Here is a 456,699-nt window from a genome sequence, read left to right as displayed (position 1 = left end):
TGGCACCTGGTAATTGCTAACAAATATGAGGGATTATTGGAGTCATAAAAAATAAAACAGCATATTCCCGTGTGTTACCCAAATAGCACTGCCAAGCAATATAATAGTAGCTAAAAAGTATTTAAATCTTACTGTGTTCCACTGTACTCAGCCTTTTTTGTCATTATTTAATCCAATATGAAATCTTCTGAGACAGGTGGTATTATTATTCCCATTGTATAGATAAGGAAACAGAGGTTTAAAACAGTAAATAACTTTCCAAAGAATTTTGAAATGCCAGAACATTAGAACTCAGGCCTATTTGACTCTAAATATGTTTAGAATTGGGCCAAACAATTTTCCCTCCCCCCTCCATATTTGCAAGAATTTAAAATGTAATGTTTAAATGTTTTAGATAATATTTGGGGTGATCTCCTTCTTGGTCCCTGTGTTTCTCCTTTGTTCAATTTTAAACAACAGTCGAGGTTCCATTCTGATGACATGGAAAGCATTATCATAAGACATTTTTTTGTTGTTGTTCCAGATGCTTTCCTTTACTACATGACCAGTTCCATAACATTCCAGGGAGTCAGTAGTGTTCTACGTCTACTTTGTATTAACCTAGCCTAGTAATGGTTTGTTAACCTTAAAGTAACTTCATCTGGGAGAAATAGGCAACAGGTAAGAACATAAAACATACAAGTTTGGAATGGCAAATCCTAGCAAAAAATGGGGCCCTTGCTCCTATCTTCCATCCCTTCACCATGGCAGGCATTGCTTATAGATCATGGCACAATTTCCTGTTGATCCTGAATAGAACCTCAAGTCCTCATACACTGCTCCAGGCAATTACCACTAATCTATCAGAATTGACACTCATGCTGAAATCTATTTGTCATCCCTGATAGACTTACATGGTTTTTCTCTGTGGCCTAAGGGAATCAGAGAACCAGCTCAAGCGTTTGTACATCTCTTTGACTTTGCCACTTAAGAGGACAGAAGGAGCATAATCTATAATGCTGTTTTGGGGGACCATCCTGATTTGGTTTAAACTTCATTGAGGAACTGCTGGGCTTGGATTATAGAATCTCTGAATGGGTTACTACGTGAGGCTATAAAATCTTTTTGCTACCTTTGTAAATAAGCTAGATCCCTATTGGTCCAGAATAATTGGGCACTACCCTGCCTATGAAAAAGACTAAAAGAAAATAACCTCTGGAGAGCATCTTTGGTCTTATTATTGAATTTTCTCCTCAGCCAGAGTTAATGACAGTATCTCTGAAACAAATGTATCTGTGTTCAAAGATTCAAAGAAACCTCTAGCTCAAAAATGTTGTGACAGAAATTGGAAAAATTCTTTCATCTACAATTAAGGAATATCATATGTACATTTAAAAATATTTTTAAATATATGTTTGTAGCATATTAGAAATTTTAAAACAAAGCTACTTAGTAAATATAAACTGTATAACCTTTGATACATTCCCATGTGTTAAGGAAAATACCATCATACAATTTACCTCTAGAGCTAATCAGCTGACTAAAATTAAATCAAAATCTTATCTTTTAATTAATGACCACTCTAAAGAAAGACAGTTAAAAGGAAGGACAGCAAAGTCATATGATGTTTAAACCATGTCTTGGTTTAAACTGCTGTCTCAGTTTTAAATACAATCATTCATGATTCTGAAATTCATCAAAATTTCCTGAGCAGGTGTATACCTAGAAAAAGATGTTTTAATTAAAACTATTAGCCAGTATAAGCAGAGCTCTCCACTAAAAGCTTGGCTTGGAATGGCAGCAAATTAACATAAAATGCCAATCTAATAAGAGGAAAAGCATCCTAGAGGTTGTTGTCCAAAAATGGGGCCTGAAGAATTTAACTGATCCATATCAATTAGCACAGGATGTCACTGTTATTCCATTCATGGTGACTGCCACCTTATGCAGCTCTAGTATTGAAACCAAATGAGAAAGATTTCCTCCTGTGGTAGGACCTAATCCTATGGCAGAAAACTTTCATCAAGGAAAAAAGAAAAAAGGGGAACAATGAGCTATTTTGTTTTCTAAACACCAAAGACACATATCTATTAAACTCCTTAGAATGTTAATAATCTCTGTGAAGGGGTGCCTGGGTGGTTCAGTGAGTTAAGCCTCTGCCTTTGGCTCAGGTCATGATCTCAGGGTCCTGGGATCAAGCCCCACATTGGGCTTTCTGCTCAGCGAGGAGCCTGCTCCCCGCTTTCTCTCTGCCTGCCTCTGTGCCTACTTGTGATCTCTCTCTCTCTCTCTGTTCAATAAATAAATAAAATCTTTTTTAAAAAAAATAATCTCTGTGAATCCCAAGCTTATACTTAGCTATAAATTGTAGGAGGCATAAATCAAAAGTTTATGAGGCCAAATATGTGTCAGTAGTATGTTCCATTTTTGAATGCTCACTTGGTGCCAGGCACTTATCTGAGCATTTCTTACATAATTATCACCATTACAACCTTGCGAGGTCAAATGCCCCTTTATACTGAGAAGAAACTGAGTCCCAGAGAGGTTGCCTAACTTGCTCAAAGTCAGTAAGTAGCAGAGTAGGGATTGGAACTCATAGTCTATAATCTTTATCATCATGCTCTACTTCTCCTAGTATGTTTACAGATTTCTTTTTTGTTCTCTTTGGAAAAGGAAAAGGAAGGGAACCTTCCTCTGCCTTTAAGTTGGGATGGAAGGAAATTTTCCATAATAGTCTTCTAAAATCAGACTAAACAATTTGATAATACTGGTTTTCACAGATTTAAATCACAGATGAAACTAAGCCATCCAAAATTCATTTTGGAGACCATATATATAGAACCTAGTTTTTAAAGAAATCGATTACATTTTCTAATGTCTGAAGTGAGGCATGCTAGCACCTTTCTAATGTAAGGTGATGAGGAGCCTTACATAATTATTTTGAAGTTGGCTCAAAAAATGTACAGTCCTATTATAGGAAGAGACACATAAAAAACAAATGATGTTGAAAGCCTCGAAGGTCAAGTATAAGGATCTGATTGTCCTTCCTTCTTATATCATTGCAGATTCATTCTCCCTAAATATCTTTACATTGCAATGTTGCTCTCTTATCTAACTTGTACTTCCTGGAAGTTTTTCTTTTGCCAAAAATCAGGGCATTAACATTTGATTAAATATGGCATTGTGAAGTTTTCCTGATGAAAATTCACACACACACACATAGACACACACGCACCCCAGACAGGTATGGACCTCTACCATGAGAATTACCTGTTTATGTGGTTGGTTTACATATTATTAAACCACCCATCTGATCTCTAATGGCAGCCCTACTGACACTGTCTGACCCAGTTTGACAATCTGGATAGAAATTGTAGGGTTGGCTGTTCAATGGCTGTGACTTTTAACAGCACTGCTTTTGGGCCTCAAATCAATTCTCTCTGTTTACAGACCATTTCACAGCCCTTTACCTGCAACATCACTTGTGTCAGTCCCATAAATACTTTGGTGTATATAATGCTTGAATTAGCATAATGGTTTAGGCTCTAAGCTCTTAGCCCAAAGAAGGACACGTCAACATGTTCTCTTCACTTAAGCAATTAAGAGCCATTATGCTGCTTCAGTGGAAATATCATCAAGGTTAAAGACAATCCCAAACAGCCCTCTCACCTTTTTATTCTAAGTCTAATAAATGAGGCATAGAAATTGAAATGTTAGTAAACAGTCCTACTTGCAAGCTCTTTTTGGATCATGCTTAATCAGACCCCCATTCACCAAACATTTGCAAGGGATTCAGAAATGTGTATATTGAATTTTTCATTTAGTGCAAGAAAATAAAGCTTGCTGATTTGATTTCAGTATCATACAAACATGAATTTAATTTTGCCAAGTTTAAAAATTTTTATCAAGTTACATAAAAAGATATCTCTATACTTTTATTATTCAGTATGACAAAGGTTACATTTTTAAAGGTAATGCGGTTGCTGTGACTTAAACAAAGGGATAGTTCCAAAGTCTTTCTATATTTTTTCTTTTTGCATTTTTAAAAATTTGCTTTATTGAGGTTTAATTTGCATATAATAAAATTCAATTCTAAGTATACATTTTGATGAGTTTTGGCAAATGTATATAGTTGTGTAATTGCCATTATAATCAAGATATAGAATATTTCTGTAACCTGAAAAAATTCTCTTGTCCACCTCTACAGTTAATCCTCTTCCCCAGCCCTGGAAACCAGTGACCTGCTTTTGATCACTAGTTTTGCTTTTTCTAGAATTTCATATAAATAGAATTAGATAGTATCTTCTGTGTTTGGCTTCCCATATTTCTCTGTATCTTTTCCTCTATGTATTAGCGGTGAGAAGGTATTCTGAGAACCATAATTTGGGTGGAATCCTGGCTTCACCTCTTCTGCCTCAATGACCTTAAGCAAGTTATTTAAATTCTCTGGGCCCTAGTTTCCTCTTCTACAAGAATGGGGAAAATATCTCCACAGTATGGGTTATAAATAAATCTATGCATATACTTGTGTAAGGTATCTAGAAAGTGCTCAATAATTCTGGGTTTCTTAGATTGGTGCTGCTCTCTCCAGTGTTCAACATCTTTAATAGCTGCTCACTACAGGCCTCACTATGACTGAATCCAGTGACTGCAACAAGGCACAAAGGAATTTTTCAGGTTTGGGAAATACCTGTATCTTGACTCTAATGGTAATTACACAATTATATACATTTGTCAAAATTCATTAAACTATACACTTGAATTTTATTATACGTAAATTACATGGCAATAAAGACGATTTTTTAAAATCTAAAAATAAAGTGTACAGAAAGAACTTGGAAATATCTCTTGGTTTAAAATCACATGTGATGAGAGATACCCTTGACTCATGCTTCATCAGCTGGGCTTGCTGCTTTGGCCAAATAAGGGAAGCATTCAAAGCCTTTCCTAAGAGCATCACATTTGATATCATCAACAAAAGCCCTGCAAGCAGCAAATGTTGTTTTCACAAACCACTGTCCTTGTGTTGACTTTTTAAGTTAAAGAAATCAGTTGTGCAATGAAAGAATAAAAGTAATGTGAGGGAGAGACTGTATGTGTGTGTGTGTTTGTAAGAAAATGCAGTTAAGTGACTTTGTATTGACGGTCTTGAACAGCTTCAAAATGTCATCAAATGTGCAAGAAAATTAAGCTTAAAAACAGTTAATTGAAGTATCACTTTCTTTGGGGCATCTTCCCCAACTCCCACCAATGCCCTCACTCCATACTGAGTTAAGCACCCCACTCTCTATTCTGATTTTACTCTGTCCTTACCTCTATCACATCAGTTATCACACTGCATTTTATTTATTGGCTTATTTGTCTATTCCTCTTCATAATACTACGCAATCCTTGAAGGTAGGTAATTTGGTTTTGGTATCTTTATATTTCCAGCATCCTGAACAATTCTTAGTAGGGGCTCAATAAATGTTTGATGAGTAAATGAGGTCTTAATCACAATACTTCCATTTACAATATTACAACCAACATTTACCCCAGGCTTGCTTTTAAGTGATTTGGGTCCAGTGTATACAAGGCTCTGAAGGAATAGAAGACCCACGAAAAGACATGAAAATCAAGGAGATGATAAGAAATTTAGTGTGAGGAGAGGAAATAGTAAAGAAGTGTCCTTTAGTCCTTTGCTTCCAGAATCCCTGCTTTGGGCAAACAGTTCTGAGTTAGATTGCAGCCCTCCCAAACTGTGTGACATTAGACTAATTACTAAACCTTCCTGGGCTTCAGTTCACCTGTGACTTTTCATCTATAAAATAGAGGAAATAGTAATGATATCTCCTTCATAGGGTTTCTGTGGGATTGAATGATATAATGCATATAGAGCACTCAGCACAGTGCCTGGTGCACTGTGAATACTCACAAAATGTTAATTCTCTAGCATGTTTCAAGATTACAGACTCTAGAGTCCAACAGATTAGGTCTGAATTTCAACTCATTCTAATTCAGCAATCCCTGGTCTGTGTGAACCAAGACAGATTACTTATAACCTCAGATTCACTAAGTGCAAAATGAGGATAATAACAGTATCCCCTCATAGGGTTATTCTGAGAATTAAATGAGATAAAAGAACTTAGCGTCATGACTGGCACAAAATAAATGCTTAATAAAGGTTAATTATTATCCTAGCCTGATAGGATCTAGCTCTACTGTTACCATATAAGCCCTGTTTCTCAGCAGGAATCCTTTATTTCAATCAGGAATATTCCCTCTTTCATTTGTATTTGCCATGCTCATTTATTTTTCTTTTCTTTTTTCATGCTACAGCTATCATAGGTCAGTGTGGGAAAAGGAACAAAGGTTTTGAGGTCAAATGACCTGGATTCTAAATCTGGCTTTGCTAATATTCTATTTGTGCACAAGTCACCCTGCTTCCCTGAATCTGTTTTCACCTGTAACATGGAGACAATAATCTTCATTTCGTTGGCTTTTTGTAAAGATTAAATGAGATCATATGTAATAAGGTACCCAATGTATAGTAGGGGTTCTATTGAATACATTTTAGTTTCCAATCCACTGCATTCCCCCAGTCAAGCACACTTACTCTCCTTTATACCTATCTAAATTTCCAGCTTTCGGGGCATATAAAAATCTCACCTCATTCTGGAAGCTGTCTTATACTAACCCACCTTGATCCCACAAATGTATTATATACTCTTCTTGTTATGCTGATTCTGTAAATTAGTCTTGTCTCTTAAACTAGACCAATTAATCTTAATCTCTTCTGAGTCATGGACCCCTTGATAACCAGATATTTCTTTAATTCTTCTCTAAGATTTTCCCACAGGGTCTCCTGGTTGGCTCAGTCTGTTGAGCATTGACTTTTGATTTTGGCTCAGGTCATGATCTCAGGGTCCTGGATCAAGCCCCACATCATGCTTCATGTTCAGTGGGGGGATCTGCTTGAGGATTCTCTCTCCCTCTCCTTCTGTCCCTCCCCCCATTCCCACTATAAATAAATAGATATATAGATAAATCTTCTTTTAAAAAGAGATATTTCCACATATGTGAAATCTTGCAAATAATTTCAAGATGCTAATATCCCCTAAAACCTCTGAACTTTTGTCATCCCCCTTAGGGAAGTGACTGTGTGATACTCTGTGTGTGTTCTGGGGCGGATGCAGAGTGTGTTAAGACCAAGTGATGGACTAATTAATCTTCTGCCTCAGAAGACAGGTGGTGGTAGCATCTCCACAGAAAGGGCAGGATGTTGGATAGGGCAAAAGGTGAGGAACCAGGTCAACATCTCAGTCTTTTAATTTTTCCAGAGCAAAACAACTTGAATCTTCATTTTGATACCGAAGGAAGGGATACAGATATTGGAGTAATACAGAGAAGTATGGAAAGATAATCTGAAAATATTCCATTCCTGAATCATAGATATGTCCAGTCCACAGAAGCTAAAAGAGTACTTCTCTCTTTCTACTTTCAGCCTCAGATCATAACTTTTCCTGGGTTTTGCAGCCTCTCATTCCACCCATAAGGACTAGTTGCCTGCTTTGGCTGCTTTTATTGTTGCTGTTTCACTTAATGGCTTTGAGTTTTTGATAAAACAGTTCACATTTGTCTTATGCAAAATGCTTTGATTTTGAATTTTGGTCTGTCACCCAGATCTAACAAGAGAAGTGCCTCATATGGAATGTAAGCAAAAAGAAGACCAACCTCAATTCTAGTCATGGCCCTGGGGAACTGGCTGTGTGACATTGGGCAAATCACCTCTCTTCGTGGTCTTAGTTTCCTTTTTCATACAACTTGACAATCTCTCCTAGTCCTGACCCTCCATGATTCTGTGATGTTGCAGTGATTCGTGATTGGAACTAGAAGATTATCTAAAAAGCTTCAGTGTATACACAGGAAATGTATGGCAAATGGCTAAGAAGAACAGGTTTCAACTGTTCAATTACTACCTTAAATGAAAGTTAGCATATTTACCATATGAAATTTTGGAAACCATCCTACAACACATACTCAACACTGGGTGACAATAAATAAAAGTTTTGTTTCTTTGATGATTTAGAAGCCTTATGGATCTCATATCCACTGTTCAAAGCTACAAAAGAAAAAAATGTAATTTTTCATACTTTCAGGTTGTGGTGATTTGAAAAAGTGGGAATAGTAGGTCTAACCAAAGTGAAATGTATATCTTTAGATCATCTGTTGTGTCTCTTCCCTATAGCACCTTTGTAAAATCCCTAATAAAGAAAGTAAATGGCATTGGGATGCCTGGGTGGCTTAAGTCAGTTAAGTGTCTGACTCTTGATTTTGGCTCAGGTCATAATCTCAGTGTTGTGAGATCAAACCCCACATTGGGCTCCATGATGGTTATGGAGTCTGCTTAAGATTCTCTCTCCCTGGGGCATCTGGGTGTCTCAGTAGGTTAAAGCCTCTGCCTTCTGCTCAGGTCATGATCCCAGGATCCTAGGATCAAGCCCCGCATCGGGCTCTCTACTCAGCAGGAAGCCTGCTTCCTCCTCTCTCTCTGCCTGCCTCTCTGCCTACTTGTGATCTCTGTCTGTCAAATAAATAAATAAATAATCTTAAAAAAAAAAAAAAAAAAAGATTCTCTCTCCCTCTCCTTCTGCTCCTCCTCACTCCCTCTCTAAAAAAAGAGAGAGAGAAAGAAAGAAGAGAAATGATATAATAAAGAATTTTCTTTGGGCAGAAAATTACCACCAAAACATCTTAACATTCTGATATTCTAGTAATGATATCAGCTTACAACAAAAACTGGAAGCATGTGAATAGTCAGTTTCTAATTTTATTCTGCCTTTTCAGACTATGCAAGAGGAAAAAAGATGATAAATAGCCAAAGAGATTTTCTTGACATCATGCTTAACTGAAATTTCAAAATAAATCAGTTGGGCCCGTTTTTAAAGACCTACAACTAAATTATCATTGGATCGTTTTGTTCTGCTCCCAACTGGGTTTCCGAGGGACTTGTGGTGAGATACAACAAGATCTGAAAATGGGCCACAGTGCGAAAACATTGCAGTTTGGTTTGATTTAGTCTAACTCTTGTGTAATAACTTTCTTTGAAGTGTGGGTTGAGGAGCAGGTTACAAGCCCGAGGCCACAAGCTCATCTTGTTCTTGTTACAACTCAGATGCCCTGCAGTCCCCGCACTATATATCAGAGACTTGGCACCAGAGTCCCTGGCTGATCAAGAGTGGAGCCTTCATTCCCAGCACAGCGAGCGACTGAGCAACAAACAACAACATGGTTCTGTTTGCTTGGGAAACCCATTTGACAAAAGGACACAGGTGAGTCTTCAAGGAGCCTGTGAGCCTGAGGAAGCCTGAGGAAGCCTGACTTTGCTCTCAAAGGTAAGGAAAAAGTTAAAAAGTCATCTACCTGATAAAAAGGTCCCTGTCCTAGGGAGAGACAAAACACATTTTCAGATTGCTGGCCAGTTTCTCGTGTTCTTTAGCTTTGGGATTGCTACTTCTCTGCAGATCGTCTGACCCAAGCAAATCTCAAGGCAAGTCTCCGACTCCTCTCTAGTCTGATTTTTCATCAGCAAAATGGGGGGGTTGGACCAAACGATCTCTTAGGCCTCGTCCTACTCTAAAATTTGGTGATTCTGACCCTGTGACAATCTTGTAGCCCCCAAGGGATTAACTTGATTCCTTCCTTTGGTCACAGATTTTCCAACAACCTGATTTAGACTCTTGGAGCTGAATTGGACTATGGATGATTCTAGTAAATCATACTTGCATAGTTTGTTAGAACCTGTGAAATGATTTTATATACAGTATTTCATTGGATCCTTAAAAAAACTAAGGAAGGAAAATGTATTCTCCTCACTTTATAGAGGCGAAAAGCTATGCTAGGAGAGGTTAAGTCATAACTGCTAGAGTGACTAGGGCCAGATCTGAAAAGAAGAAACTTCAAGTATGAGTTTCTTAGGCTGGATGATGCACATACATTCAGTAAAGAGATGTGTCAAGTATCACAGATGGGAACATTGGCATTCTGGGAACCTGCCTCAGAATTCAGATGTATTACTGTCACCTATATACACTCTGTTTGAGTGAAGAGGCAGACACTCCAAAAAGAGAGACTGAGCTAGAAGTGATTTTCACTTCCAAGACAAAGACTCTTAGCCAAGGGTAGGGGCCAAGGGATGTTCTTCAGCTCCTCATGCAGTGCTCTAAAAGGATAGAATGGGAGATGGGTAGAACTCACCTCGGGTAGCTAGTGAAAGCTCACAAGTTTAAGCGAGGGACACTGGTAGAAGTCTGGTGGGAAGTGAAGGTTTGGGGTGTTATAGTCTTGGCACTGAGTACTGACTATACACCAAGCCCTTGATAGAGCTTACGAGCATTGCTTACAATGTATATTTTATTTTGTCCCAGCCTTTAAGGAATCCTGTGGAGAGTTAGGAAGCCTGTAAAACCCTAAAGATAGGGTGAGAGAAATAGGGTTTGCAACACAAGGGGATATATTCTTACACACACACACACACACACACACACACACACACACACACACACAGGTAAGCCTTCCTCTGTGGTGTATAATTAAAGAACTGCAATGCCTAGGGGCAGAGGGCTTCCCCAGTTGTGTACAGGGCCTGCTGGAGCACAGGAAGTACAGGATGACTAGAAGGAAAATGAATGAGAACAACATTAGCAACAGTGTGGGGGTGAGCAGTGGGCAGAGGACGGGCAAACCCCAAAGATATCTGAGTCAGCGCCTGTCACCAGGGGTGACAACAGGGCCATGGCAGCAACAGCAGAGGCTAAGGGACAGTGGAGTGTGGGGCCACAAAGGCTGATGAAGCAGAACAAAGTTCCTAAGCTCCTCTAGGATTAGGAAAAGATAAAACAAGAAAGATCAAACAGGTAACGATGAAGAGGAGATGCAATTAGAGGTAAACCTCAAGGAAATCAAATTTGCAGGTAACACAAAACTAAAAGCATGGTTAATATCATTTTGAGTCCTGTATCAGTTAACTTTCATCACAGACCAACTCCGGGACTACAAACCCAAGAAGGTGATAAGAATGTATATAATGTCCTGCACATAGATTCTCAAAATCAACTGAAATGAAGGGGCCACTTGGTGGCTCAGTCAGTTAAGCATGTGCCTTCAGTTCAAGTCATGAACTGAACATGATCTGAACCCATGATCTGGGTTCCTGGGATTGAGCCCTGTGTCAGATTCCCTGCTCAGTGCAAAGCCTGCTTCTCTCTCTCCCCCCGCTCTTCCTCCTGCTTGTATACTCTCTCTCAAATAAATAAATAAAATATTTTTTTAAAAAATTAACTGAGGTAGATAGGACTGACAGAGTAAGATGTGACAATATAAGAAAGATTTAGTGTGGGGGGTTTTGATGACCAGAAATTCAGCAGATGCCTTTGATTTGGCTGCTACAAAAACTAAGAACCTCAGGTTACAGTGATGAAAACACATGTCCAGGGCTCCTGGGTGGCTCAGTGGGTTAAGCCACTGCCTTCGGCTCAGGTCATGATCTCAGGGTCCTGGGATTGAGTCCCGCATCGGGCTTTCTGCTCAGCGGGGAGCCTGCTTCCCTCTCTCTCTCTGCCTGCCTCTCTGTCTACTGTGATCTCTGTCTGTCAAATAAACAAATAAAATCTTAAAAAAACAAAAAAAGAAAACACATGTCCAGACCATTGGGCATTTGTGGCTAAGCCAAATGCACAGTATTATGTTTGGTTGTTGGTGTTGCCTCCTAAGAGGAGCATTGATATTTTCATGCTTGTCCACAGGAGCATGACTGAGATGATAAGGGGTGCAGATACCAAGTCCCACAAGGGGCAGCTGGAACTGAGGAAACTTGGGGGGATCTAGAAAGTCATCTTTAATTCCTGAGGAAGACTTCTTGAAAAAGTGTCGCACTTACATGGCCCTTACAGGATATCACCAGAACCAAAGAATAGAAGGCCGATTTTGGTTCAGTGAAGAGTAAAGCTTTCTAATAGAACTGTTCAGAGGTAGAAGGAGCTAGTTTCAGGAGTGCTAAAATCCCCAGATGGGAAGTGGATTTCAGGCCAAGCCTGGATGATCTTGTGGCTGGGAACTTCCATATAGAAATGGTTTCTGCTCTTTAAAAAAAAAAAGAATATTATAAAAAAAGAAATGGTTTCTGCATTAGGTAGAAGCTTGGACTAAACGACCTCTGAGACTTCCTCTAGCTCTTAGAGGCCAGATTGAAGATTTTTGCCTTAGAAACCAACCATTCAGTTCTGGAGGTAAAACTCCAAAGGAAACCTACTCTACCATGGGCCTATGGGGTATAGAGTCCTGCCATAGCCGTTGCTCTCAGAATGCCTTCTCAGCAAATGATGAGGCTCCAACTCATTTAGAATCTGGGAACGGGAAATGTACTTTTAAGAAGCAAATAGATATTTGCTGACCTGGTGCACCCTAAATTCAATCCATCAAATTAGTTTTGTCTGAGTCTTAAGAATATCTCAAAGTCCCTCTCTTCTTCCATATCTATAGGAACCCTGCCTTGGTTCATGCCATCATCACCTTATCCCCAGACTTTCTCAACAAACTCCCAAGTAATGCTTTACCTCCACTCTTGTCTTCTTCAGTATACCCTCTGTAGAGTAGGCAGAGTAGTTTTCTGTTTTGAATGGCTCCCCACTGACCATGTGGGATAGTACCAGCTCTTAATGTTGGATGGAAAGCCATGCAGACTCATGTTCTGTGACTTTCCATACATACCACCATATCCTACACACACACGCACACACACTCACTTTCTCTCTCTCTCTCTTTGTGCTTCAATAATGTTACACTATTTGTAATTTTCTTCATACACTATACTGTTAAACATCTCTCTGCCTTTGCTTATGCTGCTCCCTCCATCTGAAATGCCTCACTTTTTCTAGCCCCCATCTTACTTACCAGAATAACGCCTGCTTATTCTTTTTCATACATGAAAGCTTTGGTGCATAACTTTTTATGAAGCCTTCCTTTAACCATGCATCTTACTCAACATTTACTGGGGGGTGTACAAAGCATGGTGCTGGAGTGCCTGGTTGACTCAGTTGGTTAAGCATCTGTCTTCATCTCAGGTTATGATCCTAAGATCTTGGGATTGAGCCTTGAGTCAGGCTTCCTGCTCAATGGAGAGCTTGCTTCTCCCTCTCCCTTTGCCCCTGCATCTTTATGCTCTCTCTTGCTCACTCACTCTCTCAGATTAAAAAAATCTTAAAAAAAAAAAAAAAAAAAAGCATGGTGCTAAGTACTGCAGTAATCCAAAAGGGAAATTTTGAAGCTAAAGTGAAATAATAGAAGAGCTTTTACTTTATGGAGTTACTAAAATGTATTTTTAATATGCATTAGGGAACTCTGCATAGGCTTATCCTATATGCACTATGACAACTTTATAATTGGGATCAAATAATAGTTTATATTTATTGAGTTCTCATTACATGCTAAGGGCTACTCCAAGCACTTCATTAACTCATTTATTAAATATTTATTGAATGAAATATTTATTGATGTCTAATATATATGATCAGCACCATTCTAGTTTCTAGGAATCCAACAGGAAACAAAATACAAAACCCCTGCTCTTTAGAAGTTTACATTCTGTATGGGAAGCTACAACCAACAAACAAAACATACAGAACAATAGATGGTGATTAAGTGCTATGTGGAAATGTAAAACAAAGAGTAGAAAGAGGAAGAGTTAGATACTAGGGGTTTGGGGGGTAGTGTGGCAGTTTTCAGTGAGGTTATCAGAGAAGACATAAGTAAGGAGGTGATATGTAAGCATACCTGAAGGGGCTAGGAAACAAACCATAAGAGTATCTTGAGGAATAAAATTCCAGACAGGGGGCACAGTAGGTGCCAAGGCAGGAGGCTGTCTGGCATATTTGTGGAACAAGAGGCCACATTACTGAGGAAGAGTGAGCAGTGCACACAGGAGGAGATGAGGTCAGTGGAGTAACCATGGGCCTGGTGAACTATTATGAAGACTTCGGTTTCTATGCTGTGACACCATTTGAGGGTTGTGACAGATTATTAACAGATCACTCCATTTGGTATGTTGAGAGTAGACTGTAGGAGAGTAGACTGTAGACTGAAGTACAGAGCTGTTCCAATAATCCAGGTGGGAAATGATAGGCTTGGAACAGGATGGTAGCAGCAGGGTATTGAGAGACTGATTTCAATATGTGTATTTAAGTAGAGATGGCAGGATTTGCTAATGAAATTGATACAAAGCGAGAGAAAGAGAGAGAGAGAGGAGTCAGGGATGACTTCAGGGTTTTTGGCCTGAGCAACTCAATGGATAGAATTGCCATTTATTGAGATAGAAAATTGTGGAAGAGGCAGCTTTGTGGGGTGGGTATAGGGAGGAGAGATCGGGGTCGAACTTTGTGTTCAATTTGAGACACCTAGTGGATTACCAACTAGAGATATACAAGTTAGTTGTGGGCAGGGAAAGGGATGAGGGTGACATTCAAACTGGAGTTGCAAATTGAGGAGCAGCCACCATATAGATATTTATGAAGTCATGAACCTAGAGGGAATCATAAAGGAGTCTAAACACTGAAGAGAAGAGAAAAAGACTAAGGACTAAGCTCGAGGGCATTCCAGCATTTCTGGATTAGAGAGATGAGGAGAACTTTGGGAGGAGCAGTGAAAGAGGAGAAAAGTCAGGACAGCAAAGAATCTGGCAAGCCAAGAGAAGAATGTTTCAGGAAGAGAAGGTGATAAACTGTGCTAAATTGTGCTAATCAAATGAGAAGGAAACTAAGAATTGATCATTGCATTTGACATCATGGACACAAGAGAAGTAGGTAGACACTAATACTATTGATTCATTTAAGATTCACAAGTCTCAATGATAGGGATTATTCCCCTAAAGAAGGAAACTAAAGCATAGGAACATTTAGTAATTTGCACAAGGTCACACAGCAAGAGAATGACAGAGTTGGCATTTGAACCTAGGCTGTGTAGTTCTGGAGCACTCCCTGCCTGGAAAAATAGGAAAAACAGAAGAGAGACATTTTGTGGGAAATTTGACTACATGGCAAAGAAAAGAAAACCGTAGAATGTTCCTTCTAACCTGTTCTGCTGTAGCTCTATTTCTGATCCTACTCCTTGACTTAATCTGCTATAGAATTTTTTTGTTCCATGTCAGGAAAAAGGCATTGAATGACTTTAAAAGCCCATCTGTATAGAGAATTTACAGTGCTTAATTAATAACCAAGACTAGCCTACCTAGCTCAATTAGTTAGATCACAGTGATTGACACCAGGGGTGCAAATGCATTTTTTGACTTGAACCAGTCAGTTTTACCAGAACAACTTTGTTTCAGGGACATGGGCTAAATTTTTTGCTCTGGACAAATACCTTGTATACGGGTTCAGTGTGGTAGTTAATCTCCTGAAAAAATAATTACAGTATGTGTTCTATTGCCAATATATTAGTAGAACCTCTTCCTGTTTAGAAGACATGTTATTTTCTTTTTCAGTGCTGAGGATTGTTTACTGTGTCCACATCTTCACATGATAGCATCCTCAACAGCTCAGATTTGTAAACTAATGTCTCTATTTTGGAGAGTAAGTAGTTGCTCTTTATATAAATGGGATAGACTGTATTCTGGAACCAGTCAGATGGAGACCAAACCTGAATAAAGCATTAGCAAGAAACAGAGCCCAGTATTCAGGGATATCTTTGAATAAATCTGGAGAAGAGAAATTTTGACTGAGTGTTTAATATAATTTTAAAAATCAGCTCTACCTTTTGAGGGAGCATTACCTAATGAGTAATCTACAAGGCTTTGGGCAGCAGATACCGGTTGATAAAAATCTCTGTGTGTCAATTGTGATTTAAACTTCCAAGACCTCACCCAGTAAATTTATTCCTTAGGTAATCATGTCCCGGCGTCCATCTGACTTTTATTTAGATCTAATGGCCAAACTCGGTTCTGCCCACATTGATTTACTCTATCTACATTTTTGGAGGTAATGAGAAATTTATAATAAACTTTATTAAAAGTGGTCACTTTAAAAAAATAAAAGTGGTCACTTTTAACTTGCATTCTACATGTTGACCCACTAACTTGGGGTTTTGACCACTTGGCAGTCTTTATCAAGCTTGGTTACATCTGAGAGTATTGCTGATCAGTACTCTGAAATCCTCATGCAAATATATAATTTAAAAGTATCTTTAGCTCTCTTTTTTCATCTCCCTTAAATTCCAAATTTCCCCACAATTCCTACAGTGAAAATAACTGTTTTGTTGTAATCAGAGTACAAGACTTCTTCCCATTCATAGACCACACCATTGTGGTACTATTCAGTGCTCCCTTCATTCCAGGTCATATCCAAGGCTTGCCTCAGTGTTGTCACCTACGATAAATGGTAACCAGCAACAGATAAAAATGTGAATTCAGGCATTAGAGATGCTATGTAGACACAGAAAAAAGAAGCTGTAATGAAAGATTCTTTCAAGATCTGGCTATCAACCCATAGCCAAACCAGGTTCAGTCAAGGTCACATCCACATTCTCCTCTAGCTCTACATAGATGCATGCACCATGGTGCCATTTTGCCCTGCCAAAATAGCTCTTGCTGGGTAATTCTCCTAACTGTCTCACGAGGCCAAGCATCTGATTGTCAAGGGGGGTAGGGAACAAAAACAAACTAGCAAAAACCATCACTGCAAAATTTATGTATATTCAGTTTTTCTTTATTTCTTTTTAACCAGCATGAGTGATGATAGAAGGAACAAAAAGCAAGAAACACAGCCCTGATGACATAGCAACAGCTTAGTTTTTTCAGATGGATCCATGGCTGCTTCGTATAAGTTGAAAAGAACATTTGACCAACAAAATCTTCTAATCAGAAGATTTAAACAGGAAACTAAGTTTCCCAGTCACTGGGTCTTTTTTTAGGTAGAAAGGCTTAAAATAGCTTATGGAACACTTCAAAATGATGTCATATAAGCATTCTGCCCCTTTTAAAATCACACGTAACCCTTTAATGTAACAGGCTAGGTGGTTTTAAGTCTGGCCATAATTGGCAGGAAATATGATGCATTTAACTGTGTCTACCACCACAGAGGCTGGTTTCCCCACAAACCTCCTAGTAGCAGTACATGGTTGGAAATGCGGATTTTTTTTTTTTTTTTTTTTGCAGAGAAGCTTATACATAATCCTATTACTATCCTAGGCACCTATTAAATATGATTGAAACAACGCCCATTGGAAGTCTTAAAACCTTAACCACCAGTTTTACTTCTAAAATAAAGTAAACTGCCAAAAGTTCTGATAAAAGTGACAATTTATATTTTTAAGTAGTACAACTGGAATTTTCCTATAGCTGTAGACAAAGGAATTCTTACTCGGATAAGTAGAAGAGCACCAATAAATTTAAGGTAGCTTATGCAAGTTAGGCACTAATGAATGTCATCTTCTGTTTTGTCATGAAAAAAGATCTTTCTGCTGCTAAAGGAGACTGATTTAGATTATGAATAGCTGTAGTGATTTGCAAAAATGGCTCCAGAGAGATAGAATGAGACTCCATATACTCATGGCACTTGAGGTTTCTGCCCTTTTTGTTGAAAATTAATTTGTCCTGTGGGTTATTGGATTCTAGCTCAGCCAATGTATATTGCTCAGTCATCACAAATTTACTTAAAATTTAGTGTAGCTGAAGTTCATTCAACAAGACAAAAGTCTACAGTTGAAAGCTTCTAAAAATCTTTTTAAAAAACTGGCTAACAGTGTAATTGAAAGTGCTGGCGTCTAAGTAGATTCACATAATGTTTTGCAGGTATCAATATATACTATATTACTATGTTAGAAATAGATTTTTCACTTGTTTCCCACAAAAAAGCAGATAGGGGGGATTTATCATCCTTTGGTAAGAGGACATTTTGGTTGAAGCTTCCATATTCTGAAAAAATATAAATCCCTAACTTCAGATTAGATAATACCACATATTATGGTAGTAATACCATGTTTCATTCATTGATGTATTTTACATTATTTCAAAACAAATAATTTTAAAAACAAACAGATTATGCTCCTAATGCTTCCAAATCCAAAATCTATTACATTAGAAAAAAATTTTTTTTTTTTTTTTTTTTTTTTTTAATTTTTTATTTTTTATAAACATATATTTTTTATATACATATATTTTTATCCCCAGGTCTGTGAATCACCAGGTTTACACACTTCACAGCACTCACCAAATCACATACCCTCCCCAATGTCCATAATCCCACCCCCTTCTCCCCAACCCCCTCCCCCCGGCAACCCTCAGTTTGTTTTGTGAGATTAAGAGTCACTTATGGTTTGTCTCCCTCCCAATCCCATCTTGTTTCATTTATTCTTCTACCCACTTAAGCCTCCATGTTGCATCACCACTTCCTCATATCAGGGAGATCATATGATAGTTGTCTTTCTCTGCTTGACTTATTTCGCTAAGCATGATACGCTCTAGTTCCATCCATGTTGTTGCAAATGGCAAGATTTCATTTCTTTTGATGGCTGCATAGTATTCCATTGTGTATATATACCACATCTTCTTGATCCATTCATCTGTTGATGGACATCTAGGTTCTTTCCATAGTTTGGCTATTGTGGACATTGCTGCTATAAACATTCGGGTGCATGTGTCCCTTTGGATCACTACATTTGTATCTTTAGGGTAAATACCCAATAGTGCAATTGCTGGGTCATAGGGCAGTTCTATTTTCAACATTTTGAGGAACCTCCATGCTGTTTTCCAGAGTGGCTGCACCAGCTTGCATTCCCACCAACAGTGTAGGAGGGTTCCCCTTTCTCCGCATCCTCGCCAGCATCTGTCATTTCCTGACTTGTTGATTTTAGCCATTCTGACTGGTGTGAGGTGATATCTCATTGTGGTTTTGATTTGTATTTCCCTGATGCCAAGTGATATGGAGCACTTTTTCATGTGTCTGTTGGCCATCTGGATGTCTTCTTTGCAGAAATGTCTGTTCATGTCTTCTGCCCATTTCTTGATTGGATTATTTGTTCTTTGGGTGTTGAGTTTGCTAAGTTCTTTATAGATTCTGGACACTAGTCCTTTATCTGATATGTCGTTTGCAAATATCTTCTCCCATTCTGTCAGTTGTCTTTTGATTTTGTTAACTGTTTCCTTTGCTGTGCAAAAGCTTTTGATCTTGATGAAATCCCAGTAGTTCATTTTTTCCCTTGCTTCCCTTGCCTTTTGCGTTGTTCCTAGGAAGATGTTGCTGCGGCAGAGGTCGAAGAGGTTGCTGCCCGTGTTCTCCTCAAGGATTTTGATGGATTCCTTTCGTACATTGAGGTCCTTCATCCATTTTGAGTCTATTTTTGTGTGTGGTGTAAGGAAATGGTCCAATTTCATTTTTCTGCATGTGGCTGTCCAATTTTCCCAGCACCATTTATTGAAAAGGCTGTCTTTTTTCCATTGGACATTCTTTCCTGCTTTGTCGAAGATTAGTTGACCATAGAGTTGAGGGTCTATTTCTGGGCTCTCTATTCTGTTCCATTGATCTATGTGTCTGTTTTTGTGCCAGTACCATGCTGTCTTGATGATGACAGCTTTGTAATAGAGCTTGAAGTCCGGAATTGTGATGCCACCAACGTTGGCTTTCTTTTTCAATATCCCTTTGGCTATTCGAGGTCTTTTCTGGTTCCATATAAATTTTAGAATTATTTGTTCCATTTCTTTGAAAAAGATGGATGGTACTTTGATAGGAATTGCATTAAATGTGTAGATTGCTTTAGGTAGCATAGACATTTTCACAATATTTATTCTTCCAATCCAGGAGCATGGAACATTTTTCCATTTCTTTGTGTCTTCCTCAATTTCTTTCATGAGTACTTTATAGTTTTCTGAGTATAGATTCTGTGTCTCTTTGGTTAGGTTTATTCCTAGGTATCTTATGGTTTTGGATGCAATTGTAAATGGGATTGACTCCTTAATATCTCTTTCTTCTGTCTTGCTGTTGGTGTAGAGAAATGCAACTGATTTCTGTGCATTGATTTTATATCCTGACACTTTACTGAATTCCTGTATAAGTTCTAGCAGTTTTGGAGTGGAGTCTTTTGGGTTTTCCACATATAGTATCATATCATCTGCGAAGAGTGATAATTTGACTTCTTCTTTGCCGATTTGGATGCCTTTAATTTCCTTTTGTTGTCTGATTGCTGAGGCTAGGACCTCTAGTACGATGTTGAATAGCAGTGGTGATAATGGACATCCCTGCCGTGTTCCTGACCTTAGCGGAAAAGCTTTCAGTTTTTCTCCATTGAGAATGATATTTGCGGTGGGTTTTTCATAGATGGCTTTGATGATATTGAGGTATGTGCCCTCTATCCCTACACTTTGAAGAGTTTTGATCAGGAAGGGATGTTGTACTTTGTCAAATGCTTTTTCAGCATCTATTGAGAGTATCATATGGTTCTTGTTCTTACTTTTATTGATGTGTTGTATCACATTGACTGATTTGCGGATGTTGAACCAACCTTGCAGCCCTGGAATAAATCCCACTTGGTCGTGGTGAATAATCTTTTTAATGTACTGTTGAATCCGATTGGCTAGTATTTTGTTGAGTATTTTCGCATCTGTGTTCATCAAGGATATCGGTCTATAGCTCTCTTTTTTGGTGGGATCCTTGTCTGGTTTTGGGATCAAGGTGATGCTGGCCTCATAAAATGAGTTTGGAAGTTTTCCTTCCATTTCTATTTTTTGGAACAGTTTCAGGAGAATAGGAATTAGTTCTTCTTTAAATGTTTGGTAGAATTCCCCCGGGAAGCCGTCTGGCCCTGGGCTTTTGTTTGTTTGGAGATTTTTAATGACTGTTTCAATCTCCTTACTGGTTATGGGTCTGTTCAGGCTTTCTATTTCTTCATGGTTCAGTTGTGGTAGTTTATATGTTTCTAGGAATGCATCCATTTCTTCCAGATTGTCAAATTTATTGCCGTAGAGTTGCTCATAGTATGTTCTTATAATAGTTTGTATTTCCTTGGTGTTAGTTGTGATCTCTCCTCTTTCATTCATTATTTTATTTATTTGGGTCCTTTCTCTTTTCTTTTTGATAAGTCGGGCCAGGGGTTTATCAATTTTATTAATTCTTTCAAAGAACCAGCTCCTAGTTTCGTTGATTTGTTCTATTGTTTTTTTGGTTTCTATTTCATTGATTTCTGCTCTGATCTTTATGATTTCTCTTCTCCTGCTGGGCTTAGGGTTTCTTTCTTGTTCCTTCTCCAGCTCCTTTAGGTGTAGGGTTAGGTTGTGTACCTGAGACCTTTCTTGTTTCTTGAGAAAGGCTTGTACCGCTATATATTTTCCTCTCAGGACTGCCTTTGTTGTGTCCCACAGATTTTGAACCGTTGTATTTTCATTATCATTTGTTTCCATGATTTTTTTCAATTCTTCTTTAATTTCCCGGTTGACCCATTCATTCTTTAGAAGGATACTGTTTAGTCTCCATGTATTTGGGTTCTTTCCAAACTTCCTTTTGTGGTTGAGTTCTAGCTTTAGAGCATTGTGGTCTGAAAATATGCAGGGAATGATCCCAATCTTTTGATACCGGTTGAGTCCTGATTTAGGACCGAGGATGTGATCTATTCTGGAGAATGTACCATGTGCACTAGAGAAGAATGTGTATTCTGTTGCTTTGGGATGAAATATTCTGAATATATCTGTGATGTCCATCTGGTCCAGTGTGTCATTTAAGGCCTTTATTTCCTTGCTGATCTTTTGCTTGGATGACCTGTCCATTTCAGTGAGGGGAATATTAAAGTCCCCTACTATTATTGTATTGTTGTTTATGTGTTTCTTTGATTTTGTTATTAATTGGTTTATATAGTTGGCTGCTCCCACGTTGGGGGCATAGATATTTAAAATTGTTAAATCTTCTTGTTGGACAGACCCTTTGAGTATGATATAGTGTCCTTCCTCATCTCTTATTACAGTCTTTGGCTTAAAATCTAATTGATCTGAAATAAGGATTGCCACTCCTGCTTTCTTCTGATGTCCATTAGCATGGTAAATTCTTTTCCACCCCCTCACTTTAAATCTGGAGGTGCCTTCGGGCTTAAAATGTGTTTCTTGGAGGCAACATATAGATGGGTTTTGTTTTTTTATCCATTCTGATACCCTGTGTCTTTTGACAGGGGCATTTAGCCCATTCACATTCAGGGTAACTATTGAGAGATATGAATTTAGTGCCATTGTATTGCCTGTAAGGTGACTGTTACTGTATATGGTCTCTGTTCCTTTCTGATCTACCACTTGTAGGCTCTCTCTTTGCTTAGAGGACCCCTTTCAATATTTCCTGTAGAGCTGGTTTGGTATTTGCAAATTCTTTCAGTTGTTGTTTGTCCTGGAAGCTTTTAATCTCTCCTTCTATTTTCAATGATAGCCTAGCTGGATATAGTATTCTTGGCTGCATGTTTTTCTCGTTTAGTGCTCTGAAAATATCATGCCAGCTCTTTCTGGCCTGCCAGGTCTCTGTGGATAAGTCAGCTGCCAATCTAATATTTTTACCATTGTATGTTACAGACTTCTTTTCCCGGGCTGCTTTCAGGATTTTCTCTTTGTCATTGAGACTTGTAAATTTTACTATTATGTGACGGGGTGTGGGTCTATTCTTATTTATTTTGAGGGGCATTCTCTGAACCTCCTGAATTTTGATGCTTGTTCCCTTTGCCATATTGGGGAAATTCTCCCCAATAATTCTCTCCAGTATACCTTCTGCTCCCCTCTCACTTTCTTCTTCTTCTGGAATCCCAATTATTCTAATGTTGTTTCGTCTTATGGTGTCACTTATTTCTCGAATTCTCCCCTCGTGGTCCAGTAGCTGTTTGTCCCTCTTTTGATCAGCTTCTTTATTCTCTGTCATTTGGTCTTCTATATCACTAATTCTTTCTTCTGCCTCATTTATCCTAGCAGTGAGAGCCTCCATTTTTGATTGCACCTCATTAATAGCTTTTTTGATTTCAACTTGGTTAGATTTTAGTTCTTTTATTTCTCCAGAAAGGGCTTTTATATCTCTCGAGAGGGTTTCTCTAATATCTTCCATGCCTTTTTCGAGCCCGGCTAGAACCTTGAGAATTGTCATTCTGAACTCTAGATCTGACATATTACCGATGTCTGTATTGATTAGGTCCCTAGCCTTCGGTACTGCCTCTTGTTCTTTTTTTTGTGGTGAATTTTTACGTCTTGTCATTTTGTCCAGATAAGAGTAAATGAAGGGGCAAGTAAAATACTAAAAGGGTGGCAACAACCCCAGGAAAATATGCTTTAGCCAAATTAGAAGAGATCCAAAATCGTGAGTGGGGAGAAAGGGGATAAAAAGAGGTTCAAAAAGGAAGAAAGAAAAAAGAAAAAAAAAAAAAAAAAAAAAAAAAAAGAAAAGAATTTTTTTTTAAAAAAGAAAACACCTAAGAAAAATGTAAAAAAATATATATATATATTAGATAAACTAGTAAAAAATCGTTAAAAAAGAAAAAGGTAACAGTTAAAAAAAAAAAAAATTTTACCCGAAGGCGAGAAAAAAAAAAAAAAATGAAAAAGAAAAAATTAAATTAACTGCAAGACTAAAAAAAATCACAGGAAAAAAGCCATGAGTTCCGTGCTTGGCTTTCTCCTCCTCTGGAATTCTGCTGCTCTCCTTGGTATTGAAACCGCACTCCTTGGTAGGTGAGCTTGGTCTCGGCTGGATTTCTTGTTGATCTTCTGGGGGAGGGGCCTGTTGTAGTGATTTTCAAGTGTCTTTGCCCCAGGCGGAATTACACCGCCCTTACCCGGGGCCGGGGTGAGTAATCCGCTCGGGTTTGCTTTCAGGAGCTTTTGTTCCCTGAGCGCTTTCCGTAGAGTTCCAGAGGACGGGAATACAAATGGCGGCCTCCTGGTCTCCGGCCCGGAGGAGCCGAGAGCCCAGGGCCCCACTCCTCAGTGCGCCCTCAGAGAACAGCGCCCAGTTACTCCCGTCTGCCTGACCTCCGGCCGCGCTCCGAGCTCACCGAGCCTGCGACCGGTTCAAGGTAACACGGAGCTGCGAGCTTACTGTCGGCTCTGTCTCTGTAGCCGGCTTTCCCGTTCCAATACCCGCAAGCTCTGCGACACTCAGACACCCCCGATCCTTCTGTGACCCTGCGGGACCTGAGGCCACGCTGACCCCGCGTGGGCTTCGCTCCGGTTTAGCCTCTGGAGCGATGTCCCTCCGCGGAACAGACTTTTAAAAGTCCTGATTTTGTGCGCGGTTGCTCCGCCGCTTGCCGGGAGCCGGCCCCTCCCCCCGGGGTCTATCTTCCCGTCGCTTTGGATTCATTTCTCCGCCGGTCCTACCTTTCAGAAAGTGGTTGTTTTTCTGTTTCCAGAATTGCTGTTCTTCTTCTCTTCGATCTGCCGATGGATTTTCAGGTGTTTGCAATCTTTAGATAAGCTATCTAGCTGATCTCCGGCTAGCTGAAGCAGTCTCAGCTTGCTACTTCTCCGCCATCTTGACTCCTCCCCTACATTAGAAAAAAATTAAAAGTACACCAGGTCTGTTGCCCTGTTTCAGCAGCTACTCACTTCCTACTTAGGACGCTACACCATGGAGGCTTATGGACAGGGAGGGTCAGAGTAGAGAGAGTCATACTTCAGACAGAGCATCAGGATACAAATCACTTGCTTCTGACAAAAGGAACACTAGTTTAATGGCCATGCTCCTTTACCCAACAATAATGAGAGGAAAAGAAAAGAGAGTGTTCTTTAAAAGGGGCTATTGTGAGAAATACAAAGGAGACATTAAAAAAAAAAGAAAAAAAAGAACAGCTAATTGTGGGAAACAGAGCGGTTTTTAATTCATCCTTCCCTTAATGTGTTTTCCTTAGTATAATCCCTATTTTTCATTTTTATACATTTAAATATGAATATTTACTACATTAAACACATTCACATGTGTATGTTTTATTTCCCTTTGAAAGTCTTAGATGAATTTCAGTACTTATTTAATAACTAAAATCACACTAGAGAACCTCAACTGTGATTAGGGCCATTGGGGTAGCTCCTCACTAAACTGATACACAGGAGGCAACAAACATTATTTGTTCATTTCATTTATAGGTGAAAGTTTACTACATAGTAAGACTATTAAAATGTTATATTTCAAAATATCAAGAGCTAAACCTACATGGTGAAAACATTCAGATGTGTCATTTTGTTAAGACAAGAAAGCAAATCCATTTGGGGTGACCTACACACCATAGTTTTGGACTTTAAAAAATTTTTTTGATAATGGATTTCATTTTATTCCTTACACTTAGATCACAACTGAATTACACAACTGATAAAGCTCCAACTCTGAAGCATCAGCTCTTTGCTTGAGGTACAATTGCACAAAATGAGATACAGAGTGCTAACCAAATCATGACACAGTGGACTGGAAATTTTAGATTAATAAACCTCTTCCAGTGGAGAACTAAATAACTTTTACAGTTTTATCTATGGTTATTTGTTTCTCTGAAGATTTATGGTCCTCGCAACAGATATGCATCTTATCTCTCACTTTCCAGATTAAAGAGAGATGATTTTAAACAGGCTTCTGACTGGCATAATCTGGAATTGCAGATGATCTCAATTTTTTAAAAAATGCTAAAAGTGAACTTGCAAGTCAATGAAAATGACTTTGCGCATGTCAGGTGCACAGGGGAAGAAATCTGCATATAGCTAAACAAGGCTGATCTTCTATTAGCAATACTGATTTCCTTGCCCTGCCCTGAATCAGCCAGGTGCAATCTGTACATGCTTAACCAGGAATTAAAACTCTTCATGCTGCTGCTGCTTTAATTGATTGATGCTAAAAGTTTAGAAAATAAAACCTAACCAGCTATTACAAAGCGCCTTTAACCAAGCCTTCTCCTTTGAAAGCAGGATCCTCAATTGAAACTGGCAGACCACATTTTTAGGTTTCAAGCAGCTCTGTCATTCTACAAGGAATGTGTCTGCCACTTCACACGATAGCTTGAGCTGAAAGACATGTACTTTGAATCAGAGAATCAATAGAACACTTAATGGACAATTAGGAGAACAGCTGTAGGACTGTCAGAGACCCATCTGTACACAGCTCAAACAGCAAGCCTGGACAGGGCCCGGAAAACAAAGTACACTGCTCCAGGGCACTGGCCCCAGTACAAAACCTCCCTTTCATTTCTCATTTAATGTTAATATAGTGTTCTTTTTCATTACAAATTTTAACACGTGTAGAAAATTATGGAAATTGCTTAAGCCATTTGTCAACTTATATCATGTGAATTGATCAATAAATTTCACTACTTTGTTGTTAATGTAGATAAATTTTGGCATTTAATTAAGCTCCAGTGAAAATGTGGCCACTTTTAATTTCAGCAGATGCTGTCGTTTCATTTGTAATACATAACTACAGGGGTAAATACAACCCAATCATGAATTATCACTAAATATTTATAGACAACATAGCAATTCAGAAAATAGACACAAAAGATTTTTACAATGAAACAATTACTGTGTGCAAAATCTGAAATAGGTAGTGATGAACTCTAATAGGAGCCGTGAACAGAATCTTAATATTGTAGTTCCATAAAAAAATTACATATGTATATTTTTCTCTGATGATCCTGTTTCCATCCATTATGTCTCTTATTAGGCAGAAATAATTTCAAATTCTTTTCATAGAATTGTTCCGAATGTTAAAGGATAGTTCTCTAAGTTTGTGGAAGTATATGAAAATTTATAAATTAAAATAAAAATCCATTCCTTTTTTTTCCCCCCCTAAATTTGTGTGGATACAATTGGAAAACTCCTCTAAATCGACAAGAGGAAAAAAATCTTATGATGCTTATTTTGTACACATGATTGGAATTTAAGTTGGTCAAGAGGACACTAGTATGGAGAATGGAGACAAGATGCTGGACAATGGAAAAAGCAGAATGAACTTTTTAGGCTTCCTCCATATGGCCTGAGGGGCCCCAAGATGAAATCCTGCTCCTGACAGCCAGGAGCCCTATAGCCTTAACCCTCTGTGGCGTAGTCTGACATGATAAACTGCTGTATCTCATTTGAGGGGGAATAGGCTGCCTCTTGGTGATTCTGCTGGTGCCTTCAGGGAAAAGGGGATTCGAAATCACATTGCTGTCTTTACAGTGTAATCCACTCCATAACGCCCATTCCCACCATTGTCTAAATGCTTTAGCAGGAGGGCCCTGCTGGCTGTGCAGTCACTGCATTTTCAGCAGAAAAGCAGACCTGAGTGCCTGTGGAGAGGGCCTTTGTCAGTATTTAAAAAATAAAGTTTAGGGAAATCAGAGCTGATCCCTCATTCCTATTTTTACAGTGTCTCCATGTCAAATTGGCCATCACTGCTGAGGCAGTTTGGCACTTTCTGTTGTTCTGGCAGAGGAGTACCTGGTCAGAGAAGATGATTCTCTAAATTCAGACTCTATTAGAGAAATTAGAATTAAGCAGCCAAAGGGAAAATGGATTGGGTCTTCTTGCTGAACCAAATTACACATCTAACTGTCCAGCCAAAATTCTCTCTCTGGCTCACTCTCACATATTCATATTTCTTTTTATTCCAAAATATGAATTTCCTAGGACTTGAAGCTTTGTTTTTATACCACTGAAAAGTAAGAGGGGCTGGAAAATCTACCTCAGCTCTAATGTGGATAATTAGGAATCTTTTTGTAACCTCTGAAATCCAGGAGTTCACAAAGTCATAGTCCTAGTATTCTCTTGAGTCATGCAGCTCTGTGAATTGCTCTGTCTTGTGGGAAGCTGAGGAAAGATATAGGTTATTGCACAGGCTCAGGAAATACTGGCATTTGTTGACTATTTGATGTAGACATTAAAGTGGTAAGAAAGTTAATTAAGAAGTAAGATTGGGTGAGAAACAAAAATCAAGATTCTAAAAGATTGAGAGTATAATGAATTAAAGATGGATACAAAATTCTTTGCCATTTCTCATGTCTGTATGTGGAGTCTGTTTCCTTGACACATGAACCTAGGCTGGCCTTATGAGTAGTTTTACTCAATAGAATTTAGCAGAAGTGATGCCATGCAAGATCCTAGGCCAAGCCCTTGAGAAGGTCTGGAAGCTATTGCTTTAGTACTCTCTTAGGAATCAGCTGCCATGCTGTAAAAAAAAAATTAGGTTAGACTACCAAATGTTGAGTGGTTGGTTAACTTAGAGAGTCATCATGGGAAACAAGAGACCACCCTGGGTGCACCAGGACTAGGCAAACAAACTCCCAGCTGATAGCAGCTGCCCCAGTGACTGCAGCTTTACCATGTGGAGCAGAAGAACCTCAGAGCTGAGCTTGGTCAACCCACAGAATCATGAGAAATAACAAATCCTTATTAGGTTTAGCCATGAAGTTTTCAGGCAATATGTCACATGGCAATAGAGAACCAAAACAGAGATTTTATAATAAAAATCTGTTCTTTTTCTTTTCCTGTCCTACTCTCCTTTTGAAGTTATACTAACTAGCAGTCAACACCTATTTTCTTATGCCTCTTGCAGAAGTGACCCAGTAACAATAAAATAAAAAGCCAAAATATTAATGGGGCAGGGGTAGAATTCTTTTTAAAAAGGAGGTCAGACTGATTCCCTCTGCTCTTAGTTTTCTGTTTTCTCTCTTTATAACTTCGATCAATATCCAAAGTCTATTACTGCTCAAATTGGACACCAAAGGAAAGACAATTTTTGTAACAAGAACTCCAACCCTTTTCAGGATTCTGGTCTTGAAAGTCAGTGCAATGACCCAATTTACTTAAATAGAGTAGACTTTTTAAAAGACATCAGAAGAGACACATGGATGGCTCAGTCAGTTAAGCTGCTGCCTTTGACTCAGGTCATGATCTCAGGGTCCTGGGGTCCAGTCCCACATCAGGCTCCTTGCTCAGCAGGGAGCCTGCTTATCTCTCTGCCTCTGCCTGCCACTCTGCCTGCTTGTGCTCTCTCTCTCTCTCTGACAAATAAATAAATAAACGTTTAAAAAAATAAAAATAAAAAATAAAAGACATCAGGAAATGTTCTGCAATTTATATTAAAGTCACCAAACATTAGCTCTTTAAAATAAATTTTCTCTCAGCTAAAAGAACAAACTAGATTGCAGTCATAGCTCTGTCATATATCAGTGTGTAACTTGGGCAACTAATTTTATCTTTCTCAGCCTCAGTTTCCTCATCTATAAAAAGAAGATAATGGATCAGATACCCTTCAAGGTCCCTTAAATTTTGCCAGTTTTCAAAGATATATGTCATTTTTCAGGTAGTGCCAGCTCACTTTGAATACCTTATTGTGATCACATTAGTGTCAACTAAAAAGCCTTCCTCTAGTGCCCAAGGCAGGAATGAATATATCCTTAATCTAATATTCTACCCCTGAATAATTGAGGTGATTGTATAATTAACTTTCTTTCAGAAAGCATAATCCTAATTTTTTTTACTCCATCATTCTATAAGAACAAAGAAGTATGACAATTTGTCTTTACCATGCTGGTATCTAAATGGATGCCCATTCTTCATAAAGTTCATAAAGAGTTAGTACATGTTTTGCTTGTGGGAAAGATCTGATAGGTACTGAAAGAGGGTAATAGCTATATCATGGAACAAAATACCTTCAAAACTTACTGGCTCTTACTTCAGACACTGAAAATGCTGAGACTGAAAATTTTTTGTATTACAAAGGGTCTTCATGAAAACTTGCTAACTTCTGGGTTTAGTCACAAACAGAATTTGAGTATAATTCTAGTGAAAAAACAAGCAAGCAAAAATAAAAGTTAGGGTGCTTTACCTTGTTGCATTATTATAGTAAAATATGGTAAATATTTGGTACAGTAAAGTTAGTTTTCATTATAATATCTAGGGAAGGAACAGTATGGTTCATTAATTCCACAGACAATTCCAAAATTTAGTGGTTTCAGCCATATATGGAATCAAATAGATCTGGGATGGAATCTTGAATGAATCATTTACCAGCTGGATAGCCTTAGGCGATTTGATTAATCTCTGAATCTCAAGTTTCTTCCCTACAAAGCACAGATTTCTGTTTATGGCATAAAAATGAGATAATGCATATAAAGTGCCTAGAATAGTAAGGACCCAGTAAATATAAGTTACAATTAAATGTGAGCTCCGTGAGATTTTGCAGAAACCTTGCTTGTTTTGCTCACCTTTCTATCTCGAGTGCTCAGAAAAGTTGCATTAAAAGATGACTACTCTGGCCAACAGCTCCAACTTCTTTCGGTGGTCTTGCTACACTGTTTATCATGTAGAAATCACATGGTTTGAATTTCATGACCTTTAATTTGAGCCATCGAAAAGAGAAAAGTCAGAGGGAGAAACCCTGCATAGATCGCTGATCCTTAGTAAATTAAAAGTTATGAGCATGAACTAAAGACAACCATGACTCACACAGAATAGGAGAATCCCTCATCACAAAATAGGTACCTTTGGAAGTTGTCCTAACTACCTTTACAAAAGGCCACTGTTCTTGGTAAACTTCTGCTTTGGTGAAAGTTTTCAAACAGACAAACAAGTAAATTGGGTTTTAGGGATCCCTGTGGAATAGTTGTAATTCAGTCTGATAGAGGAATAAAACAGAAAGAGGTTCTGGACAATTTGTTCCAGGTCAGTCATTGATCAGATTGAAATTAGAACTCACATTGCTTAATTTCCTAATTATTATTCAATTATTGATCATACTTATTTGCCTCCTGTTTTGAGAGAGAATTTGATTAGTGGTATGAAGCAGCATTAGAAAACAAGGTATGTAGAAGTGCCTGGGTGGCTCAGCGGGTTAAAGCCTCTGCCTTCGGGCCCGGGTCATGATCCCAGGGTCCTGGGATCAAGCCCTGCATCGGGCTCTCTGCTCCGCAGTGAGTCTCCTTCCTCCTCTCTCTCTCTGCCTGCCTCTCTGCCTGCTTGTGATCTCTGGCTGTCAAATAAATAAATAAAATCTTAAAAAAAAAAAGAAAGAAAGAAAACAAGGTATGTAATGGGTCAACAAGGTCCTGCCACCTTAGATGGAGAATCAGTTCTGGTTCACGTTCATATGAGCATATTTTTAGTGTGGCAAACGTTGGTAGAGGATGAGATTGTCCCATCCCCAAACTGCCTAATCAACCATCCCCTGTGAATTGAGACAGATTATTGGGTCTCTACAGATGGCAAACACAAAACCATACAAAAAGATTTACATTCCAAGATAAAACTACTACACTCTGATATTCCTATAATTACAGAAGTTAATATGGCTATTCATAAAGTTAAAGCCAATGAATATACAAGACTTAAAAGCAGAAGAGAGAGCTAAGAGAATTTGACAGAGAGGAGGCCAAACTATAAATATGGAACCTGGCATTAAATGTTCTAGGTACCTGATGATAGATAGTTTATGACATGAACTCATATCAAAACCACAATGACTACTTTCATATTTCTCCACTCGCATTCCTGTGAGAAGAAAGATAGCAAGCAATAGGAAATGAGAAGAGATAGTTTAGAAGAAACATACCACAGACAGAACTCTGGCTGAAAACTTGGGTGTCTTGTTCTTTGTACCCAAAGTTAGATATTCCAAGTTACGTAAGAGCTTTCAGTTGATTCTAAATCTTCACCTTCCTATCAGCTTGTTTGTAGCTTTTGATGGGATTTAAGATTCTAAGAGCTAATCTATCTAAATGTAAACAATTGTTTTGGTGTCTTTTCTTCACATACTAATATTAAGAAAGTACCCTTTTTCTATGTTATGGAAGTCAGGTAAACAGCAGTCAAGGTCTGTCTGTGGCTTGAAGAGAAGCTGACTTGAAGCAGAGTTGTGGGTTTGGTTCAGTTTCCAGAGCATACCAAATAACTTGAATGGAAATCACAGACAGCCTAATGCTAGTTCTTCTTGAGAGGCTGATGTGTACCTGTGCATAAAATGTATATTATAAGTATATTAATACAATTCTATCTCAACAGATTTAATTCTTAAATGCTACATATACTTGTTTAATCTCCCATTTTAAGAGTAGAAAAGGTTAGATTATAACATCAGGTTAGCTCTCTTTGAAGCAGGTAATAATTAAGTTGATTCACTGTTGCAATTACTGTCAAATCCCCCTTAATTACCAGAGATTTTATAGCAGCTTCATTATACGTCTGCTGTAATGCATTGTGGCCCTAAGGAGAAGTGTTGCAGGAAATTCTGCATAGCATGGATAATTCTAACCTGCAGTTACAGCTTCCAGCAAAAGCTCATGCACTAAATTTATCTTTTTCTGACATTTCTCCCTGTTACTCAAGCAGTTAAATGAGGTAACATTACTAAAATACCTACCTAACTTTGGAAGTTAGAATTGATTTCTCCACAGATATTAAAACACACACACACACACACAAAGAAAGAGAAAGGATAGATTAGCCTTCAGTAATTCCTAAGAAAGCATTAAATTATGTTTAATAATGAATTTAGTTTATAGCATTCAAGTAGATAGGAGATCTATATCTAAATCACAAATCTCATATATCTACTTCTTATGGATGTTTCTTATATGATAAACAAGACAAAAATTATTTCTGAACTGCTAACATCATCTTGAAGTGGATAATCAACTGCTTTTTATTTACCAATGATTTTACAACTAATTTCTGGGAAAAGCAATCACTTAAAAAAGGCCATTTTTAAGTTTCCATATCACTGCTTATTTTCATTGGAAAAATCTTTACAAATCAGAGCCTGCAAATTAAGTAAAGTTCAAAAAAGATAACTGAATAGTATCTCTCACAGATCCCTTTTTGACCAAGGAATTTACTCCACAGAACATATTAGATTCAAAAGGGGTTGCAGTGTCAATGACACTATTGGCAGCTGTGTTAACAGTTAAGGGCCTGGCTTTGTACAGCAACACAGTTATTAAATTTCTCCAGAGACCATGACTCATTAATCAAATATTCATACATCTCTGTAAATACACACTGAACAGAGAATACCCTCAGAGCTGAGCATCCCAGTACAAGTGCTCTTTCATGTAACACTGACAAAATCCTGAGAACATGCGGTCATGTTTTGCATTTCTAATGCACTATGTCCTCTTTAATACTCCATTTCCTAAAAACAGAACACAAATGATCTTACTGATCGCAAGTGTTAGAGGGTTACAATTAAAATTATTCCACTATTGCTTCATACCATCTTTTTTTAAAATGAGGACAGTGAATCAATTCTTCTGTTCTTTGTTTACCATCAAACGAGTAATTTTTTCCCAGGCGGATGAAGAAACCCAGGCCATGCTCCTATTAATACAAGAATTTGTATTAGCATGAAAACAACAAATCACTACTTAAACTAGGGAGGCCAAATAACTTAACATATTAGCAGACATGAACTTGCTATATTTTGCAAAGTCCTCAGTCTGCTTAATACCACTGGGAGTTTTCCTTCTATTGTACAGTAACAAAAGGTTCTTTCTCAATTGCAATCTCTGGAAAATTGGGGTCTGAAAGCCAGGGAAAGAAGAGAAGCTCAAAATGTTGCCTCATAAAGCTACTGGGATCAGACTCTTCACCTCAGGGTGGGCAGGATGTACCAGGCAAAGGGAAGAGAGAAAGGGAGCAGCTTACATAAACTTCCCATCTATCTTGAAGTTTCTGAAACAACAGGAACCCAATTCTCAGTGCCAGTAAAATATAAGCAAATCTGTCAACTGCTGTCTCCTCTCTTCAGCCTGTCCAGTCTACCAACCACACTGCCTATGTCTTTAATCCCAGTCCTCCAAAATTCTGGCCACGTTAGGTCAAAGACTTCCCTCCCACAGCCTCCCTGCTTTCATTCCCATGCAGTTCCTCCTCCACTCTATGCTATTTTTGCTTGCGCCTTCTCCTCCGTCCTTTGGAACCTCTCTGTGATGCATTTAAAATTAGAACAGGCTTTGGAGTCCGCAGAGGTTTAAATCCCAGTTCTGCAAATTACCTATTGCATTAACTTGGCAAGTTATATTACCATATCTGACCCTCAGTTACTTCATCTCTAAAATGGAAACAGTAAAAAGAACTAATTTCCCAGGATTTTTGTGAAGATTAAACTAAATATACTATTTTATACGATTATAAAATACTTAACAAGTGCCAAAAAAAAAAAAAAAAAAAAGGCCATTGTTGCCATTAGTATCATTACTGCAGTCATCAGTCCTCTGTCTCTTCACATCAGCTCAAACTTTTATTTTTCCTGACAGTACTAAGGGATTCCTAAACTCACCAGCAGAGACTCTTCCTTCCATTTAAACCTCTCTGATGCGGAGGGGTAGCTTTACATTCCCACTGTCAGGTGCTGGCTCTGTCAACATTCACACCTTCCCCTAATGCTCCCACCATCTATTTCAGACACTCAAAATGCTCCAACTCCAGACTGCAGCCTGAACTGTCTTGACTAACATTCTTTTGACCTATCATCCCATGTCCCCGACTTTGTCACTCCAAATCCTCTAATAATCTTGTAAAGTCAATGGACCCATTCTCAAAATATTTTTAAATATAAATGAAATACATATGGCTACAAAGGGAATGGTTAAAATATTTTTAAACTTGTGACATACATATAGACTTCTTTATCAACATACTAATAAGTCCTAGCAACAAGTCCTACCATATTTTAAAGCAGTGTAAATATTTCAAAATAATTGCATTAATTATGATTTGAAAGTACTTACGATTTCTGTTAGTGATAGTCCTAGGTACTGCTGATACAACTGGACTTTGTTGCCGACATTCTTGGTGGAAGAGAAATACTAAGTTTCAGTTAGATGTTAGCAAAAAATAAAGTTGTAATTTTTTTTGCATCCAAGTTCATAGACTCTTGAATTCTTTTTCTGGGTTCAAATTAAGAACCTGTACATTAAATGACCTACTGTTCTTCAGCCCCATCGAAATACACTGACTTCATCCATAGACTCTATAGAATTTTATCTAGGTAAAACAGACTCTCGGGGTAGGGCTTTAGAAATCATCTTCCAACTTTAAATCTTCACATTTTAAAGTGTTAGAACTAAATCCCAGTTCTTTTTTTCTTCCTTCCTTTGTTGTCTTTTCTCCTGTGTTTCTCTCCCAACCATCTACCTACATAAGTATAAATTTCAGTCTGATACTCAAGTCCCTCAAGGCCTTCAATAAACATTTTCATTCTTATCACTCACTTCTCTGTCCCTATCCGTCATCACAGGATGTTTATCATCATCTCCTTACTAAATACCAGCTCCTTAGGCAGACACATGTGTTTCAAATGCACCCTAGGGGGATGGCCCTCCACCTTGACCCCACTTTCATTTAGAAAACATGTCTATGGATCCTCTCTCTGGGCCCTTGTGCTATTTCCTTATTAGCCCAAATACTTACCTCATCCCTGCCTTTATGTAAATCATACCAGACTTTTAGTATTCACCTCAAATGCCGCTGCCTCCATGAAGACTTTCTTAACCCCCATAACCAGATGTAAGCTCTCTTGAAACCAAATATTATTTTATTTTGTAGAACTTCTGAGTCTTCTTTCCCCTACCAAGTTTGAGTTTTTTGTGTATTTTCCCAACCTTTAAGTAAATTTCGAAGTTCCCTGACAGAAGTGTCACTTTACCTCAATAAATTCTATAGACCCTACAGACATTCAATATTGGAACAGAATTAAAAGGTTTTAGGGGATTTGGGTTTTCTCTTTTTTTTTTTCTAAGTCTTGTTCTCCAGTGCCACTTGACACACAAAAAATACTCTTAAAGCCTTTTCAGATCTTAAGGCGACGTGAATGAAATCTTGACAACAGTTTTAAAGGCTAATACTTACTGAGTATTCACTATGGGCCAGGGATTTTTTTTTAAGTGTTTTTGCATGTTTCCTCACTTAATCCTCTCAATAGCCCAATGTAATAGTTACCATTATCCATATTTCATAGATGAGATTAAGTAGCATGCTCAAGGCCATGTAGCTAGTAAGTGTTAAAGTCACAATTTGAGCAGAGCCAATCTGACTCTACAGTTTAACCAGTTTATTAATGCCATCTCCACTGTATAACACTGAAGCTTGACAGGGAAATTAAGTATCTAAAGACAAGGATTCATAATTTTTTCCAAACTAGTAGTTTTAAGTGAATATGAGTAGTCTTACTTTTGAAGCACTTGTTGTGACCACTGCTTGGCTATAACGTAATCTGTAATTTTACATATGCCCATAATTATAAGACCTATGTTTTACATGTTTTTTTAAAATTTATTTTTACTTTCTTTTAAGATTTTATTGCTTTATTTGTGAGAGAGAGAGAGAGAGAGAGAGAGAGTGAGAGCAAACGCAGGGAGAGTGTCAGGCAGGCTCACTGCTCAGTAGGTGCCTGATTCCGGACACAATTCCAGGATCCTGGGATCATGACCTCAGCCAAAGGCAAACACTTAATCAAGTGATCCACCCAAATGACCCTACACTTTTTTTTTTTAAGATTTTATTTATTTGAAAGAGACAGAGCACAATTGGAGGGAGGGGCATAGGGAGAGAGAAAGAGACAAGCAGACCCCCTGCTGATCAAGGAGCCCAATACAGGGCTCAATCCTAGGACCTAAGGCAAACACTTAACCAACTGAGCCACCCAGGTGCCCCACATGTGTTTTCATGGTATATTCCTTTCCAAACATGTATCTTTGCTGTTTCGGGCCAATTTTATACTGTGGAAAAATTCAGTAACACTTTATTGTTGTAAAAACAGAAACTGAAAAGAAAATGAACAAAAATTTTGTAGAAATTAACAAGCTGATCCTAAAATTCATATGAATATACAAGGAATTCAGAATTTCCAAGATCATCTTGAAAATAAGAAAGTTGGACAACGAGCACTTCCGAATTTCAAATTTTACTACAAAACTATAGTAATTAAGATAGTGTGGTACTGGCATAAAGATAGACATATACATAAATGGAATAGAACTGGGAATCCAGAAATAAACCTTATATTTATGGTCAGTTGATTTTCAGTAAGAATGCCAAGACCGTTCAATGGGAAAGGAATAGACTTTGCAACAGATAGTGCTGGAACAACTGGATATCCACATGCAAAAAAAGGAGTATGGACATTTTTACCTCACATCTTATACAAAAATCAACTCAAAATGAGTAAAAACAAAAAAACCAAATGTAAAAGCTAAAATTATAAAACTCTTAGAAGTATAAGTATAAATATTTGTAGCCTTGGATTAAACAATGGTTTCTTAAATATGACACAAGCAACCAAAGAAATTAGAAAATAGATAAACTGGACTCTATCAAAATTAAAAACATTTGTGTTTCAAATAATACCGTCAAGAAAGTGAACAGAATGGGAGGATATGTTGTAGGTTTTATATCTGATAAAGGACTTAAATCTAGAATATGCAAAGAACTGTTAAAACTCAATAACATAAGGACAAGTAGCCCAATTTAAAATAAGCAAAAAGGGGTGCCTGGGTGGCTCAGTGGGTTAAGCCTCTGCCTTCAGCTCAGGTCATGATTTCAGGGTCCTGGGATCGAGCCCTGCATAGGGCTCTCTGTTTGGTGGGGATCCTGCTTGCTCCTCTCTCTCTGCTTACTGCTCTGCCTACTTGTGATCTCTCTCTCTGTCAAATAAATAAATCAAATCTTAAAATAAGTGAAGAATTTGAATATACACTTCTCCAAAGAAAATATACAAATATCCAACAAGCACATGAAAAGATGCTCAGCATCATTACTCACTAGGAAAATACAAATCAAAACCACAGTAAGGTGCTAAAAGTCATGATAAGAAACATATGTCTTGCTGCTTACTATGATGTAATTAACACAAAGATAGAAATAATTATTAGCCTGAGGGCACCTGGGTGGCTCAGTTAGGTGGCCAACTCTGGATTTCAGCTTAGGTGGTGTTGTCAGGGTCTTGGGCTCCAGCCCCATGTTGGGCTCAGCACTCTGAGAGGAGTCCACTTGAGGATTATCTCTCACCCTCTTCCACTGCCCTTTCCTCTGCTTGCACACACTCTTTCTAAATAAATAAATGTATTTTTAAAAGAATGATTAGCCTCAATGAAACGCTCCCTTTATCAGTGAACTATATGTTTGACTATAAAAGAATAAAAATAAAGAACATCTATGAAATGTTATAACTGTATCATCCAAGATCATGTCGAACTTTTATGATTAAAAATCATTTTACAATGTTTTTAATATTTTTATATTTTATACTCTCTTGGAACCTTCCTTAAAACATTGTTTGGAAACATCTATGTTTCAGTTCCTTGAGATTCAACTATTTTTAAGTACTTATAGGATCAAATATACAAAAATAAGACTCTCTCTAAGTACAGGCATGAAACTGGCCCAAGCACAGTGTGTCAGTTTTAGGAACCAGTCACAAGACACACACAAAAAAGACTACCATGCAAATCAGAGCCTTCAGACAATGTCAGTATACAAACCAAAATATAAGTATTTTGAGTAAGTGGTGGCTTTCTCCATTAAACACAATTAAACTTTTTAAAAGATTTATTTACTTATTTTGAGAGGAAAGCACACATGGCAGGGAGAGGCAAGGGAAAGAGGAGAGTCTTAAGCAGACTCCATGCACAGCACAGAGTGCAGTGCAGGACTCAATCTCACAACCCTGAGATCATGACCTGAGCCAAAACCAAGAGTTAGACGCTTAACTAACTGTTCCATCCAGATGCCCCAAAACACAATTAAATTTAAAAAATAAGAATCAAAATTCAACCTATTAAACATGCTTAATGTAAACATGAACATGAAATAGAAGGGAATGTAGACCATTGAAAGTAATATATGTATTTTTTAAGATTTTATTTTTAAGTAATCTCTATACCCAGTGTGGGGTTCGAACCCACAAACTCAAGATCAAGAGTCACATGCTCCACTGACTAAGCCAGACAGGCACCCAAAAGTATGTTAATGGAACAGAAGTGTGAGGTAGATATTTTTTCCCTGTGATATCTATTTAAGGTATTTTGGAAATAATTTAAATATATATGTGGATCTCTCCCATTAAAGCCCCCTTATTATTAACTAGACTCCTGACCATAAAATCTCTTGACCTCCCCCTCCATTATGTGATCATCCATCCAAGGACTCTTATTAATTGTTGCCTTAATCCCAGATCTAATTCCCCATCTTTGATTCATTAACTATAATTTAATACAAGTAAATTGACCACAATTATGCTGAGTAAATAGCAAGTAGTATATAAATATTAGTTACAGGGATACCACATTGTGTAACTCCAGGTAGTGTCATTCACATAACATAAACAAAAGATAGTGTCCCTTGGAGTTGTGCAGCATTGCAGCCCATATCCAATTCCTGGTATTGGTCAGTATTTACTTTCTTTCAAAGCCTACATCAAATTTTAAATCACCCCAGCCTACGGATCTTTTTAATTCACTTTTTTAATTCATATTTTTTTAACCTGTGTCTATTTACTATACTGTATTTACTATACTGTATTTGCCTATGAGAGTTCTAATTTTGTTTACCTTTTCTGCTTATAACTTCTTTTTAAACCCATGAATTCTCAATTCTTAACTTATATTACACAAAATCATTTATAACAATGTAATTTCCATTTAAATCATTTAAATGGAAGAGAATCTCCATGGAATTTTATGTTTTACTCTTGAATGACAGTCAGTATCTGGATTGTTGACTTAAAATAAAGGGAAGAGCCAATAGGAAGAATAACTTAAGATGGTGGAAAAGGAGAATTCTGAGCTAACTTCCTCCCACAGACATACCACAGACATGCTGCACATACATATAAAGGAACTTTCTCTGAGAATGGCCTGAGACCTGGAAGAACAGCTTTTCCACAGCTAAAGATATAAATAAAAAAAGACTACATCAAGAAGGGAAGTAGGAGGGGACACCTGGGTGGCTCAGTCATTAAGCGTCTAACTTTGGCTCAGGTCATGATCCCAGGTCCTGGGATCGAGTCCCACATCTAGTTTCTTGCTAAGCAGGGAGCCTGCTTCTCCTTCTTCCTCTGCCTGCTGCTCCCCCTGTTTGTGCTCTCTCTCTGTGTCAAATAAACAAAATCTTTAAAAAAAAAAAAAAAAAAAAAAGGATAGTAGGAGCAGAGATGCCATCTGGTCAGGACCTACAACCCCAGTAAGGCAACCCACAAGTAGAAGGATATCACAGGTGCAGAGGTCCTCCCTGAGGAGTGAGAGGTTCAAGCCCCACATTAGGCACCACCCACCCTGAGGACCTGCACCAGACAGACAAGCCTCCATAATATCTGGCTGTGAAAATTAGCAGGGAGTAACTCCAGGAACTTTGAAAATTAGTGGGGCTTAACTCCATTACAGCCAGAAAGCTATAGGAAATCAAGACTCTGCTCTTAAACAGCCCATGCACAAACTAACTCCCAAGACCCAGCACAGAGGCAGCAGTTTGGAAAGTGCCTGGGCTATACATGAAGATTTTTTGACTAATTTTAGGGCAGGTGCTAGAGGGGCAAAGATCTGTAGGAACTTTCTCTGGTAACAGAAGCGCTTGTGGGTGCCACTTTTCTTGCCCTCCTGTTTAGGCCAACATTGGTGGGTACCAATGCTGACATTCTCCATCTATCTTGCTAGCACCACTCACCCTGCCCTGGTATTCCCCTCCAGACCCATCCCGCCCAACCTGCCTTCCCTGGCTGGCACTCCTCCAAAGCTTCTCCTGTCCCATAGAATGGAGATAGCCCTGCCCACCAGCAGGCCCACAAGAGTAGAGGCAGGGTCTTGCAGGAAGCCACATTAGGTCTAGCCCTGCTCACAAGTGCACCCATGGCAGTCTCAGCCAGCCACAAGAGAGCACATATAGTCTACATCTCAGGGTGCCTGGTTCTGATGACCAAGAGGGATTGTACTTCCAGGCCCCATAGAACACCTTCTATATAAGGCCACTCCCTCAACACCAGGAAATGTTGCTGATCTATCTAATACATAGAAAGTCAAGATAAATGAAGAGACAGAGGAATATGTTCCAAATGAAAGAAAAGACAGAACCTTAGAAAAAGAACTAAGTCGAGATAAGCAAACTACCTGATAAAAGAGTTCAAAGTAATGGTCCTAAAGATGCTCACCAAATTTGGCAAAAGAATGGATGAACACAGTGAGAATTTCAACAGAGAAGAAGATACATTTTTAAAAAAATCAGAGCTGAAGAGTACAATAACTGAAAAGAAACATACACTAAAGGGAATCAATAGCAGATCGGAAGATCCATTAAGAATCAGTGATCTGGAAGACAAGGTAGTGGAAATCATCTAAGCTCAAGAGCAAAAAGAATTTAAAAAAATAAGGATAGTTGAAGGGACCTCTAGAACAACACCAGCCATACTAACATTCATGATACAGGGGTCCCAGAAGGAGAACAGAGAGTGAAGGGGGGCAGAAAACTTAAAGAATCAGTAGCTAAAAATTTCCCTAACCTGGGAAAAGAAACAGACATCCAAGTCCAAGAAGTACAGAGAGTTCCAAACAAATGAACCAGAGAGGTCCACACCAAGATATTTAATAATTAAAATGTCAAAAATTAAAGAATCTTGGGACTTCTGAGTGTCTCAGTTAAGAGTTTGCCTTCAGCTCAGGTCATGATCCCAGGGTCAAGTCCTGGGATTAAGTCCTACATTGGGCTTGCTGCTCGGTGGGGAGCCTGCTTCTCCTTCTTCCTGCTGCTCCCTCTGCTTGCTCTCTCTGAAAAATAAACAAATAAAATCTTTTTTTTTTTTTTTTTAATTAAAGATCTTAAAAGCAGCAAGAGAAAATCAACTGGTTATGCAAGGGAATACCCATAAGACTGTTCGCTGATTTTTCTTGGCTACTTTTTCAGCAGAAAATTTGCAGGCCAGAAAAAAGTGGCATGATATATTCAAAGTATTGAAAAAAAAAAACTTACAACCAAGAATATTCTACCTGGCATGATTATCATTTAGAATTGAAGGAGAGGTAAAGAGTTTCCCAGGCAAACAAAAATTAAAGGAGTTTATCGCTCTAAACCAAATTTATAACAAATGTGGAAAAGGCCATAACTAGAAGTAAGAAAATTATGAAAGAAGAAAATCTCACTGGTGAAAGCAAACATTTAGTAAATGCAGTGTATCAACCACTTATAAAGTTAATATGAAGATTGGGAAACAAGAGTAGCACCTATCTACTTGTTAGATGGGATGCTGCCCAATTCATGATCATCAAATAAAGCCAATTAGATCTTCAAAAACAAAACAAAAAAAAAAAGACAAAAGTAGTCAAGTCAATTTTATTTTCAATAACTAGTTAAGAGATACAATAAAAAGATATAAAATACGACATACAGAAAACATAGAAGGAGGAGTGAAAATGTAGTCCTTTTACAATGTGTTTGACAGTATGGAGGCTCCACAAATAGTTACAAATAGAACTACCTTATGACCCAGCAATTGCACTACTAGGTATTTGCTCAAAGGATAGAAAAATATCCATTCTGGCCCTCCCCCAACTCATGCATGCATTCTTGCTCTCTGTCTCTCTAAAATAAATAAATCATTTTTTTAAAAAGATGTCATTAAAAAATATTAAAAGGGATACATGCACCCTGATGTTTATAGCAGCAATATCCACAATAGCCAAACTATGGAAAGCAGCAATGTCCACAACAGCCAAACTATGGAAAGAGGCCAGATGTCCATTGACAGATGATGGATAAAGAAGATGTGAAATATATATATATAATATTATATATATATAAATATATATATTTTATATATTTTATATAATTATAAATTATATATAATTATATATATAAATAAATTATATATATAATTTATATATATAAATTATAAAAAAATTATATATATAAATTTATATATATATAATTATATATATAATTTATATATAAATTATATATATTTATATATATATAAATTATATATATTTATAATATATTATAAATTATATATAATTTATATAATTATATTTATATAATATATATTATATATATATAATATATATATATTTCACATCTTCTTTATATATATATATAGTGGAATATTACTCAGCCATAAAAAAGAATGGAATCTTATATCTGTAATGATGTGGATGGAGCAAAAGTGTATTATGCTAAGAGAAATAAGTCAGTCAGAGAAAGACAAATACAATATAATGCACTTATATATAGAATTTGAGAAACAAAACATGAACATGGTGGGGGGAGAGGCATAAAACAAACTCTTAACTATAGAGAACAAACTGAGGCTTGCTGGAAGGGATATGGGCTGGGGGATGGGTTACATGGGTGATGGGTATTAAGGCAGGCACTTGTGATGAGCACGTGGTGTTGTATGTAAGTGATGAACCACTAAATTCTACACCTGAAACTAGTATTATACTGTATGTTAAGTAACGGGGATTTAAATAAAAACTTGGGTGAAAAAAGAAAAAAAAACACCTTGTATTTTATATGTTTACTCTATAATTTTTGAATTCAATAATTATTCAATATACATTAAAAACTGTTGAGGTTTTTATATTAAAAAATAGAATGTGGGGGCACATGAGTGGCTCAGTCGGTTAAGCTACTGCCTCTGGTTCAGGTCATGATCTCAGGGTCCTGGGATTAAGCCCTGCATCAGGCTCCCTGCACAACAGAGAGCCTACTTCTCCCTCTCCCTCTGCCTGCTGCTCTGCCTACTCGCACTCTCTCTCTCTCTCTCTCTGTCAAATAAATAAAAATCTTTAAAAAATAAAAAATAGAATGAGTTTGAACTTATATGATCTTCAACTTAAAATAGACTGCTGTATACAGTGGATATTATATATGAATCTTATGGTAACCACAAACCAAAAATAAGAGAAAGGAATCCAAGTATAACATTAAAGAAAGTCATCAAATTATATGGGACAAGATCAAGAGAGAAGGAACAGAGAAGAACTACAAAAACAGAAGACAGAATAAAATAAATAATAAAATTTTCTAACTAGAAAACAATGTATAAAAGAGCAATAAGTACATACCTATCAGTAATTACTTTAAATGTAAATGAACAAAATGCTCCACTGAAAAGACATAGGGTGACTAAATGGGTAAAAAAATCAAAACCTATTATATGCTACCTACAAGAGAGTCTCTTTAGACCTAAAGACACATACAGACTTAAAGTAAAAAGATGGCAAAAGGTAGTCTATGCAAATGCAAATGAATATACTTAAAAAGCTGGAGTAGCACTATTACTTTCAGACAAAACAGACCTTAAAGACTCTAACAGGAGATATTACATAATGATAAGGGGATCAGTCCAACAAGAGGATATAACAATTGTAAATACCTATGCATCCAACTTAGGAGCACATAAATATATAAAGCAAATATTAATAGGCAAAAAAGGAGAAACTGAGAGTAATACAATAATAGATGACTTTAAGACCCCACTGGCATCACTGATACTGACAGAAAATCCATAAGTAAACAGTTACTCTGACACATTAGACAAGATGGACTTCCCAGAACATTCCCTCCAAAAAGAATACACATTCTTTTCAAATGACTGTGAAACATGCTCCAGAATAGATCATGTTGGGCCACAAAACAAGTCTCAATAAATTTAAGACTGAAATTATATCAAACATCTTTTCCAAACAAAATGCTATTAAACTAGATATCAATTACAAGAAAAAAGAACTGGAAAAACTATAAACATGGAGACTAAATAACATGCTATGAAATGAACAGTAAATCAGCAAAGAAAGCTAAGAGGAAATCAAAAATATCTGGAGAAAAATGAACGTGAAAACACAATGTTCTGAAAACTATGGGTCACAGGAAAAGCAGTTCTAAAAAGAAGTGTGTAGTGATACAGACCTACCTCGAGAAACAAGAAAAATCTGAAATAAACGATCTAACTGTACAACTAAAGGAACAAGAAAAGAAGAAAAAATGAAGCCCAAAGTTAGCAGAGGGAAGGAAATAATAAAGATTAGAGTGGAAACAAAAAGAGATGGAAGAAGGAAGGAAAGAGGGTTAAAAGGGAAGGAGAGAAGGAAAAGAAAATCAACTAAACTAAAAACTAGTTTTGAAAGATAAAATTGATAAACCTTAGTAAGATTCATCAAGAGAAAAAACGGGAGAGGACTTAAAATTAGAAATGAAAGAGAAGTTACAAATGACACCACAGAAATATAAAGGATTATAAGGAACTATTACAAACAACTATATGGCAACAAATTGGACAACCTACAAAAAATGGATAAGTCTCTAGAAATATATAACCTTCCAACATTAAATTAGGAAGAAATAGAAAATCTGAACAGACCAATTACTAGTAAAGAAATTGAATTAGTAATCAGAAAACTCCCAGCAAACTAAAGTCCAGGACCAGATGGCCTCATAAGTGAATTCTTCCAAACATTTTTTTGAAGTATGTATGTATGTATGTATGTATTTTAGAGAGAGAAAGTGGGGGAGGAGGGGCAGAGGGAAAAGGAGAGAATCTCATGCATACTCCACACTGAGTGTGGAGCCCAACACAGGGCTGATCCCACGACCCCAAGATCAAGACCTGAGCTGAAATCAAGCCAGATGCTTAACCAACTGAGCGACCCAGGCGCCCCTCTACCAAACACTTAAAGAAGAGTTAATACCTATCCTTCTCAAACTATTTAAAAAAAAACTGAAGAACAAGGAACACTTCCAAAATCATTCCACAAGACCCTGATACTAAAGCCAAAGACACACACACATACACACATACTACAGGCCAACATCCCTCATGAATACAGAAGCAAAAATCCTCAACAAAATATTAGCAAACCCAATTCGACAATACTTTATTTTTTTTAAAGATTTTTATTTATTGGGGCGCCTGGGTGGCTCAGTGGGTTAAGCCTCTGCCTTCAGCTCAGGTCATGATCTCAGGGTTCTGGGATCGAGCCCCGCATCAGGCTCTCTGCTCAGCAGGGAGCCTGCTTCCTCCTCTCTCCCTCTTTGCCTGCCTCTCTGCCTATTTGTGATCTATCTCTCTCTGTCAAATAAATAAATAAAATCTTTTTTAAAAATTTTAAAAATATATTAAAAATTTTTTTAAAATTAAAAAAAAAAAGATTTTTATTTATTTTTCAGAGAGAGAAAAATAGAGGGAGAGAGAAAGAGCACACAAGCAGGAGGAGAGGCAGGCATAGGGAGAAGCAGGCTCCTAAGCAAGGAGCCCAATGTGGGACTTGATCCCAGGACCCTGGGATCATGACCTGAGCTGAAGACAGACACTTAACTGAATGAGCCACCCAGGAGTCCCTCAACAATACTTTAAAAGGATCATACACCATGATTAATGAGATTATTCCAGGAATGCAGGGATGGTTTAGTATCTGCAAATCAATGTGATGCACCACACATTAACAAAATGAAGGATAAAAATCATATGATCTTCTCAATAGATGCAGGAAAAGCATTTGACAAAATCCAACATTCTTTTGTGATAGAAACTCTCAACAAAGTGGGTATAGAGGGAACATACCTCAACATAACACCTAATGGTGAAATATTAGCAAACCCAATTCGACAATACTTTTTTTTTTTCTAAGATTTATGATGTTAATACCTAACATCATACCTAATTGTGAAAAGCTGAAAGCTTTTCCTCTGAGATCAGGAACTAGACAAGAGACAAGACTGCCCACTCTTGCCACTTTCATTCAACATAGTACTGGGAGTCTCAGACACAGCAGACAGACAGGAAAAATAAAAGGAAAAATAAAGTGGTAAGGAAAAAGAAAAACTGTCACTATTTGCAGATGACATGATGCTGCATATAGAAAACCCTGAAGACTTCACCATAAAAACTACTGAAACTAATAAATGAATTCAACAAAGTTGCAGGATACAAAACTAATATGCAGAAAATTGTGTTTCTATATGCTAACAACAAACTATCATAAAGAAAAATTCTATTTACAATTGCATCAAAAAGAATAAAATACCTAGAAATAAATCTAACCATGGGGGTGAAATACCTGCACTCTGCAAACTATTAAGACATTGATGAAAGAAACAGAAGATCACACAAATAAATGGAAGTATATACCATACTCATGGACTGGGAGAATAACATTGTCCATACTACTCACAATCTACAGAATCAATGCAATCCTTATCAGTAGTATTTTCCACAGAACTAGAAAAAAAAATCCTAAAATCTGTATGGAACCACAGAATACCTCCATACATACCCCCAAGTAGCCAAAGCAATTGAGAAAAAACAAAGCAGGAAGTATCACATTCTCAGATTTCAAACTATACTACAAAGCTATAGTAATCAAAACTGTATGGTACTGGAACAAAACCAGACATGTAGAATAATGGAACAGTATAGAGAGCCAGAAATAAATCCACACTTATGTGACCTATTAATCTGTGATAAAGAGACAAGTATATACAATGGGGGAAAGATGGTCTTGTCAACAAATGGTGCTGGGAAAACCAAACAGCTACATGCAGAAGAGTAGAAGTGGACCAGTTTCTTATAACGTGCAAAAACAAAGTGGATTAAAGACCTAAATGTAAGAGCTGAAGTCATAGGCAGTAAACTCTGAACATTGGCCCTAGAAATACTTATTTTGGCTTTGTCACCTCAGTCAATGAGAACAAATGTAAAAATAAATAATTGGGACTACATCAAATTAAAAAGCTTTTGCACAGTGAAGGAAACTATTAACAAAATAAATAGAGAACCTATTGAATAGAAGAAAATATTCGCAAATAATATATCTGATTAACAGGTTAATATCTAAAATATATACAGAATTCATACAACTCAACACCAAAACTAACAATCCAATTAAAAAATGGGCAAAGGACCTAAATAGACATTTTTCCAAGACATACAGGTGGCCAACAGGCATATGAAAATGTGCCCAACATCACTAATCATGAGGGCATGCCAAAAAAAGATACAAAGAGACTACCTCACAACTGCCAGAATGGCTAGTATCAAAAAGATAAGAAATACCAAGTGTGGGAGGAAAACATGGAGAAAAGGGAACCCTCCTACACTGTAAACTGGTGCAGCCAGTATGAAAATTCTTCAAAAAATTAAAAATAGAAATACCATAACACTTAGCAATTCCATTTCTTGGTATTTATCCAGAGAAAAGAAAAGCACTAATCCAAAAAAATATGCACCTCTAAATTCATTACAACATAGAATATAGAAGTGTCCATCAACAGATAAATGGATAAAGATATGATACACATATATGTGTGTATATATATTAAAGAAACACAGATAACATGATTTCACTTATATGTGGAATCTAAAAACCAAAATAAATAAATAAATGTATTCATAAACACAGAGAACAAACAGGTAGTTGCTGGAGCAACAGGGGGACAGGGCAAATGGCAAAATAGGTGAAGAGCATTAAGAGGTACAAACTTCCAGTTATAAAACAAGGAATGGAAATGTAAAGTACAACATAGGGCATATAGTCAACAATATTGTAATAATTTTGTATGATGACAGATGGTAACTACACTTTTATCATGGTGATCATTTCAAAATGTATATAAATTTTGAATCACTGTATTTTACACTTGAAACTAATATAATATTGTACGCCAACTGTGCTTCAATATATAAATAAATAAAGGAAGGTTGAATTTCTAAATTTCTGGAGGAACTGGTTACAGAGTAGCACAGTACTTTTCTTACCTAATAACATACATGTAGTCTTCACTTTTAATATATTTTTCTTATTGTGAGAGAATAAGTGAAATTTTATAACTGTAGTTGTGAATGTTTTGGGCCATTGCTTGCCACCAATAATGTTGAGGAGGACTATAAAAAAGAAAGAGAAGAAAATGCTAATTCAAAAATGTGTCTGCAATACTGACTCTAAATATAATATTTTTCAAAGTTTATAGGTAAGGAGAAGGTCTTTATATAACCATGAAAACCACACAGAAATGCTTAAGATTTCTAAACTGAGTTAAGATTCAAACTATAAAATGATATAAAATTTATATTTTGGAATAGGATGAGATGTTTCCAATTTTTTCTGGTGGGATGTTTCACCTTTTCAATTCAGTTATCTCAAAATATTCAGGCTAAATCCTCAACTGAATATAGTACTACTAAATTGTGGTGATTTGCAGTATTGAGGCTATACTAAATAATACAAAATATTTAGTTTAAAATTTTTTGAAAGAAATTTACTCTTCTTTTTATAAAAAACAGTAATCCCTTAATCCTTTCCAAGAAATTGCCTCTATCAATATGTTCTGGATATCTTGCTTCAATTTCACTAAAAATTCTAGTTTCCTCCTTATCTTGTCTATTTCAATGGAAATTCATATACTTATTTAATATTTTCAAAGTGTTTTTCATTATCTGTTCTTCATTTCCTGCTTCTGGAAAATTCTTAGACTGTGCTTTTTGTTTTGTTTTGGGGTTGTATATAAATATATAGTCAAAAAGACTTAGATGTACAATGCAAGCTATTGAAGGTGATTGTGGTAAAGCATGAAAATACAACTTTCCTAGTTCCAAAATAATTAGCAGAGAAAACGGAGGAGAGGGACTAGATTAGTATGATTTGACCAGAAATACAGTGCTTTCCAGCATGCAAAGATAGAAAGTAACTAGAGATCTCTAAAAAATTAAGATTTCTGACCTAGCACTGGATATATTATATAGATAAGTCATTTTTGCTGTTCTATTTCTTTAATTCTTCTAAAAATAAGACAGAATTAACATACATATTTTTAGATATGCTTGCCCTTGGACAATGCTAAGGTTAACAGAACACAAAAGTGACCTAAATTTTTAATATTATTGTCTTCTCAATAATACAGACTTAATGGGGCTAGTTTAATATAAAAACAGAAAAATGGATACCTTGGGAAATCCTTTTGGATATACTTGTACTGTAAAGGATCTTTTCATTCACTCATACAGCAAATGACTCTCAACATTGCCTGCTGGTGGTTAATACATTGACAAAAGGGGATTCAAAGTGTCAAATCTTATCAGGAAGAGAGAAAGAAACCTTTGCCATCAAAAAGTCACATTAAGAATTTTAAAAATTCATTTCTGAAATGTTAATGGTAAAACTAGTATCTTAATATTGATGTCTAAATGCAGGATCCTCCTTTAATAATTTTAACAGAACACCCATCTTAGTATCTTGTCTTTTTTTTTTTTTTTACTTTCCTTTATTCCAGTCTGAAAGAGATCATCCATAAGCTTTATTGACCGAGTTTACTGGCTGTCAGAACTTGAAATCTGTGTTCAAATAAATAAATTTAATTAATAAAAAAAAAATGTGAGAACTGAAAAAAAAAAAAAAAAGTCTGAAACCAGAATATACAGTACCTCTATTCTAAATCTAATGATGTAGTTTTGTTGCTGCCTTTCCAATAAAAGATTAGCACAACTTTTGGCTGGTCCTCAGCTGAAGTTGAATTAACAGGGGAGATAAATCAATCAGCCTATCTGATTTTCATGAATGTATGCATTCATTCATATACATTATTGAATGAATACTTTTGAATACATATTGAATACTTTTTAATGTGCATATTATGCTGATCATTTCCAATTCGACACATTTATTCTCAGTCATTGGGATGACTGCATTACAAGATTGGTTTGTTTTTTCTGTACAGTACTCTGAGTATTTTCAATATAATTCAATGTAAAGGGAGTTTCTGCCTCCTCTCACCTCAACTTTGGCCAGGTCTAATTTTAACCAACTTAAAATGATCCCCAAAGATGGGGACGCCTGGGTGGCTCAGTGGGTTAAGCCTCTGCCTTCGGCCCAGGTCATGATATCAGGGTCCTGGGATTGAGTCCCGCATTGGGCTCTCTGCTGGACGGGGAGTCTGCTTCCTCCTCTCTCTCTGCTTGCCTCTCTGCCTACTTGTGATCTCTCTCTGTCAAATTAAAAAAAAAAAAAATCTTTAAAAAAGAAAGAAAGAAAGAAAGAAAGAAAGAAAATGGTCCCCAAAGATGGTGAGAAAATAGTAGAATGCAAGAATATAAGTCTAAACTTTTATATAGCTCTTGTAAGAGAATACTTACAATCAGTTCTGATTCATTGGAAGGTATGAGTACTCTCATTTGATGTGTTTGTTGTAAAATCCTGTGAATACTGCAGGTACATATAAAGAATAAACTGCAATAGTTTAGACAATACAACTACAGTGCATAAAATCGGGCATAATACTGGCTTCGTATTCTTGTAATGCTTTGACATTCTAGGAAAATTAGTACTGGACTTAATTTGTCCAGATTTTATCTGGAATAAAGGAAAATTTTAGATTTTAGGCCATTTTTATCATTGTAGTAAATTGTTCTCACAGGGAAATGCCAAATCTGATTTCTCTCATCAGGCATATTAAAGCAATTGCCCCCTCTGTTTCTGTTTTGTATGCAACTCTAAACCTAACAAATAGGCTTTCTGATGGAAGAGATCAATGACTTTAAAAGATACACAGTTTTATGTCTTTATAAGTCACCTTTCTGCACTGAAACATGAAAGCTCCATAAAGTAAGTTAATATTTTGCTTTCAGAGAAACAATATTACTTGCCTTCATTATAAATAAGAATAGACTTCATATGAGACAATGATTTTTTCAAATTAAAGAACTAAAATAATCCTATTAAAACCAAACAAATATACTTTATGTTCTCACATCTTTATTAAAGTACATAATCCTGGCTGAATAATAACTCTTATATTTTTATATCACATATTTGCCTTTCAGTAACACATAACACACTTAAGGCAGAATTACCTTATAGATAGCCTCAACTTCTAAATACCACTACAGTGATTCATACAAATAGCAAAAATCACATTGAGGAGCATTTACTGATATCTTTCTTAGTCCTTATATTTAGATTTAAAAACTCCATAGTAAGCAGAATTCCATAAAATTCCATTTTTGAGACAGGAAACAAACAGTACTACTGCCTTAAAATTGCCTTTATCTGATTTGATTAGATGAAGTTATTAATAACATAACCTTTAAATTTCTGGGGAACACCAATACTTTATATTCACTCCTCAGAGAAGACTTGATAGCAAGCAAAATGAGGAGCCATTATAAAATCATACTGCTAAGTATTACATTAACTTACAATTCTACTTATATAATTGTATGCATATCACAGCTAACAACTGCTGTTTAATATATCCAGATACATCCATAAGTATCCTTTGGTTGCATTAATATGAGGAGGCTATGCAGAAGGTTCATTCTCTGGTCTTCTGGTTGTTAGTGTCTAAGTGGAAGCTTTCAAACTTATTTGGTGATTCTGATTTGGGGACCTATATCACAAACCCTTCAGGAGACTAGTGGCCTCAGGTGGAAGAATCTGAAGACTGGAAGGCTTACAATTAAGTTAGAGTTAACGTTAGCAGATCTTAGGGAAATAGGAATGCAGCCAGAATCACTTGATATTTATTAGAAATAAAGATTCATTAAATCATTTCTCTTTCAGAAAAATATCTCTAAAACTTGTATATTTCCAAATGTTCTTTTTTTAAAAGAACATATAAAATTAAGATATTTGTGAAAATAAGCCAGTTTCGAGTAAACTTGTTTCTCTTCATTTTTCCCCCTGCAGAGGAGTTCTTCTCAACAAGCACAAAAACACTAATCTTTAGAGCAAGACAAATTCTTCTGTGCTAAATCTTTTTAATCTTTTCTTTTCATCCTCTGAGAAAAGGTCTTCTTCATTGGTTGTAGTAGATGTAAAATCATAGTCTCTGGAATGACCATTTACAAAAGTAAATAAGGGATATTTCTCCTTAGAAGAAATTTTCAGCATCTGTAACAGAAAGTACAGAAAAATCACTTATGCAAAAGTGTACACTAGGACCAAACAACGAAATCTAATGTTTTAGCCCTGAATCTCTCTTGTTAGTTTCTCTCATTTACATTTATCCAGTACCACTGTTTCACTGTTCTCACAAAAGACAAAAAGTTAATTAGCATTGCAGAGTTTACTTATAGCTAAATACCTGCTTCTCCATTTAAGAGTAGATCATCAAAATTAAGTACATTATCATTCACTTCCTACCCCCACCCCTAACCAAAGTCAGTCTTCTAATCACCTTCTGTGATTTAAAGGTTTACTAAAGAATCAAGATTTCTCTTCTTTTGGTAGTAACAGACAATAAAACAAAATGGTATTACTGACTATGGTAAAATACTATGAAAGACTGTTACCATTAAACTGAGTCAAAAGGCCCATTCTAAACTCAGTTCTACAACTCACCTTGATGAGACCTTGGACAAAATCACTCTACCTGACTATCGTCTATAAAATGCAGCAAAAGATAGCCAATCTTCTTACCTCAGAGAAATGTTAAATTGGCCAAAAGCAGTAATAAAAAGCTATTTTTAAAAATTTAGTCTTTTCATAGTCACATATTTAAAAAAATATTTTTTCAATAATTTGGTAAACATGAAAAATAGTGTTGTTATAGATAGTAATAATCCATACCTTACATATTACCTTCTTAAAGCTACATAATTCAAAAGTGAAAAAAGCAGTACCTGGAATTTTGTGGCAAGACCCAACAACCTTATAACCTTTGTCAATTTGGGATACGGTAACAATCCAACAACCCATTCTAAACCACTTTAAAACTTTCTTTTAAATAAATTCTATTAAAAAATTAAAACATTAAGAGTGAATAAAATTTTTGAATGACATTGTGGTAGAAACAAACTTTTCTATGGATAACCAGGACCTGTAAGGATTCTGAGAAATTTATGTGAATTACAGAGAATGCTGAAAAAATACCAACAGTATTTACACATCATTAATCATGATCAATTAATTATAATTTGTTTCTAAAGGATAATTTCAGGGGTAAAAACTAAATTCTCCCAAATGTCAATATTCAACTGAAGGATCATCAAATTCTTATATATTGCATTTATAGATTCTCTTGAAATGTGGCTTAAATAAATATAAAGCTCTAGCATACAGATACAATGTTAAACTTAAAATGTTTCAATGAGACAGTTACTATGAAATACATTTTTAAAACTGAATGGGAATGAACCATTTAGAAATAATTAAGTACTTAGAAAAAATTGGATGTAATGAAAATCATAACCTATTATTCAAATTGCTCTCCTAAAGTACACATTGCTCGTTTATTTACATTCTATAAAAAAAGGGAAGAAAGAAGGAAAAGTGCAGAAGATAAAAATAATGTGATCAAGCCTCTTTCACCTCCAGCTAATGGCTGGAATACAGCTGAAAATTGTCATTTTATATTCATTTAATGTTACTTATAAAAGTTAATATCTAATGGGCATTGTATCATTTTCAAATCAGCACAACAAAGCTAATATTATCATCTCTTCATCCTTTCTTTCAAGATCAATAAAGAAGTCATTTAGGTTTATTAGCAGCTCATCAACTAAGATTCAAATCTGTGACCCAGGGCAAAATGTCAGAAAGGGGATCTTTGTCCTTTAATTACAAAATATATTTACTTTTTGCAAACTCACTTGTAGTGTAAGGCCCCCTTATATGTATTTATTGATTTAGGCTTTAAGAACTATAGTTTTTCTAACTTTTTTTTTTTTGAGGGGGGAAAATTTCTTTCTTTCTAAAATTGACCAATGTGACATTTGTTTTCTTTTTGAATTTGGTTACTCGACACCATATTTTCTTTTTTTTAATTAATTATTTTTATTAACATATAATGTATTATTTGCCCCAGGCGTACAGGTCTGTGAATCATCAGGCTTACACACTTCCCAGCACTCACCATAGCACATACCCTCCCCAATGTCCATAACCCAAGTACCCTCTCCATAGCCACCACCCCCTTTCCCCCAGCAGCCCTCAGTTTGTTTTGTGAGATTAAGAGTCTCTTATGGTTTGTCTCCTTCCTGATCCCATCTTGTTTCAAGTTTTTCTAACTTTTCTTGAAACTATAATGTCTCTAAAAAATAAAGCCTATTTTAAATATACATATTAAAGGACAAGTGAGTTGGGCAGTAAGGTAAGTGATAACCTATCAGTACATAAATATGATATGATAGGGAAGAAATAATTTTAGAACATAAATATGGCATGCCAAAGGAAACATTAGAAATTATTGAGCTTACTCTCATTTTATAAATGGGAAAACTGAGCTCCCAAGGATTTAAATTACTTTCCCAAGATGACTTAACAACAGCAGCAGCAACAATAAAAAGAGATCAACTAATAAGGAATTATTGGGAATATTAGGCCTCAACCACTTATCAATATGCCTTTTTAAACATTTTTCCCAGCTCCTAAGCACCCTATCAAGAATGTTTTTTCAGACTTGTTAAAAAAAAAAAAACCACTGATTTGAAAATTTGATTCTAAAAACTTTTATCAAAAGTGAAAACTTTAGTCTTCTTTTCTTGTATTACAAGTTAAAACTAAGCTTAAAGTCGCTCTATGATGGATTACATAAAAGCTACATGAAAAAAAAATCTAAACTAGATTATGTATGATACAGGGTATTATCAATTGAGATATACAAAATAAAAGATAACAAAAACTTGGGAAATTATGTAATGTTAAAAGAAAAAATAGGATATAAAGTTATATATAAAATATAATCTCAGTCATATTAAAATCATTTTAAATATGTATTTTCAAAAGGCTAGTAGGAGATACAACAAAATATAAAGTTTTCTATGAACAAAAGACTTAGTGGTGATTTTTTTGTTAGACTTCTAATTTCCAAACTTTCTAACATGTATATCTTAGATAGTTAGGAGAAAACCATTTTTTAAAAAATTTAAGATAACTGAGTTTACTATCTCACGGTTGCTTTTCAAAAGGTGATTCAATGGTTTGCTCAACAATAATTTTAGAATAGGCAAGCCTTCTTCTGTTGTATTTTAATAACATAATCAAAGATACACTAAAGCAGCTTTATTATCTAAAAGGCAAAATCAGGGACGCCTGGGTGGCTCAGTTGGTTAAGCGGCTGCCTTCGGCTCAGGTCATGATCCCAGCGTCCTGGAATCAAGTCCCACATCGGGCTCCTTGCTTGGCGGGGAGCCTGTTTCTCCCTCTCCCTCTGCCTCTGCTGCCACTCTGCCTGCCTGTGCTCGTGCGCTCTCTCTCTCTGGCAAATAAATAAATAAAATCTCTAAAAAATAATAATAATTAAAAAATAAAAGGCAAAATCATTTTTCAGGAGTTCAAATAATTTATCACATTTTTCCCATGTGCTAAGTTGACAGGTTTCAAAATCTAGAAAGGAAAAAGCTGGAGGACATAAGTTAAGCAATTTCTTCCTCCATAATGCTCATAGGTGTGAGGAAGAACAGAAATAGAACGAGGAGATGACCTCTTCTTCCCCAGGGTAAAAAAACCTTTAGCTCTAGCTTCTGCCACCACACATGTAAAATTATAACCAGTACAGAGCAATCGAGACCTATGTGGTCTATATTCAAAACTATATTCACAGTGGAGCTACATTTTATGTAGTGGTTAGGTTCTAAAGTCAGCCCACTATGTGAAAATCAAACAGTCAAAATCAATATAATTAAAATTATCTTCAAAAGGCCTTTAAATTGTTTAAAGGGTGTTATGCATAGTCTTGTGTGTACAAACCTATTCTATAACATGGAATAGTTGTACATGTAGTACAATTGTACATGTAGTACAATACACTACAGTCTATATTAATTTAGAGTATGTAATAAAGAGTACACATGGAAAAACATGTTCCTGTTTTATTGCAAGAGTTCACGTAGTTAACTGAAGTAAATTAAATGAGCATGTGATACTCACTCCTCTCTGTTTTCTCTCTGCTCAATCTTAAATTACTGTAACCCAACTTTTACCCCTTGCCATACTGAACATACTCTCTTCTGGTTCTCAAATTAAAAAAGCTTTTATTAGTTCCTATTCTCTTGATAGTTTTTTAGTAATCGACACTGCTAAGCATTACTTTCTTAAAATACTCACTCCCTTTGATTTCTGCAATATTTTGCTTTCCTGTTTCTCCTATTCTCTAAACCATTTCTTCTCTCTCCTTCATTGACTCTATTTATTCCTACATCCCAAAATGCAGATATTAATCAGCTATTGATCCTTTATCTTCTTTATATAGTTCATGTTCTCAAAAATATTATCTATTCTTAGTTTCAGCCATTTCTCTGTTAGGCTTTGTTATTATCCATAATTTACAGTTGAGGGAACTGAAAAATATTGAGGGGTTAGGTGACTTGTGCAAGTTCACATAGCCAGTAACTTGCAGAGCCAGCATTTAAACTTAAGCAGGCTGGTACTGTTATAACCACTATACTATACCGCCTCCTACAGTAAGTAGAGGCATGCTGCAATATCAACTCAAACTGATGATCATTTCTGCCTCCCCAAATTAGCTCCCTTCCAAACTTCTCCAAGTTTCTATCATTGACAACATCATCTTTATTAGTTAGGAATGGTTTTTGTGCCAAGTGACAAAAAGATAAAATACAGCAATGGTTTTAGGTACCAGGAATATAACAAAAGAGTCTGACAATGCTACCTTTGGTTAATTGATGTCAGACAGTTCCTACAATTCTCTTGGCCTTTCCCTCATGGTCACAAAGAACTACAGAAACCCCAGGTGTTGCGTTCACATTCAAGGCAGGGGCAGGTAGATATAAAGGGAGTGACAGAAACACATCTAAATCTACCATTTTATCAGAAGAGCAAATTTTTCCCCAGATATTTCCAACACACATCCCCTTGTATTTCACTGGCCAAACTGTGCTTAAATACAAGGGAGACCAAGAAAAATGAATATTTGGGCACACTGTTCCCCCAAATTACAGGATTCTCTCAGCCAAACAATAAAAAAGAGAGGTGGATATTGAACAGGTAACTAATGGTGCTTGCACACTATTCGGAGAGGAGAACTATGATAAAAATAAAACAGGGTTGGGTGCCTGGGTGGCTCAGTGGGTTAAGCCACTGCCTTCGGCTCAGGTCATGATCTCAGGGTCCTGGGATCGAGTCCCGCATCAGGCTCTCTGCTCGGCAGGAAGCCTGCTTCCCTCTCTCTCTCTCTGCCTGCCTCTCCGTCTACTTGTGATTTCTCTCTGTCAAATAAATAAATAAAATCTTAAAAAAACAAAACAAAACAAAAAAAAAAAACAGGGTAATGTGGTAAGGAAGGCAGGAAGGCTCCTGTAGGTTCTCTGGTCAGAAAAAGCCAAGCTGAGACCCAAATAATAATAATACGCAATCACACATTAGAGTTCTAGGAGAAAAACACTCCAGGTAGGAAAATCAGCTAGTACAAAGGCCTAGGATGCCAATACACTTAGCATGTTCAAAGAACAGAAAGAGGGCCCGTGTGGCTCAAGGATAGAGGAAAAAAAGGAAGAATGGTTGGTACATAAAAGCCAGATCATCCAGGCCCTTGTTAGCCACATTAAACATTCTACCTCCTAACATTCAACCATAAACATTCAGTAACACTCTACTGTAATGTTTCTGCTCATGATATCCTGTCATCTAGCTGCCCTTCCTACATCCTTTCTGATCATACAAACTCAGTCCTCAAAGTTCCAGCCCAAAATCTACTGTCAAGTACCTCATTCTGAAGTGCTTATGACTTTTCCCAAAGTTCTACAGATTTGTGTAGCACAAGGATTACAAACAGGGACTATGGAACTTAGTCTCTGCTAAAACCTGGCTAATACCTACAAACTGTATGACCCTGGGCAAGTTACTTAACAAGACTGTCTCGTTTTCTTTAGGCTGTAAAATGTCAGTATTGATAGCATCTTTGCCACAAAGTTGTTGTGAGGAAAGCACTCAGATTACCGGGCCTCTAATATGTTGGCTATTATTACTGTCATTATTATCACAATGTTAGCATTTACTAAATATATTTTTACAGTAATTTTTTTTAAAGATTTTATTTATTTATTCGACAGAGAGAGATCACAGGTAGATAGAGAGGCAGGCAGAGAGAGAGAGGGAAGCAGGCTCCCTGCTGAGCAGAGAGCCCGATGCGGGACTCGATCCCAGGACCCTGAGATCATGACCTGAGCCGAAGGCAGCGGCTTAACCCACTGAGCCACCCAGGCACCCCTACAGTCATTTATTTTTAATATCCACTTAATGTCTTCCCAATAAACAGTAAGTCCCTGAAGATTTTAAAAGAAATCAGAGTTCTTATCATTAAAACCCAGAAAAAGACCTATGAAAGAAAAATATCCCTCAAATTTCACTTGGAAAGTATAGGACTAGGAGGGGAAATATAATCATGAACATAAACCTGACACACTAAGGTATTTACAAAAATACATTTACCAAATAGCAATGGGTATGAGAAACTGCATACCCCTGGAGAAAAGGGAATGTTTGTTCTAGAAGAGGAAGCAAACTTATTCTCTTGCTTTGTGAGATGGAGTAAAAGTTATGTAGAGAATGATTCCAGCTCAATATAGGAAATGCTTTTTTAACAATAAGGATCTGTCCAAAAATTGAAAAGACTTCCAGGAAAATACTTAGCTCACCATTACCTGAAATGAAGATTAGATAGTCAACTGTCCAGACCATGTGGATTGATGGATAAAGAGGAGACTATAGAGAATAGTGTTTATGAGCGCATATTCTCAAAGTCAAAGTGTCTGAGGTTTAAATCTCAGCACTATCATTTATTAGTTGTGACCTTTTTATGAAGGTTACTGAACCTCTGTAAGGACAAGATTCGTCATGGAAGGCAGCTATACCACCAAAGTAAGATTCCTCATATGTACAAGGGGATAACAGTATCTACCTCAGAAGGTTTGTGTAGATTAAATGAGATAATATATATCAGGTGTGTAGCACAATATCAAACATATGGTAAGGACTCCACAGACGTTAGCTCTGGATTGAATAACCCCTAAGATCTCCAAGATATCCAGGATTCAATGGCTATAATATACGTTTGTTCTATAGCTAGAGGACAGCTGGATACTTGTAAATATTTTTATTATAATTTATAAATTAAAAATTTACAATTTTTATTATTTTATTAAAAATAACCCCTAAGATCTCTTAGATATCCGGGATCCAATGGCTGTAAATCATGTTTGTTCTGTAGCTGGAGGACAGCTGGATACTTATAAATATTTTTTCCTGTGTGGACATTCATTCCATAATCAAACAATTTCCTAATACTCACATTTTTATTTGAGATTTTCTGCTCAAACATCAGTACTATTAGGTAGTTAAGTTTTATCATTAAAAAATAGTATTTTATTTTACAATTATCTTTAGGCTGAGAACAAGTAAAAAAAAGGAAGAACAGGGGATGTGAGATAAGATAAAAATAATCTACATCAGGCCTTTTTATAAGAAAGCAGAGCAGTGGAGACATAATCTAAGTCAGGGATTGGCAAAGAGATGTGTTGGCAGGATACTTATGAAAAGTGAGCAAGTTCACCCTGCAGAACGTGGAGAGTCAATTCAATAGGAAGACCTAACAATACTGAATTTGTATGTAATCAAAATATACAAAACAAAAGGCAAGAGAACTTGCAGGAGAAATGAACAAACCCACAATTACAAGTGGAAACTTTTATCACATATCTTACATACTATGCAGGAACAAAAAGGACATGAAAAAATTTAACAACACAGTTAACTACTGAGAGACGAGAAAGGGAGGGAAGGAGAAGATTGTTAATAGAAAGATCAAAGACAGGATTAAACAGAACTGTTCCATAGAGGTCCTAAAATCTAAAGAAGTGGAAGATGGAAGAGGTATTGTTTTAGATGCATACCAGTAAACCTGACTTCATCATATTCACCTGACTTCCAAATTTTCCACCTCTCTCAATTCTCCCAGATCATTTGCTTCCCTATCCAGAGAGATTCCATGATTGACCATTTCAATGACATAAAAGATACTCCTAACTCTACCAGAAATTCTGCTATCTCTAACACACCAGACTCTATTGCTCATCTTATCTGCTCCCAAATCAAGGTTTCAAATTCTTAAAAGCAAGTCATGAAGATGTATCAGTTAGGTTCATTGTAATTAGGAGGACCCTCACTATTCTCTTACAGATTTTTACCAGTTTTAATGTGGTAGGTTTAAATAGGGCAGATACTGTGGACCATGTAAGACTTTTATCTGGACATTAAGGAAAATGAAATGGATATACTTTATAAAATTTGTACTCCTCAAATTAAATTATATGTTTCCTATTTTTCTTGTCCATAACACTATATTTTTATGGAATTTTACATTTTTGTTATCCACTTATTTGTTGATTTAATGTTCATCTTGTCCACTTAGACTGTATGTTCATGAAGTTAGAAGTCATAACTTTCTTGTTCACAAGTGCATACCCAGCACCAAACAGTCATTCAATATAGTGAGTACTTACTATGGGCCAGGCAGTGTTGTAGAAGCTTTGGGATACATCAGTGACCTAAACAGGCAAAACATTCCTGCCCTTGTGAAGTTTATATTCTACTGGGGAAGACAGGTAATAATAAATATAATAATAATATATATATAATATAATAAATGTAACAGTAATATAAGTAAATTTTATAGTGTATTAGAAAGTTGTAACTGCTAAGAAAAAAATAAAATAACTAAGGTAAGAAGGAATGGTGGAGGACACGGCACCTTTAAATAAGGTGATCAAATTAGGCCTCACTGAAGCGCCTTAAAGGAAGCAAGGATTATCAGTCCTACGGATAATCTGAGGAAAAAAGCATTCCAGTCCTTCGCAACTAGGGTAGATATCTGCAAGGAGGCCAACATGACTAACGCAGAGTGAAAGAGGGTAGAGTAAGGGATAAGGGGTTGAGGTAAGGGAATGGGGCATGGAAACATACATCACCTGGGGTCGTAGAGGATATGATAAGAACTTTTTATTTATAAGTGAACTGAAAAGTCAATGCAGGTTTCTGAGGAAAAGAGTGGTGTGCTTTGACTTTGGTTTTTAAAAAATCAGGCTGCTAAATCAAGAACAGGTTTGTGGGGCTCTCTGCTAGGCAGGGAGCCTGCTTCGTCCTCTCTCTGCCTGCCTCTCTCCCTACTTGTGATCTCTGTCAAATAAATAAATAAATCTTAAAAAAAAAAAAAAAAAAAAAAAAGAAAGAAAGAATAGGTTTGGGGGAGGAGGTTTAGAAACAAATTAGGCCATTGCAGACCACAGTACTATCAGCAGAGATATGAAAAGTGGTCTGATTCTAGATATATATTGAACATCTAACTGATTATAGGATATGAGAGAGAGTAAGAAGGTAAGGATAACCCCAAGCTTTTGGCCTTAGCAGATAAATTTGCCCTTAAATGAGAAGAGGAAAATTATGAGCAGAAAGAGGCTTGAAAAGGAAGATCAGAATCTGATTTTGGAAATGTATATCAGACATACATAGGATGCTGAATGCATTTGGACATATGTAATCTTTAACTGGAAAGAGAGGTTTGAGTTGAAGACATGATCTTGGTTTTAGCTGACTTATATTTGATATTTAAAGCTATAGGGCTAGAAGAGATCACCAAGATAAAAAAGACATTAAAACTGAAGACTAAGCCAGGGGGTGTTCCAACATTAAGAGACTGGGGAGAAGAGCAGACAAAGGAGAAATGAGAGGGAAAAACTAGTGAAGAATGAGAAAAATCAAGAGAGTGATTATAGAAGCCAAATGAAGAAGATGTATGAAGGTATAGTGAGTGTTCAGCTATGGCAAATATTAATGTCAGGATACGTGGGATGAAGACAAAGATATGACTAATGGACTTGGCCATGTGGAGTTTTGGCAGAATGGTAGGGGTGAGAGCACTCAAATCTTGTTGATTACCTGAACTGCCATATTAATGAACTAATAATTGTTTTCTTCTAGACACTCAGATGTAAAGCAGACTTGTTTAGGGTCTCCGCCTTTCACTTGCCCTCAAAACTGCTTGATCTTACAGACTCTACATTCACAAACTCCGAATAATTCCTTCCTCTCCCATCCCACAGCACTGTCCTCATCCAAGTCTTTGAAAAAAGCATTACAAATCAATGAAGAAAGGTTAGCTTTTTAATAAATAATGCTAGAACAACCAGTTATCCATTTTTTTCCCAAAGAAGATGCAGATCTTAAGACATATACAAGTTTTAAATGTGAAACATAAAACTTCTGGAAGAAATGTAGGAGAATTTAGGAATTCTATTTATGACTTTGGTTATTACATATTTCTTTGATTAAAAATTCAAAACCTATAAAGAAAAAGATTTACTAATTTGACAAAAATTAAAGACACCCTTAACAAGTGAAAATAGTAGCCTGGGAGAATATATTTACAACACATAGAGCCAACAAGTGGTAGGATCCAAAATTATGAATTTGATTTGATTTCCTTCAACTCAAATAACCGTACAGAGAATTAGAGAAAGGGAATAAATAAGAAATTCACAAAAGGGGAACCAAAGGACCAATAAACTTTGGTAAGATGCTCAATTCCACTATTAATCAGGGAAATACAAATTAAAACTACAAAGAAATACTTTGTAGCTATATTTATATTTATATCCATGAGATTGGATAAAAGTATAGAAGTCTTACAATATCGAGTTTTTTTTTTTTTTTTTTTTTTTTAAAGATTTTTTTATTTATTTGACAGAGAGAGATCACAAGTAGGCAGAGAGGCAGGCAGAGAGAGAGGGGGGAGGAAGCAGGCTCCCTGCTGAGCAGAGAGCCCGATGCGGGACTCGATCCCAGGACCCTGGGATCATGACCTGAGCCGAAGGCAGAGGCTTTAACCCACTGAGCCACCCAGGCGCCCCATAATATCGAGTTTTAATAAGGATGTGAATCATTGGAAATTTTCATAGACTCCTTGGTATGATTACTTTGGAGAGCATTTGACAATATCTAGCAAATCTAAAAATATGCACACCCTGAGACCCAGCAGTTCTACTCTGCTGTGTCTAGGGTATCTACTGTAATAATCCCAGTTAACATAGTACATGTAAATGAAGAGATAAGAACAAGGATATTCTTAAAAACATTATTTGTAATTGGAAAATGAAACAAGCTAGATGACCATTAACAAAAGACAGTTTAAATAAAAAGTAGTAGATTGTAAAATGTACTACTATTCAGCAGTTATGAATAAGCTAGACCAATCCATATAGATCTAATTTCTAAGTCACTATTAAATGAAAAAGCAAATGACAGGATATAAACATTTTCATATCAACATATCATTTGTGATAAATTTACTAACACGCAAAGTAGTATATATTGTTTATGTATATATATAAAGAATGAATATTATATACTAACATCGGATAATAGTTACCACTGGGAAGAAAGGAAGAGAATAAGGTTGAGGAAGGTTAAAATGCTTCAGTTATATATGTATTTTTTTTCCTTATGCTCAATGGTAGCACATGGGTATTTATTATGTTATTCTCTATATTTCTGTATGCTTGAAATTAAAAAACTAATTTAATAAAATCAACATATTGCTAAATTACAAGACTCTTCACAATAGTATCCAACTTCCTCTTCTAGCCTCATCCTTTGCTGTTTCCTACAGCAGTGTTTTCCAAGCCTTGGACACACATATACCCTCTTCATTATTTTTTTATGTACACCATCTCTGTTACGATTAAGGATTCTTTTTTTTCCATAGTTTTTAACTTAAATAGCCTTGGACAAATCATTAATTAACAGGAAATCACATGTTTAATATGCCAGTTATATTTTTCTAATATGAATATAAATAAATACATATGGATTAAAATATGTATCCTGGTGCTACCTAAAAACATCAAGTGTCACACTTTGGTTTGCAGTCTTACACCAATGGTTCTCAAATTTGGAATACAAGACTACTTGGGAGGCTTGTTAGAACTGGAGACTCTCGGGCCATCAAGGATCCTAATTTAGGGAGTCAGAAGACAGAAATCCTACTCTACATGTACCCTTGGCACTAACAAATTGGACTATTTGCCATTCTCTAGTCAAGCTCTACATTTTCCTTTTCCAATACGTTTCCTCTTGTTATTTCCTCTGCTTGAAGTAACCTTTCTTTTCCTTACAGCAGTAAAAATTAAGCCTACACTTTAAGGGCCAAATTAAATATCACCATCACAATAAAGAACTTTGACTTGGATGTGACATTGCTCTCATTTCAACATCCTTCCTTCTGCTGTCAATTTGTTTCTGTTTCTGTACTAGTGCTTATCATATTCAATGTAATGTATGTGTACTTGTCTTATTCCCTCTCCTGGCCTACAAATGCTACTTGAGGGCAGAAACCTTATAACTGTTCAATAGTAGTATTATGGCTTGGTCATTTTATGCTCTCAACATGGTAGTTATTCAGATACTTGCTGGGCTGAGCTGTGCTAAACACTGAATTAATTTCACAATTTTTATTAACATTTTAAAAATCATGTAATATATGGCATTAGAATACTCATCCACACATAATAAATTAAACATGAGAATCTAGGCTACCTAGCTTTATTTTCAAAATGAGACAACTGAAATTATATCCTGCATTGAAACAAATAATATAAAATGTATTAATTTTTAAAAAGAAAAAAATAAGTTTAACATAAAAATGCCAAGTTCAGTTTTTAAGATGAAAAGGAAAACTATTTCACTTACAATTTTCCAAGCAAAAGTAAATGATCAAGTTATTAATCAACAAAGAGAGTTTTTGATACTGCTATGAAAAGCTATTAATTTAAGAACAAAACTATTATTTAAAGAAGTTAACTGACTCTGGAAAAATTCTCAGTACTTCAAAATGACATTTCAATATGGTTTTCCTTTATTTTAATATTGCATATTACTCTGATGCATCATGAGCAATAATTTCTAGGTATTTTTCCCATGTAAAAACAATATAAATATACAGGCAATATATATTATGTATGTGTGTATATATATATAATATATAAAACCGACAAAAACTGTTTTAATCAGAAAATATCAATATGCAACTCATTTGTTCATCTTGTTTTTTTTAATTTGGTAATGATAATTTGATTTGTTTCTATTCCAGGAATAGACCACTATTTTAAACACACTTATTTTCACCTAGACAGAAAATAAACTGGTAGAAACAGAAACGGCTTTAAAAGGGAAATGTTCATCAACATAAATCTATATTACAATATCATCTGGACTGTATATTTTAGCACATATTTTACATGATATTTTATAAAGACAGAATTGCCAAAGAAAAATTAAACAAATGTATATACTAACTTCAAACAAGAAAAGGGGGGAAATAGAGAAGACACATTTTGTTACATTCACTTGGCCCTCTGGGTTAAAAAGGAGAATGAAAAGACGACAACTATGAGAAATGAAGAATAAGGAAAGGTTCTCACATATCTCATTTTCTCCTCTCATTCATTTTTCTGTCATTTTCCTGTTAAATTTCCTCTTTTACATGGCAGGTCAAGTAAACTAAACTTAGCTTATATGAAACTTTTTATTCTATTTTTACATTGTAAAAATCAAATTTCAACCCACTGGGTCCATTTTCCAGAAGGAAACTAACTGGAAATTAAAGCAGTAATGAATACTATTATACCTGAACTCAAGTTGAAAATTCCAAAAAATGAATTTAGTATTGGTTTTACTTACCTTAAAATGATAGCCTATTATTACTGATACTAATAAAGACAGCCATCCATTTATGCTTACTTCCTAAATAATCTTTTTTATTTTCTAAAGTACTAAATATAGACAGATCTTAAGGTTCTATAAATGTTTTAACAGTACTCAAAGATCAAAAAAATGCAGAAGTTTAAAGCTTATGAGAGGGAGTTAAATAAACCTATTTCAAAGATCCTGTAAGTAGAATAGATCAGATTAGACAAGCTTATTGGAAGGTAACAACACAGCTCATTTTATAAAGCAGTTCTGAGAAATCCAAAAATACCATTTCTCTTTAAAAAAAAATCAAAGAAGCACTTGGACTAACAAGAAATAATGCTCGATTTGGCTTGATCAAATACTTCATTAATTTTTTTCTACCCCCTAAGGTATTGCCCTTTTAAAATCCTCTTCAAATAAAATATAACCCTAATTGCTTGCACATGGCTAGTTTGCAAAGGGATTTTTATTTCAACAGTGCCACCTAGTGGAGCAATTGATACTTTCAACTGGTCACTAGTTGGTAATGTTCATTAATCTCAAAGACTAGGAGTCCCCAAATAGTCTAATTTTCTGGCTCACAATAGTCCTAATAATATTAACAATCAAGAGGAAATTTTACCAAAGAATTATTTACAGAGTTTTGTCCTCTTATAGGTTATGTCTAATAAAAATTAGGTTATTTACAAATATTGTAATATTTTAAATAAAAGTACCTTAGTGATTTCTTCAGAAGCTCGTTTGAAGTCCTGAACGTTTCGACAGTAAAATCCTATCGTACAGCTAGGGTCCATTTTTCGAAATGACATCTTTTTGGGAGATGGGCAGTGGAATGTCTGCAATTTTAAAAGTTCTTTAGGATTAATTTAGTTTTATTTGATGGACTTGAATATATACAAGATATTACTTAATTTAAAATTTGCCCTCTAGTTTTTCTCATAAATATGCTTTCATATTTCAAACAGCGTTTTAGACTATCCTCTGCAAATGGTCCTTTCCACTCTCCAAAGCTGTAAAACATGACAGCCACCATTATTTACATTCAAGTCAAATCTCCACCTTATGTGGCATTAGTGTCATTCTGTAAAAGAAAACAAGTGTGTCAAAGTGATATGCATTTCTAATACTTGCAGAAGGGAGGAAAAATGTGCCACTGGAAAAGACATACATAAGCTAGTACAAGGTTTAGAATCAAGTTAGTTGTTTCTATGATAGTTCAATTAAAGCTGGGTTGGTTTGGTTGCTTTTTTTAAGATTTTATTTATTTATTTTGAGAAAGAGAGAAGGAGCGGGGTGGGGGTGGGGCAGAGGGAGAAGCAGACTTGCTGCTGAGCAGGGAGCCCCATGCAGGGCTCAATCCCAAGACCCTGAGATCATTAGACCTGACCTGAAGGCAGACGCTTAACCAACTAAGCCATCCAGGCATCCTGAATGCTCAGATAGCTTGTCCTTAAAAATCACTGAGGCTATTAATAAAATAAAAAAATAAAAAAAAAAATCACTGAGGCTACCAAAGTCTGTTTTTCTGTGTATAAAAAAATGCTTATATGTAAAAAAAGGAGGGCCTTAGAAATATATATATTCAAATTTGTTTATGTTTGTATAAGTGAACTTTAAGGATATACCAAAATTTTTTTTTTTTAGATTATTTATTTATTTATTTATTTGACAGAGAGAAATTACAAGTAGACGGAGAGGCAGGCAGAGAGAGAGAGAGGAAAGCAGGCTCCCTGCTGAGCAGAGAGCCGAATGCAGGACTCGATCCCAGGACCCTGAGATCGTGACCTGAGCCGAAGGAAGCAGCTTAACCCACTGAGCCACCCAGGCGCCCAAGGATATACCAAAATTAACAAGTTTAGGGGAGAGAGAGAAAACTGGGTAAATGGTAGACAGGTATGAGAAATTCTTTATTGTATATTCTATTTTTTTAATTGAAGAATAAGCTCAATTAAGACATGATCTTGGGGGGCACCTGGGTGACAGTTAAGTGACTGACTCTTGATTTCCACTCAGGTCATGATCCAGGGTTGTGAGATGGAGCCCCCATCTGACTCCACGCTGGGGATAGAGCCTGCTTAAGATTCTCCCTCCCTCTACCCCTCCCCCACTCGCCTGTGCACACATGTTCTTTCTCTCAAAATGATCCAGGCCGAATTTGAACTCATAAACTTAAATTTTCCCTACATTTAATATCTAAAACTAAGGGATTTTAACCTGAAACTATCAAAATACAGAAAAACATAGGCTTTCATATTTATGTTCATGGTAAATCAGTCAAAATAATTCTTTTCCCTCTCCCTATATCCATCCCAGTGATCCAATTAGTGTCCCATGTTATCACTAGAGACTATGCAAGCTCCTTTTCAAGCTCCTATTCAAGCTCCTTTTTTCCCTTATAGATAGTTCAATCATATATTAGATTCAAATTCTCTATCACTGCAGTAAATACAGGCCAAACAAATATGTTTTCAAAACTATAACTTCTAAGGCACCTGGGTGGCTCAGTGGTTTAAGCCTCTGCCTTCGGCTCGGGTCATGGTCTCGGGGTCCCGGGAGTCTGCTTCCCCCTCTCTCTGCCTGCCTCTCTGCCTACTTGTGATCTCTGTCAAATAAATAAAATCTTTAAAAAAAAAACCTATAACTTCTATAAAATGCTTAACTAGTACTTTATATAGTGAGATCCAACCTAACTAAACTGGAGTCTCCAAAGTACAAGTCAACACAAGTATTGCCTTAGTTGGTCTTTTTTCAACACTGTGTCACCTGCCTTTTTTTATCTGTTTTACTGAAAACAGATCTGAAAAGGCACAGAATAACTACATAGACTTGTTAACAATATACAGGAATAGATTAGTGTACACGGCACAGACAGCTCTAGGTCATATTTACAAAAAGTTATTCTAGGAGTGCATGCATGCCTCAGTCGGTTAAGCCTCTTCCTTTGGCTCAGGGCAGGATCCCAGGACCTGGAATGGAATGCTGCATCTGGCTCAGCAGGGGGTCTGCTTCTCCCTCTCCCTCTACCCCTCTTCCCCACTTACATTCTCTCTCCCTCTCTCTCAAATAAGTAAATAAAAAATAAATCTTTAAAAAAAGAAGTTATTCTACATACATATAAGCTATCTAAAAACAGTCCAACTCCTTCCAAAGCCAATAATAAGGAATGTTTATTTAGTTTTTACTACTTAGGGATAAGAAAGGACCAAACGTTTCTACAAGGTCCAACAAAATATTTTTTAAATTCATCTACGAGGATGTCCTATGTTTTTTTTTTTAATTATTGTTTTCATGTAAGAACCAACAAGACTAAACCAAATCGTTTTAGTGTTGTTTCACTGTATTATCTCAATGATCATAGTAATGACAAATACTACATTGTTGTTCATAGTGTTTTGATATATACCAAGAACTTTTTATATTATTCGCAAAAACACAGATATAAATCTCCGATGACTGAAAACTAAAACTGCTATTGGGTGTTACTATATGAGTACTAGGATTCATATTACAAAGAGGCATTTTATAACATTAAAATTTAAAACTATATTCTTTCGTTCACCCAAGAAGATTCTGAAGTCAAGCCAACATTAATTTATAATTCAGAATCATGTCTATTTATTGCAGAACAAGTTAGACTAAAATATTTTCTAAGGGGTGTTACACAGCTATATTTACTTTGTGATAATTCTTTGAGCTATGTACTTATGATTTTTTTTTTAATCTTTACAATTCTGACGATTGGTAAGAGTAGCACCCTCTACTTTACAAACACATTTTAGGGAGTATTTCTGTGACAATGAAATATGTTTCTGAAAAAAATATATGACTAAAAAAAGAGTCAATTCCCATTTATTTCATTTTTCAATATATTATTTATTCACTGCCTCAACAAATAGTTATTAGGTACATACTAAATGCCAGGTACTACTCTAGGCTTATTTTCTGGAATAGTTGATCCTATTACCTAAACATACAAATAATACTGAAACAAATACTTTAAGGTGGAGCCTCCTAAGATAATTAGAGAATACCCTTACTACAAAACAAATCCTACTAACTGCAGTCCACATGTGTAATTCATAATGGGTACATGTTTCACTGATGAATTCACTCATCCATCTCTCTAATCAGTCACATCATTCTTAAATCTTTAATGCCACTATTCTCTGATTTTACTAGGGTAGATTAAAATAATCACTGCATAGACATTCTAAAACTTGAAACTGGGGGCCTAGGAATCACAACAGACTAACATGTCTATTAATAAGGCTTTTCCTGCCTTACTAGTGGAATATTAGTATTTAGAAAATCAAATATTGCCTTAATAATAGAATAGAATTTGTTATATAAGAGTTAGAATCTGTAATTCTGAAAGTATATCATAAATAACATGAAACAATAGTCTCTGGTTTGAGAAATCTTATTAAACATACACACACACACACACAAATATGTATTTACACTGAAGATACATTATCTTCTAGTCCTCTCATCCCAGCAATTGATACTCTGCCTGAACCACTGATAGTTGGAACCCACAGTTCAACATACCCTCACTGCTAGAAGCCACTTGTGTTCTTCTCATTCCCTTTTAATTTCAAGCTGTTTTCCACAACTTTTTTCCTTAAGGTGCTCATGTTATTCCTTCATACCCTATTCTCTATATGAAAATTAGAGACATATATGCATTCATGACTACTTACGTTCACTTCACAGTGTTAAAAACTCTGTGTAGATAGAGATGAAGGAAATTCTCTTCTACAAAGTTAACATAAAAATTCAACAGTATAAACTAATATATTTTATAAGAACGTATCCCACAAGAATGGAAAATTAGTACAAATATATAATGATACGGAACTATAGGGAAGAAAACAATTCAACAAACAACTAACTAATGTGCTTAGGAGAGTGCCTTGCATATGGAAAGAGTTCAATAAATGGCAGTTTAAAAAAGAATACTTGGGGGGTACCTGGGTGGCTCAGTCAGTTAAGTATTTTACTTTGGCTCAGGTCATGCATGATCTCAGAGTCCTGGGATTGGGCCCCATGTTGGGCTCCCTGCTCAGTAGGGAGTCTGTTTCTCCCTTGTCCTCTGCCCCTCCCCACCCCCCAATAAATAATAAAATCTTTTTTAAAAATAAAAAAGAGGGGTGCCTGGGTGGCTCAGTCAGTTAAGCATCTGCCTTCGGCTTGGGTTGTGATCCCCGGCTCCTGGGATCAAGTTCCACACGGGCTCCCTGCTCATTGAGGAGTCCGCTTCTCCTTCCCCCAGCCTTGTGTTCTCTCTCTCTCTCTTTCTCTCTTTCACTCTAGCTCAAATAAATAAAATTTAAAAATTTAAATAAAAATAAAATAGAATACTTGGTCTGATTTGGTTTCAGTATTTTAAAAGCTCAACTCTAAATATGTAGGAATTCAATACTGTAAGAAAAACAAAAGATGTAATCTGCTAAATTTCCTCTTCAATCTCAAATATTCAGATATCATACTACTTTCTTAAATATTCATAATCCTATTGGATTCAAGGCATTCACTCAAAGTATCAGGACTACTAGTGATTGAATACATGGAATTGAATAAAAGAGCTAAGATTTTAATTTCTCCATCTATTGACCAAAAACAAGTATTGATCAAAAAAAGTTTCTTTCCAAAAATAATTTTGGATGCCTAGGTGGTTCAGCTGGTTAAGCATCCGACTCTTGATTTCGGCTCAGGTCATGATCTCAGGGTTGTGAAAGTGAGCCCCATGTCAGGCGCCCTGCTTAGTATGGAGTCTGCTTGGATGCTTTCTCTCTCCTCTGCCCCTCTCCCTCAAATAATAAATGGAATCTTTAAAAAAATAATTTTGATCATTGAGGTATAAGCATGGTTTTAGAATGCTCGTATCATTATGTCAATCAACTGCAAAATTTCAGTAGCATAAATACACACAACCTACATAAGAAGTCAAGGATGTCAATTATATAGGGCAGTTAAAATACATTCTCCTGGAGCATTTTAAGCTTAAAATATGTTAAAAAGCAAAAAGTGAAATTTCATTTTTGTACAAAAGCAATTTGTTATAGTTTTTATGTTATACTCTCATAGAAAAATAAATGATACTATTCACTAAATAGCCTAAGATACATCCCTAAGCTGAGATAAATGAAAAACTATCCAGAGGAATTACCCAGACAGGTGGAGATACTCTACCAGCATCTCAAAAATATAAATCTAAACCCAATTTCTCAGTGTCCTACTGAGATAACCTATCATTTAAATACCACTAGATATTAATATTAGCTAGGATGCTATTACTAAAACAAGTATTAAACGATATTTCCGATTTGTCAAGCCTTTGAGAAATAGTGATCCATGCCCCTCAATTGATTACAATTATATTAAAAGTCTGTAAAAGGGGCATCTGCTCATCAGGGAGTCTGCTTCCTCCTCTCTCTCTGCCTGTCTCTCTGCCTATTTGTGATCTCTGTCAAATAAATAAATAAAATATTTTTTAAAAAAAAGTCTGTAAAAGCAACAACTGAGAAAACAAGAACCAAAACCATATAATAATTACATACCTCACTTATGCACTCTCAAAATTTTCTGAAAGAAAATACTGAGTCACATGGTGCCTGGCTGGCTCAGTTAGTAGAGCATGCAACTCTTGATCTCAGGCTTGTGATTTCGAACCCCACAGTAGGCAAAGAGATTGCTAAGTATTTTTTAAATAATAATAAAACCTGGGGCGCATGGGTGGCTCAGTGGTTTAAAGCCTCTGCCATCGGCTGGGCTCATGGTCCCAGGGTCCTGGGATCGAGACTCTCATAAGGCTCTCTGCTCAGCAGGGAGCCTGCTTCCTCCTCTCTCTCTGCCTGCCTCTCTGCCTGCCTCTCTGCCTGCTTGTGATCTCTGTCTGTCAAATAAATAAATAAAATCTTTTTTAAAAATAAGTAAAATAAATTAAAAAATTTTAAAAATTAATAATAATAATAAAACTTAAAAATAAAATAAAATACTGGTTCACAAAAGACCCAACATAAAGGAAAAGAATATGTTAAGAAATCAGACCTAAAACAGGGGCACCTGGGTGGCCTAAAGGTCTGCCTTCCGCTTGGTCAAGTCCCAATTCCAACTCCCTTCCCAGCAGGGAGTCTGATTCTCCCTTGCCCTCTACCCCCCAACTGATGCTCTTCTTCTCTCAAATAAATAAATAAAATCTTTAAAAAAAATCAGAGCTAAAACAAATATTAGAAACACAACTTAGCGGGACGCCTGGGTGGCTCAGTTGGCTAAGCAGCTGCCTTCGGCTCAGGTCATGATCCCAGCGTCCTGGGATCGAGTCCCACATCGGGCTCCTTGCTCAGCAGGGAGCCTGCTTCTCCCTCTGCCTCTGCCTGCCATTCTGTCTGCCTGTGCTTGCTCTCTCCCCCTCTCTCTCTCTGATAAATAAATAAAATTTAAAAAAAAAAAAAAAAAAAAAAAAAAGAAACACAACTTAGCTCTTGAAAAACTTAGCTAGGGCCTAAGCCTCAACCACTATACTTAAAATAATTCAGCAGAGAGTCTCAAAACACTTTGTCATTCTAACCCATCTCCATCATCTTTTTCTTCCCCCTTTTTCTTTTTATTAAACATACCTAATATTTTAAATTTTTCAGTAATATTCAGCTATTTATCTACAAAATAACTTAGAGGCTTGATCATTTATTTTGGTAGGGCTGGGATATCTAACAAGTTAGAGACAAAGATAAATGAAGAAGAAAGTGTGTCATAAATTAAAATTCAGCAACAAATTATTTAACCTTTGACTACTGTGTGGAGTGTGGTTTTATAAATCAGTAAAATATTATTAACTTGTAATACCATAAAAGCATAGCTGTCTAGCACATCTCTACATACTTAAGAGTTTCCTTCATATTGTAAGAAAACAGTAGCAGCTCTTTATCCATAGTACCTCAAGAGGGAAATCCTTTATGCTGACATCTACAAAAGATTGGCAGTAATGAGGATCCATGTAAATCAAACTGTCATCTACAAGGACAAAACAGAAGACAAGTAATTCAAAAAACACCTTATTATTACACGGCTTACAATCCAATTTCTATGTAGAATAGCTGAAAAAAACCTGGGAATAACAGCTTGCCAGACTGATATTCATTGACTGAAACATAGGTTTGCACAGGACAGATTAACTTTTGCATAATCAAATATGCTTGTATAAGCAGAATTTTTATAAAGTGATGAGACTGTCATTTAATTTTTGGTCATAAAATTACTTTCACAAACACACAATTATATTCTACAGTTTGCATATGAAAAATGTATTGCACTACTTTTTCCTGACAGGAAGAACATATTGCTTGTCATTTTATCATCAACTAGCACCACTAAAACTGGTAAAAAGTAAATATGTAAATAGTAACTGCCAGAATGTGGCAGCAATGTCTTCTGAAGTTTAGTGAAACCAATAAATTATGCCTGTTTATGCAATAACAGAAATTAAACATACATTTTACAGAATCCAATTATGTTGTGGACCAAATGACAAATGAGTGGCTATGGTAGGACTGATGAATTTATAAGGTACTCATTTTGCTCTGTTAATCATTCTGTTTCCAAATGGTCCCAAATTAACTTTCCGACTTTTAAAAGAAAAAATAAAGAAATATGTTTTATTAAATCACTGACCTTGAAATCCAGCAAAGTAGTATGACTGTTTAGGTTTGCCACCAATAATACCCACACAATATTCAAGGCTTAAAATACCCTGCCAAAAAAAATTAATTCAGATTTAGAGTCAAGAGGAAAATGGTAATTATTCAAAACAACCAAACTTATATTAGTAGTATTAATATGTATAGCAGTTTCCAAATTTCACTACCAGTTTTATGGTTAGTACATATGCTCCATATTTTAAAATCCTTTTATCTACCATACTATTTTCTATTTTCTTTAAATCACTCAACATTAACATGACTAAATCAACTGTTCTGATCAACATGTCATTCAACAACATTAACAACTACTGTCTGCCAGATACAGAAATAAATAAGGTCAGCATTTAAAGGCAATAAAACTCCTGCCAGAGCCCAAGCACTTGGCCTTTCGGTTAGCTGATGCAGCCTTATCATGATCAACTCAGTATTTTCATCACATTTTTTGAAATACTAGAAACAGTCCTTAGACCTTATTACTGTTTTCACTGAACATCGAGTCTTAGAATATAAATAATTTTCTAATCAACATTCACAACATGACACTTTTTTTTATGTTATGTTAGTCACCATACAGTACATCATTATCACTTAACACATTTTTATGCTATTTCATAAATTTATTGGAATAAACAAAGATGAAAATAATTTAATCCAAGGCAAATAATAATTGTTACTGTTTTTAATGTCAATTTACTCATAAAATAACAAGGATACTTCAATAAATTATTTAGTGCATCCCTCAGCATCCACTTCTAAGTAGAATTCTATTTAAGTGGGTCAAATAATTCTAAATCTTTTTTTAAAGATTATTTTTGTGTTTTATTATTTATTTATTTGGGGGGAAAGGAGGGGACTGAGAGGGAGAGAGAGAATCTGGAACATACTCCAAGCTGCACACAAAGCCAGATATAGGGTGTGATCTCACAACCCTGAGATCATGACCTGGGCTGAAACCCAGAGCCCTACACTCAACTAACTGAGCCACCCTGAGCCACCCCAATGATTCTTAACCTTTTAAAACACATGTCCAGTGGAATCATGTAAAGTCTTGAAATGTTTAGCTTATATTATGCATATAAATATATATATAAATATATATATAAATATATATATTTATATATATATAAATATATCATATAAAGCTAGAAACACTAATAATGATAAAATGCACATTATAAAACCACGAAGTATTAAATAATAAACTTTCTTTCTCTTAAACGACAGGATGTTTTGAAATCTAGAAGACATAAAAATAACAAGTACATGGGGCACCTGGGTGGCTCAGTCGTTTAAGCATCCAACTCTTGGTTTCGGCTCTTGTCATGATCTAAGGGTTGTGAGATGGAGTCCAGCACTGGGGTCCACACTCAGCAGTGAGCCTCCTCCAGATTCTCTCTTTCCCTCTCCCTCTACCCCTCCCATGGATTTCTCTCTCTCTCTCAAAATAAATAAATCTTTAAAATTAATTAATTAATTAATAAAAATACAAAGTATATGAACTAATGTTTTTTTTCCCTTTAACAAGTAATCAAACCATAGAGTATTTTTTAAATTATTTTCTTAAAAATAATATGTGGTTGGATGCAGTCAGTTGAATGCCTGACTCTTGGTTTCCACTCAGGTTGTGATCTCAGTGTTGTGAAATGGAGCCCCACATTGAGCTTCATGCTCAACACAGAGTCTGCTTGAGATTCTCTCTCTCTCTCCCTCTGCCGCTCCCCACACATGCACTCTCTAAAATAAATAAATAAAATAAATATTTAAAAAATAATAATATGTGGTTGTTATTTTTAAAACATAGATGTATTTTAAAAAGTAAAAATTGGGAGGGACTGGATGGTTCAGTGGGTTAAGCATCCAACTCTTGATTTCAGCTCAGGTTTTGATCGCAGGATCCTGAGTTCAAGCTCCACTTTGGGCTTCACACTCGGCATGGAGCCTACTTTAAAAAGAAGTAAAAGTTTCCTGGGTGCCTGGGTGGCTCAGTCTGAAGAGCATGTGACTCTTGTTCTCAGGGTCATGAATTCAAGTCCCATATTGGGTGCTGAGATTACTTAAATAAACTAGCTTTTTTAAAAAAGAAAACTAACAATTTCCCAAAACCCCAACACTAAGAGCTCATCATTATTAATATTTGGGAAACACCATCTTGAACTTGATGTATTTTACATACATTCACATAAAGATTTATTTATTTTTTTTTTTTTTTAAAGATTTCATTTATTTATTTGACAGAGAGAAATTACAAGTACACTGAGAGGCAGGCAGAGAGAGAGAGAAGGAAGCAGGCTCCCTGCTGAGCAGAGAGCCCGATGCGGGACTCGATCCCAGGACCCTGAGATCATGACCTGAGCCGAAGGCAGCGGCTTAACCCACTGAGCCACCCAGGCGCCCCACATAAAGATTTATTGAATACAGTCCTATGTATGTGGGATCACACTACATATGTTGTTTTAACTTTAGTCGCTCATTATATTATATACATCTTTTTCTACCAATAAATACAGATCACTAGTATAATTTCTAATGGCTGTAAAATACTCAATTTTATGAAAATAGCACAACATGCTTTAAAATCTCCATTATGAATATTTGTTTCCAGGTCCTCACTGTTATAAATAAACCTTTAGAGAAAACAACAACTTTGTACATTTTCAGTCATGTGAAAATATAGAGGTTTTTCTGGAAAGGAGAACTGCAACTAAAAAAGTTAAATATAATAAAGAACACGTATGATAGGTTAAAATTTTAGAGCTAACAAATTAAGATGAAATTATACAGAAAATGAACAATATAATATTATTATTCTATTTTTATTATTCCATTAATAGTCTATTATTCTGTTCCTTTCCCCTAAAATAAAAATCCTTAATTAGAGAGTGCCTTACTTCAAGTTGAAGCAGTCTGATCAGCTGACACACAATGTTTCTGACAAAGAGAGCCACCAGGAAGTGAAAGTTCTAAGTCCCTCATAGCCAAGAAAAGAAAAAAATATATAGCAGGAATCATCAGTGGCTCTCCTCAGCAAAAAAAGAATGACTCCAAGTAATGGAATAAAGACTTTGGTTCCTGACATCTATATTTCCTTTATAACAGACTAGAGCACATTTAGCAATAAACAGAAGCAGATTAGGAACTAGAATTCCATTACATATAAAAGACTGCACCTTTGGAAACCCGAAACACTTTTCAGCTCCTAAAAAAGCTTCTTCATGGTTATCTAGTGGTGAGAATTTATTGAGCTGTACTCATGAAGCAATAAATAAGACTGAAGTAATCAGTCAAAAAGAAAAGTCCTAATTTGTCTTGCTGGAGAAGAACATATTAGATTTTCCCCATCCCAGGTCCTTTAAAATATAAATAAATAAATAAACAAACAAACTTCCTGAGCTAAGAGCTGATAAAGCACCACACCAAACTTCTTTCTATTCAGAGAATGTAGCAGGGGATGGTACCATCTCTGAAAGATTGGAATTACCTTGATTAATAAATTTGAAAAATAGAACTGAGTGGTGAATTGTATTGAGTACAATGCACAATGGTTTGGCAGGAAAAAAGACAACTGCTGACAAAGGAGGAGGAGGAGGAAGTGGAAGGAGAGAGGGAGATGGAGTAGGAAGCATGGAATGCTGGTGGAGGAGGAGGTGAAGAAAGAGAAAGGGGAGCAGAGGAAGAAGAAGAAATGGAAGAGGAAGATCATTCTTTTTTCAGGACTATCACTCTATTTTTTCACTTCCAAGTGAATGCCTCTTTACAAGTTATCATTTTGACTTTTGACCCAACCAAACCCAAGCAAACATAACACAAAGCATATAACCTACTCTATTTAGCTATTTCAGCCATTTTCTGCTGATAACTGAAAAGTTAAAATGTATAAAATGTAAAAATTAAACAAAACTTACATTTTTAGAAGTCCATATTTTAGGAGCACCTGAATGGCTCAGTTGCTTGAGCACCTGACTCTTGGTTTTAGCTTAGGTTGTGATCTCAGGGTCGTGAGCCCACATTGGGTTCTGCACTTAGTAGGGAGTCTACTTGAGATTCTCTCTCTCCCTCTGCCCCTACTCCCATTCATGCTAAATAAATAAAATACTTTTTTAAAGTCCATATTTTAGGGGAAAATATGAAAATAATAAAAATTGTGGTCATTACCAGTTTGTTATCTGAACTTAAACTTATGACTTGACATCTCTCTTTTCTGTTTTATGAAGGTAAGATAGTTCCCAGCTGTTGCGAAGGCAAAATGAGATATATCTGTATTAAAAGTATTATACAAACATGAGAGGTAACAAGTATTTGTTGAGCAACTCCTATATGCTAGGTACCGAGGATCACTCTTAACAGCTAACCATGGTTTGTTTCACTACACTTCAGGCTCCAGTGAATCATTCAAGAGCATGAGACAATCCTGCCATCTGATAAGAAATATTAATACCACCAAGGAGCAAAGCCCTCAGCTATATGAAACATGCCTTGAAGCCATCTGCAGCCCATTCTACCAGAAATTGGGGTTTGGCTAAAGGAGTCAATTTCAAGATTGTCTCAGTTCCTAATCTTTTCATGGTTAAAGAAAAGACCTAGAGAATCCAGTTCAAACGTGATTACAACCTATTGAGACATGGCAACATGCCAAAAGTCCCAAAACCTTCAATGGATTCGCTAGATGAAATGGCTCATAACTTCTCACATTCTACCATTAACTTTACTAAAGAGCCCACATGTTAGAAAGCAAACCCCACTTCTACCTAGGGAATTCATATGTTATCAATATAGTACAGTATTGGTATTATTAGTAACAGGTATGCCTACAGAATTTTAGTAACTATTATGAAAAGCCAATATACCAGCTAGAAAACTTCTATATCCATGTATTGAAAACAACTGCTCTAGATTTTTAGAAACAGCACAATCTACAGTGAGGATATATGTTTCACTCATATACACATGGACCACGATGCTTCATGTGGGGAACAAACTGTTACTGAAACACAAGAGACAAATTTCAAGATTACTATATGCCATAACACTCCATTCAAAGAGGAATTCCATCTCTGGCCTTGAAAAGATGAGAACTTTATTAAAACTATGAAAATAATATAAATACTATAATCTTAACCAAAATGAAGTATTTCAAAAGTTAAAGTTTTGTGCAAAAAGCAGAATCAGACCTATAAACAGAAGGGACGTGGGAGAGATGGGCAAAATGAGTAAGAAGAATGGGAGATACAGGCTTCCAGTTTTGGAACGAGTAAGTCACAGTCATAACAATAGACACAGCACAGGGCACCTGGGTAGCTCCGTTGGTTAAGCAACTGCCTTCAGCTCAGGTCATGATCTCAGGGTCCTGGGATCAAGCCCCGCATCAGGCTCCCTGCTCAGTGGGGAGCCTGCAGCAAGGAACCTGCTTCTCCCTCACCCTCTGCCCTCCTCCCTGCTTGTGCTCTCTCTCTCTGTCTTAAATGAATAAATAAAATCTTAATAAAAGAAAAAACTAAAAGAAAAAAAAAAAAGACACAGCATAGGGAATATAGTCAATGATACGGTAAAAGCGTTAGCATTGTATGATGACAATTGGTAGCTACCGGTGTGGTGAGTACAAGCATAACACAGAGAAGCTGAGTCACTATGTTGTGCATCTGAAACTAATGTAACATTGTGTGTCAACTATACTCAAATTAAAAAAAAATTTCTTTTAAGTTGAAGTTTTGTGACAAGTGAATGTCTTGTTGCCCAAAACAAGATAACATAATTAAACAGGTTCATCTGGAAAAAAGAATTATGTGTTCTCAAATAGAACAGATTTTTTACTGGCTAATATTAAAAAAACCAAGGTGGAACCTTCCCCCATACTATCTTCATCATTTCTGTCTATATAAAACAGTCATTCTACTTATTAACCTTTGGTGGCACAGGAAACAAGTTAAGAGACAATACAGCAATAATAGAAAACTCAGTTTATTTTAATCATTATCTCAAAATAGTTTAATGTGGGTTTTATAAATAAAGGTACATACTTTTAAACAATCACAAATAGGGATAATGGGAACTGTAGACATATTACATATTATGACTGTTCTGGCATCTATGTCTCTTTGATTAGCTACAAAAAGATTAAAAGGCTACTTGGTCATAGAACACCATACCCTTTAAATTATATTTGATCTTACAGTACTGAAATTTAAAATCCAAGCTTTACATGACTATCCATTTCATAGAAAAAAGACTGCAAATCTTCTGTATTTTTCATATTAGCTAGCATTATGTTAAAAAAATTAGTTATTTCATACCTTTACAAAATCTAAGTAGTCGGTGTTGGTCCTTTCCCCACCAAGTCTAACGGGGATTAGAATAAGAACGGCTTTGTCATCTGTATTATCAAAGGCCATGGAAGTGCACTGTTTATCAATTACATCAGAACTGTAAACTGAGAAAAATATAATAAATATGTATTAAATTTTATAAAAATGATTTTCAGAAACATTTTTACTCTCATCCCTCCTCCCCATTGGCCAGTCATCTGATCTCTGATATCACTATCAAGGTCTCAATGAGTCAAAAAATGTCTACCTCACTTATACATTCTTCAGATACTTTTTTTTTTTTTTAATTTTATTTATTTATTTATTTATTTGACAGAGAGAAATCACAAGTAGATGGAGAGGCAGGCAGAGAGAGAGAGGGAAGCAGGCTCCCTGCTGAGCAGAGAGCCCGATGCGGGACTCGATCCCAGCACCCTGAGATCATGACCTGAGCCGAAGGCAGCGGCTTAACCCACTGAGCCACCCAGGCGCCCCATTCTTCAGATACTTAATTGAGTAGCTACTATATGGTACCAAGGACTTCACCAGTGAGCAATATAGAGGAAAAACCCTGTCTGCATAGATCATATACTCTAATATAAGGAAATAGATAGTAAATTAGTAAAATGTAAGGTATGTCAGATGGTTTGGGGCCCCTGGGTGGCTCAGCTGGCTAAGCGTCTGCCTTCAGCTCAGGTCATGATCCCATCAGGCCCCATCAGGCTCCCTGCTCACTGGGCAGTCTGCTTCTCCCTCTCCCTCTGCAACCCCCTCCCACTTATGCACACTCTCTCTATCTCAAATAAATAAACACAATCTTTAAAAAAAAAAAAAAGATACGTCAGATGGTAATGAGTGCTTTGAAGAAAAACACAGGGAGAAAGATGGATAGGAAATGCAGGTGTGGGGGGTGGGAGTTAAAATAAGGTGGGGAGGAGGGCCTTATGAGAAACCTAACAGTTAAATCAAGACAAAGTAAGAAATCAAGAATGCCAGAACTTGGGGGAAGAGCATTCCAGGTATAAAGATCAATCAATGCAAATGCCTGAAGGCAGAAGCATAACCACCACATTCCAGGTACAAGAGGCCTGTGTCTCTGGAGGGAAGTTAGCAAGGGGTAAAATAACAGGAAATAAGGTTAGGAGATAAAGTAAAACACTGGGGGGGGGGGGATGAAGACAGATTGTGTGAACTCATTTTCTTTTCTTTTTTTTTTAAAGATTTTATTTATTTATTTGACAGAGGGCAGAGCAAGAGCGAGAGAGCACGAGTGAGGGTGAGTGGCAGAGGGAGAGAGGCAAGCAGATTTACCACTGAGCTGGGAGCCCAATGTGAGGCTCAGTCCCAGGACTCTGGGATCATGACCTGAGCCAAAGGTAGACATTTAACCGACTGAGCCCCCATGTGTCCCAAAATGGGTGAACTCTTTCCAATTTTAGTGTATGTGCTGCCAAAGCAAGCAAGAGACTGGGTGAGCTCTTAAAGGCCATTGTAAAGACTGCAGTTTCTACTTTGAGTGACATAGCATGCCACTGAAGAGTTTAGAAAAGGAATGTCCTAATATGACTTACACTTTACTTGTGTTTCCTGTGTTGATAATAGACTGTAGGGACAAGGGCTGAAGCATATAGAACAGCTAGAAAATAGGGTGCCTGGGTGGCTCAGTAAGTTAAGCATCCAACTCTTGATTTTAGCTCAGGTCATGCTCTCAGGGTCCTGAGATCAGGCCCTGTGTCAAGTTCCACAGACAGTGGGAAGTCTGCTTGAGATTCTCTCTCTGCCTTTCCCTCTGTCCCTCCCCCGTCATGCTCACATGCTCTCTCTCAAATAAATGAATCTAGAAAGCAAGGAAGGAAAGAGAAGGGAAGGGGAAAGGAAGGGAGGGAGGGATGAAGGGAGGGAGGCAGGGAGGAAAAGAAAAGGAAGAAGGAGGGAGGAAGAGAAAGGAAGAAAGAACAAAAAAAAAGAGATGGAGGAAGGGAGGGAGGGAGAGAGAAAGGAAGGAAGGAATTGCAGTAGTCTATCATGAGATGATAGTGGCTCAAACAAGGGCAGTAATTGTGAAGGTAGGGAACAGTCATGGGCTGGTCATTTGGAGCTGGTTAAAAGTGATCAGTAAATTAAAGAACTCCTTAATATGTGAAAGGCAAGATGGGAGAAGGAAAAAAAGGGAGTCAGAGATGATTTGAATGGTTTTGGTACAAGTAAACAGAGTAAGAGACATACCATTTACAAAAGCATACTATAGACAACCATAGGAGGGGCACAAAGAGGAGAATCAGGAATTCAGTTTTAGACATGCTAAGTCTCAAATATCTATTAAACATGCAAGCAGAGAGGATGAGTAGGCAGTGATGGATATAAAAGCCTGGATTTGGTGAAAGGTCCTATAAATGTGGGAGTTGACCGCACACAGATGGTTCTGCAAAGCCATGAGACCAGGTGAATTCAAATCTGTGTACAGGAGAAAAGGTCTAAAGGCCGAGTGCAATTTTAGAGATCACCAAGATAAGGAAAACCAGCAAAGAAGACTGGGAAGGAGTAGACAAGATAGAAGGAAAACCTGAAAAGCAGCATTCTAAAAACCAAGTAAACAAAACATTACAAGGAGGAAAAAGTGGTCGACTGTGTCAAAGGCTGCTGGTAAATTATGTAATGTGAGGACTGAGAAGTGACCCCTGGATTTTTAGCAAGATTAAATTATTGTAAGAGCAGTCTGGGTAGAGTGATGGGTGTTGACAGCCTAAGTAGAATACTTCAAGAGAAAATGGGGGGATTTTGTAGAACCATATACAGACAAAACTTTATTTTGTTTTGTTTAACAACTACAAAACAGCTTTCTTCAAACTCCCTGTTTGAAGAAAACCAAACTCTTCTGCTCTTGAAGTTAGCTGATTAACAAATTCTGCTACTTGTGCCCGACTTCTTCCCTTTAAATTTCAAATTTAGGTTAAGAGCTACCAAACTCTTCTGTTCAGCAGTTTCCCTATCTCCCATAGTCAATCTAAACCAAAGGTACAAAAATGCAACAAGAGTTTTTTTCATGTCTCAATTCTATCATCTTACTTTTTCCAAACTACTCAGTAATGACTTCTAATTATAAACCTTTAAGTTCTCTCATTTTTCTGAGGCAGCACACACATGACCATCCCTATCTCTGACTCTTCTGAACTAATATATATACTTTAATCAAATGAGCTTCACCTGCAGAGGACAGACTGCTGGTTTCCAGAGGCAGCGGGTGGGGAAGAAGGTGAAGCGGGTAAAGGGAGTCAAAAGGTACAAACTTCCAGCTACAAAATAAATAAGTCAGGAGAATGTAATGTAGAGCATGGGGACTACAGTTCATAATACCTTGTTATATTTGGAAGTTGCTAAGAGGGGCACATGGGTGGCTTAGTTGGTTGGGCATCTGCCTTCGGCTCAGGTCTCAGGTGGTGATCCTGGGGTCCTGGGATCAAGCCCTATATCCAGCTCCCTGCTCAGTATGGAGTCTGCTTGTCCTTGTCCCATGCCTTTTCTCACTGCCTTCCCTCCGTTTGTGTGCTCCCTCTCTCTCTCTCAAATAAATAAAATATATTTTTTTAAGTTGCTAAGAGAGTAGATCTTAAAAGTCTGTATCACAAGAAAAAGATTTTTGTGACTACATATGGTGACAGATGTTAATCAGACTTACTGTGTGATCATTTTACAATATATACAAATAATGAGTCATTATATTATAGAGCTGAAACTATTATGTTATATGTCAATTATATCTAAATTAAAAAGTATAACCAAATAATAGATAATAAACATTAGAATTATATATATTCCTCACCTGTACAGTCTTGTGCAACATAAATAGTTATTCCTTGTAAATCAGGGTGTCTTGCTTCTTCAACTGCTTTTCTAAAAAACAACACATATCATCCTTTAAAAGCCTAACATTTTCAGTTAATAGTTAAAGGTTTAATTTAAGGGGAAAGAGCCATCATCTTTTTTTTTTTTAACTTTCTTATTTAACCTATAGTGTCTGCTCTCAAAACTATTATCTGAATGACATCTAAATCAAGTCAATCCTTACACTAAGTTACTCAAAGAACATTAAAATATAAGTTACAGGGACACCTCAGTTAAGACTTGGACTCAGTTTCAACTCAGGTCATGATCTTAGGGTCATGAGATCAAGCCCCAAATACACTCATGCTCAGTGGGGAGTCTGCTGGAGATTCTTTTTCTCTCTCTCTCTCAAATAAATACATAAATCTTTTAAAATAAATAGATAAATCGGGGCGCCTGGGTGGCTCAGTGGGTTAAGCTGCTGCCTTCGGCTCAGGTCATGATCTCAGGGTCCTGGGATCGAGTTCCGTATCGGGCTCTCTGCTCACCAGGGAGCCTGCTTCCTCCTCTCTCTCTCTGCCTGCCTCTCTGCCTACTTGTGATCTCTCTCTGTCAAATAAATAAATAAAATCTTTTAAAAAAAATTAAAAAAACAAATAAAATAAAATAAATAGATAAATAAATGCAAGCATGACTATTTTTCCCTTCACTCAAAAACCTAAGTAACCTGAACAAATGAATTTCCTGATTTTGAGTCTTAGAATTCTATAAGTAAAATTGCAAGCTGAAAAATATTTGAGTGAGTATTATGTTCTCAATGGCACACATGATTTGAAAAAAGCCACAATAATATCTGTAAAAGGAAATTAGACAAATTGGAAAAAATATAAATATTTTTATTTAACTGTATCTTTATAATTCTTTAATTTCACATGACTGATTATTTATGTTTGCATGTGTTAATTTAGAAGAGGGACTGGCAAACTATGGGCCATAGGCCAAATACAACCTGTGGCCTGCTTTTGTACAACCTGTAAGCTAAGAATGGTTTTTACAGTTTTGAAGGGTTATAAAACAAAAAAAGAAAAGAAAAGTAGGCAACAGAGCCCTTTATAGCCTACAAAGCCTAAAATATTTACCATGAGGCCTTTTACAGAAAAAGTGTTCTGATCCCTGGTGTCAGAACATAGTATCTTGGAGAATAGAAACTAGGCTTTTATAATTACATCTTTATAAATATCATACCAAGCAGGACTTGATATTATTATTAACAATCCATTTAATAACATTAGGCAAATACATTTCCATTTGTAAGCATCTGGCCTATAAAATATAAAAGCCTGTTAATATGCAAAAAAATGTAATAATTTCTAATTTATATATGATTTTAGATGGAGTAAACTTACTATAACATACTATATCTGGATGATATATTAATGATTCCATTTACAACAATGGAACACACAACAAATAAGACAATTTTTTTTTAAATCAAGCAATATCCAAACAAATGGCACATAAAAGGCTGAGGAACAGTGAAATTTGACTTTTGACTTTTTTCTAACTACTCTGAATGTCACACACCCTTTACTTTTACTATGATATAATTATAATATTAATAGTCCCATACATTTACAATTCACAAGAATTTGATGTGTGCAAAGAAATGCTGAAAACATCATTTTAGCTCTTGACATTTCATTACACTATCAGTACATTACAGCCCCCAGGTTACACTATTAAAAAAAAAAAAAAACTATAATGTTATGTATGTTCCAAGGTTGAAAGAGTTGTTAGTTTTTAGAACATTCCAATAAGGTGGTCTCATGAAAAGCTGGTTAGACACAAACCCTGGATATCTATACCAATGAACAAAAGAAAAATTTGTCATAGATAAATTAAATGCAACTAGAGTTGCAAGGTCTTGTTTTTTCCTTATTAGCAAATGAAAGCTTCCTTGTGAATATTCTCAAGCAGTAAGACTTTAGAACTGCCAATTTTATATATGCACTGCAAAAATCAGTATCTCTAAGCCTAAGGACCTCTGTCGTAAGATGAAAGATTTCAATACAATTTTACCTTAAAATATGAGCAACCACAGCTGGTCCATACCAATCTCCGGCTTTTTTCCCAGACTTCTTTCCATATTCTATTAGTTGATGTAAACCAAAGAGAGCCAAAGGGGAATCACCAAACCAAGAGATGATTTTCCTGTGATAAATTTCATTTCGCATTTCATGATCATCAGAATATCTTCTGATTGCTTCCTTCTGAGAAACTGTTGGGGTTTTGAGTTCTCCTTCCCCTGAAAGTGATGCTTCAAATGATGCAGTAAATTTTTTTACAGTGTTGGAAGTCCATGATTCAGAGTCTGAATTTTCAATGTTCAAAGCATCAGGCCACGTCCAAGCTATAGTAGTTCCAAAGCAAGGTGTTCAGATCTTTTAAATAGATTTTAACAATTCTACTAAAGTAAGTAGATAGCATTTAAAGTGATACAGGTTACTAAACTAAAATAGTAAACTCAGAAGTAGGCAAATTTATAGAGAAAGAAAGTAGATTGTTTGCATATGGCAAGCAGGGTATTGGGAGTGACTGTCATAGGATAGGAGGTTTCTTTTGGGGATGCTGAAAATGTCCTAAAATTCGGTAATGGTGATGGTTGCAGAACCCTGGAAGCATACCAAAAACCACTGAATTGTTCACTTTAACTGAGTGACTTTGTGTTATATAAATTATATCTCAATAAAGCTTTGTGATATGTTAAACAAAAGTATTGAGATTAATTTTTTAAAAAATAGTAAACTCAGGTACAAATAAACAACTCCAGAAAATGCTTTTCTTTTTCTTTTCTTTTCTTTTCTTTTCTTTGACAGTGCTGAAATGGAATGAGGACATCTGTACTCCCTTACCAGTATTGTTTATCAGATATCCAGTCTTGACTACCCAAAGGCACAATAAACATAATCACTAACATGAATGAGAGAATAACTTCAGAAAGAGGATTTTGATTATATGTTAAAATATAAGTCTAACCATAGAAGTTTTAAATTTCTTTTCTTTTTTTCTCAGACAATCCTTTCAAAATAATCATTGTTTAGAGAGTAATATCAATTTTCTAGTAAATGAGAAGTTGATAAACAGAAGTCATTAAAGATCAAAGATCCCCCCCAAACCAACTATATTCACTACTTCACAGTTTTTATGATAAGACAGTTTCAAGCACACATGTAACTTTAGGTTAAAAAAATGAGTCACAGACTCAGAGAACTAATTAGGACTGTGAAAAATATCCCAATTCTTGCCAATGACTGCACAAGACTACAAATAAATCCTCTCAGAGAAAGTTTAAAAGTTCTTTTTCTTTGTATTATCCATACCACTCTTTAATAAACATTCTCTTTAAATAATCTCATCAATAATCCCTACAGAAAGGTTACCAAATATTTGCCATGCAATGCAGGGAAATTATTTAACACTTTAAAAATATGATAATACTTAGTAATAACCATATATGATAGGCTAAAATACCAAACCAAAATCTTCCTACAAATGTACAAATTATAAAAAAATGGACTAACAGAAATGGTAAGAAAGGTTTTTGTTTTTTTTTTTAAATAGATATATGTAAGAAGTATCAATGATATTTTTGAGAGTCTAAAAGATGAAACATGATAATCTTAAGATGAAGCATGATAACCTTATTAAGAATATGCATAATCAAGTTAACTGATTATAATCATATTTGTAAAGATAAAAACATTTTAAAGCATTATTGATATATAGAGAGAAAATAAAGAAATGGCTTAAATTTCTTAAGATTTAAATAATATACAAATATCAACTACCTGCTCAAAGTCACTGCTATTGACCTGCTCAAGATTTACTGAACTGGAGATAATCCAGATAATTCAATCAAAAAAAACTAAATAACAACAAAAAAAAACCAAAGGCTACTAAAAACTCATACATGTAAGTAATACACACCCTAGTTCAATAAAGATAGAATATGCTAGATTAGTTACAACCTTTAGAAGACATAAGGAAGTCAAGAAATTAACTATACAAAATTTTACACAGTTTATAAGCTGGACTTCAAATTTAAAAAAACAAACAGGTGAGCCTGGGTGGCTCAGTCGGTTAAGCCTCTGACTCTTGATTTTGGCTCAGGTCATGATCTCAGGGTTCTGAGACTGAGCCCCACGTCAGGCTTTGTGTTGGGCATGGAACCTGCATAAGATTCTCTCTCTCCTTCTTCCTCTGTCCCTGGCTCTCCAAAACAAAAATTCCGTACAAAAACAGAGATTTTATTTACCTCTACCAAGAAAGTGTAGTATGAGTCCTTGAGCCAATAGCATCTGGCCAGTTCTTAATGTACAGCCCCAACCACAGTCTGTTGTCAAAGCCGAGCCTTCTATTTGAGGAAATTCTTCCCTATAGGTCAACCATATTCTTGAAATGAAATCTTTACGAAATTCTTCTACATTTCCCGCAATTACATGATCTTCTATTGTACATCCTGATCTTGCAGGTAACAGTTTATTCTCATCTACAAAATAAAAATATAAATTATAATCTAAATATATGCAAAGAAATGTCAATAATGGTATTATGTCCCCATTACTGCCCATTAGATATGGACTATATTATAGTTTTTCTAATAGTTTTTTTTTTCAATTTAAATGAAGATAAATGTTATTCTGCCTAATCAGGCTATTATGAAAATCAAATGCGAATGGATGCTGAAATGTTTTGTACACTCTTGAACTAGCTAATAAAAGGTATCATCAGTAACACTGTTAATAATAATATCCTATATTCCAAATATAATCAACTCTTTTATGAGGGGATAATATAAAAATACCTTTTCTTTTTGCCTCATTTGGCTGAGGATATACATATTAGTGCTCTCTAAAATGAGATTTGCAAATAAAATATCATGATTTGTCAATATGTAAGACTGAATGTGATCACATAAACTTGTTCTTAAAATCAAATAAAAGGTGCACATTGTATTTATTGTCATGAATATTTATACTCAAATTATATAATCAAAACTAAGAAGCTGAAGAGTAAGAATATGAAATTCCTAACTATATAGTTATCCTTTCATGTTGAAATATAGTTTTTTAAAAACTGCTCTGACCCACATATATCATTTTAAAAAGCTTTTTCAAATTGATTACCTATAATACAATTTCTGTGTGAAAACTGTGGTCACTGTTTGCCCAATAATTTACAAAATACTGAGGCTCAAATGAACTAACATTCCTTGATTACTCTCTCAAAACGAAAAAGAGAGAATATCTTAGTCACCTTTACAACCTCAGCATGCAGCACAGTGTCTTAAACAAGTAGATCCTAATAAATGTTGCTTGGTTTAGGTGGGTGGACAGGTGGATAGATAAATCTGCCTACAACTCTCAATTCCAAGGAGTTCAATTTCCAATGCCCTTCTGCAGGATGTTAAAACAGTTTTATCATGCTTTTATTCTTTATTCTTGCTGCACCTATCCTCCTTCAAGTTCATTCTGAAAAAAAATCAGTCACCTGAACTTCATAATATTCAGCTTAATGAAGGTAACTTGTGGCATACAGATTCAATGACAATAAAAAGAATGACTACCAAACCCCCATGATCAATGAATTTCTCTCACTATTTGAAGTTAATTACAAATAGAAATGCCTAGAAATTTAACAAGGCCCTACAAATATGTCAAATATTTCTACTTTAGAGACATTTAAATTTGTTTGAAATCTGATACAACAGTACATAACTCTCACACCCTTATCCTGTGGCTTGCCTAATCTCCTACCTTGATGAAGTGATTAATTCTTTATCCTTTTAAGATCTAGTCTTTAGGGCACCTGGGTAGCTCAGTCAGTTAAGTGGCTGCCTTCGGCTTAGGTCATGATCCCAGGGTCCTGGATCAAGTCCCATATTGGGCTCCCTATTCAGCGGGGAGTATGCTCCTCCCTCTGCCTTTGCTGCTCCTCCCGCTTGTACTCTCTCTCTCTCTTTCTGTGTCAAATAAACAAATAAAATCTTTAAAAAAAAAAAAAAAAAAGATCTAGTCTCTAAATTTACTCTAAACATTTACTCTAAATTTAAAATTTACAGGGCGCCCAGGTGGCTCAGTCAGTTAAGCCTTTGACTCTTGATTTTGGCTTATGTAATGTTCTTAGGGTCAGAAGAGGAACCTTAATAGGGCTCCATGCTGGGCGTGGAACCTGCTTAGGATTCTCCCTCTCTCTGCCCCTACCCCTCTCTGCCCCCGAAAAAAATTTACTCTAAATATTATTGGAAAATTGCCAATACTAAATGAACTTCATTGTCCTGTTGACTTTCCACTATAGTAATACTGCCCCTACTATTCCATTCTTTTACTGGCTTTTCTTTTCACAATCTTAATTAATCTATAATATTTATCTACATTTGCCTCCTTTCCAAATTTCAAGTACACTAGAGGAGAAGGAATGCTTTCTTCTGCACCCCTAAAGCTCCAGGACTTTGCAGAGAGTTCATTCAGTTCATAATGGATGCAATAAACATTTGTCAGGTGAACGTAAGATAAGTGGAACCAAAGGAAGAGGGGTTTTTAAACTTTAGTTTTGCTTTTGTTTTTTATGATGGGAGAGATGTGAGAGCTGAGCTCTACAAAGCATGGGAAGTCTCAAAGAACCACAACAAAGAATGAAATGAAAGCTGATAAAGGAAACAGAAGAGAACTGCTATTATCATTGAGGGTTCAATCAAGGCTGACTATCACAATTAAACAAGTTAATATGAGAAATAATTATAAGTAAGCAAATTGTAAAATGAACTCTCAAAGACTACAGCTCTTGTAATTATCAAAGTATAGGATAAAATAAGTATGCATATGTTTAAAAAATAGAAGAGTATTGAAAAACAAATAACTAAAACCAGACTATTAAAACTGATCAGGCACATAGGAAAGAAAATCAAATGGAACTGCTAGAAATGAAAAATATAATAACTAAAAATAGAAATTTGGTGTAAGATTAAACAGAAAATTACATACCACTCAGGAGATAATTAAGAAACCAGAATTAAGAGCTAAAAAATTGCTCAGAATACAGCACAGAGAGACAAAGTAATAGAATATGTAAAAAAATAAAATAAAATAAAACAAAGAATTTCAGAGACACGAAAAAATCTAACAAAGATTTATCAGAGATGCTGGAGAGAATAGGAAGAATGGGGAATAGCTATAAATTAAAAGTGCTGAAAATATCTCAGATTTTAAGAAAGACATGAATTCTAAGTAGAGTAAAAGAAAGTTCAAATGAAAGACAAAAAAAAAAAAAAAATTATCTTGAAAACAACCAGAGAGAGGGTGCCTGGGTGGCTCAGTAGGTTAAAGCCTCTGCCTTCGGCTCAGGTCATGATTTCAGGGTCCTGGGATCAAGTCCCGCATTGGGCTCTCTGCTCGGCAGGGAGCCTGCTTCCTCCTCTCTCTCTGCCTGCCTCTCTGCCTACTTGTGATCTCTGTCTGTCAAATAAATAAATAAAATCTTTAAAACAACAACAACAACAACCAGAGAGAACAAAGAAATGACAGCTTCAAAATACTGGAAAGAACATGTTCTTGTCCTGAGGTAACCAAGAATTTATTAAACAGAACACAATAGCAATAACTATGTAAGGAGGTAAAATAGTTAACCAGACTGTATTAAAATTAAGAGCTACTGTTCTTTGAAAGATAACATTAAGTGAGTGAAAAAGTAACCAATAGATTAAAAGAAGACATTTCCTACAAATATTTTCAAAAAAGTATTCACATCTAGAATACATAAAGAAAACTTAGGAATGAATCAATAAGTAAAAGAGAATCTAATAGAAGACATATCCAAACGGAAAAATGTTTATGAAAATATGCTCATTCCATTAGTTATCAGAGAAATGAAAATTAAAATCAAAATGTAGCTCTAATTAAAAAGGAAAATATCAAGTAATGGTGACAAAGAGAAAGTAGAATTCTTACAATATAATTAACATACAGTATTATGTCATATCAAATTAAAGCTAAATAAAGTAATATTGTGTTTTTTGTGTTGAGTTCAGTTTTGTTATACTCCTTAAAAGTATATACACAAGGTTTTTATCTTCTCTATGTATGAATAATTCATAATTCAAAATTCTAAAGATTTAATATAAAGTTATTAAAATAATAACTCGATATTTGTAATAAAGAAATAATACGAAGAAAAAGTCTTTCTTCCACTGGATTCTGTCGTTTTGGTTATATATCCTAGCTTGGTGCTGAAACAGACACTTGATACTTTAAGGAGTGGTAGGTGAAGATAAGGCCACCATGCCGAGATTGGCAGAGTAGGAAGATAAACAGAATATGAGTCCTTGATGTCACAGAGGCCCTGAATTAACCAACCTAAAGCCATCCCTACATGGGACTTCTGCTTGTGTATGTTAATACATCCCCTTATTTTTTAAACTATTTTGAAATACATCCATTAGCAACTTTTCTAATTTGGTCTCCTCCTGTAGTTTTATAGCAGCCTGTACTTCTGCTTCATCACAAATATAATGGTATTGATGACTTTTTTTACTTATTTGTTTAATGTCTTATCTGCTGGAACAATAAGTTCCTTGACAGTAAGGACTGTGCCTATCATACTTTCAACATCAACTCCTCACCTGGCACATTATAAGACTCTCAATAAATATTTGTGGAATAAATAAATAACCTTATTAATCAAACCTCCTACTACTGAATACTTAAGTTGTTTCCAACTTTTTATTTCAATAAAGCTACAATAAACATCCTTGTACGTGTGTTCTCCACACATATGGGGAACTTCACTACGGTAAATACTTAAAGGTCAAATTTCTGGGTTCTAAGTTGTATATATTTTCAATTTTTCTAAGCACTCTCAAATTTCTCATGAAGAGGTTGTACCAATTTATGCTCTGATCACCCGTGCTTGCATTTCTATTTCTTCATATCCTTGTTAACATTTGATATCATGAAACCTTTCAATTTTTGCAAATCCGATGACTAAGAAATAGTCATCTCATTTTAATTTGCACTCCCTTTATTATTGGCATAGCACTTTTCCATATTTGGCCGTTCAGATTTCTACTTAAAAAGCACCTGGCCTGTTGATTTTCTTGGCTCACTTTTTTCTTGGATTGTTTATATGTTTTATATTAAATTTGTAGTTCATTATTATTTTGGAAACTAACCTTTTGTTTAAGATGTAGATGGAGAGAGAGAAAGATCATCATGTAATACACATAGAGATAAGACACCTACACACATGAAAAGAGAATGAAAGAGTATGTGTAAATATCTTCTCTATCTTGCTTGCTATGAAATTTTGTTTATGGTGTCTTCTGTCATATAGATATTTTAAATTTGTATTTGGTCAAATTGATCAATATTTTCTTGTATAGGCGATAATGTTATTTTTTTTTAAAGATTTTATTTATTTATTTGACAGAGATCACAAGTAGGCAGAGAGGCAGGCAGAGAGAGAGAGAGAGAGGAGGAAGCAGGCTCCCTGCAGAGCAGAGAGCCCAATGGGGGCTCAATCCCAGGACCCTGGGATCATGACCTGAGCCGAAGGCAGAGGCTTTTTTTTTTTTTTTTTTTTTTTTTTTTATTTGACAGCAGGAGGGATTACAATTAGGAAGAGAGGCAGACAGAGAGAGGGGGAAAGCAGGCTCCCCACTGGGCAGGGAGCCCGATATGGGCCTCGATCCCAGGACCCTGAGATCATGACCTGAGCTGAAGGCAGAGGCTTAACCCACTGAGCCATCCAGGTGCCCCGAAGGCAGAGGCTTTAACCCACTGAGCCACCCAGGCGCCCCTATAATGTTATGTTTTATATAAGAAGTTCTTCGCTGAAGCGCCTGGGTGGCTCAGTCAGTTATGCATCTGACCTTGGCTCAGGTCATAATCTCAGGGTCGTGGGATGGAGCCTGGTGTCAGGCTCCCCACTCAGGGAATATGCAGGTCTCTCTCACTATGCCCCACCCCTGCTCATGATCCCTCGGTCTCTCTCTTTCTCTCAAATAAATGAATAAAATCTTTTAAAAAAAAATTCTTCTCTCCCAAATATCATACCTATGCTGAGTAAATGCAGGCTAGCTGCTGTTACTTTTCTATCTTTACCACTCCAGTGAAACTGCTCTCTCAAAAGTCATCAGCAATTAAATACAACTTAAAAATTATTAAGAAGGTACATTTTATGTGTATTTTGCTACAATAAAAAAAGTATAAGTAAGCAAAAAGAAATATGCCAAAAGTAGATTAATCTGGAAATAAAACAATGAAAACAGTTACACAATGAATTTCTAGAAAGATTTTTAAATGGATTACAAATTTAGCACTTACCTTCATATTTAAAATGGTAACATTTTCCAAGCAATAATACAGGGGAATTTCTACTAAAATATGTTTTTGTTTTCAACACCCAACCTAAACAAGAAAAGAGAAAAGTTGTTTTGCAATTAAAGGATTTCAGACTAAGAGTCTAGCAGCATTTCCTTTTTCTTAATTTGAAATTGTTAATTTTCAACTATGGACACACATTTTTTTGCATGAATAGCAAAATATATGGACAATGAACTGAAAATACAGGCCACTTATGTGACATTCAAATACAGTCAAGTATTTTAAACATATTCTATCCACAAAAAGGACATAGAAAAAAAAGAATTTAATTTTAATTTCTTTTCAAACAGGTCACAGTGTTACCACACAATGGTATAAAACTTAAAATTACAAATTCTACTCCAGTTTCTCTGACATCAATCTCTTTTCCCAAATGCAACAAATATTACCAATTTCTTATATTTCCTTCCATCTTAGATAATTAAAATATTTAAAGAAATTGAGTATTCCAATGGAGTGATTTAAGGACAAGGTAACAAAATACAAAATACACTAGTGCTTTTGATAAATGTGTATTGAAGTTTCCTGGAAAAATGTTTTAACCCCATCATGTCAGCCACCTGAGGATCTCTGAAATACTGAATAAAGCTTTCAGATATCATTCCAATTTTCTTCCTACTAAACTGTATGTGTCTAAAAGGTAGTATCCTCTTGGGTTGTTTTTTTTCCCATGACCCTGAAAGCATGACCTGAGCTGAAACCAAGAGTCTGTTGCTCAACCAACTGAGCCATCCAGGTGCCCCTCTTGGTTTTTTTGTGGTACCATTAGTAGTTCTCGATTTCCTGAAAAAAAGCCTGTCCATTACATTCCTAAATATTCCCAAGTATATGAAATTCCTGACTGCTAATGGTAGCCTTAAGAGCCGCTTCTGAAATGCAAGAGCATATAAACAGAAAGAATCTGAAATTGGGAGTCAACAGACTTAGGTCTGCTTTTTTTTTTCTTTCTTTCTTTTTTTGGCCAGCAAAGCAAAGTTTATTGAGCGATAGTAAAAATTTACTGAATAGAAAAGGCTCCTGACGGGTGCCTGGGAGGTTCAGTGGGTTAAGCCTCTACCTTTGGCTCAGGTCATGATCTCAGGGTCCTGGATCAAGTCCCACATCAGGCCCTCTGCTCAGCAGGGAGCCTGCTTCCTCCTCTCTCTCTCTGCCTCCCTCTCTGTCTACTTGTGATCTCTCTGTCAAATAAAAAATCTTAAAAAAAAAAAAAAAAAAAAAGCTCCTGAAGAGGGAGGAGACCCAAGAGGGTTGCCCGACAGGTCTACTCTTAGGTAGACTATCTGCCATTTATATTGAAGAACTGATAGAAAATTTAAAATCAGTAAGTCTCATGAAAGTACTCCCCAAAGTGCTGTAAAACAAATAAATACAAAAAACAAATAAAAATATGTATTCACAATAAAGATGATGCAAGTATTTTCATTTGCTGGAGAAAAGAATGGAAAATCAAACCCAGGAATCGGGTTTTCCTGCAGCCTGGATTACTGCAGTACTCTCCAGAATGATTTCTGTGCCATCAGTCTTTCTTCACTCTAGCATATGTCACACGTCACTGCCGTATTAATCTCCCTGTGGCTCAGTTTTGATTAGGTAACTCTTCAGCCCAAAAACCATCCTCAGTGACTCATTACTTAACAGATTTATTATGAACTTCTTCTCAGTAATACTAAAGAGTTTCCAAAATATGCTACAAATTACCTTTACAGCCATCTTTACCACTACTTTCACTTATACTCAAAGTGGGGCTTGCTATGTGGGTCATACTACCATGACAAAAACGTCCTCCTCAATATCAGCCTATCTAAATCCTACTTCTTCTGGCTCATGGATGCACTTGTAAGCCAATTTTTCCTTTTCACACTTGGCTTTGATGTTCTTCTCTGAACTCTAATGGGAAATTAGTATTCACTGGCCACTTACTGTATACCAGGAACTAGACCAGGTACTTTACAAACATTATGTCTTTGAAATATTATTAGTACTGTACTGAAATAATTCTAATCCCCAAAATACTAATAACTCCCTGCCCTCCAACAGCATTTCTAAGGAAAATTTGAAGAACTTCACAAAAACCTCAAATAAAAGGAAATAATCTTTAAGGAGGAACTTCTATGCTTTAACCTCTGCCTACCCCTCTTGAAAGTTACCAGTCCTTCCTCAAGAAAACAGAAGTTGCGAATCTAGTTTCAGGCACTGCAAGGATCCACATTTTACATGAGCACAGATTTACAGTGCTTTAAAGCTCAACCATCATTCATATGGTACATACTCTTGCTTTTGTATTTCCTATGCAAATCCTGGCAGGACCTAATCCTCATAATAGACTGACTTCCTTTAATACTCCATGATGCTAGGTACATAAAGATGACTCAGGACTTCTGATAAGGCCCAGCCATTTTCCTCTGTTTTTCCACAAGCATGTCAGAGCTGAATTAAACCAATATGCCAAGTAACTGGTTTAAGTTCTTCTTTTTTTTTGATTATTTAGTTTTAGCTGACCAATTTTCATTTCCTCTTTTTAAAAGCATTGTAAGCAATGTAACACAATCTCTAACCTAGCTTGTTGATGTTGAACCAGGACTCTCTGGCACACAGAGATGGAAAATGAAAGATGTAAAATTCATAGAAGAACAGGATAACAGAGCCCAGAGCATAGGAAAGAGCCATGAGTAAGAAGTATGATTATGAATAAGTTCTTACACATACTGAAAAATATATATTCATCAGAATTCTCCATACTCGAGTATATATTTTTATTTTATTCTTCAATTTCCCCTACTTTTTACTTCTAAATCTCAATTTATAGCAGCAGAGAGGTGGGACAGAGACATCCTAAATGTCATTATGATTTCTAAATAAAAACTAATTAAATAAAACTAAATAAATTAAGAAAGTAAGTGAATTTGGCCAAAAAGCCATTAAACAAGTTGACACAAGGTGGTTACTGTCTATGAGGGGTGAGCATTGACCAGTAGGAAGTATGAAGAAATTTTCTGGGGTGAAGGAAATTTATATATATTGATTAAATTGTTAGTTTCATAGATATAAACATGTATCATACTCTGCAAATTGTATACTTATGATATGTTCATCTCACTTTGTTACTTTTCTCTTAATTACAAAAAGAAATCAAGAGATAAACTAGAACAGTGTTTCAGTTATTTGTTCCTATTTAACAAACCACTCCAAACTTAATAATTTGAAACAACTTTTTTTCTTATATCACATAGTTCTGAGGGTTGATTTGGGCTCAATCGAGCAGTTCTCCCACTGGTCATGCTTGGAGTCTCTAATGTCATAAAAATCAGATGGAGAGGCTCAACTGAGACATTGCATTGGCTAATGCTTTCTCTCTAATACAGTCTCAGGGCCTTTCTTCTTCGTGTGGCCTTTCCATGCTATTTCTCCAGCTGAATATCTAGGCTGGTTACATAACAATTCAGAGCTCCAAAACACAGCAAGCAGAAGTTGCCTCTTAATGACCAGCCCTAGAATTGACAGAGCCTCACTTCTGTCTCATTCTATTGGTTAATATAAAGCATAGGCCAGCCCAGACTCAACAAAAAAAGAAACAACACAAATGTGATTAAAGATCCTTACTAAGGACCATCTTTGGAGCCTAGCTACCATAAACAGAATATTACAAAAAATCCTATAGTCCATTGAGTCAGCAACTTGAAAATCACGAGGCTTTAAAAGATGCAAATAAGCCAAAGAACATAGAAATAACAGATGACAATGATTTTCTGGAGGATCAGAAACGCACAGAAGGATGGTTTACTTATTACTATTATTTTTTAAACTTTTTTTCAATTTCTTTTTTTTTTTTAAGATTTTATTTACTTATTTGACAGTCAGAGATCACAAGTAGGCAGAGAGGGAAGCAGAGAAAAAGGGGGAGAAGCAGGGTCCCCACTGAGCAGAGAGCCTGATACAGAGCTCCATCCCAGGACCCTAAGATCAAGACCTGAGCTGAAAGCAGAGGCTTAAACCCACTGAGCCATCCAGATGCCCCTACTTATTACTATTTTAAAAAGGAAGTCAAGTTTACATACCTCATAATGTCATGTAAATAAAAGGGGGGAGGGAGGAAAAAAGCAAAAAATGAGTTTTACAAAAAAGTAAGGTCCAGTCTTTTTTTTTCTTTTAAAGATTTTATTTATTTGTCAGAGAGAGAGAGCACACAAGCAGGCAGAGGCAGAAAGAGAAGCAGGCTCCCTGCAGAGCAAGGAGCCTGATGTGGGACTCGATCCCAGGACCCTGGGATCATGACCTGAGCTGAAGGCAGCAGCTTAACTGACTGAGCCACCCAGGTGTCCCAAAGTCCTCAGTCTTTTAAGCCTTGAGTGCTATGCCATTTCTAGTTCTTTCTTCATCACTTCATAACACTGACATTGATAAATAATCCTAATTATGTTTACTGTATTCAGAAAACAGCAAGACTGGGGAGCAAGAGAGGCTGGGTTTGAGTATCAGTTTCAAGACTTATAACTTTGATATATGACCATGAATATGTCCCTTAATCTCAGTTTTTTAGTGAAAAAAAATCCCAGAAAGATATCAGTTTTTTAAGAGTTTATTTATTTATTTATTTGACAAAGAGAGAGATCACAAGTAGGCAGAGAGGCAGGCAGAGGGAGAGGGGGAAGAAGGTTCCCCACCAAGCAATTAGCCCGATGTAGGGCTCCATCCCAGGACCCTGAGATCATGACCTGGGCCGAAGTCAGAGGCTTAACCCACTGAGCCACCAGGTGCCCCACCAGAAAGATATCTATCACAGAAATAAATGAGATTTACATAAGAAGGTACATAAATTATCTACAAAATGCTAATATGTTGGGACCCCTGGGTGGCTCAGTTGGTTGGACGACTGCCTTCAGCTCAGGTCATGATCCCGGAGTCCCGGGATCAAGTCCCGCATCGGGCTCTCAGCTCCATGGGGAGTCTGCTTCTCCCTCTGACTTTCTCCTTGCTCATGCTCTCTCTCACTGTCTCTCTCTCAAATAAATAAATAAAATCTTTAAAAAAACAAACAAACAAACAAAAAAAACCCAAAATGCTAATATGCTAATGGGTATTTAATCAATGTTAGTTCTTCCTACACCACCCATAATACACAAACTCTAAGCAAGGAAAATACATAAAACATTTTAGAATGATTTTCACCAATAAAATCAAATAAAGAATACTACTTCATAACTTGAAGCTATCTAGAACACTTAGTTACCTGAACTACTACCAAGTAGCTATATGACAATTTTCAACTTACAAATGAAATCTTCATCACACAACCTGTTCACCAGATTAAATGGCTTAAAAAAGAGCATAAACCTCTATTTGCAGAGGAACATGATCCTACATTCAGAAAATGCTAAGGAATACACAAAAAACTGTTGGAGGTAATGAAGTAGAACACCAAGCTTACAAGAAACAGGATCAGATTATAAAAAAACAACTATATTTCTATATACCAGCAATAAACATACTAAAATAAAATTAAGAAAACAATTCATTTTAAAATAGCATCAAAAAGAATAAAATACTTAGGAATAACTTTAACCAAAAAGTGCAAAAGTTATATGTAGAAAACCACAAAATGTCACTGAAAAAAATATAAGCCTAAATATAAGCAAAGATATCCCATATCCATGGATTGGAAGACTTAATATGGCAATACTCTTTTAAGATGACAATACTCTGAAGTGGATCTACAGATTCCATATAAAATCTATATCAAAATCCCAGATGGATTTCTTATAGAAATTGATAAGATGATCAAGAAATTCATATAGAAATGCAAGGGATCTAAGAATAGCCAAAACAACCTTGGAAAAGAAGAACAAAGTTAGAGGAATCACACTTCCCAGTTTTAAATTTTACAAAAAGCTAAGGTAATCAAGAAGTGTAGTACTGGCACATGGACAGATGTGTAGATAAACAGAACTGAATTGCAAGTCCAGAAATAAATCTCTACATCTATGGTCAACTGATTTCAGAAAAGGGTATCAAGATCATTCAAAGGAGAAAGAACAGTCTTTTCAAAAAATGGGGCTGGGAAAACTCAATAGCCACATACAAAAATGAATTCGACTTACAACTCATATCACAAGCAAAAATTAACTCAAAATGGAACACAGACCTAAATGTAAGAGCTAAAATAATAAAAAATCTTTTTTTTTTTTAGATTTTATTTATTTATTTGATAGAGATCACAAGTAGGCAGAGAGGCAGGCAGAGAGAGGGAGAAGCAGGCTTCCCGCTGAGCAGAGCACCCAATGCAGGGCTTGATCCCAGGATCATGACCTGAGCCAAAGGCAGAGTCTTTAACCCACTGAGCCACCCAGGTTCCCCTAAAATAATAAAATTCTTAAAAAAAAAAACATAGGTACAAATCTTCATGAGCCTGATTTAAGCAAAAGTTTCTTAAATATGATACCAAAAGCACAAACAACCAAAGGAAAAAAATATATAAATTGATTTCATCAAAATTTGAAAGTTTTGTGCTTCAGTGAACACTATCAAATAAGTGAAAAGATAACCCCAAAATGTGAAGAAATATTTACAAACCATACATTTATTTGCTAAGGGATTTGTATCTAAAATATACAAAGAACACTTAAAACTCAACAATAAAAAGACATAACCCAATTAAAAAAGCACAAAGGATTTAAATAAACATTTTCCAAAGAATTATTAAAATAGCCAATAAGAATATGGAAAGATGCTTAATGTCATTATTCGTCAAGGAAATACAAATCAAACTCCGTAGACACTTCACACCCACTGGAATGACTTTAATAAGAAAGATGAACAGGGAGCCTAGGTGTCTCAGTCAGTTGAGCATCCTATTCTTGGTTTTGCTTGGGGACACAATCTCGGGGTTGTGAAATCAAGCCCTGTGTGCAGGCTCTGTGCTCAGCACAGAGTCTGCTGGAGATTCTCTCTCCCTCGCCCTTGCCCCTACCACTCATGCTCTCTCTAAAATAAATCTTTAAAAAATTTTTTTAAAAACGTGGACAATATGGGGCAGCTGGCGGGCTCAGTCAACTCCTGATCTCCAGTTTGTGAGTTTGAGCCTCACTCTGGATTTAGAGATTACTTAAATAAATAAAAGACGTAATTTAAAAAAGGATGGACAATAGAAAGTGTTGGTTGGGATGCAGAGAAATTCAGAACTTCGAACACTGCTGATGGGAATATAAAATGGTGCAGCCACTTTGAGAAACAGCTTGGTAGTTCCTCAGTTACACTTAGAGTTAACATATGATCTAGCCATTCTACTCCTAACTATATACCCAAGAGAACTGAAATGATATATTCACACAAAAATTCATATACCATGTTCATAGCAGCACTATTCATATTAGCCAAGAAGTCAAAACAACCAAAATGTCCATCAACTAGTAAGTGATTAAGAAAATGTGGTATGGCCATACAATGAAATATTATTCAGTCACAAGGAATGAAGTAGTGATACATACATGCTACAATATGGATGGATTTCAAAAACACTATGCTAAATGAAAGGAGCCAGACACAAAAGGCCAAAAGTTGTATGATTCCATTTATATGAAATGTCCACATTGGAACACCTGGGTGGCTCAGTGGGTTAAGCCCCTGCCTTCGGCTCAGGTCATGATCCCAGGGTCCTGGGATCGAGTTCCGCATCGGGCTCCTTGCTCAGCGGGGAGCCTGCCTCTCTCTCCGCCTCTGCCTGCCTCTCTGCCTGCTTGTGTGCTTTCTCTCTCTCTCTTTCTGACAAATAAATAAATAAATAAAATCTTAAAAAAAAATGTCCACAATACCCAAACCCATAGAGACAAAAAGTAGACTGGTGGTTCCCAGGGCCTGGAGAGAAGTAGGGAGCTGCTAATGGGTTCAGGATTGCTTTTGGGGGTGAAAAAATGTTCTGGAATTAGATAGTGATGATGGTTGCACAATCTTAAAATATATTAAAAACCGCTGAATCATAAAAGGGTAAATGTTTTAGTATGTAAATTGTATCTCAATTTTTAAAAAATCAGTGTCCATAGTTTTCCAAATTCAATGTTTATATTCATTCAAGAGAAACTTAAGCAATTGTGAGTGACTTAATAAGGCAAACGATACACGTCCTCAAATATTTCTTTAGATTTATACAATTTTCGAATGATACTTACTATATTTCATGTTGTTCCAAGCAGATATAAATTTAGTTTTTAGCTTGTCAACTTCATCTGTTCCTGTGGCCTCCATATTCAAATTCTAAAGAAAAAGCCATCACTTGATTGCATTCTTCTGTAAAGTTATCTTTAGTGCTAAAAGAAAAAAATTAAAGAAAAATAAGTCATGAGTATATATTATATGGTATATTACTGCTTAAGTTTTATATATGATTAATACAATTTGAATACAATTTGAACTGCAAATGAGCAAACCAATTTCTTATTTTACATAACAGGATATAATATATTCTATAAACAGGGGCGCCTGGGTGGCTCAGTGGGTTAAAGCCTCTGCCTTCAGCTCCGGTCGTGATCTCAGGGTCCTGGGATGGAGCCCAGCATCAGGCTCTCTGCTCAGTGGGGAGCCTGCTTCCTCCCTCTCTCTCTGCCTGCCTCTCTGCCTACTTGTGATCTCTGTCTGTCAAATAAATAAATAAAATCTTTAAAAAAATATATATATATATATAATATTCTATAAGCACTTTAATTACAAAAAACATCAAATACCAAATACACAATAAAAATTACCATACAAAACCAAACAATAACCTCTTCCAAGTACTCACAATTAAGAACAATATGTTAGTTTAGTGAAATAACTCTGCTTTGGTGCTTGTGAGACTATTCAAGATTTGTTTTATTTGTAATGACGGAAGTTGGTTTTAAGTCTCTCAAGAAATAACAACTGTCAGGCACCTGGGTGGCTCAGTTGGTTGAGCATCTGCCTTCCGCCCAGGTTGTAGTTCTACAGTCCTGGGATCAAATTCTATATGGGGCCCCTGCCCAGAGGAGAGTAAGCTTCTCCCTCTCCCTCTGCCACTCCCCCTACTTGTGCTCTTTCTTTTTCTTTCTCATAAAAATAAATAATTGTTTAAAAAAATAAATGACAACTATCTTCAGAAAGGAGGACTCCACTTAAAACTGATTGTCACTACTTTCATATAAAACCTAAAGTTTTGTTTTTTAAGGCATTTCCTCCCTAAATGCAGTCAATACTGCATTTTTTAAAAAATTCATTTGACAGAGATCACAAGTAGGCAGAGAGGGAGGCAGAGAGAGGAGGAAGCAGGCTCCCCGCTGAGCAGAGAGCCCGATGTGGGGCTCGATCCCAGGACCCCGAGTTCACGACCTGAGCCAAAGGCAGAGGCTTTAACCCACTGAGCCACCTAGGAGCCCCAATACTGCAGCATCTTTTAAACGCTACTAAAAACAGAATGGCTTAAGGGCACATGGGTAGCGCAGTAAGTTAGGCATGGGGCTTTTTTTAAATTATTTTTATTAACATATAATTTATTATTAGCCCCAGGGGTACAGGTCTGTGAATCGCCAGGTTTACACACTTCACAAAATTCACCATACCACACACCCTCCCTAATGTCCATAACTCAACCACCCTATCCCTAGTTCCCCCACCCCCCAGCAACCCTCAGTTTGTTTTGTGAGATTAAGTGTCTCTTATGGTTTGTCTCCCTCCCAATCCCATCTTGTTTCATTTATTCCTTTCCTACCCCCCCAATCCCCACCATGCCTCTCAAATTCCTCTAATCAGATCAAATGTCTTTCTCTGATTGACTTATTTCGCTCAGCATAATACCCTCTAGTTCCATCCACGCTGTTGCAAATGGCGAGATTTCATTTCTTTTGATGGCTGCATATATACAAAATGTGTATATACCACATTTTCTTTATCCATTCATGTGTTGATGGACATCTTGGTTTTTTCACAGTTTGGCTATAGTGGACATCGCTGCTATAAACATTCGCATGCACATGCCCCTTCGGATCACTACATTTGTATCTTTAGGGTAAATACCCAGTAGTGCGATTGCTGGGTCATAGGGTAGCTCTATTTTCAACTTTTTGAGGAACCTCCATGTTGTTTTCCAGAGTGGCTGCACCGGCTTACATTCCCACCAACAGTGTAGGAGGGTTCCCCTTTCTCCACATCCTCTCCATAGGCATGGGACTCTTGATTTCAGCTGAGGCCATGATCTCCAGATCCTGAAATCAAGCCCCACATGGGGCTTTGAGCTTAGCAGAGTCTGCTGAAAGATGATCTCTTTCCCTCTCCTTCTGTCCCTCCTTTCCTTCCCCCCAACCCAGCTCACACACCCCATCTCTCTCATAAACAAATAAATCTTTTTTTTTAAAAAGATTTTATTTATTTATCAGAGATAAAGCACAGGCAGACAAAAATAGAATGGTTTAAATCTACAACAGAAGATTTTTTTTACTTTAAAATAAGAATAAATGTAGCTCACGGATATTTGTTTTATAACTGACTTGTGGGAAAGTTGAGATGTGCGATATAATCTGAAAGAGGAACAAATTATACCTTAAAATGCTTGTGCTTATTTGCAATAATTCAGATAGTTTACTTTTCAAGAAAAGAATGCTGCACAGAAAAAAAAAAAAGAATGCTGCATAGAACATTGCCCTTTTAGGGTTATAAATATCTACTGAAAAGTATAGATACATTTAATTCTCTAACAATAGACATTCCATTTTATAGTATGTACTAAAAGCTACTAATTATACAGAAGAGTTGAGGCAGGAGAAAGCATGGTCTGTTGGAAAAATTTTAAAGTCAATAAATTTTAGAGCACAATAAATCCAAAAAGGGGGCTTGAGTTGTGACACGGGCCAAAGCACACATATTCTTGTACACAATGCTAAGAATTTTTTTTATCCTAGGAACAATTGGTTTCAAACAGGAATATTAGTATCTGATTCAGTGGGTTTGGCTCCCAGAGTAGCACAAAGAATAGATTGAAAAGGACAAAAGTACATTAGAGCTTACTAGTACTGTACAGGACTAGAAGAGAGATGATAATAGCTTCAAAGGGAGCAACAGAGAGGGAGAGAATTAGACATATAAGGAAATGTGTCAAAAATTCAATGTCCTGGTGATTAAATGAATATGGAAGGCAAGAAAGGCAGTTTTGCCAGAGATACACCCATATTCCTGGCTTATGAAACTAAATAAAAGGTGCCAACCATTGAAATAGGAAGCGTCAGAAGAGGGTCAGGTTAGAGGCAGAAGATCATGAATTTAATTTATATGTAGTTTGAGATATATCTGAGAGATATATTATAGAATATTCAAGAAATTATTGCCAGGCACTCTTCAAGGCAATGCAGATAGAGCTTAGGACAAAAGCAGTGGAATACTTACTCTCATGGAGCTTACCTTCTTGATATATTCTAGAGAGACCAACGAGGCAGTTGAATTTATAGATCTGGAGCTTAAAGATGAGGTCTGAGTGAAAACTATTAATTTGAGAAATTCTGATGTATAAATGAGAATCAGAGCTACAAACATGTTCCTCAATGACTTTGCCTTATGTTTACACCTCAGCCTTGAGAATATCCAAGGCCCTTTAAGAAATTACATCTGCCCTTTTATGTAGCTTCCACTCTTGCCACTCCCTCATATGTACCATTCACTGAAGCCATTTTTTTTTAATTTGAAGCAAATTTAATCACAAAATGGTATTACACTTGGTAATTAAAAGAAGTGTACATAAACCTGACTTATTAATTTTTTCCACAGAACTAAGGTTTTCATTACAAACAAAGTTCACTTCCAGGGAAAAATTATATAATACTAGGCTACTGAATCCATTTTTAATATGAATATTAAAGCTTCCTAAACTGGAAATGCTTCCATGTCTTTGCATGTGCTATTCCCTCCACCTAAAAGCCCTCCCTGCTCACCCTCAATTTTGACTACCTTATAATCATGAGTCCCTAAGACCCAGCTTAAGTTTCACCTCCTCTGGTCAGACTTAAAAGATTTCTAGCCACCTCCATACCTCAAATTAAAACAGATGTCCTGCTATTAGCTCCCATAGGATTCTATGTCCTCCTCTATCATGGCATTCATCATACTGTATTATCATTACTTCTTACCTCTTACACACTAAGTGGTCAACTTTTTGCATGTTCTTTAGTTCTGCCTGGCATGGATTAGTTCTTAAAATATGTTTATTAAATGAATCAGTGAATAGATAAATTAATAAGGTAGATCACTAGTAGTGCTCTAACAAGGTGTAAAAGTCTATCAATCGGAAATTTTTTCACTGACACCTAGAAAAGGAAAGAAAATTTCTTCCAGGGGTGCCTGAGTGGCTCAGTCAATTAAGCGTCTGCCTTCAGCTCTCTCCACTTGTGCTCTCCCATTCTCTCTCTGGCAAATAAATAAATTAAACATTTTTTTAAAAAAAGAAAAAGAAAAATCTTCCTTCAGAAAATTGCATAATTTAACAAAATTTGGAAAAGTAAGGAGAAAGGTTTATAAAATGTGCGTCCACACGACTGATTACATATCCATTAAAAATGTCTCCAGAGGGTGTCTGGGTGGCTCAGTTGGTTAAGTGTCTGACTCTTGATTTCAGCTCAGGTCTTGATCTTGGAATCATTAGATCGAGCCCTGCATTGGGCTCCATGGTCAGCAGAGAGTCTGCTTGAGATTCTCTCTCTCCCCTCCTCACTCTGCTTCTTCTCCTGCTGTGTGCTCTCACTCCCTCTTGCTCTAATAAATAAATGGGTTATTTTAAAGATTTAATTATCAGAGAGAGAAAGCACAAGTTGGGGGAGTGATGGGCAGAGGGAGAACAGGCTCCCTGCTGAGTGAGGAGCCCAATGTGGGACTGAGCCACCCAGATGGCCCAATAAATAAATGTTTTTTTAAAAAATGTCACCAGAGCACCTGGGTGGCTCAGTCAGTTAAGCATCTCCCTTTGGCTCAGGTCATGATCTCTGAGTCCCTGGATCGAGCCCTGCATCAAGCTCCCTGCTCAAAGGGGAGTCTGCTTCCTTCTCTCCCTCTTGCTTCTCTCCCTTCCTCTTGCTTGCACTTGCTCTTTCTCTCTCTCAAATTAATAAAATCTTTTTAAAAAATAATTCATCAAAAATAAATAAGTAAATAAATAAATAAAGTCTCCAAAAGTTTGTGATAATGGGGAAACACTAGAGAATCTAAAACATTATGCATCATAATTCTAGCTGTAGAAGTAGCAGGGAAAGAGTTAGAAAGAAATAAAAAAAATGACAAGTTTCTCTGGATGTAAAATTGTGTGAGGTTATTTTTACACCACTATTGCCCACCTTTTCCAAATCTTATACAAAGAACAGATGTAATTTTTAGAATTTAAAATTTTTTTAAAGATTTTATTTATTTATTTGATAGAGATTACAAATAGTCAGAGAGGCAGACAGAAAGAGAGGAGGAAGCAGGCTCCCCGCTGAGCAGAGAGCCCGAAGCAGGGCTCAATCCCAGAACCTGAGACCATGATCTGAGCAGAAGGCAGAGGCTTTAACCCACTGAGCCACCCAGGTACCCCTAGAATTTAAAATTTTTATTGTTAAAAAGCCACCAACCAGGGCACTAGGGTGGCTCAATTGGTTGAGCATCTGACTCTCGGTTTCAGCTCAGGTCATAATCTCAAGGTCATAGGATTGAGTCCCACATGGGGCTCTGCGCTCAGAGGAGAGTCTGCTTGACATTCTCTTTCTCTCACTCCCTTTCCCTCTCTCTCCCCTTGCTTGCTCTCTCTCTCTCAAATAAATAAATACATCTTCTTGGGGGGGGGGGGCCACCAACCACAAGTCTTCTAAATTCAAAATATTTAAAATAAGAGAATATACACACATGTATTTTCTTTCTAAGTCAGAAAGAAAGTAGGTCATGGGGAAGACTTTGGTTCAAAAAGCTTGCAGCACTGGTTACCAGGAATACCCTGGACAGTCCTTAAAAAGAATGTAAAAATGATCTGTTAAAGTGGGTGGGAGGAACATAAAGACAAAGATATTTTGTATGGGAAAAGTTTGTACCTTAGACAATGGCTCCTAAACAAATAATAAATAGCTAGCCAAGGTAAGATGCTGTGACAGATTCTGAAATTAGAAAATTTTTCAAACCTCAAGGAACTTGGAGTAGAATAAATTGTTAGGTTATACCTTTATTATTTTTCCTGAAAATTCCTGCTTTATTGACTATTTACTCCAAATAACGATACCCCCAAACATGAAACATTAAAAATGTTTTGTAACATATCATTGACTATGCTATAATACTTTATTGCCATTGTACATAGGGTAGGTGAGAATAATAAAATTATTATCATAATGTCAAACTAGTTAAGCTGTTGCTAGTTTAATAATTTATACACAGTTGACCCTTGAATAATACACATGCAGGGTTTAGGATGCTGACCCCCTGTTTAGTGAAAATCCATGTGTAACTTTTGACTCCCCCAAAACTGAATTGAAAGTCTCTAATATATGAAGAGCTCCTATAAATCAATTAGGGAAAAAACAACCAAATAGAAAAAAAAAAAATCTGGGCACTCTAAAAGAAAAAGACAAATAAAAATGGGAAAATATTTTCAAACTTACTAAATCTAAATAATGCACATTAAAGGAATTTCATATTTTTTCATCATCGTAAGAGATGAAATTGGTGAGCCTGAAGAAACAAGTATTTTACATAATAATTTCTCAAATAATAAAGTCCATGAGTACAGAGAATATGTCTTGTTTACTACTGTATCCTTACACCTAGCACACGGGTGTGCTAATAGACACAAGTATCTGCTGATGACAAAACTATGGTATGCACATATTATGACATAGATCTATATTTATTACCATAAAAAGATACCTGGGGAGCATCAACATACTTGCTAAAACTATGAGAAGAAATAGATAATTCCTCTATTAAGGTTGGAGACTTTAATACCCCTCTAACAGAAAGAAATACAGGGCCAGCATGCAGAAAATCAGTAAAGACAGTGTTGAATTGAATAGCACCATCAATTAACTAGACACAACTGACAAACTACTTCACTCAACAGAAACAGATTACACATTATTCTCAAGTTCACATGGAATATTCACCAAGATGGACAAGATTCTGGGCCATAAAACACCTCTTGACAAAATTTTTTTAATTTGTCATTTATGTTATGAATAGAAATCATATAATATTATTCCCACTGAAATGGAATTAAACAAGAAATCAGTAACAGAAAGTTAGCTGGAAATTTTCCAAATACTTGGAAATTAAATAAAATACTTCAAATAACACAGGGCCAAATAAGAAATCTCAAGAGAAATTCAGAAAAGTTTTTAACTGAATGAAAATGAAAATGAATATAATTTAAAATTTGTGAGATGCAGAAAATTCTCTTAAAATTTACAGGGAAATTAATAGCATTGAATACATATATTCGAAAAGTAGAAAGATCTAAAATCGATAATTTAAGCTTTCACCTTAGGGAACATGAAAAAGAACAAATTAAATATAAAGTAAGCCAGAAAAAAAGGGAGGGGGGGAAGTAACAAAAATTAAGGCAGGAAGAAAGAAATCAGTAGAGAAAATCAACAAAACCAAAGCTGGTTCTTTGAAAAGATCAATGAAATCTATAAGTCTCTAGCCAGGCAAAGAAAAAGAGAATGTACAAATGACTAACATCAGAAATAAAACAGGAGCCATCACCACAGATCCCATGGACATTAAAAGGACAATATGGGAGTATTATGAATAATTCTATGTGAGCAAATTTGGCAATTTAGATGAAAGGAAGCAATTCCTCTAAAGACCGTTTGCCAAAAACTCACATAAGAAATAGACAATTTAAATAGACCTATATCTATTAAAGAAATCAAATCAATAATTAATAAACTTCCAAAAAGAAAGCATTGGGTTCAGATGGTTTCACTGCTTAATTCTACGAAACATTTAAGGAAGAAATTATACCAATTCTCTACAATGTCTCCCAAAAGATAAAAGCAGAGAAAATACTTCCTAACTCATTCCATGAGGTCAGCATTACCCTAATACCAAAATCAGACAAAGACATTATTGATACTGGCAAAAGAGCAGACAAAGAGATTGACAGAACAGAATAGAGAGGCCAGTAATAGATACACATAAATAGAGTCAACTGGTCTTTGACAAAGGAACAAAGGCAATACAACAGAGCAAAGACAGCCTGTTCAATAAATGGAACAACTGGATATACACATAAAGAAAAAGGAGATAGAATAGATCGTACACCCTTCACAGAAATTAACTCAAAATCATAGAACTAAATGTAGAACACAAAACTATAAAAGTCCTAGAAGATAACATTGAAGAAAACCTAAATGACCTGTAGCATGGCAGTAACTTTTTAGATATAGCACCAAAAGCACAATTCCTGAAAGAAACAACTGGTAAACTGGACTTCATTAAAATTAAAAACTTCTCTGTAAGAGACAATGTCAAGAAAATGGAAGGACAAGCCACAGACTTGTCCTTGTCTATTTGCAAAAGACATATCTGCCAAAGGACTGCTATTCAAAATACACAAAGAACATTTAAAACTCAACAATAAGAAAATGAACCACCTAATTTTAAAACGGACCAAAGACCTTAACAGATTCCGCTCACCAAAAAAGATATAAAGATGGGCAAATAAGCATATGAAAATATGTTCCACATATGCTATCAAGGAAATCAAATTAAAACAATGAGATAGCACTACATACCTATTAAAATGGGCAAAATCGAGAACACTGATAATACCAAATGCCAGCAAAGATGTCAAGCAATAAGTACTCTCATTCATTGCTGATAGGAATGCAAGATGTTACAGCTACTTTGGAAGACAGTACAGCAGCTTCTCACAAAACTAAACATACTCTTAAGCATATGATTCAGCAATTGTGGTCCTTGGTATTTACGCAAATGAAATAAAAACAATCCACACAAAAACCTGCACACAGATGTTTATAGCAGTTTTATTCATAATTACCAAAACTTTGGAAGCAACTAAGATGTCCTTCAGTAGGTGAATGAATAAATAAACTATAATATATCCAGACAACAGACGAACTCAAGCACTTACAGGAAGGGAGCTATCAAGCCATAAAAAGGTATTAAGGAAAACTAAGTGTGTATTACAAAGTGAAAGAAGCCAATCTTAATCAAACTGTATGATTCCAACAGAATGATATTGTGGTAAAGGCAAAACTATGGAAATAGCAAAAAGATCAGTGTTTTTGAGGGATGGGGCAGTAGGGGCAAAGAATGAGCAGGAAGAACACAGAGGATTTTTAGGCAATAAAACTATACTCTGTAGTACTACAGTTGTAGATACATGTCATCATACATTAATTTACACCAAAAGTCAACCCTAATATAAACCACAGACCTGGAGTGATAATGATGTGTCAATGTAGGTTCAGTGGTTACCACTCTGGTACAGGATGCTGATAGTGGGCAAAGTTCTCCATTTTGTGGGACAGGAGGGATATAGGAACTCTGTCTGCTCCATCTTGCTATGTATCCAAAACTGCTCTAAAAAAGTAATGTTTAGGGGCACCTGGGTGGCTCAGATGGTTAAGCATCTGCCTTTGGCTCAGGTCATGATCTCTGGGTCCTGGGCCCAAAGGGGAGTCAGCTTCTCCCTCTCTCCCTGCCTCTCCCCCTGCTCATGCTCTCTCTAACTTGCTGTCTCAAATGAATAAATAAAATATTTTTATAAAGAAGTTAATTAAATAATAAAAAATAAAAGTTTACTAACTTTATAGAAGGTGAGGAAAAGGAAGAGAGAATAGCATGAATACAATTTACATATCTACATGTGTATATACTATATATGTATAGAGAACTGCACGCACACACACACACACACACACAAATATGCAAAAACAATGTCTTGAAGTCCATGTTAAAAGTGGAACTAAGAGATGAAATGTCATCTTTTATTTATTTTTGTACTTCTATTTATTTAAATTGTTTACATTTAATGTTTAAATTAAAATAATATTCAAAAATAAATTGCTCAGATTAAAAATAATACAGGAAATTACAAATGTGCCGAAAACTGCTTGACTAAGAAACCTACAGAGAACACATTCTATTACAAAATCCTAAGCAGCTTCTAAGAAAAATAAAATGCTGAGCCAGTGCTTTTTCCTTTTTAAGATAAACAATTTTATTCTTCCGGTTCTTAACGACATCAGATTCAGCTCTTTAGTCATATAGAAAACGTAACTTCCTCAATGCAATTCCCTAGGGTAGCTCTGGCTGAATAAAATGACTGGGAGGATATCCCTAGTTAATTCTTTTTTTTTTTTTCCTCCTTGAAATAGTAGTAAGACTTGGAAAGAGGAAAAGGAATAAATTAATAATTGAGTCCATTCAGTCTATTAAAATATTTTTTATACTTGTGTGAAATAGGCCAAGGAAAGGCAAGACAAACAGTACTTTTAGTTTAACTACAAATTAGCAAAAAACACAAACAAAACCACAATGCACTTTAATAGTAATACCATTAAAAAGTCTAAACCACCCTCACCCAGAAATTCCCTTTCCAAAAGCTTTCTTGATTTTTAAAAAATTAAAAATGAATTAAAATTCATTCTATCAGGTATAAAATGAAGTGATGATTTACCCATTACTTAGTATATTTATCTCTTTTGTTACCTGAAATACCTGGTTTCACTGCTCCAGTGATCAAACTGATATGCCAGAATTCTTGTTTAGTTTATGTAATGTCAGAACCTTAAGCTAGAAAACCATCAAAATAACATTCTTCACAACTTCCAAACAGTTTTTTAAGAGTGTATTTATTCATTTGACAGAGAGAGAGAGGCAGGCAGAGGGAGAAGCAGACTCCCTACTGAGCAGGGAATCCGATGCTGGACTCTAACTCAGGACCCCAGGATCATGACCTGAGCTGAAGGCAAATGCTTAACTCACTGAGCCACCCAGGTGCCCCTCCAAACACTTTTAAGAAGGGATTTATGGTTAAAGGGGGGGGGGGGTATGGTTTTTTCTTTTTCTTTTTTTAAAGAAGGGATTTATGGTTATTTCCTAAACCTTAGAGAAATTAGTAACTTTTTCAAGTAGATTTTCTTTGTTAATGATACTACAATAAATCTTAACCATCCACCATTCCCATATTTCTGTTCACTGCTTGCCTTCTGACAAATCCATTTTAATTAAAAAATAGCAATAAAGAGGAGAAATCTCTATTGTATTTTATCATAGTAAACATAAAGCTACCAGATGAGGTTTATTCCTAAATTTTACTATTTTAATGATGTGAAAAGCAGAGTGAACATTGAGCAGAGTTCTTTTGGAAAGCAGAGCTACATTTGATATGAAAATCACTGATTGAGACCCAGATGTCATTTTTAGAGAGTCACTTTTCTAACCATAACCATGCATTAAGACAGTCAATAAATTATAAACTGATAAATGTTAAGGGTACTCAAATCAATGTCCTTGAAGGGCAGATGAAGGTAATCAGCCTCTCCCTTATGGCAATAGGTAAAAGAATATTTTAACCACTGAGAATTTAAAGCCAAGAAAAAGCTCCTAACAGAACTTTAGGGACTGACTCTACAGAATATATCTCAGTCACATAGTACAACCGACAAAAACACTGCAGACTTTACAGGATTTGCGTATGCTTGGGCATCTTCCCCAAATGGTATTCTGCAGCAAGATGAAATATAGGTATTGATTTAAAAATTTTTATGTGCTTTTAGCTATACCATCAAATAAAATGAAGTGTGAGGTCCATTCTAAGTTTTCATCTACTGTAACCTTTTCTACCTGCTTGCATTTTTAGTAACAAATATTAATCCCTTGTCTGACCTTGAATGTCTCTCAATATGTTGGTCGGTCATCTCTGCTCTCTTATTTCTCTCCATCTCAGTTCTTTGTCTGCAGAAACATCAATTACTGTATCCATTTCTTTTTTCCTCTTTTCCTACATTTGCCAGTCTTCCATCTTCATACACTGAACGTGCTGTCTAAAAATGTTGTTTGTAAACCCAGCATGTTTATCTCTTTTAAAAAGTCACAAATATAAAGAAAGGGAGAATGCTGGTAATATTTATTTGAATTGTCCTCTTTCAGAGCTATGGGTTAGGCAAAGTACATGGCAGTAAGAGTTAAAAAGTTGAGCAAAGGAACAGCAACATAATAAGGGCAGGGCTCGCATATTCAGAAACTGACTTTTAAAAGAGGGATAAAAGAGCTTATAGCAAAAAGATTAATAAGGGACTAATGAGATAGTTTTGCCTCAAGAATACAGCTTCTAAACATTCTTAAAACTCCTCAGGAATATACCCTCCAGTTAAAAACACTAAATCAATACAGAGCTTCTTTACAATGATAACTCAATATGTACTACTTGTGCTTTATTCTCTTAAATAAAAAAAGAAACTAAATACTGAGCATTCATTTACCTTCACATGTGACTTGTATCAAGGTCCTACAATCAAAACCTCCATTAGAGGGGTGCTTGGGTGGGTCAGTCAGTTAAGCACCTGCCTTCAGCTCAGGTCATGATACCAGAGTCTGGGATCGAGCCCCTCATGGAGTTCCCTGCTCAGCGGGGAGCCTGCTTCTCCCTCTCCCACCCCTCCTGCTTGTGCTCCCTCTATGTCAAGAGAAATAAAATCTTAAAAACAAACAAACAAAAAACCTCCATTTGTGCCGCATGGAGTACTACACATTCACAGATTATAAAGTTGTCATCATAACCATCTATATGGGATATAAATAAGTGACTTCAATCACTTACTTAAAATTATAGTGAGAGGTATTAATGATATCTGGGTTGTTTTAAGCATTCCTTGATTTCCCTGATCTTATCTCTAAGAAGCATATAATATTTACTCTAGCTTGAGAAATAAATTTTAATTATGTCAGATAACCTCTGACTGGTCCAACATAACTATGAATGTTTGGAGCTTCCAAAGCAACTTTGCAAGTGGTGAAACATGCAGTCTGCATAAGAAGAAACATACAGGGTCAAATTATTTAATCATTAACAAAATTAACCTAACCTCTACAAGAACTGAAGGATGTCAGAATCTCAGGATTGAAAGGGAATTTACAAAGTATCTAGTTAGTCAGTAAGTAGTAGTATTAATAACAGGTTTTAACCATTTTCCCATATAATACACTCCAATCTATCCCTAAATTCTCCTATGAACAGTGAAAGAAAGCAGTGAAAGAAAATGTGTAAATTTAAAAGATTAAAAAATATATCACTCCCATCCCCAGGAATCTAGTCTGCTATCTGGTTCAAATTCACTCACTAATTATTAATTGGGTTCAACTACCCGTATAAGAGCAAGATCTCCTTTCCAATGTCCTAGCCAAGTGCACTGACCAAGCCTCTGAGTGAATGCCTCCAAAACAGAAAGTTCAGTACTTAATGAGCTCTGTACTGAGCTAAAAATACAGCTGTGTAAGTTTAAAAGCCTGATACAATTTTAAACTATTTTTCTTCACTAACATCACTGTTCTAGAGTATCCACATCACTACATTATTCCACCTAATTTTAAACAACTTCAGTTGCTTAAAAGACATGGAACCAAAAATCTGTGTCCTTAAAATGTCCACCAACTGTTCCTGGTGGGGCCTTCTGAAACTAATCTGCCTTGCATTCGATAACCCATCAGGTATTTAAAGACCTCCAGGGGCGCCTGAGTGGCTCAGTTGGTTAAGCATCTACCTTCGGCTGGGGTCATGATCCCAGGGTCCTGAGACTGACTCCTGCATTGGTCTCCCTGCTCAGTAGGGCGTGTCTGCTTCTCCCTCTCCCTCTGCCCCTTCCCTCCCACTTGTGCTCTCTCTCTCGAGCGCGCTCTCTCTCTCAAATGAATTAATGAAATCTTTAAAAAAAGGAAGAAAAAGTAAAAAAATAAAGACCTTCCAATATCTTCCCCACTCCCGCTGCACCATCTCTTCTCCACATTAAATATTCTCAATTCCTTCAATTAGTCAGAAGACTGCCAAATGAGTGGAAATGAGGCCTCAATCAGGGTACTGATAAAGGGATAAGAAATGATATATAAAAAATGAGATATAAACAGCAAGCTCAGATGATAGAACTAGCAACATCAATTCAGTATGACATAGTGATTTTGAGGTTTGTTTAACAAGTAAATATGGACAGGATCTTTTTCAAGTCCCATTCCATTAGTTACTTCTGCTACAAAAAGGTGCATCCATATTATTGAGACTAGTAATTATACTTCATTTAAACACAAAATATCACATTTATTCATTCATCAAGTACTTGAGTGGCTACTTTCGTAAGGCTCTATGGGAGATAAAATGAGCCATGAGATCCAGTTCCTGTCCCCATTAAATTTACATCCTAAAATGCAAGATGTTTATAATTAACCAGAACTTCAGTTGTAATATGGTTATGTCCCACAGTAGAAACATAAAAATGTTAACATTACTGGGAAATATTTTTCCCCTTTCCAATGAGAATATTCCTACAAGAAAAATATCACACACAGTCACAACTAGGATTCTTCAAATACAAAGACCAAGGACACACAAACAATATAAATCTTACATTCTGGGTGTAAATAAGGCTAACACTAGGCATATTTCTTAGGAAGGAGTTAAAGTACCCTCAACAATTATGTCTATTGTTAAAGATTAATGCTTGAATTGTATCATCGGTCAAAAGAGCATTGTTTAAAATGTTCACAAACACAACTGTTTTGGCTTACAAATGGAATTGTTTGATGTCATTTCTAATTTTAAACAATAGTATATCAATTTGAAAATAAAGCTAAGGGTTTAAAGCTTTACAAATATTTTAAAAATGCGTATTTTCTACCTGATATAACTGTTATAGAGTTCCCTATAGCAATATACATATTACTATGATAAAGGTTTAAATTACTATGGGTACTTTAGTCATTTTACCAGATAACTTATTTTACAGAGTCTATTAAAATGTAGTTTAGTAGGAACTTTATATTTTAAGCTATAACTAAATCACACAGAAAGTATAATATAAATAACTTTGAACACATAATTTGACTCTAGGTCTTTAGTGGGATATAGTCTAAAGACATAAAATGGCAAAGAAATCTTTAATTGGTAAATCTGTTGTTGGAGAGAGTACCAGTATAGTAATACCAAAACTGAGTGTTTTATAGGAGAGATTAGATGAGTAAATATACTGATATGGTTTTGAATCAGAATTCCCTGTAGGAAAAGGGAGATAAAATATGAACTGCCAGAAGGTGAAGATGAATTCTGTGGTTCTGAGTATGAATTAAGGTATCTTATAAGTATGTGTGTGTGTGCATGTGTGTATCCTAAAAGCAATGTACTCCAGTAGCAATGAGTACATTCAATGCCCAAATCTTGTTTCGGAGTAGCATTTCCCACTAAACTGAACAAGGACTCCATGATAAAATGACTAATCCAGGTCTCAAGCAGGGAATTTACAAGGTGAGCCTGGAACTTCTTATTGTACAAAAAAATAAGAATGTGCCCAGATACCAATGTGAATGCCAGTTCCTTTGGCAAAGGCCAAAGAAACTGGCTTGAACCTGACTAATCAAATTTAAGATAATTTAATCATCAAAAGAATAATGGTGGGGCGCCTGGGTGGCTCAGTGTGTTAAAGCATCTACCTTCGGCTCGGGTCATGATCTCAGGGTCCTGGGATCGAGCCCCACATGAGGCTCTCTGCTCAGCCGGTAGCCTGCTTCCCTTCCTTTCTCTGCCTGCCTCTCTGCCTACTTGTGATCTCTGTCTGTCAAATAAATAAATAAATCTTTAAAAAAAAAAAAAAAAAAGAAAGAAAGAATAATCGTGGGGCACCTGGCTGGCTCAGTCAATGGAGCATGAAACTCTTGATCTCAGGATCATGAGTTCAAGTCCTATACAGGGTGTGGAGCCTAATTCAAAAAAAAAAAAGAAAAGAAGAAGAAGAAGGAGCACCTGTGTGGCTCAGTTGGTTAAGCATCAGCCTTCAGCTCAGGTCATGATCCCAGGGGGATTGAGCCCTGCATTGGGTTCCTTGCTCCATAGGGAGCCTGCTTCTTCCTCTCCCTCTGCCTGCCACTCCCTCTACTTGTGCTTTCTCTCTGTGATAAATAAGTAAATAAATAAATCTTTTTTAAAAAGAAGAATGGCAATAGATTTACAGCCGGTAATTTTTTTTTTTTTAAAGAATCCTTGGGTACATAGTGACACTAAAATAAAAGAAAAGAGGAGGAATAGCTCTTCTTCGGAGAAGATAGCCAGCAAACATGCAGGATTGAGAGAACTGGAAAATCACTATCTGGCAACCACCAACACAATGACTGATTGAGGTAAGGATGATCCATGGCTACTAAAAACCAAGGATAGGGGAAAAAAAAAACTGTTGAAAGTATTACCCCCACAGATTAACTATTAATTTCAAAAGGGAAAAGATAACATTAGGATGTAGAAATCTGGCTAACCTAAGTGGCTGATCTTAACATTACCAATAATGGGACAAACTGCCATTATATTCTTCCCGAAGTGGTGACATGGAAAGTTTACAATATCTCCTACTTAATAGTCATGAAAAAAAAAAAATTTAACCTGAAATTGTGGAGAAACAATCAGACAAATTCATTTTGTGAGGCATTATACAAAACAAAATGGCGTGGACTCTTCAAAATTGTCAGTCTTGAAAGACAAAAAAAAACAAAAAAGGAAGGAGGAAAAAGTAAAGATGAGAATTGCTCTAGATAAATGAAAATAGACACAACTAAGAAAATTCATAATCTCTGATTGGAAGTATTTTTTTAAAAGATTTATTTGAGAGAGAGTGCAAGAAGGGAATAGCGGGGAGCAGAAGGAGAGGGACAAGCAAGCAGACCCTACACTGAACACAGAGCCCAATGTGGGGCTCAATCCCAGGACCCTGAGATCATGACCTGAACAGAAATCAAGAGTCAGATGCTTAACTGACTGAGACACCCAGGAGCCCAAATTGTAAGTATTTTTAAAGTGCTTTTTAAGCTATAAGGGACATTACTGATAAACATCTGAGCAAATTCATATTTTTTAATATGGCCTATACATCAGATAGTATAGTCAATCACTGTTAAATTACTTGGGTGTGCACATAGCATTATAGCCAAGTAGGTGAATGTCCTGGTTCATAAGCGATATATAAGGAAGAATTTAGGAGTTAAGTGTTAGGATGACTCCACCTTAGTTCCCAGTGGTTCAGCAAGAAAAAGAAAGCATGCCATGTGTGTGTATTTAGAGAGCAAAAGCAAGTGAGATATAATGTTAACAACTACTGAATCTAAGTTAAAGATATACAGGTATTTGTTATACTATTCTTTCAGTTTTTTAATAGGCTTGAAACTTTGTTTAAGATTTTTTTTTTTTTAAAGAATGATGTCCTAATAAGAGGAGGGAAGTTTGGACATAGACACAGAAGAAAGAGAGAGATCACAAGTGGGCAGAGGGGCAGGCAGAGAGAGAGAGGGGAGGAAGCAGGCTCCCTGCTGAGCAGAGAGCCCGATGCGGGACTCGATCCCAGAACCCTGAGATCATGACCTGAGCCGAAGGCAGCGGCTTAACCCACTGAGCCACCCAGGCGCCCCAAGATTTTTTTTTTTTTGAGAGAAAGAGAATGTGCACACAAGTTGAGGGGGAGGGACAGAAGGAGACGCAGGCTCCCCACAGAGCAGGGAGCTCAGGGCAGGACTCAATCGCAGGATACTGGGTTCATGACCTAAACATTTAGACGTTTCACTGACTGAGCCACCGAGGGGCCCTAGGTTTGAAACTTTCAAAAGAAAAAACTAGTGTGGAAATTAAATTGACTTTCAAGCTGCTGATCAGATTTTATTGTCTAACTACTTTTTTATCCTATCCATAAGCACTAAAAGCAAGTGTGAAGTTCAGAAAAGGTTGGCTAAAAATAAAAGTAGTAATACTAACAAATAATACGTAATTATAAACCAACCCACCACCAGTTTCCTATTACAGCTGTAGACTAAACACAATCTCTGATGAAAATGCTTAAAAGAGGACATGTATTAACTCATGACAATTATGAATCAGCAAAGCTATCTTACATAATATTTACTCTAAATTCAAATATGACTAACCAAGCAAATTTTTTCTCCAATTGAGATCTTTTAGTTAAGGATTTCTATAATTAAAACGTCATCACAGACATACAATTTCAGGCCACATATCTATAACAATAATAAACACAAACTCTGTACCAGGAATTTTGTTAACCTATGCACATGTATCATCTCATTTAATCCTTACAGCAACTCTATAATGTATATACTATTATCATCTTCATTTTATAGATTAAGGGCAAAAAAGGCTTGGAAAGACTAAATAACTTCTACAAGGTCATACTTCTAATAAATAGCAAAACACACCTTGAATCTAGGCAGTCTGACTCCAGAGGCCATGCTCTCTGCTCTACACATTCTTCTGCTTACTATGAAACATATAATTTAAAAAATAAACTGAGTGCATTAATTCAATATCTATCAAAATTTACACAAAGGAGACATTTCAAGGAAAAACCAAGAGTACTTCTTTCAACCTAGATGTCCATCAACAGATGAATGGATCAAGAAGATGTGGTATATATACACAATAGAATACTATGCAGCCATCAAAAGAAACGAAATCTTGCCATTTGCGACAACGTGGATGGAACTAGAGCATATCATGCTTAGTGAAATAAGTCAAGCGGAGAAAGACAACTATCATATGATCTCCCTGATATGAGGAAATGGTGATTGAACATGGGAGTTTAAGGGGGTAGGAGAAGAATAAATGAAACAAGATGGGATTGGGAGGGAGACAAACCATAAGTGACTCTTAATCACAAAACAAACTGAGGGTTGCTGGGGGGAGGGCGGTTGGGAGAAGGGGGTGGGATTATGGACATTGGGGAGGGTATGTGCTTTGGTGAGTGCTGTGAAGTGTGTAAACCGGGCGATTCACAGACCTGTACCCCTGGGGATAAAAATATATTATATGTTGGGGCGCCTGGGTGGCTCAGTGGGTTAAAGCCTCTGCCTTCAGCTCAGGTCATGATCTCAGGGTCCTGAGATTGAGCCCCGCATCGGGCTCTCTGCTCAGCAGGGAGCCTGCCTCCCCCTCTCTCTCTGCCTGCCTCTCTGCCTACTTGTGATTTCTGTCTGTCAAATAAATAAATTTTTAAAAAACCCTTTAAAAATATATATATATATATTATATGTTTATAAGAAATAAAAAATTTAAAAAATTTTTTAAAAAGTACTTCTTTCTTCCCTAATACACATTTAAATTTACAAAAACACTAACTGAATGAAGTTAGAATTTAACCAGATGCCCAATTTATTGCCCATAATCCCATGTGAAAATAAAGATCATATACTTATTCATATGTATGACTGAATATGTTACATATAAATTCAAAACAAATACCAACATATTTCCAAATTCTTTCATCTAGAACGTTATCCCTGCTCACTCAAGGGAAAAAAAGGCAGGGGAGGGACCCTGGGTGGTTCATATGGTTAAGTGTTTGCCTTTGGCTCAGGTCATGATCTCTAGATCCTATAATGGAGCCCCTGTCAGGCTCCCAGCTCAGCAGGGAGTCTGCTTCTTCCTCTCCCTCTTCCTCTCTGTGCTCTCTCTCACTCTCTCTCTCTCAAATGAAAATAAATAAAATCTTTAAAAAAAAAAAAAACCTGAAAAAAATGTATTTCAGGTACAACATTCCTCAAGTATGCTTAATTCAAACAATGACATAAAAGGAAAAAAAAAAAAAAAAAACAAGAAATCAGCCTTAAAAATTGATGCCACCATAAAAAAAAATTAACAAACAAACCATCTCCCCCAAACCTGGTCATCTTACAGTGTTCTCTCAGTGCACTATACTACTATCCATCCAGTTACATAAGCCAAAAAGCTAGCAGTGGCACCACCTTCCTCTCCCTCATTCCTCACATCCAGTCTATCACCCACTTCCACCTCCTAAATATCTCTAATCCACCCACTTTATTTTCATCACCATCTTGCCCAAGATACCATCTTTCATCTGGCCTCTCCCTATCCACACTGCTATCCCTCTTATAAATAGTTTTTCCTCTGTAGAACATCAAGTTCTTTCTTATAGCACTTAAAATAACCAGAACTTTAAATTTCTTTGAACATTTGATTTATGTCTGCCTCTCCAATTATATAATATGTTCTATGAGGGTAGAAACTGTATTTACCCACCATTTCATCATTGTGACCTAGGAGAGTGCCCAGTTAATAAGTAAATGCTAAATGACTGAATTCATGTCAAAGACTGCAAGTTTATTTATAAACAGAAAAAAAAATTGGTTATCAGTTCCACCAACCATAAGGAGTACTTTATTTCATCATTTCTAGATCATACATTTACATTTTAACTCTGAAATAAATACATCTTATAGTTGATGATCTTTGTTAAATTGGCAATATTTTTTTCTTTCATAGTGGTTCACAAAACAAAGATGCATCTTGGAATTTTTTTTTAAATCTCATTATTTGATGAAATAAGAAATCAGCCTTGAAAATTGATGCCACCATTAAAAAAAAAATTAACAAACCAACCATGTCCCCCAAACCTGGTCATCTTACAGTGTTCTCTCAGTGCACTGTACTACTATACATCCAGTTACATAAGCCAAAAAGCTAGCAGTGGCACCACCTTCCTCTCCCTCATTCCTCACATCCGGTCTATCACTCAGTTCAAACCTGGTAATCTAGCCTCCCTTTCTCCTTTGGCCACCGTTTACTCCCAACATTCAATAATTAACAGAACCTAGTAGTTCTTTCACCAAGAGCTATCAAATCCATTCCTTTCTCCCAGTCCCACTATAATACTAGATCTATCTAATTCCTCATTGCTTCATATCTGAACTCTTGTCATAGCTTCATTCATTTAAATATTTGTTTCAAATTCAACCAACACTGAGCACTTGTGTGTACAAGGAACTGATGATACAAGCAGTCCAGTTACCTGTCCCTCCCTTTCTTTTCTTGTCCCCAAAATTCATAATTTTCTTCTTTTTATGCCTCAAACTAGAATCACTTTCCTCCCAGTTTCCACCTACCAAACCTAGTCACTACTTTAGTTCTAGATTTAATCTCATCTTCTTCATTAAATCTTTCCTAGTTAATTTCTCTTTTCAACTTTAACATTCCAAAACACATAAAAAATAATACAGCATATTGGTTGTACTTGCTGCTTCTTGAAGGTAAGGTTTACATCCCATACATTCTGCTATACTGTAAGCTTCCCAAGAGCAGAGACTTTTGTCTCTTTTTTTTACTGTTATATCTCCAGCAAGGAATAACATTTATCATGTACCAAATAACAGCTACTTCAAAAAATACTTATTGAATTAATGTTCCCTATAGATTCCAGGGTAAAGAACACATCTTTGCAGCTGTGGTATAGTGGGAAGAGTCAAAATGAACTGGATGACTTAAACTGTTTGAGCTTCAGTTTCTTGATCTGCTAAATGTAAATAATGCTCACCATCTCACTGAGTTGTTATAATGATTAAACGCAATAAGGCTTTCACAGCATCTAGTACAAAGCTGAGGACAAGAGGATGCTCTCAATAAATATTCTGATGATTTTTCTTACAATAGTTAAGTAGCAAGACATATTCAATAATTGCTTACAAAATGAATAAAGTCTCGGGAAAAATATAATAAGTTTGTGTAATATCTAGCCTATCATTTATCCTGTCAAGAATTCTATGAGTGAATTAAATCTGAATTATATATTTAGCTCCAAATCATAAGCATGACTGAAACCATTTCTGACTAATTAGGAATAAGTCCAATTTGACAGGATACAGGTATTAATATTTATATTTTACTGGGGCACCTGGGTGGCTCAGTGGGTTAACCCCCTGCCTTCAACCAGGTCATGGTCTCAGGGTCCTGGGATTGAGTCCCGCATCAGGCGCCCTGCTCGGTGGAAATCCTGCTTCCCCCTCTCTCTCTGCCTGCCTCTCTGCCTACTTGTGATCTCTCTCTCTGTCAAAAAATGAATAAAATATTTTTAAAAAATTATATTTTATTGACATGTATAGATTATATTTGATGCTTACGGAAGAATGAAGTTTTACTATTAGGATTTCCATAGAGCAATAATCAGAATAAAAGAGAAACTGCAAACTTATTTGAGTCACACAGTCCCCATAAAGCCAGGAAGTAAAAAAATTTCTGTCTACAAAATATTAGTGAATAGTAAACAATGTAGTTTACCAGATTTATCAAAATATATAACAATACACCATAGGGGCGCCTGGGTGGCTCAGTCAGTTAAGTGTCTCCCTTCGGCCCAGGTCGTGACCCAGTGGGTCCTGGGATTGATCACAATGCCTGCTTTTCCCTTCTCCTCTCTGCTTGTGCTCTCTCTCTTGCTATCTCTCTCTTTCTCTCGCTCTCAAATAAATAAAATCTTTTTAAAAAATACACAATTACAACAAATAAAATTTTCAACATATTTGCATTCCATTTTACAGAAAAAGAGCATTAGTTAAACGGTTTTCAAACTTTTTTATACTACATTATATAATTCCTTATATTTGCTACTTTTTAACTTTAAATCGTCCCCAAAATTTTACAGAGAATGAACTGATAAGTCAATATAGCATGAGATTATTGTACCAATTAGAAACTCTTCCTTGTTCAGGAAAGAAGCTTTATTAATTTGTAAATTGGAACATACATAGACTTTCCTTTCAAAGCTTTTCCAATCCCTCTGGGTACTCTCAATGACTCATAATCTAATTACAAATCACAAGCAAGCAATAAGGAAAGAGAATTCCCTTGAGTCTATCTGCTCTTGACTGACACAAAATCATTGCAAATTCCACAGGGGACACGTGATCCGACTACGAACAGAGTGGGGAATATCCCACCTAAGTAACTCAGATACAAAGAACTGTAGGACAAGGTATTCTCCTCTAACTATAAGCTAGCAGCCAATCCCTTGTGGGAAAATAATCAACACAAAACAAAAATGCAAGCCAAAGAAATCTTAAGAAATATAAACTCTCTAAGCAGAAGCATGCCGAGTTGACCATTGACGTCTCTCAGATTCACCAGTCATCCTAAGAATGTATTCGAACTTCAACCTATAACGCCCTTAGATGTGGATGGAGGTGGAAGCGTTGAGGATGAGTGAGAACCCAGTAAAGTGAGTGAACGTTAGTGTCTGGACGGAAAGACATTAAGACACTCAGGCGACTGTGTTAAGGTCCGCAGCAGTAACAAAGGCCAAAAAGGAGGAAAGGTTTTAGGAATGAGAAGATTGACATCTTGAGAATCTAGTTCTTTTGTTTTGATTTTCTTTTTTTTTTCTTTTTTTTTTTTTCCTTTTAAACGGGAAAAAGTTAAACGGCTGCGAAAGCTTAGGGGACAAGAGGTCGTATCTCGAACACCAAGAAAAGCCACAAGGAGAGGGGAACAGCTGCCCACAGGAAGGCTTACGGTTTGTTAGCCTTTGGAGCCTAGGAAGAACGTAGGGTCAGAAGACAAATTACCCTAGAAGGTAGATGAGGGAGGTGCCAAAATTCTCAAGAGAGAGCCGAAACGGTTGGCAACAGGATCTTCAGAGAGGGCAGGGTCCCCCCAAAATCCGGTCATTTGGGGACCAGAAACACTAAGTCCCAACCTTCTCCTGACTCCGCCAGGCTCAAAGCGCCCCTCACCGAAACAGAACTGGAAAAGTGTAAAAAATGTGCAGGAGCCACCAACCCGGGAAGTGTTCCAGCTCTAGCAGAAGCCGCCCCCAAAGCAGCCAGTACACACGCAAACGCTCCGACCTCAGCGCCGCTGCCACAGGGACCCGAGCTCCCCGGCCACCGTAGTAAGAGGAAAGGCCTCCCCTTCGAACCGAGTAGGTCAGCCACTTCCGGGGCACGAAAGCCTTCTGATTTGTTGTAGCAATATCTGCAGCCAACAGACCCATGCTCCACCTCATTCTTTTTCCCCACTCTTCGCCACGCCAGCCCTTCGGCCACCAATATGGCAAGCGCAGAGCCAAGAGAAAGCATCAACCTGTAACTGGTGACTCTGACGGACAATTCACAGTATGCCTTCTTTGAGCTCCCACTGGACAAGTGGACTTCAACTCCCAGAGTGCTACGCAACACCATGCCCCCCCCTCCTTTGCGCAGGAACTACAAGACCCAGTATGCACTGCGCCCCCTTCTCGCTCCTCTCGATCCCTACAGAGCCGAGGGGTGCTTTCAGAGGAGTCACTAAATTCCTTGGACTAATGTCGACCCACTTTGATAAAAATGCCGCTATTCCTTATTGTCTTGTTGTGAAGGTTCCCTAAGCCGAGCTGTAGTTGAGACTGTAGGTAAATACTTACAAAATATTAAGGAACGTGTGCACTTTTTATATTCCCGTTATTTTCAAGGATTGAAAACCAGGACAGTATAAAGGCTTTTTATGAAATGGAAGTTTTTATCCACATTCATAAGGGGTATAATAATAAATTATTGCAAAGTGTAATCCTAGATCGTTTTGCAGTACTGAAAGATTGTGTTGGAGCAAGGACTACCAGACATGATCCTGAACTGCATAAGAAATTAAAGTAAGAGCTGGAAGTGAAAAATTAATCTGTACTGTCGGACTGTGCACCCACATGGCAAAGAAAATCGTTCAGAATGCCGAGTTGAAAGTTCAATGTTAAGCTTTAAAATGTTTTCCACTTCTTTAACGTGCTAATAGTTTGGATTATTTTCATTATTCTTACAAAAACAGGTAATTGGAACTATTTATTTTCTATTATGTGGTAAGGCAACCAATAACCAATCACACAAAGAATATAGCAAGATCATAAATGTAACATTTATTAGAGTGAACAAAACAAAATAATTTTTCTTGCCTCATTAAATAGCCTGTGATTCCATATTTTAAAATACAGAACTTTGTTTTGATTTCTTAGGACAGATACCATGAATCAAACAAGCTGTCTGGGTTCCTTTTTGTTAGTTTCATTAAGATTTACACTAGCAGGACGCCTGGGTGGCTCAGTCGTTAAGCATCTGCCTTCTGCTCAGGTCTTGATTCCAGGGTCCTGGAATGGAGCCCCACAGTGGGCTCCCTGCTCGGTTGGAAACCTGTGTCTCCCTCACCCCTGGCTGTGTTCCCTCTGTAGCTATTTCTCTCTGTCAAATAAATAAATAAGATCTTTAATAAAAAATATTTACATTACCAAGAATTAATATATTTTATTTTTGATATTGTGCACTAGTAGCCCATGGAAAACAATGCTTGAATTCTTAAATTATATAGTAATTCCACAAAATAAAATTGAAATATATCATAAACATTGGTTTTCTATGGATTTACAGCTAAACAGATTTTAATTGGTTAGAAAAACGAAGTAGAATACTTTCCATTTTTACAACCTCACATAGAAGTCACAGAGGGGGGACGCCTGGGTGGCTCAGTTGGTTAAGCAGCTGCCTTCGGCTCAGGTCATGATCCCAGCATCCTGGGATCGAGTCCCGCATCGGGCTCCTTGCTCTGCAGAGAGCCTGCTTCTCCCTCTCCCTCTGACTCTGCCTTCCACTCTGTCTGCCTGTGCTTGCTCTCGCTCTCTCTCTGACAAATAAATAAATAAAATCTTAAAAAAAAAAAAAAAAAAAAAAAAAGAAGTCACAGAGGGAAACTGTATTCTGTAACACTGACAAAGCATGCACTACCATACAAACTGCTTTCCAACTACAGTGTGCTAAATTATGCAGCACTAGCGAGTAAATATTTAAAATCTATGATCACAGAAAACAAGCTGCTGCTTTCCATACTCATGCAGCAACAATATGAATACAGTGAGAGAAACCTTTCCATTGGAATGGTTAGAGGTAATGATAAACTATAATTAGATTATCTGTTATTCATAAGTGTTTGCAGTAAATAAATACATAATTGCATCCACTTATTAAAGATGTTATTAAGGAAGCTTTTAAAATATGCTAAATAATTGATATACATATTCTAAAGTAGTTTCAATGATCAATTGTGTAAATGAAAGTGGAAGAGAGTTAAAAGAGTACATAATTTATGTAACAGACTTTTTAGGTTTTGAAAGGAGATTCTTGGCAGCTGCAATACTCCGCAATATTCTCTCCTCATTTTTAAGTGTGTCTTTGACTTTCCAATTCAGCCAACTGCCAAGCACAAGAGAGTTAAAACTGGACAAGATACTCATTTTAGTTCAACACATACACAATTAGTGCTTCTAGGGACAAAGCACTTTGCTTAGGCACTACCATCTATTTCTGAAGCACAGATAGCTTTGATAGTTGGGAAAGATTTAAAAGGATGATGGAAAGAAGATAAGAGAGCTTTATTAGAATGGAAAACAGAAAGTAAAATATGTGTAACACCGCCTACTAACAATCATTTATGCATTTGGTTAATTGGATTTGGTTAATTGGAACCCTATACTAGCTAATATAACTTCTAAGAGGAGAGAACCACATCTTAAATATGTGTGTCCCTCTCAGCTCTCACACAGCACTTTGCTCAGAGTAACTCCCTCTCCATAAGTGTTTGTGGGAGTTCAGAGTGATGTCTGAGGCCCTGAAACTCCCTTCTTATTCATACTATGTAGTTTTAACATAAGCTATTATATGTGTTTATATATTTGACAGAGAGAGAGAGCACAAGCAGGGGAAGCAGCAGGCAGAGAGAGAGGGAAAAGCAGGCTCCCTGTTGAGCAAAAAGCTGGATGTGGGACTCAATCCCAGGACCCTGGAATCACGACCTGAGCCAAAAGCAGAATCTTAAGGACTGAGCCACTCAGATGCCCCTATTTTAAGGAAATCTTAAAACCTTTCCTCCCTTCCACGTGACCTTATTTCTATCACCTCTCCTGCATATTCTATCTCTTTCTATTTCTCCACTGCCCTCTGTATCTCAACCTAGCTAGCTACAGAATCCTCATAATTTTGAAAGCGAGTTCAGTGGATTCAGCTTCTCTCCTAAATGCAATATTATTCCCTCCTCCTTTTCATTACATAGCCACATTCAGCAAGTGCAGCAAGGTAAACCTTAGTCTTGAAATGCCGCACATGATCTAGTTACAACCTATGTCTACCAAATACCCAGCACTGTGCTAAATCCTGGAAATATGAAGAGACTTCAGATAAGAAAATTATGGTCCCACAATACAATGTAATAAACATTATGATAGAGGTATGGACAAGGTATTAAGAGAATAAGGCATGTCACTTATTCTCAAATTGAGAGACCTTGGAGTAGAAAGTCCTGAGATAACTTAAATGACAAAAATAATTAATCATCTACAGAAGAGGGCAGCTGAACCAATGGAGAATAACTCATAAATTCATTACAGTTGGAACATGAGAGTGAAAGAGTGGTACAAGGGGCGCCTGGGTGGCTCAGTGTGTTAAGCCGCTGTCTTCGGCTCAGGTCATGATCTCAGGGTCCTGGGATCAAGTCCCGCATCGGGCTCTCTGCTCAGCAGGGAGCCAGCTTCCCTTCCTCTCTCTCTGCCTGCCTCTCTGCCTACTTGTGATCTCTCTCTGTCAAATAAATAAATAAAATCTTTAAAAAAAAAAAAAAAAAAGAAAGAAAGAGTGGTACGATACAAGGCAGGAAAGACAGACTGGGGCTATTTCCTGAAGGGGTCTTGTGTACTATGTTAAGAATATTGGACTTGAACCTGGTTATATAGGGAACCATTTAGGGAATGGTATAATTTGATTGCATTTTAGCCTGCAGTGGTATGGAGAATGTCTTGGGCTGAAAAGAACAGTTAAGATACTCTTTTCAGGGGTTCCTGGGTGGCTCAGTGGGTTGAGCGGCTGCTTTCGGCTCAGGTATTGATCCCAGCGTCCTGGGATTGAGTCCCACATCGGGCTCCTTGCTTGGCAGGGAGAGCCTGCTTCTCCCTCTGCCTCTGCCTACCACTCTGTCTGCTTGTGCTTGCTCTTGTTCTCGCTCCTCTCTCTCTCTCTGACAAATAAATAAAGAAAATCTTAAAACAAAAACAAAAAAAGAACAGGAGGTGAGGGGAGCGGCTCAGTTGAGTAAGCATCTGCCTTAGACTGATCCCAGGTTCCTGGGATAGAGCCCCAGTTGCCACAGACTCCCTGCTCAGCTGCTCAGCAAGGAGTCTTCTCCCTCTCCCTCTGCTCCTCCCTTATCCCCTCCCTCCACGGCCCCCCCCCCGCCCTCCATCCCTGCTCCTCCTGCTCTCTTTCTCGAAAATAAATAAATAAAATCTTAAAAAAAAAAAAAACAGGAAGTGAATTCTGTGAGGAGAATCATGCTGTAGCTAATTAGAGCATGAGAGAAGAAATGGAAAGACTTCTAAGGGAGAAAAGTAGTAAGAGGATTGGGTCAGGGGAAAGCGAAGCACAGGTGAGAACAGAAAAAGAAAGATGATGACCAAGGATGAGAGGAATATGAGGTATATTCACCAGGCTCGAGGTTTCAAAGCAGAAATTCGACATAAATCTGAGGTTGACCCTAATAGTGTGTAGCTTTCAGGACTCTTGGCCACAGAAAGTGCAACTGACTGGCTTCCACTCACATCCTTGTTTTATGATGGAATCCACATCCTCCTTACAGCCCAGAGCTTCTGGGCAGGGATATTCCTCCCCCAAACCCTACAAGGCATAAAGTATGATTTTCCTAAAGTTTAGACTCTAATCAAACATTTATTTGGGTTTAGGCATGAACATGTGGCACAATTCCAGACAATGAGATGTGAGGGAAAACTTGCCAGGGAGCTTCTGGAAAAGGTTTTTGCTAACAAAAAGCAGTTCATGCTCGGCACCCTAGTCATCGCAGCATTATTCACAGTAGCTAAAGCTGGAAGCAGCCCAAGTGTTCATCAACAGGTGAATGAATAAGCAAAATGTATATAGACGCACAATGTAATCTTATTCAGCCCTTTAAAAAGTAAGAAATTGTGATATATGAGACAACATGAATGAACCCTGAGGACTGAAATAATCCAGTCACAAAAAGACACACACTGTGTGGTTTCACTTATGTGAGCTACCCAGAGTAGTCATATTCAGAGACAGAAGTAGAATGGTGGTTGTCAGGGGCTGGGGGAGTGGGGAATGAAGAGTTATTATTTAATGGTTATAGAGTTTCAGGTTTGTAAGATGAAATGAGTTCTAAAGACAGATGGTAGTGATGGCTGCACCACAGTGTGAATGTACTTAATACTACTGAACTGTGTACTTAAAATGGTTAAAATAGTAAATTTTATGTTATGTATATTTTACTACAATAAAAAAAAAATGGAGGGGAAAAAAAGCATTGCATGCCAAGATTATTTAATGGCAAAAGAATAGTCTCTTCAACAAATAGTGGTGGGACAACTGGATTTCCACATGCAAAAGAATAAATCTGAATCCCTAATCATATGATATATCCATACCATATTTAAAAATAAACTCAAAATAGGCCAAAGATCTAAATAGAAAAGTTAAAATAATAAAACATACAGTAAAAAACATACAGGTTTATTTTCATAACCCGGATTCAGCCATAGCTTCTTAAATGTGACACCAAAGCACAAAGAAGAAAAGAAATAGATAAGTTGGACTTCATCAAACTTCACAAACTTTTATGCATCAGAGGACACCATGAAAATGGTGAAAAGACAATCCACAGGATAGAAAAAATATTTGCAAATCATATATCTAACAAAGGTTTAGTATCCAGAATATACAAAGAACTAACAGATCAGAAACAGATAAAAACCCAATTAAAAGATGAGCAAAGGGAGTGCCTGGGAGGTTCAGTCGTTAAGCGTCTGCCTTCAGTTCAGGTCATGATCCCAGAGTCCTGGGATCCAGCCCTGCATTGAGCCCTACAGTCCTGCTCAGCAGGAAGCCTGCTTCTCCCTCTCCCACTCCCCCTGTTTGTGTTCCCTCTCTCACTGTGTCTCTCTCTGTCAAATAAATAAATAAAATCTTTAAAAAAACACAAACAAACAAGCACTTATACTCTTCCTTCCACCAAACACTGCTCTCCAGGGAAGAATAGCAATTTAATACTGTTCATAAACATTACTTGTGTTAGTCTAAGTCTTAGTCTGACTCAATTTCAGGTTCTTCTGAATCTAAATATAGTTTCTCTCTCTCTCTCTCTCTCTCTCACTCTCTTGCTGTTGATAGAAAATTATTAACTATTTTGGGTTTTAGGAGACAGGAGAAAGGAGAAAGAGTCTGATACTGGCAACTTGTCACTTGAACCAAAAGCCAGATCTCAAACTTTGAATTGGGCTAAGATTCAAATGTTTATCAACAGTTCATAACATGGAAATGTGTTTTATGTTTTAATGACAAGTGAAAAAAGCTGAATAAAAAATTATGTGTGTAAAATAATCACAACTCTTTTAAACAAATGAAAAACTACACTTAGAAGAAAAGATATCAAGATATACAGATTAAAATATCAATAGCAGTTGCATTTAGATGATGAAATTTTGAATAATTTTTTTCTTACAGCTTTCTACACTTCACAAATGATTTACAACCTGTATTTTTTTTAAAAGGTTTATTTATTTATTTGACAGAGGTATAGCACAATTAAGCAGAGTGGCAGGCAGAGGGAGAGAGAGAAGCAGGCTCTCCGCTGAGCAGGGAGCCCAATGCGGGACTCCATCCCAGGACCCCAGAATCATGACCCAAGCCGAAAGCAACAGCCTAACAAACTGAGCCACCCAGGTGCCCTACAACCTGTATTTTATTTTATAAATATAAAGGTGTTACTCATTTAAGAATAATAATAAATTTGTATTAATATTAAACCTTGATATCACAAAAGCTGTAGTTTTTGAACTTATAAAAACCTTAGATTGATGTATCTTAAAGTAAAAAGCAGCCAGAAGAGAACTCCTTTTGATATTTATTCTTTTTTACTTCTCCACAGAAACACAAAAGCTGGAAAGGATCGTGTTTATTAAGTCCCAGTACTTAGTTTTGTTTATTAAGTTTGCAAATTTGTACCACTAAATGACAAATGCCATTTTCAAAATAAATTTACTCGAGTTTTGAAAATGTTTGGTCTTTGAGGCAAGGCTAAAAACTCAGTTGGCCAGGTGCCTATGTGAGCATGACATTGTCTTGCCCTAGAAAAGCTTGAAATCTTTTGAGGGAGACAAGAATATATACAATAAATTATAAAGCAAGGCCGAATGTGAATAGGACTTAATAAAGACAAAGTCTTATTGGGGCATAGAATAAGAATAAATCCTCAAAATAAATTCCATATCAGGGTAGAAGATAATTTGCGCTGGGCTAAACATAGATATGCATGTGTGAATATACATATACATGCACTTTTGTATCTATGTGTATACATGCATGTACATGTTTATGTAAATATATATTCCTTTTAAAAAATATTTTATTTATTTCTTTGACAAAGAGGGAGAGAGAGCACAAGCAGGAGGAAATGCAGAGCGAAAGAGAGAAGCAGACTCCCCACTGAGCAAAGAGCCAGATATGGGGCTCAAGTCCAGGACCCTGGGATCATGATCTGAGCCAAAAGCAGACGTTTAATCAACTGAGCCACACAGGCACCCCTCTACATATATATTCTGATTTATAAAATAACCTAGATCTTTGAAGAGCCTATATGGCCCGGTCAGTTAATCATCTGACTCTTGGTTTGGGCTCAGGTCATGATCATGAGGTCATGATATTGAGGCCCTCATCGAGCTCTACACTCAGCATGGAGTCTGCTTGAGATTCTTTGCCTCTCCCTCTCCCTCTGCTTGTGTGCATAGATGTGTACTCTCTCTCTCTAAAATAGATAAATGAAATCTCAAATAAAATAATCTAAGTCTTTGATTAAAAAAATTCAAAGGGTACCTGGGTGGCTCAGTGGGTTAAAGCCCCTGCTTTCGGCTCAGGTCATGATCTCAGGGTCCTGGGATCGAGCCCCGCATCAGGCTGTCTGCTCGGCAGGGAGCCTGCTTCCTCCCCTCTCTCTGCCTGCCTCTGCCTACTTGTGATCTCTGTCTGTCAAATAAATAGATAAAATCTTAAAAAAAAAAATCAAATACTAAGGAAACATACTACAATGAAGATAGTGACCTCTAGGAATTTGATGTATAATCTTAGCTTTTTATGACTATATTAACATAAAATATTATTACAAACATTTGGTAATATACTGAATAAGTATAGATTGCCTACATTGTGTTAGGCACTATTTTAGGGGCTTGGGTTATATCAGTGAACAAACACAATGGTTCTTCTTCTCAAGGAGCTTACATTTTAGTTGGTTAAGACAGAACAAACAAAAAATAAAATAGGGACACCTGACTGGCTCAGTCAGAAGAACATGTGATTCTTGATCTCAAGGTTATGAGTTTCAGCCCCACATTGTAGAGTGTAGAGATTACTAACAAAAATAAATAAACTTTCAAAAATGAAAAAATAAGTAAATTATGTAGAATGTTAGATGGTGGTGAGTTTTTGGAGATGAAGAGAGGAAGAAAAACAGAGGATAGGAGAAAAGTTCAAGAGTCCTCAGGGATGGATTATCATTTTAAATATGGCACTGGAGGTAGTCCTTGTTTAGAAGGTGACATGTGAATGAAAATTTAAGGAAGTAAGAGAGGAAGGCAAGCAGATAGGAGGGAAGAGTATTTAAATGGAGGGAACAGGCAGTACAAAAGCCCTAAGGTGGAAATATGCCTTTACCTGTGCCCTTCTCTAGTCAGAAATATCTTTAAGTATTTAGAAGCTGACAAGCTCACTGTGGCAGATACTTCTCCCACATTCTAATTTTCACTTAAAATCTCAAATTTTACTGTCAGCAGAAAATATTGTGTAGTTTTTATTGAAGTAACATAGTCTCATTCTGTCAAATGCCAAAGTCTGAATAAACATATTTTGCCAGTTACTTTTTCATGTTAAAATGGTTTTTCAAGAAAAAACTATCCAGTTTAGCTGGCAACTCAAACAATCACAGACTTCTGCCTCCAGAAGTGTGAGACAAGAGATTTTTGTTATTTAAACTGCTAAATTGTGGTGCTTTATTATGGCAGTCCTAGCAAGCTAATACAGCATACAATAATTTATAAGTTATGTATATTTTTTATTACTAAATCAAATATTCTCAACTCATCAACAGGATGCACAAACATGTCCAAGGATAGTAATTAAATTCAATCATCTTTGATATTTGGATGATATTCAGTTATATAAAACCATAAATTTAAACAAAATTTTCAGTTTATTATTATAAAAGTATTTTTTGGCAAGGTAGGAAGATAGAACATTACGGTTTTAGCTTGTACATTTAGGGTTTTTTTGTTTTTGTTTGTTTGTCTTACATTTAGAACTTCAATCCATTTGAGTTCCTTTTGGTATATAATAGGAGGTAAAGCTTCATTCTTTTGCTTGTGGATTTCCAGTTGTCCTAGTGCCATTTGTTGAAAAGACTATTCCTACACTTGAAATTAATAATACAGACTATGTTAACTAAATTGAATTTAAATAAAGAATTTTTTAAAGAAGGAAAGAAAAGACTATTCCTTCACCACTAAATTGTGTTGGCATTCCTGTTGAGAATCCATTGGCCCATAAATATGTTAAGTGTATTTCTGGACTCATAATTCTATTCCTTTTTTAAAACTTTTTTAAAAAGATTTAATTTATTTATTTGTCAGAGAGCGAGAGAGAGCACACGCCTATGAATGAGACAATCAGAAAGGGCTATAGGCAGAGGGAGAAGCAGGCTCCCCGAGGAGCAGGGAGCCCGATGCCGATGCCATCTGGCTGCCAGGCTCCACCCCAGGATCCTGGGATTGTGACCTGAGTCAAAGGCAGATGGTTAATGACAGAGTCACCCAGGAGCCCCTGAAGACCTCACTTTTGAGTAATCTCTGCACCCAGCGTGGGGCTCAACCCTACATGCTCCACTGGCTGAGCCAGCCAGGCACCGCTATATTCTTTTGAAATATATGTCTATCCTTACGCTGGTACCATATTTTCTTTCATTACTGTAACATTGTGGTAAGTTTCAAAATTGGGAAATGTGAGTCTTCCAATTTTATTCTTTTTCAAAATTGTTTTTGCTATTGCCAGTTGCTTACAAAATTTCTTTAAGAATTTTAGGATCGTCTTGTCAATTTCTGCAAAAAGTCAGCTAAATTTTTTTTTAAAGACTGTATTTATTTATTTATTTGTCAGAGAGAGAGAGAAGGCACAAGCACGCAGAGTGGCAGGGGGAGGCAGAGAGAAAAGCAGTCTCCCCGCCAAACAAGGAGCCTGGTGTGGGACTCAATCCCAGGATTCTGGGATCATGACTTGAGCTGAAGACAGCAGCTTAACTGACTGAGCCACCCAGGCATTCCTCAGCTAAAAATTTTATAGAATTGTGTCTGTAGCACAATTTCAGGAGTCTCTCTATAAGCATAAGAATGCTGATTACATAATATGAACTCAATATTTTTTTGTATCTGGTAACAGTTAAGAGTATGGACTGAGCAGCCAAATTACTTGAGTTCTATTCCAAGTGCTGACGCTTATTGGCTGTTTGACTTATGGGCCAGATATCCACCCATCTTCTTTGTACTCAGTCTTCTCATCTACAAAATGAGGATAATAATAACACCTACTTTATAAGATTGTTGCGAAGATTATAAAAATTAATATAAGGGAAGTCCATGGACCAGTGCTAGCCATTATTGTCTGTTCTTATTATACTCACTATACTAAACATCATCTACCTTGTCATCATCATTCTTCATTTAATAGCCAAGTTGGCTAAATTTCAAAGAATAACTTCTAAGCATGGGTATCTGTATTTCAGGTTATAACTATTATGTTACAGATATCCTCCTTCATACAAAATACAGCATGAAAGTTGGTCAGATTAAATTTATCCAAGAAAGTGTATCATACATAAACTTAGAAGTATCTTCGGCCTAAAAACCTAATGAATTAAACACTTTTCAATGAGCTGCCAGTAGATGGCTCTCTTAATTTGCTGTTTTATTTTCACTTCAGCTTTGTGCTTTTTCCCAGTCAAGTTACAACCATCAAAAAATCCCAGTAACGGGGTAGAAATGGTTCCCCAGAAATTATCTAATTCATTTGTCTATTTTCTAGAAGGACTTAAAATACACAGCTGTAGTCATCTGCAGAAGTACCTCTTTAGAGGACAGTTGTTGGGGGTTGTTGTTGGTGGTTTTATTTTTTTTTTTAATATTTATTTTTATTTATTTGAGAAAGAGGGGGTGTGCAGAAAGAAGAACGTCTCAGGCAGACTCCATGCTAAACTCAAAGAGCATCACAGGGCTCAGTCTCACAACCCTGAGATCAGGACCTGAGCTTAAACCAAGAGTCTGATGTCCAACAAACTGCATCACCCAGGTGCCTCTGTTGTTGTTTAATGAATAAAACCTCAAGGAACACTTTGGGTAATGTTTTAATCAGAGACAAGAATTTTGGTTATTTTTACATGTCATGATACATGGATGAACCTAATTTGTTTTTTAAATTTTTCTTGGAAAATGAGCTTCTAATTTTTCTTTTTATCTCATTTTTAAAAAATAACAGTCAAGTAATGACTTATAAAAATCCATCTTTTTTAGGGATACCTGGGTGTCTCAGCCTCTTAAGTATCTGCCTTTGGCTCAGGTCATGATCCCAGGGTCCTGGGATCAAGTCCTGCATTGGGCTACTTGTTCAGTGGGACACTTGCTTCTCCCTCTGCCTGCCACTCCCCCTGCTTGTGTGCTGTCATGCTTTCTCTCTCTGACAAATAAATAAATAAAATATTTTTTAAAAGCCAACTTTTCTATAATATATTGTTGTTTAAGATCTTTCCATCGCTATGACATTTTACCTTTCTTTTATTATACTGTGATTTATTAGAATTTATTTTGTTATTAGTTCCTTGAGTGTTTGGGAAATAAAGCTATATTTTATTCTATAAGGTATCTGTATATATGACAGATATAAACAGATACTCACCAGTTAGACCTTATAACATATAGTGTTTATAGCTCTACTCACTGTCTCTGCAAAGTTTTAGAACTTATTTCTTCAGATGATGTCTCTAAACTCCTAAATATACCTGTGCTCTACAGTTCTGTCGCATCCTGGGCAAGTCCAGGGGGAAGCCCGGTCTCTTCATTACTTTCACAAAGACCCACTTACACAGAAGCACTTATTGAAGAGCTGTAGAATCTCAAGGAAAAGTCACAGGGCAAGGCTCTTGGTCTTTAATTAGAACAGTCTTGATTTTACTTCATATTTCCTCCTCTTTACTTCTCTCCATTTCTTCCTCTATAACCAGAATTTAAAAATAAATTCAACCCTGTTATTCATAGAATAGATCGGCCAAGTGTCAGACCTTCTCAAGTTCCTCAGACTCTTCGACTGACTCCATGGGTAGCTCTAAAGCTGAGATGGCCCTTCAGAAATGTCTTGAATCAAGGCAAGAGGCCAGGATTTGGAACCCTTCATTGATCAGTCTGGACATAAGTTGCTCCCAGAGAGGAAGCATAAAGAGATGGAATGAGGTGCTCCCTTTGTGTAAGAGCAATTCCCAGAGAGAGAGACTCAGCTTTGAGCCATCAGCAGCCAACACTGCCAAAGCCAGGGGAAAATCAGTGCTTCCATCTTAAAGGTGGCATCTGGACAGTGCACCACAGCGATCTATCTCAGAGTCCATCTTCAGAAAAAGAAAATGAAGCTTAAACAGCAGGACATAAAACCAGAAAGAAATAGAGAAGTCCAACAATATTATTTGAGTAGCTCAGCTTAGCTCTCTCTCTGGAATTCCTAATTACAAAAGTCAATATATTCCATTTTCTGCTTAGGCCATCTGATATTGGGGTTCTGTCATTTGCAACTGAAAGACCCTGACTAATAATACCATATGTTTAAAGAAAGCAATAATCATTAATTTCTTCTTCCAGCACTTTCCACAATGTTATAATTTATTTATTTACACATCTATCTTTCTAATTAGACTGTAAATTCCTTATAGGATCACATTTTATTCATTCATCTCTAGCATCTATAGCAGTGCATACATAAAGGAGATAGTGAATAAATATTTATTGAATTAATGAGTAACAAAACACCAAAATGATAGACAATGCACAAGCATAGACATGGATGAGTTCACAGAGCTCATTAAGAAAAGTGTAGTCAATGTTTATTTGAGGGGCATTTTGCTGGCTCAGAAGAATGTGCAAGTCCTGGGGTGCCTGGGTGGCTCCATCATTAAGTGTCTGCCTGCGGCTCAGGTCATGGTCCTGGGGACCTGGGATCAGGCCTCACATCGGACTCCCTGCTCAGTGCAAAGCCTGCTTCTCCCTCTATCACTCCCCCTGCTATTTTCTCTCTGTGTGTCAAATAAATAAAATCTTTTTTAAAAAGAAGAAGAAGAACGTGCAACTCTTGATCTCAGGGTTGTGAGTTCAAGCCCCTTGCTGGGTGTAGAGATTACTGAGAAAAAGAAATAAGCTTGGTTTGACACCTGGGTGGCTCAACCAATTGAGTGTCTGACTCTTGATCTCAGCTAAGTGCTTGACCTCACAGTTGTGAGTTTAAGCCCCACATTGGACTCTGCACTGGGTGTGGAGCCTACTCATAAATAAATAAACAAACAAACAAGAAAATTTTTAAAAAGTTTACTGGAAAGGCACAATATTTGGCCTCTCTGATTTCACATTTCTTCTCTCAACTCAGTCTAAATTGGAATTTAGCCCTAAATACTCAGATTCTTTAATATCAGGTAGCTTTAGGTTGATGTTTAAATTAGGTTTGGTCAAATACTCATTTCTTCTTAAAATACACTTTCTTGCCTTCTCTCTGCTCCACATTCATTCTCGGTCTATGGATTTGTTCACCATGTATTTGGTCCCAGGCCCTGCACTAGACTCTGGGAATATACCAATGATAGAATGATAGTATGATAGAAAACCCTCCATCTAGGAAGTGTATATTCTTTAAAAGGAAGGCAAAAAATTTTTTTTAAAGATTTTATTTATTTATTTGACAGAAAGAAATCACAAGTAGATGGAGAGGCAGGCAGAGAGAGAGAAAGAGAGGGAAGCAGGCTCCCTGCCGAGCAGAGAGCCCGACGCGGGACTCGATCCCAGGACCCTGAGATCATGACCTGAGCCGAAAGCAGTGGCTTAACCCACTGAGCCACCCAGGCGCCCCAAGGAAGGCAAATTTTAAACAATTACAAATGTATTTGTATTACATAAGGTAGTAACAGGAGTGTTTAACAGGGGAGGATAACCAAAATTGTGAAATTAGGGAAAGTGTCTCTAAGAAAATGACATTCTTTTTTTTTTTTTTTAATGACTTTTCTACAGAGATTCAAAGGAAAAATGTGTTAGCTCCCAGAGGCCCCAACAAATATTTCACTGAGTCTCATTGGCCTAAGGTAATCAGTATGATCAGAGGAAATAGATGAATTCACTAATTCAGTAAGTGAATCAATAATTTTATTAATTCAATAGAAATTCACTAAATAGTTAAGCTCACAAGAATCCACTTCTGGAACTGAAGGTGAAATTAATCTCTCCAAAATTATATGGTTCAGAGCAAGAGAGAAGAATTTTTCCCAAAAGGAGATTTTTGGGTGTAGCTGCAGAGAAGTGGAAATGGCTGCTGGGCAGTAAGCACAAGCATCCCATCATAGGCAGCAAGACATGATTCAGAAAGCCCGCTAGAAGACCTTTGCAGTAATCCAAGCGATAGATGACTTAAATAAGAAGAGGCCAAAGAGGGTTGAGAGAATGAATAGGACTTGATAATTAATTGGCTGAGAGAATAATAAGCTGAGAGACTATTCAAAGATGACTCCAAGTTTTTTCTTGCCCAACTTTGACACAGTTAGCCTAGAAGTCTTAAGAATTTCCTGGGTGGGTACATGAATGAGGAAAGATTTCCCTACCTTGTCATAAAGTTCTTTTTGGATGTTTTATAAACTACTCTTTAAAAAAAAAAAAAGATTTTTATTTATTTTTTTATTTGACAGAGAGAGAGAGACAGTGAGAAAGGGAACAGAAGCCGGGGGAGTGGGAAAGGGAGAAGCAGGCTTTCCCCCAAACAAGGGGCCCGATGCGGGGCTCAATGCGGACTCAATCCCAGGTCCATGGGATCATGACCTGAGCCGAAGCCAGACAATTTAATGACCGAGCCACCCAGGTGTCCCTCTAACTACCTTTGTAAATGTTTCCCTTTAGAAACCCTTTAGAGTTCTCTGTTGTTCTTCTGGACCCTCATATGCTTTTCTGTAGTGTATTGCTTTTCTGAACCATATTCACTAATCAAATGTTAAGTGTCCTACTAACTTAGATTCTCTATGCACTATACTAGACAAGCATCTGACTCTTTAATGCTACCCATTGGCAAATGTGTTGAAGTTGGACTTTTTTTTTAAGACTTTATTTATTTATTTGTCTGAGAGAGAGAGAGAGAGAGAGCACAAACAGGGGGAACGTCAGGCAGAGGGAGAAGCAGGCTCCCTACTGAACAAGGAGCCTGATGCAGGACTCAATCTCAGGACCCTGGGATCATGACCTGAGCCAAAGAGAGATGCTTAACTGACTGAGACACATTGGCATCCCAGATATTATTTTAAAGTAGTTTTTTGTAAATATCAAAAAATAGTATACCCACTGGGGCACCTGGGTGATTCAGTCAGTTAAGTGTCTGACTCTTGATTTTTGGCACAGATCATGATCTCAATCAGAGTTGTGGGATCAAACCCTGTGTCTGACTCATTGTTCAGCACAGAGTCGGCTTGAGATTCTCTCTCTTTCTCTCTCCTTCTTCCCCTCTCCCTACTCACACTCTCTATCTCTCTCTAAAACAAAACAAAACAAAAAATAATATACCCAGGATTGTAGACACAAATTGTGATGGCTGTTCACCTGCTCATTCCCCTGTGACTCTGTTTTGTAAGAGATTCCAGATCCCTGGTCACCAATGTAAGGCACATGCTCTAGACTGGGTCAGTTTAAGTTCCTTACTTCCCTAGCCAGAGTGATTTATCCAAGGGATGGGTTTATTATTCCTTCCTAGAGAGTTTTCATAATGAAGCTGAGAAAAAGAGGTTTACCTTTTTCTAAAACAACTAAGCTTGAAAGAATACAATTTCAAGTCTCTTTGCCTGTTAATCTTCATGAATTAGACATCTAAAGGAAAAATTAACACCAATGTGCAAAAAGAGACATAAAGATAAGGAAAGAGAGAAAGAAATAGAGATGGAGAGACAGAGATCTTAAAATCAGAGAGAATTTATATCCCTGGGCACTGCTCTCCATGGAGGCAGCTCAAATTCTGACCTTTCTGTAGCTTTGTCATGTGTTCTACTAGGGATCCCAAGTGCTGGCACATGACAGGAGCTCTAAAAATGTTGAGATAGAGACTTTCCTTTGGACAAATATGAAGTGACCCGGACCACATTCACACTTCCTTACAAAACAATTTTTTTAAAAAGACAAAATATAAGAAAAAGATGGTTTTTAGACACTGGACATCAGGCAATAAAAGACGGTATGATTTCAGGGCAGCTGGCTGGCTCAGTTGGTAGAGCACACAACTCTTGATCTTGGGTTATGAGTTCAAGCCCCATGTTGGGGGTAGAGATTGCTCTAAAAAAAGGGGGGGGGGATGCCTGGATTGCTCATTCAGTTGGGCATCCGACTTTTGATTTCCATTCAGGTCGTGGTCTCAGAGTTGTAAGATTGAGCCATGTCAGGCTCCATGCTCAACGAGGAGTCTGCTTCTCCCTCTACTCTCTCCCTCTTCTTTATCTCTCTCCAGAATAAATAAATAAATCTTAAAAAAAAAAAAAACCAGTATGATTTCTAAAGGGAGGAAATAAACAAAGTGAGCCTTATGAACATCTCTACTTATTGTCTGGAGAGAGTTCCATACTGCACTGCGAAGAGGGGGAAGCCAGGTGGAGCCTCATGGTCTCTCTGAGTTGAGAAGATAGAGTTGGGGCCATGAGAGGACAAGGCGGCTAGAGTTTTCAGGGCAGCATACCAAAGAAGAGATCATTGCACAGAGAGTGTACTCTGAAGATCTAGAGAGGTCTACCTCTATTGCTTAGCTGAGTATTGATCAGAGTATGGATATAAGGAACTAAGGTGGAAATAAACAAAAATCTTTATCGTTTTCTTTAAGCCTATGTGTTCCAACTTGGGAAATAGATGATAAATATATCCTTATAGTTTCCAATGAACAAAACTTCTAAAGGTTTTTAAACAATTATTGGATGAATGTGAATCAATCAGTTCTTCCCTGTTCCTTAAGCTAGTTGTGGCCAGATTTCTGTTGCTTACAACCAAAGAATATTAACCAGTATACCTTATAATTTTACTTCCCAGAGTTTATCTTTAAGAACTAACAAAGGAATCCGAAGATTTTGGTTATAAGAATGACGTTCAGGGGCGCCTGGGTGGCTCAGTGGGTTAAGCCACTGCCTTCGGCTCAGGTCATGGTCCCGGGGTCCTGGGATCAAGTCCCGCATGGGGCTCTCTGCTCAGCGGGGGGCCTGCTTCCCTTCATCTCTCTCTGCCTGCCTCTCTGCCTGCTTGTGATCTCTCTCTGTCAAATAATTAAATAAAATCTTTAAAAAAAAAAAAGAATGACTTTCATTAAAAAAAAAAGAAAGAAAATGTCTATCATTTTAATGTCTATAAATTATAGAAATGAGGAGTGCCTGGGTGAGTCAGTCGGTTAAGCAGCCAACTCTTGATATTGGTCATGATCTTAGGGCTATGAGATCAAGCCCCATGTTGGTGGGGGTCTTCACTCAGCAGGGACTTTGCTCAAGATTCTCTTTCCTCTCTCTCCCCCTTTGCTCCTACCCTTGCTCACTCTTTCTCTTAAATAAACAAATAAAATATTTTTAAAATATAAATAAATAAATTTCAAAAATGAGTATCAAGACAAAGATTGTGCAAATTTTGGTAAAATAGTCTAATGAAATACTACATAGTAACTAACGTGACATTTTAGTTTCTTGTCTGACATAGAAATATGCTTATGATATTGATGAATCTTAAAAGGTAAGTTATAAACCAGTATGTATAGCTTTTTATTGTACATATGTATATATACACATATAAAGTGTGGAAAGATTCATCTTAAAATGTTAGTAATTCTTATCTCTGGTGGTAGAGTTCAGGTAGTTTTTATTCTCTTTCTTTTTTTTAAAGTAGCTTTGCGCAGTGGCAGTATCGTAGCCAATGAGGTTTATCCGAGGCGCGATTATTGTTAATTGAAAACTTTTTTTTAAAGTATATGTACAGGGGCGCCAGGGTAGCTCAGTGTCCAACTCCTGATTTCGGCTCAGGTCATGATCTAAAGGTCATGGGATTGAACCCATTGGGCTCCATGCTCAGTGCAGAGTCTGCTTGAGGTTCTCTTTCTCCCTACTCCTTTCCCCTCCCCTGGCTCACACTCTCTAAAATAAAATCAATATATCTTTTTTTAAAAGTCCCTGTATATTCTGATTATTCTACAACAAATTTGTTTCAACTATTTGTTTTTAATGCCTTAAATGTCTCCTTAATTGACTCCAGAGTTTCTGGGTTTTATTTAAAGTTTACCTCTGGGTTCCAGTTTATTTGCAAAGCAGAGGAGATTGACACACTTTTAACCAGTTAAATAATTAAGTCCTATCCTGCTCAGATTACAAATTCCTCCTCTTTCTCCAACTCCCTTTCCAGAGCTCTAATAATTGCATTTGTGCAATGTAACAGCTATACAAATGTACATATACTGCAGGCACAATAAAAGTTGTTAAGTAGATGGTTATTCTCTCAGTAATAACCTAGGAGAGAGATGTTGTATAGCCAAAGGTATATGTTTAATAAAATGGGGCCAGAGAGATTTTAAACTTCTACCAAAACACATTGAAAGAGCTCAGTTATTAAAGCTTACAAATGTTTCCCAGTGCCTGGCTGATCTAATGCTTTGGCAAATATTGAAAGTGACCTATGTCCCCAGGGAGAAATATTTTATGCCTAATAATTTGATGTCCCAGATTTTCCAGAAAAGACCTGATTTTTTCCTTTCTTTTGTTTTCCACAACAAAGGTCATTCCTTTATTGGATTTTAAATTTTATGTCTCTGCAAGATTTTTCCTATAAGTGAATTCATGCACTTAAATTAAAAAAATATTTTGCTAGTTTACAAATCCCAATTATTAATTTTTTAAAAATTACCAAAGCATCAGAGTTTGAACAATTGAATCGAACAATTACCTCTGGCAGGGTAATGTGGTATTGATGACCCCAGCAGGATTGAGGAGAGATATGAATATTGTGGATATTAAAAATCTAATTTGAGGGGCACCTGGGTGGCTCAGTTTGTTGTGTGACTATCTTGGGCTCAGGTCATGATCCAAGACTGCCAGGATCGAGTCCGGCATCAGGCTCCCAGCTCCTTTGGGAGTCTGCTTCTCCCTCTGACATTCTCCTCTCTCATATTCTCTCTCCCTCATTCTCTCTCAAATAAATAAATAAAATCTTTTTTTTTTTTTTAATCTAATTTGGTGTTCATATGTTGGCAACCACAAGAAACTACCACCTGAATTCCCAGGCAACCTGCACCATAACTATTTCTGCCCTGAATTCTAATGCCAGATGTAAAACTAACTAGCTGTATAAAAGAGGTTCAATCAGTATTTTGTTGCTTGCATATCCTTATCTCTCAAGTAGGATTTAAAAAAATGAACTATCAGCCCTGTTGGGTTGTTTTGAGGATTAAATTAAATACTCAAAGCAAATATTGATCTGAAAAACATTGTTTTTACGAAGGAGTCCTTTGTTAAAATCTTACTATGGAAGTTAAGAAATAAAACACAGAGAAGTCAAATTGCCCTGGTTGAAGATGATATGAAGGGCAGAAGCCCATCATACAAATTTAAAATGTTACTGTTGCTCTTTCTCATGTTTATTAGGGAAATAAATACAAGAACAAGTTTAAAAAAAAAGAATAAGAATCACTAACAATTCCACTGCATAGAGAATTATGGGTAGACTATATTTTTCCAAACCCTAAAGATTATCTTCAAACAAACTTGAGCAAGTGACTGGTTGAAGAGAGTGAAGTCTTTCCCATGGTTCCATGGGGCTGGCCTCAGTGAGATTCTAGGCCAAGGAATCTCTCAGTGAGATTCCTTCTAAGGAAGGCAGATTTCATCAAGTCCAGGAGGCAATGAAACACATGGCCAGAAAGAGGAGACAAAGGCCAGAAGCTGCTAGAGAAGGAATCTGAATAAAGAGCCAGACTGAAGGAAACCTAGAGAGCCCGGATAATAGTTACAAACACGACTAGAGTTCTTTTAACGTGTTTTTCATTGGCTAGCAGCTATAACTTCTTAGTTCAGTCAGACTAGTGTGCAGAGTCAGTGGTACCAATGGAATTAAACTTAAGAATGTGGCCATTTGTTAAACTTACAAAACTGTCACTGAATTTTTAGTTAAAAAGATTGCTATAGGGGCACCTGGGTAGCTCAGTCTGTTGAGCATGGAACTCTTGTTTTCTGCTCAGGTCATGATCTCAGGGTCATGAGATTGAGCACCAGGTTGGGCTCTGTGCTGAGCCTGGAGCCTGCTTAAGATTCTCTCTCTTCCTCTCTCCCTTTCTTCTCCCCCAAAATGTTCATGTGCACTCTCTCTATATATTAAAAAAAGAAAAGAAAAGAAACCCACCATGTTAATTTGAATGTACTTTGAATTATAAGGGCAAAAGAAAGATAATTTTTGTACATTTTATTTATTTATTTGACAGAGAGAGACACAGCAAGAGACGAACACAAGCAGAGGGAATGAGAGAGGGAGAAGCAGGCTTCCTGCTGAGTAGGGAGCTGAGGTTACTCGGGGCTCCATCCTAGGACCCTGGGGTCATGACCTGAGCCGAAGACAGACACCTAATGACTGAGCCACCCAGGTGCCTCTGTACATTTTTTTTTCCCATGTAATTGGGATAGTTTTCAAAATTCTGCAAATAAATGGTAATTGTAAATTAAGGCATTAAGAATTTATTGGAAAAAAAAAGAAAAAGGAATTTATTGATAAATAATGTATATATCCCCATTCCAAGAAATACAACAAGTGAATAAGGTTAAAATAAATTCTTTAAAGTTAAAAAAAAAAAAAGAATATGATTAGGGTGAAAATTTCCAAATACCCCTACATTCTCCTACTTTCTTATGACTCCAGGGCAGGAGAAGGAATATAACTTGAAAGAAAGAAATATGGTAATGCTCAAATAAATTAAGGTTTTCCCATACTAGTTAGTTATAAACATTACTATTATTTGATCTTGTTTCCCTTTTTTACCAACTCTATAAAGAGATATTCAAATATTAAAGCTATATATGATTCTGATTATCAGGTTAAAACATTTGTCTAGAAACTTTCAACTTATGCATGTAAAGGTTCAAAACCTTTCAGAAATATTTGATGATTATTCCACATCTTTCATTACCCTCCTGCACATCTTTAACCATTCTTTCCTACAGAAGTCCCTGATATATGCAGATTGGGCTAAATGTTCAATCTGTGCTCCAAGCCCCTCTATGTATACTTCCATCATTTCTACTTACCACCTGTGTTGAAATTATCTATTTATAATCTGTCTCTTTGGCTGAACTGTAAGCTTGTATGGAAATCCTCCATAAGCCCCAGAGGGCATTGAGTACCCTTATTATAAGGGTCCACAATTCCCCCTTGTTTTTCTTCTTTTTTTTAAAGAAATACTAGTACCTCATAAATGTTTCATAATTTTTTAAGATTTATTTTAAAGTGGAGCGGGGCAGAGGAAGAAGGAAAGTCTTTATTTATTTTTAAGATTTTATGTATTTATCTGTCAGAGGGAGAGAGAAAGAAAATGACAGACAGAGGGAGAAGCAGGCCCTCTACTAAGGAAGGAGCCTGATTTGTGACTTGATCCCAGGACTCTGAGATCAGGACCTGACCTAAAGGGTATAAGGCAGATACCCTGCCACCCAGGAACCATATGGTTGAGAGAGTCTTTTTTTTTTTTTAATATTTATTTATTTGACAGAGAGAGGGATCACAAGTAGGCAGAGAGGCAGGCAGAGAGAGGGGGTAAAGCAGGCTCTCCACCGAGCGGGGAGCCCGATATGGGGCCCAATCCCAGGACCCTGAAATCATGACCTGAGCCGAAGGCAGAGGCTTAACCCACCACCTGGTTGAGAGAGCCTTTTTTTTTTTTTTAAGATTTATTTATTTATTTGACAGACAGAGATCATAAGTAGGCAGAGAGGCAGGCAGAGAGAGAAGAGGAAGCAGGCTTCCTGCTGAGCAGAGAGCCCGATGTGGGGCTCAATCCCAGGACCCTGGGATCATGACCTGAGCTGAAAGCAGAGGCTTTAACCCACTGAGCCACCCAGGCGCCCCTGGTTGAGAGAGTCTTAAGCCAACTTCATGCTGAGTGCAGAGCCCAATGCGGGGATTGATCTCATGACCCTAAGATCACAACCTGAGCCAAAACCAAGAGTCAGCCACTTAACCGACTGCACCACCCAGGCAACCCCCTCTGGGTTTTCTTTGTAACACTGAAGGGTGTGATTATTTTTGTAACGGTGGTGGTAATTATCACTCTCCAGTACACTATACCATTATGGTTGAAGCTTTCCCTCACACACCACTATCACTTTCCTCACTGCATTCTCTCTATTTTCAAAATAGAATTCTATTTTCAAGCTTTGTGCAGTGGCAGTATCATAGCCAATGAGGTTTATCTGAGGCGCGATTATTGCTAATTGAAAAAGATTATTTGAAAAAAACAAAAAGAAGACAATTAGGTGCCTCTTACTTCTTTATTTACAACAATAATTTATCAGGGCACCTAGATGGCTCAGTCAGTTAAGCTTCCGTCTGCCTTTGGCTCACTCAAGTCATGATCCCAGGGTCCTGGGGTGGAGCCTGGCAACAGGCTCCCTGCTCAGCAGGGAGTCTGCTTCTCCTTCTGCTCCTCCCCCTATTTATGCTCTCTTTCTCTCTCAAATAAATAAATAAAAAATAAAATAAAAACTAAAACAATAGCTTATTTTTGTACAGAGCTTTAAAAATCAAATACTATTATAATACAATGAAGTAAAGCACTACATTGTTTCTCCTCCACTACTCTCAATTCCCACTTTTAAAACATTTTTTCCATTATGTTAGCTGAATATTTTTCTGGTACTTGTTTTCATCTTCTTAAATAACATCCATGATTGTATTTCCTTTCTTCTACAATTTTTTCTTTTGGAATTAATAATTATCTTTACTGTTTGCTCAGTTTTCTATGTTCCTATAACTAACTCATCCTCAAAAATTCCTCCAGAATTATAAATTTCCTCTCATAATTTTCAAATACATCAGGTTTTTTTTTTTTTTTTTTTTATTTATCTCGTGGCAACATCCCTTGTGAAGCCTTCTGCTCTCCAGTCCCAACAGGAATAGATTTTTCCCTACCAGTATTCAAATATGGCTCTGAGATCTCCAGCCCTGTGCTGAGGATTCTTTCTCCTTCCTATGTTGGATCTCCTATTTTCTAGGTGTCATATCTTTCTTCCTTATTTTGCTCTCTTGTTTTGTGGAACACATTCTGCAGTATACATGTTAGATACAATCTTTAAAAACGTGGACATCTACAAATGTCTTTATTCTATCCTCACTCTTGAATGAAAGTTTGGTTGAGTATAGAATGGTAGGTTGAAACTATTTTCCTTGGAATTCTGAAGACATTGATTAGTTGTCTTCTGTTTGCTGGAAAGAGACAATTCCTTTCTAATTCTAGCTCTGTTTGTGGCCTCCCTTTTCGCTCTTTGAAAATGGTTAGGAACTTTTTTTTGTCTCTTGTAAATAAAAATTCATATGAGATGCCTTGGTGTGGGTCTTTCTAAATCTATTGTGCTTAGCATTTAATGAGTGCTCCTACTCTGGAAACTCATGTCTTTCAATTGTGGGAATTGCTCTTAATTACTACTTTGATCATCTCCCCTCTGTTTTCTCTATCCTTCCTTTCTGAAACTTTTATTATTTAGATGTTGAATTGTCTTTAATTTTCTTCTCTTTTCTATTTCCCATTCTTTTTTATTTTTTGATTCTACTTTCTCAGAGATTTCCTTCAATTTTATCTTCAAATTCTCGAGCCTTTGGGATTCCACAGCCATGAATCAGTTTGTTGTTATTAACTTTACCTCTGCAAGTTCAGATTTTAACTTTCTTTAGATTGGAATATTCATTCTCACTTGTTCATCTACTTGTTCATCACTTGTTCATCTACTTCCATGCTTCAAATTTTGTTATATTTTCTCCTTTCCCACTCTCTTAACTCTTCTTGTTTATGTCTTCATAAGGATTTCAAGAGAAACCTGTGGTGAACACATGTGTTCATTCTATCATGAATAATAAGGACCTTTTTTCTTGTTCACTAAAATAGCCATGCTTCTTCTTAAGGCAACAGTTCTGAGTTACAAGGAAAAGATCAAGTACAAGAAAGTATAGAAAAGAAAAAAACCCCACAGATACGAATATTTCAAGATATTACCTTATAACATTTCCAAGAGTGCTGGAGCTAGCTTATACTAGCTCAAAAGAATAATGGTTTTATTTTTTAAAATGCTGTGAGCCAGTTGTTAAATACCATTTTTAAAAAAAAGATTTTATTTATTTATTTGAGAGAGAGAGAGTGAGAAAACATGAAAGGGGAGGAAGGTCAGAGCAGGGAGCCTGAGTGAGACGTGATCCTTCGGACTCCAGAATCATGACCCAAGCCAAAGGCAATAGCTTAACCACTGAACCACCCAGGTACCCCTTAAATACCATTATTAAAAATTAAATTAAAGGAGTGTCTGTGAGGCTCAATGGGTAAAACGTCTGCTTTTGGCTTGGGTCATGACCTCAGGGTTCTGGGATCAAGCCCCATGTTGGATTCCCTGCTCAGTGGTGAGTCTCCTTCTCCCTCTTCCTCCTCCTGTTTGTGCTCTCTCTCTCTCAAATAAACAAATAAAGTCCTTTTTAAAATTTTTAAAAAATAAAAATAAATAAATTTATAATTCTTATTGTATCTTATAACTTACAATGAAATGAATTATATCAAAAATAGATCATAAATTAACTTATTTTAGTGAATTTTACTATTATTTATGTTTTTGAAGTTATTTACATCTATCTTTTTTATATGGTGGAAATAATATATAATCTCTTTCCAACCGCATATTTAGGAAAATCATATTAAAAGCGAAAGTGGCAATACTGGCAGTATTTTTATCACAGAAATAAGAAAATGCTACAATAAGGGTTAATACTGTGCTTTTCCTTCTCTCTAGGCTTAAGAAAGTGATAAAGAGGGGTGCCAGGGTGGCTTAGTTGGTTAACTGTCCAAATCTTGGTTTAAACTCAGGTCATGGTCTCAAGGTTGTAAGATTGAGATCAGCATTAGGCTCTGCACTGGGCATGGAGCCTGCTTAGGATTCTCTCTCTCTCTCTCTCCCTCTCATGCTCTCTCTTTCTAATATATATATATATGAAGAAAATGATAAAGAAGTATATTAATAGTATAAACAAATTAAAATGGGGCACCTGGGTGGCTCAGTTGGTTAAGTGTGTGCCTTTGGTCCTGGAATTGAACCCCAAGTCGGGCTCTCTGCTCACTGGGGAGTCTACTCTTCTCTCTTCCTCTGCACCTTCCCAGGCTTTGTGCTCTGCTCACTCTCGCTCACTCTTTCTCTCAAATAAATAAATAAATAAAATCTTTTTTAAAAATAAAAATTAAAATTAAAAGTGTGTTTTGTCTGTAGGAGTTAGGTTGTCAATAGCACAAAAAAATGAGTATATATTCTTTCAGTATTTGAAAACGATTATCTCATTCAAAAAGAAATCACTCAGTCATTGACAAACAAGTGACATTCTTCTCCTTTGTTCCACTTCACCTTAATCTTTAACTTAAAATATTGACCAATATTCAGGAGTAACCACACTCATTTGTCAATTACAGCCATAGGTCTGCCATGGATTCAAAAGTTCTGCAAAAATCAACAAAATCATTTAGTGAGAACTGACTGGCTGTAATGACTTCACAATAAAGTGTATATTATTATCTATAAATCCTGGCTACACATTCTTTATCTTAATAAAATTTAATACATGCACACTTTTAAAATTTATTTTGTAGTGAGCTAGTTCTTTTTTTTTTTTTTTTTAAGATTTTATTTATTTATTTGACAGGCAGAGATCACAAGTAGGCAGAGAGGCAGGCAGAGAGAGAGGAAGAAGCAGGCTCCCTGCTGAGCAGAGAGCCCAATGTGGGGCTCAATCCCAGGACCCTGGGATCATGACCTGAGCCAAAGGCAGCGGCTTTAACCCCCTGAGCCACCTAGGCGCCCCAGTAGTGAGCTAGTTCTTAAACATGTATTAATACATCACTGTCTATAACTTTCTCTATATTATAAATTCCTTCAATGCAGTAACTCTTTTTGTTTGATTCCTCAGGCCTTACAAGGTTTCTATTATGTATTAGGTACTCCATAAACATTTATTGAATGAGTGGAGAAAAGCTCAAGATTCTTGCCTTATTCGTTTTTATATCCAAGAACTAGCACAGTGCCTGACACAGCTCAAGTCCTGAAAAAAAAAAAAAAAAGTTGTTGACCTGAACTGAACTTGAGCCATACTCCCCTAATTCTGAAAACAATCCCATGGCAATCAAACATACCAAGAAAAGAGTGAGATGGTTTATTTTTTCAGGCACAAGGCTTGTTTTCATAGTTGCTTTGTAAGTTAAGTCACTAGCTGCAGTAAGTCCAGGATGAAAGCCAGATATCCTGATTCCTGAAACAGTGCCCTATTCATTAGTTCCCCTGTTTCTCAGGGGCACCAGTATTTTCTGACACTAATGTTGGGCAGGAGAGCTGGTTACTGGCTTTGTGGCTACAAGATTTTTACTTAAGATAAGTGACAATAAACAGAGTCACAAGGAATCAGATAAAGATGTCTACCATTTAATAGAGTACACACTATGCTCACTATAAAACTCTGCTTTAAACTCAGTAGCTGGTTTCTCTCAAAAAAACTGTTAAGGTAGGAACTCTCCTTAAATTACAGATGAAGACATTGAGTTTCAGAGAGGTTTGTGGACTTGCCTAAAGCTCAGAGCCGCTTAGCAGGGATACTGGTTTCAAAACAGTTTCGTCTTTTTATTTTTCTTTTTTTAAGACTAATTTATTTTAGAGAGAGGAGGGGAGGGGCAGAGGGAGAGTCTTAAGCAGAGCACAGAGCCCAAAATGGGGTTCAATCTCATGACCCTGAGATCACTACCTGAGCCAAGACCAAGAGTCTGACGTTTAACCGACTGAGCCATCCAGACAAATCCCTGTACATTTTAATTGGACAATGTGTGTTTTTTTAAGGTTTTATTTATTTATTTGACAGAGAGAAATCACAAGTAGATGGAGAGGCAGGCAGAGAGAGAGAGAGGGAAGCAGGCTCCCTGCCGAGCAGAGAGCCCGATGCAGGACTCGATCCCAGGACCCTGGGATCATGACCTGAGCCGAAGGCAGTGGCTTAACCCACTGAGCCACCCAGGCGCCCCCTGGACAATGTTTCTCAACCATCAACTGTTTGTACACCATTGCTCATGTACCACTTTCAGGATTCACATGACAATTGTGTTATCATTTATTTCATATTTTTCTTGGAGCTTTTTTTGTTTAGCCTAATTTGAAATAATAATATCCATGAAATGATAGGTTAATACATTGTCATACTTTCTTAATACATATTAAGGGAACAATTTTTATAATAAAAAATTTGCCAGCTTACCAGCTACAATGACCTTGGGTACTGTCAGAGACAGATACTTCCCTGAGGCAAACATTGCTTTTTACAATGCTGCAGATTTAACTTGTTCTGCAGTAGGAGCAAGGGTGATGGTCATATTTTTTTTGTTTGCTTTCTGTTTCCATCTTGAAATAAAAAGAAATAAATCAATCTGTTTTACTGGAAGAGGGGAGGCTGACTCATACTTCCTTGAGCAATTTCCCATTGCACAAAACAAGCTTTACAAAAGCTTATTCCAGGGTCACTGAAACCTTCCAGGCAACTGAATTGGAATGAAACTTGGCTAAGATTACTAAATATCACCAGTGTTAGACAATTGAAGGGTTTTGTAGCAAAAACAGAATTCAAGAAAAATAAAACCAAATTGTTGGAAAGCACCTACAGTGACAGTCACACAGAATTCAAAAATCTAAGAAAAGCTTCTTGGCATTTTGCTGCCCCAGCTGGAGTTGATAGAATTGTTTCTATTCTTTCCTCTAAGTAAGTTGGAGGAGGAAGTTGTTGGATTGTCTTTCTTTGCTTTTGAGTGGGAGGACTAACTAATACAGCATTATCAGAGATAATGGCAGAAGGAAAAAGGGGGGAAATATTTGAACTGCTGAAAAACTAAATTCATATCTTTGTAGAAGAACCCAGATTTGGCGAAGTAGACAATTTGTAATGCTGTCCAATGCATTTCAGAGAAAAAAAAAATTAAAGGAGCATCAGAAATTAGAACAGCCAAGACCACAGTGATAAATAGTACAGTTTTTTTTTTTAATTTGTGAAATATAAATGTCTACTTTTGGTTCAGTTTTAATCTATCCCTTTTATAGTGCCAGCAAGTCCCTCCACAATATGGTTTTTACCACAATATTCAGTCTTCTCCTTATCTCAAAATACTACACCAGAACAGAGGCCCCAGGGTCACTGACATGAGGGTTTCACTTACTGCTGGACTTTAAGTAGACCAGAACTTACAAATCGTAATACTGTGTCCCTTTTATGTCTTTTTTTTTTCTCCTTTTATTTCCTTTTTATTCTTGAAAAGAAAATCTCCTGTAGAATTTAGAGCTAAGAAGAGTGCTGTTTTGTTTTTGTTTTGTTTTGTTTTGTGAAAACAGAATCTTTCACGATAGTGAGAACTTCATGATGAAGTGTTTACATCTTGCCCTGATGGTGTGGCTAGCAACCTAAATGACAAATTAAATAATTAATAATTAAATAATTATTAAATTATTATTACTAACTTTATTAAATTAAATAATTATTTACATTAAATTATTTAAATTTAATTTATTTAAATTGCTATAGAATCTTCACAAAAGAATGAGAATCTTCACAAAAGAATCTTCCTTGCTTCCTCGGGAAGAGTCTGAGGGTTGGAGAGGGGAGGGTAGCCAGGACTTTGTGTTCTATTTGGTAGAGTCTAGGCTTCCCTCACCTAGTTAAGAAAACATTGTTTTTGGAGACTTGCTGAGTTGGCCTAAAAGACGAGAACTTCCGGTATTAAGAGAGAAGGGACTGGAGCAGAGATGGATTATATCCAGAGTGGGCAGTTAGGCTGTGCTAGGTCCTCTAGCTGTGGGCCTCCTCATTCTGCTTTCTCACAGTGGCCTGGACGCGGCAGGAATGTTGTTGAGCGTGGCTTTCTGTGTATCTGGGGACTGAGCACTAAGCTGTAATCTTCCCTGTAGTGAAAATTCCAGCTGCCAAATTCGGCAGAGGGAGTAGATGCTATCTTCAGCAGAGGCAACCACCCTTGAATGGAGTGTAAGAAGGGACAATGTGTGTTTCAGCAGCAAATCAGTGGACTGAGAACTCTCTATAACTCTCTCCTCCACATCAGTTTTCGTAAGTTACATAAGCCTTAGGTTCTTTTATAATGAATGAGGTAGGGCCTTCTAAAAATAACTATGATTGAATTACCAACCCTGATAGATAAGAGCCCAAAGGATTTTATTTAATTGAGAAAAATAATGAAATGTGGTATTTCTTACACTGTAGTTTTATAAGTTATATATTGCTGTGTAACAATATTACCACAAACTGAGTAACTTAAAATATCAGTCACTTGTTAAAGGGCTAAAACATTATTCATTTATAGAGACGCCTGGGAGGCTCAGTCAGTTAAGTGTCTGACTTTTGATTTCGGCTCGGGTCAATCTCAAGCCTCACTTGAGATTCTCTCTCTCCTTTTCCCCGTGCCCCTCCCCGTGCTCTCTACTCTCTCTCAATCTCTAAATAAAATCTTTTTAAAAATTACTCATTTATTAGGTCATAGCTTCTCTTGGTCATGAATCTGGGATGGCTTAGCTCAGTCCTCTGCTTCAGGGTCTCTCACAAGGCTGCCATCAGGTCTAATCAGGGTTGGGCTGGTCTCTCATCTAGGGTTTGACTGGGGAAGGATCTACTAAAGTTCGCATCATTGTTAGCAGCATTCAACACCTTGTCATCTATTGGACTGAGGGCCTCAGCCCCTGTGCAGTTGAGGAGAAGCTGTCCTCAGTTCCTTGTTGCATGGGCCTTTCCATAGGTGACTTACTTCATCAAAGCCAGTAAGTCAGAGAGTCCATAGAGAAAATCCGCTAGCAAGATCAAAGTTACTGTCTTCTGTAATGCAATGACAGAGGTTACTAACATTGCATCACCTTTGACATATTCTATTGGTTAGAAGCAAGTCACAGGCCCTGCCTATACTCAAGGAGAAGGATTTACACAAAGGCATGAATACCAGGAAGTGAGGATAATTTGGGGCCATCTTTGTGTCTAAATGCAAATTATTGAACAATTTTATACCTGTTAACACTAAGATGTTCATAGAAAATTGTGTGATTTAAATACAGTAATTTAGGGGCACCTGCGTGGCTCAGTGGGTTAAGCCGCTGCCTTCAGCTCAGGTCATGATCTCAGGGTCCTGGGATCGAGCCCCGCATCAGACTCTCTGCTTAGCAGGGAGCCTGCTTCCCCTTCTCTCTCTGCCTGCCTCTCTGCCTACTTGTGATCTCTCTCTCTCTCTCTGTAAAATAAATAAATAAAATATTTTTAAAAAATACAGTAACTTATGTTTACCCCAATGGTTGTCATGTTAGTATTCTTCTTTTTCTTAGCCTTTATTTTCTTTTATTTATAGTGTAGTACTTTCCTATATGTGCCTTTTTAAAACCTTTCTCAAATATTTTGTGGAAAAGGGTCTTTATAAATAAACATACTTAACATGCTAATATAGACTATATGCTCATATACCCGTGAATATTCATACATTGAAACCTAATCCCAAATGTGATAGTATTTGAAGTTTTTTGGAGGTATTAGGTCATGAGGGCAGAGCCTTCAGGACTGGGATTAGTGCCCTTATAAAGGACTCCAGAGATTTCCTTGCCTCTTCTGCATGTGAAAATTCAGAGAGAAGATGGCCATCTATGAACCTGAAAGTAGCTCTCAGACACTGAATCTACCAATACCTTGACCCTTGGACTTCCTAGCCTCAAGAACTTTGATAAATAAGTATTTATTATTTGAGCTACACATTCTATGATATTTTTGTTATAGCAGCCCAAATGGAATAGGACACATACTTAATACAGAAGTAACCACTTTATTAAAAGGGGAAGCTCAGTCCTAAAATATGTAATATGCAATATTTACTAAAATGAGGAAAAATCTGCATAAAATAAATATGAAAAACTTATCAGCTTTATTCATAGTAAGAGAAAAGTATATTAAAACTCACTGATAGGGTGCCTGGGTGACTCAGTCGTTAAGTGTCCGCCTTCAGCTCAGGTCATGATCCTGGGGTCCTGGGATCGAGCCTGGCATCAGGCTCCCTGCTCTGTGGGGAGCCTGCTTTTCCCTCTCCCACTCTCCTCTGCTTGTGTTCCCTCTCTTGCTCTGTCTCTCTCTGTCAAATAAATAAAGAAAATCTTAAAAAAAAAATAACAACAACAAAAAACCTCACTGATATCCCAATTTTTGTAGGTTGGTGAGGCTTGTGGGAGAAATGGATAAGAAACAAACTTAAGTTACAATGTTAAATGTTGATAGATGCTAGATAGAAAATTAAAGTAGGACAAAGAATTAGAGCAACAGTGTTGCTGTTTTCTATAGATTGGTCAAGATGGCCTATCTGAGAAGAAGACATTTGGGCAGAAACTGTAATGAAGTGAAGAAGTGGACCTTCTGGGATCTACAGAAAAAGCAACTGTGAGAACTCAGAAATGGGAACAGGTTTGCAAAGTTTGAGGAACTGGAAGAAAGCCAGAATGGCTGAGGCACAGTGAGCAAGGAGAAGAATGATGGGAAACAAAGTTGGAGAGAGAGTCAAGGGTCAGATTAGGGAGTGTTCTGTAGACCATGATAAAAAAACTATTTCATTCTGTGAACTGAGGCCATTTGGGGGTTGAGAGCAGGAAAGTGATACTGTAAGGCTGAAGTTTTTTAAAAGAATTACTGTGATTGCTAAGAAGAGCGGTCGGTGGGGAGGAACCAGACAACAATGGAAACAGAAACCAGTGAAGAGATTTGGTTCCTATTACACGTGTGAAACAGAACTCTTGATTCCCAAATCCATTCTCCACTCTTAACAGACCATTCCCCATTCTTTCCCATCTCAGCAATGGCACTACGATCCTCCAAGTTGATCACTTCTTTTTCCATATCTCTTATACCTACTTTGATCAGTAAGTTCCTCTGACCTTATCTGAAGAATGCCAATATCCATCCTCTCTTTCCATGTCCACCATCACTCTTAGTCCCAGGTATTTTCATCTCATATCTGGACAGGCATATCCTCTTTGCCTTTGCTTAACAATCTTTACAATCCGTTCTTCACCTGCAGCCAGAATGACCTTTGGAAAATATAAATCAGATCAGGACACTTGTAAGCTTGAAACCTTAAGGGTTTCATTTAGACTTAGAATAACATTGACACTTGGAGCACCTGGATGACTTAGTCAGTTAAGCGTCTGACTCTTGATTTCATCTCAGGTCATGATCTCAGTTCTGTGGGATTGAGGCCCACCTTGGACTCCTTGCTCAGCATGGAGTCTGCTTGAGATTGTCTCTCTCCTTCTGCTCCTCCCCCTGTGCTATAAAGAAAGAAATAAACAAAGAAAGAAAGAAAGAGGAGGAAGAGAGAAAGGAAGGACAGAAGGAAGGAGGGAGGGAGAGAAAGAAGGAAGGAAGAAGAAAGGAAAAGGAAGGAAGGAAAGAAGGAAGGAAACTTGGGGGGCGGGGAGAATAACATCAACACTCTCTATCAGTCTTTTCATAATCTGGTTTAAGAATACATCTACAATTTATTTCATGCATGTGGTAGGCAGAATTTTGGCCCCCATGATCTCCATCCCTCGTATTATTCCTGTGATTGTGTTATGTTACATGGCAAAGGGGAGATTACTTGAGTTTGCGCAAGTAGAGGCAGAAGCAGAAGTCAGAGAACTTCAATACAGGAGAAAGATGTGGCTCGCCTTTGCTGGCTTTGAAGTGGGAGGAAGAGGCCTTGGAGTGCAGGAAGCCTCTAGAAGATGAGAGTACCCCAGAAACAGCCACCGAGGTGACGGGGACCCCAGTCCTACAACCACCAGGAACTGAACTCTACCAATAACCTGAATGGGTCTGTAAGTGAAAGGGTCTGTAAGTGAATTCTCTTCCGGTGCCTTCATGTAAGAGTCCTGTGTGTCTGGGGCACCTGGCTGGTTCAGTCAGTAGAGCGTGTGACCCTTGATCTCAGGTAACGATTTCAAGCCCCACGTGGGGCTTAGAGCATACTTTTAAAAAATTAAAAATAAAATAAAAAAATAAGAGTACTGTCTGGCCAACAACTTGCCTTCAGCTTTGTGAGAGACTCTAAGTGAAAAATGCAGCTGAGCCCACCCAGGCTTCTGACCCACAGAACTGTGAGCTAATAAATGGGCATTGAGTTTGTTGCAATTTGTTGCACCACAGTAGAAAACCAATAGAATTCAACTTTTTTTCTTGCTCACTGTCATGCCACACAGGCCACATTTCTCTTCTTCAAATATGCTAAGCTACTTCTGCTGTAGGATCTTTACATTTAGATTTCCCTCCTCCTGCTGACAGCTTAATCACCACAATCTCAGTAAGTCTTTCACTGACTATCTTAAGCACCACCCTCCGCATTTATTGTCCTGTATCACTATCTTCATAGTACTAGTAGGTAGCTCTTAGTATGCAATTCCTGTGGGACACACACAGTTCTAAGCACTTCACATGGATGCATTCATTTATTTAATTCATTCATTCATTTAATCTCCCCAGTGTAGAAGCCTCTTTTAGGCAAACAGACTTTAAGCAATGGAATGTAGAAAGGGCCCACAGTACCATCTGGCTGAATACAAACAGGCCCATCTGGTGACCCATCTCAAAATATCCATAGGCCCTAACTGACCAATGGGCTACTTAGAACTAGGCACAGTTTCCAAAAAAGGGAAAATTCCACAAGTCACCATACTCCTTATCTTTTCTCTTTTAGAAGCATCCCCCACCCACTGCCTCCTGAAAGACAGCCTCTCCTCCGCTGTCCTGCCCGCCACTCCCTTGTGTGTTCAATAAACTTTGATATCCTTTGTTCTGCCTCAGGTAAATTTTTCACCTCCTGTGCTACTGGCTTGCACCAGATCGTCACCCCACATTTGACGGGCCCCCATCAGATCAAGAGACACCCCATTTAGATGCCACACCCAATAACCCCATGAAGTTACAAAGTAGGTACTGTCACTATCCCCATTTACAAATGAGGAAATGGAGGGGTGCCTGAGTGGCTCATTGGGTTAAGTGTCTGCCTTCTACTCAGGTCCTGTCCCCAGTTCTGGGATCCAGTTGTCTTCCAGCTCCCTGCTCTGCGGGAAGCCTGCTTCTCCTTCTTCTGCTGCCACTCCCCCTGCTTGTGTGCACTTTCATGCTCTCTCTCTCTGTCAAATAAATAAATAATATCTTAAACAAACAAACAAACAGCAAATGAGGAAATGGAAACACAGAGACTAAGTAACTTGCAAAGATCTCATAGCTAGTAAGTAGCAGAGCCAATATTTGGACCCAGGCTGACTAATTCAAGAGACCACACACTTAAAACTGTATTTCCTCTACAGTATTTATCACATTCTAAAATCATCTGGTTGTTGCTGGTGGTGGTGATGTGGTTTTTTGTTGTTGTTGTTGTTTTTTGTTTGTTTGTTTTCTGGAGAGGGAGGGAATGGGGCGCAGAGCAAGAGGGAGAGGGACTCTTCAGCAGGCTCCACACCCAACATGGAGCCCAACACAAAACTTGATCTCACGAGGCTAAGATCATGACCTGAGCCCAAATCAGGAGTCAGATGCTTAACCGACGGAGCCACCCAAGTGCCCCCATCCCATTTCTTATTTACGTATTCGTTATTTTTCTTTCCTTCTACACTCCCACGTGGCATGTAAGCCTCTCAAAAGTAGGAATCTTATTCGTCCCATTCACATAGTAGCTGCTGGAGAGTGGCAGAACATCTCACCCCAGAATAAGCCACTTATTTTAAATTGAAGGCGGTTGAGAAACAGAAGAAAAACTGTTTGCCCTTCCCTTATTTGCCTAAAAGCAGGACCTAAATTTGTGAAAGTATTTCCCTTTCTATCTCTGCCAGGCAGGACAAAAGTTAATCATGGGAGAAAACTCTAGACCCTTATTAGCCCCAGGGACTCTATATAACAAACTTCACTAACAAGCCCTTCCATGATTTCCCCCATGTTTGCCTTCCCACAGTCTGCCACCCAACTGAAATTCAAAGCCCTTTTCCTTGTCTTGTCAATTCTCTAAAAATTTATTTTTTGTGAAGATACCATATAAGCCCAAATTTTAACCATCCCTTTGAACTGCTCACCTCGGAGCGTTCCATGTGTATGCCCAATGCACATGTTAGTAAACTTCTATTTTTCTCTTGTTAATCTGTCTTTTGTCATTCTAATTTATAGAGCACCAGCCTATGAGCTTAAGATGGGTAGAGGGGAAAAAGAAATTTTTCCTCCCCCACCTCACTGCTCAGCAAATATTTTGGAAAATTAATGAGTCATTATTCCTATTTTTCAGATGAGGAAAGTGATATCAGAGAAGTAATTTATGCCAAGTGACTCAGTACGCAATAGAGCTAGGATTCGTACTCAGATCCATTTAATTTCAGTCTTGTGCCCTTAGCTCCTATTGCTTTCTCCATGAAGAAAAAAATATAATAGTAATAATAATTAGTTGCCACTTTCTTAATATATAATATTGTTCCAGGGTGTGAATATAGTTTTCTTCCACTAGCCAAATGATCCATCCTAAATGGTTTCCTGGAAAATATTGTGACATTGTGAAAGCTCATCCTCTGGGAGGCTTCTCTGGCACTTCTCTCTGAGGCATATCCTGGGTCAGAGAAGTCATTGGTTCAAGTGCCTCTCAACAGCCTCTGCCTACTGTCCCCCCACACACCAAATTCTTTGTCTCCGAGGGGTTAATGTTTCCCTGTCCACAAAATGTAATAACTATTTTCCTTTCCCCTTCTTCCCACGCTAGTTTCTCCCTGGTCTCTTTAAGTGGCCCTTCCCACCTCCGAATATCCAAATTACAGTGTATTTTAGAGAAAACTCTTCCCCCCTGAAATCTTCCTTCCTCATGGCAGACCTCTGACGGCTATATTCACATTTTGCTATAGATAATTATCACTGTGAGAGGTCTCACAGCTGATCCCATTGACTCAAAACAACACATTAAAGCCAAGATTCTGACCTGCAAAACATTTCCTCAATAGCCTGACATGAAACAAAGACAATCACACTGAGGCATTTGACCCAGGCTGCACGAGTCCATGGAAGTTAATTGTTTGGTGATTTCCTGTACTTGAGGCACAAATGCTTCCTTTTCCAACAATAGACTCACTAAAGCCTCAGTCAATGCAATGAAATTAGAGACTGAAAGGGCAGCCTATATTCAGATAACACTCCGTGGTGATTGAGGCTATGAGGTTTGCAGGATTGAAAGGTCGTTCACAAAGGAACCACAGGCCCTCCCTGTGTGAGGATTCTTGATTATGGTTCTGGATCTTTCTGGAGGGGTTGTGGCCCTCCTACCCAAGGACTCCTTGATTTTATTGCATGCCCTGGAGTTCAGAGCCTCTTTCTTACAAAGAGAAAAAGATGGATGTGGGTAGTGTGCAGCATAAGCTATCAAGGAGACCAAACTCCTAAGCATAACATAGGAGACCCTTCATGAACTAGACTCTGACTCCCCAAACATCTCTTTCTTCTGCCTCTACCTGACAAAGATGCTCTTTTTGGCCAAACAATTCAGATTCCTCTAAACTGTCTTCTCAACTAGGCTTTGACGTTGGGCTTCAGAGTCAATTTTTGTTGGGCTTGCATGGTGCAGTTGTGGCAAGAATCCTGCTAAGTCAGCATAGAGGGAATCCCTCACCTCAGATATCTGATCACCCTCGATACCTGGTCAAATTCACCACTCCCCACAATCTCCCAGGTGATACCTGATGATTCTGGCCTACTTTCAGCAAGAATCCTATTAGGTCACTTGAGCAAGATTATTCTACCCTTTAAGTAATTTTCCATCCACTGATAGACTTACCTATCCACCCACCCCATCCTTGGCTACAAATCCCCACTTTCCTTTATATCTTAAATTGAGCCCAATTCTATACTGAGTTCTCTTTTCTCCTATTGTAATAGTTCCTGAATAAGATCTGTTTTCACCATTTTAACTACTTACTGTGCAGCTCTTGGTTTTGATTGACACACTCGTAGTGGTACTGTGTGCCTCTTACTCTGAATTATTTGTTAATTACTTCTCAGAAGAGTTCTTCCTTGTCCACATCTCCTTGCCTCTCCTCCAGCCTAGGAATATCATTTTTTCACTTCTCTGCCAGGTTAATTCCTAGTCACTCTTCAAGACAAGTTTACATCGTTAATTAGCCAGGTCTCCTCCTTTCCATTCCTAAAATCACTACCACAGATCAGGCCCTCAGAATTTCTTGGCTGGACGACTGCCAACAATCTACATTCTCCAAGTCTCCAGCATTGAACTCCTTCACATCTATCTTCCAAACACCAGCCAGAGTTTGTTTAAAATACAAATTTGATCAGCTTATCTCTTACTTGAATTCTTTTTTTAATTGAAAAATGATTCTTATTCTCTCTTTAATGAGTGAGGCGGTCTGTGCTGAGAAATACCAATGTCACAATTGGTTTAGAAAGTTGCAAACTTTCGTCTCCTTCAATGTGTTCCATCCCCCCAGTCGAGAGAATTCCTCACTCCTCTAGGGCAGACCAGACCAGGCTCCCTAAATTGGTATACCTCCTTCCTGGGTGCCAGGTGTCCCTCTCTATGAGGAAGAAGAGGAGGAGAAGGGTAGGAAGGAGAAGCAGCAGCCAACGAGTACAAAGAAAGGAAAGAAGAGGGGGAAACTGTGTCGAGAGGAGAAAATGCCTGGGGAAAGAATATATGCAAATACCCACTTGAAAAAAGAGCATCACACTTTTCCTTTTAACTACCTCTCTCTTCTTGGCTTTCTTCTCCTTGAGAACATCTCAAAGTACAGAGGATTTTCCCAATTGAAAAGTCTTCCAGAACATATTTCTTTTGCAAATATGAAGGCTCGCCCATAAACACTAACTTAGAAACAGACCATCCAAATAAATGTGAGATTTGGGGAAAGTGTATTCATTTATCCAACACGTATTTATTGAGACCCTTTATGTGCCAGGCACTAAGCTTGGGAGCCGTGCTGAACAAGATAGATAAAGGCCTTTGGGAACTGTCATTAGCATTGAACTCATCTGTACCCTCATGTTTCATAATCTGTTAAAATAAATGTCCTCTCTTGAAATCATAGCAGTGATAAAATATGAGATTAACGTATCTATCCCAAGGTTACATACAGGTAGGTGCTTAGTATAATTGCTTCATAATGATAAAGTGATGGTACTATTAAAACTCTAAGTATAGGCAGAGTAATTTCTTGAACTTTATAAGGCAAAGGAAAAAAATAAATTTTTATCAAGAATATTAGAAAGAGCTATAAATCAAACAATTTGGACCTTCTAGATAGACAAATAGATGTGTTTAACCTGCGAGTATGCTATCAGAGTTATAGAGAATACTTCTTTCCTGCTCCTGATGTTTCTTGCATTTGACAGGAGGCCATTAGCGTATGTATTAGTATAGTGCTTCTGATCTTCTGCCAGCTTGGCATACATTCCACCCTGGGGGTAATGTTTGAAAAAAGAAATTGGGCATGAACAGCTCAGCTGCTGCTTCTTGGCATCTAGCTACAGAGAGGCGCCCTGTTTTTCCTCTCTGCTCCTCCAGGGTCAGGCCCCGCCCATGCTGGGGGTAGACGAGGGGTCTCCCCAGTTCCTGCTCTGTCTGCAACTGGGTTGGCAGGTCTGAATAACTCTGGACTCAGTATTAGGAAACTCACTTCCTCAGACATCAGCCCTCCAACCTAACCTTGATCCGTAATAAAGGTGATTTTCTCTGAAGAGTCCTTTTTAGCATGAAGCAGGTTACACTCTCCTTTTTGTCTGTTCGCACTCTCATGGTTTATAGCATTCTTTTTTTTTTTTTTCTTCAGATTTTATTTATTTATTTGACAGAAAGAGATCACAAGTAGGCAGAGAGGCAGGCAGAGAGAGAGAAAGAGAGAGAGAGAGAGGAGGAAGCAGCTTCCCTGCCCAGCAGAGATCCCAATGTGGGACTTGGTCCCAGGACCCTGAGATCATGACCTGAGCCCAAGGCAGAGGCTTAACCCACTGAGTCACCCAGCTGCCCTGGTTTACAGCATTCTTAAACAGAACCTATCCAATAGCAACAACACAAATAAAACTAAAATTAAAGAATGAAACTCCAAACAATTCTTTTGTGCTGGTAAGTGGAAACAATGTGTTTTCAAAGCACTAATGAGCAGTTTGCAATTTACGAACTCCAGCCTTCAGCATTTTATTATGGAAAGTTCGTAAGAGGAGCCAATCTGAGCAGAGATGGAAGTTCTTTTGGACTGGAGTGCTCACCCACAATGGAAACTAGGAGAATACATCAAGTACATCAAATAAATAACTAAAAAAATTTGTATTTGGTCTATCCAGATGACCAAGGATTCCTTAATAACTGAATAGTTTTGAGTTTTGACAGTGATGTAATAAAATCAAGTGATTTTTTTTTCTATTTTGAAGGGATAGTGCCTAAATAAAATGCTCTTTCGTATTGGCTCTTAGGGAATCAGGTTTTCCAGACTGCTGTGTCTCTAGTTCCTGTGCAAAACTGAATTCTTTACTTCCTCCTTAAATCTCTTCTTTTGTATTCTTATTCAGTAAAAGTTATTCACCATCATCCATCCAGGTACCCTAGTCGGAAACCTGGTTATTATTTCTGGCATCATTTTGTTCTTTACCCTCCATAGCCAAACTGAGTCCACTCTATCTCCTACTTACCTCTCAAACAAGTACACCTCTTTTCATTTTCACTGCCACTACCTTACTTCAGGTCCTTTTCTTTTTTACTGAAATATATTTGACATATAACTTTGTATAAATTCAAGGGCTATAACATGTTTCTTTCATACATTTATATATTGTAATATGATTGCCATCGTAGCAATAATTAGCACCTCTATCACATTACATAATTATCTTTTGTTTTCAGTAGCTGGAATAATGAAGTCCTCGTCTTTTAGCAAGTTTGATGATTATATTGATTGATTATATTATGTTTGATGATTATATATATATTCACTGTACTGTGTGTCATATCTCTGGGGCTGTTGTACTGCTTATTGTATTAAACAACAAATAATTTTTTTAAAGATTTTATTTATTTATTTGAGTGAGAGCACAAGTAAGAGGTGCAGCAGAGGGAGGAGAAGCAGGCTTCCTGCTGGGCAGGGAGCCCAACCCAGGGCTCAGATCCCGGGGCCCTAGGACCATAAACAGCAAATAATTATGTACCCTTAAACAACCTCTGTCCTGTCCACTCACCCTCTATCCCCTGATGATCATTTTATTCTCTGTTTTTAAAAATTTGGCGTTCTAAAACTCCATATACAAGTGATATCATATAGTACTCATCTTTCTCTGACATTTCACTTAGCATAAAGTGCTCATATTCCATCCATGTTGTTCCAAATGGCAGAATGTTCCTCTTTCCCATGGTTGAATAATACTCCATTGTAAATGTTTACTGCATTTTCTTCACCTATTCATCTGTGAATGGACACCTAGGTTGTTTCCATATCTTGGCTACTGCAAATCATGCTGGAATGATCATGGTGGTGCTGACATCTCTTAAAGTGAGTGTTTTCATTTTCTTCAGATAAATACCCAGAAGTGAAATTGCTGGATCACATGGTAGTTCTATTTTTAATTTTTTTTGAGGAACCTCCATACTGTTTTTCAAAGTGGCTGCACCAATTTACATTCCCACCAACAGTACACAAGGGTTCCCCTTTCTCCAAATCCTTGCCAACACTTGTTATTTCTGTCTTCTTGATTATAGCCATTCTAATATGTGAGGTAATATCTCAACGGGGTTTTAATTTGCATTTGCCTGATAATTAATGATGTTGAGTGTCTTTTCATGAATCTGTTGGTCATGTGTATGACTTCTTTGGGAAAAAGTCTATTTAGGTCTTCTACTCATTTTTAAAATTGGATTGTCCTTTTGTTAATGAGTTGTGTGAGTTCTTTATATATTTTGGACATTAACTTCTTTTTTTTTTTTTTTTTTTTTTTTTTTTAAGATTTTATTTATTTGTCATAGAGAGAGAAGTGAGAGCAAGCACAGGCAGACAGAGTGGCAGGCAGAGGCAGAGGGAGAAGGAGAAGCAGGCTCCCTGCCAAGCAAGGAGCCCGATGTGGGACTCGATCCCAGGACGCCGGGATCATGACCTGAGCCGAAGGCAGCCGCTTAACCAACTGAGCCACCCAGGCGTCCCTGGACATTAACTTCTTAACTGAAATATGGTTTCCACAAATTTTCTCACATTCTGTAGGTTTTCATTTTGTTAATTGTTTCTTTTGCTATTCATAAGCTTTTAAGCTCGATAGAGTCTCATTTGTTGATTTGCTTTTGTTATTTATTTATTTATTTTTTTTTGGTGTCATATCCAAAAATTTGTTGCTGGGGCATCTGGTGGCTCAGTCTGTTGGGCATCTGCCTTTGGCTCTGGTCATGATCTCAGAGTTCTGGGATCGAGCCCCATGTTGGGCTCACTGCAGGGAAACTGCTTCTCCCTCTCCTGCTCCCCCTCCTTCTGCTCTCTCTCTCTCAGTCTCTGTCTCTCTGTCAAATAAATAAATAAATAAATATTTAAAGGAAATCATTGCCAAGACCAATGTCATGGAGTTTCTTCCCTACATTTTCTTCTGGAATTTAATAGTATCTGGTATTATATTTAAGTTCTTGATCCACTTCAAGTTAATTTTTGTGGGTGGTGTGAATAGCATTCCAATTTCATTGCTGTATATATGTTTTTCTAGTTTTCTCAGTACCATTTGTTGAAGCAGCTATCCTTTCCTTATTGGCTACCTTATCAAATATTAGTTGACCATATAAACAAGGTTTTAATTCTGGACTCTCTATTGTATTCCATTGGGTTCTGTGTCTATTTTTTGCCAATACAATACTGTTTTTATTACTATAGCTTCATAGTAGAGTTTGAAACTAAGAAGTGTGACACTTCCACCTTTGTTCTTTTTCCCCAAGGTTTCTTTGGCTACTCTGGGCCTTTTCTGGTTCCATAAATGTTTTAGGATTTTTTTTTTTCATTTCTATGAATAACGCCATTGGTATTTTGTTGGGGATTGTATTGGATCTATAGATGGCTTTCGGTCTTATATATTTTGTACTTAGATGATAGAAACTGTGTGCTGTTTCCCTGAAAATTTATTCTCCCCCATTTTTAAGGCAATATACCCCTGTTGAGGTGCCAGGATGCCTCAGTTGGTTAAGCATTCGACTCTTGATCTCAGCTCAGGTCTTCATTTCAGGGTTGTGAGCTCACGCCCTGTGTTGGGCTCCATGCTAGGCACGACCCTACTTAAAAATAAGAAAATAAATAAATAAAATAAACACCTGTTTTTTCATTGGACACATGGCCTCACAGAATAAAAACTACATTTTGAAGCTATCTTTGCACTAGACAATGGTCATGTGTCTAAATTCTGGCTAATGGGATAGGAGCTGAAGTGATGTAGAAGTTCCAGGTCATAAACTTAAAGGGAAATACATCCCCTTTTTCACTTTTCTGTATCTCAGGCTGTAATGCATCTGTGGTAATAGTGAACCATCTTGGGGGGCACCTGGATGGCTCAGTGGTTTAAGCCTCTGCCTTCAGCTCAGGTCATGGTCTCGAGATCCTGGGATCAAGCCCCGCATTGGGCTCTCTGCTCAGCGGGGAGCCTGCTTCCCCCTCTAAAAAAAATAGTGAACCATCTTGGAACAACAGGTAAGGGTAACACCTGAGAATCCATGGCCTAGAACTGCTCTCTACCAGCTCTGGATTGCTTCTGCTCCGTCTCAGGGAGGAAAAACTTTGATCTCATGTACACCACTTCTTTGGCAGGGGAGGTTTCTGTTATAGTAACCAGGTCTATGGATTAATACCACAACATTTGATTAGTCTTTCCACCCTCACTTTTAACTTCTCTTCAATCCATTTTCTACATTAAATTCAGGGTCATTGTAGAATTCAAGTTCCATCTGCTCATTCCCTGCCATCCTCCACTTCCCATGCCATTTCCTTCAGGGTGTATTTTATATTCCTCCGCCTGGCATACCAACCCCTTCCTGAACAGCCTCTGCTTTATCTCTCCATTCTCACTTATCATAATTTCTGACTTTGTATACCAAGCCCGAATCACATAGAACTATTTGCAGCCACACAGGATAAAACAAAGTTCTATCTGCACATACCCTTTAAACATTCTGCCTGAAATGCTCATTTCCCACACTCACTGGTTTGGCTCATTTCTACTTGGCCTTGAGGATTCTGGTCACCTCTTCTTGGAAGCTTTCCTTGCCCACCCAAGAATTGGCTAGTATCCTTTCTTACGTACTCGCAAAGTACTCTGTGCATACTTTTGTCAAAGAGTTTCCTGTTTGCTTGTCTACTTCCCTCCCCACCTCTCCCTTATCAACTTCCTGGAGAGCAAGGATTATTTTCTCATTCATAGTGTATCACTATGTCCCGGCACAGACGTTGGTCCAGAGTAGCACTCAAAAGATATTTATTCAATGAGTGAATAAGTTGATTAATGAATGGATACTATGGAGTCATGAAAGTAACTTCTGAATGGAATACAGAGACCTGAGTTTTGTACCGGATTCTGCCACTTCTTGGACGGTTTTAACTGAAATCATTTCATTCCACTCCAACTGAGCCAGATAAACTCTCAGGTTCCTTCCAGGTTTGTGATTTACAAATATGTTATAGAGAGAAAAGTAACAATATGCAGACTAAGAGAACTGACAACTGTAAGGGGGTACCCAAATAATTCTTGTTCTAAGAAAATGTACTTTGAAGAAATATGCCAAATAGAAGCAAACTTATGTAGCCATATTTAATTTCTTTTTACTTACAGCTTTTAAATTATGTTTGTGGAATCAATTATTTTCATGAAATCTTTCAAATGCCTATCATAATCTCTGTGTGAGATATTGAGAATATTCAATTCAGTGGTAGTAGGTAAGTTTTTAGAGCCAGCAGCAGAGAGAGAAGCAGAGTCAGAATCTGATTCAGAATTGTCTTGATAGAATATCCTACCTGTTGTGAAACAAACATATAATAGTGATATTATAGAGTTAAACCAGTAAAGAAAGCAATGAACTTTAAAACAAATTGCAGATAGATGAAAATAGCAAACACCAGAGCTAAGGTATGAGATAACATTCTATTTTTTGAATCACATAATTCTGGGTTTTGGCAACATTCTTAAGGGATAATCATCTACTTTTCCCCTACCATTAAGCAAGGCTATTCCCAGTAGTCCCCAAACAGAGCAAATTATGCAATTCTTTAAAATGTTTGGAAGAAAAACATTCTACAGCTGTTTTTCATACTTGCCCCAGTGCCATATGATACTGATAACAGAGGATTTTTATTTACCTTAACACTCATTTAGTTTCATCATTTCTATTTTTTAGCTGAGGAAAAAGAGGCCCTAGATGGTTGTGATTTGGTTAAAGTCACACAGTAAGATTATTGCAGAGCCAGAACTAAACTCCAATTTCTGATTTCCAGCTCCCTGCTCCAACTGTATCAAAAAGGGCAGCATCTTCCCTATTTCACCCTCTGTGTCTCTTGGTAAATCTTTTTTTTTTTTTTTTTAAGATTTTCTTTATTTATTTGAAAGAGCACAAGAAGAGGGAGGGTCAGAGGGAGAAGCAGACTTCCCCATGGAGCTAGGAGCCCGATGCAGGACTCAACCCGGGGACTCAGGGACCATGACCTGAGCTGAAGGCGGTCTCTTAACCAACTGAGCCACCCAGGCGCCCTCTTGGTAAATTTTTAATATGGTACCTGGCTCCCCAGTCAAGGCTTTATCTCTTAGTTCACAGATTGAACCAATTTCCTAGCTGTGGTAGGCAGAATTCTAAGATGGCCTCCCAACTTCCTGCCTCTGGTGTACATGTTCTGTATAAGCCCACCTAAAGTGTGTGGGCAGGACCCATGCATATGATGAAGTAGTCGCTCCTTTGACAGGTTACATTGTATGGCAAATGTATGATGGTGGTCACCTTTGGTTATGTAGTGATAGAAAACAAATATACCAGCATTACATGGTTATATTTAGTAAAGAAATTGGGATCCTACCAGACTGTTGTTGTCTCAGTTTCCCTGATTTCTACTTCTAAAATTCTACATGACTTTCCATCATTTTCTTTCCTCCTGAGGTAGCCGATGAAAGATACCTCTTTCTCTCAATGTTATTAAAAGTGTCTCTCTCGGGGCGCCTGGGTGGCTCTGGAGGTTAAGCCTCTGTTTTCTACTCAGGTTATGATTTCAGGGTCCTGTGATCAAGCCCCCCATCAGACTCTCTGCTCAGCGGGGAGCCTGCTTCCCCCTCCTTCTCTGCCTGCCTGTCTGCCTACTTGTGATCTCTCTTTGTCAAATAAATAAATAAAATCTTTTTTTTTAAGTGTCTCTCTCATATTACCAATTTTATTTCTCCCCTTAGTCATTCCCCATAACCTGCAAATGTGTAGTTTCCTACCCAGAATAACCTTTCTTTTCTTTTTAAAGACTTTATTTTTAAATAATCTCTATACCCAACGTGGGGCTTGAACTTACAACCCCAAGATCCAGAGTCACATGCTCCACTAACTGAGCCAGGCAGGAGCCCTGCAGCATAACCTTTCCATGACTCCAACTCTTTTGAACTTTGGTGCTTCTCCTTCCTTTCTCTGTGTCAAAACTGCTTGTTCCAGATCTACCCTACTGTTCCTAAAGAACACTGGGCTCAGCTGGGCCCAGATCCAGAATAAATAATACCCAGCAGGTTTCAGATCCTAGCTCAGTGCAGTGACATAAGAACAACACAGTAGGGCACCACAGATACTGGTTCTGAGTTGCCTCTTGATCCTACCTTGCCTCTGCTTGCTTTCTTTTCTTAACCTGGTTGCTTAAGCCTTTCGGGTTAGCTACCAGATAGATATATTCTCAGAGCTTTCAACTCTTTCTTTTTTCTGTAATCAGCAGGTTGTCTTCTCCTGTCTGACATTATGATAATTTGAGACTTTTCTTCTTTTCTTTTTTTCATCTTAAAAAGAATAATGAAAAAAAAAGAAAAAAAGAATAATGCAATGACCCCATGTCTCAATCACCCAGCTTCAACAATCATCAACATAAGCCCATGTTGGATTATGATTCTATGCATGTGTGTGTTGTACATAAGATTAAATGTACCATCTAAACCATTTTTAAAGGATTTTGTCTACTTATTTGAGAGAGAGAGAGAGAGCAAGCAAGAGCATGAGTGGTGGGGAGGGGCAGAGTGAGAGGGAGAAGCAGATTCCCTGCTAAGGAGGGAGCCTGATGCAGGGCTCAATCTCAGGACCCTGAGATTATGACCTGAGCCAAAGGCAGATGCTTCACCAATTGAGCCATCCATGCGCTCCCTATGTTAAGCATTTTTTAGTGTGAAGTTCAGTAGTGTTAAATATATTCACATCATTGTACAACAGATCCCTGGAACTTTTTCACCTTTTAATACTGAAGCCCTATATTTACTAGATTTAATCATGTTCAATTTTTTAAAAGGATTTCATTTATGTATTTACTTATTTATTTGAGAAAGAGAGCTTGTTGGTGAGTGGGGGAGGGGCTTAGAGGGAGGAAGAGGAGAGAATCTCAAGCAAACTCTGTGCTGAGTGCAGAGCCTGATTCTGTACAGGGCTCCATCCCTTGACCCTGAGATCATGATCTGTGCTGAAATCAAGAATTGGACCCTTGGGGGGTGCCTGGGTGGCTCAGTCATTAAGCATCTGCCTTTGCTCAGGTCATGATCCCAGGGTCCTGGTATCAAGTCCTGCATCAGGCTCCTCATTTGGCGGGAAGCTTGCATCTCCCCCTCCCACTCCCTTTGCTTGCATTCCCTCTCTTGCTGTGTCTTTCTCTGTCAAATAATAAATAAAATCTTAAAAAACAACAACAACAACAACAACAAATTGGACCCTTGGGTGCCTGGGTAGCTCAGTGGCTTAAGCCTCTGCTTTTGGGTCAGGTCATGATCTCAGGGTCCTGGGATCAAGCCCCCCATTGGGCTCTCTGCTTAGCGGGGTGCCTGCTTCCCCCTCTCTCTCTGCCTGCCTCTCTGCCTATTTGTGATCTCTCTCTCAAATAAATAAATAAAATCTTAAAAAAAAAATAATTGGACCCTTAATCTACTGGGTCACTCCAGTGCCCCTAATCATGTGGAATTTTATTTATTTATTTATTTTAAAAGATTTTATTTATTTATTTGCCAGAGAGAAGGGGGAGCAGCAGGCAGAGGAAGAAACAGGCTCCTGACTGAGCAAGGAGCAGGATGTGGGACTTGATCCCAGGATCCTGGCAGATGCTTAACTGACTGAGCCACACAGACATCCCTTGAATTATTTTTAAAGCAAATCCCAGACCTTATATAATTTCATTCATAAACACTCCACAGTGTATATTTTCTTTTTTTTTTTTTAAGATTTTATTTATTTATTTGACAGAGAGAGATCACAAGTAGGCAGAGAGGCAGGCAGAGAGAGAGAGAGGAGGAAGCAGACTCCCTGCCGAACAGAGAGCCTGATGTGGGACTCGATCCCAGGACCCTGAGATCACGACCTGAGCCGAAGGCAGCGGCTTAACCCACTGAGCCACCCAGGCGCCCTCCACAGTGTGTATTTTCAAGGAATAAAGGACTCCGTCTCCTTCTCTCTCTTTCTCTTTTTTTTTTTTTTTTACAACTACAAAACCCTTATCACACTTACATCAAGGCTTCAACAGTAAACAGATGACACATTCAAAATAAGATGACTTTAGGAGGATTTATTTAAAGGTTGTGTATATAGGGGAACCACAGATATAGTGTACTAACCTAAAGTAAGTGACTGAGTTGGTACTTCCTACAGTGCCATATAGAAAAGGAAGGGAGTGATTACCAGATTCTAGAAAGGTCAAGAAATGGGCAGAAGAAATGAACAGGTAATTCTCCAAAAAAGACATACAAATGGCCAATAGGCACATGAGTAAAATGCTCAACATCACTTAGCATCAGGGAAATACAAATCAAAACCACAATGAGATACAACCTCATACCAGTCAAACTAGCTAAAATTAACAACTTAGGAAACATCAGAGATTCGGGAGAATGCAGAAAAAGGGGAACCATTTTACACTATTGGTGGGAATGCAAACTGGTACAATCATTCTGGAAAATAGGGAGGTTCCTCAAAAAGTTAAAAATAGAGCTACCCTATGACCCAGCAATTGTAATACTAGGTAGTTATCCAAAGGATACAAACAGTGATTCAAAGGGGCACATGCACCCCAATGTTTATAGCAGCATTGTCCACAATAGCCAAACTATGGAAAGAGCCCAGATATCCATTGACAGATGAATGGATAAAGATGTGGTATATACTTACAATGGAATATTATGCAGCCATAAGAAAGAATGACATCTTGCCATTTGCAACAATGTGGATGGAACTAGAGGGTATTATGGTAAATGAAATCAGTCAGTCAGAGAAAGACAAATATCGTATGATTTCATTCATCTTGGAATTAAGAAACAAACAGATGAACATAGGGAAAGGAGAGGAAAAATAAAAGGAAAACAGAGAGGGTATAGGGGAACCACAGTTACAGTGTACTCATATAAAGCACAAGAGACACTTAACCATAGGAAACAAACTGAGGGTTGCTGGAGGGGAGATAGATGGGGGAATGGGGTAACTGGTGATGGGTATTAAGGGGGGCACTTGAAGAAATGTGCACTGGGTGTTGTATGCAACTAATGAATCACTGAATTCTACCTCTGAAACTAATAATACAATATATGTTAATTACATTGAATTTAAATTAAAAAATAAAAAAAAAGATTCTATGGAGTTGGATGTTCTGAGGGAAACAAATAGCTGTGTCCAAGAGACACAGTATGCAAAAGGTGACCTTTCAGGGAAGGAGGCTGGGGAATAATACCCTGATATTACTCTCCTCCCTCCCTAGTGCCCTTGCCACTGTTTTTCACTGGCCAAGTCCATCTAATAGTTAAAGGCAGGGAGGCCTGCTAATAGAGTTCATATAGGGCCAGACTTCCAGAGTAGAGAGCAGGGCAGAGAGTGGATCTAGAGGAACAAATGGAAAATAACCAGAAAATATAATTCTTAATGTTATTTAAAACCCAGTCAGTGATCAGAGTTTGCTGTCTCACAATATCTTTTATTTTATAGTTTTTTTTTCTCTTTAATCCCCAAAACTTCGCACATTGTATTTGGGTTGGAATGTGTGATGATTAATTTTATGTGTCAATTTCACTGGGCCAGATGGTGCCCAGATAGTTGATCAAACACTGGGTGTTTCTGGATGAGCTTAGTATTTATTTTTTCCCAAAGATTTTATTTATTTGAGAGAGAGCCAATGAGAGAGAGCATGAGCAGGGCAGAGGGGCAGAAGGAGAGCAAGAAGCAGGCTCTCTGATGTGGGGCTCAGTTCCAGGACCCTGAGATCATGAGCCAAAGGCAGACTCAACCAACTGAGCCACCCAGGCACCCCAAGTCTAATATTTAAATTGATAGACTGAGTGTAGCAGATTGCCCTCCATAATATGGGTGCGCCTTGTGCAATCAACTGAAGGCCTAAATTGAACAAAAGTTCTGACCTACCCCTGAGTAAGAGGAAATTCCTCCTGTTAAGTGGCCTTTGACCTGGGATATAAGTTTTTTCCTACCTTCAGATGACTCAAATTGAAATATTGGCTCTTTGGACCTTGAGTCTTCTGGCCTTCAGACTGGAACTACACCATCAGTTTTCTTGGTTTTGAGGCCTTCTGACTTAGACTGGAACTCTATCAATTGGCTTTCCTGGGTCTCCAGCTTACCAACAGCAGATCTTGGGACTTGTCAGTTTCTATATTGTGTGAACAAATTCCTTAAAATAAATCTCTCCTTCCCTAAACCCCTAACTCCCCAACTTGCTCTCTTTCTTCTATTCTGTTTTTCTGGAGAACTCTGATTAATACTGTATGCTTCTTAAGTGTGTTTTATTCCATTTTTTTTAAAAAAAGTTCATTTATTTAGGTAAAATAAATGGGGCTTGAACCATTGATCCCAAGATCAAGAGCCTCATGCTCTCTAACTGAGCCAGCCAGGTGCCTCTTGTTCCATTTTTTAATGACAGCTTTATTGAGATATGTGATACAATAAGAAATATATATTTGGGTTTTGTCCCTGGTTCCTGGCACAGAGTTTCTAAAATCCTTGGAATTTTCTAAGTAATAGAGGTGATAGGAGCATCTTTTGTTATTCATAAAAAGTTCCTTTCAATCATGCCTGAGTTTATGCTAATAAGGTGACTCTTAGTGGGGCCCCTAGATCACTTCAGAATGCGGCATATTGCCAGAGGAACCAACCATGTGATTAGAGAGCTGAAACTTTCAGCCCCACTCACAGACCTCTGTGAATGGGAGGAGCAGGAGATTGAGTTGAATCACCAATGGCCAATGGTTTAATCAACCATGCCTACATAATGGAACATCTGTAAATAGCCCCAGATGATGGGATTTGGAAAGTTTCTGAGTTGGCAGAAACATTCATGTGCTAGGAGACCAGTGCACCCCAACTCCATGCAGACAGAGCTCCTGTGCTGAGATGCTTCTGGACTTGCCCTAAGCCCTTCTTCATTTGGCTGTTTATTTGTATCCTTTATAATAACTACCAATAATAAGTAAAGTGTCCTCCTCAGCTTTGTGAGCCATTCTAGCAAATTACTGAACTTGGGAAGATACTGTGGGAGCACTGAATTTATATCTGGTTGGTCAGAAGTGCATATGGCTACCGTGACTTGCAATGGCACTTGGGGCAGTTTTGTGGGATTGAGCCCTTCACCTGTGGGGTCTATGCAAACTCTGGGTAGTGTCAGAATAGAAGTGAATCATAAGATACCCAGTTGTTTTCTAGAGAGCTGGGGAGTTGGCTGGTGTAGGGGGAAAACTATATACATTTGGTGTCAGAATGTTGTGAAGACAAACATTTCAAGATAACAGTTCACATTTCATACAACTCACCCATAAAATCTATAATTTATAGCTTTTAGGACACTCACAGAGTTGTGCAATAATGACTATTAATACCACTAATATCATCCCCAAAGAAGCCTTACACCCATCAGGAGTCATTTACCATTCTCCCTTTCTCTCTGCCCCTGACAACCAGTAATCTACTTTCTGTCTCTATGGATTTGTCCATTCTGGACATTTCATGTAAATGGAATTGTGGCCTTTTGTGTCTGGCTCCTTTCACTTTGCATAATGTTTTCAAGGTCCATTCATGTAGTTTGGATCAGTACTTTATCTCTTTGTGTTGCCAAATAGTATATTCCATTGTATGGATACATGACATTTCATCCATTCATCAGTTGATGGGCATTTGGGTTGTTTCCATTTTTTGACTATTACAGCTAATGCTGGTATAAATATTCATGTGCAAGTTCTGTGTAGACATAGCCTTCATTTCTCTTGGGTATATACCTAGGAATTGAATTATTGGGTTACAAGGCAACTTTATGTTTAACATTTTGAGGATATGTCAGACTTTTTTTCAAAATGGCTACACCACCTTCTAACACCACCAACAGTATATGATGGGTTCCAATTTCTCCACATCTTCATCAACAATTATTACTATCTGCCCTTTTGATTCTAATTATCTTAGAGGATGTGAAGTGGTATCTCACCATGGTTTTTAATTGCATTTCCCTGATGTTGAACATCTTTTCATATGTGTATTGGCCATTTGCATATTTTATTTGGAGAAACATCTATTGAAACTGTTCACTTTATTTATTTATTTATTGAGGGGGTTAGAGGGAGAGGAAGAAAGAAAATCTTAAGCAGGCTCCATGCCCAGCCCAGCATGGAGCCTGACACAGGGCTTGATCTCACTACTCTGAGATAATGACCTCAGCTAAAATCAAGTCGGACACTAACTGACTGAACCAATCAGGTGCCCCGGAACTGTCCACTTTAAAATTGAATTATTTCTCATTTTATTATTGACTTATAAGAGTTGTTGATACATTCTAGACATTTTTCTCCCATTCTCTGGTTTACTTTTTCACTTTCTTGGCTGTATTTTTTGATGTATGTAAGTTTTTAATTTTGGTGATGTCTGATTTACCTTTGTTGATTGTTTTTATAACATTTTTAATCTTTTTAAAAAAGATTTTATTTATTTATTTGTGGGAGAGTGAGAGAGCAGGAGAAGGAAGAGGGAGAAGCAGACTCCCTGTGGAACAAGGATCCCAACATGGGGATCGATTATGGGACTCTAGGATCATAAGCCAAGCTGAAGGCAGACATTCAAGGAACTAAGCCACCCAGGCACCCCAATATTTTTAATCTTTAAAAAAAAAAATCCTTGTCATTTATTTTTTGAAGGAACCAGGTCATTATGATTTACACAATTTACCATATTCTTACATTTGCTAATTGTAACCGTAAGGTGTTGCTGAACATGTTCCTCCATCTGCTATATTTTCTATAAACTGATAATTAGATCTAGAGACTTGAAAAGATTTGGGTTAAAATTTTAGCAGGAATATGTCGCAGGTGGTACATTATACATTCTAAATATCTTCTCTTTACATCACGTGAGGAGGAATACAATGACTGGTTGACCATGGTGTATGTGTTAAGATTGATCAGCAGGTTATATTCTTATCAACCTGACCCAGCCATTTAAGTTCCCCAACAACACCTGGGTGGCTCAGTGGGTTAAGCCTCTGCCTTTAGCTCAGGTCATGGTCTCAGGATCTTGGGATTGAGTCCTGGATCAAGCCCGGCATCCAGCTTTCTGCTCAGCAGGGAGCCTGCTTCCCCCTCTGCCAGCCTCTCTGCCTACTTGTGATCTCTTCCTCTGTCAAATAAACATATAAAATCTTTAAAAAAATAAATAAATTCCCCAACAGACCCTTTTGGACAAGTTCATCTCCTATGATCTTTGGGTCAGTGCTCTCCAATAGAACTTTCTATAATGATGGAAATGTTCTATCTATATATTGTCCAACATGGCAGCCTTTAACCATATGTGGCTAGTGAATGCTTGAACAATGCTTAATACAACTGAAAAATGAATTTGAGACTTTAATTAATTTAAATTTAAATGGTCACATGTGGCAAGTAGTTACTCTAATGGACCATATAAGTTTAGATTCATTATTTCACCAGAGTCTGCATTGCTTTTGCATTTGTTACCTCAAATTTTGGTAAGAGAAGAACTTTCTCTCACCAAATATGACTACCTTGAAACACAAATCATCCAGGAAAGACATATTATGGGCTTGTTTTTCAAGTGGACATTGAGCCTGCATTATAAGTCATTTCATTGGAATAAACTAGTCTTCTGGCCCTTTCTAGCTCTGTAAAGCAACAGAACCACGAGGGGGCAAATACATTTTATTCTGGTAGGATTGCTATTGTAGTCTCTCCTCACTTTTAAGGGCCTATAATAGATGCTACTGATGCTTCATCTTCTTCCCACAGCTCATCTCTGTGCATCTCAGCTGCAGTTGAGGTGGACAGGTATGCACATGATGGCTTCTCAGTGGAAGCAAAAATCATCTCTCTCAGCCTTTTGCAGCATAGAGTATAGGGACAGTTAATGTCCCCAGGGCCAGCAGCCTTCAACCAAGGAATTTAGAGGTATACATTTAGTTAGCTAAATAAATACTCAATTTTAGAGGGACAATTCTCAAGTACATATTCAAAGTTCTTCAGAGAGTCACAGGAGGCATTGAGCCTCCTTGTCCACAGTGGTCAACATCCCAATAACACCATTTACTGGCTTTCCCTCCTCTGTTCCATTCTCTCTACTCCTTCATTCAGCTTCTTAGGATCACTTCCTTAATAAAGTACCTGCTTCTAAGCCCTTATCTCAAGCTCTGTTTTTGGGGAAATATAAATTAAGGCAGGATCTCAAACATACTTTAGTCCATGGCATTTATCGACTCAAGAACATTTACTGAGTGATTATAATGGATCAAGCTGTGTATTATGTGCTGAAAGTACAATGGTGAAGAAGAGATCAAGTCTGATGGGCCATACAGATTAATAGGCAATAACTGAATAGTGTAATAAGCATCATAACAGGGTAAACATGGGTACCATTAGTTGGAAACTGTCATCAGGTTTAGGATCTCTGAATTGTCCCTTTTCCTAGGTATTAAGAGAGAGTGAGTGACAGAGGGCAAAGCAGACAGAAGTATCCTTAGCTTGGATTTTGTACCCAACTCCTAGATTTCAGTTTGGGATTGAGATAAACCCAATTGATATGCCCAGTCCTCCCTTCCTCTAGGCCACACTCATTTGGCCTTCTTAGAGCCTTCTAAGAGGGAGTCCTAGGTCAATTTCACTGCATGAATCCAGCGGTGCTTCAAAAAAGTCCAAATCTTAGCAAGGGAACCACTCCCTATCCTCCCAAAATTCCCCAAAGAGAGCACATTCTGCCTGCAAAACCAGAGCTTTATCCCTATGACACAAAAACTTTGTCGTTTTGTAGTGTGGCCTTAAAACTTTGACCTTGCCAAAACTATAATCTTTCTTAGCCCTATATTAAAAAGGGGAAAATTGAGCTTGGTATCAGAATATGAAACTAATATAATGCCCCATCCCCCTTTTTCTCTGCCTTATTTCTAAGTCTTCTGTTTGAAGGACTTTAGAACACTGTGTTTATTTACTGAGAAAACTGCCCTGAGGTGTTCTTACCTAAAACTCACTAATTTTAGACTACTCTGCCAAATTAGTCCTAGCTCTTGGTATGTAGTTTCTTTGCAAGTATCTTCCCATTAGTGGGGAATTTAGGTTCTGAATCCCCGTAAATGGTAGGGCCATTGCTGCTTCCAGGGTTCCACCCAGACTTTCCAGTTTTAACAGGGTTAAACATGGGGTTAAATTCCACCCAGTTTTTACCATCTCGTGTCAAATGAACATCTTGGTGGTAGTCTAGTTCTTGTTTTTTCTTTTTAAGATTTTATTGATTTATTTGACACACACACACACACACACAGAGCACAAGTAGGAGGAGCAGTAGGCAGAGGGAGAGGGAGAAGCAGGCTCCCCACTGAGCAGGGAGCATGATGCAGGACTCAATCCCAGGACCCTGGGAATATGACCTGAGCCCAAAGCAGCAGCTTGCTTAACTGACTCAGCCACCCAGGCGCCTCGGTGATAATTTAGTCTTAACCTGCTGCTGAGAATTGGTGCTATCTAGAATTTATAAGGACCTTCCTGAGTTTTTCCTGTCTTAGCACTTAAACGTAACTGTTTACTTGCTTATCTTTTCAGCCAGTCTCTAAATTCTTTGGGGCCACAAAATGTCCTTTTACCATTGTTTCTCCAAAACCTAGTGGAATCAGTTTACTAAAGGAAGGCTTGTATTAGATAAAGACTCAGTTGCTAACGCAGAACACCCAACTCAGATTAGTTTATGCAAAAACCTAAAACCAAAGGAAAGCAAGCAAAACAAACCCCAGTGCCTTATTAGTTCCTGTAGCTGCAAAGTCCAGGGTTCAAGTTATGTTGTAAGGAGCTCACCTTTCTCCAATTTTACTTTCTTCTCTGCCGTGTTTGGCTTTACTCTTAGGTAGGCCTTTCGATCGTCCCTGGTGAAGCAAATGCAATTTTTAGCTCTGATTGGGCCCGACTGTCTTGGTTTGATCTATATGCCTTTTCCTAAACCTGTCACAGAAGCCAGGAGAATATGCTGCTCTGCTTGGCCAGACTTAGGCCACAGGTTCATCCTTGAAACTGGAAATGAGGGCATCAGCGCCATAAAAGTACGGTGGATTGAGACTGATGTGTGTGTATCTGTGTGTATGTGCAGGGATAATATGTGGAGCATGGTACTGGGGAGCTAAAGGAATTCCACGGTCATTCCCTTTGTTGAACTCCATGCATTTCCCTGAATTTGGACCCTTGTGGGACATGGATATCTGCCCATACTGGGCTTGCCTGTGACTGCCAGCTCTTCCCTGAGGTGGGGGCCACCACTCCAGCTTGGAATATTTCCCAGGCTCTGTCTACCCTGCTTACAGTTTGGTCCTGCTTGTCCTCTTCCTGCTCTAAATGTTCCCAGCAAGCTGCACAGTGCTTGCAATGTCCTTTCAGACACTTTGGCAACTGGTGAGTCATGTATACAAAGAACCATTCAAAGGCAGAATGTGGTCAGTTCTCTAAGAGAGTAATGAAAAGATGTTTGGAGAGCAGAGATAAAGGCGTACAACATCTGGCTGGGAGCATGAGAGCAGACAAACGCTTCAGGGTCTATCAAGCACCCAGGACAAGTTTAAGTGTAAGCTGAATAATGATAATAACACTGACAGTAATAACAGCTGCTAGTACATATAGGGCTTACCATATATCAGGCATGTTCTAAGAATTTTATATGAATTGACCCAATGAATCTGCCCAATACTCTTTTAAGCTGGTACAATTATTCCACTCAGTTTAGAGTCAAGGTTAAGTAACTTGTCCAAGGTCACATAGTAAGAAAGTGACAGAAAATAACTGGGTTCCTATCAAGCAGTGTCTTAAAGGCCAGGTTACAGTGTTAGACTTGACTTGCAGTTTTTTGAGTAGCTGTTTCATCCTTCCCAATGGACTTAAACTCCCTGGCAGCAAGACTGAGTTTCGTTCAGTTTTGTGTTCTCTGGAATATCTAGGTGGGCTATACATTCAAGTAAAGTTGCACAAAAATCCTCTTTAAGTAGACTATCTCTACTGGAATGTACATTGTTATACAAAATATGCCATCTTCCACAGTGGTTAGAATACTAGACAGGAAGTTATAGATCTGACTAATTGAGGCTTTCACCCCTGACTCAGTGTGTGACTGAGCAAACGGACTTTATGCTACAGATTTTCCAACTGTAAAAGAGAGGGAAACAAGTATCCATCGTACCTCACAAGGGCACAGAGAGAACATAATAAAAAAAAAATACACATAAATCCTTGCAATACTTGAGTAAAGGTACTACAAGAAACAAAGATTATTTTTCCTAGCTTCACCACACACAAATAATCAGCAAATATGCATTAGGAACTACATTCTACACACTATGGGATTACAACAGAATAAGACACAATTTTCGCTAGTCCCTGTTTTATAGGATTTAATAGGCAAGATCATTTTGAGTGGTAAATATATAGATTATTTAATAGAACATCAAAATGGTAAAGTACATTAGAGCTTATCTGGTCTAACATTTATAAATGGAAAATGAGATCCCAAAGGGGGAAGTAATAGTCTCAGGGAGCCTATTGTTAATGGAGAAACACTTATCTTCAAAGAAAAGGACTAGGCTCTGGGTTTGAACCTCAGCTGACGAGGTTACTTACCATATGTGTGACCTGGGGCCAGCACTTAGCTACTCTGAACAAATTTCCTTGTCTCTAAAATGGGCATAATAAGAACTTACTTCAAAGAGCTGTCGTGGCGATTAAGATCACGCCTGTAAAACTTTCATCTGTGTTTGGCTAAGCACCACAAGTCAACTATTCTTGTTACCTCTGTAGGAGAAAGATCTTTTTTAGCTCTTTTTCTACAAGAAAAATTATTCTTTCTCTGGTCAGACCCCACTCACAAGGTCGGAGCAGAACAGAAAGTGCGTTCAACTGCTCGGAGATGGGAGCAGCAGGAACAAGAACTCAGCCATCCTGGGCGTCAGAGCACAGCCCCCCCTCGCCAAAAACCATCTTCCATTTCCTCCCCTTCCTTTTCGGGAAAGCCAAGCTCCCCCCACCCTCCCCGACGCGTTCTGTAATCTTATTTTCCTGCCTCGCCAAGTCGCTGGCCCCTGCCTGGCTGTTTTCTGTGTCCTTTCGGTTGAGCGAGCGCGGCAGCGAGGCGGCCAGGACTGGCGTGTCGCTCCCTCCACGCCCCATTCTTCCCCCGGGCTCCAGCCGGCCGCAGTTGCGTACCGAAGCCCGGGCTCCCGCGGGGATTGACGCGCCGGGGGAGGAGCGGTTTCTTGCTGCGCGCCTCTCAGGAGCATTACGGCAGGGCTCGTTCCCGGCTCCGGCCGCCAGCCCCAGCCTCCCCGGTCCGGAGCTGGGACTGGCGGAGGCCGCGAGGGAGGGAGCGCGAGCGAGGAGGCACGCGCCCGCCGGTCCGCGCCCAGAGCGCCGCCGCCGCCGCCGCTTTAGCAGCCATGGCCGAGCGCCGCGCCTTTGCCCAGAAGATCAGCAGGTAAATCTCGGGCGCGGGGCGCGCGGCCGCCGCGGGAGGAAGAGCCGGGAGTCCTCCCGAGCCCGGCCTAGGAGGCGGGTGGGTGTGGCGACGCGGGCGCGGGGATCTGGCGGCCTGGTCCGCGGCTGGGCGGAGGGGGCTCGCGGCTGTCGCCGAGGCCTCGCGCCGCCCTCCGACCCCGGCCCTCAGCCCGCGCTGGCGGCCGATCCTCGCCCGGGGTCTCAGGGAGCCCCACACGCCAGCGCGCCGGCCTCCGCCGGCTCCTCGGCGGCCCGGGCCTGGAGTTTCGCGGCGGCTTATTGCAGGGCGGGTGGGGAGCTCGTCGGCTAGCCGATCGGCGCTCCCCAAATTCTTTGTGTCCCCACCCCCGGGCTGGCCGGGGGCCGCCGCGGCGTCTCGCTCCCTCACTCTCCCCGTCCACCCCCGTTTACCCCCTGGAGGGTGTGGGGGTCCGCCCTCTTCTCCTCCCCAACAAAAGATTCGGCGCGCGGCGGGCTCCTGGCCGGTGGGAGGCCGCCCCTTCTTCACGCCTCCCACCCTTCCCGAGAAATCTAACAGGAATCCTCTTTGCAACCAGGGGCCAGTTCGACGTAGGCTCTCGCACCCAGAATCTAAAAACGTATAGTCAGAATGAAAAGTTGAGAGCTTGTGGTCTGCACCTTGTGTGTGCGGGTGCCGAATCTTGGACGAATTGTAGGCTGGAGCTTGATCTTAGAAGCGTGTGAATTTAAACGTGCGCTTGTGTTTCCAATGGCACCAGACGAAGATGGATGATAGTGTCCTTATTATATTGGCCCTTTGACTCACGTTTTAGGAGTCTGGAAGTAAGCAGGCGAATCACGGTTGAGATTTCCGAGCCTTTTACCTGCCTGCGGTGTGGGTCGGTTGCCAGAACCAAAAATTGAATAACGGCGGGGGATTTTAATATTTGTAGAATTTCATTCTGAAATATACTAATGTGTAAGGCACTAGACTGTGTTGGTTTTATTATGATGTCCCAAGAAAAGAAACGTTCGAATGCATTACTATTTCGACAGTTTTATTTCTGTGGTTCTGTGTCTTTTTCGTTTGCTGATCTTGCTTAACGATTTTTGGACCGACCAAACGGGTTCTTTCTTAACTGCCTTAACTTCCATAGCGTTACTCTGTTGTGGCACGTTTTTCATTTAAAACTAACAGCTTTTTGATTTAAGCTTTGTGCTTAATTCTTCTTAACTTTTGAGCTTTAAAACATTTAATTTTATTTTTAAGAGGCAAAATAATAAGGGGTACCTGGCTGGCTTGGTCAGTGGAGTATGGAACTCTCGGAGTTGCGGGTTTGCTCGGTGTTGGGTGTAGAGATTATTTAAAAAAAAAAATTTTTTTTTTTAAGATTTTATTTATTCATTTGTCAGAGAGAGAGGGAAGGCTCAAGCAGGGAGAGCAGCAGGCAGGGATAGGAGCAGGCTTCCCGCACAGCAAGGAGCCAGACTCCGGGGGACTCAATCCCAGAACCTGGGATCATGACGGCAGCCGAAGGCAGATGCTTAACCGACTGAGCCACCCAGGTGCCTCCAAAATAAAATCTTAAAACAAAACAAAACAAACAAAGAGCAAGTGCTTAAGAACATGTGCTCTGGTGTCAGACTTTGCCATGGGTTCAAATCCCAACTGTTAGTTTTCTTTTTCTTTAATATTTATTTGAGAGAGAGAGAGGGAGAGCATGAGGGGGGAGGGTATGAGGGAGAGAGGGAATGAGGGAGAAGCATCCCGGCTGAGCAGGGAGCCCAATGTGGGACTCTATCCTGGTGCTCCAGGATGATGACCTGAGCAGAAGGCAGTCGATTGAACCAGCCCAGTCACCCAGGAGCCATGACTGTTAATTTTCTAAGTTAGTACCTTGATCAATCTTAAGTTACAGTTTTGGCATCTGGAAAATGGGTACAGTACCAGTACTCTGTTGATAAGTGGCAAAATTTGTGTGAAGCGTTTAGCACTGTGCATAGGCTTTAGTAGCTATCATTGAACAATTAACAATTATTGGTATATTCCGGGGAGTTGTGCTAGAGTTAATAGGAAATTACTACTTTTTTTTTCCCCAAAATAACTGAGTCTTGTTTCTGAAGGCAATGCCATTGAAAAAATGTATTACTTGACATACATGCTTAGTATTAACTTCTTCTTAATAGAACCAAGTTTCGCCGAGAACATGTGTTGATTAGGAAATTGCACATTGAGGAGTTAGATATGAATATATATCATACCTGTTCTTTATTTGCAGAGTTTGTGCTAGGATTAGACAGAACAAAATACAAGAAAAAAAGAAAGTTTCACAAAATAATACAAAATTCAAAGTAATAAGCCTTGTAAATTTGTCAGATTAAATAAAGCAATGGAATTGAGATATTATTGCTTGGAGAAATAGTTAGGGGAGGTGACTGATGATAGATAAGGTATGTAAGGTGCAGAAGACTGAGTCTGGGATGGCATGTACATTTCTGACTGGGCAACCACGCGGATGATGGAGGCAGTCATTGAGGTAAAGGCGAAGGGGAGGAAGAAGGGATTTGAAGGTGGGAAATGAGGTGGGAAGGAGATGATGATTCAGTTTTGGATATGTAGATTTTGAGGTGCTCATTGAACATTGAAAGAGAAATATTTATTAGGTTGTTGGTGAGGTTTAAGATGCAGAAGAGAGATTGGCCTGAGGTCAGTAGATTTTGGGAATCATCAGCAAGGAGATTGTTATGAAACCAGAGGAGTAGATGAGATAGTATGGGACGAATGTGCAGATTAGTTTGGAGGGAAGACCAAGGACAGAATTGTTATAGATGATGAATTACTGTAATTGAAAGGTATTTTCATTCTTGTTATCAAATATGGCCAAGTAATACATTTATTTATTTATTTGTGAGAGAGCACGAGCAGGGGAGGGGGTTGGTGGTAGGAGGGTGAGGGGAGCGCCGAAGGGAGAGGGAGAAGCAGGCTCCACTGGGCAGGGAGCCCAAGGTGGTGCTTGATCCCAGGCGCTTGATCATGACTTGAGTTGAAGGCAGACCTCAGCAGTCTAGCTAGCTACCCAGGTACTCTGGCTGAATAATACTTCTGAATAAATTCTTCTTCTGCTTCTTAGTTTCCTACTAGAGGAAGTATAGCACATACTCTGGGGATAAAATGCTTGGCGTTGACATCCTAGCACTGGCCTTCATTGAATAAACTTGGGCAAGTTACTTTACCTCACTTCTGCCTCATTTTCCCTATCTATAAACTGGGGATAATAGCAGGACCTACCTTACAGTGTTGTTATTAGAATTAAAAAGTCAGTTCCAGTAAAGTGCTTAGAACAGTGTTTTCTACATAAAGGTCCAGCATCAATTATTTTTTATTGTTACAATATTTATAATGTGGTGTAGGACCTTTCCTTGGAAGTGGTAAGTCTTTTTGTGATGCGCATATATGAAATTTGTTGCTCTGTGAGTAGCCTGTTGCTATTTGAAACCCTATTTTTTTCCTTTTAAAGCTTTATGATTGTCCCCATACCTTACTTTTAAAAGATTGCACTGATTTCTTTTTGGCTCAGTCATTTCCTAACCCTTTGTATTTAGTGCTGTTACTTTTTGAGGCCATGATTTAGTGATTTCTCAAACTTTTTATTTTTTAGATTTAAAAAAAGATTGATTTATCTACTTTGGTGGGGGAGAGGCTGGGAGAGGAAATCTTTTTTTTTTTTTTTTTTAAGATTTTATTTATTTATTTGACAGAGATCACAAGTAGGCAGGGAGGCAGGCAGAGAGAGAGAGAGAGAGAGAGAGAGAGATATGCCGGCTTCCTGCTGAGCAGAGAGCCCAATCGATGTAGGGCTTGATCCCAGGACTGAAGGGCTTGATCTCGGGATGCTAGGATCACGACCTGAGCAGAAGGCAGAGGCTTTAACCCAATGAGCCACCCAGGCACCCCTGGGAGAGGGAATCTTCAGCAGACACTGCACTGAGCTGGAGTCCTATGCTGGACTCCCATCTCAGGACCCTGATATCAGGGACCTGATCCGAAACCAAGAGTCTGAAGCTTAACCCACTGTGCCACCTATGTGCCCCAAAGCTCTTTATCTTTTCACCGGTTGTACTGAGCTCATCATGGAAAAGCAGCACGTGTATTTTGTTCATAACAGTTATTGCCACTTGTTTGTTCCCCCTACTTTTGGAGGACAAGGCATATTCATTGTTAATTACCTCTTTTTTAATCACACCGTAGCGTATGATAGGTATAATTTGTGGAGTGTTGATTGTAGATTAATGATTTTGTTTGGATTATTTTGTCCTGTTACCAGATACTCAGCAGTAATGATGAACATTTGGATATACTTAAAACACTTTTTACTACATTCTCATCTTTATTACCTAGAGAGGCAGAAGAACATAGTAAAGAATGTAGACCTCAGGTCACATTGCATGGATTGAAATTCTGCCTGTACTACATAATAGCTATATAATTCTGGGCAATTGCTCTAATCCCCCTGTTTCAGTTTTCTCTTCAGTAAAATGGGGATAAAAATGTCTCTTTGTCATCATGAAGATTGAGTAAGTTAATACATATAAAACACTTAAACTGTGCCTGAAACATAATAAGCATTCAACAGATGTTAGTTGTTGCTATTATTATTCCTATATTATTTACAATGATTATTATTCCCATAATCCAGATGAGGAACTGAGACCTACCTACATCTCATGAAATTATTTGCTCATATTGGGACTCAGTCCCCAATTCTCTGATTTCAGATCTTACACTTTTTTTATTTCTGTATTCTTTCTGTACTATATATACTGTATTTCTTTCTGCAAAATATTTTCTGGGGTAGTTCCACATTTTCTAACAGTGCTACCATTAGCATCCCCAAAGTTACTTCTTACCTACTTAATCTTTCCTTTGTTAATTTGGTATCATTTTGTTGCCTAAGAAGCAGAATTTAGTGAAAGGCTTGCATCAGATTTTTATTTTTGAGGAAAATCTTTACATGAGTAGGATTTCCGGGACATACTCTTATTTATAAGCTCTATCTCTTTTTTTTAAGTTTTGAATCTGTGCATAACTCTGGCTGTATAGGCTAAGTCTTCCAGTCTACTTTCTTCACTTCATTATTAAATAAATTCTACCCACATAATATCATCTACTTCAGTGCTCCCTTTTTCATCACTTTGGCTTTTTGTTGTACTCCTCTCACGAACTCTAAATGCTGAATGTCTAACCTGTTTCTTGCCCCTGAGAGAGAGCAGAACAGTGCAGAGCTGAACTTTTAATAATGAATGTCTTCTCATTTGCAATGAGGTTTACTCTAAATCATTTCTCTTACTAACATCTTTGTTTTCCTATCCCATCTTTTACTGAAAAGTTCTGGATCATCTAACATGAGTCCATGATAACCTCAGCACGCTGCTGTTCCTGTATGTCACTTAGGCATCTTCTCCTGAGCCTGTAAGGTATCCCTTCCCTAAAGTTTACCAATTTTTTTCGTCCTTTGTACCCTGTTACCTTGCTGCCTCCCTCAGAACCTTGATCTCATAATTTTTCCTTTCCTTTCTAGCATCTTCAATATGTTTCTTTTATGGATGTTTCCCTTAATGCATAAGACTTATTATGCCTTTTTCATCATAAAACAAAGAACTATTGAATCTTCTGCATTTCTAGCTGCCAACCAGTCATTCCTTTCTTCTAGTCCCATTTCTCACATGTATGTGGTGCAGTCCCAACCACTTTCTGCTTGTTCTCGTCAGTCCTTGGACCATATGGCTGTGCTTCCCATGGTACTTTATGTGTACTTGAATTATGGAACGCCTGGAGATTAGGAGCCTTTGACTTTTTTTCTTCATCACTGATTTCATGAGCTGCTGTTTTTTGGGTTTTGTCTTTTTTAATTTTTCTTGCCCTCATCCTCCGTGCCATTTTTCCTCTACTTTATACTGCTTTTCAGAGGCCTTTGATGACTGTTCTGTGTCTTTTTATATCTAGTGTCAGACAGAGTTTTGTAAACTGGACATGTAAAAATTGTTTGAGGGCGCCTGGGTGGCTCAGTGTGTTAAAGCCTCTGCCTTTGGCTCAGGTCATGGTCTCAGGGTCCTGGGATCAAGCCTCACTTTGGGCTCTCTGCTCAGCAGGGAGCCTGCTCCCCCACCCTGACCCCGCCCCCTGCCTGCCTCTCTGCCTACTTGTGATCTCTGTCAAATAAATAAATAAAATCTTTAAAAAAAAAAAAAAAGGATTGTTTGAAAGAATGCTATCCTGCTTCATTGGAGCATCTTTTATTATCTTGCTTCTAGATGACCTCAGTGGGCCAGAGCTGATCTAGTCTCTTATCTCTTGTAATTCAAATGTGTTACAAATGAAATCTCTCTAAAATACAGCTTTTATAATGGCATTCTTTTGTTCAAGAATATTATAGTAGCTTCCAACAGTGTTAAACCCAAACTCTTGCTTGCATTTTGAAGTCATCTAGAATCTGGTCCTTCTCTTGTTGATTTATTCCCTAGCTTACATTTTGGACCAATCAGTTGAACATTTTCCTTGCACCCTCACAAATGCTCTGCTCATTTCCAGATCTGTAACTGCACGTTGTTTTTTCTTTTTGATCTATCCTTTCTTTTTTCTAAATCTTACCCTTTTCTGCGGACCATTCCAATCCACTGTCTTTACTTTTGGGATAACCATTTTCTTGGTTTTCTTTTTTAAGATTTTATTTATTTATTTTAGAGAGAGACAAGCCAGGGGAGGAACAGAGGCAGAGAGGGAGAGAGACAAGCAGACCCCCCCACCCTGCCCCTGAGATCAGATGCTTAACTACTGAGCCACCCAGGCCACCCCATTTCCTTGATTTTCTCTATTCTTTTCACTTATGAGTGCATTTCTAAGTAAAAGCATTTTTTCTGTTTTTTAATTCCTTTGACCATAATCATACTGGATATTGTATTTCTTTTGTCTTGCTTTTGTTCAGAATTAATCTGTGAGATTCATTCATAATATTACAAGTAGTTGGAGTTAATTCTTTGTCTTTATATTATTTCATTATATAAATATACCATGATTTTCCATTCTACAGTAGATGGGCATTTTGATTGTTTCTAGTTTTTGGCTATTAGAAACAATGTTCTATGAACACACCTGTACATATATTTGGATATGCATGTGCATGAATTTCTCTAGGGTATACTCAGATATGAGATTGCTGGTCCTTAGGTATTCTTTGTTGCTCCTCATAGCACTTTTATTTATCATGGAGTTTATTAGGTAATACCAAACTGTTTTCTTAGATAGCTGAAGAAATATACACTCCCATAGTAGTGTTGCTGTACCTAGCTGACATCTCTTGTACTGCTAGCTGTGTCATTTTTGCCAATCTGATGGATGGATGCATGATGCTATGTTATTATAAAAGTTTTGATTTGTATTTACTTGATTACGGTTGAGATTGAGCTCTGTTTTGTATGAGTATTGACTATATGAATATACTCTTATAAGTTGCCTATTTAAATCTTTTGCATTCTTCCTCGTTTTTCCTTTGTATTACTCTTTTTCTTACTGATTTGTTTGAGTACTTTATATATATATTCAGTGTATGAACCCATTGAATGATACTATGTGTTGCAAATGTCTTTACTCACGTGTGGTTATTTATTTAATTAATTAATTAATTAATTTATTTGACAGAGAGAGAGAGATCACAAGTAGGCAGAGAGGCCGGCAGAGAGAGAGGAGGAAGCAGGTTCCCTGCTGAGCAGAGAGCCCAATGCGGGACTCGATCCCAGGACCCTGAGATCATGACCTGAGTCGAAGGCAGAGGCTTAACCCACTGAGCCACCCAGGCATCCACCTGGGTGGTTTTTTAAAAAATTCTTTTTATGGAGTCTTTAAAAAAATTTTTTTTTTTATTTTTAAAAGATTTTATTTATTTATTGGATAGAGAGAGATCACAAGTAGGCAGAGAGGCAGTAGGACAGACAGAAGGAAGCAGGCTCCCTGCTGAGCAGAGAGCCCAATTCAGGGCTCCATTGCTGGATCCTGAGATCATGATCTGAGCCAAAGGCAGAGTCTTAACCTGCTGAGCCACCCAGGCACCGTTATGGGGTCTTTTGAAAACTAAGTTCTCAGTTTTCTTTTTTTTAAAGGTTTACTTATTTTAGAGAGAGCAAGAGAGTGCAGGGAGAGGGAGAGAAAAAATCTCAAGCAGGATCCATGCTGAGCATGGAACCTGGCTTGGGGCTCCATCTCACGACCCTAAGATTGTGACCTGAGCCGAAATCAAAAGTTGAATACTCAACAGACTAAGCTACCCAGGCACTCCAACTAAGTTCTCAGTTTTTTTTTTTTTTTTTTTTTTCTCAAAGATTTTATTTATTTATTTGATGGATAGATAGAGAGAACCAGAGACCACCAACAGGGGCAATGGCGAGGGAGAAGAAGTATCCCAGAATCCTGGGATCATGACCTGAGCCGGAGGCAGATGCTAAACCAGCAACCACCCAGGAGCCCCTAAGTTCTCAGTTTGAATATACTTTTATCAGTTTCTCTCTTTCTTTTTTAATGATTAGTACTTTTGAGGTCTTGTTTAAAGAATTTTTTTTTTTTTAAGATTTTGTTTATTTATTTGACAGAGATCACAAGTAGGCAGAGAGGCAGGCAGAGAGAGAGAGAGAGAGGGAAGCAGGCTTCCCGCGGAGCAGAGAGCCCGATGCGGGGCTCGATCCCAGGACCCCGAGATCATGACCCGAGCCGAAGGTAGCAGCCCAAACCACTGAGCCACCCAGGCGCCCCAAGAATTTTTTTTTTTAAGATTATATTTATTCACTTGACGAGAGAGAGAGATAGCAGAGAGGGAACTAAAGCAGGGGAAGTGTAAGAGGGAGAAGCCGACTTTCTGCCGAGCAGGGAGCCTGATGTGGGGCTTGATCCCGGAACCCTAGATCATGACCTAAGCCGAAGGCAGATGCCTTAATGACTGAGCCACTCAGGTGCACCTTGTTTGAGGAATATTTTCCTACCCTATGGTCATTAAGATATTCATCTGTATTAACCTTATAGTTGCATCCTTTATATTCCACCTGGACTTGATATGTGTATGGTGTGAAATTTTAATTTTTTTCCAAATAGATTGTCCTTTCCTCATTGACCTGCCCTGCCACCTCTATTATAGATTGTGAGTCCTCATTTGTGGGTCTTTGTCTGGGTTTCGCTCTTTTGTTCCATTGGTCTGGTTATACGTATTTTCACCAATTATAAACAACTTTATTTATTTATTTAAGATTTTATTTATTTATTTGACAGGCAGAGATCACAAGTAGGCAGAGAGGCAGGCAGAGAGGGAGGAAGGGAAGCAAGCTTCCTGCTGAGCAGAGAGCCCGATGTGCGACTCAATCCCAGGACCCCATCATCATGACCTGAGCAGAAGGCAGAGGCTTTAACCCACTGAGCCACCCAGGCACCTGTATAAACAATTTTAATTATCATAAGTCTTGGAATTTGGTAGAATAATTAACTTCTCTCATCATTAAAGAAAGTGTCTTGACTTCTCTTAGCCCTTTGAATTTCCTTGAATATTTTAGAATCTATCAAAAAGCAAACAAAAAATCCCCAAGTCCTATTCAAATTTGGTTGGGATTACCTTGACTCTGTATATCAGTTTTGTAGAGAAATGATGTCCTAATAATAATAAATAACAATAATAATAAATAATTTTGTATTATAATATTGAGTTTTTAAGCCTTGATTATGGTTTATCTCTTTGTTTACTTAGGTCTTCTTTATCTCATACAACAAAAGTTTATAAAATTTTCTCTGTAAGATTCATGCATATCCTTTCTAGGTATATAACCATTTTTTATCCTGCTATATACCTTGCTAAACTCATGTCAAATCTAAAAATGTGTCTGTGGCAGACACCTGAGTAGCTCAGTAGGGTAATAAGCATCTCTCTGCCTTTGGCTTAGGTCCTGATCCCAGGCGGTGGGACTGAGTCCCACATAGGTCTCCTTGCTCAGCAGGGTGCTTGATTCTCCCTCTGCCTGCTGCTCCCCCTGCTTGTGCTCTCTCTCTGACAAATAAATAAATAAAATCTTAAAAATAAATAAATAGGGGCGCCTGGGTGGCTCAGTGGGTTAAGCCGCTGCCTTCGGCTCAGGTCATGATCTCAGGGTCCTGGGATCGAGTCCCACATCGGGCTCTCTGCTCAGCGGAGAGCCTGCTTCCCTCTCTCTCTCTCTCTGCCTGCCTCTCCATCTACTTGTGATTTCTCTCTGTAAAATAAATAAATAAAATCCTTAAATAAATAAATAAATAAATAAAGTGGAACCTGAAAGTTATTTAAAAGATGTATCCATGAATTTTGTATTTTCTGTGTCATCTGGATATCATGAATTTTTGTTTCTACCCTTCCAAACCTTACAGTTTTGTCTTGTTCTGTGGACGGTTATCTTGTATTACTATGTAGATTATTACCATTTCTGTTTAACGTTGTACTAATACTGAGCATCCTCATTTTGCTGATGACCTCAGAGGGAAAGCTTTTTATGTTTCTTAACTTCTTTAAGCCTAAGGGTTGCTGTAAGTTTTTTTGTAGATAACCTTTTAATATGAGTTGCCTAGGAAATAGAGACTGAATCAAGGATTAAGAGTTGAGGGTTTATCTGGAAGGCATAATCCTGGGGCAGCAAGAGAAAAGGGAAGTGAGGCAGAGATGGGAAACAATGTAAGGTGATACCTTATCTTCTTTGGCCACTGTTCACGAGGCGCTGGGGAGGGACTGTTTGGCAGGTATCTTTGGACATAGGAACAGTTTCTCCAGTCAGTAGATACGAGTCTGGAAGAAGATTTATCTACCTGCTTTTGTCTTGCATCCTGTTTTCCATTAGTCAGCTCCATGAGAGAGTGAACTTTCCTTCACTTCTCGGTTGATCATATGCTTTCGCAAGCGTCTAGATGTGTCACTACTTTTTCCAGTGGCTTTTTACAGAGGGGACTTTTTGGTTGCATTTGACAGAAACACCATTTAGATTAATTTGCTTACAACTGAGTACATCAGGTGCCAGGATACAGAGGGTATGAACAGCCTCTTCATGTCTTTGATAGATTTCCCACTAAATGGTTGCGATGAGAGTTGACAGCCCCAGGCTCAAATCTTACCATTTAGTTTGGCTCGTGTCACATGTTCCTGCTTGAACCAGTTACAATGTTTAGGGTCAGTGGGGATGCTGGCTGTTCCTGTGTAACATGACATTCTCGAAGGCTAGAGGACAGATGTGATGGTGTCATCCCCAGCCAGTCTCAAGCGATGAGTTCCTTGCCAAAAAGAAGAGGTTTCTAACTAAAAGAAAGAGGGGGAGGGCAAATTCTGGTCACACCAGAACAACTGGTATTCTTTAAGATTGGTCATTGTAATTTGCTCAGCCTCACTGTAATTATTTAAATATATAGCAATATAGTTAGTTGTACTACCTGTTAAAATTTAAATGTAACTGGCGAATACAAAAATATAAAGAAAAGCAGTGTAATGGGAAGCAACTGTGGATCCCTGTTACTTAACTTTAAGTTTAGCTCTGATCTTAGTGGCAGCTCAGCCTCATGGGCAGTTGGCTTGGTTTCCACCGTCTGGCTTTCCTAGGCTTCTCTCTGTTGTGGTTCTGCAGCATCATGAGGTGTTTCTCATTTGTCCTCTGTGACCAGAAAACTGCACTCATCAGCCATTTAATGATTTTAATAAACTTTGCTGAAGATGAGGGATTGGGGTAAGGAAGGAGGCTAAGGGTGCAAGACTTTCTTCGAGACTCTACTTTGGCTCTCCTCTTCACATTCTTTCTCTGACTGGAAAGCAATTTCTTTTCTCTCACCCTCGTAGAGCAGTTACAGCTTTATGCAGGCTCTCTCTCTTTTTTTTTTTTAAAGACAACTTTCTTGAGGCATACTTTATATACCATAAATTAATTCATTAAAACTTTTTAAAATTTATTTTAAAAAGATTTAATTTATTTTAAAAAGATTTTATTTATTTATTTGACAGAGAGAGGTACAGCAAGACAGGAAACAAGCAGGGGGAGTGGGGAGAGGGAGAATCAGGTTCCCCACCAAGCAGGGAGCCCAATGCGGGGTTCCATCCTGGGTCCCTGGGTCATGACCTGAGCCTAGGTACATGCTTTATGACTGAGCCACCCAGGCCCCTACATTTTTTTTTTTTTAAGATTTTATTTATTTATTTGATAGAATGGGAGAGCACAAGCAGGGGGAGCAGTAGAGGGAGAGGGAGAAGCTGGCTCCTTACCGAGCAGGGAGCCTGATGAAGGACTCGATCCCAGGACCCTGGGATCTTGACCTGAGCTGAAGGCAGATGCCTAAGCATCTGAGCTACCCAGGCGCCCCTAAATTAATTCATTTTAAGTGTACTATTTGATTATTTTTAGTAAATTTACAAAATTGTGAAGCCATCACCCACAATCCAGTTTTAGAGCATTTCCAGCACCTCCCCAGATACCTTGTACCCATTTATTCTCTATTCCCAGCCCAAGTCCTCGGCAACAACTATTGTACTTTCTGTCTGTCTCTCTCAAGATTTGCCTTTTCTGAACATATGAAGCCCTTTGTGCCTGGCTTCCTTCACTTAGCATAACATTGCCATGTTTCATCCATGGTGTGGAATTTATCAGTACTTTACTCCTTTTAATGGCTGAATAATACTCCATCGCAAGTCTGTAGTACATATTGTTTATTTGTTCATCAGTTGATGGACATTTAGATTATTCTACCTTTTGGACATTGTGAATAGTGCTGCTATGAACATTCATGCACAGCTTTTTTTTTTGAACACCTATTTTCATTTCTTGTGAGTATATTCCTAGGAAAGGAATTGCTGGGTCATCTGGTATTTTATGTTGAATTTTTTTTAAAGGTTGTTTTTTTTTTTTTTTTTTTTAAGAAAGAGAACATGAGCAGGGGAGAGAAGTAGAGGGAGAAGGAGAAGCAGACTCCCTACTCAGGAGGGACCCCGATGTGGGATTCGATCTCAGGACCCTAGGATTATGACCTGAGCCAAAGGCAGACACTTAAACTGAGCCACCCAGGTGCCCCTCTGTTGAATTTTTTAAGAAATTGGGAAACTTCCACAGCAGCTACACCATTTTACATTTCCATCAGCAATGTATGAGCCTTCACTCTTTTCCACATCCTGGTAACACTTGTTAATTGTTTTCTTTTTGACTGTAGGCATTCTAATGAGTGTGAAGTGGCATTTCATTTTGGTTTTGATTTGCATTTCCCTAATGATTTGTGATGGTTTTTCTTGTGCTTATTGGCCATTCACATATCTTCTTTGGTAAAATTTTTGTTCCTATCCTTTGCTCATTTATAAATTGTGTTATTTATCTTGTTTTTGAATTGTAGGAGTTTTTTTTTAATATGTTCAGAACACAAGTCTTTTATTAGATATATGAATTACAAATATTTTCTCCCTGTCTGCTTTGTTTCTTCATTTTCTTAATGGTGAAGTTTGAATCACAGAGATTTTAAATTTTGATGAAGTCCAGTACATCTTTTTTTTTTTCTTTTGTATATCATGAGTTTGTTTTTATTCTCTAAAACTGTTAATTCATGGTCAAGATTTTCTTTTCTGTTTTCTTCTGAAGTTTTTATAGTTTGCCTCTTACTTTAGGTTAATGATCCATTTGCATTGATTTTTGTGCATAATGTGAGATGAAGATCTAAATTCATTTTTCATGGGGCGCCTGGCTGACTCAGTCAGTGGAGCGTGCAACTTTTGACCTTGGGGTTGTGAGTTCAAGCCCCACAATGGGTGTGAGGTTACTTAAAAATAAAAAAAGTCTTTATATTCATCTTTGCATGTGACTGTTCTGTTGCAGCATTCTTTGTTGCAGAGGCTATTCTTGTCTGGTTGAATTGTCTTGGTACCTTCAAAAATCAGGTGACCATAAATGGCTTTAGTTTTTCATACTCCATTCTGTTTCATTGAACTATGTGTCTAAACACTAATACCATATCTTTTTTTTTTTTTAACAGATTTTATTTATTTATTTGACAGAAAGAGAGACAGCGAGAGAGGGAACATAAGCAGGAGGAGTGGGAGAGGGAGAAAAGCAGGCTCTCCACTGGGCAGGCAGCCTGATGCAGGGCTTGATCCCAGGACACTAGGATCATGACCTGAGCTAGAGACAGACACTTAACTGACTGAACCACTTAACTGACTGAACCACCCAGTCTTGTACTTCTTTTGTTAAATCTGTTTCTAAGTATTGTTTCTGATGTTATCGTGGTGGAATTGAAAAATTATTTTTGATATTTAGCTGCTAGTATATAGAGATATAGTTGATTTTGAACTTACATCCTCTACCTTTGCTGAACTTATTAGTTCTAGTAGTTTTTTTGTGGATTCCTGCTTACAGGATCATGTTGTCTGTGAATAAAGAGGTTTATTTCTTCCTTTTCCATCTGAATTGCCCTTAATTTGTTTCCATTTCTTTTTTAAAAAAACTTTTTAGGGACGCCTGGGTGCCTCAGTTGGTTGGACGACTGCCTTTGGCTCAGGTCATGATCCCAGAGTCCTGGGATCAAGTCCTGCATCAGCCTCCCAGCTCCACGGGGAATCTGCTTCTCCCTCTGACCTTCTCCTCACTCATGCTCTCTCTCAGTGTCTCTCTCTCAAATAAATAAAAATAAAATCTTAAAAAAAAAATTAAAAGAATGTTTTTTAAAAGATTTTTAAATTATTTATTTATTTGACAACAGCAATCACAAGTAGGCAGAGAGAGAGAGAGAGGAGAAGCAGGCTCCCCACTGAGCAGAGAGCCCAATGCAAGGCTCGATCCCAGGACCCTAGGATCATGACCTAAGCCAAAGGCAGAGGCTTTAACCCACTGAGCCACCCAGGCACCCCTGTTTCCATTTCTTTCCTTCCTTCCTTGTGGTGCACTAGCTAGAACCTCTAGTACAGTGTTGAATAGTAAGAGCAGACATTCTTGCTTTCTCCCCAGTCTAAGGAGAAAAGCATTCAGACTTTCACCCTTAAGTATGATGCTGTTTGTAGGCAGATGCTGTGGTAAAGGGAAGAAGACAAAGATTTGAGAAGTATATCTGAGTTAGAATGAAAGGACTTAGCAACTAATTGGATACAAGATATAATTTATATGTTTGTGGGAGATTCTGGTGCTTTTTTTATGAAGTAGGGTGGAATTGAAGATAAATTTATCTCTTTTTGGGAATATTGACTTTTTACAGTAAGAGGTTTTCTCCCCCTTCCAGTTTTCATTTGGGTTGGCAATTTTAGATCAGTTTTAATTTTTCCAAATGCTAAATTTTTAAATTATTTTTTTCTGTAGTTTTAAGTTAATATGTTCCATGAACTGGGAACAATGTTATTACCAAGTTTTTGTTGAGGAAATTGAGATATGGTGGGATGCTTTAGATCAGAGTGATGGAGATATCCACGTCTCTTTCATACAGCGTTCTAAATTTTTGACTAAAATGTTATTCCAGAATTGTGTCAGATGGGATACATGAGTCATCGACATCTTTTTTTCTTTATCCTTCCCAAAAAGGGATTATGTCTTAAATGTTAAGTGTGTTATATAGAAAGACTGTTTCTGTTCTTTGGTTTCACAAATCATCCTCTCTGTGTTTTTGTTTCTTAGGCCTTTAGTGGCTTCTGGCCCATTGTGAACCTGAATTCTTAAAGAATTTAACAAGTGACAGGGACTCAGAAGAAAGTTTTATTTAGCCATCCCGGAAAGATAGGAAACAGATCATAACAGCGGTGGTGGTTGTAATTACAGTGTTCCTATTAATATGTTAGTGTATACACTAGACATTTTCACTGAGTATCTTTAGTTGACCTCATAGGCTAGGTTTTCGAGAACAGAGAACTCATTAATATGAACTGTAGCTAGAATCATTTACCTTTGGAAACTTGCTTCTAAGGAAAGAGGCCTTAGGAGTTTTATGGATCTGAATTCAAACTCTGTCTATTTTTCATAAACTTGGAAAAGTTACTTTATTTTTGAAGTTTATCTAAAAATATCTGGTTTTTTTTCTGACTGTAACATAATATATGGTGCTGCAGAAAATTTGGAATACAGAAGGCCCAAAAGAAAAAATAAAGGCCATTCATAATTCTAGATTTAGACAAAAATCTCTCTTGGAGCTTGCATTCCAGTCATAATCTTTACAAATCTAGAAATAGCCTAAATGTCTACTAATAGAGACTGCTGGTTAAATATGTTCTGGTTCACCCATGTTCTAAACTCTGTAGCAGATCGAAAGCTGGAGAGCAGTTTTTAAGAGTGGGGATTCTATGTTCAGATCTTGGCTCTATTCCTTATTAGTTATCTGAACTTAACCTCTTGATACTTTAAGATTCTAAAATGCCTACTTCACAGAGTTTTTCTGAGGATTAAATGGGGTATAACAAATCTAACATACAGTATCTGGCATATAAGTTGTAAATGCTTGATAAATATTGCTAGAGGATTATTAATTTTATGTGCTGATATGGAGTGATTCCCAAGATATATTAAGTCTATAATGTAAGGTATCAAGAAAAGTTTTTTTTTATTGTATGATGTCACATATGAATATTAAAAAGTAGACACATTTTTCTTGAAGGATACCTGATAAAATATTAAGGGGTTACATTTAGGAAATAGGACTGGGGATAGGTGATGGTAGAGAGATGTATTTCTTGTTTTTACCTCTTTGTGAGGTTTGTGTTTTTTAATTGCCAGGTATATATTCCTTTTGTTTACTTTTTTTTTTTTTTTTTTTTTGACAGAGAGAGAGATCACAAGTAGGCAGAGAGGCAGGTGGGGGGTGGGGAAGCAGGCTCCCCACTGAGCAGAGAGCCCGATGTGGGGTTCAATTCCAGGACCCTGAGATCATAACCTGAGCCGAAGGCAGTGGCTTAACCCACTGAGCCACCCAGGCACCCCATACTTTTTTTTTTTTTTGTTTAAAGATGTTATTTATTTATTTCACAGAGACCGAGGTCACAAGTAGGCAGAGCAGCAGGCAGAGAGAGTGGAGGAAGCAGGCTCCCTGCTGAGCAGAGAGCCGGATGCAGGGCTCGATGCAGGGCTCTATCCCAGGATGTCTTCCTGGGACACCTGGCTGGCTCAGTCTGTAGAGAATATGACTTTTGATCTCAGGGTTGTGAGTTCAAGCCCCACATTGAGTGTGAAGTCTACTTAAAAAAAAAAAAAAAGATATCTTCCTTTATAGATTTATTTTCTTTGTCTTTCCTCTATGTTGGAAAATCTTATTTCTCTGCTACTTGTAATAACTTTGTTTACATAATTGTAGAATTTGAACATAGTTCTGGAACCAGCCTTTGCAGGTAGGTTAAATAATAGACTGCTTTGAGATAAGTAAACATATCATATATCTTGTTTCAAAGGAGTTTCTTGTAGAATAGGGGAGCATTGTGTTTCTGTGTTTCACTTAATAAATGGGATAATGATGTGTCAGCAAGGCTCTTTCAGAAATGGTTATGTATTTAGAATTCTTCTGTGGATTCAGATTTTTCCCCTTAGCAAATATTTACCTATTTGACAGTAATAGTTAAAAAGGGATACTTCCTTGGCCTTTCCCAATCAGTTAGAAACAACTGTACTTACAAAAGACATTTGGAAGATTTATATATTGAGTAGTCTCCAAATTCATCCTTCTGCCCTATCTCCTTTTCTCTCTTTGCACTCTTGTATCTGTGTCTGCATTTCTTCCTTTCTCTCTCTCCATTGTCTCAGATACTGAGCATATAAAGATTAATGGGATGCAGGTCCTGTCCTTAAGAAGCTCACATCAGTTGTTCCATTCTAACATTCTTTCTGAACTACTTTCCCGGGGCCGGGGTTGGGGAAGAATTATGATTTTTTTCTCTATTCCCATTTTTTCAGTCCAGCTTCGAAAACATTTATTAAAGTACTCAGGATGTGCCAGGCATTCTGGTAGAGGGTGCAAAGGTAAATGAAGTCCCCCCTTTTATTGCTTGGTTTCTTTCAAGGAGATAGGTAAGTAGATTTCAAAACAATTTGATAGATACTATGTCTATAATATTGTTTGGTTTTCACAATGAGGTGTTTTTTTTTTTTTTTTTTTAAGATTTCATTTATTTATTTGAGAGATAGAGCATGAGAGGGGAAAAGGTCAGAGGGCAAAGCAGACTCCGATGAACCTGAGAGCCTGATGCGGGACTCAGTCCTGGGACTCTGGGATCATGACCTGAGCCCAAGGCAGTTGCTTAACCAACTGAGCCACCCAGGCGCCCTCACAACAGGTAGTTTTAGATAGTGCTACCAGGTTGAGGTAAAGACTATACATTTTCTTTAATGGCAGAAATTAACCTGCCTTGAGACATTTATACAAAACAGGAGCCAGCGTAGCATACTCCAGAAGTAAAGTTTCCTTGTTCTCCCTAATTCCTCAAGGAGGTTGCAAAGGTACCTCTGAAGTGTGAGAATGTGCCAGACATGAGAGCCAAGTTCTTGATCCTTCACTGTTCCTTTTCCCTTCCACCATACTTTCAAATTTTCCCTTCCACCATACTTTCATATTTGAGGGTTGTGTTAGTATTCCAGAAGAACCTGCTTTGTAATTTATGTGCTTATATCAAAGAGAACATTTATAAGCATTGGACTTTCCTGCTGCTGTAATCAGACTCTGTGTCAGCAAGTCCAGGTTCTTAGTTCATGGTGAAAAGCAGTCTGGCCAGTCTGCTGCCTGTCTAAATGAGCCCCCGGTAACTCTGTTTCCTTGAGTGTATACGGATACACATGAGTACTTTGAAAGCACAGAGGAGGCATAGCTAACCTGAGTGGAACAGAACACATAATCAGGCAGGGCATTCTGGAGGACACGATACACTTTGTGAAGAATACTTGCCTCATCTGTACTCCATAATTAGTTTGCTAGTTTTGTACATTTAGGTAGAATAATAATAACTGAAGAGTTTAAAGCTAAATTACTGGCATCATTTGCATCTCTAATATATAAGGACATTTCCTGCATTACTGTAATACTGTTATCACACATTAAAAAAAACCAATAATTCTTAATAATGTAATACCTGTCCATGTTCAGGTTTCTCATTATCCCCAGAAATGTCCTTTGTAGCTGGTTTGTTCAAATCAGGATCTAATTAGGAACCATTCATTACAGTTTGTTATATCTTTTAAGATTTTTTCTTTTTCCCCTTCTTTTAAATAGACTGTACTTTTTTTGGCCTGAAGTCTTTTTTGTTTGTTTATTTGTTTGTTTGTTTTTTATTATTTTTTTCTTTTTTCTTTTTTATAAACCTGTAATATATTTTTATCCCTAGGGGTACAGGTCTGTGAATCTCCAGGTTTACACACTTCACAGCACTCACCATAGCGTATACCCTCCCCAGTATCCATAACTCCACCCCCTTCTCCCAACCCCCCTCCCCCCAGCAGCCCTCAGTCTGTTTTGTGAGATTAAGAGTCACTTATGGTTTGTCTCCCTCCCAATCCCATCTTGTTTCACTGATTCTTCTCCTACCCCCTTAAACCCCCATGTTTCATCACCACTTCCTCATATCAGGGGGATCATACGATAGTTGTCTTTCTCCACTTGACTTATTTCGCTAAGCATGATACGCTCTAGTTCCATCCATGTTGTCACAAATGGCAAGATTTCATTTCTTTTAATGGCTGCATAGGATTCCATTGTGTATATATACCACATCTTCTTTATCCATTCATCTGTTGATGGACATCTAGTTTCTTTCCATAGTTTGGCTATTGTAGACATTGCTGCTATAAACATTCCGGTGCACATGCCCCTTTGGATCACTACGTTTATATCTTTAGGGTAAATACCCAGTAGTGCTATTGCTGGGTCATTGGGTAGTTCTATTTTCAACATTTTGAGGAACCTCCATGTTGTTTTCCAGAGTGGTTGCACCAGCTTGCATTCCCACAGAAAGGGTTCCCCTTTCTCTGCATCCTCGCCAGCATCTGTCATTTCCTGACTTGTTAATTTTAGCCATTCTGACTGGTGTGAGGCGATATCTCATTGTGGTTTTGATTTGTATTTCCCTGATGCCGAGTGATATGGAGCACTTTTTCATGTGTCTGTTGGCCATCTGGATGTCTTCTTTGCAGAAATGTCTGTTCATGTCTTCTGCCCATTTCTTGATTGGATTATTTGTTCTTTGGGTGTTGAGTTTGCTAAGTTCTTTATAGATTTTGGACACTAGCCCTTTATCTGATATGTCATTTGCAAATATCTTCTCCCATTCTGTCAGTTGTCTTTTGGTTTTGTTAACTGTTTCCTTTGCTGTGCAAAAGCTTTTGATCTTGATAAAAATCCCAATAGTTCATTTTTGCCCTTGCTTCCCTTACCTTTGGCGATGTTCCTAGGAAGATGTTGCTGTGGCTGAGGTCGAAGAGGTTGCAGCCTGTGTTCTCCTCAAGGATTTTGATGGGTTCCTTTCTCACTTTGAGGTCCTTCATCCATTTTGAGTCAATTTTCGTGTGTGGTCTAAGGAAATGGTCCAGTTTCATTTTTCTGCATGTGGCTGTCCAATTTTCCCAACACCATTTATTGAAGAGGCTATCTTTTTTCCATTGGACATTCTTTCCTGCTTTGTCTAACATTAGTTGACCATAGAGTTGAGGGTCTATTTCTGGGCTCTCTATTCTGTTCCATTGACTTATGTGTCTGTTTTTTTTTTTTTTTTTTTTTTTAACACTAAAACTTAGCCCACTGTCTTTATTTATTTATCCATGACACTGATTTGCTGAAAAGACTTATGGTGCATAATGACCTGCCTTCTGGTTTTTATCTGATTGCTTCCTTTGGTACCGGCCTGTTCTAGTGTTCTCTGTAGATGTACAGTTTGATTTAATTCAGGGTAAACATTTTAGGCATACTTAGTATCATACTTAGTAGATGACACAATGTTGCATTTCTTTAATAGATTGTTTTTGTTTTTTCCTGGTAAATTATTGATTTATTCAATGTCACTGCTACTGCTAGTAAAGCCTTTATTTGCAGGAGGTAGACATCTGTACTAGATGGTAATGAATATTTTTTAAAAATTACAAGTAGAAAAATATGACCGGGCGTTATATCTAAGGTGACTACTTTTTGATATTTGATGTGTGTATGTATACACACACATCACACACACATATATACCCTACATATACACAGACACATACATACAAACACAATAGATTACATATATCCTGTAATGTAAGCCTTACTTTGTCCTCTGGGTCCTGCTCAGAAAAGGTTGACCATTTTTAGTCTAGAGGAACTGACTCATTGTTCGTGAGCTGTGCTGTATATCTGCACTCCTTAGCGTGAGAGAACACCTTATCAAGGTAAATTCCCATCTGTTGGCATGGATAACTCTTTACTGTTTCACATATTGGGGAAACCATGTGTGAGAAAAGGAACCAACAGCTGCCATCATACTAAACTCCACGCTGTATCTTGGTTAAGGTTCTTAAAGATACTCCTTTGAGTTTCGTATTCATCCCAGAAAGGATTCAGGGCACTCCATTTTTATGTTGTTATTTGCAAACGCTTTTGCTTTGCTAGTTCTTGTATTCGATCTTCATATACTTGGGAGAAGAGGTCCTCTTCAGATTTTGTTCTGTCTCAGTAAAGTTTCCCACCTTATGTCTCCATTTCTTCTCTGGGCTTTATGTACCTGGACTACATGTGGCCATCAAAGTACATTGGGGGTCTGGAGGCTCGTAGAGCTTTATACTCCTCCTCCTTTTATATTCTTCGTATAGAATGGTCAGAAAGTAGCTTCTGTTCCATAGAGTGTCGAGGGGCTTATAGTTAAAGAGAAGGAAGCCTTTGATGATTAATATGGGAATTCTTAGCATTTACAGAGTCTGTTGGTAATAGTGAGTGTCTTGGGCTTTTTGTCCAGCAGGAAATGGTGGGTATCATTTTTTCCATGTTGAGTGCTTTAAGCACATCATACTGCAGAAATCCATCTGTATTTGTCTCTTTCTCATACTCTGGCTTAAAAAAATCATCCTGAGATATGATGCAGTTTGGAAGGTAGTTCTGCAGATTCTTAGCCATGTTGTCTTCCTGCCATTTGTCACAGTACTAACTCCAATGACAAATGTTTTCATGATTAGCTTTGAAAATCCTGTTTTCCTGAAGTTTTCAGGTGTCAATTCGAGTCCTCCCAAGCAAAGTGGCAGAAGCCCATAGTCCCTCCTTCCACACCTCTAATCTGTTATTTTCTAATCTATTGTTTTCTTTGTTTTGCTTCTCTTTATCTTTAATGCCAGCTAGACACAGTGGTAGAGCTGTGATTCAGCCCATCAGTCACCAGTCTTGGGCTTGGATAGTCATAGCACTGATCAGCTGTTCTTTCTTTCCCTTTTTCCTTTGGGGATTTTTAGCCAGCCCTTTTTTGCCTTGTCTCTGATATATTCTCTTACCTGGTGTAGTCCATGGTATATCCTCTTACCCTTCACTTCTTCCCTAACTTCTATTTTATATGTAAACAGTTACAGTTCCAAGAGATCTTATTTTCTTATTTGACATAGTACATTGCAGCTATGTGACTTTATAGTAGAAGTACACACTCTTCTGTTTTGTTTGAACTCTCCTTACTTATCTTTTAAATTAACATTTATTTATTTAGTTATTAGTTATTTTATTTTTTAAGTAAGCTCTACGTGTGGCTTGAACTCAGGACCCCAACATCAAGAGTGGTAGTAGGCTCTATAAGGCTCCCCTCTCCTTACTCATCTTTACTAAGGTTTTATTTCTGGTCCCATGAAGAATGAGTAGAGATGTGAGAGGCCCAGATTGGTCTTTCTGGATATCATGGGTTAAATGGGGCATCTGAAAGTGGGAGGAGGGTAGAGGAAAAATTAAATAGAATAGAATTTCCTTCATGATGTGAGTCCTTTGTTGGTTATTTCCAATGTCCTGTGGTGAATGGCCTTAGTGTATTCTTTTGTGAAAATTGTAATGCATATTGACATAGGGCAGGGGGGTGGGGGTGGGGAGGTGGGGGAGAGCTTGTAGAAATGGTGAGAGTTGGTAAGGAGACAAATCATGTTCTTTAGGGAGTGGAAGAAGGTATTCTCTTATAATTTAGGAGTGTAAGTAACTATGGAATTTTTGACCTACCCTTTCCACTTTGCAGTTAATATATTTTTTAAAAGATTTTATTTATATTTGACAGAGAGCACATGAACACATGCACAAGCAAGGGGAGTGGTAGAAGTTGAAGGAGAAGCAGACTCCCCACTGAGCAGAGATCCTGATGTGGGGCTTGATCCCAGGACCCTGAGATCATGACCTGCACGAAGGCAGACTCCCAACTGACTGAGCCATCCAGGTGCCCCTGCAGTTAATATTAATAGATTATTAGATGTAAAAAAGACTTCCCTGTATTTCCCTACTATAGAGCTATCATCAGGAGTAGGGAAAATTATTGTTTTATTGTTATTTTTAGGTTTTATTTATTTGAGAGAGAGAGAGAGAAAGTGAGAGAGAGCACAAGTGGTGGGGAGGGGTATAGGAAGGAGAAGCTGACTCCCTGCTGAGCAGGGAGCTAAACACAAGGCTCCATCCCAGCACCCTGGGATTATGACGTGAGCTGAAGACAGATGCTTAACTATCTGAAACACCCAGGTGCCCTGGAGTAGGAAAAATTATATGGGAAAAGGCAGTCTACAGTGGTCCTCGTTATCCAGTTTTCACTTTCTGAGATGAACCTCAGTCAGGGAACAGATGATCCTCTTCCTGCGGATTCAGCATCTCTCTTCTCAGTAGTAGACTAATGTCCCTTACTTCACCTCATCACATAGACATTTTTTCATCTTCTATCATCACAAGAAAAAGAGTGAATACAGTATAATAAGGTATTTTGAGGGACCACATTCACTTAACTTTTATTACAGTATAGTGTTATAAAGGCTCTGTTATTGTTGTTACTCTCTTACTTTGCCTCATTTGTAAATTAAACTTTGTGGTAGGTGTGTCATACAGGAAAAAGGATATAGATAGGGTTAGGTACAATCTGCAGTGTCAGACATGCGTGGGGGTTTTGGAACTATTCCCCATGTGTAAGGAAGAACTACTGTCTAATAAGGAATTTTAACTAATACCAGGAACTATATTCATCATATTTTTTGTCTTGCATACTTTAGACCATAGTATGGTTAAGAGATATTATTTTTCATTTGGGAAAATTTCCTCACTACCATTCCATGAAATCTTCTCATACATCTATTCAGTGTAAATACATCCCTTGTTTCATTTTTATTGCTGTTATAGCCCATTTTAGAAATGCTTTTTATTTTGAAATTATTACTAATTTTCTTTTTTTGGGAAATTATGTAATGTAGAAACAAGACAAATATTTGTAGCATGGGGATTATCTTTTGTTGTATGTCTTTGTTACCATGTCTTTTGAGGTAATCATATTTCATTTATTTTAAGTTTCACTGCTTAACATTTTCTGAAATCAGGATAGGTGTTCCAAATAATTGATGTTATGGTGGTTAATTGGCAAGGTTTTTCTCTATTAGCTGTGCATGAAGTAATGGCAGGTCTTAATAATTAATGACATCTTGAATTTGATGAAATTCTGATAACTCATGGTTTAGCCCCAGAAACAATGAGATAATGCGGAGGTTGGTAGACTGAGTTGAGTAGCACTGAGGAAGAGACACATAAAGAGACATAGACATAGTCTAGAATATTTATTCTACATCTCTTTGTGAAAAAGCTTTTTCATATTCTCATCTAAGTCTTGACAAAAGGATCAGGAGATTTTAAGGCCTTTAAACGCAATAAAGAACACACAGTATATAGGCTTCATTAAAAGGCCCAGGGGGAGGGGCCCCTGGGTGGCTCAGTTCATTAAGTGTCTGACTTCGGCTCACATTGTGCCTGGAGTCCCAGGATGAAGTCCAACATCGGGCTCCCTGCTCAGTGCAGAATCTACTTCTCTTTCTCCCTCTGGTCCTGCCCGCTCCTTCTCTGTCTCAAATATATAAGTAAAATCTTAAAAACAAAACAAAACAAAACAAAAAAAATGCAAAGAAGGCCCAAGGGGAATCCCAAACTGCAGTGAACTTTCTTGTCTTTTCACATCTGGTGGAAAGTACAGAGATTTCCCGTATATGCTTCCCCAGCAAGTTTCCCTTATTTATTTGTTTTTTTTTAAGATTTTATTTATTTATTTTACAGACAGAGATCACAGGTAGGCAGAGAGGCAGGCAGAAAGGGGCAAGCAGACTCCCCACTGAGCAGAGAGCCCGATGTGGGGCTTGATCCCAGGACCCTGAGATCATGACCTGAGGGGAAGGCAGAGGCTTTAACCCACTGAGCTACCCAGGCGCCCCTCCCTTATTATTAATGTCCTGCATTAGTGTGGTACATTTTATAATTGATGGATATATATGGATATATTATTATTAATGACAGTCCATGGACTACAGTGGGTTTATTTTTGTGTTGTTCATTCTGTTGGTTTTGACAGATGCATAAGGACATCTGCTTACCATTATAGAATCATACAGAGTAAATCATTGCCCTAAAGATTCCCTCTACACTACTTACTTATCCCTTCCTTTTCCTCCCCCGCTCTAACCCTGACAACTCTGTTTTTTTTTGTTTTAATTGGTTTTATAGTTTTGCCTTTTCCAGAACGTCATATAGTTGGAATCATCCACAGGATTTTCAGAATGTCTTCTTTCACTTGCAGTATTCTTTCAAGGTTCCTCCCTATCTTCTGTGGCTTAATAACGTATTTCTCTTTATTGCTGAATAATATTGCATTGTATGGAGGTACCTCAGTTTGTATATGCATTTACCTGTTGAAGGATAAACTTCTAGGTTTTAGTAATTATGAATAATAGGTTAGCGTTTTATAAAACACAGAAATGGTCTAAAGTACATAAAAGCACCCATTTAAAAAAGCTGAGCTAAATCAGTATCTTGAGACTTACTTTTTTTTACCTTTGTATCAAAATTTTCTAATTGAGTAATAAGCTCAAAAAATATGGCTCAGGGGGCGCCTGGGTGGCTCAGTGGGTTAAAGCCTCTGCCTTCGGCTCAGGTCATGATCCCAGAGTCCTGGGATCGAGCCCCACATCGGGCTTTCTGCTCGGCAGAGAGCCTGCTTCCTCCTCTCTCTCTGCCTGCCTCTCTGCCTACTTGTGATCTCTGTCTGTCAAATAAATAAATAAATAAATAAATAAAATCTTAAAAAATAAAAATATGGCTCAGTAAATATGTGTGGAATGGTTGAACATGAAAAATGAAAGGAGGTCTGAAAGAGAAGGTGGGGGAAAAGATTGTATCACAAATCTGGATAATTTTTGAAAAATGAGATTGTTCAGAAATTCAGCTGGAGATTTGGATGAAGATGTTTAGGGCTCTGAATTCCGACTCTGGCTTGATAACACTTCAGAAAGTATCAGGCTGTCCCGGAAACTAGGTCATTAGACCTATTTTAATTTATTTGCAGTAGAATGATAGGAGAAAGTAGGGTTCAGTTTTTGGAAAAGAGTAAAAAACCCCAGAAGGCTAATTTTATAAAATAAAGAAGTGGACAGACAGTGATCATAGTGTAGAGGTTAGATACTGACTACAGAAAAAGAATTGCACAAAATCTGTGGATGGTGGTGTTTATTTTGTGTTCTTGAGTTGTAATTTCTTTTTTTTTGAATTATAATTTCTATTTAATAAAAGTGATACTAATGTGAGGAAGTTATTAGTTACAGGATTTGGGACTCATTGAATATTTTGTTTTATAGTTTTGTGAAATATAAGGAATATGGATACTGATGAGGTATGAAGTCATTTGAATTTCTAAAATATTTTTGTTTTAGAAGTGCTATGCAAATAAATTTGAAATACTAGTATGCCCCCAAGGGTTAGCTTGAAGTGATGAAACTTTTAAACTCTAATCCTAATTGAAATAAACTTAATCTGTTGTATTGTGGTAATGCTTTTGTGTTTTACTTCATTTATACTTCAGTAATACTGTATATTTTATAACATACAGTAATAATACATAATATGCAGTATTATTTCATTACTTCAGTAATACTGTATATTTCATAACCAGTCACCTGTTTTGAGTGTTGCATGTTCAGTATTTTAGGAAAAACATTGATGAATGAAACCGCTGCCTCCTGTTTATATAGAGCTACATAAAATGTGGAAAAATAACTAGGAAGGAGGAAAATGCATTAGATTATAAATGCTCTAAGAGTTTTAATGAAGGGTGGTATTATTTTTAGTTGGGATGAGCTAAGATGTTTGTATACATGTCTTGGTATTTGAGTTTAGCCTAAAACTAGTTAAGAATTGAATTTGTGAGTATAGGAGAGAAATATCTTTGTGGGAAGCAATTTATATTCACTCACAAGAATGTGGGAAAGGACATGCAAGGCTAGAAAGGTGATTAGGGTCAGATTATGGAAAGCCATTAATGCCAGAGTATTAAGGATGATTTCTACTAGTTAAGTAAAATTAAGAGATAGTTTTCTGAGGCATGAATGAGGAGCTAGTGATATTAGAAAAGAAGGAGGAGTTTTTTCCTCCTAATTCTTTGTTTATAAATATTTTAGAATTTTATATCCTTAAGATATGTACACTTTAATATATATGTACAAATGTATATATACATATGTATATATGTGTGTGTATATATGCATATATACATATATATATGTCTTATTATAGCTTCCTGCTGTGTTGAAAGCTACCGTATGTTTCCTGAAATGCCAGATACAAAAAAAGCCTTCTGTAAGTTGGCTGTCACTTTTGTGACATCAGCATAAGATATTCTACTGTATTATAGGCAGTATTTACTGAAGTATTTTATGAATTTATGGCCCTGTTGATACTCTTGAGATTTTGTTGGTTTTTATTTTTTTAATTTTTAAAAAAAGATTTTATTTATTTGACAGACAGAGATCACAGGTAGGCAGAGAGGCAGGCAGAGAGAGAGGAAAGGAAGCAGGCTCCCTGCTGAACAGAGAGCCCAATGCGTGACTCGATTCCAGGACCCTGGGATCATGACCTGAGCTGAAAGGAGAGGCTTTAACCCACTGAACCACCCAGGCGCCCCGAGATTTTGTTGGTTTTTAAATGAATATTTAATATACTTAGTTTGCCTCCATTTTAAACATGGTTATTTTCTTTTTAAATAAAATATTTACTTTCTTTGTTATAGAACTGTGGCTGCTGAAGTCAGGAAGCAAATCTCTGGACAATACAGCGGTTCTCCTCAACTGCTCAAAAACCTCAACGTTGTTGGCAATATATCCCATCATACCACAGTAAGTAACATCTTTAAAATATGGGATGTTAACTGGCATGTTACTGATGAGGCTATGAAAAAATAGTACAAAGATGAGCCAGTGGATTGGGTTCCGTCACTAGTCTCATAATGTTATTTGTTGCCACCCTTGTCTTTCCTGAAATTTGAGTTGGGTTAGGAGGTGTAATGCAGGTGTTAATTTCCTAGTCAACTCTGAAACTCTACCTTCAGGATTTATCAACTCTGGAATTTTATAGTGAAGACTCCCCGGATCCAAGGTGATTCATTACAGGAAAATTTAAGAATCTATTCTGGGAATATGTACTGAAGGAAATACTAAATAATTACGTAGATTTGTAGTATTTTCTGTCCCCTTTTATAGAAGGGAATATATAGGTAGTGAATCATTGCCTTAACCAGTTACTGTGTCAGAATCATAAGCATATGTGTTCTTATTAAGGGAACTGGCATGTGAGGATAATGAATTTTAGAGAGAAAGCTTGAGTGGGTGGGGAGTGGGGGTTGGGGGAAGTGGGTAGAGGAGAGGAAGAGGGAGAGGGAGAGAGAAAATCCTAAGCTAGCTCCTGCGAGGCCTCGGTCTCTTGACCCTGAGGTCATGAGCTGTGCAGAAATCAAGCCACCTAGGTGCTCCAGGATAATCTATTTTGATAAAAAAAACTGGTACTTACTAGTTATAGTAAGAATATGAATTAGAAATATACATCCATTTGTCAAAAACTAAAAAAGTAATTAAGAGTGGCTTGGGTAGGGGTACCTGGGTGGTTCAGTGGGTTAAGCCTCTGCCTTCGGCTCAGGTCATGATCTCGGGGGCCTGGGATTGAGCCTTGCATCTTCTCAGCAGGGAGTCTGCTTCCCCCCCCACCTCTCTCTGCCTACTTGTGATCAATCACTGTCAAATAAATAAATAAAATCTTAAAAAAAAAAGGAGTGACTTGGGTAGAGTTATATATTAACATTTCTTCATTCAGATAAGAAAGGATACCAGTTATTAAAATACATTGTATGCCAGAACATAATAGTTTGATTACCTTGTGATAACATGTTTATAATGTTTGCATTATTAAAAATTTTAAAGATGGAGTTTACATTTAACAACAGTAACACATTGATTGCAGAAGTTTTAGAATACATGCATTTGTAGGTGATTTCAGTGTACCTGGAGGTGATCCTTTTAATACCCTCTCAGAGTCTTGAACTCCTTTTTTATACTGATATTCTATGTCCTGTGTTATACCTCAGCCACTCACTTCTGTAGTCATGCCCTAGATTTGGCCACTATAAATAATCGTGACCCCTCTATAATCTCAGTTTTATGTTTCTTACTCTCTGGCTACTGCTTCTTACCTTTCTTGCTCTCTTGTTCTGGTATCCTTCTTAAAATTTGTTTTTATTTTTAAGTAGGCTCCACACCCAGTGTGGGGCTTGAACTCATGACCCTGAGATCAAGAGTCAGTCGCATGCTCCCTGATTAAGCCAGCCAGGTGCCTGTCTTATTCTGGTATCCGACTCCAACTGTCCTTCACCCCCAAAACCTAGAATCCATGGTCCTACTGACTTTTTCCTGCTCCTCACACTTTCATGTTTTCTTTTCTCTCCTTACCAAACTTAAATTATTTGATGATCATTGTAACGACTCTCTTGCATGTAACCTTGAATTCCTTAACTTCTCATTTCACTGGCACAACCTCAGTGCTGTTCAAAATCCCACTCTGCACTTGGGCAGCTGAGTGTGGCTGGAGAAAAACATAATCCTAATGACTGGTCTTCCTCGGTTTATGAGCGTTCACTCATGGAGGCTTTAACATTTCCAGGCAGATAGTATGTTTTCCCAGTTCATTCATTTCCCCACTGTTACAGTTTGCTTATTTCGTGCCTCCTACTCTTAACCCCTAATCGCTTTTTCCCATTTTTACTTCTCAGATAATTTGGCTTCATATTGCACTTGTGAAAATTGAAGCAAATCAGAAAAGAACATCCACATACTCCTACCACCATGTGTATTCACCAGTTGTCATCTGTACCCATGTAGTCTACCTGTACACCTGTGACTCTAGGTGAACCACTCGTGGACAAGCGGAGGGATGAGTCAGTCCCTACTTGGCTCAGTTATTGAAATGCACCCCTTTAGTAATTCTCCCTTCTCCTTTATCACCTTTCCTCCCTATTTACCCAGTCATTCCCATGAGTATACAGACATGCTGTTATTTCTCCCATTTAAAAAAATCCTGTTTTGCCCTACTTTTCTACCTGTCCCCAGCCTTCTGTATTTCTTTGCTCTTCTTTGCAACACAGTTCCTTCAAAGGATTGTCAGAGCTTGCTGACATCAATTTGTCTTCTTGTATTCTCTTTGATAAAGTATTTTTAACTTTTAGGAATCTTTAAACATACTTAGAAATAGAAAGACAAGTATAACCATTGATATTTTCTTACTTAACAACAACGCTGTTATCACACTTAACCAAAATTAACAGTAATTCATTGGTATCATCTAATATCCAGTAACTGCTAAATTTCCTTGATTATCTCATAAATATCTCTTTATAGTTGCTTTATTCAAATGGAGTTCCACATAAAATCCACCGATAGCATTTGGTTTTAGCTCACTTGTGCTAAAACAAAAATAAAAACTAGTTTCTTCCTCCCCCAACTTCTAACTTTGTTTTTATGCCATTGAGATTATTGAGAAAATTGAATTAGTTGCCTAATATAATTGCCCGTTTTTTTTGGATTTTATGTTTGCTTCCTTATAGATTTGTTTCTCTAGCTCCTTCATTCCCTGTAGCTGACTAGGATTCTGGTTCAACTTTTTTGAAATTTCCTCCTTATAGACTCATTTCTCTATCATTCATATTTCCTCTAACTGATTAGATTCTGGTTTAACTTTTTTTTAATAGCTTTATTGGAGTTTGAATCACACACCGAATAATTAACCCATTTAATTTACAAATCAGTGGATTTAATGTATTCACAGATGTATGTAACCATCCCCACAGTCATTAGAACATTTCATCACCTCAGAAAGAAACTCCTCATCTGTCACCTGTTAACCTCCCATCCCTAGCCCAAAACAACCTCTGTCAAATACCAGAATTTTGATGGTACACCAGAAAGGATTGAAAGAGATCTTAACACTAAATATGTCCTCCAAATCCCAACACAAATGATTGTTGAAGAAAGTGTGGTAACGTTGCCTGGTAGAGGTTCAGTAGTGCTTCACTATTGCTTCTCATCACCCTTTAACCCTGCTTACAGCCCAGCCATGCTCTTTTTTTTTTTTTTTTTTCCAAAAGATTTTATTTACTTTCTTGTCAGAGAGAGAGCACAAGCAGAGGGAGAAGCTAGGCTCCCTGGCAAGCAAGGAGCCGATGCAGGACTTGGTCCCAGGACCCTGGGATCATGATCTAAGCTGAAAGCAGCTGCTCAACTGACTGAGCCACCCAGGTGTCCCCCAGCCACAGTCTTCTAGAAAATCATGTTGTAATCTCTTCCCTTGGATCAGTAAATACAGGATCTTTCCTTGGAGTCTTGCAAAATAATTTATAGTTATAATCAGCTCATCACCACATTCCAAGACTAACCCAAGCAGCTGTCTCTGTTGGGCATCAGAGGGAGGGGAGGTAGTTGTAGCAAACTTGATTCTGTGATCCAGGTCTAGCTAACACCGCCTCTAGAAAGCCAGTGACCTGTGTGAATTTGGGAAACAAGATTGTTTTTTGGTATTTTTAAGAAAGTCACAGCTTCCTTCCCTTCCCTAAGACTTACTCATGTATGGTTGGTCATTCTTTGAGGAAAGATTAATTTTGAATTAGATATATGTAAGGACTCCCAGCTTTTGTCATTATTTTCATTGAATATTCATTTGTGACACTTTGAATCCTGAAAAGTATGCTGCCCTAGAAATAATACTTGGGCAGAGAAACATGACCTAAAACTTTTTTTAAAAAAGTTCACTTCAATCTATCTGTCTGCCTATCTATCTATCTATCTATCTATCTTTCTATATTGTGGTAAAATATATGTAACAAAATTTATTATTTTAACAATTTCTAAGTATATAATTCAGTGGCATTAAGTATATTCACAATATTATGTAATTATCACCCCCACTATACATCACCACTGTCCATTTCCAGAAATTTTTCATTATCCGAAACTGAAACTCTGTAGACCCGTTAAGCAGTAACTCCCAGTTGCCCCCTCCTCCCAGTCCCCAGTAACCTCTGTTCTGTTCTATAAATTTGTCTGTTCTATATACCCTATAAAGTGCGGTCATATAATACTTGTTTTTTTTGTCTCTGGTTTATTTCACTTAGCATTTCTTCAGAGGGTTGTCCATGTTAAGACTCAATAATATACCATGGTATGTGTATACCACATTTTGTTGATCCATTCATCTGTTGATGGACATGTTGTTTCCATGTTTTGGCTGTTGGTGTATCACTGCTGTGAACACGAGTGTACAAGTGTCTGTTTGAGTCCTATTTGCAGTTATTGGGTGGAATACCTAGACTTGGAATTACATCATATGGAATTCTATTTTTTGGTATGATTATTTTGGGAACATTTGAAAGGCTTCTGATTTCTTTATATCCTCTCCTATACTTGTTTTCTATTTTTTTATAATAGCCATCATAATGGGTGTGAAGTAGTATCTGTGTTTTTGATCTGCATATCCTTCATCCTGCAAATTTTGTTATGTTATATTTTCATTTAGTTCAATGTATTTTTTAAATTTCACTTTTCAGACTTTTACAATTCATAGTTTATTTGGAAGTATATTGTTCATTTCCTAAGTGGAGATTTTCCTGTTACCTTTCTGTTGCTAATTTTTAATTTGTTTATATTACGGTCAAAGAACAGACTGTGATTTCAGTTCTTTTACAATTGTTGAGGTTTGTTTTATGGCTTAGGATATGGTCTGTCTTGGTATATGCTTTTTGGGCTTTTGAAAAGTGTGTTTATTCTATTGCTATTAGGCAGACTGTCCTATAAATGTCAGTTAAATCCTGTTGGTTGATGGTACTGTTGAGTTTTACCATATCCTCATTGGTTTTCTGTCCAGTTATCTATTAGTTGTTGAGAGAGAGGTTTTGAAGTTTCCAGTTTTAATTGTAGATTTTATCTTATTTTTCCTTTCAGTTCTCTTAATTTTTCACATAATTATAGCTGTTTAATACATACACCTTTAAGATTGCTGTGTCTTCAGGGGTGCCTGAGTATGTGGCTCAATGGGTTGAGCCTCTGCCTTCAGCTTGGGTCGTGATCCCAGGGGCCTGGGATCGAGCCCCAAATCAGGCTCTCTGCTCAGCGGGGAGCCTGCTTCCCCCCCGCCCTCTCTGCCTGCCTCTCTGCCTACTTGTGATCTTCCTCTCTCTCTCTCTCTGTCAAATAAATAAATAAATAAATAAATCTTAAGGGGGTGGGGGAAGATTCCTGAGTCTTCTTGTTGGATCATAGCTGTTATCAGATAATGTCCCTTTTTATCTAATACTTTACTTTGCTCTGAGATCTGATTTTATTTTTTAATTTTTTAAAGATTTTATTTATGCATTTGAGAGAGAGACGGTGAGAGAGAGCATGAAAGGGGAGGAGGTCCAAGGGAGAAGCAGACTCCCTGTGGAGCTGGGGGCCTGATACGGGACTCGATTCTGGGACTCCGGGAACATGACCTGAACTGAAGGCAGTTGCTTAACCAACTGAGCCATCCAGGCCCCCAAGGTCTGATTTTAATATAGCCACTTCAGAATTCTTTTGATTAATGTATGTATGGTACATCTTTATCCATTCTTCTATTTTCAACTTCCTTATATTGTCTTATTAGAGGTGAATTTTTTGTACACCATACAGGTGGGTCATACCATTCTGCTGTTCTCTTTTAATTGATGTATGGAGACATTTAAATTTAATATTATTATTATTATTATTATTTTGCTAGGGCTTTATTCTGCCATTTTATTTTTTGTTCTGTTTTTTTTTTAATTAATTTATTTGAGAGAGAGAGAGAGAGAGAGAGATCATAGAGGGAGAGGGAGAAGTGAACTCATTGCTAAGTAGGGAGCCTGACATGGGGCTTGATCCCAGGACCCTGAGATCATGACCTGAGATGAAGGCAGATGCTTAACTGACAGAGCTACCCAGGTGTCCCTGTTTTTTTTTTTTTTTCCTGTTTTCTTTTTCCAATTTCCCTCTGAGTTATCTGAACATTTTTTTAGATTTCCATTTTGATTATCTGCAGTCTGACTGAGTGCATTATCTTTGTATAGCTTTTTTAGTGGTTGCTTAGGTATTATATTTACATAACTTATCACAAAACTAGTGTTGACACTTTAACAGTTTGAGTGAAGTCAGGAATCTTATGTACCTTTCCATCCCTTTACCCTTTATTGTATTATATTATATAGACCGCCTCATATGCTATCCCAACAGTAAGAGGAAGAAGTACCTTGTTATTACTGAATGAGTAGATGCCCCTTCATGGTCTCCATTGACACTGTGGAGGTGAGAGGCTCATAGCTCCTAGTAGATATGAAAATCCTCGTTCCCTACTCTGACTTCTTTGAATCCATGCTTGGTGGGGAGCGTTGGATGCCTTGTTACAACTTTGAGAGGGTGAAGTCTAGCTTTCCATTTGGCCTTGTTTGTGTAGGTATTGGTGGGCCCACAGTTTTTCATACAGTGTTTGGCTGAAGTAGAGTGGTTGTTGTCTAAAACTTTTCTGTTTTGCTGGGGTGCCTGAGTGGCTCGGTTGGTTACACATCTGCCTTCAGCTTGGGTCGTGGACCTGGGGTCCTGGGATCGAGCCCCGTGTTGGGGTCCTCGTTCAGTGAGGAGCCTGCTTCTCTCTCTCCCTCTCTGCCTGCTAGTGCTTTTGTGAGCCTGTGCGCTCTCACTCTCTGTCAAATAAATAATCTTTAGAAAGAAAGAAAGAAATGAGGGAAGAAAGAGAACTCTTCTATTTCACAGTGCTGCCCCTCTCTTGGTCCTTTGGCTGGGGGGAATAGGATTTTATTGCGGTTCCCCTCCCCCAACTCACCCCATGCCATGTGTCTTGGTGTTTCTGGTTTGTGAGCTTTTCCAGCTCCAAACGTGGAATATATAAGGCAAAAAGAAATTTGAGCTAATCCACAGTTACACCATTTCTTGAGTCCCGAGGTCCCTGCTGATTTACCTTTTTCTCTACCTTTTAGAGTCTTCCGATGTTTATTTTATATAGACTGTCTGGGATTTATAGTTGTAATTAGTGGGGAGAATAGGGAAAAATATGTGTATGTACTAGTGACTTTAAACATTGAACACTTTTTTGAGTGCTGACTGGCCATTCCTGTGTCTTCCTTTGTGAATGCCTTGTCAACTTTACCCCTGATTTGGGAGGGTGGTTTGTCTTGTTACTATTGAGATATAAGAATTCTTTATATATTGTAGACACCAGTCCCTTGTTAAATATGCTTTGTGAATATTTCTTCTTACTGTGACTTGCCTATCCATTTTAACTATCTTTCGATATGTCAGATTTTTCTCTTATAAATTCTGTGTCATGTCTAAGAAACCTTTGCCTGCTCCCAAATCATGAAGATGTTTTCCTATTTTTCATCTAGCAGTTTTATGGTTTTAGTATATTTATATTTATGTCCATGATCATCTCAATTTAAATTATGTTGTGATGGAAGGATTGAGATTCATTCCCCCCCAGTATAGATACCAAGCTTTTTCAATTGTGGTTGAAGAATATTCTATTTCCTTATTGAATTGCTTCTTTCCCTGTATAAAGAACAGGGGTAGGGGGTATCTGGGTGGCTCAATGGGTTAAGCCTCTGCCTTCAGCTCAGGTCATGATCTCAGGGTCCTGGGATCGAGCCCCGCATCGGGCTCTCTGCTTGGCGGGGAGCCTGCTTCCCCCTTTCTCTCTCTGCCTGACTCTCTGCTTACTTGTGATCTCTCTTTCTCTCTCTGTCAAATAAATAAATAAAAGCTTAAAAAAAAAAAAAGGAACAGGGATAGTATATGGTGTATAAACTATACATCATGATAGTATATGATGTACTTAAGAGAATAGGTAAGGTGGAATGCTTATGAATGAAAAACCATGAATTATAGATCCTGATGACCCCTTTTTAAATTTTGCACTGTCATTAGTGGCTATTTTATTTTCAGGAGTTGAGTTCGTTTTATTATTTATTTATTTATATTTTATTTATTTATTTTTTAAAGATTTTATTTATTTTTTGACAGAGATCACAAGTAGGCAGAGAGGCAGGCAGAGAGAGAGAGAGAGAAGCAGGCTCTCCCCACTGAGCAAAGAGCCTGATGTGGGGCTTGATCCCAGGACGTCCCAGGACGCTGGGAGTATGACCTGAGCCGAAGACAGAGGCTTAACCCACTGAGCCACCCAGGCGCCTGTTTGAGTTCTTTGAGCACAAATGCCCTTCTTCATAGAACGGATATACTAACTTTCTCTAGCTTACAGGGTTTGGGAGAAGTTTGAATGAGAAAGCATATAATGATAATAACGACTCTCATTTGAGTGTTCATGATTTGCTAGTCACTTTTTACTTTATTTAACTATCTTTAAAATGTTGCTTTACCTGTTGGGGGTTGTTCAATCCAAAGCATCGTAGATTACAGCACCTTCTATTTTGTAACACATACCTGTGAGTCTCAGTGTTTTTACCTAGTTGAGCATCTTGAAAAATTACATGTTCTTATTTTATTTTCATTGGTCCACAACTGCACATTTGTTATATAATTCTTCACAGTTTTGCTTAATATTTTTTCTCATGTTAGATAAGATGTAGGGTGTCTTACTAAAATGTATAATTTCAACTTGGCTAAGGAATTCTGTGAATATTCTGTTATTGCTAATAGATACTTTTAACAGATTCTGTGTATTACTTTCCTGTGGCTGCTGGAACAAATTACCACAAACTGTGTGGCTTAACACAACAGGAATTTATTCTCTCACAGTGCTGGAGTTCAGAATTTAACATCAGTGGGCAGAAGTCAAGGTTTTCGTGAGGTTACACTCCCTTCAGAATCAGTTCCTTGCCTTGTCCAGATCTGGTGGCTGCTTGAGGCCGTATCAGTTGTGTCTTTAATGCCAGAATCTTCAAATTTCTCTTTGCTGTGTCTTGATGTGGCTTTCTCCTCTGTGTGCACCAAATTCCCTATGTCTCCATATGAGGGTATATATGATTGTACTTAGGACTTACATAATCCAGGATAATGTCCCCATTTTAGGATCCTTAATCATATCTTCAAATACCCTTTTATTTGTATTTATTTATTTATTTTGCCATATAAGGTCCATGGGTTGGGATGTGGAGATCTTTGGAGGGCCCAGCCTGTTACAGACTGGTTATATGTTTTACTAGAATAATCAACAATAACATCAAATAAAAGTAAAAGTGCTGCTTATAAACTTAGCATTGACAATTCCAAGGATATAAAAAAGAAAAAAAGAATCCTTCCAGTGAGCATTTCATCATCGTCAAGTATTCTAAAACTGTTAATTATTATTACTGACCTTAAGTGAGGGGAATGGGCAAAGTCTAAGTGAGAAGATTGGTATATTGACCCAAAAGTATAAACAAGTATAAGAAGGCCAACACCCTGTGGTTTCTTTAGTGCATCTGGCTGAATCTCTGCTGACATTTTAGAAATAACTAGGTTAAAAGCATGTATTTTTTTAAAACTTTGGTTAAAGTTTTAAAATTTTTATATCCACCTCTCCCTTTCTACCCACCTCTCACACCCACCCTTCTTTATAAAGGTGCCCCTTACTGAAGCGGTGGACCCCGTGGATTTGGAAGAATACCTCATTACTCATCCTTTAGCTGTGGATTCTGGACCTTTAAGGGATTTGATTGAGTTCCCTCCAGATGATATCGAAGTTGTTTATAGTCCTAGGGACTGCAGAACCCTTGTGTCAGCTGTGCCTGAAGAAAGGTAAGGTGACGTTTACCTATTTTTGGTTTGAGTGTAACTATGGAAAGGCTACCTCCCTTGATTCTATTTAGATCCTGTTTCTTGTGATAGTGTTGTTTGTTGTTGCCTAGTATATGATAAGAACTGAAGCAACCAAATTTACAAACATCGGTGCTTTCCTTACTAAATTACAAATCTGTTTTCTTTTTTAAAATAGTGAAATGGATCCACATGTTCGAGATTGTATAAGAAGTTATACAGAAGACTGGGCAATTGTAATCAGAAAGTAAGTCATATGTTTATTATAACTTTAAGAAATGCTGAGTAAGATCTATAAGTGGATTAAGGTAGATTAATAATAATTATGAGACCTGAACATTCATTTAAAAAACAGCTGAAGAAACAGAAGAAGGACCTTTTGTATGTAAATATTTTCTCCTTAGGAGTTCTGCAGTTACTGCAGCCTATATCACTTAATTTTCCTTATAAAATAATAGTTTTATCAGTAGTATTTCTATATTATTATAAGTCATTAATAACTAATAATATATAACTATAATAATTTATGGTCTAACTTTTGGGAATCATGGGTAGGTATTGATGAATAATTTGCATTTCTCAAAAAGAATCCAGTTTTATTAAAACTTAAGTGGCTAAATTAATTTGAATAGCCAGCTTTCCAGATCAAGCTGTTTGAAAGGTGGAGACCTTTACTAAGTATTTATAGGTCATTGACCAGTATATTGAATCAGGTAAATATTTTTAAAAAGTAATGTTTTGTTCTACCACAAAATTTATTGTTCTAATGAATGTATTTGAGATATCAAGTCAGGTTAAGAAAAAAAAATACGTTTCCTTTGCTAATTTTAATTTGCATAATGAAGAGTCTTCATACTGAAAATTCTTAGCCTTATTTTTCTAGAAGAAAAATAAATTACTGAAGTAGTGGAGAATTCTGTTATGACATGGTTTTCAGAAATGAAGTTACCTGTGCTAAATTGTACTAGAAACAGTCTTGTATCCTTTGCTTATTGTTTTGCCCTATGGCTGCTGTCTTATTTCAGTGGGTTTAATATTGTGCTAAGCATCGCTTGGGGATACTGCTGACATGCTTTTTAGTTTTAGTGTGACCTAATAAAAGCACAGTCTGCTACCTTTTATAAAGAAGAGCTGTTTTTATGAACTTACCATTTTGATAGGTATTTCAATAGGTAGATTTTAGACATTACTGAAGAAAACTGTTCCTGTGTCAGATAACTCAGGTTTTTACCTCTGTACACGTATGTTGGAGACTTCTAATTAGAAATCTTAATATAAGGAGATTAGTTGCAAAACATTAATCTCAGGATCATGGAGTCTGCTACTTAATTCTCATGGGGTTACTGACCTTGGTTTAGGCAAGAGGGTAAGGTAGTTAACATTTTTGGGAACTTACTGTGTATCAAGCATTTACTGGGCCCTTGACAGTCAGTCTCAGTTAAGGTTCCAACAGATGAGCTCAGGCTCAGAGTAGTTAAGTAATGACTTTGAGGTCTCCCAGCCAGAAAGTGGGATAGTCTGGATTAGAACCTAGGGACATCAGGTTCTAATGCTTCAGTTTTTCCTGTAACATCAAATATTATTTTATTTATTATCTGCAGTAGTAAATGGCAAAAGGCACACTTCTGTTGGGCTACAGGTTTTAAAGTATCCCTGAAGGATGGAAGATAGGGTGCGATTGGAACATAAGAGAAAATCATAGTACAGAATAATCTAAGGAGAAGATATCTATAAAATCCTCGGTAGGGTTGTAAGCTCAGAAGTAGTGAATGGGGTAACTGTTGGACATTTGGTTACTTTGACCCCTGTACCATGTGTGTACAGGAATGCCTGCAGAGATATCTATGCCTTTTTTTTAGAGCAATGATTCTGGGGGCTTGAGCTGATAATATAGTGCTCAGGGTGGGCTTGCCTTGGAAGAAGAGGCCCCTCAGACCCAGAAGAGTGGATACTGGCAGATTCTGCCTGACAGCATGATTGCCTCTTCTCCACAACCGCCGGATATGGGCTGAGCAGAATAGATAGTGTTTTTAGGCGGATATGGAGTTATGAATTTAAAAATGAGCACAGAACCCAGAATTGCCCACAATTTAATGAAAACCAGCATGCTTCAAAGAGAATTATCAATCTCCAAGTAACAGAACAAGTTAAAGTTGGCAGTAGTTAATAGAACACAGATCAAAACCTGTAAGTGTAATTAATATCCTCAAGGAGATATGAAAGGATGTGGTAGACATATGAAAATCAACTAGTTATTTTAGAAATTAATATTTTTTTCAGTGAAAAAATATTAAAAATTCAGCAGATGGGTTTAATGGTGGAGTGGTCATGATTGAGGAGTGGAATAGTGTTCCATAAGATGAAACCACACCATTCGTCTATAATTCAGCACAGAAGGATATAGGGACAGAAAGTACTTCATTTATTTATTCATTCAGCAAGTACTTGCTGAGAGTCTGGAATGTGCCAGGCACTATGCTAAGCAGTGATGATGCAGCAGTCAACAGATCTGTGCCCTCGAGGAGCTTACTTTCTAGTTGGGGATGAGGGCCATGGATAATAAACCAACACAGATAAATACTAGTAGGTGTGGTGGAGGTGACTCTTATGGAGAAAAAAAAGTAGGGTGAGGAGGATAGGGAGATCCAAGAAGAGCGGCTCAATTTCCTGCTTTGTAAACTAATCAGAAGAGACCTGAAGGAAGTAAGGGAGTGAGCCCTCTGGATATCTGGGGGAAGATAGTATTAGGCAGAGGGAAGAATAGCACATGCAAAGGCTCCATACTAGAAGTGTTCAAGGAAAGAGGTCAGTGTGGCTGGAATAGAATAAATGAGGGACAGAATGCTGAGAGACGAGGTCCTAGCAATGGTGGTGATGGTGTGCGGGGTTGGATGGGTAATCATAGAAAGTCTTACAGCAATCAGCTAGAGGTCAGAGTGATAATTTAGAAAGAATACTGATCATGAATCATGTCATTCTTCTCATCTCTTGTGAATTATTCTGTCAATATTTTAGGACATAAAGGAGATAGAATTGAACACACTTCTAGTTTATAGGAGCGGCTTAGCATGCAATTTTACAAATTAAGGAACTTAAAACATTTTATGAAGGATAAAACCTTTCATGTTATTATATTGAATATCTTTATTTTAGTTCTTTCAGAGAAGAATGCTTTCTTTTATTTTGTGATTCACTGAGATAATGAACATCATGTAGCTGCTATTTTATTATCTTTGGCAACAAGACACAATATGAATCATTCGTATCAAGTGTGATTCTTTACTATTTCATAAATTCAGTGGTGGCAGGAACCATATCATCCTCTGTAATCATAATTGTTTTTGCTCCAATTAAAATTTTCCCCAGGTGGGCTATATGAGGTGTGGAACAGTATTTGCTCTTTTTTTTTTTTTTAAATTTTTTAAAGATTTTGTTTATTTATTTGAGGCAGATACAGAGAGAGAGAGAGAGAGAGTGCATGAGGAGAGCAATAGGGTCAGAGGGAGAGGGAGAAGAAGACTCCCCGCTGAGCAGGAATTCCCGATGTGGGGCTCCATCCCAGGACCCCCAAGATTGACCTGAGCCGAAGGCGGACGCTTAACCATCTGAGCCACCCAGGCTCCCTATAATTGCTCTTTGACCTAAATGTCTGTTTAATGCTCTTGGGTATTGGATTTTTAGGAAAGAAGGTTACATTAATTTAAGAATTATTTTAAGTCAAATATATATATTATGTAGCAATATATGTTAACTGATATATGTATACAATGGTGTAGATCTTGCTGTTTTTATCCTTTTTTTTTTTTTTTTTAAAGATTTTATTTATTTATTTGACAGAGAGAGAGAGATCACAAGTAGGCAGTAGGCAGAGAGAGAGAGGGGAGGAAGCAGGCTTCCCGCTGAGCAGAGAGCCCGATGCGGGGCTCGATCTCAGGACCCTGGGATCATGACCTGAGCCTGCTTCCCGCTCTCTCTCTGCCTGCCTCTCTGCCCAGGCGCCCCATGTTTTTTTCCTTTTTAAAGTCTGTAGCTGTAGCTTGTTTAAGATCTTTTATCCTTGATGATATATAGGAACTTTTATTTTTGACTATTTGAAATTTTAAGATTCAATGCTTCATGGGTGCCTGGGTCGCTCAGTCAGTTAAGCAGATACCTTCAGCTCAGGTCATGGTCCTGGGGTCCTGGGATCAGATCCTGCATCGGGCTCCCCGCTCAGTGGAGAGCCAGCTTCTCCCTCTGTCTGTTGCTCAGCCTACTTGTGCTCTCTTGCTTTCTATCCAATAAATAAATAAAATCTTTAAAAAAATTCAATGGGGCACCTGGGTGGCTCAGTGGATTAAGCCTCTGCCTTCGGCTCAGTTCATGATCTCAGGGTCCTGGAATCGAGCCCGACATCAGGCTCTCTGCTCAGCAGGGAGCCTGCTTCTCCCTCTCTCTCTGCCTGCTGCTCTGCCTACTTCTGATCTCTCTCTGTCAAATAAATAAGATCTTTAAAAAAAAAAAAATTCGATGCTTTATATTTTTCTGCCTTTTAAAAATTTATACTGTTGGGGCACCTGGGTGGCTCAGTGGGTTAAAGCCTCTGCCTTCAGCTCAGGTCATGATCCCAGGGTCCTGGACTTCATGTATCAGCTCTTAGCATTCCAGTTTTACAAAATAAATTTCTACTGTCCTTCCAAAGTTCACTTTATAGTTACATAGCTTCCCTATAAAACATTCTGGCTCTGTGTTCTATCACAGTTCATATATGCAGACTTATACACACTACTCATTGACCCAATACCAGTCTTTCTTAGGGCACTTCTGTAGCATGCGGAATGGACTGAGGTGGCCTCTGAGCCTATCCTTTGTCCACTCCAAAAGCAACACTCTCCAGAAGGCTATGGGGTTCCAGTCATTACTGAAAATAGTGTCATTGGGGCACCGTGGTGGCTCAGTGGGTTAAAGCCTCTGCCTTCGGCTCAGGTCATGATCCCAGGGTCCTGGGATCTAGCCCTGCATCGGGCTCTCTGCTCAGCGGGGAGCCTGCTTCCTCCTCTCTCTGCCTGCCTCTCTGCCTACTTGTGATCTCTGTCTGTCAAATAAATAAATAAAATCTTTTAAAAAAGTAAAATTTACAGTCTCATTCTATTCTTTAACCTGGCTTCCCATCCTTTGTTTTAACTGAAAAAAAAAAAAAAAAAAAATCTGGATTGAAAGTACAACTTAAGTTAGATATACATGGTTGTTGTAGAAAGAAGGAGAATATGACTTAATGTCTGGAATTTCCTAATCTCTCTAGTTGGAGTAAAGGAACTTTGAATGGAAGTCTCTTAAACTTCTGGTTCAGTGTTGAACACAATCAAAACTGCTGGAATATATCCTTATTAATGTAAAGAAATAATACAGAGAATAGTTGGCTTGTTACATAATGATGAAATGAAAAGTTTCCCAAAAACTGACATTTACTTAACTATTTTATTTTGAATAGGTATCATAAATTGGGAACAGGATTTAATCCTAATACGTTAGATAAACAGAAAGAAAGGCAAAAAGGTTTGCCAAAACAGGTCTTTGAATCTGATGAAGCTCCAGATGGCAACAGCTACCAGGATGAGCAAGTAATGTCTCTATTTTAAATGACTAAAAGAAATAATTTTAAAGTAATTTATTTTTTAATTTCTTTATTAATATATTTATATTTATATTTAATGTTTTGCATGACAGGATGATCTTAAAAGACGTTCGATGTCAATAGATGATACTCCAAGGGGTAGCTGGGCCTGCAGTATTTTTGACTTGAAAAATTCGCTTCCTGATGCTTTGCTTCCCAATTTACTTGATCGAACTCCCAATGAAGAAATAGACCGTCAGAATGATGACCAAAGGAAATCGAACCGCCACAAGGAACTCTTTGCTCTGCACCCGTCACCAGATGAGGTATAGATACTTGGATATGAAGAAGCAGATGATTATTAAGATAGGTATTTTGGGAGTACTGCATACAGTAATATAATAATGTAGGGAATAAAACTTAATAGAAACATAGGTATAATTTTAGTGAAATATACTTTTTATTTTAGTGAATATATTTAATGTAATCTAATGTAACTTCTGTGAATTGAGCACATTTAGATTCTAGTGACTTATTTGAGGGTAAATTGATCCTTGTTTTCTGTACTCAGTTGTGAAGACTCAGAGTATTAGATTAATAAAATAGGTTCTTAAAAAATTATCAGGCGTTGAAATGTGGTAAGAATGTTCATTTCAATGTTGTTTGTCAATTTGTAGGAAGAGCCAATAGAACGACTTAGTGTTCCTGATGTGCCCAAAGAGCACTTTGGTCAAAGACTTCTTGTAAAATGTTTATCACTCAAGTGAGTATTCATTTTGTTTACTCTATAACTTTTATTTTTCAGATAACATTTTGAGTGTTAGTATAACAAAATCACAATAGACTTTATGCTTTTATTTGTGTCCATTTGAGAAGTATTGTTCTATACATAATTTTAAAGACTACTAAGCATTAAAACTAATCTATGAAACTGAGCTTAAGAGCATTTTTGGCTCGCAGGTGGAGATGACTCTTTGTCACAGCTATATATAATTAGTCTTAAAACTTGAAAAGCATTTCCTATATATCTTGTGTTTGCCAGATGCTCTACTTGGCTTGGGGACTATAAAGGCAAAGTAGCTTTTCTCTTGATTATACATTTGTTACATAGTAGGCTTTGTGGGTTTTTTTTTTTTTTTTTTAAGACTTTGAAGTACATATTTAAAAAAATTTTTTTAAATTAACATATAATGTATTAGTAGCCCTAGGAATACAGGTCTGTGAATCGCCAGGTTTACACACTTCACAGCACTTACCATAGCACATACCTTCCCCAATGTCCATAACCCAACCACTCTCTTCCTACCCTCTCCCCCCGGTAGCCCTCAGTTTGTTTTGTGAGATTAAGAGTCTCTTATTGTTTGTCTCCCTCCTGATTCCATCTTGTTTCATTTATTCTTTTCCTACCCCCCTGAAGTACATATTTTTTTATGTAAAAAAGTTAAGTGACTTCTGATCTAACATCATCAAAATGATTTATCTTGAATTTATATTGTTTCACAAAGTGCTTTCTCTTATTTTAATTTCTCCTTATTTTAATTCATCCTGTCTTCAGTGTAATTGTATAAGGTAGATATTTTATTCATTTTACAAATGAGGAAACCAGGATTTTAAAATATTAACAGAGGTTAACAGGCATGCTCATTGTTTTGCACCCACTAACAGAAAAGCAACTCTATGTTCTTTTCTTTATATCATGTTAATATCATAGTTAGTTGGTAGTTCTGACTTAAGAAAAAGGAAGTTTCAATTCATAGACTTTCTAAAAGCAGCAATTCATAGGGATAAACCACTTCTACTTCTGGATAAATTGGAGAGTTTTCTTCCTTTGAAAGTCAGGGCATTATATATTTAGTTAGATTTATCTAGACACTTGTTAGTGTTTTAGTGTATTGAGTCTTTTGAATATGAGGACAGCTAATATCAGTTCTTATGATCTTTTGTTTTTTTAAGCAGCTTTATTATGATATAATTTACATATAAAATTTTCCCTTTTAAAAGTCAGTGGTTTACTTATTTGTCTTTGAAATTTTAATTCTAGTATAGTTAACAAATGGCATTATTACTGTTTGGGGGTATACAATATAGTGATTCAGTAATTGTGTGTATTACTCAGTGCTTATCATGGTTAAGTGTACTTGTAATCCCCTTCATCTATTTCACCCATCTGCCAACCCACCTCCTCTCTAGTAACTATCAGTTTGTTCTCTACAGTTAGGTCTGTTTTTTGGTTTATCTCTTTTTGTTGCTCATTTGTTTTGTTTATTAAATGCCACATATCATTGAAATCATTTGGTTTTTGTCTTTTACTGATTGAGTTATTTCACTTAGCATTATATTCTCTCCCTTCCTTTCTTCTCTTGCTCACTTCTTTTTTTGGGGGGGTAAATATTTATTTATTTATTTGAGAGAGAGAGAGAGAGTGTGCACAATTGGGGGCAGGGTCAGAGAGAGAGAGAGAGAGAGAGAGTGAGAATCTCATGGGCTGAGTGTGGAGCCCAACATGGGGCTTGATCTCATGACCTGAAGGTCATGATGGGAGCCAAAATTATGAGTTGATTGCATAACCAGCTGAGCCACCCAGGCTCCCCTCTTGCTCACTTCTCTTACGATTTTCTAGATTTCTTTAGTGATATACTTAGATTCCTTTCTCTTTACTTTTTGCATATCTATTACTGGTTTATTTTGTGAGTCTCTTAACTGATTTTTATAAGTATACTTGATTTTAGTGCTTTTGTGCTTCCTACTTTTCTTACTCCTGCTTATGGTCTTTCCTTTCCATTCAAAGAATCACCTTTAACATTTCTTGTAGGGCTAGTTTAGTGGCGATGAGTTCTTGTAACTTTTAGTCTTCTGGGAACATATTTATTCTCATTCTGTTCTGAATGATGGCCTTGCTGGATAAAGTATTCTTGGGTGCAGGTTTTTTTTTTTTTTCTTTTAGCACTTTGAATATATCACTTTGAATATAGCCTGCAAAATTTCTGCTAAAAAATCAGCTGGTAGCCTTATATGGTTTTCCTTGTATGTAACTGTTTTCTTTTCTCTTGCTGCTTTTAAAATTCTCTATCACTACCTTTTCCATTTTAATTACTGTGTGTCTTGGTATGGACCTCCTGGGTTGATTTTCTTGGTCTCTCTGTGCTTCCTCAGTTTAGATTTCTGCTTCCTTCTCCAGATTTGGGAAGGTTTCAGCTATTATTTCTTCAAATAAATTTTCTGCTCTCTTTCCTCTCTCTTCTCCTTCTGGGGTCTCTTTGATGCAAATGTTATTATGCTTGATGGCCTTACTGAATTCTGTAAGTCTTTTTTCATTTTTTATTATTTTTTTTCCCTTTCTTTTATTCAGCTTGATTGCTTTCCATTACTCTGTCTTCCAGGTCATTGATCCCTTCTTCTACTTCCTCTAGTCCACTCTTTACCCCATCTAGTGTATTTTTAATTTCAGTTACTGAATTCTTCATCTTTGGTTCTTTTTTTATATTTTTTGTCTCTTCATTGAGTGTCTCAGTGAGGTCCTCCCCTCTTTTCTCGAGTCCCATGAATATCTTTATGATCATTACTTTAAATTCTTTATTGGGCGTATTTCTTACCTTAGTTTTGTTCGGTTCTCTTGCTGTGATTTTGTCCCCCCCCCCCATTTGGGACATAGTCCTCTTTCTCCTTATTTTGTTTAACTCTCTGTGTCTGTCTCTGTGTTAGGAAAGTCAGCCAAATCTCCTGCTCTTGAAAGTAGTGGTGTCATGAAGAATGGGTTCTATAGTACCCTGCAGTGCACTGTCCCCTCTTCACCAGAATCCAGTAATTCAGGGGATCTCCGAGGTGTGATGCAGTTCACAGTTCCGTTATCTGCAAGACTCTTTTTGCCTGTTGTGGGCAGGTTTTGGTCCCATATTGTTAATGGGTTAGCCTGGGGCTGCCTTGGGCTTAAGTTGAGTAAGACTAGGCATTTGCCAGGGATGAAGTGCACTGAACTGTGGGCACTTTCCCTGTGTTGTCTCCCGAGAAGCTTTTGTTGCTAGATGAGGCCTGTGGTCAGACCAGCTGTCTGCTCCCAGCCCCACTGCTGGGGCCACAGGGGAGTTGGTGTGTGTGGTTATCTTTCCCTTCCCCAGTGTAGGGGTTACTTTGGAGGAGTTGTGGCCTCTGTTGAAGCTCTTTGCACACTACCAGGCTTGTGGCATTGCTTTGGGTGGGTTCTATCCAAGGGCATATTTTAGGGGGCAGGTCTGCCGGAGAATGAAGAGACATGTTGCCCCTTTAGCAAGTTAGGTAGAGAGTTGGCACTGTGTTGGTTTCTGCAGGTATCTAGGCTGGGGGGTGGGAGAGGGAAATGGTACCCACCAGCTTCTTTGTTCCTGGAGAGGTCTTCTAGTGATCCCTGTACCTCCTGCACGTGCTCCAAGATTTGTAAACAAATCTCCCTCTTGTATACATCAGAAATTTTTCTTTTCCTTTTTTTTTAAGGTTATTTTTAAAGATTTTGTTTATTTGAGAGAGAGAGTCAGAGAGAGAGAGAACATGAGTGGGAGGGAGGGGCAGAGGAAGAGGGAGACGCAGTCTCCCTGCTAGCAGGGAGCCTGATGCAGGGCTTGATCCTAGAATGCTGGGATTGTGACTTGAGCCAAAGGCAGATGCTTAACTGACTGAGCCACCCAAGCACCCCACACACCAGAAATTTTTCAAGCTGCTACATCTATGTTATAAAATCTGAGGGGGTGGAGTGCCTGGATGGAGCAGTCAGTTAAGCAACTGACTCTTGGTTTCAGCTCAGGTTGTGATCCCAGGGTCTTGGGATCGAGCCCTGAGTGAGTCTTTGTTCCTAGGGTGGAATCTGCTTAAGTTTTTCTCTCCCTTTCCCTCTGCCCTGTCTCCCCCCCTCCGCCCACCTCCCAGCCCCTGCACATGGATGCATGCATGCTCTCTCTCTCTCTCAAATAAATAAATAAGTTTAAGTCTTTTATAAAAAAAAAAAAAACAAAACTGAGGGACTCTTTGTTGTGTTGTCTCATTAATAGCAGGGACTCAGTTTCCTTTCACCTTCCTGGCCATCCCAAAGCCTAGCTGCTGATTTTTTTAAAGTTCTGGGTGTTAAGCCCCACAGATGGTAAGAACTGGTAAAATTTGGCCCCTCTGATTTTCAAAGCCAAACGTTATAGGGATTTGTCTTACCCCTGTGGGTTCCTTGTGTCTGGGGTGCCTGTTTTGATGGTCTTGTTTTTTCCCCCCTTTCTGCACCTATTGTTTTCCTCCCTCCTGCAGGTCCATTTAGCTCCTGACCTCGTCTCTGCCCTTCCTACTTTCTTTTTGTGGCCTCTTCTCTACAAGTAGCTGTGGAGAGTCTGTTCTACCAGTTTTAGGGTGGTTTTTTTGTTATTTGTAAATAAACCAGTGGGTTTATTTATACTTACATGAGCGTTATCTAGTTGTATCTATGGGAAGAGGTGAAGCTTAGGGTCTTCCTACTCTGCCACTGTCTCTAGAAAGCTAAAGTCAGTGGTTTTTAGTATATTCAGAGTTGTACAACTATTACTGTGACTAATTCTAGAACATACCCATCACCCCAGAGAGAAGCTCCATACCTGTATTTGTCTGCTTAGACTGCCATAACAAAATACCCTAGATTGGGTGGCTTAAACAACAGAAATATATTTCCTTACACTTCTGGAGACTCTTATGTTGAGGATCAAGGTGTTGGTTGGATTGGATTTCTGATGAGGCCTCTCTTCCTGGCCTGTAGATAGCTATCTTCTTTTTGTACCCTCACGTAGCCTTTTCTTTGTTCCTGAATGACGAGAGTGTCTCTGGGGTCTCTTTCTCTTTTTATAGAGACACTAGTCTTCTTTGGCTTAGGATCTCAGTCTTATAGTCTCATTTAACCTTAGTTATCTACTTAAAGTCTCTATCTCCAAATGTAGTCACATTGGGGATTAGGGCTGCAATATAAACATTTTCAGGTGACACAGTTCTGTTCATAAAAGTTCCCTTAGTGGTCACTTCTATTCTCTCAGCCCCAAACAACCACTAATTTGCTTTAGGTTTCTTTAAGTTTGCCTATTCTGTATAATTAATGAAATGGAATTATATAATGTGTGGTCCTTTGTGTCTAGCTTTGTTTATAAAGCATAGTGTTTTCAAGGTTTATGTTGTAGCGTATATCAATACTTCATTCTTTTATATAGCTAATAATATTAAACTATAAATACAACACATTTTGTTTATCCTTTTATCACTTGATGAGCATGTGTTACTTCCACTTTTTAAAAAATAACAGCCTTATTGAAATATAATCATACATTGCAGTTCACTCAAAGTATACCCAGTGTAGTTCACCATTGGCTTCACTTAGTTCGCTTAATGTTCAATTTAGTGGGTTTTAGTATATTCACAGATTTGTGCACTGTCAGCACAATCTTAGAACATTTTCATCATCCCCAAAAGAAAACCCATATCCATTACTTTCCCCATTTTCCCCCAGTTCTTCCAGCCCTCAGTAGCCACTGATCTGTCTTCTGTCTATATACATTTATTTATTTTAATGATTTCCCAATAATGGAATAATACAGTATATGATGTTTTTTTGGTCTGGCTTCTTTCACTTAGTGTAATGTTTTCAGGGTATATGTATGTTATAGCATGTATCAGTACTTGATTTCTTTTTATGGCTGGGTGATACTTCATTGGATGGATACACAATATTTTGTTTATCCATTCATCAGTTGATGACCATTTGGGTTGTTTCCACTTTTCAGCCATTATGAATTATATTGCTAAGACATTTATATACAAGCTTATGTTTTCATTTCTCTTGGGTATATACCTGTGATTAGAATTGTGGTTGATTTGTTAACTACATGTTTAAATTTTGGAGGAATTGCCAGGCTGTTTTCCAAAGCAGCTGTACAATTTTACATTCCCCCTTAGCATGTATGGGGCTTCTAACTAGTCTACATTCTTGCCAACACTTTTTATTATCTATTTTTTTTGATGAGAGTGGATGTGAGGCATCTCATTGTGGTTTTGTACTTATGATCTTAATGACTAGTAAAGTTTTAAGTTTATTATTTCTCCCTTAAAGGAATAAAATATAGAATGGGTTTTCACATAATTTTTTGATCTTTAGTTTTAGTTTGCTCAGCTCTTGCTAAAAGTCCTGAACCAAGAATTATATACATGTGATTTCTCTATCATAAGAAAAATTCAGGTTTAAAGGAAGGAAGAACTTAGTCACATTATGATTTCAGAAGGGGTCAGAAATAATAGTTTTATTTTAGTCATCAATTACAGAAACTGATACATTTTTGAAAATACATTTTCTTACATTTGTTTTCTAAGACTAACCTTCCTTTATCCTGCATGAGAAAATTATTTTTAATATTAAGACTGTGAGTCAGCAATAAAGTAATCTAGACATTCAGGATAAAAAAGTAAGGATTAAAACTAAGCTGTTATAAAACTAAGAATTTATTGGGAGCCTAATAATGGTAGGAAATCTTTCCATAGGGGTAAGCATTCTGTAGTGAATTTTTACATTGGGGCTGTTGTCCAACCCTGGTCTTTTTGTTTTGTTTTGTTTTTTTAAAAGATTTTATTTATTTATTTGACAGAGAGAGAGATCACAAGTAGGCAGAATAGCAGACAGAGAGAGAGGGGGAAGCAGGCTCCCTGCTTAGCAGAGAGCCTAATGTGGGGCTCGATCCCAGGAGCCTGAGATCATGACCTGAGCTGAAGGCAGAAGCTTAACACACTGAGGCACCCAGGCGCACCATGTCCAACCCTGTTTTAATGGACTTTACAAGAGAAAGAGCTTGCACTCAAACAGGGTAGAAACAGAGTCTTGTATAAGTACCTAACACCAGATTCTATAGGAGTAATATTGTAGGTGGTAGAGATATTTATCTGTTATGACTTTGGCTGTAGCAGGGAGAAATTTAGATATGAAACAGGAAAAAAAAAACAAAACCCAAACAGTGACTCCTCTTGAGTTCATAACCATAAGCTCATGTACCATCTCTGTGGTTCAAAAAACTTCAAGACAAAAAACTCCAAGGCAACAATGTAGTACAGATTTGTGGTGCCGTTATTATTGGACAACATTGATTATAAGTCCTAATAGAGTCACACATGTTGATAAAATTGTTCAAAGCTGTATTTTGAAAATTGTATGGAAGCAAATGTGTTAAAATACACCACACTAAAATCTGTTCTTATCAGTTTAATATGTGATGTATTCTCTAGCCAAGGATGATATATTAAATGGATTTTTGGAACTAGGAAGTAGAATAGGTTGCTTGCTCCCTCCACTCCACACATCAACCCAGTACTGGAGTACTTCCAGGAACAGTTCATCCTCTCGGGGAATTAAGGAAAAAATACACCCCACTTAAAAAAAACAAAAAACCCTAAAAAGAATAAGCCAATATTTTACTAGTTGTGTGTTTTGGTAGGCCTCTGAGTGATTAAAGATTGCCTGTGTTTAGATGTTTCAGAATTCTCAACATTTCAAATAAATGAGCACTTACAGTGGAAACAACAACAACAACAACAGCCTTTTTGCGGCTTAGTAGCCACTGGGCATCTAATGCTCAAATGGTATTTCTTCTTTTTTCTTTTTTAATTTTTAAAAAAGATTTTATTTATTTATTTGAAGAGGGAGAGAGAGAGAGCACGAGTGCACAAGAGTGGGGAGAGGGAGAAGCAGACTCCCCACTGAGCGGGGAGCCCAATGCAGGGGCTCTATTCCAGGACACTGGGAGCATGACCTGAGAGGAAAGCAGATGCCCAACTGACTGAGCCACCTAGACATCCTTCAAATACTATTTCCTGACAAACTCAAGCATACATATGTTTGATTGCATGGGAGTAATACAATACGCTTTTTAAAAATTTTCTGACTTAGATTATGTACTGAACCTCTGAGGAGTATACATTAAAAAGAGAAAAGATAAAAAAGAAGAAAACAACCTCTGTGGAATTAATTCCCTTTGTATAATGGAAGAGGCTTTGAAACTTTAAAAAAAAAAAATCAAATTATGTAATCTCATTGAAAAAATTATTGTCCTGCTTTAGGAGGAGCCTCTCTTATGTGAAACACACTGTTTTTTCCCCTCAGGATTTTCAGCCTTTGTTCATCATGCTAACAATATGGATCTCTAAATATTGTTCAGGAGTATTTAGAGAAAGTTATTATACATGAATTTTATGGTGCTAAGTTACAAAATAGGTTATTTGAATAAGTAATAACCATTTCTTTTACCTTTGATCCATTTTTGCTTATTTTTATGTGAATTTAGAATTTATATGAATGTGCAAAGGGCCAAAAGGAGACAGGGCAGTTTTGAAGCACTTTATGAAATAAAACTAGGTATCAAGACTTAATATGAAGCTACATAATTAAGACAGTATACCATGGACACATAAGTAGATAAACCAGCCAATGGTCTAGAGCCAGAAAAAGACCCATATGTTTATGGATTTTTGATTTACTATTTAAGTGGTGTGACAGTAGTCCCCCTCTTATCCATGGATTCAGTTACCAGTGGTCGGTGCTGTCTAGAAGCAGATGGTGATTCTTCTTGAGGTATGGCCAGAAGGTCAATAGTAGCCTAATCCTATTTTGTCATTCCTCTCACTTTATGTCATACACAGGCATTTTATCCTCTCATACCATCGTAAGGAAAAGGAGGATGAGTGTAGTACAATAAGACATTTTGAGAGAGAGAGAGAGAGAGAGAGAGAAACCACATTCACATATCTTTTATTACAATATGTTGCATTAGTTATTCTGTTATTAGTTATTGTTGTTAATCTTTTACTGTGCCTAAAGTATAAATTAAACCTTAAAACAGATTATATATGTATTGGAACAAATATAGTATCTATAGTTCTCAATACTATCCACAAGGTTTCAGGCGTCCTTGGGGGTCTTGGAACACTTTTTGCACATAAGGGAAAACAACTGTATAGACAGTGGGGAAGGTTATCTTTTTAATAAATTGGCAGGACAGTTGGATTTCTGTTTCTCCTTCTCTGTCATACAAAAGGAGAAGATATTTTCAATACATTCATTTGACATAGTGTCCATATACAGAATTCATAAAGAAGTATAAATTGATGAGGAAAATGTCAAATAAGAAATAGAAAAATGGCCCAAAAGAGGATACCTTTGTGGTTATAACTATATGAAGAGATGCATATTAAAAGTCCATCAAGTGGGGCGCCTGGGTGGCTCAGTGGGTTAAGCCGCTGCCTTCCGCTCAGGTCATGATCTCAGGGTCCTGGGATCGAGTCCCGCATCAGGTTCTCTGCTCAGCGGGGAGCCTGCTTCCCTCTCTCTCTCTGCCTGCCTTTCCGTCTACTTGTGATTTCTCTCTGTCAAATAAATAAATAAAATCTTAAAAAAAAAAAATCCATCAAGTGTGGTACCACGTACCTACTGGAGTCAAAGTTCGAGCGAGTGACACTAACAGGTGGTAAAGAGGTTGCAGAGTAGGCATTGTAGAGGTTAAGCTGTGTAGACAGTATCACCAAAATCCCTGTTCTTTTGGCTTCTGCTAAGTCCTGCTTTTAAGTCCTGCTGAGAGGCATCAGCAGGAAGTCAGAGGGTGGAAGAGCGTGAAATCAGGGGTATTTATTTCCTTTACTCATTCTCTGCTAGGTTATATCAATTGGTCATCTCCTTCTCAAAAAGCCACGGTTTCTGTGAAAGGCCCTTATGTATCTTTTCTTTTTAAGTTTTGGCTTCCACTTCCAAGGTCGTCTTTAGGTCAAGGATTGGTAATGACTCCCTGCTATTGTTATCCCCAGAGAATTGTACATTCTGTAGTTCTTCCTAAATCTTGTCCAAATCTTTGTGAATCACCTTTCATTAAATTCTTAATCCAATGCAAATATGTTATCTCCAGCAAGGAGATAACTTTTTTCTTTTTTCTTTTCTCTTTCTTTCTTTCTTTCTTTCTCTCTTCTTTCTTTTTCTTTTCAGAGAGAAAGAGAGAATAAGCAGGCAGAGCAGTAGGCAGATGGAGTGAGAAAAGCAGTCTTCCTGCAGAGAACCCATGTGGGACTCGATCCCAGGACTCTGGAATCATGACCTGAGTCAAAGGCAGATGCCTAACCAACTGAGCCACCCAGGCAGCCCATGACTTTGATAATACTTTTAGGATTAAAAAAAATGAGCTGTGTGAAACATGTCTTTTTTTTTTTTTTTTAAATTTCTTTTCAGCATAACAGTATTCATTGTTTATGCACCACACCCAGTGCTCCATGCAAAACGTGCCCTCCCTAATACCACCACCTGGCTCCCCCAACCTCCTACCCCCCACCCCTTCAAAACCCTCAGGTTGTTTTTCAGAGTCCATAGTCTCTCATGGTTCACCTCCCCTTCCAATTTCCCTTAACTCCCTTCTCCTCTCCATCTCCCTATGTCCTCCATGTTATTTGTTATGCTCCACAAATAAATGAAACCATATGATAATTGACTCTCTCTGCTTGACTGATTTCACTCAGCATAATCTCTTCCAGTCCCGTCCATGTTGCTACAAAAGTTGGGTATTCATCCTTTCTGATGGAGGCATAATACTCCATAGTGTATATGGATCACATCTTCCTTATCCATTCGTCCATTGAAGGGCATCTTGGTTCTTTCCACAGTTTGGCGACCGTGGCCATTGCTGCTATATACATTGGGGTACAGATGGCCCTTCTTTTCTCTACATCTGTGTCTTTGGGGTAAATACCCAGTAGTGCAATTGCAGGGTCATAGGGAATCTCTATTTTTAATTTCTTAAGGAATCTCCACATTGTTCTCCAAAGTGTCTGCACCAATTTGCATTCCCAAGAACATGGTTTTTATAACCTTGACACTATTGACTTTTTTGTCTGGCTAATTTTTCGTTGTCAGGGACTCTCCTATATAATGTTGAATGTTTAGCCGCAGCTCTGGCCTCTACTCATTAAATACCAGTAATGCTCCTGCAGTGATGATAATTTTAAATGTCTCCAGACATTGCCAGATATCCCTTTGGGGGCAAAACTGTCCTTTGTTAAGAATCACTGCTCAAGGGGCGCCTGGGTGGCTCAGTGGGTTAAAGCCTCTGCCTTTGGCTCAGGTCATGATCTCAGGGTCCTGGGATCGAGCCCTACATCGGGCTCTCTGCTTGGTGGGGAGCCTGCTTCCTCATCTCTCTCTCTCTCTCTGCCTGCCTCTCTGCCTACTTGTGATCTCTCTCTGTCAAATAAATAAATAAAATCTTAAAAAAAAATTCATTCACCAAATGCATTTATACATAGACAAAAATCTAGATGGATAGGCCCTGAAACTGTTTATTTTGGTTCTTGCCATGTGGTAGAATTTTGTATGCTCTTGTTTTTCTCTGAAATTTTTTTACTTGTTTTCTTAGTTTTTTGTTTTTGTTTTTGTTTTTTACATTGAATATATGGGATTACCCTGGAGGAGGTAATGGTTGATTTAGACCAATAGATATACATGGAAAAGTGTTTCAGAAAGAAGGGGTAGCATAGATGTTATAGCACAGATGAAGAAAGGTTAAACTCTTTTTTTTTCTTTAAGGTTTGAAATTGAAATTGAACCCATTTTTGCAAGTTTGGCCTTATATGATGTTAAGGAAAAGAAAAAGGTAAGGGTATATTGTTTGAATATAGTCTTTTGTCACAATTCTAGGTTTCAGAAACTTGTTTTTAATTTGTTTTGTAAGATAACTTAAAATTTTTTGAGAATTGTTAAACATATCTTTTAAGAAGAAAATAGAAATTTAATTTATTGAGACTTGTTTAATATTTTCTTAGTATAAAATAGTTCAGTTGATACCTAGTTTTTTATTTAAAGGAGAGAGTTTCAAAAAGAGGTGGCAGAAGCAGCTTTCTTTTAGTTTAAGAAAAATTTAATATAAGAAAGGCATTTTAGGCAACAATGTATAAAGGATTAGAATCATTAGGAATTTTGGTTGATGCAATTTTTTTTTTTTTTTTTTTTTTTTTGGTTGATGCAATTTTAAAATTCATTCTAGCTAAAAGATCATTTACGTGTGCTTGAAATTTTTTGTCTTAAATACTGCTTTAGTTTTACCATCATATCTTTATTACTTTTAGGAGTTTTTCCAGGGGGCTATCTCATACTGCTTTTCTTTTTTTTCTTTTTTAAAGATTTTATTTATTTGAGAGAGAAAGTGGGAGAGCAAGTGAGCAGAGGGGAGAGGTGGAGGGAGAGGGAGAAGCAGGCTCCAGGCTGAGCAGGGAGCCCAGTGTGGGGCTCACTGCTAGGATCCAAGATCATGACCTGAGCCTAAGGGAGATGCTTAACTGAGGCACCCCTCATACAGCATTTATTAACTTATATTGTAGGGCTCCTTAATGTGTAGTAGCATCTAAGTACTTTCAATGACCTCTGCTGTCAATATATTAGAAATTTCTGTGTTGGAATTCTGCACTAGCAGCTTGTATTTGCTAAATCAAATCTGCTAAAACGTTATTTATATAATTTTTTAAAGACTCAATTTGAGGTAATTCATCTTAGTAATTTCTTTGTGTACTTTACTGCAAGTTACATTTCTAATAAGAAAGGTTAGGGATATAGTTGTTTAGAATATGTTTCTTCTATATGTCCCAGATAGTTTGTCTATTTCTTTTTGCTTTGATTTAGATATGTAAAGATTGGTCATTGAAATATATAATAAATTTTATATTAGTATAATGTTCTAATATCTATAGTATTTTAAAACTATGTTTGATTTTTGTAAAATGTACATATTTTAAATATAATATGTGAATTTTTTTTTAGATTTCAGAAAACTTTTATTTTGACCTTAATTCTGAGCAGATGAAAGGGTTATTACGTCCCCATGTACCACCTGCTGCCATTACCACCTTGGCAAGATCAGCTATTTTTTCTATCACTTATCCTTCACAAGATGTTTTTCTTGTAATAAAGGTGAGAATAAGGTTAAATATATTAGTTTGTGTGGTGTCTGTGCACTTGTCTTTCTATTAATACCACAAGCTTTTTAGGGGCAAAGATTTTATCTTTATTTTTTCATCTTAATGTTTATTAACACCATATTGGATGTGCACTATAGGTGCTTCCTAAGTTTTTTTTGAGTGGGAGCTCTATTAGGATTCTCCAGAGAAACAGATGAGTAGGATGGAGACACACACACACACACACTCAGAAAGAGAGAGAGATTGATTTTAAGGAATTGGCTCATGTATTTCTGAGGGCTGGCAAATTTGAGATGTGTCAGGGAAGGTGGTAGGCTGGCGTTCAGGTAAGAGTTGATATTGTTGTCTTTTTTCTAAGATTTTATTTATTTATTTGAGGGAGAGAGTGACAGAGTACAGAGGGAGTGTGGGAGGGAGAAGCAGACTCCCTGCTGAGCAGGGATCCCGAAGTGGGACTCGATCCCAGGACCCTGGGATCTTGACCTGAGTTGAAAGCAGAAGCTTAACTGACTGAGCCACCTAGACACCTTTGTTATTGTAGTTCTGAGTCTGAATTCCCCAGGACAGCGGACTGAAGATTCAGGCAGTGCCTCTTTTTTTTAAGATTTTATTTATTTATTTGACAGACAGAGATCACAAGTGGGCAGAGAAGCAGGCAAAGAGAGAGAGGAGGAAGCAGGCTCCCTGCTAAGCAGAGAGCCTGATACAGAGCTCGATCCCAGGACCCTGAGATCATGACCTGAGCCAAACAAAGGCAGAGGCTTTAACCTACTGAGCCACCCAGGCGCCCTCAGGCAGTGTCTCTTTGTTGCAGACTTGAGAATTATTTCTTTGGGAAACCTCAGTCTTTGTTTTTAAGGTTTTTTAATTGGATGAGGCCCACCCACATTGTGGAGAAAGTAGTCCACTTTATTCTACTGATTTAAATGCTAATCACCTCTAAAAAAAAATACCTTCACAGCACCATGTAGATTGTCAAATAACTGGGCATGATAGCCTAGCCAAGCTGGCATATAAAATTAACTGTCATAGGAACCTTACTGTGATTTTATCACTCAGTGTTTGTATTATATAAATATGAATATCTAAATCATCAAGGTTATGGAGCCGTATGATTTGATTTTCAGCCAGTTAAGAATTAGAATTACAAACATGGGGAGGGGAATAGAGAGAAGCAAACCATTGGGCAGACTCAACTGTAGAGAATAAACTGAGGGTTCCTGAATTTGAGGTGGGCAGGGGAATGGTTTAAATGGGTGATGGATATTAAGGAGGCACTTGGATGAGCACTGGGTTTTGTATATAAGTGATGAATCTCTAGATTCTACTCCTGAGACTACTCTTACATTATATATTAACTAAACGGAGTATAAATAAAAACTTAGAAAGATAAAAACAAAAACAAAAATAAAAAAAAAAAGAATAAGGATTACAAATTGTAAAATCTCTCTGTTACTAAGCTGTTTAGCTTAGGATAACTTGAACAATCATTTACCATAACTTGACCTTGACTTGAGAGAAGCCTAAAATATATTCCTTAATCATTTATCTTTATTTATATAAAATTATCATAAAAGGTAATGAATTTTACAATAAGGTTATAAAGTGGATTGTCATGAAATGAATCCTGTTTACCCACAGGAATAATGTCCTACTTTGTGGTCACATTGCTATGAATTCAGGTTAAAATAGGTCTTAGCTACAATGAATAGTCAATCCTAGAAGCAAATATTTAGCTGCACTAGTCTTTTTTAGAGAATAAAAACAAAGCTCATTGAAAGAAACCTGCAAATAGATGGAAAAAAAAAAACCCAACTTGCGTTTACAGTAAGGTAACTATAACAAAATAAGCTTTAAATTATTTTAATTAAAATTTTTAATGAAGTATTATAAAGTCATAAATGTATGGCTTAATGAACTATCCCCAAATAAATACATTATGTTACCACCCAGGTTAAGAAACAAAATGTTAACCAGAATCCCAGAAACTGCCCATAGACTGTTCACTACTCCCTTAGTTCTCCCCCAAAAGTATTCACTTGTGTTAATAGGATCGAAGAGTATGTTTATTTTGTGACTTGCTACTTGATTGTGTGATTAATCTTACTGCTCTATGCAGCAGTTTTTATTTTTTAAGAGATTTTATTTATTTGAGAGAGGGAGAGAGTGTGTATGTGAGAATTGCAGAAGGAACAAAGGGAGAGAGAGAGAGAGAATCCCAAGCAGATACTTCACTGAAGGTGGAGCCAGCACGGGGCTTGATCCAACAACTTCAAGATCATGACTCAGTGGAAACCGAGAGTCTGATGCCTAACCAGCTGAAACCCCCGGCGCCCCATGCCCCAGTTTAAAAATTCATTTACATTGCTATATAGTATTATATGACTATTTATTCTCTTTACGGTGATTGACATTTTGGTTAATTTAATTTTGTGGTTTTTATCAGTAATTCTGTAAACATTTGCATTTCTTGAGGATAGACATGTATTCATTTCTGTTTAGTTTTGTTCTTGGGAGTAGAATTGCCAAGTCATACAATATTTGTATGTCGGCTTTGGTAGATGCTGTCGAATGGATTTCCAAAGTATCTGTGATAATTGCATTCCCACTAGCAGTGAGTAAGTTTCAGTTAGTTACACTTGCTACTTTACCAGGTTTTTTAAAATACTGAGATATAAACTATCTACAGTAAGATCTTTGTAGCATACAAATCTGGAGTAAACAGTTGGGTAAATTCTTCCACATGTATTCATCTGTATAATCACTCCTCAGCTCAAGACATACGGTATTTCTGTTACCTCATTACTCTGGAGGGTTCTTGTGTTTCTCTTTCTAGTGACTACCCATGCCCTTCCACCAGATAACTAGTATTCTAACTTCTGTTACCATTGCTGGCTTTTCTTCTTGAAGTTCATGTGAAAGGAATCGTATCATATGCAGGCTTTTGTGTCTGGCTTTTCACTCAATATGATGTCTGGGAGAGTCTTCCATATTATGTGCAGCATTAATTTGTTCTTTTATGTATGTTGTCATGTCATACTCCTTCACATGATTAAAATGGTTTATTCATCCTTATTTGGCCCCAAAAATAATCTCTCTCACACTTTCCTGATACAAATTGACCCATATACAAATATGACTTTAGACATATCTTGCCAACAAATGCACAAAATAAATGGAGATAAAGCACAGATACTCACTGACACAGTTCAAAGCTATGGCAGCTTGATGCTGAGATGCTGAGTGGAGTGTCCAGGGAGGGAGCTGGAAAGCCCCACTCTTGCTCCTCAGGGTGTATGCTGCCTGTATACCTGGCAACTGCAAAGCAAATGTTGAATGGTATTTTTACTTGTTGCCTTTTTTTATAGAAGTGAAACTCTTTCAGTTAGCAAAAACAACTATTAATACAGGTCTTCTGTAAAAGCAGAGTGGCTGGGGCGCCTGGGTGGCTCAGTGGGTTAAGCCGCTGCCTTCGGCTCAGGTCATAATCTCAGGGTCCTAGGATCGAGTCCCGAATCGGGCTCTCTGCTCAGCAGGGAGCCTGCTTCCTCCTCCTCTCTCTCTGCCTGCTTCTCTGCCTACTTGTAATCTCTGTCTGTCAAATAAAATAAATAAAATCCTTAAAAAAAAAAAAAGAGTGGCATAATGTAAGCTTCCTAAAAGCGGAAGATACTTGTATTTTTTTCCTTTTGATATTATTGTAAATAAAATTGTTAATTTCCTTCTTGAATTGTTCATTATTAGTATATAGAGATACAAATGGTTTTTGCATTTTGATTTTGCATCCTCCAGCTTTGCTGTATTTGTTAGTTCAACCATTTTGTGTGTGTGTGTGTGTGTGATATATTAGGACTTTCTGAACAAAGGATCCTATCTGTAAACAGGGACAATTTTACTTTTCCTTTCAAATTTGGACTCATTTTTTTTCTCTTTTTCTTCCTTGTTTTCTGGCTCAGACTTCCAGTATTTTGTTGAATTGAATTGGCAAAAGTGAGCATCCTTATCTTGCTCCTGATGTAAGAGGAACAACTTCACCATTGAATATCATTTTAGCTGTGGTGTTTCCATATATGGCCTTTATTATGTTGAGGTAGCTTTTTTTGTATTGCTAGTTTGTTGAGTATTCCTAGTGTGAAAGGGTGTGGGATTTTGCCCAGTTATTTTTTTTTATCAACTGAGATGATCGTGTGTTTTTTTTTTCTGTCATTCTGTTAGTGTAGTGCGTTATGTTGATTGATTTTCTTATATTGAACCATCCTTGCATTCCAGGCTGATTGCTTTCCCCCCCAACTCTTCTTTCTTTTTATTTCCCTTCTTTTTTTCTTTTTTCTTTTTTTTTGGCTTAATTAGTCTTTACTTTTTTTTCTTTGACAGCTGGAAAAAGTCCTACAGCAGGGTGACATCGGAGAGTGTGCAGAGCCATACATGATTTTCAAAGAAGCAGATGCCACAAAGGTAGACTATCATGCATCTCATTTTTTCCACCTTTATAGTCATATAGTCCTTCCCCATTTCCCCCAAATCTCCTGAGTCCAACCCTAAACATCCTCAGATTTCCCAAGTTGTTATTTGGGAGAATACTATACAAAGTATATTAAGGAATTTCACTACTAATTCATCATTTTCTTTTGGCCTACCCACTTTTTTACTTTCTTTTTTATTTCCGTTGTCACCAAGCTTATGTCATATGCTGTAATTATTATTATTATTTTTTTAAAATTTTTGGTCTTAGAGGGGTGCTGGGAAGGGACAAATGGAGTGAGAGAATATTAAGCAGGCTTTATACCCAGAATGGAACCCAATGTGGGCTCAGTCTCACAACCCTGAGATCATGACCTGAGCTAAAATTCAGAGTCAGATACTAAATCAACTGAGCCACCAGGTACCTTATGCTGTGTTGTTATTTAAAATCTCTGTTACCTGCAAACTAATTTACTCTTTACGTGTTCCCCCCCCTTGGAGACAACAAAGTTAATATAGTTTAATTCCTAAATAATGAAAGTTTTTAAAAGTAGTGATATTTTTATAAAATAGTGGTATTGATAGTAAAACTTTTCATAGCAAGACGCCAGTATTCTGGAGCTCTGTCTAGTTGCAGATAATTAAGAAATATGGTAAAAATAGAAAATGCAATTTGTTTTGCTATCAGACCACTATGTTGTAGAATTTGAATCAATTTATAAAACAAGAATAATTTATATTAAAGTTGGTACCAAATTTCAGATACCCTGAATTAGCCACAAGAATAACAGATGAGGGGAGCTTGGGTGGCTCAGACAGTTAAGTGTCTGCCTTTGGCTCAAGTCATGATCCTGGGAATCCTGGGATCAAGTCCCACATTGGGCTCCTTGCTCAATGGGGAGCCTGCTTTTCCTTCTCTCGGCTCCTGTTCTGTCTCTCTCCAATAAATAAATAAAATCTCTTAAGTAATTAAAAAAAAAAGAATAACAGATGATCTTAGATCTTTGACCACATGATTTAATAGTTTTAATAGCCTGGAGACTATGCCTGAGGAATACTGGACAAATTACCAAAATCTAAAATATGTTTTGCTTTCTGTCTGTGAAATTTATAAGAACTGAGACTTTTCTGCTAATCAAGGTTAACCTGGGTACATGATAATGTTCTCTTATCCCTGGCTAGCTGGTTGAAATCAGGGTTAATGTATTCTGGCTTTCCCCAGGTTGTCATTTTTTTAATTTAATTTCCTGTTTTATGGAGCTCATAATTATAATAGCAACCTATTACATACGTATATAAGCTGATAGAATCAAGTACAGTGGATATCTAGTCTCTAAAGCAAGATTCTGTTTTGGAGGTATAATAGATAGGAAGAAACAGTGCTACCATTTAGTTATCCTTCCCTCTTTTCCCAGACCTGAGTCTCAAGATAGGACTATGGTAGAGTATACATCCTATATGGAAAGAGCATATAAGAGATTTGGTGTAGGTTTTTACTCTTAGACCATTGGTTGGCTATCACAGGCCCCCTTAGTGTTTGTGTCAGGGATAGCCTAAAAGTTGGGCCAGCTTCAGTATATCTTCCTGATAGGCATGTACTGTTTGGACCATCAGTCTGTTTCTGGGGTTTGGTCCCTTTGTAATAATTTTTTCTTTACTTCTCTTATTACAGTTCTTGGCTTATTAGCCTGTCTGTGCTCCCCAGTCTCACCATACCTTACTCCTTTTCTTTCCATAAATTAAGGATTAGTTCCAAAGGGCTCAGCTGCTTCCATCTTTTTCAGAATAATAACAATTTAGTAAGTCCATAATCTTGAATTATTTTATAGTTAGGAGTTACTGAGTAGAACATAGTTATACTTCTTTTCATAAAATGGTACTTATAATACATAAACATGTTTGGCATTTGCTCTCCTTTCTCTCCTAGGAACAAGGTGAGATAATCACAAAGAGAAATTTAAAAGACTTACTCTACATATATATTTATAGAATGGGTCGAAATTATTCAGTGGTTAAGATAAATAGTGTATACCTCTGAAAGGTATAAATTATTTTTCCATCTTTTTATAAAGAAGGTTTTATTTATTTGCGAGAGAGTGAGCAAGAGAGACAGCACTTGTGCAGGGGCAGAGAAAGGGAGAAGTAGACTCCCCACTGAGCAGGAAGCCCACAGTGGGGCTAAATCCTAGGACCCTGGGTTCATAACCTGAGCCGAAGGCAGACTCTTAACTTTCTGAGCCACCCAGGCACCCCTATTTTTCCATTTTTGTTGAGAATGGAGAATTCTTACCCCATCTTTTTATGTATTATGAAGTAGTCTTTAGTTCATTTCTTTTGAGCATAATTATATAATGTATAAAGTTTTGTTTTGCAGAATAAGGAAAAACTGGAGAAGCTGAGAAGTCAAGCCGATCAGTTTTGTCAAAGACTTGGGAAATATCGCATGCCTTTTGCTTGGACTGCAATCCATTTAATGAATATTGTTAGCAGTGCGGGGAGTTTGGAAAGAGATTCTACAGAGGTGGAAATAAGCACTGGAGGTAAGAGTGTTTTATATAAAATATTCCTAAATGTATAATTTTTTCTTTTTTCTATATAGACTTGTTTTATTTGTAGACCTTGCAGTGTTCTGAAGTATGAAAAGGTTTTCTTTTTTTGCTTTTACTCCCCACAGTTTTATTGAGATGTACTTTATATACCACACAATTCACCCATTTAAAGTGTATAATTCATTTTTTTTTTTTTTATTCACAAGGTTCTGCAACCATCACCACAGTCTAATTTTGGAGCACTTTTTTGTACTCATTAGCAGTAACTCCATTCTCTCCTAGTCCCCAAACCCAACCCTAAATAACTTGAGAACTCCTTACTCTGTATGGATATGCTTATGCTGGACATTTCATATCAGTACAATTACACAATATGTAGTCTTTGCGTAACTAGTTCCTTTCACGTAGCATAATGTTTTAAAAGTTCGTCTATGTTGTAGCACATCAGTATTTAAATTTCTTTTTATTGCCAAATAATAGTGCATCGTGTGGATATACCACATTTTATTAATCCATTCATCCATTGATGCACATTTGGGTTGTTTATGTGTTTATACTTTTTGTTTAATATGAATAATGCTGCAGTTAAAGTTCATGTACAAGCTTTTGTGTGGACATATGTTTTCATTTCTTTATATATTAGAAATCGTTGGATCAAATGATAATTCTGTATTTCACTTTTTTTTTTAAAAGATTTTATTTATTTAACAGACAGAGATCACAAGTATGCAGAGAGGCAGGCAGGGATAGGAGGGAGGCAGGTTCCCGGCTGAGCAGAGAGCCCCATGTGGGGTTCGATCCCAGGACCCTGGGATCATGATCTGAGTCGAAAGCAGAGCCTTCAACCCACTGAGCCACCGAGGCGCCCATGTATTTCACCTTTTGATGTACTGCCAGGCTGTTTTCCAATGTTTCTGCAACCTTAAAAATTCTACTAGCAGTGTGTGAAGGCTCCAATTTCTCCATATCTCTACCAACACTTTTATTATCTGGCCCTATGATTGCAGCCATCCTAGTACAAGTAAAGAGGTTTGTCATTATAGTTTAGATTTGCCTTTCCTTGATTGTTAATGACCTTGAGAGTTATTTTTTGCACTGGCTATTTGTATATTTTCTGTGGAGAAAGATGTAGTCATATCCTTTGCACTTTTTTTTTTTAAAATGTCTGTTTTGTCTTGTTATCTAGTAGATGCTCATTTTTTATGTGGCTCTTTTATATTCTTGTCCTAGAGTTCTAAGAATTCTTTAGGTATTCTGGATACAAATCTTTTCTCTAATTAAGGACTTGCAGACATTTTCTCCCAGACTGTGGGGTTTTTTGTTGTTGTTGTTTGTTTGTTTGTTTTTTACTTTTTTGATGGTATTCTCTGTAGCACAGATATTTTAAATTTTGATGAATTTTCATTTCTCAGTTCTTTTGTTGCTTGTGCTTTTGGAGTTATATCTAAGAAAGCATTACCTAACCCAGTATCAGGAAGATCTACCTATATGTTTTATCTAAGAGTTTAAAGGTGTAATTTTTACATTTGGGTATAATTCAGTTCAAGTTACATGTTAAGAGGTAGAGGTCCAACGTTACTCTTTTTATGTAGGTAATGAGTTGTCCCAACACCCATTTGCTAAGCCTGTTCTTTCTCCAGCAAATGGTCTTGCTATTCTTGTTAAAAATCAGTTCATGATGGATATGTGGGTTTAATTCTGGACTCTCACTTCTATTCAATTGATTTATATGTCTAAGCTTATGGTAATACTATTCCATATTGATTATTTTAGCTTTGCAGTAATTTTTGAAAGTGGAGAGAGCGGCCCTCCAATTTTATTATCTTTTTTAAAGATTTTTTGTGTGTGTGCCTATTTTGGACCCTTGTAGTGTCATATGAAGTTTAGGATCAACTGTTGATTTCTGCACAAAGGCAGCTGGAAGTTTGATAGGCATTACATTGAGTCTGTAAATCAATATGGGGAATATTAAGTCTTACAGTTCATGGAATGTTTTTCTATTTGTTTAGATCTTAATATTTTTTCCAACATTTATAGTTTTCAGTGTACAAGTCTTATCCTTTTTCTGTTAAATGGATACCCAAATATTTTAGTTTTTTTATGCTGTTTTAAATGGAAGTGTTTTCTTAATTTCATTTTTAGAATGTTCGTTTCTTGTGTATAGAATATTGAATTGAATATTGATTGACTTGAATATTGATCTTGTACTTTGAAACTATTTGAACATGTTTATTAATAAGTTTGTCTTTTTTCTCTTCTGGATTCTTTAGAATTTTCTCTATACAAGATCATGTCATCTGCAAATAACAAAAAGGTTTACTAATTCCTTTTCAATCTGGATGTCTTTTATTTCTTTTTTCTTTTTTAATGATCTTAACTAGAACCTCCTATACAATATTAAAGTGGGAAAAGTGGATATCCTCTTCTTGTTCCTGACCTTGGGGGGGAATGCATTCAGTCTTTTATTATCAAGTATGATATTTGCTGTAGGTTTTTTATCGATATAATTCAGTAGATTGGCAAAATTCTGTTCTATGCCTGACTTTTTGAGTGTTTTTTATCATGAAAGAATGTTGGATTTTGTTAAATGCTTTTTCTACCTTTGGGTTGACTTGTATGGTTTTTGTCTTCTATTCTTTAAGTAGGGTGTATTGCATTATTTGATTGGGTTTTGGGTGTTAAATTTATCTTACATTTCTGGGAGAAGTCCTACTTGGTCATGGTATGCAAGTTTTTTGTAGATGTTAGAATATGTTTCTCAATATTTTGTTTAATATTTTTCTTCTATATTTATAAGGGATATTGGCCTGCAGTTTTTCTTTCTTATGACATCTCTGTCTGGTTTTGGTGTTAAAGTAACACTGTCTTCACAGAATGTGTTGTGAATTATTGCTTTGGTTTTTGGAGGGTTTTGTGAAGGATTGGTATTTGGTTTTTGAAAAATTGGAAGAATTCACTAGTGAAGCCATCTTGGCTCTGCCTTATTGTGGTAAATTTTTTCTGAACTAATTAGATCTTTTTATATTTTCTGTTTCACCTTTAATCAGTTTCAGTACTGTATTTCTTTCTAGAAGTTGGTTCATGTTGTGTAAGTTATCTTACTGTTGACCTACAGTTACTCATAATATTGTAATATAATCCCTTTTCTCTCTAAGAGCTGTAATCATGTCTCCTCATTTATTCCTGATTTTAGTAATGTGAGCCTTTCCCATTTTTTAAATTATCCATTTAGCTAACGTTTTTAAAATTTTCTTTTAGAAGATCCAGTTTTTTGTTTCACTGATGTGTTTCTAGTTTCTATTTCATTTATTGCCATTCAGCTGTTGTCATTTTCTTTTTTAGGATCTTATTTTTTTTTTTTATTCAACAGAGAGAGGGTAAGAGAGCACAAGCAGGGGAGGGGCAGAGGGAGAAGCAGACTCTCCACGGAGCAGGGAGCCTGATTGATCCTAGGACCCTATATCATGACGTGAGCTGAAGGCAGATGCTTAACTGACTGAGCCACCCAGGTGTCCCTCAGCTGTTTTTTTTTTGTTTGTTTGTTTTGTTTTTGAGTCCTTTCTCCTGCTTGCTTTGGTCTTAGTTTTTCTTTTTTCTTGTTTCTTAAAATGTAGGGTTAAATTACTGATTTGAGAGCTTTCTTCTTCTTTTTTAAAATATAGACATTTATAGATACAAATTTTCCTCTGAGCAGTTTCAGTGATATCCCATATGTCTTGGGATATTGTGTTTTCATTTTCATACATCTTAACTATTTCCTGATTTCCCTTGTTACTTCCTCTTTGACTCATTGGTTATTTGAGAGTTTGCGGTAACTTCTACATTTTATGAATTTCCCAGATTTTCTTCTGTTACTAATTTATAGTTTGCTTTCACTGTTGTTGGAGAACATATTTTGTGTAATTTCAGACCTTTTGAATTTATTGTATTTTTGTCTTATGGCTTAGTCTGCCTTGGAGAATGTCCTGTGTGCACTTGAGAAGGGCATGTATTCTGCTTTTCCTTGCTGATATGTCGTATAGATGTCTGTAATGTCTAGTTTGTTTAAAGTCTTCTGTTTCCTTATTGATCTGCAACATAGCTGTTCATTTGTTTTGTTTTTTTTAAAATTTTAATTTTTTAATTTTTTATAAACATATAATATATTTTTATCCCCAGGGGTACAGGTCTGTGAATCGCCAGGTTTACACACTTCACAGCACTCACCAAAGCACATACCCTCTCCAATGTCCATAACCCCACCCCCCTTCTCCCAACCCCCCTCTCCCCAGCAACCCTCAGTTTGTTTTGTGAGATTAAGAGTCACTTATGGTTTGTCTCCCTCCCAATCCCATCTTGTTTCATTTTGTTCATTTGGTTTTGAATAATGGTGTTTTATGCAAGGACTTGGAATTAAAATTCTGTTTTGAATTCAAATTCAAGTTACGGACTATTACATGGTTACTAAAATTTTTATTGTGTGAATATTTCCCAGCAAATACATGGTTCCTCTGTAGCTGCTCATCATAGCTCATCTTTGGTTATATACATAATTATAGCATAGTAGAGACTTTTTTTTTTACACTAGAGAAATTTTAAAAAGAGAACCAGAAGATTTAGGTATAGTGCTTTCTTACTGATCTCTCCAGAAGTGCTTTTTTTTTTTTTTTTTTTTTTTTTTTTAAAGCTCTATTTATTTGTTTGAGAGAAGGAGAGTGAGCACAGGGAAGAGGGAGAGACAGTCTTAAGCAGACTCTGCACTGAGTGTGGAACCTGTCTCAGGGCTCAGTGTCACAAATCTGAGATCATGACCTGAACCAAAACCAAGAGTCAGATGTTTAGCTGACTGTGCCACCCACTCTCCAGAAGTGAAGCTCCTTCTATAATCAATATGCTGAATTTTCAACTTTAATGACTTTTCCCCCTGTGTTTGGAAAGCTGCTTTAAAACAAGTTTTAAGGGACGCCTGGGTGGCTCAGTTGGTTAAGTGGCTGCCTTCGGCTCAGGTCATGATCCCAGGGTCCTGGGATCGAGTCCCACATTAGGTTCCTTGCTTGGCGGGGAGCCTGCTTCTCCCTCTGCTTCTGCCTGCCTCTCTGTCTGCCTATGCTCGCTTGCTCTCTCTCCTTCTGTCTCTGACAAATAAATAAATAAAATTTAAAAAAAAAAATAGATTTCCTTTAAAAAAAAAAAAAAAAACAAGTTTTAAGGGGCGCCTGGGTGGCTCAGTGGGTTAAAGCCTCTGCCTTCAGCTCAGGTCATGTTCCCAGGGTCCTGGGATCAAGCTCTCTGCTCAGCAGGGAGCCTGCTTCCTCCTCTCTCTGACTGCCTCTCTGCCTACTTGTAATCTCTGTCTGTCAAATAAATAAATAAAATATTAAAAAATAAATAAATAAAACAAGTTTTAAGTATTATGAAAATGAATATCATGCTTTTTTTCCCCCCTCGGTAGAACGAAAAGGGTCTTGGTCAGAGAGGAGGAATTCTAGTATTGTTGGCAGACGATCACTCGAAAGGACAACAAGTGGAGATGACGCTTGTAACCTGACCAGCTTTCGACCTGCTACTCTCACAGTGACAAATTTTTTTAAGCAGGTATTATTCTGTCATGTAGGAATTCTAGGGGGCTATTTGTTTGTGAAATTTTTTTATTTTCAGAAAAATTGTAATTGTACATGTACATGCAGTGTTTGTGATTTTGAGAAATTTAAAAAAACTTTTAAGAATAAGAAGTATTAGAATAAAATAATCTTATGCCTGTTGTATAATTATATTTATTTAACTGTTATAGTAATAATGCATCAAAATCTATCCTCCACATTTATATCCTATTTCTCAATTGTAATATTTTAACTTTTAAACATTTATGGTATATGAATTTTTTCAGTCAGTGATTGTGTGGTTGTATCTCTCTTCCCTATCCAGGTTTTTTTGGGTTGAATTTACCACATCAATGCTGTATGGAATAGGACTTTCAGGCCTTTGTAATGCATTTTTGTGCTAAAATATAATCAACATTTTTTATTTTTATTTTTATTTTTTAAAAGATTTTATTTATTTATTTGACAGCCAGAGATCACAAGTAGGCAGAGAAGAAGGCAGAGAGAGGGAGGAAACAGGCTCCCTGCTGAGCAGAGAGCCCAATGCGGGGCTCAATCCCAGGACCCTGAGATCATGACCTGAGCCGAAGGCAGAGGCCTAACCCTCTGAGCCACCCAGGAGCTCCTAATCAACATTATCTTTATAGGTGCATTTATAGGTCCAAAAGTTCTTGATCAAGTATTTTATTCTTTTCAAATATGTTCTCTGTACTTCAAATCATGAATCAAATCAGGAGTTTTCAAATGCTGGTCATGATTCATTAACAGTAATGCAAATGTAATAGATAATACTCAGGTTAAAAAAAAACCACAGTAGAATAGAAAAATAATAGTGCATTGCACATAGCGAGGTTAAATGTTCCTTCAGTGAGATTTTTTCTCCCTAATTTTTGCATGAGTACATGCACGTGTGCATGTCCACACTAGGTTTTGATACAAAATGAATTGGAATCATGTGTATGTTTTGGAACAGAAGAAGGGGAAGTGCTAAATATTGTCCAAGAATTCCTTCTTTTGAGGAAATCCTGGCCTACTGATATCTTATAACTTGAAAGAGTAAAGTAGCTGAGAATTATCTAAAGTGGTAAGGGTCTTTTTATTATGGGCAATAGAACAAGAAAGAGTCTAGAAAAGGCCACAGTGTTATTTGGATGAAGTGATATGCCAAATAAAGCTACAGGAACTGGGCAGTAGATTTACGTGATACAGTGACTCAGCCTTGCAGCTATGACATTTTTCTCTCTTTCTACTTCTTCAAGCACTATATCACTTCTGCACTATTTCCCAGTTCTTTTTTCATTTCTTCAGCCTACTTTATTATTGAACTGGTATTGTAACCTTAAATCAACAAGTCATCCATCCACCTACCTACCTATTGATCCAACAAATAGTTTCTGAGTGTTCAGCATGTACTGAGTATCAGTACACCCACCTACCTATTTATCCAGCAAATATTTTTTGAGCATTCACCACGTACTGGATACTATGTTGGAGACTGGTAGCTGGAAGCTAGCACAAAGTGATTGTGAAAACTTTGAATGAATGATGATTGGAAACATCAATAATAGAAAACGTTTATTTGTTTATTTTAATGAAAAGCATTTATACTTTGTATAGTGTATTTTTAAAAATTATTAGCGTGTATAATTTTTAAAAGTATTTTTAAATAGCTAGGGTACTATGCACCAGCCAAATGTAAACTAAGTAAAAAGCAGAGATTATAACTTTAATATAGTAGAATTCAAGGTACAAGTTTCTCCTAAATGAGTTACGGAAGGTAGTTCTTTTTTTAAGTTGATGAGAGATTACTAACCATGATTGCGATGTAATAATCAGCAGTGCTTATGTACAGATTGAAATTGTCAAGTCAGATTTATTAAAAGTACATGGAGGGACGCCTGGGTGGCTCAGTTGGTTAAGCAGCTGCCTTCGGCTCAGGTCATGATCCCAGGGTCCTGGGATCGAGTCCCACATCGGGCTCCTTGCCCTCTGCAGGGAGCCTGCTTCTCCCTCTGACTCTGCTTGCCATTCTGTCTGCCTGTGCTCGCTCTCGCTCACTCTCTCTCTGACAAATAAATAAATAAAATCTTTAAAAAAAAAAAAATAAATAAAAGTACATGGAGATAGAAGAACAAAATTAAACCCACCCATTAGTTTTAAGAAGTGTATTTGTTGACAGGTATATAAGTTGGCATATACAGTGGTGAATACACAGTGTAGAAGTAGGGGGTGTCAGCTAGGCTCATTCACATTCAGAGACTGACTTTGATTATTTGATCTAGACTGACTTCTCTTGGGAAGACTAACGTGACTCAGGTGTCTTCCATGTCTCTCTTCTATTCTCATCCTCTAGCAGGCTGGCTTGGTCATGTTCTCATCCTAGTGGCAGGAGTTCAACAGAAGGGCCAAACTCAGTTGTGCAAATGTTTATCAGGTCTCTGCATCACATTTGCTTATTGGCCAAGACAAGTCACAGGGCCAACCCCTGGGGGTGGGAATTATGTCTCACCCAACAAAAAGCATACAGGGAGTAGAGAGTGGAGGCCAATAATAGAATCAATTTAACAGGTTAAGTAGACAGAAATAATTAAGTAGAGATAATCTGAATGTACTGTCAGTTAAGACCATTTAAAGATCTGACAGAAGGAGAGTGTATATTGTTTTAGCAGCTGATGGAACATTTACAATAATTAGACCACAGGAAAAAATCTTCATAAAATGAAATTCTCTAATCATGACCTAATAAAACTCAAAACTGTTTATCAAAGTATTAACAAAAATCTTGGATCACTTGGAAATTAAAAATCACATTTCTAAGTAGTGGGATAAAAGAGATCAATTCTTTACTCCGTTTAGAATATAATAGCGAACAAATGGGATATGGCTCAAGATGAGCTCACAGTAGTAATGTTAAATATGTTCATTAACATACAAAATAAGAAATATATGAACAGTGCTTAAAAACAGTAAGATATCAAGTGCAGGAGGTTTGGATTAATAAAATCCAAAGATTGACTCTTTTTTTTTTTTTTTAAAGATTTTATTTATTTATTTGACAGAGTAGACAAGTAGGCAGAGAGATAGGCAGAAAGAGAGGGGGAAGCAGGCTCCCCGCTGTGCAGAGAGCCTGATGTGGGGCTCGATCCCAGGACCCTGAGATCATGACCTGAGCCGAACGCAGAGGCTTTAAACCACTGAGCCACCCAGATGCCCCCAGAGATTGATTCTTGAATAAAAGAGCAAAATTCTTTTGTAAGAAAAAATATTGAATTGAAAATTTTGTATTAATTAGGTGTGCTTTGGTTTTTTTGTTTGTATGCTTGTCTTTTTTCCCATTGATTGAGATTGTGTCACAGTTTTCTTTCTGGTCTTAGTAGCAGGATAATTATTCTTTTCCTTTAGAGTAGTTTCTTAAACGTATAAACAAACAAAAGCAGAATCAGACATGTAAATACAGAGAACAAACTGATGGTTGCCAGAGAAGTGAAAGGTTGGGGGATGGGCAAAATGGGTGAAGGGGAGTGGGAGAAACAGGCTTCCAGTTACAGAATGAATGGAGTCATGGGACTAAAAGGCACAATGTAACGAGTGCGGTCAATTATATTTTAATGGTGTTATATAGTAGTAAATGATAGCTACAGTTGTGAGTGTAGCATAGCGTATAAACGCCTTGAATCACTGTGTGGTACATCTGAAACTCACCTAACATTAGTGTTAGCTATGCTCAAATGAAAAAATTTTTTAAAAATTACTTGCAATCAGAAAAAAAGTGTAGTTTTTATTGTTTCTTATTCTTTTCTTTTTCAAATTTAGATAATGCTGTATATTCTGCATTTGAGAAATTTGGTGATATAAAATTGAAAAGACAAAAACTCAAATATAAAAAATTTTTAAGACTGTCATATATATGTTTCTTTTATGTCTATTATTTTTCTTTTTTCCTTTTCCTCTACCTCTAACTTGTATTGATTTTCAGCATTTTAGTGTGTTCTATAATACCTTCTAACATGAATAATGGGCTATAAGTAAATATAAAAAATTAAAATGTAGAAAATAGTATAACTCAATAAAATCGAAAGCATAAAAAGAAGAAAACAAATTAGCAGGGTAATTGTTTTTAATCATAATTATATTAATAATCTTACTTTTCTTTCTGGCTAACCTGAAAGAAGAGGGTAGGAATATTAATAGGCAATATATATTTATTTTTAATCTACTGTGTTTGTTTTATGGAATACTTTTTCCTCAGGAAGGAGACCGCCTAAGTGATGAAGATTTGTACAAATTTCTTGCTGATATGAGAAGGCCATCTTCTGTTTTACGGCGACTAAGACCTATTACAGGTATTTTAAATTTTTGATTAAACTCTATTACAGCCCTTATCATCACTAATATGTCATATCGTTGGTAATTATGTACTTCTTTTTTCACTTCTCTAACCCATATGTTTTTCTTAGCCCAATGCCTGTCAGTCTTCTTTATCTCATTATTCTCTTCTTTTGATCTTAATAGTTTATATGCAAGATTCAGTACTTTTGATAATTTGAGTACTGCAAAGAGAATGATGAATAATTTCATGGCTTAAAATTACTTTTTAGAGGAAAGAGAATGTATGTAGAATGGTAAATATTCAGAAACAAATTCATATTATAATCAGAACAAACCATTCCAGAGTAAAACTGTTTTGTTTGTTGTTCCAGAGTAAAAAAGTTTAAGTTAAATCACTTAACTTTCAGAATGTTGGCTGAGTCTATGCTAGATCCCTCTTTCTGTTTTTTTTTCTTTTGCTGCTTTTTCTCATTCATTCATTATAGGCATTTATTATTTTACATGTACTTATTTCTGTATCAGTAATTTGTAAGTTTGAGACTTGGTAAAATGAAATAATTTAGAGGTCTGAGATGATTGTAATTTCTAGACTTCTTGCAAAAATAGGGTCTAAATCCTTCCAGGAACATTTTTACATGAAGTTTTTCTTACATTTACATTGTTCTTACAATATGTTTTTATATGCAGCTCAGCTGAAGATAGACATTTCTCCTGCACCTGAAAATCCCCATTATTGCCTAACTCCAGAGCTGCTTCAAGTGAAGCTTTACCCAGACAGTAGGGTTAGACCTACCAGAGAAATTTTGGAGTTTCCTGCCAGGGATGTCTATGTTCCAAACACTACTTACAGGTAACACATTTTAATTTTGGAGATTTCTGAAATTAGATACTATATATTCTATCGTTAAAGTAGAACCAGAATGAAACTCTCCAAAAATCCTTTGTAGCTTTGTTATGTAATCCATTTCTTAGTCTATGGTTTTATTAAGAGTCGTCATGTATTAAACTTACACCGTGTGCCAGGTCAAAGGTCTAATGTTTATTACCTTACATACATTCTTTTACTTAATTCTCACGGCTTGAGGTAGGTATTACCTTCATTTTAGAAGTGAGTAAAGGGATGGCGAGGTCAAGTATACTTCCCTGTGGTGGAGCTAACCCTGGAATTGTGGGCTGTGAGATTAAAACATTTGAACTCCCAGTTACTATATTTCCTCAGATGTTATTAGCAGAGTTTAGCGTTCCACAGAACCAAAATTATGTGGCTGCACTGTGGCCCAACAACTAATCAACAGTATTTACTGATCCTCTACTCCGAATACTTGACATGAGGCTGTTGGATAGGCTTTCTAGGCTGACCACTCCATAACTCTAAGGGTTCGTTTATTTATACTCCTTATGAATGAAGCCCCTTTGTTTGTGAATGCCTAGTCTGTGACTTGACATTGGGATAGCCAGTGGGGCAGCTCAGACGTAAGACTCCAGCCCAGCCTTCCCAGCCTAGCACATTTTACCACCAAGTTACCTGGTTTCTGAGGCCAGAATTTTGGAATCAAAGTGATTTTTCTCCTTTTCCTACTCCACATTTACTCCTCACACAAGTTTTACAGGCTATGCTTTCAAAATGTATCCCAAATCCCATAGTTCTTACTTTGTCCAAAGATTTTGTTTACATATTTGAGAGAAAGCATGCGCGCTGCTTGCACGTGCATGCCAATGGGGTAGAGGCAAAGGGAGAGGACAAGAAGCAGACTCCTCACTGAGCACAGAGCCCCACATGGGGCTCCATGCAGGGCTCCATGCAGTGCTCAACTAGGCAGAACTCCATTCCAGGCCCCTGAGATCATGACCTGAGCTGAAATCAGATGCTTAACCAGCTGAGGTTAGGCACCCCAGGCACTGCTTACCTTCTCAACTTTTTTCTTTTTTCAAGATTTTATCTATTTCACAGAGAGACCATGAGAAAGGGAACACGAGCAGGGGGAGAGGGAGAGGGAGAAGCAGGCTTCTTGTTCAACAGGGAGCCCAATGCAGGGCTTGATCCCAGGACTCTGGGATCATGACCTGAGCTGAAGGCAGGCACTTAATCACTGAGCCACCCAGGCACCCCCCTTTCTCCACTTATAAAACTTTCGGCAAGTCACTATCCAGATTAGCACTGTCAAATAGAAATATAATGGGAACTACATTTGGGATTTAAAATTTTATAGTTCCCGCATTAAAAAAATAAAAAGAAACAAGTGAAATTAATTTTAAATTATTTAACCTAATACACCTAAAATATTATCATTTCAACATGTACTAAATGTGAAAAACTGTTGAGATATTTTACTTTTTTTCTTTCCTACAAAATGTCTTCAAAATCAGGTGTGTGTTTTACTTTTAAAGCCCATCTCATTGTCAGATGAGCCACATTTCAAATGCTCAGTTGCTGCGTGGGGCTAGATGTTAGCCTATGGGACAGCTTCTGATCTCACATTTTTCTGTATCTTTCTGATTTGATCATCTTCCTTTAACCCCTCCAAAATCAATTCTCAGCATTATCACTAGAGAGATGATTTAAAATTTTTTTTTTAAAGATTTTATTTATTTGTCAGAGAGAGAGCGAGCGAGAGCGAGCACAGGCAGACAGAGTGGCAGGCAGAGTCAGAGGGAGAAGCAGGCTCCCTGCAGAGCAAGGAGCCCGATGTGGGACTGGATCCCATGACTCTGGGATGATGACCTGAGCTGAAGGCAGCTACTTAACCAACTGAGCCACCCAGGCGTCCCTTGAGAGATTATTTAAATGTTCTCAATCAGATCATTCATTACTCCACCTAAAATCTCTGGTGACTTCCATCATAAGCAGAAAAAAAATGTTTTTTTTTAATAACAGTCTATAAGACGCTATATGCTCTGGCCCCTGCCTGTATCTTACTTCATATCCTACTCCGCTCATTTCACTTTAGCCTCAGTGGCCTTTTTACTCATCCTTGAACAAACAAAATTTCGTTCTCCCTAAGGCTTTTCCATTTGTTCTTCTCTTTGCCTGACATGTTTTCCCCTAGATCTTCATGTGGTTTGGTTCATCATTCAGCCATATGTCTGCTTAAAGGTCATTGCCTCATGAGGCTTCCTCTCATTACCCTCATTAAAAAGATCCACTTCTCTCCAATTCTTCATCATCATTACTTAGCATCATATTATATAGTTCATCATTGTCTAGCATCACATTATGTAGTTATATCATGGGGTTTTTTGGGTCTTTTTTATTAAAATGTAATGACTGTAAAGGGCAGGGACATGTTTGTTTCCATTATCACTATATTTCCAGCATCTAGAAGAGGATGCTGCACACAACAAACATTTCTTCATTGAGTTCAGAAATATCAATGGTATGAGAGTGGAATTTAGAGTCATAGAGTTAGGAGTGTGATTTCTGACTCCACTATGCACTGTTTGGCGACTTAGGACAAGTTACTTCATATATTGCCCACTCAGTTTTCTTATTAATAAAATGTGAGGTCATAATTATACCTGCCTCCTCTTGTGAGGGTACAGAGTACAAAACACTGCATGTAATTGGCAGTTAGTGTAAGTAAAGTTCTAGAAGTTAGGCTAAGGAAAATATATATTGCTTTTGAAAGAAATAAGATATTATGAAATTATTCTTCTATAAATTATATATTTAAGTACTTACAAGCACATGGAATAAAGAAGTGATTATATAATCCAAAATTTGTATGAAACCATTTTGAGGTTATCAGCTATACATCTTATCTAGTACAGAAATCTCATCTAGAGCAACCCTAACTTGTGTTTATCTGTCTTACCTCCACTGGGATTGTTTCAGAGATAAAGAAAATAGAAACTGGGGACTTCGAGTGGTCTTTTCTTTCATTTTCCTACTTATTTTTGTTATTTACATACTTCTATTTTTAAAAAGAATTGTACGAATACGAATATACTTAAAGTTCGTGTAAGTACTGTAGGCTTAAAATTACTCCTACCAGCCTTTCCCTACCTTGATGTCTAATTTTCAGTGTCAATCACTGGTACCTCTTTTGCTCCTTCTTTTGGTATTTTATTCCTTGTTTCCTGAATAACATATTCATGCTACTATTTCTTGATTCTTGTTTAATTTTAAACATCTCTTTACTGTTATAGAAGACAAAGATTTAACTCTTATATCTTCCTTCCTAAAAATACATGTCCTTGCATAAATCCAGAAAAAAATACATATACTTGTCATCTCTTCCATACGTAGTTATAATTCCAGTTTTTCATTAAATCAGTGTTGATTTTTTTTTACATGTTTGTGATTCGTATGTAACTGTTTTTGCAGTGGAGCCCTGTAGATTACTATGATTTTATTCCTGCTGTTTTTGATTTATATAGCTTTTTATTTTCCTGAAATAGTTAACATTATTTAGTTTCCCTACTTTTCTATGTGTTAATTCTCTAAAGCTTTTAAAATTCTCTAAAGCTTCTTGCAGTACAATAAAATATAGCAGATAATCATTTCCTGACTCGTGGCTTCTTCAGTTCCCCTTGAAACTAGATTGTCAGTGTGTCCGAGGGAGTTTCCGAGGCTTGCTAGGCCTACTGTACAGTTGTCATCTTGGAGCCTGTTTACCATGATCCTGGAAGTTCTCTTTGCATTTCTTTTGCCATGAAGTCCCTATTTCCTGTATAGTTTTCTTTTTTGTTTTACTCATTTTATGGACAACCTTCAGTGTCTTCTTGACGTAGGGAGTAAATTTTCTGAGACTTTTGCATCTGAAAATGTGTTTATTTTACCTTTACTCCAGAATTTCTGATTTTGCTGGATACAATATTCTAAGTTGTAAATTATTTTCTGTCAGGATTTTGAAAACATGACACAACTGTCTTCTGGCTTTAACTGATATTTTTGAGTGGTCTAATACTTTTTTTTTTTAGAAGATTTTATTGATTAGAGAGAAAGAGGGTGTGAGCATGAGCAGGGAGGCAGAGGGGCAGAGAGGGAGAAGCAGACTGAGCAGGGAGCCCAATGCGAGGAGGTGGTGGGGAGGGAGGCTCAATCCCTGGACCCTGAGATTATGATCTGAGCTGAAGTCCTTAATGGACTGAGCCATCCAGGCACCTCAGGTGGCCCAATGTACTTCTCATTGCTAATCCTTTGTTGGTATCATTTGCTTTGAAGGCTTTTTTGAGTTGTTTTTTTGTTTATTTTGTTTATTTTTTTTTAACCCCTGGTGTCCTGAACTTGCCTGTGATGTGCTGATATGATAACATTAATTTAGTGCTCTATAGCATTTAATTTAAATTGTTTTCATTTAAATTAATTTATTCAGTCTCAGAAGACTCTTATAAATTATGTAATTCTGGCAGAATTATTATTTTTTATTTATTATAGATAAATAAGAGATAAACTTATCTGGACTTGAACCCAGGTCTTATTTTATTTCTGTGTTCTTCATCCTTTGGGATGATAGTACATCCAGTGTTTATAGTTATTGACAATATGAATAAAATTGAAGTTTCTTATTGCTAGATAATTGAATGCTACATTTTTATTAAAGCAGGCAGAACACCTTTGTTTACCTTATTATTTGCCTCAAAATATACCTCATTATGTATCCTTGTCTAATAATATTTTTAATGCCTTATAACTGAGCTAAGTATATGAGGGGCTGAAATAGAAGATCTAGACATGTTTCAGGAGTTGAATGGGAGTTGGGTAGAGAGCTTATCTAAAGTGAGAGGATACCTTACTGAATGAGGTAGCCTATTGTTTTCTCTCAAGTATGTATCCAATTTTAATCCAGTTTTTTCTGTGGGGAAGAAGGAGAGTTAACACACCAAAAAGATTTAAATGAATTTTATAAATTATAAGTTAGTATGTTTTTGCTGAGTATGAGTTTACAGAAAGTGAATAAACATATTAGCTGTTTATGGTAACTTGTTTATTTGTGTTTGATTTTGGTTTTTATGATTGAATGTTTTACCATTCGAAGTGTTTAGCATCAGTAAGGATAATTGATTGTCTGAAAATCATAATTACTTTCTATTTTGGCAGTAAACTTTTCAGGTGTAAGAATGAATTCATAACTAATTAGCTTGAGAATCATCTGGAGAAATCTGTTAACGTATCTCAGTACCTTTAGCTTGGACTGTATCTAAGTACTGTATTAATTAAAGAGTCGATACTTACCCCAAGCATTATTAGTGAAAATAACATTATAGGCAAAAAATGATTCATTAAATATGTAAAGAAGAACTGTTCTCTCATGACTGAGCAGTTTATTTCCAGAGAATAGCAGAACCAGCTAAACGCATCAGTAAGATCAGGTTTATTCCTATTAAACATTAATTGAAAACAAACACTGCTTTAGATTCTAATGTTTTTTATCAAAATAAGTTGGTTTCAGGCTAGAATTTTATATAATCTGTTTTCATCTTATTTACTGCCTTTAAGGATCTCATGTAAAATGTTTTAACTCATTAACAAACATTGATAAATTGTAACGTAGGATGTCAAGTTTCTTAGGATTGCTAAGTTTCCTAAGGTACAGAAAGGATCAGAGTGCTCTGTTAGTAATAGGTGAAAACTGTTGAGGTAAGAAGGCACATTGTTTAAGAAAGAGATTAATAATTTTCTACTGTAAGGGTGTCTTTAAAGACGTAAAGAGAAGTACATGAGACTATAGAAGTAGATTATGGTTTCTATATTCCATTGGTATTTTTCCTGTTGATACTTGTTGGCCAAAAGAGTTTCTTTCATTTTAAAAAAGAATGATTATAAAGTTGATTGTATGCTTTTGAAAAAAAAATCTGAGTTATGAAAAGAAAGAATAGTTTCTATATTACGTGAAATGGTATGACTCTATGCATATTTTCTGAAAAATTGGGAAATGGAACCAAATTTTGCAACCACATTTAGTTTTAGAATCATCTAAAACTGGAGATCAACTGATTTTCCTTCTTTTTACATAGGGATAATAAAAATTCCTGTATCTTAGAAATTTGTGAGGATTAAATAGATAATACATATAAAACTTTTTTTTTTTAAGATTTTATTTATTTATTTGACAGAGATCACAAGTAGACAGAGAGGCAGGCAAAGAGAGAGGGAGGAAGTAGGCTCCCTGCTGAGCAGAGAACCTGATGCGGGGCTCAATCCCAGGACCCTGGAATCATGACCTGAGCTGAAGCCAGAGGCTTTAACCCACTGAGCCACTCCAGTGCCCCTACATTAAAGCTTTTTGCAAAGTGCCTGACATATATTAAATGCTCAGTAGATGCTTTATTAGATTACATTCATCCAAGCCTTACATAACTTGGGAGAGAATAGTTTGAAAGCATAGGGTTTCTGAGTTTTGGGGGTATAATTAGATAAAATTATTTTTAAAGGGGAGGTTATCAAAGTTATCAATAGTTAGTAGTAGCTTGCTTTGTATTATTACTTGAAGCTTCAGTGCCATGTGACCTGAATGTTAAGTCATATAGGTTGCTTATTCTACTTAATACTGTTAAAAAATTTTAGTCTCATGGATAGTTAATATTTTAGGAATTTATAGTTTGTGGGGGAAAAAAAAAACCAAACAGGCCCCTTTACCATATCTAGAAAATCTCACATAGAAATAATTCTAGAATCACAAAAGGAAGATGTATGAAAGCTAGAAATCAGCTAACATACAGATATCATAAGATATTTTGCATAAGTTTCCATATATACTTGCTGACTGAATTGTTGCTGGATCACAGTAGTATTTTTCTTGCTCAGTTTGAATTCTTTTTAACCTTTTAAGGAATGTTTTGTGGTAAGCCATTATTTCAGGTTACATACACTAGTGTTCATTATACAAATCTGTATGTGTACATTGTCCCAGTAAATAATGTTAAAAAAAAAAAAAGATAAAGTTGACACTAGGACTCCTTGTGGTTTCAGTACCATCATTGTTTCACTAACTGTGTGTAGCAGCCTACGTAGAACCAGTATGATTAGCTAACATACTAGAGGGCTCACATTTGTAACTGAAAAAACTATTTTTAAGCATTTTTAATGTGAGTTTTAAGAAAATATTTGCACATCATAGCTATTTTTAGTTTAAAACTTGAGTGTATTTTAGAGTCTTATGGAGTAAAAAAAGATTTTAAAAAAATACTGTTTGTATAGAGGGAGAATGAATGATGTGACTGAAACAAACATTTAGCTGAGCTGAGAAAACAGGTTAAAAAGAACTATAGTCTCAAAATCACCGATTTCCTATTACTTAATACTTTGGCCTCCAGTATTTATGGTTATTATTAGACAATGTAGAAAAAGCTGTTTTAAAGGGTATGTATATAAAAAATACATATGTTTAATTTGTAATTTTTAAATATTTTTATTTATTTATTTATTTTTAAAGATTTTATTTATTTATTTGACACAGAGAGATCACAAGTAGACAGAGAGGCAGGCAGAGAGAGAAAGGGAGGCAGGCTCCCTGTCAAGCGGAGAGCCCGATGCGGGACTTGATCCCAGGACCCTGAGATCATGACCTGAGTTGAAGGCAGAGGCTTAACCCACTGAGCCACCCAGGCGCCCTTATTTATTATTTTTAAAAAGATTTTATTTATTTAACAGAGAGAGTATACACAAGTAGGAGGAGTAGCAGCCAGGCGGAGGGAGAAGCAGGCTCCCCACTGAGCAGGGAAGCCCAACACAGGGCTCCATCGCAGGACCCTGAGATCATGACTTGAGTTAAGGCAGACTCTTAACTGACTGAACCATCCAGGTGCTCCAGTTTTTTATATTTTTTAAAAATAAGGTTTTAACGAAATTGTTGTGATTTCTCAAAGATATTTAGAAAAATCCGTTATTAAGCTATCCCTAAAATTAGAGATTTTGTATTTATATAAATCCCCCCTAAATACATTGATTGTTCACTTATTTTTGTAGAGTGTTAATCCGGGAGAGACCTGGTCTTTTCACACCTCTATGGGGTTAATGAAGACGCATAGATACATGGAAGTTTGCAGCTAATGTCATGCATTTCTTATTGGGCCAAACCAATGAAGATTATTGACATGAAATGCTTGCTTTATCAAGGAAATACTTAGCTATCATAGTATCATAGAAAAAATACTAGTGTAGTTGTTACATTAAGGTGACTGGCTAGGACGCCTCTCTCATGCTCTGTCTCTCAAATAAATAAAATCCTAAACCAAGTAATAACAGTGGGGAAAATTTTTTTTATTGAGTATCTGAAATCATCCACAAGTTAGGTACTGGATTTATATAATGTTGCTCATGTTCCAAATTTATACTTGACTTCCACTGTTGCATTTGAGTTATAAAGATCAAGGTATAATCTAATTGAGCAAATGCTGTGTGTTCAGTTTTTAAGAGCTACATCACACGTCATGTTATTCTTAGTGAGATTGTGAGAGTTGGCCTCTTTTCCAAAGTTGCCTTAGTTATAATCACCTAGTGAACTTTCATCTTTTTCTTCCAGTTTATAGAAAGAGGGTATCTAGCAAATATTGTGTTACTAAGAATATAAGAATGAATGCAGTGGTTCAGACCTGGTAACAGTGTAAGAAACAAAATGAAGGGGCGTCTGGGTGGCTCAGTGGGTTAAGCATCTGCCTTCAGCTCAGGTCTTTATCCTGGGGTCCTGGGATCCAGCCCTACATTGGGCTCCCTGCTCAGTGCGGAGTCTGCTTCTTCCTCTCCCTCTGTCTTCTACCCCCCCCCCCAAGCTTGTTCTGCCTCCGTCTCTCTCTCTCTCAAGTAAATAAATAATAATAATAATAAATAAATAAATAAGAAACAATATAAGAAACAAATAAAATAAGAAACAAAAGAAAAGATGCCATTCATTTTGATCTGGACCTTGGTTAGCAGTTAGGACTATGCCCCGTATATCTCTTATTAATCCTTAGTGAACTTCTAGGTTTGCTAATCTGAATATAGTCTTAAACTTTTTTATAATAGGAAATTACAAACATATACAATGTAAATAGAACAGTATAATTAACCTCCATTGTCATTCTTTTTTTTTCAAATTTTTATTTAAATTCTAATTAGTTAACATAAACTTTTTTTATTACATAATCTCTATACCCAGCATAGGTCTTGAACTCACAACCATGAAATCAAGAGCTGCCTGTTCCACTGACTGAGCCAGCCAGACACTCCTCTCTATTGTTTTATCTATTACCAGTTCCCTTTTTTCCTGTAATATTTTAAAACAAAGCCTAGTCATTGTATCATTTCACCTGTCAATCCTTTAGTATGTTTTTCTGTTGAGTGGTTTAATAAGCTTATTACATATACTGATTGAATTTTTTCCCTAAACTTCTGTTTCTGGAAACAGATTGGCCAGTCAAAAGTAAATGTATACTGTTTATATATAACCCATGTAATTCATGATTCTTGAACTAGGTCATATTATGGTAGATCTTGCTTTGGAGTTGGGTTCTTAAAGTTTTTTTGTCATGGTACCCTTGCAGTTTTGTGAATCCTGTGATTCTCTTTTTTGGAATAATTTAATTTTTTTTTTTAAGATTTTATTTATTTGACAGAGAGAGATCACAAGTAGGCAGAGAGGCAAGCAAAGAGAGAGAGAGGAGGAAGCAGGCTCCTTGCCGAGCAGAGATCCCGATGTGGGACTTGATCCCAGGACCCTGAGATCATGACCTGAGCCGAAGGCAGAGGCTTAACCTACTGAGCCTCTCAGATGCCCCTGGAATAATGTTTTTAAATACATAAAATAAAATACATAGGATAACAATGTTATCCTATGTTATGTTGAATTATAATTATCAAGATAGTAAAGTTCTGGTGCATGTTTCTTTATTAATGAATTAAAAAATATCTAGCCACGGGACTAAAAGCTACCATATTTTCTAAGTAGTAATAAGCATGTGAAAAATATTCTGAGATATCTATAATAGCTGTGATACAAAAATGTATATGATTTCTGTTAATGACAAATTCTCCTGTATTGCTAATACTGGTATGGTTAGTTTCCTATATTCAGAATTTAAGGAAGTACAAATTTCAGTAAAAATTAAGGAGTATTTTTCTTCCCATTCAAGTTTATGGTCCCCTGCTTTAAAGAGTGTAAGTTTTTGTATTTGTTTTTAGTTTTCTTGGATGTCTCAAGCTGTTGCTGCATACTCTGCTGTTCAGGTTTTGCCCTAGATACATTACCGGGGCTTTTATTCTATCTTAATTGATCCTAGTTTTATTTTAATTACAAAAGCTTTTGAGTTGAGAACTCTGTTTCCTGACATTTTAACGTAGCCACCCATGAGTTTTTAGTTAGGGGCTTGTATTTCAGTGTGAGGAGTATTATCTCAGACCCTGATGGAAGGAATGGTAGCAGAATATGAGAGAGCAGTTTTGTTCAACTATCCTGAGAATTAGAGTATTTTCAGTTAGGAAAAATTTGTGCACGTTACTTACTTAAAGCAATGTAGAGTGATAACCAAGATCAAATATTTACAAGTGTATACATTTGTTCAGAATTTTATACTTCATAAAGCCATTCAAATACCCTGTCTTACTTGAAGATTACAACAACCCTATGAAGTAAGTTTGGCAAGATTATCATTGTCCCCATATATGGGATGTGGAGACGGAGGCTTAGTTGCTCATTTGATGATTAAATAGTTACAGCCTTACCTCTTTAAGGTTGTAGATAATCGCTCTTTTAGATAAACTTAATCATCTTGTTAGATGTATGATCGTTCCCGGGGTTAAATAAATAAATTTAGAAAAACAGTTTTTCTGTTTGAGATGGCATCCTTGATTTTATATTTTCTAAAATGTCATTGAAACTTGATTTTATAAAAGCACACTACGGGATATTGTTAGTTGTACTTTCATGACCTTGAACTCAACATTTCACATCAGTTGAGTAATTTTGTCCTAGTTGATTTGCCATGAGAACACTCTGGACTTTGATAACAGGACCAACCTTTTGGTCATTTTGTTTTTAATTTTTAAAACTACTGTGTTGGAACATCACTTAGTAGTACATACAGAAATGCAGCGCTGTGGTTGTTAGTGATGGGAAAAATCACAAGGGAATTTGATTATCTTGTAACAGAAGGTGAAAATATGTAAAAGTACATATTTGGAATAGCTTTTATAAAGGAGGCAGATAGTAGGAACTCAGTAAATACTGGTTAGTGCACATTTTTTTGATTAATGAACGAGATAATTGATCTCCATAAGTTATGCTGTTAGGAAGAAAAGATATAAGCATGAGAACATACTGATTATAGAATGACAGAGAATAAACAGATTATACAAAAATAGGTAACCCCAAAATGAGAAATGTGTATACTTGTTCTCAGTAAAATTCACAGTTTCAGATTGAACTCTTGGTATAGAAATTTGGCAGTAATTTACTCAAATCAAGTAGATAGACTTATCTTTTTGATGCTCTTGGAATTTTTATTACAGTTTTTAAAATTTTCTGTTATGGTTTGCCGTATGTATTTTTCTGTCTTTCCTTCATTTGCTAAGTGCCCATTGAGTGGTACAGGCAGTACTGCTGCATGGTATCAGAGGGAGGAGCCCCATTTACAAGGATATTCCTAGAGGAAGTGAGATCATTTTCAGGTATGAATAGGACCTAGCCAAGTAGGAAGGTGTATAGAGGCATTCTAGACAAATGGAAGAGCATTAGGAGAGTATAAGGGGATGTTTAAAAGTAGATAATTTTGATAAGGGCTAAGGGTTTGTGTTGGGCAAAAAATGGTACAAGGAATTTGGGATCAGATTATACAGACTCTTGAATATCTGTAAGAGATGTGGATGTTGTTCTGTAGGCTTCTGCCCTCCACATTGGGGTATACATTCTTGCTGTGTAGGGTTATGCAGATCCACAGGATAAATATAACACATCTTCCAGGAATATCACTTTTTAGAAGATATGGGGAAGAAATAACTATTTTTATATAAGATTTATAGAGTAGAAAATACAATTCACATGCAATTTTAAGATAAATTGTAAGATTTATGGTAGAATCCTAATAAGATCCTAAAAGAAGTACAGGCTTATGTAAAGCCATTTTATCCTGTATTTCTAGAATTGTAAAGATACATTTTCAGTATTCTCAAGCTGCTATACTCTTTTAATAGACACGTTTGAACGACACAGGTCAAAGTAGTATGTACCATTATAAATTTGTTTTAGGAAAATTGAAGGAAGATAGACAAACTTAGGAGACAAGGCAGGAGACTGTTCAGATAGTTTAAAATTCAGGTTAAAAGCAGGCTTTGGTAGGGAAGAAGTCATATTATATTAACAGTCTTTTCAAAAGAAGATTGTATTCAGTTTAGTGGCTTATGATACAGGAGCAGTGATTCACAAAGTTAAGTAAAAAGGCTGAGATGTCTTCCAGATTTTAAGCTTGGATGATTGGAAGCGTGGTGGTGCCATTAACGAATATACAGAGGTAAGGGGGAGTGTGATGGTGTAGAAAGGGGGGGGGCAGGCCCAGCGGAGGTGGTAGGGATTTGATTAATTTATTTGATAGATTGAGTTTGAGAAGACTGTAGGATATCAAAAGGAGGAGTGGTAGTAAGCAATGTAAGAAGGGGGAACTGAAGAGAAATCTGGAAATAATACATAAATTTGGGAACTTGACTCATGGAACATAGATGAGTCTGTGAGAGTAGATAGAATTTCTGAGGATAAGAGTGGAAGAGATTTTTGAAGACTGTGCATTGGTCTAAATATATCACATACTAGGAGGGAACTGGGGTATAAAAACTGGATTCAGGTTAGGGATAATCCTTGGAGAGTGTAGTCATATGTGGAAGCAAAATGAGGGTCATGTTTGAAGAAAGAGTGTTGTTCATGAGTAAGTTAGCAGAGAGATCCAAGTGAATGTGGACTGAGGAAAGGCCATTAGATTAGACAATTGTGAGTTAATGGTATAATTAAAATACTTGGCAAAGGAGTGAGGACAGAAGGACACAATTTATGAATCATAAAAAAAATCCTTTCTCTAGCAGATTTATCTCTCAATCTGAGCATATTTTATACAGAAAAACCTCACTTAGTACTCCTAAAAGGAACAAAACGAAAGATGTTGTGTAAGAAGTCTAAAAAATTGGAGAACAAACAGAATAAGCAATTGGCATATTAAAGAATGCATTATTTTGTATTTGAAAGCTTCCACTGTTTTTGGGAAAAAAGTCATTGTGGTATTCTGGCTCTAAAAAGTCAATTTTGACAGTTTGGCTATGGTTTTAAAATGCTAAAGCTTATTCTTTTGTAGTTTATTAGAACAAAATATTTATATAGGATCCACATAGATCATACATATTTACATGTCATGTAAAAAACATGACATACTCGGGCGCCTGGGTGGCTCAGTCGTTAAGCATCTGCCTTCAGCTCAGGTCATGATCTCAGGGTCCTGGGGTCTAGCCCCGCGTCAGAGTCTCTGCTCGGCGGGAAGCCTGCTTCTCCCCCTCTCTCTGCTTGTGTTCCCTCTCTCACTGTGTCTGTCTCTGTCAAATAAATAAAATCTTTAAAACAAAACAAAAAACAAAAAACACGATATACTGAGTAATTTAAAATACATAATGCTGAATATTTTTTGACTAAGGTGAGTCAGTATATAACTTGGGGTACTATATTCCTTAAAACTAGATTTAATTCAAAATTTTATTTCTGTTTGGTAGTTTCTTTAAAAACCTTATTTAAAAAGGGATGCCTGGGTGGCTCAGTTGGTTAAGCAGCTGCCTTCGGCTCAGGTCATGATCCCAGTGTCCTGGGATCGAGTCCCACATTGGGCTCCTTGCTCGGCAGGGAGCCTGCTTCTCCCTCTGACTCTGCCTTCCACTCTGTCTGCCTGTGCTCGCTCTCACTCTCTCTCTCTTACAAATAAATAAATAAAATCTTTAAAAATAAATAAATAAAAAATAAAAAATACTGACAAGTGATATCATGATCAAAAGTGATCCTTGAGGATTAGAATTCAAATTTTTTACATTGGAAATGATGGAATCATTATATGTCACTAAAAAACTACAAGAATTTAAATTTCTATATTTTAAAGTACTGAGTCTTTATTGAATTTGGGAATGTATCTTTCAGGCTATTTAAACATTCAATAACTTGTTATGATTTTTACTTCTATTTGACAACCTACACATAAGTATTAGATTCATGCCATGTCCAAGGGGGTATAAATTATTAAACTTGAGTCCACAGATACATTCATTCTCATGATATTCTGACAAGAGCCCTTTAAAATGTTTTTCACATTGTTAAGGTTTAAAGTACATAAAATGTATACAGTATATAGATAAGTTAACAAATATGTTAAGTTTCAGTGATGCCTGATATTAAGGTCAGTATGACCTAGTTATCATGATCTACTGCATTTGTTTAAGACAGTTAACCTATTTTATTTCATGTAATTTTTTATTCTTAAATTTTTTTTTTAAGATGTTACTTATTATTTGACAGAGAGAGACACAGCAAGAGAGGGAACACAAGCAGGGAGAGTGAGAGAGGAAGAAGCAGGCTTCCCCCTGAGCAGGGAGCCCAATGCAGGACTTGATCCCAGGACCCTGGGATCATGACCCGAGCTGAAGGCCGACGCTTAAGGACTGAGCCACCCAGGTGCCCCAACAGTTAACCTCTTTTAATACAGTATTTTATCTTGCTTCATTTGACTTCATAAATAAAGCATATCAAACATTTATTTCATATTATTTGGTAGCAAAATGAAGCATCAGTTTTAAAATTAGTATTATAGATTTTCACATGTACTCTGAACTAACCAAATTTTAATCTTGAAATTAATAATATTACAGCATTTAGGAATAATGAATAATCATCAGTCTTTGATGTTTACTCAAGTACAGAATTTTAGCAAGAAAATTAATTTTTTAAATGGAGCAAGTTTAAACTGAGCAATTAGCCTACATAATGACTCTTAAAATAAAAGTCCTAGTAAATTTTTCATTTAAAAAATGATTTAAAAATTCACCCGTTGGGTAAAATTTAGATTGTGACTACATAAAATTGATTCTCACATCACAGAATATATGAATAAATGATATCATAAGAATTTTGACTGGGAAAGATAAATGGTATTCTTTGAAGTGATTTGACAGTATGTTTACTTTTAAGTTGATAGTGACTTTAAAAAAGAATCTATTTCTGAAGCCTTCTGTTAGGGATTTTAATACCAGATTAGTAAACCACAGTAACTTCAGATGAATTTAATGTTTAATTTGTTGGCTTTTTAATTTGTTTCCGTTCATTCAGAACTTTCTGAATCTTTTGGATGGATCAACATTTTAGTTGATTTGACAGAGTATAGCCTTCCATTTTGAGACTTCCAACATAGTCCTCTTCTCCTCTCTGGCTTAGTTTTTGCTCTTGGCTTGTTATATTTACCATTTAGGTTGTTTTCCCCACAAACATTGTGCCACCACCAGCCTCCTAAAGAAGATAGATAGGGCATTTCATGAATACAAACTCACATAGTTGCTGTTACTACATTTCCCCATGAGTACATCTCACTTCTTACAAATATGACAGTATCGTATGGATAATACATGTATTCCACTTTAAAATAATCTGTACAAGTCTTATGTATACACCCAAAATAAAATACCTGAGAAATGTAATAAGTAAAATATCTAATTGAACTAAATCAAAGTAATAGTTATATTAAGAAATTTTTACCTGTAGAGAAAATGTTTATTTGGGATTCAGTTTTAAAAGAGTTGACATTGTAGATGTTAGCTAATACTTTGGGAAGATATTTTCTAGATATGAAAATGAAATATTGATATTAGGAAAATGATACCTGAATAACTTTCTGGACAGTTGACATGCTCTTTTGCCATGTGATCCCAAGTAGAAAACACCAAGTCTTTGTGTTCCGGGAGTGCACTGGGCACATTGCCACTAATTTCAACTAGGTGTAACGTATAATTGGTTTCATGATTTCCCAAGTTAAAGGAATATTCGATATAATGCTTGTTGTCGTTCCAGTCTTCTAGTTCAATTCGTAAAATGTAATTAGATTGCCTTACTATGGAGTATATCTTCTCTAGACCCAACCAAAATTCTCCTGAAAAGAAAGTAAAAATCTGTGGGTTGTTAACTGCATATTGGGTACCAATAATTTTTTTTTTATTGTGGGTTTTTTTTTTTGATAGTGTTTTTTTATTGGTGTAAGTCAGTGAATTGTTTCAGCCTAGAATCCCTTGGTTATTTTAGAGTCTCTTAAAATATTTCTTTAAAAACAATATTGAAGATAGTGAAATACACAAAAAATGCTAAAAATATTAATAAGCCTGCCTCAAGTAAGATTAGTATTTTTAAAATGAATTTTATGAGACATATTTCATGGGTGAAACATATTAAGCATTTTAGATGTGGTCATTGATAAAATATTATCTCATTTCTAGGTTCTTTCTTAGATATACTGGCTTTACCATAAGGAATTTGTTAATACCCATGTACTATTGGAAATTTTGTTAAATATCTCTACTGTTATACCCAGTGTTACTTGGATGATAATAGTGTCATTTTCCTCAAATATAGTCTTGGCCTTTGATATTTGTTTGATATATGTCTTCTTTGTAGGAAAATAAGGAATAAAATTTTTTAGACATTTTGAGTTAAAAACATAATTCTCTTTTTAATTTTATAAAGTATTTTTATTTGGAATTAAAAACAACATAAATACAAAGATCTCTTTTTAATTATCACAGTCCTTTCTATAAGAGTGTTTAAGGAAAAAAGTCAAACTTTTATTGCTGTTGAATTAGAGGACAGTTTTAGGGATTTCAAGTACAAATGGCTTATTTTCTTACAGAAATAAATGAGTATTCTGGACTTAACACTCTTAAGTTACACTAACTCTTGGAAGATTTGGGTCTACAGACTATATCACTGAATATACCTTTTAGTAAGGGAACTAACTAGTAGTTTGAATATGAAATTTTTTAAATGATCAAGTAGAGTGTTTAATAAAAAAAATTTGGTATAATAATGGATGTTTTCCAGTTTATAAATGAGTACTTATATTATGAAATTTTTAATATGCCTTTGAATTTTAAACCTGTTATTTATTTTTGTTTTGCTTATTTTATTTTGTGATGAAAATGTAGTAGTTGCACTGAGTTAATTCATTTATTTTAAATCACATTTCTATAGTATACATTTATAATATTTAAACAATTGAGATTTAAACATTTAGTACTATACATCTGACAGTTTACTTGTTCCTTCCACCTCCAAATAGTATTAAAAATGTTAAAAAAGAATGTAGAGTGACCCAGTGGTAAAGTTGGTTTTCTTGATAGCTCATTCGTAACATTTACCACTTATCAGAGCACACAGCATTTTATCATAATTGTCTTTAATAATTGTAATTATGACAATTAGAAGTCATCAAATTGTGATGCATATACTTAAGAATGGATATGAAATTGTGATAAGTATAATTCAAGTAGATGCTTGTAATAAGTGTAAATTACTAACAGATATGTAATTATTAGTTAATAAATTCTAAGAAGGCTGGGCCTAGTGTTCATTCATTGTTGCATTCCTAATGCCCAATTCAAAATAGATTCCTAGTAAATATTTTTAAGTAACAATTGAGTGAATGAATAATGAATGAAGTCACCTTACCATTAAGTCTCCCAAAACCATATCTGTAGTTTTCCCAAGTTTCATTGAAGTTTTGTGATCCATCTGTTCGGTGTTGAATTAATGTCCATGACCTATCTGAATATAATGATCAAAATTGTGTATTTTAAGTAGATTGATGCTAAAAGATATAACAAAGTACTGTTTTCTTTCTTTTTATTGGGCGCCAGGGTGGCTCAGTGGGTTAAGCCTCTGCCTTCAGCTCAGGTCATGATCCCAGGGTCTTGGGATCGAGGCCCGCATCTGGCTCTCTGCTCAGCAGGGAGCTTCCCCCTCCCCCTCTGCCTACTTGTGATCTCTCACTCTGTGTCAAATAAATAAAATCTTTTAAAAAATTAAAAAAAAATTTTTTTTAAAGATTTTATTTATTTATTTGAGAGAGAGACAGTGAGAGAGAGCATGAGCGAGGAGAAGGTCAGAGAGCGAAGCAGACTCCCCATGGAGCTGGGAGCCTGATGTGGGAGTCGATCCCAGGACTCCGGGATCATGACCTGAGCCGAAGGCAGTCGTCCAACCAACTGAGCCACCCAGGCGTCCCTAAAAAAATTGTTTAAAGTTTTTATTTATTTAAGAGGAGGAGAGAGAGAGAGCACAAGTGGGGATGGATCAGATGGAGAGGGAGAGAGAGAGAGAGAGAAGCAGACTCCTTGCTGTCTTGGGAGCCCAACATGAAGCTCACCCCCAGGACTCTGGGATCATGACCTGAGCCAAAGGCAGATGCTTAACCTGCTGAACCACCCAGGTGCCCCAGAATACTGTTTTCTTGGCTTAATTTGATTTGATTTTAAATATTTTGTTTATTTATTTGAGAGAGAGGGACAGAGAGTGACAGAGATAGCATGAGCAAGGAGGAGAGGAAGCAGCAGACTCCTTGCTGAGCAGGGAGCTGACAATGGGGCTTGATCCCTGGATCCCAGGGTCATGACCCAAGACAAAAGCAGGCACTTAACTGACTCCGGCACCCAGGTGCCCCTTGTTTTGATTTTAATTAGTGGCTATGTAATGTAGTCATTAATATCATTATGGTACTAGCATTTTATTATTTATTATGGTCCCAAAAAGCTAAGTAAAGGGCAGCTAATGAGTCTGTCTTAATAAACTTGCCAACAATACGAATTTCAGATTACTTTATGGAAAAATATGGAGAATATTGAATAAGTGCATTAGTAAAAACAAAAATAAGGCAAATATAAATAGCAGAGCTGTGCAGTTGCCTATGTTACTTACATTTCATTTACATATATTCAGAACAAAGATAATAAGATTAGTCTTACTAATAGATAGTGAATAACAGGAGATAATTACAGTCCATTTTCTCTTCAGGCTGGTTTTACCTGATTTAACATCACAGTAGACATTAAAAACTTGATAGTTGCTGGGTCTAATGGGATAGATGCCACTTGTATGTTCGCCTCTATTATAAACGGTGGTACAATTAGCAGGAATGTCTAGAATCAAGAAAGTATTATTACATAAGATATAGTCCTAAGAATGCTATCTTTAGAACTTGAGTGTTTTACTTGACATTTTATGGAATTGTGGTGAATGTAGCCCTTAGCCTTTTTCAGTACTGTATTACCAAGAAAGTACTTGATAACTGAAGCAGATTTATTAGATGGCATGTTATGCAAACAATATTAAAATAGTTACTATTAAACTGATTTCTTTTTAGGAAAAGTGACAAAATGAGAATTTTAGATATGTATTTTTGCTAGATATACGAAGAATATAAATATAATGCCACATATGAGACATTATTATAGGGCTTGGTGTTCATAGCACTTAATCCACAGGCGTATGTGGAAAGAGTAAACATAAAACATACATGAAGGAAACTTACAGAGACCTTTTGTGTGTGTGAGAGAATTACATAAAAGTGAATGTGTTTTGAAAGTATTATTTTGTTAATGTTTGGTTGGGAATGGAGACTTTGTTCTTTCATCTCTGTGGGTTTTTTGTTTGTTTGTTTTTTTTAGTGAAAATTTTCAACAGGGAAATAGAAACGTTAGAGAGAATTTCATAGTTGTTCCATATGTATTTAGTAATTGTTAATCTTTTGCCATTTTTGCTTCATAAATATACATGTATACAAATATGTATTTTGCCATGCTATTCGAAAGTCATTTGCAGACATCATGACCTTAACCCCTTGAATATTTCAGCTTGTATCTTTTTTTTTTTGTATCTCTTTTAAAAAAATTTTTTAAAATTAACATATAATGTATTATTAGTCCCAGGGGTACAGGCCTGTGAATCGCCAGGTTTACACACTTCACAGCACTCACCATAGCACATACCATTCCCAATGTCCACAACCCCACCATCCTCTCCCTACCCCCTCCCCGGCAACCCTCAGTTTGTTTTGTTGGATTAAGAGTCTCTTATGGTTTGTCTCCCTCCTGATCCCATCTTGTTTCATTTATTCCTTTCCTACCCCCCAAACTCCCCATGTTGCCTCTCAACTTCCTCATATCAGGGAGAGCATATGATAATTTTCTTTCTCTGATTGACTTATTTCGCTAAGCATAATACCCTCTAGTTCCATCCATGTCGTCGCAAATGGCAAGATTTCATTTCTTTTGATGCCAGCTTATATCTCTTAAACAGGAGTTTATTTTCACCCATAACTATAATACCATTATTACATCTAAGAAAATTTAAAATAATATCATATTATCTAATATAAAGTCTACATCTATATTTTACTGATAGTCTTAAGAATGTGTTTTGTAGGATTAAAAAAAAAAAAGCCAAAATCTGCCAGGATCCAGTTTAGGTTGACACATCGTATTTGGTAGATTTGTCACTTTACTCTATTTTAGTTTGAGAAGAGGCCCTGAGAATAGCAATTTTTTTAAATTAATTTTTTATTTTTTATAAACATATATTTTTATCCCCAGGGGTACAGGTCTGTGAATAGCAATTTTTGACAAGAATGTCTAAGATAGGAGAAAAATTTGTTGAAAATATACCTTCAAGAAAGAACCCCAACAAATTAACTTACCATTGTGTTCTACATTTTGTGTTTCATTAAAGTGAAGAAAGGGGGTAGTTCTTGGTGCTCTTGGTTTAGAAGAAAGAGAATTTTCTGTGGATTCTTGAATACTAGTTCTTCTCAGCTGATGAAAGAATAAATCTTTTAAAAATGGTACTGAGTATACAGTTAGGGAAATCCGAGGAAGGATATTAAAAGTACAGCTTGTATACATCTTTAAGCTCATAATATGTTCTTGCTTTTGATTAAAAACGGATCAGAGGTGACATACAGATTGTATACATGACCTCAAAATATTTAATGAGGCACGTTACTTAATGAGTTCAGAAAACTAGAAAAAGAAAGATAGCAAAGCACAAACCAGAAATTGGTCAAAAAACAGCAACACCAAAGGTAAAGACTTTGCTTATTAGCATTTTTTAATATGTTCTGTTCATTTATGAATACAGTATGTGTTCTGTTCAGTAACAGGCAGATTTTAAGCTTAATAATTGTCAGTTGTAGGCCTTATTGAGTGAGTCTCAGATCTGCCTTAAAGACCAGCATATAATTTGAACAAGGCTGCTGTCTTAATAGTTTTTTGAAATGTAAACATATCTGTAGAAGTAAAAAATTGGCAGGCATATTTGCTTACTTTAAGTACATTCATTATTTCATTGCAAGTTTAGCAATAACACTTTATTTTTATGCAAAATGTGCGGGATTTGCAGTTTATTGACTAATAGCTTTTCTTATCGATTGCCTGAGAAAAACAGATTACGTAATACCTTACTAGTGTTTTTTGATGTTGGCATTTCCTATGACCTTACTCATAAGGAACTGTTGCAGAGTTCATTTGTTGGATATTAGCTTTTTCTCCTAGGTAACTGTGTGATGTTAAATGCACTTAACTTACAGAGTTTTGGATCTTATTTGAAATTTGAGGAATCTGGATCAGGTGATCTGAGGCGGCTTCTCACTCAGATACGCATTGTTTTAAATTCTTCATACATTTTATTATTAGAGAGGATGTATATCATTTGATAATAGTGACATTTTGTTTTGTGAGTAGGCTCATTTATCCATAATAAATGATAAAAGAGGGGGTGCCTAGGTGGCTCAGTCGTTTACTGTCTGCCTTTGGCTCAGGTCATGATCCCAGGGTCCTAAGATCAGCAGGGAAGCCTGCCTCTCCCTTCCTCTCCCTGCCGTTCCCCCTGCTGGTGGTCTCTCCCTGTCTCTCTCTCAGATAAATAAAATCTGTAAACAAAACCAAAAAAGGATACAAGAAAAAAGAATTTGGAAAAATAACATAATGAGGACGTTATAGAAATCAAAACTAACTGGCAAAAACCCGTTTTGGTTAATTAGCAAAAATAATAAAATAACCTACTAAACTATGATTTACAATTAGCAAAATAACCTGAAATTACGAGTTTAAAAATTTCTGAAACATATAACAATATGTTTGTTTAGTGGAAATTGTTTTATAATTCTTGACACCTTTTTTTTAGGTTTCTCCAAATTTGTATTATTTTTGTACCCTCTGGGATGCCTGTTTTAATAGTAGTAATAATTAATATTTTTGAAATGTTTAGATTTTTACATAGCTTTATTCTAAATAGGTCTCTCCCTCACCTAGACAGCAGCTTACATTATAGATTAATTATAGTATTGGATATTGAACCTTATTTATGAGGCACACAGCTTCTAATATTACTAATAATAGCAAGCTTTTATCGATTTTTTTGTGTTGAATATGATATTAACTTTATTAATTCAACATATATTTATTCAATTCCTACTATGTCTCAGACAGTATTCTGTATTCCAGGACAACAGCAATGAAAAAACTGAAGAAAATCCCTGTTCTCAAGGGAGTTTACATTCTGATGAGGGAACAGACAAAATAAATAACTAAAATATATATATTATGTGAAATAGAGATAAGTGTAAAGGAAAAAATAAAAAGAATGAAGGAGTAACAGGATTTAAGGATGGGTTTGGGAATTGTAATTTTTGATTAAGTGACCTAGTAGGACTTCACTGATAATTTTATACTTGACAGAGACCGAATAGGCCATGCAGATCCCAGGGAGAAGAGCATTCTTCCCCTAGATGATAAAGGGAACAAGGGCAAAGGGCCCGAGACAGCAGCATGTTTGATGTGTTTGAGTAACTGGGAAGAGTTACCCCAGTATGACTAGAGTTGGGGAGATGAAGTTAGAGATAAGAGTCATCTGGGGTCTTATGGGCTACTGAAAGTGAGATGGGAAGCCATTCATGGTTTTGAACCAAGAGAGATGTGATCTAATTTTGACTTTTTTAAAAAAGTTTTTTTTTAAATGATTTGTTTGAGGGAGAAAGAAAGATAGTGTGCTTGAGCGGGGGGAGGGGCCAAGGGAGCCCGACCCTGAGATCACAACCTGAGGCAGAGTCAGATGCTTAACCAACTGAGCTAATTTTGATTAATTTTGACTTTTGATAGAATATGTTGAAGACATACTTTACACGAATTCTTTTTTTTTCCTTGTAACACTCTTATAAGATAGGTTCTGTTATTTTTCTGATAGAATAAGTGAGGAAACTGAGAGACAGAACATTTAAGTAATTTATTTAAGGTCATGCAAAAGTTTTAGAGCCAAAATTCAAACCCAGGTAGTTTCTTACCTTCAGAGTCTATAGATTTTAGCAGTCATGCTGATGTGACCTGTTTACTCATTATCCAGCTATAAGTTTTAAAAATAAATTTAAGGTCTGATGTTTTCATAAACTGAGATTTTATGTAAAAGAGTGGACATACCATTAAAATACTGACTTACCTGGTTTTCTATTTCTTTTATTTGACTGTGCTGTTGGTTTAATTGTCTATATTGTTCCTCCACTGTCTGTAGAAGGTCTTTGATGCTATTATCTTGCTGTTCTACAAAAGTCTGGACAGAGATTGTAGGGTGGTTAGAACTTTCTGTGTTCTTTCTTTCTTTTTTGTTAAATTAGATTAAAAAAATTTTTATACTGTTACAATCTAAATTTTTAAAGCTAATAGTGGATTAGATAACTGAATATTGGCAACCTTTTTCTCTTTTATGCTTCTTTCAAATCCTTTTGTTTTTATGTTTTAAAATGTACCATCTCTAAAAACCTAATTTTCTGAACTTCAAAGTACTTCAGTTAAATGGGGAAAAAAACCCCAGTATTTTATTTTATTTTTTAAAAACCCAGTATTTTAATAGGAGTTAATCTTTTACCATTTACTTATTACATTTATCCATTTTATTTTTATTTTTTTACTTTTATTCATTTTAAACATGGGAGGATAGTTTCAAATTATATTTCTTAAACTTTTTACTTTCCTCCAGTAACTCCAATACTGTAATTTTAGTGTTCTAAATTTTATTGATTGATTTGTAATTTTCATCTGAAATGTAAAGTTTAGTTTTTTTATATATAATGTTAGAGAATCATAAAAACCAAATTGAAATTATAATGAAAAATTTTATTTCCTAGAGGCTTTTTTTCCTTGAGAAAAATACAGTATTTCAATGATTCAGTAAAGTAGCATGTTTTAAAATATTTTTTTAAAAAGATCCACATTGAAAACATAATTACGAACCTTCTTTGATTTCTACTTACTTTAAGTGAAGTTACTTCTGGGTGTTCCTGAATTTCAGGTTGATTTTTAATTAAACTGGTTAATTGCTTCTCCAAATATATCACTTTTTTTTGAAGTAGAATTTTTTCTTCTAGGAGGCTTTCAAGCTTTGAGTTGAGTTCACGTGACATATTTTTCACTTCTTCATTCTTGACTTGCAGTTTGGATGTAGTTCTTCTAAGTTCCTTTTCTTCTTCTTTGATTTCGTTGGTTTGCAGTGATAGGTCATAAAAAGACTGATCAAATATGTTGAGTTTTTGAAATATATCATTAATTTGGCCTTTAGTTTTATGGACAAAGTCTTTAAGACCATGTCCTAACTGAAGGAGGCCATTGGCTAAAATTTTTACATCATCTAACATAGCAAATCTTGATTTTGGCTCTGGAGATACAGAATCATATGATGAATCATCCCGGTCAATTTTGGAAGAAATAACTAGAGGAATGATAAAAAGAAAGAGCTTAATTATGTGCATTTTTATCCTAATTATTCAACTAATTTTCTCCTGTAAGCAAATCTAGACTTCTAAGCTCTATATATACCACCACTTGCCACATGAACAGTAAGGTTGGCAAGCGAGTATAGTTAATCATTAAGTCGTGTAAACTTGTACAAATGTAACCTTCTACATTGAGTTAGATCAGTGGTAAATGAAATCACAGAAATGAGCAATGAACTCACTAGGTCATTTTAAGTTGTTAATGTATTTAATTTTGCAATATTATAAACTCCAGTTTCAGGGTTGAGAGAGCTACCTGTTTTTAAAAGCTTATTTTAATTTCTCATGATTTTTAAAAGAGATTTACAATTAGACAAACTCTTTTGATTGGTAAATTCACATTAAGGTTAAGGAAAGTTAATGAATTAAGTATGCATTTCCCAAATTGTATTTATTTGGAACAAATAATTGTAGTTACTTGGAACAGCAACCTGTTCCCAGAAATGGTTTTGCTGTAAAACTATCCACCACTTCTTCAAGTGGCATTAATGGCTCTCAATGCTGCATTCCCATGATACTCTGTATAAGCTAACATATATTCCTTATTATTTGTCACTGTACTTGTTAGTATGTCTTTTTGCTTCAGATGATATTTCCTAAACATATTTGTTTATTATCACAAAATCTTATGCAACACATTTCACTCCCTTTCTCTATTATATACAGTCTTTATGTTCTAACCTCTTTTCCATGTGTCCACTGAAAGACCAATAGAATAGGTGATCTGCAAAGGTCCAGCCACAATGATATACCTCCAGTGTCTGGAACAGTTTACCTGTTAAGTTTTTCTGAATTTTGTGACCTTGGTAACAATTTTGGTAATGGAAATTTAACAAAACAACAGATTCATAGTATGTTCAAAATAAATGTTCTTCTGTGCTTCTAACTTAGTGTTAAAAGGAAAATACTAAATGCTTCAGTTAAACTATAACTGATTGTCCTTTTTTTAAGAGAGAGAGAGTGTGCATGAACATGCACAAGTTGATGGGGAGGGGCAGAGAGAGAGGGAGAAAGAGAATTTTAAGCAGGCTCCACACCCAGCCCAGAGCCTCACACAAGGCTGGATCTCATAACCCCGAGATCATGACCGGAGTGGAAATCAGGAGTCCAACACTTAATTGAATGAGCTTCCAGGTGCCCCTGATTATCCTCCTTGATTGCTCATTGAGAATATTTTTGAGAAAATAATAAGTCCTTTAAAATGCCTTATCTTGATAAATTAATAATTTAGTAAAATTGTTAAAAGAGTGTGGGTTCTGAAATCAGACTGTCATCTATGTCCAACAGTCAGCTCTAGCTCTCTGGCCTTGGACAAGATATTTAACTTCTGTGTACCTCAGTCTTTTCATCTGTAAGGTGGGGGATAATACATACTTAATAGGGTTATGAGAATTAAAAGAAATGTTACATGTAAAGCACTTAAAACAGTGTCTGGCAAATAGGAAGTACTCAAAATGTTATTATATCACATGTAAACAAATTTTGAACCTGTGCATGTGTGTGTAATCAGGCCTATCTGAAAAATTTTTTATTTTATTTTATTTATTTGACAGATCACAAGTAGGCAGAGAGGCAGGCAGAGAGAGAGGGGGAGGCAGGCTTCCCGCTGAGCAGAGAGCCCGATGCGGGGCTTGATCCCAGAACCCTGGGATCATGACCTGAGCCAAAGGCAGAGGCCTTAATCCACTGAGCCACCCAGGTGCCCTGAAAAATTTTCTTTAAATAAATAGCTTTTTTGCAAAATGAAAAGCTTTAACATAATGAATTTAGTTTAAGTTATCAAGCAAAACTTCCTAAAATGAACTGTTTCCAAATTTCTATGCTTAGAAATGCCTCCTCATAGCATGTAGTAGAGACCTTTTCCTTTGATGATTTAGGAATAAGGGCTTTTGGATGTAATAACTACAGTCAGGTAGTATACCATAGTGGTTTCGAGTATGATTCTGGAGAGAGGGAGGCTGACTTGGAATCCTGGCTCTCCTGGTCAAATTATTTAGCTTTTCTGTACTTCCATTTTCATGTCTGTCAAGTGAAGGAAATACCTACTTTATAGGATTATATGAAGTTTAAGAAAAATTTTTAGAGCATAGAACACTATCTGGTATAAAGTAAATACTCATAATATTATTTATTATTTACTTGTTGGTAATTAGAACCAATCAATGCATTTATGCCTATACTGTAATATTTTATTGCTGAATATTATCTAATCTCATGTTAGGATGACATGAGTTGAGAAATTTTGCTAAAATTTAGGTTTTCTGCATTTTGGTCTTTTGAATTTTGGTGTAGATATAAGGAATTATGTCTTCTGTTTAGCCTGTGTATGCCATTTTAAAAAGTGTTTAATACAGAACCATATAAATATTTCTCTTTGTAAGAGAAATAAAGAATCCAAGTAAATAAAAATATATAAATAATTCCCCTAATAAAGGGAAAGAGAAAAGAATAAAGAAATAAAGAAGAAAAATAAAAAAACTTCTTACTTTTCATTTTAATCTTACCCTTACCATTATCAAATGTTATAGAATTATAAAAGTATATGTAGAACTAGTGAAGAAACTTGGATTTTCTTCTTTTTTAAAGGAAAATTTAGTGTTGTGATCATTGGTCATGAAGGGCATATTTCAAAACTTCTCTTAACTAAATTACTGTCTTCTTTTCTGGCTTAAAGCTATCAACTCTGATGTTTTATCCACCTTCTAGTCGGTGGGAAGTTGAGATGGGCCAAATTCTCTCTGTTGCTGTCTATGGGCAAGATCTATATTTGGTTTTAATTTGTATCCCTTATAGTACTTTATTTAGTAAAACGCCTTACGTGTTTGAGAAACTATATAAATATATTGAATGAAAAAGTCATAATATGGGAGTTTTCAAGGTGCAAAATTGCATATAATATATGCTCAACCTGTTTTGATATAGGAGGGTTTTTTTAGAGAAAGGAATTTGAAAGGTTTTTTGAACTTGCCCCTTCCAGTGCGTGAAAGTAACTGGACACTAATACAAAGACAGGCTATATGAAGGAAGTTCCTTCCATTTTGGTTACTGTATTAGAATCTTAACACTTTTCTGCACAATTTATATAATTCCTTACATGTGACACTAGCAGATTAAAGGCAATGATCACATATTCTTGGTTTATATTATATCATCTCTGGGTAGAAATATCTGGATAGTTTTTTTCTTACATTAGTTTGACATGTTACCGAATATACTTAAAGTAAATAAATAGCCTATTCACGAGCTGTAGGAGAGTACCAACATGGGGAGTGTAATGAAAATAGTAATTTTTTTTAAAAAAAGATTTTTTGGGGGGCGCCTGGGTGGGTCAGTGGGTTAAAAGCCTCTGCCTTCAGCTCAGGTTGTGATCCCAGGGTCCTGGGATCGAGGCCCGCATTGAGCTCTCTGCTCGGCGAGGAGCTTGCTTCCCCTTCTCTCTCTCTGCCTGCCTCTCTGCCTACTTGTGATCTCTCTCTGTCAAATAAACAAATGGGGTCTTAAAAAAAAAAAAGATTTTGTTTATTTATTTGATGGACAGAGATCACAAGTAGGCAGAGAGGCAGGAAGAGAGGGAGAGGAGGCTTTAACCCACTGAGCCACCCAGGCGCCCCCAAAATAATAATTTTATAAGTGATTTTACATTTGCCTTTTAATACCTCCTGAGTACACATTGTCACAGGCAGAATCTAAGCCTTGCTTGAAATTGTGCCTACTTAAATAAAACCCTAATCAAACATAAATAGTAATGCTATGAAAGTTTAATATTTTTTATGTCAAAGAAAATAAGAAACAAAAGTTGGGCCCTAATTTAAGGATTTTTAGTTTCTAGGAACTAATATACAAAACTTTTTAGCTTCATGGAATTTTAGAACATGTAGAAGTCTTATTTAAGTTAAGCAAAGCAAAGTCCTTTGTCCTCCCCCAGGTTGTGTAATCTGGATATGTGACTTCCAAATAAAACACAAGACATTGGGATCTTTTGAGTATAGTATCCCTTTTAATTTCTCCTTTTAAAATGTGATCATTTGTTTTTGATTTAATGTTTGGTAGATAGATTCTAAAAGTAACTTCATGAGAGAAACCCATTTAAAGGTAGAAATATTTATATTAACTGAAGTGAAGAATAATGCCAGATAAATACATTGGCTTCCCTATCCTCTCTTGGTCCAGAACAGGCCCTGTCCAGTGGAAATACAGTGTGACCTGTATATGTGAAAAAAAAGTAAAAAGTAAGAAGTGAAATTCATTTTAATAGTATATTATACTTAATCCAGGGTATCAAAAATTATTTCAATGTGTGATCAATATAAAAACATTAATTATGTATTTTATATTCTTTTTTTCATACTAAATCTTCCAAATCTGGTGTGTTTTCATACTTTCAGCAATCTCCATTAGAATAGGCACACATCAAAAGCTTAGTAGTCTCATTAGACTATTAGTGGACACTGCAGATCCAGAAGATCAGTAACCTTTGAAGAAATTATTTCATGTATCTTACTTTTTTCTTCATGTTCACTTTTGATAAATACTAAATATCTATGCTGAAAGTATTTATTGTGGAAACCCAGATACTTCTGAAACTTAAAAAAAAAAATCCTAGGGGCAACTGGGTGGCTCAGTCAGTTAAACTACCAGCTGTTGATTTCAGCTGGTGTTATGATCTCAGGGTTGTGGGATCCAGCCGCACAGGGAGGGAGCCCCATGTAGGGCTCTGCACTCACTGGGGAGTCTGCTTGAGATTTTCTCTCTGTCCCTTACCCCAGTCATTCTCATGCTCTCTTTTCTCCAAATAAATAAACAAACAAAATCTTAAGAAAAAAAAGGAAAAAAAAATTCCAACTCTACACTATTAACATTTTGTGGTCTCTCATACTAGATCCTTTAGGTGAGTAGCTGTGGGTGATTTCTCATGTTGGATTATCCTTCCGAAGCATAGTGCCATTTTATATCCCTTCCAAGAATAATTAGAATTCCTCTTTTCCCATGAAATTTTTTTTTTTAAGATTTTGTTTATGTATTTGACAGAGATCACAAGCAGGCAGAGAGAGAGGAGGAAGCAGGCTTCCGGCTGAGCATAGAGCCTGATGCGGGGCTCCATCCCAGAACCTGGGATCATGACCTGAGCTGAAGGCAGAGGCTTTCATCCACTGAGCCACCCAGGCGCCCCTTTCCCCACGAATTTTTACTGATGCTTTGAATGAGAAAAACAAAAAATATCAATAAATCTTTTTAGAAAAGGATTTATTTATTTATTTATTTATTGAGAAAGAGAGCATGCCCATGTATGGGAGTAAGGGGAGGGGGCACAAGCAGATGGAGAGAGAGAATCTCAAGCAGACTCCCCGCTGAGCATGGGGCTTGACCTTATAACCTAGAGATCATGACCTGAGCCAAAATCAAGAATCCAATGCTTAACCAACTGAGCCACCCAGATGCCCCCTAAATATCGGTTAATCTAACAGGCAAATACATCTAGTTTATTTTCCTGGCCATCTGCTTTGCTCTCTTCATGAATTACCTAGGTATTATGTAAGTCCCTTCTGTCCAAACTCCTCCTCCCCTTTTTGTTTGTTTCTTTTTGACTAATTAAGGGAATTATTTACATGTTATGGATACTAACTCTTTATCTTGTATGTAACAAATACTGTTTTTCCAATTTGTCATTTGTCTTCCACCTGTTTATATCACCTGCTCTACGGAGCCTTTAAAATTTGTCTTTTATAATTTTTGTGGCTCATGCTCAGAAACGCCTTTTTTACATATAAAATAGGCTGTCTTTAAAGCTTTTCTAATAATTTCATGGCTTTATTTGTATTATTTAAACCTTTGTCTAATCTGGAATTTATTTTGAGGAGGGGGTGAAATATGAATTCATCTTTTTTCCCTGAATGGCTAAGTGCTATCTCAACACTTCATCAGTCTACCCTGTCACTGCTAATTTGTAGTTCTTCCGAAGTGTTACAAATGCAAGGTAAAGACTTACTAGTGGGAAGTTATTAGTGGAGTTAGTAGTCAAATGGAAAAGAATCTGGATTCAGTTTTATGCCTTTTACCTTCAGAAACAAGTTGAATTTAAAACAGTTTTATAGGGGCACCTGGGTGGCTCAGTGGGCTAAAGCCTCTGCCTTCGGCTCAGGTCATGATCCTGGGGTCCTGGGATCAAGCCCCACATTGGGCCCTCTGCTCAGCGGAGACCTGCTTCCTCCTCTCTCTCTCTCTGCCGGCCTCTCTGCCTACTTGTGATCTGTCAAATAAATAAATAAAATCTTTTTTAAAAAACGGTTTTGGAAATCAAGCATTTCTTATAGATAATGTTTAAAGCTCAGGTCACCGTCTCAGTATCCTGGGATCAACCCTGCATAGAGCTTTCTGCTCAGCAGGGAGCTCGCTTGCCCCCCTCCCTCTGCCTGCCTCTCTGCCTACTTGTGATCTCTGTCAAATAAATAAAACCTTTAAAAAATAACTGTGAATGAAGTAACAAAGGGATGTGATGGTGGGTGGAAGTTAAGGTTAGGTTTTTTGAGACTTGAAAGATGTGAAGAGTCCAGTCATGTCCATGTCCACAAAACTTAGACAGCAGTAATGACAATGTAGAGGTTTTGAGGTGTGGGGGACAGCATAGTGTGTTTTGCTTTTCTGTGTGTTCTGCAGGTCTATTCTATGTACAGTTTTTTAATTGAAATGTATGGGCAGATTCTTCAGCCTCAGTTCCTCCTGTGAGCTCCAGTGACATTCTATCGTAGCACCTACCATACCACATTATAATTATTTGCTCGTCCAGTTCTCCCTCCGGCTAGTGAAGTCAAGAACTTTGTCATCTATCTCTATATTCTTAGTATCTAGCACACTGCATATTCAGCAAATATTTGTTACAATGAGGAATTACAAACATAATAAAGGGCAATCTGTTATCGTGTACTTTGGATCCCATTCTCTCCTACTATTTCAAGAATCTTTACTTGTTCTAATGTATGCAAACTGTCAGCTGGATTCTTTTCATTATCATTTAATCAAACTCAAAGCTGTCCAATTTTAAAAAGCTTACAAAATCCCTATATTCTATCTCCCAACTGTTGAATAATCTTTCTCTTCTTTATAGCTATACATTTCAGAATTTCACATTTTTATTTTTCTTAACAACTTCCTGTTCTTAAACCTACTTTTATGTGTTTTCAGCCCAATGTTATCAGTAACTTTCACGTTGCGAAGTCCAGTTGATCTTTTTCATTTCTTACCTCATTTGGCCCCTGATTGGTGTTTGGCATTTAACTGTTTAATTCTTCTTCTTTTTTTTCTTTTTTTAAGTAAACGCCACACCAGGCATGGAGCCCACCAGGGGGCATAAACTCATCACCCTGAGATGAAGAGCTGAACTCAGCTCAAGTCCAACCTTAGCCAGCTAAGCCCTCCAGGCATCCCTTAACTGTTTAATTCTTCTTACATTGTTTTTTTCTTGTCCTCCATGTCACTGCACTCTCATGGTTTTCTACTTCTCTCTGGGTTCCTTCTCAGTCTTCTTGACAGTCTCATCCCCTGCTGGATGGCCACAGTATCTTGGAGTTCCTTAAGACTCCATTCTTGGAATAGCACACATAAATAATTATGTGAGATTCTAATTCTCTCATAGTTTAGATCTTTCAGAATGATTCTCAGCACAAGAAAAATGATAGGTAGATGGAAGATAGAAAGGGTTAAATAAAAACCTTGGTGTCTTGAATTGGAATTTGCAATATCAGTATGTACTCAGAATGCTTTTTAAAAGTGTTTCCCTCGGGATGCTTGGGTATTGCAGTTACTTAAGCATTATCTGTCTCTTGGTTTTGGCTCAGGTTTTGATCTCAAGATTGTGAGATTGAGCCCTACATTGGGCTCCATGCTCAGCACAGAGTTGGCTTAAGACTCTGCTCTTCCCCTCTTCAGTCTCTCTCTTTCTCTCTCTCTCTCAAATAAATACATCTTTTTTAAAAAACCCAAAACATTTTCCCCTCACTCTTTCTACTTAAGTGACCTAGGAACAGTGAGTAATGAGTGCCCAGATTTTAGCTTGGAAAAACATTTCTCATTCAGAGAACCAAAGCTCCTTGGAGAAAGGGCTGATTCTGGGTCCTGGGAGAAACTACTTAAGAAGAACTTAGAACAGGGCGCCTGAGTGGCTCAGTGGGTTAAGCCGCTGCCTTCAGCTCAGGTCATGATCTCAGGGTCCTGGGATCGAGTCCTCACATCGGGCTCTCTGCTCAGCAGGGAGCCTGCTTCCCTTCCTCTCTCTCTGCCTGCCTCTCTGCCTACTTGTGATCTCTCTCTCTCTGTCAAATAAATAAATAAATAACCTTTAAAAAAAAAAAAAGAAGAACTTAGAACATCTTGCTATATAGCAGATAGCAAGAAGTCATCAAAGAGTATATGAATCCTTGAATGACAAGGATTTACAAGCCAGTTTGAATTGCCTTTTCATTTGCCAAAGATAGGACAGTTTGAACATCAGTGAAGATAATAACCACAGTGTATTAAAACTCATTAATATCTTTGGTCCATGAGTTTATAGATGATGCTAAAGATAAGAACTAGTTTCTCTTAGAAGATTTTAATCCACCAACTGCTTATTTTGAAAACTGGAAAATAATAGAAAAGAAAACATTTATTCCTGTGTCTCATACAATGGCCCACTATCTAAGCAAATAATAGATGAGGAAAAATACTCTTCATAGAGATAATCCAGCTATTAAATAAAGGAGGACTGCTGGAATTATTATCTTTTGGCAACCCTTAATGGGGCTAATAGATTTAAACATTGATCACCATCTGCTAACTGCTCAAAAAGAGGAACAACCAGACATTTTTCTTCTGATAGAAGGATACAGTACCATTTATGAAATGATCTTGCCAAAAGACCCTCAAACCTAAATATGACCAAAGCTCTAGATCCAGCTCTAAATTTATAGAAAACATAGAGGAATGTGTTAAATGTCACTACAGGGATGCGATCAGTAAATTCTAGCCTCTAGAAAAATTACACAAAAATAGCCCCATTTCTTCAGTAAATATATTGCAAAGGTAGAAGGTGAAAAGATTTCCCCACAGCCAACCTAGGATCTCTTCTTCCCATAACTTCTGCATACCTCTCTCACAACACAACATTATTGTGAAGTGGTCTGTTTATGGGCAGTAACATGGTACCTAATGTTTGGTGTGTGGAGTCAATAAATATTTCATGTGCAAATTTTATTTGATGACTTCAGTGGTTAGTCGGTCATAGCCTTCTTTGCTCCTTAGTTCTTTTGATTAGGAAACTGAGGAGTTATAACATTTCCATATTTGCCTTTTTCTTTTTTGACTGTTTGGACTACAACTGACTCTTCTGCATGTCTTTAGTGATTTTTAGATTGTATGCTTATTGTTATACATCTCTGTCCTCCCCCCATAGAAATTTTACTTTATTGTTTTATCTAATTATAAAGGTCATGTGTTCTCACTGTAAAAAAAAAAAAAAAATGGAAAAGTGTAGAAAAGGAACTAGAGCCTTCACCGTTAACCATGAATATCCTTTTACCCCTTTCTTTCTTTCCTTTTTTTAAAAAAAGATATTTTGTGTATCCACCATAGGTTTTTGCTTTGTGGTTACCTTGAGGCTTGCACATAACAACTTGTATCTAGAACAATGTATTTTAAGTCAGTAACAAGTTTGATAGAGTTTTAAGGTTCTTCCTTTTTGGGCATCTGGGCGCCTGGGTGGCTCAGTGGGTTAAGCCCCTGCCTTCGGCTCAGGTCATGATCTCAGGGTCCTGGGATCGAGTCCTCACATCGGGCTCTCTGCTCAGCAGGGGGCCTGCTTCCCTTCCTCTCTCTCTGCCTACTTGTGATCTCTCTCTGTCAAATAAATGAATAAAATCTTAAAAAAAAAAAAAAAGGCTCTTCCTTTTAATCCCATCCCTCATGTTTTCTGTTTTGTTTTGTTTTTTTTAAAACAAAAAACAAAAAAACCAAAACATTTTCCTGAGATCCTGAGATCATGACCTGAGCCGAAGGCAGCGGCCTAACCCACTGAGCCACCCAGGCGCCCCATGTTTTCTGTTTTTGATGTTGTGTTTTACATCTTTTTATCTCGTGTCCTTAACTATTATCTTTTTACTACTTTTGTCTTTTAACCTTCATATTAGCTTTATAATTGATGAATCTGCTACTTTTACTATATATTTATCTTTCCAGTAAAATTTATTCTTTCATGTTTTCTTGTTACAAATTAAAACTTTTTTTTTTTTTTTTTTTTTTTTTTTAATTCCAGCTTAAAGAACTCCCTTTAAGTTCTTGTTAGGCTAGTTTAGTGATGATAAGCTGCTTTAGCTTTTGCCTGTCTGGAAAATTCTGTCTCTGCTTTACTTCTGAATGATAACTTTCTTGGGGATAGTGTCTTTGAATGAAAGTTTTTTGTTTTTAAGATTTTATTTATTTATTTGATAGACAAAGATCACACGTGGGCAGAGAGGCAGGCGGTGGGCGGGTGGGGGGGGGAGCTCCCTGCTGAGCAGAGAGCCTGATGCAGGGCTTGATCCCAGGACCCTGAGACCATGACCTGAGCAGAAGGCAGAGGCTTAACCCACTGAGCCACCCAGGCGCCCCGAAAGTTTTTTCTTTCAGCACTTTGAAAATATCTTACCACTGGTTTCTGACTTGCAAATTTTCTGCTAAATGGTCTGCTGACAGTCTTATTGGGATTCCCTTATGTGTAACAAGTTGTTTTTCTCTTCCCACTTTTAGGATTCTCTCCTTTTTTAATTGTTAAATTTTTGTTATGATAGGGCTTGGTGTGAGTCTTTTTGTGTTCATATTTTTTGGAACTGTCTGGGCTTCCTGAATCTGGATGTCTGTTTCCTTCTCAAGGTTAGGGAAATTTTCAGCTATTATTTCCATAGGTAGTATACGCCACTATACATTCTGCTGTGGAACCTGCTGTTTTTCTTCACCTAACATGCTGGGTATCTCTACATCAGTAACATTGCTGCATATTGTCATTTTTAGACTCCATAGTATTTCTTCTTATTAATATGCCAAATTAATTAACTGGAACTGTGCTGGTGAACATTATATTTCTTCACAATTATTTGTAATTATTCTTTACTACAAAAAAATGTAGTGAATTTTTTGAACATATCCATTTGTAAATGTGCGTAGTTTTCTCCTTAGACTAGAGGCATGTTTCTTAGGTCAGAGGTTGTGTTTATGTAGAATTTCTGTATTGCCCTATCATATTCCAGAAAATTTTGACCTCTATTTTCATTGCTTCATCAGTTGCTTAGCAGGGCTTTATTATACTTGAAGTCTTGCTCATCAGCTCTCAGCACTAGTCTTCAGTAAGTAATTCTCATTCTGTATCTTTTCCTTTTTATTTTTTGAGCCCTCTCTTTTGGTGTCTTTTCTTGAATTATTTATCTTCTCTGTGGTGGCATTAGGGACTATTAAAGTTGTGTGAGATGCATGATCTTGAACTGGACGTGAAGTAAAATAAATGCAGACTAATCTGTGATTATCTTTTTTTTTTTTTTTAAGATTTTATTTATTTACTTGACAGACAGAGATCACAAGTAGGCAGAGAGACAGGCAGAGGGAGAAGGAGAAGCAGGCCCCTGCTGAGCAGAGAGCAGGATGCGGGGCTCCATCCCAGGACGCTGGGATCATGACCCGAGCTGAAGGCAGAGGCTTAGCCCACTGAGCCACCCAGGCGCCCCTAATATGTGATTATCTTATAGCAACTACAAAATACTGTTACACCTAGCATATTGTCATATGTGTTTTTGAACATATACTGTGGAATGTTACACCTCTTAAATCCTTGATATTTATATAAAAGTTTCATCTGTAACTGTCATCCACTTTATATCTGCTTGGAGGAACTAACATAATACATTATTAACTTAAAAAAAAAGATTTATTTATTTTAGAGGAGAACAAGCACATGCGGCAGAGGGGGAGGGGCAGAGGGGAAAAAAGAGAGAGAAAGAGAGAATCTCAAGCAGACTCCCCACTGAGTGTGGAGGTGGGGCTTTATCCCATGACCCTGACATCATAACCTGAGCCAAAAATCAAGAGTTGGCCACTTAACCGACTGAGCCACCCAGGTGCCCCTGCAGTTAATTTCTTAGTAATGGTTTAGTCCATACTCATTTATTTCCCAGAATCCTCTTGTAGAATAAAGAACTTGTGTTTTTAAGACTGACCGACTTATATTCTGATTTCAGCTTTGCTGCTTACTAGTTGTATGTGAACCTCACTTAAGTTTTCTGGGCTTCAGTTCATCTGCAAAATTGGGGTATATTTGATGGCTATTTTGAATGATTGGATGTGAAAATAGCTTAGGGGCTAGCAAAAAGTGTTTATTCCATCTTTTCTTTTGTGGCATGCAGTTGTACATACCAGTTTTAGATATATATATTCACTATCATGTATACTGTTGCCTTCACAGAAATCTTCTCTACATATACCCTCAGAGTCTCAATTTTGCCAATCGTCAAGGTTCTGCAAGAAATATTACAGTGAAAGTACAATTCATGTATGGGGAGGATCCAAGCAATGCCATGCCGGTAAGAAATTTTCTTTACTTTTCCTGTTCTTCATATATGGTTCAAATAGACTTTTTTGTTATTGTTGTTGCTGTTGTATTACTTAGTTGGCAGTTCTAAACTGGAAATTAGTATGATCTTGTAAATCAAGTTTCTAACCGTATTACTTCCTGTAGAGATAATACAAGTTTACTTTTTGAAGTCTTTACTTTTTGAAGTCTTTTTGAAGTTTTTATTTAAATTTCAGTTAGTTAATATACAGTGCAATACTAGTTTCAAGTGTATAATATAGTGATTCAATACATCCATATTCAAGTCTTAATTATTGAGGACTTGGTATATGCTAGTCACTTCCAGAGATACAAAGATGAATAAAACACATAACCTAGAGGATATAGATAAACACATAAAATTCTAAAATAGTGACTTTCAAGAGAGGACCAGAACAGAATCACCTAGGGTACTCTAAGAAAGCACAATTTTTTTTTTTTTCTATTCTCGTCATCTGTGATTCTGATTCTTCTCCTTTAGAATGAAACGTATGAGGTTGTGGTGTAGGTTGGAAAGTGTTCCCCACATGATTCTAATATGTGTGGTTTCCCCCATGTTTGTTAAGAAATCCTGCTAATGGTGTGTATTATACCTAACCTAGGGAGCTTTTAAAAATACCAGTGCTCAGACTGAATCTTACTCCAGTTAAATTATAATATCTGGGGGTGGGAACTAATCATGTATCAGTATTTTTAAATCTTCCCAAGGGATTACATTTTGCAGTCAATATTGGGAACCAAGGTATTTGCTAAGTATTAGAAGATTGCTATGGGGATTCAAAGGCATTGATGTACAGTAGTAGGAGAGAGTGCCTTGCTGAGGTAATAGGCAGGTATCACCTGGAGGAGGTATATCTGAACTAAAACCGAAGGTGGTAAATGTAAATGGCATTGGGTCTTAGACAGTGGGGAAAGAAAGCAGCTCTCTCCAGTTGGAGAATGTCCTTCAACATTCGGTATAGTGGTGAGTTACCAGTGAGCCAGCGGGATGTAAGATAAGTCAGAAATACTAGATTGAGGCCAGACTGGGGAGATTCTTGATTGCCCAGATTGTCATTTAGGATTTGTGGGACATTAATGCACATTCTGAGAAATACATACAAGTTCCATGAAAGTAGATTTTCAGGCTCAACTAAAGTTAGTAACATATGGAGTAGGAGCACAACTGTCACTGTAGATGTTCTGCCTCTGAGAATAGGGGAATGAAAATGAGCTTAAGAATAGGTGCATTGTTAACAGAGTTTTATTTTAGCTTTCTGTGTCAGTCATTAAATCAAGTTGTGATTTTCTACTTACTGAGAAAGCTGTGTATTTTCTCTTTTCCTATTGTGTCCATTTAATCAGAATTTATAGATCTCGACAGCAACAGACACAAATTATTCATCTTTGTATTCTTCTATCTACGGCAGCTGTTTCAGATCTTTGTATATCATACATGCTAAATAAATATTTGTTCATAAATGTAGGATTTATTTTTGCAGTTTGGAATTAGCATTTCATGTTCTTTATTAGTTTTTTATTTCTGCTAAAGGAATGAATGTACTATTGCAGTTGATGAAAAGGGATTGGATTGTGAAAATCGGTGATTTGTTATGTGAATTGCCACATGGATGAGCTAATGCAAATGTAGTATATGTAAGATAATCTATTATTGTTTGCCTAATAAACTCTTCCTTATCTTAGCATATATATGGCCTCCTCTACAGATTTCCAGCTGCATCCAGCCACATTGGCAGTTAGACCACTCCCTCTTTTGGTGCTACCATAGCATCTTCTCATTTCTTTTCTGGGCCTTATCACCTTAAGATTATATGATTATTTCTTCATCTTGTCTACTAGATTGTGAGCTCCTTGAGGGCAGGGGCCATGTCATGATTGTATCTTTTTTTTTTTTTTTTTTTTTTTCATGATTGTATCTTGATGCTTGTCATAGTGCTTGGCACAGAAATGATGCTCAGTCTGTATGGGTGGATGGTTAAAAATACCTGTCAAATGGTCAAAAAAGGGAACACTTTCTACTTTTTAATCATTTGTGTTATGAAACTAAATGAGATACTTTGTGAAAAATGATAATTTCTCAGGAGGAAAAAAGGTACTGCAATTCTTTTGCTTGTGTATTATTAGTCATATGAAAATATAATGCTTTTATGTTTATCCTAGTGGCTGGTTGAAAGTATAGAAACATAGACACGTTGTCTTTGCTTAATTTTTTAAAAAATAAGGACTACTCAAATGGATCCTAAGATAATTTCTTGATCGTATAACATTGATATGATAAAATCATAAACTTCAAGTTTTGGCATTGGAACAACATTTTATAAAAACCTGGTAATGTATTCTTAGCAAATTGATGAAAGTAGATGTATTTAGGAGAGTCATAATTATTGTACCTTTACACACCCTTAAAATAAAAGGACCTGCTGGAACTGTTAGAAAAAGAAACAGAATTATCTGTTAATATGTTCTTTTTATTTATGGATGGTACTAATTAATCCCTTTGTTTAAGATATAAAGTTTGAGTTCTTTTACCAGCTGTGTTGATGGAGGTGTGATAACATGTCCATGTACTTATTTCTGCATATGTAGTGATGGCTGGCCAAACGTAAGAGTTTAACTTATGGCTAGATAACATTGCAAGCCTTACTGTCACATAGGAATCATAAGCCATTTCTCTAATCAGCTGTCCTAATTAACTATGATATTGCTATTAGAAATCAAGAGGCAGATATACAAGGCTGAATTATTTTACCTCTAATCCTTCTCCAATTGTATTGTATTTTTTTTTTGTTGTGGTGGTTTTTTTTTTTTTAATATGTAAGAAAGAATATGAGAATGGTGCTCCTCCTTCTTTATAGAGTAGCTTATAAGGAATACTAGAAGCAAAGGATACATAGCTTGACCTAAAATAGGAATTTTAAATATTATTTATAAATAATTTATATTTGATTTACAGAATGATTACTGTTTTAGTGGAGAAGCCACTAATTTGTATAGTAGATATATACTACCATTCTAAAACCATATTTCTTACATAAATTCCAAATGATATTTTACATCCAGATTTTAAAATGAATTCTTCACCTTCTTTAAGAAAAAGATAATATAATGGGTAGAAACTTTACGAATGTTTAAATGTCAGATGGGTCTAGAGTTGAAAAGAAATTTACAACTAAGCAATTGAATTTATTAATGAGCGTCAGTAGGCACATTGTTCTTCATTGGGCTGATTTTGCCCATTGTTCTCCAGTAGTTATTAAATCAGACAAATTCTTACATAGATTTGAACATCCAGCATTTATTACAACAAAGTTTCAACATGCTGTTATTTGTTACAGGTAATCTTTGGTAAATCTAGCTGTTCAGAATTTTCAAAGGAAGCCTATACAGCCGTAGTATATCATAACAGGTACTGAATTCAAATATTTCTTTCAAAGTTACTCACTTCTCAGTGGCATTGTTAGCACTCACGTTAGTGTGTTTACCAAATGCTTTGCTGCACTGAATGTGCAAATTCGAGACAGCTGACATCAGAGTTATAATTTTCAACCTGTAGATGCATATTTTCCATAGACATCAAATACAAGACTTTATACACAAAACATCTTTCATATCAAATTCTCTGACCCTTTCATTTTTATTATATGGTTATTGATTATCATTGTGGCCTCTGGTCCTTTGGACTTTCCCTGTTATTTTTTCCTGGACACTTTGTAGTTTTACTTAACTCTTTACTAAGCTTATAGCCATTAGTCAGTTACATTGGTAGTATTCCCAAAATCCAATAATCCTTTGACTTAGGACCTTTCCAATTTACTTCTTTCAGAAAGTTTTAATTTTGGATAACTTTTCATCTCTGCTTACTTTCTTTTCTTTTCTTTTTTTTTTGATTATTGAATGCTATTGGAGAAAAATCACAAAATTCTACCATCAAGATGATGACAAATTGACGTCATTTTATCCATATAATCAGGCTCCAGGAATTCATTTTATTTTATTTCATCTTCTTTTCAGCCCCACCAATCTTTGGTAATCTTGTCATCGCTTTTTTTACTCTCTGTCTTTTGGCAGGATGTATTTTAAGCCTTTCTTTTCCTTTCTCTAGCTCCTACTTATTCTCTGTTTGCCTTACTCTTAGCATTCCTACTTTAGTAAGTGGATTGAGATCATCCAACTTGAGAACAATCCACTTTGTCTACTCTTTACCTCTGATGATCTCTGCATGGATCTGCCTTTTCTTTTGGTTCAAGGGCAGTTGGGATGCACACCTGGCTTAGTGTCTTTTCCCTCTGCTTTCCTCCAGTCTCATTCTTGCTCTTCAGAGTGTGACTCCATCACTTAACCCTTCTCTTGTCTGCTTCCCTGGCTCCATCTCTTACTGTAAAAAAAAGCATAAGTCTCCTGAAAAACAAAACAAAGGTCTCTCTTCCTTGTTGTTGTATAGCATGGTTTTTCCTTGCCCTCCTTAAAACTTTATTCTTTCTCACCCTACTTTATGTCACTCTTTGTTTCCTCCCATCTCTGTGGACAGGTTTTGTTTTGTTTTTGTTTTTTGTTTTTGGTAATTACTCTGATTTTTCTTTCTTTCCTTTTTTTTTTTTTTTTTTTTTTGAGTATAGACATTCCATGCAAAACACTAAAGTTTCACCCATAACCTTCTTTTTCTATACTTTACTCTCTGTTAATAATCTTTTTTGTATTTCTCAGAGTTACAGTCAGTGAAAATGCTACTACTTTTATCTTTATGTGGATTGTTCCCAGCTCTTTATTTTCTGTCATAACCTTTGTGAGATGCAGACATATATTTTTTAGTGGTCTATTGGGATGTTCAGGGTGCCCTGCTGACTTCTCAATATCCATATGTTTTTCCGTGATTCTCTTCTGGACTGTATCTCTGTCCGACTCTATTTATTAATGGTACCACAATTTTTCCAGTTCCTTTGACTCAGAATTTAAAACATCCTTGCTTTCCTTCTTCTTTTCTCTAATATCTTTTACATCTTGATGATTTTCTTTTTGCCTGATTACCAAACATATCCTGTACTGTTCTGTTTCTGGGCCTTTCTTGGATCTCTTTTTTTATTATAATACCGATTCCCTGTACTGATTGAACTCCTATTCATTCTCTAAGGCCCATGTCATATAGTCTTCCTAAACACAATTCCCTGATCCAAAACTGGAAATAATCTGTTCAGCTCTCTTCCTGAAGCACTTAACCTTATATGCTCTATAGCAGGGGTTGGCAAACTTTTTCTGCAGAGGACCTAGTAGGTTTGTTTTAGGGCTTGTAGGCAATATGGTCTCTGTTGCAATTACTCAGCCCTGCTGTTATAGTGCAAAAACAGCCATAGACAATCAGTAAAGTCACAAATGAATGGGCATGGCTGTCTTCCAATACAATTTTATTTATGGATACTGAAATTGGAATTCTATGTAATATTTCAAGTCAAATGTTATTCTTTTTATTTTTATTTTTTTTAACAACTTACAAAAATCATTCTTAGTTTGTGGGCTATACAAAGCCAGGCTATGGCCTGGATTTGTACTATGGGTCATAGTTTGCCAACCCCTGCTTTATAGCATTGCTATTGATCTATTTCTACTAAATTATATATTTTTTGAGGGTAATTATTTTTTCATGTTTATCTGTAAAACCACCACAAAAATAGCACAGTGCTTAGCATAAGGGTGAACAATTAAAAGTACTTGTTGATGAATAACACATAGATGCTTGATTTTTCATAAAAGCCTCCACCTAGTATGATTTCCGAAAAAAAAAAAAAATGAACTAAAACATTCAGTACCAGGAAAGATACTGATAAAAAGGGAAGTAATTTCTTGAAGTATTTCAATTTGTGGATATATCTTTATTTTTGCTATTCTCTGCATTAGTAGAATTAAAATGACAATACTATCTAACATTGTTAGTAAATTCAACTGTCTCATAATTCAGTGATGATTAGTGAGATCAGTAATAAGATGCATAGCATTTTCTCTTCACCAGAATCATCAAATTCTCAAATGGCTAGCATTAATTATCTTTCTTGTAGGTATTAAAAACCTCATCTACCTAATATTTTTTGTGATCAGATCTACAGTTAGTTGTTAGTGTTTTTGAGGCTTATTTGAAATGGAACGATATTAGACTTACTAGCATCAGAGGATAAAGAGCTCCTAATTTGTGGAATAGCCTTCACTTTTAATTAGTTGGAGCCATATGGTTTGGATGAATTTTCATTGAATATAATTCTAAGAGATACTAACTGAATATGGAAGATTGGAATGCTGAAGTTCTATCCTTTTTAAGTCTATACCATAAAGAGCAGCAATACTTCTATAAAAATGGTCCTAGGGACCACTCTCAATGGATATTGAGGTGAAAATGCCATTGGTTTGATCAAATATGATACTGGTTGTATTCTTAACAGTGGCTGGGACACTTCTAAACTGTGCGACAAATGCATTTTGTAGGTGTTCCCTGATTTTTTTCTTTTCTGTTTGTTTCTTTTTTTTGAGCTGTTAGTACATTAGTTTATGTTTTGTTAACATCTACTTCTTTAATTGATACAAAATATTCCATAGAGAGCCCAACTTGATACTAAGTTGTCTAGAGGTACTTGTTTTTTTCTTTTATAAAAAGATATTAATCTTTAACATGAAGCTGCACTCCTATAATAGTAAAAAAAATTTATGGAATGGCTTTAAAATATTTACTTATAAAAGACTCTTATTATTTTTTCTATGTAATGTGTATCAGAGTGTAGAAAGTTTTGCCTAGTCTGCTCTTTTATATAATTTCCAATCTAATAAAGATCTTGGCATCATGGTGGTGATTAATAATGAATTTTAAAATAGTAGGACTAACCAGCCCATTGATAAAAATGGGATGAGAAATTTCAGAAACAGAGGCAGCTTCCTCAACTGGAAATAAGAGTTAGTTACTTAAAGTTTGGGAATAGAGAAAAATACTTTATACTAGAAGAAAAATTAAGCATGAGTCCTGAAATTAATTTAAAAATTACTCAAATATACCAATGGAATAATTACTTATTTTGAACAAATTACTCACTATTGATCTGTTTTGTTTTGTTTTGTTTTGTTTGTATGAAGGTCTCCTGATTTTCATGAAGAAATCAAGGTTAAACTCCCTGCTACTTTAACTGACCACCATCATTTGCTTTTTACTTTTTATCATGTTAGTTGCCAACAAAAACAAAATACTCCTCTTGAAACTCCTGTTGGATATACAGTAAGTATATTTTTGTTTAATACTTAGCTCTTTGATCTTAAAATAATTACAGTATTTGAGATATAGTTGGTGCTCAATATTACTTGGGTATTCCTTATCTGATTCTTCATAAGGGTTAGGAAAAGTTATCATGGATAAGAAAATACTCATTAATTTAATTAACTAATGTAATTAATTAGCTAATATGTGTGAATACTTAGGTGTTGGTCCTGATTATTATGTGTTTACCCAACAATACAGTATAAAATATATTTTAAGGGTTCTTCAGAAGAGAATGGTTTCAGTATAAAATGATTAAAAGAGACCCTTGGCCATTAAAACTCTTTTGGCTTTGATTAAAGGCAGTTAAAACTCTTGAGTATTTTTTGAAAATCATTATGATTGAATTACAAAGGTAAACCTAAGGTGAAGGATATGGAGGTCATGATGTGTTATCACAACTTTGTCAGAAAAATCATGCTGCTACCCAAAAGAGAAAACATTGGACTTTTGACTTTTTTTTTTGTCTCTTGGAATTTATGAGTGAATTTTGCTCACTGTAACAAAATAAATTTATGTTTATGCTTTTTAGTTTTGTCGTCAGCATCCATAGGTAGTCAAACCTTTCCCTGTATACAGTGGCACAATTACCCCCATTTAAAATGGATTCACTTTGTGGCCTTTTTCTTCTACTCCAGCCTTTTCTGGGATAATAAGGACCATCTGTAGATTTAAATATTGCATGGTTAGTTAGTAATAATAATGTTTTAAGGATTGTCCCTAATAAAATATTGTCAGGGAAGCTTTTCTTTAGAGAAATCATGAAAGCTGTTATTATTACCTAATTAAATCTTTGGTGTTTGGTGGTATGAGACAAATCTGGCTCATACCAAGTTCTTAAAACAGATTTTCCAAGTAATTCCTTTTGTAACAAACATATTTAACTTAATATTGTTTCCTTTTTAATTAAAAGTGGATACCAATGCTTCAGAATGGACGATTAAAGACTGGGCAGTTTTGCCTACCAGTATCACTGGAAAAACCACCACAGGCTTATTCTGTACTGTCTCCTGAGGTCAGTATCTCTCATGACGAAACTCTCCAGGTTAAATGAAACGAATTTTTTATTACAAAAGTGTTTTTCTCAAATGTGACCTTACTATTCTATCTAGAAGTATATAGATAAGTATAATAAGTGTAGATAAATATAATAAATAATTCTCTTAGAATTTAAATTACTCTATGGAATACTTAAAGCTTTTAATCAATGTGTATTGATTTTAAAAACAAAATCGTATATGAAATACAAACTTAAAAGGCACATTTGGAGAATTTTCAAATTGTAACATGAGAAGCTTTAAATAAATGAGTATTTCTTTCTTTTTTTTTTTTTTTAAGATTTTATTTATTTATTTGACAGACAGAGATCACAAGTAGGCACAGAAGCAGGCAGAGAGAGAGGTAGAAGCAGGCTCCCCGCTGAGCAAGAGAGCTGGATGCGGGGCTCGATCCCAGGACCCTGGGATCATGACCTGAGCCGAAGGCAGCGGCTTAACCCACTGAGCCACCCAGGCGCCCCATGAGTATTTCTTTTAATAGACAACATTTCACCTGAAGTCAGGAAGGAGTACAAACAAACCCAGTTTTTTAGAATATTTTTATAATTGATGATCATGTAGGTGAAAATGAAGTAGCTATAAACACACAATACAAAAAACATTAGCAGCTGTGTTGATAACGGATGTAACTTGAAAGGAACAAAAACACTGAAGAAATTTCAATCAAGAATCAGGAGCCACTATTTAGAAACCAAAGTGCTGTTTGAGAGAACTGTCACATGATGATTTGAATGTGACTCTTTGTATGTATTAATCTTAACTATGTCTTGGCAGTGTTCTCCTGGTGGCTTTTATTTTTAGAATAGAACTCAAAAAATATTCACAAATAAATTTGTATTGTTTTTATGTTTAAGAAACAGAGGCAGCAGAAGTCTCCTGCTCCGACCTCCTTTCTTACTGTTCCCTGTCACTTCCTCTACCCTGGCCGCTGTTCCTCAGATGTGCAGAGTGGAAGCCCATGTCTGGCCCTTTGCTCTTCCCCTGCTGCCGGTGCTCTGTCACCAGGCCAGGTTCTTCGTTTCATCCAATAGCCTCTCAGATCCTGCCTCTCCAGAGAGGGTGTCTCTGTTTCAAGTGCAGCCTCCACCATTTTTTATCCCTTTACTTTGCTTTGTCCTCATAATACTTATCATTGACTTTATACTTCATGTAACTTGTTTATTATCTACAGAATAGAAATTCCAGGAAGGTAGGGATTTTTTCTTGTGCATTGCTCTCTCTGCAAGTACTTAGAATAGTGCATGGCTCATAGCGGGGGTGGGGGGGTCAGTATCTGTTAAAGGAATGAATAAAGACAGTAGGAAAGAAAGATGACTCCTTCCTTCCCCTCCTTACCCACTCTACTCCCTGCCAGACCTTTCATTCAGTTTTCCAGGACTTCTCAGTAAAATCAGCTAGTATTCTGTCAGGGATTACATTATATATTTCAAAGGAAATAACTTTAAAACAAAATCTGATTTTATGGAAGTTATGCATTTATTCTTAATTGATTTGCAAATGTAAGGTCAGCTTTCTAAAGGGAAGCTGATGGTTTTCTTTTAGCTACTGTGCTGTGTATGCTCATATATAAAGAATGTAGTTGTAATTTGAAATTTGACTATAGATGTATACTACGACTCATGTGATTAAGTGCTTAAGCTTTTGTATTTTTAAAAAATTTTATTTATTTATTTGAGAGAAGAAAGGGAGCAGAGGCAAGGGCAGAGAGAAAGGGAGAAGCAGACTCCCTGTTGAGCACTGATTCACACCACCACCCCCCAACGTGGGGCTCAATCCCAGGATCCCGTGATCATGACCTGAGCCAAAGGCAGGTGCTTTAAAAAGTTGTGATAAAATATACAAACATAAAATTTACTATTTTAGCCATTTTTAAGTGTCCAGTTCCATGGCATTAATTGCATTCACATTGGTTTAGAAGCTAGCCTCCTACATCTAGTTTTTAATTGTGGTATATGTATGTCTAAACAATACGTTTTTTACTTTACTTATTTTATGAATTTAATGGAAAGGGTATTATACTGTATATAACCCTCTGGGGACTTGCTTTTTTCATTCAGCATAATATTGCCAAGACTTAGTGTTTCTTTAGGATTATATACACTATGACATAGTGTATCTATATTTTGCTGGCATTTTATTGTACTTAAAATATAATAGAGGTTTTTCCCCATGACCTCCAAATATCCAAAGGATCTGAGCTCTCCACCTCTTTAACATCATCTTCTAGCATCACTGAGCCCCTTCTTCTGCACTTACAGCTTCTTCTAAACTTTTTCCTACTTCTAGGCCTTTGAATTTTCTTTACTCTTCCTGAAATTCACATGGCTGGATTCCTTTCATTATCTGATTCCTGTATTGAATATTACCTCCTCAGAGAGGTCTTTGCTTACTTCATGAATTTCCAGCCCTTCCCTCTATCAAACTATTGATATATTTTATCATTTTTAATCTAATTGTATTACTTAATATACTTACCACTATCTGAAATTATCTTATTTTTTTCCTTATTGTTCTCTGTAAGAAACGGTCAGCTCCCTGAGACCAGACCTTATGTTTATCTAGAAAACTGTCTAGAGCCCTCAGTAAATATTTGTTGTATGAATTTAAAAAGTTACAGGATTGTTGATACTTGCAAAAACTAAAAAATGAAAATTTTGTTGAGACCATATAAAGTTTTTCAAAGTGATTAGCCATTTGGCAGTGAGGAATATCTGTTGTGTTCTCTTCCTCACAGAAACATTGGCCATTTCTCTGCATCTCCCTGGTATCATTCCACCATTAGGGGAGAGCAGGCATTTCACTGGCGTGTGGAGAGGAAGGACTCTGGGCTGTGAAACACAAACGCGTTTGCCAAATCCAGCCATAGTTCCTCCCATTCCAAGGCTTGAGTGTCCTTTTGTGATGGACCACCAGTGACATGCAGTGAAGGATATTACCTAGTGACCTTTTAAAAAAGTATTTTTAATACCTCATTTGCCCGAGTTCACTGGGTATTTCACTTCTCTGATCTAGGTTAGAGATGGGCTAAATCTATGACATCCTGAGGAGCTCCTTAATTTTAACTACATTAGTTGAATGCAGTTGATACATCTATGTCCTCTGTTCTACAAAGAGCATACCAGGTTGTACCAAGCATAGTCATGCCATGCCATGCCGTGCCATGCCAACATAGATGTATTCAACTGTTAACACTATTGTACACTATTAAGTGTACAATGTATGACTGTAATTTTTTTATTATTGTTTTTAAAGATTTTATTTATTTGAGAGAGAGAATGAACAAGAGAGAGCAGGAGCCCGGTGTAGGGGAGGCGTAGGATGGTGGGTGGGGGCGTGGGGAGGAGGAGCAGAGGGAGAGGGAGAAGCAAACTTCCTGCTGAGCAGGGAGTGGGGCTCGATGCTGGCTAGATAGGAGACTCCAGGATCATGACCTGAGCCGAAGGCAGATGCTTAGTTGTCTGAGCCACTTGGGTGCCCCTCATTTTTATTTAAAAATTATTTTATTTTAATTCAAGTTATTTAACATATATTTTTAAATATTTTAAGATATATTCTGTCTAAAAAAAGGAAAAAATTTTAGAACTGTTGGTATTGCAAAATATAAAAAATGAAAATTACATGGATCTACCAAGAATGTACTTAATTAAATTCTGGTGCATCCATGCAATGATGCGGTAGTTTAGAGGAGTAATACAGATTTCAGTAGCCCACCTCAATATTCCAGTAGAACATTCATTCATTCATTGAGAGGGAGAGAGAGAAAATCTCAAGCAGTCTCCGCACCCAGCATGGAGCCTGATGCAGGGGTCATTCTCACAACCATGAAATCATGACCTGCGCCGAAAACATAAGTAGGACACTCTGCCTAGTGAGGCACCAAGGTACTGCCCAACAGAACATTTATAATAAAAATACAAAAACAATGTAGTGACAACCAAACTCACACCTCAGGTACACATCAGTAATGGGGTAGTAAATAGTTTAGAAAATATACATCAAGTTTAGCAAGGTTAACTTTTGAAGGGTAAGAATTGTTAAAGTTTTTATTGAGTATGTCATTATTTTCAGGGTTTCACTCCTGGCCTCACCATTTATTAGTTGTAACCTCAGCTAAGTTTCTTAATCTCTCTGCTAGGGACTGAATTCTGTCTCCCCACCTCATCCCCCCCTATTGCAACCCCCAAATTCATATGTTGATGTTCTAACCCCCAGTGTCCTAGTATTTGAAGATGAGATCTGTGGGAATTAATTAGGTTCAAATAAGTTTTAGATGAGGTCCGGGAGGGTGGGGCCACATGATTAGTGCTTTAAGAAGAGACATCAGGGGCGCCGGGGTGGCTTAGTGGGTTGAGCCGCTGCCTTCGGCTCAGGTCGTGGTCTCGGGGTCCTGGGATCGAGCCCCACATCGGGCTCTCTGCTCAGCAGGGAGCCTGCTTCCTCCTCTCTCTCTGCCTGCCTCTCTGCATGCTTGTCATCTCTCTCTGTCAAATAAATAAATAAAAATTAAAAAAAAAAAAAAAAAAAAAAAAAAAAAGAAGAGACATCAGAGCCCTCTCACTCAGTCTTGGCTGTGTAAGGGCACAGTAAGAAGGTGGCTGTCTGCAAGCTAGGAAGGATTTCTCACCAGAAACTGATCGTGTTGGCACCTTGATTTTGGACATCTCATCTCCACACTGTGAGAAAATAACTTTCTGTGGTTTAAGCCACCCAATGTATGCTATTTTGTTATGGCAGCTCAAGCCAACTAAAATATTCTCTGTGCCTGAATTTTCTCATCTGTAAGTTGAGAATAATTAAAGCTTATAAGAAAGGGTACATTGGTGATTAAACAATAGTAGTCTGTAGAGCACTTAGTGTTCTACATGTTTTGCACATGAAAAGTGCTAAAGAAATGTTTGCCAGTATTATGGCATTCCTATTGCCACACTGCTTGTTAGAATTTTAAGACTGCAGTTCATACCTTAGCATGCATCAGAATCCCCTGGGGATTTGTAAGGCCAGCTGTTGAACTTCACGCCCAGAGTCTCTGATGCAGGACATCTGGGTTGGGGCTTGTTTATGTAAATTTCCAACAAGTGCCCAGATGACATTTATTAGACTTTAAGAACCACTATATATTTAGGGGCGCCTGGGTAGCTCAGTGGGTTAAGCCTCTGCCTTTGGCCCAGGTCATGATCCCAGGGTCCTGGGATTGAGCCCCACATCGGGCTCTCTCCTTGGCGGGGAGCCTGCTTCTCCCTCTCTCTCTCTCTGCCTACTTGTGACCTCTCTGTCTCTCTCTGTCAAATAAACAAATAAAATCTTTAAAAAAAAAAGAACCACTATATATTTAAAGCAGTCGGTATTCATTTTATTTGTGTATCCTATTTTTTTTTTTTTTAGCAGAAAACAAGTGTTTGGGGTTGAAAGAGCTAGTACTATTCTTGCTTTAAATAGTTTTGGATTTACGCACCATCTTTCTTTTATAAAATTTCTTTTTTTCTTTTTTTTAAGATTTTATTTATTTGACAGAGAGAGACACAGGGAGAGAGGGAAAACAAGCAAGGGGAGTAGGAGAGGGAGAAGCAGGCTTCCGGCGCAGCGGGGAGCCCGATGCTAGGTGATCCCAGGACACTGGGATTGTATTATTAGTTGATTTTCTTTTCTACATGTGATAAAAAAATAAAACCATGGGAAAGAAATCTCTAAAATATTTTTTTTTGTGACACTTTTATTTTGTCATTTATTTCAAGGATATTTGTAATTGCTTGTTGAAGCTTGTTTTATTATTATTATTTTTTAAAATAATGACAGTTTAGCATCTGTCATCTTCGTGTTTGTTGATTGCCTTTTCTCATTTGAGATTTTTCTGGTTCTTGGTGTAATGCAAGAGTTCTTATTCTATTGAAGAGCTCTTCAGTATTATGTTATGACCTCATCTTATTTAAGCCTTAGGTTTTTAGCAGCAGGGGGAGGCACTATTGCCACATTCCTGCAACAGGTAAAGGTTCACATTCCTCACTCTGCTGTGGTTTTAGGGTGCTTCTTAATGGTTAGAGGTGGGATTTCAGGCTCCCCACCAGACCTCTGCTGACACGTCCCTATATGTGAGGAGGAAGGGGCACCTTGGTACTGCTCCCTGCTTGACTTCCACTGATACCACAGTTGGTGGGGGTACTTGTTACCACTGGGCTGGGACCAGTTTCCATCTCTGTCTTCTCTGATACCAACCAATGGGGGTGGGTTCGGGAATCCGGGCACCTCATTACAGCCAGCTGAGGGTGGACACCTGCACTCCCTACTCAGACTGTGGAGGAGGGGTGGGGCTGCAACTTGTTTCCTTGAGTTTGGCCAGAGTAGGGCAGTTGTCGGCTTTGATTAGAGAGAGCAGGCTTCTTTAGGAGCTTGTTTTTGTCAACTCCTTTTGGTGTTTCTGGGTTGCCAGCTTCTCTTGCACCTAATCCAGGATCGGTGAGGCAAAAATAAAACCCAGGAAACACTACTTTTTATTTCCTTACATCCCGAGGTCCCTAGTCGTTTGCATTCTTCTTTCTACCTTTCAGTGTTTATTTTGTGTATCATATTCAGGGTTTTCAGCTGTATTTAGCAGGAGGAATAGAGAGAAGTGGGTATTCTTTTTAAAGATAACTTTATGATCTAAATTTAATAAACATTCCTACCAATTTATATCAGAAAAGTTTTCTAACCCTTATAACAGAATTCCTTTGCTGTGAATATTTTATAGCCTTATTAAAACAAAATAAGCATTTTTACAAGAAAAAATATTTTAAACTGTTAAAATGATACTGTAGATATGAATATATTGATATGAAGAGAGATTCATAATATAGCATGTGAAAAACAGGTTCAAATAATGTTTTATATAAACTAAGCAAGGGTAGAGTGTATATAAAAATACATGTGCACAGAGGAGTTGGAGTGATATAAAGGGGTATGTCTTTGGGGAGATAGAATTTTGACTGTATATTTTCTGCTCTTTCCTCCTTTTAATTCTCTTGTAAGAAACAGTGACTTTGTGGGCACCTGGGTGGCTCAGTGGGTTAAGCCACTGCCTTCAACTCAGGTCATGATCTCGGGGTCCTGGGATCGAGTCCCGCATCGGGCTCTCTGCTTGGCAGAGAGCCTGCTTCCTCCTCTCTCTCTCTCTCTGCCTGCCTCTCTGCCTACTTGTGATCTTTCTCTGTCAGATAAATAAATTCTTTAAAAAAAAAATCAAAACAGTGACTTTGTAATAATGAAATAAAAGCTTTACATTCATTTACAGTGTTTAAAAATATATTTCCACAGGATTTTTTTTTCTCATTGAGGTATTATAATTTTTTTTGTTTTCAGAATTTCTAATCAACTTAAATATCTGTGATCATTACATTTAATATATTTAATATTTACTATCTTATAGGTTCCTCTACCTGGCATGAAATGGGTAGATAATCACAAAGGTGTTTTTAATGTTGAAGTTGTTGCTGTTTCATCTATTCATACACAAGTAAGTAAGTTTTAATTTTATTATCAATTTTCACTTGAATGAACATACTTGTCTAGTACTTATATCAGTTTCATTATCTGCAGTAACTTATGGGATTATGTATCAGACAGTTTAAATTTAGAAGTTACTTTTTAATCCACTGAGCCACCCAGGCACCCTAGAAGTTACTTTTTAAAGGAATTAACCAAGGCCTTTTAATATCCATAAGCAAACTTTTTGCTCTTCAAAATGTCACTATCTTCATTTTGAAAATTCAGTGGCTTTCTTTTTTTTAATATAAGTGTCTGATACATTGCAGAATTAAGAGTTAAAAACCATCATCCAACCTATTTTATTTCTCATAGACTCAGATATTTCAAATGGTAAGAGTTTTTAGGGATTATTTGCTCTATATTCTTTACTGTTTATCTGGACTATGCCAGGCTCTCCTCAAAGCCTGTATATTTAATCTTTCTTTAGCTGGAATACGTCCCTCCTGATATGTACTTCTTTTCAGTAAGACTTCTGCATACCTCAGGCCTTTCCTGGGGACTTATAGAAAAATTTTTGTTTATTTATTTGAGAGAGAAAGAGAGAGAGTGTATGAGCACACAGAGGGAGAAGCAGACTCCCTGCTGAGCAGGGAGCCTGAAGTGGGGCTTGATCCCAGGACCCCTGGGATCATGACCTGAGCCGAAGGCAGAGGCATTAACCCACTGAGCCACCCAGGCATCCCTAGCTGGTAATTTCTAACCTGAATTGGAAAGATGAGAGAAGTAAATTTGGTTGCATGCTAAGAGAGATTATGGAGATGACTCTGGAGCTATAGTGAGTTTATTTTTGAGCCTGTTGGGTTTGAAGTGCCTCTGTACTTCAGATAAAAATACCTGAAAGCAGTTGTAATTAATTTCAAGTTTAACATTGAAGGTGGCAGAGTAAAGTGATAGCTGAAACTATACTGGTGAGTGATTATCCAGGGAGAAAATGTAGAGTGAGAAGGGGCAAGTGTTTAAAATGGAATTCAACTTGAAAAGGGAAGGGGCGGTATACAGGGACTTCCAAGGCCACGCTCAAGTTCAAGGATTTTCTAGCAGAACTCACAGGACCCAGCATGTAGTCATATTCACAGCAATGATTTATTTTAGTGAAAGATAAAATAGAATTGGCTAAGGGAAAAGAGGTCAAGTCCACAGGAAAGAAAGCACAAGCTTCCAAGATCTTCTCCTGGTGGAGTCCCATAGGGTGAGTGGAAGCAGCATGTATGAAATGTCTGCCGGGGAAGCTCATTGATTAGAGACTTAGTTCCCAGGACTTTTACTATAGGTTGTAACATAGGCACCCTCTGCCTATCACATACCAAAATTCTTGATTCCCAGAAGGAAAGCATGTTTTCAGCATAAAGCATATTGTTTGCACAAACAATTTAGGCATGGTGAATTGTCCCCTCTCAGTTGGAAGTCTCTTGAAATCCAAGTTCCCAGATGCCATCCAAGGATCAGTTGTGTAAGCTGGTCTTTCAAATGATAGTAGCTTGCTATGTTAACTCTTTTCTGCAGTGAAGTAGGGAAAAGTAAGACCAAGAACCTCTGTTTTAAAACAACAACAACAAAAGGTAGTAGTAGATAGATTTTAGCATTATACAGGTAGCTCCCAGTAAAAGAGTGGCTCCAGTGGAGTTTTTCCCTTTCTGATACTGGATGTGTTCTGTTTCCTATAGTCTTTACCCTTTTGATGAGATTGATGTTATATGAGAGAGAGGAAAGGAAGCGTAACAGAAACGAGGCCCACCGGGACTACAGCTGAATTTATGGTAGTTTTGTTTCTCAAACTAGATGGCAGTTACGTTGGTATTTACCATCTTACTTGCAGTCTCTTCTTAAATGTCCCAAATCAATCCTATACACAAGACTGGTGACAGAGGGCGTTACATTTTAAAATTTATACGCAAGCGCTCCATGATGTTTTGGATGTTTCTATCTAGATCTTAGGAGGTAGGGACGGTCATTAACCCCATCTCACAGATGAGAAAGCTGAGCCCTGTGTCTGCTACTACACAGCCAGGAGGTGGTAGGAGATAGGATTCAAACCTAGGTGTGTTTTGGAATCCCAAGCTCACAACTACCACACCAAGACTAATCGCTGGGAAACAACTAAATACACACCAAGAAGGGAGTGGGTCAACGCATTCTGATCATGTGGCAATTGCATGTCACACCGTGATGGGAGCTGGGAGTATTGTAGTGGGCAAGAAGACGTAGACCTTCCAAGTTCCTGAGTGCCAGATGTAGGCACTGTGGGACATAAACCAGGGAAGGGAAAGGAGGGAGTCATGGAAGGCTGCCAACAGCAAAATTAAACTGTTATATCAAAGTATGCAAAATTAATCTATGGTGACAGAAGTTGATATTTTCAATAAATATTTTAATTGTGGCATTAAAATAAAGAGTACAGTTGTAAAAGTAAAAAAAAATTGATGTTACATTTATACTGTTAAAATGTATTCTTTCCCTTAATAGTATCATATTTTCTTAAGTATAAAAATAGATTATTCTTCATGACTTTTTAATTCCTATTGTCATTACTAGTTTTCTTTTTGGAGTTGGTGGTATATTTATCTTTTGCTCCTGAGTTTGTTTTTGTAGAGGTGGATACAGGTGTTGTCTTAAGGTGACAAAGAAGGATTGGGGCAAAATATATTATAGAGATGATTTAGAATCTGTGAATGTTGGAGAAGATAAAGTGGAAGTATCTACCTTGTAGCACTTTGGCATTCACTGACCTGATGAGTAATACTCAAGATTTTATAAACTTTTGCCACTATGTAAGACAATTTCATCATGTATGCCTTCTTAAAAGGATCAACTGAACACAGTGTTTCTTATGATGTTTTATACTTTGCTTGTAGCTCTTTAAAATTTACTGGATATCAATAATTTTTGTATTCATTTAAATCCTACCTATCAAATCAGAACAGTATTAGAACTATAAATGTGAATGAAGCTGTTCAGCATTATTGTCTTAAAGTTCATTTTCACTATTAACTAAGTAAAAGTCTTCCCGGAGTTCCAGCCGACTTCTCATATCTCCGTGGACAGCGCTGTGTACCCAGTCACCACTGTACACGTCTCATCAGTAGGGATAGAGCAGGCTGGGGGAGCAAGCATCTGCCCTGGGACTGGGCACATGATTGCTTTAAATAAGACTGTGGTTCTGTTAGTGTAGGAGGAGGTTAAATAGTAGCAGTCAGAATGTAGTCAGGAGATGGAAATTGCCAGTAATTCGAATGGAGTCAGTTTAGATACAAATAATTGTTAACTGGGTTAAAGGTAATTCACTACTAAATGGGGTAAAAGAAAATTCTGTGGTTCTAATAGAGAGCAGTTGCAGAAAGTGATAAGGAAAGAACTTAGAAACCTAGAGGAGGATCCTGAAGGTGAAGAATCAGACCTCCAAAGAGAAGACACTGCAGCTTCAGGCACACGTTGTCTGCCATGTTAGGGTGTGGAGGGTACCTGCTAGCGGACAGGAGCCACCATTGCTGCTGTGAACACTGCTGTCACATCCCTCACCTTTGAACTCCAGCGTTCGCATCTGCTAGCTGCCATTGGGAAAACAAATAAGAAGAAAGAAGGCTGTTTCTTGTACCCTCTGGTTGAGCTGTAACCACAGGCCAGCTGACAAAGATGAAATGCAATTCAGAGAGCCAGCTTCGGTATTACAAACTGTGGCAAAGATTGTGGGTTTGGATGGAGCTGAGTGGTAATAAATTGATAAGGGACAGAGGCCTTGTATGAACAGACCTGCACAATCATTAAGTTCTAAAACAGTAAGATGGTCTCACACTGGGAGAAAAAAAAATCCTTAATTAGTATCAGTAGAGTTCTGAGTAATCAGTAGTGTTCAAAATGGCCACTTTACAATAATAAATGAGAATAGGTATAGTGTTTAATTGGAAACAGTGTTTGTATATATTTATGTTCTTTTTTGCATTACTGATTTACATGAGCTATTTTATATTATATAAAATGTTTTACATATTTTATATGTGCTATTTTATATAATATATTTTATATTTATCTGGTCCAAATTTGGGGGAATTAACAGTTGTAATTGGTTAATGCTTTTGTTCATTCTTTGTTTCAGGATCCTTATCTTGATAAATTTTTTGCTCTGGTCAATGCTCTGGATGAACACATGTTCCCAGTCCGAATTGGAGACATGCGAATCATGGAAAATAACTTAGAAAATGAATTGAAGAGCAGTATTTCGGCATTGAATTCATCTCAGTTGGAACCAGTGGTCCGATTTCTTCATCTTCTGCTTGATAAACTGATACTTTTAGTTGTTAGACCTCCTGTCATTGCTGGCCAGATAGGTAATTTTTACTTAATGTTTGGGGAATTAGGAGGTTTGTAACTTGGTATTTCTGGATTTTGCAGAAATAGAATCACTTACTGTTTGTTATCTATAAGGACTGTGTTTGATTTGGGGAAGCAGAGGGCACGGTATTTCTGATTCCAGAAAGTAACTTCCTTTTGTTTGTTTTTATAAAATGTTCCAATGTGCCATATAGAGTTGAGCTTAGATTATGGAAACAAATTCATTTATCCACTTACAAATATTGATGAAGCACTTACTATGTGCCAGACACGGATAGGCTCTGTCCAAGCCTTAGTTCTTGATTTTAAGGCTCTCAGAGACTATTCTGGAAAACGGGCAAACAGATAAATTATTTTGCTTTTTACATGATGTTTGATTTACCTAGCCTACATTTTTACTCATCTGCTATCCTCTATTTAAGATAGCTCTTCTTGGGGCGCCTGGGTGGCTCAGTGGGTTAAGCCGCTGCCTTCGGCTCAGGTCGTGATCCCAGGGTCCTGGGATCGAGTCCCGCATCGGGCTCTCTGCTCAGCGGGGAGCCTGCTTCCTCCTCTCTCTCTCTCTGCCTGCCTCTCTGCCTACTTGTGATCTCTGTCTGTCAAATAAATAAATAAAAATTTAAAAAAAAAAAAATAAGATAGCTCTTCTTTTCTTCATTGACTGAAAATCTTTATTCTCTTTTTCTTCTGTGTTATTCTGGAATTAGAAGTATTCCTGTTTCCCACTATCTTTCGAAGATTTGTTCCTCTGCTTTTGCTAATAGCTTCCACCCACATCCTTCAAAGTAGTTGAGTTTGTATGAAAAACACATTATAAAAATCTGTGTTAAATGGTTGAACAAAGGAGAGGAGTGTTCAGCTCCTTGGAATTTTATTTTATTATATTTATTTTTATATTTTTAATTTTTAAAGTTTTTCAAAATTTATTTTTATTGTATTCAGCTAGCCTGCATATAGTACATCATTCGTTTTTGATGTAGTGAGTTGTGTATAACCCCCAGTGCTCATCATCACATATGTCTTCCTTAATGCCCATCACCCAGTTACCCCATCCCCCCACCCCCTCCCTTCTGTAACCCTCAGTTTGGTTCCCAGAATCTCCCATGGTTTGTCTCCCTCTCTGATTTCTTCCCATTCAGTTTTCCCTCCCTTCCCCTATGGTCCTCTGTGCTGTTGCATATGTTCCACATATCAGTGAAACGGTATGATAATTGTCTTTCTCTACTTTAGGGGAGACTTGTTAGTAGAGGTGATCCTTGGATCAAACATTTGAAGATGAGTAGGAGTCTGACAGGCAAATAACTAGTCCAAGGAGATGAAATAGTATGTATATGGTATACAGACAGATAAGTGAACTGAGAAATTTAGGGGGAATTATAAGTGGTCATAAATTGGAGGATTGGTGATTAATGATGATATTGGCAGTGAGGGAGATGAAGTGGGATCTTCTATGACACTTTCGGGAATTGGGACTGTTATTCTGTAAGGAATCAATAGCTTTTGAAGGGTCTGGTCTTAATTGGGGAAATATTGTAACCCCGTTTGGCTTTTATAAAGATGAGTGTGCTATGGGCAGATGGGTTGAAAGTGAGAAAATCTGGAGGCAAAAAGACAAATTAGGAATCTTGCAGAATTTCATACAACAAACTATGGGGTCCTGCCAAAATAGCAGGTGACAATGAGAGAAGAGGGGCGGGTTAAGAAATACTGAGGAGTTGTTGCATAGCGTATTGTCACAGGAGTCCTAGGAGAGGGTTTTAAGAAAAAAATTCAGCACCATTCATTTTTGTAGATTATGTAAGTAAGATAATAATGTAATAGTAACAGACATTTGCACTTACTATATGCCATCAATACTGCTATGTGCTTTATTCATAGTAATGTATGAAATGCTCACAACTGTGGAGGTATTATTACCACTGTCTCACAAATAAGTAGAGTGATGAACACAGTGCTTGAAAATTTGCCTCAGGATTCAGACCCAAGCATCTGATGCTAGAGTCTCAGTCTTATTTACTAAAGAAGTGTCCAGTGGTGAAACTAATAAGAGTTTTAGTCAAATAGTGAAAGTAGAAACCAATTTATAGAGAATTAAGTAGTGCATAGTACCAAGTAGTGCATAGTATATGATGAAAGGAATACAAAACTTACACACTGTTTTTTAAACAAATTTACTTAGAAGAGGAAGGAGGGTTGACTGTGGCATAAGAATGGAATCATTTGAGCATGTTTATGTGCTTTGAGAAACTAGTGGAGAGGGGAGAAAAATATAAGAGGCACTGAAAGATTTAATTAATGAAGCAAGCCTGTAGGAAAAAAGTCAAGTGATCATTGTTATATAGGAGAGGAGCACTGCTTTCGTTGGTAGGGAAATTAAAATGGTTTCAGATTGGATAAATTTGTAGTACAAAGGTGAGGACTTTAATACTTTATAAATTTCTACTGGGAGATAAAAAGCAAAATATTCTGAGAAGGGGCTAAAGTGGGCCTGAGTTTTGAGAATTGGTGGACCTCATGGTTTGGAATAGCTACTATGAGGAAAAGGAAAAGGGATTTAAGCAGGAACACAGCCCACTTAAGCCTCTGCATCTCTAGTTTCTTTTCTAGTTCAGTATATATAGATTAATTGTCCTACATGACCACTTTTTTTTTTTTTTAAGATTTTTATTTCTTTGAGAGGAACAGAGCATGAGGGGGGGTGGGGATGGTGATGGGAGGGGCAGGGGGAGAAGGAGAAGCCTTGAGTAGGGAGCCCAGCAGGAGGCTTCATCCCAGGATGCTGAGATCATGACCTGAGCTGAAGGCAGATGTTGAACTGACTGAGCCACCCAGACACCCCTTCCTACCTCACCACTTTATCGGATTATTCCACTTTTAGGAAAATTTAATTGGCCTTATTTCTGTGCATAATTTCGTGTCTTGATTGAATAAATCAGACTCTGAGGCTTAATTGCCCAGAATGGCTGTTTGTTTTATAAATTTATTTAGTGCGATACCAGAATTTCCCGAACTTTGCGAAATTCTCATTATGTATTCACTTGAATGACTGGGTAGATATTCCTTAGCCTGACATTGAAAATGCCATACCATCTTACCTCAGCTTGTTCCTCTAGGTGCCCAATTCTTTTACCAATTCACTTGTGTCAGTCATGATGCTTATTCGCTATCCTCTTTTCTTAATATTTTAAGTTGCTATTTTTTTAAAATTTTTTATTTTTTTAAAAGATTTATTTATTTGACAGAAATCACAAGTAGGCAGAGAGGCAGGCAGAGATGGGGGTTGGGGCAGGCTCCCTGCTGAGCACAGAACCCGATAACGGGGCTCGATCCTAGGACCCTGAGATCATGACCTGAGCTAAAGGCAGAGCCTTTAACCCACTGAGCCACCCAGGTACCCCATTAAGTTGATATTTTTAATAATCTGTTACATTGTTAATATTTTTTTAAGCAAGAGTAACACGTGCTTATTGTATGTTACTTGGGTTTTCAGAGTCTTAAACAAGAAGTGACTTTTCAGAGGTGATACAGAAGATAGATGTCTTTTTTTTTTTATGTGCTATGTATTGTTTTACAAAATAATAGGTACCTGTTGGTTGAGGTTCTGTTTTTTAACTGAGCAAACCTATACAGTTTTCATGTTAAATTAGTAAAATAAGTATTTTGAAATTTTGTGTAGAAGAGTAATTTGGTTCACCTAATTAATACAAGATATCATTAAAAACAACCTCAAATATCATTTTTATACACTTACTGTGCACAATCACTATACTTAACACATACAGAGATGACAAAACCTTGATCTCTTTGGAATTTACAGTTTAAAAACATTAATACAAAAATGTGTTCCTCCCTCTTAAAAGTTAATTTAGGTCAAGCATCCTTTGAAGCCATGGCATCAATTATAAATCGGCTCCACAAAAACTTGGAAGGAAATCATGACCAGCATGGCAGGAACAGCCTTCTTGCCTCATACATCTATTACGTTTTTCGCCTACCAAATACTTATCCTAATTCACCATCACCAGGTATTTTATTCCTTTTACTTGGAGATTCTGTTGCATAGACTGTATGTTCATGGCCAGTTTGAAATAATCTCATAGTCCCAGTGGGATGCATTCATTCAACAGCAAGTGTTTATTAAGTGCCTGCTGAGTAGCATGGCCTATGCTAGGTGCTAGATAATTATTTTACATCTTCAGGCATCATTATTTATATAGATTCCTTTAATTTGAATTAGAGCTTGGTTGAATTAATTCTTGGAAACCTTGAAAATAAGTTCTTTGTCTCTGGAAGCATTTTATCATTCCTTGTTTTGATGAGATAAATAGAATGTTAATTTGTCATTTGGAATGTTGACATTAAAGATGAAATAGGGTGGCTTAGTTCCCTGATAACTTTGTGAAACCTACAATAATGTAAAAGGATATTCTCTAGAAAAGTCCTGATCTCTTCATGGTCAGTGAAATAATACATCCTTTGTGAGTATCAGCGCCCAAAGTGGTTACTTGGTTTTATATGACATTGGTGTTAGTGTGGTGGTGGGGTGGAGGGATGTCTCAGTTTCAATAACTCTTTAGTTGTTAGTTAATGATTATGTTGTGCGTACCTTTCAATCTGCTCACACATTTGTATGAATCATCATTCATCACTAATGCTAATGGTAAGTGTCCTTTTCCAGCTGTTGGCAACATTAATAATGATGATAACTACATATGACATTGATTATGAAAACTAGACATAATAGTAATCTGGCTCTAAGTTTTAGCTCATTTTATTTCTTAATTGCAAAAAGAGAAGTTATTGACTCATATTCTGGGTTATTCTCTCGATTTTTTTAAATTATAATACTTGAGGCTCTGAAGTTGTATTGTGGATATGTACAATATTCCTCCATTTTACCCTTTCATTCAGTACACTGTTAGAATTCCACAGATTTTACAAAACATCTTTTTTACATGCTGACCTGAAAGACTGTGTAAATCAGTTACTTGACAGGAGTGTGTCATTTGCAAATATGAAGGATTTTTTTAAGAAAATGGGGATAAATTATGGTTACAATTGCTGGGTATTTTTATATTCATAGAATATGTTGAATGATGGTTGAATATAGTTGATTTTAAACAGAGGAATTCTTGCTTTTATAACTCGGGCTCTTAGAATTGTGTGGAGAATACATACATAAGTATATCATAAGGATGCCATTTTGGTATAGTTCAGATTGTCATTGATGAAGATGCAGAAACAAAACACAGTCTCATTCAAGAGATGTTGACAGTAAATTGGCTGTCTTCCAGTGACCGTGTATCAGGACAGAGTAGGAGGGATGGCAAAAAGGAAGAGCCATCAGCCAGAGCATTTCGAGTCCTAGATACACTCATATCTGAAGAGAAAGAAATGTATATATGTGTGTGTTTTCTATCTTGTTTTTTATTGTACATTTAATATATAATCAGAAACATTGACAAGGTAGTGACTTTATCATTGCCATGTGGTTTTGTCAACTGCTGTAAAATAGGATATCTTGGGGTAGCTGTCATTGTTTTGAGGTTTTTTTTTAATTTATAGTATTTTTCATTTAGAAATAATTCATTATTTATGTGGAATTTTGCAAAGTGGCAGAGATTTTTCCAGGTCCTTTCCTGACTAATTTTCTTTGTTTAATTATGTGCTATTTTATATACAACTCTAGGTCCTGGGGGTTTGGGAGGATCAGTGCATTATGCCACAATGGCTAGATCTGCTGTGAGACCTGCAAGCCTTAATTTAAATCGTTCTCGGAGCCTTAGTAATAGTAATCCAGATATATCTGGGACTCCCACGTCACCAGATGATGAAGTACGGTCAATCATCGGCAGTAAGGTAAACTGAAGAAAATATACATTTGGTTTTTGGTTTATGGAAAGTGAGAAATGCCCGATTTTAATTTATTAATTTTAAAATGTTTTTGAGTTAGTAACAGGTAAGACATTGTACCTTTCAATCAGTCTGCACTAAGTGCCTCATGTTTCTATTAATTAAGCTTGCTGTTACAAACTGGTTTGTGCAGTCTGCTCAAGGAAATCTGCCAAATTAAGAAATTTGTCCAGGATGACCAGTCCATATAGCACTTTTGTCTGTATGGTACTCCATCCTGTGAAAAATGATTAATTTCCTGTAGAACTCAAGAGACCTGACTGCTGTGTAGAAGGGACATCACATCATTGATTTAAAATATGACCCTCCATCCTTTCTCTGAAAAATATCAAGACCATTGATTAGCCTTGATTGGTAATAGAGCTGCCTTTCAGTGGAAAACTCTATATAAAGATGCCCCAGAGCTTGAAAAATGTGATTTATTTAATGATGATTAATGATTATTCCAGGTAACAAGTGAGAGGCTAGCTAGTATAAGATCTCACTGTATTTTATTTACAGCATCTTTATTAATGCCACCTAAAAAATTAAGGAATAGTTTTTACCTTTTTATAGGTAATATTCAAGAATAACTCCAAATTTAAACAAGCTGGAAAAAAATAGTAAGACTTAGGCCAGTAAATCGTTTTATATACAAATGTATAAAAGACCATTTCAGATGTATTTTTTGCTGTTGGAAAGGAGGAAGATACCATTGCTGCAGAATCACAGCCAACTTTTCTTTGGCACTTTTAGTCTGTTGACTAAAATCTAAGGAAGAATTAATAAATATGTTCTAGCCTCTGTGTTTCACCCTCAGCCTGAATTACAGTATTTCTTTTTTTTTTTTTCCAAACAATCTTGGTTTGTTACATGAAATACTTGAACATTGACAAAAACATCGGGTCTTCTATCTGTTCATATAGCTATAGAAATTTTACATTCAGAAGCTTCTAATGAACTTAAGCATTGCTCTTTTAAAGTAACAAGTAATTTGTAAAGTAATTGCCACAGATCAAAAATATATTTTGTAGTCTATTTCAAATAACAAACATGGATTTTAGTAACTTACAGATCCATACAGACCTTATTCTAGTTAAACGACTTTCACTTTTTGTGAACTCCCTGAGAGTGATGTGCAAATGCCTGTATGTGGGCTTGTGCAAAAGTAACCTGAGTAACACAGCAACTGTCAAAGGGAAGGCTCCTGCGCCCTTCCCCCCCATATATTTCCATCTTTAGGAAAAGAACTCAGATTTTTTTTTTTTAATCCTTGTATTCATTCTTGAATGTATCTCATTTTAATAGAGCTAGTATTTAGGATTATTTGTATACTATAAATATAATTCTTCTGTAGAATGAATCTGACTTGTGAATAAGAAATTTTCCTGTTAAAGAGCTACAGACATGGACACTGGGGAGGGTATGTGCTATGGTGAGTGCTGTGAAGTGTGTAAACCTGGTAATTCACAGACCTGTACCCCTGGGGCTAATAATACATTATATGTTTATAAAAAAAGTTTAAAATTAAAAAAAAAAAAAAGAGCTACGGAGATGAAAAAGACACCATTGTCCTCAAGGTTCTACTTTTAAAATGCCTCTTAACTTCTATAAGATTTGCATTATGTCTCATCTAGCATAATTCTAGAGTTTTCCTTTATATGGTGTATTGGACAGATGATAACATCAAACTTTATAACAAAGGTTTACATATATTTGAATAATTATTTGCCTTTTTTCATGTAGTTCATAGAATGAGACATGATGACATTAACTTCTGCTGATATGTAGTATCTATATAATTACATAAACTTCTGAGAAAGCTATCGTAAGATGAGAATGTGTCTCTATCATAGCCCCTTTCTAGTCAAGTTTTGTTTAAATGGATTTTGTGTTTCCTCTTGGAAAATTTTTGATAGTTACTTTATTTTGGAATATCATTTAGTCATAATCACTAATAGTGTGTATAATTTTATCTCATTGTTAAAATCATAAGGAATCTGAAGTTTCTGACTTCATTGGTCTGGAAATTCAAGAAACTCTGTGTGTGTGTGTGTGTGTGTGTGTGTGTGTGTGTGTGTGAGAGAGAGAGGGAGAGAGAGAGAGAGAGAGAGAGACAGAGAACAAGACAGAGAAAGCACGCACGTGTGAGCAAGCACCAGTAGGGGAAGGGTCAGAAGGAAAGGGAGAAGCAGACTCCCTGCTGGTCATACCCTAGATGTTGTCATTACTAATAACGTTAAACCTCACAATCTCAGTTTCATGAATTGTGTTCTCTATTAGCTCCAGTTTTTCTCTCTAGTACCTCAACTCCCAGCACTTTTCTGTAATGTCCCATCACTTGATCTAATGACCTTTCACTGTGTCTCAATCCCTTAATGTTCTTTCTACCAATCTAGCTAGCTTAAACTCTATGACCAATCTTTTTTTTTTTTTTTTTAAAGATTTGTGTATTTATTTTAGAGAGTGAGAGAGTGCACACACAAGTGAGGGGAGGGGTGGAGGAAGAGGGGAAGAGAGGCAGAGATGCAGACTCCCTGCTGAGCACAGAGCCTGACTCAGGACTCTGTCCCAGGCTTGTCCCAGGCTCATGAGATCATGACCTGAGCCAAAATCAAAAGCCAGACGCCCAACTGGCTGAGCCACCCAGGTGCCGCTCCATGACCCGTCATTATAGTTATCCCTATTATAATTAAATCTCAATTGCCTTATCCTTCTCCCATTTCATTTTACTTGCTTAACCAAATCTCATACCATAGTTGAACCCAGTCATCCATCTGTGCCATGTTGGCACCTGTGCTAATGAACATGACTTGAGAAGTATCATTATTGGTCTCATTTGAAATGAAAAGCCATGGAGCTCAAGAGAGCTCTCAATGCTTTTGGGCAATTATGCTATATTTTTTTTATTCCAGTTACTTTTCCCATTCTCCCAGAAAAAGATTTCGTGCCTTTCAAGCCCCACATTGGATGTAAAGATTACTTAAAAAAATAAATAAATAACTTTAGATTATATCATTCCTCTGAGCAAGATAATCCTGTGACTAACTCCTTCTCCTCCTTTAAGCCTTTATTCAGAGGACTACCTTCTCAATGAGGTCTACTCTGACCACCTTACTTAAATGTATAACCTGGGCTGCTTTCTCTTTAGTCTTATCGTGGGGGCTTCTGATCGCCTCATTCTCTGTCTCATAACATTTACTGCCTTTTAATGTAGCATATAATTTAGTTATTAATTATTATTTGGTGTTTGTTTACCTTACCTTTATCACAATATGAGCTCCATGAGGACAGGCATAGTTGCTGAATGATAAAACCTAAGCACCCATGGTGGCCAGCGTATTGAAGCTGCTCGATAGATACTCAGTGAATGAATGTTAGTGAGGATGGCGAGAATAAACTCCTCCATTAAGAGTTATGTTTGGTTTGCCTTCTTGCTGTCAGGGTTAATTATGTGTTTAATGATCAGAAGACATTTGGTCTTATATTTTGTTCTTTAATATAAAATGCAGAGCTCCTAAAATTCAAGAATACTTAACATCAGTAGGATTTTATTACTCTGATGACTGTAAAATCAGATTTGCGAGATTTTCTTCATAATTATTCTTGCCAAAACCAACCTCTTTGCCCTAGCAATGTTCTTTTAACATTCAATTATGTAAATATATGATTATGACAAGTTTGAATTTTATTGTGTTTAAACAAATGCCAGTGCAATTTTACGTGAATATGTAGTTTCTTTGTAATACATTATCTCCTGTTTTTAAATTTAACCTTGAGAGCTTACTGTATGATAGGCACTATGCTGAGGACTAGTGGATACAAAGCCAAAACTTTGAATTCTAACAGCAGTGTTGATGTCAAATCAAATACAATATGAGCCTTGCTCAAGGAAGGAGCCTATCTATATTTAAGGGACAAAATAATGTTACAGAGATGTGACAGAAACAAAAGCTCTTTCATGCACATGTGCACACACTTGGTTAATCTGTTCTGTTCATTGGAGATCAGTAAACATAGTTCTAACATTAGTAAATATCAGTGATGAATTTGCTTAACTAAGTTAAGATATAATTCTTAGCTTTGTAACACTTAAATTGTGGCAATTATTTGCTTTACAAAATAATGGGCCATGGGTTTTCTTTAAATAGTTAACTTCAACTTGATGTAATTGTAACCGTTTAGTCTCAGTATTGTGGATATAATATACAATGACAAAGAGATTTGTTTATTCTCACATTACTGATTAACATGTGCCTTAATTTTAAAGGAAATTAAGGAGCTGAAAAGTGTATTTAAGAGTACAAGAAAATTATTGGTATTGTGGAAATTTATGGTAGAAGAGCACAGTTATAATGTTGCAAAAATCAGATGCTTATGTATTATTTTTGTAACATGAATAGTGGTTGTAAAAATTGCAAATAGCAGAAAGAACTTTATATGGTGGAGACATAATTTGGGAGACTGGTGAAAACTTTTGTTTTAACATATCTGAAAAACATTGTTTGCAGATTTGCTTTTGTTTGAAATAATATGGGGTTCTGAGAAGGTAGGTATTTTATTTTAAATAAATCTGATTACATAATTTTACTAGTATTTGAATATTGTCTCATTTACTTTTCTAGAAAGCATTTTAAAAAACATGCTTGGGAAGTTTTTGTTAGAGTTTTTTTTTTTTTTTTTTTTTTTTTTTTTTTGAAAGATTTTATCTATTTGTGAAAGAGAGTGCAGGCACACGAGAACGAGCACAAGTCAGGAGAGGGGCTCAGGGAGATGCAGACTCCCCACTGGGCAGGGAGCCTCATGTGGGACTCAATCCCAGGACCATGGAATCATGACCTGAACTGAAGGTGGATGCCTAACCGAATGAGCCACCCAGGCACCCAGAACTCTTTTTTGAGTGTTTACTATATTTGAAGCATTGTATTTCGTAATTTACTTCCATTTTTAAATTTGATCTTTGCAATATGAGGGAGACTATCATTATCCTATTTTATGCTAGGGAACTGAAAAAGAGATTAGGTAATTTACCCTAGGTTTTACCACTAATAAGCAGTAGAACCTGGATTTGAATTTCAACACTCATCTTACACATTATCAAAATCAATATAAAAAAATGAGTGGAAATGGATACTTACTATATCATTCAAGTACTCTGTATTTTTTGAAAAATAGGGGGGAAAAGGAAGAGGAAATACTCTCCCTAAAAACCTATGCTCTTGAGAGGTAGCAGTTTGTCTTGCCTCCTTCTCCCTAATCCTCATTCCCTCCCATAGTACTGATACATACGCTTCACTCTCAGAGATTCTTAAATTGTTTATAGCGTTAATGCCCTGCATATTTATTGTTGTTGACCTTCCCAGATGATACACATGTGTCTACACAGTTGATTATTGTTGTTACTACTGTTGTTTTTCCTTTACCTATCCTTCAGTGCTGTCTGGGGTTGGGTCCATACTTTGTCACCTTGTCTTGGGTTGTCTTCATTATTCTTATTCCAACAATCTTCTAAAAATCCCTTATAACTGGCTCCAGTTCTAATAGATTCCCAGGCCACAGCCCAGGTTGCTGAATCAGGACTTCTGGGGATGGGGCCCAGAATCTGAAGGTTTTAAAACTTCCCGAGTGACTCTAACGATCAGTCACATTTAAGAAATGAAAGCCCCGGTTCTCTTCACCTGGGATAGTAACTTCTTTCAGAGAGGAACAGATGTAATTCACTTCTGATCGTACACATTGGTAGCATATTAAATTAACGTCGGTGATCATGATAATGAAGATGGAATTCCTACAGACCAGCCCCATCGTAATGCTTTTGTTTATGATATTTATATAAAATAGTAGCCTATTATGTTTAATTACAACAAGCACAGTAAAACAGCCCAACCTCAAATCCACCCTCATTTTTAGGCAGGAGCAAGTATTAGTGATCCCTTTTTTCTTTCTTAATTCTTTTGTTTTCTTAATTTCTCTTGTTGGTCTGTTAAAAGAAAGCAAAAGAGGAAGCAAGGTCAAATGGAATTATGGAATATCAATACACAGAAATTTCAATTGATGACAAAATGCAAATAAAGTCTTTCAGACAAGAATGAAATTATTTTCTTCAATTCTTTTTTTTTTTTTTTCCCCTTTTAAATCCTATTTAGATTCAGGGGAAATTATGTTGCTAACTCGTGCCATCTTTAAGGAGGGTTTGGGAGGATGGTGCTGTGGGAACTTTAGTTGGTACTCCAACTAAAGAGAAATTGTCTTTAAATGCTGTACTTATTATTCTTCGTGATTTAAAAACAAATTATGTAATAAGGTAATTATGGTGAACTAATACTTCTTGATGCCTAGAAATTTTGGTTGCTTTAACAGTACTAATTAAAAACATGTTTGCATTGGAAAGTCTGGATTTCTTTAAGAATAATTTATAGCATGCCACATGTAATATTTCTTTCCTTTCCAACTGCTTTCTATTATATGCTTAGGGTTTAGATCGCTCCAATTCCTGGGTTAACACTGGTGGTCCAAAAGCTGCCCCATGGGGATCCAACCCCAGTCCAAGTGCAGAATCAACACAGGTGGTGTTTATATTAGAGGTTTCTTTATTGGCTGCTGATGTTTCTTTTTAGAACATTACTTTTTAGTACATACTATGATTTCAGTGGCTTGCTTTTTAATCATTAAAAAGTGTGTATTTTTGTTTACTTAGCACATTTTCCAACTACTATGCATGAATACCACCAGTTGCACCAGTAATGCTGTCCTTTCCTACTTCCTGTCTCTTCCTCCCACTTCCTCCCTGTATACTCTCTTGGTATTTCAATGCCTGCTGCTTATGCAAGTGATGGCTTTGATAACAGTTTCTACTGTAAGGGTAGCACACTTAGTAAGAATTAAAAAAAAAAAAAATTTGTGTGGAAAAAACCTGGCAGTTTTCCATTTGCTTTTGGTTTAAAGTGTAGCTATTATATCCTTTTCATTTAGCATTTACTGTCTTGCCTTTTTTTTTTTTCTCCATAATTACTGATTAGAAATACTGGGACTAAGCTGAAATTAAGTGTGAACAGTATATGATCCCCATGCTGTAAGGTTTAATACCAGAAGCAAAAATCCATTTTAATTCGTATTGTGTTGCAAAGTATGAAATTTGTGTATAACTTAGTTGAACTAGGTTTTGCTTACTTAAGTCTAGTTGCTTCATGGCTAATATTGCATGGCACCTCAAAATATACTTCTCATCTGTGTATTGGCTTTGGAGGGAAATGCTCTTGTTCTTGAAGAATTTGATTTCATGTTTAGTATCATAAATGTTTTATATTTGAAATACATGGCAGATCTGAATAGTAGTTTTTGATAGTGAAAAGTGAAAGAAACCATTCTAACCTTTTGATTTCCTTGATTGAATATAAAACTCTTGATTTCTTCTTTTTGATCTGAGACCAGTGAGAAGTATGTTTTTACTTTATACATTTTCTTACTGGATGTGTGCATGTGTATAGATCACACAGATAAAAGTTTCATTCTTTGCAGCACTCTGAATTTATATAATCATTAAAATAATTCATCTTTTTACTAAAAGTACATAGAAGCCATTTTGATACTTCTAATGCACTGTCATTAAAGCAGCTTAAAATGGTAAAAATGAGATGAGCAATAATAAAACAGTTGTTGAAACCAAAGTAAGACTGTTTAAAAAATTGTATGTAATCCTTGAGCTGCAGCGCCCTCCACAGCAGACTTTAATGTTATCTCATCATTCATTCACCTCCACTCCATAGGCTATGGATCGAAGTTGTAATCGTATGTCTTCGCACACAGAGACGTCAAGTTTCTTACAAACATTAACGGGACGCTTACCAACTAAAAAGGTAGATTCATATGAAGACAATCCGTATAGGGGGAAAATTCCAACAGTTAAATAGATGTAAGATTTCTTTATGTAGCCAGTATGTTACAATAATTGCATTTAAATTATTTGTTTAAAAATACATTTGAGCAAGCACTGCTTGTCTGTTGCCTTTTTGGGCATACCACTCCAGTGTATGCTCTTTTGTTAGTGAAATGTTTTATCTTTGGGATTGACTGTTTGAAATCAAATTTGATAATCAGATTTTAGTACCAAAAAATGTATCAATTCTGAATTCTGTTTCTGTAACTGCTCTGTTTTGTGTTTTAAATCTCCAGGGAAAGGAAGATGAGTTAGAAAAATTATCACTCTTAGTAAGATATGTTGATTTGCTTCCCTTATGCACAGTTTTGTTAGTCCTTTTCATATCGATATACCCTACTTTGCAAATGCTTTGTATGCATATCCATTATAAGGCAGGAAATTTCCGCTATGTTTATAAAAAAGACTTCAGATACTTGAAAACTTGAAAATTAATGGCTTACATCAAAGTTTAAATTTCTAAAGGTATTTCCTAAATTGTACCAGCAAAGTTCATGAATGTATTTGCATATGTTGGAATATGTATTTAAGGCACAAACAAGATCGTATTTGTAACTGTGAGTTTTGGTCTAGTTTCTGTTTGCAGGTACAATTTAGGAGGCTGTTTCCCACCTGCCCTTTTAAAATTACATTTTACTGCAAGATAACATGTAATTTTTTCAGCTGTTCAACATGCCACTGTCTTCCATGTATAAACAGCCGTTTCGTTAATGGGTGTCCTCACTGCATCATTGAATGGTTCACCTGCCTTATTTTGCTTATTCTCATTATATCTTCATTTGTAATTGCATTATGGTTTGGTTTGTGTTATCAGCAGATATGACTTTGATAATAACTTTGGATTTACTTCTGGATAGCTTTTTCATGAGGAGCTGGCTTTGCAGTGGGTTGTTTGCAGTGGCAGCGTGCGGGAATCAGCTTTGCAACAAGCCTGGTTCTTTTTTGAGTTAATGGTGAGCAAGCCCAACACATTTTTAATACTGTTTTCCTTAGTTGGCAAATTTGTGTTAGCTCATTATTTTATCCTAAAAAGCCTTTTCAGTTGTCCTTCTTAGGGTTTGACACCTGCCTCCAATACAAAATTAACATTTGTTACATCTCTGCATAAACACTGTGGACACTGAGCATAATTCAGGTGGAATTAGAAGGCTCTGCTTAACTATTATTTTAGAGATGGTTGCAGAACCAGCTCTCTTTTTAAAGAAAAACATGGTACCTTATTTCTTAGTCTGGATGTGGCTAGCACATAATGTATTTTAGATTTCATCCCAAACATAGATAAAAAGGGCTTTAAAGATTCTCACTGCTTTCATGGTTCGAAAGCTTAATAACAACACTTTCGGCTCAGTTTAATACATGATATTAAAAACAAATGGATTAATATCTTAATATTTATATACATATAAACTCATATATACACAAGAGCAATGAAGATTTGCCAAGTATGTACTATGTGTAGCACTGTCCCTGTGGGCTAGGGGTTTTCAATGCACAGAGAGACAGAACTGGGCTTCAAACTCGGGCGTTCTGACACTAGGGACTCTTCCTCTTCAACCTCTAGAAAGCTGAAGTCATTGAAACTTTTTCTTCCAAAAGAGGAATGTGTAAAAATATAATGGAAAACAAAACAACAATAACAAAAAGGAAGGCAGGAAGACAAGAAACAGAAGGAGCTTCCAGAGTATGTCATAGGGTCATTCTCAGCATTGAGTGTTACCTATATTGGGGATAAGAAGACAGTTTTTCTAGAGATTTACTAATCTACAGAAGAAAATAAGTCAGGGACCCTATGTAAGTGATAGGCTTCTCATTTTTCCCCCTCTGGAGAATAAACACCAAGTTTGTAATTCTTGTGCTTTTAATATAAGATAAAATTGTAATTTTGATTTTTTGATAGTCTTACGTGTATGTTCAGATTTCTTAAGAATAGTTAAAAAGCTACAGTTTAAAACGTAACTCTGCTGTTTACTAATTGTTGAAACTTTGTTTTGCTTTCCCTGAATTCTTTATTATTATTACCACATTGTTGTAATAGTCAATATCCAGAGGTATTTTTTAATTAGAGAGCGGGAACGAGTGTGCGCATCAGCATGTCGGGGGAAGAGCATAGGAAGAGACTCTCCAGCAGGCTCTGCACTGAGCACAGAGTCTAGTGCAGGGCTTGATCTCCGGACCTTTGAGATCATGATATAAGCTGAAACCAAGAGTTAGATGCTCAGCAGGCTAAACCACCCAGGTGCCCACAGAAGCATTTTGTACACGTGAATCACTTTGTTAATTTTTGCCCAAGAGTTTACTATTCATATTGAGTCATCAGTGTTTACTGTACACTCACCATACGTCACTATATTATAGATGCTGAAGAGACCACAGTGAAGTCAGTGTGTCTAGTGTCTCAGAGCTTACTGTTGGGCATATATGGAATGTCAAAATGTTACATCTTAGAAAAGATTTCATTTAAAACAAATTTGAAAGGTGAACTATTTTTCTGTTCATATCCATAATTCTTTTCGTATTGGTAGCCAGAATAATTTTATGAAGGTGATGCAGTGATTGAGTTGTACGGTGTTTGATACTTCTTGGGAACATAAGCTACTGCAGGGAGAGTCTCAAAGTATTTGAGGGGCTAGAAGTATTTTAGCCATCTGTTAAATAACATAGTGTAGTGAAAAAATAGCCCGGATATGATTAACTGTTAATTGCATTCATAAAAAATTAAACTAATGCCTTATTTATTTTTTCAGGTAAAGAGCATGGTGCATCATTTATATTTTAATGATAAACTTGATGCACCAAGGAAAAGTCGTTTTCCAGAACGTTTCATGGATGACATTGCTGCTCTTGTCAGCACAATTGCTAGTGATATAGTTTCACGATTTCAGAAGGTAATGATAACTTGTTAAAAAATTAAATTTCTGTCGAACTCACATTAAGCTGTCATACTCTTATTTGTTTTTTTGCTTTTTATTCTGTTTTCCAGGACACAGAAATGGTTGAGAGACTCAACACAAGCCTTGCATTCTTTCTCAATGATCTGTTGTCTGTTATGGATAGAGGATTTGTCTTTAGCCTTATTAAGACCTGCTATAAACAGGTAATGCATAATTAGTAATAGTTAACAAATAATTTAAATACTGTGTTTGCTGTTTTTAGAGTTACAGCTTAGATATCTTCCAGAACGCATTCATATACTGATGTTTTTAAAAAACAGCATTTTTCTTTTTAAAAAGGATTTATTTGAGAGAGAGCATGAACAGAAGGGGTGGAGGGAGAGGCTCTGAGAGAGACTCTCTGGGGAACCTGCGCGGCTTAGTTGGTTAAGTATCTGGCTCTTGATTTCAGCCTAGGTCATGATCTCAGGGTCCTGGGATCGAGCCCTGCCCCGTGTCAGGCTCCCTGCTCAGCTGGGAGTCTGCTTGTCTCCCTCTCCCTGTGGCCCTCCCCCTATTCTCGCTCCCTCTCATTCTCTCTTAAATAAATAAGTCTTTAAAAAATAAAAGCAGGGTATTTTTATTAGTAAGACAAAAATAAATTTCATTAGTTTTATGAGGACACAGGCCTATGGCAAGTTGATATCTGTACAGCTGACTTTTCCTTGGTTTTACTGGCCCAGCAGGGACCTTTGATTCCCATTTTGCAGCAGATCAGCAAGTCACTAGACTGAATGTTAAATAGCCCTGGGGGTGCCTAGCTGACTCAGTCCGAAGAGCATGTGACTCTTGATCTTGGGTTTGTCAGTGTGAGCCCCTCATTGGGTATAGAGATTACTAAAAAAATAAATAAATAAAATAAACTTTAAAAAATATAATAGAAAAAAATAATGTAAAGCAACCCCCATGATGCCATGTAAGAGTACCAGTTACAATGTATAGCCAAATGAACTTGTTTGTGTATTTATTGGGTGATTTTTAAAGCAACTGCATTTTGCTGTGTAGTCCTCCTAATGTAGACTTAGACATTATAGAGTTTAGAATCATGGATGGATGTTTACCCAAATCCCCAGTCAATCACTTTGTCGCTTTTATTATTTTTTTAATTTATTTATCTTTTCCATTATGTTGCTTTTACTAAAAAAGCATCCTGGAACTTTTCTACAAACAGCTGACTTTAACATTTTTATCAACTGATGAATATGCCTTTTGGAAAACATTAGTTATTGGTCCTCTTAGGCCATGTGGGTAGTGAGCTGTATAATCATTCTGGAATTACCTTCTTTTTTTTTTTTTTTTTTTTTAAAGATTTTATTTATTTGACAGGCAGAGATCACAAGTAGGCAGAGAAGCAGGCAGAGAGAGAGAGGAGGAAGCAGGCTCCCTGCTGAGCAGAGAGCCCGATGCGGGACTCGATCCCAGGACCCTGAGATCATGACCTGAGCCGAAGGCAGCGGCTTAACCCACTGAGCCACCCAGGCGCCCCCTGGAATTACCTTTTAAAGGAAATTTAAATATACACAGCTCTTGGGTCCTATCCCAGAGTTACTGAGGAGTTTGAATCCTAGGGGTAGAGGAGGGACGTGTGGGACACAGTGCTTGTGCAACGTTTCCCACTGGTCCACAGGCTCGTTTCTGAGAATTACTGGTTTAGAATGCTGTTTGGCAGTCTAATATTTAGAATTTTGAAGATCTGTTCTATCAGCTACTTTTGTTGTGTGTTCCACAGATTGACCGATTTATTTTAGAGAGTGTACATATGATTGGGGGGAGGGGCATACGGAGGGGGGAGAAAGACTCCCAAGCTGACTCTGCGATGAGTACAAGTCAACATGGCGTTTGATCCCACAACCCTGAGATCATGACCTGAGCTGAAAGCAAGAGTTGGATGCTCATCCAACCAACTGATCCATTCAGGTGCCCCTGTATGTTCCTTTTAATAGAGAAGTTAAAACTACATGTGGTCACTGACCCACTTGGAAGTATTTGCAGTAGTATGTATTATTTTTACTTTCCCCCCAGAATTTCATGTTCTGTTGCTCCTCAGATCTTGTCGTTGTTCTTTAAGCATTGACTTTCTGTGGTTGCCAAACATCGAGCTAGACCCCAGGGATGCCAAAACTTTCAAGTCAGTGTGTATATGTCTCCTCAGCGTAGCTTACCATGTAGCTGGGTGAATAGACAAATAGCTAATCATAAATATAGGTTAACACAGGGTGCTAATTATCCAAAGAATGGATCGTTTTCTTGTTATTTTTTTTTAAAGATTTTATTTATTTATTTGACAGAGACACAGCGAGAGGGGGAACACAAGCAGGGGGAGTGGGAGAGGGAGAAGCAGGCTTCCCACCAGGTAGGGAGCCTAATGTGGGGTTTCCATCCCAGGACCCCGGAATCATGACCTGAGCCGAAGGCAGACACTTAACGACTGAGCCACTCAGGGCACCCCCAATGGATCATTTCTTTTATGAAGTTATTTTGGTCATATACTTTTCCTTCATAAAGTGTATCTTTGAGAAGTGGAAATATTAATGCTATATTGTAAATATAGAGAATATGACTTTTAGCCTGGTCAGTGGATTTGTACATCTTAAGTAGATCTTCTAGTTCCCTATTTTTTTATTCTAGCAGTAACTCTGGAAAAAGCTGATACTGTTGTTTAAACCACAAAACCCAAAACTGCTCACTCAGTACTTCATCTGTCCTTCTGGTGTTGGCTTAGAGAAATGATGAATTCAATTGGTATTCTTTTATTTATGTAATGCTTACAAGGTATCTTCAAAGCTATATTCATTACCAAATCCAAGTGTGCTGGTGTCTTTGAGACTGGATTTTCTACGAATTGTCTGCAGCCACGAGCACTACGTTACACTGAACCTGCCCTGCAGTCTGCTCACTCCCCCTGCATCACCGTCGCCATCTGTTTCTTCGGCAACATCTCAGGTATGCGGTGTCTGAAAAAGTTTTTTATAGAGCCCATGTTTGTACGAAAGCTTTCTGAACACTGGAGAAAATGGTAGGAAACACTGTTGAATAATAGTTGTGTGATAGGCTCCATGCTAAAGGCTTTGTAAGTATTAATTATTTGCTCCTTAGAGTAATTCTGGGGGGTAAATTCTATTATTTTCATTTTGCACATGAAACACAGAAAAGTCATGAGCTTGCTCAAGATTACACAGTAATAATTGGCAGAGCTAGACTTTGAGTTAAGCCACGTGTTGACTTTATTCTAGAGCCCGAGGTCTTAACTACCGTGTTGTCCTCTTACAGATCTGTGCACATCCACGTGAGTGAATTCACTTAGATAAGCCCATTGAGATGTTTTTTTGCAGATCAGGTTTTCTAGAAGCAAATGCAAAGTTGTCTTGAGTTTGGGCTAGAAGATGTTTATTTGGGACCAATACCTGTGAAAGGAAAAGGCATGAGGCATAATGTAGCTGGGAAAGAAGTCAAACTGCAGGGCAGTCCGAGGAAGCCCTGCCTACATCTCTTGTACCTTGAAAACCCAAAGGAAAGTAGGTGGATGTCCGTAAGGTTTTCTTGGGTGGCAATGGACTCTTGGGTAGCGAGTGGTCTCTGTCAAGACAAAAAGGGGTTATCAAAGCAATTACTTCGTGTCCTGTCATACAGATTGAGATAAAGGGATTTTCTGGTTTTAATATCAGAGAAGCTCCTTCTAGTGAAACATTCTTTCTGCTTTGTAATTCCTAAGGCAGACAAGCTGCTTTCTTAAGCTTTCTTAATCTCTTAATGTTTAAAGTTAAAATTGATCTTAACTTTTTGTAGTGTTATTTTTGAGTTATTTAATTCCTGGTTGTAATTCCGTAGCCTAGATCAATCTCAGATTCATTATAAAAATATGTATTTTTTTTTAAACTTTACCTAGATTAGAAAACATTTTGCCTTTATGAAAAAGCTTATGGATTGGCCTATTTTCACATACTCTTTGACCTGGCTAGCATACACCTCTTTCTATAATGGATAAGGCTAGTCTTTTGCTTTCTTCCACATCCTCTGCCAGATATGTGGCTGTCCAGTGAGGAACAGATTAATCATAGTATAGTTCCTAAAACCTTTAATGAAACACATTTGTTTATACCTTACTCCCTTTTGAACATCTCATTCAGCCAAGAAATTAACAGAATTCCTTCCATTCTCTTGTTTCCCATATGGTTGGTCTTGAATATGAATTAGAGGGGGATGAGATTGTAGACACTTTTGTCCTGAACTATATCTTGGGAGGATGCTATTTTGCAGTATTAAAACTCTTTTAAAAACTGTGAGTGAATGACAAAATGATAGTAATTTTCTAAAGATAGTATTTTCTCTGAAAAACAGTTTTACTGGTATTTGGACTTTCTCTGGAAATCAATAGCTTTGACTACCAATATATCTTTTGTACTCAGCAGTAAATACATAATATATCATTTGGATTTAGTTACTTTTTTTCTCCTTTAAGGTATATTGAAACATTAAATGGCTAAAAGAATAAAGATTTTAAAAAGATGGAAAAGTTTCAATATGAGAAAAAGGAAATTGAAAATAATTTAAAGTGTTATTTTATCAGAGCTTCCTATACCAAAAGTAAGAGGAGTTACTTTCTCCAATGTGAATAATAGTGATGTAAAATAAGCTACCCTAAGCGAGGTGTATCTTACTTTGAGATAATGCTCATACTGCCTTTATTGTAATGTTCTGTCTGTAGGATGTTTTGTTGCACAGCTATTGTAGTTTTCTTCTACCTCACTCCCAAACAGAGTTCTGGATTTTCCACAAACGTACAAGACCAGAAGATTGCAAATATGTTTGAATTGTCTGTGCCTTTCCGCCAACAGCATTATTTGGCAGGACTTGTATTAACAGAACTGGCTGTCATTTTAGACCCTGATGCTGAAGGGTGAGTAGAGTTACTTTGCCTCGTGGAGTAGCAGTTTGCTTTTGGATAATGGGACAGAAGTATTGCACTTACTTTCCTAAGAATCAAAAGACTAGTCTTCACCACTCTTCATCTACCTCTGTATTCACTAAGTCCCATTTCCATGGTATTTCTGCATTTCACTGATTTTTAAGAGAGCCATTTTTTTCATACTTTATCATCTCTGAATTTGAGGTTTCTTTTGAAATCAGTGGCATATCTTGGTTTATTTGGTAGTTTTCCTTCTTAATGGTTACAAAAAATACTCTGTGTATTAGTAGGTAGACTCATAGATTTGGTGATGTATAGTAGGCACATTTCAGTTCGAAGGAAATGGATTGGGTTTTCTATTCCTTGTAAAGAAAATATATTGTTTGCCATTACACTATGTAGCATTTTACTTCAAAGTATGCCCCATAAACAAATATTCTTAGGTTTTAAGAACTTCCAAAGTTGTATACACTTGTACAGAATTTTTGGAAATTGACGTAGTAAGGAAGGGGCATACTGTCTGATGATTGAATTTAAATAGCTTAACAGTCTTTATTTAAATTCCAGTATAGTTAACATACAGTGTAATATCCATTTAGGTATACAATATAGTGATTCAGTACTTCCATATAACACCCAGTGCTCATCACAAGTGTAGTACTTAAAACCCATCACCTATTTTATCCATCCTTCCGCCCCCTCCACTCTGGTAACCAACAGTTTGTTCTCCCTAGCTAAGAGTCTGGGTTTTTTGTTTATCTGTTTTTTTCTTTGTTTGTTTGTTTTGTTTCTTAGATTCTACATATGAGTAAAGTCATAGAGTATTTTTTTTTTCTGACTGACTTATTTTGCTTAGCTTTATACCTTCTAGATCCATCCATGCTATTGTAAGTAGCAATAGTTCATTCTTTTTTATGGCGAATATTCCTGTGTGTGTGTGTTTGTGGGTATATACATATATATACCCACATACATACACGTACATATATCTTCTTTATTCATCTGTTGATGGACATTTGGGTGGCTTCCATATCTTGGCTATTATAAATAAGGCTGCAGTAAACATAGAGGTGCTTTTATCTTTTTGAATTAGTGCTTTTCTATTCTTTGGGTAAAATCCAGACTTTTAAGATTTTATTTATTAGAGAGTGCATGTCTGTGTGTAGAAAGTATGGGAGGTGTTGAGAGGGGGGACAAAAGGAGAGGGAGAGAAAGAAGAAAAGAATTCCAAGCAGACTGCGCTCAGTGGCAAGCCCAATGTGGGACTCGATCTCATGACCCCAAGACCATGACCTGAGCCGAAATCAAGAGTAGGACAATTAACTGACTGAGCCATCCAGGTGTCCCTAAAATCTAGACTTTTAGTAATAGTCCTCAAAGCCCTATTTATCTGATTCTTGTGTAATTTTGTCACTATCTTCCCTCCCCACATACTAAAATCTAGCCATCTCAATCTTTTTTTCTGTTTAGTATGCCAAAGTTACTCATAACTTAGGTTATTTGCACTTGGATTTTTTTTTCTCTGCCTAAAAAAGCAGTGCTCATGTTACCGTAAGACTGTCATGTACCTTTTAGCTCCTTGTGATTCTTCAGGTCTCCACTCAGATAGCATCTTCTAGGCGAGGCTTTCACTGGCCACCCAATCAAAATGATAGACACACTGCCCTGTCACAATCATTCTTATACATATGGCCCTCTTTTATTTTCTACAAAACCTTTCTCTGAAATTTGCTGCTTTATTTCTGTCTCCTCCCATTATAAAGTGATTTTAGGAGAGCACACACTTCTTCTTTTTTGTTCACTGTTACACTTCCAATACCTTAAAATCATGTATGGCACATTTATAAATATGTTAATTCAGTAACATATAAGTAATTGACTTTAAGAGATTCTCAGCCAATCTCTAGATTTTCTATTCTTTAGTGGTATATAGAAAAAATACAACATATATTGTCTTGGATAGGTCCTTGAGAATAATGATTTTCTTTTTACTTAATCTGCTTGCTAATAAGAATAATTCCTTGGAGGCAATAATATGTTTTAATAGTGATCAAACATTTGCTCTCTAGAAACTTTCATTATAGTCAGAAAATTAAGACTATGAAACAATATGATTAAATGCTAATTTTGTAGCACATAGTTGTATAGAAGATTAATACCTTTACTGCATTTGTGACACTAAATTATTATTTTTGTCTGTGTTTCTTTCTTGCAATAGCAAACTCTTTAAGAACAGTGTTATCCCTAACACTTAAAAAATAGTATGTTGCAGGTCCTACATAAACATTTTTTTAATAACTGCATGTGACTGAGTAATGTAGACCTATGAAAGGCTTATAAAGATGAGTGTGGGGCGGGGGGTGGATACCTGGGTGGGTCAGTAGGTTAAGCCTCTGCCTTCAGCTCAGATCATGATCTCAGGGTCCTGGGATCGAGCCCTGCATCGAGCTCTTGCTCGGCAGGGAGCCTGCTTTTTCCTCTCCCTCACTGCCTGCCTCTCTGCCTACTTGTGATCTCTGTCTGTCAAATAGATAAAAAAAAATCTAAAAAAAAAAAAATAAAGATGAGTGGGTAGAGCTTATTGGTAGGTTAACATTGGGCTGGTAGCTACAGAGTAAGGAATACACACCCAGGTTTGGAAGTCCTCACTGGTAATGGAAAAATTCAAAATGGAGAACATAAAAAGCAAATGACTGGAATCTGAGATTTGGGTAAAATGAGAGAGACTATGAGGAAAGGGAGGGAACTATCTGGAGAAAAAAATTGAGAAAAGAGAAGATGACAGCATCAAGTAGAGAACTGGAGAATAAAATCTGAGATGTGTCAGTTAGATGTGGTTCTTGACAGTGTTTAAAAATACACTTCCTGAATAAAAATTTGGAAAGAAGAAGAATCTCCAGCTAGATTTCATATGTAGCAATGTGAAGTGGCAGATAAGATGAATGGCCCAGGTTTCCAATCCCAGCTTTGAAATTGGCATTGTGATCTCAAATACCAAGGAAGGCAGTGTGCTAATAATATGCTACATAAATTATGCAACATAATTCTCATAGCCTCCTTATGAGGTAGGCGATTACCCCCCTATTGTAGGTAGGAAAACAGAGAAGGTACGTACTCCTAAGAAATTTAGCTATTAAATGGTGAAGCTAGTACAGTACCATGTTGTAAGCATTCAAAAACTGTTTGTTCCAAAGAAAGGGAGTAGATACTAGGAAGTAAATGAAAATAGTTGCTATGGACTGGACATTCAGGAATTATTACTGGAGAAATTGTTGTAATAATTTATTATGAGGAGACATTATATAAGGTAGAAGAGACTAGTTTCAAGTGAACTTGTGTTTTCAACATAGGAAAGGCTTATTTGAAAGAAGGGAAGAGTTTAGTGGGGGGCATGGAAGCTGTTGAAGAAACATGGGGTTCATTAAACATAATGGAGAAATTACTTTTGGGGGAGAAGTACAACTTTTTCTGAGACAAAAGGAATGACAGAGATATAAATGTGGAGGTGTGTTAAAGATCTGGCTAGAGCAAATCCAGAATGGTTTTTCTTTCCTAAAAATCGGAAGTCGGAATCAAGATCTTTTTCTGAGATGGGTGGTGGGAGGCTGAAGGAGAGAGAATAAGATGTGGGACTGCTGCCAGTTGTAGCCTTAAGGACCTACGTTGACCAAATGTTTACTTAGAATGGTTCGCATAGTCAAAGTTTCTTCAATTTGAGAAGAGGTGTAAAAAAAAAAGTTAGTGATTATGAGTATTTTAACCCAGTTGAAACTCAGGATTTGGGGAGTCTACAGAAGGTGTAGGACCCAAATGAGGTAGATGAGCAAGGAAGCTAAATTTAAATAAGAGAAGTCAAAAGACAATACCCACCCTCCAGCCTATGGACTGCATAATCCATTAGGTAGAAGATTTTTCTTTTAGAAAAAGCACATGAAAGTTTATTTTTGATAAATGTGAGAATACCTATTTTGAAATAAAATTTGAAGCTACTTAAGATTTTTTTTCTTTAAAATATAACCATAACGGGTCTTAAGTTCTTTAATGTGAATATGCACTAATGAGTTAATGTAAAAATAATTCAGATTTTCTCCTAGGTGAATTTGTTTAGCATTTCTTTTTCCCTCCATCTTTACTTTATATAGAGAAACATTTGTTAATTTTATAATGAGAAGTGTTTCATAGGAATACATGCAAATATTTGGCAAAGTTTAACAAAGTTGATTCAGTACTGTGAGTTACTGTTTGCTTTAAAGATATCAACTAATCTCTGTGACCTTTCTGCTGCTGCTGCTGCTGCTTCATCTTCTTTTTAAATAGACTGTTCGGATTGCACAAGAAAGTCATCAATATGGTACACAATTTACTATCCAGTCACGACTCAGACCCACGGTACTCTGACCCCCAGACAAAGGCGAGGGTGGCCATGTTGTATCTGCCTCTGATTGGCATCATCATGGAAACTGTTCCTCAGCTTTATGACTTTACAGGTACTTCGTGTATTTAAAACACATCCTAAAGGAAATCTCAGTGTTTCCAAGTTTTAGAAATATCTCGAAGCTTAAAGATCTTATTTTAGGAAAAACAATACAAGGAAATGTGCACTGACATAAGTAAACAGTAAATATTTAACTATATTACTGAATAACTTTTGACTACGTGAGAGAATTCACTGCAGGCTTTCCTTAAGTAGTTCTTATGATGAGTTTTTAGATGATTTATAACACTTCAGTACCTGCCTATTAGAAAATAGGTTTTTTGGTATGAGACTGTACTATGCATCCGAAAATATGTATATAAGAAAAGACAGCAGATGTCTACCACCTTTAGTCTCATTTTTATTCATATATATAATTGAAATTAATATTTACCTGAATAACAAGAATTAGTTTTGTTGTTAACACAGGGGTAAGAAGTTGAAGTTACGTTGCTTTTTTAAAAACTAGAACTCACAAAGTTTTATTGCTCTTGCTTTCCATATTTAGAATTTCTTGGATTCCTTCATTTGTCCTAAATAAAACGCTGTAGTTTGCATTAAAAAAAAACAAAAACAGACATTTATTGAGTACCCATTACGTATTAAGAACTTGAACAGAGTGGGTGATACAAAGATAAGCAACTCAGTGTCTTGAGGGACTGACAGTGAGTAGTTCAACCAGTATTTTTATCTCCAAAGTGGGCTTCCTAATCTGAAGGCAGAAATGTTTATATTATTATATCTTCTTCGACTAGCAAGTTCTCTGCAAAACTGTAAGTTATTAGTAGGAATGAGTTAATGTTTAAAATATTGTTGAAAATAAAATCTAATGATAAATATTTCAGGTTAACAGGTTTTTTCTTTTAATGAGTTATAGAGAATAGGAAGTTGCTCAATAACTGTTAATTAATAGTTAATTAACCAAGTGGAAATGTTGTTATTTGTTTTGGTTTTATTTTTTCTAGAAACTCAAAATCAACGAGGAAGACCAATTTGTATAGCCCCTGATGACTATGAAAGTGAGAGCGGAAGCATGATAAGCCAGACAGTTGCCATGGCAATTGCAGGAACATCAGTTCCTCAACTAACGAGGCCCGGCAGTTTCCTCCTCACATCATCGGTAAGAACAACCCTCCTGCAGAAGTTTTTTCTAGGAAGAAGGTATTTACAAGGATATACCCTTAAAGAACAGGTTGTTGTATTAGCTGATGCAAGAGTACTCTGGGTTTCATTCACTTTGTGGAAACTTAAGATTCTGAGAATATTGTTTATCTTGTACTGAGTTGTTTTCAAAATTACTAATACCTCAGGGTTTATGGCATAAAGCTCTGGATTCCATCATTCAGAATTTTGGAAGTTACCTTATTGTATATGACCCATTTTCTTTATTTTCAGAATCCATTTTGTTCTTCAACCCTAAGAAATACTTTCAGTTATTTAGCAGTTGAAATGCTTTTTTTAAATCTCTGAAGATTTATGCTGTTTCATGTTTAAAAGAAATCAGTAGGTACTTTGCCCCTATAATTATTCTCCCCTTAAAGAGGGAAGGATATGGGAACAGAGAGGAAACAAACTGCCGATAGAGCAAGATCAAGTTCTAAAAGACTTCCTTTCAGAAAAATGCAGTATTTGTGGAAGCTGTCCTGACAACTACAAGTTTTATTGAGATAGTTTACGTATCAAAAGATTCACCCATTTTAAGTGTACAGTTTCATGGTTTTTATTGTATTTACAGAGCTGTGTGGCTATCACCACAATCTAGAGTATTTCCATTACCCCAAGAAGATGCTTTGCCTATTAAGAGCCACTCTCTATTTCCCCTCAGCCCTAAGCATCAACTCACCTACTTTCTGTCTGTATATCTTTATAGACTTGCCTATTCTGGACATTTCATATAAATGGAATTATACACTGTGATCTTTCATGTCTGGCTTCTTTGACCACATGTAAAGTTTTTGAGATTTAACCATGTTGTTATGTGCATCAGCACATCTTAATTTTTTTTTTTTTTCTAGTTGCCAAGCAGTACTCTTTTGTATTACTATACCAGATTTTTATCCATTTGTCAGGTGATGAACATTTGGATCCTTTCCAGTTTTTGGCTGTTAGGAATAATGCTGCTATGAACATTTGTGTGCTTGTCTTTGTGTGCATGCATGTTTTTGTTTCTCTTAGATAGGTATCTAGAAGTCAACCTGCTGGGTTATATGGTATCTCTGTGTGTAACATTTTCAGACACTTATAAATTCTTTTAAAAGTGGCTGCCCCATGTTACATTCTCACCAGCAATAAATAAAAATTCTTGTTTCTCAAATCCTCCCCAACACTCGTTACTGTCTCTTTTTTTTATCATAACCACCTTGGTATAGAGTAGTATCGCAGTGTGGTTTTAATTTGCATTGCCCTAACGTCGGCTGATGTTGAGCATCTGTTCATTTGTTTATCAACGCATCTCTTTTGTATGCCTTATTTAGAGAAAAGTTCATCCATCTTTGTTACCATTTATATATTCTGAGTACAAATCTCTTACATGATTTGCAAGTATTTTCTCACATTTTATGGACTATCTTTTTGCTTTCTTGTTGGCGTCATTTGAAGTGCTGAATTCCAATTTATCAGTTTTCTTTTATCACTGGTACTTTATATATGTAGTATGTATAATATGAAAAGTACATGCACAATTAAGGTATCATTAATAGAAGAAACAATAGTGTACCTACCACCCAGCTTCAGGACAGAACACTGCAAATTCCTTGAAAGTTTTCAGTCTGCCCTCTGTTCAGTCCCTGTCTCTGCCCAAAATGACCACTGCGCTCAAATTTTTTTGACCTTCCGTTTCATTTTTTTAAATTTCTTGTGTGAAATATATATGTTAAAAAGTATATGAAACATAAATGTACAAATTAACAAAATATTGTGAAATGAACACCTTTGTAACCAGCACTTAGGACAAAATACAGAACATTGGCTGCCTTTCAGAAATCTTTAGCATGCCCTTCCCTACTACAGCTATCCACCAAACTGCCCTCTATCCTAACTACTGAAGTAATTGCTTATTTGCTTATACTTTTGCCATTCAACTTTGCATCCCTAAATACTGTAATTTATTGTTGTTACATCTTTAGTTTTCATCCGTGTTATAAAATGTAGTTATCATTTACTGATTTTTCATTTCTATATGTCATTAAGTTGATTGACTATAGTTCAGTTTATTTACCCATTCTGTTCTTAGATGCATGAATGGCTTCTGATCTTTGGTTATTTCAAATAGTAATCATATGGATTTCTTTTTTCTCCCCCCTGTAGTTTTCTTTACATGTATCTTGTATATATATGCACTTTTATTTAGATTATTTCCTAGGAGTTGAATTTGCTGTGTTAAAGAATATGTATGCATCTTTATACCAGATATACCTGGGTATTTTTCCAAAGGGTTTGTCTCAATTTATACTTTACCTACAGTATGAGAGTTCCCGTTCTTTCACATGTTCATCAGCATTTAGATTTTTCAGACTTGAAGATTTTTTTTCAATCTGATACTTTCTAGTTGTATCTCACTTCAGCTTTCGTTTCCCTGGTGCCTTATGAGGGTGTGCACTTCTTCATATACATGTTGGCCATTTGGATTTTCTCTGTTGAGGTGCTGAGGTTCTAGCGGTTTTTGCCCATTTGCCATTTGGTTGTCTGCCTTTGTTTATAATTTGTATGAGTTTATATGTTTTGGATCAAATCCACTGTCAATTATAAGTGGTTCAAATATATCTTTTTTTTTTTTTTAATTTGTGACTTGCCTTTAACACTTACTTAATGGTGAATTTGGTTACTGGAGTGCCTTATTTAAAACACTTAAAAATTTTTAAAATTTTAGAAGTTATTTAAAATTTTAAAAGTCTTTTCCTTTACAACTAGTGTTTTTTGTATCTTTAAAGATTTGATCCCTATTCTAAGATTTTGAAGATATTTCCTGTTACTTTTCCAAATGTTTTTTTGTTCTTCCATATTTAATCCTAAAATATACCTGGAATTTTTTATGAACAGTAGAATCTGGGGATTGAGTTTGTTCATTCATTCATTTATATTAAACCAAATTATCTCAGCACTGTTTATTAAGCAAAACTACCTCAGTATGGTCTGTCATGTAGAAAAAGGCCTCATGCATATAAAAAAAGGTTTTTAACATAAATTATAAAATCAGCTTATGATGTTCCACTAAAGTAAGTAAACAAAAACCAATGAACCTGTGAGGATTTTGGCTGAGATTGTAATGAGTATATGAATCAATTTTGGTGAAAATTGGTATTTTTGCACTACTAAATCTCTTAATCCTTGAACATGATGGATCTCCCTATTATTTAGATCTTCTTTAACATCTGTGAATATAGAAACTTTTATAGGTTGTTTTTTTGTTTTAATATTTTATTCATTTGGGAGAGAGAAACAAAGCACAAGCAGGGCAACAGGCAGAGGGAGCGGGAGAAGCAGACTCCACCCTGAGCAGGGAGCCTCATGTGGGGCTCAGTCCCAAGACCCCAGAATCATGACTTGAGCCTAACACAGAGGCTTAACCCACTGAGCCACCCAGGAGCCCCTCTAGTTTTCACTACGCCTGGGTGGTTCAGTGGGTTAAGCCTCTGCCTTTGGCTCAGGTCACGATTTCAGGGTCCTGGGATCGAGCCCCACATCGGGCTCTCTGCTCAGCAAGGAGCCTGCTTCCTCCTTTCTCTCTACCTGCCTCTCTATCTACTTGTGATCTCTCTCTGTATCAAATAAACAAATAAAATCTTTAAAAAAAAAAAAGAAGAAGAAGAAACCTAGTACATCTTTTATAGATGTGGTTTTGGTCCTTGATATTTTTTATTTTTATATTATAAAATTACATGATATATATATATATATAAAATCTTATGAGTGTCCTCTTTTCCAAAACTTCTTTTTTCCAATTGTTGATTAATTTTGTGTGGAAATAGAATTAATTTTTTACAGTGATGCTTATTTCCAGCAGAATTGCCAAACTAATAACATATGTGTAGATTTTTTCTATCATCCTATCATCTGTGTATAATGGCAGTTGGTTTCTTACTTTCAAGTTTTTTCCATGACTAACTTTACTGGCCAGAACCTCCAGTACATTGTTGAATACAAGTGACAATAGTTGGCATCCTTAAAAGTGCAAACTTGCAACATTTTGTTCTTACACGTAAATGCTATAGTTTTGGGGGGATCTTTTGGTTTTTTGGTTTTTTTAGCTATCCTCTCTTACACTATGAAAGTCGTCTTTCCGTTCCTGCTCTGCTAAGAGTTCTGTTTTTTAATTATGACTAGGTGAATTTTATGCTCTCTTTGGATCCATTGAGACGCTTGTGTTATTTTGCTTTTAAATCTTTTACTATGACCCCTTTCAATTGATTTCCTGGTGTTAAACCTGCCTTCAGTTGCCAAATTAAACCGACTTTTTCTCGTGATTGTATATTAATGGATTTTGTGTGACATAATTTAAGATTCATGTATTTATGCTTGTAGGTAAACAACTGCTTGTGATATTTTTCTCATAATGTTCTTTACAGGTTTTGAAATCAGGGTTAGGTTAGCCAATTTAAATTTAAAAGGGAGTTTACCCTTTTATTCTGTTCTCTGGAAGGACATGTTTAAAATTGGAGTTATTTCTTCCTGGAATATTTGGAGAACCTGTGGGTGATGCCATCTGTACTTGTAGCTTTCTTTTTTGAAAGTTTAAAAATTACTGATTTAATTTTTTTAATGACTGTAAGACTGTTCAACTGTTCTGTTTCCTTTTACACTGATTTCTATAAATTTTACTCCAGTAGTGGATATAAATAGTTTCATATCTGTGGTTGGCTTTTTGTACCCTTTGTCTTGCATCAGACTCAACAAAAATTTGTGTATATCTTTAGTCTTCATAAAAACCAGCTTGGGGCCTGTTAATCCTCACTTTTTTTTTTTTTTTTTAAGATTTTATTTATTTGTTTCACAGATAGAGATCACAAGTAGGCAGAGAGGCAGGCAGAGAGAGAGGGGAAAGCAGGCTCCCTGCTGAGCAAAGAGCCGACGTGGGGCTCAATCCCAGGAGCCCGGGATCATGACCTGAGCTGAAGGCAAAGACTTTAACCCACTGAGCTACCCAGGCACCCCTTGATCCTCACTTGGAATGTTTATCTTTTTTTACTGTCTTCTATTTTCTTTGGGTTTATATTGTTCTTTTTCTAACTTGAGGTGGGTGCTTAGCTCACTAATTTTCATCATTTCTTCTTTAGTACATATTATAATCCTGTACATTTTCCTTTAGTTAATTGTTTTAGTTACGTGCCACAGTTTATATGGAGCATTTTTATTATTCAGCTCAAAAATAGATCTAAAGTGCATTATGATTTTTTTTAGATTTTTAGGCTCTGAGTTTTTGTTCTAAAATGTTTAATCTTTCTCCAAAGAAGACCTACAAATGGCCAAGAGACACATGAACAAATGCTCAACATCATTTGGCATCAGAGAAATACAAATCACAACCGCAATGAAATAACCACCTCACACAGGTTGGAATAGCTTAAATTAACAAGTCAGGAAACAACTGATGTTAGCGAGGATGCAGAAAAGGGGAACTCTCTTACACTGTTGATGGGAATGCAAACTGGTACAGCTACTCTGGAAAACATAGAGGTTCATCAAAAAAGTTAAAAATAGAGCTACCTTATGTCCCAGCAATTGCACTATTAGATATTTTTCCAAAGGATGCAAACATAGTGATTTTTTTTTTTTAAAGATTTTATTTATTTATTTTACAGAGAGAAATCGCAAGCAGATGGAGAGGCAGGCAGAGAGAGAGAGAGAGAGGGAAGCAGGCTCCCTGCTGAGCAGAGAGCCCGATGTGAGGACTCGATCCCAGGACCCTGAGATCATGACCTGAGCCGAAGGCAGCGGCTTAACCCACTGAGCCAACCAGGCGCCCCACAAACATAGTGATTTGAAAGGGCACATGTACCCCAGTGTTTATAGCAGCATTGTCCACAATAGCCAGACTAAGGAAAGAGTCCATCTATCTCTTGACAGATGAATGGATAAAGAAGTTGTGTGTACATACACTAGAATATTACTGAGCCATCAAAAAGAATGAAATCATGCAAATGGAACTAGAGGGTATTATGTTAAGCAAAATAAGTCAGAGAAAGACAAATACCATATGATTTCACTCATGTGGAGTTTAAGAAACAAAACAGATGAACATAGGAGAAGGGAGGGGAGAAAATAATATGAAAACAAAGAGGGAGGCAAACTGTAAGAAACTTTTAACACTTGGAAACAAACTGAGTGTTGTTGGAGGGAAAGTGGACGGAGAGATGGGGGACAGAGGGATGAACATTAAGGAGGACATGATAAAGATAATGATAATGACCACTGGGTGTTGTATGCAACTGATGCATCACTATATTCTGCTGTTAAAACTGCTAATACAGTATGTGTTTATTAAATTGAATTTGAATAAAAAATTTTTTAAAATTCTAATCATAAGGTGAGATGCCTGGGTAGCTCAGTCAGATAAGCATCCAGCTTTTGATTTTGGCTCAGGTCATGATCTCAGGGTTGTGAGTTCAAGCCCTATATAGGCTCCTCATGGCAGAATGTGGAGCCTACTTAAAATTTGCCCTCTTGGCTCATTTGGTTGGGCAACTGCCTTGGCTGAGGTCATGATCCCAGGATCCTGGGATTGAGCCCCAGCAAGGAGCCTGCTTCTCCTCTCCCTGCTACTCTCTGCTTGTGTGTGCGCTCACTCTCTCTCTCTCTCTCTCTCTGTCAAATAAATAAAATTATTTAAAAAAAAATTTTTAATTGCTCTCTCCCTCACCCTCTTCCTCTCCCTCTTCCGGCAACAAAATGTGTGTGTGTGTGTGTGTGTGTGTGTGTGTGTGTGTGTGTGTGGTGTCATAGGAGAATTTCTCATGATCCTGTGCTTCTGATTTTGGCCTGATTCCATAATCAGAGAACTTTGTGTAATTTTATTTTGTTATATTTGTGGCATCTGGTTTTTATGGTCTTATATATAGTGAGTTTTTGCAAATAGCTCATGTATTTGAAAATGCATAGTCTTCATTGTTCTGTATTTGTCCATTACACCTAATATTTCCAATTTGTTAATCTTACTGTTTAAACCTTTGTTTCTTTTTACTGAATTCTTTCTGCTTATTCTAATACCATACTACAGTCATGGTTTTTTAATAACTTGTCATTTTGTCAGGTTTAGTTTCATTTGAGGCCTTATTATGAAATATCTAATTTTAAATTATGTTTTTTTGATGGATTTCATCTTTTATCAAAGTGAACTATAATACTTTTTTTTAACTTTCAAGTCTACTTTGTGTATTAGTTTAGTTATGCTAGGTTTCTTCCAAGATACGAGTTTTTCCATCCTTTACTTTCAGCATTTTTTTCTTGTGTTTTAAAAATGTTTGAAATTTATGTTTTAGATGTCTTTTATAAATAGTATGTAGTTAGATTTTGTCTTAAATTTTAAAAATCTGATTTATTTTTGTCTCACTAGAGTTTTTAAAATCATTTAATTTAGTGTAACTAAATTTAATATGGATTTGATGTACTTAACTTTTTTTTTAAGATTTTATTTAATTATTTGACATCACAAGTAGGCAGAGAGGCAGGCAGATAGAGAGGGGGAAGCAGGCTCCCTGCTGAGCAGGGAGCCTGATGCAGGGCTCGATCCCAGGTCTCTGGGATCATGACCTGAGCCGAAGGCAGAGGCTTTAACCTACTGAGCCACCCAGATGCCCCTGTACTTAACATTTTAATGTCACTTCATATTATCCCATCCCTTCTGTCTCTTTTGTCTCCTTATTTTCTTTTGTTTTTTTTTCTACTTCCATTTTTTCCTCATTCTACATTTTCTTTTCTGCTAGTTTGGAAGTTATACATTCTGTTTGTATTCTTTTTGTGATTGTATTACAAACTACAGTGCCCTTCCTTAAATTAAATTCCACTCCAGTCATTCCATTTACTTTCACATTGGTTAATAGAAGGCTCTCAGAAAAGGTTGCATATTTATTTACCTTTTTAAAAAAATTTTTTTTTATCTACCTTTTTAAAGTAGGGATTTATCCCTACTTAAATGTTATTTTTAGGCACTTTTAATTGTATATATCATTAAACCTCAAAAAAATTGTTATTTTTGTGGCTGTATAAATTTAATTATCATTTGAATTTGTTCACATGTTCACCACTGTATTTCCTCTTCTCCCAAATTTGTGACTGTTCATAAGAAATATTTTTCTTCTTTGTGAAATACCCTTTAGAATTTCCTGTTCTATGCTGATGAATTCTGTTTCCTTGAAAAATGTGTGATCTTCATTCTTAAGGTTTTTGTTTTTGTTTTTTCGAAATAGCATCTGAGTTTCCTGTTTTGTTCCAGCATGCTAAGGTCATTGTTTCTACTGTCTTCTCATTTCCATTGCTGATATTTTCCCCCTCTTCTTTATGATATTCTCCTTAGAATTGATCTTCTGCGGTTTTACTCTTCTATCTAGTTTTAAAGGTTTTTGTGGGTTTTTTTTGTTTTGTGTTTTGTTTTTTGTTTTTTTTTTTTTTACAGAGAGAGAGAGGTCACAAGTAGGCAGAGAGAAAGAAGGGGAAGCAGACTCCCTGCCAAGCAGAGAGCCCGATGTGGGGCTCGATCCCAGGACTCTGAAATCATGACCTGAGCCAAAAGCAGAGGCTTAACCCACTGAGCCACCCAGGCGCCCTTCCATCTAGTTTTAAATTTATTTATTTATTCTGCTTGGTATTTTTTGGACTTCTTAAATCAGTGGTTCAGCATCTTTCTTCAGTTCTATGAAATTTTCAACTATTATGTGCCCAAATATGTCCTCTTCTCCATTCTGTCTCTCCTCTTTTTGTATTCCAATTCAACATCTGTTAGTCCTCTTTATCCTATCCTCTGTGTCTGCTCTTGTTCTGTGTAGTCCATCTTTTTGTTGACTTGTGCGTCATGCTAGGTTGTTTATTTTGATCTATGTTCCAGTTTATTCATTTCTTCTAACTGTATCTAGTATTACATTAAAGCAGTCCATGGGGTTCTTAATTTGGTTATTGTGTAATTTGGTTCAATGAATTTATGTAGGTGACTCATATACAAGTGCATGCATCCGTGAGAGGCGGTGAACATAGAAAAGTGCTCAGACTCTCTGTGGAGCACTCTTTCTGCATTTGAATCTCAGTCCTGGTATTTACTGCAAAATACATGTACAAAATACTTCTCAATGTCTTGATTTTCTGGTCTATAAGATGGGTTATGTAATAATATTTATCTCTTTGGGTAGGTGCAAGGGATAAATAAGTTCATATGCGTGTTCGGTACAGTGAAGGGCACAGAGTAATAAGCATCTTACGAGTGTCTTCTGACCTCATTTTCATCATCGCGGACAGCAGAGTGATTAGGTTAGTGGTTAAGATCTTGACCCCAGCAGCTAACATCCCTTCCACTGCTTTCTTCTTCTTATGTAGTATATTTACTTCACCAAATGTTAGAAGAATATAAGATTTAGCGTCTGGTTAACCTGGACTAAAATCCTGGTTTACTCTCTAGCTTTCATTTCCTTACCTATAAACTAGAAATAGCAATAGTTAGTACCAACTCCTAAAATCATCATGAGCATTAAATAAGAAGAAATGATTAGCATAGAGTCTAGTACATTGCAACTTTTGTTGTTTTTTTTCATCATCATCATCATCATTATTATCATCCTGTGTTCTTGTTTGTAAAACTTAGATGATACAAGCTGCTTGGTAATATTGTTGGAGGCCTGAATGAAATAACGTAAGAAAAAAGAGCTTAGCATGATGACCCGAGCAGAATAAATATGGAACAAATGGTTCTGTAGACAAGTTTTTGTTAGTTTTTCCCTTATAGTTCACATACTATATAGTAATGCAGACCAAAGACTGAAAATAGCACCTTCACCTTATCTGCTCTAACAGTGGCCCTTGAGAGGAAACTGTGGTTCTCTAAACCTGGTAAACATTTTGTTACTACTTTCTATTCTTACATCACTTTTACTGAATGCTTTTTTCCTTTTACCATATTATATCAGACATGATGAGAATAGATGTATCAGTTTTAATAGTAGGATCTTTTAGCTTTTTCCCTCGATGTTTTCTATTAATGTTTATTTATTGTCTACTGGAAACCCTACCATAAATCAAAACAATCTTTCAATGCCAGGAAAAGTTTATTAAACCTCAGGACTTGAAGTTTAAGGTTCTATGTGACTTATTCAAGTATTGTCTAAATCAAATGGTGGGTTTATTATTTTTTTTAAGATCTTATTTGGCTGAGAGAGAGCAAAAGAGAGAGAATGCACCTCTCACAAGTTGGGGGGGACAGAGGGAGAAGGAGAAGCAGGGAGCCCGAGGTGGTTCTTGATCCCAGGACTCTTGACATCATGACCCAAACTGAAAGCAGACTGAGCTACCCAAATGGTGTCCCTCAAATGGTTCTTTTTAAATATTTGCTTTTTTCAGCAATTTTTGTTTTATTGCATTTAGCAGGAAACACCTGACAACCCCCCAAAAGAAAGAGCCATTGATCAATCTGTCTCATCCTACTGTTCTTTATTTTCAGAGCGGCAGGCAACACACTACCTTTTCAGCAGAATCCAGTCGGAGCCTTTTGATCTGTCTGCTTTGGGTTCTCAAGAATGCAGATGAGACGGTTCTGCAAAAGTGGTTTACAGATCTCTCAGTCCTGCAGCTAAACCGGCTACTGGATTTGCTTTATCTCTGCGTATCTTGCTTTGAGTACAAAGTAAGTGATCACTGTGCAGGGAAGAATGAGAAAGCAGCCATCACTTGAAAAAGGAAGAAGAAAATTTCCTCAATGTCTCTTCTTTTCTAATGTTTAAATTTTAGGGAAAGAAAGTGTTTGAAAGAATGAATAGTTTGACCTTTAAGAAATCAAAAGACATGAGAGCAAAGCTTGAAGAAGCTATTCTTGGGAGCATAGGTGCTAGGCAAGAAATGGTGCGCCGAAGTCGAGGACAGCTTGGTACGTACACAGTAGCTTCTCCTTCTGGTGAGAATTTTTTCAGTTTCCTTGAACTATATATTATAGTGATCATTGTTGCAAGTCTTCAGAGATTCTATACTTTTTTAAGTGTTTTTTACTGTTTTGTTTGTTTTAGAGAGGAAGGGGGGTGAGGAGCAGAGGGAGGACAGAGAGAATCTTAAGCAGGCTCCACGCCTGGAGCCTGACATGGGGCTTGATCTCACAACCATGAGATCGTGACCAGCGCCGAAATCAGGAGTTGGATGCTTAACCGATAGAGCTACCCAGGCACCCCTTAAAAAGTGTTCTAAATGAAATGGTGCATTAACTTGAGGAACCACTTCTCTGTAAGAATTTAAGTTAGAGTTCTAAATAGGGTGAACATATTTCCTGATTTATTCTGAAGAGTCCCAGTTTATTCCTGTTACCCTTGTGTAATTATTAATAGCACCCCCTCTCCTTTTTCAGACTTCTAAAAAGCAGTTTTAGGTTCACAGGAAAACTGAGCTAACAAGACAGAGATTTCCCATATGCTCCCTAACACACATGCATTGCCATCCCCACTGTCAACATCCCCCGTCAAGTGGTGACTTGTTAAACTTGGTACTGAACCAGCACTGAGACATCATTGTCACCAAAGTCCATAATGGACCTTAATGGTTCAGTCTTAGTGCCATACTTTCTACACAGCATCACTTTTTACACTTAAAAACTTCCTATTTGGCACAATAAGTTAATATACCCTGTATTTAAGGGAAATATATTGTCCATCAGACTCCAATTTATCAGGGAGAGATACGGGTTAGTAGCATTTGAGGTCTGTTTCTAATCCCAGCTACTGGTATCCATTAGCCATATAAAACCTTGGCCAAACCACTTAACCTCACTTTCCTTTTCCTCATCCACTTGTGATTGTTTTGAGAACTTAAAAGGTAGTTTAACTAACTGATCTTATCAACATTGTAGTGACTGTGTGTGTAAACATTTCATAAATTCTAAACTGACAAATAATAGTGTTGCTGAGAGCTCCTTAAGGTCAGGGACATGGCTCAGTTGTCTGTGTATATGACACAAGCTAATAGTTCAATATATATTGCACATTTGTGAATATTTTTAATGTTTCTGATAGGCCATAAACACATAAACACTTAAATATCATTTATCTGTGTAAACTTAAATATCTTTTATATGCTATCCTGGATGTTTGGAGTTTCATAAGAATACAAAATCTTTTTTCTTTAGAATTAAAAGCATCATTTTTCTTCACTTTTTGTTTATGTACAGTCTACAGGGTACGTAACAGATTTTCTTTTAACTCCTTTATTACAACAACCCTCTATGAAAGCATGATAATTAACTTTTATTTAGGTCATTAATTTTCACCAAAATATAATGAATGATTATCCTTACCTTTAAATTAAAGAAAATGAAACTCACCAGAGGTAAATAACTTGCCTAAGGTCATAAACTAAGGGACAAAACCAGGCTCTTTTGACTTCCAGTGTAGTTCTCTATATTGTACTACAGTTCTTTCTAAGGTTTAATGTCAGAGAGAGTGGCACTGTTAACAGTATGTTACGTTTTTAAAGCCTGTGGCCTTAGGACAGCTATCTGTGTATGAATATAAGAACTGAAGTTCTCTATGTAGAATCTAAAATAAATAAGTGAATAAACTCATAGATACAGATAACAGATAGGTGGCTGCCCTGGGTGTGGGGCGAGGTATGGGCAGAATAGGTGGAGGAGGTCAACCAGTATAGACTTCTGGTTATAAAACATGTAAGTACTGAGGATGTAATGTACAGTGTGGTGCCTACAGTTAATAATACTGCATATTATTTTGAAAGTTCCTAAGAGAGTATATCTTAAGTTGTCATCATAAAAAAATTACAATGCATGATGATGCATCCATTGGTGATGGATGTTAACTAGATTTATAGTAGTGATCATTTAATAATGTATACATATATCGAATCATTATGCATCTGAATCTAATATAATGCTATATGTCAGTCTTATTTTTTTTTTTAAATTGAAGTTCTTGGGGTGCCTGGGTGAACTGGGTGAACTCTGAATTTTTACTTTTTTCTTCCCCATTCTTCCAACCAATTTTAAGTCTTAGGTTTTTCAAAAAGGAGCTCTAGTTTTCTACTTAAACTGAAATCATGGCTGATTCTATCATTTAAGTGTGTATCTCTGACAATTCTAAATGGCTTCTTCATTTCTGCTGGATTTGCATGAACCAGTTCTATTGCTGCTACCCCTTATAGGAGCCTCCAGCATTCAGGCTGCTTTCCATCCCAGAAACCTTGGGAGAAAGCCCCCAACTTTCTCCCATCCTGCCTTCTGTGGACCAAAGGGAATAATTACTTTAGGAATCCTTCTTATTTTGTTTATATATTAAACAAAAACTTGTTGAACTCTCAGTATTGCCAGACACATTGTCAACCCCGAACATAAAGGGGTGAACAAAATAGGCATATTCTCCATTCTTAAATAGCTTATATTCTTGTGATCATAAGGGCTGTGGAGAGAAATAAAGCCAATTAAGAGGAAAGGAAGTGTTGGAGAGGGCTGCCTGGGTGGCTTAGTGGGTTAAAGCCTCTGCCTTCGGCTCAGGTCATCATCTCAGGGTCCTGGGATCAAGCCCCACGTCGGGCTCCCTGCTCAGCTGGGATCCCACTTCTCCCTCTCCTTCTGCCCCTCCTCCCTGCTTGTGCTCTCTCTCTCAAATTAATAAATAAAATCATTTAAAAAAGAAAAAAAAAAGTGTGGGGGAATGGAGGAAGACGTTTCTGTGGAGGTGATGAATAACTGGCCTGTGAAAATTTGTGGGAAGAATAATCACATGAGAGGAACAACGGCCACTGCTAAGGTCGTCATTCAGGAACATGTAGAGGGAGACTGTACCTACACCGAGAGCACACACACAATAACTATGGTATAGGCGGGAGGGAGAGTAAGGTCTTAACCACATCGGGCCTTATGAGCCACGGTTTAGGTTTTGAAAAAAATCAGGGTTAAGGTTTGCTTATAATAAATGGGAGTTGGTTTTTTAATATTACATGTAACAAGTGTATTTCTTCTATAACTGCTGTAAAGAAGTTTTAATGAAAAGTACTACTGTTCTACTTGTGCTGAAGATAAAATGGCTATGTATAAAGTTGGCATTATGCAGTATTTCTTGTATACTTGCAAATATGCATATAGGTTGTCCAAATGAAATAACATTTTAAAAATGGTTTTGAAATTTATTTGACAGAGAGAAGCCCATCTGGAAGTGCCTTTGGAAGTCAAGAAAATCTGAGGTGGAGAAAGGATATGACTCACTGGCGTCAAAACACTGAGAAGCTTGACAAGTAATATAGCCTTCTATTTTATGTTACTGATGGGCTTTTTGGATTTCAAATGCAGGAGGAAAATCACTAATTTTAGTGGGCTTTTTTTTTTTAACAGGTGTTCAAATCTTAGACAACAAAATACTTACATTTAGTTTTTAAATTTTAGATTAAAAAAGATTTGAGGGAAGAATTTTTCATGTGGTATAGTAAAGCAGAATGTTTGTTTTTGACAGTTATCTCTAAATATCTTCTTTTGAAATATAGTCTGCAACAATTTCTGAATATGTTTTGGGAGTCACACTAACTAAATATTTCCATGTCATCAACAATTAGGAAGCTAAACTTCGCTCTCTTGGAGCTTAAAATTTAATTGAAGAAAGACAAAATACTCCAGGTCTTCTGTTTCTAGCATGAGATAAATCTGTTGGCTAACTGACCCTACTGCCAAAAACAATTAAAAATGTACTTCCTGGCTCCGGGATCCCAAAGGGCTATACCTTCAGTGTAATAAACCCTTCTCACTGGCTAGGGGACCTCAGGTAAAATTGCTTGACATGAAATGTGACATTGAGTCAAGGGGCTAAAATTTTTCTCTTGAGTATTTGTAATTACAGGTTAGCCCTCAAGTACCTTTACTCACCCAATAAACTCTGAGAATAGAGTGACCAACTCATTCAAGTTTGCACAGTACACCCATGTTGGTATTCCAGGGAGTCCCTCAGTCCTGTCCTAAAGCAAATCAAGATACTTGGTCATCCTATGTGAGAACCATCTTGTGACCAGGCTGTGGAGGGTTTTCACAGATAAACTTGCAGAAATATTAGCTCACACACAGTGACATCATATACCATAGGAAAGACTGCCTTGTATAAGCCAGCAAAGAGCAGGTCACAGACTCGGTTCCATATGGATGAAGGTTTGGATTACAAGAAACTTATCTTAGTCTCTTAAGGCTGCTATAACACAATAAAGCACACTGCATTGCTTATAAACAACAGAAATTTGTTTCTGACCTTTCTGGTGGCTGGGAAATTCAAGATAATGACATTATCAGATTTGATGTCTAGAGAAAGCCCTCATCTGGGTTACAGACTTTTTTTTTCCTTTTAAAAAGATTTATTTATTTATTCATTTATTTAGTGTGAGAGAGTGAGGGAGAGGGAGAAGAATCCTGAAGTAGATTTGAGCATAGAGACCAACACAAGGTTTTATCCCAGGACCCTGAGATCATGACCTGAGTCAAAATCAAGAGTCAGATGCTCAACCAGCTGAGCCAACCAGGTGCCCCTGGATTACAGATTTCTTGCTGTCTTCTTAGATGATGGAAGGGCAAGCATACTCCCTGAGCCTTTTGCATAAAGGCACTGATTCCATTCAAGAAGGTTCTACCCTGAGGACCTAATCACCTTCCAAATGACCCGCCTGCTAGTAGCATTGTCTTGGACATTAGATTTTCAACACATGAATTTTGCAGGGACACAAATATGCAGACCATAGCAGGTTTTGAATTCAGTATAAACATTTAACAGTTCTAAAGCTTTAAGTATGTCCGCTTTTCTCTCTTTGTCCATTTCTTTGATTACTTTTCCAGATGTGTTTTGTTTTTTAGAATTCACAGAGCAGAGAGGTATTATACTATATTGCTTCCTTTTGCATTTGTATAATGTGTTTTCTCTGCATTTCTCTGTTTTAAGGAAGCTGTTGGTGGTGGTGGTGGTGGTGGTGATGGTGGTGTTTTCCTGATTCTTTTTGTTTAAGCAATGATGTTATTGTCATGTTTCTAAATAAAATCTTATGGGAATTTTAAATTTGATCATTATATATGTATTTCCCAATTTAATTTTATGTTGTATTTTCTCCTTATTTCATTTATAAGAGGCACCTGGGTGGCTTAGTTAAGCGTTAGCTTAACCGGTTAAGCATCAGCTTTCAGCTCCAGTCGTGATCTCAGGGTCCTGGGATTGGAGCCCACATTGCATCAGGGCTCTCTGCTCAGCAGGGGGTCTGCTTCTCCCTCTGCTCCTTCCTTTACTCCTCCCCCCGACTCGTGCTGTCTCTCTCACTTATTTTATCTCAAATAAATAAATCTTTAAAACATTTTTTCGTTTATAAAATGTAAATTCGGGACGCCTGGGTGGCTCAGTTGGTTAAGCAGCTGCCTTCGGCTCAGGTCATGATCCCAGCGTCCTGGGATCGAGTCCCACATCGGGCTCCTTGCTCAGCGGGGAGCCTGCTTCTCCCTCTGCCTCTGCCTGCCATTCTGTCTGCCTGTGCTTGTTCTCTCCCACTCTCTCTCTGATAAATAAATAAAATCTTAAAAAATAAAAAAATAAAAGAAAATAAAATAAAATGTAAATTCATATACTAAGTGCTTAGTAATAAAGACTCAGAGGCTTGAACATCCAGAAACTTGGAAGTTAGCATTTACTATGTTCTTGTAATTCCACCTTTATTTATGTGTTTTGTCTACGTTGGTATAATATAGTTTCTATATATGTATTACCAATAAACAAATGTCAGTTTTACCCTTTAAGTAAACTACTTTGTTGCATCAACTTGTTTTATTTCTAATGGGTGATTCAGTCCAGAGTTTTAGGGAAGAGTTCAGTTGTTTTCTGTATCAGAATTTTTGTAGGAAAATTTTTTGTATTTTTGATAAAAAAATATTGAAAATTTAGATGCTTTAGAAAAAAATAAGTACTTTTATCTTAAACAAATAAATAGAAAATCCTTGAAATGGTAAGATGAGTACTGAGTACTAAACATTTGAGGGTTGCTTTACTTGAAGCAACCCTACATTTAAGCCCCCGTAGCACCACCTAGTGTCAGTGCTTTTCGGAATAAAACAGTGTCCTCCTGTAGCAAACATCTCTGAAAGCTAAACATTTATGCTTTCAGTGGTATTATGAGACTGAATGGGGTGAGAAAGTCTGTATTGACATGGTTGACAAAAAGAAAACACTTCTTATTGTGTAAAATACTTCGTTTTCTCTTACAATTTTTCTTTCAGTCAAGTATTGAAAAATAGTCCCAAGTTTGTTTGTTTGTTTTCCTGTGTATCTTAAGTCTTTTTTGAATGGTGGTTCTGTGTAAATGTATTTTCTTATGATATTTTGTATTAGATCAAGAGCAGAGATTGAGCATGAAGCACTGATTGATGGAAATCTGGCTACTGAAGCAAACCTAATCATTTTGGATACATTAGAGATTGTCGTCCAGGTAAGACACACATGAGGAATTTAAAGTATAGATTTGGTAAATTGGGGTTGTGCCAAAAGTATTTATTGAGCCATACAATTACATTGAACTATCAGTAGTTCATAAAAATTTTTCTTTTTTTCTCACTTAAATCCTATTCATTCTTTTTTCCCCTCTGTTCTTCCCTTAGTCAAATCAGCTGCTTTTCCCTAAAGTCCTCCTAGGTCTTTTCCTATTTTTTAAAAAACTGTTTCCTTCTATTCTGTCTCCCTAGCCAAATTGCAGGTACATCTCTATTTTATTCATCTGTTTTTAAATTGTAGACAGTTTCTGTAACAGAATCCAAAGAGAGCATCCTTGGTGGGGTCCTGAAAGTCCTACTACATAGCATGGCCTGTAACCAAAGCGCAGTTTATCTACAACACTGCTTTGCTACACAAAGAGCCCTGGTGTCAAAGGTAGGTCATTTCTGAACATGCAGTTTCATCAGACTTTGCTTTCTCTCTTCATGTTGTGTAAGATCATCTAACACACTCATTGGTTAATATAGTTAAAATTTTAATAATAACCTAAGATGTATGATTCTTCTTTGCCTCTTTCTACTATTTGCCTTTTGTAATTTCTTTCTTATTTGGATCACCCTTAACCACTTTTGGGCTTAAAAAACAATAGTTCTGTTGTGGAGAAGGGCCCAAAATTCATAACTAATTTTAAATATGGAGCTTTCCTTGTTTTCTGTTTATCTCATTCTGTCTGTTCCTTATTTGATTTGTTAAAGAATTTAAGGTGTAAGTAGTTCATTCCATTGGCATTAACTTACCCCGTGATGAATGGAAAAGAATGTACTTTTGTTTGTTCAGCTGCTGCAAATATTTATTTCCAGTGTTCATTTTCCCCAGGAAATAGGTATATTCTGAAATCTTGAAGGTACCTATTTTATCATAGTCATCTAATAATATGGAATGCAGAGCTGTCGATGAAGGTTTAACCAGTGAGAATTACTTTTATACCATTTTATAATAAAAACATTGAAGAATTATTTCGTGTTGGTTACCACATTGTTTTGTGCATAGTATCTAATCTCAGATAGTCCTACAATCCCCTGTAGATAACAACATTAGGCCCTTTTTATGGCTGGGAAAACTTGTCCAGCATCACACTACTAGCTAATGAGTGACATAATCAGTATTCAGACCCAATCTGCCTGGCTCTGTGGTCCACATTATTAAGCATTATTAAGCATCAGCAAGTAGCACTTTACCATCTTGAAAACTGGGCTATACTAACAACTCTCTAGTTCAGGCTATATTAACACGTGTTGGTGGTGTTTTGTTGTTACTGTTGTGTGGTGGTGTTTTTTACAGTTCCCTGAACTCCTGTTCGAAGAAGAGACTGAGCAGTGTGCGGACTTATGCCTCCGGCTTCTCCGACACTGCAGCAGCAGCATCAGTACGATACGCTCACACGCCAGCGCCTCACTCTACCTCCTCATGAGACAGAACTTTGAGATTGGCAACGTGAGTATTTATCCCCGGGTTTATAAGGGAATATAACTTCTGCAGATATCTTGTAAATGTGTTTTGGGGAGAGCGTGGCATTTTGTTTAAGTCTAGACTTCCTTGGTATTTCTTACTATGCAGCTGTCTTACAAAAACCCAAGTCTCCAGTCTTACTTCCTGTACTACAGATAACACAGAGTAGCACAACTTAGAATGTATATGTATCTTGAGCTTTTGGAAAACTCACTTATTACGAGTAAGTAAAATAAAAATGCTAATAAAGAAAATCAAGCAACTGGGTGGCTCAGTGGGTTAAGCCTCTGCCTTCGGTTCAGGTCATGATCTCAGGGTCCTGGGATCGAGTCCCACATCGGGCTCTCTGCTCAGCGGAGAGCCTGCTTCCCCCTCTCTCTCTGCCTGCCTCTCTGCCTACTTGTGATTTCTCTCTCTGTGTGTCAAATAAATAAATAAAATCTTAAAAAAAAAAAAAAAAGAAAAGAAAAGAAAATCAAAGGTTTAAATGTCTTATATTGATATTCTATGATTATGGGCCAGTCTGAAAAACACGTTTTTATTAAAGTGTTTTATTTGATAATCTGTTCACTTGTAGTATTTTTCTTTCAGTCAAATGTAGAACTCATTTATTTTTACTTATATAAGTATTTAAGGTCTAGAATTGTCCTTTGAGCATTGTTTTTGGTATCTCATTGTTTCTGATATGTAATGTTTTCAGTATTTTTGTTTTATAGATATTTTGTAGTTTCAGTTTGTATTATTAATCCAATGAGTTGACAGCCCTTTTTGTTTTGAAGTTTGGTTGTTAATTTTTAGTTTTATTTCATTATGATTATACAATGTTAGATAACTATGTCTACTTTTTTGTGCTGTGGATGTGTAGTGTTACTTAAACCCTTAAAAAGAGTGTTCTTTATTTCAGAGTACTGAGTTAAAATACTATATTAATTACATTATTTTTCTATATCCCTGCTATTTGGTCCACTTGGTGGATTGAAAGAGGATTTAAAGCCTACACATAATTTATTTCTCCTCTACCTCTTATTTGGTAAATTGATATTCACGACTGTTATCTTTTATTATTTTTTGTTTTGTTTTGTTTTAATCATTTTCTTATTTAGCTAAATATTATCCTGTAGTTGTTTGTGCAAGACAGGTCTTGGGAATAATATTTCCCAAGTTCTTGATTGTTGTTTTCTGCACTTAAAGGACAGCAATGAAGTTTTTTTGCTTCAGTCTTTGAGTGGAAAAAAAGGAAAAAGACTGGTGAGAAAGATCAGTAAAACACACAAGATAAAGAGCACATAATAGAAAAAAGAAAAAGAGCTATTTGAATACCATTTTCTTCTGGCTTTAAATATTGTTATTGAGATACCTAAAGGTAGCCTGATATTTTCTTCCCTTTTAAATAACTTTTCCCCTCCCAGTTGCTAAAGGGATTCTCTTTAAATTTAAAATCAAATACCTTTTCTAGAATGTGTCATGGTATTGACCAGTTTTTGTTAATTTTCTCAGACACATGATATCTACTTTCAATTTATTTCAGAAAGTTTTCTTGAATATAAAATTGAGTATTTTCTTCCAAAGTTTGGGGTTTTTCTGCTTGGTACCAATTGTACATATGTTGAATCTATTTGGCTTTACTAGTTTTGTTTTGTTTTACTTTACTTTTTGCCCATCGTTTTCCTTTTCCTTTTTAACATTTAAAATTTCTATTTACTGTGGGTTTTTTTCCTCAGAATTTCTCGGTCCTATATACCTAATGTGCTCTCCATGACATCCTTTCTTTCTTTTTCCAATTTTATCTTTTTTTTCTATTTCTTTTTAAGTAGTGTTAGAGCACATGTAAGCTCCTATTTTATGTCCTCTGATTTGTGCTCTTTCCTTGAGTTTATTTCTGCCTTGTTTTCCTTTCTAAAGTTCATATGTTTTATAATGTATGGCAAAATATTTTATTAGAATTTTCATGTTTCATAACATTTTTCTATTAAATGTTTTTTTGTCTGGTGAGTTTCACTGATCTTTCCTTTTTTATCAGTCAACATAGAAGGAGTTGGATTGTCTTGGCCCACGTATTTGTAGGACATTCCTTCAGGGATGTATTTCTCATGGGAATTTGCTATTGTACATACATCTTGCCTAACTTCCTGAAGTTTCTGGTTTGTCCATTTCTATCCAGTTTTCCCCGTACCTGAATGACTAAAAGAATAGTAGTACCATTTGTGTAATCAATAGGAAAAGAAGGTATATTAGCAGTGTTAAAATTAGGGTTCTCCTGAGATCCAGATGGAGCCATCTAGTGAAAAACAATGGCCTAGAGCTCTAGAGAGGAATACGAGCTGAAGAACTAGACATACATCTATACTAATTGAAGCCAAAGAAATGGATGAGGCTATTTAGAATAACAAATGTAGAGGTTTCTTGACAGAATCTATGGGAATACTGGTATTTAAGAAGGGCAACCCAAAAGAAGTAGATATATTTAGGAAAATCCGGATAAAATGGAACCACTGAATAAGGCAGGTGATTTTCAAGGAAAAAGTAATCATTACATTTAAATACACAGAATGTCAGGTAGAATGTTTATCAGAAGGTATCCTGGATTTGGCATTTACTAGGTTTTCCCTGATTAACCTCTTAGAAGTGGTTTCATAGTGGGAAAAGGTGGGACAGAAAGGAATTCACTCTGAAAAAGGAGGAATGTAACTACTCCTGAGCCTCATTCCAAAGATTCTGCTTTAAGTTACTTGATGCATGTTGTGTGTTAAAATTACTTTCATTATGGTAATGGACCTAATGAAATGGGCTGGAGTTTGAAGATGAGATGTCTACCACTTAAGAATTTTATACTATTGGTCAAGCTCTATAACCTCATGTGTAACCATGGTTTATTATTTATAATATATACCTCAAAACAGATTAATGTAAAGTCCTAGGCACAACTTCTAATTCAATTCTAACACATGGCTTTTTTTTTTCCCACTGTTTTGTGGCATATTATTCTTGGCATATTATTCTGAGTGTTAGGTCTTCTAAGGTTTTAAAATAATTTGATTTTAATATGCATATTTCATTACTTTTTTAAAAAATTATCTTTCTTGAGATGGTTTTTTTTTTTTTTACTGAACTTTTCCTTTAGCAAGTACAAAAAGAAGACTTTTTTCTTTAAGTTTTTCTATGTTAAATGCTTACCTGACAATTTTTCTATTACAGAACTTCGCTAGGGTTAAAATGCAGGTAACCATGTCACTGTCGTCCTTGGTGGGCACATCTCAAAATTTCAATGAGGAATTCTTAAGACGTTCTCTAAAGACTATATTGACATATGCTGAAGAAGATCTGGAATTGAGGGAAACAACATTTCCTGATCAGGTCAGAAATGTGACTCTTTAGATCATTAATCGAAACAGGATCCTAAATAGGCACTTTCCAAATTGTTAATTCAAACTTGGGTTTGAACCTATAGTTCTTCCTATAGGAGGAACCTATAGTTTTCTTTCAGTCCATAAATCATATGCAATAGATGGGGTGAATCATTTTGTTTCAATAAGCCATGCTTCTTTCATGGAAAGCTTAATATCTTTGGTATGTAATTCTGTGAATTAGTAACAAATGGAACAAATAATAGACCTAGGCAGTATAAACAAATATTATTTAAGATGAAATATTATTCCCACTTATTAGTGAAACTGTAATTTGCCTTAAAAAGTGAAGTTTTTACAAACTGCCTTTGAGAGAATCAGAAAAAGAGAAACAGGAGAGAATTTCCTTTTGTATTCTCTTCTTGTATCCTCTACATCCCTGTATTTTATTTCTACTTCTAGTTCTATTTGTTTCCAGGTGAGAGAACTGAAAACAAAAACAAAAAGCCAAAACAAACAGCCTGCTGAAGAATTAGTATGAAATTTACTATTTACTACCCTTCACTCCCCATACCCTAACATACCCATATCCTTTAGAGCTCTATATCAGTATCATTTTATTTGTTTTGCAATCTTCAGATGTTTATCTGATAATCTTTCTTTTTTTTAATCTGATAATCTTTTAAAGTAATTTAATGATTGTGAATGATTGATAACTAAGGATATTTTTAAAATAAAATTCTCTGCTGCAGGTTCAAGATTTGGTTTTCAATCTCCATATGATCCTTTCTGATACTGTTAAAATGAAGGAACACCAGGAGGATCCTGAAATGTTGATTGATCTAATGTACAGGTATCATTTGTTTAATTCACTTATACCTTGTATAACAGGTTTAAATTGGTAAAAGTTAAAAATAGAGCTACCCTATGATCCAGCAATAGCACTACTAGCTATTTGCCCAAAGAATACAGAAATACTTATTCAAAGGGATGCATGCACCCTAATGTTTATAGCAGCATTATCTGCAATCGCCAGATTATGGAAGCAGCCCAATATCCATCAACTGATGAACGGATAAAGATGTGGTGTGTATATAATGGAATATCATTCAGCCATGAAAAAGAATGACATCTTGCCATTTGCAACAACATGGGGGGAGCTAAAGTATATTATGCTAAGTGAAATAAGCCAGTCAGAGAAAGACAAGACCATATGATTTCACTTATATGTGACATTTAAGAAACAAAACAAATGAACAAAGGGGAAAAAGAGGAAGATGAGACAAACGAAGAAAGAGACTCTTAACTGTAGAGAACTGATGGTTACAGGGGGCGGGGGCAGGGGAATGGGTGGAATAGGTGATGGAGATTAAGGAGTGCACTTGTGTTGAGTCACTGAATTACACAGTTGAAACTGATCCTACACTGTATGTTAGCTAACAGGAATTTAAATAAAAACTTTTTAAAAATTGGTAAAACATACAGAAAACATTAGATAAGAGAATAAACATACCAGAATTACTTAAGTCATTTTCTGATGGTAGATTGAAAAGTCAGAATGCACTTCTTCCATGCTGCTTTTCAGAAACAGAGGATTTTTAAAAATAATTATGGCACATATTTACACTTTATTATCCTGTGCCCTGGACTTCATGCAGAAGGCCTAAGACCCATATTTTAAGTGTAAAAATCAGTCCTTTAGGAAGAAAATACAGCATGTTGTTTTACCATAACAGTAAGTTTTCTGATTTTAAATATTGCTGTGCCTATTATGTAATATTTCTAAGAACACAATTTGAGACATTTTTAACTCCTATTCTGTCTTGAAAGATGCAAGTAAAATTTGAGATTTCTTTGCCATATGAACCTCTCTTTATAGTTTTGGAATTCTTTAAAGACACAAAACAAATATTTCTTTAAAATAAATATAACAGTAAAACTCCTAATAAATCTTTTTCTTGATTGTGAAACGTCTTCATATTCCCATAATGAACACATAAATTTCCATAGTTTTCCCTTACTGGTGGCATGTCTTTTTTTTTTTTTTTAAGTCCCCCTACAAAAAAACTGCTGTCAACCATTTCATGGGCCCACAATTATTTCTTTAAGCATATTCAAAGACATTTTCATACCATTCAAACACTTGTCTTAATAGGTTGTGTTCAGTAACAGAAACCTTTCTAGGTAAATACTGAACGAGCAGTCCAAACTCCCTTCCAGCTTGGGAAGGAAATGTTGATTGAAATCAATTTCTCTTCCGATTAGAATTGCCAAGGGCTACCAGACCTCTCCAGATCTGCGACTGACCTGGTTGCAGAACATGGCGGGCAAACACTCGGAACGCAGCAACCATGCTGAAGCTGCCCAGTGCCTGGTCCACTCAGCAGCACTTGTCGCTGAATATCTAAGCATGCTGGAGGACCGCAAATACCTTCCTGTAGGGTGTGTAACATTTCAGGTAGGAATTGGCTGGGTTTATATTATATCAAGGTATGTCCTTCCGAGTTTTTTCTCACTGGTGTTAAGATTCACTCAGCTTGTAAGGAAAACATAAAAAGAGTAAAGCTAACACTTCACAAGATAAGTTAATACTTCACTATTACTAGCTTGAATATATTAGTAAAGAGCATTTCTTGTTAATTTTCCCCCACTTCCCACTTTTTTTTTTAACCTCTAAATACCAGTGTTTATTCTCTTTGCCTATACCGCTGTGGACTTCATAGCATCTATGAAATACATGTGAAATAATGGAGTACCCGAATATAGGAGAAACTCTCAATTGGCTTTTACTTAAAACATCAGCTAACCCAGCTTTCTCCATTCTCCATATAAAATAGGCAGATAACCATGGTTGAGATACGATAGTTTACTGCCTCGTAGGACTCCGTACCTCTGACCCACTAGTCGAATTCTTTGCTTGCCAGGAGTCAGTTATGCTTTGCTTTTCTTCAAAACTTGTGAATGCTAGATTTGGGAAATTACAAAACTTAATTAAATGTTATGTTCTCCTGTGAAATCTGAAGACCGAAAGAAAGCTAGCCACTGTTTCTCTGAAAACTAAGTTAAGTGTTTTGCCAAGACTTGATAAAAGTGAGTCTCCCAAACAGTTACTATTGAATTAATTTTGGACCAACTACAAAAAGACTGAGGGGAAAGCTCCTAGAAATCTAGGATAATTGGATAACCTTTTAAATTCAAGTTTTTCTTGAAGGTTTTCTCTAAAGAAACCAGAGCTGGAAATCATAAGAAGGTTGTCTTATGGGTATTTATTCAAAAATCTGATTTGGAGACCTGTACACAAAGAGAAGGCCTTAGATCTACTTTGAAAAAATGTCAAATGAGTGTATGTTTACTATAAATGTTTAGGTTAAAATATTTAAGGTGGTATATATTATTTCTCCTTTAGAAATAATGGCTGATCCCAATCTCATTGGCTTTTATTATACCTGAGTTTGTTCAGTAACTCAATGTGTGTTAGGCAAGCCAAGCCATATTGCATCTTAATTTTCCTAATGGGGAGTTTTGACAAGATCATTTAAGTTAAAAATAAAGACTGTTTAAGTCTCCTGAGTAGTCCTGTATCATATCACTATTTTCCTTAGCCCATGATTTTTCTTAATCTTTTTATCTCCCGACTTTTATTAATGGAAAAGTTGCTAATAATGTTACCATTTACTGTCATCTTCAGAATACAGAAAGATTTTGGAGATTTGTCTTTTATTTCTGTGTTGACTACCCCTACCTTTTTTTAACCCAAGCTGGTATTAATATTTCATCTTCAGTTAGTTCCTCATATACATCTTTCATGCTAAGAAATTAATCCCATTTCAAAAGCCATTTCAATTTTCTCCCCCAGAATATTTCATCCAATGTTTTAGAAGAATCTGCAGTCTCAGATGATGTGGTATCTCCAGATGAAGAAGGTATCTGCTCTGGAAAGTACTTTACTGAGTCAGGACTCGTGGGATTACTGGAACAAGCAGCTGCTTCTTTCTCTATGGTAGATGACTCCTGTTCATTCTTTTCCACAAATACATACCTCTGAATTATTCATGATACGTGTATTCTCTCTGCCTATGACCCTGCTTTTCCTTTATGATAGTTTTCTCTAAGCACTTTGAAAACTGTCTAGGAACAGATTTTCTCTGTAGATTCATCAGTTTCACTCCTTTTTGTCTTAATAATCTGTCATTTCCTCTAGTGTTTTTCATTTGCTTATTTATGAATTATCACTTAATCTATAGCAGACTTTTTTTTTTTTTTGGTTTATAAAACTTTGACCACCAACCATTTTCTAAAACCTTAAAATTAAGAAACAGAAAACCTCCGGATGATTTTAAGTTCCTGTTTGAGTAGACTAATGTGGCTCTAGCTTTAGAACTGGTCTTCCAGATGAAAGGATCTTCTTCTGAGTGTTTTGAATGTTGCCCTGGTGCTCAGGAAAATTATGGCCCCTCATCTCACTGGTTGCACAGTGAGCCCTGTTAGGAAGTGTCAGAGACCTGGAGCTTACCAGGAGCTTTATGAACTGCTGTACCATGTTAAAATGTCAGTCCTTGTCCCTTCCTGTCTCTGTGTGAAGAACTGAAGCAGTCTTGTTGATCCAAGATGGGATGATTATTGGAGAAGGGAAAGATAGCTAGCTGAAACCATGCTCCTTTCTTAAACTGTGGACATAAGGACATCTACTGTCTTTGACATTTCTGTTGGGTATTTAGTGTCCAAGTTTTAGGAGACTGAAAGTTCACGTTAGGTTAAGGGGGAAGCTTGACATAATATGCAGTGTTGCCCTTCTTCACCATTATACTGCTATAGGGGATGGCTTATTCTCCTGGCCTTAACCCTACCCAGCAATGTATTGGGTAAGAGCATCTATTTAGAAGGCATACAACCCGAATTCATATCCTGGCTCTGCTGCCTTAGTAGTTCAGTCACTTTAGGCACATATTACTCAACCTATCCGTGCTTTGCTTTTCTCATCCATTAAATGCATAATAATGAATAATGCATAATAAGAATTGCATAGGAATGCTGTTAGAGGATTAAATGAGTTAATATATATGAAGTGCTTATCACAGTGCCTGGCTCCAAGTAAGTATTAGTGTTTGCCACGACCATCCTCTTCTTCATCATTCCTGCTTATAACCAGCTTATTTAAATATAATTATTCTGAGATTCCAAGAATGTTAGGTGATGGGCCATTTTAAAATTTCCCGTCTGAGGGGGCACCTGGGTGGCTCAGTGGGTTAAAGCCTCTGCCTTGGGCTCAGGTCATGGTCCCAGGGTCCTGGGATCGAGCCTCACATCGGGCTCTCTGCTCAGCAGGAAGCCTGCTTCCCCCTCTCTCTCTCTGCCTGCCTCTCTGCCTACTTGTGATCTCCGTCTGTCAAGTAAATAAATAAATAAATAAAATCTTTTTAAAAAAAAATTCCCATCTGAGGACTTTGACTGTCCTGGTTGCTCCTCTGGATCCCCGCTCCTTGAGTTCCATTTTAAGTGATTTGAACTAGCAGTAAGAAAATGCTTTTACAGTTAATGGAATATTTTAATAAATACACACTCTGTGTTTGTGTGTATAATTTTAATAATTCACAGTAATACAGTGGCCTGTATTATGGAAGTTCTTTTGTAATAGCATACAATTATGAAATCCACTATTTTTCAACTGGTCTGTTTAATCTTTTCTTAAAAAAATAAAAAAGAAAAGAAAAGGTTTCTTTTTTTTTTTTTTTAAGATTTTATTTATTTATTTGACAGAGAGAGATCACAAGTAGATGGAGAGGCAGGCAGAGAGAGAGAGAGAGGGAAGCAGGCTCCCTGCTGAGCAGAGAGCCCGATGCGGGACTCGATCCCAGGACCCTGAGATCATAACCCGAGCCGAAGGCAGCGGCTTAACCCACTGAGCCACCCAGGCGCCCCAAGAAAAGGTTTCTTTTAAAGATTTTATTTATTTGAGAGAGAGGAAGAGAGAGAACATGAATGGTGTGAGGGGCAGAGGAGAAGCAGGCTCCCTGCTCAGCAGGGCTCGATCCCAGGACCCTGCAATCATGACCTGAGCCAAAGGCAGACGCTTAACCAACTAAACCACCTAGGCACCCCCCTAATCTGTCTGATCTTAATTACAATAATTACTGGGGCATTTTAGTTAAACTATATATATTTCACTATTACAGTTACGTGATCGCTTAAACTCCTGTGAACTTCTCTTTAAAAACTTAAGAACCACATATTTATGCCCTTCGGAAAATGTTTGCCGATTTGTGAGGTAATAGGAACTTAGCAGCTCTTGGAAAACATCTCTTTCTTCCTTCACTGCAGCCACCAACCCATTATTAAGGACAAGGAAATGGAATAACAGTACAAACACATGTTGTCCCTCACTCTGATTATAAGCAGATCAGCCCTTGGCTGGCCAGCTGGCCCCTGGTGGAATAAAGTCTGGTAGCTCAGAACCTCCTTAAATTTGGTGAAAGATCACAGATTTTTTTCCCCCACAGGATATTTTCAATAAGATTCCCGGTGTCAATTCAGTATTTTAGAAATGTAAATAATTTTAGTTTGTCAGGATACCACAGGTCATCTGATACCTGTGACCAGTGTAGTAATTGGATTTCTTTTATTCCTCTGCTCAGAATTAATTTCTGCCACAGTGTATATGCATCTGTAAGTACTCACACGTACATACTAGTAAGTAATTACTCCATAGGTAGTAGAATGTTCAATTTAAATATGCATATATATATAGTGTGTATGTTAAATATACCCACACGTACATATCCAGAAGAGATAGTGTATTGTGTAAAATATTCTTCTTTTATTAAGGCCTAATAAAATTAAAAGTTAGTAGTGTTTGTTTTTATGTCCTACTGGGAAAGCTTCAGTGGTATTGCTTTAGTGGAAGTATTGTGAATTCTTAAATTGTAATTCTTTCATATTGATGTAAGAAAAAACAATATAACATTATTCTTACAGGCTGGCATGTATGAAGCGGTAAATGAGGTTTACAAAGTACTTATTCCTATTCACGAAGCTAATCGGGATGCAAAGAAACTATCCACAATTCATGGTAAACTTCAAGAAGCATTCAGCAAAATTGTTCATCAGGTAATGATTGCACTTTCTAGCTTCAGTGTAAATGGAGAAAACTGTCTGAAAGCTGTCTGTGTTGCTTTGTATTGATGTCAAACTGGATTGGATGAAATGACCATTTTAATCATGTTACAAATGAACAGTGTCAAAATGATGGTTCATGGTGAGAGCAAGATTCATTAACAAAAAAATGAATTTACCTTAAGTAGACCATGATCATCATAAACTTTGTACATAGCATTTTTTTCTTCACTTTTTAAAATTATTAGTAGTTGGCAAATTTTTAAAAATTGTTAGTTCTATTCTGTTTCAATTGTGGGTTAAAATTGTGAATGCGATTTTTAAGTTGATTCTTTTGCTGCCAAAAAAGATTTTTATTTAAGTTAGATTTTTATTAAATTCATGAAAGTTTAATAAATTAATACTGTTAATGTTTTCAGCTCAGCTTCATTTTCCTAGGTGTTCCATTCAAACATCCCTTAATATATTTCTAATATGAAAATAATATTTAGTGAAAATAATAAAACTGTTGTCTTATGTTTATTTGATTATGATAGTATGATTTTAGTGCTTGCTTATAGTTTATGGGATCCACATATTATCACCTAAATTAAAATCAAAATAAGGCTTGGTTTAAAAATGAAGCAGACTACTAGCAACTGATTTCCCTGAAACTAAATTCTTGGCTCTGTTAAAATACTCTGAGATAGCCTGTTGAGCCTCCTCCTTCCCTACTTTCCCTTCCCTTCCCCGGGCTACCTGCGCTGTTATCTGCTGCTACCATCATCCAAGAAGAAGGTGGAGTATTGAGTGTCCACTTTTGTATTCATGACTAGTCCTGCTCTACTGTCTGTCAGCTTGACCTCCTCTTTCTCACTGTGGACTAAGCTGTTCTGGATGAATTGATACAATTTGAAAAACTTTAATAGTCTTAAAACAGGGCTGCTGTACTGATAAGCCAATATTTTATTGTCTTTTACAAAAACACTGAAGTTGCCAGAGATTTATTACAATTCATGAGGGTAACAGGTGGGTCTTATTCTAATCAGTTGTACATACACTGTCCGTTACATGTCCGTTCTGGAACACCTGGAGCTAGTAGTTTGCAAGAAATTTTCCTCCATTTGTATAATAGACATTTGAACAAAATTGCGATTTCTGTTCCAGTTTACCCTGGGTAATTCAGTGAGGCACTACTGCCTTTAGTTAGAGGTCTAATTCAGACACATTGATGAAATATGAGCTGCCTCTTTTTCACCAAAATTTAGTTTCCCTTACTAAAGTTTTTAAAAGTGAAATTTTAACTACTTAGGTTTTGAATAAGCAATTCAGGAAATTATTACAAATCTTAAATGAAAGAATATGGTGTTTAAAATATCCTGCTATCTTCTATTCGAGGAGGAGAATTTATGGTTTATGGTGCCTTACCTATGGTGCTCAAGTTCCTTTGGCCTTTTTTTGTTCTTTTAAAACTTTTTTTTTTTTTTTTATGACCTGCCCTTTTTTACTTTTTATTATACAGAGTACTGGCTGGGAGGTAGGTAATGTTTTAGTTAGTTAAAGACACTAATAGATTGATTTGACCAGATTTCTTATGCCAATGCTTTGCCCACATGTGCTAGCTGTGGGCATTCTGTTGCTGTCTGCTATCAACTGAATTCATTAACCAAAGAAATTTTGTTAAAATACTATAAGTTATTTTAAACAATTTATTATTAAGAGGTTGTAGGCAGTGCATGGAAATTCATGTTACACTAATGAGATTCTTTGGTAAATGAGCCACTTTGTCATCACTTTAGTATGTTTTTATCCTTTGAAGCATTTTCTTTCATCAACATTTACACACAGATTTCTTTTTTTAACCATATTGTTTCACCTCATTATACAGAGGTCGATTTATGTGTTATTGCTCAGAGGTGTAAATAGAAAATACCATATTTCATCTGATCAAAGACGCCATCAATTATAAGACCTACCATTATTTTATATGGCTTTAGGAAAGAAAAAGAAACCTATTGACTCACAACATCCTATCAGTTGAAAGATGAATGCCAACTACAGGGATATTAAAATGTGGTCCCAAAAAATGTGCGTCTCAGAATTGATGAAATAATGTGTTGATTTGATCTTGAGTCACTTCACCTTGAGTATGAGCACTCCTGAGGGAAGAAACTCACTTTGTCATTTAAATTTTGTTGGGGGGAGGGATACAGAGACTGGCAGAACATGAAATTTACTTTGACCTCCTATACTGACAGTTTAAAAGTTTGTGTTGAAGACTACATATAGACTTCCTTTTATGTAGGAGGTAGGCTTGTGAAAAGTAATGCATGAGTCAAATTTTACCTGAAAAAAGCCAGAAAGATTTGATTGCTATTATTTTAGAACTTTCTGTAAAGAAAAGAGCTCTGGAAGATGTGCCCTAATCTATATTGATGCGGTAAAGCCAGGGTATTAATAAATCAGGTTTATTTTAAGCAATGCTTATTTGTACAGGTGTCTGCTTTGCCTTTCACTTTGAGGTCACATTTACATTGGCTCAGCACCTTACACTTTCTCTGGTTTTGCACTGCGGTCCTTATTTAGGGACCCAAATAGAAACCCACAGAAAGAAATGTTACTACTGTGTTTCTTCCATCTCTGAATTTGTCCCTACCTCTGGTTTTCTTCAGAGGAAGCCAGTACTTGTACATCTACCTTAATTCTCCAGATTCAATGTATATGGCCTTATTAATATCTAATATATAATTCCTCATTTCTGTGGCTCAGTTAAGAGATCTAGAAAGAGGCTTGCCAAGGTTAATCTAAGAGTGGTAACGTTCCTTATGGATTTCCTCACATGAAATGAAATTAGCTGAAAAGTAGGCATGAAAGAAGATATATTGAAACCTCTGAGCAGTTTATTTCTAGTTGGCTTGATGCTAAATCGACCCCTGAAAGGTACAATTTTCACTGGTTATGACATTAATATCATTCTGTCATCATGTTTATTGCATGGTAAAAGTCGCACAGACTTTATTTTTCTGTTTATATTCTTGTCACTGCCTTTCACTGGACTTTTAGCTTTGTAGCTTCTAAAATTGTTGCACGTTTGTTTTTTGCTTTTCCCTTGTAAAACTTAAATGGATGCTTGCATTTTAAAAATGTGTTTGCCACCATTTGCTGCTTATTTGTTTTGATATTTCCCTAATTAAAATGCTTTCTGTTTTCTCTTCTCTCTTGCCCCTGGTTGCTGACCCTACTCCCTACTTTTACTATTGTCTATTGTGGTAAGTTCCTATCTTGTGAATATTTTTCTTTTTAACTCTGGGAAAACTTCAGTAATTTTGTTTTTTTCCAAAAGCTATGTTTCCTAGTATTCTCAGAGAACTCACTGGTTTAATTTCCAGTAAGGAGGACTTATCCATTGTGTAGAAAGGCTCTTTGCATTGATAACTGACTACCTGATTTACAGGAAAAGACTTTCTGGGCTTATGTATTAGTTTATTATGTTTCATTTTTCATTATGCTCTTTGATTTGGTATAAATTATTTGAGTTGGCAAAGCGTTTGAGGTGGGTGTGTGTGTGTAAAAGATAACTCTAAAACTTGACACTTAGCAATTTGGTTAAGTATTTACCATGCAGATGAACAAATCAGGGACCTGTCACAAATCTTGGCGGCTCCTACCTGTTCTGCTGGTCTCAGTACCTTAATGGCTATTTAGCGTTCACCTTTATTTTCTCTTTTCTCAAGCCCATTTCTTTTTCTGGCAATAATAGGAAATAAAGGGTGTTTTAATCATTTCTTTCTTATGATTGCATTTTTAAAAATATTTCTAGGAAAAGAGAAATACTGAATTTCTGTATGGAAGTTTGTTTTTGTTTTGTTTTGTTTTGTTTTGTTTAGATTATTTATTTTTTTATTTGACAGAGAGAGAGAAAGAGATCACAAGTAGGTAGAGAGGCAGAGAGAGAGGGGCAAATAGGCTCCCTGCTGAGCAGAGAGCCCGATGGAGCGCTTAATCCCAGGACACTGAGATTATGACCTGAGCCGAAGGCAGAGGCTTAACCCACTGAACCACCCAGGTGCCCTTTTTGGAAGTTTTTATACTGATTTTGTATTTGTTGTGGGTGTGGGTTTTTTATTTTGTTTTGTTTTGTTTTACTTTTTTGGTGTGTTTCATTTTTTTTTTTTAAGATTTTATTTATTTATTTGACAGAGATCACAAGTAGGCAGAGAGGCAGGCAGAGGGGGGGTGGGAAGCAGGCTCCCCACTGAGCAGAGAGCCCCATGTGGGACTTGATCCCAAGAGCCTGGGATCATGACCTGAGCCAAAGACAGAGGCTTTAACCCACTGAGCCACCCAGGCGCCTGATGTGTTTCATTTTTAAAAGAAGCATTTATCCAGGTATCCAGCAGTGATCAATTTCAGAAATAAATTAATGCAATTTTGGGTTTTTTAGAATAGTTAATCCCCAAACATCAGTAATAGTCATGTGACACTTTCTCCATTTTATTTTTCCTTAAAGATTAGAAGATATTTCTTCAAAGGGAATATCACTGGTATATTAGGTATATCTCACTATCTCCAGAAAGGCTAGAGAGGGTGGACTTATTAGCTTTGTGAAGCTAAATTCTTCCCGCTGGAATGCTTAACAAAAGTGGGGCACCTTACTGTTTGAGATCAAAACATACAAAAGGGCTATATCTTAACTCTTGTCATCGGGCTAGATGGACACGAATATGAGGCAGTATTTGGGTTTTATATGCTCAGAAATACTGGCCATAGTTCTGGTGCTATGGTTTCATTTGATTTATTATGCTTTTAATCCATGTTCAAGCTAAGTGAGATAAATTAACTCATCTAAGCAAGCAAAGGTAGAGCAGAATTAGAAACAGCCATATAACGGAGGTGGGGGAGTCTCTGAAAGAAAAGAATAAAATAAATTCCAAGAGTATAGGCTTTACATCAGGAATGTCAAGTCAGATATAAAGAACGTTAAGGAAAACATATGGGTAGGAAGAATCTTATCTCCAGGAGGAGACACTTTGTGGGTAGCTGGTGAATCCGTGATAATTGCTGCATATCCATGACGGAACACCTGATGGTGCCGTTCCGCTGATCATATTCTGCCCTTTATGCTGCTTTTCAGAAAAAGAAAGACATGGACAGCAAACCTGTACAATGTAGACGATATTAGATGTGATTTCTTTTTTTTGGACTATGACATGGAATGGTTGAAACTGAACTTCTGACAAGAAATGTAGCAGGGTATATCTTAGAAGAATATATTTCATAGGTGAACCACCAATCTGCTTATTGTATTAGAGTACAGAAGACAGTATTGTAATACAGAGAAAGACAAACCATAGGGTAGGAGGTACCCATTAATTCTCAAAAGACTTACTCAAGGAAATTCTCAAAAATTCTCAAGGAAAACATCAGAAGTGGGAGATGGTTCAGAGATCATACTTATGTCCTAACGTTGTATATCAGTATATAGGGTATGGGAATTTTCATAACTTAATTAGAACTTGGACTTCAGATGTCAAATATATTGGTATTTAACTCTTAGTCCTGCCACTGATTAACTCTGTGACCTTGAACAAGTTATTTTTCCTTACCTATAAAATGAGCCCCCCCCCCAAAATGGTATCCATCTCATAGATGTGATAAGAATTAATAATGTGAGTAAAGGGGATACTGGTGTCTGTCACATAGTAAGTAGTTTTAAAATGGAGATTATTATTTTTAATGTTACTATAACATCATCATCATCATTATCATTATTGCTACTTGAAATCTTAATTTGGGGGGCACCTGGGTGGCTCAATGGGTTAAAGCCTCTGCCTTCGGCTTGAGTCATGATTCCAGGGTCCTGGGATTGAGCCCCAAATCAGGCTCTCTGCTCGGCAGGGAGCCTGCTTCCTCCTCTCGCTCTCTCTCTGCCTGTTTCTCTGCCTACTTGTGATCTCTGTCTGTCAAATAAATAAATCTTAAAAAAAAAAAAAGAAGAAGAAGAAATCTTAATTTGGCTAATGAAATGGAAGAGGTGTTATGTTCCCAAGTTGACATCTATTACTAACTAAACTGATAAAAGTGTTTGTGTTCTATAAGAGGAACAGATCCAATAGAAGAGGAGGGCAATTACCATTGTTTGAAATCTTGGTATGCCTATTTAGAAATCAATAACCTTGAAGGAAGCCTAGGAGAAAGCAATTGGATGAGGATACAAGTTTTTAGTAGTGATGTGGTTGTAGAAATGCACAACCAGCCCAACAGAATGTTCTTGCTAAATAAAGATAACAAAACTAAAAAGGATCTGGGATCCTTTTGTCACAAGGCATTTCAGCCATTAGAGAAGTGGAGAGATGAGCCTATCAGTTTTGCTCACCGGGGATGTGGTCTCATCACCCACAAGATGGGGGAATCAGTAAATAGAACTGCTAAGGAAGAATCAGTTAGAGTGTGGGAATGATGGGAAATTCAGAAAGAATTCATGACCGTAAGGAAAGGTGATGCTAGGAGAATAGAGACTAGGTTATAGGAAAGCAGAAAACAGGTGTCATTCTGCCGTCTAAAGAGGAAATACGATGAAGTGATGTGGGTTTTTTTCCCTGAGGAGGAAACTATATGATTATGGGTTCGTGAACATGATAGAGTCGGAGGTTTCACACTAAAGAACTTTTTATAAATTGGAAATAAATTTACCCACACTCTTAACCTTCCTTCTGCTCCCTCCCCCATTCCAGTGCACACGCATTCATTCTCAATTCCGGTAACTCCTTAGAGTTATCTCTTAATAACTCCTTAGAGTTATCTCTTTGATCTACTCCATTCTACCTCTGGCACACTCCCCTTCTACTACCCGGGCCGCCTTCCTGGTCTTCTCGTGTACTGGGTAGGCTGCTCTCCTAGGACCTGCGCACTGGCTCGCTCTTCTGCAATGCTTTCCCCAGAGATCCACATGAGTAACTCTCCCACCTCCTCCACATCTTTGCTCAGGTGTCACCTTTTGGTGAGATCTACCCTGACCATGCTCTTTGTCTCTTTTGTTCACTGATCTGTCACAAATGTCTGGAACCACTTGCTGGCATATATGGTAGGCAGTCAATATGTGAGTGGATGAGTGGTTTCCCTTATATTCTGTTTCATGGCTTTGTATCTTCTTGTTTTCCTTTCTCTCTCTGCTGAAATGTTCTTTCCTTCCTTCCCACATCCAGTTAGCCGTTCTGAGTTGTAGAACCCTGTGCGTCACCTCTTCTGTGACCTGGGTCCAGCAGGATTAATCTTTCCTTTCTTGATACCACTTTTTATTATAACACATAACCCTTTGTATTGTAATTACTTGAGTATATCCTTTACTTTCTTGAGGAGCCAAATCTTTTCATTTTTATTTTCATATTACAGAGGATGAACAGTGTAACGCATTATAAGCACTCAATAATTTTTTTCCTTGAACTGAATGTCAGTATGAGAAAGTAAATAAAAAGAGCTTTAAGTGCTTAGTACTAGTTATATGCTGCACTAATAAAATTCAAGTTCATATCAGCAGTGAGCCTACTGATCCCTGAGCTGATGACAGCACATCTGCAGTATTGTGTCTGTTTCTGGGATGCCACACTTGGAAAGGTGGCTTTGAAAAACTAATAAAATGCAAACAAGTTAGTAATTCCTATCATATAAACATGATTGAGAACTGGAAAGTTTAGTTAGCTAAGGGAAATAAGTCCTAATTGGCAGTTTTCAAATATTTTAAAAGGCCACAATATTAAAGACTTGGAATAGTGTTTTATGTTGGACACCTCTGAGAGGGGTTTAGCCAGAATAACAATTTTAATATTTGTGGTTTCTCAAAGTAGAAATGTATGTGTATATATGTGTGGCATTTTTGAAACATAACAATCACAAAGTTTTTTCACAGATGCCATTTTTGTTTTCCATGCAGTGCCTTCATTCCTTGATTATGTCAAAACTTGCTGTTACATTGTTTCGTTGGCTTATGGATGGTTTTAATCAGAATTTTGATTGAATACTTTTTTTCTAGAGAGATTTCATTTGCTATAGAAACTCCATTAATTTTTAGACCTGTTAAATTTTGAAATAAATTTGAAAAAAATTTTTTAGATTAGAGACCTCTTTGTTTGTTTTTGTTGTTGTTGTTTTTGTTTTTAGCTTCAAAGACATTTTTTTTTCTTCAGAACTTTATTTTTCCTGCGTAGAAATGTGGGGTATTTTTAGTCACTGTAATTTTGAGAGGAGGGTTTATTATGAAACTAGTAAATTAAGAATTAGAGTTTCCGGTTTTGCTTGATTATCTGTTTCATTTGTGACTTATTTTACATGTCCTTCAGCCTTTCCAGTAAGAACTCAGTAGGAAAAGTGAGTGTAAGACACATTAGGCTTAAAGAGAATTCTGAGGTTTTTAAATACTTACATGTGGCTGTGTATATAGGCACTACCACAACATCCTTCTGAAACATCCTAATTTTTAAAAAATATTTATTTATTTGGGGCAGAGGGAGAGAGACAATCTTTTTTTTTTTTCTAAGATTTTTTTTTTTTAATTTACTTAGAGAAAGATACAAATAGTGACAGAGAGCATGAGTGGGGAGGAGAGGGAGAAGCCGGCTCCCCGCTGAGCAGGGAGCCTCACGTGGGGCTCAGTCCCAGGACTCTGGGATCACGACCTGAGCTGAAGCCAGATGCTTAAATGAATGAGCCACCCAGACGCCCTGAGAATTAAAGAGAATTCTGAGAGCGAGAATCTTCCATAGGCCCAGCACGGGGCTCCATCTAATGACCCTGAGATGGAGACCTGAGCCGAAACCAAGCATCAGATGCTTAACCAACAGCACCACCAAGGCGCCCCCTTCTGAAACATCTTTGTAAATAAATTGTAAGAATTGCACAGAAAGCTTCCAAGTATTTTATCTTTATTGAAGGAATGTGTTCTCAAAATGCTTTGTGTAAGAGTTCAGATGGTCTCTGTACTTTGTACTTGAATGTGTGGTTAATGGATGCACGGGGTGGTTTGGGGACTTTATAAAGAGTAACCAACTCGTGTCAGATTGTTTTCTTTTCATCTTTCACACACTTTTCCCTTACTCTTCCATATTTCGATACTCTTCCACAAAGAAGTATTTTTATTGCCAGAATGACACCCACTGCAAGTTGTTTGCTTCAGGACTCCTGGATGGTCTTGCCATTTACCGGCTGTCTCCTCCATGCCAGGTGCTATGTACTTGGCTCCTGACTTTTATGATCTCATTGCTTACATGTATAAGGATTGTATAAAGGCAAATGCTAACTAAGAATGTTAGTGTTATTTTTAAATTTCACTTTATTTAGTATGCTGTAATTTCAGAATAATTAAAACACAGTTCATGTTCTACCAAGCATCTTTTCTTGCAATAAGGAAAATAAGTTAATTTATCTCAAAAGTATAGGGACTTAAAAACATAGACCAATGTGAGGTAATCACTTGGTACAAACTCTGAAAAACATAAACCATATGTGATTTAGTCACTTGAAAAAAGCCCTAATTGCAGAACGTTATTTATTAAAAGTAATGAAAAAGAAAGAATATTTACTTCATTTTTACCTTCATTTGAGAGACAATAAAATTTTGTAATTTTGAATGAAATCTTTTTGCAGTGTTTTGAGAATTTTATGCTATAGCGATGTAAATGTGATATGAAAAACAAAAAAAACTTTGTATTAATGTTTCTTTGTTTTCCTACACCTAGGATGGTAAGCGGATGTTTGGCACCTATTTTCGTGTTGGTTTTTATGGAACCAAGTTTGGGGATTTGGATGAACAGGAATTTGTTTACAAGGAGCCTGCAATAACCAAACTTGCAGAGATCTCTCACAGATTGGAGGTGAATGCTGTGGTAGTTTATGAATGTCTTATTTATTTATTTATTTTAATTTAAGATTTTATTTATTTGTCAGAAAGACAGAGAGAGAGGGAGTCCAGCAAGGGGAGCAGCAGGCAGGGGGAGAAGCAGGCTCCTCACTCAACAAGGAGCCCAATGTGGGACTCGATCCCAGGAACTGAGCTCAATTATGACCTGAACTGAAGGCAGACACTTAACCAACTGAGCCACCCAGGCATCCCTAAATGTCATCTTAAATTTGTATTCTCTATGATGCATAGACTTTCAGATCCAGATCAAATTGTTTAATAAGCCAAATCCTGCTAAATAAACTACTCCTTTGGAGAATAAGCATTTTTTTGGTAGCTACAGTAATATTCTTTCTATTCCTTCAAATCTTTAATGGCAACAGTAAAATAATACTAACTTTTTTTTGTGGCTCTATCTTCAAACATATTTTAGATACCCCAGAGCCTTCAGAGTTACTGTAATTTATAGAGAAATGTATAGTATTACCTATATTTTGCAGAAAAATGCATAAGGAATTAAGTAACAACTAATGATGAAATTGGGGTCCCTAGAAATTTCTGATTCAAGTGCATTATTTCTTTGGCCTGATTCCCAATGAGAATCCTTTAGAAATTAAAAGCCTGAAATCATACCCTGAAAAATACTTCTTAAATTCCCTTAACCTTTAAACTTCATTTTCACTATGAATGTCTAATTTTCTTATTTATGGCATTTTCCAGTCTTTCCTGCCATAGTTACTCTTTCCAACCTCTCCTTATTCATTTTACTCAAAATGCAGCCATGGACCAGCAGTACCGGCATCATCTCGGAGACTGAAATGTAGAATCTCAGACCCTGCCCCAGATATTCTGAATTTAAATCTCCATTTTAACAAGATCCCCGGCTGACTTGCATTCGCATGAGAGTTTGAGAGGCCGTGTTCTCGGTTTAATTCTCAGCTCCTCTTAATTTCTTGAATGTTGTATTCTTATTGGTGACTTCCCTGGGCTCACCTTCCATAAATTGGCTTAAAGTGTGACTTCTTATTTTTCAAGAGCTAAGTAAGTTTTGGGAAACATGGACACAATGTTTTCCAGATTTACTCTATTGTTAAAAAACTATCTTTGAGGGAAGAGTAGGGCTTCTCCTTTGAAGATTCAGATGTAATTTTTCCTGTGGAATAGCCCCCTCTGTTGCCTGTGCTGCTCACGGAAGTCACTACATTGTTGACTGGGTTGCCTTTTCAAAATTGAAACCAGTGTAAAACTTTCGGCAGATCAGCACTTTTATTTGAAAATTCTGGACTATTAAATCATTCATAAAAATGATTTTTGGTTCATTGACCCATGTCTGCAAAATCAGGCCACATCCAATAAAAGTAAGATCCTATACGTCAAAGATACCGAATTTCTTTTGTCTCTGCTTTTTGTTCCCTTTTTATTGAGAATCTCTTACGGAATCCTGTACTTCCACTGTGGAAAATTGTTCTATTTTGTGTTAAAGTGAGTAGATGTGGGGCGCCTGGGTGGCTCAGTGGGTTAAAGCCGCTGCCTTCGGCTCGGGTCATGGTCTTGGGGTCCTGGGATCGAGTCCCACATCGGGCTCTCTGCTCAGTGGGGAGCCTGCTTCCCTCTCTCTCTCTCTCTCCCTGCCTGCCTCTCCATCTACTTGTGATCTCTCTCTCTCTCTGTCAAATAAATAAATAAATAATCTTAAAAAAAAAAAAGTGAGTAGATGTGAATAATATCAAATAAATAGACTAACACAATTTTTGTGAACCTAAATAATTATTTTATAATTATTCAGACGGTTATACAAGAACTCACTAAATGACCTCGTGCTCAGAGGCCTTCGCTGTTCTTCACTTGATGTTAACTTCATGTAAAAGGTTTCTTTTGCTTCTGTTGTAGGGATTTTATGGAGAAAGATTTGGAGAGGATGTCTTGGAAGTAATCAAGGACTCTAACCCTGTAGACAAGTGTAAATTAGACCCTAACAAGGTATGGCGGATGACAGCAAATGCCCTGTAGGAGCAACTCTGAGACCATGATTTTCGGGAAAAGGACTGAATGATGATTTAACAGTGAGAAAATGAAGGCCTTTTTCCCCCCCCCCAGGCATACATTCAGATTACCTATGTGGAGCCGTACTTTGACACGTATGAGATGAAGGACAGAATCACCTATTTTGACAAGAACTATAATCTTCGCCGTTTCATGTACTGTACGCCCTTCACTTTAGACGGCCGTGCCCATGGGGAACTTCATGAACAGTTTAAACGGAAGACCATTCTGACTACTTCTCATGCCTTCCCTTATATTAAGACAAGGGTCAATGTCACCCACAAAGAGGAGGTAAGTCCCCAGATAGGAATAGGATGAGCAAAACAAAGACGGGTGCCTCGTGAGAACTGTGTGGGTGTGTTATCTTGTCCCGCCCCTCACATGGCAGCATCAGCGAACTTTGCCCATTCTTGAGTCATTAATTTGGGCTTCTTTTCTAAATCCCTAGTTTATCCTCGCTTATGCTTTAAAAGGCTGGGTTTTGGTTTTTTTTTTTTCACCCATTTAGGAATCTAAAGTTTGGATTTCTGTTATTAGAAAACAGTTTATAGTTCATTTCCACTTTAAAAAAAAAAAAAAAAGATTCTCTGTCAGGCTCATTAAATAGTTTTCAGTCAGCGCATTGACCTAACAGATGTTATTTCACCCAGATCATCTTAACTCCAATTGAAGTTGCCATTGAGGACATGCAGAAAAAAACCCAGGAGTTGGCATTTGCAACACATCAGGATCCAGCGGACCCCAAAATGCTTCAGATGGTGCTTCAGGGGTCTGTAGGCACAACGGTGAATCAGGTACGTGGTCCTCCATGATTTCAGGCATAAATGGAATTGGAAATGATTCCATGAGTATGTTTCACAAAGGCCACCAGTATCAGATTAAGTGGAAAGAGATACATGTTAGGAGCTGTTTGCAAAAGACACAAAGTATAAATGAAGATAGACTGAAAAAAATCTTTTTAGTATAGATGCAGTTATTAAGGTTTTCATGCTGCCCTCTGTGCTGCTTGTATTTTTCTACTTATCTGGTTTTTTTTTTAAAGATTTTATTTATTTATTTGATAGAGATCACAAGTAGAGAAGCAGGCAGAAAGAGTGGGGGAAGCAGGCTCTCAGCAAAGAGCCTGATGTGAGGCTTGATCCCAGGACCCTGAGATCATGACCCAAGCTGAAGGCAGAGGCTTAACCCACTGAGCCACCCAGGCACCCTGCTTATCAGTTCTTAAACATTCTGTTAAGAAGGAACTGATTCTCTTGACATGGCCTTTCCTTTAAAACCTTGTACTGAAAGAACGTGATCTAAAAAAGTCTTGTTTTTAGAGCTCAGTCGGTACATGTGAATGCCTGCTTCCTTAGATACTCCCTGAGATTATCTTCTCCAGCTCTCCTTCACAGTGAGTCATGAAGAGGAAATAAGTAATGTGGAATCGCTTTGAAAATTTTGATAATATATGAACATAAGATACAATTGTTGCTTTGTTATATGCAGATTAGGAGCCATCCCGTTATCTCCTTGTAGTGGGTTCATTCAAATTCTCTTACTGATGATTAGGAAATATTCTAGGGTAAGGGAAAATCCAGAAAGACTTCAAGTAAGAACTCATATCACATATCTTACCTATATTTTAGGTTAAACAAAGCCAAAAAGTGTCCTCCCAAAGTAGAAACAAATATTTTTAATACCTTTACCCCTCAAAACACAAATGATTTTGGGGTTTTACTTCCAAATGATGCAACATTCCAAGGGATCATCTTTAATTTGCAGTGTTAGAACACATTTGGAATATTGAGGGGAGCTATTTTGGCAGAATCAAGTATCTGATAACCAGTGGCTTGACAACTGATTGCATCCAGGGTAAATTAAGGAATGTAAAATGTATAAGGCAAAAATGCATTGATGAATATAATAGTCCTTGCACTCCTACTCTTTTTCATTGAAAAATACTCATCGATTTAATTACAGTACCTATGCATATAGATTTGGCATTAGGAGAAGCTTAAGATATATGGCCAGAATCTGTCTGAGAAGGTTTTCTTGTATTTTGTTCTTAAAGATGTACTTATTTTAGAGAAAGGGAGTACACTCAAGGGTGGGGAGAGGCAGAGGTAGAGAGAGGGAGGGAGAGATCTCTAGCGGACTCCTTGCTGAGCCACAGCAGGACAGCAGATTCGATCTCATGACCCTGAGATCATGACCTGAACCAGAGTCTGATGCTTAACTGACTGAGTTGTCCGGGTGCCCTGAGAAGTTTCAATATAGACATAGACGCATTAAACTTAAATGCAGCCATCTCAGTGCTAAGAAAAAATCATTTAGGCATATTCTCCCTCTGATTTTAGAGAAGACAAAAACACACTTTTATTTTCTTATTTTACAGGGGCCTTTGGAAGTTGCCCAGGTTTTTCTGTCTGAAATACCCAGTGACCCAAAGCTCTTCAGACATCATAATAAACTACGACTGTGCTTCAAAGACTTTACTAAAAGGTACTGAAGGCTTCCTGCATAAAGACCCTCAAATTGTGAATGTCCAAACCACAGAATGGTGTGGGGGCTTAAGGGACCATTGAAGGGAGAAAAATCTAGGAAAGTTGCTAACGATAAGGAGCAGTTTGTGCATGACTTACTATTCCTTCAGGGTGTATGTCCCCCCCACCTCTAAAACTTTATATTGCCATATTTTTAGTTTTAAAGATTAGAGAAGTGTAGTCCCCCAATTTTTTTTAACATGAAACTATTAGACTATTTAGCTGTTTAACCTGAGAGTTGTTGTTTATTGTGAACCTTCAGTGTGAAAGTTTTTGCTTCCCTTCCCTCAGGAAACACACAAGCAACAAACTTGGAAGCAGCAAATTTGTGTTCAGATCTTGTCTCTGTCATTGTGTGTCCTATTTCAGGTCACTTAATCTCTGTGATCCTTGATTTTCTAATCTATTAAATATGGATGATAGTAATAATCTCCTTCCCAGAGGGAGGTGTGCACGTTAGGTGAAATAATATATGGGTGTCTCAGGGTCCCCGGGACACCCCCAGTTTTAATGCTGTAGGAGGACTCATAGGAGTCTGCGTATAGCTGTAGTCACACTGATTGATTTCTATGGAAAGGGACAAAGTAAAATACTCACAGAGAAAAGGCACTGTGCTTAAGCCTGGGGGGCTCTAGGTGTGGGCTCTGAAATCCTCTCTCGGGATTCACACAAGAGCCCCTGACTCCTCCGTCCGTGAGCTGGGATAGCGTGTGTGAAATGTTGACCCAGAAGCTCACTAGGGACTCCGTGCCCAGATTGTTGTTGGGGGCTATTCCTGTGGGCACCTTCTCCTTGGCAGATACCAGAATCCTGAAAGCAGGTGTTCAGCAGAAGCCATGTTTGTATAAATAGTGTAGGCACAGTGAGCCACTCTTATCTTCTGAAAATGATTACCTCCCAAAATCCCAACTCCCAGCTGCTAACCAAGGACCCACCTTGCAAATAGGCCTTTGAAGGATACCAGTCTCAGGCCTGCAGTTAACTCTCTTCTGCACAGATAATACTTGGCACATAATAAATAGGTGTTTGGTAGATATTAAATTTTGAAACAATAGGAAACAAACAGTCATTTATCAACTTGAGACTGATTTCTGCTTTACCAACACTGTAAGCTTGACAGTAGAGGGAATGATTAATTTTACAGGGGGATGCCCGGGAAGGTTTCCCAGAGAATTCGACATTTGATACAGACCTTGAAGGATGAGTATTAGTTTTTCAGGCAGAAACGTGGAGGAGAAGGGTCTACTTAATAGAAAAGAAAAAAGCACATTATGCACAAAGTTTAGAGACTGTTCTGAGAAAGGTGAATAGTTTAATGAAGCTGGAACTCTGTAAAGTTTTGTAACTCTGTAAAGACAAGCAGTCGGTTATAGGGTAAGTCAACCTAGACTGGACCGTAAGAGAGCCTTGTGTACCATTCAGGAAATGATGTGATGGTCACCTAACAACGTGGCTTTGGAACCCGGTCTTTGACTCCTTGTTGTGGTTTCTCTTATCAAGTCAGTCACTGAACAGCTTTATCAGGGTTAGAAATAATATCACATCTGTTTTGTCATCAGAAAATTATGAGGAATGCTAACATGTTCAAGTATTTTAGAATGGAATTTCCCCCATACTCATTGCAATAGCTGTCATGAATTCTTGTCAGCTTCTCCCACCTGAACATGGTGACTGTCTTTTAAAAGGCTTCAGAAAGTTTCATTGGAAATCTGAGATTCCAGAATCTTATTATTAGGCCAGATTATCTTCTAAGTTTGGTTTTAGGAGACAACAGGAAACATAGCTTCTAATGTATGGAGTAGATGAACTGTGGTGGTAAAATAAAGAAATCTACTTTATACTTGTAGAATTGACTGATTTCTAGCATTGTTTTTTTTAAGATTATTTATTTATTTATTTGACAGAGATCTCAAGTAGGCAGAGAGGCAGGCAGGCAGCGTGGAGGTTGCGGGGGGAAGCAGACTCCCCGCCAAGCAGAGAGCCCGATGCGGGGCTCGATCCCAGGACCCTGAGATCATGACCTGAGCCAAAAGCAGAGGCTTAACCCAGTGAGTGACCCAGGCATCCCTAGCATTATTTTTATTATTAGGGAAGTTTTGGATAACAACCAAAAACACCCTGCTATCTTTGTGTGCCAGATGATCTTGGAACAATACATACTAGTTTAGATCCTAGACATTTAAGCAGAGACAGTTATTTCTTTTTATGCTGTTGTTTTGACTACATTTTAAATCACATGTCCTCCTCCTCATGTATGTTGTTGATAAGGTGATGAATTTCTGTAGTCTGCTGGTCTTTTTAAGTATTACCAACTGGAGAGAAGGTTTTCTTCTTAAATGACAAAAAGAAAACCCTCTACATGATATAAACCTTATCAAGAAAGTTACAGCCATTTTTGTTACTGTTTTGTTCAACTCATGCTATCTTTTTAATTTTTGTGTTACATTTTATTTTTTATATCATATGGACATGTTTATAAAGCTCACAGTATATATATATAATCTTTTTATTTTTCAGTTAAAGTTAAAACTTTATAATGATTATATATTTTATCAAATAGTTGAATTTAAGTTGAATTTAAGTGTGCTGTGATTCACCAGTGCATTGGATCTTTCTTTTTTTTTTTCTTCTTTTTTTTTTTTCTTGAGTATAGTTGGCACACAATGTTACATTAGTTTCCAGGGTATAACATACCTTATGCTGTGCTCACAGGTGTAGCTACTGTCTGTCATCGTACACTAGAACAATACCATTGACTATGCTCCCTAAGCTGGGCCTTTTATGCCTGTGACCTACTCATTGCATAAAGGAAAGCATGTGTCTCCCAATCCCCTTTACCTCTACTGCACTTCCCCCTGGCAACCATTAGTTTGTTCTCTGTATTTGTAGGTCTGATTCTGGGACTTATTCCACCTAGGAAAATACCCTCTACGTCCACTCATGTTGTTACAAATGGCAAGATATCCTCCTTTTTATGGCTGAGTGATATTCCTGTGTGTGTGTGTGTCTGTGTGTCTGTGTGTGTCTGTGTGTATCACATCTTCTTTATCCATTTATCTATCAGTGGACACTTAGGTTGCTTCCATATCTTGGCTAGTGTAAATAATGCTACAGTAAACATTGGGATGCAAGTATCTTTACAAATTAGTGTTTTCATTTTCTTTAGGTAAATACTCCGTAGTGAAATTATTGGATCATATGGTATTTCTGTTTTTAATTTTTTGAGGAACCTCTATTTTCCACAGTGGCTGTACCTCCTTTTTTCTTTTGTTAAAATTTTAATCTGAGGGCGCCTGGGTGGCTCAGTGGGTTAGGCCGCTGCTTTCGGCTCAGGTCATGATCTCAGAGTCCTGGGATCGAGTCCCGCATCAGGCTCTCAGCAGGGAGCCTGCTTCCCTCTCTCTCTCTCTGCCTGCCTCTCTATCTACTTGTGATTTCTCTCTGTCAAATAAATAAATAAAAATCTTAAAAAAAAAAAAAAAATTTTAATCTGAGATGACTGAGGCAAAGTACATTTTTATTGGCCCTTAATACATCGTGCATTGCAAAAAGTTTCTAAGTATTAAAAGTGTCAAGTATTTAAGTGTACTTTGCTTTAAACAATGCCGTTTAGGTAGGGTGTCTGTTGTTAATCAGTTTAAATGGTACTTTAGTTTGCATGATTTATTCCTAAAAACAATGAAAACTTTTGTATGTGTTCACTTTTTATATTTTGGGGTTTATCTTTTAAAACTTGTTTTCATTAAATCTTGAATAGATTCAGTATAGTATTTATATTATTTGCTATTAAAGAACAGGAAAAAAATCACGTACCTACCCACCCTGCCTAAGAAATAGCGTTCTCTTTGCTTTGAGATCTCCACCTCAAATGTTCTTCTCTGATAGCATCTCTTCTTTCCTTTAGAGGTAACCACTATTGTGAATTTCATATTATTTACTTTATTGTCTGTATTGTTTTATTATAAATGAGTATTATTCTTTAATACACTACTTCATTTTGCATGTTGTTTATATAAATGGATAGTGAATATAATTCTGTGACTTGCTGTCTTCAGTGTTTATGAGATATACCCATAATGTTTCTTCGATCTATTTTTATATCTTATGTTGTATGAATATGCCCTGATTTATTAATTTTTCTGTTAGTGGATATTTGGTGGTTTCCTGTGTTTTTGTTTTTAGTTACAAAGAGTACTACTCAAATATTCCTCTGTTTCTGAATTGACCAGAGATTTTCCAGGAGTTATAAACCTAAAAGTAGTGTTGGTTCATGGGTTTAACTTCAGCCAGATAATGCCACGTTTTTCCCAAGGTGTGTGAGCCATTATACATAAAGGAGCTGGAAAAAGAACAAATAAAACCCCCAACCAGCAGAAAGGAAGGAAGTAATAAAGATTAGAGCAGAGATAAATGATATGGAAACTCAAACAATAGATCAATAAAACCAGAAACTGGTCCTTTGAAAAGATCAGAATTGATCAATTTTCACACAGATGCAGCAAGAAGAAAAAAGAGAGGACTCAAATAAGCAAAATCATAAATGAAAGAGGACAAGTAACAACCAATACCACAGAAATATAAATAATTAAAGGAAAATATTATGAAAAATTACGTGTCAACAAATTTGAAAACCTTGGAAGAAATGGATAAATTCCTAGGAACATAACAACCTACCAAAACTGAAGCAGGAAGAAATAGAAAATTTGAGCACACTGATTACCAGCAATGAAATTGAATCCATAACAAAGAAACTCCCAACAGACAAAAGTCTAGGACTGGATGGCTTCACAAGTGAATTCTACCAAACATTTAAGGAATATCTGTTCTCAAACTATTCCAAAAAATAGAAGAGGAAGGAGAACTTCTGAAATCATTCTATGAGGCGGCATTACCCTGATACTAAACCCAGATAAACACCACAAAAAGAATCACAGGCTGATATCTGATGAACATACATGCAAAAATCCTCAGCAAAATACTATTAAACTGAATCCAACAATATGTTTTAAAAAATCATTTGCCACAATCTGGTGGAATTTATTCCTGGAATGCAATGGTGGTTCAGTATTCTGAAATCAATCAACATGATACATCACATTGATAAGAGAGGATAAAAACCATAGGATCATTTCAATAAATGCACAAAAAGTATTTGACAAAGTACAACATCCATTCTTGATTAAAAACCCTCAACAAGGTAGGTCTAGAGGGAACAAACATAACATAAATTGGTAAGGAAGAAGTAAAACTTGCACTGTTTGCAGATGACATGATACTATATATAGAAAATCCTAATATCACCACCAAAAAACTACTAGAACTGATAGATGAACTCAGTGAAGTTTCAGGGTGCAGAATCAATGTACAGAAATCTATATTTTTATACATTAATAATGAAGCAGCAGAAAGAGAAATTAGAAAAGCAGTCTCATTTACAGTTGCACAAAAAAACAATAAAATACCCAGGAATAAACCAAAGAGGTGAAAGACCTGTACTCTGAAAACTGTTAAGCATTGATAAGAGAAATTGAAGTTGACACAAAGGAATGGAAAGAGGAAATGCTCATGGAAGCGCGCACACGCGCGCGCACACACACACACACACACACACAGCTACCCAAAGTATTTTACAGATTTATTGCAGTCTCTACCAAAATAACCACAACGTTTTTTAAGTAATCTCTGTACTCAGCATGTGCCTTCAACTCACGACCTCGAGATCAAGAGTTGCTCACTTTTCCAACTCACCAACAGCATTTTTCACAGAACTAGAACAAATAATCCTAAAATTTGTATGGAACCACAAAGGACCCCAAATAGTCAAAACTGTCTAGAAAAACAAAACTGGAGGTATCACAATTCCAGACTCAAGTTATATTACAATGCTGTAGTAATCAGAAGAGTATGGGATTGGCACAGAAGTAAACACATAGATCTATGGAACAGAATAGAAGACCCAGAAATAAGCCCACAATTACATGGTCAGTTAGTCTTAAGCAAGGAGGAAAGAATATGCCATGGAAAGAAGTCTCCAATAAATGGCGTTGGGAAAACCCAACAGCTACATGCAGTGAATTGGGACCACTGTTTTTCACCACACACAAAAATAAACTCAAAATGGATTAAAGACCTAAATGTGAGACCCAAAACCATTAAAATCCTAGAAGAGAGTACAGACAGTAATTTCTTTGACATCAATCATAGCAACATTTTTCTAGATAAGTTTCCTAAAGCAAGGGAAATAAAAACAAAAATAAACTATTGGGACCACATTAAAATTAAACATTTCTGCCCAGCAAAGGAAACAACAAAAACTAAAGGCAATCTGTGGAATGGGAGGAGATATTTGCAAATGATGTATCTGATAAAGGGTAAGTATCCAAAATATGTAAAGAAATGATACAACTCAACACCCAAAAAAACCCAAATAGTCCAATTGAAAAATGGGCAGAAGACATGAATAGGAATTTCTCCAAATTTCTCCAAAGAAGACATCCAGGTCATCACCACCATCAGGGAAACGCACATGAAAACTAACAACTGTCAGAATGGCTAAAATCAGCAACAGAAGAAACAACAGCCATTTGCCATGATGTGGAGAAAAAGGAACTCTAGTGCATTACTGATGGGAATGCAAACTGGTGCAGCCATTATGGAAAACAGTATGGAGTTTCTTCAGAAAGCTAAAAATAGAACTACCCTATGATGCAGTAATTGCACTACTGGTATTTACCCAAAAAAGAATGCACAAAAACACTAATTCGAAGGGATACATGTACCTCTGTGTTTATTGTAGTATTATTTACATTAGCTAAATTATGGAAGCAGCCCAAATGCTCATAGATAGATGAACAGATAAAGAAGAGGTGGTTTATACACACACACACACACACACACACATATACACACACACCGGAATATTACTCAGCCATAAAAAAAAGAATTCTTGGCATTTGCAACAACATGGATGGAGCTAGAGAGTATAACACTGAGAAATAAGTTGGTCAGAAAAAGACAAATACAACATGATTTCACTCATATGTGGGATTTAAGAAACGAAACCATTAAGCAAAGGGGGAAAAAGGGAGGAAGTCAGGGAAACCAAGAAACGGACTCTTAATTATGGAGAACAAACTGATGGTTTCCAGAGGGGAGGAGGATTAAAGAGTATATTTTTCATGATCAGCACTGAGCAATGTATAGACTATGTTGAATCACTATATTGTACACCTGAAACCAGTATAAAAGTATATGTTAACTATACTAAAGTTAAAATTAAAAACTTTTAAGAACTTAAAAACCAAGTGTTTAAGACAAATTTAAATCTTACCGGTATTTGAGAGTTCATCTTGCTATATAACTATACTGTTACTTTGTATTCTCTAACGGTTTAACTTTTACCAGTTTGATGGGTATGATTATGGATTATGGGTTAAATTTGCATTTCTCTCTTTTTTTAAGATTTTATTTGATGGAGAGAGAAATCACAAGTAGGCAGAGAAGGGGGGAGCAGGATCCCTGCTGAGCAGAGGACCCAATGTAGGGCTCGATCCCAGGACCCCAAGACCATGACCTGAGCTGAAAGCAGAGGCTCAACCCACTGAGCCACCCAGGCACCCCTGCATTTCTCTTTTTCCAAGAGGTCGAATATCTTGTCATGTGTTTGTTAGCCATTTTGCCTTCCTCTCTGTAAAGTTACATATCAGGTCCTTTGCTTTCCTAATGGATTCTTTTCCTTACTGACTTTTGAGTATTTACATAATCTGGATATATACTTCATTATTTGCAAGTATCATAAATATCTGAATTTGGGGCTTACCACTTTTTTTTTTTAAAGAAGCTCTTTAATGTAGCTAAAGGATTCAGCCTTTTCTTTATGACTACTGCTTTTTGTTTCTTAGATTACTTTTTGGGTGAAGTTGTAGTAGTAATTTTTATTTTTAGATTTTTTTTTTTTTAAAGATTTTATTTATTTATTTGAGAGAGAAACAGTGAGAGAGAGCATGAGCTAGGAGAAGGTCAGAGAGCGAAGCAGACTTCCCAGGGAGCTGGGAGCCTGATGCGGGACTCGATCCCGGGACTCCGGGATCATGACCTGAGCCGAAGGCAGTCGTCCAACCACCTGAGCCACCCAGGCGTCCCTATTTTTAGATTTTATTTGACAAAGAGCACACACAAACAGGGAGAACAGAGGGAGAGGGAGAAGCAGACTCTCTGTGGAGCGAGGAGCCTGCTACAGGGCTCTATCCTAGGAGGACTCGGATCATGACCGTAGCTGAAGGCAGACGCTTAACTGACTGAGCCACCCAGGCGCCCCCGTCATAGTCGTCAGGTATCTCTAAAATTTCAATATGGGTTAAACAAAAGGGGGAAAAGGCAAAAATAGTTTATTTTTTTAAATCCACTTGCAGTTGATTTTTGAGTATGGTTCAAGTGGATTAGTTTGACTTTTGTGCATACTGATAATTGATGATTATCTGGATATCATTTATTGAATGTGGTGTGAATTGGGGTCAGATTTCTTTTCCATATGGATATCCAGTTGACACAGCACCACTTATTTCAAAAATTGCCCTTTATCTTCTGCTTTGTGGCATTATTATAAAGTATAATAAATATTATAAATCAGGTGCTCATGTTGGTACGCATCTGTTTCTGTGATCTTATCTTCCATTGTTCTCTTCCTCTCTCCTTGAGCCAATATCATGGTCTCTTAATTACTGCAGCTTTGATATCTAGTAGGGCCTTTTTCCTTTTGATATATAGAATCAATTTATCATTCCCTCCACCTCTCTACCCCCATAAAACTAATAACCTGAATCTGTAGATAAGTTGGCAGAGAGTTGGAACTTCTTTAGAACTTGACTATTCCAGTCTGTGAATGTGACCTAGTTCTCATTTACTTAGATCTTTTGTTTTTTTAATATTTTGATTTTCTGTAGAGGCTTTACATATCTTGATTTTATTCCTTGGCATTTCATACTTTTATGCTTTTGTTAATATCTTTTAGAATTACATTTTGTTTGCTGGTGTACAGAGTGCAGTTGAATTCTATATTTTTACATGAGGATATTGCCAGACTCACTTGTTAATTCTAATAATTTATCTTTAGGATTTTTCCCCCTTTTACAGTGATGTTTCGAAGCTCCAGTACTATGTTGTTCTGAATAGCAATATGATAGAGGACATCACTTTCTTGTTCCTGATTTAAAAGGAGAAAAAATGCTCACCATCGAGGATAGTGTTTTCAGGTTTTTTGTAGATGCTTTGAATTAGGTTAAAGAAGTTCCCACCTATTTTTGTTATGCTGAATTTTCATCATGACAGATTTTAGAGTGTTATCAAAGGGGTGTGTGTGACATTGGTGGAACAGTTTGCTATTGTCTTGCTTGTTGGAGTTTTGCAACTGTGTTTATGGGGAAATTAAAATACACTTTTTTCTTTTTAGTTCCATTAGGTTTTGGTATCCCAGCCTTGAAATAGGAGTTGGAGACTCTTCTCAGAAATACACTTCCACCTCACCACCCCATACTGTAGAATAATTGTGTTACACTGGGGCCCGTTCTTAAAATGTTTAGTAGAATTTGCAGATTGTTTTCTGTATGTAAAGACTGTGATTTGACTTCAGGTTTGTTCTGTTCTTTTTAAGTTGCTAAGCTCTTCGCTTTTAGCTTTAAAAAAAAATTTAAGACTATACATTTTCCTCTGAACGTCACTTAGCTGCAATTCTGTTAGTGATAGGTGTACATTGGTTTGTTTTTTTGGGTTTTTTTTCTGTTAAGTGTTTGAAACAGCTAGCTATGTATACATTGTTTAACATCCTACTATTTGATCTGTTAGGGTCCAGGTACTTTTTCTTAAATATCTGAATAAATTGGACAAAGGATTGTTACCAAGGACTATTCATTTAAGCAGCTTATTCGAATATTGGCAGACCACTGTGCCAGATGCCATTGTTGGTACATGAATGAGTAGGGTAAAATCCCTTAAAGAGCTTTTAGGCTGATGGTGATATATGAGAAAATGACAAGATTTAACATGAAAAAATATATAATTTTTAACTAAATGAAGACTGTAAAGTGAATGTTAGTGTAAAAGAACTCAAGTTCATCTCTGTCCACTGCCTTACTCCCAATGCAAGAGTGGATATTTAATGTTCCACGGAAAAACTGAATGACATCATCATGGTGAATATGTGTAGTAGCATCCAGCTTTCAAACTATGCCAGAAGAAATCTTTTGGTAACACACTGTTTTTCCTAGGTGTGAGGATGCCTTAAGAAAAAATAAGAGCCTAATTGGGCCTGATCAAAAGGAGTATCAAAGGGAACTGGAGAGAAACTATCATCGCCTTAAAGAGGCCTTACAGCCTCTGATAAACAGAAAGATCCCTCAGTTATACAAGGCAGTATTACCTGTCACCTGCCACAGGTATGCTCATTTTTTCCTATTATTTTGGATATCTTCAGGAAAATGAAATCCGCTCAGATTGTTCAATAATAATGAATTAGTGTAAATTTTATTACCTGGTTTCAGATACTGTCTCTTGAAACCTAGAAAGTTCAACTAGCCTGTTATGAATAACTCTGTTATGAATCAACCTTCAAGATAGAAGTCAGTTCTTTCTGAATTTGAGAATAATAAAGTTGTGTTAAAGAATAATAAAATTGTGTTAAATATGCATACTAACCAAGACACAATAGTCTGGCCTCCTAAAACTATTTCTTTTAGGCCTGTTATACTTTATTTAAATGGCAGAATTTACTAGAATGTATCAAGAGCCAAATACTCATTTTCCTTGGCCCTACGAGTAAATAATATTACAGTATGTTCTTCTATATTTGTGTTAAAGCAGGTGGCCCCACTGAGTATTTTTCTCCACTAATTGTGAGAAATAATACTTACTTTAAGAGGTTGTTATAGAAATTAAATTTTAGGCATGTGAATTTCCAAGGACAGTGTTAAAACAGTTAGCACCTGAATTCTGGAGAGGGCATGGTAACTGTTAAACTTTAACTGCCCTTTTTTTTTTTTTTTTTTGCATTTTCAAACCCAAATATACATAACCACTGAATATTTTAGCACCCTTTTCTTTAAACTAACAACAGTCAAGCTATTACATTGTTAATAAGTTAATATCTGGAAGACCTTTGAAGTTGCTTATATGAAAATAGAATGTACGTGCATGGTATAACATGCTACAAAAGTGAAATGAGCTATTTGATCATCTGGAAATTAGTCCCAGTTCTGCAGTGATGTAGAAAAAAATAAATCACACATGCATTCAAAGAAGGTCTGCTAAGTGCCTGCTGTAGGTCATGTCCCCTACATGGAGCACTGTTGTAGCTGTACAATAACAGAGGGAGACAGGGGCCTTTCTAAATTCCTGACTCTCTTAAGGATAGAGAACAAACCGAGGGTTGATGGAGGAGGTGGGGGATGGGTATTAAAGATGGCAGTCGTTATGATGAGCACTGGGTATTTTAAGTGATGAATCACTGAATTCTACTCTAGAAACCAATTTGCACTGTATATTAACTAAAATTTAAATTAAAAAATCCTGTCTCTGGCAAAATATAATTTGCATCCACCATCCTATAACTGATACATTTCCTCTTAAAATTCTCAGTGGGAAGCAATGCCAGTTCCCACTACTTTGTGCTTCCCTTCAGTCTTCTTGGAATTTTTCCTCCTTGTTGCCTTTACCCACCTCCTCTTAACTCACTTGCCCAAGGTCCTGGGAAAAGGGTACTGAGTCCTTGACATAGTCAGGCCCTTTGGGAATGCTAGTCTTGCTTCCTTCAAATTTGCAGCCCATTTTAGTGGAAACATTGTATCATTCCAATCTAAAGAAGTTTTTCCCTTAACACCATAATCCTGAGTTTTGCCTTCCTCTGTGATCTATATTATGGTCAGTCCCCCAAGCTTTTCTTAATATTGTCATTTTGGAATTATCAAACACACTTTGGTGGGGGGCTGCTGGTGTGGTGAATAGTGTCTAGCTTTCAGGGCTGGTATTTTCCCTGGAATCAGAAAACCAAGCTTTGAGATTCAAAAATGATCTTTTTTGTACCTACTCTCACTTTTCTTGGAGATCTAAGCCTTGGGGTTTAACCTTAATTGGAGGAAGGATAAACTGAAGGAAATCAGTTTCAGAATAGAGAAAAAGACATTAAGAGGTATTGAAGAACATTATCCTCTTCACTGTTAATTTCTTGAGAACTTAGAAAATAGCATTTTCATTGAATCTGAATTTTGCTGATTAACATAACCCGGAATATTATTTTGCAGTAGGCTTAAAAGCTATTAAGGTGGTCGGTCTCAAAGTGTGACCTTGGAACACATGGAAGGGTGTCCCAGAAACCCTGTGAGGTTTCTACCAAAGGTTTTTCACTTTTTTCACTCTCATTCTTAAGAGTACCATAGAGTTTTCCAGAGACTACATACAATATGAATATTGTGAAAGATTGAATGCAGAAGCAGATATGAGAATTTAGGCTCTCTGTGAACTAGACATTTAATAAGAATGCCACTCTCCTAAAATTCTTACAAGTTTTTAAAAACAGTGCTATTTATAGTAACATGTAATGGGTTACTTTATTAAATAATGTAAAATTTCCTTAATAATTTCTAGCATGGTGAATATCAATGTAGAATCCACTTTCAAAAGCTTCTTGGGGTCCTCAATTTTTAAGTATAAAAAAGACCTAATGCCCAGGAGTTTGAGAACTGCTTAACTCTTACGATTTAAAATTTTAAATAACTAGCACCTGCCTTTCTCTTTTTAATAATCACAAATCTTTTCCTGAAATCTCTCCCCTTATTCCTTTGCTCGTTTCATCACAATATCTAATACACCTATTCGACAAATGAGTAAATGCTCAATGCACTTGGCAAAGTGGTTACTGTAATATACTTTTAATCTATAAAACCAGAATATATAAAGCAGAATGTATAGGATGGACATGTAACTTGAAAGTTAGTAACTCTGATGGCAAAACTTTGAGATAGCTCTGCAGAAAGAAGTATGTAAAGCATAGTTTAAAGAATATGCAAAAATTATTTATACTTATATCCTTTCATTTTCTCCCCAGAGATTCCTTCAGTCGGATGAGCCTACGCAAAATGGATCTTTAAAATAAATGTACTTGTCTTACTCATTTGAAGAGAGCCATGTATTCAACACTGAGTGTGAAAAGATTTATTGAAAAACAGGACTTGGGGCTAAATTCTGGAAATTCTAGCATTAATTTACTACTCATTGAAGAATGTGGTGGCCAAAACAGTATCAAATGTAGATCACTGAAGTTTGAGAATCATGGCCATGGTTTCTCATGTTCTGGTAATATGCTGTTATCTTTTTTTAAGACTCAAAAGTAATGACTCACTATACATTTACTATTATTTATACCATAGCTAATGTTAAATTTATTTACTTTAAGTTTGTATTTTTTAATTTATATTACCATTTATAGATTCATTTTGGAACCATTTTAAATGTAGTATTATTTTAACGGTACTATTAAATATGTGAACGTTTACACTAATTTTACTGAGTGAGACTTTAAAAATTTTTATTGACAGAAACAGAGAATCTTGAGTTGATTCAAGAACTAGTTCCAAAACTAGCAAAGTTTTAAAAATGAAAATTGATATTGTATGGGCCAAAGAGCCCAATATTAAATAAATGAATAAATGGGTATAGATAGATATGGATAACTGGTTTGTGAAGTCTTAAAACAGGTTTCTAAGTTATTTTCCACTTACAAACCAAAACCAAAACCAAAAACCCAAAAAAACCAACCAGGGATTTGGGATAAATTATAGAGTAACTTTACCTGATGAAACTTTTGTCTGTAACAATTAAATACTGGGATAGCTGCTACCAGTCACAGTAGCTTAATCTTTGACTCTGAGTCTTGTTATACTGATAATATGAACTTCATGACTTTCAGCAACTAGTGAATGATTCCTGTCTTTCAAATTAAACAAGCCGGTCATTTTATGAGTTTGGTCATCTAAACTGGTAAACTAGAAATCTACTTTACATCACCATAAAAAGGACACCAAGAGCTGGTATTTGATTTTAATCTACCAGCTGAATGAAAAGTTTAATTTTTTAACACCTATATAAACTTAATGTAAAAGGTAAAATTAGCTGTTTTAATTGAAATTAAGATTTAAAGTAACTTTGTAATTTAAAGTAAGTAATTTAAAGTAACTTTGACATGAAAAACTAAGGCAAAAATCCTTTTGAAAATATATATTGCAATTACTTTGGGCCAGGTTTGTCAAAAAACTACCTATTAATGATTTTTGGAAGTGTTTTCAACACTTTTTTCTTTGTGTAATAATACAGCTTATAGAAAGGCATCATTTTTAATATGTCCCTTTGATCTATTGACCAATGACATGAATCACTCAAAAACCGATTAAATATGGTGCCTTCATTCTGTAGTTGATATTGAAACAAGATCTCAAAAATGTCTGCCTCTCCTAAGACTATAGGGTATGGTTGATACAGCCTACCTTTATAACTGGCAGTATTATCTCAAATTCATCTTATCTACATCAATCCAAAGACTGAAGCACAAGATTTTTCAGATGGGTCAACAGTGTTGGACGAAAAGGGGTAGACTGGAGTCAGAAAGGAATAACCCCCAAAACAAATTTGGGGACAGAGGATCCACATGAACAATAAGGAAGTACAAGGAGTCAAGAATGGAAATTCATTAAAACAAATATAAGGTAACACTCTCTCCTCTTAAGGGCAAGGGATGGGGGAGGTATATATAAAGGAGAGAATATAAAGTAATCCTTAGGTCATTACTTACTAGATTATATCATGTAAGAGCTTGGAATATTTCACTTAAATCTCAGTGATAGTATCAAGAACTTCAGAATTTATATAATTGTGATTTAATTACCATGCAGTAGTTTTCTGACTTGAATTAAAAACAGGCTTCCTCTGAGAACAATGGTATGATACTGAACACTTCTTACTTTCCACATGCTTCCGTTCTCTTAAAGCTTTCTCATATCAAGAATCTATACCAATAGTTCTTGGCTATCTCTTGAATATGAAACCCAGGCTATATCCTGGAACTACTCCATCAGAAGCTTATGAATAGTGTTCAGGGCTTTTGCATTTTAAAAGTTCCATTAATGATTCTTACTCTATCAGAAACTTAAAGGTAGTGTTCAGGGCTGTTTCTTTTTAAAAGTTCCATTAGTGATTCTGAATGTAGAATGAGGTGAGAACCATGACATTTTATATCACACCATCCTGTGGAAGAACAGAAGACATGATTTAACTGTGTGACTAATTTATTAGTTAACAGGTACTCTTATTTGTTGAAATGGGGGTATAAAAGTGTTACTCTAATGGCATTATATATTCTTCAGATTTTTTTAATTTCTTAAGCCATAAGGTAACTGATCGTTTACCAATATAATATACATTTAGAATGAAAATTTAACATTTTTGTGTGTGCACAAAGCATTACCTTTACGGATTCCATAAAGTTATGTCTACTTTAAAGTTATGTCTACTAGAATGCAGCAGTTTTTACTATAAACTTAAGCATGACAACATGGATGGACTAAGAAGTTTCTCCTATTTGAAAAATCTCTTCACCTCCAACTGTCACAGTATTATTAAAGGTAATTATGCATGTTTTTTCTCTTCTAGGTATGTATGTGCATATATGCATATATTATACATACACATACATTTTCTTACGAGAACTCAGCTACAATTATTAAAAAATATGCAAGTAAAAAAATTTGAGTTGTATACATAGTTGTTAAGCAGTTTAAATTTTATTGACCTCCTGGTTTTTAAAAAAAAGTTAAACTTAAGGTCACAGCTCTAAATTTGATATACTATATATACAGATCGTGCAGAATATGACTATGAAGAGATACAAATTAGTCCATGCCCAAGAAGATTTACTAGAATACAGAATCATTTTCATAAATACATATAAAATTCTTGTGAAGATAAAAGGGGACTAGCTGTCCAGGTTTTCTGAGACTTTTCAAAGTGATTCAAGGCACAAAATATACACTACTGTGCATACACACATATTCCAGACTTTGTGCCTCTAAATACAACCCATTAAAGATTTGGCTTCATGACTTATAAAACTAAATGTACTGAATGAGATTCTGCTTCTTAGCTGAAAAAACACAGGACCTATAAACATCATATAATTACTCCAAAGTATGGAGATACAAATACAAGCACTTTATTTTAAAAAGCAAACACAAAGATAGGTGTAAATTCAAAAGTGTTTAAATGCTTTCCATTTGAATAATTAAGAACCTATACAAGTTTATTTCCAGAAGCTAATGCATCACTAGTCTCTACTATGAGAAATGAATTCTAAAAATTAACATGGTTTTCAGTAATTCAAATTTCACTATATAAAAACCTAGAGAGACCAATAATAACCAATAGCTTCAAAAGATAAGCTAGACTCTTTGATGTAATCAACTTTACCAGCTTTTGTCCAGGTCTGTTTAATATATACATAAGGAAAATACTCACTCTATAATTTCTTATAAAATAGCAAATAAGGAGTAGATGTAGGAGATGTAGAAGGGGAAAGAGAATTCAGAAAGTCCTTCTCTTCTGTAACTTTTACTTCAGAATCATCAAAAAGTAACCACTTCCCTTCATACTCCTTTAAGCTTTGCACTATATATGAAATTTTGTTCTCAAATCCACTAAAGTTAATGCCTGTTTGGTCACTCGATTCCTTGTTTGTATCACATTCATGGGTCCCGTTAGTATTGTTAGTCTCGGAATTTCTATTTTCAGCAAATGCTGTACTGGCAACTTTATCGGAATTAGATGCTTTGTTGTATAGCTCATAATCTGCTTTGCTCTTTTGTCCTCCGAGAAGTCCAATAGCTTCTACATTTTTTTTGTTCAAAACTTTACTTGGCTGTGTATTTCCACTGACTCTAATTGACACTTCTTCATCATCATAATTTTCAACCACACCCCTTGCTTCCTCCTCATTCAATGGTTCTGGCTTACCTATTTCACACATTTGGTCGATCACAAAATTTCCCTTATCTAGCTCTAAACTGTTAAGGTCGGTGACTTTAACAGAAGCAGTGTAATGCCCACTACTGATGGTAATGCCACTGTGCATCACAACTGCAAATAATCCATAGCTGTCGTTGGTTGGCTTTGTGCTCCATTCTTCTAGTGACAATTTAAGAGGTGTCAGTAAAGGAGTGTTGATCTTGGAAAGTCCACCACCATAACAATCAAACCTTTGGAAGGAAAGAAAAGAAAAGTTTTCTGCAATTCCACTTTATATATATTGTTTTACCCCCAAATGTGAAACCAAGTAGATGTCTGAATGACCCTTAATATTTAGTGCTTATACAAACATAAAAAACTGACTCTAATTTTGTACACTTAAATGTATGCAAAGAAAAACTGAAATAAGTGCTAATATTCAGCTCTTTCTGTGAAGGATATATCCTTCTCCCTTTCATATTCTTTTCTAATTTTGTACAATGAGAAAACCAGTTTCTTAAATGGCATTTTAACTTCAAATTCCTTTATAGTTTAGTAAGTTTAAAATTTTAATATGGAGGCTTTCGCTACCAAAATTTGGAAACAAAAATAAATGATAGCAAAGAAACTGTCCACAGAAAGAAGGCACTAAGTGTCATCTTCAGGCATAATAAAGTGGGTAGAGAGCTAGTGGGCAGCTCTCTTAATTTCAAACAGTTCATTAACATGTATATATGTCATGAAGATACTTGAATTTTCAACAAGAAGAGAATCTCTCATTCTTGAAAGAACTAGTTTGACTCCTGGCTTACCTTGAAAATGAAACAATCTTGCCTTTTTCTCCCCTCAAAAAAAAAAAAAAACTTAAATGTTATATAAAATCTGCTGCTTTCATCAATTCAACTTGAAACTATTTGTAATAAGGAATGAAGATTAAAAGATGTGGGAAGAAATCCTAGAATACGTATTTACACCAAAAGGATTTAAAATGATGCATTTTTATAAGTTAACTCCTAAAAGCAGAACGGACTTTTCTAAGGTAATCTTCATAAATTACTTCATTTCAGTAGTTTATATTATGCTATTACGCTTTTTTGTTACTATTATAGTATTTTGAACAAAACTTCTTATAGCAGCTCATTTTTTTCATATAGCTTTTATTTATAATACTCACTCCAAGCCACTAGCAGCAAAGCACTTCAAATGAATAGTTATAACTTCAGGCATTTTGTCAAACAAAAGACTTCGTTCAGCTTCAGTATAATGATGGCAATTTTCACAGAAATATTTATCTTCTCCTACAATCCTCTCCACTGAAGCAAACTGTGAAATTGCCCATCTCAGGGTCTTCATTTCTGTTTTTGGCTCTGGAGAAACTACATGAGAGAATTCCTTTCACTCACAAATGAAAACCTCTCAGACATTTAAAAAATTAAACACGTTCCATATTCAAAATTAGCATGATTTCAATTGACTAATCCTTTTAAATGATAAAAACATTCCTTTGAATTTCAGTAACTTTTAAGTTCATCCTCAACAGTATATATATTTAAATATTTATATTAGAGAAGCCAAAGTATTGAGGTGATAGGAACAGCAAAATGAGAATAACCTACTTTCTGAGTGTTAAGACACAGGCTTTAGTTCAGCTATTAATTTCCGATATCTGAACAGGTAAAGCCAGTCTCCTGATCACTTCCCATATCCTTTCCCTACTTTTTGTTGTTTTATACTAAACAGTGGCTCAGATATGTAGCTCAAAGACTAAGATACCCAAGAGTTATTAAAGCATTTCATTTTCCCACTACACAGATCAAAATAAAGATGCCAACAATTTTCCAAATGCTATTAACGAGTGAATCTACATGAGCAGAAAGACTTTATTACACCAGAAACAATTAAAAGCCAGCTCTTTTTCCCCAGTAATTACACAAGCCACTATGAGACCGTGTTTCGTTGAAGAAAACTGCTTATTCCATGATCAACACACGTCCATACAAGACTCCAATTCTGCTTACTTTCAGAACTCTCCTCTACTTTGGAAAGCTCATCTTCTTGTACTGGTACACTGATGTCCTGAAAATCTTCTCTTCTTTCTGTTAAACTTTCACATTCTAAGCAACGAGTCCTCAATACCAGCTGACCTTGAAATAATTTCTCTACTAGCTCAAAACCAATTTGCTCTGCACCTAAAAAAAAGGGGGGGGGGTACTTTTCAGCATAGCCCACATAACCAATAGTTCAATTACAGCGTAAATTTGCTTATTAGCATTAATAGGTGCCTTACTCATGAACTCTAAATTCCCTGTAAAGATAACTATGATTCATCTTCAAAACTATGTCATTTTAATTCCCTTCCCAAAGACATTTCTATAGGAATAACCCCAAAGAAGTACAACACTGTTGGTAAAACCCTTAACCATGTCAATACTACACATATTTGTGAGATCTGCATGAAACTAGGTAGAAATCCAGTTTGAGTATAGTATAACTACTAAAGTTCTCTAAAAATGTATTTCACTAAAATGCAATTTCTCAAGTTTATTATCAAGTACTGCTTTCAGGAGTTAAACTAATTCTCCATTAAAATATATCAAACTCCTTGTTTACAAACCATAAATTAACATTACCCTACTTTAACATCACCTTAAGATTAATAAGATTTATACACACACATCTAAGCAGTGTTTAAAACATAATTCCTGTTGTTAAAATTTCCTCTTAAAACTTGAAGCAGATTTACATTGTACATGTATCTAAGAACATTACAGTTCTGTAGCTATTAATCCTCCTACCTATCAAAGTCTAAGAATAAATTATACTGACCTTTGTTTATGGGCTTAACTTCATTAACATTAACAGGCTTAACATTATTCCCTGGAGACTCAAGTTCACAACCATTAGTTGTGTTATCATTTTCACACTTCCCCAAGTCCTCTTCAAGATCATATTCATTTTCTTTCAACTGTCCTTTGGATCCCTGGTTGGTTGTTATTTTCCCCAGACTACAGAATTTAGAAAGAATGCTGGGTTGCTTAGCTGCAGGCTTTAACCAATTTATTTTAACTCTTGATTTCTTTTGTGAGGGTCTTGCACTTTCATTTTCAGAAACATACTTGGGGATTATTTTAGAAGGAATCTCTAATGTATCACCAGTAGCTTTCCTTTTTGATCTGGTTTGTCTCTGGTTCTCTTCCAATGACTGATGTTCCTTAGATACTTTCACTTTTTTCTTCATGTTACCAAATTCAGTGTCATTTTTTCTTTTCCCATTTCCTTTTGCGAGTTTTTCTTTATAGTCTTCAGAATGCCTCAGGTTGTCCATCTCTATGCTGTTAATACCACTCATTTCCTCTTTCTGATGAGGTTTTTCTTCTACCTTAGTAGATAATTCTACCACATTTTTTACTTCTTCTTTTTTTAGGAGTTGGCATGTTTCTTGAATGTTTCCCAAAATACACTGTAATACTTCCTGTGCATCATGCTGTAGATATCCTTCATACATAGGGTTGAGTTCCCTATAAATAAAAATTTCCATTTCATCTATTCTAGTTTTAAAGATAGAGTACAAAAAACCCTTTCTATAGAGAAATTAATTCCTTTAGAGGGATATCAAATTATTTTAAAAATCTTAATTTTTATTCAACTAATTTGAAACTTACCTAAACTTATAAAAGTAAAAATAAATTTTACCACAAATACTTTTATCCTCTTCTAAATACTAGTAACAGCTACTATACATATAGTTTACCATATACCAGGTTTTACTCAAAAAAACATAATTCTAACAATAATCCTGTAAGGTAAGTACTACTATCACCCTGATTCAGGTAAGGTAGCTTGCTCAAAGCCAGGATGCAAACCTGCTCTTGGCCAGCATGCTATACTACCCTGCCCATCAACAAACACAGAACACTGTATTTACACGCTGGTTTTTGTTTTGTTTTGTTTTTTTACTCACACACCCAACACAAAGCTCAAACTCAAAACCCCTAGAGTAAGAGATGCCTGCTCTACCAACTAAGCCAGCCAGGTGCCCCACCCTAGGTCTATTCTTAAACTAAAGATTTACCCTATACCATACAGATAAAACTATTTTATATACTGGATAAAGTTTCCCTTAGGACAATACAAAGAGGGATGTCTGGGTGGCTTAGTCGATTAAGCATCTGCCTTTCATTCATCAAGCCCCACACCGGGTTCTCTGCTCAGCTGGGAGGCTTCCTCTCCCTCTCTCCTGCTCATGGTCTCTCTTTCTAAACAAACAAAAAGAAATCTAATCCAGTTAATAGTTCTGCAAGTCCATACAACAAAACTGGATATTTGCAACTTACAGTTCTTATGCATAACATATTCTGAATAAAAACCTTTAATTCCTAATGTGAAATTTCTTAGGACCAAATATATTTGAGAAATCCAGTATTTTTCAGATCAAAAATATAGCACTTAACAAAGATTTTTCACCAACAAGACAGGACAGTATCCCATAACTAAACGAACTACTATTTCTACAGAAAAATGTATGAATATTCACTTTATAAATCAGAATGAATAAAGACTATAAAAAGCCTCCTACCCATTCAGATCTAATGAATTTATTTATACCAAACTTACCAAAGGAATGTCTAATCTCCAGAGCCTCTGAGATACTAGGGAGTAGATCTGTAGTTTCTGTTTTCCTTGCCCTTTATTCCCTCATGTATCATTCTCCTCCAAAGAGAGCAATAGCTTGCTAACACGGAATCCTAAAGTTTTATTAAAGGCTATACCTGAGTGTGTTAAGCAGTCGCCTTGGCTGAGTAGCAAGTTCATCAGTGTAGTTCTCTGGATTTAAGAGAAAGCTAGCCTGAAGCTGTTCAACTGAAATGATCAAGGACTGTAAGCTGCATATTAGTTCATAACTTGCCAAAGAATCTTCTTTGCAATTTCCCTGTCAAAAAAGAAAGCCACAAACCATTAAACAAATTAAGTTTGTTCCCCCTTTTCTTTGTCTCACTAGCCAATATTAGCTTTGCTAAATTTCATTTCATTATTAACACTAATTTTGCAGAGGTATACAAATAAATTAAAAAATTTTAAGAGTATTTTTTTATTACTTTGTAAGAGAATGGTTTTCTGATTGACTAATAAGTCCAAGGCTTCTTTATATTTACTTAAATTTTAAAAGTGACTACTTGAAAACAGTAGGTTAAGTAGCAGATAGTACAAGGGTATGATAAACTGCTGGCTATGGCATATAAATGATAGTGTTTATGCATAAGCAATAACTAGAGGGCAGGAGAAGACATTGTAAAAGGTGATAATGTAGTTAGCTAACCTACAGGAATGGGGGGAGGAAAGCCTTTCTGAAAACAAAGGATACTGAGAAACTTATTTCTCAGTTATCCTCCTCCCAAATCTTCTCTGTATCTGTTACTTCTTCATTTCTAAGCAAGTGAATTTCTACTACTTTACTTTTTATATATTCTTTTTTTACCTTATCTTTTTGATTGGTTTCATCTTTTAGGGCTTCTTTCTTCCTTGAAATAATGTTAAATAAGTGCTTCACTCCAGATTTAAAACCAGGACAAAAATATAATACCTATAAAAAACAAGAGTGTCTGAGTGTTTATCTGCATTTTTGGTAGAGCACTTTTAAATGTGCATTAGTTAAAATTCTGAGATTAACATATCAAAAATTGTTTTCTATTTCATCATTGTAGCCAACTGTCTACCCTCGCTGGCATCAAAGCACTGAGGCTGGGCACATACTACTAAGACTTATGGTTATAGGGTACAGCATAAAGCAGAGTTCCAAAGGTTAAAATTCTTATCACCAGAGCACTAGGAATCAAGCACAAAAACTAAGGGTTTGGCATCTTCCAATTAACCAAAGTCAATTCAATTTTGTTATCCCAATTTCATCTAATGTATTACTTTATCTCACCCCAAAGGAAGCTGATAACATGCAATTTAGAATCATTACTTTAGCCCAATCCAGTTTATTTACAATCAAAGGCAAAGACATATATATGGACAATTAAAATACTCCCAATAATCTGAAATTCTCAGAACATTAAATATGACATCATGCTTTGCCTACTAAAGCTTTATTATATAGCAAAACCATCAATTTACCTGAAGTATACTATTAAGATAACAAGTATTGCCGAGATTATTCAGTCCCACAAATGGTAACAAGTTTTCTCTCTTCTCACAGTTTATAGGGGAGGACTGTGCTGCAGGAACAACTTGATCACTATAAAGTATAGAGCAGAGAAAGGTTTTATGAAGTGTAGTATCTTACACAAAGTGGAAATAATACCTCCTTAGATTTAGTCTTTTCCCCAAAACTGGATGAGCTGAAAAGCATGTGGACTTTATTCAGTTGACACTTGAGGAGAAAAAATCTGTACAGGTGTAAATATTGCTACCTACCCAGAATAAAAGTTTTACAAGCACTTTATTATTTTTTTAAAAGATTTTATTTGACAGAAATCACAAGTAGGCGGAGAGGCAGGCAGAGAGAGAGAGGAGGAAGCAGGCTTCCCGCAGAGCCGAGAGCCCAATTCGGGGCCCGACCCCAGGACCACGACCTGAGCCAAAGGCAAAGGCCCCAACCCACTGAGCCATCAGTGGCTACAGTGTAGGCGCCCCTATAAGCACTTTAAAAATATCATACACAGGGACGCCTGGGTGGCTCAGTCAGTTAAGCTGCTGCCTTCCGCTCAGGTCATGATCCCGGAGTCCTGGGATCGAGTCCCACATCAGGCTCCCTGCTCAGCGGGGAGCCTGCTTCTCCCTCTGCCGGCTGCTCTGCCTGCTTGTGCTGTCTCTCTCTCCCTCTAACAAACAAACAAATAAATAAATAAAATCTTAAAAAAAAAAAAAAATCATACACAACAAGCCTCTAAAGGATTCCATCATGAAGCTATTAATCCCATTTTAAAGAGAATAGAAAACTGAACAGGTACTGTGATTAATGAACCAAACATGACATTTTTAAAAGTAGTCTAACTCTTGGGAGCCTGGGTGGCTCAGTCGTTAAGCATTGCCCTTCAGCTCAGGTCATGCATGGTCCCAGGGCCCCGCTTAACGGGAAGCCTGCTTCTCTCTCTCCCACTCCCCCTGCTTGTGTTCCCTCTCTCACTGTGTCTCTCCATCAAATAAATAAAACCTTGGGGCGCCTGGGTGGCTCAGTGGGTTGAGCCATTGCCTTCGGCTCAGGTCATGATCTCAGGGTCCTGGGATCGAGTCCCGCATGGGGCTCTCTGCTCGGCAGGGAGCCTGTTTCCCTCTCTCTCTCTCTCTCTGCCTGCCTCTCCGTCTACTTGTGATCTCTGTCTGTCAAATGAATAAATAAAATCTTAAAAAATAAATAAATAAATAAATAAATATAATCTTAAAAGAAAAAAAAAGACTAGTCTAATTCTCAATAAAAACCTGAGAATAAGCTACGACCGTATCTAGGAAAGGCAGTATACCTAAATGAGGTTCTGTTAACAAAATTAAAAGGTAAGGGTCTATTAAAAAGAATCACACAGTTGTCCTTCACTTTAAAACGAATTGTTCAAGTTTATAATTCTTTTACCTCACTTTAACAAATAGTAGGTCCTCATAGCATTTTTATTTATTTTACAGCTGTGTTTAACCCCTCAAAGTGTTTTATACATAAGAGTCACATCCCCTAAACTGATTATTGGTAAATATTAGGAAATTACACATGACCAAATCCAATTTACTGAAACAGCAGTGCATCTATTTGTTGAATAATGACCTAGTATAGAGTACAACTAAAACAATAGTATTAAAGTATTCCATTTTGTTAAGATCTCAGTCACTGAAGGATTTATCTGCATCAAAGCACTTCTTACTTTTAAATTTATCTTAAATAAGCAACTATGCAACAGGTTTGATAATTCATACCTATTAGGAATGACTATAAAGTTTAGATATCTCAAGAACTGTTAAGTCTTCTGAACCACACACACATACACAAACACACAATTTCTTTACCCTTTACACAGAATGTTAACTACAAACAAGTTTGAATTGAAAGATAATTTAGCCAACACATAGTTCTCCAAATGAATCTGATTAGCTAATATGTTTGTCTCACTACTGTGTGTTTTTGCCTTCAGAGACTATCAGGTCAGAATGTCTGGAGATATCAAAGTTCACTGCTGCTTCACTGATAATGGAATTTTTAAAATACAGAAATAGACTTAAAATAAGATACATACATTTCAGATCCTCTATATTCAGAAGCCTTTTCTTCATTTTCTTGAGATTCTGTGAAATCCAAGGCTCTCTTAGTTTCCTTTTTCTGAAAAAACTTCAAGGAAAGTCTGTTTTTCTTTGATGGGCTACCTCTTGAAAGCCCATTACTTTCAGTAGGTATGACACCAGGCATTTTCTCTTCAAATCCCAAGGAGTTGACAAGAAATAATTTATATAAGGATGTTGTAATCACCAATCATATCTGTTAATCGCAGAGAGAAGATTTCATTACTTTCCAGTTTATCTGGTGGAAATATAAAATCATTAATTTTGAAAATTTACTAAGGAATGGAACTAATTAGAACTTCACATTTGAAAACCCATTTCTTAGCCAATAAAAGGCACTCGATGCTTACTGCTTAAATGAAGGCGCTTGCCATTTGTCCGTAACTTTCCTAAACAAAAAAAATACGAGATACTGAACTTTTCATAAGTCTACTAGATTAAGGGTCACATCACAAAATAACCCCATTTTAGTACATCTACAGTAAAGTAGTCTTGAGTAAAAAGTTAATTTTTATTTTAGCTTATTCAGAAAACACTGACTAACAACCATCTCTAATTCTTAAGTACAAGGGGAGAAAGAGAAAGGGATGAATGGGAAGACAACAGTGCTCAGAGTGAATGAATGAGTCTTCCTTCCAAGGTCTCTTCTAGTTATTAATATGAATACATGAAATGAATTCTTTTTTTTTCTTTTTAAAGATTTTATTTATTTATTTGACAGAGATCACAAGTAGGCAGAGAGGCAGGCAGAGAGAGAGAGAGAGAGGGAAGCAGGCTTCCTGCGGAGCAGAGAGTCTGATGGGGGGCTCGATCCCAGGACCCTGAGATCGTGACCCGAGCCAAAGGCAGCAGCCCAAACCACTGAGCCACCCAGGCGCCCCTGAAATGAATTCTTTAAAAAAACTTCTTTCAGGTATAATTTGCACAAGTCACTATGCTGTACACCTGAAACTAACATAAAGTTATGTGTCAGCTATACTCCTAATTAAAGTTTAACTGCATATAAGCAAAGGCATACATCTGATGTTCAGTTATACCTAAAAACTTGAGTGAAAAGTAGTAAAACGTGTAGCTGGGATAGTTGTGTAAAGAACTGCTGCACTTTGTGCAGACCAACTTTTTACGCACTAAACACAATACATTACTGATTTTCCGAGCACTTTTTAAAAAACTATAAATTTTTTTAATGCTCCTCAGAGTAGAAAAAAATATGATTTTGACTTGTGCAACTTTTTTAACTTGTTAAAACTTCTGAATAAAAAAAACTCTAGCAGTACTTGTGATAGTTACTTTAAACACCCGTCCTACTTTCATGAAGATATCTGGGGGGAAATTATCTGACTGGAATATTAGAGCACAAAAGCTCGACAATGACTGTCAAATACACAGTAATAGAAGGAATAGATAAACTAACAAAATTCACTCAAACTCCATCTTTACTAATAAGCTAATACAATAATAAACTAATGCTTACTAATAACCATTTCATAATAAGATCGGCTGCCGCTGATCTGGGAATTCGCAACTTTGAACTCAGTAGTGAAACCACATTTTTGAGACAACTCAGAAGTAACTGGAAAGTTGACCATTTCCCCATCCCCCCTCCCAACTCAATTTACCCTCCTAGCCACTTAATGCTACTGATGGAAAGCTTATCACGAAAATAAACCAGCTTGCACCAAGTTGTCAGGGATCTCTAAGCATTAACGATTCTTGTCAAAGGTTTTTCTTGGGAGCCAATTCTTAGATATAATGGAAAGTGTATTCTCTAACCGGATTTAAGTACATATTAGAAAAAAATGAGGACGCAGTTGAAATAACGGATAAATCCTAAGCAATATACCCTCCTGGCTCCCTCAAATCACTCACATTTGACATCACTGACAATGTCACATTTTTACCAGGTGCCGTATGTCACACCGCTTCTTGCTCCTGGTTTTCCTTAAGTCTAAATCAAATTTCGCACAAAACACAACAAATCGAGCATTAACTGCACTTGAACAAATAAATGACAGTGTGAACATTCAGTTTCTAAATTAGTTTTAAGTTTTTCCCTTTGCAAGACGACACGACTTAATTCCAATTTTTCAGGAAAAACGTAAAACAAGGATAGCATCCTCGACAAAGGTTTAAAACACGTGGCCTTCTAAATACTTCTACAAATACTCAAGAGTGCGCGATAAAATTTGTCAATTCCCGACACTGGACAACGTGAATGGAAACACTTGCTCCAGACCCCGCACCACTCCGGGAACACAAAAGTGGAGAGACTAAGCTGTGCTGCCGTGCGTGCCGGTCAGACACGGCCCGGGCCCGGCGGGAGGTTGGCGGGTGGCGGTGGAGACCCCGGCCCCCCTCGCCCGAGAAGCTGGCCTATTTACGCCCAGCCCGCACCTGCCTCCCGGAACCCCTGCGGCGGCAGGAGAGGCACCCTGCCCCCGCCACACACACACACACCGGTGCCCTTTCGTCTGGCAGCTCGGCAAGGGCGCCGCAGCCAAGTGGTCCTGGCGTCTCCCCCGCGGCGCTGACACCGGGGTCCCAGGACAGAGCCCCTCGGGAGCCGGCCGAACTTGCCTCGGCGCCCAAGCTCCGGCCCCTCCTCCCCAGGCCCTCCCTTACCTGGTCATGGCCCAAAGCGAGGTCCGCGGCGGTGACGCCCCGAGTGCAGCCGGGATGGGTGTGGGTGCGACAGGTGAGACCCTGCCCGGGGCCCCGGGGACCCCGGACCCAAGGAAAAGCTGGCCGGATCGCCCTCCCCACAGGGGAGTGACCATTCGCTCTCAAGAGCGGGAACCCGGGCTGCCACTCGGTCCTGCCCTGCGCCGGCACCAACTACATCCCGGGAGCGACGCCCGCCCCCACCCGCCCCCGCCCCGGGATGGCAAGGAGCACCAGAAGTAGCCCCGTTGGCCCAGCGCCTGAACCGCTAGGGTCTTTCCCACTCCACCACCGAGGGGAACTTGGCGCGTTTTCCTCACTCTCAGGACCCCCGTGTTTTAGCCTCCGCCCGCGCCAGCACCGCGATTGGAGGTGGCGTCCTTCGAAAGTGCCGGTTCTAGTCTCCACGCTGCAGAGACGCGAAAGGCAGCAGCCGCCTCGCGACCGCCGCTCGCCCCCCTGGTACGCACGGGCTCGGGAACCAGCTGGAACGGTAGTTTCCCCAAGATCCTAACGGGTTCTGCAGTTTCAAACAGCGCAGGCAGCGTCACGGGCAGCTCGCGCGGGTCCTCGCTGAGGGCGCGCGCTAGGTGCTGGAGGCCTGGCTGGCGGGCTCGAGCCTCACACCCTTTTTTTTTTTTTTTTTTTTTTTTAACCATTCGTGCGCGCGAGTTGAGGAAAAGCGTACGGGTCGGGAGACGGGACAGGGAGAGGACGGGACGGTCTCCTTCCCCAAGAAGACGACGCTAGATGCTCAAATCCACCAATCTGCGATGAGAAATCTCCCAAACCTTGCCCCTCCCACCACCACCCAGGAGGAGCCAATCACAAGTACCTAGGCAAAAGACAAGTGGGTGGGCGGAAGAAGGCTGTCTAGCCAATACCAAAAAGAAGAGAGGAGAATTCCACCAATCATTGCTAGATATGCAAAGTACCCTTCAGGAGCTGCCCCCTCCTTCCGCTCTGATTGGCGTTCGAGTGCGCGCTTTCGCCGCCGACTGTTAAATCTGGCTCTGCGTTTTGTGAATCCTCGACGGTGGGACGCCTCCGAGGGTGCGGTTTCCGGAGTGAGGCCCTCACAATAACTCCCGCCCCGCTTTCCTGCGTACGCACTCGGGCGGGGTTACTAAGGGAGACTAGATTCGGAAAATGGCTGACGGGAGTGCTAGGTGCTCGGCGCCTGTACTTTCTGACTGGAATCGCGGTCCCGGCCCCAGGGCCCAACAGAAACCGGAGCTGCCACGGATAACAGCAAAGTCTGTAGCGCTGAGGCTCCTTCCTCAGCCCTTCTATGCCTCATTTTCGCTCGTTTACCCCTTCCCTTTCTCGGCCAGACACGGAAAAGAAAAGAGCATTTTCCAGACCCAGCTCTGACTGAGGGAGCTAGAGAGCGTTTCTGCGCGAGCCCTTACTAGGGCTCAGATGCGGCAGGGCAGGCTTTACTTGGTTTTTGCTTACCTTTGTTGGTATGCTTACGTTAGTGAGGTGACCCCACAAAGCAGGTAGTGCAGTTAACGCAGGATAAGTTCAAATTCATTTAATCAAGCATGATTTTAGGTGCCTAGTATGGTGCCAGGCATGCGTTTTTCAAGGCGCTGTGGACACGGTGTGAATGAAATACATTTCCTGCTCCACAGGGTTGGAAGTTAAACGTAAAATGATAGGAAATAATGAGTGTTAGGTAAAGGAGATCTAGAGTGGGCTGTTCTAAATACAATAGTCTGGAAAGACCTCTCTGAGTTGACATTTGAGCAGAGAGCTGAATGAGAGTGAAACCTGGAGGAATCTCAGGGAAGAATGGTTCAGGCAAAGAGAAAAAGCAAGTTTAAAAAGTCCTCAAGTTTAATGTGCTCGGTGTTTGGGACAGAAGCAGGGAAGCTAGGGTGCTTAGAGCACATTGAGTCTAGATGTGATGATTGTGGGAAATGAGGTAAATAACGTCAGCAGGACTCTGAGTAATTAAGCAGGGTGAGGAAATGGAACGGAAGTTATTGGATGGTTTTGAGCTGAGGAGTGGCATAATTTGTAAACTAGCTGCTCGAGGTGGATAGATGGTTGACCTTCAAAAGTGCAAGCAGAAAGGTTAGCTAGGAGACTGTTCCACATACCAGGAAATAAAGTATTTGGCTTGGAATAAGGTGGTAGCAGTGGAAATGTTGAGAACTGGTAGGATTCAGGATATAGTCTGAAGTAGAGCCAAAAGGATCCACTGATGGGTTGTAACAAGAAAGAGACAAAATGACAAGGATTATTTTTCCCCCAAAGCAACTGGATAGTGGTTGGTCCTTGCTGAAATGGGGAACATTAAGGTACTAGTGGGTTTCTTGTGAGGGTCTATTGTTCTTGCACACTAAAACGAAGAGGCCTACTTTACATACAAAGATGAACCAATAGATAAGTTTGGAGCTGGGGGAGGGGGGGATTTGGATTGGGGGGTATAAATCTATTAGGAGTCACCAAATGGTATTTGACTGGTACAAGACTGGAAGAAATCACCTAGAGTGGACATCTTTATCCTAAAAACTCTGCAGGGCATTAATGACCTCTTCTTCCCTTGCCAAGCCAAGAATCCTAAATCCAGGTAACTGCCTCGTAATTTTCTCACCTTAGAATCAATACCCTTTCCAAGTACTCATTTGAAGAGTGAGACTTCAAAGCTCCTAATCACTGAATTTTTACAAAGAACAGTATGACACACACAGCGACTCTGAGCTACGTAAAGAGAAATTAATGCTGCTATCACTTGGTAAAATAAACTCAAAGCTAGGGCGTGAGCTGCTTTCGAGGGATTGAGAATTCCTTATTTGAGCACAGAAAAGAAAGCACCGCAACTCATTCTGAAGTCGGTATAATGTTGATAACCAAAATAGACAAGGACAGAACTAGAAATACAACTATAGGTCAGTCTTAGTTTGCCATTGTGTATCATGTACTGGGGTGTCTCATTCTCTAGTATTAGCAGAATCGTTGCTACTTTCAAACTCTACCAGGACAGATAACCAATTCTAGTTTCCTATTGTAATTTTCCTTTTTCTCTCAACTGACTGAGCCACCGAGGCCCCCCTGTGCTTTGACTTAAAGGTATAGAAGTGTTGGGTTTTGGAGCACCTGGGTGGCTCAGCGGATTAAAGCCTCTGCGTTCGACTCGGGTCATGATCCCAGGGTCCTGGATTCGAGCCCTGCATCAGGCTCTCTGCTCAGCAAGGAGCCCACTTCCCCCTCTCTCTCTACCTGCCTCTCTGCCTACTTATGATCTCTGTCAAATCAACAAATAAATCTTTAAAGGGGCACCTGGGTAACTCAGTGGGTTAAAGCCTCTGCCGTCGGCTCGGGTCATGATTCCAGGGTCCTGGGATCGAGCCCCACATAGGGCTCTCTGCTCAACAGGAGCCTGCTTCCCCCCATCCCTCTCTGCCTGCCTCTCTGCCTACTTGTGATCTCTGTCTGTCAAATAAATAAAATCTTAAAAAAAAAAAAAAGTAGTTTTGGGTTTTTCAGCCCTTCCAAATTATGGAACTCTTAATCCACTTAGATTATATGCAGAGTTTCCCTCTTAGCAAAGCTGTATACTTTTCCATCCCCACTTGCATTCTGAGTAGCTCTGGCCTGAGCTAATCAAAGAACTTTGGTGAAACTGGTGAAAATTTAAAACTAGCATATTAAGTTTATACCTTTTTCCAATTATTTTCCCTCATGCCACAAATATCTTGCAACAGGACAACAAGGGTCTCTGCGGTATCTGAGTCTTTACCACACACTGCTACTAGGTTTCCACTAAGCCAATACCACATTTATGTTAAGGCGTGTTATGCTGTATGAGTTTATAGGGATCAAATTCTGCATCAGATAGGAATAGGTTAATCTATGAGAAGCAACATTTTTTAAGCATCCTTAGCCAAGATGTACACATTTCCTTATCACATAAACAGAGTGGAGAGGTAGGCAGTATAGATTAGTGGTGATTCCAAGACCATGAAGGACCTAATTTCCTCCATTCTCAACATGTGGCTTCTACGTTACGGTCCAGATAGCTACTTAAGTTCCAGCCATCATGTCTACATTCTAATAAGCAGAAAGGAAGAAGACAATCTTTCCTCCTCAAAGGATACTTCCTAGAAGTTATACACACCATTCCTGTTTACAACCCATGGGCCAGAACTTACTTTATTCTCAGGGCCTGTATGTCCAATAAGTGATCATAATATCAAGGAAGAAGTATACAATAGATGTTAGAGGACAAATATTCTCTGCTCTGCTTCTACCTTCCTGACTAAAAGATTTCCCCAGCTGGGGAAGCAGAAGGTTTAAAAAAAAAAAAAAAAAAGTAAGGAGATGCTGCCCAGAACACGCTTCAAGGAAGGAGCTGCTCCCAACCTGCAAGGAGTACTTCCAATTGTCAGCTCCATCAGGGTCTACTTCAGCTACAGAGAGAAGCCTTGCCCAAGGTCATGCCCTTTCAACAGCTAATTGCATGAGGCTGGAGTGGAAAGGTTCTGCCATTATGGCCCACCGTGGGACATATGATTTGCAATATTCACTCCAGAGCTTCTGTGCAGATTATTCAAAGCTTTCTTGCACCCATGGGGTGCCTGGGTGGCTCAGTTGATTAAGCATCCAACTCTTGGTTTCAGCTCAGGTGGTAAACTCAGGGTCATGAGATCCAGCCCCACATCAGGCCCAGGCTCAGTGCAGCATCTGCCTGAGATTCCCTTTCTCTCTCTCTTTCTCCCTCACCCTCCCGCACTGCCACTCCCTCTGCTTATGCTCTCTCTCTCTCTAAAATAAGTAAATCTTAAAAAAAAAAAAAAAAAAAGCTTTCTTAAACTGTATTAAAATTTGACTTCTTTCCCTATCTTCTATGTTCTGTCCCAGTGTATGCTTCCCAAGAACCCTACCTGTGATAACTGACGGTAGGACTGGTTGGAGAAAGCAGGCAGTAAGATGCAGTCTGGGAGATGGATTATGGACCACCTGGTTGGTAGTAGATGAAACACAGGCAGTGCTGGCACAGGGTGATGGTCTAACTGAGGTGCTAATACGAGATGAATAGAATACTAGAGGTGTGACACATCAGGAATTTGAGACATATAGTAAAAGTAACTGATAAGGATAACAGAATTAGCTGACTATTGCTACACTCCATTGGTTACAAAAAAAAAAGAATGAACAGTTGAGGGTAGGTAATAGGCAATTGCAAGCGAGGAGAGAGCCCGTTTGTTGCACACAAAAAAGCTCTCATTAGCAGGGAAAGAGTGGAGAAAGACAAGTAATAAGACCAGACTTTAGAGTCTTAAAGGATGGTTAAATGACCAAAAATGGCAGGTTTGTTGTGGCAAGGTCAGGGTCATGATTGAGAAAATCTAGGATTCCAGCACATGGAGGAGACATCTGCGTGGTGCTCCTGGAGATTTTCATTCCTCAGGCTCCTCAAATGCTTGCAGTGTGGGCTCACTCCTCTCTACTAAGATCTATCCTTTCCTGTGCTAGAAGCCTCTGCAGAGGCTTCTAACTGGAAGGCAACATGTTCCCCTCTCACCCAGCAGACACCGCCCACCACACACACACACACACACACACACACACACACACACACACGCCTTCTGCCACTAGGCCTATAATTAGGGTTGAATCATAGCATAACCCAGTTGGGAGGAACTGTGTCTAATAAAGGAGGTAAAGGCCTAGCCAGCATGAACCACCAGTAGCTTGAGGGGTAGGCCTGGGACTGGATTCAGAGAGGCCTTGGTCAAGGAGGCCAGACCATAAAATGGGATAGGGAAAATTCTATTGCTGGTGGAGCACTCTCCCAAAATATCTAACATCCTGACAAGGGCCCAGAGAGTTGGTGTGAACTCACTACTGTGATTGCTCCCAGAAACATGGAAAAAAAAAAAAAAAAAAAAAAAAACCTAACTCACTAACACTGAAATGCCTGAAATGCTAGGATGGGTAGGTAGGACAAGATTGGATAAAAAGATTCAAGGAAGTAGGTGTGTTAGAATGGATGTACTATCTACAGCCAGAAGGTTATGATCATTCTGTTCTGAAGAACAGCCCAGAGGATACCATTTATCAAGCCCACCAGAAATGCATTGGTGCAAAGGGCAGGAATATCACTAAAAAGTCCAGTGGTGGCTCTCTGCAAGTCATGGCTGAAGGTAGCAGAGGCCTCTAGAACCTGGCCCACTGATAGCAATGCTAGCTACGACAGCAATGACAATGATAGCAATGACAGGACCCCAGAGCAATAAAGACCAAGTGACAACTCAACTACCAGAAGCCAGGGAATTACACACATTATAATGTGAACCTAACCCACACAGTTATGGAAATGTTTAATAGACCATGGTAACCCTAAGGGCAAAATAGGTAGGCAGCCAACAAAAGTCCTATTTAATCTGTATCAGCAGAAAAAAAAATCAAAAATAGCTGACCAGGAGACTAAGATCCCTCACTCAATAAACTCACCATTCTTTAATCCATGTTTATACCTGAGCTAGTTACGATCTGGAATCACTGGCTGAAGAGGTCCTTAGGAGGAAGGGCCCCGCTACATTTCAAGTATAAATAATGATTTTCCCAGTTCATCCCCATTTACCTGGTCATTTACCTGGGTAATTGTACCTGGGGGAAATGGGAATACCCAGACATTTCAAGGACTGTTAGACACAAGGTCTGAATTGACACTGATATCCGGAGACCAGAAGCATCATCATTACCCTGTTAGAGCAGAAGCATAGAGAGGAAAGTTAATAAACAGGGTCATGACAAGGTCTAGCTCAGAGTGGGTCTTTTGGGTCTGTTGCCCCACCCAGTCATTTTCCCAGTCCCTAAATGTATAATGGGATTCACCTGTTGGGTAATTGGTACAAATCCACTGGATCCTTTGCCTGTAAAGTAACAAGCCATCATAGTGCAGAAGGCCAAGGGAGGGTTCCCTGAAATAGCTTCCCTTCCCCAGCCAAACATGGCACAGGAACTTAAAATAATACTGCACCTCAGGAAGGGATAGCTGAAATTAGAGTCAGTCTCAAGAATTTAAAGGACACAAGGTGCAGATTCCCATCATATCTCCATTTAACTCCCCATGCGGTCCTGCAAAAAACCGACCACCCCTGAAGGATGACAGCAGATTACTGTAAAGCTCAATCAATTAGTAGGGCTGACGGCAGCTGCTGTGGCAGCTGTAGTCTATCTGCTAGAGTACATTCACACAGCCTCAGGTACTGGGTGCACACCATTCTAGATTGAGTAGATGCATTCTTTTCTATCCCAATCGTAAGAAAGGATCAGAAACAGTTGGCATCCGCATGAAACAGATAAAAGTACACATTTGCAGCATGGCCCAGGGCTATGTTCACATTCCTGTCCTATGTTATCAAATAACCTGAAGTGATCTGGACCTTTTGGAGATCCTGAAGAACATCACATCTTCTACGACATCAATGACCTCCTGCTGATTGGGCAGGATGAGCAAATTATGCTGTAACAAGACCTGGAGAATGAAAAGGCTTAAAACGCACATGCGTGGTGGAAGTGCCGAGAAATGTACAAAAGAAGGCTTTATCCTTATCAGAAGGCTATATCCTTAAGTCGGCAGATAACTGACTGAAAAGCAAGAAGTAGAAACATGAATGTGTCATTTAGATAAATGGGGATGAATACCAAAGATTCAGCTTTAAGTTGAAAGTAGTTGCCTTGAGGGAAGGGAAGCCTTGCTGAAACAATTTATTTACCTTTTAAAATCCTGTACAACTTTGAAAAAAATAAACTTAAAAAAATTGTTTCAGTTTCTGTTTAAGCACTGTCAATGAATTATTTGTTCTGATTTCATCCCCTGGGAAAGGTCAGAACAAATAGGTTCAACAGGAATAGATTATTTATGATTGGGGTGACAATTCTTCGAACCTTCATCTTCTGGGTACAAGTTAAAAAAAGGTTTAGTGTATGAACCCTTGGCCTTAATCCAGCATCTTGAGTAACCACAAAAGGCAACCAACCTCAAAACAGCTAGTAAAACCACTATCCAGTAGTTAAATTTAAATAAAAGATTTCCATAAATTAAAGTCTGTTTAAAGGGTAAACCCCACTTGGCTTCAGGATTTTATACTTTGTTTCACAACCTAAAGCCTCAGGGTCAGGTGGGAGGACCTCCCATGTCTATGAAAGGAATGCCTTGCCCCACTTCCTTAATGTTTGGTAACAATTTAGTAGAGGAATGTCCGGTAAGTGGGTGGGTGCTGAGGGGGTAGCAGGAAGTCTCATAGGCCTATTTATATTTAACGGAAAGAGAGTCTTGTCTTTCTCATACCATTAAGATCCTCTTATCCTTTGTATGTTCAACTCATCCTGAAGAGCGATCTATAGTTAAACTCCAGTATTTTTTTCTACTATAAAATTTACTTCAATAAATTACTAAGTACTTAGAGAGAAAATAAGGTCTTATTCTTTCGAGTATTATTATGGACTCATGGCTTTTTACAGTCTTAATTTAATTAAATATAATTTTTATTTCCTTTTTGAAGCAAAAAAACAGTCATATTTCAACCTGTGGGGACTCCTTTTTTATTTTTTTAAAGGTTTTATTTATTTATTTGTCAGAGAGCGAGCAACTACAGCATGGGGGACGGTAGGCAGAGGGAAAACCAGGCTCCACATGGAGCAAGGAGCCCAATGCAGGACTTGAACCTAGGACCTGGGATCATGACCAGAGCCCAAGGCAGGTGCTTAATGGGCTGAGCCATGCAGGCATCCATGGGGACACCTTTTAAACAGACGTCCAGGTCTTTCAACATTTTGAAAGCATCCTTGCCTTTGAGGAAATTCTTACTGGGGCGCCTGGGTGGCTCAGTGGGTTAAAGCCTCTGCCTTCGGCTTGGGTCATGATCCCAGGGTGCTGGGATCGAGCCCCGCATTGGGCTCTCTGCTCAGCAGGGTGCCTGCTTCCCTTCCTTTCTCTCTGCCTGCCTCTCTGCCTACTTGTGATCTCTCTCTCTCTCTCTGTCCAAAAATGAATAAAATCTTTAAAAAAATTTTTTTCTTACTAACTTGATTATACTATATAATATGTTGTTTTCCCATGCTGTATGTTTAAACCACAATATTATTAAAGGCTTATAAGCCTTAATTTAAAAAATGAATCTTATTTAAGTATGTCAAAAGTTACTGTATATTACTTTATCATTTCATTCTGGGCTTTGAAAAGAGCCCACGTAGTTTTCTTTCTTTCTTTCTTTCTTTCTTTCTTTCTTTCTTTTTTAAAGATTATTTATTTGAGGGGTGCCTGGGTGGCTCTGTGGCTCAGTGGGTTAAAGCCTCTGCCTTCGGCTCAGGTCATATCTCATGGTCTTAGGATCGAGCCCGCATCGGGCTCTCTGCTTCTCAGGGAGCCTGCTTCCTCCTCTCTCTCTGTGGGCCTCTCTGCCTACTTGGGATCTCAGTCAAATAAATAAATAAAATCTTTTTAAAAATTGTTAAAGATTATTTATTTGAGAGAGAGAAAGAGCACCCACACGCACTCGCAAGCACAGGAGCAGGTCGAGGGGCAGAGGGAGAGAATCTAAAGCAGACTCCCTGCTGAGCACGCCCCTCCCCCAACAACAACTTGGCTGAATCCCACAACCCTGAGATCATGACCTGAGCTAAAATCAAGAGTCAGACTCCCAATGGACTGAGCCCCCCCACCACCATGTATTTGCAATCAGACAAGAATACCATTGGCTCTAACATGGGGATTGTATGATGATTATCTTTCAACTAATTCAGATTTAGATTTTGTGTAGGTATTGGTATGGAAACACCCCAAAATTTGGCGGTCTAAAATGATGATCTCTTATTTCTCATGATTCTATGGCTTGGCCAAGATCCTTTGGAGGCTGCATTCAGGTGGAGGGTCACCTGGGGACTGGAATCAGTGGGGTTGGCTAGGCTTCCCTCTCCCTTGGGTGCTTGTCTTCAAAGAGACTGCCTGGGGCTTCTTCACAAGGCCATGGCAGCAGAATTCCAAGGGGACGAAACCCAAACCCAGTGTGCATGTGTAAACCAAACCTCTGTATTCCTCCCTTTGGTCAAAGCCAATCCCATGGCCAAACTCAAAGTCAGGCATCTTCATAAAGGCATGGATATGGGGGAGAGAAGGGCTGAGTCACTGGGGTCAATAATGTAACAAACTACTCCAATCTTCCTGTGCATATTATCTCAAAGTAGAAGTCCTATCCCTCAAGGTGCTAACATATATATTTTTTTTTTTTCTTTTTTTTAGGAATAGCAGAGAATTATAATTTGTAACAAGCGAACTAAGGAAAAACCATAGGCAAATCTGGAGAACAAAGGAATGAAACTATTTTTAATAGAGGAAAGGTGGAAGCTGGGATGACTATTATAAACAAATAGAGTAAACTAGGATTTCAATGTATAGTGGCTTTTCATTGGCTGACTGTGACAATCACTAATTGGCTGGGCTGTTGCTGGGGGAGGAAGGAAATCTTTCTCCCTTCTGCTGGGATGGAGTAAAAATCGCATCCACTTGCAAGGTCCCTCTCCCTTCCTGTTGGGTCTGCAGTTGACAAGGAGTGCTAATGTGTGAGAGCTCTCCTTGCTGGCCTCTCAACTTCATTCTAAATGGTATCTTCTATTATTAATTCTCATATTTTCCCATTTGGATCAACAACTGTCTGAAATCCTCACTGACCAAGAGTCAAGTTCTCCATATTTAGTGGTTTTTGTCTTTCCATGCTAGGAAGACCTTTCCTGGTTGCCATGCCCCATGTCAGAGCAAAAATGCATTAAGAGTTGAAAACCACTGAAGGCCTCATTTGAGTAACAAGGAAGGTTAGGGGGGAGACCTCTCGGGCACTTCTCATCTATAGCCCATATTTTATTAAGATCGTAAGCTTTGGAGATCATCTTAAAGCACTGAGCCAGCATTGCTTTATTGGGTACATTTTTAAAAATTTTGACAGGTGACAAAATGTAAAACAAAATAATTATATAAAACAGAAGAAGTAACATAAAAATTCCAAATTGTATGGTGGTTTCCCAGGACTCTAGGTCTGAAAGTAGCCAATTAAAATATTTACTGGTATTTAATATTATGATTTTGGGAAGAAAGTTTCTCTCATAATGGCAAAAATGTAGTCATGTATGCCTCCTGGAAGTCTCTGCTTAAAGAAACCACAAAAGCAAAATAGTGAATACTGCAAAGGTACACTGATAGAATTAACTGAGTGCATTTGTTAAGATACAGTACAGGTATAAACATGAAGCAACAGTTAATGATCATTTTGCAAAATAGCAAAACTGCAGAAGTGTTTTGAAACAGTGTTATCTCAAAAGAAGATTGTTTGGAACCAAATGTGTTATCAATAATATAGCCTATAAAGCTGTAAATTTAGAAACCATGACTTCGGGTAAAAATCTAGTCAGTGAATAGTTCAGATGAGAAAAGACTTTTGTGAATTCTGAACTTTCTAACGCTTCAGAAAATTTAATTGGTAAAAATTTAATTTGTCACAGGATCATGATGGGCTGTTTCTGAAAGGCCATAAGAGATTTCTCCTTTTTGTTTTTTGTTTTGTTTTGTTTTAAGATTTTTTATTTATTTATTTGACAGACAGAGATCACAAGTAGGCAGAGAGGCAGGCAGAGAGAGAGGAAGGGAAGCAGGCTCCCCGCTGAGCAGAGAGCCCTATGCGGGCCTCGATCCCAGGACCCTGGGATCACGACCTGAGCCGAAGGCAGAGGCTTTAACCCACTCAGCCACTCAGGTGCCCAGATTTCTCCTTTTTGTGTGAATTTGAAAATGCAGAGACAGAAGCAGGAACAATGAGAAAAAGGTAGATAGGCCTAGTCTGGACATCCTGGGAATGCCTTGTCAGATGTCGTCTGCTTCAGTTCCAGGAAATCTTTACTTTTTAGGTGACCAGATGGTGTGCAGGTCCAGCTAGGGTTTGGGGCTTTCTTTAGATGTGTCATGTGAATCCAAGAACCTATTTTTGGAACTTTGGTGGCATAAGGATTGGTTAGTAGTTCCTGATAAAGGCCTTTCCAGTGAGGTTGAAAAGAGTGTTTCTGGAGGTATCTTTTGAAATCTCCAGGTTGCAAGGTATGGTGCTTTCATCTCCTGGGAGCACACTGCAAAAAGACTGCTTTACAAAGCATGGTTAGTTTTAATAGTAGTAATTAAGCATTTATAATATTGAAGTACATCTTTTATCAATTGTGGGTCAAAGGAAGCAAGGCCAAGTGTACTAGACATCTTGTGAGTATCTCAGAGGGTGAAAGCCTAAAGTTTCCAAGGGGGAGGATCCAAGATTTAGAAAGAGTAGCAACGCTTTGGGCCAAGGTATTTAGAGGTATCTACAAATTTTGCCAACTGACTCTTTTTTTTTAAATAAGATTTTATTTATTTATTTGACAAGTAGGCAGAGAGGCAGGCAGAGAGAGTGGGGGAAGCAGGCTCCCCACTGAGCAGAGAGCCCAATGTGGGGCTTGATCCCAGGACCCTGGGATCATAACCTGAGCCGAAGGCAGAGGCTTCAACCCACTGAGCCACCACGTGCCCCTTGCCAACTGATTCTTTTTTTTTTTTTTTAAGATTTTATTTATTTATTTGACAGACAGAGATCACAAGGAGGCAGAGAGGCAGGCAGAGAGAGTGGAGGAAGCAGGCTCCCTGTTGAGCAGAGAGCCCGATATGGGGCTCGATCCCAGGACCCTGGGATCATGACCTGAGCCGAAGGCAGAGGCTTTAACCCACTGAGCCACCCAGGCGCCCTTGCCAACTGATTCCTAATAGTGCTGTTAGTGTGTTCCATTAATCCTTAAGATTGAAGATGGTATGCACAATAAAAAAAGTGTTGTAAAACGGGCCAAACAGCACAGACTTGTTGAAGCACCTGACCAGTAAAAGGGTTTCCCCAATCACTATGAAGTTCAAGAGGGGTTCCCCAGGCAGGGACAATCTTTTCTAACACAGTTTTCACAACAAAAGAAACAGTATCTTGTCCTGTCCTGTCCTGCCCTGTCTTTCAAGAGAAATCACAAACTATGACTAAAACAAATATACACCCACGAGACGGGGAAGCTGTAGGAAATCCATTTAGATGAATGAGATTCTTTGGATTATATTTTGGATGGGTGGGACAAGTGAGATAAGTGCTCTATGAGGCCTTATTAATATTTTCCCACCAATATTGATTTATAAATGTTATCATTTTGTCAGTAGACCAATGATTTAATGCTTGTACAGTGTTAAGTAGTAGGTATATTACAATTTCTGATAGGGCTGGATTCTTATTTGGTCCACACCAGACTTCTCTTTTTATTAAGCCAACAATTAGATTTCCAATATTATTTTTCCCTCCCTGGTGCCAATTTTTGGGTATCTCTTGCTGTCAGTTTTTCCAAATTATCATTTGGGAGAATATCCCTTTGGACCACGACAGAGGTTTGGTTACTGGTTTCACTTGACCTCCAGGAAACTGAGAGTGGAATGCCTAGGAACCTTAATGATAGCCTGAGCAGGCAGCAAAGGTATGGCCTCTAATAAATTCTGGACTTAGGAGTCATTTTTAATTGGAGATTAGGAAGCCTTGTTGTTTCCATAACATTCCTAAGTCATGAGCTGCCCCAAAGGCATACCAACTGCTGGTATAAATGTTTGCTGGTTTACCCTTGCTGAAGGACGTACAACTCAACTTATTAGGCTGAAATAGCCAAAGGTAAGTAAATGTGCTGCCTCAATGACTTCAAAAGGAGTAGCAATAGCATACCTAGCACAAGATTTGCCATTTTCATCCCTTAAATAAGAACCATCAGTCAATCATGAAAAATCTGCATTGAGTAGAGGAGTTTCCTATAAATTGTCACAGAGACTCAAAAGGCAATCTGTCAGCATTAAGCTGAAGGGTTTCATCTGGCTCCAAGTGTGGCCCTTGTTTCAAGATCAGATCCTCTAAGTATTGAACCTGAGTTTAAGAAAACTGCAATTTTTCTCTGGAGACTTTAAGTATCTTTAAGGCCAAAAGTTTTAACAGGTGGACCCCTGTCTTCTGGTGAAGAGGTTTGGGAAGGGAGGTTGAGAAGCAAATCATCTATGTATTGTAACAAAGTAGAGCCTGCAGAAAACTGTCATCCAAACCAATTTTTAAGGTTTGTGAAAAGTAAAGACTCTGCAAAATCGTGGGCCATTACTGTCCAGCTCTATTTTCGTTGTTTCCAAGTGAAACCAAAAAAATATTGGCTATCCTTATCACCTGGAACATTAAAAATGCACTGTGTAGATTAACTGCAGTGAAAAATCTGTTTTCAGTGGGAATAGATGTCAAGAGCATATGGGGGTTTGGAATAACAGGAACAGCAGGGGCTCGAGAATAACAGGAATAACAGGGTTATTTATTGCTCAAAGGCCCTGAACAAACCTCCATCCTTAGACACTGGGTTTTCTCACAGGTAAAAGGGTGGTATTACAGGCACTGGTGCAGGGGATAATAAGTTCCTGAGCCTTGTAATCTTTAATTATGGGCTTGATGTCTTGAAGGGCTTATTTATGGGGTATTAATTGGAGGAGGGCGCTTTTGAGGGATCTGAATCTTGATGGAAAGTATACTGTGGATTCTGCCAATATCAATTCAGGATTTTGCCCATAAAGAGGATGGTAGCAGGGTGCCTGGGTGGCTCAGTGGGTTAAAGCCTCTGCCTTCGGCTCAGGTCATGATCCCAGGACCCTGGGATCAAGGCCCACATTGGGCTCTGTGCTCGGCAGGGAGCTTGCTTTCCCCTCTCTGTCTCTGCCTGCCTCTCTGCCTACTTGTGATCTCTGTCTGTCAAATAAATAAATAAAATCTTTAAAAAAAAGAGGATGGTAGCTAATCTAATAGGAACAAACAAATGATTGGTGTCCCCAGACTCGGCCATAGCACTATAGCGTTGTTGGAGACAGGGCGAATTAAAAAATGTTGCAGAGTCATTTAATTATTTCCCTGACTATTTTGATTATTACTATCAAATTCTAGAAATATTCCCGCCACCTTTGGAAGAAAGGAACTCTGGCATGATACTTTTCCAAGAAATCTTGGCCCAGTTAGTGAATAGAGGTGGAGAAGCCAAGAAGAAAAGGCTGTGTATCTCTCAAAGGGCTTAGACAAAAGGGAATAGGTTCAGAGACAAGAATCTGTTGAAGTTTATTAGAGAAGCCTGCTATTCGAACTGCTTTTATATTCTGAGGAAGGGGCTGCTTTATAGTAGTGGAGCTGAGCACTGAGGGTGTAGTGATGGTGTCAATACAGAGATTCATTCCCAATCTGGAGAATGGATTCTCCAAGCTGATTAAGAAAGAGGATTGAGGGGATGCCTGGCTGGCTCAGTTGGCAGAGCACGCAACTCTTGATCCCAGGGCTATAGGTTCAAGTCCCATGTCAGGTATAGACGTTACTTAAAAATAAAATCTTTAAAACAGAGAAAGAGAGAGAGGATTGGAAAGAGAGTTAGATTCCCATCATTGGGAATTAGGAGGACATTGGAAAGGCTGGCTAGAAAGCTGAAGGCACCTGGAACTCTTAAGCTGGTAGCAATCTTTTCTTCCAATGCCTTGGCTCTTTGCAATACCGGAGACTAGCAGGGAAGGGCTGGGTTTGTACAGGGGCCATTTGCCAGAGTTAAAAATGAAAAATTTTAGTGATCTCTCTTTTAGGTGACTCATCTAGGATGTGAGCAAACTAGTTTATCAAACTAACTATATTTGGGACTGGGGCGCCTGGGTGGCTCAGTGGGTTAAAGCCTCTGCCTTTGGCTCAGGTCATGATCCCAAGGTCCTGGGATCAAGCCCCGCATCGGGCTCTCTGCTCAGCAGGGAGCCTGCTTCTTCCTCTCTCTCTGCCTGCCTCTCTGCCTATTTGTGATTTCTGTCTGTCAAATGAATAAAATAAAAAAATCTTAAGGGACGCCTGGGTGGCTCAGTTGGTTAAGCGGCTGCCTTCGACTCAGGTCATGATCCTGGTGTCCTGGGATCGAGTCCCACATCAGGCTCTTTCCCCCGCGGGGAGCCTGCCTCTCCCTCTGACTCTGCCTGCCACTCTGCCTGTGCTCTCTCTCTCTCTGACAAATAAATAAAAATCTTAAAAAAAAAAAAAAATCTTAAAAAAAAAAAAAAACCTAACTATACTTAGGATGGACATAGTTTCCCATTTCATTCTGGTCCTTTTTCTTTTTTTTTTTTAAGGTATTTTATTTTTTAAAAAATTTTTATTAATTTTTAATTTCTTTTCAGTGTTCCAGAATTCATTGTTTATGCACCACACCTAGTGCTCCATGCAATACGTGCCCTCCATAATACCCACCACCAGGCTCACCCAACCTCCCACACACCTCCCCTCCAAAACCCTCAGTTTGTTTCTCAGGGACCACAGTCTCTCATGGTTTGTCTCCCCCTCCGATTTCCCCCAACTCACTTCTCCTCTCCGTCTCCCAATGTCTTCCACGTTTTTCCTCATGCTCCACAAGTAGGTGAAACCATATGATAATTCATTCTCTGTGCTTGATTTATTTCACTCAGCATAATCTCTTCCATCCATGTTGATACAAAAGTTGGGTATTCATCCTTTCTGATGGAGGCATAATACTCCATTGTGTATATGGACCACATCTTCCTTATCCATTAGTCCGTTGAAGGGCATCTCGACTCTTTCCACAGTTTGGACACTGGGGTACAGATGGCCATTCTTTTCACTACATCTGTATCTTTGGGATTTAACTAAAGGAGAAGGATCCTGGTTCAGCCCACTTATAAACATAGAGTTAAATGCTACCCAGGTGGATTCAACATCTGGAAGACCAGAATTCTTAAAAAGCAATTTGGACTCTTTTGTAATAGTTATGAACAGGTTCATCAGGCTTTTATGTGCAATCCTGAAATTCGTTTCAATCAGAGGCTTAGGAAAAGCTATTGTAATTGCTCTATGGAGATGTCCAGCAAGTGTTCTTGCATCTAACTTCTTGCCAAAAGTTAGGGATCTGTTTCTCTAAATTCTCTTCAGGATGTTCCCATTGGGTTAGTTCCATCCAATGTTTGGCCTCGTCCTCACCAACAAGCATGTGGACTAGTTGAGAGAAAACTGAGAAACCAAGTTGGTAAGTTTGAATACCTGTGTTAAATTCTTTAGCAAACTTATAGGGCCCCTAGTCCAGGGGACATAAAAAACTTAAGTTTATTTAGATCCTCAAGAGTTAAATTTAGAGAGACAGGTTTTAGTAGGTTCAGGAGAGGAGAAAGTAGAGAGAGATTCAGAGGAAAAGAGAAATTCAGCAGGGAGAAAGAGGATAATGGTGCTGGAGACAAGGCCTGAGCACAGGGAGGCTGCCATGTCCACAGATGAAGATGGAGGCCTCAAAAGCCATTTTGATTCCTTTCAATTATTTGTTTGACTCAGTTAATTTAGAAATAGTATTTTGTAAAGAGGCAAACTTTGAATCCTGAAGAAGTCTGGAAGCCTCAAGTTACAAATTAAAATAGGCATCCCCATTCAGTTATCTTTTTCTTGCCTTGTTTTCTTTTTTAGGAGCCATAGCCTTCTAATTCATTTTTGAATAAAACAACTTCAAGAAGATGAAAAATTCCCCATAATGGATGTGAGTGTCCTAAACTGCTATTGGTTAAATTAGTCCATTTAGTTACATATATGCATGCAGGAGCACCATAGTTCTTTAGACATAAAACTGGCCAGAGGCACCTGAGTGGTCCAACTCTTGGTTTCAGCTCAGGTCATGATTTCAAGGGTCATAGGAAAGAGCCCAGCCTAGGCTCAGTGCTCAGCAGGGAGTCTGCTTGAAAGACTCTCACCCTCTGACCCTTCTCCCACTTGCATTCTCCTTCTCTCTCCCTCAAATAAAAAATCAATCAATAAATAAAATCTTAAGAACTGGCCAGAGTCCCAGGAAGGAGAAGTGGGGCCCCCTCAAACATTTTGATGACTGGGATCCCATTTCTTGAAGGTTTCTCTTTAAACCTCTAAATAAATTCCTAAACAGCATAGTTGAAGAAGACAAGCCTGGTTCCAAAAGGAATCAGAGCAAAGGCCACCACGGTTCCAGGAGAACAGTGTGGTTCTGAAAAGGAGTTGGATCAAAGGCCAGCACAGTTCCAACTGGCACAGTTCCAGCACAGTCTGATTCTGAAAGGAGTCAGACTGAAGGTCAAATTAGTACTCAGAAGAGACAAGGCCTTAAAACAGATCCTGAATAAGACCTGGAGGACTCGAACACAAAGAGAGGGAAGCTTGCAATGCAGAAGAAAAGTCACTCTCAAACTCCAGGGTCAGTGAGAAAGCAGTGAGTCCAACTGATCGGTCCTTGGATACCAGCACCAATTTGCTCACCAGCCTTGGAGTTGCTGGGGGTCCTCTCTGGGTCACAGTTCTCATCACCAAGTCATGTAACCTGAAAAAACAAAACCACCAGCTATTTTTTTTTTTAGAGATTCTATTTATTTATTTGACAGACAGAGATCACAAGTAGGCAGAGAGGCAGGCAGAGAGAGAGGAGGAAGCAGGTTCCCTGCGGAACAGAGAGCCGGATGCAGGGCTCAATGCGGGGCTGGATCCCAGGACTCTGGGATCATGATCTGAGCTGAAACAGAGGCTTTAACCCACTGAGCCATTCAGGCACCCCAACTGCCAGTTATTTTATCAGCAAAAATAAGTTCATTTGGGAATATCAGAGAAGTGCATCCTGGAGCAAGGAAACTAAGGCAAATCCATAGGCAAGCCCTGAGAACACAAGACTGCTCTCTTAGAGAGAGGGGGAGGCTCTTATAAACAAAGTCCATGGGATTAAACTGGGAGTTCAACATATAGTGGTTTTTCATTGGCTGAGTTGTGACAGTTTCTCATTGGCTGGGCTGCTTCAGGGGGAGAAGGAAAAACTTTCTTCCTGAATGGAGATAAGGTAAAGTAGTACCCAAGTGCAAGGTCTTTGGGTCTGCAATTGACAAAGAGTGCTAGGATGTGAGAGCTCCCCTTGCTGGCCTGCAGACTCCATTCTAAATGAGTTTCCTTTATTAATTTTCAAAAGGACTATATCAGACAGATGACCTAATATCGATACAGAATATTATCTGAGATTTGTTGTAAATATCCCCTTCACTATAAGTTTTTTTAAATATACAAACACACATTTTCTAGTATCATTTTTAATCTTTTACTGCAGGCAGTTAACACTGAACTCAAATACTTTATTTTTTTTTTTTTTTTTTTTTAAGATTTTATTTATTTATTTGACAGAGAGAGATCACAAGTAGGCAGAGAGGCAGGCAGAGAGAGAGAGAGGAGGAAGCAGGCTCCCTGCTGAGCAGAGAGCCCGACGTGGGACTCGATCCCAGGACTCCGAGATCATGACCTGAGCCGAAGGCAGCGGCTTAACCCACTGAGCCACCCAGGCGCCCTCAAATACTTTATTTAAAAAATTTTTTTTCCTCCAAGTTTTTATTTATATCCCAGTTCATTAAGCAGAGTGTAACATTAGTTTCAGGTGTACTTTAGTGATTCATCACCTACGTACAATACCCGGTGCTCATGTCAAGTGCCCTCCTTAATACTCATCATCCATTTCTTTTTTCTTTTTTTTTATTTAAAAGATTTTATTTATTCATTTGACAGAGAGAGGTCACAAGTAGGCAGAGAGGCAGGCAGAGAGAGAGAGAAAAGGAAGCAGGCTCCCTGCTGAGCAGAGAGCCCGATGCGGGACTCGATCCCAAGACCCTGAGATCATGACCTGAGCCAAAGGCAGCAGCTCAACCCACTGAGCCACCCAGGCACCCACCCATCATCCATTTCATCCATCCCATCACCCAGCTCCCCTCCAGTAACCCTCAGTTTGTTCTCTATAGCTGAGAGTCTGTTTTCTGGTTTGCCTCTCTTTTTCCCCTGCCACGTTCATCTGCTTGTTTCTTAAATTCCACATATGAGTGAACTCACATGGTATTTCTTTCTCTGACTATGTCGCTTAGCATTATATTGTCTAGCTCTATCCATGTCATTTAAAATGACAAGATTTCATTCTTTTTTATGCCTGAGTAACATTCCATTATATATATACCATATCTTCTTTATTCATTCATCAGTTGATGGGCATTTGGGCTCTTTCCATAATTTGGCTATTGTTGATGCTGCTGCAGTAAACAGTGGGGTGCATGTGCCCCTTCAAATTAGTATTTAGGTAAATATGTAGTAGTGCAATTGCAGGATTATAGGGTAGTTCTATTTTTAACTTTTCAGGAAACTCCATACTGTTTTCCAGAGTGACTGCACCAGTTTGCATTCCCACCAACAGTGTAAGAGGGTTTCTCTTTCTCTGCATCCTCAGCAACACCTGTTTTTTCCTGTGTTATTAACTTTAGCCATTCTGACTGGTGTGAGCTGGTATCTCACTGTAGGTTTGATTTGCAGTTCCCTGATGATGAGGGATATTGAGCATCTTTTCATGTGTCTGTTAGCCATCTGTATGTTTCTTTGGAAAAACTTCTATTCCGCCCATTTTTTAAAAAACTGGATTACTTTGAGGGGGGGTGTTTGGATACAAACCTTTTATCAGATAAAGTTGGGCTGACTTACCTAGTTTTGCTGAAAACTTTGACCTGGCCTTCTAGATTTTTGAAGTTTCCACAGCTGAGATTCCTAAGTACTTCATTGTTTTCTCATACATTATAAACTCCAGTCCACCAGGCTTTCTTGTAGTGTCCTGCTCCCCTGAGTTTCAAATGCATCCTCTGAATAGTGACATCTTGTCCCAGGTTACCTGTGGTGCACAGATTTCTAACATTTGTGAGTCAACATTTATGTATACTTTTTTTTTTTTTTTAAGATTTTATTTATTTATTTGACAGAGAGAGAGATCACAAGTAGGCAGAGAGTCAGGCAGAGAGAGAAGGGGAAGCAGTCTCCTGAGCAGAGAGCCCGATGCAGGGCTCGATCCCAGGACACTGAGATCATGACCTGAGCCGAAGGCAGCGGCGTAATACACTGAGCCACCCAGGCGCCCCAACATTTATGCATACTTTTAATCAATTTATCAGCATGTCCTTGGAGCTACCCTCTATCTCAGTTCTCACAAGAAAAAATACCTCCTCAAAGTACTTGGCCCTAGGGGCGCCTGGGTGGCTCAGTGGGTTAAGCCTCTGCCTTCGGCTCCGGTCCTGATCCCAGGGTCCTGGGATCGAGTCCCGCATCGGGCTCTCTGCTCAGCAGGGAGCCTGCTTCCTCCTCTCTCTCTGTCTGCCCCCCTGCCTACTTGTGATCTCTCTATGTCAAAGTACTTGGCCTTGATTTACCCAGGATTTTTCCTCTATTCACGTGGTGGTGGTGGGGTACAAAACACTGAAATCAAACAATCTGTTCTTAACTTATAACTTTTTAACTTATGACTTTTTGGTAAAAACCAAAGCTTCTAGATCCTCATCTCTAAAGACCCCTTGAAAAAAGGCAGCCAGGCTGACAGGTGCACCTCTGGGAGAATTCAGGAACACTGCCTTGGTGAAGTCCCCAGTTTTGGAACCATTGCTTCAGCATCTTCACATAATCGTAAGTGACTATATTTCAAGTCATATAGGGAGGCCCACTCATTGGTATCACATTCTTCTGGAAGTGTAAACATTTTTACACTTTTCTTTTTTTTTTTTTTAATTGACAGAGAGAAATCACAAGTAGATGGAGAGGCAGGCAGAGAGAGAGAGAGGGAAGTAGGCTCCCTGCCGAGCAGAGAGCCCGACGCGGGACTCGATCCCAGGACCCCGAGATCATGACCCGAGCCAAAGGCAGCGGTTTAACCCACTGAGCCACTCAGGCGCCCCACACTTTTCTTATCTAAGCAGCTATATTTGTTAGAAATCCCTCCTGTTCTTTGTAAGAGACCTTTTAAACACAACTAGGACCAGTTTAGCCAATCCAAATTTAGCTAGAGTTTGCATGAAAAAGCAGAACTTCACAGAAGGAAAAAATATGTATCTGGTAGAGCAAGATGAGTTTCAGGAATTTTCAAAAAAATACCCATAATATGGGGCACCTGGGTGGCTCAGTGGGTTAAGCCTCTGCCTTCGGCTCAGGTCATGATCCCAGGGTGCTGGGCTCTCTGCTCAGCGGGGAGCCTGCTTCCTCCTCTCTCTCTCTGCCTGCCTCTCTGCCTGCTTGTGATCTCTCTGTCCAATAAATAAATAAAATCTTAAAAAAAAATACCCATAATAAACTTATACCCACTACAGTAACTTTTGTTACTGTGCCAGACTTTCTTTTCACCCATTTAGCCTGCTTTCCAGATTATTTTTTATTATGAACTATTTGAGAGATATGGAAGAACACACAAGACAAATATAACTTGTGGTGCATGATAATAAAATGAGTGCCCATGAAACCAACAATCAACTGAAAAGCTAGATGTCAATAGCTTTGTAGGCCCCTTCTCCATCCCATCCTCCAGCCTTCCTCCCTAGGTAACTACTGCTTTGTTTTCATTCTCTTCTTATCTTTATAGTTTTTTAAAAGATTTTATTTATTTATTTGACAGAGATCACAAGTAGGCAGAGAGGCAGGCAGAGCAGAGAGCCTGATTCGGGGCTCGATCCCAGGACCCTGAAATCATGACCCGAGCCAAAGACAGAGGCTTAACCCACTGAGCCACCCAGGCACCCCTAGACTTGTCTTTTTATTTATTTTTTTTAAGTATTTTATTTATTTATTTGACAGACAGAGATCACAAGTAGGCAGAGAGGCAGGCAGAGAGAGAGAGAGGAAGGGAAGCAGGCTCCCCGCTGAGCAGAGAGCCTGATGTGGGGCTCGATCCTAGGACTCTGGGATCATGACCTGAACCGAAGGCAGAGGCTTTAACCCACTGAGCCACCCAGGCGCCCTATAGACTTGTCTTTTTAACACAGTATCTGTGAACCGTAATGTCTGAACTCCCATATATGGTGTGTAAGCCCCTGCATGAAGTGAGTTTTTCTGTTTCTCCAGTCTTATATCCCACCACTTCCCTAGTCCTTCCCTATACTTCAAATACACCAAGCTACTGGCAGTTTCCTCAATGGGCTATGCTCATTCACAAATCCGCACTAATTCCTTTGCTCAGATTCTCTCCTTTGTCTTCTTTTTTCCAATCCCATCTCTACCTGTTGTTAGACTTGAAAATTCCTTACCTTGAACATCTAGTTCAGTCTTTTCCTTAATGAACCCTTCTTTAGCCTTTCCCTCTCCTGAGCACAATTTGCTCAGCCTTGATTGGCAGCTATGGTGTAGGCCCTGTGCTGACCCAGGGGTTACAAAATAAATAAGACCAAGTTTCAGCCTCAAGGGATTCATATTCCAGTAGAAGGACCCACCAAGTTGTGGGGTTTATCATGCCATCTTTCTGTTACCATCATAAACTAGATGGTCTTATAATGGCATTTTATACCGGATGCTGAGTCTTTGTACACATAAGTATCTGGGTCTCTTGATGTTTATATTTCCATTCCAATTACCAAATTTTATTCTACTTTTATACAAAGACAGGGGGATAACTTGAAGTATCTGCTTCCCGCACTAGGCCATGGGCTCTTCTAGAAAATGAATCCTGTATGACTCATCTTTGTGTACACAGTAGGCACTTTATAAGGAATGGTCAAATGAATTAGTTCCCCCAGTTCTTGCATTTTGTCATTCAAGTATCACTTCTGCAGAAGCTCACACAGAATGAACTGCTGCCTCCTCTCTATTCTGGTTTTACTTCCTACAGACTTCTGTAAGGGCCTATTCAGCCAGAGCAGCCCCACCCCGGTTGAACTGCCATTTTGCTGTAAAGCTTAAATTGACCTTGCCCCCCACCAGGGGAACTTATTTACAAGCAAGTCCGGGAAACCAGTCCCAGGTCTCTGTAGGGGCCATCCGGACCTGTTTGTTTGACGGTCAGTTTGATTCCTGATGCTTGGCGGGAAATAAAGCTTTGCTTGACCTTCACTTTGTATCAGTCTCGCTCCTTTAATCACAGACCCATTATTGGGGTACCCAATTTGGGGGGACCCAACACTTCCATTTTAACCTCTAACATTTGGTAATACTTTATATTTTTGCTCTCCACGGAGATAATTTTTTAAAAACTGTATTCCCTGTGTCTCGTGCCTGGCATAAAGAAAGTGATCAATGGGGGCACCTGGGTGGCTCAGTGGGTTATGCCTTTGCCCCAGCTTCGGTCATAGTCTCAGGGTCCTGGGATTGAGCCCCGCATAGGGCTCTCTGCTCGGCAGAGAGCCTGCTTCCCCCTCTCTCTCTGCTTGCCTCTCTGCCTGCTTGTGCTCTCTCTCTCTCTCTCAAATAAGTAAAATCTTAAAAAAAAAAAAAAAAAGAAAGAAAGAAAAAGAAAAAGAAAAGAAAAGAAAGGAAAAAGAAAAAAGTGATCAGTGAAGGGAGATTGAAGTTTTTTGTTCTAGCTCAAAAATGCAACCCCACCAAGCTAGTCTTTGAAATGCCAATTGCTGAAATCACTCAAAGTTAAAGTAATTTAAATTGTAAAAACTTAAAGCTTAAATAGTTAAAAGATAAAACCTTCTAGTTAAGAGGGGTTATATTTGGCCAGTTAATGAATTAACTAGTTAAAAGTAAAATGGAACTTACTGAGTTTTAGCTAACTGAAAGAAGTATCATCTAGGTTTCATGCATCAGAAGGATCTCCAGAACAAGGAATGGCTTTAAGCCAAATCAAGACGTTAGGATTAAGAACGCCTTGAAGTTTCTCCACAGTAGGTGGCGCTCACTTCATAGTGTTCACTGGTCCTTAAGCCGGCCGGTTTTCTCAAAGACTGACTTGGGGATGGAAAAGTATGGTCCTCTGCATTCACTATGTATATGCTAAGGGCAGAGTATGTAATTGCTACAAGGATTAAAAAATAAACATGGTATTAAAAATAAGTATTGTTAATATTTTATCCAGCTTCTGTTGATTAGTACTTGGAACACTTGGGCAAGCTTCTTTGGCTGAATGACTTAATAATCTGCTTAGAAGAGGGGAAGGTGAGGGTGGTAATTTAGCAGGATACGAAGTTAATTTACTCATATATTTAAAATTATTTATTTATTTAAGTAATCTCTGCACCCAATGCGGGGCTCGAACTCACAACCCGGAAATCAGGCATCACAAGCTGTCGGAGCTGAGCCAGCCAGGTGCCCAAGGACAGGAAGTCATTTAATGGAGCATTTGAAAGTTAGGAATTACGCAGAGTTGCAGTTCTATAAAATGGAGATATTAATACTACTTCACTCTATTTTTAAAGCTTACATTTGGGGCACTTGGGTAGCTCAACTGGTTAAGCGTCTGCCTTTGGCTCAGGTCATGATCCCAGGGTACTTGAATCAAGCCCCTGGCTGGGCTTCCTGCCACAATGGGCCTCCTCTAGCTCCCTCTTCGGTGGGGGAGTCTTCTTCTCCCTCTCCGCTTCCCACTCTCTCTCCGTGTGCCCCCCTGTGTGGCTCTGTGCGTGCATGTACTCTCTCTCCCAAGTAAATAAAAAAAATCTTAAAAAAATAAAAATGAATGCAGCTATGTTACAGAAGGAAAGGAAAAATCAGAGCAATCCTTAGTTCCTTTTCTTTCAGTCCTTCCTTGCTCATCAGGGCGAAGTGAGGGCAAAAACTTGATAGAATGTATATATGGAGAAATAAAATTAAGCCAGTGAAACTTGTTTTGCGCACTGTTTCCACTGTTTTGGTAAGAACAAAATATATATTCATGTATGAGCTATGAAATATGAATTGGGTAATTTCAGTGATGCCATGGATTTAAAAGTTCTTAAATTTGCATTTAAAACTGCCACTGGACAATATAAGATTAATGGTAAAATTCATGTTAATAATTTAAAATTTTAGTATTTACTTACTTAGAACGAAATTAAATAGCAAATTAAAAGCACCATGGCAAGTTGAGAGACCTTAGGAAAAAAAACCTCGAAGTTTAGTACTTAAACAGCGCATTATTCTTACTTTTCGAACAAGGGGCCTTGCACTTTTATTCTGCACCAGCCCTGCAAATTACCTAGCTGGCTCTGTTCACAGTCCTGACTCAGGAGTGCTAAAATGTAGCTCTGATTTCTACAACTCAGTATGATTTCTGACTCTGAACTCCTATTCTGCCTGATGCAAAAAAACTTGATTGCTCCCATTCAGAGAAATTTAGTTTGATTCAGTAATTTCTTTGTCACCCTAGGTTCAGAATTCAGTTACGGGTGCCATCCAACCCAGAACAGCATCCCTTGTCTCCCTAGGCTGGCACGTAAGCATGGAGGGAAGGGGGTTTCTGGCTTGTTGCCATCCTCGGCCAGCACCTGCTGCTGTGTCAGTCCTTAGTCTTCCTTGATCCACCTCTGGATCAGTTAATGAATTAACTAGTTAAAAGTAAAATGGAACTTACTGAGTTTTAGTAAGTTTTACTGGTTTTGAAAACCACAGGCATGAGATAATGGCAACTTAATTAGGGCTCTTTTCTAAGTTCTTGATTTATTTCACTCATTTAGTATGCACAATAATCCTATTAGGTTGGAACTATTATTATACCCATTTTACAGGCAAGAAACCAAAGCAAAAAGAGCTTGGGCAAATTGTCCAAGGTCACACAGCTAGGAAGTAGCAAACACACGGGCTCTAGAACCTATTGTCTTAGTTACACGCTGGACTCCCTCTTTCAACCTTGTGTTCCCCAAAGGCCCTACTTGGTCATGATAAATGTCTTTTGTTTTTATTTTCACTAATACAGTGTTAAATGGGATTTAAATTTTTTTAAATTTAATTTTTGATATTTATAAGAGAGATCGGCCTATCGTTTTATTTTCTGATTTGAGTATCAAAAGTATACTAGTCCCATAAAATGAGCTGGGCAGCTTTCCCTCTTTTTCTAGTCTGTGAAAAGATTTATCATAAAAGGGTTTGTTTGTTTGTTTGTTTGTTTTTTCCCCCCTATGATGTTTTAGAAGAACTTGTCAGTTAAGCTGTCTGGGATGGTGGTTTTGTTTTGTTTTGTTTTGTTTTTTTAAGATTTCATTTATTTATTTGACAGAAAGAGAGACAATGAGAGAGGGAACATGAGCAGGGGGAGTGGGAGAGGGAGAAGCAGACTCCTTGCTGAGCAAGAAGCCTGATGTGGGGCTAGATCCCAGGACTCTGGGATCATCACCTGAGCCAAAGGCAGATGCTTCATGACTGAGCCACCCAGGCACCCTGGGTTGGTTGCTTTTTGAGTGGGGAGAGACATATTTAACCAGCAACCAGCAGCAGACATTGTGTGCTAGACGTGAGGCTCATGCAAGGAGTGCTGACTGGCACTGGGCCCCTCCTGTCAAAGGTGCAGAATACAGGTGGCAGAGGTGATAGCAGTGAGGTTACTGCTACAACCATCCCTTGGTGTGGTTAGGCATGTGTCCTGGGTGCATGGGCCCTGAAATCCTAACTGCTGGCCATGTGGGCTACAAGCCTGGCTCTTGGCCCTCCTGCAGAATCAAGGAGCTACCTAATATCTTATTAGGTCTTTTCTGCTTAAATGGAATTGGATAGATTCTGTTGTCTGCAATTAAGAATAAACTTCAGGATATAATATATGGTCACTTTCTGTATATTATATTCTATTTAGTACTAGTTCTTACTCCACTTGAGCACTCATGTCTGATGGGAGTGTGTTAAAATATAACATGCACCATACTGTAGGAGAAGAAGAAATTTGGAGGTCTGACACTACCCAACCTCAAGACATACTATAAAGCTACAGTAATAGTGCAGTATTAACCAAAAAACAAAAAGCCAGATCAATGGAACAGAATAGAGAGCCCAGAGATAGACTCCAATTAATATAGTCAACTAGTCTTTTACAAAACAGAAAAGGCAAAACAATGGAGTAAAGATTGACTTTCTTTTAAAAGATGTTACGTATTTGAGAGAGAGAGTGAGTGCACGAGAGAGCACAAGCAGGAGGAGTGGCAGGCAGAAGGAGATGCATGTTCCCTGTTGAGCAGAGAGCTGGACACGGACTGTTCCATGACCTGAGCTGAAGGCAGATACTTAACTGACTTAGCCACCCAGTCTATTAAAAAATAGACTTAAAAAAAAAAAAAAGTCTTTAAGTAATCTCTACATCCAATGTGGGGCTCAAACTCACAACCCTGAAGTCAAGGGTTACATACTCCTCTGACTGAGCCAGCCAGGAGCGCCGCAAAGACAGACTTTTCAACAAATGGTAAACAACCGGACATCCACAAGCAAAAAACAAAACAAAACAAAAAACAAAAAAAATGAAGAATCTAGACTCAGACCTTCCTTACACTCTTCACAAGACTCAAAATGGATCAGAGACCTAAATGTAAAGCACAAAACTATAAAACTCCTGGAAGATAACATAGGAGAAAATTTAGATGACCTTGGGTTTGGTCATGACTTTTTCAATGCAATGTCAAATACACAATCCACAAAAGAAAGAAAAGATAATCTGGACTTCATTAAAATTAAACAATTTTTCTCTGCAAAAGAATGAAAATACAGCCACAGGTGAGGAGAAAATCTTTGCAAAAAACACGTCTGATAAAGGACTGTTATTCAAAATATACAACGAACTTTTAAAAATAAAAACACAAACAACTTGATTTTTTAAAAAAATGAGCCAAAGACCTCAACAGACACCTTGCCAAACGAGATATACAAATGACAAATCAACATAAGAAAAGATGCTCCAGGGGCGCCTGAGTGGCTCAGTGGGTTAAGCCGCTGCCTTCGGCTCAGGTCATGATCTCAGGGTCCTGGGATCGAGTCCCGCATCGGGCTCTCTGCTCAGCAGAGAGCCTGCTTCCCTCTCTCTCTCTCTGCCTGCCTCTCCGACTACTTGTGATTTCTCTCTGTCAAATAAATAAAATCTTAAAAAAAAAAAAAAAGAAAAAAGAAAAGATGCTCCATTCACAGATCATTAAAGAAATGCAAATTAAAACAACAATGGGATATCTCTACAAAGCTGGTACAAGGGCCCAGTCCAGAACACTGGGAAACACCAAAATGTTGGTGAGGCTGTGGAGCAACATGGAACTCACGTTCACTGCTGGTAGGAATGCACAATGGCATATTCACTTCCTAAGACAGTTTGGTGGTTTTTTTACAGACATATTCCTACCACACAACCCTGCGACCATGCTCCTGAGTGTTTACCCAAAGGAGCTGAAAATTCGTTTACCCCAAAACCTGCACACAATTGCCCAAACTTATGAATAAACTGTGGCACATCCAGTGGGAAATTATTCATCATTATAAAGAAAGGAGCTATTATGCCATGAAAAGACATCAAGCCAACTTAAGTGTATATTACAAAGTGAAAGAAACTCATCTGAAAATGCGACATACGGCACGATTCTAACTATAGTTCAGGAAAAGCAAAACTATGGAAACAGTAAAAAGATAAGTGGTTGCCAGGGGTTAGGGAAGACTTAAAGATGAACAGGTAGAGTACAAAGGATTTTCAGGGCAGTGAAACTACCCTGTATGATATTCTATAACGGTGGAGACATGTCATTATACATTATAAACTAGCCTAAACCCACAGAATATACAACACCAAGAATGAACCCTAATGTACACCATGGACTCTGGGTGATAATGATGTGTCAGTGTAGGTTGGTTGGAAAAAATGCAAAAAACGCACCAGTGTGGTGGGGGATGTTGATAATGGGGCAGGCTGTGCATGTGTGGGGTGAAGGGTGTATGGGAAAACTATACTTTCCATTCAGTTTCTCTGTGAACTTAAAACTGCTCTTAAAAATGAAGTCTATTTAAGTATATATACATATTTATATAACACACTATGTTATAGGGGCGCCTGGGTGGCTCAGTCGTTAAGCATCTGCCTTTGGCTCCGGTCATGATCCCAGGTTCCTGGGATCCAGTCCCACATGGGCTCCCTGCTTGGGGCCTGCTTCTCCCTCTCCCACTCCCTCTGCTTGTGTTCCTTCTCGCTACATCTCTGTCTGTCAAATAAATAAATAAATAAAATCTTTAAACACACACACACAGTGTTATAAAGTGCATTTAACTACACAATTTGGGGGGAGAAGGATTGTTCCTTTTATTATTATATACTGCCCTTCTTTCTCACTGCTTATTACTTTCAGCCCCCAATTCTATTTATTTAATGAAATTTTGCTACACTGGCATATTTTTTTTTTATTACTATTTATATTAGAATTAGGTTCACCTGCAAAGAACTGAGAAGCAAAAGAGCAGTAACCTAAGCGAGAGAGATGATTTTCCTCTCCTCAGTGGATGTGCTGAACAGGCAGCCTGGAGCTGACACAGTGGCCCTGTTGCATGCGACCGTGGGGACCTGGGTGTTCCAGCCCAGCTACTCAGTGGTCCACAGGGTTCAGCTCTCAGGCTCATAGTGCCCACCCCCACTCCCCAACCACAGCACCAGAAGCCGGCTCAGCATAATTTAAGCAGGCGCGCTCACACCGGTAGTGAGATTCCCCCGCCCAGTCAACCCTCGCCATGTTCGAGATCGTGAGGCTCTTCCTCACCTCAACTGCACAGGCAGCTCCCCTCTAATATCTCCACCCACAACGGCCCAACTGCACTCATTCCGTCCATCCCCGACTTGTCCCCTGCGCTCTCCCTGTCCTCATAACCGGGCCATCTTCTCTTGATTCCAACCCTCCCTTCCCCCACCCCGCCTGACTAACATCCCATTTCTTTACTCATTCCTGCATCTAAATCCAAAAAGTACTCATTTCGCACCGTCAGGTTTCCTCACCTCCCGTTCTCCCTCAAGCCCACTCCATTCAGGCTTTGTCCTGAGATGCCTAAATTATAACCATTACCGCTAATTCTGCTTCTTGTACCTTTGCTTGCTAACCCATGAGGAGATGGAAAAATACCAGCAGACTTCCTATAGGCACTCTGTAACCATACAACCCCCGCCCAGAATTGAACCTGGCAGAGTGGCCGCTCCCGGACCCCCACCCGTCTCTGGGCCCAGAGATAACAGTTATCTGGCGCCAGAGAAACCCCCACCTAGAATTGGATGTGACAAAATGACTGCTCCCCAACCCCCCACCCAGCTCTGGATGCAAGAGATAATAACCATCTGGCACCCCGTGGCTTGACAGGGACACCCTGGCCAATCCTGAGGTGACACATACCCTAGCGGTGCCAACCAAGCAGTTTGAAGAATGACAGCCCTTTGATCTAACCAATAATCTGTTCCCAGCCCTTTCCCGCTCTGTAGCGCGCCAGTCATATTATAGAGTTCCTTTTTGATTTTCCCGCGGTATGTGAAGATTTATTACAAGATAGTATGATGTATGCTAAGTCCCTGCCTCCCCAAAAATAGTGTATAAAAGGTGTTGTAATCCGAGCTCGGGACCTCTTAGCGTCACCGGCAACGAGTGCGGAGGTCCAGGTTCGAACTCGTAATAAACGACCCTTGCTGTTTGGCTTTGATTTGGACTCTGGTGGTTGTCTTTGGGGGGTCTTGGAATTTGGGCACAACAGTCCCAGGTCACCACTGAAACCTCTTCCACTTCGTTAAATTCGGGGTGGATTCCCGGTCTCACCAGCTGGTTGCTGGCCTCTGGGGCCAGAAGCAGCAGCACTGTCCCCCCTGGGAGAGCCTGTCCAACCTTTCCACACACACCAGTGCTCAGCCGTCAGGCCCATTCGGTCTCACGGACATCAAGTCTCAGCAGTTAATTCTCAAAAGCTACACGGTGGGGTCTGGGTTTCTGACTGCCCACAGCACCGCATGGACAGGCACCGCCACTGAACTCACCTGCCGCTCTCCCCGCGGAAAATACGCACACACACAATGACCTGGTGACCGCTGTGAGCGCTCTGGGGTGAAGCCCAGCCTTTCCTCCTGGTTCAGCCGAGGGGATGGAATCAAGGCTGCTCAGGGGACAGAAGCAGGGAGATGGGAAGGAAAGACGAGTTCTTCTCACAATCTGTCTCACAGGCAGCACCAAGTTTAAGAGGGCTCAACACTTTCAGATCCTGTGCGTTCGGAATCTGCAGTCATCTGAGCATGGGAACTGTGAGCTTCTCTTTGCAGTCTCTGCTCTTTAAAAGCATTAATCAAGTAAAATGAGAGTGGTCCAGCTGGGACCACTTAAAACCCATTCTTTAGCTCACTCAGTCCCAGTTCAGATTCTGGGTCTCTCCTGGCTTCAGGTCTGATGACTCTAAGGAGCTTTTATCGAAACTCTAGTTGTCTAACAATACAGTTCTGAGGGTGCCTGGGTGGCTCAGTTGGTTAAGGGTCTGCCTTTGGCTCAGGTCATGACCACCCCCCCCCCGCCCCCGTCCTGGAATCGATTTCCATGTCGGGGTTTCTGCTTGGAGGGGAATCTACTTCTCCCTCTCCCTCTCCTTCTGTGCTCTCCCACTCTCTCTCAAATAAATAATAAATAAAATCTTTTTAAAAAGAATACAATTCTGGGGGCGCCTGGGTGGCTCAGTGGATTGGGCTGCTGCCTTCGGCTCAGGTCATGATCTCAGGATCCTCGGATCGAGTCCCGCATCGGGCTCTCTGCTCAGCAGGGAGCCTGCTTCCCTCTATCTCCCTCTCTGCCTGCCTCTCTGTCTGCTTGTGATCTCTCTCTGTCAAATAAATAAATAAAATCTTTTAAAAAAAAAAAAAAAAAAAAAAAAGAATACAATTCTGAGTCCTGACCTGACTTTCATGACCCTTCATTGGTTGAAAGCTAGCTCTGTGCTAGGGTCAGTGTTAGGGGCTAGGATACAAATGAGACATGCTTTCCTGTCCTCTCCTCCCCCAAACACAGCCTCAAGGATATTCAAATAGGCTGACAAGTGCAATGACAGATACATGCATGGAATATATTATTTGCCAGGGAGGAGTGCCTATGTGTGGACCTTAAAGGCCTCCTCTCCTCCCCACAAAATGCACACCTCGGATGAGGCAGGTTTGGTTTCTCCTGAGGCCGTTCTCCTTGGCTTGTGGGTGATGGCCTTCTTGTTATGGCCTCACATGGCCTTTCCTGCATGCGTGCATGTATCTGGCATCTTACCTCTTTGTGTTCTACTAATCTCTTCTTATAAGCACACCAGTCAGCATGGGTTAGGGCCTCCCCTAATGACCCGTTTAAACCTTAATTACCTCTTTAAAGGCCCTATCTCTAAATATAGTCATATTCTGAGGTACTGAGGGTTATGGCTTTGACATATGCATTATGGGGCCAGGGAGGGAGACATAATTCAGCTATAACAGTGCTCAAAAGAGATAATTTTAAGATTGTTTACTTATTCTTTTAAAGAATTTTTAAAGATTTTATTTATTTGACAGAGATCACAAGTAGGCAGAGAGGCAGGCAGAGAGAGGTGGGGGAAGCAGGCTCCCTGCTGAGCAGAGAGCCCCATGCGGGGCTTGATCCCAGGACTCTGGGATCATAACCTGAGCCGAAGGCAGAGGCTTCAACCCACTGAGCCACCCAGGCACCCCAAAGAGATTTTTTTTAATGGATGAATAAAGCATTAAATATTAAGAGATGAACTAGACATCCCATAAATAAGTTTATATGGATAGAGTAAAAAAAATTCTCCTGGGTGCCTGCGTGGCTCAGTTAAGTGTCTGCCTTCTGCACAGATCATGATTCCGGGGTCCTGGGATCGAGTGCTGCAGCCGGCTCCCTGCTCCCTGGGGAGCCTCCTTCTCCTTCTGCCCCTCCCCTTAACCCCCATTCTCTCCCTCACTCTCTCAAAAATAAATAAATAAAATATTGTTTTTTAAAGTATTAAAAAATAAAAAATAAAAAAATTCTTCCGGGTGCCTGGGTGGCTCAGTGGGTTGGGCCGCTGCCTTCGGCTCAGGTCATGATCTCAGGGTCCTGGGATCGAGTCCCGCATCGGGCTCTTTGCTCGGCAGGGAGCCTGCTTCCTCCTCTCTCTCTCTCTGCCTGCCTCTCTGCCTACTTGTGATCTCTCTCTGTCAAACAAATAAATAAAATCTTAAAAAACAAAAAACAAACAAACAAAAAAATTCTCCCAATATTATCTGCCAGGAGGCTCAAGGGCATAGCAATGAGGAGAAAAACACAAAACCCACATGATGTAAGGTTAATGACGGAATCACTTACCATCTGTATTTGTGGAAATCTTCAGGACAATGTCATTGTTTGGATTCATCCTCATTGAAGGACAATCCACCTTACATTAATTTTCTCTATAAGTTTGATAATAAACTATGGGGAGTCCCCATATCAGGTCACTGGACATATTTCAGAGGCTTTAGGTTTTCCTATGGAATGTAAATGTTGCCTTGTGAATACAGGTTCTGATGTTCCCCTGTGTACTCATTTAATTTTTGGAATTGGTCAACCAACTTAGACTCATCTAAATTCAAAATCAAATTTCATAGTGTTATGTAGGCTGGGACTAAAGGTGGTGGGCAGTTGATTTTTTTAACAACATCTTCCTCAGGGGCTGGACTTCATGTATCAGCTCTTAGCATTCCAGTTTTACAAAATAAATTTCTACTGTCCTTCCAAAGTTCACTTTATAGTTAGATAGCTTCCCTTTAAAACATTCTGGCTCTATGTTCTATCACAGTTCATATATGTAGACTTATACATACTACTCATTGACCCAATACAAGTCTTTCTTAGGGCACTTCTGTAGCATGTGGAATGGACTGAGGTGGCCTCTGAGCCTATCCTTTGTCCATTCCAAAAGCAACACTCTCCAGAAGGCTATGGGGTTCCAGTCATTACTAAAAGTTGTGTCATTGGGGCACCTTGGTGGCTCAGTGGGTTAAAGCCTCTGCCTTCGGCTCAGGTCATGATCCCAGGGTCCTGGGATCTAGCCCTGCGTCGGGTTCTCTGCTCAGCATGGAGCCTGCTTCCTCCTCTCTCTGCCTGCCTCTCTGCCTACTTGTGATCTCTGTCTGTCAAATAAATAAATAAAATCTTAAAAAAAATAATAAAAGTAGTGTCATTGTTGAGGTGGGGGAGAGGAGTAGTAAATACAGCAATCACATGGGCACGTGATTTCATAAGGATTCTATCATAAAACAAGGTATATGTAGTTTCCCACCAAAACCTTCTCACCCACCTGAGACTAATCCCATCTGGTACTTCGAGCAGTTTTCCACAGTCTATAGGTGAGCTTGGGCCGGAACGAGTGGAGCAGCCATCATTCATCCATGAGTCAGCTATCAAGACCCGTGAAGTTACAGTGCTCTACGAATAAACTTACCACCCACCCTATGTGTATCACCAGAATGGTACTCCAAAGTGGGCTTTGGGCTAAGAAATCTAAGCATCATAAGGAGCCTTCAGCTGGAGCTTCCAGTTTCCCATACTGTTCAATTTCCACCAGGAAAAATACCAAGATATTCTACCAAGTAATTCCATAGATGAGAGACACATCCTTTTAAAGAAAGCAAATTCCATGGTTCTAAGTGGTAAATAATATGGTTGAACAAGGGCGGACAGACTATGACCCGCTGGCCAAATTTGCCAGCTGCCTGTTTTTATAAAGTTTTTCTGGAACACAGCTATATTCATTCATCCATGAATTGTCATTTGCTTCTTTTGAACTACAAATGCTAAACTGAGCATTTAGCTTAAAATACTTATTATCTGGACCTTGACAGACAAAGTTTGCTGATCTCATGTTTGATCATACCTTGATCTCTTTCTTCTAACAAATAATGGATTCAAGCTACCCAATATCTTACCCCAGGGCTCCCAACTTTGCCTTTGACAGCTGATTATGTGCAATTATTCTTGATCAATTTCGACTATAATATTTTTTAAAGTGGCGGTAGAGTTGATTATTAGGGTCCTCAGGGCACACTCACAGAATACACAACTTATAATGGAAGGATTCCATTCATTAGCACTAAGAGGTTGTTCCAGGCAATGGCTAAGAATACAATGACTCTCAGAAAAATAAAATAGGATGAAAATAGAGACGCAAACCGTAAGAGATGCTGAGCTCTAGAGAACAAACTGAGGGGTGCTGGAGAGGAGGTGGTTGGGAGGAAGGGATAACTGGGTGATGAGCATTAAGGAGGGCACTTGATATAAAGGGCAATGGTGTTATAGACAACTGATGAATCACTAAATTCTACCCCTGAAACTAATAATACAGTATATGTTAACTAAACTGGATTTAAATAATTTTTTAAAAGATTTAAAAAAAAAAAGAGAGAGAATACAGTGAGTTTCACCAATTTGGTCCTAGAAGCAAGTACAGCTTATCCCTCATCTCATGGCTAGATGAAATTTATATACAAATTTTTTCCTCTGTCCCTGGTTTTTATAAGATCTGGACAACTATTAATAGGTAACTCTGGGGTAACTGATTCCTTCCTGGAGCTTCCTGGGCCATGATTATCTAAGGATCCTGAAAGGAGACTGGTTTTGTAGGAATTATTTTTTTAATCATGAACACAATAGAGAACAATCCACTTTTCTATCTGACTCAAATTTTAATTATCAAATAAAACATATTAAAACATATATTATGAGGACATCAATAATCAAAACCAACTTTCTCTAGACCACTATTTCTACTTCTTGAATCTTTTTTTTTTCCCTGAATATTTTTTTTTTTAAAGATTTTATTTATTTATTTGACAGAGAGAAATCACAAGTAGACAGAGAGGCAGGCAGAGAGAGAGAGGGAAGCAGGCTCCCTGCTGAGCAGAGAGCCCGATGCGGGACTCCATCCCAAGACCCTGAGATCATGACCTGAGCCGAAGGCAGCGGCTTAATCCACTGAGCCACCCAGGCGCCCCTCCCTGAATATTTTTTGACAAATTTTTCAAATCACTCTTCTCTTCATAAAATTTTAGTATCACAAATGTACTATATATCTGTTTATGTACTGTGCCTTTTGAAGAACTGTGAACCATTGTAACATCTAAGATTTTGTCACCTCCATTTGAGAACACAAGTTCTATCACAATTATCAAACATGACATCATCACTTTTTAATCCACATCCCATTTTTTAATCTGGCCTCAGGAATGCAGTTGATACTGTGGCTCCCTTCTTGGGCCAAAGTGCTCACTATACTTGCCCCTTTTGGGTGACTGGCTAGGGACTAGTGTGGGCTGGAACCCTCTTGTATATAACAGAGGCCAGGGCACCATTAACAGCTTCTTATCACGTCTTTGTTCACTTAACTCCACCTTGAGATCTTGCCAATCATCTTTGTTAACCAGATCTACTTGATTCACTACCAGTTAAAAAATACTGGGGATGGATCAGGGGTTGGTGTTAAATATAATATGATTGAGAATGTTCCCTGTGTGTGAAATTGAAGCTATAAATTTTTTTCAGGAAAAAAATTCAGAGCTGGCACATACCCTGAGGCAATTTCCTTGAGGGCACCTCTTGGTCAGTCTCGGACACCTAACCCTAAAGTAGAGCTCATCCAGCATAAGAGCTCTTGTGGTAAGCCTAGAAAGGAACCAGTCCACAGGTGACTAGCAGAACAGAGAGATTCAGGAGAGA

The 456,699-nt window shown here is 37.3% G+C and overlaps 4 protein-coding genes, 2 non-coding genes and 2 pseudogenes across 22 annotated transcripts; 4 read left to right on the top strand and 4 right to left on the bottom strand.

Annotated features, from left to right (window-relative positions):
• Positions 1-50,172: 50,172 nt before the first annotated feature.
• ATG4C (autophagy related 4C cysteine peptidase) lies at positions 50,173-127,835 on the bottom strand. 3 transcript variants are annotated; one of them, XM_059136144.1, is made up of 11 exons: positions 127,642-127,835; positions 104,055-104,192; positions 95,836-95,919; positions 89,772-90,005; positions 87,536-87,866; positions 85,455-85,525; positions 81,623-81,759; positions 75,307-75,385; positions 74,573-74,649; positions 67,350-67,469; positions 50,173-52,824 (listed from the first exon to the last, which is right to left on the bottom strand). In XM_059136144.1, the coding sequence occupies exons 2-11, from the start codon at positions 104,128-104,130 to the stop codon at positions 52,657-52,659; spliced, it is 1,377 nt and encodes a 458-aa protein (XP_058992127.1). In that variant the 5' UTR covers positions 104,131-104,192; positions 127,642-127,835; the 3' UTR covers positions 50,173-52,656. The 3 variants fall into 3 exon arrangements, with proteins under 3 accessions (XP_058992127.1, XP_058992126.1, XP_058992128.1); XM_059136143.1 differs by having other exon boundaries at positions 127,688-127,832; XM_059136145.1 differs by lacking the exon at positions 127,642-127,835 and adding an exon at positions 127,474-127,635.
• Positions 127,836-146,160: 18,325 nt separating this feature from the next.
• Positions 146,161-146,300, top strand: LOC131810752 (U4 spliceosomal RNA). The gene has a single exon (XR_009345713.1). It is a non-coding gene; the product is annotated as a U4 spliceosomal RNA (small nuclear RNA).
• A 4,378-nt stretch (positions 146,301-150,678) lies between these two features.
• LOC131810600 (U4 spliceosomal RNA) lies at positions 150,679-150,817 on the top strand. The gene has a single exon (XR_009345609.1). It is a non-coding gene; the product is annotated as a U4 spliceosomal RNA (small nuclear RNA).
• Positions 150,818-186,323: 35,506 nt separating this feature from the next.
• Positions 186,324-404,775, top strand: DOCK7 (dedicator of cytokinesis 7). Of its 10 annotated transcripts, none has more exons than XM_059137856.1 (50): positions 186,362-186,741; positions 214,961-215,066; positions 224,836-225,011; positions 225,208-225,276; positions 230,500-230,629; positions 230,736-230,948; positions 231,300-231,385; positions 243,191-243,257; positions 244,418-244,567; positions 248,950-249,030; positions 251,411-251,576; positions 257,017-257,159; positions 261,414-261,507; positions 262,181-262,343; positions 299,736-299,853; positions 303,218-303,288; positions 306,990-307,128; positions 308,081-308,182; positions 315,625-315,711; positions 319,834-320,065; positions 323,930-324,094; positions 325,759-325,928; positions 332,435-332,527; positions 333,728-333,817; positions 334,755-334,850; positions 336,642-336,782; positions 336,878-336,991; positions 339,600-339,770; positions 341,585-341,724; positions 346,051-346,220; positions 347,173-347,327; positions 357,843-358,025; positions 358,130-358,292; positions 361,528-361,624; positions 364,729-364,825; positions 365,128-365,262; positions 366,169-366,321; positions 369,532-369,690; positions 370,433-370,533; positions 371,946-372,138; positions 373,537-373,680; positions 376,653-376,784; positions 378,292-378,306; positions 386,510-386,635; positions 388,552-388,641; positions 388,759-388,995; positions 389,355-389,498; positions 391,082-391,188; positions 401,492-401,659; positions 404,323-404,775. In XM_059137856.1, the coding sequence occupies exons 1-50, from the start codon at positions 186,704-186,706 to the stop codon at positions 404,363-404,365; spliced, it is 6,423 nt and encodes a 2,140-aa protein (XP_058993839.1). In that variant the 5' UTR covers positions 186,362-186,703; the 3' UTR covers positions 404,366-404,775. The 10 variants fall into 10 exon arrangements, with proteins under 10 accessions (XP_058993848.1, XP_058993839.1, XP_058993841.1 ...); XM_059137859.1 differs by having other exon boundaries at positions 186,363-186,741; positions 358,130-358,265; XM_059137858.1 differs by lacking the exon at positions 378,292-378,306.
• LOC131809823 (nicotinamide riboside kinase 1-like) lies at positions 208,288-208,877 on the bottom strand (annotated as a pseudogene).
• LOC131810735 (U2 spliceosomal RNA) lies at positions 238,797-238,976 on the top strand (annotated as a pseudogene).
• Positions 277,249-287,306, bottom strand: ANGPTL3 (angiopoietin like 3). Its single transcript, XM_059137873.1, has 7 exons — positions 286,760-287,306; positions 285,949-286,059; positions 283,157-283,271; positions 281,487-281,600; positions 280,135-280,230; positions 278,300-278,566; positions 277,249-277,929 (listed from the first exon to the last, which is right to left on the bottom strand). The coding sequence occupies exons 1-7, from the start codon at positions 287,252-287,254 to the stop codon at positions 277,745-277,747; spliced, it is 1,383 nt and encodes a 460-aa protein (XP_058993856.1). The 5' UTR covers positions 287,255-287,306; the 3' UTR covers positions 277,249-277,744.
• A 2,253-nt stretch (positions 404,776-407,028) lies between the features above and the next one.
• USP1 (ubiquitin specific peptidase 1) lies at positions 407,029-419,916 on the bottom strand. 6 transcript variants are annotated; one of them, XM_059137868.1, is made up of 10 exons: positions 419,154-419,294; positions 416,882-416,920; positions 416,489-416,727; positions 414,384-414,504; positions 413,743-413,847; positions 413,036-413,196; positions 411,093-411,784; positions 410,285-410,455; positions 409,441-409,642; positions 407,029-408,517 (listed from the first exon to the last, which is right to left on the bottom strand). In XM_059137868.1, the coding sequence occupies exons 3-10, from the start codon at positions 416,656-416,658 to the stop codon at positions 407,782-407,784; spliced, it is 2,358 nt and encodes a 785-aa protein (XP_058993851.1). In that variant the 5' UTR covers positions 416,659-416,727; positions 416,882-416,920; positions 419,154-419,294; the 3' UTR covers positions 407,029-407,781. The 6 variants fall into 6 exon arrangements, with proteins under 6 accessions (XP_058993851.1, XP_058993852.1, XP_058993854.1 ...); XM_059137869.1 differs by lacking the exon at positions 416,882-416,920 and adding an exon at positions 418,401-418,479 and having other exon boundaries at positions 419,154-419,286; XM_059137871.1 differs by lacking the exons at positions 416,882-416,920; positions 419,154-419,294 and adding an exon at positions 419,513-419,916.
• Positions 419,917-456,699: the final 36,783 nt, after the last annotated feature.

This window comes from Mustela lutreola, chromosome 10, assembly GCF_030435805.1.
Source record: "Mustela lutreola isolate mMusLut2 chromosome 10, mMusLut2.pri, whole genome shotgun sequence".
Taxonomy (NCBI): Eukaryota; Metazoa; Chordata; class Mammalia; order Carnivora; family Mustelidae; genus Mustela; species Mustela lutreola.
The sequence above is the reverse complement of the archived record's forward strand: the minus strand, read 5'-3'. Positions and strand labels throughout refer to the sequence as shown.

Coding starts and splice junctions, on each gene's coding strand:
- ATG4C (XM_059136144.1), bottom strand. CDS start 104,130: ATGGAGGCCACAGGAACAGATGAAGTTGACAAGCTAAAAACTAAATTT. Junction 95,920..104,054: donor TTGGAACAACATGAAATATA/GTAAGTATCATT, acceptor TTTCTTGTTTAG/GTTGGGTGTTGAAAACAAAA. Junction 67,470..74,572: donor TAAAGGATTTCCCTCTTGAG/GTACTATGGATA, acceptor TTAAAATTGCAG/ACATTCCACTGCCCATCTCC.
- DOCK7 (XM_059137856.1), top strand. CDS start 186,704: ATGGCCGAGCGCCGCGCCTTTGCCCAGAAGATCAGCAG. Junction 334,851..336,641: donor GGTTCTTTTTTGAGTTAATG/GTGAGCAAGCCC, acceptor TTATTTTTTCAG/GTAAAGAGCATGGTGCATCA. Junction 336,783..336,877: donor TAGTTTCACGATTTCAGAAG/GTAATGATAACT, acceptor TCTGTTTTCCAG/GACACAGAAATGGTTGAGAG.
- ANGPTL3 (XM_059137873.1), bottom strand. CDS start 287,254: ATGCACATAATTAAGCTCTTTCTTTTTATCATTCCTCTAGTTATTTCT. Junction 281,601..283,156: donor ACAAAATGTAGAACACAATG/GTAAGTTAATTT, acceptor TCTTGATTCTAG/ACATTCCTGCTAATTGTACC. Junction 278,567..280,134: donor TGGTTTTGGGAGACTTAATG/GTAAGGTGACTT, acceptor CTTTCTTTTCAG/GAGAATTTTGGTTGGGTCTA.
- USP1 (XM_059137871.1), bottom strand. CDS start 416,658: ATGCCTGGTGTCATACCTACTGAAAGTAATGGGCTTTCAAGAGGTAGC. Junction 413,197..413,742: donor AAACCAATCAAAAAGATAAG/GTAAAAAAAGAA, acceptor CTTTTTTGACAG/GGAAATTGCAAAGAAGATTC. Junction 409,643..410,284: donor AGTAGAGGAGAGTTCTGAAA/GTAAGCAGAATT, acceptor TCTCTCATGTAG/TTTCTCCAGAGCCAAAAACA.